We start from the raw sequence: 494188 nt of genomic DNA on the forward strand, positions 1-494188 counted from the left end.
ACCCTAAATACATTGCTCTGGCTGTTTCACACATGGCAACCTCCCCTTAGGTTGTGGCGTCCCCTCCTCACCCCTCTTACAATTCTATTAACTCTTTTTAAAACCAACATACATCAAAGAGGAATGAATATGTGGCCATGACCTTTTAGCCTTGTGATTTAAAGCGTGGCCAGCAGGGAAATGCCAAGGGTGATTGATTCTGGTGTTCACTGATCACTAAGGCATCACAGCACTTTGGATAAGCAATAACCTGATCACCATTGTATGTAAACAGAATAAAATTGGTACTGTAGAAAGCCTGTAATAGTCACCTGCAGCTCTTTGAAAGTCCTTGAAGTCCAATTAATCATCTCCTGGCTCTGTTCTGCCAGGGTGGCTCCCTTTGAGTAGCAGTTGTCTCAGATACCTGACTAATGTTTCACAGGTGGAAAGGAAACAAGGAGCACCAGCAGAGACATGGGTGGTTTTTAACTACATTCATTAGGCTTATCATGGTGCTCTTTCTTGGATGAATGGATAGAGAGAAAGATTTGGAAATCAGTCCTTATTTGCAGGACTTGCAGGGTCACTCAGTTTTTTCTCCATGGAATATCTGTCCCAGTACATGAGTCACCAAGGACTGCAAGCTTGTGTATGATACAGGTTAGGCCAGCCCTAAAAACTGCAGTTGTATCTCATTTATTCAGAAATAGCACGGGTCCAGCTTAAGGGCTCTTAATTCACACAGTGCTGGACAGACCACTGCTGTTCAGGAGGTGTTTGCAGATAGTAATCTAAATAAGATCAAATGGGATTTTACAGCAACTCTTAAATTAAAGGCTTTGCAGTAGAAAAGCTCTAAAATAATTTACTGTTTGAGCCCAGAGTGGGGTATTTTAGTAAAGCAGGTTGAGAAAGATGTTAAAGGGAAAGTAAGCTTTTCATTTGTAGTCTGGGAAAGCAGAGCCAGTTGGAAGAGCTGGCTCCTCGTATTCCCACTCCTTGGGTAAAAGCTCTGGGTGCAGCAGTTTTGTCAGCTCCGAGCTGTGACCCTGTATCCAAGGCAACTGTTTCTGGATGTTAGGTGGTAAGGAGCTAGAGAATAAATGAGAGGCAGTTGTAAAAGATACAGGTATGGTTCTCAGAGGAAATAATGATGAAATGCTAACAGGTGGGAAAGGGTGGAAGGAAGCAGCAGAACCCAAACATGGGATTCAGACTAGGATGTTTGGTTCCTGTACACGTGTATAGTATGGTTTATGTGTCAGTCAAGACCAGCCAGGACTTTTGGAGAGCTATGAAGTAAAGCAAGTTCAACAAAGACAGGAAGCAGGAAAACATGAAAATTGGTAGCTCTTTTTTTCTGTCTGCGTTCTGTAACCCCCATCTCTTAGCCTTTATGTTGCAAGAACTTCTTTCCCACTGGAAGCAGCGTTCTGGTTAGAGTTGTCTCTGTTGTTGTTTATCTCTAAGGAGCCATTTGTTGAAAAAATTACTTTCAACTATTTTAGTTTCTTTTGATTTCCTTAAATGTAACTACATGATGGTTGTATAGTGGTATAGAGGTGATGCTACTCTGATGATCTAAGTAGAGTTTTCACTCTAGGATTTGAAATGACTGCTCCAGTGTGCTGACCTGCTGTGTGAGTGAAGTCCTATGGCTTATAAGAAGAACTGGGGTGGCTGAAAGAGGCAGGGACACATTATGCCCTTTCTTGTGTTGTTTCCTGTGACTTCCTTGTGTTCGGTTTTTGAAGCGACCAAAACGTCATTGCATCTCTGAGTAAATACTTTTTTTACTGCAAAACTGTCACCCCCTTTAATCTCGAAATGTAGTAAGACAAGGTAACTGCCAAAGTAATTTGACTGAGAGAAGAGCTCACAAGTACTAAAGCTGCTATTCCTTTCTGTCTTCTGGCATCAACCATCTCTTACTCATAAGAAAATGGGTAAAAGAAAAGAAAGCAAGAGCAACAGGAAGCATATGTCACAAGTTTGTCCATCTGTTCTACCTCTTGAATCCATCCCTAGCTTAAGTAATTTAAAGCTCCAGATGAGCGGAATTGTAACCACAAACCTGTTATGCAAGTCAGGATGAGGGTCTTATTAAATGCCAGCACTTAACAGCGAGAGGCTGCTGAAGAGTGTTTTTATCAGCTCATTTCTACTAATTCTCTTTGGAAAGAAGAAATATCAACCAGCTGAAATTAATGCTGAAATTAGAGCTTGTATCTGAGGTGGTGGGGCAGAATTGGCATGAGGGAGGTTCAGATATTGCATCTGAGCCACACAAAGTCAACCCCATGGCACCTGTGAAATATGTCTCAGGGCCATGAAAAGCACAAAGCCCTGTTGTGCTTTTTCCCTGTTCTGTGTTGGAAGCATAGGCAGTTCTGGATGAGTTGGTTCATCCAGGCATCACGGTGTTCTTACCCTTGGGCGGGGGCTGAGCTCAGAGGTGAGGTACAGAACACACCAGGAGCAACTCCTCGTGCTTGGGGGTGACACCAAGGGACAAACACAGTGGGCAGAGGAAGACCTGTGACTGCTTCCCTCAGCCAGCTGGTGACCTAAGGGATGTGTTTTAGTGGTGGCTTGGCAGTGCTGGGCTAGCAGTTGGACTCAATGGCCTTAAAGGTCATTTCCAACCTAAATGATTCAGGGTTTGCCTAGCCTCATTTTTTGCCTGTTTTATGTATTCCTTAGCATTCTCATTGCTGTGATGGGCCCTTTCACCTTGCCTAACTACATACTGGATTTTGGAAGCATTTTGCTTCAGAAAATCTTGATGAAACAAACAGTATCAAAAATATAAAACTTCATCACCTCTCTTGAATGATCACCAGAAAATAGTAAAAGGCTTCAGCGCATTTACAGCTCGATCCAAACTGTCGCTATCTCTTTTTTTTTTTTTCCTAATTAATAAATGTGTCTAGCCGTATGTGTGACAATAAACCCATTTATTTTGATGGTGATGTTCACATGCTTGCTGTGAAGCACATGTTTAAGTGCTTTGCTGACAAGGCACAGGCAAACAGATGCCTTCTCCATAACAAGTTGGCTGTGTATCCCTAGCTGGCAACCACAACAGGCTCCCTTGGCTCCTCCAGGGGACCAGGCACTTTTGGATATGCATCATTAAATGAGAGGACTCCTGCTACCAGCCAGCTCAATCCAGAGAACAGGTCCACCCCACAGAGAAGAAGGAACTGAGAACTTCCCAGCGCCCACGGGAGGCTTTGTGAGGTCTGCTCAAAGGTGGTTTTGTTAACACTGCAAAATGGAGAGAAGACGGTGTGTCCAGAAAGCAAAATGTAATGACCTCTCTGGTAATATTTTCTGGCAATACTGTGCAAGTTTTTCACTGACTTTTACACAAATTACTCTTTTTACAATGATGCTCTTGATCATAAAATCATAGAATGGTTTGGGTTGAAAGGGACTTGAAAGGTCATCTACTCACATGGGCAGGGACACTTTTCACTAGATCAGGTTACTCAGATTATGAGGTGTAGGCTGACTTGCACAGCTGTTTCTGAGCCTGCCACATCTGTTGTGAAAGTAGGACCACCGCTTCCCTCATTCATCTTTATGTCACTGGAAAGATACAAGTGAGTTTACTTGCCATGGGCATTTGCATTCTTCTGTCAACCAATGGGAAATTCTCTATCAACAAAGTAGGAAGGGAGCACAGATAAACTAGCCAGAAAAAATCAGCCATTGCAAAAGTAGATCAACGGATTTCAAGCAGCAACCTCAACTCATTGTATGTACACAATATTATCCTGTTGCTGTTTATAAAGGTGTGTCAAGGTAATAAACTGGATTTAATTATTTCATTATGCTCTGTAATGATTTCATTATGCTCTATGCTTTTCCTTCACAAGCTTCTGTTTATATAGTCTGGTGTTGATATTTACCTCCTTGAATATGTTACTTGCTCGGTATTTTGGTGGAACAATACAGCAATGAAATTTTGGAATGTGGATTTTTCACAAAACTCTAATTTAGATTAGATGTGGTTATTTATTCATGGGACATAAGCAATCATCTCAATCCTGTCAATATGTTTTTTGCCTGAGCCACCAAGTCATTTTACAGGGAAGAATAGCAGAAAAAAGCCAATACCTGCAGAACTGAGTTTCAGAAGAATCTTCTTGAGATAGGATGTGAAATGTATGTAATCTTTTTCATAAGATAACTGGTATCAACAAATAACATGGAGTAAAATTACTGTATTTATTTGCATGCAAATTTAAGTTCACTTTTGCTGATATTTAACCATCTGCTAGCTACAAGGCATTACTGTTTACTTACAAAACTTTGTGTGTGAGTAATGTAATAATAATAAGTAATATTACAATAAGTAATTCATATGAAGAAGAGTTGAATTAATGTTGTTGCTGGATCTTCACAGAGTTTGTATACTCTGATTTTTCTGCTCAACTGTGCAGCAGTGCTTTTCCTGGCTGTAATTATCCATCTGCAAGTTCCCAGTGCCCCCAGTCTGCCAGGCAGCTCTGTGGCGTGATGGCTTCTCCTTCCCTCTGTGATGATACCAGGTGGGCTAGTCACAGCTGGGATTTGGAAGAGACTTAAAAGTGCTGTTATTTTTAAAACAGTATTCAATATTTGGAAGGTGGTTTGGTTTTTTTTTTTTTTTTTCTCCTGTTATACAACCTGAAAACTTACATCTTCTCAGTGGGAATGGTATAATCAGACCCCTATAACAAAAATGTTACACTGGGTTACAGCTTGTGAACAGAGAACTTAAACTTTCTGTCAGGTTGTGATGGCTGACGCATGTGGGAGCAGGGAAATGGCCTCTTCACCTCATCCCACCTTGAAAAGGTTTGGGCTCAGTGAGTCTTCCACCTGCATTTCGAGTGGTGTTGCTCTGTTAATACAGATAATAACCCTTTCATCTTGCAAGGATTTTTTTTTTCTCACTTTTGAGTTCCAGTCATCTTGTTGAACTTTTGGTGCCTTCTTCCTTCTTCACCAAACTCGGTTTCGTGTTGGCCTGAGCTGACTTAGAGATAGCACTCCTTTTGTCCAGTGAGACGGGAGCCTTGTTAAGGTACATATATCGTGAGCTTACTCACAAAAACCTGTGTCACTAACGTTGCCCATTTACTCCACACCGTAGGTTTTGGAATGACCACGCCAGCAACCGTGGCTGGAAAAATGTTCCTCATCGTTTATGGCCTTTTCGGGTGTGCCGGGACTATCCTCTTCTTCAACCTCTTCTTGGAGCGCATCATCTCCCTCCTGGCATTTATCATGAAGGCATGCTACGAGAGACAGCTGCGAAGAAGCGGTCTCCTACCTCCCAACTTCCGAAGGGGGCCAGCTGTGTCCGGGGTGGGCAGCCTCGTGGGCTGGAAGCCGTCCGTTTACCACGTGATGCTGATCCTGGGAATTTTTGCTATTGCCCTTTCCTGCTGCGCCTCCGCCATGTACACGGCAGTGGAAGGATGGAACTACGTTGACTCCTTGTATTATTGCTTTGTCACCTTCAGCACCATCGGCTTTGGAGATTTGGTAAGCAACCAAAACGCTGTGTACCAGCATCAGGGATTATACAGATTCGGGAACTTCATGTTTATATTAATGGGAGTATGTTGCATATACTCCCTTTTTAATGTCATCTCAATCGTAATCAAACAAATTTTGAACTGGGTGTTGAAAAAGTTCGAATGCAGATGTTGCCCAAAGTGCCATAAATCCAGTACCCGCCTCAGCCGTCGCAACGCCATCACCCCAGGAGCCCGCCTGCGCCGCCACAACGTCGCCATGGACGCTGACGGACAGTACGACAGTGACACCGAGGGCAGGAGGCTCTCTGGAGAGATGATCTCCATGAGGGAGCTCACGGCGTCCAGTAAAGTCTCGCTGGCCATTTTGCAGAAGCAGTTGTCCGAGACAGCCAACGGCTACCCGAGGAATGTCTGTATCAATACGAGACAGAACGGTTTCTCGGCGGGGGTGGGGTCTCTGGCCATCATGAACAACCGCTTGGCAGAAACAAGTGATTCTAGGTAGAGTTTTTGGAATTCCATTTGTTTCTTAAATAAAAAAAAAAAACAAACGGCGGTTAGGGTGGAATTGCCACTGTAAGCTACTGGAAAGTTTTACACTTCAGAGACAGCCTTGGTATTCATTGGGTGTTCAGTATTTTACTTTCTGGGGGTTTTATAAGTTTTCTCTAATATGCAGTGAGATCTTTACCATTATGTTACAATTTTCCCCTGAGGGGGTTTTAAATGAGACTTGGATGTCTTTGATGTAGAATCTGGTGTAATTACAGAGGGATGGTGTGCATGGCTTGGATGGTGTCAAAACCAACATATTCTTCTTCAGAACAGCGCCTGAACCCCAACTCTATGTTAAAGGCATAAAGCAGGCAAGTTGCAACCCCAGATTCACACATGGGGTTGGTAAGTTTTGGCTAACCAGTATCTCCCAGTTTGCTGAAGTCTGGATCTGGTCCTGAGCCTTGTACTCAATGCTCTTCAGTGATTCCTCGTAGCAGGCCTCTGCATGACTTACACGTAGGTGACTGTTGTCACACCACCTTTAGGGTGACTGTGCTTCACTTCAACAATCCCACTGACTTCAGTGGCAGGGGATGGAATGGGCTGAACTCCCCTCCTACAAATGATGGGGTTTAGCCAGGCTTGTCTGAAAGACCACCTGCCACCTAACTCCTAAAAGTCAGGGGATTATCAAGGACCGTGTTAAAGTGTGCAGAACTGTTCCTACCTACTGAGCAACAGAAAACAGGCAATTGGCATCTTCAGAACTGACTGCGTTTAATGCAAGAGAAGCTGGTGTGCACCTCTGATGTCAAATGTTTGCATCACCACAAAAATGCTTACTTCCGTACTTTCTCATTGAAATAAGCCACTAAAATGAATGTAGGCTCTCCGTTGTCCTAAATTTGCATCTTTTCCTTCTGCAGTATTGTTGCAGAGATTCATGCAGATCATTTCCTTGCAATTCTTTGAGGGCCCCAGCCCTCACTGTACTTGTTTCCCACAAATCTGACTGTGCAGGTTGTACAGAAGAGTACAGAAGAGCATTGCTTTGGAGTTCCCCCAGAAGCTGGCTTCCCCCTAAATGTTGATACCAAGTCATAAATTGGCCTTTGGCTGTTGCTGCTACCATCTTAAGCCATATTTAACCTGTGCTAGCCCAAACCACTGAAGAGCCAAAAGTAAACCTGGTCTAGACTGTGTAGTTTAGCATGATAAGTGGATGCAGAGGATTTGCTGCAAACCTCTTTCAAAAATACATGCACTGCTCTGGATCTGTTCTCTAAATTCTCTCTACTACACTGTGAAGATAATAAAAAGGCTTCTGCTGATTCCAAGCAAGAAACAAAACTTAAGTTTGTATTCTGAGAAGCCTTCTCTTGGAAACTTACTGGAAAATTGTAGGCAAGACCATGAGTAGGTTGGTCACCGAATAAATTGAACAAGCTGATGAACAAAAACTAGGAATATTAGAAATATCTGAAAATATTTCCATGAAGTTTTATTTAGATATTTTACTCTATATACTTTGTTTTGCATAGGTTTGGAGTAGCCATCATTTTTGCTTTCTTTTAAATTTGTGGCAGTGCAAAATGTTTTGGAATTTAGCCTTGGAAAACCAACTTTACATTTGAGGTTTTGCACACCTGAGCCTGCCAGCTGAATTAAGGTGGTGAATGTATCTTTTTTTCCTAACTAAAAGGAATCAGAGCTGCAGATAAACCATCACACATGGGTCTGTATCACACTGTGAATGTCACAGCTTTTATCAAGGTGCATTTGGCCGGAAACAAGCAGTGATGATTGTAATGTGTTTCCAGCTGGCACAGACACACTTCAGATTCTGTGGTATGGTAGGGGCTGCATTCAAGAGGCAGGAGCTTTCTTGGTGGTAGAGAGACTCCTCAAGGTCCATATCTCCAAGTGCCTTCCTGTCTGTGCACTCCTCCTCTTTAAGGAGGCAGGAGGAGGTGTTTGGTGCTCCTTTTGAAGGCCACTGAAGGATAAATTTAGGCAAGATGTACAGAGACAGGTCACAGTCTGGAAAAAGCTCTGACTGCTGGAAGACCGAGTTCTGGCAGATGCCTTCCAGAGATGCAAGGGAAAAAGCACAGGCAGGGGACCAAAAGAATGAAAGTTTGTTATTTCCCTTTGGGATTACCCCCACAGGTAAATCTCTTACTGTGATGATTTACGTGTTTGTTTATTAAAAGTGTGAATGGGACCCTGTTTTTTTCTTTGCAGCCCAGCCTCTCTTAGGGTTTTATCTTGGTGCATTTGTCATCATGGGGACTGTTACTCATTAGAACTATTACATAAATCAGGGCAGACAGGCTCTGTCCCAGAGAGCTTAGGAATTTGAACTGATAGGGCCCCGAGCCACAGCAGAATTGCCTGTATATTATTTTGCTCATAAAAACATGCTCAAGTGTATCAACATTCTGTGAGCTCAAGAACTCTTATTTTTATGGTAACAAGTTTGCAAATTAAGGGTTTTTTTGGGTTTTTTTTTAGTGAGTTGTTTTAAAGGATAAATATTATAACCATGATTAGGATCCTTTTTAAACTGTAAATTTGTGAATTGTTTTCAAACTACTTATTCCAGCCTGGCAAATACAGTGAAGTAATACGAAATTGTACATACCTCCTCTGTACTTTTTCTGAGACCAGGCAAAGGCAGACAAAGTCTGCTGTAACATGATTGAAATGTTTCCAAGTGTTTCTGGTACCATCAGTCACAAGGGTGCCTTTGCAGCACCCTTTGCAGTTCCTAGTAGCTCCAGAGGAAGTTGGACCAGCTCCTAGAGCTGGGCATCTCAAGGAATTTGGGCAATCAGATTGCTGCTCTGTTCACTTAGATCTAATGTTTGCTTACACCCAAGGTCCTTGATAATCTCCATTCTGCTTGTCTCTAGCCTCAGAGGAAGTGCATGCCCTGTTATTTCCCTGCTGCTTGCAGGTCTCATGTCCCCAGATGCTGACATAAGTCAACCACAGGGGACCGCCAGGTCGTATCTAAGTCCTGTAAAAATCCCCCAACCCATCTGGCTCAGCAAAGCTCAGTTGATAAGAGGGTCAGAGCACAGTTGCTGACCTGGCTATCACTGGGTAGCATCTGCTGAAGGGTGGCCTTACAGTTCCCTCATATTCAGCAGCAGAAGCATTTTTCAAGGATGCATGGAAACCAAGCTCCAGATCTCTACTCTTCAGCCTGTCAGCCCTGCCTGGGCACCCATCACCCTTGTGCATGAGAACATGAGCCAAGAGGACATAGGAGGTTAGAGATCAATCTTTCCTAGTCCCCTGTGCTCTTCATTTAGCTTTTTTTTTTTAATGACAGCTCCTCTTTGAACTTGCCAGGCTCGGGCACCTAACTCCTCTTTCATGGTGCGTGGTCCAGCTGGGATTCCCCAGGGCAGCCTGCTCCGTTGGTGAATTAACCCCCAAACGTGCACCAGTTGCACCAAGTGCAATTCCTTCTGGTATTTCATTTTCACAGACAAAGCAGATACCAGCAATGCCTGGACACAGACTGAAGCACAAGAAATCAGAAGGAAATGGGAGGAACAGAGTGGGAAAGTTGAAAGCACACTGCACTAGATTGCACTTTCTTTTCAGGTAACTTGGGAGCTGTATTACATTCTTGAAATTGGTTGATTTTTTTTTTTTTATTTTAATTATGGGTAGCCTTGAAAGAGTACAGTTGACTTAGATTTTAAAAGTTCATCTTCCCTGGTACAACCCCCTCTGTACCACCCTGTAGAACAGCAGTAGTAACTCTTCACTGACACAGACCAAGACATCCCAGCTGCCTGCTGAGCCTGCAGGCAGCACAGACCTGAGCTCAGACCCTGTCCCCCAGACTGCTCTTCTGCCTGAGCCCAGGGAAGAGCATTCTGGGCTGCAGGAATTAGGACTTCTCTGTGAGCTGGCCCCTAGTGAGAACAGCAATGGCACAGGTGTGAGCTGCTTGGACAAAGGAGATACCCCGTTCACCTGGCACCTGCACTAATACCTTGCAGGTGAAAATTAAAGCTTAGGTGAAAATTGATGAGCAACAATGACCAAATTCAAGTGACATCTTCTCTTAACCCCGGAGGTCAGCACAGAGCAGTCACAAGGAATAATTTCTTGTGAAACCTGTAGCATTTGGCGAGTCACTACATTGACCTCTCGGGGTCTGTCTTCCCTGTGTGTGTCTGGGACAAAGTTTGGAGTCACACCAAGATGTCATCGGGTTCTCATTGGTTTCTTCCCATCTTCAAGCACAGTTGTCATTTTGAAAAAACTCAAATGGCTCTTTATTTCCTTGCAGTGCAGAGGACATCCTTCAGGCCGTGCAGATGTTCAGAGCAATCTCAGCCGCAGAGAGCAGTGTCTGAGGGACCAGGCTGCGCTCTGCCCCCCTGCAGAAGCAGCATTGCACAGCAATGCATACAAAGGTTCTTTAGGCGGTTACCAGCTCCTGATTGCAACCAGAATTACTGGTGGAAGGCAGGAATCCCTCTAGAGCTCTCTGGGGGTGCCCTGTGCCGTGCTCAGGTTACCCAGAAATGCCCCTGTTGGTGAAGTGCTGCTGTCCCAGCACAGCTTCAGCCTCAGTCTTTTCTCCTCCCCAGCTTTCTGTGGGTGAAAATTTGAGTATACAGTGATCATTTACCCATATTTCAGTCATGCCTTGCTGCTGAAAGACTTCAGCAGCAGTGGAGGTCATATAGCCAGGCATGTGGGCTCAGTATAAACCTGATTGCCTGTGTGGGATGAATTTATGACTGTATGGAAATTAGCTGTAGCAATGAGACCATTCTCACATTTTAGTATTTTTCTAGCCTTTAACTTGAAAAATATTCAGTGGCAAATCATCGCAGTGAATGTTCAGAGCTAATCTCAACAAAATCATACTTTGCTGATTGCTAGCCTAGCAAATCTGCGGGTATGGCTGCTGCTCTAATTGGACTGCTAATGTGCCTTTGCAAACCAACACACGTCTGCAGTGTTACATTTTAATAATACAATAAATGCTGTGTTACATAACAAATTCAATTAGGAAAAATTACTACTTGACTCACACAAAATAACTAATGAAGGGTGCATTGCACATTGTACAAGCAGTATGCAATTTTTTTTTTTTTTTTTTTGGTGAACATGTCCATATTTGAGCTCAAATTATGTTTTTATGAATGCTAGGAAAAGAGAAGCACTACGTTGTGGAAAGTAAAGGAAAGTATGGACAGTTCCACTGAGTTTTGACACAAAGGCTATGCATGTTAGCACGTACACAGTAAGGGGTTCATTATGAATTATAAATGTGTTGTGTAGCAATGGCACTGAAGGAAAGAATTACTTTACCTTACATGGCCACAGTCTGAATGCAGCTACCAATAAATACACATAGCCTTTTTCTTTCTCTCCTTGTTTGCTAAATGGGTAACATCCACCCTTTAGTTAAATTATCTCTTTAAACCCTCAAAAAGAAAATGCAATTGCCCTACATTTTGCACAGGCAAAAAGGGGTCTAAGATCAAATCCTAACTTTCAACTCTAAGGATCCAGAGTGGTGTAGTTTAGCTTTGAAGTGGGGCTGCGGATGTGCAGCCTTCAAATGTATTGTGTTTCATCCAGTTAGTACAGATACAGTCCATTGCAGATTACCCAAAAAAGTCTGGCAATTTAGCACGAGGGGAAAAAACCACAGCAAGCGTGCTGTTATTGAGGAGTGAAAAGCGTGGGGAAAGGGGGAAGCTTGGAAGTGTTGCCCAGCAAATCCAGCAGAAAACCAAAGACTTGCTTTGCATTTATTCCTCGTCACACAACGCTGTGACACTGTCACCCCCCCAAGGGGCTCCTGTGGCATCGTGGGCTCAGCTACCTCGTCTGGAACGTGGAGAGGGGTATTTTGTGAGAAATACCTTTTCCTGTGGGAAAAGGGACCGCACGCAGTCACCACCTTCATTCAGCGCTGATTTTAGGAGGTCAGTTGCCCAGCTTTTACTGGGAAAGCAGCCGTGCTGGTCCCTTACAGTGATGATCTGTATTTTGGGTGTATCAGAGGTGCAGATTGCCATGCCTCCAAGTCCTCCTAGTCCCAGGGCCATGTCACACACCCAGGTGTGTCCCAGCCAGCTCCCAAGCCCAGATTTGGCATGAGGATGTAGCTGGGTTTCAAAGTGTGTAACATCCCAACATCCCAAGTGTTTTCAGGATCAGACCTGCAGCAGGTGATGCTTTTTCAAACCTAAGGAATACAAAGAAGTCTCCATATTCCTTTTGTACTTTGCAGACTGTAAGAGTATTTTTTAAAGCCAGTGAGTCAATGCAAAATTAATGCTTTTATAATAACATACATAAACAACATGAAAAAATTACTGCTATTTCTGACAATGTGCAAATCAAACACCAGGTTTTCTCAATGGGTATCATTTCCTATTCCATGCAAGTAAAATTATGTCCAGGAAATTTTTGCTCGTAGCATCATGCATGGGCTGCACAGGCAGTGCAAGAATTCAGTTCCAGTTTTATTGTAAAACCTCAGTATCTGAAAGCACAACGTCTAAAAAATGGTTTGGGGATTGTTTGTGGGGGGGTTTCTGTGTGTGTAAACATTGTTTATTTACAAAAATAAAAATGCTATAATTCTACATATACAAATCCATTTTTAGCTCAATAGAATACTACTGTGTTGGATACTCTCAGCAAAAATATTCCTTCCAAATTTCCAGCCAATTTAAATTACTCAAGTTTCGAAATAACCTGTTGAAAAGTATTCCTGTTTATTTTGTTTCTTTTTGAAAGGGCACAGCTTGGTATATATCTTTAGCTGAGCTGGCATTGCTGTCTCCTACTACAAACCTCAAAGCCTCTGGAGCTAATTCCCCTGATTTTGATATTTGCTCATTTCTGTATTGAATTCTAGAAGGAACGACCAGTTCTGTGCTGTTTTCTGGTTGGTATGACTTTCCTTTTTGCATTGATTGCAAATAGCTGAAATATGAACATCAGCAAATATTCCCAGACACACCAAAATTAGTCCCTTTTTTGAACGTTTTTCTTTTTTAAATTGTTTTGTAAAATCTAGAATCTGATTGTAAATTACATCATGGTTGGAATTAGCAAACTGAATATTTTTTCTACCAACAGAATTGCTTGACATGAATTCTGTGAAGGATGCTAATGATTCAGTTTTGTGTAAAAAGAATTGCCTATTTCATTTGCCCATTCTATCTAATATGTTTCAAATTCTAAAAGTCAGAAGTATGTAAGTCCCATTTAGAAAATGCCCTGAGCAGTACATTTGCTCCTAGGAATGGAGCTTTAAGAGGGATTGAAACCAAGCCTGTCTGATTGCTGCAAACAGAATTCCATGTATAAACCTTCAAAAATCTGAATATTTGTACCCATTTGGCCATTTGCAAAAAAGGGCATGCTAATGTGATTCCAATTTAAGCAAAAAAAAAAGAAAAATCACAGGGCTCAACTGGCTGCTAACCACTTTTATCAAACAGGCCACACAGCTACAGGGCCAAGGGTGATGGATGGACTCATGACACACAACAATGTTCTTTTGGAGGTTTCTTTGGTGGCTGGGAGTTGTCACTGGGGTGGTTAAAGCAGCTTGGGTGGGTGGATCCAGGCAGTTCCCTTTGCTGAGCCTCAGGAGATCAAAAAAGTAAAAAAGATAATGGATGTAGCGTTGAGCCTCTCCTGAGAAGCACAGCAAAGTGCTGTAGCCTGTGTAGGCTGTTCCTGGTTCTGGCCACCTTGGAACCCTTGGCTGTTCCTGAAACTGGAGTGTTTGGGACACTCCAGTTTGCTCTTTTCAGTGTGTCTGCACTGGCAAAGCAGTGATCCTGCTGTGATCCTTCTCTCCCCACAAAATGGATAGAGAGATTTGTTTAGACTTTCCATGTGATGACAGCATATATAAATATTACGAGATGAATTAATTACCGAGTCTGGCTATATTTGCTAGGAGATCTTTATCAGTAAAAACAAGAAAAATTGTCTTACCAGTACAGTCAATCAACAAGACTAAGTGGTGTTCTGAACAGAAAGTAAAGTGCTAAAATGTACAACTGGACCCCAAAGCTCAGGCATGTGTCACAAAATTATCATTCTTTTCCAATGCTCAATGCACCTGCGTGTTTTGGGAAAAAGCCTTGGTTTCTGCCTGCACCAGGGCATGCAAGGCTTACATTTTCTTTGTCTGTAAGAAAGTAAAATGTATCTGAGGAGATTCCTTGGTCTGCACAGCACTCAGGGGTGGGCTTGCCTCCATTCCCAAATTTAAGCATGCCCGTGGACCATGAATATTGGTCCAGCCCCCAGCACAAAAAGTGGACAAAATGTCCCTGCTTTGGGGTGTCTGTGGTTTTTGGAGAGCAGTTGAAGGTCATGGCAAACCACAGCTGCCTCCTCCAGCCAAGCCCCCACCAGGGTGGGATCCATCCCACCGCCAGCCCCTGGTCTGCAGCCAGGGATTGTACTGCCAGGAGAGTGGTGCAAATCATCAGCAATGTGCTCTTATCCCTGCCTTCTTAATGGGCTAAAAACAGTGGAAAACAGAGAGATCATTTTCTATTTTAATGATCAAAAGGGTGTTGCCCATTATTCACAGCCTACACACAAGATGTTATGATTTTCAATTTTCCTGCACTGATCGTTCAGTCCATTTGGCAGCTGACCTTCAAGTGGTGGTGGTTTTTCAAAAAAACGAAGGGAAAAAAACCCCAAACAGAAAACCCAAACACCCATTATCAGCGTTTCAGACGAGCAAAATAGTCGCGAATGAGGTGGTAAGGATCTCACATGCAAAAGCTGTGAGCAGAGCTGCCTCTGCTTGCAGCAGCTAGATGTTTTCATGGCAGTGGGAGAAGTTTGGGTTCAGGAGAGCATCAAGCTGGTTGGTTGGGGTTCTGAACATTGCCCTACAAGCAGCTTCAGCACCAAAATGGCACTTTTGGAACAAATGCCTGCATCTGTTTCTGCACTGTTAGGGGCATTTCACATCCCTGCTACTGAAATCAGAGGATGGCAGCAAGTGTTACACAAGCAACTTACTGTCACGTACTGTGCATATGGGTATTAGCCAGGGACGTTTTTAACAACCAAGAGACATTTCAGCTGAGTGTTGGTCAGAAAAAAAAGGACATTTTGCCATCCAGAAACAGCTGCAGCATCTCCCAGTGCCTGACATCACGCAACACACTCCCAAAGAGCCGAACCACACAGAGATTGCCTAAATGAACCAAAAGAGATGGCAGGGTCTAAGAAGCAAGTGTTCCTGTGGCTTGAATCTGGAGTAATTTGGTTGAATTGCAGGTAGTAAACAGCCTAATTAAATAGATGTAATGACTTAAATGCCTGCTAGAAGTCAAAAGGAGATGCATGTATTTTTCCATCACAATTTTGATTGTGTTTACCAAGAGGTGAAACGAAGAAGCATAAGTTGTGTAAATTGTTGATTGGAAAACATAGATTTTTACTCTCCTTCAGATAATGCTTCCTTGCAAAACATTGAACTGGAATAAATTTCAAGGTTGAAAATATGTTTAAACAAGTGTCAGTTTCAAAAATGCTTTAATCCTGGGTTGACAGGAACTTAGCCTCCAACTCATACCATAATTGTGAGTGCTCTTAACGAGTCAGTCCCACTTTTGATGTCGGCTCAGGGTTTTTCCACTGTAAGATCTTTGAATGAAGAGGACTCAAAGCCATATACGAAGCCAATCGAACGCGGATCACGTTTCTGCTGGTTCGTTATATACAGTTTGTGAACAAAAATGGGTGTTTTGGGCTTGGCACCCCTTCATTCACAGAAACACGGTTATGGATCCAGGAGGCAGAGGCAGCTGAGGTGCAGCTGCTTTGCAGGGCGGTGCAGAGGCATTGGCAGAGGATGTGTAGAGCTGGTGGTTAAGGAGACTGTGGAAGAACCCACTGGTGGTGTCCAGGGAACATTCCTGTGTGTTTTTAACGCCGTGAAACATGATCGAGTGTGAATTCTCTACATCTGGGAGGATGTCAAACTCCAGGTGACGTTTGGAATGTTGCAATTAAGCTACTACAAAGACTTCTGAAATAAACAGGAGAAAAAATGTTGCCTGGGATGTGCATGCGAGTGCTCTTGTCTTTTCTTCCGAGCATGGAGAGTGGGAGGCGAGGCTGAAGCACCCGTGGGTGAGAGACCCCCCTTGGAAATGTATGGAGACCTCAGAGCCATATGTGGAGACCCCACAAGTCCCCCCAGGTGCTGGGTAAACTGTGTGTGGTTGAGCAGAGGCAGGTGGGATAACAACTGGTGGGATGTGCTTCCGATGTACCCGATGGTCATCTGCTAAATTCTGCAGCTGAGTGATCCTTTGCTTTGCAGTAAAATAGAGCAGATGGGAACTGTTTGCTCTGTAAACAGTTACAAGGAACTCCCAATATATCCCCTCTCCACAACTTCCATTCTAATCAATAGAAGCCATCTGTCCAAGGTATTAAGATAAATCTTGGGAATTTTGATATTGACTAGAAAGGCACTTAAAAGATCAATCACGCTGCGAACAGAGAAATGTCACTGCACCAAACAGGGAGGCTTGCTAATCTCACCAGATAACACAGACCCAGAGGGCAAACCTTTCTGGTTTATAAACCCAGGCAAAGCCCTATTGCTCTCCCCATCTCCTCAGCTAAATAAAACAAGCCCCAGTAAGAGCTGGTGCTGGGCATAGGCTGTGGATGGCACCTGCTGCTGCAGCGTCCAGCCAGACACAAAACCTGCAAGGGTTGGTGTGACAGCCCCTGCCTGCCAAAACACACACAACTTATTTTACTAGAAGAAAGGATAAGGGTGGAAGAGTTGCAGCCACCAAAAGTTATGCTGGGCCCAGCAGTGAAGGGGAGAGGGAAGTTTTTGGGTGTTTAACACTCATTTCACCGATGCTGGGTGTCCCCAGAATTGCTATGCTGGGAGTCTAATCCCCCTAGGATTTATTCAGGGTCTCCCATGCTTCAAAGAAGTTAAGACTTTCAGAGTGTTTCAAATTCTTCACAATTCCAGCCATAAAGTTCTCTATCATAGAGTGTGGTGGGAAAATCCTACTGATCTGGTAGATATTCATAATTACAGAAAATCCCTTCTTTTGTTTTTAATAATTACTCTTTTTACACTACTGTATTTTGATGTTACTGTTCAAGTGCCTTCCTGATTTGCAAATACATCCCTGAGGAGTCACCAGTTACTTCAGCTCATTTCCTAATGGGGGGGAAAAAAAAAAAAATCACTGAGCTCTGCTCTCCAAGAAGGCAACAAAGCAAATGAGTGGAAGAGCAGCAAGCACCAGCAGCTCCCACAGGTCCTGAGGTCTCTCGAGTGCCTTGTCCTGGTGTAGGCAGAAGGCCTCTGTGAAAGCATCCAGTCTTGGTGCATATCAGCAGGTGGAAGGAGGCAGCAAGTTCAATGGGAGATTATTTCAAGGGAGATTATTTTTTCCCTTGTTTTTGCTGCTCGTGGGAAGCTCATCCATGCTGCCCTCAGATAAGCCTGGGCTGGCTTGCTCAGACACTTGGTGACCCCTCTAGGAGTGGACACAGGGCTGCCAGTACCCAGCCATGACATGCATCGATCTCCAGGCCCCCAAAACCCTCTCCAGAGGCAGGAATGTAAAAATAGCCCTTAATCCAATTTCTTACAGCAGGATCCAGCCCTCACATAAGGGCTGCATTGATATTTACATCACCAGGATGACGAGGCTGCCTCGAGTTCCCAAATGTGTCGCTGGGATTTTATCCCATGCTCATACCAGTTCCCAGCTCGGTGTCCAGGCTGCCTGCTGGCATGTCACTGCTGTGCCACCCTGGGACAGAGCCCTGCACGGGGCTGGTGTTTAAGGGATGAGGCAATTACAGGTGATTCATTAGACCTTGTGCACTGACATTTGGGGGTTTATCGTATATTGGGGTTTTCGGTGGTTCCAGACACCGAGCTGCGAACTTCATTGGGGTGATGTGACTGCTGCTGGTTTTTCCTGGGACTGGGTTTCATTGTCCTTCCATCTCCAGTGGGCACCTGATCACACACCCAGAAACACACTGACACCTTCAAAGTGCTGGAGTGAATCCAGAGGATGAAGCTGGTGAAGGGTCTAGTGGTAAATCCCACCAGGAGTGACTGGGGGAGCTGGGGGTGTTTGGCCTGGAGAAGAGGAAGCTCAGGGGTGACCTTACCACTCTACAACTCCCTGAAAGGAGGTTGTGGCCAGCTGTGGGTTGGGCTCTTCTCACCAGGCAACCAGTAGCATGGAGTAGAGGACACAGCCTCAAGTTGTGCCGGGGGAGGTTCATGCTGGACATCAGGAAGAATTTCTTCATGGAAGGGGTTGTCAGGCATTGGAATGGGCTGTCCAGGGAGGCAATGGGCTGGTGGTGGAGTCACCATCCCTGGAAGTGTTCAGGAAACAGCTGGACATGGCACTTAATGCCATGGCCAAGTTGACGTGGTGGTGTTCGGTCAAAGGTTGGACTGGATGATCTCTGGGGTCTTTACCAACCTAACTGATTCTGCAATTCTCCCCACACCATATCCAAAAAGCACATTTTGTGCAACTGTTGCATTTACACGGGAAGATTACATAAAGGTTAAAATCCACCTCACCCTAGTCATGTAACCAGTTATTTTGGTGGAAATGACGCTATTTGAATGAGTGCTCCAAAAAAGATTTCACCTGAAATACCCTTGAAATGTGCTGTGCGAGTTGTTAAAGCCCTCACCATGCCCACCGTTTTTCTCTTTGCTTTTATCCACTTTAATTGGTCTCTTACCCCATTTATTCCTCTGCCTGCTTTCAAGTCCTCTGTTTCCTTCCCACTGCTTTATTCTCCCAAACTAATGCAAGAGCTGTGTGTGACCCTGTGACCTGCTGAAATCAGTGCCAAAACCTCCATGGCTGAGCTGATCACCACACCAGCCCTAAAAATGAATCACACCCTCACATTCGCACCGAATGTCCTTGATCCCCTTCACGCCCCGAGTGATTCCTTCAAAGGACAAAATTCTGTCACTGAGGGTAATTAAAAACAGTTCATATCCTGCTAGGATTGCAGGTTTAAAAATCTGAGTGCCAGGGAATCAAGGCGTTTGCTGTTTTTGGAGGAAACGAACTCCCACAAGAAACATATAACTTAATTTTGCTGTCAGATGTTCCCACAGACTCCTGTTGAAAGTCAACCAAAGCTGTATATATGTGCCTGAAGTCAGTTTTTAAAAAGAAATTACATTTATATTTAGATTGTCACCCTCCAGTCATTCAAAATGGTTCACGTGGGAAGTTTATAATGCTATGATCAAACCCTTCATTTTGGAATTTATTGATGTTTGAGTGTCACGGGTCTTCTGCATGAAAACTTCTGAGTGCCTTTAACACACACACATCGTGTTGACACCAAGAGAGATGATCCTGAGTGACCCAGCCCTGGAGCAGTGCCAAACAACTGGGGACGCTTTCCCTTTGGAACTATTGGCAGAATGAGAAGAAGGAGCCCCCTTCCTGATGCTGTTGAGCAGGATGGGAACAGAGAACTCCAGATCAGAAGGTTAAGAAAATGAACTCTCTCCTTTATTTCAAATATACCGCTCTATATATAGAGAACATTGAGAAGACATTTCATTGGTCTAAGAGTAAAAACATCCCACACCATTGGTGTGCAGTGAATGATGCATAGAGGCAGAGCATATCTATAAACAATGTGAATAACAAGACAGATTAGAGAATTATTTACATTCTTTCTCAACTGCTTCCTAGGCTCTCACCTGGTTAGAAAACCTTTCTCTTTCTCTCTGACTGAGCTGAGAATACCCACACCTTCCCTCACCCCAACAGCTGCAGGTGGATGCCTGTGGGGCAAAGTTTTATGTCCATCACCACCTAAATGTCAATCAGTTGGCAAAATCCTGCATGTATGGCTCCCTTGGCCAGGGAAACTCTTCTGACCTTCTCATGCTGCTGGTGAACCAGAGAAAGGAAAAACAAAATACTTGGTGGGGAGGATCCAGTGCAGCCATTACTGGTGTGCCTGGGTTTGCTGTGCTAAGAACAGCCATCTCATGGCTCCTCTCTGCTTTCAGAATGGTTTGGTCTCCTGCCATGCATTACACCAAGGGCAGGCCTATGCACCAGTGGATACTGACAGACGAGTTCTGTGCTGCTCCTCTGCCTCCCAAAAGAGAGAAATCCTCCATCCCCGTTTAGCTGCGGACCAGTGGCTGTCCCTACCCATTCCTGGGGAAAATATATGGGACAAGTGACTCCAAGTCTCTGCTCTGTTAGTAGGAAACATGGGAATTTGAGAGTGTCTTTCAAATAAAAGATTTCTGCTAACCTGTGATGTCCAGGGAAAAACTATTCAGCCTGACACACTAGTGCAGCTTAATGACAGGGAAAAATAAGTGATGAAATCAATGGAGGGACCAAACCAGAAGGACTTCTCTGGAGTAAGATGAAGGGGTACCTTTGCTTTATCCATGTGCCTCAGGCTCTCCCCAGCTCACTCCTGCTGGTAAGACAGGGCTGGAATTCTCCTCCTGCACTCCTGGCCAGAGCCATGTGCATGCCAGGAGCTGCAACAGCCCATGTCTCATTACATCAACTGCATTTGCAATGTAAAACCAAACCAATTCATCTGAATTGTGCAGGGAAAGAAACACTCATCCCTGAAATCTCTGCAAACCAGGTAAAAACCATCAGCAACGGGAAAGGAAAGAGCCAATATGGACAAGATTATTCATACCCGTATAATCACGTTGACTTGTACCAATATTTATTTTTATCTCTCATCTTCGAAAATGTAGGTATAATTAAACAACCTCTCATGAGCTTCATCTGTGCTAGAACTGAAGAAGTGAAATATTCCTATGTAGGTCTAATAGTTGATGGTAAATGTTAGCATATCCTTGAGAGCTGTGAGAGCATGGAAGCAGAAATTACCTCGTATTAAAAATGGTTATAGGCAGCTACAGGCTGTATCCACAGCCCTCTAGAGAAAAAAAATGAACCATCAAGGATAATTTTTTAGTCTTTGTTTCCATCTGAAGTGCAATTACCTTTTTTCTAGCCCCTCAGAGCATTTTCAATAAAGAGAAGCCTGTGGATGAATCAGATACTCCATCTTGGCTCCCTTCTGTTGCTGGTAATTTCCAAGCGTCTCGTGACCAGCTGTAAGCCTCTCCACAAGCCTCTGAATGAGACATTTTTGGCATCCTCATTTCATATGCATTATTTGATGGTCTCATGAGTCTTTTCCAACCTGAATGATTCTGTGAGTCTAGACATAGAAAGATACCAGAGAGTCAAGGACTTGTCCACCACAACATGGGAGACCCGTGCAGGAATTAACAGGAAATCCTTGAGCCCCAGACCAATGTTGTGAGCAGCACATTTTTCTCCTGAAGATGACCAGAGTCCTGACCCTACAAATCCTGAGCACCTTGGCTCCAACAGAACCACAGAGCATGCCGCAGTTTCTGAATTTTTCACCAGACCAAATCCCTTGTGCACACAAAGTTGGTGAAAGTGGACACCAGGCCACTGAGAGTATTATTATTAAAGGAAATTGAAAGAGCTGAAAGCAGAGGTTGCCACGTAAAAAGCTGGTGGGGACAATTCCTCCCATCGTGCAGGTATCAGAATTAGGAAGCAGGAATTGGAAAGCAGCTCATCTCAGTGGGATTGTAACAAAACATCCATTTATCAAAGTAGTCTAAAAAAAGCATAGCTCTAGGTTTTGAAACTGCTAGTGAAAAGACAGCTGCATCTCTCAGCAATTTTTAAAGCTATCCTAAAAATTACTTCATTTTTGCTTTGTACCTAGGCACTGAAAAGTCAATGAGCTAACTTTTTAGAAGTTTTTTTTATGGTATCACGTCCCAACCTAAGTGCATTTTGATCTGCACTGCAATGCTGCAAAAAAATTACATCAAAAGTGCACGTGAAAACAATCATGAGGGATTGTTCAAAACTCTTTTTGATTGGTTTCACCTACATAGAGCAGAGACTACAGAGAAAGCTGGAGCCACAGACAGGCTCTGCTGGAAAGTCCCCAGAAATAGCCCAGCACTTTCTTTGTAGAGCACATCATTTTATTTTCCAAAGCAAATGGAAACATAACCAGTGCAAAATCCTGCCTCGTGCCACGGGTGCTCTTGCTTTTCCACAGAGGTGGTGAAGATGGGTACAGCCAGCTCATAGCAAGAGAGGGCTCATACACCCTCTGAACACCTCCACAGCAGAAAATGCAACTTAACCCAGGCAGAGGCAGCAGCCAGTGTAGGTGGGGATAACTCCCTGTGCACTGCCACGAGCAGGGCCAGGTGCCCAGAGCCCTAAAGCCAAATGTGGAGAGATCTGGGTGGCTCTGGGGGAATTTGGGCTGCATTTGGGGGCTGTCCAGCATCCATCTCAGCAGACCCTTCTCCCAGGGCTATTCCTGCACAACTGAGAGGGATGGGGACGCCATGGGGGTCTCAGCACATCAGCAGGGATGTTTTGGCCACTTCTCACCTTCCTGCCTCTCACTTTGGTCAGACCTGCAGTACACCTCAGGATCCAAACTCTGAGCAGGGGAATGGGTGCCACCACAGTGCCCAGGTCTCCCTAACAAGGTGGCTCTTGGGCACCTGCACCAGCTGCAGTGCCACAGGGCCCCAGGCATGGCAGCTGTGACACTCAGACACCGTGACACTCAGCTCCCTGGTCAGCCTGGGGCAGCATCCAGAGCACAGCCAGCATCCATCCCACTTGCAAGCAGATGGTTTGGCACTGATGCCCAAAGAAGTGCTCCTGGATGCCTTTCAAGCAAATAAATATATAACTCCAGCAGAGGAGATTCAAAAGCTGTTTGTTTTTTTTTTTAAGAATATAATTTTATTAAAGGGTTTTAAGGGCATTGTCTTTGCCCAAGAGGAGAGGAGGGCTGGTGGCTTGGCAGGAGCCTGGTGCTCAGGGTGACACTGCTGCTCACAGGTCTTTCAGAGAATCATAGAATTCCAGAATCATTAAGGTTGGGAAAGACCTGTAAGATCACCGAGTCCAACCATCAAGCCAGCACTGCCAAGCCCACCACTAAACCATGTCCCTGAGTGCCACATCTACATCACTTTCAAACACCTCCAGGGATGGGGACTCCACCACTTCCCTGGGCAGCCTGTTCCAATAGCTGACAACCTTTTCTATGAAAAATCATTTCCTAATATCCAATCTAACCATTTCCTCTCCTCCTGTTTATCTGGCACATTTCCTCTCTGCCCATCAGCCCCTTTGGCTCAGCAGTGGCACCATTCCCACCTCTCCCAGTTCCGATGAAAATGCGGTGCTGACACGGAGGAGCTGCGTGCACAACCTGCCAGAAGGGACACAGCCCCCATAAAGAAAACCATTCCAAGACACTGCTGGTACCCACAGATGCCCAGGGCTGAGGGGAAGATTTCTCAGGGCAAGAGATGATTTTAATATGCTCAAGTCAGCACCCCATATAGTCAGGAGGGGATGCATTCACTGCATCATTCAGCACTGTCAGTCATCTTTGCTCTAAAATCTTTTAAAACTCCAGAAACTGCAGCTGGGTGTTACTAGCATCAGTCCTATACCCTCCAGGATTTTTCTAGTACCCCATAAGTGTTTAATACATAATGCTGGCAGCTCTGGGAGTCTGGGAGCATCATCCTTCAGAGAGCTTGCTCCTGCTTGGTTCAGTGCTTTCTTGTGCAGGCAGGAAATTTGTGGTGGGTGGTATTAAAGCACCTGCAAGGCGGATGTTGAGACCACAAGGAGAGCTCAGAGTAGGCAATATTTGCCTTGGGGGTGGTGTGGTGTTCAGTTCAATCTGCAAAGGTTTTCTCTGCTCTGATTAAAGGTTTTCTCTGCCCTGACATGGGCTGTGGAGACACCCCAGGGAGAGAGAAGTGACAGGTCCCCACGTGGGATTTTCTTCCCCCACTGCTAAATAAATTTAGTCATTTAAATCCCAATATATTATCAATGGACATTTCCATCTGGACAGGCTGTGGAGTCGCAAGCCACTAAAAATATGTGTTAGAATAAATGCTGCTCTCCCCAGAGAGGGGCTGAGTGGGGAGGCAAGGGTGACACAAAAGTGGTGTTTTATTTAGGGTCCAGCTTCAGGGGGGAAGCAAAGAGCTTGTCTCCTTTCAGGACATCCATGAGGATGCCTGTCCACGTGCTTTTCCACTCTGAACTGGATAAAGACCAACATCTTTCTATATAGTTTGTCCAGCTACCATTTTTGGCCACTCAGTCCATTTTAAGACAGGAACTGCTGACTTTCAGGGTACACTGAAGCTGAGAACTTACTGCTGTTAGGCTGGTTTCTAGCTGGTCTCCCTGAAACTGCTACAAGCAGAGCCTAGCCAGGGTTTTTCCACAGCTCACACTCTGACATAGTCACATCCTACTCACCACAGCCTGTCTGCTCTCATGGGTGTTTTTAACATGGCCCGACAGAGGGTGCAGATCAGTGGGAAAAAGCATTTCTAGAAAGGTGAATTTTCAGCAGGCACAAGAGCACCTGATGGCATCAAGCTTTCTGCCATCCAGTTCCTGGAGCTGTTCTGCCTGTACACATCCAGGAGCATCAGTCTTAGCAGCCACTTTCCTCCTCAGCTGGAATTGAAAGACTTTGCTAGTGTATACATTTTAAAAAAGAAGAAATAGGACTACCTTCTGTGTGTAGACAGCTTTTGTTGGTTTGTTTGTTTGTGTGGCTGTTTTAGAGCAGCATGTGAAGGGCACCCAAAAATTACAGCCTCTCCCACCTGCCCCACACTTCACCCCATTCAGTTTCAAAGGGCTCAGGGCTTGTTTTCCCTACCCAAGGAAGTGAGAAGTGAAACATCACACACAGACTCGCAGTGACCTCATCCTGCTCTATTCAAATTGGCGCAAATTTTGTCACTAACAGCAAAATCAAGCAGCCTGTGGTATGTGCAGTGAAAACCCTGTGGTTCTCCCTTTGTGCCACCTCAGTTTAAGCACATGCTCCTCATGGCTGGGCTCCTCCTCTCCTCCCTGTTTGCCTATCCAATTCCACAGCACTAAAACCAGAGGAATTTGCATTGAAATTCGCACTGTGCTGGCTGCAGTGCAGAGCAGGACTGTGTTTGGGCACAGACACAACTGCAGCAGAGGCAGAGAAGAGCATCCCTCCTTCAGCAACCAGAGGTGTCCAACACCATCCTAAAGGTGTACAAGGCACTTGGCCACCACAGCCATGGGAGGGTTTTCCAAAACCCTCCTGACTGATGGTTATGGAGGTTTCTTTGAGCTCCCTGTGAAATGCATTATTGGCTGCCTGCTCCCTCTAGACCAGATGCATTGCAATCTATTTTCTGGACTAAGTTTTCCCATTTGGATAAAGATCCTACTTGGGCAGGATGCCTCATAAAGGCACTGGCCCAAAGCAGGCACAGCAGCTCAGGATTTCACACCAGGCATCCCTCCCATGCTCCTGTGTCCTCCTGGAAGGGCCAAAGAGCAAGTTCTCAGGCATTATCTGCAAATGTCAGATCACTGCACTGGTTACCACAGTCCCCCAAAAAACTCCTTGTTCACATTAAACACCTTCAAGCAGCCTGATGTTTTGCATGATATCCTTTGATAAGGGTAAGAGGGGAAAAAAATCCTATGTGCATGCCTCAGGATGCATGGGAGGTGCAGCAAAGCCTTGGATGGTTTGATTTCCTCTCATGTGTACAGGATAAATAAGTGTCTAGTCACTGGTGGAGATCAGTTCTCATTCTTAAAAAAAAAAAAAAAAACACCAAAAACCAGTAAAACTGAACTTTGTAATACTAATGGGTAAGATACTCATCAGCTTTCAAAGTTTTCCAGTAAGAAAATTACACTTTTATCTACAAACTACACTCCAGAGAGAAATGAAACCATTGAGAACTACTGAGCACAACAGCATTAGCGTGGATTCATGGGCCAAATCAACAGCCAGTCTAATCTCAGGAAAAAAAAAAAAAAGCATCTACTTCATGCAGCTCCTCTGATTCACACTGAATGAGCACATCTCTTACAAGAGAGATGACAGAGTCAGTCCTGTGTCTCTCTACAACAGCAAGATAAACAGCACTGCAGCTTTCTGATAACCAGTGTTGTATCATACTACACGATGCTTGATATCCAGCCACAGCAGCACAGAAAGAGGGGCTTCTGCAAGGTTTCCCTCGCTGAAATTTATTTTCTTCCCAGAGTCCAAAAAAAAAAAAAAAAAAACCACACAAAAAAAAATGGAAAAGGAGCCCTTAAAACGCTGCTGCAGGGGAAATTGAAATTGGAACATGACTCAGGTCTGCTAGAGCCAGGTTAGCTCTGCTCCAGGGCTGTGTCACTGCACAGCAAGGCAGGTCCAAGCTGGAGTCTCACAGGAGATTCCCTCTCAGAACATCAAATATTTTAAGCCAGCCAGCCCTGCAAGTGTTCCAGAGTGCTGGTGGCCCACTGCCTGCTTAGCAAGTGCTGCTCATCTTCTGGGGCAACCTCAAACAAGTTGACTCAGATGACTTCCTTTAAGTTAAAGGCAATAACCAGAGCAGAACAGCAGTGGCCAAACGAGTGCTGAAACAGCACCTTCCAGAGAAAGGCCAGCCTGTGCTGGGGCCAGGGCTCCTACAGCAGCCAGGGTGCCCCCAAACTGGACCAAAGGAGACCACGCCATGGACTCTGCACTCTGAGCTACCCCAGGTGGCTGCTCCCAGCTGGTGCAGTCACTCTTCTCATCTCAGGCTTCTGTGCCAGCATGGAGAAGTGTGTGGCAAGCACATTTCTCTCTCTCTCAGGATTTTTTATTGAGGTGCACAGAGAGAAATGAAAGAGAAAACTATTTCTATTTCTGCTCCTTGTTTTTCTCTTGTGGAATGTGTTTGGAGAATTGTTTACCGAGGGTGAGTGCTTGGTTGGACCATGGTGGCTTGTTTGGGCCTGATGGCCAATCCAACCCACCTGTGTCTGGGCTCTGGAGAACAGGGTCACGAGTTGTGAGTTAGTTAGATATGATAGTTAGAGAAAGTAGCGTGTAGTATTTAGTATCCTCTTTTATATAGCATATTAATGTATTATAATTATAATAAAGCAATCATTCAGCCTTCTGAAATGGAGTTAGACATCATCATTCTTCCCATTGGGTTCGCTGACATCTACAACAAGTGCAGCTTTTAATCCCTTGAGTTTCACTGGGGATGTTCCCAAAGAGGGAGGGAACATCTCACAGAGCTCTGTGCAGCCCCTGTTTTCCTGCCCCTGCATCACCAGCCTTGGGAACTATAACACACATCCTTTCATACAGCAGGCACAAAATAAGCAGGCTTCTTTTTTTTTTTTTTTTTTTTTTTACCTTTTAATGTCATTGACTGCCACCCAGGTGGGAGTGAATTGCTACAGTGCATCCCAGTGTCCCTGAATGGAATGATAAATGCCACGGCAGAATGAAGACATGAAAGATGATTTCCTGCAAGCAGAAAGGGAGTGTGAGCTTGAACCACCTATTGCTGCCCAAGGTGAAAAGAGTCAGTAGGTACAGAAACCAAAACTCCCACACTGCCCTCCCAGGTCATGGCAAAAAAAGACTGCAGCCAGAGCATCTGCACTAAACTGAGCATCAGAATCATCTTGCTGGTAATTTGGATATTGAACATTGATATGAAGCTTGCTTTTTATTTTTACCTTCTTCATTACTGCATGAAAGCACGAGGAAACTACCTGCCATTATGTTGAGACCCTGAAAACCAAGAAAGGGACAGTCAGGTCTGCAAAAAGCTCCAGCAGAAAGGCACAAGGAAGAATTACTGCAAATATCCAGGCAGAAGGGAACTGTTCCTGAACAGCATTTCCCCAATCACCTAAAACCCACAAGGCTTGCACCATGGGAACACATCCTGTCACTCCTTGCAAGGCTTGGGGCCACATTCTGACAGCTACATTTCTGATCCTTTGTAGAGTGTTTTTTGTGGAACCACAGGCCCTGGGGAGGAGGTGCAGCACATGCAGCAAACGTGGCTCTCTCTGTCTCCCTGCAGTGCCACCCTGGCTCCACCTGCACAGGGAGAGCAGGTCCCCAGGCAGCTCTGGATGGGCTCAGGCGGGTGCAGAGAGGTTTAGAAGCTTGGACTGTCTGCTGTCAGAGGCATCTGGGAACAGCCACACAAGGGAAAGCAGCAGGCATGCTGGAAAGACTGACAGTCTCTGGTCTGAAGTCCACAGCCGTGGATGCTTTGCTGAACTTTTGTGCACAAAAAGAAAGGGGCAGGACAGAAGATAGTTCAAAAGCTCAGTATGAAAAAAAAAACAAACTCATGTTCCTCAGGATATAAAGCAGCATCTTCAGGCAGGCACAAACACACTTGAGGAGTGCTGCCCAGCTTCCTGCCTCCCCCACAGCACGGTCCAGCAGCGGGTTGGAGATGGGACCAGGCTGCCAGAGTGACGTGCAGCAGCCCTCCCTGGGCAGGTCTGCCCTTTGCCATGGCAGCTGGGCCCATTGCCAGAGCCCACAGCAACTCACAGGGCAACAGCTGCCTGATTTTTGGAGAAAGACTGAGCATATTGAAGCCACCCACTGTGCCTTTGCAGCGTGCAGCAGGACAGGGTGGATCAGCAGGGGAAATGTTCTCGTAAGCACAGGCTATTTATTCACAGCTTCTCCTTGTTCAGCACAGCTGTTTTCAGTTTTCCAACCGTCCCCACGAAGGCAGAACCATTACATCCTTGAGGAAACTGCCACAGAAATCAAGCAGCTCAAAGCAGGTGCCAAGGCACCTTTTTTCCCCACAAGGGCAAAAAAGCAAACACATTTTCTCACCTCTAGGAAAGCACTACTCACTGCAGCTAGAGGAGCAAATACAACCTGTCATGAGCTACAGGCACTGCTCAGGTGACAGGGGACACCGAGTCAGGTGGGCAAGTCCCAGCTGCCACTAAAAGGGATCAGAAATTGTCACTTCCCTCTTTTAACAGCACAGGTTGGTCCCTCTCAATTTGACTGGCAAAGCAGCACATGCAGGGATGTATTTACCCCTGTCCCACCCCATGCAAATAAAAATCTCTGCTGGCAGCTGAGCGAGACACACGCACGTAAATGAAGCACTGCGCGGTGCTCCCCTGTGTGCAGGAGCTTGGCAGGAATAGAGAGACAGGAAAGGCTGGGAAAGGCAGCTGCAAGGCTGGGAGAGGAACAGGAGTATCTGAGAGACAACTGCTAACATGGCTTTTTCAGCAAACAGCACCAAGAGCCAAGTTATACCTGCAAGGGTTGCAGCCATCTCAGGAAGATGGCAGCACCCCTCCCCGTGTATTTTAAGGCTTCAGGCTCCTGAGGCCACTTCTTTTCCCTCTTCCCATGCCAGCAAGAGGCAAAGAATTCAATGCATGACCTCACACTTCTTCAGATGCAGAGCAGCAGCTGCTCTCCCTTGATTTTTCAAACAAATCTGCCCCAGTGCAGAAGAGCAAGACCAATTGTCTCACTGCTTTGTAGCCAGAGAAATTGCTCAGCCTGTGCAGTGGCTGGGTGTTCAAAAATTCATTAAATTAATGCCAGGAAAACCAGTCTAAACCATCATCATAATCTCGCACCAAACCAGATGAAACTGCTCACACAATCCCAGACCTCAGCAATGAGCAATCCCCCAGGCTTCCCTGGATCTGGAAAAGTCAGACCACGAGCACTCCCAGTCACTCACAGGGTGGTTGTCAGCCCAGAACAGCTACAAGCACTAAGAGCTGATGCTAAGTCTTTCTGCTGTGCAAAGCCAGGCCACCAGCAGGGATCCAAAGCTCTCCAAGGACTGGAAGTCTCCTCAGGGCAGTGTCAGTGCAGCTGCCAGTGGGCAAGGACTCACCTCAGCCCTGTTCTGCCATTTCTCATTCCAGAACCACCTCGGCTCCAGGGCAGGAAAGAGACACAGAGCCACTTGGTGACTGCAGGATTGTTTGAGATGAACAGGCACAGCTGCAAGCTGGAATATGCAGAGACGAGTCCAGATGTGACAGGCAGCATTCCCTGGAGTCATCCAAGCCTAACTGGAGCCTTTGACCACAACCCAAGAGGTGAACCCAACACTTTCTCATCAGGTTGGCAACCAGGTGCTCCTGATCCCTAGAAGGGCAGTGAAATCACCAAAGGAAAATTAATTCCTTCCGTGTTTGCTCATGTCCCCTCTTTTGTTTTACCCCATCTAATGCAGTTTTCTTCATAAAGAGCATTCTGGGTGAACAGTAAGAGCAGAGACCAAAAAGACCACTTGCCTGCAGCATTCAGTGCCAAGTTTTCTCAGGTGAATGAGCAAAGAGAACCCTGCATCTTTATTGAAGGCTAACAGTGCACGGCCTCAGCGCTCCTCAACAGCCTCGTTAGCTTCTTTTGGAACTCTGATAATCTTTGCATCCCTGGCACAGCTCTGTAATAAGCAGACAAGTTGTGGAATTGCTGCTGCCCCATAGGTACATTTCTGAACAAAAAAAGCTAAATTGGAACCAGCAAAAATAGCCACCCCGCCTGCTCAGATGAAATCACAGTACCTGTAACCCAGTTTGCAAGCAGCACTGACATATGGAGACTTAACCCTGCCTGATCTCCTCTTGCCTATATCCAGCAGCAGAGGGAGGGGGAAGTGTGGGGTAGAAGAGAAAAACAGTTCAAAAGATTAGCTTTAAAATCCTGTTAACTTGCACCTTTCTTCCTTGTGAGTGTTGAAGGACATGAGAAAAACTCAATCTTTGCTGCAGATACACGAGACCCTTTCTGAAGCGCACAGAAGGTGCTGCCCAGAGCTGGCCCATTGCACCTTTCACCCTCAGACAGGCAAATCTGGCCACGCTGCCTCCAACTGCAATACAAAAACGAAAGCAGCCTCTCCTCAGCACGCTGCAGACACACAGAACTGAGGCACTGCACCCAGAAAGGAGAGAGTGGACACAAAGAACATAAAGGGGACTGAGGGAAGCAGAGAAGTGGCCCCTCTTGCTGGTGGCAGCTCAGTGAGGAGCTCCTTGGCTAAGCAGACACTTAAAGTGCACACAGGGTCAAAGGGAAAGCAGAGAAATTCCTGGAAGAGCTGTCCTCTGGTGGTTTTATGCCTGCTCTCTTGGTTACGTGGACACGACACTGAGCAAGGGGCATCTCTGCTCAGACCACAGGGATCTCAGCAAGCACAGCAAGTACCAGCCATCCCAGTCTCACAGGAACTGCCCCTTTCTAGCAATACCTAAAGCAGTTTGAGCCAACATTTAAGGATACTTTGGAGGTTGAAACAATCAAAATTGCAAAAGCTTGCATTGTCACTTTATGCAACGGATTTATTCATGAGCACGCTTTTCCAGACCATGCATCAACTGTGCTGTTTGTAAATGCAAATCTGTTTTTGTCTTTGTGAGCAAAATGCATTTTAATTTAATGGCCAGAAAGGTGTTATGCAGCACCCCAACCTCTCAAACAAGCCTTCAGTGCTTCTGTTAAGCAGATCTAATATGTCCCAGTCCTGGTCTAAGTACAAGCATTATCCAACAGCAAATTGAACATCACACCTCTTTTATGGCTACTTAAATGTTAAAATGCAGACCACTGCAACAGATTAATCCCTGACACAGCACTACAGCACAGCTTTAACAGCAGCACTGCTGTCCCCAGCACACACCCACTGATGCAATCTCTGAACAGAGCAAGAGTTTGCCTAACATCTTCAGTATGGTTTTATTTCTATCATCTCCTGCGACAAACAACTTTTCCCATTAGTCTTTCAACGCTGACAGTTTTAAATATAGGTACTATTCTTCAGTTACAATTTAAAATGCTAAATTTCAAGGAGAAAAATAAACTTGTACCAGCATGCTTTCGAACTGTCTCAACGAGAGAAGCACATCAGATAAAAATCAATGTATTCTTACTTTGCAGACAGCCTTCACTAATCGTGACCAGCTCAGATGTTCCAGTTAAAATGTAACCTCACCCCAGCCTCTGCTTCCATTACAAAACCACAACTCAGGCAGGAGGAGCAGGCCTGCAGTGTTCTTGACTCAGGCATTACCATTCACACAGCAAACAAAAAAAATTCCCTCCCTCCCCCCCCACCTCACCCCTCCCCAAGCCTTGTGCAGGTACACATGCAAAAAATTTCTGACAAACCACGGAGATATCTGGTTGGAAAAGACCAAAGATTATGGAATCCAACCATTAACCCAGCACTGCCAGGGCCACCACTGAGCCAAGTCCCTGAGTGCCACACCCACGTGTATTGTCAATACCAGGGTGGGGATTCCAACACTTCCCTGGGGACCTGTTCCATGGTTTGACAACCCTTTTGGGGAAGAAGTTTTTCCTAATACACAACCTACAACTCCCCCGGTGCAATTTGAGGCTGTTTCTTCTCGTCCTGCCACTTGTTATTTGGGAGAAATCCCCACCTGGCTGCACCCTCCCCTTCCAGGGACTTGTAGAGAGGGATAAGGTCTCCCCTGAGTCTCCTTTGGTCCTGGCTGGGCCCTCCCTGCTGCTCCTCCTCAGACTTGTGCTCCAGACCCTTCTCCAGCCCCACTGCCCTTCTCTGGAGTCTCTCCAGCACCTCAGTGCCTTTCCTGTAGTGAGAGGCACAGAACTGGGCACTGCACCAGTGCCAAGTACAGGGGGACCATCACTGCTCTGGTCCTGCTGGCCACACTGGCTGACACAGGCCAGGATGCCACTGGGCACACTCAGATTTATTTTTTTTTTTTTCCTCTAATGGAGCTCTAATATAGCATTACTAAATCTTCAGTGAATTAATCATTACAGTTGCATCACACAAAAAAGAATCATGGCCTAGGATAAAGATTTTGTGTAGGTATTGCTGCTTTCCAAGGCTCTGGCAACTGTTGGACACCTCAACTGTTAAGACTTTCTAGCACGCTCCTGGTAAAGTATTACACATTCTGTTTGTGCAGTCAATAACTCTTAATATAAAAAACCATTTTATTGCAAACTTCTAAAGGGACAAAATGACCCCAGCTAAAGCAGGAATCTGGCATGTAATGCGTTCAGAATTTTTTACAAAAACAATTACAATCCAAGAAAAAATGCCTAAAAAAATGAGCACAAGTATCATAAAGTATAAAAGCTACAAGACAAGAAAATTATAGTTCTTGCAATACAAAATATGCTTCAGGAGCTGTATCCTGTTCTCGCACATTTCACGATGTAACTTTCGTTCGAGAAATTATTTCATTCACAAAACTGTTGTTCTTTGCCAGCACATCATTTCTCAGTTGTTTCAACTTGACTTTAATGTCTTCTTCTGACATATCCGTCAGGGGCAATGCTTTCACTTGACAAAGAAAATCCTGAATTATCTTTTCACCTTCCTGAAATGGAGAGAGGGGAAGGAAAAGAAAACAGAAAAGGTGTTTAGACTGCAAGCAGGAATTTTCCAAATTCCCTATAGATACAAAGTATTGTTCATCAGCAGAAACTCAGCGCAGGCAAAAGTCATGGTTATTTTTGTCCTTGCTACCAAGTTCTGAACACCAGAACAAACCACTTAACGCTGGTACCAGAAGTTCTTTTTCAATGCATGAGCAAAAAGCACCACTGATCAGCATAAATACAGTATTTAACACTGTCATCTCCTGTAAGTGTTCCACATTTCATTCCAGTGTGCAGCAACACGAGGTGAGGACACGGTCGCGTTACCCAAACCAGTTACTTGGAGAAGGGACTGTCAATCCAAAGCAATGCTTCAATATGCAAAAGGAAAGGACAAATTGTAACCAAGCAACTGCAGAGTGGCCGTCACCAAGGAGAACAGATGATAATTAAGCTTTATGCATATGCTTTTACACAAACAGGCAAAGTGGAACTTCTAAACAATCTGACTTGAACAGCAAGAACAAACAGTGCAATGGACGGTATTCAGAATCCCTGAATTGGAAACAACTGGTCCAGAATGCAGAAGTTTGTCCAGTCCTCTGCAGTGTAGAATTCTACTGAAGAGTTCACTTAATTTCCCTCTTAGCATTTAAGACTGATGCAGTAGTTTTCAGTGCAGAGGTTTCCAAAAAGTAATATCACCCTTTTCCCTCTACACACGATGTTAACCACGGCAGACAAATTCTCTGGGTGAGACATCTAAAGCTCTGCCATTCTATTGCTTAGAGGGTTTATGGGTTATTTTGTATTACTGAAATACCCAAGAATAAAGCATGATGCTGTAGTTGTCACAAGTGTTTGCTATGTCAATTTAATTTACACCCACTTAGGACCATGCAGCCAGGTCCAACTATTCTAAAGATTCCTTCTCCATGATGCCTGACACAGGAAAGGTAATAGTGGAGCAACTGAGATAGCTGGAGGGAAAGCCTTCTGGCAGTAAAAAGCAGAACAAACCACAGATTGTTCATCTAAAGCATCAGATCCACTTACTGAGCCAGGAACAACAAATGCAGTTGACCTCTGAAACTGAAAATAAAGTAACAGGGAACAGCCTCTGTCTAGAGCAAAGGCCTTTCAAATGTAGGAAGTGTTCTGGATGTGGACTAACACCTGGAGTAGTCCCGAGGCTGCCAGAAGGAGATCAAGGTGGTACAAGGCTGTGGAGTCTCAGGCTGACTGCTGGGACACAGAACTAAGCTCTGCTTGTATGCACGCAGCAAGGGAGACCCAGCTGCACTGGACAAAAACCAATGCAAGCCACAAAGCAGCAGCACTGGCTTTCCCAGGAGGCTGCCACAGGTGCCACTGTCAGGACTCTTCATCCAGCACCCAGACTACACAGGATATTCTGTAAAAGCTTCCTGCAGCCTTTGTTTTCCTCTACACTACCAGCAAAGGAAGCTTCTCTAAAGAAACTTTGGTTCGTGACACCCGTAAATCAGGTGTAAACCAGACACTCCAGGCACTGATTGCTGTGTCCTTTGGTATGATCAGCTTCTGAGATGTGACAGGTCTGGTGGCACATGGGAGGGCACAAAGGAGAAGGCTGGGTATTCAGCTTTTCTCTGGTGTGAACAGATCTGATCACACTGGTCTCTACGAACTTGGCGCCGGTGAACACTCAAATAAGGGGGAATAAAACCAGGTGTGACCCAACTGCAGAGCCAAGAATATTCTACACAATGGTAACAAAAGCTGTATCTTAAACCTACATTTTTAGATAAAATTCTTGCCTATGTTAACCTGAAATTACTCTAAGTCAAACCCCTGAACATCTCTTCAGCCCCCTAATGAACATCGTAGCCAAGCCATTTTGTTATGGAAAAATACATTACAGGGCAATTATCCTCATGCTTTGGGGGAATCTGAATCTTTACATGATTTTGCTTCAGCAATTCAAATTTTAAAAAGTATTTCTGACAGCAAACCTCTCTTTCTCTGTATAATTTCTTGGCTGGTGGTTCTCCTTCAGATTCCTTGGACTTGCCAATGTTTTGAAACTCCTCCAGCTCCAATGCTTTCTCTCTTGCACTTTCTATCACATGTTTTGGGAAAGCTGCCAACTCTGCTACATGTATTCCAAAACTCTGGTCACAAACACCTGGATGCAGAGAAAAAAAAACCCAGTTAAGAATTCTCAGAAGATAATATGGCTACACAGAGATTATATGGACACGCTTGTAATAGTTCTCTGTTCTGAAGAATTAAGTGTGTGACATTATTTGGTTCTCCTCAACACTTTCTGATTTACCTTTTTCTACTAAAAACAATAACACAAAGAATATGCTCTTATTTAATTAAGCTCTATTAGAGCAGTAATTGCCGAGCTCCAAAGTGCTTCAAGAAGAAATGGAAAATTCTTCAGGCAGAGAAAATTTCCCTCTAGGACTTAAATCAAACAATCATTTATATTAATGTATTTTGGCACAGTCTGTAGAATATAATAATTTGCATGTTTTTAATAGGTATCTCTGACATTTACTCTACACCTATAAATATATATATATATGTGTGTGTGTGTATAGATAAATATTAAAAATGTTGTATTCTCAATTATCCATCTCCTCCTTTGCATCTGTACCACATTAATTCCTCAGTCTCCAGGAGTCATCTTTAATTATATCAAAATCTCTCAACTGTAACTTCACACTTATTTCAATTAATACACTGTTTATAACATGTTCGAGAAAAGTCCTCATAATTGCTCAGAATATGTAAATTATACCCAGTTACATAAAAATTTTCACTTCAGTATCAAAAGCTTTCTGATAAAATCTATCAGCTCTTATTTGTTTACATTATCATAATTCCATTTGTCCTCCCACAGATATTACTACATCCTTTTAATTCTGGTCTCCAGCAAGGAGTTAAGAATAAATTAATTACACTTGCAAAACAACAGTTGTTTTTTTGTTAAATAATCATCTATTAAATAGCAGGTAACCAGAGAATAGGTGAAGGAAAACTTAGCATTTAGACTTTTTCTGTTTTATTAACCCTGTAACCTCTCAAGTTTCTTAAAGGAAATGAACCCATTTAAGCAGGAATTAAGTCTTCTTGATTTTGTTTTTAAAAGACACACCTCCCCAGACCCAGAGCTAACTCAGTTCTCAGCTCAGAGAATCCTGAGCAGAGGCCTGGAGAACAGCACTTCGTGTGTCTCCTCTTCCAGTGATTTTGTCACTCTTGAAGCCCAAAAACATGGTTGAAAATGCTGTATACACGTTCCTTGTCATGCTTTTCAGGTTTGCTTATACATTTCAAACGACATCAAACCTGCTATTTGTTTCAAACCACAGCTGTATGCCAGCTGGTGTATGCACATCCCTGAAGGAGCAATGCAACAATCCCAAAAGGGAAAGAGCACGGCACTAAATGCAAAAACTCAGGGGAGAGATGGATATCTGACTGGAGACCAGGTGTTTTAAAGATGAAGGTTTCATAGTGTTGCATCTCCTCTGACAGAGGTTTAAGTAGATAGAAATAGTGTGTCTCCATGCTCAGTAGAACTCCCAAGAAAATGGATGGAACAAAAAGACATTGCATGTACAAAGAAAAGATGTGTGTGACTAAAAATGGCAAAACTGATTGAAGAAAAATGTGAAACTGGGCCTCTACAGTTCATATCCCCACCAGAACAGCTGAATTAATACAGGTTTTAAAAACGAAAGGAGTGGGTTGAAGAAAGAGAACTCACCCAACTGTCTGGGGAATATTAGGGGGTTTTATTGTACGAGCTGCTGTTCCAAAATTGATTCCCTCCTCAACCAACGTGCTCAAACTAAGGCACCTACAGCTGGCTTGTTTGCAGATTCTGTACATCACCATCTCTTGCTGCACCAAAACCACGTGGCTTCCATGTACACTTGCAGCAGTTTATGACTATTTTTTTTCAGTTACAAAGCTGCACCACATGACCTTTTAAGCACCAATTTGAGCATGAACCTGCACTTTGTGGAAGGAGCTCAACATGAGCTGGAGAAGATGGGGAACAGCAAACCAGGAAAGAACCACAGACACCTCCTGTCCAGTGGGCCTGGCTGGGAATCAGGGCCACAGCAATTTGGAGTAACATTCAAGCAAAAACTGGGCATTGTTTTAGGAAAGTGCACCCACAGAACCCATTTCCAAGGAATAAAGATCCCAAAAGACAAGGACACAGAGTTTAAAGGGACAAGGCTGTGGCAGATAGAACTAATCCACCCAGCTTTGAGCAGACTCTCAGCAAAGCCAGAGGAGAGCTTCTGCTCCTGCTGTGACTCCCCTTGCTCAGAGCAGTCTCCCAGATTTTTACAGAAAAGTACCCAAAACCTAACTGCAAGATCATAGCCAGAGGGGAACACAAAATTAGAAGTGGTCACACATGTAATCTAAGGGCAAGAAATGAAGTAATTCCAGGGATTTAAAACCAGAAGAAGCCAGTAAGAAATAGGTAGTTAGTAATGTGACAGGACTAAAACCAGCAAGGCATCAGATGCAGGATAGCCAGTGTTCTACAGTAACCCCATTGTACCCATCCAAGTGTTGCCTAACTCATTCCTCTGCTGTTGGAAGAGGAAAATTAAGAGGTACACAGAGTAATGAGTACTCTGCCCACATTTTAAATCAAAACCTCAGCCCAGAGGTTGCCAACTGGACTGAAATACTCCAGTGAGAACAATCCAAAATCACTGTGGAGTTCACAACTAAATGAGAATGCCATAATGGGCACACCTTGCAAGCCACACTTACAGCTCTGCTTTATTTAGCAATAAATGCAGGCTCCTGGTGAAGGGAGCAAAAACAAATGATGGGGATAGAGGGAAACAGGAGGAACAGATGAAATTTATACCTAATTAAAAATTGTTTAATTTAATACTGAAAGGAATAACTGAATCCACTAAAAGACTTTAATTAAATACACCTAACTGATAATATACTAACAAAACAGGCTACTTGTTTCACTGTGATGCCATTTACTAAAAATTACCCACATGACTTTTCCTACATCAAACTGGTGTATAAATTGGGCAACGTAAGACTAAGACTCATTACAATGAACCAGACATTATTAAAAACTGTCAGCAAATGAAAGGTGCACTCATTTCTTTTAAAAGAGCAGTTTAAGAAATATAAGTCTCTTCCATCAGCAGGTTAAAATAGCTGTTTTAGGAAAACAGAAAATAACCTTCTGGAACCCTTCTCTCTGTCTTTAAAAAAGAAAAAGGGAGCATCAACCTGAGTGGCAGAAATAGCCTAGAAAGCTTAAGAAATAATCACTAACATCATCACCTACTGTGCTCACACATGGACAGAGCTCCTGTCACACACACTGTCCATGGACAGAGAAGAACATAAATACTACAAACCCCAAGCCTGGAGTATGACATGAATTTTGGGGCAAATTTTTTTTTCCATTAATGTTGGAAGCCTGGTTACTGAGAATTTTAGACTTTCTGCTGCTGAAAAGCACTGACCCCCAAGAGAACACCACAATTAACCTGAAGCCATAGAGAAGGCTTCCAAGATTGAATAATAGAACTAAGAATATAAGTGAGTAGTTTGAATAGAAATGTGTAATATCACATAGTAAAAAACTTGGAGTTTAAAGTTTTTGAATACAGCAATATACATAAAACAAAATAAAGTTTTAGAGCAGAAGCTAGTCCTTCTTCTTCACCTTGTTCTTCACGAGTTTAAGTATTGTTGTGTAATTAGATAAACTCCACATTGAGGGTCACAAGTAGTTAGTTATGAAGTTAAAAATAAAAATAATTTAAGTGCCATTTCTTAATTAAACCGTTTATCCTTAAAAGACCTTACAGAAAAATAAATACAGCTCCATTTTTAAAATGTATTAGTGAAGTACTGTAGAACTCCCAACTTTTAAGACTGTAGTATAAATAAAAACTAATAAACATCGAAATCCGATTAAAAAATACTGTCTCACACATTTAATCCCAACCTTAACAAAAATCCACTTTATTTTTTAAAAAAACCCATTATTTTTTAAGAAAAATATTTTAAAATTTAAAAAAAAATTAAAAAATTAAAAAATTAATATCTTAAAAAAGTACTGTAGTATAAATAAAAACTAATAAACATCTAAATCCAATAAAAAAATACTGTCTCACACATTTAATCCCAACCTTAACAAAAAAAAAAAATCCACTTTATTTTTAAAAAAAAAACCATTATTTTTTAAGAAAAATATTTTAAAATTTAAAAAAAAAATTAAAAAATTAAAAAATTAATATCTTAAAAAAGTACTGTAGTATAAATAAAAACTAATAAACATCTAAATCCAATTAAAAAATACTGTCTCACACATTTAATCCCAACCTTAACAAAAAAAAAAATCCACTTTATTTTTTAAAAAAACCCATTATTTTTTAAGAAAAATATTTTAAAATTAAAAAAAAATTAAAAAATTTTAAAATTAATATCTTAAAAAAGTACTGTAGTATAAATAAAAACTAATTTAAGACTGTTGTATAAATAAAAACTAATAAACATCTAAATCCAATTAAAAAATACTGTCTCACACATTTAATCCCAACCTTAACAAAAAAAAAAAATCCACTTTATTTTTTAAAAAAACCCATTATTTTTTAAGAAAAATATTTTAAAATTAAAAAAAAAAATTTTAAAAAATTTTTAAAAATTAATATCTTAAAAAAGTATTGTAGTATAAATAAAAACTAATTTAAGACTGTAGTATAAATAAAAACTAATAAACATCTAAATCCAATTAAAAAATACTGTCTCACACATTTAATCCCAACCTTAACAAAAAAAAAAATCCACTTTATTTTTTTAAAAAAACCCATTATTTTTTAAGAAAAATATTTTAAAATTTAAAAAAAAAATTAAAAAATTAAAAAATTAATATCTTAAAAAAGTACTGTAGTATAAATAAAAACTAATTTAAGACTGTTGTATAAATAAAAACTAATAAACATCTAAATCCAATAAAAAAATACTGTCTCACACATTTAATCCCAACCTTAACAAAAAAAAAATCCACTTTATTTTTTAAAAAAACCCATTATTTTTTAAGAAAAATATTTTAAAATTAAAAAAAAAATTTAAAAATTTTTAAAATTAATATCTTAAAAAAGTACTGTAGTATAAATAAAAACTAGTAAACATCTAAATCCAATTAAAAAATACTGTCTCACACATTTAATCCCAAACTTAACAAAAAAAAAAAATCCACTTTATTTTTTAAAAAAACCCATTATTTTTTAAGAAAAATATTTTAAAATTAAAAAAAAAATTTAAAAATTTTTAAAATTAATATCTTAAAAAAGTACTGTAGTATAAATAAAAACTAGTAAACATCTAAATCCAATTAAAAAATACTGTCTCACACATTTAATCCCAAACTTAACAAAAAAAAAAAATCCACTTTATTTTTTAAAAAAACCCATTATTTTTTAAGAAAAATATTTTAAAATTAAAAAAAAAAATTAAAAAAATTTTTAAAAATTAATATCTTAAAAAAGTACTGTAGTATAAATAAAAACTAATTTAAGACTGTAGTATAAATAAAAACTAATAAACATCTAAATCCAATAAAAAAATACTGTCTCACACATTTAATCCCAACCTTAACAAAAAAAAAAAATCCACTTTATTTTTTAAAAAAAAAAACATTATTTTTTAAGAAAAATATTTTAAAATTAAAAAAAAAAATTAAAAAAATTTTTAAAAATTAATATCTTAAAAAGGTACTGTAGTATAAATAAAAACTAATCTAAGACTGTAGTATAAATAAAAACTAATAAACATCTAAATCCAATTAAAAAATACTGTCTCACACATTTAATCCCAACGTTAACAGAAAAAAAAAATCCACTTTATTTTTTAAAAAAAAACCATTATTTTTTAAGAAAAATATTTTAAAATTAAAAAAAATTTAAAAATTAAAAAATTAATATCTTAAAAAAGTACTGTAGTATAAATAAAAACTAATAAACATCTAAATCCAATTAAAAAATACTGTCTCACACATTTAATCCCAACCTTAACAAAAAAAAAAATCCACTTTATTTTTTAAAAAAACCCCATTATTTTTTAAGAAAAATATTTTAAAATTAAAAAAAAAATTTAAAATTTTTTAAAATTAATATCTTAAAAAAGTACTGTAGTATAAATAAAAACTAATTTAAGACTGTAGTATAAATAAAAACTAATAAACATCTAAATCCAATAAAAAAATACTGTCTCACACATTTAATCCCAACCTTAACAAAAAAAAAAAATCCACTTTATTTTTAAAAAAAAAAAACATTATTTTTTAAGAAAAATATTTTAAAATTTAAAAAAAAAAATTTAAAATTTTTTTTAAAATTTAATATCTTAAAAAAGTACCATTTTTAAAGAAAAACCTTTAAAAAACAAGGTTTTTCTCTCTCAGGACAACAGGAAGTTGAGACACAGCCTTACCTTCCTTGACACGATAAAGCATCGTCAGCGTGTCATCGCTGGTCAGAGCAGTGACGTGGAGGTTGTTCACTGTTGGCACCTGCTCAGCAAGAGCTGTGAGCTCGTGGAAGTGGGTAGCAAACATGGCAAACCCACAGATTTTGCTGGCAATGTACTCGGAGATAGCCCAGGCTAAGCCAAAGCCGTCGTAGGTAGAAGTTCCTCTTCCCAGCTCATCAATGATTATCAGGGAGTTTTCAGTTGCTGTCCTAAAAGCACAAGAGCGTTTGTTAACGTTCGACAGCAGCATGAATTCTGGACACTGGAGCATCACAAGTTATGGTGGGGATGCAGAGCATGGAAGAGGCAAAAGATCCTTCTCATTTGCAAATAGAGTGCACACACAGCATCACACTGATCATTCCACACCAGGTTCTTTGTCCCATTTAGACTTTGGCCTCTTGGTAGCAACCACTGGAATAAACAGAAGGCTACTTCCATAACTTATGTAGCAGCTAAAAAGAACTTGGGATTCCCCACTAAGATTCCCCACGAAAGAAAAACCTCAAACGCAAAACCAAAAAGAAACGCAGAAAGAAAAACCTCAAACCTTTCCCATCAACCCCAACCAAGACAACCAAACAAAAGCACGGGACTTGCCTAAGGATTGAAGCAGTTTCCAGCATTTCAGCCATGAAAGTAGACACTCCTTTCAGCTGGCTGTCTCCTGCTCCCACCCGAGCCAGGATACAATCCACAATGGTTATTTCTGCAGACTCACACGGCACAAAACACCCAATTTGGGCCATAAGGACAATCACCCCTGTCTGTCGGATGTATGTGGATTTTCCCCCCATGTTAGGGCCTAAAGAAGAAATTTTCCAAAAATTCATTTAAGAAAGCATCATCTTTTTACAGTTCAACAGCTCTTTTAAAGGAGAACAGGCTCTAAACTAAAATAAAGGGTGTTTAAATTTATTACTCTCTTGCCAGAAAAGAGCAGCAAACTTGTCTAACAGGTACAACAAGTGGCTCCAGGGCTAACAAGGCTTGCTTGTCTTACTGAATGCTCTTTTTCAAAAGAAAGGTGATCACAGAAATTCAGGGGCCTTTGTGAGTTATGGGACTTTTGAAAAGTATAAGCAGTCATCTAAAACATGTGTTCATACCTAAAACTAATAAACTTTAAATTAAAGAAAAAAAAATCAGTATTTATTTCTGCTTAAGAATTGTAATAATTTGTTTTCACCTCAAGCAACTATTAAAATGTCTCTGTAAAAATGAAACAGCTTCGTTACACAGTGGGTACAAGCTAATGGGTCACTCAGAATCAGCAAACCCAGATATTAAGCAGTTAATTGTAACTGAAATACAAATTAAATAAAAAGTATTATCCAGAAAACTGATAATTAAAACCAATTTTACGCTTTTGCTAACCAGAAAAAATAAATGCATGGTGTTACCATGCATTTATTCAGATTTTCGATTTTTCTTTTTGATTATGTTAGAAGTGCTCATTAATCATTCTCTAATTTCAGATCTTTGCTACTCAGAACGTATGTTAAGGACATCTGGATGGAAATTATGATTCAATTAAATCTATAAACACTAAAAATGTTTTCGTGTGTAGTAAAATTATCTTAATTACACCAGAGAAAAGGGTAAAAAATGGTACAGTCATTGAAACATGCTTTGCATTTAAAATCAACTTTAATACTGCACAAAGAAAACACTAACAAAGCACAGTTGATGCCTAGTGGAATTTTCCAAATCACTTTAGCAGGGTCAGGATTTCCAGTTCCTGAGGTTGTGGAGTCACATTCACTAAGGTCTTACTTTAAGGAAGGACTAATTTCTTATTTTCTACTGCCCAGCAGCTTCTCTTTTCTTCACATATGACTCTTTGTAAATTAGTGATCACCTGCTCCAAACAGTGCACTACAAGTAAAATTACAATAACCAGTTCCATTACTGATAGTTTGGATGATGATTTCTGTGTGTACAGAAACATGTAGAATATCCACAGTCAAAGGTAACATTTCACATGAACACTGCGGACACTTTTGAAAAAAATATAATCAAAAATAGCAATAAATAATAGCTTACAAGTACTTTCCAGAGCCAAATCTTATTCCCCATGCAGAAAGATGAGTAACTCAGTAGCTGCTCGCCCTTGATGAGAGAAATTGCTTTGACAGGATTTTATTAGGTCGCTGATTTGTTTCTCCTGTTGCTGGTTTGTTTTTCCTTTCTAAAAAGGCATCGTCACTGGAAATACTCGAGACACTTATAAAGCAAACAAAGGAAGGGGAGAAGAGAACCATTTACCAGTGATAATGTGGAACATCTGCTTGCCCTTCTCAAAGGTGACGTCGTTGGGGATGAAGGCCACCTCGTCCTGCGCTTCGATGCAGGGGTGCCGGGCGCCTCTCAGCACGATCCTGCCCTGGCCCTTCTCCAGAAGGACGGGCCGCACGTAGGGCACGGGGGCTCCGTTGGACACGTGGGCAAAGCTGACAATGGCATCCAGCTGAGCTATCACATCATTCATGGTCTGTATGGGCTCTGCGTAACCTGGTTTGCACAGAGGAGATGGAAATTCAGTGCCATTAACTGCTCCTTTGCTGCTTGCTGAGAAGGTACCTTGAAGCCTACACTGAGTCCATCAAGTTGATTCGTCTGCAGTAACAGTTTTCTCCAAGATGAAAGTCACCTCCTGGGAGAGTCCAGGATGCAATCCTGAAGTTTCCATGCCTTGAATACCAAGGAGACTTCTTCAGACTAAGAAAAGGAGGAGGTGAGGCCATGCTGATTATTTTCCCTCACCTGGAAACCCAGTAAGTTTCCTCCATGAACAATACACTGCATCCTGATGCTCATGCAAGCAAAGACACTTCAGACACAGCACAGACACTTCAGACACAGCAGCCATCAGTGTTTGTGTGAATGATGGGAGGGAGAGGTCTGTCAGATACAGTGCCTCTGACATCAGGCTAGGTGGCCCAGCGCCCCTACTACCAGCTTTTGAAGTTTTGCTGTTTGGTTTTCCTCTGTGAAAGGGATGAGGAACTGGAGTCTACAGCCCAAATTCCCCAGTGTCTCTTCTGCTTTTGGTGAAGGACAGTAAAGGAATGCCCTGTAAGTAGACAATCTTGGAGCAAAATTTATGGGAATAACTTAGGAAACCAATCATTTTTATTGCCATATAAGCAGTGTCCAACTTGATCTTATATTGCTTATCAACGTTCTTCGACCTCAGGTCCCACTCCTTCAGTTCTCTGTTGTCCTTCACCTCTTCTGCTGTCTGGGTGAAGATGCCCAGAGTCAGGGAGGAGTCAGGTGGAGGACAGATGTGGCCCTTATGGCCTTCATTTTGTTCCTATTATGGGATTAGCATTTGCACACACCTCAGCACTGCACATCTGCAGCAATGCCAGGAAAGGGGCTGCTGACAGAAGACAATTCATATTTCAACCTTTCAACAGCTGTCTGAAAGCCACACCTCAGTTTCCACACCAATTCTTTATTGTAATATATAAAATATTACAAACTGTAACATTTTACAATTTATTTGTAAAATTATACAGTTTGTCTCTGTAAAACACCCTCAAAAAAAACAGCAAGTCCTCCCAGCACTCCAGACTGTGACACACATCAACAATGGCATATTCACCTGAAGCAATGTTAATGATTTCCTTAACAATTGCATCCTGAGCCTCTTCATACTCTTCCCTGTTCCTTATATATTCATCATTGATGGTGCTCAGTTTGCTGTGAACAAAAAGAGAGTATTTAGAAGCTCTGATGTTCTGCCTTCACCTACAATGCCAAACTTTTGGCCTCCTCATCTGAGTCTATACCAAGTGTCCCCACCTGTTCTGACAGCAAAGTTCAGCACAAAGACCACAGAGCAACTGACCTAGAATTCACCCACACCCAGACAGCCTCAAGATTACTTCCAAGTTTAAGATCACCCATAAGGGCCAGACCAGAAATTCTAGCATCAACACATGGCATCACCTATGTTTGTTACAGAGCTGCTGTGTGATAAGGACTAGCTCTTCAAATTGAATTTCTGGCTATTTTGCTGCTAAGCAACTGTGTAATTAGCCCAGAGTCCTACAACAGGCTCATCAGATCTGAAGGCATCCACTTATTTCATTTAGTAAAAAACAAAGTCAATTACTGTCACTATGACCAAGTCCTGGTCTTCAAACTAAGGTAAGCTGAAATAAAGACAAGAGTTTAAACAAGTTTTTATTCTTCTCAAGCTTGTCTCCTAAACAAAGAACAAGAGTCTGCAAGACTGAATAAGAAACACACCCAAGTAGTGTGCCCACACTATAGGCAGAAGTCAGTCTTGTGCTTCCAGTACCACCCACAGAAGCAACTATAACTTCACAAAGCACAGAGAAGTCTTTTTTATTAGTGATGCATGGGCTGCCTCACTAAGGGAAAGTAACAGATGACAAAGTACAGGTTCTAAGCACATCCTCTCAGTTACAGAAAAGCCTAACTTCATCGTACATTTAGATTCACAGCACATTTAGAACCAGAAAAAGCTGTTTTGCATTTCAGGGATGTTTTCAAAAAATATCCTCTGAGTAAATCTTAAAACAAAATGCAATTAAGGTTTACACTTTGTTCATTTAAGTAAACTGGTGTGAAATACACCAGCATATTGGCTGGTGTGAACCAGTATGTTTGCCCTCCTTTTCAAAGATAAGGATTTAGAACTATGGAAGTGAGTGATTAACAGAAACCAGTCACTACACCATCAAGAAGCTGAACACAAGCCAGCAGCGTGGCCCTGAGGCAGAGAAGGCCAAGCCCATGCTGGCTGCTCTAGCCAGAGTGGACCCAACATGTTGAAGGAAGTGATTCTTCCCCTCTTTTCAGCACTCCTGAGATGACATCTCTGGTTTTGGGTTTTGTCTTCCCTACACTGAACCTGGAGCAGATGGTCACCACAAAGGCACGGAGCTGGAGCATGTGGCACACAAGGACAAGGCTCAGAGAGAATCTGAGGTCAGCCTGGAGGGAAGAGGCAACAGGCTCTCCTTGAAGGTGCAGAGCAAAAGAATGAACTCCTAAGATCTCAAAGTTTCTGCGAGGAAAGTTCTCATTAGATCCCATCAGGAAAGTTTTCATAAACAGTGATCCAGCACTGGAGCTTGTGCCCCACGAGGCTGTGAAGGATACTTAGAGGATGGGGTAGCCTTGGACTATCTAAGCTTGAGAGAGGATTTAATTTCCAAGATGCATCAGCTTTGAGTGAGGGATAAGAAGTAGCCTCCAGCCTCAGTTATTACCCAATTGTGCACGTGCAACTTTCTACTTCGTTTGCTCCGTGTAAAAACATGGAAGAACAGAGGAACATCTGATGACTGATGCAGCCCTTGCTCCTGCAAAAATGCTCTAAAAGAGCTAAAATTCAACAAAAAAATATAGACTTTTCAGCTGATCTGTGTCAGAACTGCTGTCCAGACAAGGACACACTGAAACAGCCTCAATTCAGCAATTAGGGTGAAGGCTTAAATTTTTTTAACAGCTCAATCAAAAGAGGCACAGAATTGAAGTTCAAAGCACAGGACTAACAGAAATTAGAGAGGATTTGAAACAAGGGGAAGAAAAAGGTAATCAGCAGCAAAACTCTGCGTGTCACATTTGGTGATAAACATAAATAGCTCTTTCCCTACTGCAGCTTGTGTCTGTATAAACACTCACAGTAAAAGCAATTATGATACTTGCTGCAGCTAAAACAGAGAAATTAGCCCAAGTCAAAGGACCAAAAATAGATAACAGTTGGCAACATAAATGGGGAATGCAGCTTTTAACATAAACTCTATGCCAGTCCTGCTCAATATTTCAATCTGTGAGCCAACTAAAAAGGTGACAATTTATATGGAATCCAGTTTATCAGCATAATTATAAAGGAACAATTCCATTACTTTCAGAACAGGCTTAAAAAACTACCGATATAATCTCATACCTGTTAGTAAATTTCACACCATTCTTCTGTGTATCAATGATTCCATATTTTGAATTGTTACGGAGAGCTTTTTCCTCCTTACAAGTTACCCTAAAGTGATGCCCAAACTGCGAGTTTGTCTCCAGTTTGATACTTTTGCCAGCTTCCAAACCTTTCAGATGAAACAAAAAAAAAAAAAAAAAAAAAAAAAAAAAAAAAGAAGAAACCAGTTGTATTATCACAAATCCTGCAGCCTGTGCTATTGCTGCTCACTAGCCCTCAGTTCCCATGATTTAGCCTCTCTTACATGACCTGAGTAACTTGCTTTGGTTCTGTACAGGTATGAGAAACACCCAGACCAAACACAAATATATGGATTCATTCTCTGCTCTTACTTTAAAATGCTCTCAAGCTGCACACTCAAATCAGGCTCACAATTACTGCTAAGAATTCTCCAGGAATGTAAAAAATGCAAGGACATTCTGCACTGCTGCTGTTAGCACAGCACCTGTACTCTTGTGATCCTTCTGCTAACAAATAAATCTCTTACAAGATTTCTCATTCCATCCCTACAGAATCTTGGCTTTCCTCCTTCTCATCCAGATATCATCTTTACACTAAAAAAAAAAAAAAATCAAGACAAAAAAATAAATGCAAGCTCTTAAAGGTGCAACCCAAGGCAAATTTTCGTTGCCATATTTGCATTAAAAGTTGGTGGCTTTTTCTTTTTCTTAGAGTTGCTCTTTCAATGCCTGATTCATCAGCTGCACATGGAATTTTCTGCACAGGATGATCAACACTTTAAATGTCTAATTTGCTTATGAATTACATTTTGCAAGGAACAACAAAAGAAAGCTGAATGGACAATCAGGATAATGCACAGCGGGGGGGGGGGAAATCTCAGCAAAGGTCCTCAAAGAATGTAAAACAGAACTATACCTAGCCAAGAGTTTGATGAGTTACAGTCCTACAAAATGGATTCTGCAACATACATGATAATTCCTGAAATAATTTGGAATGTTGTTTAAAAAAAAAAAAAATAAGGCAAAGTTATAAACCAAAAATCTCTCTGTTTTCAACAGCTTGTACTGAGACAACAAAGTCAGCCCAACTCAATAATATAATAATGCAAACACCCTTTAACTTCTTTATACCCATTTTCATCACCTGATTGCAAAACATTTCACAAAGGAGACACGAATCAAAGGCAATTCCAAACCCTACCTAGTTCTTTGGCTGCAGTCTTTAGTAAGGACTGCATTTTTTCTTCCAGTTCATTCATCTTCTCTCTTAATTCTGTTAAATTAGGATCAAAAGAAGCCTTGACAAGAAACTCATGATTCTCCACCTAGAGAAAAATAACAAGAAAAAATTTATATGAACATAAGCAATAATAAAAAAAATCATCTTCCTGATCATACACAGTGAAATGAATTTACTTAATAATTCACACTCAATTTTTTATACATATATAATGTTGTCACGCAATGTTGTTTGTGGTAGTTGGTGTCTGGTTCAACTGCAAAACAAATACATCCCAAATACTTTTTACTAATTACCAATTTAACAGACTCCTTTCTGCTGAAATGGAGCTGTCTGCACATTTATTTGCAAACAAATGACTGAGCAGTAGGCAGGGCAAAAAGGGAAGTCAGAGGGAATGAAATTGTCACGTCCATGATCTGTCTGCCACCCTGGACTTAGGCAGCAGATCAAGACAGAGCATGGGGTGCTTCAAAACCAGAAGCCTTTGGAAACTGAAGTTCCTGAATCAGTAATTTCTGCCCCAAAAGAGACTCTGGAGGTTTAGGAAGGAACCTACAAAGTGTCACCAAAAAATCCTACCAATTTCAACCCAGCTCTTGAGTTGAAAAGCGGATACAGTTCCTTCGAAGCTTAACATTTTCGGAGGCAAGGATGAAGCATTCCATCATTTTGTTGTGTTTCACCTTTTTTTCTCTCCCTTCCCTGTGCCTCCACTGCCAGGTGGCTACGTACCAAAAGCACCACCAAACTTTGAAGTTGCCCTGACTTGAGGAGGAGGTTGGAGTAGATGGTTTTTCAAAGGCCCCTCATGACTCTGTGATAAATAGGAATGGAAGTGACAGTTTCTCAACTTTTATTACAGCTAGGTAAATGAATAACCATGTCCCACGCTTTTTGAACTTAAATGTTTCTTTTTATATTAGAATGGATTATTGACATAATTTAGTTGCTATGACAACCTACCCTTCAATTGCACTCAGAATAGAACTGCGTTTTTTTTCTTTGAACTCCCTCAAAATCCAAGAGGAATTTCAAGTCAAAGTTCAAATTGTAATGTTCATAGGGACAAGGTTTATTCTTCTGGTAAAACCAGTGTTGGCTTATCTATAGACATTTTCCAGTACCTTGAAGGGGAGGAAAAACCAAATCCACCATGCCAGATTCGATGGGATTTGACTAAAAATAACTGACTTGTTATTCTGTTTAGAAGGACAACAAAACACTTTTAAAGTAGAACCTGAAAAGAAATTTGAAGAGCTGGACTATGAAGGGTGAAGGCTTAAACAGATGTTACTTTTGAAGAAAACAGAGTCCCAGGGCACAGAAACTGCATCAACAGATGGTCTGTAACTGGTATAAAGCTATAAATTTCTTCATTACCATACATCACAAATTACAGCAACATGTCAATCAAACAAGTCCTTCCATAAACAGCAAAATGCAGTTGATGGATGCACAACACAATACAAAGAAAGAAAACACAGTGATCCTGCATGTTCAAAATTTTAAACCCACTGCAGTTCTCACAAGTTCAACAAATGGCCCTTACTACCATGTCTGGCACAAGTTTAGGTAGTTCTCTTATTTCTACAGTCAGCTGAGACCTTCACTTAGGATAATCCTAACCCCTGGTTAATCAAAAAAGAAAATCCTAAAAGACTCCCCAAGTAATAAACAGACCCTGGGCTACATTCTAGGTTTGACACATATCACTGTAACTTTAAAAATACAAAGAAGTAGAGGAATGATGAAATTAATTCTCCACTTTTAATACTGATGAAATCTTTAAAAAATAGTTTCAGGTCCACAGCATCAGTGCACCCAAAGCATTTTTTTCACTGGCTGGATAATTTCAGATAGTGGGTGAATATCCTGTTGAGTACCCTGAGATGCTAATAACAGCCTTCATATATTTCTAAATGCAGCATATATTTCCATATACAGCTAAATTATCACTAGCTACTTAATACAGAAGATCAATTAAATTTAGTTCATATAGAGCAGATTGCAAAGCTCAGTAAGAAATTTTAATTGCTGAGTAAACCCCACCCACAGAACATTTCATACCTTTTCCATGTCCAACGTTGTTTCTATCATCTCCAGAAACTTCGAAAAGTCAGAGCAGATATCATTAAGTGGTGTTATAAATACAGCCAACAACAACATCTGGTGAGCTCCTATTACAAACAAACAAGAAAAATTATCATTCAGAAACCCCCATGGATTTACCAGAATTCACCTATCCAAGATCAACAACACAACTGCTTAGCTGGTTAATTTTACAAAGATGGGCTATGACTATTTCACTGAAACACTTGTACCTTTTTCTAAAATTGGCATTATCCCATCTACATTCTGATTAAGCTTGTACCTATTCTGTCACCTTTGTTCATAAGTGGGGGCATTAATTTCCTTCTACTATGAGTAAAACAACAAACAACAGTATAAAAGCAAACCTGCTGTCTGAATATTCTTGCACATAAAAAGTTGACAAAGAATGTAGGTCTTATCTTCCACACTCACAGCTTTTAATTCTTCTTAAAAAAAAATACTACATAATACTGGGAATATTTGGTAATTACAATATGGACATAGCAACTGAAGTGCATGTTACCAGCTTTTTATTTTCCACAGAAAAAGACCACATATTATAACCAGGTCTTTACAGAGGAAGGCATCAAAATTAACAGAGATACTCTGCAGCACCAAGTCAAACTGCATAGAACACATATTGGCTGGAAGTCCACGAGGCACCAAAAGCCTTGAACACCAAGAGCAGCTCACAGTCAACTTAACATGCACAGATATTGCCAAATCTGTGAAGGAATTCTTTTCTTCAGGCTACAAATGAGCACCTACATCCAGCAGCCAGCTGTGGAAACGTTCTGTCGGTAAATGCACGTTCACATCTTTGCAGCCACTTCAAGTTATGATTTAATCACAGCAAGATTAGCATTATTGACAATATGATTTACAAAAAAATGCCTCAAAATGAATCCAATACTATGAGCTTAGACTCACTGAATTACGTAGAGAATTTGGTTGCTTGCCTCTAATGTTTACAGGCAGGGCTTTGCACATTAACAGAGAAATACAGAATTAAGCTCTGGATATTCCAGAGCCTCCCAATTTCTCACCAAACTAAGAAAAAAGCCCTAACCTCTCCTAAGAGAAAGTGCCATAGAAATTTATAGAAAAAGTGCCACAGAAATTGACAGAAGTTACACAGTGAGGACCCAAGTGAATCTCTCCTCTCTCAATTGAAGTAGAAAAAAAAATTTGGTTTGATTTCTTTTTCTACCATGCTTTTTTGCTTCCCCAGTCCCTCAAACTTTTAAAGTGAAAGTTCTAAACTGACAAATATCTATTACTTGAGAAAAAATATAAAAAAATATTGAGACATTACTGAAGTTGCAAAAATGGAGTTTTCTGCTGACTAAAAACCTTCAAAAGCAAGAGGTATGAAATAAAGATTGTTTTCAATTCCAAATTTCTTGCTTGCTCTCTTAATATCTTGGTTTCTTCCCCTCCTGTAAGAAGACACATCTAAACCAACCTATAAAATAAAAGCAATCAATGAAGAAGAAAGAGATTGAAGAGCAGAAAAAGTTTCATGTCCATTCTTCAGAGGGGGCTTAGCAGATCCCAGTGCTCCAGCTGACAGAATACATGGCACACACAAGGAAATCATCTTCAGTATTCTTGAACCAATGAAAAACAACTGTGCTTGAACTTAAAGTAGTATTATAATTTGTCTTCTTGAGTAGGGAAGTTTCATGATGCCATTTCATTATTTAAGCTTGAAGGGTACATCTCGGACACCATAGGAAATGTCACATTCAAAAGTTAGAATATATTAGATTTAGAATATATTAATTTATTAAGTAAATAAAATACTGATGCATTTACATACATTCATTTACACAGGTCCAACTGATACACTGCAAAATTTATTTTCGCTTTTAATCCAACTTCAAACTCTGTATCCAGCACTTGAAGGAAGTAAAACAGTGGATTCAGTGAATAATGAGGGTTTGCAGAAGTTATTTGCATATGCTTTTCTCAAAACACCTGGCATTATGAGAATATGAGCAAGAAACACCACTGAAAAATTCTAAATTGAACTCCAACATATCTTGCACCTGTATTCATAAACTCATAGAAAAGGTGCATAATTAAAAAAAAAAAAATCCTCTTTTCACCCACTCAACATTATTAGGATGGAAACTAACCACTGAGGGAAAGACTAACAGAGCTATGCACCATCAAAAGCTGAGATGCATATTGATCACAAAGCCTATCAGGTGCAGTTTTTAATTTAAACCATAATTTACTTCCTGAAGCACAGACAAGTGTTTATTATACATGTTAAAGACTTGACTATTAACATGGTTTTAAAATGTTGTCTGGCAATTAAAACAAAACACTCATCTTCAGACTTGAAACTCACAGTTAGCTTGGCAGCAAAATGCCACTGCTCTATCCAGGCAAAACAGACAAATCCCCATGGCTAAGTGCACCAGTCATTTTTGATAGTGCAATGGCAAGTGGGGTAAAAGGAAAAGAACAATGGAAATTGGGATAAAATATAGTCTAGGTTTACTACAGGCAGATAATATCCATATAAGTACAATATCTGTCTGAAATACTGAATGCCTGAGACAAAGGGGACTCTGCAGACCTAATTTGGGCTCTTCTAAAGCATTCAGCATGCTGTCACAGGAGGTGCCAGGGTGCAAGAGCTATGATTTATGCCATGACCAGAGTGCAGATAAAGAGCTGAAAGGACATCAGCTCCTCCAGGGCTCACAGAAGGCTTTATCTTTTTAAGATGTGTGAATTCATAATGCAGAAAAGAAGTGCTACTTATAAATTCACTAAAATATGGAAGCTATCAGCAGCTTATATTGGAATAAGATAAGTCAGAAATAGATCAACACCTTGAAAACTGGGCTAATAGAAATGAAGTAAAATGTAACACTGAGTAAGCTGACACATTGACAGATAAATGTGTTTCCACTATGAGTAAGGGAATAATCAGTTGGATATGACAGAGGATGGGAAACAGCCAAGTTTGATCACAACAGGCTGTAACACACCAGTGCAACAGTCTGGGAAAGAACAGGACTGAAACAAGCAGTAAGGGGTATTCAGTCACTGTATACAGTATGGTAAAAATACACCTGACACCCAGCACACCAGTCCTGTAGCCTGCATATTTACTGACTGAAAGAGTGAGTGCTTGAGATGGGAAGGAAGATGCTTCAGCAGCTTCCTGAAGACAGAAATCTTGTAAGGACCCAAATTTGATGCCCCAGCAGTCAGAGTAATGAACAACTGCTCTCTTTTGCCAGCTAGAGCAAAATGATTTGATGACTCAGAGTCCTTTCCCACCTCATGCAGACTTCTTATGGCCAAACCAGAAAAAAGCCATCTTCACTCATCACCCCCCTCCTCAGGTTTCACCACCCATAAAAACAAGGATTTCAACAAAACAATGCTTCATTTTGAGGGAAAGGCAGTCACAGCTGATGGCTTTGTGGTTGTTCTATATCCCCACAGCCATTCATAGGCAAGGGAGTTCTGAAACTGGCACATACTCACAATTGTCAAAAATCTTTCTGACTTTCCACCCCTTGATGAGTTACAACATTCTGTACAGTCAGAAACAGAGAAATTACCAGATCCAGTCTGAATCACTCACATGTACATTGAAAATTACCAGACCATTCATATACTTTGAACAGGTGGTACAAGTACAAAGAAAAATAAAAATAACACACCACCTATTTTAAACTATATTTAATACACTGCTGGTGACTGCCCTACTAAGTCCAACTGATTCATGTGCAGAACAAGAAGAACCTTTTGCAGTCTATTAACTTTTCCATATGGTGAGCTTAGCAGTTTGCCATACACAGCTTGCTCCTCAAAACTCTAAAAATGGAATTGTTTTCCTACCCTAGTGTTATGACAAATGGCAACCCCAGTGTTGATCCAAATGGCAACTAATATAAAAAGAAGTAAATACAGGAAGCCAGCATTCTGAACTAACACCTCAGTACAGGATGGGAATCCAAGAGCTCCATGTCAAGGCTAAAACAAGCAGAGTCTGTTTGGAAAAGCCAAATGGACACAACTGACGCAGCTGCAGAGCGACACAGCTCTTTAAAAAACAAAAACAAACAAAAGAGTTACATCTGTCAGTTCCTTCAGAGTTTCAGATCTTAACTGCTCTTGGAAATAACACAGCCAATAACAAAGAATGGATTTATTTTTAGATTAATATTGTAGAGGTTTCATTACTTGGAGTTGTAAAACTGTAGTACAGAAAAGTATAAGACACTGGGTAGCTTTATTTTCTACTGAAATAGAGGAAAGAAAATTTTATAGCCATACGATTTCTAACAACATTTGTTTTTCAGGCTTTGGTGCTTGCTTTATACAAAGGGCATTTCTAACAAATTAATGGGCTTCTATAGAAATGAGCTTAGAACTGCTATTGCTAAATTGAATGCTGATCTTATTCTGCATTTTCTTGGTAATACACAGAAAAGTGGAAAAAATAGCAGCTTTTTTTTACTTTCTAGACTTGCCTGTCACAGCATTGTGCTTCCTACTAATGAGGACTGGAAGAAACCCTGCCATGTTACTTGTATCAAATACAGGAGCATTATGACTAAAGTAACCCAAACATTTGAGTCATAGCACTAATACTTAAACTGGGGGGGGGGGGATTTTGTGTTTAATTACAACCCAAAGTGGATGACAATTGTTTGAATGGTATCTTGTTTGTAGGATCACAGTACACACACAGCTGGTCAGGAATTCCTAGAGACAAGTCAGTGTCGAAGATTCCCACACCACCACCCAACAGTTCAAACATCCCAGCTACACACTAATTGGAGCACATCTTCCTGCAAAGATGGGACCATGAGTATTTTTAAGTATCTGACTGGCATTTTGGAATTTCAGCTCATGTAAAATTCAAATGTGTTTAAGCTTTATTCCTGCAACAAAAGCACACAGGGGGGGAAAAAAGTAATCTTCGGAAATCTACGCTCTATTTCTTTGCATCATCAGAATACCACAAAACACTGGGAATAGATGGGGGTAGCAATACCTTCATGTTTTTCTAGTGCTTGTACCACATTAGGCAGTTGATTGATAGCCTGGAACATTCGGTAACAGTCTTGTAAGTTTGCTGCTTGTCTCTGAAATTTCTTTGCCAGCCGGTTGAGGTCTGGAAAGCGACGTAACAGATCTTCTTGAAGGCACTGACGTAGCTCTGGATCCATCACAAAAGCTTCAACCAAATTCAACCTACATAAGAAATTCATAACCACGATTAGCATGGCATGATTCTTTTATGTCACCAGTTATCTGACAGTTTCTATTCGTAGTTTCTCCATGGCTGTATCCACTGGCTAATGGATACAGTCATTAGCCTGTCTAAATTGGCTAATTCTAAACTTCCTTGGTTAAAAAAAAAAAAAAAAAAAAACAACAAATGAAAACAGGACAACACATGAGCTGAGAAAGCAAGGAGATTTAACCCATGTCAAGCTTCTGTAGCTTTGAACAGTTAGGGTTTCTAATGAACAGCACTGGAGTGCAATTGCTCCAAGTGCAAATACCAACACCTATCCTGTAGGTAAAACTGACTCAGAATTGACTTTGAGATTAATCCTTTCCCTTCACTACCAAAAGAGTCTTCCAGTAGTCTGTGGAAGAAGAGGCATTAAGCAGGAAAAAACCCCACTGCTGGCAGAGTTTAGCTGCCTGTGGTCAAGGCCAGCATGGACACTGTGCAGCAGTGCAAGCCTGGACCACAGGATGGGAATCCTCACGGCTGGAAGGCACTGACTACTCCAACCCCTGCTCAAAGCAGAGTCACAGCTGTGGGAATCCAGGGCATCCCTCTCTGGCTGCCCTGGAAGGTCTGGGACCCTGGCAGGGGGTCAGGAGCCCCCTGTACAGAGCCCTGAGAGACACTGGCTCTGATCCCTGTCCATGGAAAAGAGTTTTCAATCTTACAGGATGAATTACAAGCTCTGAGTGTTTGATATCAGTAGTGATTAGTGTGGCACGGGTGCAAAAGTAGAACTTTAGGATTCTAGATAAGGGGTTCAAAGGGGGCAAGATGGAGGAAACTGGGTGTGCCTTGTCCTTCTCCTTCATGCCCTCCATGTCTCACTGTGCTGTTGGCATTTTTCTGTTGGTTCAGGCTGGGGACACACTGATCAACATAGGTGATGGATATTGGCACATAATTGTAAATATAGCACACGTAGTTTCTAGTGTATAATGTTTGTAACATCCCACTGAGGGGCAGAGCCCCACATGCTGCAGTGCAACACAGACCTGCTGCAGGTCAGAGAGAAAACATTTTAGATAAGAAGAAATAAAGAACCTTGAAAACCAGCACAGATGAATTACAACTCCTTCTTTGGCGGCGGGGCTGAAAGACAGAGACTTTCTACAATCTCAGAGTCATCTAAATATCTCAGATCCTGACAGCAGCTAAAGCCAGCTGCACATCCTGGGGATCCCCAAGGATGAGCCCAGTGTCAACCCCTGGAACCCAGCCCTAGTGACTGACCTCCACGGGGACCTCATGCCCCTGAGCCTGGCAGCTCAGGGAGTTTTCAGTGCACCACCAGTCCCTGCTCCGTGAGATGTCACAGGAGACAGCGACAGCTCAAGCCACAGTAAGCAACATTTCCTGCTCTTCCCTTATCCAACCACCTAGACTACTTATTGTAGCAGGTTACTGGGTTAGCCAGCCACAGTTTTCCCTCTGTAAATCCATGCCAGCTACTTCCAAACCACTGTTTGCCTAATGGCAGGCACTGGGGGACTGCATTCTTGTCAGTGAGGGCACTGTCTGCCAGCCTTGCCACCACTGACTCCCAGCTTGCCTTCCCTTGCTGTTGCTCCCTGACATTTTGGTTTGGTATTTTGTTGGGAGGGGGTTTCTGTTTGTTTTCTTTTTCTTTAATTTTTTTTTTTTTTTTACGTCTGGGGGCTTTAAAATAGTGAAATAAATATTCTTTAAGTGCTGAAAGCAAGCATAAAATCACAATAAGAAGTGACAGAGCATTAAATTGCATTTCTCCACTAGAATGAGAACACATTTTCATACAATTTTTGGGTTTTTGCATCAGTTAGTATTGCCATCTCTACACATTTTGCATTTGAAGTTAAAAAAAGAAGTCGGATATTGTTAATTTTGGAACGCCAGGGAGGTCAGGGTTCTTTGATCACACTTTCAGAACACCAAGGAAGAGCTCTGCCTCCTTCAGAGACCTCCCCATATTACATACTGGGCTGACTTCTGGTTAATACTATCTATCAATATCTTTGCTTCAGCAGAGAAGTTAATTTTATCTAGAGACATGCAAGCAAGGAAAGGACAGCTTGCACCACATTATTCCTGCTGGCTTGCTTACTGGCAGAAAAATGCATTTGTTTCAATTACAGTAACATCCGCATTTGCAAACTGCCTTGGAAATGACAATTTTTTTGTCCTTCTGACAGCAGTAATCTCTACATTACTCACTGCAGTGCTGTGCAGAGTGCCAGACACTGGCAACACTGCACAGGGGTTAACACAGTCCACTGCCTCAGGTAATTAGCAAAGACAGGAAAGAAAAGCTTTGGATAAAGCAACACAAGAGGTAGAGAGCCCTGGACAGGTAGTGGTACATTTCTGCCTAGAAAAATTCCTGCTGTTTCAAAAAGTATTCTAACCCCACACTCCAGTGAATCTTCTGTATTATACCCCAAAAAATCAATGAAAAAGATGAGAGAAGGATCCTTTCTCTACATTTATCCATTCCACTGCAGTCTTAATACATAATTTGAGAAATTGACATTACTGACACATAAGGGTGCTTTACTTCCAAAAGAAACACTGAAGTTTCAGCATGTGCACAGAGCTTGTCAGAAACAGAGAGGAAAATACTGAAGATACCTACTGCAAGAACACAGAACGAGACTTTTATGAGAAACATCATAAAAGCCAAGCACTTTTCCATTCTGATCCCTGTTGGTGTTTCTGAGCACGATTTCTGGCTTTTGATTTCTGTCAAATGGTTTGGAGGAACAACAAGAGTACATGATCCCTTCACAGCAGATACATTGCCATGTTTATCACAAAGCCCTTCAATTTACCCAGCAGATCTCACATCACAAACTCTTCCCTCAGAAGTGCCAGCAGCAACCAGTGACCAAACACAGCTTTTAAAGACCAGTTATTGTTTAAATATTGAGGGGAAAAAAGGCATAAAGAACTAAACCAAACTAAGGATGCCTGATACAACTGCTTAACAGCCTAAATACGAGCCCACTAACCAGACTGTGCTCCTTTTCCCCTCTAAGGGATTAGAGAAGGAACCAACCTGCCAACATGAACCACCCCACAGGAACCAAGCAGCTTGGTTGTTTTTAGTCCTGTAATCTGGAAACAATTCCTTTGGCAAAAACAAAGCAGGATTTATCCATTTAGCATACCCACATATTCCCACTCTTACCTACCCTGGTCTTCTGCAGTTACAGTCATGGCAAACACACAAGAGGTTGTACTATCCTGATGTGATGTCCTCTCACTCCCCAGGTATTATGCAAGAATTGTAAACTTATTTATTATTTCTCCATTATCAAAATATCACCACACCATCGACCCGTAAAGAGGAACTCGTTGCAAATGCCATCAAGCTTTTATTACGAGGAAAACTGCATTAATTTCTTGTTTAAAACCACCTTACTTCACTTTAAAAAATCCCAGTATTTCTCCACTTTAAGAAAGCAAGACACATTTAAACTGTTTACCCATTATCAAAGTGAATATTAATCCAGAGAAATACTATTCCTGCCTGCAGCAGGAAACAAAGAGTTTCCTGGGTTTATCCAACCTGCTTAAACTACTGACTACTCCATGATTTCAACTTTGAAATTTCACGTATAAAAACTATTTTTCTCATTTTGATGACCAATTTCACACATGCAAGTATGTGCAAAGTTCTAGTTCACCATCAACATCGGATGCTATCTTGCCCTCTCATGGCTTATGGTTAAAGTCAGAGAACTTAGATTCTCCTCCAAGAGGTCCTTAGAGAATCAATAATCCTAGCATACAGATATATGCACAGAACCACTTCTGAAAACTTCCTAAATTCTGCACAGCTGCTGCAAGTCATTCAAGAACATCTTGAGCACAGCTTCTGTAGTCTTGAGCTTGTCTTTACCAGGATCTAGGGTTTTTTCCCCCCTTTGCACAAACAAACCCTTCACTTTCATCCCACAACTCCCTCAGCTTGTTCAACAGCCTCTTGGATAAGACCTGTCAAAGGCATTTTGAAAGCTCTAATTTATTTTTTTCCCCCCCTCCTCTTTTGTCCACAATGACAAGCTCAAAGAGTTCTCAGATCAGCACGAACAATTTCCCTCTGCCAAAACCATGATAATTAGACTAACATTTCATGACCTTCCTGGTAGTGCTCTATCTTCCCCCTTACATTTGCCAACCACAAAGATACATCTGACAGCTTTGTGTTCATGCCACATTTTGCATAACAATTTCCTTATTGGTAAGAATACGTACAAGGTTGCTGGATAGAAAGGTAATGCAACCATAAGCCATGAATAATGCTCACAAGTAATGATGAAATCAAATGACAGGTGGTTTTTAATATAAAGTTCAACTGAGGAAAAAAAAAAAGTAAATACAAAATTAAACAAATTTTAAAAATCCAAGAAAGTGTAATCAAACAAGAGCTGACACTAGGTAACTCATTTCTGCCACACAGCCAAAAGGAAAGGAAAATAGGGCAAAACTTTCCACCACAGATCTAAGGCAGCACAGTCAAGATAACAGAAACAATTATAAGTAGTGAAACCACACCAGAACATAAAAGAAATCTCTGTTTCAAGACAGTTATTTAAATTTGCAAAAACAGCGAACAAGACTGCAGCTAATGTAACTGAAAATCAGCACCAGTGCTTTTAATTTGGAGACAGCAACCACCTTTTATTCCTGCTAAGCACAACCATGGCTGTTTACCAGCTTTGAATTCTGTGCTCTAACAAGTATCATCAGGTTTAGTGTGCTCTGGGAGACAGAGAGAGGAAAAAAACCCACTCATCTCCAAGTTTCTGCTGCATATTCCAGAATCCAACTCAAAACATTCCACCTTCTCCTCGGTTTTACTGTTAATAAGAGGCAACTCTTGAACCAGCTTCTGACAAAAATCCAATGTACCACACACACACACAGAGAAAAAGACAAGAAAAATCTGTTTTTTTAATCTAATTTATATCACACACTTTCCTGAGCCTCCACACACTGCTTCCCTTCCACTGATGTTTGCATCAGAAGAGATTGCTTCTTCCCTTGCTACACCTGTGCAGCATTTTTCATCACCATTTTAAGGTGCCTCAACACAGACATTGTCAGGAGGGTTTAATTCTATTTCTAGGTTCTTACACAGCTGAATAGCAAAGTTTAAGGTAACAGGAAAACATTACCCATGCCAGATTTGTATATAGATTTTTATGAAGAAAGAATTCTGCATGTAGAAATAAGAACTAAACTAACAGACTAAAATAAAAGGCCACAGTTAGAAGGAATAGAGTATTTATAATGCCTGAGCAAGACTGGCCAGCACAAAAAAAAACCAAAAAAAACCAAAAAAAAAAAAAAAACCACAAACAGACACACCAAAAAAACCACAAAAGAAAAACCCAACAAACCAGTGTGCAATAAGATTAGTTAGAAAGCATCTGGAGTTTTCACCTCTCCTCTACCAACATCCTACAAAACCCTGGACAGCTCTGCACCTCTCTGCCCATGCAGGAAAGAAAACACTTCCCTCAAGCACCTCTGCTCAAAAAAAGGACTTTGAGGGGTTTTTTTATCATTTCATGAAACTGGGATCCATATGTAATCACTAATACATATTTAAAAATGAGTCATATCTATTTAGTTATTACTTCAGCGCAGTGACCTCAAATCCCAGTTACTCATAGATGCTTTCAGAAAAAAGCTGTGCTAAGAATTCCACATAACCCAAGGAAAAAAGTGTTAACACTGAAATAAGCTAAGAATGCACTCTATTAAAGGAGAATCTCACTTACTTTTAAGAAGACTGTAAAGTTTGTAACTCTCCTGACTAACAGCTGAGTCTTCTGAAGAGCACACATTTGTATTCTCTGCCTGCTAAAGGATTTTTTTGACTGCAGATTAAGACCGACTCTCCTGTCCAACTGTTCTACTTGATTATGCAGAATTTTAATCACGAAATACCACTTACAAAAGCAGCATATTAAGGACTGCTTTAAAACACACTGAGACTTTCATCTCACCACAAGTTTCAGAATGTGCACAGCTCTATCACATTAATTTCATGTTTTCTTTATACAAAGGAAAGTGGAAAAATACCTCACATACCATTATTTTGTTTCCCTCAGGTTTGTTTCAAACTCAGATTTCTTCTTAATCCAACGTAGCCAAAGCAAATCCTCCCTGGACATGCTTAACCTAGACATGTAAAATGATACCCACCACCTTACCTGTTCTAACTGGATTTCTTTTTCACACAAGGCACACAGTATTTTAACATCCTGGAGGAATGATAAATACTTCCTAGATAAATACTTCAAATTCTTTTTTTTTTTTCCAACCAGAAATAAGCAAGGCACTGTCCCCTAAGCTCCCTTTATAAACTTTTCCTGATGACCAAGTTGTTCCCTAGACAATCATTTCTCTCCCAAAAATCAGCCATAATCCAGTTTGCTGCCTCAGGTAAGCAGTAGAGACCTTAAATTTACAAAGGCCTTTTCATGCCACAGAACTTCAGTATGCTCTACAGCCTTTGAAGTATTAAGGCAGACACCTAAGATCAGTACATGGGAGCCTAAATCAGAAATCTGAACCCTGGCAACTAAAAATTACTTTAGTAATTCAGCACAGAGCAGCATAAAAATCACACTGACTGTCCCAGGTCATTTTGCCTCAGGCAATCAGAGCTGTTGCACGCATTTATAAAAATAACATCCAAAATTTCTCAGACAAGCACAAAGAAATAACAAAGCAAAATAGCTAGGCAACCCACGCATGCTTTTGGAAGTGCTCAGTTGTGCACAAAAGACTTTTTTTTAACAAAACTAGAGCAGTCTTTGCAAACAATTCGAAATAAATGTAACACAAACCCAGAGGAATAAAGAACCAGCAGCTTTAGAGAGACTAATACCATCAAAAGCCATTTTATTTTAGTCATACATCATAGGCTTAGGATCACTGATCTCAGTCCCCACTCAGCTCATACTGGAGCCTCTGCACAGCCAGAAGTTGCTCTGGTTCCTGGCAGCTCCAGATGATGGCAACATTTACCCAAGCCACAGCAATAGCCTTGGAAGGGGCTCACCACAGGCACCAGCTCTCCCAGCACTTTGAAGACACTAGATCTGAATCCAGGTTCTGATTCTCCAAGAACTCAGAACGTTGCTTTCTGGATGAGAGGCACACACACCTCTCCAGCACTTCTTACGTATGAGACAAAATATCCCACGCAAGGGGTCAGAATCTTACTGCTGCTTTAATGGAATTAAAATTGGAAATACAGTATCATTCAGGCTCCAAAATCTTGTGTCTGAGTACCACAAGCTGTTCACCTGAGCAAGCTCTCCTCCAGCTCTCCCAGATCTGCAGGGACACACGAGGGCCTATAATTCAGAAGCAGACAACCCAGGCACTGCCAAGACACCCAGGTGGGAGGCTTGTCAAGAGTCAAGAAGTCAAGACTTCTTCCTGCTGTCTGCCAAAAAAAAGAGCAGCCTGCACCTTCCACAGGGACTCCCCTCCATGCTAAATGGCTCAAAATCTTCCCCAGCTGCCCTTGCCCAAACCCTGCAACCCGGTCACTGTTTCCCCCTGCCATGTGAGCACAAAGTTGGTTTTGTTTCTGAATGTTTCTGTGTTATCAAATTACCTCACAGCTTCCCCCCCTGAAAATCACTGTCACAACCTGAACACCCCCAAAAAGCTAAACTAAAAGATAGTTGCTTACAAAAGAGAACTTTGAAGATGACAGCGAAGAAGTAGAACAGTGTATATTCTTCCTCACTTCAGAATTTGAAGTGCATTCCTGTTTTATGAGAGGGATGTGAAATTACAGGCTTTTAACAAATGAGAAGATATTGTATCATAAAGTAGATTAACAGAAACAGCAAATCAGGAACAAAGAGCCCCAGGGGGATGCATTTCTCAGTTCACCTGTAATGTCTGTGTTCTTAGAGAGACAATGCTGTCACCCCAGTAAGATGACAGCATTCTTTGGACTCTGATCAAAAAAAAAAAAAGATTTTGCAATCATTCACAGTTCTAGACCCAAACAGAGTACCAAAACTTCCCCTCTGCCAAAACAAAGAGGTCAGAGAGACCCAACAGGACCTGGCCCAGGGGTTCAGCTGGAGAGCTGCCCTGCCCTGTACACAGCCCAGCCACGGAGCGTGGAGGAACAAACCCTGGCAGAGGCAGCTGTGGGCACCCCAGCTTGACACTGAGGGTGATGCTCCCAGCTGCAGCCCCCTCCTCAAACACCCACCTCCATTTGCTGTGGCTGGCTTTGCTTTTCACCTCTGGCTCCCCCTGAACCACCTCACCCTGGGGTGGCCCTGCCAGATGTGGACAAGCCCACAAAAGTGGCTGGGAAATTATGCCCTCGAGCCCCAGGAACATTTCCCAGCTGGCAGAAAGCAGCACTGCCACCAGGAGAAGTGTGGGGTAGGGCTGCTACCCAGTGCTCTTCTACCTGCCACACTCTCTCCATCAGGTTTTAAAAGAACTAAGCCAAGGGATCTCTCTGCAGGCACCTGAAACACTCAGAATGCAATGAGCACTAACAACTGCCCTTCACTCCACTGGAACAGTGCAGCTCTTCAGAACCCGCTCCTTTTGTCCTTTAATCTGAAATGTCACTTGAAGAGACCACGAATATCCTATTTTTCACAGCCCTGCTGAAGTGTAATCCCTTGTAATACGGAGTGCAAGGTTTGAAGAGCAGCTTTAGACCCTAGGAGAGCCACAGAAATCAAACTGCACACACTTTCCAGAGCTCTGGGTACACAGTGTGCTACTAAGCAGCTGCACAGAGCAGGCTCCCTGCTGTTAAACTTCTAATATTAAGCAAAGCAAGAGAAAGCCACAGTCAAATATCAGTCTCATGCCTTTTCTAGCTTCCCTAATTAGTGCCTAAATCATCCTACCATGATAACAGTAATGGGTATTTCTAACTTCAGGACAGTCCATTTTCAGAGAAATTTTGTAATTCAAATAAATGCAGTCTTCCAAAAAAACAGAGTTCACACTCCTCTATATCAGTTATATTTATGTAACATAAAATTAATATGGATCAGGGAAGCAACAGACTCTTTGCCACCCTACAGTAATTCCTGAAGACACTATTTGAGTACTATGTCAAAGGCTAGAGAGCAAATTAAAGCCCTGGGATTCTATCAGGGGGACCAGGCACAAAGTAACTATTTTTTATAAAAAAATCAAGCATTGAAAACGGCATGTATTGACTATGAGGCAAGCCAATAAGATCAGAATAAAAAATAAAACAGAATTATCAGGAAAAGCAGTTAAAACAACATTGGTTTTTTTTTTCTCACAAGATACTTATCCAAGTTTGATGTTACCAATAACTCATTATTTTTGCACAAGTGTTTATGAACTTTCTGACCTCAGCAGACGAAAACAATTCTTCAGCAGAAAAATAAAATATTTGGTCTTAATCCTTGTCAGCAAAGTACCACTTGGTGCAATTAAGACTTTGCTCCTGAAGCAGACTGCTGCAACAGCAATATTTTTAGAGCCTGAGGGAAGCGAGTGCCTGGCATCGTGCTGAAGAACATGCAAATAAAGCAGCAGCAGAGCAGCAGAGCTCTGCTTGGCCTCCTGCAGCCAGAACTGAGGAGCAAGGGCAGGACTGTGCTGCAGGAAGAGAGGGGGAAGAGAGGGGGAAAGAAGAGAGGGGGAAAAAAGAGAGGGGGAAAAAAGAGAGGGGGAAAAAAGAGAGGGGGAAAAAAGAGAGGGGGAAAAAAGAGAGGGGGAAAAAAGAGAGGGGGAAAAAAGAGAGGGGGAAAAAAGAGAGGGGGAAAAAAGAGAGGGGGAAAAAAGAGAGGGGGAAAAAAGAGAGGGGGAAAAAAGAGAGGGGGAAAAAAGAGAGGGGGAAAAAAGAGAGGGGGAAAAAAGAGAGGGGGAAAAAAGAGAGGGGGGGAAAAAAGAGAGGGGGGGAAAAAAGAGAGGGGGGGAAAAAAGAGAGGGAGAGAAAAGAGAGGGAGAGAAGAGAGAGGGAGAGGAAAGAGAGAGGGAGAGAAAAGAGAGAGGGAGAGAAAAGAGAGAGGGAGAGAAAAGAGAGAGGGAGAGAAAAGAGAGAGGGAGAGAAAAGAGAGAGGGAGAAGAAGGAGAGAGGGAGAAGAAGGAGAGAGGGAGAAGAAGGAGAGAGGGAGAAGAAGGAGAGAGAGAGAAGGAGAATCATCTTTCCTTTGTCTACAAGGCACTCCTCACTGCCCACCACCCTGCCCATGGCCCAGAGCTGCAGGGCAGCTGTGAGCTGTGTTTCCCAGGAGTACAGAGAGGGACCTGCAGGAGCATTTCTGCAGGCAGGAGGTGACCAGAGCTTGCCAGGGCTCCCACTGCTTCTCTCCAGGTGGGACTGAAGGCCACCTGCAGCAGGGACACAGGTGCCACCATCTCCCTGTCACCCCCTCCCGCTGAGGGTTCACCTCATGGCTGGGATTACTCCACATTCCCATGGCAGACCAGCCCTGGCTCTACAGAACTCAGGTCCTGAAAACATCAGAACATTTAAAGGAAGAAGTATTGCTCCTGTCTAGACTCTGAAGAAACTTTCATACACCTGCTCATCCAAATTACACCTACACAATCACCCCAGTCACACTTCAAACCAGAACCAGGTGTCTTTTATTTCCCATTCCTCAGCCTGGGTGTGTTACATACAGTACCACTCACTATCCTACTGACAGACAAGGAAAACAAACCATTACTTTCTTTTTCCCAAAAGCTGCATTTGTCAAATAAGAACAAAGTACTTTCTAATTGTACTTTTTCATTATTACCAAGACCTGCCACTCAAACCAGTTTTACGTAACAGCACTATTTAGATTTGATCCCCCTCCCCTTCTCTTTCACAGTGAAGGAAAAACAAAATTATTACCCCTAATGAATTAAACAGCTCACTTGAAGAGGAACTAGCATTAAAAGGGGAAATTTTCACCTTATAGTAACACACTACTTCACAGAATGATAAGCAAGTGTTTCCAACTTTTAAACATGCATGTTTACAGAAGAAAAAAAACAGAATATCTACCAGCAAAGTTGAATTTTGAATATTCAACACAGCAAATCCTTTCCCACCTCAAACTCCATTGCAATCTTGCTGGACTAAGCAGTGCCTTACCCTCAAGGAACTGTACAGACAAAAGTGATATGAGGGTAGCTCATAAAACAAGAAGTATCTCCCAAAATATTTGTCAGAGACAATTTTTTTGACTTCCCAATGTTTATTTCCATGCATATAGTCTTTTTCATAAAATTTCCACAGTCTGTTTTCTGTAGGAGCCATGAATATTCTAATAGCATCTTCACAGCAAATTTGTCAGGAAAGCAGCAGGTTTATTGAGGAATAGTAGTGCACAGCTCCTCTCACAGAGTCACTGTTCCAACCCAAGGATAGGCAGATATCCATTCTATCCTCCTGCAGCAGTTTGGCAATCTAATTCACATAAATCAAGTGGCATAATCTCTAAAACCATCAAAAGTACCAGCAGAAAGCAAACTCAAGTCAGATTATTAAATCTGAACAGATCCTGGCTTCTGGTATTTGTTGACCTGCACTTATTCATGATTAATAGCAGCTCATGGGCCAGCTGCAGAGGAGCAGAAGGATCAATTTTTGATGACAATTTTCCCCACTTTTTGATAGACTAGTTTTCATGAGGTGAACAAGCCAAATCAAATTGATCTTTAGCTGTGAGACCAAAAAAAAAAAAAAAAAAAAAAAAAAAAGGACCAAAAGAAAAAAAAGGAAGCAGGAGGTATGGAGTGCCCCTTTTGGCAACTGCTGAGTTTTTCTGGATTATTTCCTATCCAACATGACACCTTTGGTTGTTTAAGCATGATAAACTCTCCATCAAAAGATGAACGGGTTAGCTACAGGAACACCAGTGCCAATTACAAGGGAACAGGTGGCAGTCCACAATTAGGGAAGAATGACTGAACCCTTTGATTTAAAGTGATTTTAAGTGTGAGCCATCCATGAAACAACTCAGGGCCACAGGCTGCTGCATGGTGCACCAGAGTCAAAAACAAATGAAAAACTTCCACACCAAATCCTGAAGACCAAGGAAACACCACTTACAGCACAGAGAGTGTGAGCAAGTGATAAAGTGATAAGGACATGAAGGCAAAAAGATCCTAATTTGAATAAAGGCAAGAACAACACAGTATTTAGGCTTCCAGACAAAACAACAACTGCCCTTCTTTTAGGAATTCCTAATAAATCTGCATTTCTTGTATCGTAACAAAGAACAAGGAAGGGGATGGAGCAAGGAGTCACCAGGTATTAATTACCCAGTCATTAACCCCACACAGTGAAACTGCTCCACCCAAAACCTGCCAGAGAAACCCAAGATGGAAAGCAGCAGAGGCTGTTTCCCAGCTTAATGCCTTAAACCATGGAGGTTTTCTGCCAGTCTTGCTTTTTAATTAAATATGGCATTTTGGGATCCAGTGATAAACCAGATTACTGCATGGTCTTCAAAGACTAGAGTCAGCTGAGGAAAAGGTATTTTCATTATTTTTTTTTGTGCTTTATTCCTTACAAGTTTCCACACATTATTAAAATTAAGAGGTTACATTATTACACTACTCCATCAACATTAATACCCTTTTAAATTGCTAACCTGTGCATTTCTTTAAGCTTGTGCAAACTAACAGCACACTGAACAAGTTCTATTTCTTAGCTGTTGAAAAACAAATATTTCTTCATTTGCATTCATTCTGTACAGAAGAAACTCAAAACTGTAAGTCAACAAAACATTAAAGACTCTTACAATCGTCATACATGATAAATAAAATTAAATTACAAGTCAAGACAAAATTTCCTTGCCAAGAGCTTCCACTGCAGTGTCCTAACATGTCACCTTTCTAATGATCTTGGAGATAAATTAAACAAAGCAGAAACAATAATGTGGTCACTGTTCTTTCACAGAGAACACACCATATTCCTGTATCCAGTGTTCAAAACAGTGACTGCCAAGGACACTGTTACAAACCTGAGAGCTTTGCACCTGTGCATATTAGGTTTCCATACGGTCCTGAATATGTAAACACAGATTCTAATCAAAATTTAACTATGGCAGTAAGTGCCATCCACCTCCTTTTGGCAGGATGAGAGCCAAAGAACAGTATGGCAGCTACAGATTCACACTTCCCTAAATAAATAGCAGTTTCATCGTGTCCTACAAGTCTGGAAACCAATCTGACATTTCAATCAAATTTTAGTTTACGCTTCATTTCTGTTGAGCCTCAAAATTCAGAGACAAAAGAAAGGACTAAAAGCTTAAACCTTCTATTTATTTTGTGAGGACTTGTGTGGAAGAAGTGGGCGAGCTGGAAGTATCAACTAGGAGACACCATGATACCTGCTCCAGTGCTGCACCACTCAATGCCACCTGCAATTTACAGATTTGCAACACTGACTGCTGCTCCCTGACCCAGAAGACAAATGATCTGGCTAACACACAGAATACAAACACCAACATTGTCTTTCCCACACCTGAAGGTGTCATGAAAGGAGTCTTTTTTTTTTTCAGATCTCCTCAGAGAAGAAAACTAAAAGTAAGTCTTTCTGCAACACAACAATCTAAGCCTTTGGATAGGTTTTGAGAGCCTGGGATTTTTGATGGCCATTCCTTCCTGCAGACATGGCCTGTGTGATGTGTGCTTGACTAGTAGAGTTCTTGTCTCATTCTCTAGACAGCACTCAATGGCAACCTCAGTTTTACAAGCAAACCCAAATGAAAACAGAGGTAAATCAGTAGTTTTGAAAACAGTAAACATAGGTGAAGAGGGTTAAAGAAGCATTGAGAGCTTCAAGCTCCAAATATTTCTCTAGGGAACCGCGTGATGGTAACTTTTGGAATGACAAAGGTGACATTTTCCTAACATTTCCAGAGGCTTACCAGAAGCCAACACCATTTTCATGTCACTGGAATGACAACTTCTTTCATGGGAAATGTTTATTGCACCATGATCTCCATGACAATAAGAAATCACATTTCTGTCTTCAAATCTGCTCAGATTCCATCTGTATTTCAGAAGCTTCCCTGGAGGCATTAGGAGCACTCCCAGTGCCTGAAATGCATTTTTAAAGAGGTCATTTAGACAAACCTCCAAGCTGGTGACATCTTCCCCTCCCTTAATGAGGACACAGGCCACCACCCACTGCTGATGCAGCTGCCTGGGCTCAGTCTGTGGCTGCGCAGAGCTCCTGACCTGCACTCAGGAAAGCTGAAGGTCTTTGCAGAGCTGCTAACCAGAACAACAAAAGCAACAAAGCCTATCTGCAATGCTTTGCAGGTTAGAAAAGAACTACAAAAGCAGTGAAACCTTAACAGCAGAACAATTCCCACTGGAACTGGTTACAGCCCTTGCTCAAAACAAGGCTAACTTCAGTCAAACGCTGAGCAAGAGCAGAGATCCCTCCACCTCTCTGAGCACACATTCCAGAGTCTGACCATCCTCATGCCTCACCCAAGGTGCTCCAAGAGAGCCAGGGCCTTTGATTATGTTTCTTCTTGCCTCAAGGCAACAAGTTAGGGTTGGGTTTTCTTTATTTTTTTAAACAAACTGCTGCTTAAATAATCATGATGCATGAAAACGTTCTACAAACTTGGAAGTTTTACCCTTCTAGCCATTTATTCACCTCGAGCTTCCCAAATGTATTACTTCCTGACTCTGCCAGAGACAGGATTTGTTTCTACAATGTGGCCTCCATGCAGCATGATATTTAGAAGGACAGGAGGAAAGCTCAAAATAGGCTTGGATCAGAGCAAGTGATGTTTGAGCACAGCCTTTAACTCCTCGGAGACCCCTGCAGCTTTTCCAGAGGACACAGGCACATAAGAGGTTCAACCACAGTATACATAAAGCATTAAAAAGGTGAGCTGGAATCTTTTATTTATGTGTATAAATGTCAGATAGAGTTTATCTCAAATACAGGAAAAAAAATTAAATATATTCAGCATGAACTCTCTTGTCAGGACACAACAGAACAAGCACTATTTTACACTGTGCCACATTCCTCAGACTTTCCAGTACCTGGAGAATAAACATGACATACTGAAGCTGCCTGCTGTATTGCAGTCAATTTGGTTATGCAATTAATATTTGTATTTGCACATGCTGGCTCTGCAACTACATTTTCATTTCTAATATGCTGACTGTGAGACAAGGAGCAAGAACCTCATGTACTTGCCTTCTGAACATACCACACAGGAGAAGGAGGGCTGTATTGTGTACACTTATGACTGATAATTATTTTTTTTTCATCAAGAAAAACCAAACAAGACACTGGCAGAACCCCAAGCCTCACAAGACAGGCAGCTATCAGGTGCCTCTGTTTTCTCAGTTCTCATCAGGAGCTGCTCCTGTCAGTAAACACCATTTTATCTGAAGCATGTGCACCATGCACTTTAATTTGTGCTGCTACTGTATCAATAGTTAATATGGACTGCTGATTCAACTCTTGTGTTCCATTTATCCATACAGGTTAACAACACACTGCAGATTACCAACTACAGGAAGAAGAGGATTCCTTTATCTCCAAAAGATGCCTTGCACCACCTGCAGGTCTTAGCAGAGGTTTACAACAGTCTAACTTGTGAAAAAAAAAAAAGTGAAACTTTCAGACACCAATTTTACGCTACTGGGACAACAGTAAATCCAACACCTCCTGTATAAGCAAAACAGGAGGCTTCCTTCAGAACAGCCACTGAACATCAGTCCAGCTTGGGCAGTTCTGCTTGTTTGGAGGAGTTTTGCTCTGGTTAGTGTTGAATGGGGTCCTTCAACATGGCACACTCCAAGCTAAGAAACAATCTACAGCTCCCCTTGATGACAAGGGAGACATAAAGGATCAGCAGTCCAGGTATTTCCTTCTCAAGCCACCTTATGTTCTAAACTGTGGCTTGCAATCCTTAAAACAGCCACAATATACTGTAAAGTCTTCAGAAAACAACTTGGCAACTGCACAGCTTTCAAAAGATATTTAAGTCTGTGTAGTACATCTCACTAACAGCTTCTCTTATCATACTTGTTCCTTGGGATTAAAAAAAGAACAGTCCTACACCCTTTGAAAAGCATAAAGTTTGGGAGGATGAAGCTTACAAGTAAATTACGTTGCTTTTATCTCAGAGATTTGGGCTCATCCAAGTAGTACTTGAAAGCAAGATGCATTCAGACAGAATGCAGCAGAATAAAGTGACAAGGGGTCCCTATGGTATTTCAGTGCCCATTAGTAGAGGTTAAAGCAAAGTACTTTTTAACAAATTGCAGCTCCAAGGTCTCTGCAGCTGGGCAAGATACAGGAGGTTATCAGTGGACTTCTTTCAAGTTCATAACACTTGAATATGCTGACCTTTACAAGCTTCACAGAGCTTAACTCCATTTAATTACTCCCCTCCTCCTTTAAATGCACCTCTTCCTACATGCAGCCAACATTAGCCACAGAGAATCACAACACAAAATACAGAAGTGATAGCAGCTCTACAAAACAGGTCAAGTTACATTTTCTGCCTACAACTCAACCCCAGTTTTGTAAAGAAAACACTGTCTCTCCCAAACTTGGAAGGTTTCAGATGTGCAGTAATAAGCAAACACGTCACATAAAAGTTAAAACTTCTAATGTTTACTTTGACATAAGAAAATGACAAGATGGGACTTCTAACTTTCAAAATTTTAAAAACAATCGCAAAATTAAATTTGGTTCAGATCTTAGGATCCAAAACTGACAGACACAGATGATCTTGGGTACTTAAGAACCAGCAATGAAAGCTTTTGTAACACATGCTGTAAGACACAGCATTCAATAAACCTGGGAACAAATATTTCAGTGTCACACTAACAACATTTCTAAGTGGGCTCTGATCAAGTTACTACACACCATTCTCCAAATGATGAGGAAAAGCAGAAAAACTTGTTGAAAAGAAGCAGAATAACTCAGTCCCCAGAAGTGTAGAGAGAAAACTACCATCCTGATTTTGGCTGGCACAGAGTTTATTTTTCCTCAGTAGCCGGTACAGCGCTGTGTTTTGGGTTTTGCCTCTCCTCCCCACTCCACCAGGGAGGTGAGCAGACAGCTCTGTGCTTAGCTGCCAGCTGGACTTAAACCACAACTACTCTTTGCATAACTTATTTAAATATCAGCACGTCCAAGCCAAGATTGCTTTTTTTTTTGGGGGTAGGGATCTGTGCCCAACAGCACATACAGGCATATCTGCAATGCCTTATCTGAAATATGAGCCTCAGAGCATCTATCAAAGTTGAATTCAATTTTCCAGACTCTTCTGCTTTGTCAGGACACACTTTAATGCACGTTTTGTAGCACTGGTTGCTAGAGTTGCATGAAATTTGGGTTTAGATCACTAAAGGGCAGTATACATAGGAGTAGTTTAAAAAAATGTGTAACCTGTATTTGAGTGGTCAACATACTCAAGACAAACAAACACAGCAGGAACACAGCCCTTGCAGTTTTCCTCTCTGAAGGATTGAGAGTAACCTGTGCATTCTCAGCAGAGATTTACCAGATTCTCTAAGGCTTCTTATCAACTGATATTGTTACCTACTGGCAGGGCAGCCACAGTGTGACACAGGGCAGGATCAAAGGGCAAGAAAGAAAAGGCCCACACAGTATCAAGGCATAATTAGAGTGGCCTACTGTAACCAGATGTAGCTTTCTTCTGGGAACAGATTGTTTGGGTGTGTTTTGTTGATTTTTTTTTTTTTTTTTAAAGTGGTAAACTTGAAGTGACATCAAGATATTATTATACAGACTGAGAATCTGCATATGAACAAAGTCAATAAGTGGCTGCTGCACTGCCTTAGCCTGTAGCACAGCATCATTCAGATCATCTATACTTATTGTACCTCCTCTTTAAAATGTATAATTGTAAAAAGCATTTAATTTAACAGTAACCTGTCAATTTGCATCTCAAGGAAAAACACATTCTGCTCTAACTGCAATGCATTACAGGGTAGCACACAAAAGACTCCAACCACTAATACTTCTTGGTTGTAGCATTCTGTGCTTAAAGAGAAAGGGGCTTGTATAAAATAGTTACTAAGGTGTTTAAGTCTATTAAACACATAATATTGTTACCTTTCTTCAATTCTGGTCTTGTCCATAAGTGGTTGCTTGATCCACTGATTGACTAGTCTTTGTCCTTGAGGGGTTCTGCATTTATTCAGTAAACCAGCTAGAGACTGTGCAGTATTTGCATTTTCCACAGAACTCTGGAAAGAATGAAAGAAAAAAATATAAAGGAACAAAAGGGAAAAAAAATAGTTACTGAAGTTTACTGACACCCACTGAATGACACACAGCTATTTAGGAACAGAACTTGGTTTTTTTTTCCATTAAACTTGGCACCCACCAAAAATGGGAAATGAAACAGTGCATCAATTAAAGTACTTAAACCCTGGTCCCTGGAACATAGGAAGAAAGGAAGGAAGGAACAGGTTTGTCTGTTTTGGAACCAACCCTGACTGAACAGCAAAGTTAAAAGTGTACCTAGTCGTGGGGCAGTTTGCATTTTGACTAGCAAAAGTGGAAATACATCTACATATTTGCTACTTTGCTCTTCTTAAGGTCAAAAAAGCAACAAGAAACAGGACCCAAGTTCAAGGGGTTTGGTTTGAGAACTTTGGGGGTTGCTGAGGGGGGAACAACACAACAGAATCAGGCAATGGGGAAGAGCAGGTACTTGAATTCTCTCAAGCTTCCCCAGATTACCTCTGCAGTGCTATAAACACCTCTAAACTTAGCTCTGCTCAAATTATAGCTCATTAGCCATAATTCAGGTTTAATACTAGCTGGACTCCAGACAGCCTTTTGGGCATTTTTTGTTGTGGTTTGGTTTGGTTTTCGCACAAACAGCTACAAAGCAAAAATTTTAGTTAATATTGAACAAACAAGTTTGTTTCAACTCTTGACTTTGAAATTAAAATCTCAACCCTCTCTACACATGAAAAGCTGCAACTAAAACAGCAAGCAAGCATTCAGGTCTGGATGCTCCTGTATGTAGAACTAGAGTCACAACAACAGGAAATGAATGCCATGAGAAGCAATACTGACACATTCAACCCCTGGAATATCTAATATCTAAAGTGAACGGGCCTATTCTCAGTGTTCTGGGCAGTATGGCACACTAAAAACTTCTGAGTGTAAGAAAGTGCCACAGAATACATACATGTATTTATACACAAATCATCTGCTTCAGCACATCCAATGTTTAAGGTACAGTACATTCCATAAAATCAACTGCATCTGCTGCACCATAAGAACTTTACCTACACACCTCACAGAGCAACTCAAATTACAAAATAATTTGACTTTGCTTTACTGCTGTCCAAAAACCTCCACACACACATCCTACCACACATGCTCCATGGAAAAATCTTTGTTCCAAGGCTCCCAACAGCCCCTGAAGACACAGCAGTATAGTTCCCATCACAAAGCATGTAACACCTGCAAGGACTTGTAAAGGAATGTAGCTAAAACAGAACTTCCCAGAACACCCTCCATAAAGCTTGAGAAGAAACGTACTTCTTGCTTCAGAAATTCCTTCAAAGTGAACAGGGGCCACGATCTGTGATATCTTCTTATAAATCAGAAATGCAAGATGAGGTCCAAGCAAAGATCATTAAGTAGGGCTTACTAATGTGGAAAGAGGAAAAAACCTGATACAACACATCACTTTGAGTCCACATTTTCCTCTAACTGTAGAAATGGGCAAAGCAGAAAAACAGATTTGGCAGGAGGTATGAAGGAGTCTGTCAACCTGTCTGGATTTGTAGAAAATGTGTGTAAAAAAGGTAAAACTGGTGTCAAAACATGACAGTTAGCAGGACATGGTGCTTTCAGAATGTTCTCAAGTGCTGTCCTGTTCACAGGCAGCCCTCCTTCCTGACACCACTGGCATTGCTCCTGCCATGTGCTACACGTTCCACTAACACCATCTAACTCAGGTTTGTATTCCTTTCCCAAGGACAGCACTACTCTGGCCACTTCCTACCTCCTCGATGATCTTCTCTCCCCTTCTACATTTAAAATAAACTGTTCCAGATTGAAAGATGCATTCTATTTGCCATCTGTATGGCAGTTGTCTTCTCTTAATTGGGCAGTTTTCCTTATCTCTTCCACAACCAATCCTCTCTCAGGGGAGACATCTGCTGATAAAGGGCTACTGAATGTCACTGCATGACTGATAAAAGTTGCAGCATCCCACTATGAGATGCTCTGCCCAGAGGGAGGAGCCAAGCATTCCTACCTGGATATAATCTTGAGTTTCTGGAACACCAGCATGGCTTTTCCTGCACTGCATTTCCCAGAGGAACAGCTGCCTCCTCCACTGCAGGAAGGCTACACCCTTTCCTACAGGATCCCTGCTCCAACAGAACCACACCTGACACTCCAGCAGGACTGCAGCCACAATTCCAATTGCACTGCTGCCAACACCCTGTCCAACAGGGTGCCAGGTTCTATTCTGACTCTGTCAGTGTTGTTTTGGTTCACTGCATTGTTTATTTTATCTTTTTATTTTCTTCCCTAATAAAGAACTGTTATTCCTGCTCCCATATTTTTTGCCTGAAAGCCCACCCTAATTTCAAATTTGCTCAAATTTCAATTCGGAGGGAGGGGGGGTCTACATTTTTTTTCTATTTCAGGGGAGGCTCCCCCTTTCCTTAGCAGACACACCTGTCTTTCCAAACTAAGACATAAACCAACGAGAAACAAAAACTTTAAAAGTGGTAAGAGTATCTAAATGTTTAAAACACACTTTGCAGGAGAGTAACTGAGAACAAAGCTAAAATGTAGTAGTCACCATTAATCAGGATCTGGGGAATTGCAGTCAGGCAGTCAGGCTCATTATCAAGCAGCTAAGTAATTAAGTATATTGTAAACCAGTTGCTAACTCAAGTAGGTGTTTCTTACCTGGAAAAGGTTGAGGGCTTGAACAGCTGCATTGTCTAGAACCATATATTGGCTAAGATCAAACGTAGTCAGTTCAAACTGTCCAAAATTAGACTCATCTGACAGCAACTCCAAAAACTTGATAACAGCTGACAAAGACGAAACAGCAACCTGAAGTTGTTTAAAAAAAAAAAAAAAAAAAAACACACATCACATTCTAGTTAGAAACACTCGTGAATCCAAGAGGATTTGATAAATGCTCCTAGAAAATTACAGCTGGGGAAGACTTTGAGCCATGTCAGTTCTGGCAGGGCTATGAGAGACTCATCCTGTTTGACAAGACTTCATTTCCATAGGGACCTTCTACGTCTTTCTAGGCAGGTGCAGGAACAACACACGAGCCATCTGCATAATCTGATCAACAAAATGTGGAGTTGCACACCTTGCCAGCTTTCCACAGCTGTTATCAGGACGCTTCCAGCTCAGGAACGCAAACAAGTTATAATGCACAGATAAATGAGATATGCTGGATCATCTCAGGACATGGTTTCAGGGTTAGTTTTCAGCCAGAACAAGCATCTGATCTGACTCACTGCACAGCACTGCTGAGTGCCAGCACAAAAGAGAAGCAGCAGCATGACTGACTTGTTCAGCTGCAACACACTTCAAACTCTAATCTGTTATGAAATGACACATTAAGGGAGCATAATTGTGAGCCTTACACCTGCAGTGAGCATCAGCAGCGAAGGGCATTTTAAAACTTGTTTATCTCAACAAATTGCCTCTTGTTTGCAGCTAAGAACAAGCATGCAGGCACTAAATCATACACTTAAGCCAGAAATATTATCATAAACATTACTCTGTTTTCAAATACCAATTTTCCTATCATGCAAAATAACCAGAGTATTGTATTTCAGTCCTTAGGCTAGACAGATTATGAGCAGGAGGCACCTCTTCTGCAGCCTATTTGCTTACCTATTAGAGTTTCTCCTTTAAAGCCATAAGTGAATGGTTTTCTCCATTTCTTCCAAGAGCCCTGGCATCCAGCTCTGACACAGACCCAAGCTGAGCAGAACTGCTGAACACTTCAGCAAGAACGCAGAGGGGATCAGCTCACATCAGGTGCACACACCACTGCACTTTTTAGAAAGAGGCACACTGAACACTGCTCACCTGCTTTTCCATCTCTGGCAGTGCTGCACTGTTCAGCTGCTCTTCCTTTTTTGATTTCAACAAGCGATTGAGATCCTGAACAATATCTTTTGTTGTGAAATCTGCCTTCTTCCTGTCTGTAATCAGGATTCCTCCCCTCTGGATGACCTGTTGTTCACAAACACACACACAGTAATCAATTAATTTCAGTGTTTAAGGGACAGATGTTGACCACATAGAAGCAAACCCCGCAGTGATACTTATTTACTTCTAGGCTGCAGGGAGAGGAATGTCAGACAAGATTTTAGAACTTTTGTTGATTAAAGGGCAAAATAAATCAACAAACAATACATTTGGCGTGCATAAATCAAAACTTCCTCGAATTTAGATACTGGCCGTTGGTTTTTCCATAAATCAGAGCCTGGCTAAAAAAAAATGAGCTTTTTAGAGGTTTTGTCTGTCAGGCACAGTGGTTCCCTTACCTGTCTGAGTTTCCCCATCTCCCCTGCAGTCTCTCCTCCTGGCAGCACACACTCCTTCGGGCCCAGCTGAACCAGCAGAGCTTCAAGGTTGGAGAACTGATCGTTATCTGGGAACTCACAAACACTCAATTTTCTCAGCGTAGTGTCGACATAGCCCACTCCTACTACTCTCTGCCCATCAGCAGCAGACAGCTTCACCCCCACAACCCCAATGGCTGTGGACATGTCGTTGTTGGCAAAGAGAACTTCCTCAAACTGGGCAAGGTTTCCTGGAGAACCCTACTTGGAAAAAGAGAAATACTTTTTTAAAAGCAGCGTACACACACGCTTTTTCTTTCTTTCAAAATAACAGCTGATCAAACGAAGTACTGAACAGTCCATTCATATAAAATACACAGCTATTCTGGTTTTTTAGCCATTTGAATTTTACATATCACCTACACAGAGGAAAGCACTTCAGGTTTTCTTGATTTCCCAACCTATGGCAAAGACACAGGGCAAGCTCTTTCAGCCTTAGAGCAGCAGAAAAGACAGTGATATTGTATAACAGCCATATAACCAATATATAACAATCAGCTGTGATTTTTCATCATCAGTCCCCTAAAATCCCAAAACTCCAAGCAGGAAAAAGCTATGGGGGTTTTTTCTTTCATCTCACAACTATAAAGAAAGGTTGAAAATTGTACCTTGTAAGCTAAATACCAGTCATTTTCTTTGACAGATTTGCTCCCTGCTTTGTTCTTGTAAACTTCAACTCTGTAATGACGAACCAGAAGCAGGTCCCTCACAAAAGATTCAAAGTTCATTTTACTCAGCACAACGCTCTCAAGCTTCTCAGTTCCTACCAAAAAAAAAAGCAAAAGAAAATTATGAGATACTTGAATTTTTTCATAAAGCTTATTTTCTTATTTTCTGTAATCAAAATCCCCAAGAACAGCCTTCAGAAGACACTGTCTTAATATCAAAGAAGCAAACCTGTAGATCCCATGAAACAACACAAATCCACAACATTCAACTGGTTAATACTAATGAAGAAAGCATATTCTCTCTCCAAATAAAAACAATGTTCAATTCCTAATTTCACTTAATAAGTACGTTAATACATACAAAGGGATATGTTCCTCTCACTCTTCCCCTCTGACAATATTCCTGACTTGGTTTACTAATTAATATTTCACACATTTTCATTTAATGAGGATTAGAAGTCTGCTACAGGTTCTCCTGTTGTACATCTTTTCTTTCCTGGATAAGCAGCTTCTGTTGGCAGAAAAGACTGCCACCCTATTCACACTCACACAACACCTGTGCCAAGACATTCCCCTTTATCAGTAAAAACAATATATCATCCAAAAAAAAAAAAAAAAAAGTTTACATTCAAACCTAACTTCGAAAGTGCCTAATTGACAAATTTCTTGCTTCTGCTCCTGTATGTGCAAGCAGATGATGCAGCTGAACAAATTTAATTCCATGTAGCTGCCCAGAGGAGCAATGCCACTTCCACCTCCCCAGCTCCAGCAGCAGCCTGCTCTCAGAACAAGCCAATTCCACTACTGAGCAAATGGGGATTTCGGGGGAGCACATTAAGCTTTCTGCCAGGTTGGGAAGTGGAACTAACTCAGACTGCTGTCAGACACACTGGAGTCAGGTAAGACACCAAGCACAAGCAACAGGGAGAATCACATCTCCTTCAGCAGCATGCCATAATCACATTTCAGGCTCTTCCTCCCTTTCCATCAAAGACTTTAAACAGCAAACTGTCCACACCCATAAGAACTTATGGGCTTCTTTTAAGTAGGATGTTTTTTTTCATTTTCTTTCCTCAAACATCTAGTCAGATTTTTTGAAAGAGGTAAAAAAGCCCCTCATTCTACATAATTATATTCTCTTTCCCAGTGTAGAACTGTCCCAACAAAACACATTTTTTCTTATTTTTTCAGTTGAGACAATACACTAGCAGGGGGCGGGGAGCAGCTGAAGTTCATGTGTACTTTGAAATCATCCTGAAAGCAACAAGTGCAGTTTTGTGCTTTTAGTTGGATGTGGTAGATAAGGTTTTAGAAGTTTTAAAACTGGAGCTGGTAGCCACGTGATTGCACCTGCAAAATAACTTCCGAAATAACAATAATACTGATGCATGTCCCCAGCCAGGAACACACATCAAGCTTTGGGGAGAGCTGGAGTTTTTAAATGTTTTTCTTTACCTATGACCTCATCACTCACAACAGCAAGGAAAAAGGCATATGAGAACATCATGTTTTTAACGCTGTTGCTCACACACACAAAAACGATTCATTAAAAGAGGTTTATTTTGCAAAATCTGAGCCAATAACTCAGCAACATTGCGTTCCTCGAGGTTAAGGCTAATGCTAAGGTTTGTACCTTCCGACAAGATAATTTATCTTGATGCTCCTACCCCCGACATCCGCAAGCTGCCCTGCCTCACACCGAGTGACAAACGAAAAGCAGCACGGGGTGCACGGAAGAGAAAAGCTCATGAAAGGCACAGAGACATCCGAAAGCAGAGAACTTCACTCAGCGATTCCCACGAACCAGAGCGGACACCGGGACACGGACACCGGGACACGGACACCGGGACACGGACACCGGGACACGGACGCCTCTCAGCATCTCCCTTCCCGCATCCCTCCGCCCCGGGAGGGCGGGAAGGGACCCGCAGCACCGCCCGCCCTGCCCGGGCCCACGCCACCCACGAAACGCCGCTCTGAGCCCCGATCCTTGCGACACCCGCAGGCCTCGGCAACCGGACTGCCAGGGACTACCGGGGGCTGCCAGGGACCACCGGGGGCATCCCGGGGCCACCTCCTTCCTCCGCTCCGCCTCGAGGCCCGCCGCAGCCAGGCCTGGGGCAGGCGGGTCCCCCTCACCCGCCGCTGTCCCTCCCTCACCGCCCGCTCCCGGGGCTCGCCCGCGCTCGCCCCCACCCACCCGGTGCCCCCGCCAGCTGGCGGATGACGGCGCGGGTGCGGAAGAGCTCGCGGGCCGCCAGCCGCGCGTCCGCGCCGTGCGCCGTGTAGTAGTCGCCGCGCTCGAAGAAGCGCACGGTGGTGTCGGGCTTCTCGGGCAGCGAGAGCACGGCGCGCACGAAGCCCGCCTCGGCCCCCGCGCCCTCGGGCCACACGGCCTCCCGCGGCGGCTCCACCGCCATCTTGTGCGCCGCCGCTCCCGCCGCCGCCGCCGCCTCCCGCCAAACACGCCGCGCGCGCGCCGGCGCGCCAGCAACGGCGCCCAATCGCTGCGCGGTCCGCGCCCCGCGTCACGCCCCGCCCCGCCCCGCTCCGCCCAATCGCTGCGGCGCCCGCTTGCGCGCGTCACGCCCGCCCCGGCCGCGCGCCGCCCGCGGTGCGGGAGCGCGCAGGCGCGGACCGCCCGGCGCGGCGCGGTGCTGTGCGGTGCAGTGCTGTGCGGTGCTGTGCGGTGCTGTGCTGTGCGGTGCTGTGCTGTGCGGTGCTGTGCGGTGCAGTGCGGTGCTGTGCGGTGCAGTGCTGTGCGGTGCTGTGCTGTGCGGTGCTGTGCGGTGCAGTGCGGTGCTGTGCGGTGCAGTGCTGTGCGGTGCTGTGCTGTGCGGTGCTGTGCGGTGCAGTGCGGTGCTGTGCGGTGCAGTGCGGTGCGGTGCTGTGCTGTGCGGCGCGGTGCTGTGCTGTGCGGTGCTGTGCGGTGCAGTGCTGTGCGGTGCTGTGCTGTGCGGCGCGGTGCTGTGCGGTGCGGTGCTGTGCGGTGCTGTGCGGCGCGGTGCTGTGCTGTGTGGTGCAGTGCTGTGCGGTGCTGTGCTGTGCGGTGCGGTGCTGTGCGGCGCGGTGCTGTGCGGTACGGCGCGGTGCAGTGCTGTGCGGTGCTGTGCTGTGCGGTGCTGTGCGGTGCTGTGCTGTGCGGTGCTGTGCTGTGCGGCGCGGTGCTGTGCGGTGCTGTGCTGTGCGGTGCTGTGCTGTGCGGTGCGGCGCGGTGCTGTGCTGTGCGGTGCTGTGCGGCGCGGTGCTGTGCTGTGCGGTGCGGTGCAGTGCTGTGCGGTGCTGTGCTGTGCTGTGCGGTGCTGTGCGGCGCGGTGCTGTGCTGTGTGGTGCAGTGCTGTGCGGTGCTGTGCTGTGCGGTGCTGTGCGGCGCGGTGCTGTGCTGTGCGGCGCGGTGCGGTGCTGTGCGGTGCAGTGCTGTGCGGTGCGGTGCTGTGCGGTACGGCGCGGTGCAGTGCTGTGCTGTGCTGTGCTGTGCGGTGCAGTGCTGTGCGGTGCGGTGCAGTGCTGTGCGGTGCAGTGCTGTGCTGTGCGGTGCAGTGCTGTGCTGTGCGGTGCTGTGCGGCGCGGTGCTGTGCGGTACGGCGCGGTGCAGTGCTGTGCTGTGCTGTGCTGTGCGGTGCGGCGCGGTGCTGTGCTGTGCGGTGCGGTGCAGTGCTGTGCGGTGCGGTGCTGTGCTGTGCGGTGCTGTGCGGTGCTGTGCTGTGCGGTGCGGTGCTGTGCGGCGCCGCCCGGTGCGGCGCGGTGCGGTGCGGCCGAGGCTGCCGGAATTACAGAACCCCTTGGGCTGGAAAACGCCCCTGAGAGCATCGAGTCCAACCTGCGGGCGGACACCGCCGCGTGGACCAGACCACGGCAGCGAGTGGAGCCTTTTCCTTAAACGCCTCCGGGGACGGTGGCTCCGCCGCCTGCCTGGGCAGAACTCCGAAGGGCCAAGCACATGCTGCACAACCAGCATGTGCCGAGGTGGGCACTCCTGTGCTCCATGAGTCCTGTCCGGGCCGCCAGAAGGAGCGCAGGCCGAGAGCAGGGCTGTCGCCCGGGCCAGTCACACTGCCAGGGGCTCTGGGTGACAGGCCCCCCTCTGCTTAGAGCAGGAATGGTGTCCAGAGACCCCCATGTGCTCCCTGCAGCAGACAGAGAGCAGCTCTTGTCCTCTTTCCAGGGGGGTCGCTCCTTCCAGGCAGCACAAGGAACAGGGCAAATGGCCAAAAAGTCCAAGGCTTGACCCCCATTTACACACAGGGATTACCCAGCCCGGGGACAGAAAGGACAGGGACTGCCCTGTGGCACTCAGAGGCATCCCAAGGTCTGGCTACAAGGTGGTCCTCATGGCCAGAATGCTTTAGGTTTTTGATTTTTCATGCTCTTTTCCTGGCACTGTCCTAAGCATTCTTCTTTTTTGCTTTGTTTGCCTGGTTTATTTTGTAAATGCCCAAAGGAATAGAAACAGTATAGATGACAATCTTTCTTTTGGTGATTATAGTCTAAGAATTGTCAGAAATGCCATGTTTCATCAGCTAAGTCAAGTATTCTTGGAAACCTCTCTTACTTTGCACTGCTTTTCATCTTTCCAGTCAGAAACCATGGTATCCCAGTTCCCAAATTCTTGTACCCCAATCCAGCTGCCTGCACACTATCACCCATGGACAAAGCACGTCTTCTATTTTGCATGCCTCAGTGTTTCTTGCATAAATGTGATGTTCTGGTTTGTGTACCTTGTACAGAACATCCCCTTGTTTGCTCACCACTGCTTTCTCTCCCATTTCTTCCCTATATTAGTCAGCTTCTCAAAACTCATCTCCCATCCATCCTTTTTTCCTCCCTCCCTCCTTACCATCTGTTTCCAGCTAAGGAATGCTTTTGGCACCTCTGTTTCTATATTTTCTCACCTGGCTTCTCTCTTCTTTGCAATGTGGTCATCTTCAATAATTCTTGATATCAATAGTTGCTTTCCAAAAGGCCCTCAGATGCCCACTTAAGAACTGCATCAGGTTTTCACACTAAACTAACTTTTTACTGGGCCACCCTGGTCTGAAGGTGTTGCCATGTGCTGCCTGTTCCAGCGCAGGGAACGCTTTGGTGTCCCCACCTCATTCCTGCCCAGTGTCACTCTTGGCTTCCCATCCACACTTCAGCCTTCCCCTCCCCAAACCCAGCGCTGTGTCCCTGAGGAAACACAGCTTTTCTAGCAAAGGCCTTCAAACCCCTTCTGTACATGTATTTGCTGAAGGATCACAGTGGTTCTTGCGGTGGAGAGGAAGTCCAATCTGCCTGAAATTGACTTAGGAAGGAAGGAGCAAAGCAGGCAGGTCTCTAGAGCTTTGACAGCTTTGTAGTAGCCCAAAATCTTCCTCTTCTCTCCATAACAATAGTAAAAATGACACTGCTCTGGCAAGCCGAATGTATTTATTTTCAGTACGAACAAGTGTGCTTTTCCTAACCTGCTTTTCAGAAGCAGCTAAACTGTCTGGTCTGACACTTCCCTCCACCAAAAGAGCTTGCTTGCAGCAATAGTCACACGGTAAATTCAGCCCGAACGGCCGTCATTTAGCAAGTACATTGCCTTGGGAATGCACTCACAGTGTCAGGCAACCTTGCCAAGCACCGATAATACCAGGCCGGCCCAGAATACACATTTTGAATAGCTGGGGCAGCTTGCCTTTGCACACACCGATGGCTGCAGATAAGGCAGGAGACAGGACGGGGAGAAAAAGGAGCGTCCCATACAAACATCTGGAGACAGGGTGGACTCCAGGGGACCTCACTGCCATCTTCAAAAGCGGTAAAGTAATGCCTGCTGAGCTGTAATTGCTGCGTGTTCCCGCAGCCCTGGGCTGGTTGCACCTCCTCGCCCAGCCCTTTGCTCGGGGCAGCTCGCTCGCAGCTCGCCTCCACCCAAAGCGGCCACCAACGCCCCGAGCGGGCTGGCCACGGCCCGTGAGCAGCGCTTGTGCCGGGGCATGCCTTGCACAGAAGAGCTCAGCAGCCATCACCTTCCCTTGGAGCCTCTGCCGGTTCCTGAATGCCGCTGTTCTTCCCGGGCAGCTCCAGCAGGGACGGCTGCCCCGCGCAGGTCAGCTCTGAGCGGGGACCATTTATTCCCCCACCTTTTTCCCTTTGCCCATCAGCGGCGACGGGAATGAGATGTCTGTGATTGTTGTACCCATGGCAGGTGGAAAAGTGCTGCTAATCTAGACCTTAATTAATTTTTTTTTTTTTTTTTTTTTTTTTTTTTTTTTGCGTTCTTAGGCGTAAGGAGCGTGAAAGAGGAAAGCTACAATGGGTTTTCAGTCAGGGAAACGGATGTCCTGTAACCACTTCGCAGGGAAAAAGAAAAGAGAAAAAATAAATTCTTTTTCACCAGTGGTTAATCGGTATACAGCTGTGATCAGTGGCAGCTCTAATGCTTTCGAGCTGGTGGGGATGTCACCAGAAAATCTGGCATCAGACTGATGTGTATCTGTGTGTGCACTCGTGTCGTGCAGCAGAGACTTAACAGGAGAAGAATATTTGGATAATGTAAGTTTGAATAGAGAAAATATGGCTGTTGCCTAGTAGAGAGCCTTTTAACTTTCTTTTGTTTACATTTTTCACTCAGATTTAGCACAGCCGTGCTCTACTCGGCAGACAAGTGTAAAAATTCTGCGGTGCATTTAGAGGATAGTAGAGGGAAAAAAAAAAATCACTTCTTACATGTGTGAGGTTTTCACACACTATCAACTGGTCAGTGTTCCCTCTGCCATCACATACCACCTCCTTTTTGTGCAAGTCTGCCCTTGCGTGTCACTGCTAAGATGAGGATTTTAACAAAATTCATAAAACTCTCTGGGTTTGGGATCAACTATTCCAAACATACAGGGCACCCGTGTATGCCTGACTGCCTGCGTGCCCTGGGATGGACCCAGAGTGCAGCCTCTCCTGGGAGCTGCTGGAATTCCCTAACTAGCACTTGTACAGTTGGAGCAGCAGAGCTGCTAGCGTTTTTACTTACCTAGAATATTTTTTCTGGCTGTTTCATGTCATCCAGAGTCACTGTATTCTGGTGATCAAAGTCCAGCAGGTGAGGATATAAATAAACATGGTTCACAAACAGTGTTGTTTCTCTTATCAAACTACTCTGATTGTTCAGGAGGGTAATGGGGACAGTACTGTCAACAGACCCCACACATGCAACACTGACCTTTCATTTTCTAGCTGTGGAAACTCTGCTTTGGCATTACTCAGGTCTTAGAAGAAAGTTGTATAGACTTTATTGGTCATGCTCTCTCAAATATATTATTAGCATACCCTCTTCTAAAAAGTCTGTCATTGTCTTTACATAAACATACATTTAATTTTACTCTGCAGTAATAATAATGCATATTTGCTAGTGTAATAATTCACAAGGAAGTAATAGATTTGCACTTGCCTATACAAACACTATTTTCCCATGTTGTACATAGGCACTAAGATATGTTTTATTATTACTAGGTTTTTTTGCAGTTTATGCCTACCCCTCTCTGTAACACAAAAACCTCATTTATCCAGTCTCAATACACCTTCAATCTGCCCTTCACATGCTTTCTCAAAATTGACATTATGTGAAAAGAGAGGAAACGTGGTATCTCAACTTTGTGTAGAACTTTAGATTTTAAAAATATGCTCCTTCACGTAAGGAAGTTAATGAATAAGGCAAATGAAAGTATCAAAATATTTACCTAGTTAAAAATTGATACAGAGACTACTAGTCCTTTATTAAGTTCTATAGTCTGTTTCTTTTACAGGAAACTCTCTTTTTAACTTTGATGAATGTTTTCCAATAGTATTAAAAGTAGTATCCAGGTATCAAAATTGAGACCATTAAATATTTTGCTATTTAATACCATATTATTTTTTTGGTAGCAATAATTTTTTGCCATATTGCTCTATATATGAGAAGAACTATCATATATGCATAAGTAGAGAATTGACACAATGGCTGATAATGGCTTTTTTTTCCCCTTTGAATTTCATCACATTAATCTTCTTTTGGTATAAAAATCTATAAAACACAATAAGCTGCGAGATACTAATACACTAATTTCTCAGGTATTGTTCCCCTCATCCTTTCCCATTTTCCTATAAATATATACACTTATTTCTCAGGTATTGTTCCCCTCATCCTTTTCCATTTTCCTATAAATAGACACTTTTATGCAGCTAAGCAAGTGCAGTGTTTAGTAAATAGAAAAGCACAAAGGCCAATATGTCAATAAACTATTTAGAACAGGAAACTAATGAAAAAACTATCACTGATCACCACTTTGAGAGCTGAGCAGCACTGTGTTAGTAACTGAGTTCAGAAACAGTGCATTTGTTTCAGTTGTGGATTTAGTTAAACTCTGGGGTTTTTTTAAAGAATTTCTATAAACTTTCTGGTTTTCTAATCCCTTGGCTAGTTTCAGGCAAATTTGACAAGGAAGAAGACCATAATATAGTATTAAGCTTCATATTTGACACGAAAAGTTCCACTAATTAAAAAAAAAAAAAAAAAAAAGGACAGTGTCTGAATGCCTCCCTGCAGTGTGGGAAAAGCAGGGAGAAGATGATGTTCAAACAAACCAATTGGGACAAGGTCCAGGCCACACAGCAGCTACAGACCAGCCCGTCCAGTCAAGTCTGCACACGTGCAGCCCCAGCCCAGCCACAGCACCTCTTTCCATCCCACAGGCCAGAAACGTGCTCTGAAATGGGGAGGGAGGAGGAGGAGAGAGAACAATGGCATTAGAATACTGGGGAGAAGAAAGAAATGGTGAGGATACCGTATTGCAGACATTTAAGGAAGTAGAGGAGATGGAGACTGAAGCATTGGGGAAGGCAAAAGTACACACAGCTCACCACAAGACCGCCTTACTGAAAACTTGGCTTTATTTGGTTAACAGCTTACAGAATGGTACAAAATTCATCACACCTCAGCAGATCCCTCCTGGGGGGAGAAAGGGAATGGCACAGATCAGCAGAGGGAGAGCCTGCCCTGCAGGAATTATCACCGACAAAGCTGCCTGAAAAGGCTGCAAAACATTCCAGTGAATTCCCTGCTTCGGGATTTTTGTGCAATATCCACCACAGCAATGCATGCACGTGAGGTACCACCCTGTTGAAAGGCAGAAGGGACACTGGTGAGCTGTGACAGTGGAGGTGACACCACCACAGTTCAGCAAGTTCCCTGTGATACCTAGCAGGCACACTGATGGGGCACGCTTCACATTTAATTTCATGGACAGTATGCAGAATATCCTCCCAGCAGCTTATCCTACTTTTCCTGTTTTAGCCAGGGTGGGTCAGAACACCACATTAGTAACAAGGTTTGTCATTCAGCTCCTTATCTTGCATCTCATTATTTCTTTGGCAACAAGGAGTTACAGCACTTCCTTTATAAATCAGATAGGCTGGAGGGATTGCTAGCCAACATCCATGGCACAGGTTACTGACAGCAAAGCAAGCTCTTTGTGTCCTGAGAGGCTGAGAGCCCATGGAAATCTGCTCCACAGCTATGGCAGAGAACAGGAAAAACAGCAGAAACAGCTCCTTGCTGTGCAGCAGCTTTGCCACAGACAAAATCACAGTGATGGGGTAAATTTCCCTCCCCTAGCCCCACCATTAGCCCAACCCCAAACCCTGCACCAGAGATGTCCTAGGTTAGAGGCTTATTTTAAACACCTACATAGCATTGGAAAGATCAGTCTGTGAATTCCTGAAATGACTGCATTCTCAGCCTGTTGATTTTTTATACAACGATCTGCATATTATCATTTGACACTTGTTGCATACTTTTCACAGCTTTAAGAAAAAAAATATCATGCTATTGAGATACTAGATGGCTAATAAAAACTGCTAATTGGAGTTCCAGAATATTTTCAACTCTGCTGAGGTTCCTTTCTTTAAGGAATCAAACTACAAATTTGTAAGGATGATAACTTAGCAGATTATCATTTCACCATGGAAGAATTAGAAGCCTGTTTCAAAGTTTTATTAATTCAAGTCATAAAAAAGTTACAGCAACTTCAAATATGTACAAACTGCCATAAAAACGTTGTGTTCAGTTATACAGGAGACAGTCTCATTACAACATGGCTACAAAATCATTACTTTCAATAAAACTCCCACAAGGGTAAAATAACCATTTAGGCATGTATGCTCCAAAACCCTAGTAACAGCAGTTGTCAACTCGTTTCATCATCATAAAAAAAAAAAAAATAAAATCAGGGAGCAATAGTTACATTTTACTTGAGTAAGATGGGGCATTTAACTCTCAACAAATAGTAAAAGTAGTTGAATGGTTACCAGTCTTGGTTGTTCAGAGTTTTAACAATCATTAAGTGAGCACAATTGCCTCCCTTTCAAGAGGAAATTAAGAGTTTAAGATTCATGCCTCCAATGTTTTTGGTGTCTTCTTGCTTGAATCTGGCTTGTCTTCAGTTGATTTAGTTAAGCATTCAGTCCTCTGTGCATTTCGTTCATTTCCTTCACCTGCAGGGGAGGAGGTAGAGGGAGATCAGCATCTGTGCTACTTCTAAACTTTAAGACTCAGTAAGTCATTGGGACCTAACAGCCCAGATTTTCATTAGCAAATGGATTTGATGCAACACGAACAGAACCAATCATGACAAACCCACTGGACAGGAAAGAAAAAAAAAAGGAAAGCAAAAAAAGGAAAGCAAAAAAAGGAAAGCAAAAAAAGGAAAGCAAAAAAAGGAAAGCAAAAAAAGGAAAGCAAAAAAAAGGAAAGCAAGGGAAAAAAGGGGGGAAAAAGGAAAAAAAAAAAGGAAAAAAAAAAGGAAAAAAAAGGAAAAAAAAAGGAAAAAAAAAAGGAAAAAAAAAAGGAAAAAAAAAGGAAAAAAAAAGGAAAAAAAAAGGAAAAAAAAAAGGAAAAAAAAAAGGAAAAAAAAAGGAAAAAAAAAAAGGAAAAAAAAAGGAAAAAAAAAAGGAAAAAAAAAAAGGAAAAAAAAAAGGAAACAAAAAAGGAAAAAAGCACCACTTAGGGCACATGCAGGAAGTGCAGGAAGCAGACAATGCTGTTTAGCTACAACATTGCTTGGATTCCTCCTCCACAAAAGGCTCCACACTTGGTGTGAAGTCCTCAATGGAAACGGAGAGAGATCCATGCAAATACCTCAGTAAAGGTCTTGTCACAGAACAAGCCTATCAGCACTTCCTGTGGATTGCACAGCCCTTTGCTATACATATGTAAAATAAAACTTGCAGAAAAACCGAACCCCACCCCCTCAGCCCTGGGAAAAGCACATCACCAGCAGCCTTTGAAACTAGTGCAGAACTACACAGAGGTGAAAACTCGCTGCACGATTTGAATACTTTCAGTCTCCTTGAACATATCTGAAGCACCCAAAGCGAGCTTCTAACCTACAGGAAACTTAAAAGTTTCTAGATTGTGGTCAACTGCCTCCCCAGCACAAACAGAAATTAATTACCTCGGCTTTCACGTATTTCCCTTTCCTCCTCCTTGTCAGGACCTGTAACAGAAGGAGAGAATGTTTTTTAAGTCTTGATATACAAGTAACTTTATCTGCTTTTGACTTTATAAACACAAACTCAGAGCTGCCCGTTCCTCATCCTTCCAAACTGAGGTAGGTACAAACGAGGTTGTTTGTCACTATCAGCTACTTTAAAACAGGAAGCACTTTGTCCACCTCTGTGAATTGTTCCCAGTACTTGTAACCTGAAACGGTGACAGTGTGTGCCCATCACCAATTTCCCACCTCCCACAGTCTGAAGAAGCAAGCCAATTTCCAAAGGAGGACTTCCCATCGGAATCCGAACGTGTGCGCTGTTACTCCCCAGATTGTTACCAGCACCGTTCTGCTTGGCAGCTTTGTCAGAACTTACCAGGACAACAATTGCAGCCACTATTGCTATTACCACCACTACAATGACAGCAATGAGGCCGGGAGTCAGAGACTTCATGGAAAACTCCGGTGCTATTTCATCAACGTAGTAGACCACGGTCTTCTCAAGCTTCACGGGTTCGTTGTCAATGCTGACGTTTAGCCCAGCATTATTATGAAAGATGGACTGACCTTTCACCTAAAGCAGATAGGAAAAGACAGACTTGCTCATTCACATTGTAGTAAGGCATTTATCTCATCACAGGAATAATTCACCTTGCTTTAGCCAGCACACAGCCAAGACTCCCGAGTGCAGTGCAAGACACACACCCAGCCTCTGGGAGACACACTTACATCCTTCTCAAAGTAGTAGGCCACATCAGCTATATCCACATCGCCAATGGATTTTTCTGAGGAATTTTGCTTCAAATCAATAGTGATGTAAGGGTTTTCATACTGAAAAAAAAAAAAAAATAATACAGTGTGGTATTAAGAAGGAGGTACTTTAAATCCAGCTATCAAATATTCACCAAAACATTATGATCCAGTTTGTGAACTTGCATCCTGGATCAAGTTTATGGTTCTTGAACTCAAGCCAACTGTTTACAGTAGGATTCAAATTCCACTTTTCTAGTGAAGCAAAGAAGTTATCTACAAAGGAGAGCAGTGCTGCTTCTCAGCATTTCTGTTCAGATACAGCTATTGGCTAATTGCTCACCATTTTGAGAGCTTCTACTAAAACTCACTGTATTGCTACTAAGCTACTGTATTGCTACTAAGCTGTATTGCTTTAGTCAAACACGAGTTTTTAAAGTCACTCACAGCAAAATGAAGTTCTGATACTTTACTACACTTTATGTGCCCCTTACCAGAACACTGGTTATGTAGCGGCCGTCCAGCTGGTAACGACTGGTAATGGTATCTGTGAAAAACCTGCAAGGACATGAAAGCCATGGCTGTAAAAACAGTATTTTTTTCACATTTATCATTTAACAAGGTGAGAAGATCGGTCTAATTGTTTTCTTCTGCAGAGTCTCTGGTGGGTGGACCTCAACTAGCAGCTAAACCCTCACCTAGTCACTCAGTGACTTCGCCCTAGCAGGATCAGGAAATGCATCAGAAGGGCAAAAGTAGGGGGCAAAAACCGAAAAACAAAACAGCCCTCAACAGGTAGAATAAAAACAGTGGGAAGTGAAAGGGCTGGGTGGGGGAAATACAAAACCTCAAGCCATGTAAAAGCAATCAGTCATCGCTGACAGATCAACGTCCAGCCAACCTCTGAGCAACTGCTGCTTGGGAGAAGACTTTCCCCCAGCTTTATTGCTGAACACGGCATTATAGCAGATAGGCTAGCTGTTCAGTCCATTCAGCTCAGCCCTCTCCCCTTCCCAGCCTCTTGCCCATCTCCAGCCTACTCACTGGGGCAGCTGAGTGAGAGTCTGAGAAGGCCCTGATGTTATGTAAGTGCTGTTCAGCAGCAGCTAAAAGCACCGGTGAATTAATCAACACCATTTTGGGCACTGGTCTAAAACACAGCACTACACCAACTGCTACCAAGAAAATTAACTCTGCCCCAACCAAACCCAGGGCACTCTCCTCATGCTAGAGTTCAATTAACTCCTAACAGTGAAGATGCACTCACTGTAAAACAAACGCCTGTGTTAGGCAAAAGAGCTGTACCAGTTTGAAGAGTTCAGAAGAAGAGCTAGAGAGCATCAGCTTTTGTTCTGGAAAGGAGGTGATCTCATAGCTACAAGTGGGGTTTTAACAAAATGGGGAAAAAAAAAAAGGCTAAACTCACATTTTCCTCCTGTCATTCTGCCATTTTTGTCAGTTTACTTTCTGAACAGTTTCATCCATTACCTTCCATTTCTTTTAGCATATTGATTTGGGGGGGGGGGGGGGGGAACTAGCCATCCATTTTAAATAGAAGGGAATCTCTCTAGCAGTTGATTTGTTTCCCATACAAATTAAAGCAATTCTATGAAGAATCTGCAGCTTGCTTCTAAAATCACTTAAAAGTGAGTTCACAGGTCTGACAATGCTTTTAGCAACTGCTTAGAAATACACTAGATATCTACTAGGACATGCATACACTACCATGACATATTACTATCATCACTTACTTCTTTAAAGATTCAGCGTTCAGAGGAGCACTTCTCTCAGCATGTTTCATTTCAATGATGATCCACCTGAAGTACAATGAATATTCTTGAAGTACATGCATATAAAACACAACAAAGATATCTAACCCCAGGCTAAAAAAAAAACAGAACAACGAGACAAAACCAAGGCAAGCAAAGTCTCTTCCAAACCCACTCGGTCTCTTCCAAACCCACTCGATATCTCCTTGTCTCCGAAGAAAAAAAACCCAGCCAAGCACCCAAGTGTTGATTGCTCCATCTTCATTCATCCCCAGTGCCTCATTCACACAAGGCAGAGCCTCGTACAGGAATGTTTTCATGTCACAGCACACCCTGTTGAAAGACTTACATCGTTCTGACTAACTGATTGCACTTCAAGTCTGCATCGTGTTTGTCAGTTCTCCTGACCCCAGCTGTATTCACACACCAACAGGTGGTTCCATTGCACTGCTTCGCCTTGAAAGCGCCGCTGTTCTCACACTCAGGATCATAGAGACCATCGGTGTCTTCAAAGGCATCTTTTGGTTTCTCACGACGACCCGATTTGGAGCCCACCACTTCTGCTTTCATCAGCAGGCATTTCGAAGTCACTAAAAATAACCAGAAAGTCGCGTTATGCAGCACCTGATCACGCATGTCCAAACCAGAGCTCTGAATCCCTACGGACACCAGGTTACATCAGCAGCAACCAGATTCGAGGCCATCACACAGAAGAGCAGATGTCTAATGAGTAGGTGGTGCACAAAATCAATACAACTGGGGTACGTCAGCCTCTCCAGGCAAAGGCCTAACAAGTCCAGCCTTAGGATTTACAGTTTCCATTTCTCACAGCTGAACTCGAACCCAGAGGTCTTGTCACAAGGCTCTGTCCCCTCTAGATTTGGAGGAAAAGTGAGGATATGTGCTTGCAAGGAAGCTAAACGTTCATCTTCAAGAAATTCTCGCCACTGGAGAACAAATATTGAGGAGGAGGCGTGAGCCTACACCCGTACAAGCAGAGAAACCCTGAACGCTTATCTTCCAACACCAGCTGACCTGGGAGACCAGGAAGAAGAACTCCTTCCTTGCCTCCATTGTTTGCTGGGAACGCAGCGGTCATTCCCACACGTACAAGTAACAAGCATCCCCGGCGCGCTGCGGGCTCGTTCCCGTGCCACCCGCCCGGCCGTGCCCTTTTACTCACGGGTGGAGCAGTCCACGGTGACTCCGGAGCCGATGGCCTCGCAGCGGCATCGGCCGCTGCCGTCCATCCTGCAGCTGCTGACGCGCTTGTTCTTCTCGCAGATACACGCTGCAAGGGAAGCGCGGCCGTGAGCGGGGCACCGCCACCGGGCAGGACGGACAAAGCCGCCTCGCACCGGCCGGGCGTGGCGCGCCCGCACCCCCCGCTTCCCCCGGCCACCCTCCCGCCCTCCCTCCTTCCCTCCCCGAGCGCCGGGGCTCCCTCGGGGCGCGGACAAAGGGGAGCTACTGAGGCAGGGCGCCCCTGCCCGCTCCGCGCCCTGGCGAAGGGGAAGGAGCAATGGTGTCGCCATTTGGCGGCACAGGGCGCCCAGCGGAGCGGTCCCGGGGCGGCGGGGCGGGGGGCACTCACAGCTCTGGGCAGCGGCGGCGGCGCAGAGCAGCAGCAGCAGGAACGCAGCCCCGCAGAGCGGCTTCATGGCTGGGGCGGGCGGCGGAGAGGCCGGCGGAAAAAGTCCTCGGGGACGCGGGCGGAGAAGGGAGCGGTGCGTGCGCGGCAGCGGAGCGCTGTGAGCCGCCCGACAGGTTCCGCAGGTGCTGGTGGCTGCGCCGCGCCCTCCCGGCTCCGGTTACACCTGGGACGCGCGGGGGGAGCGGCGGCAGCGGCGGCTCCTCCCCCGGGCCCGCCGGGCGCGCTCTTAAACCACCTCCGCCCCCTCCTCCCGCCGCACCTGGGCGAAACTGGATGGGGCAGGGCGGGACCTGCTTCCCGGCCCGGCCCCAAGAGCGCCTCTGCTGCGGAATGGGATGGGGGAGCGGCGGTGCGAGCGCCGTCCCGAGGCGCGGCCGTGCCCGCTTTTTACCTGTGAAACCGCCCCGCCTGGGCGGAGGGGCGGCGGGCTGGGGCTGTCGCGGGGAGCAGCGGCCCCCGCCGAGGAGGGGAAAGTGTTACTCATCGCCGGGAGCCCCCGGGCGTGTTTGCCCCGTGACACGCGGGCAGGGGAGCAGAGCCCGCGGCGCTCCCGGCTCGGGGCTTCCCGTGCCCGCCGCTGACCTTCGGAGCGCCGCGGCGGTCCCGAGGTCTCTGCCCCGGCCTGGTGGCCCCGGGCTCTTCCCTCGGGATAGGCAGGAGGCGTTTCCACTCCCCTCTCGGCGAGCTGCGAGCAGGCAGGGAATGCTCGCACTTTATAGTGAGCTTTGTTCGCATCCCGGGGTGCCGCGTGAACTACTCCGTGCTTGACATAAATTCTGATAATTCCTCAGTAAATTAAAAAAACCAGAACGCTTATTTATATAGAGTGAACACTTTCGTGAGGCTCTTCACTGATGATGCGTTTTTATTTTCGGTTTTGGTTCCTTTCTAGAATACACAGCAGACGTCTCTGCCTCAAGGTTCTCTGAAGATTCGCTCCTGGTGCTGCAGTATCCTCATTTCCTCGCTCAGGAAAAAGTAGTCCTGAGTGCTTTGTCTCTGAGCAGCGCAGCTTTGTGGGAACCTACAAAATGGGAGGTAGTGCCAGAGCCCTGCCAGGCTGCCGAGGAGGAAATACGGGAAAGACTTTTTCTGGCTTTAAGAGGGCATTCCAAAGTGAAAAAGCAATGCCAAAATGGAAGACAAAAGATAGGTATGGTACACCGGAAATGCTTTATGGACCTTGAGTTTATTTATTCAGTTAAAAAATATGCATAGATCTTTCTAAAAGATACATCAGCACCCTAGAAAAACAAGTTATTTTAGTACAGGATAAAACCACAATGACACTCTGCCCAAAGACTTGAAGCTTCCTCTTACCAGTTCATTGTGCAATAAAAATATGTTTCTGCTTTTGCATGTGCAGACATCAATAAGTGAAACTGTTTGAAAACTTTGTGTGATTGAAGTGGAACTGCCGGCGAGCTATCTCAGTGTTTTTGTCTCTGTGCACAGCTGTGTTTGTGTTGTACCTGGTTTTGTATGTTGTTTTTGTCTCCAGTGCCCTGCTGCTGTCTCAGACGGGTCCAAGTTAAAGGAGTGCTCTTTGGATTTACTCCTGGTACAGCCCGAATCAGAGCTTTCCAGCATTTATCTTTATTATTTTTGTGGTTTTGTGTGGTTCCTGATTGATAAGTATATTCTGCTGATACGCTTGTCAAAGGACTCAAAAGGAAAGCTTGGCCTAGTAATATGAAAACTTGGGAAGACTAAAGTCTCAGATATGGACTTCTTGTATAGCTTTCATCAAGTTATGACATTTTCCAGAAAGATAAGTAGGATAATCTCAGAAATGCCTGCCTTACTATAAATCCCTTATTCCATGTTAAAGCACTGTTTTTTTTCAAGATGAGCTGTCTTGTCATTATCAAAATGCCAAGCTGACCTACATAAGCTTTGATAATAAGGACCAATAAATTTTATGATGGTCTTTTGCCTTTATTTTATTTATTTATTTAATACATACATGTTGAAGAACAGAACAGTCTGGGTAGAGCTAGTCCTCTTTCTTCTCCTGATCCCTGCTCTGTGTAGGTAAACCTCTGTGCCTAGTTTTACAAATCTGAGCAGTCTTGGCATCTTGGAGTGACTACTACTGAAAGTTGTCCTGCTTCTTTCTACAAGCACTTTCAAATACCACATAGGCATCTTTATTGTTAGAAAATACCTATAACCTTTAGTATCTAGGGGCTGAATGGTCTTAGGGTATTTGTGTGGACTAGAGCCTCTTACAGTGTGTTTTGGCACTGTTGTGTTGTGACATGTAGCAAAATGTGAGTTAGCACCTGTAGAAAGTACTGCAGTAGCTCTGCTACGAACACAGGGGCATTGTGCAGCTCTTTGTAGTACAGCATTTAACTTGGCTCCAGTTTGCAGGGGCTAATAAGGACCTCACTACCTGTGGTCTCACCAGATTCCCAAATGTGAGGAAATTATTGTTTAAACATTTTGAAGCTGCATGAGGTCATTCACCAGCAAGGCAATGGAAATGAGGGACCATTCCCAGCAGAGTTCATCTTAGCCTCTTTCCAGGTTATTTTGAGGGCAGCTTCTCAGTAGAATCAAAGCCACTGGAGCAGATGTGAGGCTAAACAGGTCCAAGGGCCTGAGTGTTGAAGTTTATTACACAGGTACCTTGGTGTCTGGAGATTTGGGAGGCAGTGTCATTTTTGTACCTTTTGTGGTGCTTGTACCTCTTTGTGCTGAACTACGTGACCATATTCAATGGCTATTCTATATTAACTTTCCTCAGCACACAGCTCTAAAGGTAAGGCCTTGCATATTGATTATAAACCAATAATTTTATCAGCTCTTGGAGATACCTCCTCTTATCAAACAGCTGACTGCTGATTAGGCAGTGCAGTGTAGGCTTATTGTGGTTTACTCTTACTAAAGCATAATTACAGCTCAGACAAATTATAATTTAAATGCTACGAGCACAATACTGGCTCTACTATATAGCAAAAAGAAAAAAATATTTTGGTCACTAAACTCTATGTACCCAAAGTATGTAATCTTATATTAGGAAAACTCATGTGATCTGTATTTTTCTACTTTTGTTCTGTAATTTATATCGGATCCTGATCTGTTTGGAGAATAAAATATTTGTTCACTAAAATACTCAAGAGGCATTGACTCCAGGGGGAGATTTTCTATTGACTTGAGTGAATTGTGAATCAGATCCAAGGAAATAAATCCAGCTCTTTCTGAAGCCAGAAAGAATTAGTGTGATAGTGGGCTATGAGGTGAGGTCATTTCCAGGTCTTCACTAGAAATTAGGTAAGTGGGCTTTGTGAAACTCCTCAGGCACAGAAAAGCACAGAATCTCCTTTCAGGGAAAGTCGAAAGGATGTGTGAGTCACTCCTGAAGTATCAGGAAACGATGCAAGGTGGGGCTGTGACATGCACTGTGATCAGCAGATCAGAGAGATGAGTGGAGAGAGCATGATCAATGCCACCGGGGTGTTTGGCAATCTCGGTCTAACTGAGATTCTTCAGGGACTGCAAACCTGATTGGTTTTGGGTGTACCCTCCTAAAGATAACCAGAGTCTCATCCCTAGAAAATAGGTCATGTATGACACCCAATTGTGAAGCATAGTCTTGTTAGTCTTTTTCTGACAAAACTAATGGCTTTTGGAAATTCATGACTTTTAACTGGTTAAGGCTGACAAAGATAGAAACAACCAGAAGCAGTGATGCTCAAAAGTGCCAACAGGTATTTTGGACAGCAGACATTGCTACATACATCATTATATTGTAGACTTGCTCAGGAACTTTTTATTAGGACAGCTTCAGAAAGTTTGCATTCAACTTTTTTTTGTCAGACTTCATCTTCCTAGAATGAAACCTTGAAAGAACTGTAAGAAGAGGGCAATATTGAGAAATTATGTACAGTACCTTGTCCATTGTGTGTTTCTGAAGATTCCATGTTGTCAAAAATTGACACATGCTGCTGCTCAAAGGACTGTAATAAAATGGTGCTTCTATTGCTATTTTCTTTTCCCTGCCTGTTTGAAAACCACTAGTAAACAGGTAAGTCTTGTTACACTGATTTGAATAATGAGTACATTTGGAATCCTGGAGAACTTAAATCTCTTGTCCATATGGACGTGGTCAAGTATAGAGCCAATAAGAAAATAAATGAGCAGTCATGCCTTTCTGCTAGACTGTCTAACTACTTCCAAACACTGTAAAAAAAAAAAAAAAAAAAAAAAAAAAAAAAAAAACAGAAAAAAAGCTATTTTACACGTTTGGGTCTTTTTGGTCTGTTTCTAGATCATGACTTTTTAAAAATAGTATCACAGTGTTTGTGCATTTTGACTGAACTGTCATGCACACTGAAAATGGAAATTAGTTCAGAGGCAGTAGCAACCCTCACGAAGCTGTCCTCAGCTTCAGAAGCCCACAGCTTGGGTCTCTACCAGGTTGGAGACCTTTGAAAGTAAGAGTAGCTACTAAGAGGTACAGGGCTGTTGGTTCAGAGGTTCATAAAACTAGACAGGGTGTAGCCACAGGAGAGAAATGCTCATGCAATTAATGTATGTTCTATTTGTGTCTTTGAGGATTATAGAAACCAACCTGTCTGATACGTTGTGGCATCCTCACCTCTCTGCCAGGGCTTAGTCTTAACTCCATAGGGTGGGGCCAGTAACAGGTTTGTCACCCTCCTCTACGTACCTGAAAATGCATCTCGATGGCTCTGACAGCATTTTTAGAACACCTATTGCCAGCATTCAGAGCTACTTAAAATAAGCAGCATTAGATGTAAAAACTGTAATAACTCCTCATCCAGGCTACTGCACAGCAGCGAGGCAAACCTTCTAATTTCATACTGTGCCCAAGCCCTCAAGTTTGTAGTGTTTGGAAAGGGCTCAGGAGAAAACACGAGATCACAAGTTGTGGTAAAAGAAGTTCTATTTACATTAAAATTATTTCAGCATCTAAGTTACTTTATTTCCCTCCCCCACACACCTTTTAGCCATTTCTCTGTGAAAGAGGATACAGACAAAACTGTGTCAAAACACTTGTTGAAAACTGTTTGAGAGAGTCCCAAGCAGTTTTTACCGTGCTTTGTTGCGTGACAACATCTGTGGGCTGTAGGCAGAACTGAAGCAGATGTTTACAGAGACAGCTGTCCTCTCCCTCAGTGTGGTGTTATCAGAAGGCACATTAAGTGCTTCTGTCATAAAACCTGCCATTGAATTTGCTTGTGCTGGACTCGTGCAGGTTGCCAGGGGCTAGTGAGGGTGTGGATTCACAGTCTGTAACCCCCAGTTTGCCCAGGTAACCCCCAGTAACAACCCCCAGACACGGCTGTGCCTGGCAGTGAGCAGAAGCCATGTATTCCTCACTGAAAACAGGGTCACAACATGCAGTTTCCAGGGAGCAGTTAACATGCTGTAAATCCCCACCCACTCTTGCCTCACTCTAATTTGTGTGCACAGTCATACCCCAAGCAAAGGTGAATAAATACACCCATGAGCTGGGCAGAAAATCTCATCCCGCAAACACCGGCACAATGGAATGCAGAGAGTGGGGTTCAAAGAGGTGGGCATGCCATTAGTGTTTTGCTTTTTTTTTTTTTTTTTTTTTGTCCCTCGCTGAAATAAATTGCTTTTTTGTTGTGACTACTTTCACAGTTTGAGTTTTCCCTTGTTTTTTTCCAGTTAGCAAAAGCTGTTACCAAAGTTCATCTGTTTCTCTGTGCACTTTAATTTACAGCCCTTGTACTAAGTCATTTTATTGCTTCAAGCTCGGAGTGAGAGAACTTTTACAACCTGTGATTACTGAACTTGGTGAAACAAGAAAGCTTTTTGACCTGTTGTGGAGTAATTATAGACCCCATTGGGAGGGGCATTCAATGTTTAACAAACTGTGGCAATTCTAATTTAACTGTGTGGAGCCTGGACCATTGGATGGGAGTTAAAAGAAGCAGATCCTGGACTTTTTCCAGGCCTCATTTTAACTTGTCTGGTTTAAATCTCTAAAGGGCTGTCCTTGAAGTTCTGCCTTCCCACTACTGAACTTGATGCTGCTCCTTTCCTAGCAGTACAGAGCATGGGAGCCAAATTATTTTCATATGAAAACAATTTCCTCTTGCTTCAAAAACTATAGCTACACTACTTTTGATTAATCCTTTCATGGGATGAGCCTTTTGAATGCCATGCCATGCCACACAAACACGGCTCTTGACAACAGAAAAATTGTCCTGTCTTAATTACAACTATTGTTTCATATTATAGGAGCTGTGATTCATGGACAAAGATTCAATTGTGTTCAACAGTATAAAAACAGAGAATAAATAGATACTGTGTTTGAAAGAGTTTGTGACCTATGTGACCAGTAAACTTTGAAACTGGAAAATAAGATGAGAAAGATTTGATGAAATTTACACATTTTGCCCAGTAATAGAATCATAAGCCAGCTAGCTAAAAGTTTGAAGGGTCCCACCTATTCTTTAGTGACTCAAGCAGCTATTATTTAGGAAACTTGCCTTCAGGAAAAGAATTAGGATGCTATTTTGAAAGCACCAATGGTTTTCTACTTTTGATGTCTGTAGATAATAACATAAGCTATATTTCCTGGATAATAGGTTCCTTGGATGTTTTTTAGTTTAGTGTATTTATGTGTGCATAAACATTACATCAGTGAGGCAAAGCATTTGTGTTATTTGCCGGATGGAATGAAACACTTTTTAGCTAATGCCATTTTATAAAAATGGTTTCTTAAGTCAAATTCGTGAAACCTTCTCTGTTCAGCTACATTTTCACCCGGGAGATTTTCGAAGTCTGGTGTTTGTTAGTTGTTTCTGAGAGGAAAGAGGAGTAAGGGAGAAGGTGGAGAGTTCCCATTTTCCAGTGTGAATGTAGGCAACCCAGTCCCTCTGCGCATGCACAGCACATGGGCAGCGCCCTGGGCACAGCTGCACACACCTGCTCCTTGCTCCTGCACCTGTCTCTCAGGAAGCCTGCTGCTCTTGGCACCTGGAACAAATGGCTCCAGGGCCATGGAGGTAGACAAGAGTCCTGCTTGCTAAGGCTCTTTGCACAATTCAGCGTGAAGAAACGGCATGGGCACAGCTGGGTAACGAATATAGCCATGGTTATTAAATACTTGCAAATCCAAAATGCAACCTTCAGTGGCTAAAAAAGAATATGGTGGATGATGTCACTTCAAGGAAAACACTGCAGGTCATCTCCTTTCCCTTTAATGTAAAATATGCATGGCTAGTTTTGAGTTACTGATGTTGAGAGATCATTCATCTTTTATGGTGAAGGCCTAATGTAGCCTATTTCATCTATTTAGCTTTAAAGAGAAATGGGAACTCTTCAGATAAGACTACTTTGTTTCATTTACAACCAGCATACAGGTGCCAATCCTTAAAAATAAATCTTTGACTTAGTTAACTCCATACAGGATGTATCAGTCTATTTACAGTAGGAATGAACAAGTTCAAACTTATGTCCCTGGCGATTTATGGAGATTTGTTGCTGCAGAGTGCTTGGCTGTTTTGAAGTATGCAGGAGCAGCATGTTTAAACATGCACTGTGTTTGCTGGCAGCCTCCACTTTCCTTTACCACTTGCTCTATTAGCCTAGTCACTACATTTCTTGTTCACTGCATAATTTCCAAATCATTTTTTCCTTAGAGCTCCTGAATTTCTCAGTACCTGAGAATAACTACAGCTGTTTTGAGACCTAAATATTAGAAAACACTGCTGTATGCTCAGACGTTCTTTTCAAGTAAACAAAGCTGGAAACAATTTTCCTGCCCATTCATCCATCAGTGACATACACTTAAGTGGCACTGAACATTTTGAATTTTAATCATACTGCAGTGTTTGTCAAAAGCAAGGATTTAACTGCAAGGCACCTTTCCAGTAGCCTTGCTTACTTCTCCAGTAGCAAACTGGTAAACTGTGTTCATTCTGTTATGCTTAGTCCTAGTGCAGGCACCTTGATGTCCTAAAAATTTGTTTCTCACAACTCATCTAAATCCTTACTCTCTCTTCCCACATATAAAACAGGTTTCTGGTGACAGATGTGGGTTCAGGTGGTTCATCTGTTCCTCTACTTTAATCCTGTGACTTGCTACACCCTTTATTCTGAAAGAATTAACCTCATGTCCAAAGTTTGCTTTTTAGATGTGTGTTTCAGTTTCACAATGGGTCTTTAGGAATGGAGCTCTCAGTCCATGAGCATTTCCCTTTGAATTATTTGATCAAGAGGCCAGGTTCCCCCAGCAGGATCAGCAGTCATCTCTACAGGGAAGAGAGATTTTTTTTTTTCCTATTTCACACTCTGCAGGAAGTAGGAGAAGTCTCTAACTGAAAAATACATATTTTATTGGGGATAATGATTTGTATTTACAAGAATCAATGGTAGTTCTTCATGATTTTGTTTGAAAAGAAATACCAGGCGTTTTACCTGTGGTACTTTATCTTTCTTAGTTAAAAAAAAAAAAAAAAAAAAAAAGTTAATTGGAAAGGATATCAGAGGCCAGAGGCATCTCAAAAATATCGAAATCCGAAAAAAAGGTATGTAAATATATCCTAAAAGTAATTTAGAAAAATACTATCCCTGTGTTTTTCCTCAGTGATGCTTCCTAATCTATCTGTAAACAAATCATTCACTGAAAAATTTTGTCCTTTTTTCATTTAAAGGAATCAAAATGCTCTGCAGCTGCCCTTTTGGACCAAATTCTGGATAGCTATATAACTATATATCTCATATAATGGAGTTCCAGTGTATGTATGGACTTTTTTTTTTTCCCCAGAAATAAGATTTTGTAAGAATCCCAGGTCTTTCAAGCCCAGGTCTTAGTAATTTTATTAATATCAATCTTATATAAAATACACATATATTTAGATTTAAATTATTTATAAATGTATATATCTTTATATATGTATACAGAATATATAATATTTTTGTATTATATACAATTTATATTGTATATATAAATCATATATATATATGATTTATATATACAATATAAATTGTATATAATATATACATATATTATACATATATAATATATATATTATATATATATATATATATATATAATTTATATACATTAAAAATGTAGTTTCAAACTGTGGTTGCATATAGGGATGAAGAGTGGTTAAACTGATGTAATGAGCACCTAGAGGAAGGGTTAAGAAAGAGGAGCAGCATGAAACGCCGTGTACTGCGCTGGACAAACGCTGCATTGGCTCGGTTCACATCGCTGCTGGTGAAACAGCGCTCCCTGATGTCCAACAAGCGACTCGGAAGTCCAAAAGCTCCGTTCTTCCCGATATTCTTGGATGAATTGTTCCACAACCTTCTGAAAAGTGTAGTTAATAAAAAGCAAAGCTGGGAGCCAGTTGATTCCATTATCTCATGCAGAGGACTTGGGTGAAGTTCTGTTTCCTTATTCTCACTGGGTCCAGGGATCAGCCTTTCCACGTTGATGTTTTTTCCATAACGCTTCCAAGCTGAATCCTTGAGTCATCCCCATGTCGGTCCTACCTCAGGCTGCAGAGTCCTGCAAGGAAAGAAAGGCAGAGTTCCAGACATTCCCACAGCTCCCTCTCGCAAGCTCAGTTTCCTCAAGAGCCGGATCCAATGTTGTGCAACGAGCCTGAATCAGAGCAGAGACCTGAGTCCTGGCAGGCTGGGGACAATACACCGATGGAAAAGTCACAATACCTGTTCAATAACTTGATTGTGACCGATTTTTGAGTGAAAAAAAAAAAAAAAAAAAAAAGAAGTCTTTTAATATTTTGTTGCAGAACCACCAGGCCAAAAATTATTTCAGAGGTGGGAGACCTACAGGAAGCTCTGTGGGGGTATAGATTGACATTGTAAGTCACTTTTTATTGGTGTAAAGAATAAGGAAGTATGCACGTCACAGTTATCATTGCAGCTTCATGTTTTGCAATAGGGAATAAGAAAGATTTTTTTTTTCCTGGTCTTAAAGATTAAGATGGTTATGTGGAAGTTTCTGTAACCTGCACTTCCTCTGTTTTTTCAGTTATCAAATTAACAGTAGCTAATTGATGAGTACTTTGAGTTCCTTGATGAAATGTAATATGAAAAAAAAAAAAAAAAAAAAAAAGAGAGAGAACAATGAATGTAGGTGAATATGCATCCAAGAAGTGAGAATCTCAAAGAAGCAGACTTTTGCCCTGCTGATGTATTTGGTATTGTCTCCACTCTGATTTCAGCCTGTTCCATACAGAGATGTTGTTAGTTGGTACATTTACCACTCGGTATGTTTCTTATCTCTTTCCCTGATCAGAAACTTGGCATGATCTTTCCCTGAATGTGCTTGCTAAATCAGAGCATGTAAATAATTTAGCAAATTATTAACAGAAGATGAGGAAGGTGTAAAGAGGCCTCTCATTACCATAGCAAATGAGGCCAGTTACACTTTAATTGGCCGGCGCAGGGGGAAACAATGCAAATGGATCTATGTCTTGCCATCTTCCTGGGATAAATCTTTAGCTCTTCTAAGAAAAGGCAACAGTAACATTTCACGCTAAATCTTATTCAGCAATCTTATTAGCAAAGGGATCTTTTTCATTCCTGTTACATTTCAATAGACTGCCTTAGACTAATTGCAGACTACAACCTGCATTAATTGCCTCTGTGGAAAGGTAGCAGCAGGGTATCCTGCATCTCCGTGTTTAATGATCTTTAGAGTCAGGTATCCCTTCTCCTTCGTGTCCTATGGCTCCTGGGGAGACGTTTATCAAACTGGGAAGATGTTTTAATCATAGAATCACAGAATGATTTGGCTTTGAAGGATCTTTAGATCACTTCGCTCCAACCCTCAGCCAGGGGCAGGGTGGGACACCTCCCACTAGGGCAGGTTAATCAGAACCGCATCCAGCCTGGCCTTGAACACTTCCAGGGATGGGGCAGGGAAAAGGAAAAGGAAAAGGAAAAGGAAAAGGAAAAGGAAAAGGAAAAGGAAAAGGAAAAGGAAAAGGAAGGCTAGGTTTGTTTTGCAGGGCCGCTGAGAGCCCCAGGGCAGCCTCGGCGCGGCCCCTGGCGGTGAGGCGAGCAAGAGGCGCCCCCGCCGTGCCCCGCTCCCATTGGCTGCCGCGCCCCGGGCGCCAACAGGAGAGGGCGGGAGGAGAGAGCGCCCCGCCGTCTGATTGGCTGGAGCGGTGCGCCGCGCACGCTGATTGGCTGCGGGAGGCGCCACTCGCCGTGCGGAGGCGTGAGGGGAGCCGCTGAGGGAGGCGGGCGCGGCTCGGGGCTGCGGCGCAGGAGGCGAAAGCGCAGCCGCCCCTCAGGGCCCTTCGGTGTTCATGCGGCGGCCGCCGAGCGCTGGGGAGCCGGGTAGGCTGCGGTGAGCCAGCCTCCAGCAGCCCCCTGCCGGCAGACCTCCTGAAGGCGTAAATACGTTTAATCCCGCCAAAAAGTACCCTTCCTCCCACTCTCCGTTTGGTATCCCCTTGAATTTTTGCGGTGACAAACACCACAGGTTATTTTTCCTTGGTCGCGCCTTCAGGGTATGTCCAACTTGAGGGATAAGATTAATTCCCAATAGCAATTAGGAGCTCAAGACTTGATTTTAATGTTACTTGGCTCAATCACAGCTCTGCTGCGTTAGTTCTATTAATATTCCTTTAAAAAAAAATAGAATCACAAATTGGAGGGGAAGAACGCAGGTTTTTTGGTAGATCTAAGTAAGTGTGTGGAGCTACAAGGATCTGACAAACAGCAGCTTTTCCTGCAAAGGCTCTTTTCCCATTTTCCAAAGTTGACTGGAAAAAGCAAAATTGAAGGCTCCTACTACTAGGGGAAAAGAAAGCTTTATAAATTTAGAACTAAATCAAAGAACTCTACATGGCTGTCTTAGGGCACAAGACTTAGATAATCAGTACTGATAAAATTAATTTTCCATCATCTGACATACAACTTCTACTGAAACGTTTCATGTGAACAAAAGAAATGTACAAGTGCTGAAACTGACTAATTCTGTAGTTGATTTCTTCTTATTTTCTTAACAGGAACCTTTGCTTGACGAAATGAAACACGATCTGGTGTGTCAGACACCTCCCACTGTCACTGTTCATGTAAAATCGAGTGCATCCAGATCACATCAGCAAAAAAAACTTACTAGACTAAAGCGACCTGCTTTTAAAGACCATCAAGAAAATTGTGAAAAAGGGGTTCCTAGTCAGAAATATAAATGTCCAAAGGGACCATGTCTAGTTATTCAGCGTCAGGAAATGACAGCTTTCTTTAAATTATTTGGTAGGTTAATAATGGGAGATATGAATGAGTTGACTGAACAGAATGTTTTCTAAGCTCAGGAATGTTGAGAGTGCTTTTTATATCGAAACTAATGGCAATTCTTTCTCGAAACGATTTGTTGTTATATTTTGGTATATAAATATTTAATGCTTAAGTTGAAAATACAAGGGCTACCTAACTGATGAAAAGTGTATTTTTTAAATTACAAATTAAATCAATGTGGTTTGCTACTTTTTATTTTATGATAATTTTCTTTACTATTTTCTCTTATATTTCAACTAATACATGTAAAACAATGTGCATCTTGTTTTACACAAGGCTTAAAAAAAGGGACTCCTTGTCTCTTAAATGTGTTCTGTACTGTGGGAATAAACTCCTGGGGGAAGAAGTGGAATGGGAAGTTGATCTAAGGAGTTGGAGCATCTCTTCTTTATTTGTGTCTCTTCCATATAAAGTTTTGTGTTTAATTTAGCAAAGGCATTGAGTAATAGTGGAAGATTACAGCTGGTTTTTATTTGACCCTTAAATACAGAAGTGCATGAGAGAGAGGTCGTGGTAATTACGGTACATGGTCATGGACAGTGAAGCAGTGACCAAAAATAAGCACGTGTTGCCCTATAAAGGCTGCCAGGTAATCAGGGTGCAGGATCTCAGCAGTCTGTAGTTCCTCTGAAAAAAGGGTGTGCTATCACCTGGAAGCATGCAATGCAGGAAGAAATTATGCAAATAGAAAAAAAAATACTGGTTATTTTTCACTTTCACCTGCTGTTACTCAGAACGGATGAAATGCAGTCACCAGATTTTCCACCTTGCCTTTCTGGTAGAGTTTGTTTTCTTTTGTCATGTAAGCTTTTTTCACACCCGAACTGCCCTCAGTTTCTTTGTTCCCTCCTGGCCAGTCTAGCTGCTTTTCTTTCATTTGGTTTAATGAAAGACCATCTGTTATTTATTTATAAATACCTTCTGACATCAACAGTTTTGGTGTTTGAAATGCTACAGCTTTCTCTTGTTACAGATGATGATCTAATCCAAGACTTCCTTTGGATGGACTGTTGCTGTGAAATTGCAGACAAGGTAAGTGTATTTCCTTCTTAGTTAACAGAACATACATTGAGTGAGAAATCTGCCCTTAATTACTTTATACTTTATTGCAAATACAGAACATCATCTTTTACTAATGGTTTCACATGGAAATTTCAAGAAACTTAATTCATGCTTTCCTCATTGTTAAAAATGATGAAAATATCTTGGTGCAAGATGTGTGAATCAATTTAGGAAATACTATATCTAAGCAACACATTGATACTTCATTTTACATTTTAAAACAGTATCTCTTGGCAATGACTTTCGTTTATTTCAAGAGAGCTAACTTCACACCAAGTGAGCATACCAGAACCAATTTCTTTGTGGCTCTGTAAGTACTTTAAAATTATCTGGTTTTATTAGGATAAACTTTGCATTATTCCTTTATGACACTGACAGTTATAATATGTGATGAGACTTCCTTGAGGCAGTATATAAACAACCTGATCTAGGGGGTGGCATCCCTAGGGGATGGCAGGGAGGCTGGAACTAGGTGGCCTTTAAAGTCCCTTCCAACCCCAAGCATTCTGTGGTTCTATGATAATCCACACACTGCACATAAATAGTGCAAAGTCACCATTCTTCCTGTGATGGAACAAGTTGAGCAGCAGCCAGGGGTTGCTTGCACTGGTGTAGTGATACCCACAGTGGCATTCTGCCTACCAAACTGAATCTGGGAGCTTTTTAAAGCATTGCAAGAAATACATGCAGGACAATACACAGCAATATGTATGTGGCTCACAGGTGCTTTATAAACCTTATTTCATATCTTTGCCAGCCTTTAAGGCATTTGTATCAAAACACTTCAAGCATCTCAGGAGTAACTTGTTATTAAAGTTTCCGTCAATGTGATTTAAATCAACTGTAAAAACATTGCTAGAGGATTTCTGACAACTTTTTTGAACAGTTGTAAAATGCCTATACTTTGAAACAGTGGTGGAATCAGTAATCCATACCTGCCAGGCCTACATAACCTTCTGTATTTGGCTACACCTACAGAGGGTTCTGCTTTTTTTTTTTTTTTTTTTTTACAGTGTTATGGTCCTCAGGTCATCTTCTCCAATAACATCACTTCTCAGATGCTCTGATTTGCACACTAGTGCAAAGGTGGCTGTTCCTTCCACTGTCACTGGTACTGTGGGTGACATCCACAGAGCATGGAGGAGGGAGCCCTCCATTGAAGGGGGAAAAGCCAGGCCAGAACAGTGAAAGGATTAGGAAGGGGACAAAGAGTCTGGTGAGACTAGGACTAGAGAGAATATTGGGGTCAGGAGTGAGTGAGAAAACTGGGGAGGAGACTAAAAGTCCTAATTTTTTCAAGTGTGATTTACAGGAGTTTAGTACCAGGTGGATCCAGAGGAAGTAAACATTTTCCTGTTGTCTGAGAAGACAATCCAAAATTAAAAGTAACTAGATAGTGAACAAAGTGAAGAACAGAGACATAAAGAAAAGTAATTTAAGTTTTACATTATAACTAAAGGTAGACCTCTATTTAGTTGTTTGCTCCTAATTTAGTATAAGCAACATAATTTTCCAAGAATAGCTAAAATCCATAAAGTAAAAACCGAAAAGTTTAAGATTTCACAGGATAGTTTTAAGCCTTATTTAAAGAATTTAAAGAATCAATCAGAAACTGTTCATTTTATTCAAGGGTTTCTTGCCAGCTTGGAGAAAGATGTCAGGATGTGTTAGTTCTAGCTTATCTATTAATTTAGGAAACTCTAGGGTTAAACAATTTTTATAAAAGCTTGGGTTTTTTACCCAAAGGATGCATATGGAACTAATTAAGAAAATATTGTATTCCAGACAGAAGGCTGTATTTTGCTAGTGTTTTTTCCTCACAATACTAGAAAAAAGAACCACTGCAATATGTCTCTTATTTTATGTTAGAAATCATTCTAATATAGTGGTTTAAGATTGAATAATCTTTACAAACATAAACATATATATATTTGAAGGTATCTGGCAAACACAGTTGAAGAAGACAATGAAGAAGCAAAGTATGACATTTTCCCATGGGCTTTGGGCAAAGCCTGGAGAAAGCTCTTCCCTGATTTCTTAAAGTTAAGAGATCAACTTTGGAGTAGAATTGACTACAGGGCTATTGTAAGCAGACGCTGCTGTGAAGAGGTAGGGAGGGAGATTTCATATTGTGGATGCTGAAATCACAAGTAACACCAACTAGCAATTTAGCTCTGTACAGTTTCTTCCTAAAGTAAACACACAATCCGTGGGAATGAGAAGATGCTGCTAAAATGTAATGGTCCATTTATCCTCCATGGTATTTTTTTCCTTCTCCATTTAAAATACATTGTTTGAAATGGTGTTTTTTAAGTAAACTAGAATATTTTATATTGCACTACTGTTAAAAGTGAAGTTTCTATTGGCTAGAATCTGCTTCATGCAAATATTTTAAATTTAAATTCTACCTTAATTTGTTTCACTTCACCCACTTTAGAAATAATTTTGTGTGCTTTACAATTTATAAGGAAAAAATACATTCCTCACTTTTCAGGTGAAGCGTGTATCTGGAAAAGCCCTTGTCATGTTCCAAGTACACGATGTTTACTTTCAGATGGTGGAAAAGCAAATGTCACTTACTCTAGAGGCCCATTTCTGGGGATGGGATTAGATGCTATGGGAAAAGCACACGGAACAAGGCGAGTGCAGGATGCTTTTCCTTGCATACCCTCCCAGCTTCCCACTGTTGTTATTTCAGTGATGATGAACGCTGTCAGCTGGTGTTTGGTAACTGGCCAAAGAGACCCTCTTGTGTCCAACTTCCCGAGCTTGAGCTGCTGTTTGTGGTGACTCCCATGAACATACAGGGCTGGAAGCTGGCATGTTTCCACACCTGACTGCTATCAGGATTACTTACTCCTGCCTAAAGGAGCAAACTTCCCAGTGGGTCAGTGAGAGGGATAAGAGGTGATGCCCATTTCGGCTACATTAATTCCCTGCCATACACTGAGCGCATCTCCTGTTTTCCCCCGTACGATTCCCCATGATTTCTGCTCTTCCGATGCCACGGCTGTTCCCACAGGTGATGGCTATCGCTCCAACACATTACATCTGGCAGCGAGAGCGCTCCGTGCAGCACAGCGGAGCTCTGAGGAGCTACGATGACCAAGTGCAGCTGCCCCGAGGACCCAGTGCTACTCCCACAGACTGCCTGCTCTGCGGGAAGAAAGGCAGGTTTGTACGACTCGGATTATCGTCTTCCTCCTCATCTACCGACACTTTGGAGATGATGGACTTACACTCATCCCAGAAATCAAAGGACACCTTTTCAACTGAAAAAATGCTCATCGACTCTCCTTCTTATAAAGCCCAAGGTATGGTTTAATATTGTGAATAATTTTCCATTCCTTTAGGCAACTGGGGCCGTATTTGCCCTTCTGAGTGCTGCAGGGACTGCCCTGTCCCTCCCTATTACACCTTGGCAGAACTGTGCTTTTACCCTCATGGATTCATTTTCACATATTGTATCTTGACTTCCTGGAAGTACCAATTGCTTTACATTGAGTCTCTTCACGTTACTTTCATCTACTATGGTAGATTTTGGGTGCATTCCAGTCTACTCAGGCATTTGTTGCTATTCTTGCATTATAAATGAAATGCAGAGTCCTGTTTTAAACACTTATGATTGGCTGGAACAATAAAAATAGTGGTGTGTAAGGGGAGTTAAAGTGCTCTTGCTGAGAGCATGTTTTGAGAAAGGGCAGGATGCTCAGTTGTGGCATGGGTTTGGATACAGGTTAAATCACAATTCCCATTTTCCTCTAAGTATCTAATTTGTTGACAATTTATACAACACTGTTTTAATCCTGGGGTATGAGTAGAAAACAAGAGCTTATTCCAAGAATTGTTTATGTAATTGAATCTCTGCCCATTGCTCTACTCACAATAGCACCCTCAGCCTTTGCATTAGGGGCCTCCATTACATAGAGCAGCTGTGGGGCAAACCCGTTATTAAATTTATTATTAGGAGCTAAATGCACTTGAGATGTAAACTTCCTCAGGCATCTGGATAAGGCCTCAGCTCTGCAAAGATACTCTCCTGTAGTTATCCAGGGCAGAGTTCCTAGTATACTTATCTAATACAAAATATTTATAGCTCTGTATGCTTTACTTGCATATGTTCTCATTAATATCCAAATTCTCACTATTACAGTAAGATTGTTACTCTTTTTGACAGCTTTAGTACAAGTGTGATTCTCAACTTTGAAAAATTTGGCATTTGAATATTTCCTGACATATAAAGCCAAGTCAGGTATTTACAAAACATAACTTAATAATTTAATGTTTTAAACATCACCACTTACTCAGGGGAGACCCAAAGTGACTTTAAGTCTGTTTTTATTTGAGAGATCTGGCTTCTCATCTCTGACAAGGGCCAGAAAAAACTGTGTTTCCTCCAACCATTTGAGAATACTTTATATGAAGCGACGTTCACAAATAACCAGGCAACTTACAGCATGAGTGCTGGAAGTGAACCAAAGCTGTGCCTGTCAACAACTGTTTTGATGTTGAAATAAGCACAGCTTTATCAAGTGAACACATTCAGTGAATTTCAGTACCTCTTAAAGTTATGCTTTAAGAACTTTGTTCTTAAAGAAACCTATAGTCACCAGCTGGAAGCCAGCAAAGTATTCATTTCAAAGGAGAGCCTTATTTTCTGACTAAATTTTTTTTCTCCTTATTTCTAGAAGACTGTCAGAGGCTGTCCAGCAAAAGGCAACTGTGTAGCACCCTGGATCAAGATAAGTCCATGGACTGGTTTACAAGCAACGGAGAATGAAATGCACCTGATAAGACAGAAACAGATACTGTGATTTGCAGAACAATCTGGGCTGCATCACAACACCAGACGTGATGATTCCCTTCAAATGTTTCCCTTTACATAGTGAGATAACAGTTGGTGTTTCAAACTTGATGTGTGGTAGAAATCAGAGCAGTCACTGGTTAAAAGTTACACACCTTGCAAAATGTAGCATCTACTTTGTTATGTTTTATTTCATTCTGATACAATATTCAAAGTAGCAGCTAAGGAGGCAGCAGCATCAAGAAAGCAGTGGTCGAAACTTTCTCAGCTTGGTAAGGAATGCTAATTAAAAAACAAAAGTTACTACTTTAGTATTTCAATATACAATGATTTTTTATTATTATCAGTTTTACGGTTGCATGAGATAGGAAAATACCAAATGCTAGTACCAAAAAAAAAAAAAAAAAAGTTTATTTGAAATAAAAATACCACTAAACATTTAAGATAAGCTTTTCCCAAGTGTCTCACCTGAATGAGCTTCCTGCCAGTGGGATGGTCGGGCAATGTAAGGCATCGAGTGGTTTGTTTCAGCAGCATCACTGAGTGATTCTGTGAGAAGGACACTTTTTAAAGTTTTCTTCCCACACATTTAAGACCTGCATGCAGACTAGAGTAGACAATGTACATGTAATATTTTTCCCTGACATGTTTCGTTTTTTTTGTTGTCACCTATCAGTAAATTCAGAACTCTTTGCATTTTGCAGATCTATACTGTATATATATTTGTATTTGTCATATAAATATTATATATATATATGGCAGCATTTTTGTATTTGCCAGAACAACATAATTTTAAAACAGAGCTCACTGGCCACCGTTTCTCCCAAGGAATCCTTAAGTCCATCAGGGTCCTCTAAAGCAGCTTTGGGGTGAGTATAAAGAACTGAATTTTCTTAAAAATCAAAAATTTGGAAACAGTAGTAGAAGGGCAGTCATTCTTTATTGCAGACTGAAATTTGTTTTTTTATTTAGCCCAGGTTTTTAGTAGGATATTTTAATTTAAGTAATAATTAATAGTATCCTTTAAACCTGACAAAGGTCCAGGCTGTCCAAAACCTTGCCTATTCTCAGCTTACCTAGGCAAAACCACAGCTTCTTCTTACACTGGATTATCAAAGTGCAGCAATAGGGGATGTCATCAGCAGTAAAATCCTTACCATTGTATTTGCTCTCCTTAAGAACTGCTTCATGCTGAATATGGACTTCTTCGTATTCATTTTCATGTGGTTCTTCAATATTTTCTTGAGTTTCCACCATTTGACTTGATTTGTAATGCTTGAGTTTAGCAGGGAGTACTGACCAGCTCCTGTGAGTTACCTCAATTATCCTTTCACACAAAAAAGGAAGCTTGCAAATCCGTATTCTGTCTAAAAGGTCAATAACCTGTGTGATGCTTTTGAAGAAATGCAAAGGATGAAGTAGTATTTTGAAAACTCAAATCACAAAATTTCAGTTCTACTGACTTTGGCACATTCTTTACCTTTGAGGTTACATGAGTCCTTTAAAGGAGCAACCTGATTATTGCACTGGAGACCAGTGCAGTTACTTTGAGGATGCCATAAAGGCCAAACTTCACTGACCAGAATGAGAACATTCCCCAGGCAGATGCCAAAGGATTTGGCCAAGGGTGATTTATACTGAGTATAAATCCCAAAGAAAATTACACGGGGGGAAAAAACCCAACTTTGTTAACCATTTCATTAATGCTGCATGTGCATTTCAGAAGATGCTTTGTTTTGTAGTGAGGCCAGGTAATGCCTGAACAAAGGTGCCAAAAAGAAAGACTTACTTTGCTAAGTACACAGCACACACCCCACCTTGTTTCAGGCTTGTGTGTACAACAGGCAAAGCACACTGAGGGTTCAGCATATCCAGAACTACCTGCAAGAGAAAAAGATATTAATGTTTACTGGGAGAACACATGTACATCTGACAATGTAACAAACAACAATGCTGGGGAGAAAAAAAGGTTATGGAAAAGAGATGCATACAACAGCAGTAGGTAATCATCAGCCAGTTTCATTACTGCCTCTCAAAACCTGATGTGCACATTTACACAAAATGAAGTCCTCTCTACTTCCAAATGAATTTCTATTAAAGCAGCAAGTAGCATTTGACCAACTAAGTAGGTCTGTAGGAAGTTAAGCCTCCTAGTAATTAAATCCCATAGTCCTGACAGTAATAAAAACTTTTAGAAGACTACATTTACTAACACATTTGAATACCTATTTCTCAAATGTGAAAAAAAAAAAAAAAAAGCTTGTTCAAATGCATAAAAAGAACACATTATGGTCACAATGCCTAACTTGCTGTCAGTTTCAAGATTAAAAATACTTATTGTCTTTGGCAATTTATCCATCTTCTACTAGGAAGCTATTCAGATTGTAGAACAATGGGATATGCAATATCTGATCCTCCCTGCAGGACTGTTACTTAAAGCATTTTTTGAAAAGGTATTTTTATGCTATGTATTATATTTCTTTGTTTGCACCATGTAACAAATTGCTATTTGTTTAAAGCATTTAGTAAGTAGTTGCAAGTAGTTTGTCAGCTTTACAGGGAAGAGTGATGAACACCAAGCTGTTCTCCCCAGCATGACTTCTTTTAGGAAATCTGGATACAAAGAAGTAGGACAGAAGAGCAAGCCACAGCATTCTCTGAATTATGGTTTAGTTACATTGTGCATTCTATATAGCTGATAGCAAAGTGGTCACATAGTTACGTATTTAATAAGGTTATGTATTTTTCTGAAATTCGATGCTTGAAATATTTATCTCATAAAAATATCAATTTCTCAAAAATACAAGAAAGCGAGTTGGTCTTTGCTTATAAGATGGCAGTAATTAATTGTAATATTTCTATAGTACAGCTTTATCACTCTTTCATTTGACAACCTGTAACTGAAACCTTGAAAACATCTGACAAGAAATGTACAATGTTTCTTTCACTGATGAGGACCTGGATTGTTATTTCTCATGTTACACTAGATATGGGAGTCCTGTTGCAAGTGTGAGCACTAGAGGTTTTCATTAAAGGAGAAAAGACACGTGTCAAACGGGGGAGTTGTTTGGATTCACTCACTGCATCGAGTGTTACAGATTTCATATCTGCAGCTGCTGTTGAAATGTCTTTAAGAATGAACTCCACGTTATCTGGCCACTCATCCACGTGTCCTATTGCCCATGCAGAGCGCCAGTGCCTGTAATTCTTCTTAGCTAAACGATGATGGTCCTCTCTGATTTCGTAACTTAGAACACGTCCTTTGGGCCCAACTGAAAACAAACAGAAGACACTCCACTCACCACTTTACACTGCTGTTATAAAGACTTGGGGGAAAAAAACCAAAACAAAAGCAAAAACCACAGTCTGTATCATAAGTACACCTTTCCATCTCCACTTTAGGAAATTATCACATATGAAACAATCAATGACAATCTATGTTTTCTTTACATTTAAAACAAAAATGCAGAAAAAGTGCCGTGTTAGTTCTTTCACAGACAGAAATCCATCAATGCACAGATGAAACAAAGTGTAGTTATAGTAGTACAGACTGTTCCAAGATGTTCTCCTGAAGTCACTCCTGCAGCAAAAGACAAGTAGAGCTCCTGTGGCCCCGGCCAGATCCTCCTGCTAGAGCAACCAGAGGTACCAGCTGAGAATGCTGCACCAGTGCTCACAGCCTAAGGAAACCTGCTCACTGGTCTCAGCCCCACAGAAAAGTTTTCCAGTGTACTCTTTGATCTATTCGGGTTTGTGTAATTTTCCTGTTACTGTCTGCAACAGCAATAAATTATTAAGTCTAAATTTACTCTTCTGAAATTTACCACGAGTCCAATGCACACTGTTTCTCATAAAGGAAGCATGTCCAGGCTGTGCAGGCAGACAGCAGGGTGTGCACTGCTGTATTATTCCATATTTGTATTACTCCAATTCCTCAAGCCTATCCCACCACTCACTTCTCTCTCCTTGCTACTTTGGAATGGGTGCAGCTTTCAGGAAGCAGCAGCTCCCCAGGTCACTTCTGTGCCTTCCTAAGCCACTTCAGTCGGGAGTCACCAGGTTCCTTCCCTCACCTATGTGATCCCACTGTGAATCCATTCTGGTAACTGAGTAAAAGGGATGGATTTCCCAACAGTTGCTCCTTGATCCAGCTCACCCTGCATCAGACAGAGGCCAGAACCAGCTTGTAAGAAAGGGAAGGTTTCAGCACGTTGCCTTTGATCACCTGAAGCATTTGTAGAGTCACAGTGCCAACTCCTTGTTACTTTCCATTATCAGTTTAGAAACATCAGAAAAATAAAATTCTTCACACTAGAAGGGTCAGTTTTACCCCCAGTCATTCAAAGTAATTCCTACTTTTGGAAACTGTTTTTTTTTTTAAATAAGAACAAGGTGAAGTAGCTAGGCAAAACTTCATTACTGTGAAGCTCCAGTATGTCAATTTGCATACATCATATTTTCCAGTTCTCAAAGACCTTAAAGTCATGGCAAATACCACTCTCCTAACTTTATCTCATTTCATGTCAGTAGCTTCTGGGAATGATTTAAGAAAGAATGGAAAAGAAAACATAAAAGGAATAACAATTAAGAGATGAATGAAATCTGTTACATCAACAAGAATTTTGGAAATTAAATAAATCCATGGACATTGATAAGGTGGACACTGGATTTGAATTCCAGCATTCACCCACACAGCAGCTGTTTTCCTTGATGGGTATCACTGGTGTGCATTTAATGGTGGCAAAAGCAGCCACCATTAGGAAACAGCACAGCAAATCAAATCTATTTATTTCTGTGTCAGCACCAAAGTGTGTTCAGCTGTGACTAAAACTGGCTGTATTTGGTGCCTATTTAAATTCAATAAATTTGAAAACAGAAATGCAATTTCATATCTTTTTCCCACTCCTCAAAAATAGAGCTGGTCTGGCACACAACAACTGCACTCTTTCCCTGGATAGGGTTAACAGCCTGGTAATGCCAATGATTTTGCCAGCTCGGCTAATTTACAGCTGAATTAAAGTGATTAGAAAAAAACTGTTGGACAAGACTGAAAAACGAGAGGAATAATTGGCAAGTTCGGGTGTGCTTGTATGAAATGGCCACAGTATGCTGAATACCCACGGCAGAAAAATCAGTTGCTGTATTTAGCAAGAGCCAGCTTTTGCCTTAGCCAGTAGCAGGTATTCCATCTCTTTGGGTTCTGGGTCTGCCCACAGGGCAAGGCAGGGAAAGCTAAGGACTCCTACTTTCCCTCTCTAAATGGAAAAAGAAGCTCTGATGTTTACCTTGTTTATCTTCTGTTTCATCATCTTCTAGCTCCTACAACAACAATGTTTGCTTTGAGGATAATCCCATGCTAATTTCAAAATCCCAGTGGAACTAAAAAACCCCAAACGCTAGATTATTCCAGAAAGATGATCAGAGGAAACCAAGCAATCACAGTAGGAGGCAGGAGAGAGAGGGAGCAGAGGTGCAACTGCTGACCTTGAAATTTGGGCCCAGCATATCAAGACCAGCTACAGTTGAGTGATCTTGAGGCATGGCTGAAACTCAGCTTTCTGCAAGGCCTTCTGTAACCAGTTACATCACGGCCCTCTAAGCACAGCCAGAATGGTTTGCAGTCCCTGTGCTGATGTAACTATTCTTCAAGTTAAACTATACGTGAACTGCAGCAAAGCTTTCATGAGCTGAATAGTAAGGACCACGAGAGCTATATGGAAAAGTTATGGGCAAAATTATAACCAAAGTAAAAGTCTGGGAGTTGTGACAAGGAATTAAATACTGCGTTGTCTAAAGCCAGGTTCTCACCTGCTCTTGACAGAAACAAGCTCATAGCACCGGACCCGCTGCCAGTTTCCAACACGGTGTCTCCCGGGTGGATATCCATCATCATTAATAGAGCACTTATATCCTGCGAGCGAGAAAAACACGGCACGTTAATATTCGCGGGAAACTAAAGGTGATATTCGGCCAGCCACCTCCCCAGCCACCAGCCGGCACCTTGGGGTAGGCGATGGTGGGCCCCCGAGGCATGAGCAGCACGTACTCGTCCAGCGAGGGCCGCCTCAGCAGCAGCCGCTTCCCGTCCGGCGTGCGCAGCACCTGCCCGGGCAGCTGCCCGATGATGTCGCGGTGGGGCAGGACGCCGCCGGGGCTGCTCAGCACCGCCTCCGCCGCCAGCCGGCAAAGCAGCTTCAGCGTCGCGTCGTGCTTCCTCCGCACCTCCGCCAGCGCCAGCTCCCCGGCGCGGAAAGCGCCGGAACGCGGACCCGCCGCCTCAAACACCGCTGGACGTGAGGCAACCACCGCCGCCGCCTCCTCCTCCGGGGGAGTCGCGCACCGCGCCACCGCCGCCGCTTCCTCGGGCGGCAGCAGCCGCCTCACCCGCTCCAAAGGCGACAGCGAAGCCTCCCATGCCCGCCTGCGAGGCTTCCCGTCGGCAGGAAAGGAAGAAGAAGAAGGAGGAGAGGAGGAGGAAGAGGAGGCCGCCCGCCGCAGCGCGCGCCAAGCCCTCATGGAGCGGGGGCAAAGGGGGCGCATGCTCCGGCCCCCGCCCCGCGCGCCTGCGCCGCACGCCCCGATGACGCCGTAGGCGTCATCGGGGCGTGCGGCGCAGGCGCGCGGGCGGGGGCCGGAGCACGCGGGCGGTGCATGCGCCGCGCGGGGCGGGCCGGGCAGAGGCGAGGGGGTAGCGCGCGCGCGCGCCATGGCGGCCTCTCCGTGCGCCTTCTCGCCCCGCGGGTGCCGCTTGTTCGCCTCGGCCGGGCCCGACGGGCGGCTGCGCGTGTGGGACGCGGCCGGCAGCCGCCTGCAGCACGAGTTCGTGCCCTCCGCCCACCTCAGCGCCGCCTGTACGTGCCTGGCCTGGGCCCCGGCGGGGTTGCGGCAGCCCCCCAGCAAGGTGCGTGAGGGGGGGAGGGAGCGGGTGAGGCGGCGTGTGGGGAGGGTGGGGGGGGGTGAGGCACGCGTGAGGGGTGGGATGGGGATGGCGGCGATCCGAGCGGCCCTGACGCGTGGCCGCGGCCCGCTCGGCTTCACCCCGCCCTCCCGGCGCCATGTGGCCGGGCGGGCCGGGGAGCGGGGTGAGGATCCCGTGGGCTCCGCGGGGTTCGGGCACCGTCCAGTCCCGCCCCCGCTGTAGCCCCGGGGTTTAGGGGATGTCCCACGTGTGTGTCGAGCCTTGGGGTAGGGGGGGCGCGGGGGGAGCCGCTCCCCCTCCCAGCATTGGGCTGTTTGGGGTGAATTTCACGTGCCGGTGGGGGAGGCTTTGGTCTGTGTTTTTTTATTTTTTAAACAAAAAAATTCGGCAGAAGCGCTGACTGTTGAAAACCCATTTGTCTCTCGTATTATCTGCGTGGAAGAAGCCTTCCTTGAAGGAGTGAGGTATGTTAATTGACGGCACGTCTTGCCGTAATTGAAAAGGTGATGCTGCAGAGCAGGTCAGCTGCTGTGCACCCACTTGGTTCCCTCTCCGGTGAAGGCAGTATCTCTCCACGCTTCCTTACCCTTGGAAGTACTCCCGTGCAAGCTGCTACGCTGTCTATGATTCATCTTCCCGAGTCCAGGAATCCTGCAAGAAGGTGTTCAGTAGTTTTATTCACAGCGTGCATCAGGAGGGCTCGGGTGTTCTCCACCTTGGATCGAGTTTTAGTTAACGTCACCTCAGGTGCACACTGAACCTGAAAATATCTGGACTATGTACTGTGGTACCTTTTTGTCTTCTTTATGTTGAAGTAATTCTTTAGCTGGAATGTACCATTTCCTGAGGAAAAAAGAATGCAAAACCTGCTTAAAGTATGTGAAATCCACCCACTTTATCATAAGAAGAAAGGGGTGCTTTTTAAAGTGTGTTTCAGTATATCAGCAATTCAATGTGTTTGAAATGCTGTTCAGGCTGTTTCAGAATGCTTAAAACACAGATTACCAACCCAAAGCGGGGCAATGTTGTTTTGCTCAGTTGAGCAGCTTCTTCCCTGAACTTTGAAAACTCCCAGGATGTCCAAAGAATGAAGTAGAAAGAGTCAGTTTTAGGTGGCCTGAACCTGTTCCTTTGTCATGGAACTTTGAAGTAAAAAGGATCCCTTCCTTAGCTGCAAAGCTGTATAGGTTCTTTGCTCTTAAGCTCACTGAAACTGGCATGTGAAAATGGGCTTAATCTGTCCTGTAAGAAATAAAACTGAAGTACACACACTGCACTGCTGTGGTGCCATAAGTCAAGCACAGGAAGTTTCTGAGGGGCTTTTAAAACTTTTTTTTTTAAATAAACTTTTCTAGAGACACACTCCTAAGCTCCACAGGTGTTTGAATTTAATCTGGCTTAAGGTTATATGAAAGTAACCTTAGCCACCTCTCAGTGCTTTCTAGTTTTTCCAGTAGTTTGAATCCTGTCCCCTGCTTGAAAGCTAGTCCATTTTAAAGTGGAGCTGGGAAACATAGTGTTTCTTACAATAATTGTGCCATAAAACCTTTAAAAGTCATTGTTTTTTTCCTTAGACTGAGTTGTAGAACTAAAACCATGATAGTTGTGCCAAAAACATTTTATTAAATGTGTGTTTTTTCCCGGCATTATTTAGTCTTTTGTTCCTGGAGAGTTGACATCTGTCTAGGCAGTTCTAGTATCAGGTGGTCAGGGGTAGAGCTCTGCCAGCAGGGAGCTCTAAATGGTGTTTGGCCAAATTACACTTAAAGTCAGTATGTGTTGGGCTGCTGCCATGTTAACGGAGGCCGTGTGTTACAGGGGAGTATTAGAAATCAGTTTTGAACTGCAGCCTCTGGAATTGCTGATGCAGGGCTGGCTTTACCGGGATGCTCCCTGCCCCACGTGCTTCCTGTGTGCAGTGTTCATCACCTCCTGCTCCGTGGGGTGTCTTGTGCAAGAGTGCACCTCCAACATTCAAAACACCTTCTTCCACTTTCTTCCTAACAAGCTGCAACTGCTCTGTCACTGTCAAGTGGCAAGACCTTTAGATTTCTCCCCATTTCAGTGTTCTAAGTGCTTTATTGCACATGTGAGCAGCAGATTTCTGTTAAGAAAGTCTCAGTGGGTTATCAAGTCAAGGAAGAACATTATGGAAAAATGTGTGCACAGATCCTTTTCAAGTAGCTTCTTTTAATCATCTCTGCTAATGAAAACATTGTGCTTTTTCAGGCAAAGTTGAGGGATTTCTAAATAAGCTTGAGTTTCCATAAATCTGAAAAAGAAATCAAATGACAAGGAAGCTGATGCTTATCCTGTCCTGTCCATGACAACAGGGTGCTCTTCTATTTAAGACCTTGATCCACAAGAGAATGGATGTTAAGTGTAGTTGTCATTTGCTCTGTCTACTAATTTAGTGTAGAGTAGGGAAGTTTGATTTTTTTTTTTTTAAGTTCTTAAGGTGTTTTTTCCAAATCATCTCAAACATTAACAGGTGTCTGAATTTTCCACTGACATTTGTTCATGTAGAACTTTCTGACAAAGTGTTCCCCTCATGTTGCTGATAAGGGGTGGTCAGTAAAGAAGTGCATGTGGAAAAAACCCTGGAGAAACCTTCACTGCCTCTTGCCTTCTTTTGACCCTGGAAATAACTCTCTACTTGTGGGAATTCTGTTGTGCCTTTGAGTTGTTCCAAGGAAACTTGCTATAGCAAACTGAAATGGAGGTTGAAAAAAAATTAATTGAAAGATTTATTCAGTGGAAGAGAATAAAGTCTGTTATTAAGTTTGGTTTTGCTTTGCAGCGGGGGTGTGTGGGGTAATTGGTAAAACTACTTAAAAAGATTGAGAAGTACCAGAAAACACAGGAGTTGTACTTGCATGTCCACTCTGTGGCCTTTGTCTTTGCATGTCAGACTGCAGTTTCAATTAATTTCCATTAGTTTCTTGACATCTGTTTTTTATTATTTTATAGTTTTCTTTCTCAGCAAAGATAAAGCCTAAACAAATATTTGCAAAAAACCTTAATTGTAGTCTCTTTTCTCAGTAGTCTGCTTTTGATGTAAAAGTTACCTTTACAGCAATTTTGTATTTCTTGGTCTAAACCAAAACACTTTTATTTGCAGAAAGGTGTTAGCTCTGTTAAATACAGAAGGAATAGAAAATCCTGCTTCAAAGAACTAAAGTATTTATCCTTTACTATTAAACTCTCAAACTTCATATCTCAGTTGTGGTGAAAACTACCACATCCTGATTGTCATATTTCTGGACCTGAGTAGAAATTATTTGTGTTCACTGTGTCGTGTCTGTTGTAAAACAGATTAGCTGCAGCACATGGCACTTGAACAGAGCTGGTTGCTCACATTTTATCAGTTTCCCTGGGCTTCTTCAGGCTGCTTGTCAGTGCAAATAGATCTGTTGTGTAGAGGAAGCATGTGTGTCATTTTTAAATTGGAGAGAATGCTTTGCTGTGATGTAACAAATGTAAGGAGACTTACCAAGGTCCAATATAAAAACTAATCAGTGGCATTAGTGATTTTTTTTCTTTTTGTGTCCTTGAACATTTTTTTCTTTTCTTTTTTTATTTATGTGTGTGCAGTTAACCCAGTGAGAATGAATATGATGGCTTCTTCTGCCCTCTTTATTTTAGTTTCACGTGTTTAAGAACCAGTTTTATTCCTTCTTCCCTTCCCAGTGATCTGCATTCTCAAATTTTTGGTTAAGGGAGACAAAGTGAAATCCCTCCTTCAAGTGACTGATAGCACTTGCAGAGCAAGAGTGTGAAGACTTATGAATTGTCTGATCATATCAGGACCTCTGGTGCAGACAACAGGACTTGGGCAGAGCACTTCCCTTTGAATCCCAGTCATTTCCCTCTGTGGAATGGGGTAGCACTTTCTTTTTAAGAAGCATTAGGAATGCTTCAGTTTGCAAGACTCTTCTGATTACCTTTTGAGAAAAAATAAATTGATCATGATCAAGCGTTTCCATTTTGTGGATGAAGTATTCTGAATGTGTTAATCTTCTGCTTCTGGGACAGGAAATTTGTAAAAAACTTAAATGTGGTTTTTTTCCCACATGCATGTGGCTGGGATGGTAGCAAAATGGCCTACACCAGGTGTTTCCAAGTGACTCATAGCAACTTTGTTACCATGTACATGGAGGTGCAAGATGAGCTTCTAGTACTGTGTACACTTGAGTGTTCATTTTGTGCCTTTGCAGTGTTTGTGCTGGCTGTCTGGGTCTCAAACTTCTCTTAAGGTTTTTCTTCCCTCAGCTTTAACACTGAGATTAGCCAGTCAGAGTGATTTATTTCACCGTTTCTCTCTTTTGGTTTTCCAGGATGGCCCCCAGAGGAAAAAACGGAAGTCTGAAGGTGGAGAAGTGGACAAGCAGTTAGATATCCTGGCTATTGGTACAGCAGTTGGTAGCATTTTGTTATACAGCACAGTAAAAGGAGAATTACAGAGCAAGCTAGTAAGTAATGCACGCTTCATCACATGCTACCAAACACTGATGGTTGCAGTCAGTTTAGGCCAAAAAATCTTGGTTTCTAAGTTAGAGCAATGTCTTAACACTGTCCATGGATTTGCTATTTTGCATTAAAAATAACAGTAATGCTGGAATTCCTCACTGGAGAGTTAAATCCTGGGTGGGACTGTGATACCCTCAGTTCCTGCATGGCATTGTGGGAGGGAAGGGCAGAGAGATCATCAACACCTGAGGTTGATGACAGGGAAGGTGTCACACTGATGGACTCCTCTGTAAATTTGCCTCCCTTATGGAAGCTCTTGAGCTCTCTCAGCACATGATCTTTTTTGAATGATTCACAGTGACCTTAATTTTGCCTTTCCAAACTCCCAAGCACCTCCATTTGAGTTGTGGGTTACATAATAAGCAAAGTAAATCCATATGAATGGCCGTGCAGTACTTTTGAGATACTTGGGTATAGTTTTGCTTTTAAACTCAAAAGTTGTAAGTAGGGTGATAAACATAGATGAGTTTACAGAAAGCAGTAATTTCTGAGAATTATGATGCATACAAGTGACAGTAACTAACGAACATCAACCCCATTATAAGGAAAAACTATGTTTGAAAAGTGTAGTTATAGTTTGTTTGAAAACACTCTTTTTCCATAGAAGACTGCAGATTTTATGAGTACTTTGCATTTTACATATAGGTTGAATTAAAAGATTATTCTTCTTATTAAAATAAGAGATGTTAATTTTAGCTATCTTTACTGAACAGAATATTGTGCTGCAATATAGTTTGTCTTGCTCAAAGCTCATTTACATCAATACCTTTGGGAGTAATCTGAGCAGGTTGTTACAATCCAAATAGTGAAATAGACTCCATTAAATATTTTCATAAATAATTCAAGGTTATGCTTGGAGCTGCAGAGATTTTGGTTGTTAAGAGAAGTGATACTGCTTAAAGGGTCTTCTGGTCTGATGATTGTCTGTTCCTGAATGCTAATACAAAGGGAAGGCTGCTCCCCTCTGAGTGCCCTTAAGGAAGGAGGCACTTAGATGACTTCAGCAAGACACCTGTGGCTATTCTTTCCTTTGAGCAGATTTCATATGGTTGGCCTTGTTTGGCTGTGTGCATAAAAACAGCAGGCAAGACAATTTTTTGGTTTTTTGGAAGGGATCAACAAAATCGATCTCCTTTCCATTAGCATCCCACCCTGAAACTGGAGAGAGCACGCAGGTGTGTAGTGCTCGTGGTCAAAAAGGAATGACAAAAGGCACAGGCTCCACAAAATCTACAAAGTTTTATCAGTAAATTAAACACTTGGCATGGAAATTGGTGTCTTCTAATATAAAAGCACAGCAGTGGATTTTGAATAAGGGGTAGGGCAAAAGAGAAGAGAGAGAGGAAGAAAGGAAAGAGGAAAGAAAAGTCACCAGTCCTTGCTCCAGCATCAAACCAGCTGATGGGGTGTCCATTGTCCTGGGGCATCCATTGCTCAAGCTTTGTGGGAGCACTTTTTTACAGACAAGTTCTGCCCACCCTGGAGCTTAGTTTCTCACTTTCTATGCAAATTAGTTACCATGTGCAGTTTGTTCTAGACCTTTCTGGAGTTGGGCTGGAGAGCTTTGGAGTGGTCTTTGGTGGTCTTGATCCCTCCCTACTGGAGGTTCCTTTTGTTAGTAGTCCAGGCCCACTTCATGAGTCTTTCCTGTACTTGTGCTGTGCTGATCACCAAGAGCCAGAGCAAGGATGGACCAGGAAAGTGCTGTTTTACCTTCACATGACCTCCTCCTCCAGCCATGTGCTGCTCTTTCCCACAGTGTGCTCTTACCAACAGTCCTTGGTTGGTTCCCTGGCTGTCTGGCTATCAGTGTTTGAGACTTACACATCAGACTGTCTTCTAGGCTTCTACATGGCCCTGCACAGGACAGCTCCACAGGGCATGGTCCAAATGCTTCTTGAACTCTGGCAGGCTTGGGGCTGTGACCACTTCCTTGGGGAGCTTGTGCCCTGTGGGTGAAGAACTTTTTCATAATATCCACCCTAACTCCCCCCCTTTTCAACACAGCTTCTTGCCATTCCCTTTGGTCCTGTCACTGTCCACCAGAGAGAAGAGATCAGTGCCTGCCCCTCTGCTTCCCTTTGTGAGGAAACTGTAGAAAACATCTCCTCTTCTCTAGGCTGTATAAGCCAAAATACTTATGTGTATGTACCAAAATGTGAGATACCTTTAATTAATATAACTGTCAAGTATGTTCTGTGAAACCACACACACTCTTTAAGATGCCAGTGATTGGAATTTAGATCTCGAAAGAGCACCTTGTTCACTTTGCTGGTGTGGGGAAGACTCAGTCATCAAGACCACTCCAGTGAGTTGACCCTCTGTTATCTTTTGTAGGATGGTGGTCATGACAGTAGAGTAAACTGTGTGAGATGGCATCAAGACAGCTGCTGCTTGTATAGCTGTTCAGATGACAGACACATTGTGGAATGGAACACACAGACCTGCAAAGTAAAGTGGTGAGTAGTGCTGCTTTTTGCTTGAATTTTTTTTACACTTGCTTTTGTGTGTTTTCTCCCTTGCAGGCTTTGGAAATGCTGCACTCTGCTTTCCAGGCTTCATGCCCACAAAATGACTGTTGGCCGTTATTTTTCTGAGATCAGAAGTGGTTTTATTAAGGGATGAAAGCATAACTGTCATAGTTGAGTATCTTCCTCTGTGTATTGGAAAGGCTAGATGAAACTGTTCTGAGAGGGGTTTGGATCCCTCCATGCTAACTTTTTGTTAGACGGAAAGACTGAAAGTCCCACTAAAAGCAGAAAAAGTGTAAAATCTAGAAAAAATTCCTTGAGTAGATACTGAAAGATCTCATTCCAGTAAAACCTGCTGCATGCACCCAGCTTTGCTCTAAGGGCCTTGCTGTGAGGATAACCCACTTGGTTTCGCTTGCTGCTGATGTGCAGTGGGGACACTTCCACTTGGCTGTCTGAGCAGGCTGCTACTGTTAAAAGTACTGTTGAGCAAAACTGAGCTCAGTGCAGAGTAACAAAATGTCTGGTGTAGGCATTTATTTTCTTCTGTAATAAAGTCAAATTATTTTTAAACTTCAAAGAATTAACCAAGATTTCTATTAACAATCCCAGTTACCTTTCTTCAATAAAAGCCTACTGTGTAATGGCCCATTGATCCTTCTCTTGATGTTGTTTGTTTTTTTATGATGTTTCCCACTGTTGGTTATTACTGCAGCGCTCTTGGTTTTATTAAGGTTGGCATGGACACTGCAGGCAGCCCATCATCAGTAGTATCAGTGGTATCCCTAGGAAAGAGATGCATCCTTAGGTTGTAATATGTTGAGATCCTATGTAAAGTAGCAGAAGATGGCTATAAAATCTCCCTCTAGCCTTTATCAGAATTGAACACACCCAGTTCCCTCACCTTTCCCTCTTCCATTATGTGCTCTAGTGCCTGAGGTGCCTCTGCTGGATTTACTCCACCCACCATGTCAGTGACTTTGCTGTCCTGTCTCACTGAGTGCAGTGAAGTGAATCAGGTGCAGTTTCAAGAGCTGCACAGAGCAGAGGAGTCCCATTCCTTGACCTGCTGACAGCACTGGCTAATGCAGATCATACAGATCATACACAGCTGAGCTCATTGCCACAAGGACTCCCTGCTTGCTCGTGCTCAGCTTTACTGTGAGGACTGCAAGTCTCTTTTCTGCAAACCTACTTTCTAACTATTTGTCCCCAGTTTTTCCTCTTCAGTTTTGAGATTCTGGCAGCCTTTTTCTTATCAGGCCTGTTGAGATTCCCCTGAGTACAGCCCTGTCCTCCAGGATATCTACTGCTCTCCCTAATTTGGGATTGAGTGTGAAGTTGTTACGTGTGCATTCTGTCCTATTTTGAGATCATTAATGGAGACTGGGGCAGTTATGGAGAATATTAAGCTGTATTGGGATGTCCTTAGAGGGAGTAACTCCAGTGACTGGCCACCAGCTGGACTTTGTACCAGTGATCACAACTGTTTGAACTCAGTGATGCAGCCTGATCCTGCTCTCCTTAGAGACCATCCATTCAGGCTATATATCTCCAATTTGGCTGCAAGGATGTGTGAGACCTTGACTTCAGCAATGCTTATGACAGCTTAAATGTGTCTCTCCTCATCAACCAAGGTGATTGTCTCATTAAGGCAATCAGCTGGGTTAGACACGATTTGTCAATAACGAGTTGCTCCTATGCTGGATGTGCCCAGAACCCTTTTTTGACCTTTCAGTGTCTGGAAATAGTTTCCAGATGGATTTGTTGTATAACCTTCCCTCTTGTTTCCAGGATTATTCTGCAGATTTATGTTCTTTCTCTGTTTCAAAAAGAATGTTCCATACATTCGTGCTACACTTTTCTGTGGAGAAACCCCTCTTCTTTTTGCCTTCCTGGCATGTCATTGCTGAAGTGCCTTCCTAAAGGTCTTGCTAAGCATCCCTTTGTTGTTCTGTGAATCCAGTGAGATCAAAGCTCTGAAGCTGCCCATGGACATCTCATTCACCCTGTTTGTATCCCACAGTGTGTGTGTTCATGTACAAGTTCTGTATACCCAAGGAGATGGGTCCCAGCCATGCTGCTTTCTCAGAAAAAGTGAGAGTTTTTGCTGTCATCCCTCTTGGATGTTTCCCTCTGCCCTGTCCCATACCAGGGACCATCGAGTGGGGAGACTGTGGTTATGAAATGTAATTTGAAGCATTGTGTTCTTTAAAGATGGCAACAGAACATCATTCCCAGAGTATATCAATAGAAAGTACATGAGCAATGTGACATCATTGTTTTTACCTGAAAATTTTCTGTGTTAATGTTACCTAAGGTAACTCAATTTGGAAAGAGTAGAAGAAATCAGTTCTCCCAAAGTTTTACCTAGCAGAAGGAACAAATTGTCCCCATCAATTGCTCACACCCAATGTACACGTGACAGTGCCTGCATTCCTTAACACCTGTCAGGACCTGGAAGTAAATGTTTGTGTAACCCACAGAGAAATCAGGATGGTTGCTCCTGGGGTAGAGAAGTGGTATTATACTTTTAAAATTTGATTTGGAGGCTTCTAGGCATGTTCCTATGGAGGTAGGGACTGCTGACAAGGGAATTGAAACCATGTGGCTTTAGGTTTGACTTTCTTAACTACTGTATGAGCCCACACAGAGCCACTTCAGGAGGTGTGTGCAGCACACATGAAACCTCTGGCAGAGGGACAAGCTGTTGGGGAAGAGAGAGTCTCTGAAGAGGCAAGAAAAGATGTTGTAGAGAGGTAGACTGAAACATTCTGGATGACTTCTTGTCACTCTTTTTCATGTCTTAAATACTCTTGACTACTTAGAAGCATTCTGGATATGTCCTTTATGAGATCCTGTTTAAAACTCTTTTCCTGTAAAAATGATATAAAGTGTATGCAAAGTGAAAACCATGGTATTTTTGCTGTACTTTATGGTTTAAATTCTTAGTAATGACCTTGTCTTCAGAAAAGAATACAAAATCTTGTCAAAAGAGAATACAAAATCTTGTCATACTCTCTGTAAGGTGCAATGTTGTCCACGTTTGTGGCTGTAAAATTTTCAGCTTCTATCAAAAGTGATGCAGTGAATGATCCCTGATTTAGAAAACAGAAGAGGTATTGCTTGGGCATGTGCAAGTTATTTAGAAGTATTTCCAGAAAGGCAGTTTACAATCAAAACATGGTGGGTTGCAGGCTACTTCCAATCTATAAAGGATTTGTGTTACTGCTTTCTTTGCAGTTTTGTCCTCTTGGTTTTTGGTTGGGTTTTTTTTTTTTTGTTTTGGTTTGTTTGTTTGTTTGTTTGTTTGTTTTGTGGGGTTTTTTTTGGTTGGTTGGTTGTGTTTTTTGTTTGTTTGTTTTTTGTTTTTTTAATTTTTTTTATTTTTAAGTAGTGCTTTGAACCATAGACCATTAAGGTGACGTTTACTATTGTCAGTGACTTCAGAAACGTGGGAGGAAGGCCAGTAACTGAATAGGCTTTGAAAGTCTGAATTTTAGTGTTGAGAAGGCTTTTTTGAATGGGTTGGTGAATAGAGAAGTCTTGAAAATGGTATGGCTCTTCTTGCCCTAATTTTAGAAGTAGAAAACATTGTGAAGAATTCAGAACAGAATAAGCAAGTACCAAGAAAGAAATCAACAGTTCAGTATTGAATAACTTCATATTCTTGAGTTGTGATTTTTTTTTTTTTGTAAACTAATTTGAAGGTGAAGTGCAGAAGCAGAATAGCTTTGTCCTCTTGACTACTTAAATCACTGGCTTTTTAATTTTACCTTAAATTTTCCATCATGGTGGTTTTGAGATTATCCTAATGAATACTATTTTTTGTATTTCTCCATCTTTCTCCTTTTGTACAAAAACTCCATCCAAATTCTAGTAAGTGGAAAGGCGACAATAGCAGTGTCACCTGTCTATGCATCAGTCCAGATGGAAAAATGCTGCTGTCAGCTGGTAGAACTATAAAACTGTGGGACTTGGAGACCAAAGAAGTCTACAGAGTAAGTACCTCTGTGAAACTAGATGCAAAAAAATGCCCTTCTTGATTGGTGACACTGCCTATCTTGTATTTCTTGTTCAGACATCTAAAACATTTCACTGTGTGTGAGGATACAATTAGCAGAGTTGGGATTGCTGGAATTTTTGCTGTGATGGTACCCTAAACTGTGGTTTCCACTTGCTGAGAACTGAATGAGGACATTAAATGTTTGGTTCTGAGCATGCTGCCAGCATCTTCTCTCAAGGCTGTAGGAGAAAGATGGATGCTGTTCTTTTTAACTGGGTCCCTGTCTGACACCCTTCTGTCAGGAGAACTCAGTTCACCCCCCTATCAGTTACTGCTGGCATGGGTTTTAACATGAGTCCCTCCACAAAGCCTTCGAGTTTCCTTGCTAAACTTCATGTAACTGATGGCATTATCAGTTTTGCTGTTGAAACAGTTGGAAGGCATAGGAGCAACTCCTTATTGTTCTCTGAGCAGGGCTCAGACATTGAGCAAATGGCCATGCTTTAGCTGATCGTGAATGCTGCCGTGTTCTCTTGCCTGCTAGCAGACAGGACAGGGATAGTCTCTGAATCTCCTGTCAGGTGAGTGTGTAACATGTGCTGTTACTGTGGGCTTGCTGGCACATGGCAGCTACCATGTATGTCTGCATTCTGTAATGACCAAAACCACTATTTGCAAAAGTAGATTGAAGAACCAATTTTTGGGGGGCCCTTGGGGGTGATGTGTTGCCCAAATTTAGTGTCAGCGCACATGCGTCCATTGTTTAAGTTGAAAATGCAGTTGAACCCAGTTCCATTGGAAAGGTTGAAGTGTAAAGTTGGGGGGGCAGAGGGGAGTGCTTTGTGACAGTAACAGCGCTACAGGTGGATGTGATTTCTTTTGCATGGATTTAGTCCCACTGAATTTGCCTTTGATTCCCCATTTAAGTTTTAAAATGTTGATAAATATCTGGCAGATCAGAAAAAGCTTCCTTGATGTACAAAAATGCAAGGAAACTGATGACTAGTTTAAAACCACTGAGCTGTCCTTGTTGACTTAGTAATGCTTGATTCTTTCCTAATGATTGTTAACTAATGTTTTGATTTTTGCCATATGACTGCTTAGGACAATCATGGAAAGATCCTGTTTTTTCTCTTAGCATTTCACAGGCCATGCTACATCAGTGTCATCATTAATGTTTACCACAGTGAAACCTACAAATGAAAGTAAACCCTTTGATGGAATTACAGGACTTTATTTCTTGTCTGGAGCTATACACGACCGATTATTGAGTGTGTGGTATGTAAGCTTTTCATAATTTGTGACTGATCAGTTTTGAGCATAGAGTCATCAAGTGATTGTGATTAAACAAGGTAAAGCAGAAGGGGCACTCTGGAAAAATGCAGTGATGATCTCTTTATTGGTGGTTTCGACTCACTGATTGCTGAGTGAAGACGAGATTTTCCTTGGCTGTGTCTGAGCATGCTTCCAGTTGCCATTTGTATCCCTAGTGTGTGTCAGAACATACTGTGTAATAAACTTCCTTGTTCTTTGCACTTCTTGTAAGGTTTATGCAGTTTTCTTGCTCAGTTTCTCTTGGGAGTTACTTTGCTCTTAGAAATTAGGAACATTGAACACTGAAATGTCAGTGTGATGTTTTTGCATACAGTAGATACAACCACATTTAGTGATTTATAGGCTTTATAATGCTTGTTTGGTGCAGAGGATGCTGTTTGTGCTGTGGTAAATAATGTGTACATTTTGTGTCTTCCAGGCAGATCAGATCAGATAGGAAAGAAAAGAATGCTGTGATGTCTTTCGCAGTAACAGATGAACCAACTTTTGTGGACCTGACTATATCAGAAGTCAAAGAAGAGGTAGGAGCAATAGTTTGTAAACAAATACATTCAACAACTTTCACTTAGCACATCAGTTTCCTTTTAAGGGTGTAAAGAAAGAGGCTTAGTTTGTATCTGGGTTCTGTTATGCACAGATGAGGTCCAAATGCCAATTCATGGGTGTAAAGATATTTATTACAGGTGCATTTATAAAGCTGGTAGTTTGAAATGCTCCTTTTCAAAGCTACTAAGTGCAAATTCTGTGGGTTTTTTCAGAAATTTTGTTCATGGTGGCAGAAGTGTCAGTTGTTTCCTATTTAGAATAAGTTAGGAATTAAAATGGTTGTTAGAACTCAGCAGCAAAGTAACACACAAAAGAAATTATGTCTAAAAAATCTGATTTGGGTCTGTTTTTCTCCCGATTTCAAGTGTTTTTGGCAGTGTAACTGCATTTGGCATTAACTAGCCTTGAATGAGTTAAAGTAGCAGTGTACATTTGCCAGGTCTCTCAGTTTTAACAGCACAAGTCTTTCAAAGTGATTGCCTTTTAAAAAATGCGTGAATGTGAAACATGTTCACAAACTGTTCCCATAATTATTTAAAGTGTTTTTCTCCTTCTGCCTTTAAATTCCATTTCTCAGAGCAGTATTTCAGGCTGTATTTTTCTGATATTTCCAGTTCCCTCTTCCTGCATGTATTGGAGAGTATTCTGTAATGTATCCCTGTCATTTAGTTTCTCAGAGGAGTCATCTCAGTTTCTTTCCTCTAAGCATATTCTCAATGTCAGTGCCTTTGCAGAGCTGTGCCTCTAGACATGTGTCTGCTACTGTGCAAACTGTTTAACTCAGGGCATATTACTAGTGATAAAGTACAGTTGTGAGTTACCTTATTAATCTTCTAACACTTGTACTGAATGTTCCTGAGTGATTACATCTTTGATCTTCTTTTCAGATTTAGTGTAATGTTCTTAAATACTGAAAAAGTTCAAATTGTAGCCATACAGCTGTCTCTTGATGTCCTGAACTTCCAGAAGGGTTTTATTTTTGATCTAATGAAACTCTCTTACTGTGCCTCCTTTCAGCCTGTGAAGTTAGCAGTTGTGTGCAGAGATGGGCAGTTGCATTTATTTGAACATATCTTGAATGGGTAAGTTGGGATTCATCTGGAGGGTGTCTTTGGGAAAGGTCTGGGGTTACTGCAAAGCAAAGCTCAGTTTTGTTATGCTGCTACCTTTAAGCTCTTGTATATACTTGTGAACCAGGTTCCAGCTGCTTCTTTGTCTTGGGTTACTGGACACATTTTTAAAGAACTCACTTGTTGGGGACTGTGTTGCACTTTGGTATTATGTGTGGTTTTAACCCAGATTTTGTGCATCTGTGCCTCATCTTAGCCATCCATAAAAGGTGTAAAATGGTTGAGTTTGCTGTGGATCTGCTAATGAAAGATACGTAGATGTGCAAGATATTGAAGTATTCAAGCTAAATATCTTGGAATTTTTTAATTTCTTTTTTTTTTTTTTTCCCAGTTATTGCAAAAAACCCTTAACATCAAACTGTACTGTTCAGATAGCAACACCTGGGAACGATGGGGACTCCACACCGAAACCAGTCCCTATTCTAGCAGCTGCATTTTGCACAGACAAACAGTCTCTGCTGCTGGTGTATGGAAACGCCTTACAGCCCATCATAGAGAAAGTGGTATGTAAAACTTAACAGAGAGGGTTTGGATTCTGTAATGTGGACTGCATGCTGCTTCCAGTTGGAGAAATTTTTGGGTTTATTATTTTTATTTTTACTGTTTTGAAATGATACAGCAATACAAAACATATTCCTTGCCCTTGTTTTGGGAGCTGTGACTATTGGCCCCTGAGCTGTTTGGAAAGGCAATTTGTATTCTTCCATTTTTTCAGTTGGAGTACAGGTTGGCACCATTGCTGACTGTTTCTTGCCATTTCAGCTCTTGCTGAGTTGGGCCACTGAAACTGGTTTTAATACACTTCCAGTTTACCTGTGTAAACCTCCCTGGAGAGTATAGAGATATGGTAACAAAAGGCAGATATGCAAAAGAGCTGCTATTCTACAGTGAAAAAAAAATGTTCATTCTAATCTATACCAGTGGAATTTGTTCTCATCTTTCAGTAGCATAATGAATCAGAGGTGTGAGTGTCAAATACATTAACAGGTTTTGTTCCTGTCCTCCTAGTCTTTGAACACCAGTGAATCCCACATATGTTTGGTACGGGACATCCAGAAAGTGTTGTCACTTAGAACAGATGCTGCTGTAACAAAGGTGAGCTTTGCATGAAATGTGGTGTTGTTGCTTCTCTTGTTTTACTTCAGAAACAAAGTAGGTAGTGTTCCCTGGTCTCTTAAAATGAGTTTGGATTTCTGGATGGACCTGTTCAGAGCTGCAGAGGTAGCAGTAGATTTCTGGATGGACCTGTTCAGAGCTGCAGAGGTAGCACTCATGCAGGTGTGGGCAAAGAGAGCTTCATGGTTCGTGTGTGTCCTGGCATGTGCGAGACACACGGTGGCCCTCTTGTAACTCAGCAGATCTGCTTGAGAGACAGGATTGATTGGTGGGGTTTTTCTGCCTCAAACCAGTTCTTCCCTTGGAATCTGTTGGTTTGTACAACTTCTTTGACCCTAATGGTTTGAGGTGAAGATGGGATGACTTTGTTTTAGAGTCCAAATAAAATGTAATGGAACCTTAATGGGCAAGTCCTTCTTGCTCTTTCTTGGTGTGGCCTTCATGTATTCCTGCTCACAGGGACCTGGGAATGTGAGCTTGGCACTTGCATGGCAGCAGTGTCCACTGAGACCACTTGGCACTGTGTTCTGTCCTGCAGGATCCCCTGGGTGTTTAGAGACAGGCTGTAAAGTTCTTAATCATTGTGCATATTCAAAGCCTTGAAGATCTGAAGTGCTTGGAATATCAGTGAAGTGAGCAGACAGTGCTGATTTTCTGACCCTTCAGTTATCTACTGGATCTGGTGCTCCCCCAGCCAGGCAGGGTTTTGTGCTGATTGCTCAGTCCTGGAGCTGCTGGGTAGCAGGGCTGAACTGCAGGGACAGGTGCAGGGTCTCTGTGGCATGCAGTGATGATACCCATCTTGGTTTCGCTTTTTGCTGAATTCCAGTGAAGACACATTTCTCTTGGCTGTCTGAGCATGCCGTGTGGGGAGAAGGTCAGTGATGAGTGTGGTGAGCTAAGGGGATAGTACTTTATCACCACTGGTGTTCTATGATAAAATTCTTGATGCAGAAAATCAACTTTTTGTAAATTGGAAGTTGCTTTGCTCAGTGTAATAGATTATACTTTTATCACTTCAGAGGTGCTTAAAAAAAAAAAGGCCTGGATAGAAGTGCTATGGTTTAAAGAAGTGTTCTGGAAGTAGCAGAAGATGCATTTTTGATATTCTGGAAGTGGCATACTGCCTTACATTCTCTGGGAGTCAGGGGAGCATTTGGTTGTTAAATACAAAATTCCATCTCCTTTGTGTTCATTGAAGATGACACCTTAGCTCGTTTGGGATAAACTAAGGTGTCTCTTTTTGTCACTGTGGCACAGCCTAATTCAGACAACTGAGTTCTGTGTTTGAGCAATCCCTAGAAGAAAAGAGCTGGGATTGAAGGGAATAGTGTTTTGCTGTTACATTGTGTTGGTTTTCTTGGTCAGTTACTGCATTCCAGTGGATGCTGAATTAATCTGCATGTGGTTTATGGAGCTGAGTGTTAGCACAGGTGGTATCTATTGCCAGCACAGCAATGTTGTGATACAACATTTGATACAAACAGTTCTGTGAATATTACAGCAAAATCTTGTAAGAAAAGTGGTTCACAGGTGACTCCAAAGAGACCATTGCTTTAGTTTATTGTGAAAATTAGCTGTTTCTTGAGGTTATTCATTCTCTTAAATATGTTGGATTTGCCTAATATTTATGTCAAGAAAATGGGTTGTGTCAGGCTGGTTTTACCATACGTGTGAGAGTCTCAGAATAAAATCCGCCTTTTAAACGGGAAGAAAGCTCAAGATAGTAGCAATTCATGCAATTGTGGTTCTCTCTGTGTGCTAGGTAAAAACACCTGTTGTGAACTCGGACGCCAAAGTTCTGGTACCTGGCATTCCAGGACATAGTACAGCTGTCAAAACTCCAGCCTTGGGAAAGGAGAAAAAGAAAAACAAGAGGAAACCAGGAGAGACAGAGGTAAAGGGCTTCTTATTTCAAACTCAGCAAGAATGAAGAAACTAGAAACATAAATTATTGCTATACCTTCTTTAGCTGGACTTGGATTTGCTTTGTTTGCTGTGGAAGAAAGGTTAATGATGCCATCTTTCTGCATGAAAGAGACTTCCCCCTGCTTGAAACATTTCCTTCATTCAAACCCACTGTGCCTTGCCTGTGGTTTTGCCAGGTTGTTGCAGAGCTTTGTCACACACTTGTTGCTGCCTATGCCAAGATAGATTAGTGCTTTTCAGCCAAAACTTCATCTGCCTTTGTTTTCTCATGCTATCTTCTGTCAGTGCATTTAAAAGAATGCACAACATTTGTGTTCCTTTCCAGCAGAATTAGCAGGAATGCTCTAAGTTAGGTGCTTGGCTCTCAGCTGATATTTGTGAGAAACCACACTGACACAGCACTGCCCTTATTTCCCCTCTGCAGGAGAGCATCGAGGAGCGCCTCGGGGCATTGGATATTGATGTGAGCAAAGTCAAAACTCCTGGTGGCCTTCCCCAAACAGACAGCTTTGCTGTGCTGCTGGTTCAGGGCTTGGAAAGCAACGATGCACAAATCTTAAATGTAAGTCTTGCAAGCTCAGTGTGTGCTGTTTGAATCTGTTCACTGGGACTGGTGGGGAGCCTTCCTGAAAGCCAGGAAGGCTGAACAGTTCAGAACCTGTTGTTTCTCCAGCTGCTTTTTGCTGATTTGCTGCCCAAGGCAGTGCTATTATGAATTACAGTAGTGGTGTTATTTTTCTGTTGTTACCTGCCTTGCTTTCTGACTCAGTCCCTGATCTTTGAGGCACTTTGTTTATGATAAATTTGTTATGTCACAGTTCAGATGTTTTACAAGTGATGCTACCAATGCAGCCATGTTCCCTTTAGCTTGGACTGGAGCATAATCTGTGCTTAGTCTTCTGAGGGTACATTTTTCAAGAAAAATGAATTAATGACAAGTTTCACTTGAAAAGCTTATCTTTGCATTTGGACTAGGAGGACATAATAGTACTGGGGTGGGGGACTGTTAAGAATTTGATGCTGAATAGAAATTTCTTGTCACAGATGCTGGTGAAAGGCATTTATTTATGGAAGTCAGAAAATATCAAGGAAGATTTTTACATGTCTATAATACATAATTTTTAACATGGGGCAGGTGGGCTAGAGGCAATGCCAGATTGTTTTAGATGGGTTTATTGAGTGCCTTTACTTTGTTAATTGTACCTGACTTGGAAAATGAAGCTCCTCTTCATAGCAAATCTTTTGCTTATTATCCTCAGCATACAGAAGTAGTGGAGTAGGAAGAGAGATACAGGCAGGAATTTTTGATTTTGCTGATTGTTGCTCATACACATGAATTGTTCTCTGATCATATTTTTTCATTTTAACAGAAAGTGCTTAACACGAGGAAAGAAAATATAGTAAAGAACACGGTAGCCAGAATGCCTATGCATGCTGTCATTCCACTGCTGCATGAGGTAAGAGAGCATGCACTTCTTGTGCTGTCATACAAGCCACAAGCTACTAAAATCCAGGATTTGTCTCTTTATTTTTGAAATTGGTTTGGTGCCATAAGAGGACTGAAATGTTTCTTAATTTATCCCTGATACACTTTTTATCTTTTCTGGCTGAAGCTTAACCAAAGGACCAAGTGTTAACTGTCAAAGCTAGGAAGAGCATTAGATCATGTGTTACTATCATAAATGATTATGTGGGAAGAGAAAGGGAAGTGATTAAGCAAAAGCTTGTTTAATCTTGTTTAGTCCATGGCAAACAATCACCATTACATCTTCTTTTCAGCTATTGACATGGATGATAATTTGAAGCATCAGAAGGTCAATTTGCTGTACTTAAACTTTGAACATCACTTAGTAGTAATTTTGAAAGGGGTTTGGCTTCTGAGCTGCTTATTCAGTGATATTAAACAAACTCTTTATTTGGACAGAAATACTTTAATGATTACCCTTGACTAAACATTGCTTTTTAAAACCAAACATTGGTTAGTAGCTCTTGTTATGTGAATGATGTTCTATTACATAATTTAATGGTTCAATTTCTTTTGTATTTTAATGTGCTGACCACAAATAAGACTTTTTTTTTTTTATGGTACTGATCTTAACTGAATTAGGCAGATGACCTGGTGCTGAATATTTGGTATTACAACACCTCCTTAGGCTTATGTTAATGAGATGCTGTGTTTCTTCCCTGGGACCTTTGTCAGGGAATCTTAAGTGCAAGATTAGCTCTATAATCTCAGTGGATGGTCAGACTTTTGTGTAACTGTCTTCTCCCAAGCTTGAGATCTGTTGTGTGAAATGGCCTTTACCTGATACTTTCTTTCTTCACTTGTTTCCCCAACTTGTCTGCCATGTAACAGCTGCTCTACTAAGCAGATGAACAGAGTTGAAAAGTAACAGGTTTTCTCCTACTTATTCCTGCCAGGTTTAAGCTTCAGTGGATATTTTGCATGTTAAGAGTTCCAGCTTTCTTGTAATACTGAAACCCAGCTGCTGCAAGTTACTAGCCTGTGTAGAGGGTGGTAGAGCCAGCAGTGTAATTTTCTGGAGCCTGGCAGTGGTTAATCCTAGCATACTTCAAATACCTGGAAAACTTTCTGCCCCAGTATTGGGGCTGTCAAATGATTTCATGTTGGGGTTCTAAACTCATCATGTTTACTTACTGCTGATTTTTTTTTTGTCCTTTTAGCTTACAAAGAGATTGCAAGGCAACCCATACAGGTAAGAGACAACTCAGCTACAGTTCAATTCATCTAAAACTTCTCACATGTGTGTGCTATGGTCCCTCCTGCTATGTATGTGATAGAGTTTCATAGTAACTGCAATTAAACTGCAGCATCTGGAGGTAAAAACTCACATCAGTGAAGGTGAAAAGAGGAACTTAAATACTTAAAGCAGTACTTGGTCAGGGTGGCTGAAGTGAAATTAAAAAGGGAAAAGGATACCTGAAATAAGCGTGTAACCCTGAGAATGTAACTGAAGGCCTCAAATGTTTACATCATGGACCTGATCAATAAATAAAATAACTCTCAGGTGTAGAGCTTGTTTAATTATCAAATGCATTTAGACATCTCTTAATGTGGTGTTTAATAACAGAACCAGCTTCCTCCCCTCTTTATGTTGCCATAAGGACAGCTTTGTTAACATGGGCTGTGCCAAGTTGTGGTTTGGGTTTGAGTTTATTTTTTTCTAACTATGAATTCCCTCATTGTAGGTGGAGAAGAAAGTAGCATGCTTTGATCTTTTATTCATTGAGACCATCCATAAAAGATTTCAGAAGCACAGACCCCTGAGCTTGCCTAATTTAGTCCCTCACTGAAATGTCTGTTCCTTTCCTAGCAAATAACTTGCATACCTCATGAGGATAACCAAACTTTACATTTCCATCTGCAGAGAGCATTTATCTTGCTCTCTAATTAAAGAGGAACTTTATATAGGATCAATTAGCATTTCTGATGTGAAGTGGGTGTCTCTTAGGCAGTATCTCTTGGATATAATTTGTTTCTCTATTCCAGTGCCTCATTGATGGTTCGATGGCTGAAGTCTGTTCTTACCCTCCATGCATCCTACCTTTCCACAGTAAGTATTTTTCATTCATGCCAATGCACTTAAGTGCAACTACATTTAAATGCTTCAATAAATGTATTTTCTTTCTTCAGGAATCTGTCTCCTGCTCTCTGCATATGGCAGTGCCCAAATCAATGTATAGAGAGCTATGCTTACACCACTTTTGCTGAACATACAGCATTACTGATAAATTGTCTGTCTCAGTCATTCCTGACATAATTATAGCCATCCCAAAATCAAACTAAGTTATGTCACACCTGTGAGAGGGAGCAAAATTACTGCCAAAGAGTAATCTAGCCTGTGCCACTAGATCTCAGAGAACTAAGTTTTCTTTGTTCTTGTAATGCTCATATTGAGGCTGTATTGGGCATGGCCAGATTTACAGGATAAGGGTGTGCCAAAGCTGGCAGGGTAGGAAGTAATGCTGTAGTTTGTGGATTGAAGTCCAGCTTTGCCTTACTCTTGCTTGGTTAAGAAAAAGACATTTGGGCAGTGTCAGTCCTTTCTGCCATTTGTTACAGCATTGCTGAGCAGCAGAACCTGCACACGTTGCTGAGGCTGCATTGGGGCACTGATGTATGTTCACTTACACAGCTTTCTGAACAGGGCTACACCCCTGCATGTGGCAGAGACTGGGAAGGAAAAGGAATCTAAGAACTGCCATGCTTTAAAAGTAGATTATACTTCTAAACATGGCTGAGTATTAATTAATCAGGCTGCAGGTGGTTCCTGTGAACCCTCTACTCTCCCTTCTGTCTAGAATAATGTAAGCAAGTGTTGCTTGCTCCAAACATACAAAAGTAGTTTAAAAAACCAAAAACATTGGGGATGTGTTTGTTAACAGCTTCATGGTTTTTTTTTTTTTTCATCTATCTCTTCTCCCAAGTTGCCAGACCTTATTCCTCAGCTGGGAATGTTATACCAGTTGATGGAGAGCAGAGTAAAAACTTTGCAAAAGCTTTCCCGTCTGCATGGAAGACTCTTCATTCTTGTCACCCAGGTGAGCTTCAGCTGCATAACATGGGATGTGCAGGGGTGTTGTTTGACTTCCTGTGGGGATTGCATCTGATGTGATTTGTCCTGGGCACTTTAATGCAGCTGCTGTTTCAGAGCAGGCCATTAATTGACTGTCCTGTCAGTCTCTGCTCACTGGGACTATTTCATCCTGCCAAATGTGTCTGCTCACCCATAGAGTTTTAAAGGGGAGTAAATAGGAAGCACTGGGCCACTTTGAGGCAGATGCCTCTCTGATTTTACTTTGTCATTTGTACTTTTTTGGCTGTCAAACCAGCACTGTAAGTGAATTAATGTGTGCTACCCTTAATGTAGATTTCATTTACATTGTTAGGAGTTTTGTTGTCTTTTAAAGTTGCAATACATTATTTAATCGAAGGCTAATCTGCAAATTCCATTCAGCTTGCAGCATCACAAACAGTTCAGGATGTACCCGAGGTTAATCAGACTGCAAAGCTGGTCTATGAGGATGGTAAGTGTTACATGCTAAGTGCAGCTCAGCTCCTGAATTCACATGACAGCCTGATGGCTGTTCATCATGCTCCTGTGCTTATCTGCCAGTGTACAGTCGGCAGATAGAGGGGTTTTGTGAGATGTCCATGGCAGAAAAATCAGTAGTTAATGATGTAGACATCTTGTAGTTAGTTACTCCTTCCTTGCCTTCCTTTTATCTCCTTTAATTCCATCCCAGCCTTGCTTCACAAATGAAGAAATCAGTGAATTGGAAGTTCAGTGTGCTGCTTTCACTTACCTGGCAACCTAAAATTTCTAGTGTTACCTGCCCTTGTGCTAAGGTAGATACAGTGAAGGCACTGCTGTGTTTGAGTCAGCAGGACATCAGTGTAGGGGATGTCCATGTGTGTGTGAGTGCATACTTCCAGTTTGGCATTTTTCCTACTGCATCTTCACCCTGTGTACTGGTGACAGAAGTGACCTGGTCTTAACTGATGTTTATTACCTCATCTCCAGATGGAGTCAATTTTGGTATGGAAATAGCACAGTTTGGGCAGCACATGGGACTGGACTTTATACAATGACTTTTTAAAGCCTGTTCACCAGACTGAGAGATTGTTTTCTCTTTGCAGACTCCTCAGAGGAGGAAGGCTCAGATGATGAGATGATTGCAGATAAAGACTCTGACGTAAGTGGAGTTGGACCAGATCTCCCATTTGCTTGTGGCAGAAATGGTGTGACTGACAAAGGTTCAAACCTTTCTGTTTTATTTTTCCCCCAGGAAAACTGGGATGAAGATGAAGAGGAGCAATCTGATGGACAAGACATGACTGTTGAAAAGGAAGTCAATGGTGATTCTGATTTGGAACCAGAAAATGAAAGTGAAGAAGAGTAACAGCACGAAAGAGTAATTTTAGCAGTTTGAACAAGTGGGCCACCAAGCTCTTTGATTCTGGATCCTGTTGCTGAAAGATGCTGTATTTGCATATCAGGAGTGCAGAGCATTGCACAGCCTGAGTGCAGAGGCACCTGTGGGGCACTGCATTTCTGAATCCAGAATGTTTAACCGTGCCAGCCTTCTCTCGCCCTCCTTCCCTGCGCTTACTTAGAGAAACATTTCCTCCACCTCCTGGTCAGATTATGCCTGTCATGTGGACATGCATTTGTATCTCAAGTGAAATAAATCTGCCACCGCTGTTTGTGTGGGAAACTTGGTTCAGCTTTACATTGAATTTGTTTCAAATATTCAAGGATCAAAGACAACTGGTCTATACCTTCTTTCCGTGCTTCAGTTAGCAATAGCAAGTGGGCATCCTTCTGATTTTTTTTTTTTAAAAAAGGAAACTGAAAAAAAGAAAAAAAAAAGATATTTTTGTAATATTTAAATTCTGTCCTGAAATTCTTTTCTTCCCCCCTTTCATTGGCTTAGCCATACTTTGGCAATATGTAAATGCCAACTTGACTTAAAAGTGAATTTTTCCTTTTTTTTAAACAAATTTGAACTCAAGACTTTTATATGTATAAATCAATGACTTTTCTTGTGCTTTAAAAGGACATTAGAACTATCACTGGCTCCTAATTTTGTTTTAATGGAGGCTGTATATAAGTTTAATGCTAACCCAGAGGCCAGACCATGTTGAGTTGGGTGGGGAGAGGGGAGTGACACAGGGAAAGGAGAAGGTGAATGCTTGTGAATACATAGCACAGAGTTATACCTTTCTTACAGATTTTTAATCTCTCATGGCAGAACAAGGACAGCTATTTGCTCAGCTAATGGAAGCTGAAGTGGTGCAAACACGTTTTTAAGAGCAAAACAAGGTAAAGGTTTGAGCCATTCACCACTATAATGTACAATAATATATTTGTCTATAAATGGAGCTGTTGCAACTAAATACCACCCTCTTTGTAAAGTGAATAAATATACATCTCTTTTACCAAATACCTGTCCTGTGGTGTTTGTTGAGAGAGACCTTAGGTAGCTTCAGGTGGTGGTTCAAGATGAAATGCTGCTTGTACAAAGCAGATTTCTAGTGGAGGAGGAAGGCAGCCTAAAATGTTCTGCAAACCATCTGTTGTTACAGACTTCTTGTCTCCCTCCCTTTTAGCCATATCTATTGATTTGTCCACAGCTTGGCTTGCACTGGGGTTGCAGCACTGTCTGGAGTGCAGGACATTGTGTCATGGACAAAGCTGGGAGAGATGTTCTTGGCTTTGGAGAGCTGGAGGTGGAAGGGCAGCAGGTGGAGGCTTTCACAGTCTTCAGAGGGTTTTAACTGACAGTAAATCACAGTCTTACTACTGTACAAAGCTGGGCTTTATTTGTTTTCAGTTCTGAGGCTGAACTGCTGTGTCAGTTCTTAAGGCAATCCTGCTGTCACTGTGTGCAGGCTTTGGGTTGGGCAGAAGAGGGGTGTGAAAGGAGGGTGTTCTCTTTGGGTGAGTGCTGGTCTGCTGAGCTTTTGAGGTGTGGAGTAATGTAAGGAGCCAGCTCTGTTTCAGTCCTGCAAGGTCCTCCCTGTGTCTGCATCCCAGCCCTTCCAGAAGTTGAAGCAGAAGCCCTGGATTGGGGTGGCAGAGCAGGCAGAGGATCCTGTTTGCACCGTTTGGGTGGGGGGAATGGTGGCATTGGGAACTTGCCACCACTGCCCCCTGTTACCTGTAAGGTTGGCATAGCCTGTGTCCATCCTGCCTATGCACCCCAAACTGTTCCAGGAGTGGGGCTGGGGGAGAACCTGGCAGCAGGAAGAGCAGGGGGATCTTAAGAGCATTTAAGTTCATTTGTGGTTCTCACAGACATTCAGATTCTGTGAATCTGTTTCAGTGACAGCCAGCTGGTGGCACCAGAACTGGGTGAGTTCTGGTCTCTTGCTTTGGGGTTAGGACAGCCAGTTCACCCTGTCCTCAGTGCTCTGTGTGGCACTGTGGCTGTGGCAGCTGCGAACAATTGGGCACCTTGGTCAAAAACTGCCCTCACCTGAGAGCTGCTAACTGACAATGCTGTGCACTTTCTAATCCCTAAAACTTTATCTGCAAAGCCAAGGTCTCAGCCAGTTGAGGACTAAACTGTTTGTCCTCCTTTGTCTAGAGAGACTGGACATAGGATAGGTCCTCCCTTCTAATCTAATCCTGGTAGTTTGGGAGCAACGAAAAGAATGAGGAGGACAGACCAGCTGCTCATTTGGAGCAGTGGAGGTTGGATGAGAATTTGTGAGAAGTGCAAACCTCTGCAGTTAAGCAGCCAAGAAATCAATAGGATGGAAACCCTCAGGTGTAACTTTTGGTTTTATTTGCCCAGCTATTACCGTGTGTCATTTATAGGTGTGTGTTTAATGTCTGTCCAGGCACCACTGCAGGCCCTCTGGGATTTTTTTTTTGCTGTGTTTCATGCAGTGGCCTTCCCAGTTACAGAAGTAGATAAACTGACTGTGCTAAGGAGCAATACCAGAGGTGGCCAGCGGGTGCCAGACCAGCTCCACAAAATTCCTTGCATCACCGGGCAGCAGGAACAACGTGTGACTCGCCTTTGAGGATGGCGTAAGCACATTTAAATGCACCCTGCTGTAAGGGTGGTACTAAATGCACCCTGCTGTAAGGCGGGGTGGTTCCCGTTCATGCCTCTTGTTATGCTCCTGCTTCCAAAGGGACTTAGTACCCCACCAGCACATGGGGTGAGAAGTGTTTGTTGCCTCTCTTCCTAAGTATTTCAATGTTCTGTCTGATTCTTGGAAGTTTCATAGGGGAATAAGAGCTGTCTCTGTGAAATGTGCACCTGTGTCTGTTAAACGCTGTGCAGTGTCAGAGTTATGGATGTTTTGCTTTTGGCCTCCCTCTGTGCTATGGGAATTGATTTATTTGTTAAAAAAAAAACCAACAAAACAAACACATTTTTGTGTTCATGACTTTTGCTAATGGCTTCCCTGTCCCAAAACAACTATCCCAATGACCTTGGTTAAGTATAAACAAACAAAAGTAAAACGTGCTGTTGGAGAGGAGGAGGATGACATGGAAAGGGAGAAAATAAGGAAAGGTTTAGGATGCACAACTAGTTCTTAGAGAATTCCTGATTCCTGGCAGTGGGCACAGTGAGAGACTTGCCTCTGCTGCCATGGCCTTCCAGCCGTGGGGAGAGCAGCTGCTGGGGCTTCCCTGATTCTGCCAACAACATGTGGGCTGTGTGGCTGTGATTTTGCCAGAATGTGGAAAATGCATCCTTTGAATGTATTTTGATGGTGTCCGACATCACCTGACTGGAGCAGCTTGGTAGGCAGGACGCCCTGTGGGCAGTGCCATGGCAGGGATCGGTGGCTGGCACTGTCAGTGTTATTTTTCCAGGCAGGCTCCCAGTCTAGATGTGTGGGAAGGCACCAGCAGCTGTATCAGCCCAGCGAGCAGCAGCACACGGAGGAGACCCTCATCTGCAAAGAGCCCGTCACCCCCTTTGCTGCCCCCATGGCGGCACACGATGATTCCGCCGCAGGTGAAGGGCTGCAGCATGACTGGAGACTCCTTCAGCCAGGACTTGTTGCAATCCCGTTGCTGCAGCTGTGCCTGGAGGGTGTTTGCCTGCAGAGGTGCAGCCAGTGCCCAGGAATGCTGCTCGGCCCAGAGGGGCAGAGTTTGTACAAAAGCTGCATTCAAAGCGCTGAATGCGAGACCCCGGAGCCGCTGGCAAGTGCAGCAGCTCTTCTTCATTCTGTGCAGGTGAGAGCCTGTCAGAACCCAAGGTGTCCCTCAGACACTCTTGGATGTTCCAGGTCCAGGGCAGAAGCCTCTGAGACCCTGGCAGGCAGCCAGAAACCCCTGTGGCTTTGAATTTGACCCATGGAACAATTTACCAACTTTGCAGGAAGAACAAGAAATCACAAAAGTTTAGACATTATAATAGAAGTAATCACAAAGTGAAAGGAAGGATTTTTGAGTGCTGTACAGGGGGGTTTTAGGCCTTGTACAGAGGGGTCTGAGTTTTGTACATGGGGGTCAGAGGTTCTGAGATGGAGGGATTTGGGCGTGCCCTGTCCTCCTCCTTTCTCCTTCCTATTCCCCATGTTCTTGGTGATGTTGGCACTCACAGAGTGGTTTGGAGTAGAAAATCACTGTTCAATATAGGTAATAGGCATTGGGGAAAAACCATAAACATTTAACACGTAATGTGTGATATAAAAGATGGCACCAGCCCCTTGGGCAGGAGAGACGGAGAGAGATGCAGAGGGAGAAGGAGTCAGGGAGAATGTCAGGGAGTCTGTGTGCCTTGAGATAACATACAATAAACTGCCTTGAGAGCAGACAACTGAAGACTACTGAGCCTTTCTTTGAAGGCACGGGTTGGAGGAGAGACTTTACCACCACCCGGGGTCACCCCAATCTGGGGGAGACTCCGACAAGAGCCCAGCCTTGGAGCCAGTCCCTGGGGACAGGGAATTGCTCTGAGTATACTTTTCATTTTTCAGGGACAGTCCAAATGAGAATTGTTTTGAGGCAGGTGCTGTAATGTTGGGTTTGGGTGTGTCTGCAGGAAAGAAAGCTGGAATAAACCCCTGCCACAACAGAGGAATTTGCATGGTCAGTTTACACCCTACAGATACACTGATCATATCAGCCCACTGAACACTGGGGGCGTCTAATGCAGAGTGCAAAGCTTCTTTGAATAGGTAGGAGAGATGAGACCTGAAGAAATAATTTTGCAGATGCAGAAAAAGGGATCAGACCCACTGGTCCCTTTGCTCAGGCTTAGTTCTTCCAAATGCTGGGCATGGCCCCTTTGGAATGATTCCTTTATTGCTGATATGCACCTGGAATACTGAATGCAGCTGGGGAGAAGTATTGCTTAGTAATTTAGGTGACATGTTTGCTGGATAAATTCTGGACTAGAAATGAGCTATACCATTAAAACTTAATTGTCGCTCTTTTATTATTGACCTGACTGTTCTACAGGGGATAAAAATCCTGATTTAAGAAAGGTATTATTTTTTTTTTTTTTACTGCTTAGCTGCCACATGTTTTTATCCTCTGTGAAGTCATGTAAAGAATGATTACTCCGAGTTCTAACAACTCTGTTGGAGAGTATTTCAGACTGACCTGCCTATTGTGCTATTTCCATGAAGAAGATTCTGAATTGTTAGGAACTGGCAAGATCAGAAATGTTTTGAGGCAGATCATGTTTATGTTGGGTTTGGGTGTCTCTGCAATAAAGCAAGCAGGGAATAAAGCCCCGGAACAATGAAGCAGAGCAAAAGTGGAACGTTTGGATGGTCAATTTGTTCCCTACAGCTCTCGGCCAGCTGAATTCTGGGGTCCTCTAGTGGGGAGTGCAGAGCTTCTTTTACTTCCACCGCCTGGTGCCATTGTTTGTGTCCCACCACTTTGTTTGATGTGAAGAGAAATAAACAAAATCCCACACCAACAAGCTGCAACCCAGAACTGAGTGGGAATTACAGAAATAAAGACCTTGAAAAGTAGCTTTGGAAAGGGTCTGCTTCCTAGACAGTGTGAAACCCTCAGGCCTGGCCTGGCTGGGCTTAGGGCTGGCTGCCCTTGGGAAGGGAAAGGGATGGAGTTGGGGTTAACTGTAGTTCAACCGGAGCCTCCAGGAGTGGGGCTATTGGCCCTGGATCCACTGTTGATCAGTCATCCAGCGCAGCAAACGTGAGAGCTCGCTGGCTCTGAGAGGCCCCACTCAGAGGGAGGTTGCTGCTGGCAGCTGCTGTGGTCCAGGAGAGCTCCCAGGGCCTCCTTTTGGAGTGCTGTTCATGGGCCTCAGTCCTAAAATCCTCCATCATGGCCACACTTTGGGTCAGCAGCCTGCCTTTGAAAGTGGGGGAAGAAGGATGTCATGGCATTCAGACAACAAAAGTGGTTTCCAGGGCTGTTCACAGAAATCCCCAGGAGCTCATTAGACAGCACAAGTTCCTGGGAGCACTCAGCGTTTCTGAAAAACTCCAGAGGAGCTGAGCCCAGGGGCTGTTCAGCAAGGCCCAGGCCTGACAAGCGTTTCTCAGATCACCGTGTGGCCTGACAAGGCCAGGGGGGATTCACCACCACAATCTGAAGCATCAAGTTTTGATGGAGGGTAAAAAGCCATGGCCCAGTGGAAATGTCCTCAGGCCTGTGGGAGAATCACAATGCAGATCCTTGTGCTACTGATTCCACCTCTCCTCTCTTTGCTAAATTCTTGGTGGCAAGGTCACTTAGGTTAGACACACGGCTCACAAGAAGTGCTCCTGAAGTTTTCTGCACAATGCATTAAAGTGAGAATTGTGTCACATCCAAAAATCGTGTCCTGTTATGGTTTAATGACTATTTTGAAAAATTTCTGGAGCAGCAAACTTGCTTCCTCAAATATTTACTGTGCATGGCATGGAGCACAGAGGAAAGATTTAATGTTAAAAGCATTGCCCAGGCAATGCTCTTTTGACAAGTTCTGCCCTGAGCTTTCCTTGGGAAGATCTGAAAGGTTCAAGGTCACTAGCACAAGCTCCTGCAGTGGCTGCTGGCCAGCAGAGCAGGGCTGTGAGCTGTGAAACAAGTGTTGCCACAAGCAGCAGCTTCCCCAGGGCAGCAAATCAAGAGCTGGGAAGGTGCTGATCTGAAGGCCAAACCTCCTTAGCTCCTTCTAAAAGAGCTGGAACAGTTCCTCATTCCAGTGAGGTGGATGCTGGACACCACAGCTCTATGTGAGGACTGGACACAAGTCTGGTCCCACTGAGTGCTGTGATGTTTCTGCAGGAGCTCTGGGCTCCTGTGTGTGCTGGACACAACGGGGAGAGAAGGAGCCAAGTGCACTCCTAAACTTCCAGATGGCGCAGGATGTCTCCCAGACCCAACCTGCCACCACCTACAACTTGGGCTGTGCTGGCAGTGCCAAACACCTCCTGCAAACTGACATCAGGAAATCTGGGGGGTGAGTTTTGTTTCCCGTGGGAAAGGGCCGGCGTTCATGTCCAGGGGCTGTTGCTGTGTTTTTCACGTTGCTTTACCCCCCTGCCAAATGCTATCTATGGCTGAGAAAGGACACAGAAGGATTACCCTGGAGGAAGGGAGGCCAAAAGCTCGGAAAAGGATGAAAGAAACGCTCCGATGGTGACAACAAGAAAACAATTTACTTTTGACAGCAAATGAACACCTGCCACCCTCCAGCCCTCCCAGCCTGGCAGGCCGAGCGGAGCCGTTTCCATGGCATGAGGTGCTGGCAGCCTGCGGAGAGAAACCAGAGAGCCACGGTCAGTCACAGAAGGCTCCTGTGCCCTGTCCTGCCATGGCCTGTGCCCGGGCCAGGCTGCTGGCTGTGCTCAGAGCCCAAACCTCCCGAGCCATTCTCTGTTTCGAGAGAAGGGCAGCGTGGCAGGCCACGTTCCACCTCCTCCGCTTCAGCACAGCACAGCAGCCTCCTCAGCAGCTGCAAGGGCGGGATGCCCGTGTGCCCGCTGCCCTCTGCCCGAAGCCCTTCTGCCAGCCCAGCTGTGGAGCCGGGTACCCACCTCTGCAGACCTGCTGCCAGGAGAGGAGCCGATCCCACACAAGGTCCTCGTCCTTCTTGAAGGGGATGTCCCCCCGCAGGGGCAGCGCTGGCACTGGACACACTCCACGGATGGTGCAGGTGCTTCCCTGCCTGGTCCGGGCACCAGCTGTAATCTTCCTGGAAAAAACAAACAACAATTGTGTGAAAGTCAATTCAAAAGAATACATGGAAAGAGGAAAATGTGTCAAAGGTTATCACAGGCCTAGGGAGGGTCTGACCACTCTATGCAGGAATTAAACCTCTCCACAGGTGGGGAAAAACCCCACCTTTCCCACCTGTAAACCCACCCCCTCCTCGAGGGCCTGCAAAGCAGACCAGCTGGGGCACAGCTTTGGAACCCGTCCCCCTCTGCTGCCCCCATCCACATGGATGGATGCTTTGTCAGGCTGGCTGCCCCCGCCCCAGCCCGTGCCAGGCTGGCTGGCAGAAGCTGTCAGCAAGGCCAGGAGCCAGCTCCCCTTCCACAACACCCAGCCCCTGTCCCACCAAAAACCAGCCTGGCAGCCGGGGGAAAAATTAATATTCCCCAGCGCTGCCGAGCGGGGAACCTGCGGCGCGTGGCCAGGCCGAGCCCTGCCATGCCTGGAAGCACGAGCATCCCCCCGCCCCTGCGCCGGCTGGGGACTCATCTTGATTTCATCGGGGCGCAGAGCGTGTCCTCCAGGAAGGGGCCGCAGCCAAAGCCGGTCGGCTTTGCCCCGCCAGCGGCCAGCTCCAGGATGGTGTTCCCAGCTCCACGTGGTGCTCCAGAAGAACACGCCAGCTGTGCCTCGGCTTGCGGGGACATCCCGATGCCATTGAGCTGCAGGGGGATGTTTCCCCTGTTCCAGTCCGCGGCACCTTCACCGCACTGCCACCACTTCTCCAGTGGCACGGGGAGCACTGAGCCGCTCCCTCCACAACTCGCCGGGGATCAGTGGAAGCATCTCCTCGGCTGCGCTCTCTCCTCCGTGCCGCAGCCGCAGGGAAACGCTCTCAGGGCTTTTCTTTGAGCTCCACAAGGTGCGTGCAGCTGGTTCTTGCTGGGCTCCTGGATTCTACTGTGCAGAGGGATGGATCTCTGCTGTCTCCTTGGCCAGGTGAGGCTCTTGCAGCCAAGAATGCTCAAAAAGGTCTTCCAAGGATGGCCTGTCTGTGGGGTCCATGGATAAACACCACATGATGAGGTGCTGGCACTCTGCAGAGACAAACCAGAAACCACTGGTCAGCGGGACAAGGCTCCTGTCTGTGCTCTCCCAGATTAAGTGGGGCTCAGGACACACTAGGAGTGCTCGGAGCCTTCCTCCCATGCCTTGAAGGAGCACTCCCACCTTGAGACACCCGGGCTGGGAAGAAGACCTGGCCCCGGATGATGTCCTCATTGGTGTTGAAAGGAAGGTGCCCACAAACTAGGTCATAGAGCAGGATGCCCAGGGACCAGATGGTGGCTGGCTGGCCACGGTAGCAGCCGGAGAGGATCCACTCCGGTGGGCTGTACTCCGGCGTTCCTATGGGACACAGAGGAGCTCATCAGCTCACCTGGCTGACGCTGCTCCCTCCCTCCCTCCCTCCCAGCCAGCTCCCGTTCCACAACAGGCAGCCCCTGCCCCCCGCCAAAAAGCAACTTGGCTGCAGCCGGCTGAAGAAAGATTCCCCTTCTTTCCCTCCCTCTTCCCCCCGTGCCAGCAAAGGGGGGAACCTCCGCTGCCTGGACACCTGCCATCCGGGTGTACAACGTGTCCCGGAGGATCGTGCCGCAGCCGAAGTCGATGAGCTTCGCCTCGCCCGTGGCCAGGTCGACGAGGACGTTCTCGGCCTTGATGTCGCGGTGCAGGACGCCGCGGCTGGTGCAGTGCCGCACGGCCTCCAGCACCTGGCGGAACAGCCCCCGCGCCACGGGCTCCGTCAGGAACCGCCGCTCGTGCAGGAAGTCCCAGAGGTCCTGACAGCGCTGCGGACGCTCCGTGACCAGCGCGAAGCCGTCGGGCAGCTCGAACCAGTCCAGGAGCCGCACGACGCCGCGGAAGCCAGGGCACGACACCATCCACAGCAGCGCCAGCTCCAGGGGCACCAGGGCGCCGTTGTGCTGCGGGGGGACCGCGGTGCCCTCAGCGGGGCCGATGCTGCGCCGCGCCTCGGCCACCCCCTGCCCGGCCCCGCCGCCGCTCGCCATTGCCCGGCCCGGGACGCTGCGCGGGCCCCGCTCACTCCCCGCTCGCTCCCCTCGCAGCCTTCCGGCTGCCACCCTGCCGGGCCTCGCCTTAGCCCCGCCCGGCACGCCCCGCCGCCTTCTCCCGCTGGCCCCGCTCACTCACCAGCCGCGCCCACTCCGGGATGCGATCGCGGCACACTCGCTTGATGGCCACCTGCAAGCCAAGGCGAGCGCCGGGCTGAGCTCGCCGCCCGCCGCCCGCCGCCCGCCGCCCCCTCCGCTCCGGCCCCGTCTCTTACCGGGGCGCCGTCGGCGAGCCGGGTCCCGCAGTAAACGCTGCCGCAGCCGCCGCTCCCCAGCAGCGGGCCCTCCCGGTAGAGCTGCTCCAGGGGAGGCTTCTCCGCCCGTGCGGGCGGCACCGCGCTCCCGCTCTTCTGCCCCGGCAAGCCGAGCGCCCGGCGCGCTGCTGCTTGCCGAGCCGCCCCGGGCTGCGGCGGCTCGGGGCCGGCGGCCGAGCTGACGAGCGGCGGAGCTCGGAGCGGGGAAGCTCCTGGGGGAGCTCCCGGGGACGGGGCGGGAGCCGGGCGGCAGCGGGGCGGCTGCGGGCGGAACCGCGGCAGGGGCTGCGTTCGGGGCTGGGGCCGGGCCAGAGCCCGCGCCAGGCGGAGCCACAGGACGGTGCTGCCCCACCACAGCCAGAGTGAGGAACTCTTCCAGAGACTCTTGCAGAGGCGCCACAGCCAGTCCGGAGGGAACCTGGCGGAGGCGAGACTGCGGCGGGCCGGGCATGGCCGGGCAGGGGGCCGACCCACCCACGGGCGCCTTGCGGGACGCGGCATGAGCCGGGCTGGGAGAGGCGGGACACGGACGGGACGGGACGGGAGTGGAGGGAGTGTTCGACGGAGAGCGAGCGGAAAGTCGAGCGGAAAACCGATCTAGAGAAGCGCTGCTGCTGCTGCTGCTGCTGCTGCTGCTGCTGCTGCTGCTGCTGCTGCGGAGCCGCCGCAGCTCGCGGACGTTCCTCCGTTGCCTCCGCGAACCCAACGGAGGAGCCGCGCTCTGCGGAACGAAAGAGAGAAACAAACAAATAAACCCGCAGATTGCTATTAGAGAAGTAACCAGAGATCCTGACAGCGGTGTTCCAGCAGCTCACCACCCTCACAGTGAAGAGGTTTTTTTTTTTTCTGAATATCTTGTTTAAACCAACTGTTTTGGTCCATTTTAAAGGCAGTGCTACTGCATATGGAGGTTTTCCTTCAACTGAGGGCGAGAACGGAACTGAAGGGTATATGAGCTCCCTGTACCATTGTCTTCTTACCATCCTTTATGCAGAGAGCAGGCAGAGAAACAAGTGGCTGTAGTGAAAAAAATCTGCTTTTCCAACAGCAATGTGAGCTGTTCGTTATGCAGAACTAAGAGCGTGCATTGCAACTTGTAAATACCCTGCTCCACCAAGCGTCTGCAATTAGATCTGCAATACTGAAAAAGACACGGAGAGGTTTTGCTGTAATCCCCTCTGCCCCTGACTGCAAACGGATCGTGTCTTTCCTGTCCCTGTTCAGACGGCCTCAAGGTACAAAAGGAAAATTACATAAAACATTTGGCTACAGCGCTGGATGGTGTTCTGAGGAGAAAGATGGATGATATAGTGACATAATGGGAATATGACACCTACATACACCACTCAAAAAGCACAACTGGAGCACCAATCAAGCTTGGCAATTTCAGCTCTTTCTTCTAAATCTTTCCTCAGTTCCATGATGGGGCACAAAATATTTTTTTCGTGATATTCCATAACGTTGTGGTTGCTTACTTTTTATATATGAAAAGGTAGAACAGCTGTGGAAAAAGAAGTCTCCTCAAAAAAAATGGTCTCTGATTAGGATTTTCTGAAATATTGTAAATGTAAAAGCACTATCATACAATTTTCTTCTAATATTGAGGATCTTCCCCAGCAGAGAACAGTTATGTACAGACAGTGCAATATGTTCTCCATCCACACACTGGGCAGATTTTACACCCACTTCCCAAAACAGCTTTCACGCCACAAGAGACAGGAACTGTGTCTCTGGTAAGGTTTTCTTGAGCTATGGTAAAAAGTAACTTAAGCAAACTTTTTTATTGCCTGTGGTAAGTACTTTTCTGTAAGCAAAATTATTACTACTGTTGCTTTAGTCATGTATCATATTTTCACTAGAGTCTTGTTCACATTAAGTCAAATTAACAACATTCATTTCCTGTGCATTACCCCAGAGGCTGTATCCAGTGATAACATTAAATTGTTGTTTTGTATGGACTTCTGATAGAAGTTTTTTGGGAAAATGCAATAGAATATAGGCAAATCTAGTGTTAACTAATGTATTTTTACAGTTAATATTGCTTTTATTTTTGGAGCCCCAGCATGGAGGAACAAGCGAGGTGGGCAGCTGAGCAAAGCAGCTGCCATAAGGCAGAGGTGATTCAAGGAACAAACATGATCCACCCTCAGGCTGAGGATGGATCTGGCTTTTGCACAAAGACACAAAGGGAGAAATGAAGAGATCTCCTTTCCTCGAAATTCTCAGGAAGGCTAAGAGAAGTACCATAAACAGGCTTCAACCCACACAGATGCAAAAGGAACTTCTGCAAACTTGTACCTGTACTTAAGAGGATAAATCAATGTATTTTTTATCAGACATTACCATGAACTGGGGGAAAGTCCTAAACCACTATTTAATTTTAAGCAAAGCGTTTATTTTAGTTTATAGGCTTATTTGTATCAAAACCAGTTACTTCAAAATCAAATTCACATAAAATTCAGCATGAAGTTGTCACTGGTTAAGATGCATTGCTGAAAGATAAGGGCTCTGAATGACATTTTAACAGCTTTGTGGGGGAACAAATAAAACTGCGGGGTATGAGATCCCATTTTGTGTCTTTTAGTTTTCATGGGGTTTGATTGATTTAAGATTATCTTGAGCGTGGCTTTACGCTCATCCTAGACCATAATGGTAAACTTGTAAATATAACAAAATTACATATAATGAGAGAGATTTTTTCTGTCTAATAGCACCACACACAAGGCAAATCCAGATAAAATGTTGCTTAAGTGTACCACATGAGCTCATAGGGCTCAGTGTTGAAATGTTGATGTTTTGCAGTAGGAGTATTTCAAATGAAGACACATTTCTCCTAATGGTGGAATCTGTTTTCCTTCATGAGCTGGGTTTAAGGAAATAATTTTATTATCTCATTCTGGACCTCAAAGCCTATGTCTAGATGAGTCCTGTATAGGAAATTCACGACAGACAAAAGCATGTGCATGGATGATGAAGTATGTGGGGGTATTTTTTGCTATGTTGCAATATTTATTTTTTACAGGAATGGTAAGAAATATTATTTCCTATTAATAACAATATATGTAGCTTGATTTCTTACTTAAAAGGTGTGATTTGCCTTGGTGTCAAGGATAATGAAACTTACTTTAATGTCAGGCTCTTCTAATATGCAAGAAATACTTGCTGTCTCTATCACTGATCAGAACTGTTATTTTTGTATGTTTTGAGAAGGTTATATATGTAGGTTATTTGTCCTTCTGCTTGTAGATAAAATTGTTGTGTTGCATGTGTTGATCCAAGAAGCATCTCTAGCTCTGGAAAGGCTGGCATAGAATCACAGTGGGGTTTAGATGAGAAGGGACTGCTGGAAGTCTTTCATCCTGTCATCTGCTGGGGGTGAGGCTAACTCCAAAGCTCTATCAGGTTGCTCAGGGCCTTCTCCAGTCAATTTTGAGCACCTGGAGGGATGTAGGACTTTTAATCTTGCCCTTTCACATGCTGGTTACACTCTGGCCAATACAGCCTGGCATGTGACCGGCTTTCATCATCACAAGGGTGCAGTGCAGCACCGTTGTCAAGAGAACTGACAGTTCCCAGGATGCAGAAACTCCTGGGAAATATATCAAGAGACCCTGGCTCTGGCAGATGCCAAGTGGTTTGGGCTGGAAACCAATCCTTGGGGGGAGAAAAAGGGGACAAAGAGAAATTAACATGGGATTTGTCTCTGTGTATCTGAACATCTGTGCTAAGTGACATGCTCTGAAGATTAGCTCTTCTTTTGCATGTTGCTTGCAAAGATGTACTAAATATTCAGAAGCAGTAATTAATTTGCAACCATGTAGCCCACTCTTAGGAGAGTTGTACTCTCATAGCACTAATAACAGGAAACCTGCAAGCTAAACCAGGCTCTCATGCATTTTTCAATTCCCAGTCTACGCTGGGTCGGTGGCTTTGTGGTGCTGTTTGTGAGGAGAAGTACAGGAGCATGAACCTGGCTGCACAACCCATGGAAGAGCTGGCAGGCAGTTTTGACACGTGAGCAGGGGCAAAGCTGCTGCTCGTTTCTCAGGCTGTCACAGGTAAAGACCTGCCTTTATTCTGCAGCATTGCCATTGCCTTCAGAAAGCTTTGGCTCTGTGACTTTGAATGTTCTATTGGGAAGAAACTGAAGATCACAAAAGACATACAGCTCCTACTGGATATTGTCCAGGAAATGGAAAGCTAAGTGTCACCTTTCACATGCTTGGGGTTTGGTGTAAATGTCATGATGGTTTGTGACATTCATCAGCTTCAGGTTTGCTTTATTCCAAAGATTTTCTGCTTCTGTGCAGGCTGGGGAGGTCTGAATCCTTTACTTGTCCCGTGGAGGTTGTTGTGGCTTGTCTTGCAAGCTGTGGAAGTGGCAGTGCAAGCTAACAAGGAATGAGTTTGTTGCATGGGCCACACTCACAAATATTCTTTACAAGGCATGGTAACAACAGGAAGGAGAAAGAGGAAAGGATGACCTAGACAAGCATGGCCAGGCAAATAAAGCAATAATCTTTCTTGGCTGAGGTCTACTTGTCTAAAATCATAGGCCTTCCTTGCAGATTCACTAGCAGGCTTTCACCAGCCCCCCTTGGCAGGAAGGATCTCAGACCAGAAAACAGTGGTGTGCATTTTCCTTCCTGTTCCTGTATATTGGAATATCCAGCTCACCCCCTGATCTGCTTTTAGATGGTTTCCTTTCAGCCCTCACTCTGTCATTTTGCCTCAGAGTCGAGCCAAGCTAATAGTGGGCTGCTTCAAATGGGCACTTCAAACCATCTGCTCCTTTATTGGCTGAGAAGAAGCCCCTTCTGTAGGACTGGCCTTCAGTAAGTGCTGATCGATGTCACCCAGTGCAGGAATGTGGTGGCAGTATGGTGAAGGTGAGGCAGCCCCACAGAATGGCAGGAGAATCTTATGTCAGTTTGCACTGATCATCCTTCCCTTGGCCCATCCTCTTCTGGCCTTATTTGCTCTTTTGGGCCATCCTAAGCAAAACATTTCCTTGGGAAGTTGGAGGTGAGGAAGGGAATTCGTCACGATGAGAGCACCACCAATAAGACTATTCAATCCACTTGCCATGAACTGATCCAGGGTAGTCTTCTTTTCTTTCCCCTCTTTGAAAGCCAAGTGTAATGCTTCCTCATATACTAGGAAGAGTGGATTGCAAACAATGGTCAATTTTCAAAATGGTCAATGGTTTTCTGAGTTTGAAAGCCATTAAGGATCAGTGGAAAGGGGAAAGGACAGACCTTTTAAAGTTTCCAAAGGGAAAAGCTAGCTTCAGAATTGCCTTTTCCACCTGAGTTTTTTCTGCCCTGTGAAGTTTTTAGTTTGCAGAGGCTGGTGGGAGGCTCATGCAACTCAAAAATGGACTTGAAGGTGATATTGCCTTTGATCCATGGAAGAATACCTAGGCTGAAAAAGCTGGATCCATATTCCTTGCTAAACTAATGAAAAGAACTCCTTAGGTTAGAAATGTTTGGGAGTTAGGTTAGGAACCATTTATCCCATTTAGGAAGTTATGAAGTTAGGGAGTTTAAATTCCATTGGGAGATGCAGGCTACTGAGTAGAGCCATGTTGCTTGACATGCTTAGGTGTTTTATTATTTGCAGCTGGCATCTGAAGTGTCAGTGGTGTTGAGTTCTGCACAGACAGAGCAGGATGAACACCTAACTTTCATAATGTAAATCCTGATACACTTGAAAAGCAGTGTGGCAGTGATCCAGTGGAACCCTGCTGACTGGAACAAATCATGTGCCATTTGTTAGCTCACCTCACTTTCTTTGGGTGTCCTAAGGTACTGCTTTTCTCTCTTTCATTTTAAGGAGAGGTGGAAGATGCCTAAAATCTTTAAAATCTTTGTATTGTAAAATAGGGGTACCTGATAAGAGTCCCCAAATCCTTGTTTAGTCAAAGCCTCTTGGAATTGAGAGGAGTTTCTTTGGTAAAGAAAGACTTCACCAAAAGGTTTGTCAAGCATCGGAGCAGGCTGCTCAGGGAAGTGGTTGGGTCATCAACCCTGAGCTGTTTAAAAGATGTGTAGATGTGGCACTTAAGAACATGTTTTAGTGCTGGACTTGGCAGTGTTAGGTTAATAGTTGGGGTGGATGGTCTTAATGTTTTTTTCCAACCTAAATGATTCTATGAAACTGCAAAACCAAATGTGGTAATATTAAATGTAAATTAATTTTCACTTTCAGCAATATTTTTAGAAGCACATCTTGCCTGAAGCAGTTTCCTGCTCTTTTTGAGAGCTGGATGTATGTTTTCCCATGTGTTTTGCAGCATCACTTTAAAGCTTATTTCTGGTGAGTTTGAGATGTTGTTATTGAGATCTGCTGGAGTGGAAAATAAACTATTTTCTGTGTTATTTCTTTGCAGCATTTGCATGTGTCTACTGGGTATGCTTTAGCTTTTTCATGTGAAGAGAAGAGACTTCTAGCAAAAAGAATGTTTTTCCTCAGTTGGTAATGTTACTCCAAGGGCACAGTGTGGAAGACAGAAAACTTGCCAAGTTGATGAACAACTAAGAATGATGTCTACCTGCAAAGAAACACGTGGAAAAATTCTACCAAAAAGAGAGAGCTCTTAGCAGTTCTTTCAGTCTATACAAAAGGTATTTTTGGGGTAGGAGGGGGGTGGTCTATTCAAGGCTTTCCCATTGCTGTTGATCTGACAGTGAAGTATTTTTATAGAAAATTACTGCAAATTGCTTTCAGATGCTACATTGGACAAGCATTTGCAACTTGGCAAGCTGAGATGGACTCGTGCATTGTGTTCCTCTGCTGTGATTAGGATGGAGATACAATTAGTGTGTCTAGGGTTTGGGCTGTTTGGGTTTTTGTTGCTTTCTTTTATTTGTTTTTTTCCCTTAATTCTGCAAAGGTGCTTTGGGTGGGTAAGTGAAGAGACTTTAATCTAAAAGCTAATTGTATTTCAGGACACTAAAACTTCCTGTTGTTGAGATCTACTTCTGGACCTCCCAAGTTGCATTCCGTGGTTGTGATCCCTGCTGTATTGTCTGATGCTGCAGGAGTTTTGCTCTCATGTCTGTGACTGACTGTCCAGCAGTCACAGGCTCCTGAGAGGTGTCCCCTCTGCCTTCTTCTCACCAGACTACACAATTCCAGCCCTCTCCCCTCAGAGGCACTGTGCTCCAGGTCCCTAATCATTTTTGAAGTCTCCTCTCCTAGCTGGAGAGGAGACTACAAAAATGCCACATCCCTCCTGAACTGGAGGACCTAACACTGGAGACGAATCCTGGAGAGACCTCGCCAGCTCTGGACAGAGTGGATAGAAATCCCTCTTCTGGCTGTGCTAGACACGTGGCTGCTAGTGCAGCCTGTTTATCTTATCTGTGATGGGAACATGCTTCTGGTTAATTGTCAGCCTGTTGTCTGCTGAAACCCCAGGTCCTTCTCAGAAGGGCTGTTGAGCAGATTGAATCTTCCAGCCTGGCTGAATGCAGAGCTGTGTCACCCCTTGTGCAGAGCTCTGCTCCTCACCTCCTTGGACACCACAAGGGCCCCTCTGGGCAGACAGTCTGCCGTTTGTTAGGGTGGCCACCCTCCCAATTTAGTGTCACCTGTGGCTGTTTGTGCTCTTCACCCAAGGTAGAACCAAGATAAAACTTCACGTTGTTCTGAGTGTATAAACTCCCTGGAGGGAGTATTTCTGTCTTGATCTGTGTAGGACAAAACAACCACATAAACAGGTGTGAGATAACTCCAACACGACCTACATGTTTGATGAAAGACATTGCTCAGTGCTCAGTGGTAAAGCCAAGCACAGAAGTCTAGGGAAGGCTGACCACAAAGCTCTGCTTAGTGCTGTTAGGTTTCTCCTACCATTGCTTCCAGGCATCTTGATTGTTCCCAGATCAATTAATTGATCTGTTCTGTTTTAGTCTGCTTTCTATGGTAGTGTTTCCTAGCCTCATTTGGCAGTGACTTTTTCTGCTGTCATATAATAACCATCTAATTGATGGTTATTGCATTAAGGCAATACTTTAGTGTTCCACCACCCTTGCCTCTCACCTCCCCTTCTTTCCTCTCCCACCCCTTTGTCTTTCAACCAACCTTTCTCTCACATCTCCCTTCTTTTCTTCCCAGTCCTATGTTCACAGTGATCTGCACCTGACCCTTTCCCTCTACCATTCCCTTTCGTGTTCACCTTGTACCATTCACCCTTACTGCAAAATTGACTTCTCTGTTCCATCAACAGAGCCTGCTCAGCTGCTGCTGTAGCAATGCTCGTACAAACCAGCAGTTTTGTAGTTGTGCTATAAACTTCCCACTATCATATGAACCATATAATCATACAGCTTCAGCCATATGACCTTCAGGATGTGGGCGCAGCATGGTTTTGTGCAGTGATACACTCCTTGTTCTCTACTTCATTCTAGAGTTCAAATCTAAAGTAGTTTGGATGGAAAGAAAAGCTCCAGTTTCTAAATTCTGTGGAGTTTCCATGCAGACAGGTTCTGCTGTAATTATTTTTAGCATGTGGCTTCTGCTGTCAGTTTCTGACATGGCTCCTGCTGGACCCTTCCCAGTGAAATCAGAATGTGGGGCTTCACGCTGTTATCCTGGATCCACCAGCAGCAATGGCCAATGCACAGATGGACAGCAGCACTCATAAAACGTTACCTATTACACGGGAGCTGGATTTCTTCCCTTCCCTTGTCCTTTCCAAAAGGATACTGCTTCTCTCTGAAAGACACGAATGAGTATTTCTGGAAATGTAAAAACATGGGGAAATGCTTACTGCTGGGCTTCTGGGCAAAAATGATCAGTGTGTTTCCTCTCACACTATACTCATGCCCCTCCTGGTAAAGAAAAACCTTCCCAGAAAAGGCTTGTGCTGCAGCAGGAGAAACAAGGCTCTGAGTAATGCAAAATCGTGTGCAGGAACTCTGCCTACTGGGAACTGGCTATTGCTAACTTCCCTCCAGCAGCCCATGCTGGCCACTGGCAGTGCTGGCTGAAACATGGAACTTGTAGCAGATACAGAAGGAGGCAGGGATCAGGCTGGACCTCATGCAGGCTTTTTTTTACAAGAGGGGAAGGGAGGTGGGCTAGAAAAAAAAAGAAGGAAAAAGTGATGCAGGAGTCTGCCTGGATTCCAGCTGCCACACGGTGCACCACCAGCTGGTATCCCTGAAGTGCCACCATCTGGCAAGTGCCACAGAGATGTCACCTACCTTGCCCCTGCAGCCATTGCTGCACTGGAGCACCATTTACCTCAAAAAAGTCATTTTTCACCTTCCATGTTCTTTGCAGAACAAATGCTAGCATGAGCTCTCACTGCTGGCACCTTGCTCCTTAGCATGACACCATGGAGGTGGCTTCTTTAAAAGGCTTTTAAAAGGCTGTGCAGTTGCTTCACAAATAAAGCAAGTACTCAGTGCAAAGGGTCCCATCATGAAGGATGCCCTTCCTGGCACAAGGGTGCTGGGTGCTTGGGGAAGTGGAGCAGATGAATGGGAAACAACCAGCAAAAGGCAATTGGGAGCAGACAGGAGTGGACATGGGATGCTACAAGGAGAAGGTACCGAGGAGATGCTGTCTGAGGTCAGGAGGGGCTGGGGGTCAGACACTGCTCTGGGAGCTGTTAAAACAGGAAGAGAGCATAAAAGAAGCCAAGTATTCTCACTGCTGGCATCATGCTGGAAAGATTTATTGTCTTTTTTTCTGTGAAGTACAATGTAAAAGTCTCATGTTTGAGGAGAGGAGAAAAACTACCAGGCTGCACTGATGCTTTTTTACAGTCTTAGAGTCATCCCTGAAAGTGTGAGGCTTAGTTCTTCCCTCTGGATATCAGGAGTGACTGCAACAGGATTATATCAGTATGGGACTAGTATAAACAGGCATCCCCCTTCCTTCCTTCCTTCCTTCCTTCCTTCCTTCCTTCCTTCCTTCCTTCCTGCCTGCCTGCCTGCCTTCCTGCCTTCCCCTCTGCCTTCCCCCCTTCCTTCCCTCCCTCCCTCATACCTCTACATTAATTATTTCCTATACTTTTTTAACCAACCTGCCCTGGGTCTAACAAAAATGCAGCTCTTCCCTTGACCAAGGCAACCTTCAGAATTCCAGAAAGAACTTTCCAGACTCCATGTCCTATCCCACCTTGGTTCAAACAGGACCCTCTAAGGACACCTTCCCTCTCACAGCAGCTCCAGTCCCATAAACAAAAGGGACAGGTGGGACAGCGGCCACTTTCCCTCTGCAGCACCATCAGAAGCAGTGCCTTGCCCTTTAGTCTGGCATGGAAAGATGCCAGAGAGTTGCAAAGAGGTTTTCAACTGTGACAAATTGCATTGGTGTCATCTGGCTGGAGCCAGGTGGAGTCTGCCAATGCATGCTGGTGAAAGAACCCATTTGAAGCAGTGGCCAGGACTTGGGGCTGTAGAGCACAAACCAGCATTTCAGATCAAAGCAGTGGCAGTAGGAGCAGCAGCAGCAGGATGGATGGATTGTGAACACAGCTGGAAGCAAGGCATCCAGTCTTAGCAGGGTATTTTCTGTGGCTGTGGGGTGCCATGCCACTGACTGCAGCTGGGACCTGTGGTCCACGAAGGCACCAAAACTTTTCAAGCAATTGGCAGTGACTGAACTCTCACAATAATGTCCAATGCCCAAATGCAGTCCTGTTGAGTTAATTTGACTTTCCTCTATGGTATTGAAGAGGAGCCCTGCCTGCCTCTCTGCAGCATATGGCTTGACTATCCCACCACAGCCACATCCACAGGAATAGGAGGAAAAAGAGAAAGCAAGAAAAGTCTTCCCAAAGCGTGGGAAAGCAAATGACGCCTGATACTAATTTGATCTGACCTGTTTCTGAAGGCAGTGGAGGACACACCTTTCAGCTCCATCTGTCTCTTTTACTGAAGAGAAGGGACACAGACACTCCCAGAGAAACCTGTGGGTGTTTTTACAAGAGCAGAGGAAGAACAGGCAGCTGCCATGGAAAGAAAGCAGGATTTAAGAGGGAAAATAATCCTGCTTTCTTCATTCATAACCATTTCTACCAAAGTGGAACTTGGCAAGAACATAATATGGGAACAACTATAAGCCAGTTCCCCTCTAATGGGATAAAAATGAAGACTAAGAGGCAAGAGCAGAAGGGTGACAAGGTTATCAGCTTTCCCCAGCAGGATATCTGTCAGCCTTTCTGAATGGAGCTCAAATTCCCTGGCATTTCCTTCTGTAACTCAGTCAGAGCTGCTGCTACTTCTGAACTTGTCACAGAGCCCAGTCCCCTTGGACTGGCTCTCAAAGCATCTGTGGCAGCCCTGTACAGCTAATCTGTGCCTGTCCCCATGCTTCTGCTGCAGAAAGCAGCAAAGTGTGCCGCAAAAACCTCAGTCGCCTGCCAGGAAAAATTACTGACACCTGAATCTGAATCTGGCAGGTTTGAGACCATTTTGCTTGTGAGAGCAAAGGTCATAAAACCAAGCCAAGGACAGGAATGCATGGCCCAGGGTGGTTGGAAGGACAAACGCACTGACAGACAATATGCAATTTCACAGGCATCACCTGCCAAGCTTCTCTCGAGCTCCTCAGAGCTTCGTTTCTGCTCTGATAATCACGCATGGAAATGAGGCCAATCCCAGCCCCCTGTCCCAATGCACCTTTTCAGCAGAGAGGGGAGACCCCACACCAGTGTCTTTGGCAAGGCAGGCAGGGGCAGGGAGCAGATGGCGTGTCCTATTGTCCAATGCTCCCCCTCATCCCACTCTGTTTATTTCACCCATCAGTCACTGGCAGCAGAAGCGCGGTGGGAAAATCTGTGCCTGATTCACTGGCACAGAGCCCAAGAGGTGCCCTAGCACCCACTCACCACACAACTTTTGGGGGCTGCACATCTGGGGAGAAGGGTTCCCACAGCTGCCTGGTGCTTGTTCCCCACACAGAGAGGGGTCGGGAGCACAGGCAGGGATGGAGGCAAGCACCCCACATGGCTCCTCCGTGCTGGAAACCTGCGTGCAAGAGTGAAAATCTTACAGCGGCAGCACTAGTGTGAGAGGCGAGGGGGCCCACGCTTTATCCCATGAGGGCGTGCACAGCGCTCCAAAAAGTCACAAAATTAGAGGAAGCCGTCCCATGGACGAGAGGAAGACGTTGCCCAGAGAGAGTGCATGGGATGGGCGTGCAAAGAGGCTGTGCCAGCGGTGCAGGGGACTCGCATCTGGGGATATCTTTACCGTGTGGCTCCCATGTCCCGCTGGGGAAAGGTGGATACCTCCCAAAAGCCAGCAAGGGCCTCAGGATCTCCCGCAGGATGCAGCACTGGAGGATGTGGGCAAATGGACAACGCTGGGGTTTCAGTGGCTTCCCAGCTGTGTGCGCTAGGACAAGGAGCGCTGGGTTCCCACGCACACCCAGCTGCCGGCAAATGCCCTGTCCCAAGCTGGAGAGCCAGAGATGGATATCAGGGAACAGGGAAGGCGGTCCCCGGTGCACGGGGACAGCACCGCGGTGTCCTCGGGCTCCGGTGCTGCTGCAGCGGCCCCGGGCACGGGGGGGAGGGGTTGGTGAATTTGCGAGTCCTCAGCGGCACCCGCGGGATCCTGCGCCGTGAGGCGGGCTGCGGGGAGGGGCCGGCTGCGCTGTTGGGGCGGTCCCCGGGCGGTCCCCGGGCCCGCGGTGCCGCTCCCCGCTGCGGGCGGGGCCGCCGGGCCGTGAGGGGACCGGGGCCGCCACAGCCCGGGCCGGCCTCGCGCACGCGCAGCATGCACCGCCCCGGGAAGGGGGGGGGCGGGCGCTGCCCCGCGCCTGCGCGGTGCGGCGGAGGGCGCCATGTTGGCGGGGCGGGCTGCGCGGTGGCGGTGAAGCGCTCGGGGCCGCCGCGTTCGCTCCCCGTCTCCGCCCCGGGCCCGGGGGGTCGCGGCCGAGCGGGGCCTCCCCTGGCACCATGAGCGGCGGCGGAGGCGGGCGGGTGTGCGACCTGTCGCGGCGCAACCCCCAGGAGGACTTCGAGCTCATCCAGCGCATCGGTAGCGGCACCTACGGCGACGTTTACAAGGTGGGCTCCGCACCGCGACCCGGCGGGGGTGTCGCCTGCACCCCGGTCCTCCAAAATCTGGGAGGGCTTCTGTCGCCCAGCGGCGTGCCCCGGCCCTCCCGAGGGCAGCGAGGCCGCCCCGCTCCGGCACGGCCCCGGTGGGCGCCCGGCCCTGCCGTCCCCACCCGGCCGCGTCCCCAGGGCGGCAGAGCCGTGCCCGGGGGCGACCCCCGGGGGCGAGCGGTGCGGGAGCGGCCCGGTCCCGGCGGCCGTGGAGCCGCCCCGGCGGTCGGCTGTGGCCGCTGCTGCTGGGTGCCGGCTCGGGCGGCTGTGTCACGGGCGGAGCTTGGGGGTCGAGTGTCTTCCAGAGCGAGCCGGCGGCTGTAGGGGTGCGGGGAACTTAGCAGCTCGGTTCCAGCCCAAATGTCAGCGTGTCAGTCCCGGTCCCTACTCCTGTCGCCGTGTTGTGTGGGAATGCCGGTGTGTCGTGTTTGTGTCGGTGTGAGACGTGAGTCTGACCCTGTGGAGGGCGAACTCTTGTCGTTAGGATGAGTCTTTCAGAAATAACTTCAGCAAACGTAGGAGAATCAAAGCTAGTGCGAAAGCAGCTAAACAAAATTTGGGTTGGTTTTTCTTTTTCTTTTTTTTTTTTTTTTTTTTGGAGGGGCTTTCTAATGCACTTTGCCATTTTTCTCTGCTCTGCCAGTGTATGTTGTTATTTGTGTATCCAGCTGGCTCTTGGGAGGTGGCAGCCTTTCCCTGGGATAGGGATGTCACCTGCTCTTGCGTGGCCTCGGAGCAGAGGGGAGAGCTGAAGTTTGTCGTGTACAGCCTGGCGGAAGCACTGTTTGAACTGTGTGCTTCCCAAGCATCTTCTGGCCTGTTTTTGTCATCACAGGGTGTGTGTGTGAGGAAACTTGCATTGGGAGGCAGGACTGTAGGGAAACATGCACAGCCATTCCACAGTTTGAGGTGCACAGAACTGGTGCTGATGCTGCCTTTGACTTTAGGTGAATGTGCCTAGAATGAAGTCTTGTTCGAGTTGGGCTGATTTTGGTTTAATCTCATCTCTCTTAAATGTCATGCAAGTTTCAGGACCTAAATCCTCTTGTTACTGCACTCTTGGTGTGCTAACTCCCTGCTTTATTAATTGTTTATTTGAAAGGGTGTTTTGTGTTGTTTGCCCCACCTTGCTAGCTTTCTTTGAGTATTTGTGTGCTGTGCTGACCTTTTACTTGTCCAAGTCTACTTACCTTATGCTCTGGGTTTTTGTTTTTCTGCGAACTGTTTTATGTTGTGTGTGTCTCTTTCCTCTGCAGTTTTTAACTGGCATATTGACTCTGATACCTTATCAATTGGAATTTTTTTCAATGTTCTGTATGTGACTGAAGGATGTGAATTGACCAAGTCATCTGTCTTTTTGGTTTAATTTTAAGGGTGTTACCTTCAACCACAGAGTTTGGAATATTTACGTATGCAATACCACTGTGCATATGAAACCTGTTAAAGATTTGTGAAGGTTTCCTTGATGTTTATCACACTTAGATTGCAGTAACCTTCAGTTTGGTGCTCTGTGAGTGGCCAGTGTTTAGCACTGCTTGTGACTTTTTCTTGTTTGAGGCACAGAGTGGATTTGTTGATGCTAACAATTGCCTGTACCAGCTGAGATAGACGGTGATATAGCAGGACCAGGATACACTAGGCTGGTATTATAATTATTTCTTTTAGATGAGAGGTAAGTGTTTTCTTATTAGATTGTGGACCCTGTAGGGAAAACGAGGTGCTTTTCTCTTGTGTGGGTTATTGCCTGTTTCATTCTGAGGCAAGGTTTTGTCCAAGGTGTCTTCAAAGTGGAGCATAACAGTAGCCCAAAAACAGCAATTAAAGCCAGTTACTTTTAATGTGACAAAGAAGTAGTAATATTATCTGAAATGTCACCCACATGTGAGCTTACTAATGCCTTATGTTTATGAGTGGTTTCATAAAGCCTCTTTCTTTTGCCTTCACCTGTCACCTGTAGGTGAACTTTGAGGTGGATGAAATAATTATGTGGAGTTGAAATCAGCTGTGTGCCAACGGTGCTCATCAGTGGTGGGATTCCAGCAGAGTGGTTCCAAGCACTGCATGTACTTGGGCATCTTCAAGCTGTAATTTGTGGTTTTGCCCCCTTAGCAGAGGGAGCCATGTAGGAAAGTGTTTCTGCTATTAGCAAGAAAAGATTATTGCCTTAATAAGCTGACAGTCTTGTTATGTTGAGTCTTGCTAAATGCTGACTTTTTGCAACCTTATTTCCTGGCACAGCATTCAGGAGCTGAATGCAGAGCAGAGTGACATCTACTTCTCTTACTCTGCTCTGGTTGAACTGAGCTAGGGCAGGCCATGGTTTAAATGTTTGTTTTGTAAAAAAAAAACAACAAAATTTATATATTAAAGAGAGGCTGAGTCGCTGGTCTGGAGTTCACTGAATTTGATCTAAGAGCTGGTGGTGAGGACTGAACTACAGCGGTTGGAAGGGAAGGAGGATATGGTCAGATGGATGCAATCTTGCTGCTGTGAGTCCTGCTCTCTAGGCTGGTATCTGGAAAGGGACATGTCAGTGCACTGCCAGTACAGATTTTTGGCTCAAGCCAATACTTTACAGTTGTCTGCACTCCCACCAAAGTTCAGCTTTCAGAAAGGCCTTGGAGCAAATCATAATGGATTCATTGCAAGAAAGGGTAACATGTCATGCCATTATCTCTCTATCGAATATTCACAGTTAACAAAAATGTGTATATTCTAGCACCAGTGCAAATTTGTTGTAAGAGATGAAGTGTTACCTGAATTGCTTAGTTCTTCATGTATTCCTTGTGTGGGTCATTTCTGGTTTTTGTATGTCTGTATTTCATTTTTGCAAAGAATTTAATTGTGTACGGTGGTCAGCAAAGCGTAAGAGAATAATTAGGATTTATTGGTTGTGAAACAGAGATAATGTCCTGTCCTGCTCAGTTTCAGGAAATATTCCTAAAGTCAGATCAGGTAGTTGCTTAATTTTTTTGCTCTGCATTTATCCGTCTCACATTTAGGAAGACTTTTCTGTCTCTTGCTGTGAAATTGCCATTCTAACAATCCCTAGTCCCAGACACTCTGTAAGTTGTGCCTTTCTTTTAAGGTTTGGGTCTCAAATGCTTTCACAGGGTTTTCTGACAGAGCCTGTATTGTTAGGTTTCCTGTTTGTCCCTATCCCTGTACATCTGGTTTTGCACAGAGTTTGGAAGTATTTTCTGAGGTGATTGTAGGTCCATTTTGTTCATGTGATTAGTTTATATCACAGCATATCTTTTAAGAAAATTAATTGCTTTGATTTAATAAAGGTTTAACTTGTCATCTCACAGGTCATTTGTCTAGTGCAAGTGGACCCTTCTAAAGATTTTCAGCCCCTTACTGCAAAAAAGGCCCTTATTTTGCTGAAATTCAAACAGTCGTGATAATTAGTGAGATTATTGTTCCTGCAGAGGTAATCTATTATATTGTGTTTGCCTTCTTTCGGTTCTTTTTGGGATTTATGGCTTCAGCCAGATAACAAATGAAGACAGCTCATTGGGGTGCACATTGTTTGAGGTCTCATTTTTTAAAAAGGAAAGCCTGGTTTTTGTCCCCAGCCCTTCGGCAGGGAGGCTGGTTTTTGTGAGGGAAGTCATGTATCCACCAGCTTAACTGCCTCATGCTGAAAACTTAAGGTTCTGTGGGTATCTCTGGAGAGCAGCTGCTGACTAGTACTGCTTTCTGCTGCCATTCATATTTTGGTGTCTGGTTATTGATAGAGCTTCTGTGTGTTGATGGAAGAGAATGTGTCCATGTCAGATGAACCTGAATTTTGATGAACTTCTATTTTTTGGTGTCCTCTTCTCTACATGTGTGTGCCCTTGTTCCTCTTTCCTGGGGTGATCCACTAGAGCATCAATTCTTCTTCAGTTTGGCTGCTTCTGAAATGTTGAAATTATGCTTTTTGATAGGCATGTTAGTCTTCCATTCTTCCTGACTGACATTACAGCTTTTGAAGCTTCTTGACTTTGTTAGGAATAAATGTCTGTGTTTTGACATCTTTCTGTTCAGCTTTAATTGGTTTTTGAAGCTTGTCAGGTAGGCAGAGAGGGAGGTGGATGTTTTGCCATCCTGTTTTTACTGCACTGAATAAGTGCTATATGGCTTTGTTTCTGGGACTGTGGTTTCCTTAACCAGTAATCTGTGCCTTGCACAGAGGTTTTTGTTCAACATCAACTTTATCAAAGCATTGCTTTCTAAAATTGTCACTCTGTGGGGTTGTGGTATTACACTTTCTACCAGAATGTGGAAGCTAATTATTTTTAGCTGGGGGAGCTGTGAGGGTTTGAGAGAGGCTGAAGAGGAGGGCTCTAAGGGCTGGGGAGTCGCTTGGGTGCGTTTTCCTGTAGAGTGGTGCTAATCAGGCTCAGGAAACCTCTTTGTACACTGGGACCAGTTTTCCCATGGAGTAGTAACCTGTTTAGAAATCATTTTGTTCAATAGTTCACACAGGAAGTGGTCAAAACCAGAAACCCCTGTCTTAGACTTTTGCTTTTTTGGTTTTGTTGCAGCATTATATGCTTTATATTATCAGTTTCCATTTGAAGGATAATCAAAGCCTGACAGTTTTTAGCTTTTATTTCTATTTGGTGGCAGTTTTTTTATATAAAACTTTTTTTTCTGATATCCTGCTGTTGTTAGAGAGTACACTAGTAATTATTTCCTGTTTAATTAGGTAGTGCTCCTTCAGCTTGACCTAGCAGTGAAACTCCTGCTCAGATGGCAGTCTAGATCCCTGGAAGAGTATTGTTCTTTCAGCTGCTGATAGAATTAGCATCCTTCTGTAGTTTTCAAGAGCAGACATTCTATAAATGCTGTATACATTTGGTAAAGTGTCTGCATGTAGATAAAGGCATTGTAGGCTAATTTTTGCCTCTGGAAAACCTGTATTTCCATTGACACAGTGAAATCTGCATTTGAAGGAAGGGGTTGAAGGATCCTGCTCATGGAAACGGGTGGGTGCTGTAAACCTGAACATCACAAGGGCTGGGAGTGTAAGTGGTAACAAAAAATGAGCCGGGGTTTGCTTACCTGAGCCTCTTCAAAATTTTAGTTGCATTTTGCCAGCTTGGAAGTACTTGTTTGAAATCATTCTTCACCCACCTACTGCTTGCTGGTTTTCCAGTCTCAAAACCTATAAGCAACTGGCAATTTCAGTGGGATTTTCCTAAATAAAAGTCTAAGACAGTGTCCTCCACATTCTGAGGTGCTGTATGGTACATACTTAGGCACCCCCAAATTCAGGGTCACAGCCAGCTCCAGCAGGTGTTGAAAACCATACAGTCATTCTCAGTCTCTCACTGGAGTGAGCTTGGAGGAGGAATTGCTTCACAGCTGATGATTTGAAAGGTGTTTGAGATCTAGTAAAACCTGTCAGGGGTACCTTGTTCTCATCCCTAGCCTTTACAAGGAGCCCTTTTGTCCCTACAATCAGAATAATCTTTTTATATACTCAGATTAACAAAGACAATTCATATTCCTGCTATTGATAACACTTTCAATGCTGATAACCCAAATGGAACGAGATGCAAAATTATAACTTACACAGACTCTCAACTTGGACTCATGTTTTTTTAATCTGTGCCCTTAAGCACAGGGTAGCTGCTGTTGCTGAAGGTTTTGGTTACCTGCATTAAATCAGATTTTCTTCCTCCTTTCTGGCTTTCATAAGCCCAGGAAAACCTTCTGTCTTTCTTTTCTTGCCCTAGCACTCTGTAGAGTATAGTGACCTATGGAGCCATAGTCAGTGACACAAACTCCTGACAGCTGGACACAGTATTGTTAAAAATAAATAAAACAAAAAATCATGAGCAGGGCTTCTGAGGCCTGTGAAGTGTTTCTATCCTGTCTTATGCAGAGTGTATAACTTCAGGATCTTCTCACTTGTATCCACTACAGTTGTATCTCATTGATCATATTATTAGTACGAGTTGCCCTAAAACAATTCTGTAAGTGTTAACAAGCCCCCCTGATGATCACAGGTCTTTGTTAAAGCTTCAGTAACTTCTCCTGTTTGTCTTGGAGGCTAAAAAATGCTGATGGTTCATGAACATTTTGCTTCTGTTTGTTTCTTGCTGTGAAGAGAATATGTTGGGAAAAGAAATAAGGAGTAAAAATCCTATGCTTCAGTGGTGGCATTTTCTCATGTATTGCCTCTATTCTCTGGTACAGATGAAAGAAGCTCATGTTTTTTCTGTTCTTAATGTCTGTGCATTTTTTTCCACCAGTGGTGTCTGGAGACATTGCTGCCATTGGTGGAGTGGATAAATAATGGCTTACAGAGAAGGCTGCTAGAAAAAATACATTTGTTAACTGTTTTTTTCCACAATCAGGTTTGGACTCCTTGACTTTCATAGGATTCCCACTGGTCTCAGAATCTCTCTGCCTGCAAATTATTTGCAAATGCCAGTGCTCCCAGCATTGCAGCAGTGTTGCCAAGCCAAAGAATAGTGAGAGGTTTGAGATCAGCTGTCCAAGGAGTGAGCTGAGTAAATCTCTAAACACAGGAATACCCTCTGCATTTATTTCCAGACTTTTTTCTTGTTTACTTTTTATAGTCTTCGGGGGTATTTTCCCCTCCAGTTTTGGTTCCACAACAAGGTCCCAACTGCCACGTAACAAACCTTGCACATGCTTGGTGAGTCCATAAAGGCTCTGAATTCCTGACTTCCTAAAGTGACTTAAATGAGACTATTAGCATCTTATAAGGTATGGATCCCTGGCTACATGTGTAAGTTCTGTAATTCTGGCCTTTGCAAAAGCAGGCTCTGAGCCCTGTATGGAGGTAGCCTGGGCACTGCATTCTGTACTCCTCCAGGTAGCAAGCCTCCCTTGGGGAGAGAGGAGGCTGTAGCTGGGCATCCTTCAGGAGCTGCTGCTGCTGCTTGAGTGCTGGGAAGCAGCTTTGCTGCCTTCTGTCCATGGTTGGGTGCAGGGACACAGAAATCCTCTGAAAGCCCTGGACAGATGGCTTCTTGGTATTCAGTCAGAAGTCAAATGGTACAGTTGTAGAAGAGAAATGATTTTTATAGTAATTTATGTTGCTTCCTAATGGCTTTTCAAAAATATAGCTTCCTTGGTTGCTCAGTAGGACCGCGGCTTCAGCAGGACAGAGCTCTCTTGGTCAGAGCATGGTGCTAATGGCTTCAGGGTTGTGGGTTTGATCCCTGCCATTCACTTAGGAACTGGGCTTGATGATCGTTGTGGATCCCTTCCAGTTCAGAACATTCTGTGTGTGAAAATGCAGTGAAGCTCCTGAGTCATTGCTGCTGCAGTTGGCTGCTGTGTGTCTGAAGGGAAAGTTTTGAGGAGAATGCTCCCTAACTCCTTTGTTGCTGCCTTGCTTTTTTGAATCCTTTGCAACAGAGTTCAGAGGGTTCAAAAAAGGAACGGGAGGCTGTTGTTTGTGGAGAAGAAGGTTCAAGGGGCCTTGCACATAGCAAAATGGGGAAGAAGTGTTGCATTGCTCATCTGGGTGTCTTGCAAGTGGTCCCACACACTGCAGAGCACAGCCCTTGGTGTGCCCTGGATCCCTTGGCTGCTGAGAGACCCACGTGTGTTACACCTGCTTTTCCCTCTCTCAGTGCTTGGTTTGTTTATGGGTTTTCATACGGAAGCACAGCGTGGTTGAGGACTTGAATAATTCAAGTGTTGTGTGGCATTGTAGTTTCATGAGCAGACTTGAAGCTTCAGCTCTCAGTATAAATCAGCTGTTTGGTGTTCCCCAGCAAGTGGTCCCACTGTGTTAAACCTTTGTGTCCCTCAGTTGCTCTTTGACTACTGCTGTCAGAGAACATCAAGTCAAGAATGCACAGGTGGATGCTGCATTCTGCTCTCTAAATGCTCCTTTTTTGTCTTTTTATAGGCTAGAAATGTCAACACGGGTGAGCTTGCAGCAATTAAAGTAATAAAACTAGAACCAGGTAAGTGGTTTCTTAACTAAGTAGGCTGCAGAAACTAAATATTTTTGTGCTTAAGATAACAATTGTACAAAATCAATCAAGTCTGCTTATTGAAAGAAGGGATAATTGTTAACTTCTGGTGTAGGAAAAAATACACTGTTCTAAAAAAAAAGACCATGTCAAATAGGATGTAAGAGGAAAAAATGTAATTGGAGAACAGTTAAGTGAAAGCTGATTAAAATTTCTCTGAGAATTGTGGGGTTTTTTGTCCTGTGTTCGACCCACGTGTTATAAAAATTTCTAGAACACGAGAAGACAGCAAGGCAAAAAGAACTTGCCTGGTAAGAGAGTAGAGGAAGAACTAAAAAGAAGGGTGAAATAATAGCTGAACATTAGGGAGTTGAGTACATTTCCTGAAAATCTTTTGGAGGCTCTGATTAGGACTTCACCGTCTGCTAGATTTATGCTTGCACTGTGCTTCTGTGGTGATTTCACAAAGCACATGTGGCCTACAGATCAGTTCTCAGCCTGCAAAGTCTGTTCTGTTAATAAGAGTAGGCCTGTTGAATAGGATTAATCTGGGAAGTAAAACATCCAGACTTTTTGTCTAACTTCTAACTGCTGGTGTTCCAGTTCCAGATTTAATGTTGGGGTGTGTGTAATATTTTAACTACCTGGTTTGATCCTTAAGATCTATGTGGGCAAGAAGGGAAAGAAGATATTAGTTTTTTTTTTTTCTATTTTTCCTCCTTAAAATCCTGGAAGGGGTTAGAAATGTTGTGTTTTCACAGGGGATACACATTTAAAAGTTCAAGACAGAACAGTATGTTACTAGGTAGTTCAAAAAGTGTATGTTAATCACACTTCTTTTGCTCACACTGAAAGTGTGATCTCAGATGCTGCTGTCTAGTTCTGCTTCTTTGTTTTTCTTATGTCAGTTCCCATTGCTGGAGTCCTTGGCTGTGCATGATATGGGTTATCAGTCCAGCTAACTGTGCTGTGGGCAGAGCATGGGGATGCCCTGCAGCTGGGGGAACTTGCCCCCATGCTGTGGTGATGGGTGAACAATTGGCATCTTACACTTCTAAATATTTTTTGGCAGCCTTTGGAAACCTGAGTGGTGCTCAGAGAGTAAGCTTCAGCTGCCCTGTTGTGGAAATTTTGGAGATCAGTGTACAATGTGCAAACTGAGGGTTAACAATGTCTGGGGGCTTGCTTTAAGGCTTTACACTATTTTTGTTTTGAATGCAGTGAAAATGTTGGTCACATACTGGAAGAATTGTGTCCTTCAGGGAGGTCCATGTGTGAAAATAAATTCCTCTGTTCTTTAGTGTCTGTGTGTTCAAAAGTCTAGCCAGGAGACAGGAAGCTATCAGCTACACACTACAGATAGATGTTAACTTGCAGCTTATGATTTGAAATTTGCTGTCAGTTAAATAAAACACATGGGAATATCATATTTCTGGTTATAAATAACTCAATGGATAGGTCATCAGTATGTTAATGTACTGGGAAAAACTTAAAAGGTTCCCAAAAGAAAAACATCTCAGCTGTGTTTTCACTTTCACACGTGATTTTCTCAGCGTACACATCTGGGAAGAACCTTTAATAGAAAGACTGGGACAACCGTGGTACCAAATGGGGAGATTCAGGTAGATGTCACCCCTGTGGCAGTGTTTTTGGATGTGAGTTATAGTCCATAAATTTACATTCTTGTGGAGTCTGATGAAATGTTGCAGCAGGAGTCTTCTAGTGACTGATTTTGGCTTGTTTTGGTTCTTTTTTGTTTTTTGCTTCAGAAGATGAGCTAATGAGTGTGGGCATGTGGCCAAAAATAGCAAAGTTTTGTTGTGTTTTTAAGAACCCAGGCTATTGGCAGGGCTTATGCAGATGGACACAGTGGGGTCTCAGGGAAAATAAGGACTTGAGAAAGAACTATGGCAAATATTGTAAGAGCTATCAGCAGATGTGAGGTCCATCTGTCCCAGAATGAAACTTCAGAATACTGTTGCTTATTGCTAAGCCCTTGCTAATAAATGCTGATTTATATCTGTGAAACTTGCAGATAATTAGTCTTAATTACTGAGAATGTTTATTTTATAAACATGTGCTGAAAGTTAAGATGTGACTATAACCCAGGCCAAAGAAAATACTCGTTCTACTGCATTTCAGGAGAAGATTTTGCTGTTGTGCAGCAGGAAATCATTATGATGAAAGACTGTAAACATCCGAACATTGTTGCTTATTTTGGCAGCTATCTCAGGTACAGTTTGTCTCTTTTGTTCACTTAAAAATTTGTCCCTGTCCCCTTGTAAAGGACAGATCTATAAGGTGACATAGGCAAAATATAATTTACCAAGTATTACCCACTTGTGTATTTTTTTTAATTCACCTTCAAATCTGTTCTATTTACTACAGTGTCTCTCTCTAAATAATTGTTCTTCCAGCAAAATGGTTTGGTGACCACGTAGTCATGTTTTCTTGCAAATGAGTTGATGCTTAAAAGCTTTGAATCTAAGTGGAAAATGAAGCAGAAGTATCCTAAGTATGAAGTGTCTGTGTATATAGTATCTTTTAAATCTGTTTCAGTAGAATGTCTGTTTTTCCAACATATGAACTTCTGACCAGAATGTGAAGGTTTTGTGTTTGTTTCTGGAGGTGAGGTTATTTGCATTGTAGAAACATTGACAAATGTATTCAGTTGTCTTACCAGCTACTTCTTTTAACTAGTCATAGTGGGAACAGATTGCTTAGCATAACTAATAAAAAGCTGCTTCTGATGATTTTTTAAATTTCCTGTGAAAACAGTGCACAACTACTATTGTTGTACTCAAATATCTTTAGCATTTTTGTATTGATACACTGCCTCTTCTGTACTCAAGCTGGAGGTGCTTTTTCTTTAAAAGAAAAGTTTCCCTCTTGTCTTAGGCTATCAAAGTATACCTTTGAAGACTGAGAATTAAATTTTGGCAAATATGCTATATATTTTGTCACTGTCTTATACTCCTTTGTGGTCCCCTCCGCTTTCTTTGGCAGAGTGCTTCTTTATTTTTTTGTCTGGGCATTCAAGTCACTGTCTTTGAGACCTTTTGTTGTCTGACCTTTTGTTTTCCAAGCATATTTCAATGCTAAGAAGAATAAGAAAAATACTATTGTCCTATACTTGCTAGTCACCAGCATATTGTTCCCCAAGGATTTCTTCTGTTTGTGTAGGGATTTTTCAGACAATGACATTTCTGCCTTCCTGTTAGCCTGGGTGTTAAGTTGTAGACCCTCAATGGTACTGTTGATCCTGTCTCTCTTTTGCTTGCTGCTCAGACCATATGCTCTGCAGAAAGACTCCACACTGTTGCTCTTGGATGTTACAGGGATCTGTCTCAAAGTTGAGACGGGATGTTACCTGTCTCAAAATGTTTAGGCACAGTGATAAAAGGCTAGATTAAAACTAAGAAATGCAGTCACCTCTTCTGATGCTCTTATGTTCTTTTTCTGTTTTCTGTAGGGCTTTTGCACACTGGGAAGTGAATGCCCAGTAAGCAAAAGTGAGAATTTGCAACACTTTAATGCTTCATGTTTCTTACTTTGCTGGGAGGGTTCTGGCTTCTTCCCATTTCCACAGTGCTGCTACTTTTGGCATCAAACAGGATGCAGCCACATGGGCCCATGAGTCCAGTGCCCCCAAAAGTGTCCCTATCTGATCTTGCATCATTGGGGGGAACAAAGAAGGGACTTGGAGATGTCTCTTCAGTGATTGTGTCTTACTCAATTTTCTTGCATGGGTTGTCACACTGCTTCTGTGTCTGGCTTTGGTCAGCTATTTCAGCGGAAAGCTTTAATATTATTTCAAGCAAGGCTTTGATTGACCCCTTGAAATGCATGGAGTTAACAGCCAGGGAATTCTGCTGCTTAAAACTCCTGTAATGCTTGGACAATACCTTTCCCACCCCTAGAGGGTGGGAATGTAGCTTTGAGGACCATGTGCACTCTGGACATAAAAGAGGAGGAGATCCAAGAAAGACAGAGTTCTCCTTGGAGCAGCAGATATTCTAGCTGTCACCTGCTGGTGAGAACACTTGTTGTTTGCAGCTCAGGAGATAAGTTCAGCCACTTCCACCATTGCCTTGCAAAAACCCTGTCACAAATGTGTCTCAGCTGTTCTAACAGAGCCTTATGAATGCAAGACAAGGAAGACCAGGTCATCAGGGAGCTGCAGAACAACCATCAGCCTTTCCTTTGCTTCTCCTGTGTTACTGTCTGCTCTGAGGTGGTTGTATGGGATTTTTTTTTTTTCCACCTGAGTATTTTGATGGCCAGGAATGACTAGGCAAGTCCCAGATTTTTTGCTCTGCATGGTGCCTTTTTGTGGCCGCATCTTACCGATGAAAATTACTGAGTGAAAATAGAGTTAATGGCCATGATAGAAGATACCTTTGAATCCTTCAGCCCGTTGTCTATTCTTGGAAAGCACCTTTTGTGGAGGTGCAGTGAATCCCACTGAATTGATTCTCTTAGTAAGGAAAGAAGAGCTGAATAACTTCCCTTCTGACCCTGCCACCAAAAATATCCATAGGTATTTTTGAAGGAAAAGACTTTATCTGAGCAGGCACTTACCCACAGCATGGGCTCTGCTCTGCCTAGCTTTAACTAAATCACTACAGTTTCACTTAATTTGCTGTGAAAGAAATTTGGTTGAGAGACGCCTGGGGCTTTTTGTTTTGTGTTTGTTTCTTGTTTGTGGTAACTCCTATGCTATGAAAAAAGTGGAGAAGTGAAAATGAGGAAGAAATAAGAACCCACATCTGTTTTGTCTCTCAGGAAAATGTATTTCAACAAAAATCGCTGTGAATGTTTCACTAATACTGTTCTTATTGCTTCATTAAAGTAAAATATTTTTGACTATTTCATTAGTTACTGTTTAGACAGTGAAGTGTCACATAAAGACTAAATTATACTCATTATTTGACTTGTACTTTCCATAATACAAAGCATGTTGTGTTGTGCTTTATGGTGTTTGAGTCCTCTGACTTATCTTTTACAAGTCCTCTGCAAATCTGACAGCTAATGAATGGTTTTATTCACTTTTTAGACGAGACAAGCTATGGATTTGCATGGAGTTCTGTGGAGGTGGCTCTCTACAGGATATTTATCATGGTATGTCAAGACTTTATTCCTTAAAATCTAAATGCAGCTAATTTTCAAAAATTGAAATGATTGCAGTGTTTTGGAATTAGAGGGGGAATCTTAAATTCAGTATCCATAATAATTCATTGAAGGTAAATTTTAGCTTATGTTTTTACTTAATTGGTTTGGGTGTTGTAAACAACGTTAGTGGGAGGGGTTTAGCAGCAGACGTTATTTCCATCCTTCAGGGGCTCATATGCCCATCACTGCTTTTCAAAGTAAAATTAGACAATACTACATTGTAAAAAGAAAAAATTGATGTCTTGATGTACTGTCTTGCTTCATAGTTTTGTTTCTGAGCTGTTGAGCTTTGTTTTTTTATAATCTATACTACTTCCTATAAAGACCTAGGTATGTGGATTGATTAGCATGGATGCTCTTGTCCTTTGTAAACTGTTTAAATGTTTGTATACCAGTATTGTATTCCATTAGGGTATTTTAAAAAAATTTTAGGGTTTTTTTAAGCTGGATGTGTGACATGCGAAAAGCAAAGGTGGTCTCTATATTTGCTTTAGGCTTGGCTTCAGTGAGCAGTCAAAGAAACAAGGGCTGTCTGTGAATCTGTTGGATAAAGACAGGATCAATGAACTGCTTGCTATTTTTCAAGAGACAAAATCAGTTTTGAAGGACTTTATTGCCCTGGAATTAAGACCTTTGTAGGAAAGGAGTATGCTCTAAGTGAGTAATGGCTTTGGGGTAATCAGGTGATGTTTTTTATTGAGAAAGTCTTATCTATATTCTAACTTGTGAAGATTTCACATTGTGAGGGTCTCTTGTGCATAAGCAGCTTTTGATGTTTACCTTGGGTGCAATTAAAAGAAGCACCAATTCACAAGTTCATGCCATGTTCCTGTCATATTCGTTTGAGTGCAGCCTTGGTGATCCTTTAACTCTGCTAATTTTGAGAAAAGCATCGTGTTTAATAGGCTTTGTTTTGTGGAACACCTGTAGAGTAGGAAATGAGCTCATGCCACATAAATGCCTGAGCAGATGTCTACAGGAGTGGCTTCCCGTTGCAGCTGATTTTTGGCTTCTCTGCTGGTAGTTAGAATGGAAGGTTCTTTTCTGGTCTTTATTATGTTTTAGAGAGTCCTATTCCAGTTGAACTATAGGCCTCTGTAATCTCGGGTCATTTGAGTTAATCAGAATGAAATTTCTCAAAACAAAAATAGGTGCCTAGATACTCCTACTGTGGGTGCCAATATATATAGTTCAGCGTGGGTTTGGAGCTTTTCTTTCAGCAGAGAGAAGTTGGATGTAGACTTACTTTGAAGATATATTGCATGATACTAATAATTGTAGAAGCTAAGCAGTTAGATTCTTTAATCTAGATTCATTCTTAACTTTCTACTCCTTCAGTGTCCTTTGAGAAACTCCATCCAACTTCTCTTTTTTTTCTGTGCAAAACCTGAAAAGCTTACAGTCAGGACTGCATTTCCTGGTCTTAAACCCCTTTAATTTCAGGATCAAAGTCCAGTGACCGGGTCAAGTCACAGACCTTTCCTTGCTTACTGCTCACTGTTTGATTTGCATATTCGTTCAAAATTTAATTGTTTTCCTCTAAGATACTTGAGTGAAGTTGGATCCTCCTCCTTCCCTTGGGAAACTGCTGAACCTGCTTACAGGGGGAGTTTGAGAAGGTGCTTGGTGTGGCAGGCCCAGGAGCAGCAGTGCTGACAGCTGATTTCAGAGAAAGGCTGAGAAGCTGGAGGGAACAGTTTCTCTGGCAGTGGGAAGGATGGAAGGAGAGAGCAGGTCACAAATGATACAAAGGATTGCCCAGGGCTCAAAGGGGACTGAACAGAGTTGGCTGCAGCTCTGAGTCACTGAGTTGAAAGTCCAGCCCTCTATAGATGAACACAATGGGTTTGTTCAGGGGAAAGAGTTAGGCTTAAATCATTACTTGTGCTTCTTTTTCCTCTTAAGTACTGTGAGATTTAAATACAGAAGAATTAGTAGTTTCCATTCCAACAGTACTGGACATTTTTGGCTCTTAGAAATGTCTTTGGGATGCTCAGTCTTGGATAAAGACTAAACACATTTACTTAGAGACTCATAGTGTAAGGTCCTATCAGTGTGAATGGAAGTAACTGAGGTATGAATTTAGAATGGGTGGTATCTTACATGATTTTGAGATTTATTTTTTTTCTTTTTCCCTTCCATTTCAGTGACTGGACCACTATCAGAACAGCAGATTGCCTATGTTAGCAGAGAAACACTACAGGTAGTGTCTCCTCAGATTCTTGTGGTTGTCCTTTAATGTAAAAATATTAAAAGCTAAGAATAAAAGCTACAAATAACATGTGATGCCATGGAAGTCCAGGAACTGGATGACACAATGTTTTCTCAGACTTTTGAGGAGGTCCCATATTACAGCCTAGAAATTTGTATAATTACATAACCTCAATTACCCTGGATCATTTGAGGAAAGCTCTTGTCATCTTTCTGCTGTTAATTTTATATTTGTTTTTAAAAGGGGGGAAGCAGAATGTTTTCTTAATCTGTATTTATAGTATAAATTAGTTACTGCACGTTTGAAGGAAAATTAAGACACTTAGTTTTGTATATCTAATAGTTGATCTGTGCCAATAGGAAAAAAAATTGCCTTTGTGCTTGAGGTGTTGAAGTCATTAGCCTTCCCTGTGGGTATGGTAGCTTTCATTTTTCTTTCCTAAGCTACAGGTTCAATACAGCAGTAAAACGTAATCAGAAACTGCTTTTTTGATGGATGTCTTGCCTCTCAGTGAGAGAGCAGTTCTTGACTTGTAGTGAACGCAGACCTGTTGAATGCCATCAGATGAGACACGCTGCCTCTCACTCTTTCTAGATAGCTCTGTTCCAAGCCACCTCCCTTGGCTGTCACTTGGCCTCTCCCTGTTATGCCAGAGACTGCTGCCTTCTGACTTGCAGGATGTGACACTTTTCATTACTTACAGATCAGGCTTATGTGACATCTGGGAGTGTTAAGGGTTTTGAATCTTTAAACCCTTTTGTTCTTAGACACTTGTAGAATGGTTTGCATTAGAAGGGGCCTTTAAAGAACACCCCCACAATGAGCAGGGACATCTTCAACTAGATGAGGTTGCTCAGAGTTCTGTCCAACCTGACCTTGAATGTTTCCAGAGATGGGACATCCACCACCTCTCTCTGCAACTTCTTCCAGTAGCTCATCACTATCATAATAAAAGAATTCTTCCTTACATGTAACCTGAATCTAGCCTCCTTTGCTTGAAAACCATTACACCTTGTCCTGTCACAATAGGCCCTGCTAAAAGTTTGTCCCCATCTTTCTTATGAGACCTCTGCACATTTGCTGAGGATGCCCTTGATCCCACTGTCTGTATCAACAATCTAGTGTGGGACCCTGAGGGACACCACTTGTCACTCTGGACATTGAGCTTGTTTACCACTGCTCTCTGGATACAATCATTTAGCAATTCATTACCCACCAGAGAGTCCATCAATCAATTCCATAATCTTCTTAGATAGGGAGGAGTGAGTAGTCTAGAATGGAATTAATGAAGCTATTTATTTGTGTGGGAAGATATCTTGGTTAATATGTATAAATTGTGTGTGAGAAAAAAGCTTACTGTTTTGTGTTTTCTAAATGTTATGCATTGACCCATTTTTCTATATTTTAAATTGTATATAAATACATGTTTATTATACTGACCAAATGTAATGCATGTAGTTTCAGATATCTTGTTGCAGCTTATAATGGAACACCATTTTCTCGAGTAAGAAGTCTGAGAATATAGGCTATTGTCCATCCATAGAAGTAATTTGTCCAACATTAATTTTGCCACCAGTGTCCATGAATCCAGAGTCTCACTTGGATGCTGATGTTAACATTCAGTTTCCATATTTAGAAGCCCATTGAATCCTCCATTTTCAAAATATACTTGCTATGCATTTTGCTGGAATCCGTGAGATTTTATTCTGAAAATATGAATCTTTTAAATATAACCTTTAAAGTAATTGTCTCCAGACATTAAGTTTTGAAAATGGTGACTTCACATTCTTCCAGGGCAGTACTAAAAATGTGTGAATTAATGTCTTTGTATGCCAGTAGCATCCAGAGATTTAAGGAGTGTACATGGGACTCTTCTGCCTACTGCCAGTTATTGCAATGGTCTGGTGGATGCTTTGATTAATTACACTTTAAATTTTGCAGTCATCTCTCTGATGTCTTACATGAACTGGCAAAAAAATATGAGTCTTTACATGGATATTTCCCATGAACATGGAGTCTTGTGGAGATTCATGGTCACAGAGCAAGGAAGATGTTCGTGTGTGATTTTACTTCTGGAAGAGAATTTTACAGATAAGCCTAGAGTGTCCAAAGTGACACAGTCTCTGATTTGTCATGCAGGGATTTGTTTCTACAGAATTCTTCCAGAATTTAAACTTCTTTTCTAACTTGTGTTGAGTCTTAAAATGTTTTGGTAGGAGACCCAGGTGGCCGAATGTTTTTGCAGAAATCCATGAAATAGAGTTGAAGCCTGGTGTTGGACCCAAAGCACTGCCTGCCAGCACTTCTAGGCTTGGTTGAAATATGTAATGATACAGGAGGGAGCTTTACTAGTGGTCCAGTGATCTGACTGCTGAATAGAAGACTCCTAGACCATTTGCCAGTAATTATTTTGGTCTAAAAAGGTGACAGTTACCATGTCCAGAGAAAAACTTGTTTGGGGCATACTCTTCTTCCAGTAGGTGTGGTGACTGGTATTACTTCTATCTATCCTGTGTTTTAGATAGGAGATAAATGTCTAAATATCTTTATATAAAGATACTTAGGTATGGTGCTTTATATAAAGATATTAGATATGCTGCTACATCTATTGAATCTGCAAATTTACAGCAAATTACACTGAAATACAAAAATGTTCTTCAGTCAGTGAGTCATTTAGATGATTAAATTGGATCCTAAATATATGTGGTAATTAAATAAGAAATGTATGTCAAATGAAAAATGTTGGACTAAATTGCTATTTAAATATTTTATGCAGGGACTATATTACCTTCACAGTAAAGGAAAAATGCACAGAGATATAAAGGTAAGTAAAAACTGAAGGGGTTTTTGGTGCTTTTAAAAGAGGTTACATCACCTTCAGTTGTCTTTATTGTTACATATCAGTTTTCAGTACATTTCTGAACATGTAGGGATTTTTAATCTATTAGAAAGAAATAAAAGTTTCTGCCCAAGGCAAAAAAAAAAAGAAAATCTTTCTTTAAAATATATGCAAGGAAATAGTTTGTTCTTTTCCTTGGAGCCACACAAACTGTTTATGTGGACCAGTGCTGTGATATTCAGCCATCAGCTGGTGTCCAGAGCCGTGTGTGTTCAGATGGCTGTCAGGGCGTGTGCTTTGTGCAAAAGAAAAGTTTGCTCTTCCCACAGCTTTTCCAGGGAGCTCCATATCCCCTTCTTTTTGAACCAGCTAGTGAGCAGAGCTCTTGCTTTGGCTTCCTGCGTCGTGGTGAGCAGATTGCAGGGCAGAGGCTGCTGTTCTCTGCGGTTCTTGGAGACTGCTTCTGTCCCCTCCCTCGCATGCTAAAAATAGAGAGGGTGCTGCAAATCAGGCTATTAGTTCTGACTTACTTAAATCTCCATCTCAGCAAAGCTGTATCAAAAGTGACCTGTTCAGACTCTTACACTCTGTTATAGTTTCCTTCTGGTGCTTCCTGTTGACTTTTTGTTCCTGAAGTTCTACTATCTAGTCTTTCCAAAGCCCTTCCAAACCTGGCAAGCTTCCTCTTAGAAATCTGACAGTAAATCATCATATTCTTTTGTGTTGTTGCATGCTGTTGGTTTGGCTGGTTTTGCTTTCCTTTTTTCCCCAGCAGCTTTAACTGTAGTTGCCTTCATGCAGCCTGATTCCAAGTTGTTCTCAATGGCTGCAGAAGAATATGTGGGTTTTGAGCAATCACAAAAGTAATTTCTGAATGAAAGATTACTTCAGGCACCAAAATGAAATATTTTCCACTATACTTTATAGAATGCTTGTAAGGATACAGACCATAGATACCTTTTCTGTGCAGAAGTGTGCTAATAAATGCTTACAGTGCTTACATTGTGAAGATTTTTTTAAAATCTGTTCTCATGAGCATGGAAAAGTACTGTCATCATCTGCAGATTGCCTGACTGCTGAACAGTTTGCTTCCCTCAGTAGCTAAATTCCATGTTTAGAGTACCTGTCCTGTTAGCTTGAAAGGTGAACAAGGTCAAGAGCATGTAAGCAGGGCTGTTACACTGTTTGCCAAGCTCATTAACTGTGCTTGTGCAGCGTGGGCCAAGTTAGCTGTGTTTTATTGCAGGCCTGACTTTTCCTGCTCTGGGAAAAGCCATGATCTGTGAAAACACAGATCTTTGGAAGTTCATCTCTGCTGCCTGTCCATCTACCTGATGGGCAGTGCAGTGGTGCAGTGCTGATGTTTGCAACTGTCTTTAACCAGCTCTAACCTTCACTCAGCTCAGCCTGAAACCTGTAGGTTTCAGTCTTCAACAAATCAGGTTTGTTCTCAGTCCTTTTATCTTGCAATTTTGTAATACAAACCCCTGCTTTGGGTTAATTTTGGTTATTGAGCTGAAGTGACTGGAGCACACAGGCACACAAAAATGACCTCTCCAAATCCAGCACAAACAGAATCTCTGTTGCATAAGGACGGAAGTAGCTTTGCTAAATGCTTGATTATTGAGGCAGGTCCTTAAGGCTGTGATTGTAAGCATGGCTCTCAAACAAGACAAAATGAGCTCCTACTTATGGAAAGAAAATGAAATTGTTTCCACTTTGACCTTTTGAGTTCCTGTTTCCTTTGAGTCATTGTAAATAGAAAAAAGTAAGAATTAATCAGCACAGGCAAGTACTGTTTATTGAGAGGTTTTGTGTGCAATGCAAACTCTGTAGTACCATAGGCTAAACTAAAAATTAATGAAAAACACTGTATATCCGAGGAGATTTTTTTAATAACAGAATGGCAGCTTGCTAATTTCACAAATATTTCCTTGATAAGGCTGCAGATTTATTGAACACAATCCTTGCTTTGTCTTTGGCCCCTAATTTGCTGTAAGATCCCACATATTTCTCTTTTTAATGTTGTCTTGGAATTGGCATGTTTTAATTCAAGTAAACTTTTCTTTTTTAAAGGGAGCAAACATTCTTTTAACGGATAATGGACATGTAAAATTAGGTGAGTTAATACATCTTACTGCTTAAAAATTAATATTATGTGCTCTAAGAAGCAGCGTGCTCTGTTTTGTTTAATGAGGTGATGGTTCATGTAAGAAATTACTGAATATCAGAATTCTTTTTATCTTGCTGGTGGTGTCTAACTAAACCATCAAATTAGTAAATGAGGATTAGTTGGAGTAATTTTGGAACAGTGAGGTAAAAGATCTGATATTGTAAAGGAAAAATAAAAGTTAAATCACAGGGTTTTATACATTTTTAATAAAATTTACCATCCAGAGTCCTTAAATGTGAAATGTACCTTGAAAGCTTATCTGAGAGAATCTCTTTGGTAACACAAAATGAGATGCTCTATCTTATTAAAACCCTTCATGTACCTGTTGGGTGTTCTGTGCCAGCCTCCTCTTCCTCGTGTGTTTGAGGGACATTTCTGTGCATGTTTGGCAAGTGACTGAGGGGAGCTGACCAATGGTATCTGAGACAGACCAAGTTTCTACTATTTGCTTTTGGTTTTTATTTTTTGTTAAATATTTCCAGTGTATTTAAAGACCTCTTCACAGTGGGGAAACCAAACTTGTGTTCATTAACAATTAATTACATCAAATCACTTGTTAACTGTCATTTTGTTTTTACCTTTTTTTTTTTTTTTTTAATAGCTGATTTTGGAGTATCTGCGCAGATAACAGCTACAATTGCCAAAAGGAAATCCTTCATTGGCACCCCATATTGGTAACTGTGTTTTACTTGACCATTAATATAATGGTAACACATATAATACTGTTGAAAAACTGTGATAAAGGCATGCTCTGTCACTTCCTGGGTAGACTAACCACTAAAGGCTGTGTCAGACTTTCTGGTGATCATATCTGTGTTACTTATTCCAAATCCTGAATTAGCTGAGTGTCAGAAAAGGCTTTAATCCTCTGAAAACTTGAAAGGCTGAGTAGTGCCATCACTGTTGACTAATTTATCTTAATTTAGTAAAACCTAAAAACTAGCAGCAATTTCGCTTGCTTTTAAATTTGATGTTAAATATTTTTTTTTATTCCCTGATTTTTCATTTTGGTATTTTATGTTATTTCCCCTCCAGCCTAGATACAGCTTTTCTACTTGATGAGTTTCCTTTGTCCTCACAGAACCACAGACTTTTGCTGTTTGTGAACTGTTTCTCTAAGCCATTTTCTCCTTTTTTTACCTAAAATGATTGAATTCTGTGATACAGTTCTACCTGTGCTGCATCTCTGTTCTTCCCCATTAAACTAGTGTGTGTAATTTTTCTTATCTGAAGTTCTGCCTTTCATTTTATCCTTTTCCTACTGAAAGTGGTTGCCCCCTTTCACCTTGAAGTACATGAGACATTCTCTACTGTAAAACAGCACTTTTGTCATATGTTTCACAGACAGATACTGAAATTCTGTAGTCTGACAGCGTAGTAGGTGCAAGATAAAAATATATATAATGAAAAAACCCTATGTTCAAGTATTGACTTGAAATAGCCAGCACAGTATTTTTAGCATTCTTCTTCACACCAAGGCTTCACTTCCCTTTCAGAATAGCACAAACACCCATCAGTCATGATTATGTGATTGGTTTGTGTCTCTTTCCCAAGATGTCTGGGTGACCTCAGTGCTTGAAAGTCCTGTAACTTTCAAATCATGCCAGGCTTCTCAAATGACCTTAAGTAATAAATTTGAAAGTATTACATAGGTTAAATGCTGATGAAAAGCATCGGTTGTTCTTTGCAAAGCTTCTCAGAGATTTGAGAACAGAAGCAAGGAAGCAAAAATTTTGAGATGGCAGAGAAGAAAATTTAGTTAAACAGGCCATGTGAATGTTTTAGTGGTGATTAGATCTACATGTGTCTCAGGGCAGGTGAACTGCAGTGCTAGCAACCCTTCCATTTAAATGTTTAACCCATGTTTCCCCTCTCCTGGGGTAACTCCCTCATTTTTGATTTAGACTGATTGGGATTTTTAATGAACTCAGGAAGAAATGTGTCTAAATATAGTTTAGTTATGCATGTGAAGTAAGTTCTGTCACCAAAGCTGCTGATGTTTTCAGATCTGCAGGTTAGGAGTGGAAAGGGCCCATAATTGAGTCCAACTCTTAGCCCTGCACAGGACATGCCCAAGTGTCACACCATGTGTGGGAGGGCATTGTCCAAACACTCCTTGAGCTCTGGCAGGCTCAGTGCTGTGACCACAGGATATCTGTATTTGAATAATTTATCAGTTGAGATGCTGCTTGATCATCTACTGGAGCACTCTCTAAGTGACTTCATCTGTGTTAACATTTATTGAGTTATTTAGTGCTACTTTGCAGGTGATCAGGACTGATAAAACTTAAAGCTAAGAAATACTAACATGTTGGCCACCTTGTAGGGCTGCATAGGACAGTCAAATTCATAATTCACTTTGGCCATTAAAAACATGTGACAATTCCAAGTGAATAACTCCCTTTAGGTATTCCTATTTATGTGCCAGTTATGTTTGTTCATTTTTGCCACCTGAGAATGTGAAACCACTTTGTTGACATAAAGAGGTCACCTGACACGAGTGAGACAGACTTTACAAACAAGGAGTGCTCTATGCAGAGGTGACAATGAGTCTCATGCTTTCAGGATACAAGAAAGCTGACATTTTACTGCTTTTTGTCTTACTAGAATTTTATCTTCAAAGTCAGTGGATCACTTTCTGGGCAATGTTTAAATTTGGGTATCATGTGGATTTTTTTGTAGTTGAATAATTATGCTTTAGGCTCTTTGGTTGTTGAATAGTACTTAGTCTGAGACAGATTGATTTCATCCACTTACTCCTGAATGACCATTGTAGAAACTACCTGTTAGTTATTAGAAGAGGGAAACTTCAGGTGTATGTTGCATAATTTTTTACACACAGTTGTGTGTGTATATCTATATAAAATGTGACCTGATAGATTGAGAGCTCTAAGGAAAAGAATACTATGTGTACAAAGAATGTTTCATTTGTGGTGAGAAGTTGGCCTAAAAAAAGTCTCTTACTGTTCAGGATGGCACCAGAAGTTGCTGCAGTAGAAAGGAAAGGTGGCTATAACCAACTCTGTGATCTGTGGGCAGTTGGAATAACTGCAATAGAGCTTGCTGAACTTCAGCCTCCAATGTTTGACCTACATCCAATGAGGTTAGTAAGGGGTTAGAGCTTGGTTGGGTAAATGCAGCTAATGAAATAATCCATTTGAAGAGATGGCTGTGTGTGCTTGTGGGTTTTGGGTGTACTGTAAGGGCACTGGGCTGTGAGGGTTCTGAGTGAACAGAAATTTTAACAACTCCTTCTGGTGCCTAAGTGTATAAAGTCCTAGTCCTCTTAAACTGATGGGGCTTCTTCCTGCCTGTTAAATAAAGGGTTTAATAATTTATCTCATGTGTATTGCAGTGTACCCACAGAAATGCTGTTGTTCTTTTTTTTCAGAGCACTTTTTCTAATGACAAAAAGCAACTTCCAGCCTCCTAAATTAAAGGACAAAATGAAATGGTAAGTACTTTCTTTGTTTCAGTAGATAATGAATGTACTGTACTTGGAAATTGATTTTAATGTTTAGCACTTTGTTTTACAGGTCCAATAGTTTCCATCATTTTGTGAAAATGGCACTTACAAAAAATCCTAAAAAAAGACCTACAGCAGAAAAGTTGCTACAGGTATAAATTTATCTATGAGGGGTCTTTTTTAAAGTTATGAAATTAAAATATGCTTACTGTGAGTGGCTGGAATTTTAATCTCTGTGTTTCCCTCTGTCTTTCAGCATCCCTTTGTTACCCAGCCATTAAATCGAAGTCTTGCCATTGAACTTTTGGATAAAATGAATAATCCTGATCATTCCACTTACCATGATTTTGATGATGATGATCCTGAGGTAGGAATATCTTTTAATCATAGAATCAGATTAAGTTTTTGTTTGCTAGCAAAACAAAATTATAGTGATTTATTGAGCCCCAGGATTTTTTGTGATCTGGGAATAGTCTCAAGGGTTGCTTTTACTGTTAGTTGTGCTGCTCTCTCACTCATACAAGCACTTAGCAAAAATCATTATATTTTTGGGAAGGGAAGCTTGAAGAGAAACAGATTTAAATACTTCAAAATTTTGTTCATTGCTGTTCTTAACAATTTTGAAACAGTTTTCTCTGTGTCAGTAGTCCTTGAATGCAGGTACTGCCCACTGTGGTGACAGGTCTTCACTTGACCTGTGCTGCTTTTAGGGGGATGCAATCTGTGCTTGGATATCCAATGCTTGGATAGTCTGAAGAGCTGTGAAGTTGATCTGAATTTGCTACCACTCTGAGGAGTACCATGCTACATTTTAAAATAATTTTTAAATAATTCTAAACTCAAAGGTGAAGCATTTAATGTGTGAAAACCAAAACCCATCCCATTATTTGGGTATAATTAAAAAGGTTCTTCTGTTCATGCAGTTGTTGTTCATTTAGCAACTGTATCTGAAACTGACATTTCCAGTATTTTTCCCTACCCCAGCTCATGGAGGGCTTCACTTAATTTCCCATTCAGTCATGGACAGGATTGCTGCTTGGGACTCTGGACTTAGGAGATGTTGACAATTGCCTATTCTCCCTATTTCTATGACAGTAATTCTCAGGATAGATGTGGTATTAGCTGAAAAGGTTGCAAAGAGGAAAAGTCCTCATGTTTTATGCCTAGCACACTGCAAATTTTGGGGATAAGATTGCTTTTGAGATCTGTGCCGTGATGGAAATTGTGCCCAAATGTGCCATTTGTGCCAGGAAGTTAACCTACATTCCTTTGTCCTCCTGCACAGCTCAGATGTCAGGTGTTTGTATCAGTCTGTTGTCAGTGCAGGTATTTCAAGGTGACTTGAGGAGCTGAGATGAAGATTTGATCCTGAGTGTAATTCTGTGGTCATGGAGAAGATGGTAGGAGGACAGGCTCTGTCTGCAGTGCCACACAGGCATCTGTGTCAGGGTGCAAGCGTTCACACGGTATTGCTGAGGGTGAAAATTCCTCCTAGCCCTGCTCCAGCTGGGCTCCTGGTGCTGGAATTACAGATGCACACACATCAGACACAACTGGGCAGTGCCTCTTAATGAAAGATTATAAATGAGCAACCTTTCAGCACATGGTATCAGATGAAGCCTTGACATGCTGTAGCCAACCATTTTCGAAGCACAAAGAGTGCACAATAGACAAAATGGAACTGTGGAAGGGAAAGATTGACACAAGCTGTGAGAAACAAAAAAAAACCACTGGTGAGAGTGGAGAAGATACACATCTGCAGTCTGTAAATCTCTCCAGTTTCAGGGAAGAGCAAAGTGAACAAAAGTGGGAGTTGAAACACCATGTATATGTGTTGGATCCTAACAGGAATCAAGGAAGTAGTGTGTGATGAAAAGGGGAGAAAAGAAATCATGTTGGCAGATAGTATTTTAGGAATAAACAGAGTTTCTGACCTATTCATGACTCTGTGAAAGTACAGCAACAATAGTATTAGTAACAAAAGGGTGATTCACGTACAAAAGATGCTCACCCTGGACCCTGAGGCAGTGAACAAGGGTGCAGAATGCCCCCACATTTCTAAGAGAGCTTACAGTGGTGACTGTAGAAAGAAGAGGGAAAATCCAACAGAGGCAAAAACAGAAAGCCAGGTCTTAAAGTGCAGAACACTTCACCCTGTAGAGAAGTAAATGGAAATTCAGGGAAAAAATAGAAGTGAAATATAAATATGAAGGTGAATTTGTAGAAATTTTGCTATCTCTTCTTCTCACTGCAAAGGAGTACCAGGAATACTCCTTTCTATTCAATTTAAAACCTCAGGTAGATTTCTCATCTGCTTAAATAATGTAACTGATGACATTTTAGAAATCAGTTTAAGTTAAAAGCTGGGAAAATTATTTCCGTATCTCATGGAATGAAATCTGCCAGTAAGTCAGATTTAGTCTTACTGCTAATTTTAAAAACTACCAATACACTTAAACTGAATGGTGAAAAAAGAAAATGCTATATGAGCAAAGACAAAAGCTGGCCAGCATTAGCTTTATTTGCTCAAATGCAGTGTTCTAAAATCCCTTATACTGAAGGCACTCAACAGTTAAAATGTCTCCAAATAATTCTAACTTTAATATATTAAAAATGCATGCAATCTTTACATTTAGCTTTCACTTTTTTCTTTCTTTTTTTTTATATTGTGCTAAAGAAGCCTGCTAAATACTATTACACAATACAGGGTTTCAATTGAGTATGTTTTGGTATTAAATATTTTATTTTTCACTTCTAGCCTCTTGTTGTACCTCACAGAATTCATTCAACAAGTAGAAATGGGAGAGAAGAAAAGACACGCTCTGAAATAAACTGTAAGCCTGTATAATGTGACAATATGATGTATTTAATCACTGATATTATTTCAGCTAGTATTTTGGGAATCTGGCATACATAGAAACATTTTTAGTGATACATAGGAAAATAAAAGCTTAGACTGTTTCACTTAAGGATATAGGTTCTGAAAAATATTTTTATACACCCTTTGTCAGCACTTCAGCAGAGTTCATTATTGTTTCATCTTAATTGAACAAGATGAATCCTGAGCTCTGCTGAGAGCTGATTGACATAGTTTCATGTGTTACTCCAGCAAAGATATCCATACCAATGCCAGATTCAGCTGGGTAACAGAATGGCAAAGGATTATTCTTTTTTCCTTAATTGAGTATCTTGGATTTGCTTTTGAATTGAAACAATCACACAGAGGTCAAGGGAGGAGATTGACCATTGGCCATTAAAAGCAGACTCCATCCCCCAAGCTGTAGTAATTATTCTGCTTGAATTAAATACTTACAGCTTTAGCTGTCTGTTCTTAAGGTAAAATCAAGACTAGGAGTGTTCAGTAAGTCCTGCCACAGAGTTGTCCTGGAAAGTGGGGTTAATTCACACCAAACTTCATTCAGCACTCTTTAGTCTCTCAGAAAAACAGATCCAACAGTGGATTCACATCATGGATAGTTTTTTTTTCTGTAAAGTACAGCTGTATTGCACCTCTGAAGAGGACACTTCACTGCCCTATTTGCTCACTGGTTTTCCTGTTCCTTCTAATGAGAAGGTGAGGCAAATGGCAATTGGGCTGCCTTTGTGATAAAAAGAATATTTTCTGTGCCCATTAGTTTTTCTAGCAGGCACAAGTTTGGGATGTCCATGTGTCACAGGTTTCTGTCAATGGGGATATGATGCATTCATTAAACTGAATTTTTCTGTTTTGTTAGCCTTTGGAGCTAAGTCTTGTCTAACTAGAGTCCAACTTCTTGTTTTCCTTTTCTCCTCTTTAGTTGGCCAAGTAAAGTTTGATCCACCCTTGAGGAAAGAGACAGAGCCACATCATGAATTTGTGAGTAACAAGCAGCATGTGCTATGCACTACACATTAATCCCTACAAATATCTGTGGGGGAGGAGAAATCCAAGATGTGTAGCACGTTTCCTTGGTACTGCTGAACTTGTTAGTGATTTTACTGACAAGTTGTAACGTTAGTGGGGTTTCTGTGCCATTACATTCACTATAGGTAGCAAACCTCCTTATTTGTGGTTTCTGCCAGGTGTGCTGTATGTGCTAAGCAGCAGCCCTTTGTCTTGCAGGTTTCCTCTATGCTTTATCCCTCACTGCCCAGTATATAATTCCCTTTATTTACAGAGTTAGTTTTTTAATTGTAGAATTCCTGTGTGTACTCATCTGTTTCTCCCACTTGTTCTTGTATTGACAATGGAAATAATAAAATTGAGAGCTTGGGGTAGAGGTACGATGCATTTTAAAAGGCTTTCCCTCTGTGAATAATCCTTCTGTGGCCCTGCATCACAGCTGAGCCATGCTGAGTCTGGCAGCTATTTTCTGTCAAGGTGTATTGCCAATGGTTTCTTCCTGTGGACCCATCAGTGCAAGGGCTGTGAGAACTCAAGCTGTGAGGGAAAAGGTGTCTGTGCTGTCTCAAAATTGCAGTAGCTTCCTCTCTTCTATGGAGACTGTTGCTTTCCACACTTGTGCACTTGGGCAGTTTCTTCACGTTCCTGGATAAAAAGACACTCCTTTGCTTCCTCACTGCAGACTTACGTGTTCTCTCTGTTTTTCTAAGGCAGGTATTAAGGAGAAAAAGTTGGCTTAGTAAATAGGTGGGAGGGACACTGGATTTGCTCAGAGTTGGTTTTTGGAAGGGTGTGTACTTAGGAATGTACTTCTGTCGTCTACAAACCACATGTGAGTCGGATTTCTGACACAGACTTCCTTGTGGTGCTCTGTGGTTGTACTGGAATAATCCTTCCAAGTGCTTTGCCCTTTGGTAGTGGGTCAGCAGACTCTGGGTTGTAGTTAATCATGTTTGTCCTCAGAAACTGGCTGGACAGTGAGCCTCAGTTTCTGGTGCCTGTTTGAGATGGAGAACAGCTTACCAAATCACACACAGGATTTTGACAAGTATTTCAGATGTGTTACTTAGACCTTGACATAACTGCATAACAGCATTATTTAGGAGCCCTGGTTATGTAAGATTTTATTAAGTATGATAATGAAGGTAGTGCTTCCACCATAAACCCATCATTTAACTCACAATTATTTTTGAACTGATTGCAAGTTATTTTGTCTTTGCTTCCTTGTTGTAAAGAAAATAGAGTTGGAAGCATTGTATAGTTGAAACTGTCATGCTTTTGCTCATTAAGAGTTTTATTTATACACACACAGAATCATAATTGTAGAAGATAATTAGTGGAAAGGTTGAAGTTTAAAAAATACTTTTCCCACTTCTTTCTTTTTATCAGTCTCTGACGACAAAAACAAACTATAGTGGATAACTCCATAGGGCAGTGGTGCTTTTATTGCACCTTAGGAACTTGAGTTGCTAAACTGGAGAGAGATTTTCTAAGGGGTTGAAAGCACAGCTTTTGAGAGCAGTTCTTTGGTAGGTGTTGTTGGAAGGGAGGAATTGAGCCTTTTCCTACACTGTGTATTAGCAGTCAGGACCTTTGGACTTTGGAATCTCAGAAGTTCTTGCTGCTTGGTGAAGGGACTTGAACCATCCAGATGAATTCTGCTGATAAGAAAATATCTTAGCATTGTTTGTTCTGGTCAGATGTTACATATGTGAAACTTGCCTCATCTCCCTGTCTATACAGAATACCTATAACTGTTAGCTTGAATCCTTCTGAAGAGGAAAATTAACTGCTCCATGCTTTATGTCAGAAAGAAGCATGCAGACCTGATACAGACAGATCTATGATTTCAAAAGTAATGATGTTGGGTCCAGAGACCAAATTAAAAGCATATAGTTATAGATTATCTGAAGAACCAATGGGCAATTTAAATTGACATGGCAAATTGCAAACAAATTCAAAAAATGGATGCTTTAGCTAAGAGCCTCAGCACAAACCAGTCTGTGGGAGAAGTTTGTAACAATCTGCCCACTCTGGCAGAGAAAGTCTTTGAAATGGAAGTGGGAGCAAGAGATGACTGTCTCTTCCTCCAGCAGTAACAGTGTGGATCTCTTTTCATTAAAGCAGTTCTGGTGCTTTTGCTTCTGTGTCACCAAACGTGCTTAAACTTACACTCATGTGTGAGTGCACAAAGCCCTGGACCCCTGCAGCACGAGAGTTACTGTCAGTGCTGCAGTGAGATGTTGAACTGGATTCTTGCTGGGACAGTTTGTCACACATTACCACAGCTCAGCTGATGAACAATAACTCATCATTTTGGTGTTTGGTAATGTGGCCATTCCCTTAGCTGTGTTTTACCCCCATTGCGAGAAGTGTCTTACTTGGTTTTGAGTTTCAACTAACAGTATCTCTTCTTTTTTTTTTAGCAAGAAAATTTACCTTTATATGCATCTGGCTTTCAGTCACAATATAAATAATTTGCTTTTCTTGATCTCTATCTAATGAACAGCCTGACAGTAGCGATTTTTTGGACAATTCAGAAGACATATACTACACTGCAAGATCTAACCTGGTATTTTTCATCTTATGCCTTTCTTTGTCAGTGTTAGTTTTGTCCTTGTTTTCCTTTTTCAAAGTTCATGTTTTGTCCTGTTGTTGTAGTAGTGGTGTTTTCATCTGTGTAAAAACCATTCAGTGTAACTATTAGTCTGTATTTGTGTTTCTGTAGTGTAGAAAGAAATTCTTATTATGTGCAGCATTGACAGTGTTTAACCTGTATTCATATTTACTTGAATCACTCTTATAGAAGGGGCTCAGTGTTATGCATTCATTGTAATTTCTTTACTGCCATACTCTGCATAATTTGTTCGTTTTTTGGAGGGTAGTTGAAAATAGAAGAAACATTTTCTTTGTATTTCTGTCTGGTAGGGTTCTTCTAAAGATCCCATGCTAGACTGTAAAATTATGTTAAGTGTAAGTCTGTGAATTCTGCAGATGGTAATTACGTTACAGAATGAGTATACACTTAATAGAAATAGCAGAAAGTGGGCTCATAACTATTTTCAATGGCATTTGGCATCATTTAAAGTCTGATACATTTTCCAAATTTTCTGTTGTTGCACTGCTAAAAAATTTGGTTTGTTAGCATCACGCTGTAGAAATTACTCTATAAAGTGAGTTTTCTTATTTCTATGCTCTTTGTGTACTTAGACACAGACTGTTGAGAAAAAGTAGGAAACATTCTGTAGTAAATTAAGATCATTAATCTACTAACTTTCTTGGATTTGTGAGATGTTTAATACAAGTGCACTGAGAGGAAGTTGGGAAACTAGGGTGTTTGAGAATGTCTTTGGTTTATGTGATGTTTTTTGTTCTTAGGGGTTTTTTTGTTTGTTATGTCATCTATTGGCCTGGTGTGACTTGAATCTGCCAGAAACATAGTTAGTGAAAGCTTAGACTTTCTTTGCCTTTCTTGGAAAGAAATTTGTGTGTTGCTTCCTTATATGAATGTTTCACAAATCATTTTGAGATTAGTAGCTTAGATTTCCCTACCTGGTGGCAACACCTCCATCCTGTGCAGTTCCTCTTGTTTTGGGAGTGTGGTTTTGGCTTTTCAGTTTGGTTTGCTTTTGGTTTCCTCTTTGCAGTTTAACACTTTTTAATTTTATTTTTTTTTCAAGGCTACTTTCAGTGTTGTCACATATCTTGCTAGCCTGGTAACTGTGGGTCTAAGAGCAGAATGAGAACATGTCTCATAACTGAACTGTCCTTTCCCATCCTTCTTCTACCCCATGCTGTTCAATACACTCTTCAAAAATTGTGACTATTATAAAACTTACCAAGTACTGTTGCTGTCACAGTCGTGAGGTGTGTTTTTGAAGTCACTAAACAGCACTGTCTTTGTTTCACTGCTTTCTTCACATCCTCCTGTGCTCATTGTGAATCAAAGTGGAGAATTCTGAGTTGATGGTAATGCACCGCCCATTTGTGAGATTCTTCAGTAAGATCTAACCCTTAGAGGAGATAATTACTAGTTGGTTCATTCTTCTGTAGGATGCACTAATCAGAGATTCTTTCTGTGTCTCCTTCCTCCACTCCTGCTCTGACAGTATTGGTTTCAGATATGTTCATTAAGAAGTGGTATGTGAATTTTTCAAATGTTATCAAGAGGAAACAATTATACTTTTTCCCAAGCATGATGTATCACCTATCATTGTCGGGCTCTTTCCTTGCTGTTGTACTGGTTTTCTAAAATACCTCATAAATAACAACTCCTTTGCAGAGCTAAGATCATTAAAAAAGAAATGATCATAGATTGAGGCATATTTTGGGCCATATACAGTTGATGTTGACAGCAAATTTGGGGAGTGAGTGACAGGATTTTGCACAGCTGGATTGATCATATGGCAGTTTGTGCACATTATCTTTCAAACATTTGATGTCTATGCTGTGGCTACCCTTAAAAATAATTTCTCTCTTTTTCTTCTTCCCCTCCTTCTGCCTGTGCTTTTCTGAGACACCTACCCAAATCTGCCAGAAGAATGGAGAAATTCAGTACAGGTCTTGTTTGCAGGGAAGATTTTGTATCCAAACCCCAGTATCCCTTAATGCAAATTGCAATCAGAAAGGACAAGATAGTGCTTCTCTTTCATCTTCTACAAACATACTCCTTTGATTCCTAGCTAAATAAATAACAGACTATTTTGCTCTAGATACAGGCTCTTCTGTCTTTCAGGACAGATATTTTTTCTTTTTTTCTGCAATGAGGCAACAAGTTTCTCAGAAACTTTCTTGGGTACCTTCCATCCTTTGAGATTTTTTTGCACATGCTACTTCCTGTCATTTAGAGTTCTTCATGTTATTATTTTGTCTTCTTAGTCTTACATGGTCATTAGATTTTGCATAAGGTAGATCTTTTCACTGTCTTTCTGTATATTTTAAAAGCAGTTGTTTGGATCCTAGCTCAAATAAGTTGCAGAGCTGAGCATTGCATTTGCAGTGAGCTCAGGAAATGGTCTAAATCAAAGTCACCTTTAAAAATATATACTCTTTATTCTGGGACATTTTTAACTTGTGCTATTGATCTTGAGTCACAAAAGCTTATTGTTGTTCCAACTCAAAACAAAATGTCACGTTAAATCAAATGAAAATATTTTCATTTAACTTATCTTGGTCTGCAGTGAAATTCTGTGGCAAAACATTTTTCTTCCCATTCATAGTGAGCTGAAAAATAATTCTGGTTCATACATGGAGAACTGCTCAGCACACCTTCTTAAGCGAGAAATACCATCAGAGAATTCCCCAAAAAAAGATGAAGTGATGATCTCTAGCTTACCTCTGCCTAAAGTAGGGGCCTGAAGTAATTTAACCTGAAGGGTATAGCACACAGTGAAAAGTGTGGAATTCTAGTGTTAAAGTGACAGAGGAGTTGAACAAAACTTGGCTTTGATATCTCAGCTTCCAACCTATAATTATTTTCAGTTGTTACAAATGTAACATTCATTTAGGACGTCTTTAGCAAAGAATTCAGTTAGAGGTTTGCACCTCCCATGCTGTCTGCACTGTTGTCCTTGCCAGGTCCATTTGTACATCTGGTCCTATTTAAATAATTTTATCATGGTTAGTTTTTGTTTTCTTTTGGCTCATAAATACACTCTGGGTTTAATAATTTGTGATTGTTTTTGGTAGCAGTTACTTTTAGGAATGTAATGTTTCCGCATAGCTGTGATTTTTAATTAGTTGTGGCAGAAAAGCTAAAACATTGGTAGAAAAAGATTGAACTAAAGAGATTGACATAGATAACAGAGAACCTTACCCAGGAGCATTTTTCTTTAATTCAATAATTTTTCTCCTCACTACACATACATACATATGCTTTTTCTTTGCTGCAAGCCATGAAGACTCCTATCCTACTTTAGCTAACATAGCTCTAAAAACATACTGCAGCTATCAGTATTGGATTTCAGAGAGCATTCATCCCTTTTCCAGCTTTAGGTACTGAAATGGAGCGTGGTCCTTAGAAGAAAATAAGTGGAAATGGTGGTGGGGGGGGAAAGTACCGGTGGTTTTTGCTTTTTTATTTTCCTCCCCTGTATGTTTTTGGTATTTTCTGCTTGGAAAAAGTAATTAAGAAAATGACATGCTCAGCTTTACTGCTAGGAGGCAAGGGGACATTCATAGACAAAATGCATGGAGAGCTGAAATACAAAGGAAGAAGGGAACAGTGGTTGGGTAGCAGTAATGCACAGAAAAACCTCACTCAGCCACCAGGGAAGAATTATATTTAGCTGTTCAAAAAAAAAATATATACATTTGACTTGCTTTTTCTCATGTGTTCGGCTATCCAGAGAAATTCAAGAATGCACTTTTTATTGAAATAAAGGCATTAAAATATAGAATATGCCTTAGGTAATGTTAGGCTCTTTTAAAAATTAACTTCCTCTTTGATGAAGCAATGAGATAGGAATTGCTTTGTCATTTTACTGAGAGATGTGTATGTGCCTTCTTACTGGATATGTTAGTAGTCCAAAGGTGATTTGTATTCTTTGAAATTCAGAGTTACTCCCACAGCATTTTGTACATTTCAAGTCTTAATTTTGCCACTTTGGTTGGTCTTGTTAGATTTCAAGAACAGCAAATGTAGGAAGTAACTGTGAATTCCTGGTTTGCTGTCTACATTTTTGTTTTTGAAGGCCTGAACACTGAAAAATAGATTTCCAGGACAGCCCCGCCCTATAGAACAAATTAGGATGATAAGACTGTTAAAGATACAGTAGCAGTTAACTTACAATGAAATTCTGCAGACATTAAATAGCAGGATTTTTAACTTAAGCTGCAGAAGGTATTGTAGATTTGATCATTCTTTGGGAATTTTTTTCATGGCATGGCCTTAACGTCAAATGTTTTGTGGAAATCTCTATTCTGTTTTTAATATTCTTTTTAGTCATTGATTGCTTTGCACATGTGATTTATCTAAGGGTGTGATGTGGCTTTCTACATGGCAGCTTCCTTTAATGTTACCTGAGCTGTTGAGAAGAACTGGTGATTATTCCCTGTATTGCCTTTTTTCCAAAGCAATCCCTACCAGCAAAGAGCACTCTGGTCTTGCTCATGGATGAGTTGCTTCAGGAATGAGCTGTTGGTAACCTGGGGTTGCATCTTTGATTCAATACCAAGATCATAGAACTCTTCTCATTGCTACTGGCTGTAGATCTCAAGTTTCTACTGGAATATATCAGTCTTGTCACTCAGATTTATTCTGTGTCAATTTTGTCTGTTCTAAAATCAGAGAATATGAGTTAACTAACCAGCATTGTATGTATGTTTGTTAAATGAAAATATTAATGTAGATTGATGAAGTTGATGGGTAACTTTGCATAAATTAGTAATTATGCTAATGTATTCTTCCCAGTAGAAATCCATAACTTATAAGATTTGATGCATTTATGTGTGGCTTTAAAAAAATCTATTTCTATTGGGTGTTCTGGTGCAGTATAACAGCTCGTGGAGGCTTTGCTGGATACATGCAGTTTTTGTCAATGTTTCTGTATCAAATATGTAGCTAAAATAGGTTTATTTAATATAAAATTATAAATCCTCTGTGTATTTGAAATAGAAGGTAGAAAGAAAATATATTTCACTTTTTAAAACCTCTCTAGCTCCCAGTATTTATCAACAGATCAAAGGGAGAAATTTCCCTGGTAATGGAGTACTTGACCCTATCTTTGGAGTGAAAACCAGCAATATTGAAAGGGATTAGGAAGAGTATATATGTCCAATTAAAATAATAGTCAAATGTTTGTTACACAACAGTAAATGGAACCAAAAGATAAATTTTGCCCTTTAAAACACTTAGACATAAATAATTCCGGCAGATGTCATTTTTTATAAGGAAAATTCTAGTAACTCTTAAAAAGTCTGGTGGCTGAGGAAGGCTCCTTTTGTTTTAGGTGGATTTATTTATTTTCCTCTATTATTTTCCTTATCGTTGCTGTACAGTGTATCTGTCTATCTGTATCCATACATTGCACTGTGTGTAAATTCAGATGGACAGACATTTTGGTTCTGCCCAGCATTTTGCAACATTGAGGGCTTGTCTTTTCAAGGTGAAAATCTCAGATTTCTGTAACCCCTCAGTAGCCCCACTATTCCAGGGTTACTTGACTCAACAGTTTCCCAGTTTTGTTCTGGCATCCTCTTACAGAGGTTCACACAACCTCTTTAACCTACTTGCTTGTGACTCTGGTGACACCTTATGTTTCCAGTCTTGTGATTTTCTCCTCTAGAACCTGAATCCTCAAAATATCTGTGCTTGCAGGTGGAATTTTCTGAGATTGCATGGAAGTAATATGGAAGTATTACTTGGAGCAAAGAAAGTTGAATCTGTTTCTTGCTGGTGGATTGTAGAGCATCCACTGGTGGTGAGGAGTCAGATCAATAGGAGTGGATGGAGTTTGGTGGTTTGAGGGGGGATCATTTAATTCTAGAATAAAGATGTATAATAAAGTTGATACAGAGATTGAAAAGTCAGTCTCTCCATGGTTCAGGAAAGGCCAGCACCAGGCTTGCATATGCAATTTTTATTCAGCCCTCTTTTACATCAAGTAATTATCAGTTACATAGTGTTTTTTCCACAATATTTCACTTGTTTTGGGAAAATATGTCAAGTCAGTGAAGCAACCAAATGCTAGTGACAGCTGTGGTAGACACACCCATGTGCAAACTACTACTTAGCTTTACAGGGCAGACTAAAGGGTGCAGTAAACAACCTGAAACTCCTTGGCAAGCAAAAAACAATATTTACAGCTTTGTAGTAATGTGATTGCCCTTCAGCCTGGAACTGAGGGCTGCAGTGGTTTCTACTTCATCAGCTTGGAACACTGGCAAATCCTGGTGTGAGACTTCTCTGATTTTTAAAAATGCCCTTTTGAAAGATCAGCCCCCATCTAATCCAGATTTATTCCTCTTAAAGCTTGGATATCTGGGCCTCTTGCTGAAGGGTGACATGCTTTTTGATACAGGTTGCAGCTGAAAGGGGCCTCTTCAACAAAAGGTGTTGGGACACCTTTAAAATGTTTCCTGAGAAGGAAGAGTGTAGCTCCATTTATCACTAATTTGTTTCTCCTGGTGAATACACTCACTGTTTTGGGAGCAAATTTATGCTCAGATTTCTCCTGTTGTGATCCACCTGAAGAAAAAAATAGACTGCAATTTTAGCAGTATTCTCTCAGCAGATGCAGATTTAATTGTGCTTCAGTGGGGTCCCTGTATTCCATTAATACATTAAATATTTATACCATTATGGTTTTTATTTAAAAATAGTGTTGAAGGCCTATTGGTACATCTTTTCCTGTGTAGCCTGCACTCCCTGATTGGTGGAGTGTTTGACTTCATTAATTCTGTTTTGGCTTTTTTTCTTTCCAAACAAAAGGTCTTCCTAACCTATACACATATTGGTATAATCAGAGTGATAAAAACACTTACTGTCCTCTGTGCTTATTTTTTTAATGTTTCCATGTGCTAAAGGATTTCAGGCTCCCTGCCAGAACTCCTCCCCTTCTAAAATGACTAATAAATGTGCCAGTGAGGGTTAACTGGGTTCTCTTTAGAATCTGGTAGATTGCAAAGTCCTGATTTTTTTTTTCTTTTATTGTTGCATTATTTTTGTTGTTGTTTTGTTTCCTTTTCTGCAGCTGACTTTATTTGAGCAAAGCATCTCTTGTGTGCAAGGAAGGGGCAAAGGTCAGAATTAAAAAGAATTAGTGGTGGAGCAAACTGGCAGAGAGGAGATTTTTGGGTGCAGTGGGCCTGAGAGTGGTGTTATGGGGCAGGAAGGCCAGAGAATTCAGCTTATCTCAGGTGTTGCAGAGGGGATAACAGCAGCATGGCACAGGGTGTGTGTTGGATACTCACCTGTTCATCTTAAAAGATTCATTCTCTTATGTTTTAGGATCTACAGCTAGAATATGGTCATGGTCCTCAGTGTGGCTACTTTTTGGGTGCAAATAAGTGAGTAAGCAACTGCATTTTCTGTCTTTAATTCATTCAAGACTATTTTAACATAAAGACAGATTAGCTGAAACTGACGTAGTAAAATAAGTCAGATTTGTTTCTATCAGTTAACATTCCAAAATGACTTATTTATTTCTAAAGTAATAGTAACTCTAATGATACAGAATTGCAGCACTTTTCAGTGTTTGAGGCTGTAGTGACCATATTGTCTTTGTGGTGGTGTAAGCTTCCTTTTAAGAGCTGTTATCTTGGTCTACTTGTTTAATCTGCATGATAGGTCCCACAGAGCACAATTTTATCCCATCTGGGAACTGCCAGTGCTGCTCTTTGACATTACTTTATGCCCTTCTTTATCCTGTAGGGCACTAGGAACATACAGTTATAGATGCTTTAAAAAATAAAACTTACCTTTCATAGCAAGCCCTTTAACTTCATGCTCATACCATTAATCATCTTGATGTATTAATCATATGAAATAATTCTCCATGTGATTTTCCCTTTACACACAGTTACTTAATTAAATTTATGCATGCCAGAATTAGGATGCCTACCTTTGATTTGCTAAATTAAATCATACTAAAAATGCAGAAAACCTAAGCATAGAACATGATATTTTTGCATAGTCTTTAATTGGGAAAAAAATCAGTACTGATAATTTTTGAAATCCTCTTTTTCCTTAGTCCTGTGATTCTTCTCTGTGTTTTCAGACAAAAACATGCGTATGAAGTCCAGAATGTTACAAAAAATTAACCAGGGAAGAATTAATTTATCCCAACAGTAGTTTCATACTTGTCAGTCTGTTTATTTTGTTTAGTATTAAGATTTTCTTATGGATTTCTTTTAAATTGGATTAAAGTAAAACAGTCTTTGTTTTACAGTAAGAGGAAAAAGGACCATTGCACTTATTAGCAATACATTAATAAACACACATGAAAGGGTGTTGTGTGAACAATAAATTTTTAAAAATTGCAGCTATGTTCATTTGTATGTGGATGTTGGATGAATATTCTGAAAGCCAGCTGAAATAACATACTTTGAATTATTTACTGAAAGAATCATAGGTGCTTTTGTTCTGGCTTTTGATAATTGTGCTTGTGTACCACAATTAAATTATGTTCTTGTTCTTATTTAATGCTGAAGGAGTCTCTTAAAATCAGTTGAAGAAGAACTACATCAGCGGTAATTCTATTTCTTTTTTCCTCTCCTGTGTGCTTCAAAAGTAATTCATGCTTTGATTTTTTTTGTCTGTCACAACTGCTTCTTGTTTGTCCCTGTGCTTGCTGAGAGCTGTGAGAGGGGCATAGTTGTCTAGATTGCAGCTGTACTTTAAAGAACAATAATGATTTTTTTTAAAAGACAGTAAATTTCTATAAAAGAGGTAGATTTTGAGCTCAAAATCTTTTACAACAGTCGAGGTAATTTTAATACAACTCACTCACCATAGTACATTGTTTATTTTCTTAGGGGACATGTGGCACATTTAGAAGATGATGATGATGCAGACGATGATTCTAAACAGTAAGTCCTTCTTGTAAAAATAAATAAAATCAGATTCTTGAATAGATGAGTATTTGAAAAAAAAGGTTGAATCACATTCTGTAACAACTCAGGGTTCTTTTTGTTATGGCATTCTTAAAGATAGGTATTTTCATGTTGTTGCTAGATTACATCACCATAAGTTGTCTTATTCTGCTGATTGTTATAAATTGGGGGGAGGGGGAAATATTGTTCCTTGATTGATACAGTTTTCTTTTTATTTTCTATTATGGAACAAAATCTTGGCATCGTTATGTTGAGCCAGTAATTTGGCTGACTACGGTCCTAGTGCCTTCTTTAGAACTGAGAACTATATATCAAAATAAAGCTCATGAAAAATAGATAAAATATATATATTACATGCTTCTCTAGATGTTTGAGTTTGCTCTGTGTTCTCAACTAGGAGGATGCTTGTATGGGTGCTGGGTTTTTGGAATAGAGCTGAGTTCCTTTACTTAGAGAGAGCAAGGTTATGTGACTGCAAAGGCTTGTGTCAAAGTAATGATGTTCATATTAAATCCCACTCGTATAAATATTCTTGGGCTCTATTTGATTGATAGATGAGAACTGAAACAATTTAAAAAGCAAAGCCACTACGTGTAGATTTCCATTCCTAAATAAATCTGGTGTGAAGACCAAAAAGAACAATGCCATTGAGACGTAATTTTTGTTTGCTTTCTGTTAATGGATAATTTGGAAAGCTGTTACTTCATACAAGAAACCTTTAAAACATGTGTTATCTATTGCTGGCATCTCTCTCTTACAGAGAACCAAGCTATAATCTCTCTTTTTTCTTGAGTCATTTTACTGCTTTTGTGAGCCATCTCAGCTTGGTTCCTCCATCCATATCAACCTCTGTATGTTTTTTTGTGTACAGTTCTGTGTCTGTTCATTTTTGTTTAATGTTTCTTTTTCCCCCCACCCCAACACTTCTTGCTCTGTTTGCAGCCAGTGCCATCAATTCACTAATGTTCCAGGGCTTGGAATCTCTTGATCTCTGCTGTCTTGAAGTGCTAGTACCTATTTCTTGGAGTGCTTTGAGATCCTTGTTCCTTGCATGAACTCCATCAGAACTTTCAAACAGCATTGACTTGAGCTGCTTGTGTTTCTGTAGATTTTCTTTTTTAGGTTAGGTGAGAAAGAACCTGAGATAGCTTCTGGAGACATTCTAATTTGTCTGACCCTGGGGACCAGTAGTCACTGATTGTCTTCCAGAATTGTCTTGGTATTGTTTGTTTCTTCTGATATTTCATCCTAAGCACTTTTGCCCTACAGAGAGGGCCTGACAGTGTGTAAAAACTTGAATCCCTCGACCTTGGGTCAGACAGATTCTGCATCTGTGCCTTCCTGTTGGTATCTGCTGGAGCCCAAAGATCTGCTGCAATTATTTGTTCATCTGCCTGGTCTTGAATATCTTTCTGTGGAACCCACTGAAGATTCAAGGCTTTGGTTTGATTTATATTCTGTGAGGTAGAGCTGCAGTTGAGGAGCACATGTGACATCAGTCACTTCTCCCTTCAGGTCCAGAACAAAACCAGTGAATCCAGTGTATCCCTTCCAGCCCAAACTGGTGCCACTGCATGAAACAGGGTGATAGTAGCAGCAGACAATCCATGTTTCAGAGAACAATATAAAGTTATCACTCTTCATTTAATAATTTTGATTGTTATGGTATTTCTCTCATGTGCAGCAAGGCTGCCAATACTTGAATTTCCTGGTTATGGAAACTGGGAAAGCAGCAATTACTGGGGCACTGCCCTGCATGAATAGCAGTGACAAACTGCACCTAAACCCTCTTGTTGAAAGGAGGGCACACAGTCCTTTGTACACACATCTGTCACATGCATGCCAGATTGTTGCCTTTTTGCTTTCTTTGGCTGCTCAGTAACGCTGGTTGTCTGAAATGCAGGAAGAATACAGAAGAAATGGAAATGGAGCTTGAACCCTCATGACTGAGGACTTAAACTTGAAACTGAAATGCATGACACAGGGGAACTTGTTCTCAAAATCCCCTTCCATCTTCTCTGAAATACAAACAACAGATAAGATGCCAGGACAGAAACTCTTGGAAAGAATGAAGCCAAGCAGACCTGTAAACAAACAGGCAGATATCTTACTACTTTGAACATAGTTTAAAAATAAGGAAAATAGTGTAGAAGAATGTCAACTTTCCTAGTTTATTTAGTGGAAATAACTTCCTGTTCCTGAAAGATTAGGAAACAGGACAGTGGAAGAGGTTTGAAAAACATGCAAAATTTCAGAGTTTAGTGTTTTCTTTTTAAATGCAGCGTATTTTTTTAAACCACAGAACCAGAATGCTCCTGATGCTTCAGCTATGTTGTTTTCTGATAATATCTTGTACTCTTGGACCAAATTGCTCTAGCATGAAAAAGTTGTCTTTCCGTAAAAAAAGAAACTTGTCAACCAAAAATCAACCAACCAACCTAAACATGAGGGTTGCTGTCCACTGCAGATGGATTTTACTTTTATGTGTAAGGCTGTTCTAAGTCATTAGTGTGAATTTTCCAGGGAATGGTCTTTATTAGTTTTCTTTTAACTCCCCTTCAGCTCACTGATACCCTTAACTTTCTCCTCTCAACAGAGCAAATGTCAGGCCTCTTCTGTTTCTCCCTATTTCGTTCTGCACAAGTTTGTGCATCTTCAACAAATCAGTTCATGACACTCTCTGCTCTCTGGGGGGGAAACCTGTGATCCTTGTTTTCATAGAGTGTCTGAGGTGTAACAAAATGTTTGAAAGTATTTGTGGTGCAGTTACTTGGATATAATAGTGCTCTTGATAAGTTAATGGTATTTATTTGTATGGCATTTATAAAACCCTGTCTCTTCTTGAAGACTGCAATTCAAGTTTTCTCTCTCTGTTTTGTTTTGTTTCTTTATAGTGCTACTATGAAACCTAAAGTGCCACCTCCTTTACCACCAAAGGTAAGTGAGGGGGATTTGGTTGCTCAGCAGAAAAATGCACTTTAAATAAATAAATAAAGGGAGAATATTTAGATTACTATATTGGTGGCCCTTTACTTGTGAAAATCTGAGGATCCAAATGCGGTATGTGGGGTTATTTCCTCATTAATAAGTGGCATGGATACTTTGAATCTTTTTTCATTATTTTTTGATTATTACTGTGTCTCTTTCAGCCTAAATCCATATTTATCCCCCAAGAAACATATTCTTCTGAAAATGAAAATCAAGGGACAATCAAGAGATGCCCAGCATCAGAGAGTCCAGCAAAATCTACATCTCATGTTCCACCCAGACCACCACCTCCCCGATTACCTCCACAGAAATCTAATCCTTTAGGTAATAAAAGTGACCCCAAGGAGTATACAAGTATTCCTTAAATAATCTAATGTGATTTTATTTCTGTATTCTTAACTGTGCACACATTAAAAGATATTGAGGTAATTTTTCTGTGGTGGGCAAGTTACAAAAAGTGCATGAAAGCCAAAATTCATGAAGAAAGCATGCTTTAACTCTTAAGAGGGTCAAATGCACCTTCTGTCAAAGTCACTGACACAATTCCTGCTGATGCCACTGGTGACACAATTGCTTTCCTAAGCAGCAGCCTTATAATGTAGAGTATCAGGACTGGTAAAAAAGTGTGTTTGTAGGTTTCAGGTTTAGTGTGTCAGCTGTTGTTATCATTTGTCATGTCAAGAACAGAGTTCTGCTTTCAAAATTAGCTTTTGTAAGTAATGAACTGGGTTGGGGAGTATAGGAGGTAATTGTGTTTGTTTACTGTCTGCTCTGACTGTTCATTTTATGCCTTTGTCAGTCTGATGCCTTGAGAGTTGTCTTGGACTTGGCTTCTCTTAAGCAAGCTCAATGTCTGCCTCTTAATTGTTGCTTTGGTAGCTTTTCCTTGCTTCATACTTAGTACTGCAGTTGATTTGTTAAAGATTTGACTCTAACAAGGCTGTATTTCTAAGGAATCAATAGTTGAAGCTATTGGCAACTATTTCTGAAGAATAGAAATTCACATTTTCCCTCATAACTGTGACTGCATCCCTTCCTGTGCTCCTGTTAGAGTTGTTAGATTGGAGTTATTATGTTAGAGTTGTTACATTAATTACCAAAAGTCGTGGACTGAGATTGAACATGGCTTGATGGATATGTGTACATGTAAGAACACACTTGCTTCAGAAATAAATTAGGGTATTTTATGCTATATTGTATATATTTTCTGACTTAATTGGAAATTCTGGCCCACTTAAAAAACTTTTTAGGCTAGATTACTCTTTGAGGTGAAGGCAGAGGATCACATTCTTAACTGTGAATCTTTCTAGGTAATGGAGTCACTTCTGTGCAATTAAATGGTGAAAGAGAGGAGCTGCCACCTCAACAGAATGAAGCTAGAGACACTAACTTTTCAAGGAAAGAAAAGAAGGAAATGCTGGTAGGTATTTAAGCTTCTGGGTATCCTTTTAGAGATGTTGTGACTGTTCTGCATGTGCAAGGAAAAGGAGCAGGCATTCCTTTTAATATGGAAATTATGCTAGATGGCATCTTGTTTACTTTGGATCAAAACACAGTTTTCCTTGATTGTCCAGCCTTATGCTGAAGTTTCAGTGTTTCATTTTTCTTAGAAACAAACATAATCACAAATACATCCAATTTTCTTGGTCTTTCACACACCTGAGAGACATAATGAGAGTCATGTCTTGTGCTGTACTGAGCAGTGACTGTTTAAACAAATGGGGAAATGAGGGAATAGAATATGCTGTAGTTAGACTGGATTAAATATAACATGAGACTGCCCTCTTTGAGGGCTCCTTCCAAGTGTGAGGCTGGAAATGTAATTTTTTTTTTGTGAGAAGTGAAGAGGAAATAGACTAGAAACGTGGTGATGAGTCTTTGTTTTGTTTTAAGGAAGTGCCAGTAATACTGGCTGTACTTTGGAAAGTAGGATTACCTGGACAGCTTTGATCTTGTCATTTGAAATTGTGTGCTTGAAGTTTACCTGTGAAATGGGTTTGTTTAGAAGTTTGTTTGTGCTAGGAGAAATTGATACTGACACAGGAAAGTGCATGTAGCACTGAGTGGTAACATTTAATGCTGCAATACTGAAGGGTTGAGCAATTGTTCCAATATTGCTTAAACTCTCTAGTACTGGAAATTCTACATTATACTGCATTCCTACAGGCACCACTGTAGTGTGAAAATGTTGCACAACACCGTGCAAACCTTCCATGAGGAGGTATTAGGGAATCATAGTGGAGACTTTAATGGAAGAAAATTACACTGTGTTGTTTTGGTTTTTTGAGAGTTTTAAAGTTCTTCTAAAAGTTCCTATGTCTTCTGATGTTTATATATTTTAACTAAGTTTTCTCACACCTGTTAATGTAAATAATGATTGTTTTACATTCTTCTTTATGGGTGGAGAGAATTGATAGACTATTAGTTTGACCAGTGTGGTTGGAGAGGTGGCAGTTTAACCCTCCAATCCACTGTCATTTTTACTATTGTATATATAGTGGAGTCAGAAAATAAAGTTTGCCTTTTTGGGTTCTTTTTCTTCCCTTTTACATCTAGCCAGCTTCTGTGAGTTATTTCGTGTCGCAGTGTGACATTTGGGCTTTAAAACTCTCAAAAGAACAAGGGACACTGAGTGTTGTGGTTATGCTGTGTGTGGGGAGGGAAATACACATGTTCAAGCATAGTGTGTGTGTGAGTGTAAACATACTTCTAAATTTTATTTTCTAGAAACCAATTAGTAACGGCCTTCCTCCCACTCCTAAAGTACATGTGAGTATTGCTGAGTCACACAAGTGCATGTTGGGGGCAGGGTGAAAGAGCACATTTTTTGAATTTTGTAGTATTTGCTTTTTTACTTAAAAAACCTAATATGACTTAGCAATGCTAAGCCAGTGGTATGACTCTTAACCTTTTGTTACTACTTGAAGTAAAAATAATCCTCTTGGGAAGGTCACATTTTAATTTTTTGCATGTATTTAATGTTTTTACTTCTACAGATGGGTGCTTGCTTTTCAAAGGTTTTCAATGGCTGTCCATTAAAAATTCATTGTGCAACATCTTGGATAAATCCAGATACAAGAGGTACTATATGATGAGTATTTTACCTATTTTGTCCTGTCCTTGAATTTCATGGGTGCTTAGATGAGCAGGATTATTCCTTTTAAAACAGACATATATTCATATAAGCAGGAGTCATTTTTAGTTATGCCATTGCTGTCTAAAGTAGTGTTGTTTTTAAGATATATTGGGTGAAGTTTTTTTGCTTTGATTAAAAAGAATAAATTACATATTGAAGTTAAAGACTCTTCTCAACATTTTAGTCCAAAAGAAGGCAATCTTAATTTATTTGTAAAAAATCTGACTTTTTGAGGTCTTAGCTGATATTGATTTCTTAGCTGAGATCTTTCTGGCCCTACAGGATTCTGCAGCTGTTTTGTTTGTTTGTTTTTGTTTTTTTGGGGGGGGTTGTTTGTTTGTTTTTGTGGGTGTTTTTTGTTTGGGTTTTTTTTGTTTTGGGTTTTTGGGGGGGGTTGTTTGTTTGTTTTTGCATAAATTTTAGTGCTTTAATATCTAGCCTGATAAAAGGGATAGTTGGTAATATTGTACTCACTTTGCCTGCCATTACACCATTTGATTATAAGCTATATAGACATACTACTGAGCTGGTCAGCAAGAAACTATTTGGATTTTTTTAGGAACTGGTATTAGGAAAGGGTAAATCCTTAGCAGTTGGCATCATCTCATAGGAGATGTCTGCTTTGTTTGCATGCATATGTACAATCCAGGGATTTGATTATGTTCAAGAGGTGAGGCACCCACAGACCCCTGAGAAAATGCTCAAGTCACTACTGCTGTAGAAGTACTCTCAAAGAAGGCAATGGATATTTCCATAGTATTTGGAAATGTCTAAGTAGAATATGCTGAAATTATTCACATGATTTCCTGCTTGTGGTTGAATCGCTTTTTAAAAAAAAAATTCAGTTGTTACTCAAAAAAACCCCTGAGCTTTCCTAATGACTTAAAACAGCCCCATTCATAAATTAAAGCTTCTTTATCAGGATTAATTTTCCATGCTTTCAAACACTGTAGCTATTGTAGTTGGATTTGTTTCTGTGTGTGTAGATGTTGTTTTTTGGTAAAGATGTACATACCTTCCTGAATCAAGATTTCCACCTCTTTTTGTTTGTGTTTGCAGATCAGTACTTGATATTTGGAGCAGAAGAAGGAATTTACACACTGAACCTCAATGAACTTCATGAAACATCAATGGAGCAGGTATATTTCTGGTTTAAAAAAAATAAATCACATTTTTAACCCCTTAGATTAATGTTGTATAATCCTTGTAAAAATGGTTTTTACTATATTTACATAGGTACTGGCTACACTGAGAATTACCTTAAATATTTGCTACTGAGGATACTTTTGAGTCATGTTTGTGTTTGTAGGCTGAACTGTGTTTATATAGGAGATCTTCATCTGTTTGTGTTTTGAACTTCATCCTAGTGCATTGTTCTGCAGTTCAATGATGAGGTGTATAGTATGGAATTTCCCTGATGCACTTTGGATGAAAGCTTCTATTTTCCTTAAAACTTCATTACAGTACAGAATTTTTGCAATAAACATTGTGATTCAGCTACAGGGAAGCAAGGAGATCCTTTATTCCCAGGAGTCCCTTCTTGTGGTCTTGAAAGCTTTGCTGATGAGACTCAGCTTACTGAATTCCACCTAAAGCTCTGTCTTTGCAAAGTCTTACAGGAAGTGTTTTTTTTTTTAAGGGATGCTGGGGAGGGGAAAATGCAAGTTGCAGGCTTTTCTGTATTCTCCAGCTCTTTTGTTACTCTCTAAGAGACTTGTTTTCTTTCTTGCCTTCTCCCTACCGTAGGGAGCTGTGCTCCCGCCATCAAGATGGAGAAATTTGCAAGGACAGCCTTCACACTGTAAGCTGGAGGCACTGGTGTTTGTTCATCCTCCAAGGTCCAGACATTTTAGAGATGTCTTTTTTGTTGAGAGGGAGTTGAACTGAGCTCAGTGTAACCCATAATCATACTGATGCTTGAGTTACTCATTTAAACTTAGCTCAGGTACCACTCTGCTGCTGTACTGCAGTTGTAGCAGCTACCCTGAGAAATATCACTAGGTAGACCAAGAAAAGGTTTGGATTTTTTTCTTTATTGTTTGGAGTTTGGTTTTGGTTTGGTTTAATTGGCAAGGAGGAGAAGAGCTGTAATGAAAATCACATAGTGTGTTGCCTAGTGAGCTTTCAGGAAAATGTTTTAATAAGCACTTAGAGACAAGAAGAAATACTTGCTAACACAGCCAGTTATGTGTGGAACAAGGAATGAGTGACAGGTCAATTAACCTGCTAATTTGAAGAATTGCTGTTCCTTAATCCTCAGATCCAAACCTACTGAGTCACAATATGTTCATGTACCTACAGAAGGTCAATCAACCTTGCATGTTAAATTTTGACACAAGCAGTGTGGTAGATTATTATCATAGGTGTTTCTTACAATGTGTTTAGGTTGTGAGAAGATTTCAGGAATAGAAGGGCACCCTCTCTGCTAACCATTTATTGCATCATTATTTATGATAACAGTCAGTAGGGCTTTAATAGCATTTCTGAGTTTTGTGGTTTATATCATTGTTTACTCTCACTCTGATACAACTCAGCATAAAAGCAAAAGTAGTGTCCTTGATTATTTTTCTCTGTATTTCACTTCACCAGTGGACAAAAGAGACATAATACACATTTCCAGGAGTTAGAATAGCTTCAAGGTTAATATTTTATTCTTTTTTTGGAAGAGTTGTGTTTTGTTTTCTTTTGTGTTTTTTTAAGAGCAAAACAATTGTCCTTCTGAGTGGTCCATCTAGCCCAATAGTCTTTTTCCTAAAGTGGCACTGGGAAGTGTCAATGAGCTTAGTCACTGTGTGTTCTCCTCAGACTCCACTAGAGTCACTGAATGAGGGATGTTGGAGGATCCCTGCCTATTATTTGTCCCCTTTTGGACCTCTTGAACATGAGTATGTGTAATTCCTTGTTTGTGTTGGTACTTCCCACCTCCATAGCATCTTGTGTCAATAAGTTCCAGAACTTAGTGGGGGGGGGAAAGTAGTTGTGTGTTGCTTTCACCCCCATCTTTTTAGGAATTGCAGAATTTGACAAAAAACAGCTCTGCCTTGAACATTTGTTGCACTCATTCATCACTTAAGTGAAATGTGTAATCATGAAGGTGAAGAATCCCTTCAAAGTGCTAGTTTTAATTGTTTCAAGAGATTTGGACTCTTGATTTGGACACTCTTGCTTTGGAGATTTGGACACAGGCTTTAGAACGGCTGTGGTTTGTTGACCATGCTGGGTTTACTGGAGTTTGTTGTTGAGCTTTTCTTCTTTGAAGGAGAAAATTCAGTGGTTTTTGAATTTTTTTGAAAAGGGTTGATTGATCTTTATAATGACATCTTGTGGGACATAATATACCTGAAGACAGGAGTATAAAATGTGCTAATTGTCTAAATGTTAATTCATATATTAAATATATTGTGTGTGCCTAAGATTTACTCTGAATTAACTCTGGAATCCAGGTAAACATTACTTGGCTTAAACTTATTTCTGCTGCAAAAAGCAAGTCAGTATTAGCTTTGTCCTGTCATCGAAGCAGATACTAATTGATAATTGTCTTGTGTATATCAAATTGAACGCTACTTCTTTGTTTTTCCTTCCATTTATCAGCTATTTCCTCGAAGATGTACCTGGTTATATGTCATGAACAATTGTTTGTTATCAATATCTGGTAAGTTACTGTGCTGTCTTTCAGTGGTAGCACTGGTAAACACTTGGTTTCGTATTTGAAGTGTGGTTTGTTTTCTAATTGCCAGGTAAAGCTTCTCAGCTTTATTCCCATAATCTACCAGGACTCTTTGATTATGCAAGGCAAATGCAAAAGTTACCTGTTGCTATTCCAGCACATAAACTCCCTGACCGAATACTTCCCAGGTAAATACACATCATTGGATATATCAGAATATCTTAACTCTGGGAGTTCAGGAGATGCTTGTGAAGCTCTGGGAACACCAGATAGTGGGGGGCTCTGTTCAGATTGCAGTAAATGACTTATGTGCATTAATCAGAGGGTTGAGCCCTACATTTACACAGATCAGGATGTGAATTACTCCTGTTAGAGAAATGGATTTTGGTACACCTTACCTTTTGGTTATGAAAGCTCTTGTTTCTGAGCATAGCTCTTTTCAGGTATAGTCTAGAGTGGTAAATCCTGCTTGTACTTGATGCTGAACAAAAACTATGGCCATGCCCCTCCTGGCTGCTGCAAAAATTAACCCTGTCCTGGCCAGAACCAGGACACTGCCAAACAAGCCTTAGTAGTAACCCATTCAAATCCCAGCAGAAGGTAGTAACACTAATCTAGTTTGCAGAAAAGACTTGGATTCATAAAGTGTATAGTGAGACACTGGTTCTTCTAATAGAACAGGATTTCTGTTAGGAAATAGAAAAATTGATTCTCTGCTACCTTTGGTTCTATTAAAAGTCTATTAACATGTAATTCTTGGGTTCAGGAAAGGCTTCTTCTTGTTCAGTTACCTGCAAACATAATGGTGCAACACTTGTCTGAAAATTGTGTTCTTCCTAGAGGGTAAATTCAAAATAACTAAGAGATAATTTGTGCTTTGAATTGTTATCTTCTGTGTACTTGCACTATTGTTTTGCTCCTCTCTTCCAAATTTGACTTTGGTGGGTGACTTTGGCTTGAGGACTGAATCAGCAGTGGACTAATAACCATAATTACCATAAGGATCATGCTAGGAAAACCAGACTAGATTCTGCCTGGAATGGTACCTCACCTAAGTTGCAGAGGACTCAGAAAATTTCTTGTCCTGTCATGTCACTTCCCAGGAACCTGAATGTGAGTGCCAAGCCAGTCATTCAAAGGCAGGAAAGATTAATATAAATAATCTGTTTTCCTGTTTTACCTCTGGTTGTAGGGTGTTAGGGTAGTGACATTTAGCCAGGCAGAAGACAGACATTTGAAGTATGTAGGGGAACATAATTTTTCCTACCAGACCATAAAGTGTATTCTTAAACAAGTTTCTGGATACTGTGATGGTGAGTGCTACATGCAAAATGGTAAAAGCAGAGGTTTTGGCAGAGAAAAGGCAAAGCAAATTTGAATTTGAAGTAATTGTGAGGTTTATATATTCATTTGCAAAATGTTCTAACCTCAATTTATGATACTTGGTAGGCAGACATTGAGTAGCAGAAAATATGTCTGTGATAATGACAGACAAATGTCTGTCTCCTTTCCAGCTTATTTCCCTGGAATGTCCTTGAGCAGTTCCTTTCAAGCCTTCCATGACTTGTTCCAATGAAAATTTGTGACCAGTACTCAGTTTTTGTGCTGTTCAATCCTTTTGCATTATCAGTCACTTCTGGACAGTTCCATTTGAAATGTTACACAACTGTTTTCCCATTTCATAGCTTTGAGTGCAGCATCTGTCTATCAATCTGTTTATTCCTATCTTTTCTACAGCATCAAATTAGTTATTTTTGTTGTTAAGAGTACTGTGGCTGGTCTCAATAGTGCCTGTTGTCTTCTTATGTGTGTAGAAACTCTGAGTCCTGTTACCAGCAAATAACATTTTGACTTATCTGATAAATTTTCACATTATTGTTTCCATGATTTCACAAGAAATATGCAAACTTGTATTTTTTTAGTTTTTTGGTGTGGCAGATGTTTTCCTATGAGTGAATGTCAAAAAAGAAAATTCACTCAATTGTTTTAGTCCATCAATAATTTTGTGTTTATCTTTTGTAGGAAGTTTGCGGTATCTACAAAAATTCCTGACACTAAATGGTGTCAAAAGTGTTGTGTTGGTAAGTGAAGATCTGGAGAATAAGTGTGAAGGGGCAGCACAAATGGTGGCAATATTAAGATTATTGAGTGAAGTTTAGGAGGTAAAGGGAGAAGAGACTTTTGTCATTATTATGAAGCTGTGCATTTGTAGATGTTGAGCTCATTCAGGTTAGTCCTTGGGTTTAAGCAGTGAAAACTTTCCCGTTTAGCTCTTGATATTTAAAGACAGTTTACAAGAAATGCAGAGAAGCAGAGTGATGTCAAAATTCAAACCAATCCTCAAGAAGAACCTAATCTCCGTGGATGAAGAAACTTAGAGAAGTTGCCATCAGGATTAAGCTACCTGCATTCCTAGCAGAAGTTTCAGTTATCAATATTGGGTGACAAAAAGCAAAGGAGTATTTTTAATTCTTTGAGGACAATGTTGTCTCTGAAGCCTTTATAATGTGTTTAATAATGTGACAGCTACCAAAGTCTCAAAGCTGCACTGTGTTAAGACATGTTCTAAAAGGGAGACAGATGAAAAAAACCCCAAACCACTATGAGTGTTAATGAATGCTGCAGGGAGCACTCATGGGATGACAGGGGTGAAGTGACAGGGGTCAGAGTATGTAAAAACTCTGACTTTCTGACAGAAAAATTAATTTGGAAATCCCTATGTTTCTAGGTTTCTGTTCATAAAACAAGAAGCCTTGTGGTGTGCTCCTCTGTGATTCTGTGATTCCTGTCCTGCCAGGCACACACACAATCTAACAGGAGTGCTGTGCTACTTGGCATGATGAGGGGAGTCTTCATATTCAGAGATAGCTCAGCCTCCTGAGCCTGGAGCCCTCTGTGTGTGATAGACATGAGGGATAATTTATGAACACAGCAAGGGTGGCTGTAAGAGTCTTACTTTTTGTGGCTTGAGCCTCCATTCCTGCTGGCACATAAGTCTGCTTTTGGCCTCAGGGCAGCAGGAGTGCCACAGGAGGCAGAAAAAGACGAGAACTTCTGGTCTTCTTTCTGCACCTTACAGGTGTTGGTGATTGTTTTGTGGTTTCTGCTGCTGAGTTCAGCCTTACTCAGGGTCACACCGAGTGTTATTTGCTGCACTTTGCCATCAGTCTGATGTTGAGTGAGAACTTGGATTAATGAAATAAAGCACTGATGTTTAAGGTGCCAAGGGATTGCTGATGACTTTCTGTGGCAGTAAGGTAGTGTGAGCATATTTAACTTCTGTGGATAGTTCTGGATTGTAGAACTTTGTAATCTAAACTGTGTTGTTTATTGCCTGATGGCCCACAGTCACTTCACTGCACAGTAAAATCTGGTCCTTAGATGGATTTGTACAAAGTGCAAAATAACACTTGTTTGTCTTAAATGAAATATTGGCAATGCTTAAGGAGTGAAATTTTGTCAGTTTTGTAGAATTGAAGTTGTGAAACTTCACAGGGCCTGATTTTGCAACTCTGTTTTTCTCTGCCAGTTTTTAATTGAGTTCTGACAATGGAAGAGCAGCACTTCCTGCTCTTCTATTGTTCTTCAGTTTCAGCTGGATTTCCTGATGGTCTAGAATTGTTCATCAGAATTACAGAGCTCCTGGATTTCAGACTGGCTGTGACAGTACTTGAAAGGCAGCTGAACTGTTCACTGCCTGCTGGCTAACTGTGTGTTGTAGAAAAAGCCATTCTTTAACAGCTTGTTTGTGGTTTTGAGACAGCTTAGGCAAACCAACACAGTAGACCCAAGACACTTCAAGTGCGTGTGCAATCAGCTATTTTTTAAATATATAAAATATTAGACTGGGGGTGGTGGGTATTTTTCTAAAAGTAAAGGGACTGCTACATGGCTGGAAATTGTTTATAATTTGCATGTGCTTAGTACACTAATATTCTCTATCTTTTCTTGGCAGTGAGAAATCCCTACACAGGCCACAAGTACCTTTGTGGAGCACTACAGTCTAGCATTGTTTTGTTAGAATGGGTTGAACCAATGCAAAAATTTATGTTAATCAAGGTAAAATTACAATTACTCTCATGTTGTCTTCTAGTTATCTTGTAGTGGCTTGTTAAGAATAAGTGTTAGCCATTTCATGATTTATTAGACTTTTCTCTTGGTTTCTGTTACATTATATTGAAAAGAACTATTTAAATGTGTAATTTATTAACTGACTCAAAAGAAATGTTCATGTTTTTGGGGTGCACTTCAGTTAGAGAACCAAGCCCTTTTCTCCATGAACATTGCCCTTCAGTTGCACAGTAGAAAACTGAGGCTGGCAGGCTGAGACATGGGTTAGCAGTGGTCTTGCTCCCATACTAGAGAGAAGTGACCTTTTCTTCTGTGTTTTTTGAAATGCTTGTTATCTCCACATATGATATCACCTGGAGAGAGACAGAGCCAGGGTGGGCTCATGTTTCTAAAAAGGCAGCTGGTATAACTGGATCAGCCTAGAAGGCTTAGAGGCTCAGTAGCCAGGGAGAGCAGTGATGAGCACTCTTGTTGTCCGTGGGCAGCTGCAAAGGACACACATTATAAAAGACATGCTATTTTATTTTAACTGAATTGGCATGAGATGCTCCAAGCTTCTTAATTCAGGCCTTTTGTATTTATGAATTCCTGTTATCTGAAGAAGTAAACCTAACATTACAAAGTATGTCCTAAAATTTACCATACAGTTTGAATATCTAATAGCAACTCAGAATACATTTATTTCCTTCCCTTCTAATATCTATTTTTGCTTATTCCTCTAGCACATAGATTTTCCTGTACCTTGTCCACTGAGATTGTTTGAAATGCTGGTAGTCCCTGAGCAGGAATTCCCTTTAGTTTGTGTTGGTGTCAGTAGAGGAAGAGACTTCAACCAGGTGGTGAAGTTTGAGACTGTCAACCCAAATTCTACCTCTTCGTGGTTTACAGAAACAGGTTTGTGTACTGTTGTCATTGCATTCCAAAATGTTCTTTGCTCTTCTGTTATAGCTGAAGCACTAAAAGGTAGGCTTCTCTAAGGAAGCAAATGGTTAAATCATTAAGGCTAAGTGATAATTGCAAGTTCTCTGCTTAAAGGGGTATCTGGTTGAACCTGCTTGCACGTGCACTTTTTTAATGTTTCTCCTTGTTGAACTGATTGGATTCTTTGAGATTTTTGGTATAGCAGAGGATGGAGTTATGATTTCTTGCATTTCCATAAATTAGGCAGCACTTTATTACCCCGCCCCCGTGCTGTTTTGTGCTCTACCCTGGCACCATGACTTCTGTTTATTTAATAGGTTTTAGTAAAATTGCATTCTGAGCAATTCCTTTTGACATCTCTGGAAGATGTATTTTGGCTCTCCTGCAGTGTGTCACTATGGTAAGAAATGGTGTTATCACCTCCTGCTGAGATAGAGCATTCTTCTGGTGTTTATGGAAAGCAAAAAGGATTAGGACCACTGGTAGCAGGAAACCGAGTGCCTGCCCATCACCAGTGTGGGCACCATGAGTGAGATGGCCACCATCTGAGCAACAGCAGAAATTGTCTCATGGAAGTGTGCTAAGAATTACTTTTTCAGAGTTACAAGGTTGCCCCCTGAACCTAGATGCAGTAAGGAACCACTGCTAGCCATGGCTGGCAGGTTCAGAAGCTTTGGTTTTGCCTGTCATGGATCCCTTGTTGGTTTGTGGTGAATTTATACGTAGCTCTGTGCTGGCAGACACGTGTGCATGAGTCCAGATGAGTGTGTACTGTGGAATTCACTAGCAAGAACAGTTTCCTCCAGGAAGATACCCACTGACCTTGCTGCTGCTGAAAAGTGCATCAGATTTTGACACAGTTTAAAGCATAGTTACAATACCCAAAGTGAGCAGTGGATGGCCAATTAACACACTTTACTACTTCAGACAATGCATTTTATTCTCATTCCTTCCTACCTGTAACTGTGTGAATTTATAGCACAGCCCATAAAGGAAGCAGGCTGAAGAGAAATGTCCTGTTATCATTTCTCTCTTAATGTTGTTTGCATTGGTGCCTAAATGCAAGAGTACTAATCCCTTCTCTGTTCTTTTTTTGCATTGTGCCTTCCACACTTTGTTACAATTTCCTTGCATTACTTGTGTGTTCTCATGTTATGTCTATGTTGTTGTTTTCTCCTATTTTTGTAGCTCAAATTTAAACCCTTTTTCTGCATCAGCTTATTCCTGTCCCCTGCTGGCAGGAGAGCAATGATGCAAACAGATTTTTATTTTTTATAATTTTAACCGGAAGCTGCTTTTGTGTTCTTAGGTAATGTGCTCTAATTTCTCATGTCTAATGGATTTACTGAGTTTCTCTTTGCTATATGAAGGATGCCTACAGAATCTGGCAGTAATTTTGAATTAGTAAGAGCTGCTTTGTATGTAACTTTAATGTTAACAAACAAATGGACCAAAACTACACTTCTCTTTTGAGCTGACATGTCCACTAATCACTTGTGGGTCAAATTCCCATTTGCTGTGATGGAGACTGCTGCAGCTGTAACTCAGAAGAGAAGAAAATAGCCCTTCTTTTGAGGGTTTAGAGAAGGAAATAAGCCCCTATTTTTGGAACATCTGGGGATGGATGCAAATAGCACCAAGAATTAAGTAATAGTATGTAAGTCCCTATCAGGATTTAGAAATAAAGACAGAAGAAAAGAGCATAGTGTGGACAGTCACATGTATCTGCCTTTTTGTAACAGCAATATTCAAGTACACCCACAGAAAATAAATGGAGAGCAATGTACATGTCAGTTTGCTTTTGTGACATGGCTCAGAAAAGGCTGAATTAAATCCATACTCTTCAGTGTTGTAGCTTCAGTTTTCCTTTCACAGCCAACATATTGGATAAGTGGACATGCATCTCTAGGAGAAGAGTAATGTCACTGGTAGGATGATGATTTTAAGTAGATAAAACACACTAATCCATCAAAATGTCTCAATCTCTAGAACTTCCATTTCAAATTTCATGCTAATGTATGTTATGAACTAACACTGACATTTTTTTATAGACACTACGGAGACGAGTGTTGTCCATGTAACACAGCTGGAGAGAGACACCATTTTGGTGTGTTTGGATTGTAAGTTTGCTATCAACTAAGTATATGTGTATGCATACACATGCATAGTCTGTGTTCAAATTAGGTTCTATATTGAAGATAATCCTTGGTTAACATATCCTTATTTTTTTGTCTAGGCTGCATTAAAATAGTGAATCTGCAAGGCAGGTTAAAATCCAGCCGCAAACTGTCGTCAGAGCTCACGTTTGACTTTCAGATTGAATCAATAGGTAAGCTGGGTTTCATTATTAGTCTTGAATATCCCTGGAGGTCAGAGGGTTGGGCAGTCACCATCTGGATGAAATTTAACAAGAGCAAGTGGTGGATTCTGCATCTGGGATGAGGGAGTCCCAGTTATGCACACGAACTGGGGGATGAGAGGCTGGAGAGCAGCTCTGCAGAACGAGATCTGGGGGTTGGGATTGATAGCAAGCTGAAGATGAGTCAGCAGTGTGCTCTGGCAGCCAAAGGTCATGACCAGCAGTAAGGACAAGGAAATTACATGAAGTGGCATATGGGAAAATTCAGGTTGGATATTAGGAGAATGCATTTCACTCAGAGGGTGATTGATTGCTAGACTGAGCTCCCCAGAGAAGTGGTCGCAGGACCAAGCCTGTTTAGAGCTCATGCAACATCTGGACGATGTTCTAAGCAATCCTTATGAGTCTCTACCAACTTGAGATCTTCTATGAATAACTTGTTCAATGTTACAGTAAAGAATTATGTATGCTACCTGTCTAGTCTTTGGCATTTGGAACACTACCTCACTCATTTCACTTGCTGTGAGAAGACTCAGTGAAAGGTTCAGCATGTGCTTTCATTGGAACAATTGGAATGGAGTCATAATCCTGGAGTCTTCTTAGATTAAGCTAGATGTCTTGGGAGCATGATGGAGACTTCTAGCCTCTAAAGGAATACCTTAACACAACCTATATAAACTCTCTGCCTAACCCATGCCTAACTCATTTTGCATGTGTGTTTGTGCAGTCCATTTTTATAAAGCAGCTCAAAGATTAAATTATATGATTGTCACAGGTTGCATAAATTCTGTTTCCTTATGTAGAATTTGAATGAATTAAATTTGTGAAACAGAAAGAATAGATTATTTTGGCAATTCTCCAGCAGTTACATGCTTGGATTGTACCACTGCTGTTGAAAGAGGAGTAGGAGGGATGTGTGCACAGGTGAAGGGTAGCACCAGAAGAGGAGGAACAGTGGGTTCTGAAATCATCAGGAGTTGCAGGGAGTTTATTTCTGAGGAGAAGCTTTAAAGTTTCAGGCCCTCCAAAGATAACCTCCCACAGAGAAGAGGACAAGAAACATTGCCACTGAAAACATTACTTTTATGGCTCTTGATGATTGGGAATGGGGGGAAGGAAGGATTGAATGTACTTGAAGCTTCTCACTCTGGCACCTCTGCATGTACTGTAATCCTCACCCTGCTTGTCACAAATGAGCTTCCAGTGGCCTTTACTGTCCTGGCACTTTCATGTTAAAATTCCATATATATTGTTTGCAAATATTAAAGGGATTTCCTGTTCAAAGAAAATGACACATTTAGGACTAGACATTTAGAATATTTTCTGGGCAGGTGGAAATGTTTTTAAACCCTGCTCATTAAATAAATAAATGTATAAATGCAGCTACTTTTGAGGCAGGTTTGGTGATTCCTGGGAGACATTCTGCAGTCTGAGTGGGTGGATATCATACAGTGGAACATACATGTACAGATTTCAAAACTATAGTCTTGTGCTTTTGGCCTTGAAAGCAAGGGTTGAGTTTATGCCTCAAAACTGATTCCAGTGTTCTTTCTTGCCAGTCTGTCTACAAGACAGTGTGTTAGCATTCTGGAAACACGGCATGCAAGGAAGGAGTTTTAGATCAAATGAGGTGAGTACTACATTTTGCTTCAAATTCTGGCTTCTAATGTAAGCCACGTGGAGGAGAAATGCACAATGCTGTTGTCTGAAAAAGAGTGAAACATTTCAGTAACTTCCTAGGTTAGACCTAGCAGCTGGAGTCTCATTCTAAGCTTGTTTCATAAGCTGTAAAGCATTGGTGGAGCTGCACAAGAACCCCCTCATGTCTGACAAGCAAAGCAGAAACCAGAGACCAGGCCAGGATGCCATAGAAAATATCCAAGTCTAATTCTTGGTGATATTAAACTTCACCTTAAATTGCTTTGAAGACCACTGTCAGTTCCTTAGCCTCTCACCTATGGATGCAAAAATCTGGGCTTTGCTGGTGGTTCCACTGCTAAACTTCAGCTTTTTGTCTCAGTGTCACATGAGTTGCCTGATGTTTTTTAGTCTCTGCCATGTTCTCTTGGCTAAAAATACTTTGAAGAATTGCCCACCTTACACAAGAAATATTTTTCCATCTTCAGTAGAAAAATACCAGATTGACCTAAACGTGGTTGGTTTGGTTTTTTTGCTAAAATCTCCTTGTAGTCACTTTTTTAGCCCATTTGATGTGATTTTTAGACAGAGTTAAACCATTACAACTACCTTCCCAAATATTTTTTTTTCCCCTTGCTGCAAACCCTGTGTACCTGTTAGTGGAAATGTTGTACTTTGTAGGAATTTAATGAATCTTTTAATTTGGTTATTAATGGATGTTTACAAACATTGCCAGTTATTCCATCAGTGTTTCATTGGCTGAGAAATTGAGCTCGTTATGTCTAATTGTATTTTAAGGTACACATACAGCCACACCATGCCAAGCTTTGATGTCTCACGTTGTTGCAGCACTGCATTGATTTGCACAAAGCCTCAGTTGACCCAGTCTGTGCTGACAGTGAGCCTGCTCTGTGTGAGCCAAAGGCTGGAGTCAGACTGCTTCTTATTTCCAAGGTGCAAATGTTTCTTGTGGCATTTGTGCATTGCTCTACCCATTGGTAGAGCACTCAGTGGCTCTGCTCCAGCTGGGAGAGGCCATGTCCCAGTGTGCTGCAGCCCAAATGGATGCATTTTGTTGTTTATGTAAAGCATCAGGGGCACTGGCTTGCTTTGTTGCTGTCAAGCCAAAGCCAGAACCTAAATGAAGAACTGAAAGCAGAACTGAGCTGTTGACAGAAAAGCGAGCCACCTAAAAGTTTTTCTCTGTAGAACACATCTAGGGTAAGCTTTTGGGCTTTTTTAAATTCCTTATCTCTCCTAGCTGTCCCACTAGCTGCAGCTGTTAAAAGAAATAAATGTATTTTCTGCTGTAATATGAAAAGCCTTCAGTGCCAGGCTCAGGTCTTGACCATATTTGTTACTTTGGGGGAAATTTGTGCTATGTAATAGGTAGGAAGTTGTTGCATGGGACAAAAAGCTGACTGACTTAACTTGCAGCATTTTTTTCTTTGAAGACATCATTAGTTCAGATTCCCTATTTTAATACAGTTGGCCTAATTGGGGATGACTTGAGCTGCTTGCAAAGTTATTTCCTTCCACAGCTGTGACCTTCCACCATGGTTTGATCAAGTGTGAAAAATGAAAGAGGGAACTGTGAATTCTGACACAAGAAGTTCAAAATTTGGGTAAAGATTGTACAGCCTTAGCCTCACAGAAAGCAGAAATTAATTTTCTTAGAAAAGTGAAGGATTTCTTTGCTGTGAATTAAAATTCTCTTGCAAGTTCTCTGCACCAGAAGTGAATTCAGTAAGTCAGCTAACATTACTAGGGTCTGGGAAGGAGATAAGAATGTCTACTTTCCCCAAGAGTGTGAAATTTGCCTGTGTAGAAGAGGAGCTTTGTAAACAGTGCAGCCTGATCACAAAATTACTAAATACCCCTTTGGAGTATGCACTGGGCTTTGGTTGACTTCAGTGATGAACATGGTGATTGTCTGGGTGCTCTGGTATTCATATGATCATAAAGATGTGTCACACAAGTACAATTCACCAACAGAACACACAGGTCTGTTACACTTGGCTGAAATGTCAAAAGGTGAAGTTTTCTTGTTGCAGTGGGCATAAGTACCACAGATTAGATTGTTTCTCTGCTAAGATTTTTCAGAATATGAACGTAGTGCATTCTTACTATAATTCAGCATTTAAAGAAAATGTGTTTTATGTGTGATTTGCTTGACCCATTTTTGGAAATACACTCTAGAGTGACAAAAATTGTGCCCTATCTCTTTCAGCCATGGCTCTAAAGAGAATTTCACCGGTAACTCAAGTACCAAGCTGAGCCCTGCCATTATGCTTGCAGTGGCTACCAGAGGAATTCATGTAATATGGGAGTAATTACAAAAAACTTTCATATCCTAGCTAGAATTGACAGTTGCATTATAATCTCTTGGATTTTAATTGGCAGTCGTTGGTAACATCAGTCACAGTTAATTTTTTTTCTTGATTAATGTTAAAAACAAAATGAAAACTCTTGTGTTCTTAATATGTAAATATTTATTTTTATTGTCTAGATCACACAAGAAATTTCTGATAATACAAGGATATTCAGGCTTCTGGGATCTGACAGGTAAGATGGGAAATAAAAAGGACAAAGTAAAATAAAGGAATAATGTGTGTTCTCCTACCTTGTAAAAGTTTTTCGCATGTTTCTTGCAAATTCTTTTTTAGGCATCTTAGACATTCCTTTGTGTACATGTCTACCTTCCAGTTCTTCACTTTTGCTTTTCTCTTTCTTAAATTTAAAAAAATAAAAGTTTTTAAGAGTGTTTGTGAGCTTCCAGAAGTACTCAACCACGCAAGAAGCTCTTACTTGGCTGCAGACACGATCTCCAGAGTGTTTTCCTTTTTGAATTGGAATTCTTTTGTTTAACTTGGTGAAATCTTTGCTTTCAGATGTTCTGCAGCAGTAGCTCATCAAAATCTGCTTCTGGAGATAAATGCAATAAAATACTTGAAAAATTGAAATATCTCACTTTCACCCCAGAAAGGAAATCTACCAGTTCTTTTCCCAACATGACTGTTCAGGTCTTGTAGGAGCTCTTGATAGCTCCCAGTGTAGCTCTTCTTTGGCATCTGCTTTTGGGACCTGTCTGTGTGACCCAAGTGCTGTTTCAGGAGTGTCACTGACTTCCTCAACTTTCTCTGCCCTGGTGGTGAACTTTGTCCTTGTGTAAGAGCCACAGAAGCTGCAGCTGTTTTGTCTTCAGGGGAGTGCATGCTGATAGGAGTTTCACCAGTAATGAATTCACAAGAACTGCAGAGATAGGCTTTAACTTTTCTTTTGAGAATTGCCTCTGTCTTACACTGCTTGCAGTAAACCCATGTGACATCTTAGAATGACATTGCAAAAAATTGCCTTGTAAAAATGTCCTCTTCCCCAAATACGGTCCCACCTCTTTCTGGATTGCTCTGATAGTGTTAAGTCTAAGACAATGTTTAAAGAGTTTGCAACAAACATTAATGCCAATTTCTTCATATACCCTTTTCCTTGCAGCTCTATCCTGTTTTGTGCTTGAGCTGTGAAGCCTTTTTCCAGTAAAACGAGTCCTTTCCTAGGCAGTTCATAGGAGCTGGTGTTTTGAGAAACAAAAACCTTAGTCTAATAAAAGCTTGTGTGTTGCTTTCTCCTCATGGACAGGGAATTGCCTCATTGCATGAGGTGTCATTCCCTTTGTGGAGCACATTGAGTAGAGGTCAGGTTTTTTGAGCCATATTTTTGCAGCAAGCAAACTTTCCTGTCTTGATGCACAAGAGGGATTTGAGTTTCCCACAATCTCCCTTCACTTCAAGATGTTTGTGGAGGAGAAGTCAATCATGAACATGCTGGTCTGTTTAGCAGCTTTAGCAGTTCTTGCCTGATTAAACAATTGTAAATAGTTTGTGAAACAAAATTGTGATGGCTAATTTGTCTTCTTTGAAGAGAAAGGTCTGGGCTAGGACATCCCTTATGATCTTTGCAGTTGCAGGCTCATGTAACCCAGTCTCTTGTCTCCAGTGATGGCCAAAAGTGGGTGTCAAGAAAAAGTAAGAGAAAAGACTCTTCACATAGTAGTCCTTTCCTTGAGGATTCTCTTTGCCTGCAAATTTTTGTCTCTGCAGCTTTCAGAGCTGGAGGAAGTTTCTGTGGATTAGGTTACACAGGCTCAGAGATTAACTAGAGGTGCTCACAGAAGAATCAGCTTTATTCATCTGTCATTCCTGTGGCAAGGGGCAGACTAACAACTCTCAGAACTGGGGCCTGATGAATGGGTTTGCTTTGCAAAGCTCCAGGAAAGCACAAGCCCAGTAGGGGAGTGATGGACCCTTTTCAGACGTCCTCACTAAAAGGATGAGAGGCAACAGGGATACATTGCCACAAGAGAATTTTCCAGCTGCGTAAAAGGGATAAACATGATTGTTGAGGATGGTTCAACACTGTAGCAGGGGCCCAGAGAGGCTGTGGGAGATCCTTGGAGACCTTGTCTGCTCAAGACCGTGAGCTTGCTTTGAGGTTGGCATTGGTTTGAGGGGCTTTTGGACTAAAGGCATCCAGGGAAAGAGAAACAACAACCAGTCAGATGGATCCTAGGAAAGAATATTTAATTAAAGCCAGGGTTGTTTTTAAATGAAGGATCACTTGACGTTGTGGCTTTTTTAATTTCCATTTTAGAGTGGTGGTGCTGGAGAGCAGGCCGACGGACAACCCGACAGCCAACAGCAATTTGTATATCCTGGCAGGGCACGAGAACAGCTACTGAGAGCAGCACGTGGCAGGCAGCTCACTGTGAGGAGAACACTCCTGCTGCAGCAGCACTCGTGACTGGCTGGAATTGCACAAAAGCTGCAGTAACCCCACTTCAGTAACTTTATAATTTATTGTGGCGTGAGAGGAAGACGAGAATTGTTTGTGGTATGGACACAGAAGCATTATGATACCACAGAAGTGCTTAATTTACTGTTATGTAATCTTTGTACATATGCAGTATTTTTCAGTGAAACTTCTTGCTGAAGCCCTACACTGACTTTCTGTAGATAGAGGTCCTCCTGTTAAGTACAAGTGTCTTACCTGTACAGATGTAAAAGTCACTGAGGATGCAGAAATTAAATTGGGGTACTATTATAAGGACGTTTCATGTGTTTATTATAATAAAGTGGGATTCTAGCAACAAATATAGTACATTTAGCAACACTATTGTATTTTATTATATGTAATTTACTAATACAAATAAATATTAACTTTTAGAAATTGTAACCAAGGCTGTAATCAGATTACAATCTTGTTTTAATTTCAATACAACACACTGGTGTTCATGTTTGCACAATGTATTGAGATGTGATGTATTTAGTCACAAAGGTAAGCTGTGACTTTGTGGATATGACTTGGGCTTCAGAGTTCCTTTTTTTTTTTTGTTTATTTGGGTAGATTCCTTTGTGAAACAAACCAGTTAAACACCTGTATTTTTATATTTAATTACAACTTTCCTTATGATTACTTCTCTATGCTTGAAAACAATACCTTATGGATGGGTGTGAGTCCCAGACTAGTGGTACCTGGCTGTAATTCTGCAATAGGTGTTTGAATTATTAGTGTATACAATGATAAAAAGTAGTTATTACTATTTGTCTTACTAAATAGTTTCATATCACGATGAAAAGGAGCAACATTCCACATTGTGGAAATGGCTCAGAGATGTTGCCATTTTGACTTTTTGTTTTTGGCCTTATAACCATTTTCACACTTTTCTTGATTTTAGGATGTTAACACATGGCCAAAATTTAGTTACTACCTCATTGAAACAATACAATGGTTACTACGCATCACGGGAACTTAGTTTTGATCAGAAGTATTTTTGATTGCTATTTTCCAATGGAGTGTGTAAATGCCAAGTTTTAAGCAAAATGCACACATTTGACTCCTTTTTTTGTATATGTTCTTTATATTTTATTGTGATAATATACACTAAAACCAAACTAAATTAAAAGTGATTTATGGCCTGCGTTATTGTTGTGATGGGTAATGCTTTGAAATATGTTCCCTAATGTATATAATGTAAAATAAATTTTTTTAACATGTTGTTGTACAATTAGATTATCACCTGCACTGATTTTCCACATGAGACTAAAATGGAACATACTGAGTTTTCAGTTCTGCTATTAAATGGTTGTGCCAAACACAGAAGCTGGGCGTCTCTGAATGTATGAACAGAGGTTGCTGGAGCTCCACTCAGTTTGGGTTGGCATCAATACCCTTTTGGCCTTTGGGCAGTGGACACGTAGATTTGAGCTAAGTCTTTCCAAATTCCACCTTGTGTGGTTTCTTCCCTCCATTTCCTGCTCTTCCACCCCTGCTGATTGCACAGCTGATTTATTCTTTTTTTTCAGCAGGTTTATTTTTCTGCCTGTGGGCCTCAAGCTCACTGCTTCTGCCAGCCCCATCGTGGCTGTTCCTCGTCCTGAGCCTCGGCTCACCCTGTGGGGGAAGAGGTGGTGGCACAAGCCTCACTGCTGAGCAGCTGAATTCTCAGAAAAGCTGAGAAGCTGTGTGTGTTTCACAGCACCCTTGTGAAATCCCCAAGGGCGATTTCCATCCTGCCTCCTGTGGGCTGTTCCTCACTTGGACCTGCAGCAAAGTGCATTACAGCTGATGTGCTGTGAACCTTCCTCCTGGAGGGGTTCTCTAGCAGCTGGGGCCAGGTTCCTCAGGCCATTGCTGAATTATGGGTACCAGAGGCTAAGGGCTGTTAGTTTTTACTCTCCTTGGGCATTTCTGGTGTGAGCACGCATGCAGGGATGCAGCTGGAAGGGCTAAAAATAAAGACAGAGCAGCAGCAGGTGGGAAGAAGGGAGCTTTGTGCTAGGGCAGGCATGTTTCTGGTCTATTGGTACAATCAGAACAGCTCTGCTTTTCCCAGGCCGTGCTCCAGCCTCGAAGATAGGAAGTGAAGAGTTCCTGCTTTGTTGAGGAATTGTCCTGTTGCAGGATTTGGGGTTTGGGCCACAAAACTGCCTTTCCCACATCTCGAGCTGCTTGCCTGCTCTGCTGACAGCTGAGCCCAGGAGCCTCTGTGTCTGGTAAATCAAAAGTTCTCCTTTGCTAGACCTGAAGTTGCCTTGAACTAAAGCCTGGCAGGAGCTTATGGCTGGAACCCTGGTGTAGGAATGGGATCAGTGTGTGGCTGACTGATGGGAGCCCAGTCAGAGCCAGGAAACCCCATCACAGGCACCATGAGTTTACAGCAAGGCCTCTGTCACAGGTGATGGGCACAGTTCCTCCAACCACCTCTGTGCTTCCCTTTTCCTCCTCCTAGTCCCTTCCACGCTGGCTTCTAGCAATTGGAAGGAGCTGCTGGCAGGCAGGAGAGTTGATGTGACCACAGGGTCAGGCACAATCCAGCCTGGCAGCCAAATCTGATCAGTGCAGGGGCTGAGCTTGGGCCTTGGCCCAAACTGGGCCTTCTTACAGGGAACAAAGAAAGCAGTGGCATTGTGTTTGTTACGGAAGGGCTCCTGGAAGCTGGGATCGCAGGGCAATGAACACTGCTTTTATCTTTTTCTTGCCCACCTCTTCATGCAGTGCTGCCGGCCTGTGTCAGAAACTGGAGCTGGTGGCATAAAACAGGGGGTTAAGATTCAAATTCTGCATCCCACAGCCCTTATCTGAAAGCAAGGGCTGTGCAAGGTGAAGCTCCGTGCTGGCTGCCTGTAGCTTTGCCACAGGGAGCGTGCAGTGGGGCTGGGGGAGCCCAGCAATGCTGTGAGCACTGGTGGGGGTGGGTGTGTCCCCCCAGGCAGACGGGGGGGACATTTCTTACACCCCACAGGGTTCAGCTTTAGCAATAGCCCTGCTGGGTTTTGAAGGATTGCATGGGAAAAAAATAGCTGGTAAAAATAGGGAGTGTGCCCAAACCTCTTGCTTCCCTCCAAGGAAACACACCTACAATGCAGGAAGGCCTGTGTCATCTGTGAGTGGTGGAGAAGAAGCTGCAGAAATTTGTCTGGGGAGGGAGACAGCAGTTCCTTTAGGACGCGTGGATACATCTCATCAGGTCCCATGGACTTGTGCACCTTCAGGTGCTTTAGATGGCCTTGAACCCGATCTTCTCCAGCAGGTGATTCTTCAGTCTCCCAGGCCGTGCTCTTCCCTTCTGCAGCTCGGGCAGTGCGGCTGGAGCATATCCTGCTGGAGACGGGCAAAAACGACATTGAGCACCTCAGCCTTTGCCATGTCTGGGGTAGTCCGGTCTCCCCTTTCCCTCCAGAGAGGGTCCTCATTTTTCCTAGAGCTCCTTTTATCACCCACGTACCTGCAGAAGCTTTTCTGCTCGTCCTGATGTCCCTGGCCACATTTAATTCTCTCAACGCTTTATCTCCTCTAACTGATCCCTGGCTGCTCGGACAACCCTCTCTGTGATCCTGCCAGGCTTCAGCTCCTGCTTCCACCTTCCACAGGCCTCCTTTTAGTGTCTGAGCTTGTCCAGGAGCTCCTCGTCCATCCACATAAGGCCTCCTGGAATATTTGTCCAATTTCTTGTGTCAGCGGAATCCATCCCGCGTGTCCCACACCGATCCATCCCCGTGTGTCCCACACCGATCCATCCCTGTGTGTCCCACACCGATCCATCCCTGTGTGTCCCACACCGATCCATCCCTGTGTGTCCCACACGGATCCATCCCCGCGTGTCCCACACCGATCCATCCCTGTGTGTCCCAGCCCAATCCATCCCTGTGTGTCCCACACCGATCCATCCCTGTGTGTCCCAGCCCAATCCATCCCTGTGTGTCCCACACCGATCCATCCCTGTGTGTCCCACACCGATCCATCCCGCGTGTCCCACACCGATCCATCCCTGTGTGTCCCACACCGATCCATCCCTGTGTGTCCCACACCGATCCATCCCGCGTGTCCCACACCGATCCATCCCTGTGTGTCCCAGCCCGATCCATCCCCGCGTGTCCCACACCGATCCATCCCTGTGTGTCCCACACCGATCCATCCCTGTGTGTCCCACACCGATCCATCTCGCGTGTCCCACACCGATCCATCCTGTGTGTCCCACACCGATCCATCCCTGTGTGTCCCACACCGATCCATCCCTGTGTGTCCCACACAGCCCGATCCATCCCTGTGTGTCCCACACCGATCCATCCCTGTGTGTCCCACACCGATCCATCCCGCGTGTCCCACACAGCCCGATCCATCCCTGTGTGTCCCACACCGATCCATCCCTGTGTGTCCCACACCGATCCATCCCGCGTGTCCCACACAGCCCGATCCGCCCCCCCGGGCCCCCGGCGGTTCCCGGGAGCGCCCATTCGCCCTCCCGCCGGCCGGGGGCGCTCGCGGCCGCCCCGCCGCCGGCGTCACTTCCTCCGGGAAGGCCGCGGCCGCGCGTGGCGGGGCGCAGGCGCGGGGGGCGCGGGGCGCCGCCGCTCCGCGCATGCGCCGCGGCCGCCGACGGAGCGGGCGAGGACGGGACCGGGGAGGCGGCGGCGGCGCTCGCGCTCCGACCCCGCCCCTCGCGGCCCCGCGCGCGACCCCCGTCCCGCCGCGCGCGCGCGCGCCCCCCGCCGCCCCCGCCGCCGCTCCCCCCCCCCCCCCCCCCCCCCCGCGAGGCGCGGCGGGGAATGCGGCAGCCGCCGCCGCCCCCCCCCGCCGCTGCGGGCCTGCCGCCCCCGCCGGCGGCGGGGGAGCGCCGCGGCTCCCGCTGAGCGCCGCCGGCCCTCCCGCGCGGCTCCCGGCCCGCCCGGCCCGCCCCGGCGGCACCATGCAGGCGCAGCCGCTGCTCTACGAGTTCTTCAGCGAGGAGAACGCGCCCAAGTGGCGGGGGCTGCTGGTGCCCGCCCTCAAGAAGGTGAGGGGCGGCCGGGTTGCCCGCGCCCCGGGGGGCCCGGCGGCCGCGGGATCGGGCCGGGCGGGCCGCGGGGCTCCCCGCGCTCCGGAAGCGGCCCCGGGGCTGCCGGGGGTCGGTCGGTCGGTCGGCGCAGGCGGCTGCCTCGGTGAGGGGCGATGCTCTGACAGAGCGAGCCGTGTAGATACAAACCGTACCGTGATGGACACGCGAGCCCGGTCCCCGCTCGGCCCCGAGGGACGCAAGCGGTGCTGCTGCGGGTTTCTGCTGGTCTCTTCCTTACTGGGAATAGGGGGGGATAGGACCGCTGCTGCGGGTTTCTGCTGGTCTCTTCCTTGCTGACACGACTGGGGACAGGAGTTGTGAGCAGCTCCTGAGAGAGTTTTTGTTAATTAGTGTTCGTGCCTAATGGCTTTTAGTTAACCTTCTCGTAGTTTAAATACCTTTTTGCTGAGAAGGCTTAATCAGGACAAACTAGCAAGTCTTGCTCCCTCAGGACGGTGAGGCTTGTGCCTGTGGCATGGAAAGAATTTATTCGGAAGAGAGGAAAAACGGTCAGGGCTCCTCTTCCATCCTGAGCCCAGAAAGTAGAAGGCTTAAGAAACAAGTTTTCTGACACTGTTGCTTGAACTGGCTTCAGATTGCAGAACTTCACGTGGTTTAGTCCTGCACGGCAACACTTTCTGAGTTACTGTCTAGTTACAGCGATTAACTGCAACTTTTGCCTGAAAGGCTCCTTCCTTGGGCCGGTTGAGAGGTTCTCAGGCGCTGCAGTTGTACCATGCAGTATTTCTTCCTAATTTCCCCTTGCAATGTACTGCCTCTCTTCTCCGGGCATGCTCTTTGAGGTCTCCAGCATTGTGTGGCTTTGTCCAGTTCTTGGAAGTCTTTTTGCTTGTCTCATCCGTAGCACGTGCTGTTAATGTCTTATCCCTGGATAGTTGCTTCCTTGAAACTTCAGCACGGCTCACTTGTGGTGCTTGTGAGCACTTGGACACCCATCCAACTGAAGCCTGCTTGGAAACTGGAGCTACCCGAGGTCCCAGCCACAGAGAGCTTGTTCCTTTGGAGGGTGGTTTATTCCACGGTGCAGCAAATGTCTGTCAGATTTGGAAGGAGTCTCAGTGCTGACAACTGGAGTACACAGAGTGAGGATTCAAAGCAAGCAAGCATTAAAACTCTGGGATAACTTGTGACATCTGAAGTGCCAGATTTCCTCCTGGTGGACAAGCCATTCGTGAAGTCACCCTGCTTTAAAGATGATTCCTGAAGGAGCTGGATGAAGTCTGCAGTGGGAAAAGGAATTCTGGAATCTGAGGACAAGCTACCAAGGATGACAAGCTGGCCCTACAAGGTATAGTTGTCTTGCTTTTGTCTGCTCTGTTTCTCTTTGTGCGTAGAGGGGTGACAGGAGGCAGGTGGGAGTTAGTTCTGAAGGCTTCACACTGAAACTTGTAACTGTCTGGCAGGTGTTTGCTCTTTTGACCTCAGCTTTTCATGAGATCACCAGCTGTTTCTTACCTTCTCTCGGGCTGCTGCTGCTTACTTTTTACTTGTAAAGATGGAAATAAAGAATCTGTCTGTATTGTCACCAGCTTTACTGAGGAGCCAAATACTTGAGTTACAGCAAAACTAAACGGCAGATGAAAATTTTAAATTATTATCTTATTGTCTTTTTCATTAATGGACAGACCATATTGTGTATTTTCCTAACGAGAGAGAGAGGTACAGATAGTTTTGAGTAGGGTGTTTTGCCCTGATAAAGGCCCCTCAAGTAGTGAACCTGTCACGGGTGGCAGGTAAACCCATGAACTTGCCTTGAGGGGTTCAGTTGTCTGTCGTGGTTCACAAGGCAGGTGCAGCACTGCAGCTTTGCAGTCAGTGACCCTGGGGCAGCTCACCAGAGCCCTGAGCTGCACCTACAGGCCAGCACGTGGAAGAGGGTGGCAGCATTTCCCAGTGGGGTCAAAGGGCAGGACTGTCCTGGAGGGAAACTGGTGCCTTGTGACTTTGCTGAATTGCCAGAGCATTGCTGTCTCAGTAGGAGTCAGATGTTTGGGAAGCTCACGTTGTTGCTAGAGGAGAACCTTTCCTTCACTTCTCCCTTAGCTGACCAGAAGCTGACACTCATTCTCAGGTAGTGACAGCAGCTGAACCCCACCTGAAACCAGGTGGTTGTAGAGGGAGAATTGTGATGATTTCCTGCACAGCTGGAAATTAGACTTAACAGTTTGTGGAGACCTGTGTTGAATTAATAGGTCCATTGAGGAGAGTGGCATTTAAGTTAAGGTTGTAAGAGCACATATACCAGGATGGAGTGTTTGCAGCTCTCAGGGAAAGCTGCCACACGTGGACTGAATCATTAAAATGCCATTGCCCTTTTGTAACTGTGAGTTGGCTTCTAATGCAGTGCTCAAGCTACAGCCTCGGGATCACTTTCTTAAAAAATGGGTGTTGTTGAATCATTGCAGATAGCTTTCTTTCTCCCAGTGGATTATTTTGATTCTATTTTTTATCAAGCAGCAAACCCAAGAGTATAGAGTAAGAATAAATCTCTTCCCACATCAGGCAATTCTTAGAGGAGACCATGCCTTGTGTTTCATTAGACGTGAACCTTAAGAGTAGAGCTGCATTTGCAGCTCTTGTACCAATGAGATCATAATGTAATCCCTTTTCTTCTGATTCTTCTTCAGATGCTGTCAAGATAGACTCCAGTGCACTCAAATTAGGAAGAAAATGATGTCAACTGAGATTCTTCTCTGCCTGGTCACAGTTATTTTGAAGCTGCAAAAGAGGAGTGTTGCAGGGATCTTTGTTTGCAGGCGAAAGGCAATAATCATGGTGATGAGGTACAAGAAAAGGAAGGAAGAAAGAATAACAACAGGTGTCTGAAATTGTAGTTGCAAGGATGGACAGAAGGTGAGATGCTGAAGATGAAGGATCCAAGACATGTGAAACACCAGAGGTCTCGGGTACCTGGAGACAGAGATACACAGCTTTTAATGCACCTTGGAAAACAGACTCAGGAGTGACACCTGCCATGTGATGCCTCTTCCAGCACTGGTGTTCCTCTGCTAGTGAATTTACACACTTTATTCTGGTCATAACCCTTTGGATAGCTTTTCTTGAACATCATTCCTTATGGCTTCATCACGTGGGTACAACCTGTTCATGGAGTCAGAGTTTCTCTGCACATGTGTGATGCACTTGTTCCCTGGTCCATTGGTTTTGCAGTAGGAAGCATGCCATCCTTACTGATGGATACCTTAAGCCTTTTGATGGAGAAAAACAAAAGAATGTTCTGCTCTTTGCATACCTCAAGTTGTTTTGAATCAGTTGAGCAATTAACCAGGGTTACTGCTGGAATTTGTTGTGGTCAGAATGATTGGACTGGTGTGGCTTGGCAGCTGAAGGGATTTGCTTCCTCAGTTAAGGAAACTGTTCCTGACAGCATACTTCCAGCGACTCCATGTGTCATCTGGACCTCTTGTGGAGCAAAAGACATGGGAAAAGCTGCTTCAGTCACTAAAGAGTTCTCAGGAAACTGCTGTTGACAAAGATATTTCTACCTGATTTTTAATTACCTGGCTCTTGAAATTGGTGACAAACCAGTTGCCACTTGCTACTCAGAATGGCACTCCTTACTCTTAACAGTGCTTCACACAAGATGCTGAGCTTTCTTAATTTCTGGTCACTTTGGGTCGTCTGTTCTTCTGATGGCTGTGGAGGATAAAACTAAGAACCTCCTACAGCTGAAGTCTTCACTGCATTACTTTTTTCACCTGCTCAGTGGAGCAGTGTAATACTGGTGCCCTTTTGAGACATCAGCAGAAACATTAGCAAAAATCCGAGTCCTGCATCCTTGGTGAATTGTTGCTGAAGAGTGCATATAAGACATTTGTATTTGATCTAATTTCCTGTATTTTTTAATTGATCAATGTAACAAAACATGGTCAGGGTTACCAAATATTAGCAGAGATGTACAAGAATAGAAGAAAAAGCTTTTTAAGGAGTGCTGACTCTGTAAGAACACTCATCCATGCAAGGTGTACATAAAGTACTTTGTCCTGGAGTGTTTAGTGGTAAGCTTGTCAGTGGTTTTTTAATCATTGAGGGAAAATAAAGAAAGGATGTGTTGAGTAAAAATGAGAGTTACAGCATTAGTGAAGACTTTCAAAGGTGCTGAATTGAAGAAAATTCTTGCCAGCATGATCTCCTCTGTTGCCAAATTAGTTTCTACGATGCATTATTTCTACTCATAATTCATTTCCAAAGGTTTAGAAAATTGTCAGTTTAGAAAACTACTTACAGTCAGTAAAGTGTTATCTTCTCTGACAATGCTTTGGAGGGTAGCTTGGCATGTTGTCTCATTACAGAACTCCTTCCATGATCATTATGATGTGGTAAATACGATACTTTTTTCCCTTTAGACCCTTTTTTACAAGCCTTTCAGCTGCCACCAGGGCAGACTGGCAGCACAGCCCATGCTCAGCAGTGAAGTACAGTTGTTCTTTAGCAGGAGTTGTTTTTTGTTTTGTAATTTGATTTCTTGCAGTACAGGGGTAGTCTTGCCAAGTTATGAAAAGATTATCTGTAACCTGCAGTTGATGCTGCATTTTTACTTCAGTTTGTTACGTAGCTTTAGAATTATTTCCTTTAGAATTCCTTTAGAATTGTTTCCTTTTGTTTTGCTGTTTTCTGAAGCTGCTGGAGCTTCTGCTGCTCCTGATGGGCTCAGGTCTGGTATTGTTCTCTGAAGCTGCAGGACTTGCCTGGTGTGTTCTGTACTTAACAGAACACCTGTGAGCCTGATTGTGGTGATTGTTAATGATGATTTGGGAGCATAAAGCTGGTGTTTATGTAAGGTGAAGTTGCTTTAAGAAGTCTCTGGAGCCAGGTTTTTTCATCCTGAATAGAAATTTTTCAGCTTACAAGCAACCTGTTAGGCTTTTTCTCATGGCCACTGAGGAAGAGGTAACTGAAAACTGTTGTTGAGGATGTATCACTCAGAGTGTTAAATTCACTGTGTCTTCCTTATCTATTATCAAGCACCTCTTTCTAGTGCAGAACAAGCTGTTGAGTGTCACTCTAGACTGGGGTTTGGGTCATCTTGTGACCAACCTAGGAGTTGTGTTGGACCTGTTGGGGGACCAAGCCTCTGTCTAACCTGGAGCTGTTAGATCTGCAGTCCTTTAAATGAAACGTTTCTCAGGGTTTGGTTTAAAGTTCTTACTGCTCCCTGTGAGGCTTGTGGGAATCTTTATATTCTAATTTATTATGGAGAGTTTGCAAAAAAATGGTTTGAGAAGACTTTATGTAAAATAAGCTGCTATGGGTTATTAAGTAAAGATCAGCTGTATTTGTATTATACATTAATCACTTCATTGTTGTTGATTTCATTGACTATTTCTGCCAGTTTAGATTTATGGCTGTCTAATTTTTAAGCTCTTGCTGTTCCTGATAGAAGTTCCTTGCTTTTGTGGATTTTAAGGGAAGAGGACAAAAAAGGTAGGGGGTAAAGAAGCCAAGTGTTCATATTGTAAAATTTTCTTTAAGTGTGGTTTTTTTTTTAAATTTTTTTTTAAGCAGGCACTGTTTGTCTCTGCTGATGTTCTTAAGCATATCCTGAAAAGCTGTTCAAGAAATGCTGGCTCTGCTTATCTTTAAATAAAGAAAACTCTGGCCATTTCTCTTCTAAGAATTAGGAAAGATTGAGAAGATTGGATATTCAAAAAAGTGAATACATCAGTTGAGTGAAAACAGCCATGGTGGCAGGGATTTGTAGCTGATGTAGGTTGTATTTGCCCTTTGGAATTCATGGGGTGTTTTGAAGATTGGAAGCTTCTTTTAAAAGTTTCTAAACTGCTTTTTTAGTAATTTTCTTTATCATAAGATAGACATTTTATTGTGTGTGTAGGAGGGAAGGGAATGGTTCTGTCATTATTTAAGGGAGAGGTTAAATGTTTAGATAAGAATCTGGTCTAAACATCACAACACTTCAGAAGTTGTTAGTCTGTTTTTATCATGTGTTTTCCTAAGTAGGATTGAAGGATCTGGTGGGATTCAAGCCATACTCTCCCTTTTCAAGGGTGATAAGGCAGGGTGGCCCAGGCTTTTTAATTTAAAATCTGAGATGACTTATGAGAAAGATGGAAAGCCCCTGGTAATTCGATCTTCTCTTTTTTTTTTAAACTAATCATGTGATGGTTTATGCTAACAGATGTTCCCATTTCTTGTCTTCTTTTACTAAATCTTGCATCTTACCCACTCTTGCATCATGTCTTAAAAAATGGACTTGGGACTTGCACTGAGTACCCTCAAATAACACTCTGTCATTCTCAGTCTGTGCCTTTGGGTACTACAGTAGTGCAGATCCTGAAATTACACATTTCTGTGATAACTGTGCACCAAACCATGCTGTACTTTTCCTTGTTAGTCTGCTTGTTTTCTTTTGTTCACTTGTATGACTTTGAACCCTAACTGATACTAAGTGTCACGTAGCAATGAAGGTTATTTACCGTCTACTTAATATAGATAAGCTGTGCTGGCAAGCCAGTGGCAACTCATGATGTTTTCTTTTGCCAAGGTGGATGTTCTGTTAAAGTGGAGCTGGGCAGTGGCCTTTGAGAAGGATGTTGTCACTGTCCCCAGACAGAAATGCTTAGGGAAAATGAAACTTTTATCTCCTGAACTCAGAGTAGGTTATCATTGTTGACTCTGTTTTGGCTGACTGTGGATAATGTTTCAGGTTATGGCCTGATGTGGTATTTTTGTTTGTTTGTTCTTATTCTTATAGGCTGTGTGTTACAGACCAAAGGAGTTGTAATGAGGTGATTAAAGTCTGGTCTGTTTTCTAAGTAAAGGAGAAAATAGAGCTGCTCTTCATCACTCCAGTTCATCATGCTCTGTATTTTTACAGAGTATTTTTGTTGAATTGGCTTGGTAATTTAACACTTCTTGAAGTACAGAGTGCTGAAGTATAATATAGGGACACTGTAATACAAATCTGTTCAGTTCTGCTTTAAAAAAAGCACACATTAAAGGCAGCATCTTCCAGACAGCTCAGATCAGCTCTGCTCTTTAAGAGAACACTTTGGCAAGTCTGTAATTTCTGGTGTTAAGGTGTTCCAAGCTGGTACAGTATTTCAGATGTCAGTGTTTGAATTGTAAATAATGTTTGGGACTGCCTGGCATGCTGTTATTTGTGTAGCTCCACAAACACACTCTAGCTGTGCATAGTGAAGTTCTTAGGAAAAGTGAAACTGTTGGCATAATCAAAATAGTTGTGTTAGCTAGTCAAATGGAGAGTAGTTCTTCTGTTCTATTTTTGCCAGACTGCTTTTAAGTTTAAAAAGCAGTGACTTCTGGAGGTGTTTTTTAAGACCTGCTGAATAAGGGTGTGCAGTCTGCAAGAAGCCAAATGCATGATCCAGCGTATTTGAATCTCAGCAGCAGTTAAGTGAGCACCAGGACTATGCCCAGACATGAAGCTTTCAGACTAATGAGTGCCTTAGCAGGCAGGTGGATTTCTGTTTGAGGCTGTTGTGTGTTTGAACTTCATAACATTTAGTTCTTGCTATAACTGCAAACAGGAATGAAGACTCAGGTGTGAAATTAAACAATTATGGCAGCATTATTTGAATATAGGCATGGGTTTAACATTTGGATGAGGCAGACTGTTGGGTTTTGCTTCAGAGTTGTTAGGCTCTCATGTTGGTGATTGAGAGAACTGAAGGCATTTTGAGTTGTGTGCAGGGGAACAGTAAAATGATGAAATTGGGGCTTGACAGATGCATTGCGAAAGTCAGCTTGCTCTGGCATAATATTTGCCATCGGTGTAGAACTGAGATTAAACTGTCTGTTTAAGCTCTGAAGCACTGAGCTTTGTGTACCTGAAATTTAGGGTGGTTAAAACTGTGCTCATTTGTGAACTACAGAAGTGCAAAGGAAAAGTATACTTCAGGTTTCAGAAGTTACATGACTGTCTGGAAAGAAAATGGAATGAGCAAGGGGGATTGTTCCTTGTTGAATTTGCACCAGTAATTTGCACACTTATGACACACAGGTAAACATAATGGGACCAGATTTTCAAAATCTCTCAGCTGCCACTTAATGCCAGGACAACACAGTGGCCTTTTTTTCAGTGGTTTTTTTTTTCCCTACTGTAGAGGCTGACATATTTAAAAAAAACACTATGGAAACAAACTTCTAAGCAAGTCTTATGAGTGCCAACTGAGAATGGATTCAATAATTTGAAATAATAAATGCTACTGAAATCATTGTTTCTGTAGTGTGCTCTGTGAAAAATATTCTGTATTTCATTGTTATGGATTGTGTGAAAGGGGGAAAACCCCCACTGGTGAAGCCTCTTGCAAAACCAGTGGTTAAAGAGCTAGTGGAGAGAGATAAGTATATGCAAGGGCTTTAAAAGTTTTCCTAATTGCACTGCTAAGCACAGTTATTAATTAACAATTTTCTTGACATTAAATACAATTTATAGTGATTTGAGTACATAAAGCATTTGAGATTTATAGTTCTGTAAGGTGCGAGGGTTTCACTCATGTTAAGGTCTGATGGACCTTAACAGAGCTACATTATTGTATTTTTCTGGGCTGTTTGCCTTGGGTTTTGTCATCTTTTTTTTTTCTGCAACTAAATCATGTGGTTTGGGGAAGAACAAAACTCAAATCTTGAATTCTTCTTTCCTTTAGGTTCAGGTGCAAGTCCATCCTAAGCTTTCCTCTACTGAAGATGCATTGCAGTATGTGGAGGAGTTAATTCTTCAATTGTTAAATATGTTGTGTCAAGCTCAACCAAGAAGTTTTCTGGATGTAGAGGTATAGAGAACACTTATTACAAATGTTACTGCAAATAATTTGAACTATTACATAAAAGCTACTATAGTAACTATTCACAATGCAAAAAAAAAAAAGCAGTAATTATGTATCTTTATGTAGCACAGCCTTCTGCATAAAGCCTACTGAGTTCCCTAATAGCTCATTTTCCTATCAATTGAATTTGTTGTTCCATGCACAGCAAAACTATCTGTGAGCTGTATTATTTTTCAATAGGTGGTGAGTGTAAGTTTTGTATATTTAGCTGACTGTTTCCTTTCAAAAGACCCTTTTCCCCCCACTGATATTGTATGCAAATTACAGCAGCTTAGTCTGAGGCTCTGTGCTGCTTTATCAGCATGGTGATTTAGGCTGATATATCCCCTGCTATGCCAGAAAGTAAAACAAAAATAGTTCAGTCACTTTTTCAGAAAGAGTTTAGAACACTTCTTTCCTCTGTAGAGACCTCATCTCTTACCACTGCCCCTTCAAAGATCTACAACCTCTGCTGCTCAGCAGAGCAGCTTAATGTTTGAGAGGTTGAGCTGAGGAGTATTTTCCTTATGAGGAACAAATTAGTGAAGCTGTATCACTTAAATTTGTAGGACCATGAGTACCTTGGTAGCACTTGGTGCTTAACCATGATTTAAAGATTTTGGTGCCAGGCTGCAGAGTCTGTGTGCCTGTTGGTTTCCAGTGCTTGGTGCCAGGGCCTGTCCAAGTGACTTCCTCACGTTCTGAAGAAAGTGGACTAATGGCAAATAAAACTTCACTTACAAAAAAACCCTTAAATGTGGCTGTCTTAGAGCTCAAGATTGATGACTTTCATCCTTCCTCTTCCCTTTTGAACACTGACACCTCCAGTGTTGTTCCAGTGTCCCCTTTAATGGCTGACCTGTTTTGCAACATCATTCTGGTCTGGCAGCTCCAGAGACAAGAGCTTTGGGGAAGGTGGTTTAATGCTGTTTTAAACAACACTGACAAAAACCTCGACACAAAGTGTTGTATTTTGAGTCTTATGGCTGTGAAGGCAGGAGAAATGCAAAAAATAGAGATGATCAAGCAACCACCATTTACCCCCTTGGTGTTCATGCACAATGATGCTGTTTTTAATTACATGGTCAAACACATTCCTTTTTCCCCTGGGACACCTTCATTGTTCAGTCAGCAGACTAGGAGTGTGAATTGGTATTAGACAGTGAATCAGACTTCTTTTGGTAGGACTCCTGCTTTCCTTTTGCCAAAGTGTTACAAGGGGAAAAAAAAAGCCTGCACTTCAAAAAGTTGTGTATTACCTCTATAGAATAGTATTCTGTCACTTTTTTTTTTGTTAGAAAGTTTTTGTTTGTGTACTTTTTCCTGTGCCAGCTCTCTGTAAGTGGTCATTAACTTTGTCTTCCTCATTTCATGGTTACTCAAACAGGAGCCATATTTACGTAAGTGAGCACTCACAACTGAAACAGTCAGTGTGAACTGTGGTCTGCAAATAAAATGTGAAGTTATGTGAGAAAATAAATTTCTGGTATCTGTGGATACTAGGGCTACAAAAAAGAACCTCCAGGGACCTGTTTGTGAGTTCCAGCAGGAGAGTTGTTCAATGCATGGGAGTGTGCAGATGTCCTCAGGCACTGCTGGAAGGAGTAAATAAACTGGGCCATGTCTGGCCCACCTGTAGCCTGAAACTGGTTTAGAATATGTGGGTGCTGTTGGACATTTTCTTCTCCTCTTATGTTCATTGTCATCATCAGAGCAGTTTGCTCTCATGTGTTCAAAGTGGACCATATGCTGATCAGTAAAGGCAAAACAGAAAGCTTGTTATCATTTCATTCAGTGACCATCCTGTGCAGGGAATAAAGTGTCAGGTATGTAGTCATGTATTCAAATACCAAGTTAGCAGGCATGGGCACAAGGGGATCAAACTGTGCCTTCAGTTGCAGCTTAATTCTTAAATTTTGAGCAATAGATAATTCTCTGATAACAATACCCTGAGACATCCTTATGAATGTAGTGAGCAGCATGTACCAAGATGATAACATTTATACATCTTATAAGCTTTTATAGTTGAAATACAAATATTAGCAACCGTTTCTTTGTTAAATAATAGAAAGCAGTTTGATAACACAGTTACATTGCTGAGATCATTCAGATGGTGCATTTACTCCTTGGTCACGTTTTCTTGTCTTAAGGATCGTGTTCAAAAAAGTTTCCCCCATCCTATTGATAAGTGGGCAATAGCTGATGCCCAGTCTGCTATTGAGAAGAGGAAACGAAGGAATCCGTTATCTCTTCCGGTAGAAAAAATCCATCCCTTGTTAAAGGTAAGCAGTGATGAATTTTGCTTTCAGAACACAGTTAGAGGTCAACCCCTTTGTTTCATGTAATGTCTGTGTGCTGCCTGAACTGTGAACTAAAAGAGTTAAGAATATCTGTGTTTGTTGCATAGTTCTAAGTGTTCCAGTTAATGGAATATACTTAATTCTGAGTTAGAAGTCACTCAATTCTCTCTTGGACGAGCAAGGCCGAGAACCCATTGTATAAGTTTGTTTGTGTTTCATTTTCCATGACTAAGAAAACACTCAAGAATCTCGTGGAAATAGCCCTAAATGTTTATGTGAGGTTTTTGGGACAGTTCGTTGGCTCTTGGCACTTCCACATTTAATAGAGCACCATCTCCAATGTCACTGTTTCTTCTCTAGGCCTACACAATCCTTTGTTTCTATTCCTAAAATAGGCTGTGGATATGTGGTGAATCTTTATTGAGCAGGGTCTTAAGCTTATTAACTGGTTTGAGTTGTAATCTACATTGTCTGTTTCATCAACTGAGTAACAGTGGAATGCTTATTTGTTTTCTTTTTTTTTTTCCCTTTTCAGGAAGTTCTAGGCTACAAAATTGACCACCAAGTGTCTGTTTACATAGTAGCAGTATTAGAATACATTTCTGCAGACATCTTAAAACTGGTTGGGAATTATGTGCGGAATATAAGACATTATGAGATTACAAAACAAGATATTAAAGTAGCAATGTGTGCTGATAAGGTAAGCCCAGCTCTGGTTTGTCAAGTTAACAAACAACTAAATCTGTAGGTAATTTTGAGAGGATGATGTCTTTTACTTAGTGAGTACATGGAATATTATCACTTCTAAGAAGGAATTAGTGTCATAAAATACAGTTCCAGTAATGGAACAAAACTACCAGGAAGGTCATTGAGCTTATAAAGCTCTTGCTTGTGCTGATTAAGTCTCTTTTTCTCTTGATTGTACCTGCCTAATGTCAGGAACATGTGAATACTTTAAAAATTACTCTGAAGCAGCATTAACTTAAGACTGTATTGCACGTAAAAAGTAGTGTTTCAGTGGGTCAAACAAAACCCCATCTCCTTAGCATCTCAGCCCAATTTTCCTTAGTGGTGAGCCATGGGCCTGGTGAATACAGCCTGGAATCCCCTAGCAGTGTGCTAGAACTGTATCTGTGAAGGAAAGTTAGAAATGGTGTGGTCTCCTCGAATACTTGGATTATTCCATGTGACTTCCTACAGTAGTGATGCTGTAATGTCCCATTCCCCAGAATTAGTTAGGATTCTCATTTTAACCCAAGTTCTTTTGTACAGTCACTGACTCTGAAGCACAAATCACCTTCTGTTCTTAGACCTTCAGAAGTCAGGCTTCATGCAAAATGTTCTGCATTTTTCTGTTTTTAGAGAGTCATTGTAATGACTCCTGGCTCACACACCACATTTGGAAGAAGTGTTCAGTGATCCACTTTTGTTGAGAACTTTAAATTACTGATTACTTGTGTTTGTTTAATCTTGCTTGGGTATGAACTGCGACCTCTGGTAGTCAGAATGTTTAGAGTTCCTGTTGTGTGTGTAGTTCAGCAACAGGACTGGTTTCTGAAGCTGCTGCCCTTCCTCAAGGGCTCATTTTAACAAGAGAGTTCAGCAGTTAAGGACAGAAACTGGGCCATGTGTAGCCTGTGGACAGGCCAGTCTTCATTTTAGGTAGATCACAGGGTTCTGAGCATGATCATGTGTGAGTTCCTGGTAAAGCTAAAGCTGAAAAGCCAAAATACACACACCTTTTAACTTCAGACAGTATCTTCAGAAACTTAGCTTGTGTACTGCTGATTCAGAGCAATAGAACACAGCTAAATGCTAATTGTTTTTGTGTACTTCACCTTTTAAAATTGTAATTGATTTTAAGACCACATTCTTGGAGAGATGCCTGGATTGGTCTAAGTGACTGGGAGTCTTCAGAAATTGCCATGCAAATAATGACTTGCAAATTCATAGCAATGGATGTTGGTTTTGTAATGCTCACCTGATTGCAGAATGATAATACATATATCTTATTGATTATCAGTCTGATTTCATGGGAATAATAGGCTTTCTGTATTGGTAACTTACTAGTCAGTCTCAAAAAGGGGTTCTCATTTTGTGGATTTCCCTCTCTTTGCTGCCTAGGTATTAATGGATATGTTCCATCAAGATGTAGAAGATTTAAGTGCACTAACTTTATCTGATGAAGAACCCTCCACCTCAGGGGAGCAAACCTATTATGACCTAGTGAAGTCATTTATGGCAGAAGTTCGACAATATATAAGGGAACTGAATCTCATTATCAGAGTTTTTAGAGAGCCATATGCCTCCAACTCCAAACTGTTTTCATCTCATGTAAGTATTGTACAAACCACAAGCACAAAAGGCACCTACTATAATATCTATAAATATAGATGGGTACTTCCCAAACCTAACTCTTGTTGAGTTTAATGTATCAGTAATAGAAAAAGCACTTTTCTTGAGTTCTGATAAGGAAATAGTAAAAGAGCACTTGCAGGTTCCACTTGTAGGACTGTGGAAGAAACCTTCTCATTTACTTATGTTCACTTACAGGCCTGTAATTTTAATATCTGTCAGTGTTCTTTGCCACGTTTCAATAATGTACATTTTATATGTTTCTATATAGTAGTTATTTTTAAAATACATTTTCTGATCTGACATAATTGACAGAAAAAGTATATTATAGAATGATTGTAAAATCTTGTTCTATTTAAGGAAGTTCTTGACTTTCACATCGGAACAGAGTAGCTTTGCACGTTTGACTTCTGTCTTGTTTTGTTGCAGGATGTGGAAAATATATTTAGTCGTATATCAGACATCCATGAACTTAGTGTGAAGTTACTGGGTCATATAGAGGACACTGTTGAAATGACAGATGAAGGTAGTCCTCACCCACTAGTAGGCAGCTGTTTTGAAGATATGGCAGAGGTAAGAGAATGTTGTTGTGGGTTTTGGTGGGTTTTTTTGCTATTCATATTTTAATCCTTGCAGTTAGATCTCTGTTCCATCTGGCTTTCTTCAGTTTCAGATCTCTTCTTCCAACCCCACTGTGATGAAGGGACTGTCCATTTTTTAAAGTGCTCTTATCTTTTTAGTGTCTAAATCTCAGCTTTTAGAGTGGCTGTTTAAAGTTCAGAGAGTGGAGGTGAAAAAAACTCAACAACACTAACGAGGGGGTTCCTGTAAAACTAGGAGCTGGTCAGCCTCTCTGTAGTCCCAAAGATCAGCAAATCTTCCTGGACTTCACTTCCAGCCACGTGAAGGACTAGATGGTGGTTGGCAAAAGCCAGCACAGATTTCCAAAGGACAAACTGTAGCTGTCCAGCTTGATTGCTTTCAGAGTGATGGCTGTGTCCGTGGACAAAGGGAAGAGCAGTTATTATCTCTTATCTGAACTAAGCAGGGCCTTCAGCACAGTCTGTCATGGCATGGGTGAGGTGCAGCCTAGCTGGTTAAATTGTAGAACATGGGCAGTTGGCTGAGCTGTCAGGCTTTTGAAGGATTGTTTATCAGCAGCACAAAGGTCACCTGGAGGCCAATGGTTGCCAGCACTCCTCAGGGTTTGATACTGTTTAATGTCTGTATTGGTGTTGTGGAAGGAGGTCTGCCTCATCTGGTTGGTAGGTGCTGCCAAATTGTGGGAGAACACACAGGAGGACAGAGCTGCTGCTTGTGGCACTTGGCAGGCTGGAGACATGGACCTATGGGAGGGAGCCTCCTAAAGTTAAGGCAAACATGAAATTCTGCACCTGGGAGCAAACAACCCCATTCAATGTCTCAGCTGAGGAGCAGCACTGCTTGCCAGGGCTGGGAGATCCTTGGAGATGGGATGTGAAGGCTAACTAGCTCCTGGATTGTATTAGGGAACGTGTAGCTGGCAGTTCTGTGTAGAACTTGGGACCAAATCTGGTGTACTGTCTCTGGTTTTGGGCTTTCTGCTACAGGAGAGGCAAGATAGGCTTGTAGTGAAGGTTGCCATGATGATTAAAGAGTTGGGGCCCACGATGCACAAAAGAGGGTTGAGACTGCTGGTTTTGTTGATTCTTGGTAAGGCTGAAGCAGGAGATCTTACTGCTGTCTTTAGTTACCTGAAGGGAAGGTGTGAAGATGGCCAAGGCAGATTCTCAGTTGAGAACTGTGAGAAGAGTGAGAGGACATGAAAATGACAAAAAGATGAATCCTGATTAGATACTGGGGGGAGAGGAGGAAATTTGCAATGGAAACAATTGAACATTGGGATAGGCTGCCCAGAGACGTTTTGGTGCCTCTGTTCTTAGAGTTAGAGCTCAACAGGATGAGAGACCCTGAGCATTCTCAGCCAGCTTGAATGATGCATCTGTCTTTAGCCCTGAGGCGGGCACTGCTTTGAACAAAGAATTGGACCAGTTGGTTTCCTGAGATCTCTTTTAGACTGATTTAATCCATGAGTCTGTGCATGTAAAAGTATGGATTCTTCTCTGTAAGTGAAAAGTATGGGAAAAGTCTGCAGAATGTATTGGGAAAAGTATGCAGAAGAAGTATACAGAAAAGTCTCTCCTATGTAGGATATGTATTTTCTATAAGAAATGTGGAAGTTTAGATGTTAAATCAATTTTGTAAATTGATGGCTTGCCTGCCCATGGCAGGGGCATTGGAACTAGAAGATCTTTAAAGTCCCTTCCAACCCAAGCCATTCTGGGATTCTATGATTGTAAAATTATTCTGTATCTCTTTTTAGGAACTAGCATTTGATCCATATGAATCATATGCACAAGATATTTTACGACCTGGGTTTCACGATCATTTTCTAAGTCAATTATCAAAGCCAGGAGCAGCATTTTATTTACAGGTAACTTGCCTTAAATAAGACATGCTGTTGATATTACCATGTTAATTACCTTGTCTTATTGCTTCAGTACATGTATTGGTTTAAGACTGAAACTTATTTTGTTTCTAGTCAATAGGTGAAGGCTTTAAAGAAGCTGTTCAGTATGTTCTACCCCGGCTCCTCCTCGCCCCTGTTTACCACTGTCTTCATTATTTTGAACTGCTAAAAGTAAGAATATTGTGTAAATCTGATATGTTTGGGGGGGTTTGGGTTTTTTTTTTCGTGGTTCTCAGTGTTAGGTGAGAGCTTTGTGTGCTCAGTTAGGTGTAAAATCTTTTACTAGAATGTGAATAACAAAACTGCTGTGTTGAGAGAAAAGCAGGCTGTGTGCTCTGCAGGTGGATGCTATAATTAATTTGATATCAGCTGATAATGATTTCTGTTGAATAGTCTTATCAATCTAGAAAGCAGTAGAGATCTACACACTCATATTCTTGGAATGATTGTTTCAACAGTGCTAGGAGGTGATGGCACATGGCTGTGTTACAAGAAATGTCCAAGCTTTCTCAAGCTGTTACTTTGTAAATTTGAAATCACAGCAAGATTCCCCTTCAGACTTCATTTTATTTTAATAAAAGCTTCAGTGTTCTTCCCATGTGCATCCCAAGGAATTGTAAAGTGATATCTTTCCTTCAAAGGGAAGGCTTGGTTAATATTTATACTTGGGCTATTTGTAATTAGACCTTGCATTGATAGGGTAACAATAATATATAATAGCTGCAGAACGTTTCTCTGGGTCACGTATCAGTATTGCATAATGATCTTTAGGGAGTATAAAGCATTTTGAGGAAAATGTTCCAGTAGGATCATCTTTTGGGCTTAATGGAAATTCATAGGGTATACAGTGTTTCAAACAACTATTTATGAAAATTGTATCAGAAGTAAAACTAAAAAAAAACCAAAAAAACCAAAAAAAACCCAAACAAGTGAAAACCAAAACAATTTTTAAGAAATCTGTTGTGTTTCCTTGAATGTTTGGTTGGTTGTCTTTGGATAAGCCAGTAGTTCATCTTTGAGTATAAGTGTCTGCAGTTGTAACTCCATTTTTACTGATTTAGCTACATGTACACTTTTGGCACGTAGCACGTCTTGTATAACATGTTTTTTGAAAAATTTTAGGATGTGTGCCTGACTTGTTTGTCTCATTCATGGGTTTGGTTTGACTTCAGAAATCTTTAAAATACGAAGCATTTCCTTTCATGGCAGTCCATTGGAAGGGAGCTTTGACACAGCTTGTTTGCATTTTGTACAATAAAGACCTGCACAGACATAAGGTTTCTCTGCTCACGCTGTTATCACACAGTCTCAAAATGCAGTACTGAAGGTTTTGCATACTTCCATGTGAGCATGGCACTGTATTACCTAATGGACAAAGCATGAGGGATTACTGTTGTCTGACACCCAGCCATCCTGCCTTGCTTCTTGCCACTGGCAGTTTTAGGGGGGAAGGGAGAGCACGTGTGCCTATGGAACAGGGAGCAGCCCGTGTTTGCCTTTTCTAGGGCAGGCTGGAGTCTAAGCTGACACCCTCCCACCCCCTCCAAAGTTTATCAGTCTTTTTGCAACTCATGACCTCTGCTTTGTGAAAAATTCTTCTTCTCACATTCATGCTCTGCGCACAGAAACACACATAACTCCTCTACCCTGTCAGTCTGATACTGTTGTGCTGGATTTTATTCTGTATCTGATAATAACCTCCCGGGTTTTCTTCCCACCATGTCGCTCCTGTCACGTTTTAGTTGGACACCTGTCACTGTGGTCTGTCAGCACACACATATCATGTACACAAAATAGGCAGTGATGGATAATAGGTGCACATGAAGAGAGAGATATCATCTCTGGTGGCAGCTTCTTCAGCTGTCAATGAGTACATCAATGTGCAATTCAATACGAATCCCTGCCTCAAATAGCCTTTGCTAGCAGTAATATTTTCTTCCTTATATCTGGAATCTCTGAACAGATTCCAGCTTGATTTTTATCTGCCACAGAAGGATATTTGTGCAATTATATCATCCTGACAGTTCCACTGATAGGAGATATTGAATTCTCTTGTGTGGTAAGAGGCCTGAGTTAGTGATTGCAGGCATGTCTATGAATAATCAAGTTAAAAATGCAATGAAAATGGACCTCTGGTAATGAAGAGACAAAATGTTAGCAAAGTAGCATGTGGAAAAACGTTTGATTTCTCTTGAATATAGATGTACTTAAGGATAGAGAAGTTAGCATTTATCTTTGAGCTGTTTTGTATAATGTTGTATATTTGTAAGTAATCTATTTAAAATGCAATCTATTTCAGTTACCTTCTAACTATCCAGACGACAAACAGAAGTAAATTTCCATTCACTAAAGGTTATCCTGTTTAGAAACTAAAGCCCTCCTGAAGTTGTCCAGGGCACCAGGAATGCACAAATGCATATTCTGTTTTTAGCTGAATCTTCTTGCTGTTACATTGTTGGGTAATTAGCATAAGACTAAGGGCTGTGTTTTCCTTCAACCAACCTGAAAGTCCTCAAACTTTTATATAGGAGCAGCTTTTCTGCAGATGTTCACATAATAAATGAGCTTTTCTAAATCATTATTATATTTAGTAATTGAAGAAAGAGGTTTTCAAGATCTTTGAATTGGGCACTGTTCTAAATGCTGCATATTTGTATGCATGTATGATACTCTTTCATTGGGTGAATAGATTACTTTAAAGTTCTTCTTTTTTCTTCCAGGTAGAAATGCTGCAAAGCATATATAAACATGGCTTAGGTAAAACAATATATTCTGGGCAACAGGAGAACTTGGTAGGGATTTTGTGTGGTTGGGATTTTTTTAAGCCAAGTGCAGACTTGAGTCCCATGACTTAGGAATGGTAACTATCATCTCTTTGCTAATATATTTTAATATTTTAAATTAATGCTAATATTTTTAATATTTATATTTTAATTGGAATTCTGTCTATTATATACTAAAAATCTCAGGATGCTTTCATTTCACAGCAGCATCTATTATGTGGTATTTTTTTTTTTTCAAACTTTGTTCTTAGATGATAAGTAACTTTTCAGGTTTTACTGACTGGCAATTCAGCTCAAGTAGAAATACTCCTCAGTTGAACTTTTTGTCTTCCTCTTTCACCATGCTAATAGTAAATAATAATAAAAAAAAATTAATAATAATAGTAAAAATAATAATTCTGGTTTGGCATGGTCTTTCAAGATGATAACCTCTCCTTTTCCCAACCTGTTGGTATTAAATTTGTTACATGTTGCTGAAGAAGGCACAAGGTAGTACAATGTTAGGTTAGGACTAGAGTATCTTGAGCTTGATCCCCTAAGTTTCTTGCTGTGTTTTATTGGGCAGCACATCCCAAAGTATTTTGGGCTTTGACTTCACTTTGATTCTCAGCCTGGTATCACCAAACAGTGTCATGTTCCAGAGTGTAACAAATTGAGTGAATTCAGTTTGCAATCCCATCTCTAAGTGGTGTAACCCAGCCCAGGGTGGAGAATCAAAGTCTTAATTAGTTGAACTTTGTCAGTCTGCAAAGGTTTTACAATATCTGCAATTATAGATCATTGTCTCACAACACTGTCTGGACTGCTTGTCTTCAGTATGAGCACTGTGATTAACAGGTTCTGCTGCTTTAGTCTATTTGCAAAGTATCTTTAAATTATTGTTAAAACCAGTAAATAATGGATTTGAACTAGCTGTGAATTATTTCAAGAAATTATTCACTTAATACCAGCATAAGATTTTATGAAAATCACTTTTTGTTCAGTGCTTCTTTCCAAAGACAGTAACTTGTATGCACAATACTATTTGAAATAAATAAAAAGCAGAAATATGACTATTTTACATACCTTGGTGTATGTAGCTGCAGATGTGGATGACTTATTATATCCACTGGAGATAATGTGCAGTTCCAGGTCTCTGTGACAGCTGGAGGTCTGTGTGTTAAAGAAAGTGTAGCTTGGCCAAAGTGTTGCTAGTGTGTGATAAGGATTACGCAGTGTATTTGGGTTTTTCTTGGGAGAAAAAGCTGGGGTGATGTAAAATTTGGACTGAAGTCTAAGAAGAGGTTTTCTAGAATGTGACAGTAGGTTAAAAATGTAAGAATCTTCATATTGTTGAGCTAAGACTTGTATTACAGCTGGAATGTTGTACAGGTACTGGAGTTGTGTCCTGTGGTAGAAGCCAGAGTTGATACAGCCAGGTGAAATGAGGAAATGAGATTCTGTATTTATTTTGTGCTTGTGGGGTTTCATTGACAATATTTCTATTTCTTTTCTCCTTTAAGTGCTGGTGGGTTTATGCCTTAAGTTAGTTGTCTGTTCTTTAGCCAAAAGGGAGAAGTTGATAGTGGAAAATAAAACTTTGTCACACATTTGTGGGTGTGTGTGCACTTTTCCCAGAAACTTGATTATTGTTAATCAAAGGAATTGGTCCTTAATTTTCTTTGTAGCTGTGGTACTCGTTGATGCGTTTCCTGTGTTTGTATCAGATGAATCTGTGCACATGGCTGTCACTTGATTTGGCAGTGATTTATGTCATCTGATGAGGAGTTGTAATGGGGCTGCATGTTTTGCTTCATAGGTTTTTTTCCTTATATACAGGATGTATCTGGGATTTTGAGAAGCAGATATCTCTTTCCAGGAAATTTTCTAATAATTTCTAATAATCTCCTTTCCTTTCTAAATAGGTACCTCTGAGAATATTTTTTCTATTATCCCTCTAAAATTGCTTTTCTGCAAAAACTGGAAAAAATATAACAAAAGTGAGCGTAAAATATTCCTTGTGACCCTTTGCCTTACAGTCCTCAGTGGCACTTGAGCTGTGTCAATCAATCCTGCAGGACCTGAAACAACAAATGCTGTGCTTTGATCCCTTGAGGCAGGAGGAGGATGTCACAGGGCCAGACTTTTTTGGGAAATCAAATGAAGCACGTCCTGAACTCCAGACTTACGACTTCGCTTACGTGTTTAACCGTAGGGTTCCAATTCCTGTTTTCCAATCAGTTTTCCAGAACCACCTGCATGGCAAAGGCTCTGTAGTCCTGTGGGAGGTAGAAGAGCTGTATTAACTGATTTGTTCCCACTTTTCAGTGGCTGCTGTTAGTGATGGTAGAGAGCTTTTCAACTTCTATGGCAGCAGCTTGTGCTGAACACCCAAGGCCAAGCTCCCGTGAAAATGGATGGGTGTTACAGCAATTTGCACTAATTTTGATTTTTTTCCCCTGCTAAATAAAACCTTTGACAAAATCCATCAAGGACTGAATATTAAGAAGCTTATTTTAGCTGGGATTTTCAACTCCTAGTTTTTGTGACTGTGGCAGTCGTGATACAGTCTCTGCTACATTTGTATTGTTGCATAATCTTTTAAAACCTGTCGTGTATTTCCCTGTCCTCTTCTTCTCCCACCTTGTGTACAAAAGGCAGTTCCTTGGAGAGAGGTAGTGCCATGGTTAAGACTTCCATATGCTTGCATCTCTTCACTGGAAATACTTCTGGATGTGGAGCTGTGGATTTAGTCCCACTTTCTTTCTTTCTCTTGTAACAGTGGATGTTTATGTTTTCTGTCAAAACTTCAAGATATTCAATGGAAACTGATGGATATATGAAGGAAATAACAAACACAAGTGGAACAACAAACTCCATTCGTGGTTTCTTCTTGTCACTTGCTGTTTCATTTCATTTCACCTGTTGTGTTTTTTTACTTAACCACCGGGGTTCCTCTTAAAATCAACAGATTTTAAGCTTAAGATTCTTGCTTCCCAGAATGGTCTCTGAAATTGTGCATTCACCTTACATAGCATTCAACCATTCATACATTTCTGTTCAAAAATTCATACATTTCTGTCCCAACATAGAGGTGTCATCCAGTTTTGCTTACAGCCTTGCAAAATTTTCTGGCAAAGATCAGAGTTGAATTGTTTCAAAGCAGAAAAAGTGGATTTTAATCCATTTTGGAATTAAAAAAGAAAGGGAAGATGTTTTCAAATTGCATTGTCTTTACTTTGATGGAAAATTTGGGGAAAGAAAAGGGAAGACCTCAATTACAAGTGTGGAAGGACATAGGTAAATATTCTGTGATATTTCAAATACTGATCTAACTAAATGTTATGAACTAAATTATGAGTTTTAAATTTCTAATGTATTCTGCAGGTCTGCTAATAGTGATGAGACAAACCAAAGTGACAGTAAAAGAGAAGAGAGTTTCAGAGCATGAAGGCTCTGGAAGGATCTGTGTGAACTTGTACATTTGTTGCAGAAAGGTAATGATGCTGCTGTGGAAGAGACATCAGCACATGCAAAAAAAAAACCAAAAAACCAAACCCCATTATTTCTGAAAAATGCAGAGCAAATGGGTTTTCTGTACTTGGAGAAGTCAAGGCCTCCTATAAGCAGAGTAGCCATTCCCAGTAATGGAATGTAAAATGCATAAATGGCTACTAGTGGCCTACAAAAAGTCTGAATGTTTAGGAAATAGTTTTGTGAGAACCTCAGAGAAGGCATTTGGAAAAAAGGCTTTGCTTTTTCATCCCTTCCTTGGTGAAGGAGAGGCTGAGTGTGTAACCTAACGTCGATTGTGTACATGAATCCCTTCCCAGCTGCAGAAACTGAGAGCAAAATTGCAAAAACTGAGAGCAAAATTGCACCTCTTCCTGTTGAGCAGACACCAGGTGAAACACTTAGCAGGGTGCCATAGCTCTGGAGCAAATCTGAAATACGGTCTTTTGACAAGCTGTACCTCTTCATGGGAATGCTAATGGCAAATTGGCCACATAAGGAACCTGTTGTAGAGAACTTGGAACTGTTAAATTGGTGAAACATCAGCTGACAGACTTGTGTAGTACATAGTTCTCAATGATAATAATAATTATATTAAATAATAATAATTCTCCCTGGCTTTTCCTGGCTTTTCCTCAGTGTCCATCCTGATTTTCAAAATGGCACTTCAGAGTAATGCAATTGAATTCTGAAATGTAATTATTTTAATTTCACACATACACACACACAACCTTCCCAAATAAGAACATTCACATTGAGTAATCAAAGTATCAGTTCCTTAAATTCACATGTTTCTTCAGCCCAAATGTTTTTACATTTTTTGGGCTTGGATGACATTTGATGTACTTGAATTTTCAACATATATTTAGCATCTATTTTAAGTCTATTTAAGATGTATTTAAGTCTATTTTATGAGGTGAAGGAACAAGGAATCTTGTACTAAAAGTTGAAATGCTTTTTGTTTTCCTCTGTTTTGATGGTTTACTTGTCCACTATGCTTCCTGATGGGTTGATCATATTTTATATTTTGAGTTAAACATAACATGAAATAAAAGACGAGGGCCTTTTAGCTTCTGTGTCTTTTAAAATGTACTTCCAAGAGAATGCTAAAGGCTTTTTGTAAATAATTATCTGGTATCTGGGGTTTGATATTTGACATGTGCTATTTTATGTAACTTTTTAAAATTAAACTGAGAAGGCATAATTAAACTTTGAGTGGAGAAAAGGTTTTTATCATTGCTTCAGTAAGATTTAAGTTCTGTTCCACTGTCAGTGCAACTAACACTCCTGCTGTAATGTAGATGTAAATAAACAAATAACTGTATGAGTATTTTTACTGCACTGTGCTCAAGATTATCTGAGTTTATATGAAAGCAAAATGACTTTTCAAATTTCAGTGCATTGAAGCTGTGTATATATGTTCAGGAATATGGCATGTGGAGTTTCCTTCAAAGTTCAAGTGCAAGATGCTTTTTAATCTTCTAGCATTTCTCAGAAGTGCATAGTGTTCCCTGCAGTTATCCCCATGTACTGTCCCAGATGATTTCCTGATGCTTGCTAAAAATTAAAGTTTCTAGATATGAGAACACTTTCTTTTGTCCCCAGTACACTGCTGCTTTGGGCTGAGGTGTTTTTTGGTTTTTTTAGGAATTACAAGAAGTCAGAGAGTGCTCTCAGGTATCTCTATGCTGTTGAGCCACCTTCCAGGATTGGTTTGTGGCAAAGTGCCAGCAGACCTGCCTGCCTTGGTCAGAGAAGAAACCCTGTTGGTTTTTATTGTTGAGAACAAAATAGCTCTGTCTTCTGTGTATTGAAGCTGTGGTCTTGATTCCCAGAGGAATTGGGGAACTTGCAGTTCACAAATTTCAGTGCTTAGACTTAATCTTCTGGGAAGACAGAAGTCTAGGTTGTGATGCAAACCCTAAAATACAAGACTTCACATCTGTCATGACACCTGCTGGAATGGTTGTATCTGCATATTCTCATATGTATTTTCTATCCCTGTATTTCCAGAGAGATGCTTCTCTGACAGTGTAAGAGGTTGACTACCACAGTCTAATTGTGCACTGCATGAGAAGGATTTCTTTTTTATCTCTTTGGAATTTATAAATACGTAATCCTTGTGGTATGCAACAGGTAGAACAAAATACCTTGTGTTCCACTTGTTGATGTCTCTTCAGAAATTATGGCCTAGAATGTAGAGTACTTTCTTTTTTTTGGAGACTTCCCTAGCAGTCTATTCTCCAGGTTTGTTTTCCTTGAATGAACAGGGTCTTGTGCCTGTAGTATTATGAATCATATGAATGATAAGCCAATATTTTCTCATAAGATTGTTAAAACCCACAATCTCTGTAATACTACTGATAATCAGAAGTCTGCACTTCCTTCACTTAATATTATAATACATTTTGTAGTATACAGTGCACTTCCTGTATAAAACCAAACAAAAGCAAACAACCCCAAAACAAAACCCCCCTCACCACTTACTCAGCATCTCCCTGGTTTCTTCATTAGGGGGCACTGCACAGCTATAGAAGAATGAGTAGGATTTGCAGAGATATTTTCTAGGTGCTTTTCAGTGATGCCATTTCACTTTCCACCTTTTCTAAACTATCCAAGGGCAGTGTAAGATGAAATCATTGCTTTAATTTACACTGAATTCTGGTTAAGTCTGGTTTTGGTAATTGTACAGTACCATGCTGGAATATAAACTTCCAAATTCCTATGTCCAGAGAAGTGTCCCCATAGTGGTTCAGAGTACTGCTTGATTTGCCATTTGTATTGGTGTTATGCAGAAGACAACACACATTTCTGCACAGCACTTTCTAAATGTTAAACCTGGAGCATAATTACACTCACTGGATTTTGATTTCATTTCTGTTTACCATTGGAAATAGGATTACTCCCAATGGATCCTGTTGGGAAAGTATTAACTGCTTTCTCCATATGCAAGTATGTGTTTTGCTTTGGGACATGGATAAATACCTACATTTTTGCAACTGGAGAGAGATTGCTGTAAAAAGCAACATAAGAGCAGAATGCTTTGCAGTAATGAATGTTAATGATAATCTTTATGAGTTTTGTTTCTGAAGAGAATGTACAGAATATTGTAGGACCTAGTAAGGCTTATTTTCAAGGAGACCACGCTTAAACAATCTCTTCCACTGCTCAAGAGTAGCAACCCAGAAACTATAGGAAATTCAGCCAGACTGTTTGGATGGAAGTTTGTAAAAAGGCAGCACACAAGGCAAAGAGCCTTCTCTGAATGCTTGTGCAGGAAAGATGCAAAATCTTAGAGGTAGTTACAGCTTTTTCAAAGCTTTCTTTCAAGACTTCTGGCAGTGGTGCTGTACCTGCCTCATTGGTCTGAAGTCCTCTCTGAACCCAGATCTGCAAAACTGAAGCAAAGGGGAGATGATACCTCCACGAAATCTGGAGAGTAGGGGAATTATGAAGATGGTAGTCTTTTCCTTCTTTGATGATATCATGTCCCTGAGATCTTTTGGGGAGTAATGCTTGTTGTGGTGCATTCTCAGACTTATTTCAGTGGTTGTTACTCAAGTAGGCTCTCCCACCTAATGCTGCTTAGGTTGAGAGTACAACAGATGACAATACATGAACCAAAGCTGCCTAAAATAAACTTTGTGGTCATCCCTATGGCTGAAAACAAATAAAGTAGTCTTTGGCATTAAGGGCTGTTGCATTGAATGATTAACTCTAGTTAGGGAAAAATTAGTGCTGTTTTCTGACCCATTAAAATATCAAAGATGACTGTTGTACTCTGTTGGATTTTGGAGAACAATGCTTATATTTTACACTGGAATCAAACAGCACAATTTTACTTTTTCCAAGGGTGTCTCATTCTGGTTCATGCTGGCCTTCGTTTCACTTCTACCACCAAAACAAACCCTTCAATTGTGTGGAGCTAATTCTTGGTGTGTGATAGTCCAAAATGCTTGTCTATTAATAATTCTGCAGGTGTTATTTCAGTTTGACACCTAAACCACAACTGTAGTCACCTATTTTTTCCCTCATGTGAAACGTTTCAGTGCTTAAATGAAGATTTGAGATGCAAATCTTCAATTTAAGTGATCTTAAACATGGCAAATCTTGTTTTAAAAATTTACCTGTCATAACAATAGTTAGACACAAAATATTAAGTGTTAATCCTTCTTACCCAGTTTTAGTTTAGTTTTTAGATTTAAAACTCATTGTGGCTCTGGGCAACTTGATTTGTGTTGGCTCTGCAGTTGTGCTGGAGGTTGGCTTGAGATAATTTCCAAGGTCCCCTTCCACCTGATTTATTAATTAGACTGTTATTCGTGAGGTGAGAGTCCTTGTAAGCTTCTTTTTTTTAAATGTGATGAAGGAATTCTGCTAAACTTTGGGTCCAGCTTGCCTGTTCCAGGATGTTGATGTGTTACAGACTGATTTGATCTTGTTCCATAGTATGGTGTGTACGGGGATCTCCTCCCTTGCTTGTTCTTCTTAAGATTTAACACCTGAAATGGGTTCCATTAAGGAGCTGTAAGGTAAATCCAATGAGTTTGAGATAAATACTGCGTGTCTGAGTGTGTATTTTAGTGAGATTAGGCTCTTAGCAGAGAGTTGTCTCTCACCTGTGTCAGTAGCACACCTGGTTATTACCATTAACTTTTATAACAAGCAGGAGCACGGAAAATCAGCAGATGGTTAGATTTCTTCTTCCTGGGTCAAACTTCTGGATTTGCACATACCAAAATGCTTGTAACACTTCCTGTCTTTGACTTTCAATGTTCACAGCAATTGGAAGAAAAAAGTGAGGATGAAGAGGATAAGGAGTGCTTGAAGCAAGCAATAACTGCCCTGCTAAATCTTCAAAGCAGTATGGAACGGATATGCTCCAAAAGCCTTGCAAAACGAAGGCTTAGGTAAACGTTTCCGGTTTTTCTGCTCTCTGCTCTTAATGCTTTGCTATAAATCCAGGGCTCCCGGTTTCCTCTTTTAGTAAACAATGAACAAAATAGTTTGTGACAAGCCTGCTTTTTCAGAGGAAGTGACATCAAAGCCAAGATAATTTGTTATTGTTTTAAAACAGTTCTAATTTCTATGTGTCCTTGCAAACTGGTAGTTGAGACGTTCTGAGAATTCACTGGTAAGTAGAAAGTTATGGCATTGGTGGGTTAATTGGGCTCAGATAATAAATAAAAAAATATTCTAAAAGTACCTTTCTGTATAGTTAGAAGGGAATGTTCTTGAATTTGAAACTACTCTTAAAATTGTTTCAATATTTTTGTTGCCAGACAATTTTTGTGCTGTCAAGGGTAACCTTTAGGCTTGAACATGAATGCATTTAACAGCTTGGTTTTTTTCTGAATGTACTTGTTTCAAATTAATGCCATCTAGAATTGTTCTGTTGGTTATGGAAGTGAGTGGCTTGTTGGGCTAAGAAGCACTCACAGCTTGCCTGCCTCTGGTTGTTTGTGTTTAGGTAAAACATCTATTGCTGAAGATAAGTAGAAAATCTATCAGATGAGATCCTTTAGTTAAGACTTTGCAATGGTGCTGATATTGAATGATGAAATTGCATTCTCAGTGGAATACTCATGTCTCAGAAGGATGATGTGGTGGTTGTGCTTTTTTAAATACATGTGTACTAATAGGCTGCCTTTTTCCCATCCTCCACTGAAGTGAATCCGCATGCCGGTTCTATACTCAGCAGATGAAGGGGAAGCAGCTAGCAATTAAGAAAATGAATGAAATCCAGAAAAACATTGATGGTTGGGAGGGTAAAGACATTGGACAGTGCTGTAACGAGTTCATCATGGAAGGAACACTCACACGTGTAGGAGCAAAGCACGAGAGACACATATTCCTGTTTGATGGCTTGATGATTTGCTGTAAGTCAAATCATGGCCAGCCAAGACTTCCTGGTGCTAGCAATGCAGAATATCGACTCAAGGAGAAGTTCTTCATGCGAAAGGTACAAATCAATGATAAAGATGACACTAATGAGTATAGACATGCTTTTGAAATCATCTTAAAAGATGAGAACAGTGTTATTTTTGCTGCTAAATCAGCTGAAGAGAAAAACAACTGGATGGCAGCATTGATATCTTTGCAATATAGAAGCACGCTGGAAAGGATGTTGGATGTGACAATGTTACAGGAAGAAAAAGAGGAGCAGATGAGATTTCCAAATCCTGAGCTTTATAGATTTGCAGAACCCGACTCTGAAGAGAATATTGTGTTTGAAGAGAACATGCAGCCCAAATCTGGAATCCCCATCATCAAGGCAGGAACTGTTGTGAAGCTCATCGAGAGGCTGACATACCACATGTATGCAGGTGAGGCACTTGGTTTGTGCAGCCAAAACTCAAGGTAGTAACTCGTTCATGCTTCTCTTCCTGTGTTAAATACACACAGCAAAATGCATAAAGTGAGTGAGAAGTGAATATGCTTGGCAGTTCACATGGGATGTTGCATGTGCACAAGATTGTTCCCATGCAAGGGATGGGGGTGGGGGCCTGCAGCAGTTGAGCTCTAGACAATACTTTTTCCTTTGTGCCCCAAGCTACAAGAACTGCCTTCCCTCCAGACTTCTAAAGCTGGGTGACACAGGAAGGGCCAGCACTGTGGGAGAGAATTGTGGGCCCAGTGTTTCCAGTTCAGGGTTGTACTCTATCAGCTATTACCTGTGTCCATGCTGACATATCATGGAAAGACCAATATCAACTGGATAGGTGCAGTCACTTGCATCCTTTGGCCTCAGCACTTTGCCTTAATCAGAACTTCAGTGAGGATTTGATTTAAGGACTTTTGACTTGGGGTTTCTATTTGTGTTGAAGTCATGTTAAAGACATTCATGTGGTTATCCAGGCTGACCTCAGTGTGTGTGGTTCTTCTTGATAGCAGCCCAGGATTTTCATAAGCTGTGCTGCAAAGCATGGGCTTGTGTTTGGGGTTTGAATTTTTTTTCCTGATTCTGTCTGTGTCTCAGTTATTCTGAAACTTCATGCATCTTGGTGCTTTTAATTTTCAATTATTTTTTTTCCTTCCTTTTTACAGTCTTAATTGTTGTAGGTTGTTCTGCAGCTCAGTCCTAGATAGATCAGGAATATTTGTTTGAAAGAAGTGAGGAGTAAGCAGAATTTAATTCCTATAGTTTAGTACTATGTTTACTTTTTTTAAATACTTATATTTCTTCAATCCATTACTATTCTTGCTCTTCTTTAATTTCCTTGAATTTTCCTAACATTTACTAGAAAGCCAAATGCAATATTGTGCTGGCAGTTTTTACCTGAGCAGTTTTATACCTCTCTTCATTTTCTTGTAACTTTATAAACTTCTAGCTCTTGACTTTGATTTTTATAAGCATGATTTATTGTAAAATCAACATCATTTTATGTCATAAGTGTTAAAAGTTAAAATCAAACAACTCAGCCTTAGAGAAAGGAAGACACTTTTCTATTATTACTTTTAAATCTGGCATTGTTTTTGCCAAAGAATTAGCAAAACCTATTGTATGAGAAAACTGAGAATATGGCTACTGAGAGGTGGCCTGAAAGACTTTGACCAAAAGGATAAAAATAGTTGTCTTATAATGTATGCAGCTTGTCTTTGTAGCCTTAAACATCTTAGTGGATGTGATGCTGCACTGCTACATTGTGCATAATTTCTTATCTTCTATTCCTTCTGTCTTATAATTGGTTATCTGTGAGGAAAAACATCATTGTTCTCACCATTCTGTGCAGTCTTTTCCAGGGCAGCAAAGAAATAAAAGATAGAGTGACTCAACCAAAAAATGCTCTGTTGTACAGGAAACATGGTCCACTTGTGATGTAAATCATCCAGGGTTTTGTTGCATCTTGTGAGATGCAGTGAGTAGGGCAGCAGCTCTGCAGAGTACCAGGTTAGCTCTTTCACAAGTGTATCAGCTGAGTTCAAGGCTTCTCCTCTGCTTGGAGACCTGGGAAGATGAGTGCCTTGCTGGTATGTAACCAAACAGCTACAGACTGTAGAAGTGCTTTTCTTGCCCCACACAGGGTTGGGTATGTGTGATGGTAATCTTAAAAGTCTTTATTGGCTTTATATTCAGATGCCAGAACAGCAAGTATTTACCTTTCTGAGGCAATTTTTCTGAGATTCAGTGTGGCTTGTTGTGGCAGCCCTTGATCTGCCAGTCTAAAGACAGTACTTATTATAGCTGTGGCTTTTCTCTAGGGTTTTTATCTTTGTAGGTCAAGTGGTGTAAGGAATAATTACAGGTGCACTTTGCAAAGGTGCAAAAACAAATTTGTTGCAGTTTAGTTAGTTGCTGTAGTCAAATCAGGTCTCAATTTTTTGTAATATATGATGAGCCACACAGTCTACCTCATTTGTAGATACGGGTGTTGGACCTTTTACTTGCCATCCCTCACCCCCTTGACAAATGAGAAACCATTTTATCAGCCAGTATTTCTTTGCTGTGCAACAGGGACAGCTCTAAGGAAACAATTCTGCCAAGGGTGGGAGGCATCCAGCTTCTACAGCAGCTCAGACAGGGAGACAGCCCTGATGGCCACCTGGTCATGAGGTGTGGCAGACTGTCCAAACTATCCTGTGGTGGAGCAGCAAAACAGAGAGAAATCTCCTCTGCAAAAGCAGCTTTCCTTGTATTTTTACATGAGAGAAACTGTCCTGCAATTAGAAGTTCAGGTTCTGACCCTATTTGCATATTCTGGTGGGTTTTCTTTGTTTTAATGTGTTTCTGCATTCATTATCTCCTCTTGCCCAATTCTTGTTTAAGAGCAGCTGGATTAGGTGGTACCAACATTTTAAAGTCTTGGCTTTTTTTTTTTTTTTATCTATAGGGCAGCACTCTTCTATTTTTAAAGCTTTGATATGTTGAGTGCTTGTGCGTCATCATAGTGTCCGTTTCCTTTCTTAAGGAATTCAAGGGTGATTATTTATAAATCCTCGTAGAACAGTTATTGTTCTTTTTTAGCTTTCAAATTGGCTGCATTGAAGAGAGAATTATCACATGAGCAGACATCCTGGCTAACTGGTGTTGTCTGTATTTTTTTAACACTTACTCATATATTGTACACTATTTTGAGTCACAGTCCTTGCTAGTAAGATAACAAAGTTAGATTTGATTTTCTGATCTACGTCGTTTGAAATTCAATATGTATTGTGGATTTATATGCTGACCCTACCTGTAAATAACAATAGCTACGACTCAGAGCTTGCAGTGATCTGAAAATCTTAATTGCTATGGAAATTCTATTTTTCATGTAGACAAAATCTCTTAATTAGAGCAGATGCTGTGTACAGATTGCAAGCTGTGAAAGCATGAGTTACTGTGCTTGTTTAGCACAGCAGAATTTGTGTATTTTCATGATGAAGATGATGTGAACAGGGATGACCTTCTTTCTGCAAAAAGTATTGGAGTTCTGCCTTTGAAAATAATTTTAGACTGTACAGTTTCAAGGACTGGTGGGAGAGGGATTATGATTAGAAAAATGGAGTAATGAAGGACATGTGAGAAGCAGAACAGCCAGTTGTTTAAGAATGAGAATTATCATGCAACAAAATTCCAAGGAAATGCTGTGTTACATGGCACAGTTAAGGTATGCAGCACTTCACAGTAAACTGTTGCCCAAATGAACAACTCAGTAGGATCTAAGGAAGTTGGAATGTTCATTCAAATGTACAACATGCTGGTAAAGAGTTAAGGAGGATTTTAATGCACCTCCTAAAAATCCATATTCCAGGAAACAAATCCAGTAGAGCATTAGGTCAAATAATGCAGCCTTTTTGTCCTACATGTTACAGCCTACAGGAATTCTTGCTTCAAGTCCTGTGAGCTCCTCTTCAGCCACTCTGTGTTAGGACAATTACCAGCTGGGGTTTGGTTTTCAAATCTGGATATGGATTTAATATGCAAAGCTGTTGCAATCTGCTCATTAATTCTGTTCAGTGATAACAGTGTTAGCCTTGTTTCTAGTCAGCTCTATGCAGTGCCAGTGAGCTGTCACTGCATTTCCTCATATTTGAAAACAAATGGGTTTGCTTTTGTAATTATGAGAGACACTTTGGTTTTCTGGTTGTTTTGATTGTTTTTAAGACACATTTTCATATTTTAAAATAATTGATATGTAATTAGTAATTTTAAATGGAATCAGTTGATTTTCTAGAAGTGAAATAAATAACATAGCTGTCAGGTGAAAAAATATCTAGGCTGCCTTAACCATGCCTGGTTATCAGTTGTGCCAGTTTAGGGGAAATATTCTCCCCTGGAAGAGGCCTTTTCTATCCACTGCAAAGTTACTTGATGTGTTTTTTGAGTTCTCTTGTCCCAATCACTGTCAAAACCAAGGTTGTTTACTTATAAATAAAATCATCTATTCATTAATTTCAAAGTCATTGGAAAAGAATCTTGTCTTTTAAAAATCGAAGGGGGGGGGGAAAGTCATTGTTGTGAACCTTCAACAGAATGAAAATTGTTTTTAAATTCTGCTTAAGTTCTCCTATTTTAGGAGGTTTTGAATTGTTACCAAAGCCATTTCGGTTTGCATCATCTTCTCTGTAAATTGATAGGGTGACATCCTTAATTTAAATGGATAATTGAAGTTATTGTAAAGAAAAAAAAAAAACAGGTAATTGCTGACATAAGTGTAAAATTATTCTTTGTCTTAGATCCCAACTTTGTTCGGACTTTTCTCACAACATATAGATCCTTCTGTAGACCTCAAGAGTTGCTGAGTTTGCTAATAGAAAGGTATGCCACTGTTAAAAATACTGTTCTTATGAAGTGCATTTTTTCTTTTTATGTGGACTGTGTAAGATTCTGGCTTTCCAGCTGGTTTTGAGTCGCTTCAAACACCTTTTAAAAAGTTGTCCAATTCAAGGATTGCCAGTAAAATGTACAAGTTTATATCGAGAAGCTTGTGCCCGAGGCTGGTGTAACAGAGGCTTAGTGCTTACACCCATCTTGTGTGCTAGATTTGAAATTCCAGAGCCTGAGCCCACGGAAGCCGACCGTATAGCCATGGAGAACGGAGACCAGCCCCTTAGCGCAGAGCTGAAACGGTTTAGGAAGGAGTACATTCAACCTGTGCAGCTGCGGTGAGTGCTGCATCCCTGCAGCCAGCCCAAAGTCCTCCTCAAGTGCCTTTCCTGCTGCCTTTCCTGCAGCTGCTCTGACGGGGAAGATAGGCTGAGCTGTAGAGTGTTTATTTATGCTTTGCTTTTGCAGAGTATTAAATGTGTGTCGACACTGGGTAGAGCACCATTTCTATGACTTTGAGAGAGATGCTGACCTTCTGAAACGTTTGGAGGAGTTCATTGGAACAGTAAGAGGTATTTACAGTTCCTTAAGTGCTGACATTTATCCTAAAGCATCCCGTTTCAAGGACATGGAGCGTGATCAATTTTGCTTTCAGGAAAAACAGGACAGACTGCTTATTAAATACTTCATAAAGAGCGTGAAATAAACTTCCCTTAAGCCCACACACATGCTATTATTCAAAATCTAGCTCTTGTTCAGAATAATGATTGTTATTTACATAAATTGAGTTTTGTTGTAGAGGGACTGAAATTAAATTTACATTATGTTAAATATGTTAATTACATAAATGACTTTTGTCATAGAGGGACTGAAATAATGAAAAATAATACGAACAGAGTCATGATCAGGACAGAGTAATTGCTTTGATTGTCATTTTAAACTTTACACGGTGAAGTTGGATGGTGGAAACCATTATTTCCTTGAAACAAGAGTTTCCAGCTACTTCACAGTGCATATGAGAACTGTAGGACACCTAGCCTGTTGTGATTGTACAGACTTTTCCTGTTTCCTTTTAAAGAAAGCCAAGACAGACACAGGAGCAATTTGTAGGAAAAGACTATGTCAGAGAAGTACTTAGTGGTTTATTTAGCCACTAAAAAGAGGGGAGAATGAGGCAGCTAATTCAGTGGGTGTTACTGTGAAATTTTTAATGGACTGGTGCATGAAATTCTTATGGTGCAGAGCTAAAAAGGCATTTGGCCTTTCAATTTTATTCTCTTTGATGGTAAATGCTCTACAGGAAGAAGCTTCTCCCTGTTTGTTATTTTGACTTTCTAGGTTATCTGAGGTAATCATGTGCTCTTGCCCATACTAGAAAGTTCAAGGTGTTTGCAGAAGTGCATTTTGGGCAAAACAAAGTTTGTTCCCAAAAACTCACTGTAAACTCAGAAAATAAAGGCACCTAAATCAGAGCAGGAGTCTAATTTGGGTATTCTGATTTGTGCTGGGGCAAAGTTGTGCTTAGCATTGGCTGTTGAGGAATTCCTTTTATCTTTGAATACTTCTACACTTGTGTAGAGAATGCCAATCTTCAGGAATATATGATTGCTTTAGTTTAGTAGGTTTTGGGGTTACATCCAAAGATTCCTGAATTATACTGATGTCTTAGGAAAAAACAGTATTAACTAAATAATAATTTTCTCTGTGTGCCAGGCAAAGCCATGAAGAAGTGGGTTGAATCCATCACAAAGATAATCAACAGGAAAAAGCAGGCACAAGCCATTGGGCCGAGCCACAACATCACTTTTGAGAGCCCCCCTCCAGCAATTGAGTGGCACATCAGCAAACCAGGCCACACAGAGACTTTTGACTTGCTCACTCTGCATCCCATAGAAATCGCTCGGCAGCTCACTTTGCTGGAGTCAGATTTTTACAGGTAACTTTCCTCTGCTGAGAAACACGTGGCACAAATCAAAATATTCCCTGTGCCTGAAATTGTTTCTGTGGGCCTCTGATGTAAAGCCCCACAGAAATTAAGGGACTTTACCAGAGGTGTGTGTTCATTTCCATTTTTCAGAGGAAGCTCTCTTAAACACAATATTTGTTTTATCCTCCCCAAGTTAATGTGCAGTATGTGTGACTGTTGCATACTGTTAATTGACTTGTGCTCCAGCTTTCTCTTGGTATTTTCTGAGTAGATCAACCTTTGAGAAGTATGAACAATTATTAAATCAGTTTTCTTCACATCCTGGTTTGTGTAGCAAATGAAGGACTGTGTCAGATCTCATCAGCTCTCTGTAAGAAATTATTCAGGCATTGGAAACTCACATTTTGTTACAGTGAATGGGATGGAGATTTCATTCTTCATTTAGATGAACAGAGATGCTTAAGAGTCACATAGATTAAGAAATATCTACAGTCTAAAAAAGAATATCAGTCGTTTAGTCATGAGGGCAGCCTAACATTGTATATGAATTTATTTCTAAATATGAATTCCAAATTCAGTGAAAATCAAGAGAGTTTGGAAAAATAATACCTTCTTTCCTGCTTTTAGTTACATTTGTTGATAAAACATCTCCTTTTCCAGAGCTGTGCAGCCATCAGAACTAGTTGGAAGTGTGTGGACAAAGGAAGATAAAGAAATTAATTCTCCCAACCTTCTCAAAATGATAAGGCATACAACTAACCTAACTCTGTGGTTTGAGAAGTAAGTGACTTTCCTGAATCTGCACCTATTCCATATCTGGACATTTACAGTCCATTCACAAGTGTACTGTGAAAAATTCTGTTCTGAGAGAATTCCTGTTTTGGTGTTTAGATGCTAAAACTGGTCCCTGTGAGAAATTTAACATAGTGGTCTCAAGCTTTTTATTCTTAGAATATTTTCAAATCTCTAAGACATTTTCAGAACTACCTCAAGTAATTTGATAAAATCGTATTTGTTTGTGTTACAACTTAGTATTTGACTTTGGAAACCTCATCAGCGCTTTAATACAAACCCCAATGTTCTTGTGTATTTAGATGCATTGTAGAAACAGAAAACCTAGAGGAAAGAGTAATTGTAGTGAGCCGGATAATTGAGATCCTGCAAGTTTTTCAAGAGCTAAACAACTTTAATGGTGTCCTTGAGATTGTCAGTGCTATGAACTCCGCAGCAGTTTATAGGTTGGATCACACATTTGAGGTACAGTGAAATGTTTTCCACTTTTGCTATGGCAGTGTCATGCAGGGTACCTTGGCTACACTGAAAGCCTGTCTTGTCAGTAAGCACCTGCTTCCAAGGAGCAAGGAAAGTAAATCCCTCGAGAAATTAATCAACCAGGGTGTAAGAGAGAGGGTTTTTTCCTTGTTTTCAGAAGCAAGAAATCCATGCCCACTTAAGAAAGACATCTCAGGATGGTGGGGCACTGTCCTCATGGTCCCTGATTCAAGTACCAGTGGGAGACCATTACTCTCAGTATTGTTGCTGGGCCATGCCTTTATCTTCTTTTTCCAAACCTCCTGTTTGATCTCTCTTTTAAGCAAATTCCAAGTCGCCAGAAGAAGATCTTAGAAGAAGCTTATGAGCTGAGTGAGGACCATTATAAGAAATACTTGGCAAAACTCAGGTCCATTAATCCTCCTTGTGTGCCTTTTTTTGGTGAGTACATGTGGTTTGGATGAGCCATGTCCCACATTAACATTTGGAAAGCACTGAGCTTAGGGACTAAACAGAGTGTGAACAATAGAGAGAAAAGTCGATTTTAACAGGACAGGTGGGTTGGAATTTCAGATGCCCAGACACGAATATGTGAAAAAAAAAAAAACCTGAAGTGACTATTCATTGAAGATGTTATTTGCAGTAAAAATGAGTATATCTGCAATATCCTATTTCCATATTTGCTGATTTTTTTCTTTGAGTGTGGTTTGAACTGTTACAACCAGAAATACTCTCAATAGAAGGCAGTCACATTAGAAATATTATTGCCCTTGTCTGGGAGAAAAAGAAAGATCCTCTTCCTCATCAAGTGTTCCAAGAAATACAACTACAGTCTCATTTCTATTAAAAAGACTTATTTCTGTAGAAACAGAGTTTGGAAAGCAAGCATCCTCTTTATCATCAGATTTAACAGTTCTTCTTTGAAGTAGATTGCTGACATTTAGCAGATTGTGATATTAAGTACATGTCACTCCTGTTCTTAAGCAAGCCACTTAAATGTTTGCTACAGATCAGTTCCAAGTCTGGACAGTGCACTTGTCCAACATAGGCTTCAAGCCAAAACTGAAAGAAAATAGTGTTGATGGCTTTTTTGGCCTTTTACAGATTGGGGAAAGATATACTCCAGAGCTCTGCAAAGAAAGATAAGATCAACTAAGAAACCTTCTGTCCTGCTTCAGAGATGAGTAGAGGTTAGCAGGGTCACATGTGAATAGCTTCAGTTATTTATGTCAAGTCATAATGACAATTCCAGACCCCATGATCAGTGGAGTGGAGAGCACTTTTTGCTTCCTAATCAAATGATTTGATGCAATTATGAAGCCAGGATAAAACTTGAAAATAATTTTTGGAGTTTAGCTGGGGTGTCTAATGGAGAAGAGGAGTTAAGCGAAAGCACTCCTGTTCAGTGTCCTCTTTTTGTGTTCAGTTGTGTGAGCTTCCTAAAAAGATGCACAGGCTTTGGGGACATTGATGCAAAAAGGCATTTTTCTGGAAAAGGCATGTTAAAATATTTAAATTGTTGCCCTTATTGGAAGGTGAGGTGCAATTCTCTTATTGACCCTAACAGAGGCATTTTCTAAATAATTGCAGTGCACAAATTATTTTTTTTAAGGATTCCTTGTATTCCAGTTGTGACTTCCTCCTTGTTTTGTACTCTGTGTTGAAAACCTCTTCTGTGCTGTTTAGGGATTTACTTAACCAACATTTTGAAAACAGAAGAAGGCAATCCTGAATTTCTCAAGCGCCATGGGAAAGACCTTATAAACTTCAGCAAGAGGAGGAAGGTAGCTGAGATAACAGGGGAGATCCAGCAGTACCAGAACCAGCCATATTGTTTAAGAGTGGAATTTGACATCAGGGTGAGTGACACAGTTTCCTTCTGTGGTGATTCTGCCAGCTGACAGACCATGAGGACACACTGAATTCACATAGATTCAGTCTGACTGAACCAGAGATGAGCAGCACATCTGTCATAAAACCTCTCTTGGGTCTCAGTGTAAGAAAGGGCAGAAAGCTCCATGCTTGCAGTTTCTTGGGTTTGTTTCATTTTTTTTCTCAGCTGTTGGGACATTGGTAGATCTTCTTATTGATCAGTGTTAGACAGGAACTGAAACTGGCAGATTCTCATTGTCCTTCACTCAGTTGCAATTATTTGTCCAGTGAGCCCAGCTGTCTTTTCCTCCTCTGTTCCACTGCTTTTATGTTTACCTGATAGCACTGTGCTTACATCATCTGTTGATGGAGATGATACTTCTTTCTTTCTCCTGGTGTTTGTTTTCCTTGGTCTGAGGTGTTGTCTAAGCAGTATCCTCTCTGGTTGCTTTCCTTTCTTCCTTTTTTTCTTTTTTTCTTACCATCTTTTGAGCTGTGTGCTTTCAGAGCATCACAGGATAGGTTATCTTAGGAAATTCTGCAAGGGTTTTTTTTAATTTGCTCTCCTCAGGCTTTGACAGAATGCATTGTGGTAGCAGTCTTCCCTGCATCAGTGTAAAGATGGATTGTTTGCAGCCTCTTCTGGAAGTGTTTGAGCAAACCTGGTCTGATTTTGCACTGCAGAAAGCATTTAGGGTACTTGCACAGCTGGTTTTCAGGCCAAGCATAGCAGTAGCAATGTCCAAAAAAGGCCTGGCAACAAGCAGATTTAATAGCTTAAGTCTGTCATTACCTCTGACTCCAGCATTTTCGCTCTTCTCTTGAACAGTTGGGATCATTTGTGCTGTAGAAACAAGCAGTATTAAGAAGCATCTTAGCTGAAAAGTTGTCTGCCTTCTTGTATTGCAGAGATTTTTTGAAAACCTGAATCCAATGGGAAACAGCGTGGAGACAGAATTTACAGATTATCTGTTCAACAAGTCACTGGAGATAGAGCCACGAAATGTCAAGCCTCCTCCAAGATTTGTTAGTATTTGATTTTTGTATTTCTTTTTCAAAAAGTGCTTGCATTTGTCTTTCAGAGATGGCAGGAGTGATTTCAGATCTCTGACTTCATGACTGCAAAGCAACATTTTAAGCGATCCCCATTTAAGCCTTTTGATTTTGGTTGATATTTTCTGTCCCTTCAGCCCAAGAAGTACAGCTATCCTCTCAAGTCCCCGGGTGTTCGTCCCTCTAACCCAAGGCCAGGTACCATGAGACATCCCACCCCCCTGCAGCAGGAGCCAAGGAAAATCAGCTACAGCCGCATCCCGGAGAGTGAGGCGGAAGCCACGGCGTCTGCGCCGAACTCGCCGCGCACCCCGCTGACCCCACCCCCGGCTTCTGCCACTTCCAGCACCACCGACGCCTGCAGCGTCTTCGACTCGGACCCCTCCAGCCCTTTCCACACAAGTAGGTGCTCACAGGCAGCACGTGCCACTCACCACTATTTTGTGGTGTTAGGCAGGGGAAATCAGGTTTAGCCTTCTTCAGCGGCTGTAAAAATCATTGCTTTTGTCTCCTTGCAGATCAAAGGCTTTCAGTATTTCTTGCTCTTTTTTTCCTTTAAAAAGTTTTTGCTGTAAAGGAGAAACTGAACAGAATTAGGTGTATTATATAGGGACTGTTACAAGTCTTTGGAGGACCTGTCAAAACTGAAGGCAGAGGTAATCTCTAGGGCCCGTATGTGTCCCAAACAAACTCGTGAGATGTGTGTGCATGAATGTGTTTGGTGAGTATCCGATGGTGAACACTGAGAATAAAAAATGGGCTGTTTGTAGGTGCCTTATTCTGCTGCCTGCAGTTCAGAACTCATTTCAGTGTACATGGACGGTTTTCCTGCAGAACTTAAAATCAGTATTTACTTGCTTTAAATCCATCAGGACCTATCCACACCTCTTTTTCTTCTGCCTTTCCCAACATACAAGGAAGCTCATATTTTATGGTGTGCCCTCAGTATTTAATAATGGATGTAGGCTCCTTTCACATATGAGGGTTTTCAGAGGATACTCCTGTGTTCAGCTGGTTGCCACAAGAAGGTGAAATGACTTCCTAAAGGCAGAAGTTCCTTAGCAGAGCTGTGCCATTGTCCAAGCCAGGTCTTCGGAAAGCCTCTGGAGAAAGCATTTCTTTGTTGTTCGGTCCATTGGTTGCAGGTTCAGGATATTGTTTTAGTGCTGTTGTGACATAAGAACAAGTTTGTGGTGTGGTTTTGGTCTCAAGGATTACTTAAGAAAGTTCAGGAGCTGATGGCACAGAGATCTTTGCAGCTCAGAAAAGCAGTTTCTCTGGCAGCTGCAAGTTAGAGGCTTGTTTCATTGTCTTTATTTACCACTTCCTTGATTCATTATGCTTTTTATGAGCAATTGCTTTATTATTTATGGCACCTCTATTGGCAGCAATATTGAGCCAACAGTTCATCATTATCAATGTTTTTTTTTCTGTCCCTTAGGATCTGCTTCTGTGTCATCCATAAACTTTACCAAAACTTCAGATGATGCTCCTGTCCCTCCTCCTGTTCCTCCACGAAGAAGACCAGAATCTGCCCCAGCTGAATCCTCCCCATCAAAAGTAAGTAAGCAGGAAAAAGGTCATTTGTTTTTCTGGGAGAAGAGGGGTGGGTATGACAGAAAAGTAAATCTCAAAGACAGTACATTTATTTTTTGAAGAACTGCATGTGAAAGAGTAAGCAGCCATGTATTTCAAGCCTTCACAGCTCTGCCTCACTATGTCTTGACCTCAAACAAATGAAACCAGATGGGACCTAAATTTAGGCTTAGAAATGTCTCATGTACTGATGTGCTGTGCTCAGGCCCTTGCATTGCCTGTGAGAACTTGAGGTTTCAGGCAGGTGTTTCCATCTGGGATTAATTGTTCCAGAGTATCGTTTTAGGATATATGAATAAGAGTAAGAACTGATGGACAGTAATGATGGAAACTGCTGTGCACAGCTCAGTCCTCTGGAAAGTTTCACCAGAATATTTGATCCTCGTGCTTTGGTGCTCAAGTGTTTGCTTTCCTCTCTTGCTTACCCATCCTGTCTGCCTGCCTGCTTAAGCCATTGCTACATTTTCCTTTTGCATTTGTCTGGCAGCTGGGATCTGATCCAACCTTTGTTGCAGACACTGTCAAATTTGACCTGATTTCAGTGGAAGCTTGTTTGTGACTTCAGAGTTGAAAATCCCACTCAAAATTACTTCAGAGCAGATATGTCTTTGAAGAGAGCTTCTAAGTGGCCCTTCAGCAGTTATTTTCAGACTACAGGCAACTGTTTTGCCAGTCAGCAGAACTTGACACATCACCAAAATGTATCTGAAGTCCTTCCGAAATGTATTTGAAAACATTGTGTACATGATAGGGTGTTGGAGATCAGTTATCCTGTCACTATGGTCTGCAGCTTGGGAACTGTTCACTTCCATAATTCTGACTACTTAACTCCATCTTCTTAGCATAATTTTTTTTTTTTTTCCCTGTTCAGCATCATTAGCCTCTCCCTTTTTCTAGTTCTCTTGAAGAAATTCCCGTGTGTTAACCCGCTCTGAGTGCTTACTGGGGAGGTGGTGGAAGATATCCAAACCTCCCCAGCAAGCAGACCTGGAACTAGCATGGAAATTGTTCCTTTGACCATTCTTTGCCTTGCCCTTGTCCCTCTCTGTGCATCTTCATTCCTTCCATCCTTGGCTGTTCACTCATATGTTGCTGCAGCCCTGCTAAGAGCATGCTGCACTGCAGGAGGAGGCTCCTGTTTCACAGCAGGGCCCTGTGCTTTGCTGCCACTGCGGGATTTTACTGACTCAAGTGTTTGTGTACCTCAGATTACTTCTGCACACCTGGACAACCCACCAGCAATCCCTCCCAGGCAACCAACCTCTAAAGTGTATTCTCCAAGGTACTCGGTGCCTGATCGGACCTGCATCTCTGACTCCTGTGTTACCACTGCAAACCCCCCCGAGTTACCGCCACGGGAGCCTGTGCGAACTCCAGATGTTTTCTCTAGCTCACCACTACACCTCCAGCCTCCACCCCTGGGGAGAAAAAGCGAACTTGGTAACACCTTTTTCCCAAACAGCCCCTCTCCGTTCACGCCCCCTCCCCCCCAGACACCTTCTCCACATGTAGCACGGAGGCACCTGCCGTCGCCGCCTTTGATACCGCAGGATGTGGAACTCCCTTCTGTTGCTGGACCACCCGTTCCTCCACGACAAAGCACTTCTCAACATATCCCAAAGCTTCCTCCAAAAACTTACAAAAGGGAGCACACGCACCCATCGATGCATCGGGATGGGCCACCCTTGCTGGAGAACGCCCCCTCCTCCTGAACTGTCCCTCGCGCTGGGAGTCGCATTTTCCTGGTGCTATGTCTGTTGCTGGCAATGGATGCACTGAACCTGGTGGTGTCAAGGAGTTGGGATGTGTATGCCAAACACTAAGAACTCTCCAATGCGTTGGAAATGTAGTGTACAGAAATGGAATTGCAAAAACAGACTTTCTAGTGGAAAACCCGGTTAACTTGCTATTCTCGTTTTAGTATGCAGGACTTTGTTCTAAAGTAATTGGACAGCTGATTGTACCAGAAAACAGTCTGGAGAGACTTCTTTGGCCAATGAGCAGAGACTGTATTTGTGTAATGATCAATAATGTCCAGTACAGGAAGGAAAAACAGTCTTGTATCCATCAGTTCCATACAGTGGCACAGTTTTCGGAATGAAAACATTATGCACTTTTTTTAAATCTCAAACAGGGAACTTTATATCCTTCTTAATTTTCCTTTGCTTTACTTACTCCCTGCTTTAAAATACCTTCCTAAAATTAAGAGAAGGACTGTGAGGAAGATCTGTGGTACCTAACCGAGCTAGAATTAAGGCAAAGCACTGTATTGCGGTCCTGTTTACAAGTCGTTACAATGAGTAGTAGGGGGTACCTAGGCTTCACCAAAGAGGTACTTTATTATTATTTTCTGAAATACTGTGGTGCCAGTTCAAAAATAAATTTTTGCCAGGAAGCATAATGTCTAATTATTGCTTTCTTTAGATAGAGCTGATGAAAGTCTTACATCATTAAGGTGACAGCGAATTTTTTTTAAAAGCAGCACTATCATCTGAAGCAAATATACTACATTTAGAAGACTGTTAATCTCTGCTAGGTTATGTCATGTTCTTTTTAAGGTTTACTGATAATCCATTTCATGGCTAGTAGCTATTCCTTTTCAGTCATGCCATGAAAACAGTCACTTGTCAACTTCCATAGCTATTGTCATGTTTTACTAACAATAGATTAATCAGCATACATAGGATTGCCTTGCAGTTGCATAAATCGTGTGTATATAGTGAATGTTGCATAAATATACTTGCAGATTGTTTTTAATTTAATTGAAATAAAGATAAAGATATGTTTGGCTGATATATGTTAAATTATTAATGGACAAATGCTCAACTTAGCTTTTCAGTTAAGCACTGAGGGGGATAAAAGCCCATCTTGTGGTACGTATTTTTCCTAGTTCAGTGTATGTATTTTAGTAATGAGAGACTAAAGAGGTGGTTTTGGCATATTAGAAAATAATAATTCAATAATATTTGAGAGGCTGGATTACTCCCAAAGTGAATTATTATACCTTATGAAATGTTTCCCACATCCTGTATGACACATGTTAGAAAAAAATCAAACTTATGTTAATTTTTACAGTGACTTTCTCTGTCCAAAATACACATGACAAAACATGTATGTTGTAAGAATTCTGACATGGTTTATCCATAAACCTGCATGCTGCTCTTCGACTCCAGACCAGTCTGGGACGGTAATGGATAACAGTTGTTGAAGAAAAGGAGCTCTGTCATGTCCTCTAGTAGGTATGTGAAGCATAAAGTGTCTCATCTTCAGTTCACATGGCTCGTGGGGCAAGTAAAATTCCCTCACATGCCCTCTTTGGAAGAAGAACACATCTCAGGATCCTGGAAAAATCCTGTGTCTCTTAAAGATGGTGTCAGTTGAATGATGGCAGAAATCACCTGCAATGCCATTGATCCCTTTGATCCTTTGGTGTGGTCGTTACTTTGGGAAAGCATTTCATCAACAGGAATGGCAGTTTTCACCAAGTCAGATCTTCAAATTGTCCATTGTATTCCTTCTTAGACGTCTTTAGCAATGTTGTTTTGAAACATTTTTTTCTGGCTAAAGAAAAAGCAAGGTGAAGATCTCAAAACCTTGGCTTCAGAGGACAGCGTTACATGGGAGCTTTATAAAAACTGTCAAGCCACAGGAGGTGTAGTTTAGGTTATGGATTCTTTGGTGAATATACTGTTGGCAGTGTTACCCAAATTATTAGCTCCCCAGTGGGTTACCAGGAAAATTGAGATTTTCTGATCTCTATTTCTTCTTCAGCATGTTTTTGTCTGTGCTGTTGTGCAGCCAAGGCAGAGCAGGCCACGCAGGGGTCAGGATGCTCAGTCAGGAGGGGCCTCTCATGGCTCCTGCTAATCAGCAGATTTCTTAAATGTCTGTAGGTTTCTGCTTTCCTTTGTGAAATGGGGAATGCTGTTCCCTGTTTGTGGTGGAGGATAAAAGTGCTTTCCTGGTGAGATACTCGGACAACAGGTGACAATGGTCACCGTGCAAGAACCTAGAGTAGACATTCTTTGGAGCCCAGGGGTCAGTCACAGTGCACAAATCATGGTGTTGACTCAGCTGCAAGCAGGAAGGACAGGGGCAGAATCAAACCTGTAGCATTTAGGAGTTGAATACAACTGCTAAGCCACTGGTTTGTGTCATGGCAGCTCTGTGTTAATAACTTCTGATCTGGAATGGCTTCTTACTTGGATCATGTTTGCATTAATGGCAATACTTTTCACATAGAAAATTAAATAATTGTAATGATGCTCTCTGTCTCCTTGGTAAAATGACCCTGATTTGGTCTGGTGTGGCCTGGACAATGAAATGTGTTCATGTGGAGGCCTGGAGAGTTGCTGTATTACTGTAGAGAGCTAGTACATGGCTAAAAGTCAGCCAGAAGCACTGCAAACTGTGCAGGCAGGGTTATGTAGCACAACTTCATAGGCTTTTAAGAAAGATGGGGACAACCTTTTTGGCAGGGCCTCTTGCAGTAGGACAGAGAGCAATGGCTTTAAACTACAGGAGGGTAGATTTAGACAAAGTATAAGGAAGTTTTTTACAATGGGTGTGATGAAGCACCGGAACAGGTAGCCCAGAGGTGGAAGATGCCCCATCCCTGGCAACGTTCAGGGTCAGGCTGGAAGAGCTCTCAGCAGCCAGCCCTAGGTGAAGATGTCCCTGCTCATTGCAGGGGGTTGGACTAGATGGCCCTTAAAGGTTCTTTTCCAACCCAGACTGTTCCATGATTCTGTGGTGATTTTGCAGGTCCTGTCCAGCTGCTGTGTGGGAAGTTGCAGTTGTGCTGCCTGGTGACCCCATGGTGACACGTTACTGTCATGGCATTCAGCAGCCCCTGCAACAAGCTTCTCTGCTCATGGGGAATATTGTCCTCCTGCAGGGTTGATACCATGGGAGCACTGGAGTGCTCCATCCTTGAGAAACCATTTCCAGTGTGGGCTAACCTGCTGCTCTGATAGGCCTCTCTTAAATCAGGGAGGAGGAGGTCTGTCTCAGTAAGAGCATGCTAATACACTGAATTTTAGAGCCTTTAAGTTTCAGAGTGACACTGTGGGATATTTAATTACCTTTCTTTTGTGTGTGTTTTAAATTAGATTTTCTCAGTGATATCACTGGAGGTACCACTGTTGAGCATAGTAGATTATTGTGCTTCATTGAAAAGATTGTTGAACTATCATTTCTAAATCCAGACAATGCATAGGTGAAGTCTTTCTTTGGGAGACAAACCTGTGGCCTAATACAGGTGTAAAGACAAAAATGCTCTTAACTTATTTTGTAAATTCCATTCCTTATTTTCCATTGGAAAAAAAAAAAAAAACACCCTTAAATGCATTTTTCTGTCCACTGAGAGCAAACTTACTTTTTGTGTTCAGTGGAAAATAGTGCATTATGAGGGAAATGAAATAAAGAGTAAGGGTTTTTTCCATACTTTCTAGCCAGCAAGTGTGAAATCCCATACTGGGTGGCTGAAAAATTGAAAGGGAAAAATAAACTAAAAACCCTTTTGCCAGATGCATGACAATTCAGCTGCCAAATGTGCAGAACATCTGTAATATTTTTTAAAAAAAGGTAACCAAAGGTAGGTGATCAAGGCCACATGTTACTGGAATTGCTTTGGACAAGTTTGTTGCATCTATTTGAGAGTAAGCCTTTTTTTGTTTTGAGTCTAGGATGGCTGACTTAAACAAGGAGTGTAGCTATGGAGAGGTGTGGTCTGGAAGAGTCTTAAGGAGATGAAGATCTAAGATGTAGATAGAGCTACACCAACAACAGGATCTTGACCAGAAGCCTGGAGAGTGACTCAGCTGGGTTCTGAATGAGTCTGAGAACCTCATGTAGAGAACAGTCTGCTTGCATGGCTGGACTTGTAGGGATGCAGGATTGTTTAAGTAATACTGCCTTGGAAAGGGACCAGAGAAACACCTGTTTCTTCTTTTAATGGATGCAACCTTCTGGCTGATTCAGTGCAAGAAGCAACAGCGTTATTTAAAGGCAACGTTTATTTGGCAAAGGAAGAAAAATAATCCAGAGCACACATGTACACTGAAGATGGATTTGAAATGGATCCTGCAACAGGCTGTGTGTGTGTGCGTGTGGTGCTGAGCATCATTCATTCATACTATTTACATTTGCAGATTCTGAGCAGGTACAAGGACATCTCAAGTGATAAGTATAGGCCTGGAAGTAAGAACTCCTAGAGAATCAAAAAGAAATAACCATCAGTTCTGACTGTGCCTTAAATCACTAAAATAGAAGCTGAAATCCACATGCATTTTACAAGCAAGGGTCTGCCACTTTGGAAGGATCTCCTCACCCAGGAGATGTTAGCAGGTAGGTTTTTTCCTTTGTCCTGTTTCTGTCCTGGTATTCTGCTTGGCAAATATGAAAAGCAGGATTGTTTTGTGAAGGATAAAAGTGTCATTACATACATGAGACCAAAACCACAAGAATCAAAGCCCTTGACAGCATCAGTGCATTACAATGGACACTTGTCCATAATGATACAGCTCTGGTTCCATGGACAAACAAACTGTTCTGTCTGTGGCTGATTCCTGTGCAGAACAAACAGGCTTTGCTGATGCTTCAGTTACAAGTATCTGGCTCTTCCTACATAATTTCTATCCTGGCCCTGCACAGTCTGACTAAAAGCTGCCAAGTCCTAGGAGCTGTCTTTGTGATTCAGTGGCTGGTCAGCATGAAGCAGTCCTGACTGGAAAGGGACATGGAATTTGTAATTTTATGAGGATGTCAGGGAAAGGGAAGGAGATGGAAGGGGAGTTTTTTTGCCATTAAAAGCCTTACATTAAAAAAAAAAAAAATCTTCCCAGAGTAGTTTCCAAAAGCTAGGGCAGGAAAGTATGTTACTTCTTTCCTTTTTGTAAGGAGAAGTGGATATTTGTTTAATTAAAATCTATGGGAGTGGGACCAGCTAAAACATTTTAATCTTTGGGGTTTTGCTTGGTCACATTCTTGGGAAAACCTCGATTGCAGTAAAGGATGGGTTTTGTCTGTCTGGATAGCCCTTTTCACACACACCCCTTTGCCTCCAGCAGAGGAGGAAAATCAGGTGGTAGGTGCAGGTCAGTCAACACTGGAGAGCTCTGGGCCCTGCATCTGCAGCAGATATTGGCCACTGCCCCCACAGACACCTGCTCTGGGCTCCCCTGTCCTGCTGCCACAGCAGGAGAGCCATGCAGCATGGTGGGTGCTCTTCTCTTGGCCCCAAAACCAGCCACCCTTGTGCTGAAGCAGGGATCCCAAGCCCCCAGTCTCACAGTATTTCCCCCAAGGCATTGCTGTTGGCCCTATGGAGACAGTTCACAGCTTTTTAAGGTGAAGTTGTCCTTTAGCCAGACCGGGTGTCCCAGGCGAGTCAAAACAAGGTGATAAAACCACAGTTGCTCCTGAAACTGCCCTCGGGACGTCCCAGCTTCAGGTGACACCAGAGCTCACCAGTGCTGCCCTGGTAACCACTGTGCCAGTGGTGCTCTCGCTGCTGGTGTGACTCGGGTGTCACAGCAGAGCTGCTCTGAGTCTCCTCCAGAGATCAGTCACTGAGGGTTTGTCACGTCCAGCTGTGAGGAGGGTGGCCTGTGTGTGGCCTCGTTGATCTGTCCTTGCACAAGAAGGAGGGCTATGCCTCTGAACATGGTGCACCATCAACTTTCCTGCAATTTGTAGCTGGAAGGACCTTTCCAAAGCTGCTCGTGAGGGTGTCAGGCCAAAGAGCCAGCAGAGTGTATTCCAGATGTGTTACGGACCAGGAGCCAGGACAGTTTGGCACTACCAGTGTCTGCATTGATCCACACTGGGGATAAGGTGGAGAGGAGTCTCTCTTGTGGCAGGCCCTGGGCCCAGCCTGCATCACCTGCCTGGAGACATGGGCGAGTCTGAGAGCAGAAGCAGTGATTCCTACAGCAGGACACAATTCAGGAAAACAGCGTTCATGTAAGAGGTGAAATAGGATTTTGGTGAATGATGGAAGTCCAAAAGAAAGGATGTTGCTGATTGGGCAGTGCAATGCTCAGGTGCTTCAGCTGATGCTTCTTACACCTTCTCAAACCACCTGGGTAATGCGAGCTGGCCTCCTGGAATGCATATTTGATGGTGTTTTTTTTTTTGGAAAGTAGAGGAAAGAAGGGAATTTTAGACTTCTGGCCAGGATGCCAGGGCTGCAAAGGTAACCTTTCTGTTGTGGGTGAGCCCAAATAAGACCTGCCTTGAGTTTGGAAGAGCAAAGATGTATGGCAAATCAAGCTGTTTCAGGGGATGAGGGGGAGGAGAAGATACCAGGGTTTGGCCAAAGCTTTCCAAAACCGAGGGAAATTCAGTCAGGTAGAGATGAAAGCTAGCAAGTTCCTGTGCTTATTGGACCTGATGGTTGAGCTCCACTGCAACCCAAAGCCTGGCCCTGCCCTGTGCTAGAAAGAGCAGGATGCATTTGTAAGGCAGTTGTGAGAGTCTCCTCTCCCCCACCCTCCACCCTCTGTGTTGGTCAGGGGGATCCTGGGGCCTTGCTGTCTGTCTCCACCCTCGGGGGCCTGGGGAAGCACTGCTGTGCTTTGGCTGTGGCCTGCCTTTCTTGGGGCTGCTTATTTCTTTTTGAAGAGCTTGCGGAAGGAGCTCCGGAACCCCCCCTTGGGCTCGTGCCGCGGGTTGTGGTCGCTGAAGGATGTTTGCTCATTGTCATCCTTCTGGCAGAACCTGGTGTTGTCTTCTGCATGGAGCTCCTAAAAGGGAAAAGACAATTTAACCAGCATTTGCAACCTCACATTCTTGTTCCCTTCTCTCTCTTTCTATTTCTCTCTCTCTCTCTCTCTGCTAGGAGGGACCTGGTGGGTGAGGAGGTGCTGACAAGGCTGGGAAGCAACACTGGTACCTCTGCAGAGAGCTTGTTGCTGGCTCTGGGGCTGAGGCAGTGACAGAGGAATAGAAGGATAGGCATTGTTAGAGGGAACTGGAGCCTTTCTTGCTAAGCTTTTTTGTTTAGGGGAAACTCATTAGCTTCTTTTGCCAGTGAGGGAGCAAGCCAGCTTGGGCAGCTGGAAGAACTTCCCACCCTCTCCTTTCTCCCCTAGGGCAGGGAGGCATCAGGCTTTGGAGCTGTGATAAGGTGTGAAAGACTCTTCCACTGGCTCTGCTGCTGCATGGTTTTATATCTGTGGGGCAAAAGGCTTCATTAGCACACACACCTTATGGTGAATGTGCCACTAAAAGATGTGTCCCTCCTTCAGGAGAGTGCCAAGCTCCTCTCAGCAAGACTCTGGACAAGACCCTTTACTCCAATTCTTCCCACCATTGCCGTGGTGATTTCCCCCTGTGGGGGAGAACATATCTTGCAGTTCTGGACAAGCTCCACATCTGCACCCTACTGTGGGCCATAGTTCTGTGCAGGTGAGTGCCAAAGAGCTCATCGGCCCCTTTCTCTGGGGTGCCTGTGTCCCCATGGCTCTTCTCCCTCTGCCTCATCTCCCCTGTTCAACCATCTACCACCTCCTTCACTCACTAGGCTTTTTCATATTTTTCCTTTTCTTTTGAAGTTTCCTTGCTGCCTTTTCAAGTCAGGCTGTTGGAACCTATCTCCCATCATCATCTGCATCTACAGCCTCCTATCTAAGCACCTCAGAGCACCCTTGGCCTCTACTTCCTTGGCTGTGACAGCCCAAAGCTGACTCTGAACAGTCACTGCAAACCACAGAAGCATTGCTCCTGCAGGACCTGGTGTCCCTGGAGGCTTACAGTGCTGTTTGCCATGTCCCATCTCAGGGACACAGTTGCTGGGCTCTGACTGTTCTCACACAGAGCTTGGCATGGGTATGTACAATCCAGGCAACAAATACAGGTGGAACAAAACCTATGGACCATATCCCTGCTGGTGTAAATGGGCTGAGCTTGGCCAAGCCATGCTGGGTTACACTGGCATGACTTACCCAGCACTTACCCAGCACTCCTCACAGCAGGTGGAAAGGCACCTGTTTAACTGGGTGCCAGCCACAGCACTAATTTTGAACAGCTTTGTGTAAACTTTGTGACCTGCTCAGAACATTCAGCTGGGGCGGAAGCTCAGTGACAGGTGGAGACACACAAGAGGCTACCTTGTCTCAAAGGTGTTCTAGCTCAGCCAGCTGTGCACCTCAACCTGTGCTTTTCCCTGGGGATGATGTGTGTGAAAAAGAGCTGTCTTGTCCCTCCCTTAGGCATGTACATGCAGTTGAGGGCTTGGAATGTGTGGGCTTGAAAGCTGTTTTGGCGTGTTCTACTCTAACTTTATCTCAGATCTTTCTCCTGCTGCACCACCATGTGCCTTTTTTTTTTTTTTTTTTTTTTCCTCCTCCTATTTAAGCCTCCTTACTTCCAAAAAGCTCGGTTTTTCACCCGCTCCTCTCTGTGGGGGGAAGTAGCTCCTTTGGGAGCTTCGAGATGAGGCTGAGATCATGTGAGGCTGAACATTCCTGTCCTGCTTCTGCTGCAGGCGGCTCCCACTGCTGCTCCGTGTGCTGTAGAGTCTGGTGCTCACGCCCTCCGCGCTCCGCGGCAGCTCCTTGAGGGACCTGCTCAGCTGCTTCCCTTTGCTGTGGAACATCTCACGCTTGTAGGTGCTGCTGCTCACGGGAGTGCAGCTCTTAGGCAGTGGCTGCAAGGCATGGTCTGTCCTCTCCGGTTCTGAGGTGAAGTTCACAGGCCTGAGGAAGCAAATATCCAAGCTGGACTCGGAAGAGGCCGGGGAGCAGTTCTCAAAGAGAGCAAGGTTTTGGAAGGTGTCATCTTCGTAGGGGCCTGGCATGGTGAAAACCTCCCCGGGGTAGTCAAACTCTTCGTAGCTTGGTGCAAAGTTCCTGGCATCCTGCAGCAGTTCCACAGAGCTCCTGATGGCTCTCTCGGTGTTCCCCACCGCGTCAGCCGGTGGCGCTTCGTACTCCATTTCGGGGATGGATTGCAAGGGGGCTGTCAAGGCCTTGAGTTCCTGCTCTGTCAGCTGAGAGGAGGCAAGGATGTTCTCTGGCCTCTCGTGTTTTCTGCTTTCCATCTCCCAGTCAGGGGACTTTACAGCCTGGATGTTCTCCATCACCGTCGGCTGGGGTTTCTTCATCTGCGGCATCAAATGCCTTAGAAATAAAAACCAAAACAAAACAAAGAAACAGACAGAAGTAGAATACTAAAGGATGACAGAGGCAGCATGACAAATTCCCCCCACCCCTTCACTCCCCCAGCCCTATTGTGTTGATTTTATGGCCAAAAGGTACTCTTCTGTCTTGGAGAACAGTAACAGAGGTGTCTCTTGCAGAAATGGCCTGGCTGGTTATGAGGACCAAACTTGGAGAGACAGAACTGCTTATCCAGTAGCTTTGTCTGACTTTTGTATTCTACAGCATGAAATGAATAGAAACTGAGATGAGGAGCCAACTGCTCCATCTCTCTCCTGCTCATCTGCATTTTAGTTTCTAACTTTCCTTCTCTCTCTGTAATGTAGGAGCTGTGTCTCACTTTCCTGTGGTTTCAGGTGGCTCTGTCGCCAAAATGTGTCACGAGTACTTGGAGGGCTCCTACCCTCCTTGTGTTCCAGCTGAGTCTTCAGTTCATGATGAATGTGGGGGTGGTGCCAGCTGAGGCTACCAGGGTGGAGGCCTGGAGCAAAACTCAGCAACTCTGGTCTGTGAGAGGAGGGAGATGGGCTTGGGCAGTCTGGGGAGAAGGAGGCTAAGGACTGATCTATAACACTGCTAACAGAGGGGGACTGGCAATGATGCAGCCAAACTCTTGTTAGTATCAAACGAGATTAGCCACAAATTGCTGGCATAAGAATAAAGGTAAGTCTAGTGTGCCTCTCTGATCATCATCTCATTTGGCACCTGTCAGGCTGGAAATGGCTAAAGGGGAACCAGATGAGGAGTAGCTGAGGGCACTTGGCCTGTTCAGCCTGGAGGACACTGAGGGGAGACCTCACTGCAGTTTGCAGCTTCCTCATGTGGGACAGCAGAGGCACTGATCTCTTCCCTCTGGTGACCGGTGACAGGACCTGAGGGAATGGCGTGAAGTTGTCTCAGGGGAGGTTTAGGTTGTATATTAGGAAAAGTTTCTTCTCCCAGGGAGTGGTTGGGCACTGAACAGGCTCCCCAGAGCAGTGGTCACAGCACCAGCCTGACAGAGTTCAAGAGATGTTTGCACAAAGTTCTCAGGCACATGGTGTGACTCTTGAGGATAGTTCTGTGCAGGGCCAGGAGTTGGACTCAATGACTCTTGTCCTTTCCACCTTTCCAACTCAGAATATTTTGTGATTCTGTGAAGATTTCCAGGTGTTACCAGTAGCCCTGTCACTCTTGACTTAGCCTTGTGTCTTTTTGAACCCATTTTGTACTTGTTTCTTCTGACAGCGAATCACATCATTCAGTTATGTGCTGTGTGGAAAAGTATTTTTTTTTCCCCTGCTCTGAGACCTTGGTCCTGTTTCCCAGCTCTTGTAATGTTGACAGTGAATAATGTAGAGTGTTATTGTGCACACCACTGTCAGGCCTAAACAAATCCACCTGATGTACTGCCCTAGCGGGCAGAGCTCTGAAACATCCCCTGTTTGTAAACCACAGGGCAGGGGACAGCAGGATGGAGCCAGCCCTTCATCTCTCTATCCATATACAGGGAGTGGTTTTGGAAATGACAGCCTCTAGCTGCCTGGTGTCACTGGCATGGTGTGGGTGAGGAGAGAGTTTTCAGCCAACTTTGAAAGCTGCCCACAAGGACAACAGGCTTACGGGGTGGTTGTGCCAGAGGAAGGTGCTGCTGGGAATGACTGTATGGCCTCTTCGGTGTGGATCCCACTGTCCCGCATTGATGCTGCACTGGGTGTTGGAGAAACCTCCTGGCTTGTACACTGGGAGGTGAGACCTTTGTACAGCTTCACCAGGGATGACCTGAGGGAGGAGAAATCCATCGTCGGGCTAAGAAATAAGGCAGGGAATGAGCACGAGCGTGTAGAATCACAGAAAACAGGACTGGGAGGAACCTTAATATTCCTGTTCACCTCTGCCCACCCCAAGGAAGACCCTGTTCCACCTAGTCTGCTCCAGCCAGCAGAGCATCTTGCTTTCTGTGGTGTTCTTAACACCTCTCCTGATTGCAGTCCCTCCCCAGCAATCTGCTCCAGCCCTTTACCACCCTCCATACTTGGAAGCTTCCCTTGAAATTTGATCTTGTCCTACTTCTCAGGAAGATCATCACAAGGAGCAAAGGCAACCAGATTCTGATTTTAGTAAAAAAGCCTTGATTTCAAGGAATTGTTCTGAACTGCAACTTGAGAATCTACATTCAGGGTAATTTCTGTCCTAGTTCAACTCAAATAGGTTTTTGAGGCTTTTGTTTCTCCTACCTCCTCCCCAGTAAAATAAGATGACACAGTTCTTTTGGAGTCTCAGCCCATAAGGGAAACAGTCCTCTGCCTCACCAGGGCCTGGAGCTGCCAGAGCTAAATCCCCATGTGTTTTCCCATTGGGGAGTGACTTTGCCACCAGCTTAAGGAATCAAATGATTCCATGAAACGTGTGGCTGCTTTATTTAGAAGGATTTAGAAGTGATTTTTCTTTCGCTCTCAGAGTTAGGCAGATGGGCCCACTCCAAATCTGACCTCAGTATGGAGGGCAAATGCCAATAGTGGTTCTTCTCCAGCATTCAGATGCAAAGGGCTTTGTTTTATTCAACAGAGCAATGTGCCTGGACCTAAAACCCCTGTTTGCCAGGCTTCCCCCAGCCCTCCCTTCCCTGGTGACAGAGAGAATGAGCTGATGTTGTGCTTACTTCTTCAGCTTTTTCCTCTTCTGTATCAGCAGGTCTTCATTGCACTGGAAGAGGAGGCTGTAGTGTGAGATGAAAACCCGGAGGCGCTGCACGCACACCAGCAGCAGGTAATAGTCAGGGTGCTCTTGCTCGGTGAACTTCAGGACATTCTGAGGCACAGAGGAGAGCAGGCTGTTTGGAGGCTGTCCTGACCCTTTCTGGGGAGAAGGCACTATTGGAACCATGGGTTAGGGCTGTGGGGTGTTCATGGCTCTGCCCTGGGGGAGCTTTGCTAGGCACCATGAGTTTCTGAGGGACTTGAATGGGGCCTTTCTCCCACTAGTCCAGTGCAAATGCACGAGGAACCACTGTAAATGTAATCACAGGATGTGTGGGTGATGCACTGGTTGAATAAACCGATGTTTAGGGTGAATAAACCAATGTTTTGATTTTCTAGGGCTTGCTTTCTGTGTATTTGCCTTGTCTGAAATGTTTCTGTACAATTCAGATAAGCCTTCTGTGAACCAGAACTCTTTTTATCAGCCATCTCTCTGTAGGACAGGTTGTTGGGCCCTAGGAGCCCTCTCAGATGTGTCCCATCTCTGGCCTCCTGTTTTCCCAGAGCAGCAGACAGCAGAGCCTTTGGCTTTCCTGGGAACAAAAGCTGTTTCTGTCAGGCCAATTGGAGAAACTGGCAAGCTTCGTGAAAAAGTTTAAACTTAACCTATTGTTAATTGGCTTTCCCTTTAAAAAGGTTGGTTTTTTGTTGTTTTTTTTTTTTTTTCTTCTTCAAAGAACCCACTGGGTTTGTCAGGACCCTGTACCTGTACAGACCCAAATACCAGTTCTCAATTAAAAGTCACCTGATGTGATTAGAGTTCAACAATGCAGTTTCCATCCTGGGGCCCTACCTGTAGATGAATAAGGTATTCAGGGATTCGCTGGACTATATGAAAGAACAGAATGTAGAGATCAGACTTGATTTCTTCTTCTACCTGAAATAAAGAAAGTGACTTAAGAGTCTTTTCCACCCATAAAGCACATCTCCTTCCAGATGGTTCTGTGGTTTAATGAGTAGTTATGCTGTAAAGAGCTATAACAGTTCACAGGGGCACAGCAGGCATTTAGGCTGGGGATTATCTAGTAGGGACACTCAGCCTAACAAAGTAGGGGGGCATGTTGAAAGTGCACTAGTTAAGTTTCAGTGAAACCCCAAGAAGACACTGTTGCTCAGAATGAAGTTCTTAGTTTAGGCTCGAATTAATTGAACAAAATGAGATTGACTTCTAAATTAAAATATCTTGGAAGCAAGCAAATGGGGTTCAGTTACTGCACTCTAAACTACCTTTATATTTAACTTTCCAAGTTTAAACCAAGAATCCAGAACCAAACAGCTGAAGCTGAAAGTGAAGACTCTTTTTCTCTATAAAGGACTCAATCCCTCTGTTTGGATGAGTCCTCCATTTTCCAAGGGACAGTTCCTAGAAAAGGTCTGGATAGCATGTGCATAGGCAAGCTTATGGGAGGTTTAATCTGAGACATTGTTTCATGGCACAGCAGAAAAGCTGCTTTGGTTTCAGACAGTGAGGAAGGTGTTAAAGCTGCCTTTTGTAGGTGCCAGTCAGCCACGGCAATTTCCAGGAAACAGAACAAGTGGATTGGCAGGAGAGTCCTGCCATGGGTATGCATAACAGGAAGAGATCCAGGCTTGCATGTTGCCATGTTATGTGCTGGGAAGCAGGCAGGAAGTTTACCTCCTTCAGGATCACCACGTGGATCAGAGAGATGCATTCTGGCAGGTCCCTCAGGTAAGCGACGTAGTAGTCCAGAAAATTATTCTTACAAAAGAGAAAGAGAAAAGAACACCCAAACTTAACAGAGATTTTTGGTCACAGAGCCAGCCAAACTGTTAATTCCCCACCATCACTGCTGGAAGGTCACCAATGCAGCAGAGCTGCTGTTTCACTCCTTCAGGGCTTGGAACTTCTCAGGAAAGTCTGTTTTATAAAATGTGTTCGGCTGTTGAGCACAGTGTGTTTTTAATGCACCTTTAATGCAGCTGGGGAGGGGTAGAGAGGCTGGACAGTAAGAAGCTCTTCTTATCTAAGACTCTTAAAATTTTTAAAGTATTATATGAGTTTTTACAATCCTTGCTGCTCACCAGGGCAACAGAGGAGAGGTGGGTGCAACAAACCATGTAGGCCTGTGCCTTGCCCACCTGCTTGTCAGAACTCTGAGCAAGGTGTATTGGGCCAGGGGAGCATCAGAACTCCTCTCTTGTCACACCCTCACTGGAATTACAGCCATTCAAGCTGTCAAGGCTCAAGTCTGGCTCCTGCAAGCAGGTCTGGGTCTCATGTAGTTTATGGAGCTGCTTGCCCACAGGTGGGTCTGGCATGTGGGATCCCAGGGGGGCTTGCTGAGAGCCTTGCCCTTCAGGCCACAGCTGCACAGCAGAGCCCCTCTGTTCAAGGTGTGTACTCTACCTGTGCCTCAACAAAACGTCATGAAACGTGACAGAAGATTCTGGAGAGGTCTTTAACATACCTCATCATTTGTCAGCTTCAGGAAGATGTCTCCTAGGATCCCTTGTCGTGGCCAGCTCAGGACTCTCTCCTGGAGAGCGTGCAGTAAATCCACGTGCTGCTGCACCAGGAACCGCAGAGAGTTGGGGAAAAAGCTGACAGGAGACCAAGTCAGACTGGTTACACAGAGCAAACCCTCATCCCCAGTAAGTGAATACTGCTGAAGTGGGCATTCCTGAGTGGTCAGCACAGCCTTGCACATGCAACATTGACTGCACCTATTATTGCTACTGCAGCACAGGTGTTACTGACTCCTGTGGTTGGAGCCCTGGCTGCCTGGGGGTCCTGTTTTGGCTGCTGTGTACATGCAAGTGCCATCTCCAGCTGGCTATTAATGAAGTGTTTTGAAAGCTCCTTAGGCTTTCCTTGCAGTGCATTGAGTAGCTGACCAGAATTAGCAGCACAGGCAGCCCCAGCAGTGCTGCTGTGGCTGATGATGCAGGACCATGGCCCTGAGCCATGCCACTGAGAGCTTGGAGGAGAGCTCCCCAGCTTTCTGTGTTGTCCCATTTTTCAGACCCTTTCACAAGACAACCCACTGATGCAGAGCTGGTCAAAATGTGTTAGTGCCTTTCTGCCACTTCACGTTGATTTCACCCAGAATGAGAATGGAGATGGTGAACAAGATGCAAGGGCCAGGCAGGAACGTCTTTAATGACTGCAAAAACCTCCCAGTGCCTCCAGTTTTCAACTAGAAATAAAGTGTTCAAAGATCTCCATGTGGATATAAAAAAAGTGTGTGAGGGGATAATGCAGAAGTAATATTGACTGAAGAAAGCTCCCCAAAAGACAAAGAGCACGTTACATCAAATACCTTCTCTCTTTGGTGCTTCTTTTCACATCTGGCCCTTGCAGCGTGGCTTTGATCTTCAGGATTAGGGAAAGGTTGATGACATACTTCCTTTCTGACTCCAGCAGCTCCAAGGCGATGTTCTGCCTTTTGGCTTCCAGAAGATAATGGTTAAGTTTTAAAATAAGGAAATACTGACCTCAAGGACAGCTGCATGTTAGACTGGCGAAGTGATCATGAAAGGAGAAACTTGTTTAAAAATTGTAGCAATGTTTCATGTTTTTGTGTCTTCTTTACCCAAAATGTAAAACTCCACCCTGATGCTACAGCATGCCCCAGACACGACCAGTGCCTCGGTTTGCCAAGAAAGCTCCAAAGCAGATGTGTTTCCCCCTATGGTTACAAAATTTTTCTAAGAATAACAAAACAAGCAATCAAAGGCAAAACAGCTCATATCAGAGTTTCCCATCCTGAAGAAACCCTGCAGAATGAGAAGTTGTATTTTTCACCCACTTAAGCAACTACTCTGCTGCAATCCCATCAGTACTCTGAACCTGACAGGTCTTGGAAAGGAGAAGGGCTGTCCTGGGTACAGAGTGGTTCTGTCAGTCACACAGCCCAACAAATACAAACACCAGAGGTCTTGCAGTGGAGTGTGAGGCCCTGAGAGATTCCCCCCAGCAGCAGAAACTGGTCTGTGTGTCTCCCTCCGTGGATGCTGACAACCAGCCAGCTCACACCAGCTTTGAGCCTCTCTAGCCAGAGTTTTCTACTCCTTACCAGCCAAAGAGGGTTCACATATTATGTTGTCTGCTGAGCTGTATCTGCTTTGGCCCATGTCTTTCCCTCTCTCTGGTTGCTCTTTGGAAATGTATTCATCTCCCCAGTCCTTGGTGTCCTTGGGCTGCTTCCATACTGTTGATGGCAGATGCATTTTCGACTGCCCCTCTGTTGCCAGGGAAGGCTTGAGGCTGTCATCTGTCTCTATGGCTGCCCCTGCAATGACAGACAGGTCTATGGACTCTGACATCTCAGCATCTCTCTGACAGGTAATGCTGCAGCAGGCAGCTAAGCTGTGTTTCCATCCCTTTGAAGCACTGGAAGGTGGATTTGGAGCATTCTTTGTGCTTCACAAGGGCTGTAGCCTTGTAGAGTTAATTTACAAAGGAAGTGCAGTTGGTGAGCTCTTCAGCAGAACAAGGTTTGCACTCTTGCAGCGTTTATTTTCAAGCCAAGTAGGATCCAAAATTAGACATATGTTAGAGAAGCAGAAACACCTTCTCTTCCCAAGTGGGAAAAGTGGTGCTCTCACTATTCTTTGTCACATCAGGAAGCTTCAATTCTTCCTTTCTGCAAAAGCACTTAGAATCTAAGAAAGCAACAGCAGAAAGGTTTTTTCTGCCAAACCCCTGGCACTGACCATTAGAGGCACTTCAGGGACACAGGTTTGCCCTCATATCTCAACTGCAAGCAGGAAAACGGAGGTACAGAGCAGAGTGAAAGACAGCCCTGTGAAATGCCTTCCCTGGAAGCATTTCTTCAGAGCAGTAAAGCAAGCACTCTAATTGAATCATTGTCCTGCTGTCATTGGATGCTTGCTATTTTCTTACCTGGGCCTGCTATGACTTTCACACCTCCTTCTCCCATGGGCATGATCCTGGTGTCAGACACTGTTGAAGAACAAAGGGAACTTTAGCAACAGAAGGCAACTGTGGAGCTTGCTTCTTCCTGCCAAGCCCTGTCAGTAGGGTTAAATCCTCCAGTCTTTCACAGTTTTGCTATGAAAACACCCCTGTTGGACTCTCCAGTAAGGAGAATCTTTTCTGCTGGGCTCTTGTCACAAGTCTGTGTTTCAGTAGCACTTGCAGACAGATAATGTGGGGTCCCTGCTGTGCTCAGTGCTGTGTGACTGCAGAGGAATGTGAGCAGTCTTGGCTTCTCCTGGCATGCAGGTGCATGTTGGGTAGAAGGTACTCCACACAGAACAACAAGGATGGAGACCAGACACAGAGTAGGGGCTGGTATTTTGAGTGGAAAGGAGCTTATTGAAGAGCAGAGGGATGAGACTGGAAAGAAAGGAGCAGTGGGAGAAGTGGGTGAGAAAGGTGGCTGTGCAAGAGGGATGTGAGGGAGAGGGCTGAGGTGCCACCTCAGAGCATAGGGCAGAGGAGGGCCATGACTGGCAGGTTCTGAGCAAAACAGAGTAGAAAACAGCACGTGGTTTTCATCTAATCTCTGCCTTTGTTGACATTTTTAATGAATATGTTTTTATTATCTTCCTATCTGAAAAGTAAGAGAGTGATAGACCAGCTTAGACCCCCAGACAATGAAATAGAATGAAAGAAATGTATAGAATGAAAGGGTCTGGTCCATCTCCTTTTCTTTGATTCCAACTTCCAAGTGTTTGGCAGTTGATAGTGTTTTCCTCATCAAGGTGTGATTCTTCTTTCCTGTGCCCTGCTCCCTCACACAGAAACAAAACCAGGATTTTTACCAAGAGCCCTCATTTGGTTCTGTATCTGTGCCACTGGCACTACAGGAATGAAGATCCAGCCTGTATCCCTTGCAGGAGGCAAGAAATGGCTGTTGAGACAGTGTTTGCAAAGCAAATACTTCCTGAACCCAGGTTAGCCCAGTGATCTTTTTCTGATTTTTTTTTTTTTTTCCTGAGGAAAGCACTGCATTTGCCTATTCTGTTTCCTACCTTTTTCATAAGTCACGTTGTGTAAAAGACTTGTGAAATCTTCATTAATCAGCACAGGTTCTGGGAGGTTGATGGATCGAAATGGGCTGCCCTGGAGGGGTGTTGGCACTGTCTGTGACCCGTGGTCATCCTTCTGTGCTCTTCTGTACAAACACAAACAACAAGGTGGTTGGAAAGTCTGAATGCTACAGGTGAAGCTCCTACACTACATTTGTGGCCAACACTGTCAGAAATAGGACAACTCTAGCAGAGACCAGGAAAGGAGCTGGCTTTGATGGAACTGGCAGTTCATGAACAATGTTCTGGAAATAACTTCCACGGGCTATAGGAGAAGGTTATTTCAGATCTATTCTTTTGCAGAGCATATTTCATCTAATTAAATAGCTTAATTAGCTGAGGGGCTAGCCTAGATCTGCAAAGTGTTTGCATCAAGGCAGCTGTATAGACTCATGTTCAAAACTCTGTTTTCAGAAGGAGGCTAATTAGGACCAAGCTGGGCAACCATCTGCTTCATCACAGCATCAGTGTGGCCCAGAAGTGTGCAAACATTCTCTGACTCTGCTCAGAGGAGAAAAGGCTGGTGACAGGAAAGCAGAGCATGACTGCATCATCAGGAGCCCATTGAGTCCTGCAAGCTTGAAGGGGAAATTGCAGTGCAGTTGTCTGAGTGGTGGAGGCCTCTGACTTTCAACAGCCCCAGCATGTCTTTAGTGGGTCTCTGTTCCACCAGGCCCTGGTTGTCCAGGGAGCTGCTGGGGGCTGTTTTGCTGCTGGAATCACAGTGAGGTGTTAGCATTTTTCTTCTCTCTTTGCTCTGTGGGGTGTAAGAGCCTGGGGTGAACTGAAGCATTTCTGGTCATAAACAGGGTTGATACATGCGTCCAGCCAGGAAAAAAATTAAGAAATTATGCTATACAAAAAGGAACAAAATGGACACCACTGCTAATTAGCATTTTCAGGACCCTGGAGTTTGGGCCCTTACTTAGCTTTCATTTTCCGTGATTCCCGCCGCTTCTCTTGCTGCAGCTGCTCAATTTTCTGTTGCATTTCCTCCTGCTTGGCACTGATTTCTTCAATCATTGACTTTGCATCGCTGAGCTCCTCCTGAGAAACAGGCAAAAGCACAGCATTCCCAGGCTGCCCGTCAGCCTTACGTGGCACAGCTCTGAATGCTGGCTGGTGTGCACAAGAGGTGCTGCAGGGAGAGGCTCTGTGGTTAGACACTTCCCTTGCGAGTCCAGGGTGTGTGACAACGTGGGGATCCTTAATTCTACAGGCAGCTCACCCAAGGCAGCGTGGTGCCACGTGATCAAGGCACTGGTGGGAGATGAGACTTCATCCACCACCAGCTGAAAGCGCTGGGAGGGCTCCTGCCCCTAATGGCATTTGGAGGTGGGCCTTAGGGAGCACATTTCCCCCTGCCGTGCTCCAGCATGTGTTTTCACATGTTGCACTTGATTCAGATCCCAGTGTGAGCACTCACATGTATAAGTTTTTGCCAATCAGGCCATGGATCTGCCCTCTTAGCCTGGTTTCCTAAGGAAATGAGGCCCTCCATATCCTCCCTGTCCACCCTCCCTCAAGCAGTTTCAGCCAAGCCTTACTCAGATGTAGAGCTCTGATGCATGAAGTTCCTGCAGGTTCCATGAATCTGAGCAGCAGGACTATGAGGATAAATACTCAAAAGTTTCATGTGAACCAAAGGATTTCCCCCAAGCAAGGAGGTGACTTCACTGGGAGCTCAGTGTTTGAATAGCCAACATGGGCATGAGGCAGAGGGAGAGCAGCCTTTGCCCCTTTTGTTGCTTGCATAATTCTTCATCTCTGCATTTTAAATCCCCTTTTCCCCTATGACAATGTCCTGGTCTGTGTCTGGTTGCTCTGAGACCTCTCCCATCTGCCCTTGCCCTTTTTGTTTGTCTTCCTTGCTCATCTGGCACCGAGGGCTCCTTTTGCCTGGTGCCATCTGTCTCCCTGTCACAGGGTTAGTAATGGGCTTTTTCAGTAAGCAGCCCTCTTTAGCTTCACAAGGTATTATTGACTCAGCAAAACCCCCTGGGGAAAATTTGCAATAAAAACAATAAAAGAGTTCCTCTGCCTGCCTGGTCATCCAGTTTCTGCATGGAGATGCTGGCTGGTCTAAAGGGTACTTCAAGCCTTCTTGCTAGGCTGTCTCTCCAGCCCTTTGTCTTTATCCTCTTGGGCCAGATAAACCAGGCAGCACTTCCTCCCAGCCATGTGGAAATGTGACTTCAAAAGGCTTTAGGGTTTTGTGTTGATTTGCTGCTCTCCAGTGGCTTTGGTTCCTGCAGGAAATGCAGGAGACCTGACCCAGGGAGAGCTGTGGGACAGTGGCCCAGCAGTAGCCTATGAACAGGCCATAAACCCATGGCATGTGCAGCCCAGAGCAAGGGCTGCTCTGTGCCCAGGTAACTCTCAGCACTGCCTCATGGCCAGCCAAGAAGGCTAAATAGGCCAGAGTATGGGTGACTTGTGAGTCTGAACAGTCAGGGGAGACCCAAAGCCAAAGGAAGTACCGCAGCTGTATCCAAAACAATTGCTCACTCATTTTCTTTGCAAACAGGGAGCATTGATGGAGGCAGGGGAATGCTTCCCTCTGCCAGTCAAGCTCACGTGGAAAGCATGCAGCCTCCCCACAGGTCACACTCCTACCTTGAAAGTGTTGAGGGAATTCTTCATCTCAGCCACCTTCTCTTCCATGGCACAGCGGCAGCTCTTGACCTTCTCTTCCAGGGCATACTCTCCATGCTGGATGCGTGACAGCTCCTGCATTGCTTCTGTGAAACCCGCCTTCAGCTCAGAGGCTAACGCCTGCAACTACAGCAACCACAAACACGGTGGGTCCAGTCCCTCCTCCCAGGCTCAGGTGTTTGTGTCCCCGAGGGTCACAAAGGCTGGGTGTAACCTGTCCTGTAAGGTGCTGTGCTCTTTCTCCTCCTCCTTTCATGGCTGGGAAACATGGGGAGAGGTTTGGCCCCTGCTGCAGCCTCAGTACAGAGTAGGAGGTGCTTGTCTTGGGCAATGAATGTGCCCCCTTTTTAGTCTTTTTTAAAAAACCTTTTTGAGTTTTTCCAGGCAGTTTGCAGCCTGTAGTAAGAGAGGACAGCCTGAAACATGCCAAGAAGGTTTGCAATAACAGCAGCCAGATTATTAATCTCCAAAGCAGCTGAGCAATCAAGAACATGTCCGGTTTTGAGCAAGTCCTCCTCCCACACGTACTCTCCCCACACAGGTCTAACCCCTCGCTCTCCAAGGGCTGTGGAGAAGCTCTGTCCTTTGCCACAGGCCCCTTCCATGGAAGGAGGCAGCTCTAACTTTTGCTGGGGAGGGAACAGGAGGTTTTTCCCTGGCATACAGTGACGCTGTGCCCACTCTTATTTTCTGTCTTATTTTCTGTCCCTTCCATGGAAGGAGGCAGCTCTAACTTGTGCTGAGGAGGGAACAGGAGGTTTTTCCCTGGCATACAGTGACGCTGTGCCCACTCTTATTTTCTGTCCCTAGAGGCCCTGGTGCTGCTGGAAGAGCTCACCACCTAAGCTGGAGGCAGCCAGTGACAGCCGGGTGAAGCAGGAGATGGACTGGGGCAAGCCAGGCTGGCAGAGCAAGCAGACGAGGCAGGTGTGGAGGTGGGCAGTGAGGGGGGGATCAGCAGCTGGCAGAGAGCTAAGCAGGGAACCCCCTCCTGGGAGCAGCTCGGGCTGGTGACCCTGGCCTCTGCCCCCAGGGCTGTGAGCGAGGCGCTCGTCCTGCCTGCGCAAAGCCCACGGCGAGGTCGCGGCCCAAGGCGCTTCGGCACAGAGGTTTTTTACCTTTACAACAGAAATTCGGCCTAACATCTGGTTATAAACTGAGTCCAAAACGGGAGCACTGGTGGTAAGCGGAGAGCCACCCCGGGAACTCAGGCGCTTGAGTCCTGCAAATGGAGCAGAGATGGCTTCCGATACCTCGGGGCAATGGCGTGCACCAGCCTCCTCTGGTCAAGACTGGCAGTGTCTTTACAGAGGATGTCTGCCTGCCATCCCCGCTCCTACCCCAGCGCTCACCCCACAGCCCCCACTCTGGTCTGCCTGGACACACATTTCCAGAGTGCCTGGGTAGGAGGAGCGGGACTGACAGGAACCGCAGGCACCGGGGCAGTGCAGAGGGGAGCAGGAGGCTGAGGACATCTTCCTTCATCAGGATGACAACCCTGAGTCTCCAAACCAGCTGGAGCTCCAGACTCCTTGGCTAAATCCTTTCCCCCACCCCTCCTGGCCACAGTGTCACCCTGTGACCTGTGAATGTAGCCTGAAGGGTTAGAGGAGCTGCTCAGGGCAGACAGTGAGCACACTGCTTCTGATATCTCAGCCCAGACGGTCATGGCATCATCAGACACCCTAACATATGTGCCTGGAGAAGGGGGAGGGAGGGTTATAAAGTACTGTGACTGTGCAAAATGTTAATATTCCCATCCCTGCTCACAGGTGCTTGACACACTTTCCCCCTGAGCTGACATGGCCAAGGCACAGCCTGTCTGCCAGCCTGCATCAGGGCTGGGCATCACACACTGCCCTCCAAGTGAAGAGGGTTGATTTCCTAGAGCTGTCCCTTCCAACTGCAATATGCAATTCCATTCTAACCTATGCTATCCATTTTAGAGATCTGCTTCAGGATGGAGATATCACAGCCTCAAGTCTTGCTAGCAGTGGAGCAGTACTGGAGCTGGCCCTGGAGATAACATGGTCTGGGGAGAATAAGCTGAAAATGAAATGTTTCTTCCCACAAGCCTGGCCATCTCCTCCTCAGATGCTTCCAGAAAGGGGGTAAACTACACAGATCCTTTGAAGGGTATAGGGATGGGAATCATTGCTGATCTTGTGGTTTCAGAGTAAGAAACTGCAAAGCATCAGCAAAAATGGACCACTGCAGAGACTTTGGTGTCCATGTGCACTGAAGCACTCTGTGAAAGCAGAGTTCAGCCAACATAAGGAAGGACTTGGATTAGAGCCTGGACAAAATATCCTCTGCATCTAAGAGCAGACAGTGACCTATTTTTGCTTTTGGCCAGTCTCTGCTTTTGTGGTGACAGTGCTAGCTTAGTTTCTTTGTGTATCCATCTCAGTGTTCCAGAGCCCAGCCTGAGTCTGTCCTGCCCCATATATCCTTCCTCAGCCCCATGCAGCTTGCAGTGGCTGTTTCAGACACTGAAATGCATCCTGGTGTTGCTGCTTGAGGGATGAATGCAGCCAGAAACACCAACCAGCCACAGAGCTCGTATGATGGAACAAGAAGTGCTGAAACCATGAGCAGGTCAGGGTTAGCATAGAGAGGAAATACATTCTTGTTGCATTGGATGCAGAGTTGATCCAAAATCAAGTGAAGTGGTACAGGAACAGCATGCTGTCTTTAAACTCTTGCCAAGCATGGTGTAACTATGGATTTTAGTTTGAGCTCATTTCTAAAAGCAAGCTGTAGAAAACTATACTTTAAATCCCATAAGCTGTTAAAACAGATGGAAGCCATTGAGGTATCAAGCCCTGCCCATGCCTTGCCCAAGTGACAGGGCTGTGTCTCCACAGGGATGGCCTATGCCTACAGGGCCAGAGAGCAACTTCACAGGTTTGTGACCCTCTGGAAAGTCAAGCCAACTCTGTGTTTCTAAAGCTTCTAAAGTTTCTAAGTGCTACACATACCAAAAAAGACAGATTGTGTAACACAGCAACAGTTAAACTGTAATGTGTTGCCCTGGCTCGCTTATTCACGGGAGTAAAGATGTAATTTAACACTTAGGTTGTGGAATTTAAGAAACAATAACTTAAATTGAACTAATGCCTAGAGGATAAATGAATCTGCAATAGTCATAGGGAGTCCTTCGAACCTGTCCAACAACTGTTCAAAAAAAGCATTTAGGCATCTAAATAATTTAGTACCAGGTACAGATTTCAGTGCCTTTGGACTGTGGCCCTCAAACCTGACAAAGCAAAGCAGTGAGGCATCCAGTGCCATGTGTCTGTAGTAGCTTATGTCTTTCTTGGGCCCCATGACTCCTATTTCACCTGCTGCCCTGATGTTTTTCAGCTCTGTGTGGAAAAACCATGCTGTTCACAAAGGCTGCACAGGACTGATGCTGCTTCCTGAAGCTGAGGCAGCAAAACTGCAGTGTCTCCCCCCTCTCTCTTGGTGGGTGCCAGGAATTTGAGACATTTGTAACAATGATAGCAATGGTCCTTGCAGCCTAAAGCTTTGTTCAGGCTTTGAGGCAGCCCAGGGAAGATGGTTGTGGACAGCAGATGGGGATGGTTTATGGAAGGAAGGAGTGGGATGGAAAGAGGGCAGCAGAGCCTTGGTGAGCTGGGTCAGTGTCCTGGCTGCCACTGAAAGGATGAGAGGGAGCCCTTGCTTCTCTGAGTAGCTGTGTCCCTACAGGTCTCCCCCAGCACTGGCCAGGCTACCCAGGGCTCTGTCTCCACAGGGATTGCCATTTGCATCTGCACCCTTGGCAGCTGCCTAAGTCCTTACACTAGAACAGGACCTGCTGTCTGGGACCTTGAGCTGAAGCCTGTCAAAACCAGTAGAAAACAGGGTCATGATAAAGAAATACTGCACAGAACAATTCTGCTATTATAAATATATCCTTGAAAAGAGCAAAACCTTCTGTGGCCATGAAGGAGTACTGTCTGTGGTGCTTCCCCCAGCTTATCTACTGTCCATCACTGCACATCTTTTTGGGGCTGGTCTGAAGAAGTAAATAGACATTGTGTCTCTCAAAGGAGGGCTGCTTGAAACCAATCTGGCACAAAGTCCAGCATTTGACACAAGCCCTGGATCTGATATTTCTCAGTTGCCTGATACATGCTTTTACCAGGAAACAACTAATTTTTAGAACAGCTACTAACTCCTGTGCTTAAGGGCAGCGCTCCTGCAGCCAAGCATTAGGAAGGCTTGCAGTGCCTCATAGCAGGAAAGCAGCAGTGATTTACAGTGGCCCTAGGAGTATATCCAGTATATATATTCCTAGGCAAGGATGGCAGGAAAACAGAGCAGCAGAGTAAGTGAGCAACAGAAGAGAACAATTACTTAAAGGGAGTTCCAAGTACTCATCAGCCCTCATTCCACATCTGTGCAGGCCCTTTTGGTAACTGCATCATCCACAGGGCCCTTGCTGAAGCAGAAGGGAAGAGCCAGCTGGTGACTGACATTTAAGGATTCACCAAGGTACCCACGTGTCAGCTGGAAAGCAACATGTGTGCATGTTGGATGGACTGTGCTGGACCCTTGGAGCTGGATGGATGGGAAAAGAGGATGAGATGACAGAAGTGCTGGGTAGTTCATGGAAAGCAGTGCCTTCTCCACTTGCCATGGTGCACTTGCAAGCAATTACAGACATTAGTGTTGCAATGGTGACAAAGGAGGTCTCAAATAGTCTGGATTTCTACTTCAGGGCTATGTTTCCTCTCTCAGATTATGGTTCCACATTGAACCAGACCAAGGATTAAAGTGCTCAAAACTCTGTCACATTTCCTGCAGGCTGGAAATGCGTAGGAAACATCACTGTGGAAAGGCTAAAACTGCATCTTACAGGACAGATACTCCCTGATCTGTGGTAATAGACAAGCTTACAGCATCTGTGGTGTCCAATTGCAGCAAAAATGTTAGCCCAAAGACAAGGCACAGAGCTCAGGAGGAGCTGATCACCAGGGTTTCCAAGCTTCTGGGTGGGAGGCCAGACAAAGACATGCAGAAAGACTCAACACTCTGGCTGCTCTGGGTTATCAGGCAAGAGCACCCCATGGTCTGAGGAGCTGGGAGGCTGCCAGGATAACCCAAAGGGCCACAGAAGACTTGGGCCCCTGCTGCATAAGACACCCCTGCCCCTTGTCAGTCAACAGATCCTTGCTCCTGGGACAGTTCATCAGGTTTGCTGAAAGCTCATCAAAGCTCAGTCATGAAATCTCCCCCCAGCCCAGTGAATTGACATTCTCTGCTTGGTGCTAGTGATGTCGGTTGCTTAATTAGCTGAGCTCACAAATCACCTGTCTAAATACAACTGGTTGTGAGCAGAGAAATTTTACTGAAAGGTCTTTTAAGATGAGGCCCAAGATGTGTGATATTTATTCATGCAGTGTGCATGTTTTGGTTGCCATGTTCCTTGTAAATGCCTACAGTTTTCCTTCAAATTAATTTAGCTTTTTAAACTACTGTTTATATATTAGTAACTCTTTAAACTCTTGGAGTTATTTAGGGCATTTTGCTCATCTTTACCTGCGAAATCTGTGTTGCAGGGGTACTCACAGGCACACTTTCAGTCCCTCCTGTGGGAATAAAGAACTTCAGTCAATTAAAATGACTTATAATGGCTGCTATAAATAACTGGAACAGAGGGTTTGAAGTCCCTCTTGAGGAACAAATCAGTTTTAAAGGACTCAAGTCTCACTTTAGGAGGTCTGAACACTCTATAGCTTGTAAAATAAACTGCAATTATAAAATAGGAATGACTCACCTAAATTCAGATGTTAAATTCACCTTATTTGCTGTCCTTTGTCTGGCCAGAGCTGATCCATGCAAGGAAGTGAGAAAGCTTCTATGTGCACTGAGGACTAAATTGCTCCCTGTGAAGTTTAGTTTTGTGTACCAGCCTTAGGTAACAGGGTTTTTGTCCTAAAGCATTACTGATCTGTTTCTCTACTGAAACACTCCATTTTATCCTCTACTATATCTGTACATATTTCTATTACCTCCAAAAAAGGCAAAATACCTTATCTGTATATTTTACAAGTTTTATTTTGTCACAATGCGATCCAAGCAGTAATAATGTCTTTTCTAACCTCCCAAAATTACAACTTTTCATTGGTTTTGTCATTCCTGGGGGTTTGTGGTATGGTGATCCCACTTGATCTTGTACAACTTAACATTGCTGAAACAGACTTAGCTGATGTTGGTTATACCTGTTTTGCAGAAGTATTTTGGACACTGCAGAGACATTATCTCTAGGCATTAATCCTAGAATCAAGGAATCATTTGAGTTGGAAGGGACCTTTTTAAGGTCATGTAGTCCAACTGTCTTGTGCAGAAACCTTCAGTTGTCCAGCAGAAATCACTGCTGGTTGTGCTGCCGTTGCCCTTTGAGGCAATAGCAGTCCAATGGCCACGGTGTTATTCCCTCTATCAGGCTCCCTGGCTGGATCTCACTCCCAGAAAACACCATTCCTCATCTGGGTTGCCTCCCCTTGGGAATGCCACTTCACAAGATGGGTTTTCTCTTGCCTCCAAGGATTTGCCTCACTCATCTCTGCTGTTAAAGTCACAGACATGACCAGTAACCCTGTTCCCAACTCCAGGGGAAGCCAAGCTCCTCCTTTCCATGCTGGCTGCAGATGCTTGCTGCTTCTCCAACCTGGGCCTTTAAGAACACAGAAATTCAGTCCTGCAGAGGCTGGAAAAGCACGCAGGGAGGACTCTGCACAGTCAGGCAGTGGAAAGTTGAAGCCTGGAAGTCAGAGCTATACAAGGCATAGCTCCATTCTGATTTTCTTTACCCCTGAGGGGGAATGTGGGTTACCAGCAAGGACACCTATGAAATGGCCCGGTTCTGGTCTCTAGGATTTGTCCTGATTCAGAGGAACTTGAGCAAATTCCCCAATGTTGCAGAGAGGCAACAGAGAGGCACAGAGGCTGTGTGCTCCTCTCTGCCCATGTGCCACTTCCTGCCTGTGCTAGTGGCTCTCTCAGCTGTGGGGTTGAGTAGCTGGGTCAGACACTGACCCTCTGGGGAATATCCTCCCATGCTTCCTCCTAGGGAAAACAAGAAGCAGCAGGTGACTGGGAGAGGTGACTATGACTCCAAACTGCCAGCTGCTTGGGGTCAGAACTCATCAGCCAGCCTGCACCAAGTCCTGCATTTCAACTTTTAAATTACAGGTTGTTTTCATCTTCAGCTTTGGCCTTTCTGGTTCTTTTTATCCAGATTTGCTCTGCAACCACATGAATTAGGAACCAACCTTTGGCCTGAAGCTTTCTCATGATGCCTGGAGCTGGGGCTGTGTGTACAGTGGCTCTCCTGAATCATGGAAACTGAGGCCCATGCCAGTTCTGTTGGGCTCATGCTGGGGGATAGTAAGGACTGGCTCAAAGAGAGCAAGAGGACATGAATTAATAGTTTCTGAATTAATAGTACATTACATACATTCTGAATTAATGGAAGGAGAAGGAGATGCTGTTTTTGCAACATGGGTGGGTATTTTGAGTGCTGAGCTCTGTGAAGGACTGGAGGTATCAGGTAGAAGCATAGCACAGCAAGGAAGAGCCTCCCCCAAATTTTCTTTGGGTGTCTTTCAATCTGATACATAAGACAGAGGGCCTGACAGTCTGCAGAGACCTGTAGGGATCTTTCCTGTGGATTTGATTGTGGATCAGTCTGTAGTGTCCTTGGATATACTAAAAGTGAGGAACTGCTCCTGAGCGAGACCGGAACGGGGGAGAGGATCACTGCCACTGTGACTTTACTGCCACCTTTGCCATGAGCACTCTCTGAATGTACTCAGCCAAAACCCAGATCATTTCTATAAAGTCACTGCAAAGAGCTGAAGCAGAGGAGGCTTCTCACAGTCTCACTGTGGGAAACAAGGGACCTCATGGTTATCTCTCAATTTCTGCAGTGTAGCATCTGCAGCCCATGAGGGCATAACAATTAATTGGAAAAAAATCCCTGAGTTAATTTCCTTTTCAGCCTGCTGTAGTGTAAGGGCCTAGGTACACAGACCTAGTTTCATCAGATTAGAATAATCATAACACTAATAGAGAAATTAACTTTTCTGTTAACTATGCCATGAATAGTGGCACCACCAAGCATCTGTGAAGAGGGAAAGAGGTGGTCCAGTCTCTCTCCTGAGCTGACAGCTGTGGACACTCCTAGAGCTGCTCCCCCTGCTCATAGTTCCAAGAGTTCCTCACCATATGGACACAGTGCCTCTGAGGTGGCAAGGCAAAGCACAATGCAAGGGGTTTGGGGTGGAAAGCAAGTACCACATTCATCTGAAAGAAGTCAGTAACCACTAAAACCCTGGATCTGAGCTTTGCATACTTTCTGGAATGCAGCCAACCTTAGCAAGGACTAATTGCATGCAAGCAATGTGGCCTGGATACATCTTGGTGCTTGCAAGATTGGGATTGGTGCAGATTTCTGTGTTGTGGCACTGATACAAACAAGAACCCCTCTCTACAAAGCACATGGGGGAGAAAAGCAGATCCTCATCACAGCACCCTCATGTAAAACACAGCTTTGGACAGTCAGAAGTCTCTACATCCTAAGGCAGAAGTGGGGCACGAGGCAAGAAAAGGAATGATTTCCCACATTGGACATCACATATGCCACAGGAGTATTTTCCAGAGAGGAGAGGGAGGTAGTTCTAAAATAAGAAATAACAATGTCAACCCCCAGGTATTTCTAAGAAACTGAAAGTACTGAACATTTGCCCACAGCTGCCATGGTTGAGAGGTGCTCTCAGGGGCCTGGCTGGTGGCCAGCAGACAGTTCCTATGAGAGCATGTTTCTCTCTTGCTGTCTTTCATACTAGCAAGAAGTGAAATAAGAGGATGCTTTACCTTCGTGTTTGTTTGTGTCCATGGCTGCTATGGGGTGTGCGTCCTCGCAGGGACTCCTGTCCTCACTCTGGAGGGTTCTGGCTGGTCACTGGGAACATCCCATGGCTTAGAGCTGCCCACATGTGAGCCCTGGGGTGGGTCAGCTGATCTGAACCCTGAGTGCAGAAAGATGCAGAAAGGGTTTATTGAGCAGAGCTGCTCGAAGTTCAGACAACAGAGAAAGGAGGAGGGATTTGAGAGAGAATGAAGCATCCTAAAGATCTGTTTGGGTTCACAGTGCCTCCACAGAGTGGATGCTGGTACAAACACTTCCCTCCCAGCCCAAGGCCATTTGTGCTTCCATGGACAGGTGACTGAAAGGTTCTATGTAATCCCACAGAGACTGTTTTCTCAGCAAGATACTTTCTCTATGAACACTGAATCAAAATATGCTGTAGTTTGAACAGCACATGAACACCTTGCACAGGTGTTCTGCATCCAAGAGTCAGCTTTTTGCTATGCAACCAGTCACCCAAAATGTGCTTCAGACCTGTGTTTGGGCCACTGAAATAGTGCCTTCAGAATGCTGCTGCACAATTCTGCCAGCACTTTAGGAGGCACTTGTCCTGCTGTACCTGCTTTCTCTGTCCACTGCCTCCCTGACTGGGAGACACAGGAGTGCTGCAGGGCAGCTGGATGTGCAGAGGTGTGGCCTCTGTGGGAACCAGGACATCAGGGCATGATGCTGTGCCCAAGCCAATCCCGTGGTAATGCACCTCATCACTCACCTGGTATTGGGATTAGGACCCTGATGCCTGATTAATGACATGTGCAGAGACACAGAAAAATGGATTGTACCAGCTCACAGGTCTCGTATCAACGTGGGCCCTGCCCAGATCCACCCTTCCCAGGGTTTGATTCAAGTCTGCTTTTGTCCAGCTTTACTAGGAAACCAGATGTGATTTAGGACTCTAGAATAACCTCCTACCTCCATTCCTGTGGGACACAGCTGTGCAGAAGGCTGATGTGAGTCAGCTTTGCTAATGGGACTGGAGTGGCCAGCATAATTGTGGCACAGAGCTCTGCTGGCACAGCTCTGCCAAGGTGGTTCAGAGAAGTCTGGGGTGATGTGTTCAGGGGAGCAGGCACAGAGAAAGGCACAGAGCATTAAATAGATGGGAGAACTGCAAAATATGCAAGAGTCCTGCGTGGCTACTGGAAATCAGAGCAGAAGCAGGTGATTCTGGTGCAGTCAGCAGTGTAGCTTTGGCCCCAGACATTAAACCTGAGAGCTTTTGAGTGTGGAATTCCCAGGAGAGGAGGGTGGTGGCACAGAATACTACAGAATGCTACAGAATACCCAGCTGGCCTCTTGCTGCAGGTTATGGTGTGGATTGAAAGGCTTCCAGCACAGCACTGGAGGGACTTGGGGTTAAGCATTATCTTAAGATTGAGGGTTAATGAAAAGATAAACTTATTTGTAAGAGAGCTGTTTGTAAGATCACTTGCTAAGAAGATTCACTGACTTCTCGGGACAGAGGATCCCTTGGTGAGGCATGTGGAAAACCTGAGCAAAGGTGGAGGGACCTTTGAAGTGGGATTTGTACAAATAGGCTGGGAAAGCTCCCACAGTGAGATAAATCTTAGAGTTTGTTACATCTTTTTTCGATCAGCTGATAGTATAACAGGTTTTGTTTGTTTGCTGGCTTTTTTTTTTTTTTTCCTTAAGACTCTTATAGTCATTACAGAGTTTAGATGGGCAGGGACCTCTGGAGTTATCTGACTCAAACCAGGGCTAATCCCAAAGCTAGACCAGGTTGCTCAGGGCCACACCTAGTCAAGGTCTAAGTATGTCCCAGGTTAGAGAATTCTCAACCTTTCTGTTCCTGCATACTGGGGCTACACTGCTTCTATGAGGAAGAATTTTATGGCCAATCAAGGTTTCTTTTGTTGGAGTTTGTGCCCATGGCCATTTGTCCTTTCATTGTGTCTGTGAGAAAAGCCTATTAATTAGTTGTAGGTGGCTATAGAAGTCTCCCAGCCTTCCTTTCCCCAAGTTGGACAAACTCAGCTCACTCAGACTCTCACCCTATGCTCTGTGCTCTAGCCCTCTCCAGAAAAAAAAAAAAAAAAAGAAAAAAAAAAAATATATATATATATATTATTTTTTGGTATTAGGGATTCCAAAGAATGACAAGAATGTGAGTTGTTTTTAAAGTAGCTAAACTTCTCTGGAAGTTTTGAGGACAAGGTACTTAAGTGTGTGTTTCTGAGCAAAACAGACTTATAAATTCAACTTCACTAGCAACGTTGTTAAAACTTTGCTCCCAATTTAAATTAGTCAGCACCACAGAAAAATCCTGAGACTGTTGTTATTGGGCTGTTGAACTAGGACTAGTGTGCTTAACAGAGAACTGGTTTTAAAATTCAGAATTGCTTTTGCAATGCTGGGGGAAGAGGAACAAGTAGGAAAGACAAAACAGATATGAAAGAAACATGAACCTCCTGTGTTTTCACTGACAACAAAGAAAACAGCATTTTGCTGGAAATTAATTGATTTCATTTTCACATTTTTTTGCCTATTCTACTAAGGACATGTTTAAGCACAAGTCTGTGTCCTCTGCAGAGCTCAGGAGAGAGTCTTTGAAAGTGGGGCACCGGGGATGCCACCATCCCCTCCTGCTCCAGGCAAAGCAGGAGTTTTGTTATCTGACTGCACTGCAAAGTAGGTTGACCTTGGTTAAGTGGGTCCAGAAAACCTTACCTGTTTTACCAGAGTAACTGTCTTTGTGTGTCCTCTATCTGCAGCCTGCAATTTCCTGAGTTACCCCTTGGTTTTTTGTTGTGTTAAATAATTGTGTTAACATTGGCTACTATCCAGAATTTGGGGCTCACTGCTGTACTTGGTGAACATGTAACATTGCCTCTCTCTCCCTAGTTCTCCTGAATTGCTGAATATAAGAAGCAAAACTAATCAGCCCTTCCTCATCACTGGAACAGAACATGAGCCTTGCCCTGGTTTGGAGTGAAGGTTTGTCCTCTGTTCCTCCCAGCTGTTAACCTTGTCCTCACCAGGAACCAGGATTTCAGGAAGCCTGAGCTGGCTGATCAGTGTCTGGCTTGTGCCTAAAGGGTGCAAAAAATGGGTTGGAGAATAAGATTGGTATTTGGCCCTAAGACCCTGGATGGGGACTGCTTGGTCATACCATGCCTCTGCTGGCAGCGGACAAGTCCTAAACTCACAGCAGAGTCAAGGTGAGCAGGAGCCCTTGTATGGCTCTAGTTCAACTTCCTGCTCAAATCAAGAGTAATATCAAACTTCCTCAGGGCTCAGTCCAGCTCTGGTCTGGATAGTTCCCACACTGGAGTCTTCACAGCCACTCTGGGCCCTCCAGTACCCAAAGAAGATTTTTTCTTACATCCAGTCAGGGTTTCCTTTAGCTGCAGCTTGTAGGCAGTGCCTTTCACTGTGCACCTCTGGGAAGATTCTGGACTGCATCAATTCTTTACAGCCCCCCTGAGGCAGTTAAAAGCTGGAGAGGATTCCCCCCTTCATGTTTTTGTCTCAGTCCTGAGCAAGTCCCTCCCTGTATACCCATGCATCCATCCATGTGCACATCAGCAGCAAGTGCAAGCCCTCTATGAAGCTCCTTTCCTAAACCACTACCAGGCCTCCACCTGTGGCAAATCCAAGGTTTGCCTGACATGCCAGCCACCACAGAGTAGTTCCCTGACCATCAAGGAGATGTTATTGCTCCTCTGGAAGCTCCCCACTGGCCAGGCCCAGTACCCAGTCACATGGAGCCATCCCCAGGCTGTCTTGGCCTGCCATTCAAGCCCAGGTCCCCTGCTTTAGGGACAAGAAATGCTTGTTTCTTCAGAGCTGAACACTAAACTCATTTACACTCCTGCAGTTCTCGTCTAGTCAGAATAATATCTTCAGAGCAAACCCCAGAGAATAATTCAAAGGTGTTAAAGCCACCAGATTCCTCCATCGTGGCAAAAAGATGTCTTTTCCCTTTTTGTTTCTATCTCCCCTCCAGCAGCCAAATCTGCTGGAACCAAAGAGCTTCTGCTGTTAGTGATTGCCATGCTGCTGGCCACTGGTGGCCAGCAAAGAATCCTGCCCTGGTGCCTTGCATGGGCAACTGGCACTGCAACCACTCCTGCCCAGCACAGCAACCAACCTGCTAACAGAGCCTGGGCCAGCACCCACTTCCCATGAGATCCCTGAGGGAGAAGGGAGGAATGGAGGGATGGAGGGATGGAGGGATGAATGGATGGATGGATGGATGGATGGATGGATGGATGGATGGATGGATGGATGGATGGATGGATGGATGGATGAGGTCCCAGTGAGTTGTGCCCTTGAGGCAGCACAGCAGTGGGGTTCCTGCACAAAGCCTTGCACGGTGCAGAGAGGAGAGGCAGGTCCTGCAGCCTGAACTGCAACTGTGTGACCGTGCTCCCCCTCCCAGCGCTCCCCCCACATGGAATGGCACAACTGGGGGAGAGGATCAGCTGTGCAGAGGATCCTCAGCTGTGCAGAGAATCACAGATCAAAAAGACTGAGGGACTACACCAAGCTTCAGCATGCAAGCAGGCAGGGCTCAGTAAAGCATTCACAGCCTAGCCTTGGAGCAGAACTGTTACTATTTGTCTGGCTTCCTGTCCCATTCTGCACTGGGTAACAGTGCAGGAATCCATGTGCACTTTTGCTCTTCAGTTATTAGGCATCCACAGTTTTCCTATCTAAATGCTTGGGATCTTCCTGGTGACTGTTTCAATGCTGCTGGCTGAGATTCCTGGCTGTTTTAAATATTTATCTCACTTGGAGAACAATCCCCAGTCCTCTAAAGAGATCAAAAAATCAGTTATTTACTCTCATCACTCTTGCACTTTGTCCCCAACTAACTCTAATGCAGCTGTCACCCAAATAATTCAGCATGACACTTCATTTTAGCTTGTAAATGGCAAGAGCAAAAAAAAGGCCTTTTTAAAGTATTTTAGAAACCTCACTATAAATGCAGCCTAACAAGATTGTCCAGCACACTAAGAAGCAAGATCTCCATTCAGAGTCTTAGAAGAAATCAGCTGAAAATACCTGTGAGCACTGAAGATGCAAAACACTTTAAATATAATTTTATGTGCTGCACACACAATATAATTAGTTATGGCTCTAGCTTTATCCAATAATATGAGAAATGGCATAATTAACCCCACTCTTCATCCCAAGCCGAGTACATTTTAAACTTACCCCAGGCTAGTTGAAGATCCTTCAGCACTGGTGGTTGCTAGAGTTGGGAATTAGCACTGTGCAAGAAAGGAGAGAGAGAGAGAAGAGCAATGGTGGCTTGACAGTTTCCCAGGACGGGACTGTCACATGCTAATCACTGATTTGAAATGCAAGCATAACAAAAGCCTTCTAATTATATAATCGTCGGGTCACATCCTCGCCGTGCCCATGCAAAAACCAGGACTGTGCAGTTGGAAGAAGGCGATGCAGAATTTCTGACTTTCTAATTAACATTGCACAGGGCTGGGGAGGGAGGGCGAGGAGCCCTGGGAAGTGACGGCAGCGGGGGCCATGTGGGGCCGTGCGCTGGCTGCTGTGGCCCTGCTGCTTTGCCAGGCTCAGAGGATCTTAAGTACCTCCTGTGGCATCCAAAAAAGACAACCTCCAGCTGGGGACAGGGAAACGGGACCAGCTCCTCCCTACCTGCTGACACCCTGGCTTCCCTAGGGATGCCAGGGCCAAGAAGGCGCAGGGGCCAAGGGCAAGGTTGCCAAAGTAGCCACGGCAGGGGAGCAGCAACACGAACCAGCACTTGAGTATTTTCTGTTTCTTCTCAATGATGAAAAATTTTCTTTTGAGTAAAAATAAATAAGGGCTTGGAGGGTGGGGAGCAGCAACCCTCCACACCTGCTCCATTTCTTCCCCAAGGAGCATCAGCCCTTCACTGGAGGGCTCTTTGCTCCAAAGGGAGCATGTGGAGGTTGCAAGTAACCCAAGGGCAGGGCTGTCAGGGCAGTGCTTGGGCCAGTCCATGAGTTACTCTGAAGCATAAGAACAGGGAGACATAAAGGAGGAGGCACAGTAACAAAAGGCAGACTAATGTGAAATGTGTCCTCCAGGCAGAAAATGTGAAATGTGAAACTGCACAGCCTAAATCAGTATAATTGCTGTGCAGCGTAGATAAATGTGGAGCCCTAGCAAAGGAGCTGAAAGGACAGGCTCCTAAATTAACAGAAGCTCTCTGGAAGATGCTGCTACCTATGAAGTCAAGCACTAGGGACAGAGGACACAGTATTTCTTTTTTTGTTCATTTGTTTTTTGGGGGTGTTTTTGTTGTTTTTTTTTTTTTTTTTTTTTTTTGGTTTTGGTTTTGGTTCTGTTTTTTTTTTTTTTGAACTGGCTATTACAGAAGCAAAAAACAAGAAAATTGAACAAAATTTACTGTTCCCCTCAAGCACAATCTCAGGTGCCCTTTTGCAGTCCCCCTCTAGAAAATGAGAATGGTGTATATATAGATATGAGAATAGAAGTATTTTCACTTCAGGACAAGAAGGCATCTGAGAGGCAAACCCCCATGAGACCATGCAATGCATTTATTTGGCTGAAGAGAGCCACTTCTCCCAGAGCTGACTCTCCATCTCCTGTGGACAGGCTGTTCCCAGAGGTGGGTCCATGGAGCACATAAGCCCTGCTGGAGCAGGCACCGTGTGAGTCAGCAGCATTCCTGTGAACCATTCTTGCCCTTCTGGGGGTGGTGGGGAGCCTTTATGGGGCAGAGCAGACCCAAATGGACCATCAGAGTGGTGGCTGTGGCCACCATCTGCAGAAGGACCCTGAGGAAACACCCTCATGGCAGGTGTTGTCTCTGGGTTGGGGGCTGCGGTGGGTCTTATACAGCCAAACCAGTGTGTAAATTTTCTTTTTTATTTCTCTGGTAGTTTTTTTTTTTTTCTTTAAACTCCAACCTGGCACAGGTTGGCTGGAGGGGTTGTGGAGTGTCCATCCATAGAGTCAAGGCCTGACAGGATGTGCTGGGGGGCAGCTGTCATGGGTGACCTTGTGCATGCAGGGATCTGCAGAGAGGCCTTCCCCACCTCACTGACACAGCTCTGGGGTCTCTTGTCACTTATGTCACCCTCACTCTGAAACTGGTATCACTTTGTAATAAATGGATATGATTCATGCTAACTAAATTGTAACTGTATCAATATTTTAGAGAAGAAATGTTATAAAATAAAAAGTATATGTGATTAGTGTTACAAAGCAGATGGGTTTATTTGCAGATGTTACATATGAAAAACAGGATGCAGGATGTATTATTGAGATAAGCAAGATCCTAAAACAGAATCAGCCTTGGGACAAACAAAATTGGGACGACTCCCAAAGCAGAACTGGCCTTGGGATGAGCAAAGTTGGGACAATTCCAGGTATGGAATCTAAAGTAGTGGTCTTATCTATGAAATAATAAGGCTTATTTGGAACATAATGCTTAAAGCTTAATGCACATGCACAACCTGCCAGGTTATTCAGAGGGCAGCAAGGAAGACCTCTGAAAAGACCACCGAAAATCCAGGAGACTCCCTAGCAACAAGTGGAGCATGCGCTATGCAGTAGAGTGACGTAGATTTCAAGAATTGAAAATAGGAGGAGATTTATGGAAAATTATTGATGAATATGTATTTGCATACAGTACATAAGGTTTAGTTTGGATTCCTTTGTTTCCTACGTGAGGCAGGGTGAGAAACCCTCCCCGAACCCCGGTCGGTTTTGCTTATGCTTTATACAAACCTTAATCATACTTAATTAATCACTGCCAAATTTTTGTATATGCTTGATTGTATTTAATATACTTGACTGTATTCATTTATACAAAATTGCTGTTCAATTAAAATTGCTGCTAAATTCAATTTTGTTGTTTATCAAATTAGACATGTAGAACTTCATTCATAACAACTTTCCTCCCCTTTAGTCCCACACACTGAGTTTTGTAGTGCAGCTTGGAGAAGACCTCCACGATCACTGAGCACAGCCATTAACCCAACACTGCCAGGCCCACCAAGGACCCACGGCCGTCCCCAAGTGCCACATCCCAGGGTTAACACTTCCAAGGATGGTGCTTCCCTGAGCTGCCTGTCCCAATGCCTGGCCACCCTTTCCGCGAACACGTTTGCTAATACACAACCTAAACCTTCCCTGGCACAATTTGAGGCCGTTTCCTCTTGTCCTGTCACTTGTAACCTGGGAAGAGAGGCCGATTCCCAGCTGGCTACTCCTGTCGGGGAATTGCAGAGTGACAAAGATCCCCCTGAGCCTCCTTTTCTCCAGGCTGAGCCCCCCCAGCTCCCTCAGTAACTTGTGGGTTGGTGCAGCGAGCACCTACCAAGATTTTCAAGCATCGTTCTCGTCTTTACTCGGGAATACGAGAGATACTTCTGTTATGTGTAGTATGTATAATTTGCGCCTATAAAGTGATATATGGGTAGAAGTTTGATATGACTAAAATATAGACATAACACAGGCGAGCCAGGGCAAGGGGGTTGCCTCACGTATGTTGAAACCATTGCCGGTAAGGCTTCATTTGCAAATTAATACATGTGGCTCGCTCTGTTTTCTGAGATAATCTAGGAACTCCCAAGCAATGATCGTCCCGACAACTACTCGAGATTGGGATCACTGGAACCTCCGGAAGATGCATCTCAATGCCGGGTTCCCGTAACTCAATCACCGATGTACATCGCTTCCCGGACCTCGGATTGTTCAACCCGGCGCAGAGAAGGGACTTTATGAATATGTGGGACTTTGAATGGAAAGAAAAGGCTGATCGCCGAAATCCCGGCCTTAAGCAAAATAAACTGTATAAAAACTGCTCGTGCAGGACGGGTGGTGTAAAGCATAGGAGAGACCCTCTGCTAGAGCGGACGGACCTGTGTCTCACCCAGCGCCGATCCCGGGCTCGGCACTCTCCTCTTCTTTGTGGCTGGCTCAGATAGAATTTGATCGCTATAATAATTTTTTTTTTTTTCCTTTTTAATTTGGCGGGTCAATGTTTACCTATAACACTTCAAATACCACCATGCCTGCTGAAGAAACAAACAGCCGGTGTCACTGTTACAGCCACACACAGAGAGAGACATTCAAACGCACGGCAGCTTAAAGCCACACGCGATCCCCAGCGCCGGGCGCGGTGTGAGGGGAGCGGGGCGGGGCGGGCGGAGGTGCCGCGGCCCGGAAGGGAAACGCCGCGGATCCGGGTCGGGGAGGTGCCGGGCAGAGAGGTGGGAACGCTGGGGAAGAGCAGTGGTGGAGCTGCCGGGGGCGTCACGATTCCGGGGAGAGCGGGGGTGGAGGGGAAGGGGGTGCGCGGGGGCTCTGCGAGGGCGGCTGAGGGGAGGTGGGCAGGGGATGGGGTCCGGGGAGCGCGGGGCTGGGAGAGGATTGAGGGTCCCCAGACACCCGTGGAGGGGAAGGTGCCGTGGGGAAGGGCGGGACGAGCCGGCGGAGCTGCTCCGTGCCCGGGGCTCTGTGCACTGAGCTGAGGGGAAGGAGACAGAACGCTGTGTGACAGAGGCCTCGGGGCACCTGCCATGGGCTCCCTTCTCCCTCCCTCACGTCTGCCAAACTGGCCCGGGCGGGGACAGCTTGGCTGTGGGTTCCTGTCCAGCCCCAGTGGAGCGGCCACACAAAGAGGGATTTGCTTCTTTCCCAAGCCCTCCTTTGGGTTATTACTTGTGCGCGGCCACATCAGGGCTTGTCCTGGCTGTGGGGGTGCCAGTGCGAAGATCCAGGGAGTGAATTCCTGCCGGACTGCCCGCAGCTGCTCACCTGTCCCCTGCAGCAGCTTCCCTTTAGCCGGAGGTGCGGGAGGAGGATGTGTTAGTGTTGGGCAGTCCTGATGGGCTGTCAGCGCTGGGAAGAGCCTGCTGAGAGAACGGGAGGAGCCCGCCTGATCGCCAGGACACATCCAGTCACTCCAGCAGCCTGGGCAGCTCCCTGCGGAGGGGCAGCTCCCTGCCAGTGTGAGATAATATAAAAAAAAACATTGTATCTTGGCCTTTAGCTCCCCTTCCACCTTTTAGTCTCAGCCCTGCAAGCTGCCGAGTTAAGAAGTGACGGGGCAGAGGCTGCTTTCTTCTGTGAAATTTCCCTTCAAGGTTTGTCCTGTGGGCTTCCGTGCCCAGGAAGGTTCCAGCAGAGTGGCAGAACTGGGGTTCCCAGGTTGGGCAGCGCTGCTGGTAGGCTCATGCTTTTGCCACAGAGTTTTGTCAAATTTGCAGCTTTTGCCTGAGGAGTATTACTTTTATTTTCTAAAGCCACAGAACTCACTAAACAATGTTCCAGAAGAATATTTCTTGCTCCAGGTGCATACAGACACACCAACATGCAGATAATCAACAGTGGTTTGACGGGGTGCCCTGTCACATAGAAAAACAAATAATGTGTGCTCAGACATACACAATGGGCTGTATCACCTTCACAGCTAAGGACTGTTTTTTCCTCTTCTTCCCCAAGGAAAGATGAGTTGGTTGGGGAGGAAAAGAGGAAAGCCCAACAAAGGAGGAGGACGAGGCAGAGGAGGCAGTGGAAAACGAGGAGGCAGCAGTGGCCATTCAAACAAGCCTCAGCTTGGTGGAAGTAGGAAATGTTCAAGCAAAATTTGGGACGATGGAGATGATTTTTGTCTCTTTGAGGAACCAAGGCTAGAATCCAGGTATTTCTGTTGGTTTGGGGGGGATTGGCAATAGAGGTGCTGGGATACATGGGGGTTGTTTGGGATACTTTGGGCCATTTGAGATACTTTTTGGATGTTGACATACATAGACATTTGGGGCTGGTTTTTGGATGTGTTTGAATATAGAGTGAAAGGGTATTGAAAGCAATTTTTACATGTCTATTTTGATTAATGTTTTATGGATTTGATACCTAAGGAAAGTGTTTTATTTTTTAAAGATTATAACCTCTGATTTTCTTCTTTGGTGATAAAGTAATTTCAGGACACTTCTAGTCAGAACACATTAATAAACACAGGATATTAATATTTGTGTATTACAAGACAGAAGCTGGGCCATGAAAAATCAGCAGTTTAGAATTATTTTAGTATCCTGTGTGTGTTCTGACCCATCTAGCTTAGAAATATATGGTTGTATTGTAGTCTAAGAACAGCTTTACCTAGCAAAGTGTTCAGTAAATAATTTTGGATTCAACATAGGATACAATACATATATGCACGTGTGTGTAGATAAAGGCACACAAATCTTGGTCACATAAGGGTGAGTCCAGCTGAATAATCCTTAGGTGATGGATTTCTCTTATTTTGATTTTCCTGTTTTGAATTACAAGTTTGAGCCCCAGCATCCCAATTCAGTCAAGAACATTTGAGCCAGGCAGATAACTCATGGTTATTTTAATTTTCAGATCAAGTGCCCCTGCCAGAAGAGGAGGGCAAATGAAGCAGAGACCTGAAGCAAAAATGCCTCTGCAGACCATACACATGACATCAGAGAACCAGAGAAGAGTGAAAGAACTCCTTCAAGAGCTGCAAGGACAGGAGCTGGCACCTGAATCAGAGTTAGTTTAAATGGAGGCACTACTTCCAGCTTCTCTACATGAGCATGCTTTAGCAGGCATACTGTTAGAAATGGAAACAGTATTTTTTCCCTTAACTTTTAAGTATATCTCAAATCCTACGGTTTTGACTCTGCTTTGTTCTTCTACAGTAATAACTCTGGGAAAGGGCTAGCCAAATCTTCCATTTAAATGAAGGATTTAAAACTGCAGAGGCAGAGTTTTATGTCTGCTCAACATTTTAATTTTGTTTCATTTTTACTTGGTAACTCTTTTAATCAGTGTAGCTGGAGAAGATGATGACGAGCCTGATTACCTCGATGATGAACAGTGCTGGTCAACAGAACAGGAAGCTTCTGATGTAATGCCAAGGTTGTCTGCTGAGCCAGCTGAGCACAGAATCGTAGACAGTGAAGTGTCTTCATTTGCTGTGCACAAACTCTCCAGGTGATGTTATATTGGATAATTTGTATCATGAAGAGGTAGATCCCTGGCCTCAATACTCTGTAAGGCCTCCTTGTGTCCTTCATCCGTTTTGCTCAGACATTAATAATTGTTCAGTACTTTTGCTTTGTTTGGGAGCATTTTATATGTGACAGCTTTTTCTGAAGAGTTTAATTTCTGTAGTTGAGTGGGGAAATCTAACCCTGAAACTATTAAGTGCTACATTCTGAGGTGTGAGGCAGTGCCAAGCGTGCTCCCTTACTGTGAGCCTGATCAAGCAGGTCTGTGGTTATTTTGCTTCATGTGAGCCTCTCACTCACTCTTTGCCCTGTTTTCTCTGTTTTGGTGCAGGTATGGTTTTGACTGTGAGCGTTGTAGGGCAGTGCTGAGATCCTGCAATGGTAATATTGGGGCATCATTGGAGTATTTGCTGTTGCAATGCTTCTCTGAAAGGTATGGAGAGAAGATGCAGGTTTCTGCAGCAGCTGCTGAAGCCAGTCAAGAGGAATGTTTAGAGCAGAGACAAGAAGAAGCTTTTGCCCTCCGGTCCATTTATGGAGAAAAATTTATAGAAAGGATTAAAAATCGTGTTTGGACTTTCAGTTTGGAATTGGACTACCTAGCACACAGGTTCAGTAAATCTAAACAAAAAAGTGCAAGGGACACAGCAAAACAGACTTCAAAGGAAATCTGTAAATTTTACCTCCAAGGAGGCTGCAGGTTTGGTTCAAAATGCAGATTTAGACATGAATTCCCTCCAAACCATCCACTAAACACATCCAAGAACTCTGCAGATGATGCTCACCTCAGACATAGTGATGGTCCCATATATGAACTTGAAGTAAGGTTTCCTGACGAGAGCAAGTATCCTCTTCAGGCACCTCTCGTGGCATTTTACTCCACTGACGAGAATCTGCCTCTTGCTTGTCGTCTGCACATTGCTGAATTCCTCTTTGGAAAGGCCTTGGCAGCTGCAGAGTCTCATGAGCCAGTGGTGTACACCTTGGTGACTTGCTTAGAAGATGAACAGGAGATCAGTGAGCTCCTGAGCAATACTCACCACAAGTTCAGTGTTCCTCCTGTCTCCCTGCTGGCAGCACCTTCTGCAAAGCCACAGACAGAGAGTGCACCTGCTTCAGATCAACAAGCTGAAGGTACAGCAGATCTCCTTTATGGTTTCTGGGCTGAGAACAGTCAGAAAGATTTAAAAGGAAAAAAGAGAGACAAGGCAGAGCCCCTAGTTCAGCCATCTGTTCCAAATCTATTTCTGGAGATTGAAGTCATGTGGTGAGCCAGATCTGTGATCTGTCTGTGTCTCAGGAAGTTCCTTCTGTAGTCAAGCTGCAACAGAGAGGTTTTGTGCTGCCCAGAACTGAGTTCAAGGAGCACAGAGTTTGGCAGAGTGAGTGATGCCCATTGCCACACAATCCATGGAAAGCACTGAGAGATGTGAGCTCACCAGAATGGACCAGAGGAGTGTGCTTGGAAGGGAGCAGGGAAGGTTGTTTGCAAGCTCTGCTGCATCTGCGACTCATCAATTCAGAAACCTCTTTTTTTAGATTACTTAAATTACCAACAGCTCTTCAAAGTTAACTTACAAAGGTGGATTTAAGGCTGAGCAAACGTGGTTATAGAATGTTGTTCAAGGTATCATCCCTTTCTATTTGTGCTGGTGCAGACAGGTTGATTTCACAGGAGAGTTGAGTCTGTGTCACTTGTGTCAGGGTGACTATTGAGCTCTCAATTCCAGAACTACTTCTATCTAAGGCAAGCTTTTTTCATGACAGTGATCAAGAACAACTGCATTGAATTGTAGAGTTCTTAAATAGTGACAAATTGTGCTTTTGCTACAGTAAGACCAAGTATTCCATTTTTTGAACACCTCTGCAGAAAGACAGCTTTGTTCCAGAAACTGAGATTCCAAATAATTTTCTTTAGCTATAAAATATTCCTTATGCTATAAAATACCTTTTTTTTTTTGTAGAAGTAGCCTTAAAACTTTCAAGGGCTGGCTGACAGTTTGAGCAAATCCTGCTTCAGTTGACAGGCAAAGGCACTGAAGTACCTGGTCCACTTCAGCTTTGGTTTAAAAGTACTTGGCAGTGACTTAACACTTAATTAATTAAAACTACCCTAACGTGTAAGCATTTTGTGCTGCACAGAGGTCGTTGTGTATTGGAGAAGTGAGCTGAGACACATGGAAAATGTGCAGGAAGGCAAACCACTTAACCATGCTGGCTCCCTGTGTGGCCACCCAGACCGTGGTGCAGGGGTAGGGACAAGTGGGATGGGGCTGGAGAAGCTGTGGGTGATTTGGTGAGGTGAGGGGAGGTTTGCTGGTGGTGTGTTGAACTAAATTCATGTCAGAAACAGTCCTGCAGACCCCCAGGCCCAGTCTAACAAAGTTCTTTGTTGGGAATGCTGCTGGAACATGTCTCTTTCCTTCATTGCCCATTCCTTAGTAATAACAATATTTAACTGTACACTCTCTGTCTCAAGCCTCAACTGTGTCAGAGCCTCAGGAAGAAGAGGTGGTGGCAGAAGAGGAGGAGGAGGAGGAAGAGCCTGAACAAGTTGTTGTGGAGAATGAGAGTTATGTGAACTTGAAGAAGAAGCTTTCCAAAAAGTATGATGTGCAGGCAAAGTCTCTGTATAATGAAAATGTTAAAATCTGCGCGCAGTTTCGGCAGAAAAAGGTACAATGTGCAGAGCACAGTTTTGTTGCTTACTTTAGAGAAATAAATATTTTAAGAGACAAGCTGTTGTTTGAGATGGTTCTATTCCATCCCAGTGGTGTTCTTACTGCTGTGCTGTTTCTGTCCATCAGTCTTCCAGGCACTTTCAGTCCATGCTGTATGAAAGACAGAAGCTCCCTGCATGGCAAGAGAGGGAAAACATTCTGGGTTTGCTTGAGAGTCACCAAGTTCTTGTTGTGAGTGGCATGACAGGGTAAGAGTGTGATTGCACATACAGACTTTATGTATCAAAGTATACACTGAATAACATGAAATATGATCCATGTTCTGGAAAGGCTGGGGTGGTGGCTCATCTGTGACCAGTGTGACCACTGAGAGCAGTCCTAGTGAACTTCATGTGAAGGATCACACTAATGAAACAAAGCAAATTTCCAGTGGAACACAGTCGATTTATGTGGGTGGAAGGTGTTGGATTTGTGGGGTTTTTAATTAATTCCTGATTTTGTTGCGCAGATGTGGGAAAACCACTCAGATTCCTCAGTTTATCTTGGATGCTTCTTTGCAAGGCTCTCCAAGCAGAGTTGCAAACATCATCTGCACTCAGCCTCGCAGGATCTCTGCCATTTCTGTGGCTGAACGCGTAGCCAAGGAAAGAACAGAAAGGATTGGACTCACTGTTGGATATCAGATCCGCCTGGAAAGTGTAAAGGTACCTATGCTTTGCTTGCTTGTTTTCATTTACTCCTATTGAAATGTGCTTAGTGCTTCTCTAGCGTCCAGAATTTCTGCCCTATACCTGCCATGCAGTGAGATAAGCAAGTTTGTATCATCTGTATTTATAAAATGTTATGAAACACGTTCTGTATTTTATTTCACCTCAAGTTGCACAGTTCACTTTGCAGAACAAGAGTGCAGTGCTGTGTCTTGCGGGTTTGCTTTCTGTTGAGGGAGGTGAAGGGGTTTTAGAGTGTGAGTAATCCTGCTGTCCTTTGGAAGGCTACTGGCTGCTTTTCTGCCTGTTGCCATTCCCATGTGTCTCCCAAGTGGAGACTGAAGGGTGCAGCTACAGCCAGGCAGAAATTGTTGTGTTGGAAGTGAATTTTTGTCTGTGTTGCAGCTGATTGCTTTTTCCAAAAAGTGTGCTAAAAAAAGAGACTCACCAGATCTTCCTAGAAAGAGAGATCTGAGTTGTTTATCAGAAAACAATATCCACAGGAAAAGCAGTTCATACTGTTTGATAGGTAGCAATGTCCCTTGGTAATAAGCAGGTGTTTTCAGTGTCAGTCAAGAAATTAAAATCCACCTCCAGCAGGGCTTGCTTCTTCCCTCTCAGTCAAACCTGGCGCTGAGCTGAAACTAAATGCTTTGCAGCAGCACATACTCTCTTTGCACTGTGTTAATTTGCCCAGAGTCAACTGAATGCTTTGTCTTACCCTTCAAGTCCTCAGCTACCAGGCTTTTGTACTGCACTACTGGTGTGCTGTTGAGAAGGCTGGAAGGAGATCTGACTTTGCAGGGAGTCACTCATGTTATTGTTGATGAAGTTCACGAAAGAACAGAAGAAAGGTAAATAATCTCTTATCCTGTAAGCAAAATGAAGAAACATAGTCAAAGGTGGCTCAGGTGCAAGTAGGTGATCCTGTGGCAGTAATATGGGATGGTGGAAGGAGTCTGAGTTTAGGTTCTTGTCTTTGGGCAGTAGGAAATTGTGCTGCAGCAGCTTGTGAGAAAAGCACATCTCTCAGAAATTGCTGTGCCTCCAAAGCGCCCTCACATTGCAGCACTGTTGCTGAGAGGTTTTGGGTGGGGCTGGAGGGTTAAGTAACTTTTTAACCAGAGCTGTTTGTTTCTTACAGTTTCCTTGTTTAAGCTTTTATCGAATACCATAGTTTATCACATGCCTTTTGGGTTAGTTTTTTTTTTTTTTTTCCTGATGCAGACTTCAGCAGAGCAAGGGACAAATGCTCACATTTTCTTCAGTCTGTAGATTTTACTAGACAGTCTCATCCTATCCTGCTCTAGCCTCCTGCAGTTTTACCCCACTTGCCTTCTGATCACAGGCAAAAGATAATGTCTGTCAGTATCTCTGTAAATTAAGTGGCAAGCATCCTTTTCTTTGTTTTCCTTGTCAAACTCTGCAGTGCAGTGGGTTTCTAAGAGGTTATTCTGCAGCTCAGGTGGTATTTTAGCCACTTAAAAGGGCTTGTGTCTCTCAAGGGTTCCTCTTCTTTCTTATTTAAAAATCTTATTTAAAATCACTTCAAGCCAGTCTTCTAGTCATGCTACAAAAGCTATAAATATATAGGGGAAAATACAGTGAGCAGAGAAGGGTGGGTAAGTCTGAGGAACTCTTCCAGTGAAGAACAGGAGCAAAAAGGACTCATCTGTTACTTTGAGTTAATTTCTTATCTGATATTCTTGTGTTGTCATTAATGTAAGTAATTTATAAAACTTCTTGTTTAAATGGTTTTGCTAAGTAATCCTGACACTCCAGTAAGGGACAACCAGAAAAGAGTCAGATTTGCAGATTGCTTTTGACTAGGCCATTCCAACAAGCTCATGATTCTCTGATGGTGTTGCTGTGCTGTTGGAAAACATTAGGAAGGTGGACAGAAGGGGGAGAAAAACAGTCTGAAAGTTAATGCTGAAGACAGTCAAATGTTCTTTTGCCTGTTCTCTTCAGTGACTTCCTGCTGCTGGTTTTGAAGGATATAATGGTTCAGAGGCCAGACCTGCGCATTATACTGATGAGTGCCACCCTAAATGCTGAGCTTTTCTCTCAGTACTTCCACTCCTGCCCAATCATTAACATACCAGGTGAAAAACATTCATTTTTTATTGCCATTTATTGTTTTAGAGATTTGTTTTCACTATTTCTTCTTGCAAAGTGTTTCTCAATTCAAGATGAGGATGTATACCAGAAATTCAATGCTGAAGACTTAGAGGGAGAGACTGATGAGATTCAGGAGAGAAGGGGCTTGGAAATGTTGTCATTTTTGTGCTGTCTGTATACCAGCAGAATTTCCTTTCTCAGAAGGCAATCATTATATGGTGTGTGCACGACATGGTTCTCTGGGTTAGTTTCACCACATCTGAGGACTCTCCTGTATCCTTGTGTGTGGCAAGCACATTTCTCTCTCTCTCAGGATTTTTCATAGAGGTGCACAGAGAGAAAGAGAAAACAATTTCTATTTCTGCTCCTTGTTTTTCTCATGTGGAATGTGTTTGGAGAATTGTTTACCTGGGGTGATTGCTTGATTGGATTCTGGTGAGGATTGTTTGAGCCTGATGGCCAATCCAGCCCACCTGTGGCTGGACTCTCCAAACAGGGTCACAAGTTGTTAGTTAGTGAGATATGGTAGTCAGAAAAGTAGGTTTGTAGTTTTAGTATCTTCCTTTCTATAGTATATTAATGTATTATAACATAGTTATAATAAAGAAATCATTCAGCCTCCTGAACTGGAGTTGGACATCAGCATTTCTTCCCATTGGATTCGCCTGCATTTTACAATTCTTGTGAGAAAAGGATCAGTGAGAGGATCCAGCTGGATGTGGACACGTTTAGCCCAACGTGCCTTTTAAATTGCTGAGTTATGATGTGGAGCAGCAGAGGAACATGGGTGTGTCCCCTAAGTGTGTCTGCCCTTCTCTGCCTGGGTGTGTGCATTGTACATGTCACCATGGAATCCTAGATTGGCTTGGGATAGAAGGGACCTTAGAGGTCCTCTAGTTTCACCCCCTGCCATGGGCAGGGATGCCCTATCACTAGACCAGGTTGCTCAAAGCCCCATCCAACCTGGCCTTGAACACTTCATGCTTGGAAGACACCCACTGTTTGTCCTAGTCAGAAATTGTGTTGAAGAGTGCAGTGTAGATGAGAGCTGTGAAGCCAGTATATGTCATAATAACCTGTATAAAGCTACAATAGTCTTTGGTCTTTTTCCTCTTTTCTCCATGCTGTTGTGGCATGTGTAGATAGATTTATTCTGATGTTTTATTTCAGGTCGAACGTTTCCTGTGGACCAGTTTTTCCTGGAAGATGTGATTGCAATGACAAGGTGTGAAATTCACACAATCTCAGATGTATTTGGGTGGTGAGGTTGAGGTTGCACTTTTGACCTTGAGACTGCAGTAGTTCTGGCATTTATTTAAAAAGTAAATCCTCTCAAATCTCCTTAATCACCTGCACTCTTGGAGCTCTACTAAAGCACCTTGACCTTCATATTATCTATGGTTTATACAAAGTTCCTCTCAGACTTAAAAAAAAATATTTTAGATATCCTATCTCTGTAGTTAGTTATTAGAAGGAGACTGTTAGGCTCCTTTCTACACTACCAAATGTTCTTCTGCTGTCCAGGTATGTTTTAGAGGACAGCAGTCCCTACAGGAAGAAGGTAAAGCACGAACAGAATGGGAGACACAAAAGAACTGCATTTGAAGAAGTAGAGGAAGACCTGAGGCGTGCTGGCCTTCTGGAAACCACTGACACCGTGGTCAGAGATTCAGACCCAGACCAGAAATTAACTCTGAAGCAGCTCCTTACACGATATAAAGGTGAGCTCCTTCATAAATTTAATAAATTGGCACACAAACAACATGGGGTATTATCACTGTAAGCTGAATGCTTATCTATAATTCGGAGTTTTGTACTTGTGAAGTTCGAGATGAGAGACTTTCTGCCAGTTTAAAAAAATAAAAGAGAACCCATTGTTCTCTTAAAGTACAAGCAAAGGTCTTGGCTGAAACTGGTTCTTAGCATCTGAAAATGGACAATTTTCAGCCACTGTCTCTTTCCATCCCTTTTCAGATGCCTTGTTAGTTCCACTTTGCTCTCTGTATCTGTACTTGCTGAAGCAGCTTTGCTTGAGGCACAGCATGGATCTGCCTCTTCAGGTCTAAGCCAGGTGCTCTTTAAACAAAGCTGTAACTGGTCCCATGCATCCACAGATGTTTTTTACAAGACATGGATTTACTGCATCTTTTATTTCTTTTTTTTTTCCCAGGGGTTAGCAAGGCAGTGTTGAAAACAATGTCTGTCATGGACTTGGACAAAGTTAATCTAGAATTAATTGAAGCCTTGCTGGAATGGATAGTTGCTGGCAGACATTCATACCCCCCAGGTAATTCATTACCCCCAGGTAATTTCAGTGTCCTTGGGAGGTAAATGAAAGAAGATTCTTGGAAGTTTCTTGGACAGCCCAAAGCTAATGATTTGCATGCAGAGTTTCTGTAGCTACTGACTATTTTCAAAAAAAAAAAAAAATTTTAGTTGAGTTACAAAGCTTGTGATATACATGGGAGGGGAAAGGTGAGAAAATTGTCTCCTTTGAGAAGTCTTTTGTGAAGGACTGTTACAACCTGTGTGCTTTTTTAGTACAATTAATAAAATATTGTGCTGTCCTTTTTGTTGAGTGATTTTTAATTTTTTTTATCTACATATATAGGTGCTGTGTTGATATTTTTGCCTGGCCTAGCAGAAATCAAGATGCTTTATGAGCAGCTTCAGACTAATGCTCTTTTTAATAACAGGCACAGCAAGAGGTAAGGCAGGAAAGCTCCAAAACTGTCAGTCTTTACTCATAAAGAGTCATTTCCTGCACAAAGCCTGCCTTTATCCAGGGATAAATTAGCTTGATTACATGTGTGAGCTGACTCCAGTCAGGGTAATTCCTTTTCTGTCTTGTTGGCTCTCTCCTTTTGTTTTTCTCCTCAGCTCAGGAGGGTCAGTTGTTGAAGTTCTCAGAGACCCTAGTGTGGAGTGGTTTCCATTCTGTGCTCTGCATGATCCAGGCTGCTGACATTTCAGAATGTTTGCTGAGCTATGTTTAGTTGTGGTTGGGTTTGGCCTTGGATGGTTACAAGGAGAAGTGACACTCTGGACAGTATCTAGTGAGGCAAAAGTGTGTGCAGGCAGGTTGTTCCCAAGAAGGAAGAGGCTGGAGATGCCCTGAGCATCTTGTCCTGTTGTCCTTGCAGGTGTGTGGTTTATCCACTTCATTCCTCACTGTCCAGTGAAGACCAGCAGTCTGTGTTCCTCAGGCCTCCTGCAGGAGTTACCAAAATCATCATCTCTACCAACATTGCAGAGACATCTGTCACCATTGATGACGTGGTCTATGTGATTGATTCTGGAAAAATGAAAGAGAAAAGGTACTGGCATTCATTCCTTGGGGGTGTTGTAAACTGTTTCAAGCCTTGAGCTTTCCAAAGAGCTGGGAAAAAGTGGAAGGAAACTTGGTCTTTAGAAAGCTGCTGCGGGGTGGAGAAAGCCAGTGTAAACTCAGATCCAAGTGCAGGGGTGGGAATTGTATCCATACAGAAGTTGGCAGCATCTGCCTGCTCAGCCTCCAGCCTGTTCTCTGTGCACTCCTTACAAGGGCAGGTGACAGGACAAGGGGTAAAATGGCTTCAGATTGAAAGAGGGCAGGTTTAGATTGGATGTTAGGAAGAAATTCTTCACTGTGGGGAGGCACTGCCCACAGGTTTTCCAGGGAAGCTGTGGCTGCTCCATCCCTGGAAGGTTCAAGGCCAGGCTGGACAGGGCTCTGAGCAACCTGCTCTAGTGGAAACTGTCCCTGCATGTGGCAGGGGAAGTTGGAATTGGATGATCTTTAAGTTCCCTTCCAAGACAAACCATTCTGTGGCTCTGTGAGTACAAGCCTGTCTCTTGCTCTCCTGTAGATACGACCCAGGCAAAGGAATGGAAAGTCTGGAGGACACCTTTGTGTCCAAGGCCAATGCTCTGCAAAGGAAAGGGCGGGCAGGACGTGTGGCCTCAGGCGTCTGCTTCCATCTCTTCAGCAGCCACCACTACAACCATCAGCTTGTAAAACAACAGCTGCCAGAAATACAGAGAGTGCCCTTAGAGCAGCTCTGTCTAAGGTGAGCTGTTGTGTTTGTAGAAAAAGCCAGCGTGCAGAATGTCCTTCCTTTGCTGCAGGGAGCACTTGCCACAACCCGCAGCGAGCATCATCATCGTGCAAACGTTAAAGCAAGAGGCCTTCCTGTCCCTGCTGCACACTGTGCACCCCTTTGTACTGAAAGGAAACAAAGCAGCACAAATTACAGTAGTTTTGCAGTTGCACAAATTACAGTAAAAACTTTATTTCAAACCTCAGGGTACTATATAGAAATCTGTTCTTATAGACTCACTACTACACATTGCTCCCTGATTTCAGCTTTGTGTTACCAGCCCTCTTCTAGGGAGCGTGCTCTTCAACGCACGTTTTCTGCTTGCTTTTTTTCATTCTTTTTTTACAAAAGCTTGCTTTTTTAATACTGTATATGGAACTGAGCTGCTTTTTTTCTTTCTTTGTTTTTTCTTTTTACCTTTCCCTCCCCTCCTCTTAAGAATTAAGATCCTGGAGATGTTTTCTGAGCAGAGTCTTCACTCTGTCTTATCACGACTGATCGAGCCCCCCAGGACTGAGTCCTTGCAGGCATCAAAGGTGCGACTGCGGGACCTGGGAGCGTTAACTCCGGAGGAGAAGCTCACTCCTCTGGGATACCACTTGGCTTCGCTGCCTGTGGATGTCAGGATTGGCAAGCTCATGCTGTTTGGCACCATTTTCCGCTGCCTGGATCCTGCGCTGACCATAGCAGCCAGCCTGGCCTTTAAGTCACCTTTTGTAAGTATTCTTAACCCGGGGGCTGTGGTTTAGTGCAGCAGCAAAATGCTGCTGTGACTTGCAGCACACTACACTTGATATTTTAATTCTTCTTTTTAGCCTAAATTGTTTATGTTAATGCAGTGCTTGTTAAAACAGTCCAGTTATGAGCAGAAGTTCAAAACCAGGTGGTAGCAGCAAGAGTGGTATTTATATAAACAGTGAATAATATTTTTGATTTTTAGCTAAGAAGTGCATACATTTTGTCTGAATTTGGTGTGAAAATTACTGGTAATATAAATTGTGAAACAGTGATAATGGTGGAGCTGACACAACTGAGCTGTGAATGCAGAGGTCAGTTTGGATCTGTGTCTTCACTGTCACTTTGGCTTTTTGAATCAGGTGCTCTTTTGAATGCCTCATATTTTCTGTTACCCTCAGGGAGAATTTGCATTCTGACCTGTGAGCTGCTGTGAAAATCCCAAAGAGAATGTGCCATGTAGCTCTAGAATGGCTCGTCCAAGTGGTGAGGGGAAGAACACACTAACCTGTTACTGCCTGTCTAGGTGTCACCATGGGATAAAAGGGAAGAAGCAAACAAAAAGAAGCTGGAGTTTGCCGTAGGAAACAGTGACTACCTGGCTCTTCTCCAGGCCTATAAGGTGAGTTAAAACTCAGTAGCCTCTCTTGGGGTTTTGTGATGTGTTTGAAATTCAAGCAGAAATGTTTTATTAAAGGCTTCCTCCCATCCTCTCACTCAGGGATGGCGTTTAAGTATCAAAGAGGGCTCTCAAGCAAGCTACAACTACTGCAGGGAGAACTTTCTGTCAGGAAGAGTTCTTCAGGTAGGTCAGTGTGTGTGGCCTGGCAGAATCCCAGTGACATAAATAAGCCACTGGGGGTGACTCTCCCTGCTGCTGCTCTGTCTGTTGTAGGAAATTGCCAGTCTGAAGAGGCAGTTTGCAGAGCTGCTTTCTGACATTGGCTTTGTGAAGGAAGGATTGAGAGCCAGGGATATTGAGAAGAAGTGGTCCCAAGGAGGCGATGGCGTGTTGGATGCCACAGGAGAGGAGGTAATTCACAGCATTTCATCAATGCTTCAGTATGCTGCTGCAGTTTCTTATGTGGGCTGTCTTCAGAAAGATGGGCCAGAGATGTCCTGGGGTTACATGATGATCAGGGTGATCAGGATTTGGTAGTTGTAGGATTCCTGTGCTTTGGGACAACTTGTGCTTGCTTTCTCAAGGGTACAAGCCACTTTGTAGCCAGATGTCAGAGAACAATTCAGCTGGACACCAGGATAGTGGTGGCCAATTTGTTCCATTGATAGTGGGGGGAAACACAGCTCAGGTCCAGCCTGAGGCCGCAGGAGCAGTGACTTGTCCTCCTCTGTAAAACACAGGAGTGCAGCTGTAAAAGTGAACCAGTTTCAGGAATTCAGTCATTCCTGGAGCAGGGTTTTACCTTTACACACTGAACTGTAGGATCCCTAATGATCCCCTATTGATTTAACAGGCAAATTCGAATGCAGAGAACATCAAGCTGATCTCAGCTATGCTGTGTGCTGCACTGTATCCCAATGTTGTCCAGGTAAAAGAATGGTTTTTCATTTTCCCTTTTTTGGTCTAGCATATCCACATAGCCTGCTTTCATTTGGGCTCAGTGTGGCAGCCTTGAGCCTGGCTTAGGTTGCTGAAGTTTGCTGCTTGTGGTGTCAGAGCTCCAGTTTGTATTGCCTGAGACTGCTGCTGTTCCAACAGGCTGATTACAGTGTCACACAGAAGCCAGCAGCAAATGTGAAGAAGCCACGTAAAATTACAGCTTTTTAGAAGGCTGAGGTTACAAAGGAAGTCAGGGTTGGACAGCACCTGGAGTGTAATACCTGTCTCCAGTGACTTGACATGTTGCTACTGCAGAATTTCTGGTTTTGCAAAAATTTAAAACATTAAGTTAAAAGATTTTCTGATGCAGCAGATTTTTATAACCTTTTTTCTTACCATACAGGTGAAAAAGCCGGAGGGTAAATACCAGAAGACCAGTACAGGAGCAGTCAAAATGCAACCAAAAGCAGAAGAGCTGAAGTTTGTCACTAAAAATGATGGTTATGTTCATATTCATCCTTCGTCTGTGAATTATCAGGTCAGGATGCTTTTTTCTGCAAAGCATGCTCTCTTTTTATAAAAGAAATCACTTTTGCTTGAGTGTTTAAAATTACACTGAGGATCCCTACTGACGTTTAAAATAAATCATTGAACAGTCCTGTGTTAGGATTGTAAATAATGGTGCATTCCTGAGTTAGGAATGTCCTCCTGGGCAGAGTTAAACTGCAGCCCCTGGAGCCAACAGTTGTTTTGGGTCCAGGAGGGTCTGCTAGTGCTGCAGGTGCACTTCAGGCACAGTTGCTGCTCTCTGCTGCTGCAGAAGAGGAAGAGCACCACCATTCTGACCGGGCTGTCGTGTCCCTGTCCCAGACCAGGCACTTTGAGAGCCCGTACCTGGTGTACCACGAGAAGATCAAGACGAGCCGAGTGTTCATCCGGGACTGCAGCATGGTGTCCGTGTACCCGCTGGTGCTGCTCGGCGGTGGCCAGGTGCACATGCAGCTGCTCAAGGGGGACTTTGTCATCTCCCTGGACGACGGCTGGATACGCTTTGTGGCTGCCTCTCACCAGGTGAGGAGGAGGAGGGGCTGTCCTGGGAGAGCTGCAGAGCTGAGCTGCAGCTGAGCCTCAGCCTTGCCTCTGTTTTCGCACGTGTGTCAGGTGGCTGAGCTGGTGAAGGAGCTGCGCTGCGAGCTGGACCAGCTGCTGCAGGATAAAATCAAGAATCCCAGCATGGATTTGTGCGTGTGCCCCCGAGGCTCTCGGATCATTGGGATGATTGTCAAGCTTGTGACCACGCAGTGACATCAGAACAGCTTTCTGTAAAGCATCACCCATGGCTGCTGCCGGAGAACAGACCAAGTAACATCAGTGTCCTGACGTATTTATTGGTCCAAAATGTGGCACAGACCACTGGAAGAACAAGTTGGCAACTGTACTGTTGAGTTTTGGGGGTTTTTTTGTTTGCTTGCTTGTTCAAATTAAGGTGGTTTACAGCAGACTCCGGGCAATGGGAAAATGGCAATTCTTCCAGAAGGAATAGAAACCTCTGAGTGTTTTTAATGGGACTATGCCCTGGTGGTAGTGTTTTGTGGTCACACAAACACCTGCTAGCCAGCTGTTTCTTGTAATAGTCATGGCTGGAGGCAGCATGTGACACAGGGAGCTGCTCCCAAATTGGTTTAAACTCACTTCTACATTTTGACTAAGACTTTACTGAGGTAGTTTTGGCTGACCAGGGATCCTGTTTACAGTTCAACCCAAAGCCCTTGTACAAGTGAGCACCTTTAGATCTGTGGCAAGAGGTTCTGAAATTCAGACAATGTCCTGTGGTGAGGAGATGTACTGGATCAGTCAGGGTGGTTTTGGATCAGTGCAGGTTGCTCTGGTGACAAGATAAAACTCCAAGACAGTGTGGACATTTTCCCTTGAAAGAGAGGCTGTTCCAGCCCTTCCTGCACTGGGAATAAGTAAAACAGCTGAGATGGGACTGCTGTAGTGCATTAAAACAAACACTTGGGCAGATGCCATTGCTAATTGCTAACGTGTTCTGGTATGGGGTAGTCCTCCTGCCACCCTACACAGCTGGAACAAAGCCCCACTCCTGGAAGCTTTCAGACAAACTCCTGCTCTGAGGACTGGGCTCTTGGGCTGCTCCAGTGTGGGGTAAAATGCTGTAGCAATAATGAACTATTATTTCCTCCCTTTGGCCTTGCTTTTAATTGCAGTGCTGAGCATTGCTGCAGCCAAGCTGCACAAATACCAAGTGCCTTCAGGATTGGGCTGTCACCTTTCAGAGTCACCAGAGGGAACACTGCCTCCAGCACCAGTCTGATCTACAACCTTCAGCCTGAGGAATGTGAGTGGAGGGAGAGACCTTGTTTGGAGAAGAGTTTGGTTTTTAAAAAAAATACACATGAATTGTTTGTAGGAGTTTCACACCAACACACCCTCCTGTGAGGAAGATGACAGGAGTATCAAGACAACATCCCTGTGCAGAGAATGGCCACTGCAGCTCTGCTGGGATGGATTAGCCCTAGCTGGCTCCACTCCCTCCTCTATGGCTGGGAGGATGGGATGTGAGAAATTCACAGGCTGGGATACAGTTTAATACAACAAAAGCAAAAGTCACACACAGGCACTGCAAAGTGAGGAATGTATTCCCCACTTCCCTTGGGCAGGCAGGTGTTCAGCCTCTCCAGGACAGCAGCATGTTGTACTTCCTACCATTCCTAAAATTACCTGGTACTCCCAAGATTTCCTTGCTATTCTGGTAACAGCCATTATCAGCTGCAAAGATAAAGCAAATTGGCAAAAATCGTTCACTGTTTTATTAATTCAGTAACCTGAGATGGAGTTAGTCTGGTTTCCCAACGCAACCAGAGATCAGCACAGCAGCCAGGCCCTTCCCTGGGTCCACTTCACTGCCAGGATGGAACCAGGCAGACAGGAGGAACTTGAGCTCTCAATTCCCCACAGATCCTGCTACTTGCACACAACCTGCAGGTTGTCCTTAGGACCTGTGATCTCCACAAAACCCCTCCAACTTACTAAAAAAGGTATACAGACATAGAGTATAACACACAAGAGACACCTGAGGCACACATGTGCCTCTTGCAACCTTCTCTGCTGTTTTTCAGCCCCAGGGCACACTGCCTGCTTCCCCATCCCAACTATGAACAGCAGGGTTATCACAATTGATTTCTTAGTTAGAAATGCAGTTTATTTCAATGCACCAATAATAAAAAAAAAAAAAAGCCCAACATTTTCAGATCACAGAACACAAACACAACAGAAGAGTTTTGTATTAGTCTGCTAACAAGACTTTTAGAAGATAGAGATTCATGCCAATTGCTAGTCAATAGAAACTGCCTTCTAGGACTAAGCCCTTACATCACAAAATCCCTTATAATGTAAACAAAATAATTTTTTTACTAAACTTCTTAAATCTGAACCCATTCTTTTAGGACTTTCATTCCTTCAAGGGCTTCCTGATGGTGAGTGACTGAAAGGAAAAAAAAAAGACAAACCATTAAGAACAACTCCTACAGGAAAACCAACAGAAACTGCATGCTACCCCAGGCTTCCTCTGGAATTCTGCCCCTATTTTCATTTACAGTTCTCAAATAATGAAAGAAGTGTTGTATTTTACACTTCAACTTAAAAACTGCTTTAAGCTTGAAAGCTGAAGACTAATTAAGAGAGCTGAGACATGGAGCCTGCTCAGAAACCTCAATTCCAGCACATACTTCTCTCTGGTAACACAGAAAAACTTCTTCCTTCATGGAGCACAGCACAGCTTGGCAGCTGTGCAACTCCTGAGCCTGCAGGAGGCACCAGCAGGAATTGAATCTTACACCACTTTATTGGCTTGCTCCACAGCTTACATTACTCACTTGTTCCCTGGATTCTAAATTCCTCAGAAAGATTTCATTAAAGGTTTCCTTAGCAGCTGTTCTTATTCCTTAGCTATGTCATGACATTCTGACTGCCAGCAGCAGGAAATGCCTATGAACAATTCATCTTCTCATAGTTCAGATTTAGGCAAGTAAATACCCTGAGCTTTTATCCTTGCCCAAGTTAACTTCTCTAGCTCCAGCTCAAGTGCTGTTGAACCATAGGACAGACTCCAGTTTTAAGACATTCCTACCTTCTCTTTGGAGATGGTGATCTGGACTTTGAGCGGCTGTTTAAAAACAAACAAACAGACAGACAGACCAATCAGTGTGGTTGGTACACCTGGGTGCTCTCAGTACCCACTTCTGACCATTTTAAACCAGAACAATTTGATGTTGTTCAATGCATTCACACTGCTGGTATCAAGTGTACTCGGGTATTTTAAGCAAGAAGCTGCAGGTGAGAAGGGAAAATGCTGGAAGCTGGAACCCTCGGGAAAAGAGCAACACACAGCTTCAAAGCTGCTGTAAATCACAGTAACCCTGCAAAGCAGGAGCAGTGAATCGAGCAAGTTAGGGAGAGGGAGAACTACAGACACTTAGGAACAAAGGCAGGAGAAAACATGCCCCAATTCCTGTCACAAGTATTTTTTTATAAATGAGTGTAAAACATCAGTATGCAAAATCCTGGAAGAACTACCTGCTGTCCCACAAAAAAAATCAGCTGTTCAAAAAACCCAATAATGTATGAAAAATGTTTTTGAAATCAGCTATGAAAAGTAAAAAAAACAACCCTGCAACTGAATACCAGTCCAAACAGATTTTGAATCATGAGGAAAAAAACCAAAGAACCCCACAAAAAACCCCACCAACCAAAACAAAAACCAACTGAGTGGTACTTGTATTTGAACGCTCACCTTTTAGCAGGTAAGCCAGATTTAGATCTACCATGAGACTCAGACCTATAACAGGAGAAAAATAAAGCTCAGCAAAGCAGCCAGTGGGCATGCAAACACACGGAGAGTTAGCTACACCAGCAACAGCAAATTCACCCCACGCAGCAGCACCAACCACAGAGGGAAGGCTCTGGTGCTGCAGGCCTTCCCCAGGGAATCCTTCAGCTCTGAGTGCAGAGACCCCACCCATCAGAAGGCAGAGTGCAAGCACAGGAAGCTCCCCAGCAAAGCTTCAGCTGCCAGTTCCACAAAACACCAGACCAGACTCCCACACTTCCTTCCTACCTGCAAGTATCCCTTCTAGAAAGGGAAGAATAGTTTCAAGTGTCATCTTAGAAAGTATTTTAAGAGCACATTAAGAGCCTGGAATCAGCCACAAGTGTGTGTGCTGAAAAGCTGATGCATTCTTCAGCAATGGCAATTTTATTCAAGCATAATATAGATTTTGCACCAATATCTGGTTACTAATGAGTAAACTATTCCAAATTTATCTCAGGAATTAAAATCTACTTCAACAGTGAAACTTTCCTCCCACATTTATTATGTTACTTCATCAACTCAAGTATCTGCTGTTACTTAAAATTGTCTTCCTAGAGTGTCAAAATTCAAGCTATCACTCAACATCAGAATGCTCCATTCAACATACTTGGCCAAAAAAGCAAAATACTTTTACTCTATTTCTGCTCAGAACTGTTTTTGAAGGGTAATCAAAATGCACCTTTACCTGGTCTATTAACATACAGAAATACTACAAAGACACTGCTGGCACACGTTAAACTAAATGTTACGTGCCACTGCTTTGAAACCCTCCTGGTCACTATCCTGAGCCACTGTCTGTCCCATTTCCCCCCTCCTAACAAGTAACTTTTTACTGGATTACAGTTACTGAAGATGGGAATGCTCACAACCACCCAGAACTGGTACTCAGCATGAGCATCTCTTCCACTGCTAAGCAGAAGGCAGCACAGCACATTAAACCATCCTCAATTTACTACATACCTAAGAATTAACTTATTTTTTAAAATTCTCTCCACGGAGCTTAAATTATACACCACTACTTCTGTCTGTGAAAAAGCATAAATTACTAAGTACAAATATTGCTCTGCTGGACAGCCTTCTAAGTGCTTCCAGACAAATTCCCCCAGGGAAGAAAAAAAATAAATGAAAAGAAACACACCACCACAACCAAACAACATACCAAAACCCTTACTGGTTTGAATTAAAACGAGTGTCTCACCTGCTTCGAGGCCATACAACAGACCGGGACCTGGAGCGTGACCTGGACCTAGATCTGCAAAAAGAACAATGGAAGCTCTACTACCACATGCTTCATACAGGTGAGACAGAAACCAGTTCTTTTAAATGTCCCAGAAGACTGAGAACTTTACTGATCCGCTTGTTTTGCAGAAGTAATTATTATTAGAAGGCTGTACCACCTTTGGTCAGTACTGCCATGCAGGTAAAATGAATCCCACTGTCTTACTGGACTAAGCAATTACACCCTGTACACTACAGGCTGAATTTGGAAACCTTAACCATGGAGCAAGGCTGTAACTTTGGTACAATGTCAGAAAGAAAAAAAAACATCTCAGAAACAGCGGTTCCAAAATTATAGGCTTAAATTTTAAACAAAATATTCAGAGTAACTCTTATGAATGTAACACCACAAAGGTTCCTACCAACCTGTGGACTGCAAAACAAACTTACTGATTACATTATAAATGCTATATATATATGTATAGAGAGATATTTGATATTTCAGCGAGTCCTTCAACAGGGTTGTGGGTTTAACAGCAACCACGTACCTTGACCTTCTTAGAGACCCAGAGCGGGACCTGCGGGGTGAGAATGATCTGTATCTACGAGGAGACATCGACCGGGACCTGCGGTAGGAAGCTGACCTGGATCTACAAAACAAAGCAAAAACCAACCCATCACTGCAAGGTACTTTTCACAACAGCTACAGAAAAAGGAGGAGGGGCCGCAGAGGAAGGAGTGGGAATGAAAACAGAGAAGGCGCAGCCCTACCTCCTACCACGGCTGCGGCTGCGTGACCGGGAATATCTTCTTCCTCGGGACCTCGAGCGGGATCTGGACCGGGACCTGGGTTTAGGTTAGAAAAAACAGGTATCAGCAGACAGCTGCAGCAACCCGCACGTGTGAGGCCCTGCTGAAGTCAAAACTTTTTTCAGACAACTAAAAAGAAGATTTAAAAATAAAACAAAAAAAGAAAAACCAAAAACCAAACCAAACAAAACAACAAAAACACACCACTAGCATCTGTCAGTTGGAAAAATGTCTGGGCCTACTTGTCTTGAGCATTTTTACTACCTAGAAAAATGTTAAAAGCTGAATTACATTGCAGAATTACATTAGAATAGAAAACACTGTAATGCGTATTTAAAATAAACCTTGCAAGTTTGCAGGTCGACCCTCTTTGGCCCAAGGTCTAGCAGATCTAGACGATCTAGAAGTATCTATAGGCGAGCGCTGCATCTAGGTAGGTGTTCTCTTCAATCTAACGACGATCAAACTGACAGCCCAATGAGCCAGGGTGAGGCTTGATTGACGCAAGAAGATTTTTCTAGGTGGGAATGTGGTCAATCTGGTGTTCCTCTTTCTAAACCGGAGGGGGGCCCCAATTGAAAGCCAAATTTACTGTTACGGCGGTCACCGTCTCAAATTTTCTGCCCTTAAAGAATAAGGTGAAGCTACGTGTAGATGGCTCGAGGGGATCTGGCCTCTTATGCTGATCACCTCAAGGTCTAGGAGGATCTTAAGTGTCGGATTTGCAAGGCGCCTCAGCATGAAATCTTAAGGCTCGTGACATTCTGAATCAAGGCGACTGACTCAAACGAAGAAACCTGAAAGGTTTTGACCAGGTTGATTATTAAGATATTAACATTTTTTATGTATTAGCAAAAAAAAAAAAAATTTGTGATATACACCTGTTGACTTACGACAATTAGAGTTAAAACGGGTGTAACATTGTGTTCTTTGCTAACAAGAACTACACAAAAGCGAGCTGGCGAAGCAACGCGGCCGCCCCGGCCCCGCACGTACCTGCTCCTCCTTCGCCGGCTATAGCGGTGACAGTCATAGGCATAGTGGCCTTTCTCACCACACTCGTAGCATCTGTCGTTGGGGTCGAAGGGGCGCCGGGCAGGCGGCCGGTCGTAGCGGGAGCGGCGCGGCATCCCTGTGGATACTTCCACTCGGACCCTGGAGCCGCATATTATCCTGTAAGACACAGCAGCTGTTAGCCAAAGGAACAGTCTCCTCTGATGCGCTCAAGCAACGAGCATGAGAAATCCACGACTGGTGTGGGAGATCGAGGGCTGCGGCCCTCACAGAAGCTCCAGACGTGCACGTACTTCCCATCGAGGCCAAGCACAGCATCTTCAGCATCCCGAGGGTCTTCGAACTCCACGAAGGCGAACCCCGGCGGGTTCCTGGCGATCCACACGGTTCTCAGCGGTCCGTAGTAGCTGAAGGCTCTCTCCAGCTCGCCTTTGCCGGCGCCCGTGCCCAGGTTCCCCACGTACACCTTGGTCTCTGAGGGGACAAGCGGCCGCCATGTCAGCGCCGCGCGCGGCGCCGGGCACGCGGCCGCCCCTCCCCCGCTCCCTCCCCGCCGCCATCTTTGACACCGCGTCCATCTTAGAGCGCTCCCGCCGGGCCGCGCCCGCCCTCCACAGACCCCGCGGCCGCGGCGGGCTCGGCCCCCTCCCCGCCATTCCCGTCCCTCTCAGCGGCCGCCCTGAGGGAACGATCGCCTTCTCCCACCGCCGGAGCGGCACGAACGCCGCCATTCCCGCCACCTTTCCCCTCATCCCCCCCCGCCCACAGCAGGAGCCCCCACGCGACTCTGAGGCTCCCCAGGCTCGCCGCCGTGCGCACCGTATCGCCCGTATCGCGACATCCTGCCGATGACAGGGCGAGCGCGGGCAGGCGCGACCCTTATATAGAGGAGCAGCCGCTGCGCCTGCGCGCCGCGCGGGGGGCGGGGCGGGGCGGGCCCGCGCGGGGCTCGCGAGAGGCGGTTCCCGCGCGGCGGCCATGGCGGCCCGGCGGGCCTGAGGGGACGGGAGGGGGCACGGCCGCTCCCCGAGCTCCTCCTGGCACACCATCGCCCCCGCCAGCCCCCAGCGAGGGCTCCTGTCCGGCTCTAATGGAGCGGACGAGTAAGGAGCCACTAATTGCGTTTTGCACCCCTCATGCGTGACCCATCATGGCTGCTGCCTGTGCTGAGGGTGAAGGAGCTGACGCTCCTCATTCCACGGCCAGGAGTGGTGCCCTCCTTGGAACAAGGCATCGCCAAGTTGCTCCAAATCTCTTGTGATGGCTGGCTCACACCTCGGGTCCATCCCAACCAGCCCTGGGAGTTCAGGCCTGGTTTATCCCCTTGGATCTTATGGAGCTGCTTTGTGTTGGCATCTCCCAACCTTTCCAGGGAGACACACACAGTAATGGATGTGCAGCAGACATTTTTTAAGAAAAAATCAACACAAACCTGACAGATGAAAAGTAATTGTAGGTAAATGCCAGCACAAATGGGGAGAGCCTTTTAAGAACAAGGGTTAGGCAGACTTTCCAGCTGCATTTGAGCACACCAATGTGCTTATCTCCTAATAAGGCAGAACAAATATACTGAGATAAATGAGGGTTCTAAATGTTCCTCACTGCATTAATAATCTCAGGAATAATCACATAATGATTCCTGCATCATGTATTGGCATAAACTAGAAACAGAGCATTAAGAAACACAAACTTACTGAATTGCAACACGTTTTCCTTTTACAGAACACTGGTTTCCCAAGTACTGCTGCTCAAAAACAACAAATATAGATAGGTTTTTAAACCTGCTATTTGCCTGCTAACCTTCCCTAATAATTTTACAAACTCAGACGTGCATTGTAATTTGTGTTCTAAACTAGGAAAACAGTAATAGGAAAAACAAACAAACAGCAATGAAAACAACAAAACAGCTTTCTGAACATTTTTTTTCATTTGGTTTGGGAAGTCCAGATGTCATAATTCTATAAAAAAGTAAAGAAGAATCTGCTAAACAGATTCAGCACTAGATAATTAAACTAGTTTTAAAGGGAAAACAGTTTAAATGTATTATATATCACCTTTTACAATACCATTACAAGAACTCTAAACCGAGAAATTAAACTGATAAATCAGCTTAGTACAACAGCACATGAAAAAAAACCGCCTGTGCTTTGAGTTTATACTTCTTGTTTTATTCCTTCCTTTACATTTAAAAAAAAAAAAAAAAAAAAAAAAAGACAAAAAGTACCCGAAACGCAGCTTTTTCTGCAAACAGTGACCATTGACACCCAGGAGTCAATGAAACAGGAGGGCTCCTAGAGAGAAAGGCTTCAGCAGCAGCCTCAGCGCTGCTGCTGCTGCAGGTAGCCCTGCAGCAGGCCCTGCACGCGGGACAGGATGATCTCGTTGGCGCTGCTGCACTGCTCGGGGCCGTACGGCGGCTCGATGGTCAGCACCCCCGCCACGCTCAGCGTCCTGCCCAGCTCCCCCTGCTCGCCCACGGGGATGTGGTTCGTCTCCAGCCACATCTTCAAGGCGTTCTTCCTCTTCTCCAGCTCCTCCGGGCTGTAGGCCTGGCTTTCCTCGGGCGCGAGGATGCGAGCGAGGTGCTGCTTCGTGTCGCTGTCCCCTTCCTGCAGGACCTCGACCTCTCGGACGGCGTGGCCCATGACGAATGATATGGATCCTGTCTCGTTCTCTGGGAATGTTGCGAGGACAATGCTGTCCAGGAAAGAAGACTGTGTGAATTCCTGTTCTTAAGACTGAGAAGCAGCCTCCAAGGTTTTGGAGATTAAGAGCTCATTAGCATCAGCCTAACCCCAGGTATTTAGGCAATACCCAGCACCCAGCATTTTCCTTTCAAAAGCATGCTGCTATACCCTCAAAATACTATACCTAAAAATACCTAAAATACCTAAAAAATGTGGGGCTCTGCAGGGAATTGCTGGTCTTGAATCTGAAACTACTCTAGACACTATCAAGCAGAATATTAATGTACACTTTGCTTCGAAAAAATGAAGTCTGGAAATCTAAATATTTTTGTGCAGCTTTCCCAACACTGCTGAAGAACCTAAAACGTTTCAACATTCAGAAACAGTGATACCTTCATACATAAAGCACTTTGAATGCTGAAGGCAGCTAACAACACCAGAACCTTTTAATGAAAAAACAGTAATATTTATTGATCATTGCCAAAAGAATACTTTTTTAAATGACTGTTGCCAGTTTATGAAATTAAAATACAACAGAACACACTACGAAGGCTCAGGCTCACATCGTAGAAGCCTGGTGTTTTCCCAAGGGCACTTGCATCCCAGAAGTCCTAAAATGCAAGTAGGAAGACAGCTGGTTATATTTCTAGGATCTCTCCCTCATATATCAATAAACAGCATCAGAAACTGTGTTATTCCTCTTGTGGGAAGCAAAATTCCAGAAATTGATGCCAGCACTGCGCTAGCCTATTATTGTCACTATTAGTGGAAGTAATGACTTTTTGGGATGTGTCCAGTGAGAGGTGCCTTGATTTCAGCCTGGAGCATCACCAGAGTCACTCACAGCTGCATGCACCTTCCTTACCAAAATGATAGGAAACTTCAGGAGATTATTGGAGCTACTTCAGAGCTGAAGCAACAACCAATTCTTCTGAAACACGTCAGAAGCTGACTGTTTTAGTTTTCAGCCTCCAGCCTGTGTTCATGTGGGACAAGCTTACATCCAATAAGGTATGAAAGAGCTCTAGCAGCAAGGAGGCAAATTTCTGCTCATTCCCTGGTGCATTTTGCCTTTCAAACCCTCTTTTCAAGTTACTCACTTGGGATACCAGAGATGTGTGGTACCACTTTCTGTCCACTGCCCCTGATTTTCCTTGCTTGCTCTCCAAAGAAGCCTTGACACCTTCCTGGGTGTCTGGCTGGAGTGGAAAGCCAGGCACCAATGCAAGAACTCTGGACAAAGGCTAAGGATTTCAACACCTAAACTACTGAAAGCACTCCAGCACTCTTCGTAAAGCAGGGTTTGGTATATTACCAAAAGCAATCTTTAGCACACAGATTGCTGAGAGGTAATAGTATAAGTTTTAAATAAGAGTAAGTCACTTGGAATTATAATCCTGTGTGATTTAATATGCTGCTCACTTAGCTTTACTTGCTTAGCATGAGGAGCTGGGTTTGCTGAAGCCTTGGCTGCAAGCTGTGAACCTTCACCTTGAACACATGCATTCAGCTGGTAGAGAGCTGATTTTTTAGCAATTCTCCTACAAGCTGGCACAGTGCTGAGTTTTGAATTTACAGTGAGAATAACATTCCTAGCACACTGATATTTTGGTTGTTGCTAAGCAGTGCTTATTCTAAATCAAGGACTTTTTAGTTTGCCATGCTCAGCCAGAGATGAGGTGCACAGGAAGTACAAAACAGAAGATAAGGAGGCTGCTGCAGCCATCAGCAGAAGCTGCAACTTAACAAGATAACATGCCATTTTTGCTCCAAATAAGTTTGCTTCAGCCTTGGAATCTTTTCTCCTCCTAAAAATCTTGTTTTCATAAAAGCTTTGGTACTTACGTGGCAGAAACTGGGTCAACTGTTAAAACCCATCCTTCATATTCATGTTTCTCAACTGCAACAACTTTCACCAATTTGTTCACATATGTTTCCCAATCTAGAGGGCTTTTTCTCTGCCAGTCATTCATAGTTCCTACATCCAGGACCTAGAAAACAACCAGATCAATCAGCAGATGCAGTCAATCTTTTTGCTTTGCTCTTCACATCAGAACTGTGTTTGTCTCCGTGTAAAGATTTGTCTTTAGCAAAATTTGCCCTTTTTTTTTTTTAAAGCAGACATTCACACAAGCGGTTTGCATAAAGCTGCACTTCTGTAATTCCCCACGGAGTCCACTTTTTAAAGGCACACAGCAAAGCCTCAAACCCCACTGTTGTGGTAACCTTACGCTTTCCCGTTGCATCCAACACTCCACCTATCGCTGTGCCTTCTTACAAAACCTTGGAGGTGGAAGTTCAGCGCCTTTGTTTTGTGCCCTGGCGCATCACGGGTGCCCGAGCCCTTCCACCGCCTGTGGATAAGCGTTATCCACCCGGCTCTCCCCTCATCCCCTCCGCTGGAGCACCAGCAGCTGCTGTTCCACTCTTTTCCCCCGTCCAGCATTCCCAGCCCAGCACTCCCCCCGCAGAGCGATGGCTGGGAGGGCGCTTTGTTCCTCGGGAATGCCTTCCCGGCAGGAAGAGCCTGCACAGCCCAGCTGGGAGCCGCGGGCCCCCCGTTCCCCATCCCGCTTTCCCGCTCACCGGCCCCGGTTCCCGTTCCCGCTGCGGGCCCCTGGAGCTGCCCCGGGCGGCACCGAGCGCCTTCCCCCGGCCCGGGTTCCGCACCAAATGCTCCCGTGGGGAGTTTTACAGCTGCGGGGAGGGGGGCACATCAATGACACAGAGGTTTGCACGCCTCGGGCCAGGTCGCAAAACAAGGAGCCGGGGGCCGTGTGGCATTTCAATGCCGCTGCCTTCTGCCCCTCTGGAGCCGGATTTGCTCCTGGGATGCTCCTGCTGGCGCATGCCGGGCCGTGCCTCGTCCGTGTGCGTTAATAGGGGTAGGTGCGCGCTCTGTGCATCTGCTACGTAAAAATAAGGTATTTTTGCTGCCTGGTTGTTGAGTCGCTTTTAGCAAGCTCTGCCGTGAAGGTGAGAAGCTTGATTCCAAAACCCGCTCCCAGCCCACACCTGCTCTGTTCCAGCAGCACTCACACAGAGTTTCCTGTGGATGCACCGAACAAGCTGCTGGCCCTCGATTCGGCGATTCGTTAGGAATTTGTGAACGCGAGCATGCAACGGTTTTGAAAGCGCTAACACAAAACATATAAAGGGTATAAAATGAGACCGTCATATATTGCAGGCTTAAAGGAGCTATTTCCTTTTTTTCCCTTTGAGAGTCTCAATTCAGCCTCTCCAGCACTACAGGGATTGTGTATGAATGGCTTGTGCCACTGCTACTGCCTCCTTTCAGCCACATCTCATCTATTAGAAAGCGGGGAGAGCAAATCGAATTGTTTTCGCTCTAAGAACAAGCACTGGCCTGCACTCGAGGCGGCTACGCACCAGCTGATGGGGATATCACCTCCAATACGGGATGCGTCCAAGGATCGCTCCCACTCAGGAGATGCCAGGACAGAAAGGCCCTGCTGCCTTTACTCCCATCGGGCAGATGACCACCAGCAGCAGGACGGGGAGCCCGCTTTCCCAGGGAAAGGCTCTCCCGTTCCCGCTGACTCCCGCAATTCCTATTTCAGGCCCCAGTTCCCGTTCGGGAGCCCGCCCCCGCGCGCATGCGCGCCTCCGCGCGGCGCGGGAGGGGCGGGGGAGCCGGCCAGGGGGCAGGCGCGTGCGGCGGCGCGTGCGCGTGCCCGCGGGCGGCGGAGCCGTCGGGATGTCGCGTTACGGCCGCTATGGAGGCGGTGAGGGCTCCCCGGGGGCCGCGCGCGGCGGGCGGCTGCGCGGGCGGGAAGGGGAGAGGGCTCTGGGAGAGAGGCGGTTACCGCGGGGAGCTCGGCGGCCGGCGGGCGCCGGCGGGGAGGGGAGGAAGGCGATGCGGCCGCCGCCGCCGTTGTCGCCGCCGCCATTTTGCGTCAGCGGCCGTGGGGGAGGGCGCGCGGCCGGGCGCGCGGCGCTCGCGGTGAAGGCGGGAAGGGGCCGCGCGGACAAGATGGCGGCGGCCGGGGGAGGGCGGGGAGGGGCTGAGGCCGCGCCCGCTGCCGGCCCCGCGCTGAGCCCCGGTCCGCTCCCGCAGAGACCAAGGTGTACGTGGGGAACCTGGGCACGGGCGCCGGCAAAGGCGAGCTGGAGAGAGCCTTCAGCTACTACGGACCGCTGAGAACCGTGTGGATCGCCAGGAACCCGCCGGGGTTCGCCTTCGTGGAGTTCGAAGACCCCCGGGATGCTGAAGATGCTGTCCGCGGACTTGACGGGAAGTACGTGTCCGTTTCGCGTGTTTGCCGAGGCCGCTGACAGAGAATCGGGGTTTGTCACGCTGGTCCCCGTGCTCTTGTAGCTCTGTCACGGACTGAAAGGTTTAACCCAGACCCTTCGTGTGGACTCGTTCCAGGGTGATCTGCGGCTCCAGGGTCCGAGTGGAAGTATCCACAGGGATGCCGCGCCGCTCCCGCTACGACCGGCCGCCTGCCCGGCGCCCCTTCGACCCCAACGACAGATGCTACGAGTGTGGTGAGAAAGGCCACTATGCCTATGACTGTCACCGCTATAGCCGGCGAAGGAGGAGCAGGTACGTGCGGGGCCGGGGCGGCCGCGTTGCTTCGCCAGCTCGCTTTTGTGTAGTTCTTGTTAGCAAAGAACACAATGTTACACCAGTTTTCTTTAAACTTTAACGCTAGAATAAATGTATAGGTGTATATTACAATTTGTTGCTATTTCTATCAAATGTTAATATCTTAATAATCAACCTGGTCAAAACCTTTCAGGTTTCTTCGTTTGAGTCAGTCGCCTTGATTCAGAATGTCACGAGCCTTAAGATTTCATGCTGAGGCGCCTTGCAAATCCGACACTTAAGATCCTCCTAGACCTTGAGGTGATCAGCATAAGAGGCCAGATCCCCTCGAGCCATCTACACGTAGCTTCACCTTATTCTTTAAGGGCAGAAAATTTGAGACGGTGACCGCCGTAACAGTAAATTTGGCTTTCAATTGGGGCCCCCCTCCGGTTTAGAAAGAGGAACACCAGATTGACCACATTCCCACCTAGAAAAATCTTCTTGCGTCAATCAAGCCTCACCCTGGCTCATTGGGCTGTCAGTTTGATCGTCGTTAGATTGAAGAGAACACCTACCTAGATGCAGCGCTCGCCTATAGATACTTCTAGATCGTCTAGATCTGCTAGACCTTGGGCCAAAGAGGGTCGACCTGCAAACTTGCAAGGTTTATTTTAAATACGCATTACAGTGTTTTCTATTCTAATGTAATTCTGCAATGTAATTCAGCTTTTAACATTTTTCTAGGTAGTAAAAATGCTCAAGACAAGTAGGCCCAGACATTTTTCCAACTGACAGATGCTAGTTCTTTAGTTGTCTGAAAAAAGTTTTGACTTCAGCAGGGCCTCACACGTGCGGGTTGCTGCAGCTGTCTGCTGATACCTGTTTTTTCTAACCTAAACCCAGGTCCCGGTCCAGATCCCGCTCGAGGTCCCGAGGAAGAAGATATTCCCGGTCACGCAGCCGCAGCCGTGGTAGGAGGTGTGTTTGAGATTGTCTTTTATTCCTGTTGCCTTCTTCTGCCCAGAAAAGGCTACACTTGAACAACTCTTGGAATTGGTTTCTTTGCAGGTCCAGGTCAGCTTCCTATCGTAGGTCCAGGTCCGTGTCTCCTCGTAGGTCCAGGTCTGTGTCTCCCCGCCGGTCGCGGTCGGCTTCCTTGAAGAGATCAAGGTAATTAGGACTAATTTTTACTGTGTGGTTTATTTTTGTTGGTGTTTTCTTGTTTTAATTAGACTCCAAAAGGTATTGAATAATAGATTTCAAAAGATGCTGACCTCTAGAAGTCAGCATGCTTTAAAAAGTTTCTGATAATCCTAGTTAAATTTACAGGCGTACTAATGAGTTTTGAGATCTTACCTTGAGACAGTGGCATCTCCCATGATTGAATTTCTTTGTCTAAAATGTCTAATGATCATGTAGGTGTATGATCATGTAAGTCTTAAGTTCACAAGTAGACAATTTATATAGTGCTGTAATTGTCATCACTTCTTCTTGAGTTGGTTTAATTTTAATTTATCTCAATGTTTTAATTTCAGGTCTAGATCACGATCCAGATCTAGATCCAGATCTGTTACATGGCCCCGAAGCAGGTATGTGACTATAGGTAGTTGGTAAAAGTTGCTTAAAAGTCTCGTTAGGCTCTCTAACAACTGTTAAGGGTTTTTTCCAGGAAAAGATGTGTTCTCCCTCCACTACTAATCTAGGAGTCTGTAGTTTTAAAATGCAGTGTAGAAGATTGTTCTTCCTCTTTTTTTCTTTTGCACACCAGTAACTTCTAGGTCACCACAGTCATCAGAAATACTGGTTTGATCAGGTTGCATTAACAGCTAAGAAATGTAGAATTAATCTCAAAAGTTTATGTTTCTTTGTGTAGCACACACAAGACTCTGGATTCTTCCCATTATTCTTCCAAGAAAGCAGGATGCCCTTCCAGTAGTGTGTTAATGCTTCATTGTCTGCAGCCAGGCAAGTCTTGAAGGGCTTGCTGGTGTCCTGAGTGTTACAGCTGCAGTTCCAGCTCTGTTGAATATCAGTGTCAGTCTGCAGGAGCTGATCTTGATTTGAGATAAACACCTGTCAGAATTACTGTGTACCAATAAATGTGTCACAAGAGTAACAGTCATACTTTAAAGGAACACAGGATGCTATTTGTTCCCTTAAACTTTACTTGATAGTAAGTAAGTGCAGCCTGTGCTTCATGGAGCTTTGTCCTGGCAGCAGGGCTGACTGGGTGCCCTAGACAAGAACAAGAGTAAATGGAAATTCTGCTCTGGATATGGAATTGCTTATGGCCCAGCCTATCCCTGTGCCTGCTGTGCTGGTTTTAATGGCTGCTCTTGGAAACAGGGAACAGTCAACCATGAGGAAACACAGGGAAATACAGGATGGCTTCAGCTAAAGGGAGCAGGTGGAAAAGCCCACAGCTGAAGGTGGCATTTTCTGAGGATGGACAGCAAGCAATGATGGGAGTTTTAAGGGAAAGATGAAGACCAGATGGCTTCATTAAGTGCAGAAACTCACACAGATAGTCCAGAAGCTGGTAAAGAGAGAGAAGGTTGCCCAAAGCAGTAGAGCAGTGCATTTCTCTGGCTGGGTACACCTGTGGCTAAACCACGTTCAATCTTAGTGCTGATTGTTCCAACGTGACTTAATCATGGCTTATCACTGTCCACTGTCAGGGGTGAGCCAGAAACAGCTACAGTCAGACTCTCAAAGAGGAAAACATCTTGATTTTACCACCACTGTTTTCTCTTTTTGGTACCATGCTGGTTTTCTGCAGGGTAAAGGATACTTGTAGTGACACTTCTGGACTATTGTGTGACACTTGGCATTGTAAGTAGGGATTAAGCGACTGAGGCATAGGAAGTTACAGATGCACAACTAGACAGAAGTGGCAAAAGAATTGTGTTTATGTAATTGAAAGATTATTTCTTTACAAAAAGAGTCCAAGGAATGCATTGCACTTAGAGACAGGCTCTGGGTTCATGAGGGAGACCGACTAAATGAGTACATTACATTGGCTGGTTTGACAGTGTCACAGCACACATCTGGAAATTGTTGTGGAAAGCCTTGGATGTGGAATGTAGAGCACTTCTTGGGGGACCTCAAAATTTCATTGAGGCTTTCAGGCAGTATTCGTGTTCCCCTGGTGCAGCAGCCTCAAAGGTGGACATTTTCCACATTTTTTTCATAAGGATTAAGTTCAAACATTTAAAAAAAATACTTGAAGTAAGTGGATATATAAGATGAACTTCACAGAGAAGATACTTCTAGGAATGAGCTGTCTGCAGCTGTCTGCAACTGCAGTGGCAGGTGCCACTCAAGTCTAATAAAACCTGCAAGTTTAGAGCATGGCTTTTTATTAGCTTTCTGAAAATACCGGTCAGGAATTGGGTTGTTCCTGTGTTCCTGCCACCTGCATCAGCAAACAGTGGTCATCAGCTAGGGACCAAAGTACAGAGCAGCATGTGCAGCATCCATGTAAAAAGACTTCTTTGGAAACTTAACAGGCAAAACCCTGGAAACTTGCAGGATTCTGTGTATTCAGCATGACAGTGCTTATCCACTGAGTGTGAATCCTGCTGTCCTAAATGTGGGAACTTGCATGCTCTGTTTCCCTGCTGAGCTGTGGTTTTTTCCTTGCAGGTCTAGGTCTCATGGCAGATCAAAGTCTGGCTCGCCAGCCAAGAGGTGAGCACACACACATAGAGCCTGAAGCAGCATCTCAAATTTAGGTTTGCATGATTAACAGAGCCTGGTCCTTTAGAAAAATATCCCCCTAGCATGGGTCCCCAGCTAATATCTTCATGATATGACAGAAATTACAGCATTTCATCTGCAGCTCTTGGGAATGTGTTCCTTACCTGTCTCTGGGTTTTCTTTAACTCTTTGTGGTTTCCAATACAGTACTAATTTTTTGTGCCTTTGTGCTCAGTGCTGTTAAATTTTTCTATCCATCAGACAAAGAGCTTGAGCTGTGTTAATGCTTCTCTTAAAACAGCAATCTGGTGATGTTGCTTTTCTCAAAGCCTCACCTTAGTACCACCCCTTGTTTTTCTGTTTGTCTACTGAAGAAAGTTGCTTAAAATGCATCTCCACACTAAATAAATGGAGAATCCCTGTCAGAGTAAAAATTGATCTGAAAACTACCATGGGAAAGACCTGGCTAGATTCCTTATGATTTGCTTTCTGATAGGTTGGGGGTTTTTTAAACATAACAGTTGCTTTTGACACTGAAGCTGCATTGATGCTGTTTTGTTTTGGCAGCCGGTCGAAGTCCCGGTCGCCGTCTCCAAAGAGAAGGTACGTTGGTCTCCCTACTAATAGCATAGACTCCATAGAGCTGGCATTTTAGTGTCTGCACTGATCTCTGCTGAGGAGTTTGCTGCTTGTAGGAAAGTACTGGAAAGGTATTTTGCTGAGATCTCTTTCACAGCAATAATATTGTGGTTGTGGCTTTCTATATGGCAATATGTATACGTGATAAATGCTCAGGGTTATGTAGCAGTGTCTTGTCTGCTCCCCTGTTCCTTTTGTTCTGCTTTGTTCCAATAAAACTGACAGTTTTATTGCACAGAGACTGATGAGCTTAAAGCATAGAATAAATGTAGGAAATCAGCTTTCAGTCTCATTAAAAGCTACACTGACATTGGGGAAGGTAGAGTGGAGTACCCTGGCACATCAGTCAGGAATGGAAGATCAGGCCTGTTACGTTCACTGCTGTTAATTAAGTCAGTAAATAGTTTTCTCTCTGTGTATATGCACAGAGTAATGTGTAGAATATGTGGAGTGACAGAATCAGCAGCATTTTTTTCCCTAATTAGAATTCTTTAATAGATCATTTTTACAACTTCAGTGTCAAACAATCACAAGGGCATCAAAGAATACTCATAAATGTTGAGTGATCACCGTGATAGGTTTTGACAAGCTGCTGTATCAGAACAGTGAAGAAGTATCTTGCTCCTTTGGAGATCACTATAAGTAATACCCTTTAGATGGCCTTACAGTGATCTCATTTTAAAAATAACAGTAAAGAAAAAAAGTGTTATCTCCAGATTATCAACCTGTTAACTTTTGTCGGTAGTGATTGGTTATTTTGTTCAAAAAGTTCTTAAAGAGAGCCAGAGTCTGGTATACTCCTGTTGCTTTTTCCTGTATTTGTGATTCCCAAGTAATGAAATGTTAATTGTGGATTGTTTTCCTTTCAGCCGTTCACCATCAGGAAGCCCTCAACGAAGTGCAAGTCCTGAAAGAATGGATTAAAGTTATGAAGTTAATCTTTTAGGAAGAAAGTTATTTTGCTTACATTATTATAAGGGATTCTGTGGTGTCTTTGTAAATGTAAGAATGTAGATAGAAGAGTATATCAACTAAAATTTGGCATGATCTGGGTCTTCTGAGTTAGTCACACCAATAGACTAGCACAGGTCTCTTTTTATTGTATGAATTAACTTCCTGTGATACAAAAATGTGGGACTTTTTTATTGGCACATTGAAATAAAATGTGTATTTTTAACTAAAACTTCTCTGTAGTAACCCTGCTGCTTCTGTTAACGTTTGGGTAATTTTAGCTGTGTGCCATGTAACGTGGATGAAAAATGTCAAAAATGGGAATCACTAATCCCAGCTGGTGTCTTCTCAAGGTAGTCACTTTTCACATCTACTGTTGAATGGTCTTTGGTGAAAGGATTCCTGTTCTCCTTGAAATGGAATTTAGAATCCATCTCTGTCTGCAGATGGATAAAAATTTGCATATGCCCTTTTCATTCCTTGATATTTAGAGGGCATTCATTTTTCTGCCTGATCTGCTTATTCTGCAAAGTTAATTCTCTGGTGTTTGACTGTTGATACCACATGGCCCAAAAATCTAAGGATAAACTTTCCTCCAAAACACATCTTTTAAGCAAATAACATCTGCAGAAACCTCTAAAGGTAATAGAAATAATTAATAACTTGACAATTGCTACTTTCACTTGTTGCATTTTTTAGTAATTGATGTAAAGAAAACTTTTTAAAATATCTCAAGGTGTGTTTTCCTTTTTTGAGGGAAGGTCCTTAAAATGAAAGATTCTCAGCTGCCCTCAGGAGTTCTAACTGGCTTCACAGAAACTGGTATGGTTGTCAAGCAGCCCATATCCTGGAGATGGCTTTGTTGAATGATCCCAATTTCTTACAGCAAATACACAACCTGCAGGAGCCATTATTTGTGTATAGGTGTGTCCAGTTGTCCTCATTCTGTATGAAGGAATTGCATGATACAGCACTTCAATACAGATCACAGCAAGGGTCTGGCAACAATGTTGGACTGTGAACAAAAACCTGGTAGGCAGAGGGGTGCAAACCATCTTTTCTTTTTGCTGGGATTGGCTATCTAGCAGAAATAAAGGCCAGTTTCAGCAGCAAGTAAGCACTGAAATGGAAAGCCAGGCCTGTTTGGGCTTCCAATGAAATCTATCATAGCAGTTTGCTTCCACTGTGTAAACCACAGCAGAACAGCTTAAATAAAGTTACAAGATGAATTTGTTACACCTGGGGTAAAGCATGGTTTCCAAGAAACAGATTTCCTGTTAATAATGACTGCATGAAGCTTTTCTGGTGGATGACTCAACAGTCCAGATCCTAAAGGTGCTGTTTGCTGCAGCATCCTCTGGCCTTTATTCCTGGTCCTGGCTGTGCCTGGATCCTCTCTGGGGCTCACCATGGCCATTGGTGTTCCAGGTGGATTCTGGCCATACCAACTCCCACTGTGGCACGGCTGACACAAATGTTCCCTGCAGCCCAAATGCCTGAAGCCTGTGATACGTGTTTGGAATATTTTACTGGTTGTGCATTGTGTACCTGGTGAGAGGCACACGTACGCCACTGCTCTGGAATTTCATCACCTTGTCTTTTCTGTACTCTCAAGGCAAACCTGCTCTGCTCCACAATAAACCTGCAGACTGACACGACAGCTCTACTGGTACCTGTTTTTCAGTACCCAGAGACACTGGAAGACCGAGCAGAAGAGCCTGGGGTCTCTCTAGGGGGGCTGGGGTTCCTCTAAACCCAGACATGAGAACCTGAGCAAGGAGTGGGGCTGTGGTGGTGCAGACAGTCACTCCAAAGGACAGCCAGCACTTTGTAAGGTGCAGAAAGGGAGCAGTGACAAATGTGACATCTGTGCTTTTGTGCAGCTGTGCTGTCCAAAATTCAGCTCTGGCCTGAGTTTGGTAGGATTTCACCACAACTTCCATGCAGTGTTTTTGAGCAGCTGGAAAAGACACAGGGGTGCGTTGTGGGACTGGTGCTGCTGTGGCCCTGTGCCTCTGGGCAGGATGTGCACACCCCACACAGGCTGGCTGGGGCTGGGTGGGGGCAAGGGAAGTGTATCAGGTCTCCAGTGTGGTGGGCAAACCCCACTCTCAGGGAGAATGGGGTTCCCCTGGTTTCCAACCTGGTGTTCCCTGTGGGTGGGCTTTGTTCTCCAAGGGGTACCAGCCCTCACAGACGATATGACCACTGCTGTGCACAGCAGGAGAGGAGTGGGGCTGTCAGGGTGGCAGAACTGAGTGTGACAGAGCTGCCCCATTTGCAAGCCCAGTGGCCAGGCACTTCCCCTGCATCTCTGCAGCTGAGGAAGCATGGTGAAGTGCTGCAGGCCCTGGGTGCAGCAGCATGGCAGGAGAAGGTGGGACCCTGTGCCTAATGCAAGGACTGTCAGCCTGTTTCCCTGGGGAGTGGGCTACCAGCTCCCTCATAGGATGGTGCTGTTATCCCCTGGCTTGTGCCAATTTTTCTGAACCCTCAGAAACGTGGAGGTTTTCCTCAGATAGTTCCCTGATACAGGGATTTGGAGATTTCATGTGGAAACACAGTGTTAGGATGTGATGGGTTTTCTCCTGCAGTTGTACATTCAGGACTAAATGGGTGTGCCCAGTTCACTTCAGCAGCCAAGAAAGAGCTTAGGAGTTTAACCAGAGCATCCAGGGCAGCCAGCTGGGATAATCCCAGCACACTGTCCTCCTCAAAGCTGTCCTGCATGAGCACTGCACACCACTTAGAGCACTTTGACAGAAGGAGCAGATGATGTAACAAACAACCACAACTGCATCAGCTTTCCCACATGCTCCACATTAATATTACTGGATATTGCCCCTGCTGTAGTTGGAGCTGTGATGTCATGCCCCTAAACAAAGTGTTTTCAGTGCATTTTTACTGCAAAACAAAACCCAATGCCCAGGGTGAGAGGCTGGACAGAGTGTGAGACTTTTGCACAGACCAGACAGCAGCAGAGGTGGTGACAGGAGCTAAAGCCAGCAGAAACCACATGTGAAAACCACAAAAGATAAAGGCTCCCAGATCAGGTGCATCACCCAGGGTAGTTGGAAAGCTCTGTTTGGCACCTGGCAGGATTTCTGGCTCAGCTGCTGGAGGCACTTACCCCTCTCAGTGCTGGGAGTCAGCAGCCCTTCTCCTCAAGCAGTGCTGAACACAAGCCACGTGGTGTGGTTGTATTCCTCACCCGGATGGAGCAGGACATTGGGGAAGTGAGGCTGGGGAGAAGCAGCAGCACATCAGTGACTGTGAACACATTCCATTCCCTGGGACCAGAAAGCATGGCTGCATGCCTTTGTTCTTCCCAAGGCATATTCCCACAGCTCCCCCCAGCCATTTCCAGCAGCACTGTGTAACCACCCACTGCTTACCAGCGGGCTGAGTGGGTGCGTCCCACCGCTGGTTGAATCCAGGCCATGAGGAACAATTCAGATATGAGAGGAATGTGGCAAGGCCCCAGTGGGGCCGTCTGCTCTAGGTCCCACACCTTTGGGAAGTTGGGCTGCACAGGGCCAGTCCCTGCTGCGCTGACTGACCCCTGTCTAAAGCCACTGTGACCTGTGCCTGCCTCACTTCTGGCATCTGCAGTGTCCCCTTGTCAAGCAGACTCTGTTCCTCCATTTAGTGCCCCAGAGGCATGGAGGGTGGTGGGGGTATGTCCCCTGCCACAGGACCCAAGTAACCCGTGGGAGGGGAATGGACAGCTCACCTTGTTAATGGCATCAGGCCAGTTCTGGGTTTCCAGGCAGAAAGCCGAGTGCTTGGGGTACGTGGCAGCACCTTTGCCCTTCAGGGAGCCATCCAGGTTGTCCCCGGTGTAAAACTGGATGCCAGGCTGGGTGGTGTGAACCTCCATGGTCCTGCCGGTGGGCGGGTGGAAAACCCTGCAGAGATGCCAGTGGAGGATGACGTGGGCCTGGCTGAACGGGCACCCCCTGGCTCCAGGGGTGGGGACTCCTGCCAAGGTCCCAGCCTACCTGGCCACAAGGCGTCGATCCTGCCCCTGATGCAGGCAGAAGTTGTGGTCAAAGCCATCCAGGTGAAACTTCTGCAAGTGCTTGCCCAGCTCCACAGGCTGCCGGAGATCAAAGCCAGTGCCCTGCACGGCGGCCACCTCCCCTAAGCAAGGGGAACAGCAGGCTCAGCCACTCAGCTGCATGCCAGCAAACCCTACCTTGTCCCCCAGCACAGCTGGCAGCTCCTGGGGACACTGCTGTTCTTAGCAGGGACAAAGCACAGACAAGGAGCAAGAAAACACACGAAAGATTGTATATGTACAAACCCAGCATTTTCTCCCTTGCCTTTGTTAAGACTGCTGTGGGCATACAGCATCCTGTGATAAAGCAGCACAAACAACCCCAGAACATACTAAACACAGTCACCCCAACCCAAAGGTGAGGGGTTTTGCATGGGGGGGGGCAGAGTAAACGCCTTGGAAAAAAAAAAAAATGAAACTGCTCCAATTCAGGCACTTACATAAAATACAGCAGGCATTGCACACAAGGGGTCTATCTTTAATAATTGCACAAATCTTATTTTCACCCCAAGACTAAGACTACCCACACAAGAAGGAACTGTAAAAGGCAGGGGTAACAAGCTGGCCACAATTAAGATGTGAAACAGCTCCACGGTGAAAGAATAAGGGAGAAGTGGGGCACTGGATGTCAGTGGGATGTGGCACTGGATGTCAGTGGGATGGCCTTAAGCTCTTCCCCTATTTGTCCACAAGCATGGCACACCAAGCTGAGCAGAAGCCACCTGGACCAAAGAGTCCACTCTTCCAGGTGCCACAGGGAGCTTGTCTCCTGGACGGACTCACATAACAACCTCACATCCCATGTGCCTCTGGCCCCATTTCCTGCTGCTCCTGCCTGCTCCCTGGGGCTGGTGACCAGCACCTGGTGCTGCCCACCCTGCTCATGTGCAGTGGCACTGCACCCAAAGGTGAGGGCCCCGCTGTGCCTGGGGTCTCCTGGGTGCTGGTGTGTCCCCCTTGCCAGGCAGTGCTGCTGCCCACACCCACCAACATTGCTCAGAAAAATCACTTCCACCTGGTGGCGCAAGCCTGGCACCGCCTACCAGTAGGGATCTTGGTGTCGTCCACAGGCAGGTAGGAATCTGCTTCAATGGAGATCTCGTGGTCATAGACATCCCGGGAGCCCTGCAGGAGGATGGGAAATGCTGGGATTCCTGTTGTAGCCACTGTTCAAGCAGCCCTAAGCAGAGTTGTGAAATCATAGTCCACAGTGCTGCCCCAGCTGATTAGGTAGTGCCTGGAGCACCTCCTGGCCCTCATTCCACCTTGATCTTGGGCACGGGACAAAGGTACTAGCCCGGGCAAAAACTTTCATGGGCCATAGGAGCTGTAAATCCCACAGGGATGGGGCCATCCACTGAGGGCTACCACCCTGCAGACTGACTAGCCAAAACATGCTGGGTACTGAGCACACAGCAGCAGGGAGAAGGGGAAGGAAGCAAGCAAGGGGAAATGCAACCCATCCTCTTGTCTCATCTGCATCGCTGCGGGGGTGTGTTCCTCCTCCTCTTCCACAGCCTCAGGAATGTGGGCAGGGAACCTGCTGGGCTGGAAGGGGAGCAGGCTCAAAGCTGAGCCTTCAGGTCACTATCTAATCTGAGCAGCAATTTCGTGCCCAAAGGTCTCCTGTTCCTCTGGAGCACACCTGAGTTGCACGCTGCAGGTGCTGGTATTATTCACCTCTGGGAGCACCAGCACCAACAATTGCACAGCCATTCTCAGGGCAGCAGCCTGGGCACAGCTCCTGCTCAGAGGGGCTGGGCTGTCTCTCACAAACACTTTTAAGGGCCTTTGTCTCACATCCAAATGTGACTGCACTGTATTATCCTATGGCACTGCCCAGCAACACTTTATTTCTCAGATCCTTCTCCTCCAAGCACAATTATAAACTGTGAGATTAAGACACAGCTGCAATTCACTGTCCATGTGGTTGACAAGACCCTGTACAGGTGTGTAGGAGCCCTCTGCATCCTGCTGCTGCAACCTTGCTAGTCTGCAATCCTGGCTATCTCACATCCCCTTTCTGGGATGTCTCTTCTGCCCATTTTGACCTGGGCGTTTTGGTGCTGCCACTCCAGGCCCTGATTTCAACCTGCATCACCCTCTCAGAAATGCCAACAGAATACAACTAAGAAATGCCAGGCCACCACCAGGGCATGCCAGCTCTGCACCTCCTCCTTAATCTTCCCAAAGGACCGGGAGAGAGTGAAACTCCCCAGTTACACACAAAAGGAGAACCATCATGCTCAGCTGGATGCAGACAACGTGTCCTCAGCTGAGATCCACATGATTCAGTCCTGTTCTTGCATGCACAGAGACAACTTTCACTGCTGTGTCCCCAAAACCATGATGTGTCCCCAGACCAGCACGTTGGTGCCAATGACCATCCCATGGGTCCCCAGGCTTTCCTCCCCTGCACAGTGTGTCTCCATGGGGCCCATCTGCCCACACTTACCTGCCCCGCCAGGTTGAAGTACGCGTGGTTTGTCAGGCTGATGGGGGTTGTCTTGCTGGTCTGGGCCTGGTAGTTGATGGCCAGCTCCCTGCCACTAAGGGTGTAGGTCACCCAGACTTTCAGGTCACCAGGGTAGCCTTCCTCGCCATCGGGGCTGAGCCGGAAGAAGCGGACACCATTTGGGAGCACCTGGGCACTCCAGAGAACCTGCACGGAGCACGGCCTTGGTGGGACAGGAATGGGAACACAGTGCCCTTCCCTCCTGCCCCGAGCTGGGCTAAAAACAGGGACAAAAGGCACACAAGGGATGTTGCACTGAAACAAAGGCTTTTTCAAACACCTTTCCAAGGAAAACACAAGCACCAGCCTGCTCTTGGTCAGCCAGGACCGCCAGCAGGGAACAAGCTTTCCACTGAGCAGCCAAAGAAAGGAGGCAATTTGGCAGTGTGACAAGGGTCTGTTCCAGCCTGTGTTATGCCATGCCTGAGAGTCCACACGTTTGATTTTTGCCCTGCAGCTGGACTTACCCCCTTTCCATGGATTTTCTCATGTGCAACACCTCTTCAACAAGCTGCCACCCAGGCACTGGCTTCTAGGACAGTGTAAGAACACACCGGGGGCTCCTGCCCAGGGGCTGGGGTTGGGTTAAATGGTACCAGATGTGCTGTCAGACACATCCAGAGAGCTGGGACCTCTCCGGTTCTTGTCCCTGCCAGAGACCAGCACCAGTACTCAGCTTGGAGCCAAACATGCTGGCAAGGGAAGCAAGCCAGCACACTGCTGCCCTGACAGCCTGTTTGGCCCTGGCCATGGGCCTCATGCTGGGAGGATGGATGTGCAACAAGAGGCTCTCTGAAGCTTCACATTTCCCTGAGGAATAGTTACTGTCTAACCAAAGTGAACAGATTTAGGAACAAGGGCCAGGTAGCGCTGTTGAGTTGACCCCTCTCGTGACCTACACAGAGATCACCAACATGGGGCATGGTCAAAAGCCAGCATTTTCACCAAACACAGAACCTGAGGGTGACAAATACACTGGCTGCAGAGTAGGCCGTCCTACACAGCGTGCAGTTTGACTGCAGCTCCCACAGCTACAGTAAGGATGCTGAGGCTTTTAAATATGAGTTTCTATTTAAGTTCTTTGAAAAAAAAAACTATTAAAGTCCAGGAAACGTACAGGTATCACTATTTTTTCCTAAGATAAGAGAGTTATTTTCAAAAATCCCCCAGCAGTGTAGTCACACACGGCAGCCTTGTAAGTGCAGCTGCAAGATGCTCTCATCAGACCACACGCTGACCGCAGCACTGATGTCTGCAAAATCAGGAAAAGCTCAGAAGATGGCCAAGATAATCACAGCCAAATGCTAGTGTGTGTTTTTTGTTAGGGTTGACCAGTTAGGGCTCACTGTCTCTGAACAGTGACTGTTTCCTGGCTGGAGGGGGTCTTGGGCAAGTGTCCAAGCATGCCCTGTGGGCCAGACACAAAGCTCTGGCTGGGAGATGTCACTATCTTGTCCCCAGCAAACTGGTGAGACATCAGCAAGCAAGAGAGGTAAAGAAGCAGAAGAAAAGACCACATCCCCTGCCTGCAAAAAACAGCCTGGAAGCCCTGGGTGTGAAGAAATGCATGTTTTCAGCTGCAGATCACAGGTGTCAGGGTGTATAAAGAGACTTTAAACTGTCCTCTTTGGAGGTACAACAGCCAAGCTACCCCCAGTACTCCCTTTTTTCTAAGGCTGCTGAGGAGCATTTCATCCCAACCTCATGCCAGTTCGCACTGTGATTTTTTTTTTTCAGGCACCCTGTTTTTTTCCCATCAGCCTGGATTCCTTTCACAAAAAACTGCATTAACCCCATGAAAGCAGCTGCACCTGCACATTCATGTGCTCTTTGGGGGAAATGGTGGATCAGCTACTTGCTGGTTGCAAATGCACTTGATCCAAAAAACCCAAGGCTTCAGGAAAGCAGAGACTTCTGAGCCTGCTCTGCAATGGAGCAGGGTTATCAGCAAGGCTTTCAAGAGAAGGGTCCTCCACTGCTCTTACCATCTGTACACAAATACCATACCTGGCTTGAGCAGCAGCTCTTGGGAGGAGAGAGATAAAGCTGCATGCCCTGGGGCCAGGGAAAGGGTGTTTCATCTCAGGAGGTCATAGGGGAGGGCTAGGAAGGAGAGACAGTGATCCTGAACACTGAGGCATTCTGCAGGCCTGATCTAATCCCCCTCTGCTGTGAGTCAGAGTGAGAGCCTGGGGGATGCTGTCGCAGGATGGAAGCTGCACCAAAGGGGGCAATGCAATGACTGAACCTGCAGCACCACCCTGCTCTTCCCAGTGCTGTCACAGGCAAGCAACAATGATAAGTTTGCAAACTCTTGTCCTTCTGACTCTGGGAGGAGCTATGGGCAGGTAGCAGCCGTGAGACTGCAGGTGGAAATGAGTCTGCACGGACAGACCACTGTTCCCCAGGAGGTTTTCTTTGGGCACTTGCACAAGTCCATGTCACACTCCAGGGTGGTGCAGCTGGTGCCTGTGGAGCCTCCATTGCTCCTGAGGCTGGGTCCTCACTGCCATGTCCCAACCTAGGCTGTGCAGAAGCAGCCCAGAACAACCCTTGCCCAGAACAACCCTGTCAGAACTCAGGGGCTCATGAGGCTCAGGGCTGCAGTCACACAGAGGAAGCACAGCAACCCTCTGCTCAGCATCCAAGGATGACATAAGTGAGCCCTGCAAACTCAGGCAAAGACAAGCCAACCCAGCAGCTTGCAGGATCCGTCTCACTTCCCCGTTTGTGCACTCACAGCACTTTCTGAGCTGTTTCAACTCAGTAACCACCAGAAAATGCTACAGGGTTCAGGGGTGTAGACATCACACGCTCTTGCCACAACCCCACAGGTTGCATGCTGACAGGACACTGGGATTTTCACCTTGTCAAATCCCTTGGCTCCTCCGTGCAGGCTGTTGGGCCCGTTGTTGAGGAACAGCTGATACTCCTTCCCGTCCAGGCTGAACCTCCCGTTTGCAATCCTGTTGGCAACACGGCCCACGACAGCACCGAAGAACGGGTGCTTCCTCATGTAACCTGGCCAGAGAAACAGCACACAGTTGTTAAATAGAACCATTGGAACAGGATGGGCAGTCTCCAGAAGTGCTTATGGACTCAGAGGTGTCTCTCTCCCTGCTTCCCTCCAGGGCTAAATAGGTGACTTCAATCCCAGCGTTTCACAGGACACACAACTCATTAGTCCTGCATCTTTGATTAACACAGCCTGATGGGATCTTGTATTTGCAGATTTGAAGAAAAGGCCTCCGTCACTGCCAGTTAAGGAATGACTCAGAGCTGCCACAACAGAGAGGCACGCTGCCACCGGTGTCCCTGGTCCACATCCACCACAGAGCCCAGGAGAGGCAGCAGGAACTGTATCTAACTGTATCTCTTCAGCCCATGATTTTGGGGGGGAGGGGGCCTTACAAGCAGATCACGCAGTGTGGCAATAAACCAGTAAGTGCTGGTTAAACTGCCGGATTGTGGGCTTTTAATTTTTTTTTCTTTCTTAAGAAACGTATTAAGACCCACCTTCTAAAGTGTCAAATCCTAGGACAACATCTGAAAACTGCCCATCCCTGTCTTTTGTCTCCAGAGTGGCGATGATGCACCCAAAAGACAGGATCTCCACTCTCACGCTGTCCGACTGTAAGACGAACTTCTCCACCTCTCCGCCTCCCTCCTCCGGGGGCATCCGCCCGAACGCCTCTCTCCGCACCGCTGTCATCGCTCCCTAAAACCCGGCCACCGGCACCTCCTGCCGGGAAGGACGCTGGGGAGGAAGAAGCAATGGCGGCGGGAGCGGAGCACTCCCAGCTCCAAAGGGCAGCCAGAACAACCCTCGTTCGCCTCCCGCGCGGGGCGGAGCCGCGCCGCGCCCGCCGGGCATCCCGGGGCTGTCACCGAGGGGCAGCAGCCTCCGGGAGGTGCCCGGGGGGCAGCGGGAAGGATGCCGAGGGGAGGGAGCGAGGCGGCGGCTGCGGTGCCCGGCTCGTTCCGGGGCCGAAGCATCGCCTCCAGCAGCTCCTCTCGCCCACTTCCATCACACCGACACGACTTCCACGGCCCGTGCAAAGCGTGGCATGGCAAAATGCTGTTTGCTCCCCTTGTGCCCTCCCTTAGCCCCTCCACAAGCGGCACAAGGCAGCGCCTGCTGATGGTGCTGTAAATCAGGCTCAGAGCATTTGCTGGCCGGGGTGCTGTTATCATCAAAGCTGTGGCTCTGACACAGACTCCATTAAAAGTCGTCATCTTCTGAAATACCGATTTCTGCCTGTCTTTGCAGGTATTTTCAGTCTGTGGGGAAAACCCCGGCAACATTTAAGTATGTATGTGCACATTTTTGACCTCTCTAGCGCAAAGCACAAGAGCACCTCACTGCAATTTGTATTTCTATGAGGGCCCATTTTCAAAATTTGTTCAAAGAACCAATAACTACCATCAAAAAACCTGAATCGGTCAACCAGAGGTTGCTAAATATTAATTTCCAACACAGCCATAATCTTTTGACATCACCAACTACAAATTCCAAGTGAACACAGAAACCAAACCTCCCACCTGGGGCTGGGCAGAGATGGTTTGGAAATCTGCATTTCTTTGTTAGTGATGGCAGTTCCTGTGTTTCCTTCTGCACCTTCACAACCCGTGCTCTCTATCCACAAACAACATTTGAAGCAAACATACCTTTTTTCTGCTCATCAGTATCACCTCCCACGTGAGACAGGATAGGGAGCAGCCCAATTTTTGGAATAAGGAAGGAGATGGATGGATGGATGGATGGATGGATGGATGGATGGATGGATGGATGGACGGATGGATGGACGGATGGATGGATGAGAGGTCAGTCTCATTTATAACTGATTCATGGAGTGTTTTCATGTGCAGAGCATTCCCAGAAGTTTGCTCCTTAGCACTTCAGCTCCCTCAACACCTCTCTCTTCATGTACTTCTCCAGACACAGGAAGCATTTCTGCTCTGCAAAGACAAGATTTCATTAAGCTGTGGGGTTTTTAACACAAGAGGAGCTGCCATTTTTATTTACTTTTCTGATTCACACCAGAAAAGGTCCAGATCCAACCCTCAGTCGGATGTAAGTCATGAACACTGATTTTCTCACCTCCCTTTGCAGATGCAAGACCACTCGAGCCCCAGTGGCCATCTAAGGCTGTGTGCTTGCAAAAGCAATACCAGAGACAAATCTGTTCGTGAACCAGCCACACGATTTTCAAGTAGGCAGATAAACTAGAGGAGAAACCAGCTTGCACAAGCCTGAATCCTGTAGGGAACAGTAAGGAGCAATGTCAGCTTCAGGATCTGAGCAAGCTATTCTAAGAATCCTGCTTCATGACTTTGAGGATTACTCATGGCTCACCTTTGAATGCATCCTGCTCCTCTGCCGTTGGTGAATGGGGGAGGTGAACAAGGGGGAGGGCAGGATACAAGCAAGTCATGATCAGCATCTCACCACAATGGATTTTCTTTTTAGTCATTCCTATTTTTAAGAAAGTGGGGTTTTGGGGCCTTGTTCACTGTGGCACTGAGTTTTGCTTAGACTGATGGTCAAATGCAAGCTCCTTTCATGTTCTCCTCTTTCTTTCCAGAAGAAAACTGCAGTACTGGACCTGAACACACCTGGCATTGGCAGCAGGGCACTTCCACAGCTCAGAAGAGCTCGCTATTGTCTCTGAGACTTTGGTTTCACTTCTCTGCCTTGCAGCTCCGCACGAGCAGCTGGGCAGAGCTCACCAGCTCTCTAGTCCTTATCTGTCCTCTCTCACATTTGGAAAATGCAGCAGCCTTTCCCAAGCCAAAATGCTGGTGAGGAGCAAGGATTTATCTGCTCTATCACAGCAGGTATAGAAAAAGTGTGACATGAAGGCAGGTTGTGTGCCTGGTCCCACTGGTCCCAGCTCCTCAACACCAGGAAAGACATTTCTGTTTAGTACAAAAGGCAAACTGGAAAGTCAGCCTGTGAGTGGTCCTGTCTTCCCTCCACCACAAAGCTGGTAAAAGGTACACTGTGAAAAAGAAATTTGTTTGTTTGTTTGTCTGTTTGTTTGTTTGTTTTAGGGGAGCCATTTAACATATGATCAACTCTTATCACATAATTGTTATGAGAAAAATTACAGAGGAGAATTTATTTCCCTGGGATCAGAAGCTTGGAAATTCCAGGTGCCTGCAGGGCAGCTACCATTTTGCACAACAGAAGTGAAGCATTGGATATTATACATGCTTATGCTGTTTTTGTAGGAATACTTTACTTTTTCAATATATTTTTCAAAATACTTTGCTTTTTTCCCCCCATGCTTTTCTTTAATCCAAAATAAAGTAACTTTGCTTAAAAGACAACAGTCAACCAAAACTCTGTCTCTATGAGAGGATCTTGGTTTTTTGGTCAGCAGGCAGTTCTGTAATAAATTACATCACTACATTTCCTTCCTTTATTTTGTCTTTATGTTAAATCCAGCTGTGATTTGCAGTTTATTCTGGACACAGAGCAAGACTTGAAGACTCAACTGGTTAAGAAAATAATTTTAAAGGGCAATTCAAGTTTCTGATGTGTTGTGCTCACTTATAGGATCCAACTCTGTTCTGAGTTCCCAGAACAGATCCATAAACTCCATTTTCGTCACAACTGCCTTCTGCAATGGAACAGGAGAGTGATGTTAATGCTGCTCACCATCCTTGAGACAGCTGACATGGTGTGTGTCCTGTGAGGAAACTTTGGACAATACTCCTGGACCAGGTTGCTTGGACCAGATCTCTTGTTTTGGGGGAACCCAGGGTGTTTTTCTTGGCACCACCAAGTGGTGCAGCTTTGCAGGCAGGGGCCAGGAGCTCTCAAGCTGTTACACACCAGTGGCATTTTGATTTGAAATGTGACAGATACACTCCAAACGCTGTAATACTTAAGCAATGGCCAATGGTCACAGCTTGCTGTTGCTCAAGAAACTTCCTTGTTCAGTAAGAGCAGCAGTGATGTGCCCAGCACTGCAGCTGGAGATGCGATCTGTGGGGGTTGGTTGCTGCACAGACACAGAAAAGAACACAGACATTGCTTCTTACACCCTCCAGCATTACAAGGCTGTAATTAAATCCCTTTCCCCAACGCTCTCTGTATAAGCCCGAGGGGATGAGCTGGCACGTGAAGCCTGCAGGGAGTTGGAATCAGCGGGCAGAACAAAAGCGGAGACATTCCCCCACCATTTTATTGTCTGTTGAATGTATCTTCAGCTCTGCTGGGAACTTCCCGGCACGTAGGCTTAAAATGGAGCCTCTGCTCTTTTTTTTTTTTTTTTTTTTCCTTCATCTCTTCATGGGCAAATATACTGAGCCATTGATTAGGTTATTTTGGGATCGTGGCACGGCACAATTGCTTGCTGTTATTCTGGCAGTCATTTCTCAGAAGCCTGTTACGCACATTTTATAGAGCTCTGGAAAACACAGAGCTTCCCGAGAACATTTTACACAGCATGTTTCTGATGTGCCTTTGTGTGCAAGTTGTTTGTGTCTCGGCAGCAGCCAAAGAGCCATTCGGATGTGTTGGTTGCTATAGTAATTACTTTTCTTGGGAACTAAAATAATAGCTTACAGTTCCTTCAGCTCGCTGCCGTGTAGGCTGCCTTGAACCAGAGACACTTCCATTTTGTTTTGGAGGGGGTTAGGGGACTCTTAAGTGTGCTGAGAGACAGACTTTCCTCCCTAGCTTGTGCAGCAAATTTTGAATTTAACCTTTGCAGAGGATGTGCCACAGGTCTGAAGGCTCAAAAATAAAAGTAGCTTATGAAACAATAGGACAGCTTTGCAGCTCCGGTTTCTGATGGGGTGAAGATTTGGATTTGCTTTCCATTTATTGTTACTGAAAGCTGATAGGAGAGGGACTGAGGCTCGTGCTGAGACTGATTTTCAGTGCTAAGGACCCTACAAAACACTGTGTGGGGGGCTCAGAGGATTTTCAAAAATGCCTAAGCAAGCCAAGCAGACACATGACAAGGAGGGCAGCTCTGCATCATTCAACGTTTTTCTCTCCGGTGAGGCAACTCCTCTATGGATCTGCACCTCTGGAGAGGGCAAGGGGGTCTCACAGTGGACAAAACAGCCTTTCAGGACAACCCAACAGCTGGCAGATGCCACCTCCCCCCTTCCATCTGCAGGCACAGAACATTTCTGAGTGACATTTTAAACTGCAGCTCTGGATGTCTGCTTGAAAGGACACAGAAGCATTTCCCAGCAGCAGGACAAGCTCGTGGCTCTGGGAAGGTCTTTCAGTTGCTTTGGGCTCCTGGACTGACAAACCAGGGATTTCTGTGCAGCTTGCAGCCAGGTGGGCTGGCACAGCATGGCCCTTCTGGATCTGCCAAGGAAGCAGAAGAGAGGCAGGGGCAAGTGGCACAAGAAGTGGTCAGCCCGATTACCCTCCTGCATCATGAAGCAGCTGCAGGTTGACTGCAGCTCAGACTCTTGGCTCACAGGGGTTGACCTATATAAGGGTCCCAGCACCAGCAACAAGAACCAGTTTGCTTTTGCAGTCAGAGTCCAGCAAAAGGTGGGGAGGATATAAAAAGGGGCCAGAGAAGGAAGCAGGAGGAGCTAGGATGAAGCAGAGAGAAAACAAAATAGGGAAAGCATTTTACCTCCCAGTGCTGATCTAGAAAATTTGTTCTCAGATGTGCACATGGCTGCATTGGCAACTGGCAGGGAGATGCCAAAGGGAGATTAAAGCATCATCTGCTAAAGGCTGCAAAGGCAAAACAGTTCCTGTTTGAGCAACAGCTACATAGAGATGCAGGGAGGAGGGTTTCTGGGGAAACCACAGGGCAAAACTGGGCCTTCATGTGGGAGGGGGATGTGCTTGGCTTGCAGGCAGCAGGTGATAAGAACTTGCTTCCCACATGCAGATGTGCAGATCTACCCCCCACCCCCTCCCCAATTTAGGCATAGCATACACACAGATTTTGTGCCTGCACAGCTCTGCAGCTGAAGCACAGTGCTGTACCAAAAGAGCTCAAGCAGCAGAGGCTACATGAGCATCCTCACTCCCCCCAGGGAATGCTGGATAAAGGACCCTTTGCCATGCCCACCTGTTTCTTCTGGTTCAGGCTTGAATTCAACAATACTGCTGCAACTAAAGTTGGGTTTTCTATGGCCTTTTTATGAACCTCTCAGGCTGTTTTCTGCTTTTGTATCAGAAATTTTACCTTCATCTTTAGTCCTGGTGGATTGTGGCATACAAGGACTTAAAATTGTCCCTGAAACACAGCAGTAGAAACAATATTTAAGATGCAAAATTTGAAATGCAAAGGGGGAAAAGAGAGTATTTATCTGGCAAAATGCTTTAGGAAACAAAAAAGTAACTCAAAAGCATGTGGAGATAAAATTTCACAATCAGTCCAGTGTATTACTTGATTCTGTAGATTATTGTCTGTCTTTGAAACATACCACCTGTATTCACAGTGGCCAACACCTGCACTTTTAGCAAAGTAACAAAATTCATTTCTTTACCCACAATGGGTCAGGTGTGGGAGAATCTTGGCTTTCCTTAAACAGGAAATCTGCAGCTGTTGTGGGAACTTCAAATCGTAATTGAAAACATGATCCAACTATGAGATACAGATTCAAGTTACCACAAAGTGAACAAAATAGTTCAGATTGATTTAACCACAAAAATATGACTCCTGATTTTTAAGCTGTGCCTTAGGGGAGGAACAGGACAGGCCTAATTTATGACTCTTGATTTCTACTGGTCTACAGAATGATAAATGACAGTATTTCTGGACCATTACATTTTTCTTTAATTTGGGAGTCAATTTTGTTATTAATTATTTGATATTTGGCATTTGCAATGGGCTGCTAGTGACTTAGAGCATGTACTTCAGGAAGCCTTGTTATATTAAGAGCAAAAGCTGCAGCTACGTTAAAAATTCACGGAGGCTGCATAAACTTTTCTCTACTGGAGAAACTGTTTGTGCTAGACAAGTATTCCTGCTGGCATAATAATGATTTCTTCTCAGCAGCAACCCTTCTCTAGCAAAGACATCATAAGATGAAAAAATAAATAAAATTTCAAAAGTTTGCTCTCCCATGTATCATTAAAATGACTTATCTTACATCACCATATGGCAGGTAGCCTGTCTAAATGTGTGGCAACAGCTGGACAACGCATGAACGCTCCTGGAGTGTGAAAAGCTGAAGTGTCACCCAGGAAAGTGTGTCAATGGCACCTTAGGGACATCCTTCAAGTGCAACTTCCTAGCCAAGTCACTGGAGCTCTGAAGGGGCAGCAAAGATGCTCCACAGCCCTTATTTGTATAAACAGCACTTCCTCAGGCAGGGAGGTTGTGCCCGCTGAATGAGTAGTCCTGCATAGCTCAGGTGGTGAATTTTGTTGCAATTGCACAAGAAAAAGCTGAGTGAACAGAGATACCTACCATGAATTCACTGAGCCTGATCCTCCACCCCCACCACAGCGTTGTCAGCTGTGGCTGCCAGCAGCAGCCACGTCATTGTCACAGGTTTAGACACTGTCAGTTAGGGCAAAGCACAAGTGGGAATTATACTTTCCTTTCCTTTCCTTTCCTTTCCTTTCCTTTCCTTTCCTTTCCTTTCCTTTCCTTTCCTTTCCTTTCCTTTCCTTTCCTTTCCTTTCCTTTCCTTTCCTTTCCTTTCCTTTCCTTTCCTTTCCTTTCCTTTCCTTTCCTTTCCTTTCCTTTCCTTTCCTTTCCTTTCCTTTCCTTTCCTTTCCTTTCCTTTCCTTTCCTTTCCTTTCCTTTCCTTTCCTTTCCTTTCCTTTCCTTTCCTTTCCTTTCCTTTCCTTTCCTTTCCTTTCCTTTCCTTTCCTTTCCTTTCCTTTCCTTTCCTTTCCTTTCCTTTCCTTTCCTTTCCTTTCCTTTCCTTTCCTTTCCTTTCCTTTCCTTGTGTTAGGGTCAGAATCCTTGTGCTTAGTGTCAGGCTCAGGAAGGTGGCAAAAGTAATGCCATAGGGAAATCACAAGGCTATTGCAGCTAGCTGGGTGGAATGGTACAAAATGTTTTGTTTGGCTTTAGCCAGCAGAACCTTCTTTGGAATAGGCAAAAATAGGCAGAGACAACATTTTAGTGCTAATCAATAGAACCAATCCTCATGTAGCACATCAAGCACAAGGACATCAGTAAGCAGAGCTGCTTTGGTCTTACAAAGTATTCATGCTGTAAAATACTTACAAAGTATTCATGCTGTGTAATGTGCATTAAACCACTCTGGGAACCCAAGCAAAGACAAGGTTGTGCTCTGGGGTGGTGCATCTCCAGCCAGCACAAAAGTGGGGAAACCTCTGTACTGTACCCAGCCTCACCCTGTAGACATCCTAGTGTACCAGTCAGATCAAAATCCATCACCAGTTTGCATTCCTACCACAGCAAGCAAAGTAGTCCAGTGCTGCTGCTTCATCCTGAATGGAAAGAGACAAAGGAAATCAAGATTAGAAATGGGAAAAACTCATAGGAAAGCACCTGGCTCCCAGAAATTATCTTGCTTTGAGACTGAGCTTTATGCTTCAGTTAAATTTTCACCATCAAAGAGCAAAATACACACCACCAGACACCAATTACTTTACTATTTTAGTCAATCATATTCTTTCTGGTAGCTCTTCACAGGTGCTTATCAAATGGTGATTCTGAGAAGCAACCCCTGCTTCACTAATTGAGCACTGATGATTTTTAAGAACTGTTGCCTAATGTAAGTACAGAACTGTGACCCCTTTCTCCTCTGGGAATGCAACATTCAGGAACAAAAAAATGCCTCCAAAATCTCTTTAAAATGGAGCAGCTATTTTAAGATAGGGAGGACAGTCTGGGTGTCTGGATAAAACTGTCCCCACAGATGGCAGTTCAGGGTGTAAGCAAAGGTCAGAGCTGGCTAAGGGCATGGTTTGTGCCCATGGGACAGGAAGGCTTTTGGCTTCCTCAGCCAGACAAGCTGCCCCAGGGTTATTTTGTGTGAGCAGTCCTGAGAGCTTTACACTGACAGGTAGCCAGGGCCTCTTACCCCTGCACGCCGCGTGGGTCAGTCCTCTTTTCTCTCCATCACCCCAATGTCCTGCTCACTGTGTCCACATTTCCTGAGCCAGGAAGCTGTCTGGGCTTCTTTCCAAGCACTTGACCTTGCACGGGGCACAGGCAACGTGTGCAGCACATCCATATGTCACTGGAGGCATCCAACTCTTACAAAGATGCCGACAATTCAGCAACCTGCCAGCAAAAAGAAGGCATTTCACAACTGCAGTAATTTTATTCTACAGCTCCAAAGAAGAAAAGCCATCCCTGGGTGGGGAAGTGAAAGTGCTATTGCAGTGTCTTGAGCAACAAATGGTGTCTAGTGTTTATGCAGAGAAAAGTGGTATGAACCAGAGAGAGGAAGTTATGAGTAGAAGGAGTGGTGGAGTGGTTACACTGTCCATCCAAGCAGGAATGCCGGTAACCAGAGAAACCATAAAGGTAAAAAAACAACCACCACCCACCGAGGGGCCCATGCCTGGGTAAAAGCTGTCACACTGGGACTTTTATCTCTGCTGTGGCTGCACTAGTGCAAACAAGTGTAGTGGCTTTTATCTGCTGTATCTCTGCTGCATTCACATCTGAAAGATCCCACAGGATAACCCCCTCAGGTTGCCCTTTTATCCTTTTAACAGAGGTTAATCATACACCCTGTATATAACAAAGAAAAAGAACACAGCATGCAAAGTCAAAAAATATACATAATGGAAAATGCTAATATGAAAGTTGCAAAAGCAGACTGATTTTGTCCCCTCGTGCCTCACTTGTTGTGCTAAGGACTTTTATTTTACAGCCATTGATTCATTTTCTCGTGGGGCCTCAGCCTCCCTTGGTGTAGTGAGCAGGCTGAGCCCAGGTAGCAAAGAGGAGCTCAGGCTCTGCCCTCCTCCCACTCAGCCAGGGAGCCCAGGCCGTGCCCAGAGCAGCTCCTCAGCTCTTCCTTCCTCTGGTAAAGCTGCCTTGTTTTCTTCTGAGCACTTTTCATTGCCTCAGGGAAAGTGCAGCGCTGCCATGTGAGGTGAGCAGCTGCTGTGCCGTGCTGCAGGGGCAGAGCAGAGATGTGCAGACGGCTTTTGGCCAGATATGTTCCAGCCATGTACTTTTGTAGGGACCATTTAGAATGCTTACGACCCGATTTCACAGATAATGCAGTTTTATTTGGCACTCGGTTCTGGTTTTGGGAATTTATGGATTGTGTATTTGGACTGACTGCAGTTGGGTTTCCCCTGGCATGGGAGCATTTAAAAATCATGTTTTTCAGTTGCAATCAAAGGATTTTTTTTTTTCCAGAAGTACTCACTAGACCAAGTTTTCTTAGAAAATTAAACTCAAGAGTTATTTGGAATCTGATCCCAAGTAGCAAGTGGCAGTAAGTGCTGTCCAGCCTAGAGGAGAGCATGGACAAACTGAAAAGAAAATAAAGGAAAAATTAAAACTGAGAAAAAAAAATTCTAGATCAGTTTGTCCAGGTATGCTGGTGTTTTCATCATCCCTCTGCAACCGAGGTAGTGTTACCTTCCAACAGGAGGGTGATCAGTGCACTACTTTCTTTGACTGCTGAGACTAAATTCCAAAGAAGGAACAAAAACTCTGCAAGTGTAACGCTTTAGCATTGTAAGACACATTCCTTGCTACAGTGAACTAATAATGCAATGTAAATTACAGTAAAGGATGTAAGAAAGACAAGGCACAAAAGGAAGAGGAGATAAAAATGTCCTAGTAACAACATGTTCTTCCAAACTATGAGCATAATCATGTGATTTAAATGTCTACCAGATTTGGGGAATTTTTTTCATGTCATTGTTCTCCTCTTTCTGCAATTATGTGGTTGTCTTTGACTGCGTGGTAGTAAGCAAATAACACTAATTGTTATTCTAATTGGAGGGTAGTGGACTGAAACAATGAATTCTGTTTATCAGCTCCAGGTAATAAAAATTGTATGAAAAGATCTATTTCAGGCAGCTTTAGCATCTTTCTTCTCTCTCTCTTTTTATACAAAAGAAGCAAGTCTGACAAGCAACATGACAGTGAAATCCTTCTGCTGAGTCTGCTGCTCAAACTTACATAATTGGGGTGTATTTCCATAATCCTTCCCTCCTTTCCTGTGCTCGAGGCACAGACAGAGGGAATGTCTGCTCCAAGGCTGCTCACAGTAGCTGAGAGGGGAAGCCTCAATGTTGCAACTTAAATATTTAGAATATCCTAACATCCCCACAGTGTGATAATGAAATACTGCACTAAGTCAGCAAAGCAGGGTCTGCTGCCTGGTGACACTGGAGCCCATATGCTGCACAGAAGCAGGGTGAAATATTATGTTTCAGGGAACACTGAGTAAATAAAAGTGGTAAATAAGAATTTGGTCAAACAGTATGTCATTTCCACATTTCCAGAAAGGCAGTTCTAAAAACATGCAGGGAAGAAAATTTAATTATTAAAGAAAATCTGATTATTGCAGTGTTCCAATGTGATTTTCTGAATCTGGTACATTCCGTGATTTCTCAGGCTGTTATTTTTTGCAGTGTTATGGTGAAACTGTCTGCTAAAATCCCAGGGCCCTATCACACAAGACTAATTTACTAGAAATGTCATCTGGCAAGTATGACATTTGTCCATAGCAGAAATTTCAGTGGTGTATTTGGAAAAAAAGTGCCAAGAAAAGAAAGCTTGGTGTTCACAGATGGCATGTTCCTCACTGACTGTTTCAACCACAAGAGATCTGTGCACAGCTCCAGCCCTGTGGGCTGTGTGCTCTCAGAGTTGCAAGGGGTTTTTTTGGTTGGTGTTTTTTTTTTTTTTGGGGGGGGGGGCATTTTGTTTGGGGTTTTTTTTGGTTAAAAATAAAAATAGGTACAAGTATAAGAAATACTGAAAGGAAAACACAAACTAAAAAACAAAGACCAAAGAGAAACCAAGAAGGTGAGAGACACAGCAAGTTGAGTTAAATCAGATGTATGTGCTCACAGAGGAGATGAGCTATCTGAGAGATGCAAATTCACATCATGCCAGGCAGAATTGGGAAACTGAACCTCCTCCAACTTCTTGGAGGAGTGCCTTTATTACTGTGTTTCAGGATAACTGAAAATGAGTAAACAGCACACCATTTGCTTTCCTTCCTAGCTCAGAAAGCTTACAAGCACCATTTCAGATTGAACAACGCTTTGTCTGATACAACTGGGGAGGGTTTACTTTTTTTCCCCACACACGGAGCAAAGGAAGAAGAAAATAATATTTATTTTGGCTGTCTTCTGAATTATTTCCCTCCCTCTTATTTGGCTGCTCAACTGCAAAAGCAATCCTATACCCATTCTCCATTGATCTACTTCCAGCAGGGTTGCACTCTACATCCCTCTGGGTTTGGCAGCCACAGAAACAAATTCAGCTAGCAAGTCCTGTAAGCCACTTACTACACTGGGAGTCTTCTCACTCTGCTTCCACTGATGAGGAATCCTTCTCTTGGACTAAGTGGCGAGACACAGACTGTGTTTTGCAGGGTGGTTTGCAAGAAAATCGGCCAAGAGGCTGCACTCAGAGGGTCCTGACCAATGTTTTTAACTCAGGGTGGCAGCCTGTTGCAAGTGGGGTCTCCCTGAGATTGCCACTGGGCTCCACGCTGTCCATCTTCACAAGGACTCGGGTGATGGATTTGAAAGCACCTTCACCCAGGCTCCTGATACCACTAAATGGGGTGGTGAGGACAACCTGCCCTGTGAGGAAAGACAGAAGGAGTTACATCTTATCTCCCTGAAGGAGAGAAGGCTTGGAGGCAGGAGGCTAATCTCAATATACCAGAGTGCTACAAAGAAGGTGGAGGCTCTCCTCACAAAGGACCACATGGAGAAAACAAGGCACGACGTAAAAATGGCTGAAACGCAGGGATGTGGGGGTAGAGTCCCTGTCACGGGAGGTTTCCAAGCTGCCAAGGTGCTCTACAATCTCATCTAGGCTCCATCCCACAAAAGGGAGCCTAGATCATTGGATCAATGATTTCCAGCTCCCTTCCAGCCTGGGCTGTTCCATGGTTCTATGATTCTGTGCAGACAGGCAGGGGCTCCTGTAGCCATCTTCACCAACATCGCTCTGAAGAAGGAACCAGACCAGCCCCACCATTTGCCAGCAAGCAGACCTGCATGTACTACAGGGCCAGCTGCCCAGACAGGTCTCCAGCTCACCGAGCTCGCAGGGACCACGCCAAGGGCGCTGCTGTTTCTCACCCGCGGGACACCGGACCCCATCGGCCCACGCGAACCAGCACCAACTTCTTGCTCGGGGCCGAGGGCCAGGTGTGGGTGGCGAGGAGCGGTCTCACGGCTCACCGAGGCCTCTGTGACCTTGCTAACCCCCGGCTGCCGTGGCCCTCGCAGCCGGGACGCACCGGCCGCGCCGCTCGGGGCGGACCGCAGCGCCGGGATCCGCGTCCCGCGCTGCCCCATCAGCCGGTGGCTCTAGGAAGGAGACAAAGGCGGCGGGGACAGCCGGAGGCGGTGATCGGCAAGGAAGAGGCCCCGGGCCGGGGGCGCGGGGCGGGCACTGGGGGACCCTCGGTTCGCCTCCCGCCGCCTCCCCCCGACCGAGCCCTCAGGCACGGCAGCGAGGGGGCGGGGCCGAGGCGGCCCCACAGCGCGGTGACGGGCGCGCTCCCTGTCCAATCGAACTGCGCCGTTTCCTGACGGACACGCGTACCGACCAATCGCCGCGGCGCGCCCGTTCCCTCCTCGGCTTGGAGCCAATCGCGGCGCCTGCGGCGGGCGGGGAGGCGGGGCCGTGTGCGGGGGCCGGGACACAGAGCATCGCTCGGGCTCGGTGCCGCCGCCGGCTCCGTCCCCGCTCCCGCGTCGTCTCCCCCGCCGGCCGCCCCTTCCCTCCCGCGGACATGTCGTCGCCGTCGTCCGGAGAGCGGTACGAGGAGGAAGAGGAGGAGGAGGAGGAAGACGGCGCCTACGAGAGCCAGGCCAAGCGGCTGAAGCCCAGCGCCGCTGCCGAGGAAGGCGAGATCGAGTACAGCGGCGCGGAGGAGAGCGACGGCCGGCGGGACAAGCCCCCCGCATCGCGCGGCGGCGGCGGAGGCTTCTCGGGCGGGGTGAGGGACGCGGGGCCGGCGGGCAGGGGGCGGCTCCCCTCAGGCTGCCGGCAGGGGGAGGGGACCCGTCCCCGCCCCGCCCCGCCCCTACCGCGGGCGAGGCCGCGACCGCCGCCGGCGCTGCCCCGCGGGCAGGGGCGGGGGCTGCCCACGGCCGCGAGGCCTTCCCGGGGTCGGGGCCCTCTGCCCGCTTCCCAGGCATGGAGGCGCTTCCGGCGGGGTGGGGATGGCGGGGGCTCCGGGCCGGGTCCCTGCGCCGCTCCGCGCTGCCCGCCGCCGGCGTGCGCTCGTTCCTCAGCGCGCCCGGGCGTGGGCCGAGCCGGCAGCCTGAGGGGTGGATGGGTGTGAGGGATGTGGCTTTGGGAGCTCCGGGATCGCCGCTGCTCCGCGGCCAGCTGGGTGCCTTTCGGGGTGTCGCCATTGCGAGTTTTGTGCCGGCCCTGTTGCTGAGCGTAGCTATAGAAACACCGAGCGGGGGGGCGGCGGCGGGGGCTGGAACCGCGGCCGAGGGCTTCTTTCATCCTCCCTTCTACCTTTGTGTCTGGCGCCGTACGGCGATAAGGCTGATTTTTAAAGGATTGCCTCCTTTAAAAATTAATTTCTAATTCTACTTTCTCCCTACCTCACGGACACGACCATGGTTCACTTTTTTTTTTTTTTTTTTTTTTTTTTGCTACGTACCCTTTTCTCGTGAATTTGCATCTGAGTATCAAGGTAGCCCTTGACCCATAAATTTGAGCTAACGAGACTTTTCTGTCTGCTGTTTGATTCCTTATCTAACTAATTGTCCATCTGATTGCAACCATTTTTCTCCTTGATGGCTCTTTCTGTTTCTTACTTGAACAAGCCAAATCAAGAAAACATTGATTTCATGTCAGAGCTTGAAATTTGGAATACCCGTTTTGTGCTTTGTTAAAATGAACTTGCTTGCCACTGGGATGAGTTAATGAGGGAGCATTTGCTGTTACCATTTCTCCATCAGTTAAATCTATTGCAAGAGAAGGTGCCTGGTAAATTTGTCGTGGTTTAACCCTCTCCAGCAACCAAGCACTGCACAGCTGCCTCCTGCCTGGGCTGATGGGGGAGGGAATCAAAAGGGTACAAGTGAGGAAAATCCTGCTCTCCTTTCTTCTTTCCCCACTTTGTATGCTGAGCAGGATTTCATAGGGTCTGGGATATCCCTTAGGTCACTTGGGGTCACTGTCCTGGCTGTGCTCACGTGTGGAGCTGCAGGAGAAGCAGAGAAAGCCTTGATTCTTGTTCAGCACCAAGGAAAACCTCTGTATTATCAACACTGTTTCGAGTACATATCCAAAATACAGCCCGTGCTACTGTGGAGAAAATTAATCTTACCCCAGCCCAAAGCAGCACATTATTACAAAAGTCTCCTGATAAACTGTAACAAAATAAATTTCCAGAGAGAACTGTTTTAACTCTCAAGTTACTTGTGACAGAGCATCTCTGTTGCAGTCAAGACTTAGTAATGTGCTCTGTCTTAAAGGCCAGTGCTGAAAGAAATCCTTACACTTACTTAAATTATCTGGAAAGTCTGTCATGTAGGAGAGCTGAACGTCATGCAGTGAGTGTTTCAAGTAGAAAGGAGATTCTGCTTTTGCCTTTCCTCTTTTCTGCACTTTTATGCAATCAACTAGTTATTATATTTCTGTTTTTCCTTCTTTCTGGGCTCTGGCTCAGAGTGTCTTCATGATGTCTCAGTTCATCCAAGTTTACCCTTCATGGTAATGAGAGCATGGCGTACGTAACTTCACCTTTTGGATCTCAAGTATGGCATGTGCTGAGGCTTGTGAGTAAAGAAACTGAAACAAATGTGTAGCAAGTCCAGAACATGGGGGGTTTTCAGCACCTGGTTGTGTCATTGACAATTTATTAGTAAAACTATTCACAGATTCAGTGTTGGAGAGGCAGGAGTTGTCGTGATGTTGGAAATGAAACTGCTTTCTTAAGCATAAGCTGTAATATCAAAGGGGTTATGAAAAGTGAATGAACAAGTGCTGTTGTTAGTAATTTTATGTGAAGCTTTTAATAGCAAAATGCCCACTTCTATTGAGTTAGTTAATGTGAATTTTCATGGTTTTTTCTCTCTAACAGCTACAGAAATGTGCAGGAAACTTACGTATTCTGTGACGTATCTTACTCGTTCCTCTGCAGGGAAATGCTCTCAGCTTATAAAAGTTGTATGTGGTTGAGACATACAAGATGAAGGTAGGCTGAGAGGAGGGAAGAAGTGTAAGTGTCCTGGATTCCTTAGAAGAGAGCAGAAAAATAAGTAGGAGGAACTATAGCAAATGGGGAATTAGGAGGAGAAATGGGAAATGATGGTGACATGATGATAAGAAATGGATGATCAGGGTAAAGAGTGATAGGAGTCTGGCACTCTTATGATTTGTTGGGTGTTTGAGTTTTTTAAAATTATTTTTAAATTATTTTAAAATTTTATTTATTTTTCCTTCACATATGCACTGAGATATCAGGGAACTGTACACTCATATGGGTTTTATGCCCTTGTATAAAAGCTCTTTTGTGCTAGGACTCCTCTGGCAGGTTGGTGGGGTCACCCTCCTGGGCTGTATTTATTATTGTGGCAGTTTCCTGTTCTGGGATTGTTGCATTTGGCTGAAGAAGCCCTTCATGCCTCTATTTTTTTGTTTTGTGTCTTTTGTTGTTGTGGGGTTTGTTTTGGTTTGATTTTTTGAAAAGGGTGCCTAGAAATCTCTATGTGAGAGCCAGAAGGAATCCAACATTTATTTTGCTCTTTATTTTCCTTTGTTTCCCACTTGTGGGGACACTTCTCGTAAGCCAGAGGTTTATCCTCTCCTTCATGGCTCATCTCCAGGCTGAGGAGCCAGGAGAGCCAGGAACAGACCAGGATGTTGACCATGGAAGGAGCAGGATGTGTTCCTGCAGAAGTATTCAGTGGGAGAGAGTGTGATTTGGAAGAATGACCTTTGCAGAAGCAGTGTTGAGTGGTGGTGAAGCCCTGTCAGAGGAATCAGAATTGCAGTGTAGCAGAGGGTCAGGACACTGGGATAAATGTGGGCTGAGAGCTGTGTTTAAGGGAATTTTGAGGGCCTTTCAGCTCCATCCCCTGTCCCTCCCTTAAATGCTGGTTTCATGGATTAATGTCATATTTATACCACCTGTAGCATTCACTTCCCTCGCTGTCTCTGACATACCTACTCCTAAGCATTCTTGTGAAGTCAGGAAGATCTGTTATCCCTGTTCTTACAGCTGGGGAAGTGAGATGTGGTGTCTAAATACACAAACAGAGCTATCAGCTGCTGCAAGGTAGAACAGGGATGTGATCTTGCACCTTCTCAGCCACCCTGCTGAAACCTCCTGGGTGCTAAAAGGAAAGCAGCTCTCCTTGCAACTCAGTTGCTTCGTGTCTAACACAGGCAGTATGGTAACAGCACCTAAATGCAACGAGTTCAGATCACCCTATTTTGCAGTGCTTGTCCATTTTTTAAATGAACTCCATCCTAGAAGCTGTTTTTTGAGTAAATGTAAATCATCTTCCCTCCTTTGTCCTCCTTCAAAAAAAAAAAAAAAAAAAAAAAAAAAAAAAAATCCAAAATATTACCTTCAGGCTGGTTCTCCTTCCAGTATCTCAGGCTGAATCTCCTGATGATGTTGAGTTGTGTAGGGTTTTGTTTTGGGATGGTGTTTGCTTGGTTTCGTTTATTTATTTATTTATTTACATATTTTTAAGGATATTCAGATTGTCATGAGCAGAGAGGAAAATAGAATAGACTGTTTCAGTTGAAAGGGACTTGGGACAATGATATGTTCCAAATACCTGACTATTTCAGGTCAAGTTCAGGGTTAGCAGAAGGGGTCATGGTGCAGGTATTTCTTTCTGTAGCAGTTGAAATCATTGAAAGGACACAGTGGTAGAGATGCATTAAACAGTGAGAAATGATACCTAAAGTCCTCATCCAAAACCTTCCAGAGTATGGGGTGTGAATAATCTTAACCCCCTTCTTCTTTGTAGCCCTGCCCCCCAGGCCCCTAAACCAACCAAAAACAATTTAAAAATCACAAATCCAGGCTATACAAAACTGATACATTCTTCCACTGCTGTGGATCCTTAACTTAGTCTTGTCTGCTTGATTCTTCTGAGATGCTTCCCTCCACCCACCACCAGTGCTGTTGTACCTGTAAAACAAATTTCAGACCAGTTAAGAGGGATGCAGAGAGAGGAGAAAGTTGAGAGTGAATAAGGTGAGAAGCTAAATAAGAGTATATTTAGGTACTTGGCAGAGGGAATAAGAAGAAGTGCCATCCTTTTAGAGTGAGGGGGGAAAAAGAGAGATGGAGGAGGTAATTAGTGAAAAGACAAAGAAACAGGTGCTCAAAAAAAGGTAGTACAAATTAATAGGTCTAATATGAGTTTACTGACTGGAAAGTGTCTGACTGGAGAAAGGATAAAGGACACATTTTTGTCCAAACAGTTGGTGAGAAAATTCTAATCTGGAGTTGATGAGCAAGACAGGCATCATCCTACAGCCCATGATGACTTTCTTTCTCTTTGGAATGGGAAACTGTAATTAGTTGGCAAGAAACCATTGATATGTTTCAAATGTTGTCTAGAGGTATGTAGGTCACCAAAAAATGGATGTTAAAATGCCACAGCTGTTCTTTGAAGCTGCTTCTGTTGCAGTCTTAGGTATGTGAAGTCACTTGTTTGTACTTCATCTGCTTGGATATGTCAGTGCTTCCCTTTGTGCCTCAGCTTTGTTTCAGGGTAAGGATTTTTATGCTCCTGGTTTCTTTCTTGAGGACAACCTTTTCTGTCCTTGTTACTGGTCTTGAGCAGGAAGCCTGTTCCATTATCTATTTAAATTAACTGCATTTTCTGTCCAGCCTAGTGATTCTTCAAGAAATCATTATTGAGCTTTCAAATCCCCTTAAGATATACATATATATATATATGTATATATATTAATGGTACAGTACATTGGCTACTCTGTTCTCCTGGCTTTGGTGGAGTGCAAGTGTGGTGTTGGAGTTTTGCATGGGGCTTTTGTGCTCTCCTGGGAGCTGAGTTTCTGAAAGACTCCTTTGTAGGCAGAGAAATACTGGTGGTTGTTAGTGTGTGAGCAGATGCTTTGATGTAACCTTTGTCTGCGTGCCAACTGTAGCACATGTAGCTTTCAAGATACAGTAGCTGTGAGATCTTGGTCAAAATCCTGCACTGTTCTTGTCTGGGGAGAAATTCCAGCAGCAGTTGGATGAGCTGTGAATGTTCTGACCTTAGCTGCACGCTTTACACTCTGCAGACACGTTTGATTTTTCATGTGGTCTCGTGGTTTTATTTCTCCTGAAGTCCAGGGTCATTCCAGATTTGCTTGATACTGCAGCTCTGTGGCTGCAAAACTTGTTTGACAATAGTATGTGTGTCTGCCCTTTTTGAAGACTTTCCTTGCACCCAAATATCTACCTGTGGCACGTGTCCCCATCCTTCACCAACCCTTGTGCTCTGTGAGCATCAGTTTGAGGCTGCCTGGCTCGGCACTGCTTTGTGCTTGGTTCTTGTGCTGCCATTCACTGCTGCTGGCCAGAAACTATTTGGAGTAAAGCAGAGACCCTCTGATTTGGCCACCAAAATCAGTGGTTTTATATGAATAAAAGTGGTTCTGAAATTCTCTGTAGGTATGTCCTTAAGTTCTTCATGGCAGGTGGCTGAGATATCACTTGTTTGTGTTTGGGATTTTTTTGGGGGTGGGTGGGTTGTTTTTCTGTCTTTGTTTCAGGGGAGTTTTTTGTTTTTTTTTAATTCCGTGCTTCTCAAACTTCTGTGCAGGTTGCTATAATGGCAATTTTTTGTTCTTTCTAAATCTCTTGCTAAATTTTGCTAAAAGAACACCTTCTGTATGATGTTTTGGGAGAAGGAAATTGGGATTGGAAAGCCAAACATTGTTTTAATGATAACAGAAATCAAAATTTGTATTTGTTGATACTCTGCAGAATTGCAGACACCTGTATGTGTTCATGTAACTCATGGATAACGGATTTGAAGATGCAAAAGTCTTAATTTTCGAGACAATTTGCACTATTAGAAAGATTTGTATCTACTAGTACCTGCTAGTAGATAAAAATACAAAGGAATGTGCATAACAAAGAAGCATGAACTGAAACTAAACCAGAAGTTTGAGCTGGGAAGGGGAGGGAGAGCAAAATATTCTTCTGAGTATCCATTCTCTGAAAAGCTTGCTGTGATTTATGGAGGTATTAGTACAAAAAGGTAGTGAGTAGCAAGTACTAAGTTGCTACTAACTATTCCTTGTGGTGAGTCTGCTTCAATGAGCAAATCATTGCTTGTCTTCACCATGAGATTAGACAGAAATAATATTAGACAGGATTTCTCGAGTGAATTAAAGAAACCTAAAGGGAAATGCATCCCCGTGGCACTAACTGGGGTCTTAATATAGTAGCAAGTATGCAGGGCAATGAATAATTGATGTAATCATTTTTGATTGTTCTGTAGACTGTAAATAAAGTAAAGGTGCCTGTTATTTCAACATCTTAGAGTAACAGGGTTTGCAGGAAAAAGTTAGTTTTCTCTTGAAAATTTCCTCAGGTGCTTTTTTCGGCTTTGAAAAGTGTGCATGTGGATTAAGAACATATAAGCTGAAAATAAAATCTTCCTGTAGTTCTGTTCCTTCTGCAATTGCCTAAGCATTTGCAGTTCAAAGTATTAACCTTTTGTGACTACTTTGATCACTGCTCCTGCTGTACACCGGAGCTGATTGATTCAGGATACAAGGTAACTTACACAAATATCACCAGAGGTGTTTTCCCAGCATTGCCACAGTTCTTATTCAAAGAAATGTGTTGCCTCTTAAAATGCTTTCATACTGCAAACAAATAAAATGTAAGGTAAGCTTAAAATATTACACAGCTGATTGTTCTGACATCTGAGGAAGCCTGAAGTGCTGGCTTTTGATTCAGAGTGGTCAATTCCTTGATGTAAAGAAAAGAAAATCTGTAATTGTTCAGTGAGAACTGTACATGGAACCACAGGAGTTAAACACACAAGACTCAATTTGTAGTTATCTGGAATGTGTTTTTTCCTGGCATCTGTAGTTCAAATGGACAGAGAAGAGAGGAATGTCTAACAGTAGTAGCAATCATTGTGGTTATTATTGGAGCTCAATGCTCCTTTGTGCTACAAATGAGAATCTCTCTCAAGTTCCAGAAGATGTTGTGCTGCTGCTTAAGTGAAAAATCAACAAGACTTGATCTGTTAGATGGAACACATTGATGTTGTCACTAAATTTGAGTACATCAACTTCACACTGCTGTTACAAATACGAAATTTGGATGCTGGGTATTTGCAGTATATTTTAGTGTGCCCTTTATTTATTATCTCTAATATTTTTTTTATCATCTCTCATTTTTGGATTACCTTTTTTTTTCTTTTTTTTTACCCTCCATGTCCTAGAATATTTAAGGTAAATTTCAGCCTTACTTCAGGGTTTTCATGGAAAGATGAGCTGATTCCAACCCCAGTTCTTCAGTTGCACAGAATTGAGCTTGTCTGAAAGTAGCTCTGAAAAATATGGTGGGAATTCTGTGTGCTAATGTGTGATGTCTGGATCCATTAATAGTAGTCAGCCTTGGGGTGAAAAGAGCCCCATATGTACAGAAATGGTGAGGTTTTAAAAACATGTGTGCTCAGAATTAGAAGGCAGGTTGGATTTATTTCAACCATAATCCAGAGCTGGCATTTTCTTGCATTGTGGAGTGTTGGAAAAAGTCTCAATTTGTGTTCAGTTTACAATGAGGGATGGCCCTCATTTGTTCTTGCTTTTTTATTCTCCCAGCCTGTCTCAAAAAAATACCGGCATCAGCAAGCAGAGTGTCAGAAATATTTTAGCTGTTGGCTATGTCCTAATTTTTTTTTTTATGCTCCTAATGAATTAGGTGTGTGTAAGACCTCCTGCAATTCAATCAGTGTTAAATGGCTGCTTTTTTTTTTAATACAAGAAAAATCCTGTGTGTGCAAACAGATTAATTAAATCTGAAAAGCTTTTTATTTTAAGTAGACTTCAGCAACTGAACTTGGCAATCCGTTTGGAAAGAAAAGTTAAATTATTTAACACATGCTTAGCTTGTTCATTTAGATGGCTGCTTCTGGATCCAGTGTAGTGTCTACCAAGTATTTAATTTTAATTAATGATAGGAGTGTTCCTTGCTCTGTGTTGAATTTTAAAATGTCATTTTGTTGCTAGGATGCCGGGGGAAGTCATCACAAAGTCTCCGTTTCTCCTGTCGTCCACGTCCGAGGGCTGTGTGAATCTGTCGTGGAAGCAGATCTCGTGGAAGCTCTTGAGAAGTTTGGAACCATATGGTATGTCTTTGTTAGGAATTGTTTGGAGAAAAACACGCCATGAATGACCATCATGGGCCCTGGGTGTTGCTTTGAGTGAGCAGGAAACCTTAGTGTGCCGTTTCCCTCACCAGCTACGTCATGATGATGCCGTTCAAGCGCCAGGCTCTGGTGGAGTTTGAAAACGTGGAGAGTGCAAAGAAATGTGTGACATTTGCAGCAGATGAACCTGTGTACATTGCTGGGCAGCAGGCCTTCTTCAACTACTCCACAAGCAAGAGGATCACCCGGCCGGGGAACACTGATGACCCATCCGGTGGGAATAAAGTTCTCCTGTTGTCAATTCAGAATCCTCTCTACCCAATTACAGTGGTATGTTTTGTCTTCTTCTTTTGTTTATTTTTTTGTATATTCACGTAGGTAATGCACATGTTCTTAAATAAAGGTTTTTCAAGATGATTCAGTCTCATACAGATATTTTGCAATACATTTGGAGACTTCGGAAGTGAGGATTTTGAAATGCTTAAGTTGCTGCATGCTTCTGGAGTATTTCCAAATGTGTTGCCACAACATCAAGATTGTTATTGAGCCTTTAGGCTCTGAGTGGTGTATGTTTAAAGAGCAAGGACTTTTTCCAGTAGGGAAGGGTTATTTTATTGCAGTCCTTCTTAAGTATTTCCTTTGTGGAAAGGTGAAACCTTTATGTTCTGATGATCAACTCCAGTTTGACGGAATCTTCCTCACTTTTATTTGGGCCAACATATTTTCCTTTTTAGTATTTCAAGTTGTACCATTTATACAGTTGCATCCTCATTTATTGCCATTTATTAATGGCACACATACATGGTTTTTTAAGACACGGGTTTTTTGTTGTTGTTGTTGTTATTTAAGCATTTATGTTTTATCATGCATTAAATGCTTTTATTTTTCATAGGAGATTTTATAATAGATGTTAAATTGCACAGAACTATTTCAGGAAAAAAATCTAAAATTGTGTACTATGATACAAGTATGAGTCACTTTTCTTAGGGATGTAGAATGGTATGGATCAGTCAAAGTGTTTGGGGTGTGTGGAAGGAAGTAACTTAATGCAAGCATTAAGCTTTATTTAATGTTCTGTACATTATGAGAGCAAATTGACTGCAACTTAGTATTCTTGAAATTACCTCAAGTAGTCTGTTCCACATCATGCTTTCTGCTTCACTGTCTTGAGAGTATGGATAGCTTTTTGTCTGTTGATTCATCAGTGAGTGATGAATTTTGTTTTTCCTGTCAATTTTCTTTATAGAAAAGCATGCCATGGTATGAGTTGCTTTTTAGTGTTTAAAAACAAACCTGCTCTGAGCTGTGTGAACAATCCACTGACTGAGTTAAAGTATTCTTTGCACGTGACTGTAATACATATTTTGGAAACTCTGTTTCATTCATACATTTTAAATTTGCCTTGCATGAGCTGCTGAGTTGAAGGTGGATGCTTGAAGAAACTGGGAGCAGAAGCCTGGTTCTGGGCTAGGAGAATTCCATGGGAATTCTGAGGATGAAGCCTCTGGCACAGTAGCTCCCTTTTAAAAACAAACAACCCACCCCTAACCTCTTCCTTCCCACTGCCCCCAGCTGTTTCTTTAGCATATACAAATGAGTGCTAGGAGCAGGCACATTTCCAGAGTTTCTGGCAAGCAGCACAGCTCATTGAAGGCAGTGTGGTCACAGCAACTGGGGAGAGCAGCTGTGCCCTTAACAGCTAAAAATGTGGTGAGAAAAATACAAATTTTGCACTTGTCCTGTGGGTTAAAAACCAGTTAATTTAAGAATGCCTCAGGCCAAGTCTGCATTATTTAACAAACCCACCCCCAACAAAAGAAAACAAAAATTGAAAAAAATCCTTCCCCCTCAAAAAAAAAAGGCACAAAGCCCAATACTACTTCTTCCTCTTCAACACTCTTCTTAAATTTGAACTACAGTTAGAAAAAAGAGATGAAAAATTGCAACCAGTTTTAAGCGGCAAGTCTGAATATCTGCAGTAAACTGTTGTAAAGTTTTTAAGAGCTTTACTTTAAAAACAAGGTCGAGTTTTTGGGGAGACATTGGTCTGTTCAAAGGCGTCTTGTGACAGAAGCAGAATTGTTCTAAAATTACAGTTGTGATCAGCTTCTCTCACAGAACATTTTTTGCTTTTTTGAGGGATGTAACAGCAAAGGGCAAGAAGAGCAAATGAACTGTATTTAATTCCTAATTGCTTTTCATCCCTGTGTGATAGGGGCATTGGTGTTTTGAAAAGTTTTGCCCAAGATGTCATGTACAGGTCTTTGAAGTTCAGTTTCCTTGTTTCCTTACCTGTGGGCAGAACTTTTTCAGGGATTTGTGTGTTCAAAGAGACTTTCCCACATGCATGAGGAAGGTGAGGTGTACCTTGGTAACTGAATTATGATATTCTAATATGTATATAATATAAGTCCTTAAATTCTTAATAAATAGCCCTCATTACTGTGTCTGGGAACCACTTGATTGATTTGGTAATATAAAATAGCTGAATTATGAAAGACAATGAAAAAAACCAGCTCTGTGTGTGACTGCTGGTTAATGACACTGGTAGGATTTTGAGTAGACCTTACATTTTGAAAGACAGTTTTTTTGGTTTTAATTAAGTCGCTGTGAAGGAAAGTCCTATGAAAATTAATGTTACCTGGAGCTAGAAAGTTTCTAGGAAGCTTTTCTCTGAAACAGGAGAGATGGTGGGAAGCCTTTTGTGCTGCCAAGCGTGCTGTAAATCTCACAGGTCTTATTTTTTATGGGTTCAGGCTGTGTGGGCTGTGTCTGTTTTAGTTTTTAAGAAATCCACATGTCCCCTACTCCTTTGCCTCCCAATTGCTCCTCCACTCTGCAAAACATAATATTTATAGATGGTATTGTAGGTATAATAAATATTATACCTACTTCCTTTGCCACTTCTCCCTCTTGACCCCCAAATAAACCTGAGGATGTCCACCAAGATCTTGGAATGATCATTTTGGAGGTATTTGGTTTAGATAAAAAGAAAGGAAGGAGCATAGCACCCACTTGCTTCAGGTGAATGAAAACTGTTGAAATTCTCATTTTGATGAGCTAAGATTACATTTTGAACTATTGCTGGTTAGTCTCTCTAAGAACAGGAGCTCAGCTGCTGGAAACCTATGAAATGTGTTACAAGTGTCACTTTGTCTCTCAGCTGTGGTTGAACTGCTGCAGGGCAATGCTTCAAAGGTAGCTGAGCTTGAGACATGGATGCAGTTACTGGGTTTTAACACTGTTGAAGATACTTGTTAAACCAGTATTTGCATGAGTACTTCTCATGGAAGTCTTTTCCTGTATTTCAGATTTCATTGCCTGTAGTATAGTGATCTGTAAAACAAGATCATTACTGATCTGACTGAAAAATCCAATCATGGCTGTATTAATTATAGAGGGGAAAATAAGAAGTGGAAAGTTAACAAGCCTTTTTTTTTGCTCTTTGACATTTAAATGCCACTGCAAGAAAATGTTCTGGGGACCAAAAGTGATTGGAATTTCACATCTGACTAAAATTTTTTTTTCTTCTTCCTTAGGATGTTTTGTACACTGTGTGCAACCCTGTTGGAAAAGTTCAGCGCATTGTTATATTCAAGAGAAATGGAATACAAGCCATGGTTGAATATCCTTTTTGAGTGTGATTTTTTTTTTCTGTAGGTTCTTGACTCCAAATGGGTTTAACATGCAAATGTCAGAAAAAGTCTGTATGATTTTGAGACCAAATTATTTCTTCATTTCTGTCTAAGATATAGTAACTTCTAATTTTTGTTTGTCTATAAGACAAAGTAGTACTTGCACATTTCATCTCGTTAGGAAAATGGCATTATCAACAGTGGTTGATAGCCATGTTTATAGTCCCTCAGGCCTAATAATTGCAGACATGAATTATATCATAGATTTGACAACCCCTTACATGCACCTTTATACACAAAAGTCTCATGGCTTCTGCCTGTGTTGATACTCAAGAAATGGGTAAAGGATTGCAGAGGTGCAGTTTGTCTTCTTCAGACTCTTCTAAAATAGTCCCAGTATGTTCTGCTTGTCTTATTATTTTGACTTTATAAAGCAAAGACCAACTTAGGCATCCTTGACCTTGATTCTTGGGCGTTATGTGTTGAAGAAATTCCCTGCTCTATTATCCTGCTGTTTACTCTATTTGCAGTCTTAAGTTGTTCTTGGGTTGAATGTTCAGAATTGTTGTGTGTTGCTGTGGTTTGTGAAGTCCAAAGGCTGATATGATTAGGCCTTAATTAATGAAACTCTGACAGCCCTCTTCTAAAGCTTTATTTACATGAATTTTTTTAGCTGTTATCTGGGCAAAATTTGCCAAATTATTTTGCATTACTTTGTGATTTCAGATGCTGCCAATGTGATGGCTGCCTTGATGATTTTCCAGGCAAAGGGAACTACCTAACTTCTATTAAATCAAACTAATTGCTATTTATCTACGTAGAAAACTTAAACTGTGTGTCCTAACAGACAATAATTTGACTTACTGTATGTGTTAAGTTTGTCATAAATGGAATTGTCAGATCAGATGACTTGCACAATTGGGGATTATTCTTCATCCTATGAGAGATTTGGGAAGTTGTGGGGAGGGTCCTGCACACACTCAGAAACGACCATAGTTATGTCCTTTGAATTAAATTCTGCAGCATGCCTTTTATTGAAAATGAAACGAGCCAGCAATTGAAAGAAAACTCACAAATGTGAGTGAAGTAATGCAGCAGCAAGGTAAACAGTTGGGGGTGGTAAGGAAAGTGAGCTTCAATAAAAGCCTTACCTGAAAACTTTGAAAATTTGCTCAAATTTAGATGCTACTTGAAGTACCCATTACTTGTGCAATTCTGGCCAGTGTCAGTTTCTTATAGGTCTGGGAAGCTTAACTTTTCTAATTTTTAAGTTCCACAGTGAACCTGTGTCACTTTGGAAGAGGCTGGGCTGCAGGAATGTGGTAAAACCAAGGCACATTCTGTTGTTTTGGACTTCTTCTAAAATGTCACTAAAGCCATCGTGCAGGAGGTCTGTTCTGCTGCAAAGTTCAGGCTTGCTGACACCATATATTACTGAGTATGGGTGAGGTCATGGGTTGTGATGTGCCAAGGCTCAGGCACATTTTTCTGCTAATCACAAAACTTATCTTGGAGTATGAGTAGCATATGGAATAACTTGGAGCCTGGTACATGCATCTGCCTGTTGCATTTTTTTGAGGCAAGATGAGTATTTGTTCACTCCAAGTCTCTCTTTTAGTTATGTGGGGTTTTTTGTCTAATGGGCTAAAAAGGGTGTACACTTAATCCTTTTTGATGTAAAGTAACTACTGTGATAAGTGTCTGTGGAGTTCTTGTAGTACATACAATAGTGAAATACCTGCAGGCTACAAAAGTAAAAAGGCCCTATCAGATAAAAGGGATGTGAATTGAGACACCTGGGGAAAAAGATCCTTAACATGATGTGTATGTTTGAATCAGTGTTTTGTGCCCAGAAGGCGAAGGCTGCACTCAATGGAGCAGATATCTATGCAGGATGCTGCACACTAAAAATTGAATATGCAAGGGTAATGCTTGGACCTTCTCTTTTAATTTTACTCAAAAAAAAAAAAAAAAAAAGCATATAGTCAAGGCTTAACCTCTTTCACTTTTACTTTATTTGAACAGCCAACTCGACTTAATGTCATTAGGAACGACAACGATAGCTGGGACTACACTAAGCCATATCTGGGCCGCCGAGGTAGGTTGTGATCCATTCTCACTGTAGCTGTTTGACTGTACTAATGCCAGCCCTTCACACGTGGTCAGGCTGTGTGGCAGCAGTCCTTCCAAAGCAGGCCAGTGCTGCTGGAGGCTGTGCCAGCGCAGGGAATTAACCCTGAGCCCTAGTGCCCCCTACTGCCGTGTGCTTGAGCCACTTAGTGCAACAAGGAGCCCACACCTCCAAGCACCTTCGCAGTTCTCAAGGACTTGCATTTCTCCAAGCAGCTCTCTCTCTTTGGAGGAGAGGAAACCTGGCACAGACTATTCCTTATAAACTACAAACTTGCACACTGCTTCTCCTTCGAAAGGACTCTTTTCCCCTATGTTGGACAAGGCATTAAGAAGGATAGAGGACTTCAGCAGGCTGACTCTACACTTCATCATGCACCACATCGGCATCAGCAAATAAAAAACCCCAAACAAACAAAAAAACCCTCTGAAAAACCTCAGACTTGCAGTTTACCTTGTCTGCATACTGCATGCACCACCACCACAAGTTTTTAAAGGAGGACATTTTCAGTACTTCAGATTTGTGTGGGATGAATAACATGATAGACTGTACCCATTCTGTTCAAGTTTGTATGTATGCTGGTTTTATTTCCCTTAAAATTACCGAAAAATCGAGATCCTACAAAATTAAGAACCTCTTGTTGATATCATTGACTTTGTAATCTTTTTATTACTTGCTGTATGTGAGAGTTGCATTCAGACTTAACAATGTAAATATTGTTTAGTAGTAGGGAAGTTCAATCCTTATATGAAGATAGTTGGAACTGAGCAGTGCAATACAAATAATAATAATAATACCCCTCAGCTATACTTAAGTAATAAAATAGGGAGATTCATAATTGGTACAGGCATACTTGTCTCTTAAGTACTCAGCTGTAAAAATTCTCAGAGCTTAACTCATGTCAGTGGAAACTATGATTATATATGTACAGTCAAACTGCTGTCTAGCCTAACTCCTGTTAAGCGTTTATTTTAAAATAACCAAAAATCTGTAACTACTGAGTGCAGTGTTCAGTAACCTATGTACAATAATATGTTCAATGTAAAGTTAGAAAAGTGAAGACAATGTGACCAAGATAGAGTATCTACTTATCAAAGGCTACATGAGAACCAGGGCTTTGGCTGTCTCAAGAGATTTGCACTTTCAGAGTAATTCTGCAGAGACACTGGGCTTGTGAAACTGTTGTACAACTAAAAACTTAGGGCTTGGCTTTTCATAATGAAGTTCTTGTAAAAAGTTAACAAGGGAGCTACAGTATTGGTTGCAGCTTGTAGATTATGACTATTTGTATTGGGATTCAATTTTTTTCTCAAATTCTTGAGTCAAAGAAAAGGGATTCTGAAGAAACTCAAGGACAAGAAAAAAGTCTAAAGGTTTGAATTTGAAAAATTGAAAGTATAATTTGACCCTTGTATCTTTTGATCATTGCAGTGTTTGGAGGCTGACTTGTAACACTGTGCATCTAAATGCATTATGTAATTGGTCTGAAGATATGTATGACTGTATGAACAGAAACTTCCCCAAACTTGAGCAAACAGTGGAAAATGAAAAACTTAGGATAGGTGTGGCTTGCTCTTTTCAAGAACTCTGCTCTTTTGTTTTTCTTTTATTACTGTCTCTATTCTCTATACATAAGCACCCTACTACACATAAGAGGAAAAAATTAGGCTTGTATTTTATATATATATATCTATGTCAATCATTACATATTGTATGTAGTATGATTTTTCGTTTACTATCATCCACATCCATTTATGTGGACAATGGGAATATAAATGGTTGAATGAACAGTGAAATGTACTTGAGAAAACAGGCATCTAGAGCAGTTTTGCTCATAAAGTAATCCAGGAGTTGGGGTTTTCTTTGAAAGAGTTTATGCATTTGTCCTTCAACTCACTCTTGCAACAGCACTCTTTGGGTTTTAAACAGAGCGTGACCTGAGCTGCAGGGCTCTCACTGCAGCAACGATCTTACCCCAGAGGAATTTCATTCCAAGGACAGACATGCCAATAAATCCTTTCAGAATTTCACACCTGCCCTTCAAATGTTAGGAAGGAAATGCATTTTACTAATGATTTCTTTTAAGAACTGTTTGTAGTTCTTTATGGTAATAAATTGCCCATAGTCTTTCTCCACTAAAGTAAACTTCCTAACAAGTGTTTGCTGCTATGAACTCATATTGCATTAGATTGAATGAAATAAACCCACCTGACTTAGTATTCAGAAATTTCAAACTGTCATTTGGAGCATTTCTTTTGGTGGTAATACCAGCTTGCTCAGTGACTCAAGGACCTGATGTGCAAACAAAACTAAAAATCAAGGAACCCAAGCTTAAACAAGATCAAAAAGAACCTTTCCTTTCAGAATTGTTTTAAGCACAGATCTGTTCTCGTGTTTCAGTGCTTGTTTACACAAGTATTTGTACTGGCACAATCCAGGGGCTTTGTACAAGGAAGGAATAAGCATGGGGCAAGGAGAGACTTGCACCACCATGAGGAGGTGCAAGTCTCCTTTGTCAAACTTATTTGTCAAACTTTTTTCACAGAATTCTTTATTTGAAGAACATGATTCTTGACTATATTTTACTGTGAGCAGTTTCAAAGCATTAGTTCCACAGAATGGAATTACAAAACTGATTTTTCTGAAAGATGATTACTGTGTACAGTTTAAATGCTCAAAATGCTTGATCTGACTGCTCATTTGCTTTCTAGAGCCAAGAACCAGAGCTGTTACCCTGAAAAGGGAGTGGAAAAGTAAACTTGACAGTAATCTTTCTTCTATATATTTGAAAGCGTTCAGGACTGCTCTCTCTTCAGATTTTACTGCCAAAGTAAATATCTGACTTGGAACCTGGCCTCAAAATCCTGAGCAGAAGGTGCCACATGTGTTTTCATCTACCACTGTTATGTAATCAAATAGTTCCTGTTTTTTGGGGAAAATACCTCCAACTGCATTGGGCTGGAGTTACTCTTTTCAGCAGTCATACTTAAATTTCCTGAGAATTGTTGTAAACTGATAAATGCCTTGCCCCATCTTCTCAATGTGGCTTTTTTTTTTTTTTTTTATTGTAAAAGAGAATTGTTGCTTACCACAAAGAAATCTGGAAGCTTAGATTTTTTTTTTTTTTGTCATGCATCATGGATCTGATTGGAAAATACAGCTTTGGCTGTGAGGCATTGCTTCCCTCCATTAATGTAGACCCCTTGCTTAACTTTATATCCTAGAGAACTGGGTTTTCTTAAAGGATTGACTGTTGTTTAAGTGCATTACTCAGTGATACTTTCCCTCAGTTGAACTGCTATGTGCTGCTGATAATGCCACAATGTACAATCCTTTCAGCACGCCCATAAATCAGTAGGTGTTCTGTAAATATATATGTACACATATGTAATGCTCTCTGTTTACTGATTATGAAACCATGTAATACAGGTTGTTGTTGGCTTATGCTGAAACTTCTTGAAAGAAGCCCACTTTGAAAATGTGTTGCTGTTGAAGCTAATATTATGATTCAGGTACTGTCTTTCAAAAGTACTGCATTTCAAATTTGTTTTAAGAGACACATGGGTAAATCCTGCTGTATGGTGTTTTCTATACTAATGTGTGGTGTCTGTTTAGGAGGACTATTGGGTATCTCCATAAACTTTAAATGTCTGCATCTCCTCATTGGCCACTGCCCCCAATCAACTTAAGAGCAATTTGTTATACAGATGGCAGTCTTTTAATTTTGGTGTCCCAGGGCTACAGCTTGTGTTTTTAGACATAGAGTGAATGAGAAATCGTTTATAAAATTAACAAGGACTCAAATTACTTTTTCACTTCTTAACTAGAAGCTTTGTGTCTTAACTGGAGAAATCAAGTGCCTGGTTGTGCATACTAAACTGATTTCTTTCCCTTCCCACGTTAGACAGAGGGAAGGGCCGGCAGAGACAAGCTATTTTGGGAGAGCACCCATCATCCTTTAGACATGATGGCTATGGTAAGTAACATGGGATGACAGCTGGTAATGATTTCTTACATGCTCTGTGGAATTCTAAATATTTAATCAATGCTTGGCTGTGGTTCCCTTCAGCATGAGCAGTTCACCTGCAGTGCTGTCAGTCTGTCTTCTGAAACACTGCTGGTTCAGTGAAACCGTGTGCACTCATTGCCTCACCTCTTCCTGTCACCCAATAAACCTGGTTTATTCCTTGGAAGAAAGTTTCCTTTCAGTTGCCATCACCCTGGCAATGGGTAGAAAAAGATATCTGGATTGGGAAAGCAGTTTTCTTCTAGAAGATGGCAACATAGCGTGATCAGTGGTTTGGTACAACAGAGAGCTCTGATGTTTTTGCGTGCAAAGCTATGAATTGTTGGCATTTGCACTTCTGATTTAGGTGATTCAGAAAAGGTACAGCTATGTGACTGTAGAGGAATGTTGTTTTGGAATCAGTGCTATAAAGTACTGGGTTTGTTACCAGTGCTTTCTGTAAGCAAGACCTGCTGTCACTTTCATGTGCTGAGCGAAGACCTCAGGGTGAAGAAACAAATGTCCCCACTCACATGTGACTTTTCTAGTTATTTACTCTCTCAGCTGTCAGGTGCAATGTGATTTGTCTTGCCTCTTTCTTTTCAAAGGTATTTATGATATTTTACAATGTAGGTTAACATCCTACCTACCCCTTCCAAAGGTTCTTCAAATCTCCAGCATTTCCAAGTCCCATCTTGATTCAGTGATACTCTTTTTTCACTCTTCTGATACATCTTTCTACCTTAAGTAATGTGTCCATCTCTTCCTATACTATTCTTTGCCTGTCATTACTGCTTTTTGCTGGGGAAAAAAAAGACAGAAGGTTCCTTTTATACTTGGCTATGTGAGTTTCACATTATTTTTGTCTCAGAAAAACAGGGATCCTCCCCTTGGTCTGTAATACTGACATTTTCTGTGAACAGAGGTATTGCTTACTAGTAGTGTCTCATCACTGAAAGGAAAAAAAAAAAAAAAGAAATTGTCTATTTCAACTTGTAACTTGATCTATAGTGGAAAATAGGATCACTTCATTTTGCATTACTGTGGGGGTTTAAGTATTCCTGTTTCTTCCAAAGGAGCATTTTGTAGAAAGGCAGGCTTCTGACTTAATCTCATGTCTCTGGGAAAAAGAGCTGTGTCATCTTCTGACCTCTGTCTCACTCCTTTTGGTTTGTTTTCCCAACTTTGTAATATTCTTTCTTGGTGTCATGTAGCTCTGCAACTAGATGGGAATATTTCTGAATGTTGATTTTAATTATTTCCTCTAATATGTTTTTGTTCAAATATTTTGCACGCTGCAGGGAAGAGAATGATTTTTGTAAATACTGGAATATCTTCTTTTCAGCAATTGCTGTAACCTTCTACCCTTCTATTAAATATACATGATGTATGTGGGCTTTGATGCATGATTAAGCAGTGAAAATGATTTCAAACAACATAAAAACATGGTCTTTCATTTCCTTAGGCTCCCATGGTCCTTTGTTGCCCTTGCCAAGCCGGTACCGCATGGGATCTCGGGACACTCCAGAACTCGTTGCTTATCCCTTGCCTCAGGCATCCTCCTCTTACATGCACGGTGGGAATCCTTCTGGGTCAGTTGTCATGGTTAGTGGGTTGCATCAGCTCAAGATGAACTGCTCAAGGGTATTCAACCTGTTCTGCTTGTATGGAAACATTGAGAAGGTAAGGCATAACTGAAACTTGGAAACTGCTGTACTTCTTTCAAATGCTTTGGAAAAAGCCTGTCTGAGATTGTCTAAAAATATATCCTAATGTTTTATAAAACTATTGGTTGAGCTCTTTGTTGCAATGTATATGGTTTTTTTTACCTTATCTGTCTTAGGTGAAATTTATGAAGACTATTCCAGGCACAGCACTGGTTGAAATGGGTGATGAATACGCTGTAGAAAGAGCGGTCACACATCTCAATAATGTCAAGCTATTTGGAAAGAGACTCAATGTCTGGTAAATATGTTTTATCAGATTAATAGTCCACCAGTGGGCAGATGGAATGAGATTTCAAAGGGACAATATCACATTTCTCTGTTATCGTTATGATTTCCAATTTGCAACTGTTTATTTTGGCTTTCAGCTGAAGGAGGGTGAATTTAGGTTAGATATGAGGAAGAAATTCTTTACTGTGAGGCTGGTGAGGCACTGGCACAGGTTGCCCAAAGAGCTGAGGATACACCATCCCTGGAAGTGTTCAAGGCCAGGCTGGATATGGATTTGAGCAACCTGGTCTAGTAGAAGCTGTTCCTGCCCATGGCAGGGAGGTTGGAAGAGTTAAGGATTAAGGTTAAGGTCCCTTTCAACCCCAACCACTCTAAGATTTATTATCATTTTTAGTTTTATTTATTTGCATTCATAAAGCATATTGGCATTACATGAATTGGCCATTGATAAACTGTATTCCCTAACGTGTCTTAGCCATTCTTTCTGCATTTTTCAAGGAAGGTATCAAATCCAGCCCATCCTGTTCTTACTGTATTTATTTCAAATTATTATAAAGAAACATCAATTCTTTTCTAGTTAGATAATAATCTGCAAAGTGTGATAACCATAATTATTTAAGAAACTTTATCCCTAAATTCCAGTGTTTCCAAGCAGCACTCAGTAGTTCCAAGCCAGATATTTGAACTGGAGGACGGCACGAGTAGTTACAAGGATTTTGCCATGAGTAAGAACAATCGCTTCACCAGTGCTGGCCAAGCATCCAAGAACATCATCCAGCCACCCTCCTGTGTGCTGCACTATTACAACGTTCCCCTGTGTGTGACTGAGGAAACGTTTGTAAAGGTAAGCACTTGGAGTGACTGACATCCACTGCTCTCTGGGCTCTGTCCTGGCTTTTCATGGTGCTGCTTTTAAAAACAACTGGGAGGTTTGTAGCAGAGCCACTGGAAGAGAGCTGTTCCTTAAAATATATTTCTAGCCCATCTGGATATGTTTACAATTCTGGAGTTCCTGTCTCAATTTTATTTGTTTATATTTTTTTAATGTGAGAAACAAAATCTTGAAAATAAAGTTGAGGAGCTTAATTTGGGTGGGTTTTGGAGGAAAAGGAAAAGACACAAAGCCAAATACATGAAAGTTAGGACTACAACTCACAAAGGATTTACTGATTCCCTCTAATGCCTGCTAGGATGTTTTGGAATGGAGACAAGCATGCAACTGGGACCCTTGGCACATTTTTATCCTAAATGAACTCTGGATGCTTAAAACATGCAATACTGGGCCTCTTTAAGTGGAGGCAGGGGTGAGATTGCTGACAGTTCAGTGAGTTCTTTTTCAGTTCAATAAAATATATTTTTCCAACTCTGTCTGAAAGTGAACTCTGGTTCCCAAGTGGTGTCCTTGTGTGAACAACTTCAGAGCTACTGTATTGGAGTAGCAATGTCAAAAAGTAGAACTTGTTATTATTTAAATACATTTCTGGAGATAGCAGTGATATCACAGATACAGGAGCCTTGTTTTACATACTACAGAATGGTATTCCAAAGAGTTACCACTCTAAACATGTTTTTAAATGATTTGCTGTAAATTCTTACAAACTCTCTTAAAAAGTCAGAGTCTTCCTTTTTGTGTGTCTCTTCCAGGAACTTGGAATTTTTGCTAACTTGTTTATGTGCACTTTTGCTGGAGTTTTACCTCTTATTTTATTTTTTGTGACAGTTATGTGAGGATCATGAAGTTCTCAGCTTTATTAAATACAAAGTGTTTGATCCAAAACGTAAGTAAAACTTGACCTGTTTGGGCAGTTCCTTGATTCCAGTTTTGATCTGAGTATCCACTGTCAGGAGACATTACTGATCCCCTTTTATTTCTCATTTTGATAGCTTCTGCCAAAACACTGTCTGGTCTGCTGGAATGGGAATGTAAGACAGATGCAGTGGAAGCTCTCACTGTACTTAATCACTACCAGATAAGAGTCCCAAGTAAGTAAATTTTTCTGATCTTACTGCTGGAATTTTTTTTTCCTTTGGAGAAGTTGAGGGTTCTGGTAGCCACGACCATGATCAGAGGGCTGGAGCACCTCTCCTGTGAGGAAAGGCTGAGAGAGCTGGGGTTGGTCAGCTTGGAGAAGAGAAGGCTCCAGGATGACCTTATGGTGGCCTTTCAGTGCTTTAAAAGTGGGCCTGTAAAAAGAGGGAGAGTGACTTTTGACATGGGCAGATCGTGATAGGAGAAGGGGTAAGGGTTTTAAACTCAGAGAGATTTAGGCTTTAGATGTTAGGAAGATGTTCTTGACTCTGAGGCTGGTGAGGCACTGGCACAGGTTGTCCAGAAAAGCTGTGGATGCCCCATCCCTGGAAGTGTTCAAGGCCAGGCTGGATGGGGCTCTGAGCAACCTGGTCTAGTGTGTGGCATCCCTGCCCATGGCAGGAGGTGGGAACTGGATGATCCAATGAGATGATCCCTTCCAACCAAACCCTTCTGTGATTCTTTCACAATAAATATAGAGAAATCTGCAATGTCTTAAACAGAGGATTCTTTAAGTTACTCAGCTCATTGCTCTCAATTTACTGCTGCTGTAGCACATTTCCTTTGAAACCAGAAATTGTGAAGCCAAGCTGAATTTAGCTCCAAACTAGCAAGAATAGAGTGGTGTGAGTTCACTTGCTAAACAAGTACATAATAGGCCAGATCTGCACTGAACAATTAAGACAGTTTACTGAATTAAATGTAATTTTTTCCAGGTGTTCCCAGACATAATATTGAATCCAGGCCAGTGTCTAATATTATTTTAAACTACCTCCTCCTAACTGTTACAAGTTTGTCTCCCTGTGAAGTGTTAACAGGTTAAATCTTTTCTATTCCCCCACACCTTTGGTCCACCTTCTTAATAATGCACCTTAGGGGCAGGGTACTTTTGCAGATAGTATGGATAACACACTGTTCACAGTTTCAGCTTTATCTCAGTTTGGAGAGTTGGTAACAGCAGAAAAGCTTTCCCTTTCAATGTGAAAAGGGCAAACCCCAGTGGGGGTGTGAGTGTGCAACACACAGAACTGGTGAACTGCCAGGTTGTGGAAGGTGGATCAGCAGGAGAGCTGTGCCCACGGTGTGTTCTGTGTTATCTCCTCACAGATGGCTCCAACCCTTACACCTTGAAGCTTTGCTTTTCTACTTCATCCCATTTATAGAGAAGAGGACAGCATGTTAAGAGCTACGTTCACCTGGATTTGCAAGTTAAAAACTACACTTCGTTCACAAAGCTCTAAAGTGGTTGTTCTAATGTTGCCTTGTTTCAACTCAATTCTAATATCTTTTATCTTGTTTTATAATAAATGGATGTTCCTTCATAAATACAAACCAGATTTTTTTTTTATTTTTGCCTCTGAGAAGTACATGTTGTAAGCTTACTACAAAGTTTGTATTTTGTTAGTGTAGTATCTTCAAATGTCTAAAGAAGCACCAGTAGGATAAACAAGATTGTTTCTTTTCAAAAAATGAAATATATTTGCATTTTCAAAACATTAAAGATTTGCAAGTATTTTTCCATTTGTAGTCTTAATTGGCAGATAGAACTATTACAGCAGAATTTTAAATGTAGAACTTGTTTTTCATTATGTTAAGTAGTGAAGTATGTTGCAATACTAAAAAGAAGCTTGTATTTATAAAATGCTTTGATCGGGTTAATGTTGCACATACTGAACTTTTAGTAGTACAGAATTGATTTATAATTTCAAACAGAGCTAACGTAGAAAATTATTAAGTATGTACATGTATATGGTAAGAATTCATACTTATTTAAAGTGATTTTGGTTTGTTTTTTTTTTTTAAACCCTCTTTTCCATTTGCATTAGCATGATGCCATCTGCAGCTAGTCCCACCATAGGGGCCTTTTAAAAATTAAAATTGCAAGCCTGTATCAATGTGTTCATCCTCATTTTCCATGATTTAAACTTAAATCTTTGGTGTTTAACATATCCTTTTGACTCTTTTTTTAAAGCAGTGGTTATGATAAATACTAAATGGTAAAAGTCGTGAGGGGGTGACAACATGGATCACAAAAACCAAGGTGGTAAAAATAGTTAAAACAAAAAGAAAGCACCCTCCCACATCATATCCTTTCATACCTGGGCAGTTAATTCAATGTTTTCTTCTGTCTGATTTATCTTAAACATCTATTATGACCATGATAGAATTCATTGAGTGAATAGTCTTGGCTTGTCTGTAGCTTAAGATGAGGTAATCTCAGTGGGATTCAGGTAAAGCAACTGACTGTGTGATGTGAAATTAATGAGGTGAGAAATCTTTCACTTTGGAGAAGATAATTTGTTCTGTCCCAGTACTTTGAAACCTGTCTTCTGGAACTGGAGTTGTGTCTTGTTTGGGCTAAGCCCCCAGAAAGAGGAATCCAAGCAGTGGAGCCTGGGAGCTGGGAGCTGTCCTAGGCTCTGTGTGTGTTCCCCTTCCTGAATTTGCAGTGCACTGCTGAGGGCTTCTTTCAGTTCTGTTCTTAGTCATTGCAGAGAAGTTACTTTATCAGCTATTTTATGCTTTCTCCTACAAGTTCTTTGTTCTGTCTTTATGGATTTTATCAATATCCATCCTTTAAGCAAGATGATTTGTGCAGAGTGCTTGTGTTGTAGGATGTTTACAGGCTGTGGGCATTGCACATCTTTATCAATAGAGACTGGATTTTCCCCATTCTTAATTTCAAGGCCAATATTCCTCATTATACAAGGGAAAATGTGTCAGATGTCCTTCAGGTTTTCTCATCAACAATGATTCATTTTTGCCCTGTCTACCTCCGTTTTGTTCATGCTTCAAGTAAGAAGTGCTTCAGGTAACAAGTGTTTTAGATATTCACATCAGGCTTTTAATATGTCTGAACTGGGAACTGAAAACCAGCTGTTCTTTGGCAGGTCTTTCAGCACAGGGTTTGGAATAATCCCAGCCTCCTGTCTGTGAGGTGGCAACGAGACTTTCATTTTAGGGGCACTGCTGAGACACTTTCAGCCTCAGTGCTCTCTCCCCAGAAATTGCTTCCAGACTGCTCCAGCACAGAAGTCCACATGCCATGTCTTGCTGCTGGTGAAATGCTCTGTGCTGCTTAGTGTTTTGACTGTAAAAATTCTCTCCCAACCTCTCATTTCTCTTTAATCAACTTGAAAGTTCTGTGGAAGCCTGTTTCTTCTGTCACAATTTCCATAATTTCCATTGCTGGTTGTGTTAATGTAGTTCCAAAAGTCATTTGTAGTTGAGCATTAAAAACAGTCTGTTTTCAAATTGCAGTGTGGGACGAGTGACCTGTAAAACATTCTGGTTTCATTAAACAAAACAAAACAAAAAAAAAAAAGAGAAAAGAAATGCACTTTAATGTTTTGGTGTCCTCAGTGGATCACAGCATTCAGTGCCTAAGATGTTCAGGAGAAAGGCATCTTTCCTGTGTCTTCCCAGGTCAAATGGAGCATGGTTCTGGGTGTGTCATAGAGGACTTGATAGCAGCTGGAAGGCCCATGTCCAAATTGAGTATCCTGTGCCATGTAAAGCAGAAAAGAGAGAAGACTGAAGAACTGTGCAATCTTCTTTCTCCACAAAATAATCATCTTATTCATGTCTTCATGAGAACAGGAAAGATTTCTTGTTGGTCTTTTGCTGTTAAAAGAAAATAATGTTTTCTCTTGGGCCTACAAGAGTGGATGCTTGTCCTCAGGAAAGAATGAGGTTGGTCTTCTTCCACACATGAGGTCTGTGTTCACCTTTAATCTTGCTCTTTAGAACAGAGCCCAAACAGTGGGGCAAGTGGGGAATCAGTTGCTCCAGAGGGAGTGAAGTTTGTCACTCATTTGGCAGTGGTACCATTCTTGTTAGATTAAAATTAAACCTTCAAGGTCTTTTAATGTAGGGTTTTTTCCCTAAGTCACACAAGCAAAACATTGAACATTGCTGTGCACATTCCCTGCTTGTAAGCAGCTGTCATTCCCAATGTAATATCTTCATATCTGTCCCACTGTTTGTTTTGTTGGGTTTTGTTTGTTGGTGATGTTTTGTTTGTTTTTCTAATTGATCACCTTTCATTGGGGGTAAAGACGTGTCGAGGTGGAGATATGCTCCTCTTCTCATGATACTCTAATTCTTGTTCATATTTATTTTTCCTTATATGCAAGAAGTGTGAAGAGTTGTTTTTTGACTTTCTATACCACCACAGCAAGATAGAGTGTATTGATAGGGTGAGGAAAGAGAAGAGGTAAAAGAAACCATGGAGGTCATGTTTGGGTGTTCTGCTTTGTGAAAGGAATGATATAACTGGACGTGGTGTCACTAAGTCTGTCTTTTAGAAAGGGATAATGTTTGAGGCAAGCTGGCTTGTTACTGGCTGAAACCCTTTTGTTGTTATTAAATGTAACTTGCTCCTTTTCCTGCTGTGTCTTTTCTTGTGAACAGCTCTTGAACTTGTTTGAATGTGCTGGTGGCTTAGCAGGAGACATTCAGTCTCTTCTGTTAAATAGTGCATTGAGGTCTGAGAACATGAACACTTTTTGCTCAGTTATTTTTTTCATCTCAGGGATGTGTTTAAACATATTTGGGATTCTTGTGTGTGCTCCTTTTTTTGGAAATACCTTGCATTCCCACATCTGTAGCTATCAGTGGGTTTTTTAGCCATTCCAGGGTTCTGTGTCTACTTCATGTCTATTTTTATGTCTAACCAGTCAGAGAGAAGTATGCTGCATGACTGATTTGTTGTGAAATTCAAGTACCTTCTCAGTTGCACCATTAATATTGACACTTGTGGGGAGGGGTGATCAGATGTGCTCACTCCTGTGATAATGGGATGTTTCTTGGGTGCCATTTGAGTTCCTTAGAACCAGAGTCAGATAAAAATAACGTGAACCAAATACGTGTTCAGGGTTTTTGGGATGATGAGACTCCCAAATTCTACTGCTAAAGCATCTGCTTTGATAAAGGGTCAATCCATTTCTTGACAGCTGCATTATCAAGTTAAAAGAGGAACACACTTGTCTTCTGTTTAGTCTCCTAATGCTTAATAGTCTTTCCCTGTTAAAAATAGAGGATTTCTTCTTCCAAGGACTGCAATTCTCACAGGATGTGGAGGAACCTAATGCAGCCAGATTACTTTTTCTGTGCTTTGACCATGGCTCTCTGAAGGAAGTAACCCCAGTCCCTTTTCTTGTATTCAGATAAAGCTTTCTAAGCATTATCTACCCTGTGCCAAGCCTTCCTGTCCTGGCCTTTCCCAGCCAGCTCCCTGGGTTGGAGCCATACACAAATTCAGATGGGTTCCCTGCTCTTCCTCCTCACTGTTGCAGCTGCTGAAGCATTTCTGGCATGATTTATTTAACTTTTCCTTCTCTGGTGTTCATGGAGCAGCTGCAGCCTGAGTGGGTCTTCATGCAAGGGAGCGAGTCCTGCAGGAATGTGCCAGGAAGCCAGCAGCTATGGCAAGATAATTAACCCTCTTTTCCAAAGCATCTGGGATCCAGGAAAACAAATTAATCCTGGCAGGGCAGTATAGCAGTATTCAGAATTAAACACTGGAGTGGGATTGTAGGGTGGGGGATGGCTGAGGTTGGCAGTTGAAGCACAGTGCAGGATGTAATTACTCAATTTCATATAAGCCGTTATCTGTTTGTTTTCTCTTGCCATCTTTTATTTCTGTTTGTGGTTTCATCTTTCTTCAAGCTACTAAAAAAATCAAATTGCTTGTGCTCCATTCAAAATTCAAGTGGGTAGAAGTCAAATAAGCCTCCAGAAGTTATTAGTGTGCTTCTTCCTGAAAATCCTAAATTTTCTGTCTCTTAGGCTGTTAATAAAATAAACTTCGGATATTTCGGGAAGCGCAGTTTGTATTTTGGTGATGCTTTCTCTGTCAGCAAAGTGCAAACTCCTGGACATTTTAAACTGAACGGCATGGATGCAGGGATTTGCATGTAATAGATTATACTTCTATTTTCTCTTCTGTTAACCACAGCACTGTAACTGCTAAATCAGATTAAATCAGTGAGCTTTAGATAAGCATCCTGTCAAAAGGCTTCAGAAGTGTCTAAGAAATACCCTGGTCAGACAGTGATCTGGTAATCTTTTTCTGAAGTTGCTGCATGGCTTCTGATTGAACCACAGTAACCTAAAACTTCAGTAGCTGAACGTGGGAATCCTACTTACTGAACTTTTAGTTCTCTTATCTTCTTGGGGTGCATTTTAAATCTAAAACAAACTCCTGAGTTCTGAGGATAGAGCTCAAACTGGAGTATTTTAGTTACATTTAAATATGTTCCCCTTGCCCAAGATTTCTGTGGTGTTTTTTCCATCTCTTTATTGCTGTACGGGCAAAGACCTGTCCATGCCTTCATAGGGATCCTTTATATGCTCCTAATTCCTTCTTTTTGTGTCCTTTTAACATGAAGCAATGAGAGCTAACCAGATGATTCCAGATTAGGACTGAGCTATTTCTTTATTTCAAAGTAACATGTTTTCTAGTCTTGCTTTTTTCAGCTCTTTTGTGTAATAATAATAATAAAAACAACCCTACCTGAAGTTGTCTGAAGGGCAGGTTTTTTCTCATGAAGAGAAAAAAGGTGATAACACTTCACTTCAAGTATATGGACCCCAGGTTCACAGCTGAGTGCAACCCTTCTCTTCTTGCTTTCTTCACCACAGGCAAATAACACATCATTCATGTTTGAGTGCTGCTTCAATCTGCCCCTGCCGTTACCTCCAATGCTCCCACCTTTGATGACCCTGGCATTGCAGAGGAAAAAAAAAAAAAAAAAATGGAGGTTTTCCTTCTTATCTCCCATAGCTTCCAAATGAAGCTTGTTCTTCTGCCTTCTGCACAACTGGAAAATTCCCAAGAAATAGGGCAGGGATATTCAAGGATGCAAGGACAACAGAAGCTAATCTTACTCTTGGAAACTGGCAGGAAGAAAAGAGTCGGAGCTCCTGGCCTGAGACTGCCAGCACAGCCTCCATTTAATTTTCTTGCTGCAAGCAGCCCCAGCTTTCCAGGAGCTCTGCTTTGTGGACCTTTCCGGAGAACATCCGGCCGAGGACAAGGCTCCTTTCACGGGGAGGACAGAGCGGCTCCGAGGCGGGATGGCACACGTTCCTGGGCAGAATGTGTGTGGGGTGAGGCTCCCTGCTCCAAGGGGACACTTGTTTCTCTCCTGTGGCATGCTGCCACCCCATCAGCCTTGGCAGGAGCCCTTCCTGCACTAAGCTGCTCATAGCTGACCAATGTTTGAGCAGGGCTCGTCTTTAAACTGCTTAAGCAGCAGTCACTTTCCATGTGAAGCTGCTCTTAAGCCATTTTGCAAGCACTTAAGCTGCTTCTATCTCGTAGTCCTCTTGAGATGCTGATATTCATTTCCCCAGTCACTGTGTGACTGCCTGTACCTTGCATTAGCCTGGTTCCTGTTAAAGACTCTGTAGATCTGTATTGCCAAGAGGCACTCACCTGAGTGCTGCTTTGAGCTGTGTGTGTGGTTTGAGCTTAGGCCTGCCAGCTGTGAGGCTGGCTCCCGAGCCAAGGAGACTGGGAGACTGCCCTGACTTTTTAGGGCAAAAGAACCCTAAAAACAAAATTGCTCCTGGTTTCACTGGGAGCTCAGACACTTGTCCACACTTGTCCTGCAGCTTGCTGAGGAGTTGTTTACCTTTAGCCAAACACCCTGCCAATAACCCTGAACCAGCCTTGTGCCCAGGGCTGTGCAACACAAAGGCCAAGCTGATAACAACTGCATTTTGCTTTGTGTCCTTTCCAAGCGCAGACCAAGTTCCCCTGCTGAGATCTGGGAGAAGGGTGGGTGGAGGAGCTGAGCTGTGTTCACCTGGGAGATCCTGTTTTTATCTGCTCTGTGAACAGAGCTGAGCAAAGGAGCAGGGGGAACATGAGCACACCTTTGGCTCTTGGTTGTGGCAGCAGCACAGAACAGACACCAGTGTCTGCTGCTGGCCTGTAAAGCAGAGAAGCTTTCAGAGCCAGGCTGGTTGAGTTTAAACACAGGTGTCTGGTAGATTGATTGTGGCAAAATGGATTTTATTTATGCAGTTTAGATAGCTTTGGGCTCAGTACAAGATAGCTGTGTGGCACCTGGCTTGCACATGATGAATACGTGAGGCCCAGGATCTTTGAGCTCCCTTTTTGCTTGCCAGCGCCTCCTGGTTTCCTAATGAAATGGAGCAGCTTGCCCCTGCAGCATGCCCATGCAGCTTGCTTGACCTTGGAGATTGCATTGGTCCTCTCAGGTACACAGCCAGCTGCCTGTCCTTGTCCTCCCACAAGTCCAGACTTTGCTGGGGAATGTCACCAGACTGGTTATGCATTGTGTGGAGATGACACTGAATAACCTACCTGTGCCTGGGTTTTGCCTGGAGGGCTTTGTAAGGCCAAGGGGTGCCAGTTTCTGCCAGGAATCTGGTGAGAGTGAGGAGATGAGCTCAGTGAAGCATAAGGCAGCGGTTGCCACAAAGATCAGCTACGTCTCCGCAGACCTTTCACAACAGACTTCTGCCTCTCCTCCCTCTCCTGGTTCCTTTTATGGTCTATAGTTCTGCCTAGAAATAAATGATACAATATTTTTAAAAAGAATGAAAAAAATGGCCTTAGATGATGTATAGTCACAAATTCCTTTTATGCCAGGCACAGCCCAGGTGATAAAATCCTGGGTTGCCCTGTTTATCTGAAATATGGAAGGCTGCCATGGAGGAAAGGGCAGGGTCCTTCAGGACCAGGCACCTGCAGCTCTGCTGTTGTCAGGTTTCTGCAGCATTTTACCTGATTTGCATCTCTGCACCAGACGCCTGATCATCTGAAGTGCGTCCTGGCATCCACTCAACTTACTCTTCTGTCAATTGAAGCAGGAAACTATCTCAAATTAGCAGGCATAGATGATGATGTTGTCCTTCTTATTATTATTTATTCCTTCCATGTGTGCGGCTGTCGCCTTCCCTCCCTCCCTGTGGTGGGCTGAGTTAGCAGGGAGGAAGCTCCCCTCTGGGCCTGTCCTGGCTAACAGCAAAGGTGGGCCACTATTCCCCAGGGCTGTGTCCTCCAGGGGGAAAATCAGGCACAACTGTAGTTTTGGGGTGTCCTCGTAACCAGGAGAATCAGGACACAGAGACCACTGCTTTTGTGTTTCTGTTCATGTCCAGGCTTTGGGTCTGTCTAGTGCTTCACAGGGAACAGGGGCTGGGGAACAGGGTCAGTGGGTGCTGCTGATTCCTCCCCTGCATCCAGGCAGGGCTCTGGGGCAGAGCTGGCAGGGAGCAGGGCAGGGCCTGCCCTGCTGACAGGGGACAGCAGGTGGCAGCTGCTGAACTCGTCCCTCTGCTGGCTTCTGCTGAACCGGGGACAGTGAAATCTTAGACAAACCCTCTGAAGTAGATCTGACACGTGCTCGAGGAGCTGTTTGAGGTCATGGGATGCTGTCCTGCAGCATCTGCACTGGATCACCCTCAAGGACCTGCCAAGACATGCAGAAAGACTCCCAGGTGCTTGAGTTTGGACTCTCATTCACCAGAATGGCCACTCCAGAATTTGCTGAGCTATCTGTGAGTGAGGAGGGAGACTGTGTAGGGCACAGCCAAGGGCAGCAAGCACATATGTGGCTGAAAACAGCTGTGCTTTGGAGAGGGCAGCATGTAAGATTGTTTCTGCAGAAACCCATCCTTGACTTCGGAATCTCCTCTGGGTGACCAGGAGGCATCCAAGGTGGAAAACTCAATGTCTGAATCTCTTCTGCAGTCTTACCAGCTCTGGGGTGTGAGCTAAGACATCTCCACAACCCTGTTCTTAAGAGCAGCATTGCAAAAGAGCCCCACTGGATAATCCAGACACCTGTGTTTGGTTCCACTTGTGTAAGCAGTTTACCAGGCAAGAGGTGATATTTCATCCCTCCTCCTTGAGGGAGCTGGTGTGCTTCTGAACATGTGCAAATGCCTTTGATACTTCAATAATAATGGATAAATGGCAGCCTGGCTTAGCAAGAACAGATCTTGCAAGACAAGTGTGATTCCTTCCACTGGGGACAGAATGGAAAAGGATCCAACAGCCAAAGATGTGAGCAATGCTACTCCTCAGGAGTAGTAATTAAATAAATGCAATGAGGCAGTGAAAGGCATGAAAAAGCCCCAGCAGCAGAGGTGGAGCTCGGAGGGTCCCCTGTGGGGTGAGACATCTGCCTCAAAGGGCTCACAAAAGAGATGCAGGGAGAGGGTGGGACTGGGTCCCAGTCCCTTTCCTCCTGGTTTTCCTTTGGGCTCTGCTTGCCCCACTTCTCACAGTGGGGGCATCAGGGAAATAATGGCAGAGGTGGGGCTGTGTCTGTCTCCCTGGCTCCTGCCTGGCTGCTGCATGGTGCCACTCCTGAGCCATGCCCCGCGGGCTCTGTCTGGGCTCACCCCCACGCAGGGAGCAGCAAGCCCGGCCTACCTGATGAGCTCTCTGGTGGCTTTTTTCAAGGAGGAGCCTGTACAGACACCCCCTCTCACCACGCACAAAGTAGGAGGTGAGAGCTGGGTTGGAAGGATGCTGAGACCAGAGGGTGTGTCTGGGGGGGGGCGCTTCAGGGACTTCACTGCCACTGACACATTGGCAAAACAAGTGGGAGATTGAAAAGGGAGACTGGGGTGGGAGGGAGAGGCTGTGGGCACATATTCCCATAATGATGAGCTGCAGAAGGAAGACATAGGTGAAGGAGAGCCCCTAACACTGGTGGAGGCTGCCTTGGGCCAGAGCAGGAGCTGGGCAAAGTCTTGATCCTGCCAGCCGTGTGCTGTCGAGCTCTGGCTGTTCTCTGGACTCCCTAGTGTTATCTTCACTCCTGGGAGAGGGTGGGGGCAGCTTCAGACTTGGAGATGGTGCACTTCTACCCAGAGTAAAACAGTTGTTTTGATACCACATTAACCATGCTGGTTATTTTGGGAATTTTCCACCTTCTTTTTGTTTTCTGTCCTCATTACATGTAAGAAAAATTGGCTTTAGATGGTGTTTCAGAACAGGAATGTTGCAACAGTTGTAGAGCAGCTGCGTAGTTGTGCCTGTTGGAAAGATGTTCCTTTGCCCTCCCCTCTTGGCTTCAGCTTGGCTTGTTCCTGCCATGCTTTCCTTCTGGATTTCCTCCTTTTGGGTTCTCCTTTTGTTCATGCTCTTTTCTTTCAGGCTGGGGCACATGTTTCCAAGGGTCTGGTTCCTAGAGCCAGAGGTCACAGTCTATTCAGTGTTTAAACTCAGCCATGGATTTTGTAACACCTGTGGGGAGAAGAACCAGCCTTGGTTTGGCATTTCTGGCAGCCCTCTTGTCTCCAGACTCCAGGCTGCTCTCTGTGCTGTCCCTGCTGCCTTGCTGGGGACAGGAGTAGCCTGAACTGCAGGGCGGCTGCTGGCATTCCCACTCCCACAGCTGTGTCAGGCAGTGAACTCCATGGTACTTGTCCTGCTGGCCTGGGAGAGACCCGGGGCCCGGGATCTCGTCCTGTTCCATGCCAGGACACCCCTGATCCTTGTGACATGGGGAACACACAGCATGGCTGGCTGTCCTTGGGCACTGCTGGATCCGTGTGATCAGATGGCAAAAGCCACTGTGAGCCCCTGCCCTTTGAGCAGGGTAGAAACTCCAGCTGACAGGCAGCTGGAGGAGCAGCCTGGTAAACACAGCCCCGTGAGTGTGTGATAAGGGAGCGCTTGCCCCCGGACACACTCCTTGGGCAAGCCCTTTGCCCAGAGCTGTCACCCACCCTGCCTCACGGGGAGCGAGCTGTGGTCCCTCAGCCCCGGCCTCCTGCGCTGCCTCCCGGGCGGGTTTGCTGCCAGCTCTGCTTTCCTACTAAGGCAAAGTGCAAAGGCACTTCTTGCATCACTCCAGGGGGCTGAGGGCCAGGCAGGGCTGTCCCTGCCAGCAGCAGCATTGCAGGCACCAGGCAGGCACAGGAGGCTTTAAAGATCCACAGACCTGCTCCCATCCAGTTCCCCGTTGCCTGTAAATGAAACAGACTAGCTTTGAAAAATAAAAATACTCCTAGCAAATGGAAGCTGCTGCTTCCAGCTGATATTTGTCTCCTCCAAGGGGAGGACAATTTGCCTTTGAGAAGGCCAAAATATTTTCTGCATGAAAGGCCCGGCTCACCTCTCCATGGAAGCACTGGTATCCTGTGTCACCTGTTTGTAAGGCAGCTTTTAACCTAACTGTTTATGTAACCTGTTAAAAATACATTAATGTGCCTTCTTATTCTTTTCTTCCCTGCCAAGGAGCTGGTCAGACACGGCTTCAGGTGAGCTCTGAGAGCTGGTTCCTGCTGAAGGGTGCAGAGGGATCAGACGTGGTAGCAGTTTCCAGACTCGGTGTGGGCTCTGCAGGAGCATCCCTGTGCCTTGCTGCACACCCTCTCCCAGTGCTGGCACACACAGGCCTCGGGCACAGCACCCTGTTTTTCAGAGAGCATCTCACCTCTCTAGGCCCCTAGTTAATGGTTAGACCCACATTGCAGCAGCTGTCTCCCCAGCCCAGCTGTAGAACGAGTCAGAGATTTTAAATATTGGATTTTCTGATCTTGCCCTTCGGACTTATTTTTGCTGTGGCTGTTGGTAAACTGTGTGCTTCTAAACTCAGGCTGCTGTGAAATCCTCTCTGCACTGCTGCACCCCTGAGCAGGTACATTTTGGTAAGTTGTACAGGAGCAGTGTCTGATGGAAGTTGGCACAAATGGCTCAAGGCAGGAGGCCGATTTTGGCTCAGTTTGGTGTAGAATTGCCTCTCAGAGAAAGTGCTGGTGAGAAGGGGCCTGTGGCAGTCTCAGATTCAGCCAGCCTTTGGAGCAGGATTGTTGCCAAAGCTGGGTCAGAGCAGCTAAGGCTGGATAATTTGAAAGGATGGAAACCACTCCACTCTGGGTCCATGTCCCAGGGCTGCACCACCCTTCCAGGGAAGGAGCTTTTCCTAACACCCTGAACCAGCCAGGCTGCTTACCTCCTGGAAAGGCTTCAGCTTCATCCTCCCTTCTAGCTGCCAAGTCACCGTAGGCTTCTGCTAAATCACCCCAACTGACCAAGCCAGCTGCTTCCACCTCTCCCTGTAGTCAATGTTCCCGGACCTCAACCAGCCTGGTGGCCCTGCTAGTCCTCTCCAGCTTCCAGCAGATCCATGCTCATCCTGGAGGGGCTGTTCACACCCCCCAGTTCCTGCTGAAAGGGAATGCTTAGAGCTGGAACATGCTGAAGTCAAGCTCAGAAACCAGCTCCTTGTTGTGTCTGCTCCAGTAAGGCTTCAGGAGAAGCTGGTTTTGATGGATTTCTGGATGAGATGGGTCTGAGCCACCTGGCACGTGCCCAGCACTGATAAGCAAGACCTGCCTGTGCCTGTCTCCTTGCAACACCACAGCATCCTCCTGACCACTGAGGGCTGCAGGCTACTGCCTTGTCTCCGGAGCCCCATGGAAGAGCAACAGAGTCTGGGGATATCATCAGCACCAGGCTGGCATGTCCTGAGTTCTGGACTATTCAGAGCAGCAGGCACCTCTCCACTGGCTCCTGGGCACTGTCCACCCCTACTGGAGTAGATCCAAGGGGTTCAGCTGCTCCCAGATTCCAGAGGCTGTGTGGCTGGAACCCAGGGGAGCTGGTGGAGCTGGCTTGCCCTGCTCCAGGCCAGCTCATCCATCTTCACCTTGCTGAAACAGCTCACTATGAATGGAGAGGCAAGTGTAGTGCTTCATTTAGATGGATAGCAGGGAGCAGAGGGACTTTGCAGGGTCGTCTTGGGTGCTTCAGCAGGGTCTGGGCTCCAAACCTGAGCCTTTGTGGAGCATTAGGCTCCCTTCTCTTTTCCCTTCTGTGGGACTGAGATGTGCTGGGCACCCCATTCCTGCCCAGAGCTACCCGGTCCCCACTGGTCACTCCTCTCTGAAGGATGGTGTCACATGCCTAAGGCTGCTCCTCTGAGGTCTGAAAGATTAGACTGGAAGTTTTATGGGTGGGAGATGTCCCAGGGCTGAGGTCAGAGACAGAAATGTAATGTCTGCCCTGCTCTGTTATACAATCCGCTATTAAATAATCACTCGGGGTCACTGCGCCTGCCAGGCCACTGCAGCTGGCAGTGGGGCTGCTGGAAAAACAGGATCACTGTCCACTGGACAAGGAGGAGGAGGAAAAGCAGTAACACACTTCTGGGCAGTCCCATGCTCAGACCCTTCCCAGCCTTGGGGTTCCAAGGTGCTTTTCAGTGGCAGAGGCGCTCGCAAGGACACAGCCTGTTTGTAGGATGGTGGCTGTGGCCACGGTGACGAAAGGCTGGTGTTTGTCTGTGGGATGCTGTGGCTGGAGGTGTGCAGCCAGGGAACTGTGCCTGTCACAGGGACACTGGTTCTCCACTGAATTTGGGCAGGGGGAACACCCACCATCCACCCAGCGCAGCCCATGACTGCTCTCTGCATTTCCTAAAGCTGCAGTGGAGCCAAGGCTGGGGCAGAGCCATGGCCTGCCGTGAGCTGCCAACCGGTACGCAGGGGCTGGGCCAGTGCCACACTGCCAGGTTGTGCTGCCCACCTGGGACTGACACCCATTTAACAGCGCTGTGTTAATGATTTCAAAGGTGCTGCAGAAGAAAGTAGCCAAACTGGACACTTGGAGGACATCAGGGAACCTGTGGGAATGGCTACTGATGCCCTGTGTTGGCTGCAAATGAGCAGTCACTCAAGGGAGCTGGATGATTTTCCCAAGGAGATACAGGCCAGGTCCAGGAAAAGAAACCACGCTGGTGGGGGAAGCTCACAAAGCAAATCTGGGAAGCAGCCACACTGCACTCAGAGCCTGAGCATCGCTGTCCTGGGATTCCTGTCCTCCAGCATGCATTTACAGCTAGCTAGCCTACTTCTGCTGGGTAATTTCTTCCTAATAAGGGGTTTTGGCAGGTGGCTGTGCTCCCCTGAGGGTGAGGGAGAGCAGCTCAATACAAGCAACAAACGGGTGTGGAGCAGGGCGAGTTCTTTTTGATTTAACTCAGAGGGTGGCAGTGAAATAGAAATGCTGGGGGATGACTGGATGGCGCTGAGGAAACTTTAGGTATCCCTTACTTGGATTTGCTGCCTGTGATCAGGGAGGCATTCTGGCTTAATGCAGCTGTTTTGTTATTTAATGCCACTTGATTTTCCTTTACACTTTCCCAAATGTTTTAAGCTATTCTTTGTTGTGCTTATCCACTTTTTAATCTGAGGTCAAATGATTGGATCTTAATCCCTGGATGTCAAATGAGTTTGCCTTTTGGTTTCCAGCCCTCTGCTATAGCCAGGCTTGCTGTCCCCTTCTCCTCCTCTCATTGTTTCTCTGTTTCTTGCAAGTTAGCATTACTTGAGAAGAACAAAACTGGTGATATCCCCCTGCTTAATATTTCCAAACAATTTCATGTCTTTCCTTGTGATGAGTCCCTGGAGCCTTTTTTGTCAAACTACCTAAACGTGATCATAGCCAGTGCAATACTGTGCTTTTTGTGGCTGACAGGGTACAGAGACAGCTGCCATGGAATGATCCTACAGGACAACACCTAAATCACTTTTAGAGTCTTCCTGGAGGAGAGGGGGCAGGACAGCCTCTGAATCAGATTCACAAATCCAAAGATGACAGGATGCTGATCTCAGCCCCACCCTCTGGGTTTTGCTAAAACTTGGTTTCTCATTCCATTGCAATTGCCCTGTGCTGCAAGTTTCTTGCTCCAATGTATGCATAAAGTCTTGGAGGAGGATTAAATACATTTTTTCAACAGCATATTCCAGATTTTATTGAGACAAAATGAGATCTAATTAAATTCACACGTTAATCCAGCCAGATTAAATGGCACATTCTACTTTGTGCCCTTAGCTTGGCCCAGGGGCCAGACTGAACCTACAAACACAGACCACAGAACTGGTCTTGCCCTTCATGTCTAGACTCAGACCCAGACTGTGCTTCAATACCTGAGACTAGATCCAGACAGTTTCATCGGTGTGTTAAGGATCACAACCTATATCCAGGCCTGACTGGGAGCACAGGAGTGATCCCAGCCCTGAAGGGTGCTGCTGCCCCAGGTGCCCTCTCGTAAGCCCAGGGTGCTGCTGGGGGAAGCTCAGGTGCCCACCTCACCCAGCTTTCCTGGGTGCTGCCATCACTGGGTCTTATGCCAGCTCCTGCTGGCAGCTATCCTGTCTTTGAGGTACCCAAGTCCTTGGCAAGGCAGCCTGTGCTAGTCCAAAACTTCTCCTGAGCTGGGTACAGTGAGCTGTGACCATGTGGCTTAATTACATTCAAACCCATCCTGTCCTGACGGAGCCTCATCCAAGGGTGTGTGCATGACCCTGTGCTGGAGGGATTTGCCTTCCAGAAAAGGACAATGAGAGCTGCAGGAAAGATTCTGCTGTGGGAATTCAGCAGGACTCTCTTAAGCACAACTCATCTCTATGCAGCCAGTCTGGACTTGCCTGGAAAACAAGCATATGAAACCCTAGGAATAAATCACCTACTTCCTCCTGAGGACCTGTAAGTCTCACCGGGCAAGCCAGTCATGTAGCTGCAAAGGATGCAAATAAACTCTGCTGTGTAATTAGCACCCTTTGTGTGCCAGGGCAATCATTCCTAACCCCACATGCAACCAGGAGCCAGGTCTGCCTGCACGGGGCTCAATTCCTAACACCCTTCCCAGGTGTAAAGCTGCACTGCTTCCCTCAAATCAGGATCACATGGTGATGCTTTGCCCCTTATGGGAGGAGCTGGCTTGTGATATGAGAGATCAGTCATGCTGCAAGGACAAATATCCTCTTCTAAAACCCACAGCCAGTGCTGATAGGAGTGTTTGCTGGTAAATACCTGCAGCACGCTGAGCTAAATTAGTCTGATTTTATTACATTAAAGAATGTCTACATAGCATTTTTCCTGATAAGACTCTGAACTGCCACTGAGGCCTCTGTGATTGTGGAGTACTTTCCATCCCAAACTGTCCCTGGTAGCCTGATTTTTGCATTCTGCACCATGCAGACAAAGCACTGGTAGTATGGGCTGAAGCACAGTCACTGATCATATGGGGACTCCTCCTCCCTTGAGCCTTGCTGTTTGTACCAGAAAAACAGACGCAGCTCCTTGGAAGGAGGCCGTGTGACTTCAGGGGCTGGTGTGATTGTCTCTGCAAGACATTTGATGGGTGCCACAGTGACAGCTGGAGCAATGCTTCTTTTTCTAGGATGAGAGGTTAGAAAATAGGAGTCCGGGGGCGTGGGAAAGCTCTTTCTCTGTGCTGTCCTTGATGGCCTAAAGGATCATTGGGAAATGACACCAAGAGGATCCAAACCTGAGAGATGCTTCTCATTTTTAGAGGTGCAGAGCAGGCAGCAGGTGGGTAAGCAGAGCTGGCCCCCAGGTGAGGCTGGAAGCAGCGTGCTGGCTGTAGACAGGGGCATCTCTGCAGTGGGGCAGCCCTGGGCACTCCAAGCAGCACTGCAGCCTTCAAAGGAGTCAGTATCTATCCAGACTTTAAAAACAACCTCGTCTTGTGCTGTTGCATAAGAGCGAGATGGAAATCTCACTGTGTTTATACAGAAATGACAGGACTCTGCTTGAGCAAATGCTTGCAATGAAAGACTCAGCTGGCTGTGGAGCTTTGCTTCCAGAAGCAGAAGAAAAACACGTAGCCATTTAATCCTTTGAAGACTTCAGTCACTCTGATAAGATGTAGACAGGGCAGGACAAGGGAGATGGCTTTCACGTGCCCCTGCAAGACTGTCACCTCCTGTCACCTCCCTGGACAGGCTGTGTCCCACCACCCCAGAGAGCCACACAGGCAGCATGGCTCCTGAGCCTGCCCACTGCCCTTTCCCCCGCTGTGACACAGTCCCTCGATTTAAACCCTTAATCCTGGGAAGATTGTGCAATAGCTCCTTCAGGCTGAGAACGGATTATGCCCGTTTCAAAGGTATTTGGCACTCTGGCAGCACCGGGAGAGCCCAATCAACCGGCCCAACCTCTCCTGCAAGAGCACCTGCAGGCAATTCTTGCAGCTGGTGCCTAGCAACTTGCTCTGAGCTGCTCTCACAGCTAAAATTCAATTTTATTTCCAACTTCCTCCCCAGAGGAGCAGCTCCTGGGTCAGCATCAGGGAAGAAGGAGATGTTTCCCACTCAGCTTGCTATAAATTAGTGGTATGGGAGGGGCTGCTTTCTCTCTGGAGCGTGTGTCCTGCAGCCAGCTAAAAAGACATCTCCTCTCAGCATGCGGGACAGCTTCAGGTTGAAGAGATTAAGTAAAATTTTTTTTCTCTCCTTCCCAATTTGTTTTCTGCTCCCAAATGCCTCTGCTTTCTCGCAGTTCTCTGCAGAAGAACCAGGCTTGGATTCATGCTGTGTCTCACCTTGGCTTTGCTTGGGTGAGCCGCAGGTTATGCCAACACACACAGGTAGTTACAAGCCCGGGGCTGTGCTGAGCACTCTCTAATGACGCACAGAAACTTTTAGATCACCTGTGTGACAAATGAAGGCAGCCCCGAATCTGAGAGAGATGCCCTTGGGAAACGGCGAGCACCAGAAAAAAAAAAAAAAAAAAAAAAAAGCATCGGAAACCAAGATTACCTGTTTACGGGGCTGAGATGTTTGCCGAGGTAGTGAGGCAAACATCAGCCAGCCTGGGCAGGACCGAGCAGCCTGTTCCTGCATGTGGGCAGGGCACAGGAATGGGCGCCGGGAAGAGGGAGCCAAAGGGAGGATCCAGCTGCAGAGTGGGCAGAGGCTCGGGGAGCAGCACATCCTCCAGCGCCTGCTGGCACGGTGCAGAGGGAGGAGCGCTCCAGCTGGAAGAGTTGGGAAGCTGTGAGTAGATGAAGTCCATAAGTAGTAGGGCTGTGGTACGGCAGCCTGGGTGTCTTTCAGAGAAAAGCAAGACGAGGTGCCTTGTAGGGCATTTCCAAACTCTGGGAGGGCACGTGTTTGCCTCCAGGAGCAAGCCCGAGAGCCAGACAGATTTCCCAGTGGGAGTTTGTTAGGACATCTCAGACTTGCCTGTGTGACACAGCCCCCTTGGTGGGGTCTGGTTCACCACTGCAGAGCTGACCTCTCCTTGCCTCCCCAGTTTTATTCCTTGGGAAGCCCTGAGTGGTCCTTCAGCCAGAGGGTTGGAGGTGCCTTATTGCTGTGGACAGGGTGGTTTTCAGCAGAGCCACCTGTATCTCACAGCTGTCTGCCCTCAGCTCCTGACTGCCTGCAGCACTGCACAGTCTGGAAGGAGGAGTGGGAATCACCTGGTCACTAGTTTGGACTCGACAGCCTGAAGCAGATGAGGAGAGAGGTTGGTAAGCGCAGAAGCACCAATGGAGACGTCTCCAGCTCATCCCAGGACCCTCAGGCCTCCAAGGTGGGACATGGCTCTGTTCCCCAGCCCAGCAGCGGTGCTCAGCGTGCTTCAGGTAGGTGTTTGGCTTAAGGATTTGTCATCATACGGATTACTTTAAACAAACCCAACTGCATTGCGCAGGCTGGCTGATGAGGATTGAGGAACACTTTATACGGAAAGGCATAAAGGACCCAAGTCTGATTCAGCCTTTCCTAATGTCCAGTGGGTGCCTCTGCCTGCATGGGTCAGGAACTGGCCAGTCCCCTGCCACACTGTGATGTCTGAAGGCCAGGAGACATTGTGGTGGCTCTGTTTCCCTTCCAGCTGCAGGAAGGGACAGCTCTCCAAGCAGCCTTTGTTTCTCTGCATGGGTGACACTGGTGGTGTTTAGTGGCTGGCCCAAAGTGGGTTTGGGACAAGCTTGGGACAGCAGAGCTTTCAGAACAGCATGGCCAAATGCAGAAGATGCTGCCTGTAGTACAAACTGTGACTCTGGTGGCTGAAGGGACTACTGGCCCAGCCAGCACTCGTGGGTCAGGCGTCCTTCTGCTCCAGCAATCCCCTCCCAGCACAGCCTGCCTGTGGTTTGCACAGTTGTTCCCAAGCTCCTTCCAGGCCACATCCACAGCCAGCTTAAGCAGTCCTAACTGCTAACTTCAGTCCTAACTGCTTTTCTAGCCTGGCTCAGAGGAATGTAGCTGGGAGTGCAGTGGAAATGGGGACCTTTGCAACCAGGAGAAGACATGCTGATAGCAATATCCTCAGCTCAGAAAATGTCTCCTTCCTTCCTGCAAATATAAGGAGACAGAATTAAGGCTGAGCTTTCTGACCTCCAAGTTCTTGACTTCTGCTCTCACGTTACAGCAGCAGCAAATCCTGTTGCATGAAGCAGAAATCTATCTGTATGAACACGCACTACTTCAAACTCTTCTCTGCGTAAACTGTTCCGGACTTGACCAGGAGCAAGGCTGATTACTAACAGCAGAAATAGGAAACTTCTTTAGTACTGTGGTGTTTTTCCCCCTGGTTTTTTTTTTTGGTTTGCATATTGAGCTGCTGAAGCTTAAATTTGCCAGCTAACAGCGTTTCTAGCTTTCAATGTGTTTTACTTCAAGTTATTTCCCTTCACCCAGTTGCTGAGGTATCTGCAATACCTCTGTGTACAGAGTGTGCTCTGCCTTCCTTCCGATGGAAAGAAAGGTTTTCCTTCACTTGGTATGAGGTCAGAAGGACAAGCAATGGTATGCTCATTTTTAGCAAATTAATAGAGGATATTAAACCACAAAAGGCCAATGGCAACATTTTTGGTTTTTTTTCCTAGCCTTCATATGAACACTTTTGTACAAAGGGGTTGAATCCTGCTTCCATTTATGCTGAGGTAAATCTACAATAATAAAGTTCTTTAATGGAACTAAATAGAATTGAATATATGATAATAGTTTAATCATTGTATCCTTCTGCACTTCTCACTTCCTGTGACTGCAGCATCTTTTAGACATTTTAATTTCTTTTTCACATGTTGTAGATATTAAACTTTCTGACATAAGGGCTGCCAGTGTAAGCACAGCAGGAGTAGTCATGAACCCCTGTGTTAAGAAACCCCTTATGGGCTACTTTGATGGTAAAGGAAAACAAGGTTTGGAAAGCAGTTTTAGGTGCTTCTGTGATAGCTGGTTTTTACTTTGAAAATCTCTTCTGAGCTTTCCCTCCACCTCCAGTTTGGCAGAACCAAACTATTTGCTTTTAAGATTGCTGTCACTCACACGCTGCCTCTCCAGGACTAAGTAAGTTAGCATAGCTAAAAACTGAGAAAAATGGTTTCTACAGAGAGCATTGCCACGGCAAAGTGGGGTTTTGCAAGCCTGTTGCTCACTTCACATGATGATCTATTGGACATTGTGTTCTTCTAACAAGTGACAAGGTCATACTGACCAATTTGCCTGTGACGGTTTACACAACCTCTAGCAATAGGAAACCTCACAGACTTAAAAACTTCATGCAGTAAGGGCAGCTTGCTTTCACAGCTGGCCTTTTAAGAGGATGAAGCAAGGTCAGTTCGGATGGAGAGAAACAAGACTCTTGCAAACCCCAGAAACAGCAGGAACGTTTGGTTCCTTGGAAACTTGTGTGGCTTGTTCTGATTGCGAGCTGTCCTGCGTGTTCCCAGCCCCAGTGCAGCAGCAGCGCTGCAGCGAGGAGTGAGGAGCTGGACTTACGGCTGGACATGCAGAGCGGTCCGGTCGCTCTCCTGGCTGTCCCCAGGGCCCAGCAGAGGTGGAAATGGGACGCGAGGGCCCAGCAGGGTGAGGCTGCAGGTGGACACCAGCACACGGGTGGCGGTCCGGCTGTGAGCTCTACATGGGCGAGCTGTGGCCGAGGGGGGGAGGGACCCCTGAAGGATGCGCGGCCCGAGGAGGCGTTTTGAATGGCCTGGGGGGGGGCCTCCCTCACCCTGTGCCCCGCTGGAGCCCCGCTGCTCCATCTCAGCGCGCGCGGGGAGCCGTGAGGGAGGCACTCACGGCACACCTCAGCCCGGGGGCCGGGCCGGGCAGCTGGGTCTGTGCATGTGTGTCTGTGTCTCTGTGTGTGTGTGTGTGTCTGTCCGTGGGTCTGTCTCTCTCCCCTCAGCCCCGCGCTGCCCTCACGCCGCCCGGCCCCTCAGCGTTTCCCGCTGCAGCCCCCGGGGGCTCCGGCCCCGCCCCTCCGCGCGCGAGGCCGCGAGGCCCCGCCCCGCGCGCCGCCGGCGGGCGATAAAGGTCTCGCGGCGGAGCTCTGACGTCACGGGGAGTTAATTTTAAACCCGGACAAGATGGCGGCGAGGGACGCGGCGCGGCGCGCGGGCCCGGCCCGCCACCGGCCCGCCCCGGCAGGTAACGAGGCCCGGCGGCGGCACCGGGGGCGGCGGCGGGGCTGTGCTCGCGAGGTCGGCCCGGAGCGCGGGGCCGGGCGGCCTGGCGGCGCCGGGGGAGAGGCCCCCGTGTCTCCCCCCTCCTCAAAATGGCGTGGGCGGCCGCCCGCCCCCGAGGGGCGGCGGGGAAATCGCGGTCGCTCCCCGGCGGGGTCGCCCCGCTTTGCCCGCTCTGCTGCCGGGGCCTCCCCCGCTGCGGTCGGCGGCCCGTGCCGGAGCGGAGGCGGGCCGGGGGCCGCTGTCGGTGACCTTATTCCCCGCTGCGGTGCGGCCGGGCCTCGCCGTGTGTGCCTCAGCCCCGGGAGGAGCGGGGGCTGCGGCCCCGAGGGGCCCGGGGGCCGCGGGGCGCTAGCGTTGCACAGTGCCGGGACCGGAGCCAGGTAGCCCGGAGGGCGCCGACTTTGCCGGGGCCGCGTCCGCTGGCGGAGGGAGCAGCTCGGGGAAGGAGGTGACTGATCCCTGTCGGCCCGTCCCCCACATGGAGCGGGTGCGCTCCGCTGTCAGCGCTGCTGCCGCCTGTAATCTATCCCCTGGTGGGGATGGGACACGGCTTTGGCTGGGTGTTTAGCCTCGGGTGTGCTGGAGTCTGCGCAGTGTGCTTCCTAAAGTGTGGTTATTTCTCAGGAGCGGCTTAAAAGCTGGGAGCTCGTAGCGGTCTCCCTGCCGTACGCTTGGCGAGGGGGCACCTGGGACTCGTGAGGGTTGTACTGCCTCGAACGCTGAGTTGGATCATGTGAGGTTTTTAGCACTGCACTGGAACACTGAACTATTTTAACATCTTTGTTGTGTAACTCTCACTTAATTTGGAAGCAGAACGATTGGACTGGGCACAGTTAAACAAAACCTAGCAGATGCCATGTGCCGCGATTGGTTTCAATTGCTTGATTTGCAAGCCAGCTAGAGATAGGGAAATCTCGCTGCACTGTAAACTGGGAGATACGGAATGACAACTCACCTGGCCTGATTTACAGGGAGGAAAAGGCAGTGCTTCTGAGCATCAGGAAAAGTTTGATTGTGTTTGGCAGCATTGCAATTTGAATAATTTAAAAGAGCCCAGAGATTGAAGTTGAGGATATGATACTGCTTTGCTGCTCAAGGACTGGTCTCTCTCCCTCCCAGCACTGCTCAGTTTTCTTTGATTTCAGTTTTCTGTGTTTTTGCCACTGTGCCATTTAATAATCTCAAAGCATTAGATTATTGCATAGTTTTCTCAAGGTCATAAAAGTGCCAGCACACCTGTAATAAATGGCCTTTAATTAGCTGTGTCATCATTAGCAGTAGAAACATGCACATGTCACTCTGAGTTGCTCCTGAACTTCAGTCATGGAACAACTTAGGTGATAGGGTCTGTGTGGATGGTCTGTGCCTGCCTGCAGAAGAGCTTTCTGTACAGTGAAATAAAGCAGAGGGATTGCTTGGAATAGTTACAAGAGCAGCAGTGAAACAGGAGAGGCCTTTAACTCCTCCTGTACCATTACTGAGTGCTGCTTAACAGCTGTTACCTCCTAGCTTACCCTAAAACCAATAACCGTGTTACAGCACCTACCTAGCACTAGTTTTTTTGTTTTTTCAGCTGGAATTATTTTGAAAGCAGGGAGTGGAGTTGAGGAAGGCTGTATTCTTTCCTTTTCACGTTCACTTGCCTGCAGCTTAAAACCTAACAGAGAAATAGTTCCAGCACAGAACAGTTTTACTTGAATTGTTGTGAAAGCATTGTTTTAAACATGACAGTCTGTCCTAGTTTAGGAGGCCGGGCAGCTCTTGTTCGTGCTGGATGCACAGGAATGCTTGAGCCAAAAGTCCTAATACTTCTTAGGTATCTTTTGTCAACTGCAGTCCCCGTGCTTTGCTTAAATATCAGTGATTAATGTTTGCTTACTGACGGTACTAATGAAGCAGCACTGAGTGGAGCGAGGTGCTGGGATAGATGAGGAGTTGTTTTCTCTTCCTGCCCTAATCATGGAAGGTGCAGCACCTCATGCTGGCTAGCCTGGACAGGAGCAGGTCTGTTGGGGGGAGAAGGGCTGGGGGTTTTCCTCCAGTGTAATAGAGGAGCACTTATTTCCTGGTGGCCTCATCATATCGTCCCCAGCTTTGAGATTCCCAAATTCCAAACCAGATGAAACAGGCAGATGGAAATGCTGGTGTGGTTTCTGTGTCCTTGTTGGTTGGGTAGTGAACCACAGTGGTGTTGGTCTCCAGTGCCAGCACGATCACAGGCTTCACTTCAGCGCTGTAATGAAAGTACTTTTAACTTTGTGCCTGTTGCTGGTAGACTGTTGTACATCTTATCACAGTCCATGGGAGTTTCAAGGACATTCATAAGGAAAACTACCAAATTTCAGTCAAATGCCACCTTACGTAAGCTAGGTTTGAATTTGCTTTTGTTCTTGTATTGTGGTTATGAACAAACCCCATCCCTAGGATGATTTTTGATATTCAAGGCAGTCTTTGACTGGGAAGTTTTAAACTTTAAAATCAGGCTGAGTTGTTGCCTTGTTTTTTAATTTACTTAATTTCTTTTTCTACTGTTGCTGCATGCTGTGCCTACAATGTGATCTGTGAGCTGCCTGAGTGCATTTTCTCAACTTTTTGCTAAAGGCTGCATTTACTTCTTAAACTTACTATACAAGTTGTTAGTATTTTAGGTTTTATCTTTAACCTCAACTATCTAAGGTGAGCAAGGCATAAAAAATAGTTTCTAAGTTTTATTTAATATTTTCTATTTAATATTTTCTAAGTTCTAAGCACATCTGCATAGCAGATGTATAGCACACATGTGCTGTACTTGCCATTGGTCAACAACTGAAAAAAATCAGAAATACTTCTCTATGGTGGTTCTTTAGACTTTACTCTTGCTGAAGTATGACTGAGTTTCCTTTTTAAAAAACATTTTCAGCAACCTGAACTTCCTGAGATGTCCTGGAGGAAAGATAGAAGTAGCTTTCCTTGGTTTTGGAAGGTTGTTCTTGATATATACAAATTGTTATCTCGTCCTGTCGTGGTGCTGTGTAGGGAGCTGATTTACATGAATACGTTTCTGGGGTTGGGATGTGTGTCTGAAATACCAGAACAAGCAAATGAACAAGATATATGTGAAATATTATGGCTCACATTGATGTCTGCTGTTTCAGTTAGCTGCAAAGAAATGACTGATAAGAAATAAATTATGTCTTTAAGGATAAGAATTGTAATCAAGGCATTTCTAGGAGCAAATTAATACATAATAGAAACTTATGTTCTGAGAGCATTGGTAACTAACTTGCCTGACCTTTAGCTTCTCTTTATTTCTGAAATAATATATTCTGTGTAGTGTTCATTTCCAGGAAAACAAGACTTTGTTTGTTTGCCAAGCTTTTTGAAACACTTTGAATATAAAAGTTGGAAGGACTTTCGAAGTTCCCTGCTTCAACTCCCCAAGTTGGTGTTTAACTGGTGTTCTTGCTCTGCAGCAAAGCAAGGAGCTCATTGTCCCCCCCTTTGTGTCTGGGAGGGAGCCCACATCCCTGATCTAGGGCCATAATTATCTCTACAGGATGTGTAAGCATGTGAACATCCTCCTAAAGGTATCTATGCAGTTTGTCTGGAATCTGTCACTGAGAATTTTTGGCATTCCACAGGGATGTTACTCCTTGAAGAAACAGGAGTGCTTTATATCTCAGTGTGAGACTAATAGATCTTTGTGCTGAGTGTGATCTTTGAGGAAGCTATGTAAGTATCTCCTTCAATTAACTAAACAGGGGAAAAAAAAAAAAAAGCTATGCTAATTTAGTAGTTAGTAGCTGGCTTCTCTTTAAGGTTGGAAAAACTTAAAGTAGAATGTTTGTCACCAAAGATGGCACTACTGAGCATCCAAGGCGGTCCAGAGGAACTTCCATGAGTAAATGCAGCTAAGCTGGATGTTGGAATTCCTGTTTGATGCCCACTTGATGAACTTATGAGCAGGACTGATAGGAAGTCAAGCGTAAGGTAAAAAAGAAGTCCATTTGGGCCTTTGCAGAAATGATTTATGAAAATACAGCTTATTTTAAGAGTGGCCCTGCTCTTGTCTGTCATGGAAGAATAGGTGAGAGGACTGGCAAAAGTCTAAGACTACATAAAGTGTCTTTTGGGGAAGGATTTTTTGTTCACAGCTTGATTACTTGGCCTCTATTTATACTTTGTATGAGGGAAATTCTGATATGCTTTACTAGGAGGGGAGATGTCTCATGTAGTTTGTTTTGGGTTTTTTTTCCTAAGTGTATTTTCAGCTTTTTTTTCAGTGCAGTTGATGAGCAAATGATGATTGCATTTCCAGCCCTGTATATTGGTGATTTTTACGTGGCAAGGTGGGATTTGCTACTGCAGGTCATGGCAGGTTTCTCTTAAAGGACTGGAATAGAAGCCAAAATGTTGAAGACGTGGACTGATCAGATGTTGTACAGATTGTAGACATGGAATGTAGAATGCAATTTCCAGTGAATTGATATTTGAGAGTAGAACCTAATTTGCTCTTACGCAGTTGTTTTTCCAGTGACATCAGAATCAGGTTCCAGTCTGTAGTTTGTGTCAAATTATAATGCATTTATTTTCCCACCGTCACCTCAGAGATAAGTGTGTTGAATTTACAAGTTCTTATTGGTCTCAGTAAAATATTTGGAATGTCTTTTTGAGCAATGTATTGGATAATGCCTCCAGGATAACAAGGTGGCTTTTTTTGTTTTTCTTCACTTGGATTGAAAATAACAGAAGCTTGTTGGAGAGCATGTGTCAACTGCTTGTACTGATGTGTTAGGACTGCTTTCCCTATGTTGTGCATACTTGGAAAAGTTGTTCTCACCTCTTATCTCCTCCAGCAGGGTGGTACTGCTGAGTGGAAAACTAAGTGCAGTTATTTTAGTTGTTTCTTTAAACCCAATCCTGTGATAATACTGCCTGCAAACTTGCTGTCTTGTTCCCCTCCTCTCCTTGACCTCTTCTGCATGAAAGAAAGGGTCTTGTGGCTTTTACTTGTAGGTGTTCATTTGCCTTGGTCCATGTGGTGTGATCTACTTGGGGAACTGTAAACTTTTGGGAAATAAAAGATTCAATCTGTCAATCCTTTGCCTAATATGGGAATTATCACAGCCCTGATTTCAGGGGAGGAACAGTCACTTGAAGTATGCAAACTCCTAGACATGGAGACAGAAGCTTGGCCTCCTTTAATGTGTTGCTTAGACATAAAATAATAGTGAAAATAACTGCTGTAGAAAATGAGGTTAAGGCTCTTGATATAATCAAAGCATTTTCTTAAAGCAAGAAGTCATCTTGCTTTTAAGAGAATTAAGTTTCTTAAATACTTTGTAATCCTTAACTAAGGAACTGTGTTTAGGATTTTAAACATTGCCTTGAAGCTGCCCTCAAAGCAGTTAACAGTTATCTTTCAGGGAGCAAAGTCTTCAGCTTGTCATTAGGATAGGAAGGGAATGCAGTTCAAAATTCTTAAAAGGAAGTCTTTTGAACTGCTGATATGTCAGGCTTGTTGCTAATAAATTGTTTGGAAAAATGTAGTAAGTAAGGACTTTGAGGGTTAGGACATAGAACTGGAGTATTTTCTAAAGCTGATAGTATTATAGAAATAGCTGCTGAAGACCTACATGTTATGTGTTGAGATTTAAAAGGCAAAAAACCTTTCAAAATAAAATACTGCTGGTACAAACATTCAGAAATATGACTTCTGCTTTTAAACTTTTTTTTTTTCAATAGAACATGCTATCTACTGTGAACATTTGGGTAGCAAATGTGATTAAATGCTTGTAGAACCTTTAGATGCTATGAGAAATCTTGCTTGTTTTAGAAGACCCTCAAAATGCAATTTGGTGCTCTTGAAGAAGTTGGAAGTTGGCTTGTGAAAGACTGAATATTATTCTTAAAGTCTTAAGTACTTTGAGTTGCAGACATATCACTGTGTCATTAATCAAATATCAAACTGTTTGATTTAAATAAATCAAATGGATTTATTTAATCAAATAAATCAAACTGTTGATTTATTTCTGTGGTGCATTAGGACTAGATTAAGCTTCAGTGAGCTTTGAAGAGGAGCACATTGCTATCTTTCTCTGTTTCAGTTCATCTTATAATCCTAGCCTTTTCTCCCCAGAGCTTACTCTGTGTACTGTAAGGAAAGATTTCACAGATCCACCAAATGAGGCCATTCAGTGTGATCTACAAGAGACTACACTGTTGGTTGGAGGGTTGGGCTAAAGCATACAGACTTTGAAGAGTTGTATTTGCCTCTTTCTTCACCTAAGTGAAAGATGTATATTAAACCATTGTGGTCTCAACATAGGGTACTCCTGCAGAAAAGCAGTTCGACTGTCCAGGTGTATTTAGGCAAGTTTGAGAACTTGATGTGAAGAGAAGTAGTAAGCAGCCCCCTCTGTGTTTGTTCTTGTTGGGATGATAAGTGTGGCTTGCCTTACATCTGAGATTACTGACTTCTTTCAATTCTATACCTCTAGCTTGCCTGGCCAGCACCCATCAGTGTATACATGATAATTTCCTGTCTCAGGAAAATGTGTTTAAAAGTCAAAATGTGTTTAAAAGTCAACTCTCTAGTTGTTGAGACTTGTTTTGTAGCAGTGGCTGATGGTTTTCTGTGGTGACAAGAGTTGTGAATGATGTCAAAAATCCTTTTGTAACTGGGTGAGCCTTGAGCCCTTTGAACAGAGGAAGGTGCTTGTATGGAACTGAGCTGCTGAAGTGTCTGTTATGTCCTTGGGACAACTTAACTAGTGATTTGAAATCAATGTTGTTCTACTCTGCTCTGCAGTAGGCCCAGCTCTCAGCAGGTGCAGAGTGGTCAGTAGGTGTGTTCAAGGGAATGCTGCTCCAGTGCAGGAAGGACTGTGCCAAGCTCGAGCTCTCCCACCAGTCACACGTCCTGGCCTGTAACACTGACAAACTGAAACCTCTGGCAGCCTCCATTTTTAAGGGAAGGAAACCTTGTTCTTAAGTGAAGGTTAACAAATGTGTTGGCTACCCCAGCCTAAATCTGGACTTTCAGATAGAGACAAATCTTTGGCAACACACAGTCAGATCCCGTTACGGCCCAGTTGTCTACCCATCTTTGCGGTGTTATCACATATCACCAAGTCAGTTCCTACATGAATATGCTTCTTAACTGTACTTGTGAGTTTTGGGAGTCTGGAGAGATTTTCCAGCTGGGTTGCAGTTACAGAGCTGAACTTTTCTTTTGGCACCAGTGCCCAGTGAAGCAGTCTGTGCCTCCCCCTCAGCGGTGCTGGTGCGGCTGTTTCAGAGGCTGTACAGTGCAGAGCACATCACTTGGTGTCCAAGATAAATTGGTGCTGGACCTGGGATGGCAGTGCCAGCACAGAGGGCAGCAGCCCTGGGCTGTTCAACAGTACAGCTGAACTGTGCCCTGCAGTGGAGACAGTGTGGCTCTGCTGTTTGTTTGTCTTCAGTTCTAGTGCTCGTTGGATTTCTATTTGAGGTGATACAGTTTGTAGGAAACTGCTTGTATTGGATTGCTTTTTCTGCTGGTTTGGCTTCGGTAGCTGACTTGACTCTAAGCAGTGTTGGATATGTGGCAGAATTAGCAGGAAAGGCAGTGTGGTGCTGCATGGTGCTGGAAATGGGAAAGAGTGGGAGAGCCCTTATGAGTGGGTAGTTAAGACTCAGCTGTGCTATTGAAACAGGCTTGAAGAGACAACGGGGAGAGGGGAGGAGGCAGTTACTGGCACTGTCCTGTTGGCAGAATTAATGTACTTTGAGCTGTTGCCTTAACAAGGGATTTGTGTGTACCAGCAGCAATGATGCCTGGCAGAGACTCAGGACATGTGGCAGTAGGTGTGGGGCTTTGAAGTGTATTGACTTAGGTACTGTATCAATTATTATGGGTTAATTGCAGGAAAGGGATATGGCAGCCCAGGCCTGTTTCTCTAGATGCTTAGCAGAAGGGACCCTGATTAAAACTATTTTTGTTGTAGCTGTGTGAGAAAAATCTCTTCCTCCAGTGAAAATAAAGTGAAGACCTGCAAAATGTGATTTTTAAGTTGGGTTTTTTTTTTTGCTTCAATTCTCTTTAACTGTGCCGTGTGTTTAACTTTTTTCCCTGTTTTGATTCCCATTGTTGATCTGGGTGTTAATTGTGCTGACGCATGTTGTGTTTCCCCTGTTATGCTTCCCTTTCATCTGGTGGGTGTCAGTGACCCTACCAAGTTAAGAACAATTAAGAAGGGAGAAGAAGCTGAAACTCTTCATGGAGTTGTCTGCAGGTAGTTACTGTATCAGTTTTGCAAACTGTGTGATCTAGAGAAGACAGTTTTTTAAAGAAATCTACACTCTGTACTGCCGTTTATTCTTTGAAAGGAAATGTAGAATTCTGGAGTTCAGTGCTGGAAAAACTGGCTAGAAGGCTCTCTTAGCTGCAGGAACTGAGAGATGGGAAGCTGAGTATGAACTGAGGTTGGGTTGAAAGAGCACTTTTAGTTGGAAGCTGCATTGAAGTGTTAAGGTTGGAAAATATCTGTAAGATCAGAGTCCAGCTGTTATCCTGGTGCTGCCGTGTTCACCACTTAACAGCATGTCCCCAAGTGCCACATCCACTTGTTTTTTGAACACTTCCAGGTATGGTGATTCCACCACTTTCTGGGTCAGCCTGTTCCAATGCCTGACCACCCTTCCCATGAAGAACTGTTTCCTAATATCCAACCTAAACGTTCCTTGGCACCATTTGAGGCCATTTCTTCTCATCTTGTCACTTGTTACCTGGGAGAGGAGACCACCCCTCACCTCACTACAGCCTCCTTCAAGGGAGTTGTAGAGACTGCTGAGGTTGCCCTGAGCCTCCTTTTCTCCAGGCTAAACTCCCCCAGCTCCCTCAGCTGCTCCTGATCAGAGCTGTGCTGCAGACCCTTCCCCAGCACCTCAGGGTCTTCCTTGCAGCGAGGGACTCAAAGCTGAACCCAGTAGTTGAGGTGTGGCCTCACCAGTTGGTGAGGAGGTTGATTGCCACCCTCATCCTGCTGGTCACACTGCTGCTGCCATTCAGCTTGCTGAAAGCAAAAAATGAAAGCTTTGAGCCTCTTTGGTGTACTGTTTCCTTACATGGGTGTTTGTGACTGACAACTTGTTTGTGCTGGGAATGAGCAGGAAAGCTGACCCTTTGGCACACCTTCTGTAGAGCCAAAGGAAGCGCTCGCTTTGCGTTCTGCTGAGCCCCTCTGTGGCCGTGGTGCCGATGCACCTCGGTAACTAAACCACCTCTGACTGGCAATCAAAAGACCAAACGTGGGGTAATTGCAGTTGGCATCTCTCACTTCATTCTTTTCTCCCTATTCTCGCTCAAAATACCAATTTAGGTTAGCTGCTCATTGTTTAAATTACTGGCTGTTGACATGAGAATACATACAAGGTGCATAATACACAGTTATGACCTAAACCAATTAGAAAATACTGACTCCTTGAGTGAGCAACAACCTTAAATAAAATCACTCTGAAATCAGGCAGAAGTCTGCCTGGAATACAAGCCAAAGTCTGGTTTAAATGTGAGTGGCCTGCACGGATCCACTTGATTTTCAGTGTTCATGAGGAGCTGTCACTTGCCATTTCCAGAGTTCATGGTGAACTAGGGCACTGTCAGATCTGGAGTACTCTCATTCCCATCCTCAAGAGTCTGCCTGATGGGTAAGAAAGGGGAGAAAAAGTGAGCAAGAGACCTTTTAATGCTTTAATCTGCTCTTAGTGTTTTAATACAGCTTTCTTTGAGGGGGCTGGAAAAGTACTGGTGAATCTTACTGTAGGTAGAGATCCTGTTGGGTCCTTCAGTGAGTGTGCTATTAATAGCTGTGATTTTTGGGCAGAGGTGAAGAAGGATGAGAAGCATGCTTTGCCACTATCCTTACCCTGCACGATTTTTCTTGTAGCTATGGAGAAACATCTTTCTTACCAAGTTCATAATGTGCTTTTTAAAAAGCAGTAATTTAATTTTTTGTTCAACTTACTGGGTTTGTACTGCTTCTGTCTTAGTCTTTGCTTATTGACATTCTCTTACTTGTATTGGTTGAGAAGAGCTGAATTTGAGGGTTGACTTTTTTTTGCTACACTTTCTCATTATGTGAAGTTTCCCTCTTGCTTTTTTGTCCTCGTAAAGGGAGAACACAAAATGCCAGCTTATCAGTATTTTATGTAGGGGAGAGCTGTCTGCTCCTGCATGCATGCAGACCGTTCAGCAGAGAAGCAATTTAAAGCACTTAGGAGTAGACAAGCCTATTGTTTGATTAGTTGTGGTGCTTCAGAGGTATCTAGGTCATCAGAACATCATCTTTTTCCTCTTTCCTGACAGAATTGTAGCTTCAGGTGCTTCTTGCTTCAGCTCGCAGTTTATGTAACAGTTCTAAATGTGTTCCTTTAACATCCCATTGCCCTGAAGGAACACAGAGTTAAATGTGTCTTTCCCCCTCTACCCTGCCCCTACTATTGGTCTTAACAAGTCTTTGGAACTTAGCTCAGCAGTCCTATTTATAGCTGAAATATTTGAAGCATTTAATTATTTCTGGCCTTAAAATGAGCTACTTGGCACTGTTTACTAGTCAGCAATAGGAAAGCAGCGATGCATTAAGGTCTGTGGCAGCCCCATAGTTTTGTGTGAGTTTATTGCATGGAGTAGGACTGCTGGAAATAGGGGAGGACAATTTTGTGGCTTAAATTTAGTGATTTCCCCCCCCCCCCCCCCAGAAGATGTGTCCAAATAAGGTTTGAAGGTTAACATAATTTCTTTCTGTGCTCTGGAACTCACTTCACACATGCCTGCACTTTCCTTCATTCACTACACCAAAACAAGAAATGTTTAAGCACTTTGTCTCCCTTCTCTGCAAGGAGAATTTCCTATATGAAGCCCTGAGAGAATGCCTTACGTTGAAGTGCAGTGCAGCAGTTTTCCTCATGATAAATTATTTTAAGCTTTCGATTCAAGCCACGAACTCCCTCAATGTGTGGAGGTTGAACAAAATTTCAAGCGAGATGGCTTGAGCTTAGTGTAGCTCACCTCAGTTTGCTTTTCACCGTTCAGGTTGATGGTGGGGGAGCTTGTCAAGCATCTGTACTGAAATGTGAGCAGGGGACTTGAACTGCTGGCGTATGGAGGCAAATGTGTGGTGCTGTAGAGCACCAGGAAAAAGAGTTCAGGGATGCTGAAAGCTGAAGTGTCTAGGGGTGCTGGAGGTCTTGATTTGAAGTTCACTTCCAGCAAAGCGCAGGTTTCTGTGCAAACAGGATGTTAAGACTGCCAGCTAGAAGATTTACAGCTTTATGCTCTTTAAACTCCTTGAGCAAATGGAAGTATTGATGAGGGACAGCTACACTAATGAAAGTGACTTAAAACTGAAAAGCCAATGGGATTTAAAATATTTTAATGTTCTGCTGCATTTGTGGGCAATTGTGTTCAACTCACTGTCCACAGAAGCAGTTATTGATTGTGATTCAATGCCTGTTGATAAAAACATTTACTGTATCTGAAACTGAGTTTAGCAATTAGTATGTGCTTTTTTTTTTTAATGAAAGGATGTGGATAATGTGTTCAAAAAGTTAAAGTTGTATTTAGGTTGAAACTTAAAGGTAACTGTTTGTATTTTCTGTCAATTAATGTGCCTAAAGGGAAGAACTTGCATTTAAAGCAGGCCGTCTCTTATTTTCATAGCATGCAGGTGTCTGAGTGTTTTCACTCTCATGTTCTTACACTGCAGGACAAGTAGGTCATCAGCTGCTGGCTGTGTACTTAGGGGAAGCAGGAATTGGCTTTTCATTTTACCTCATGCTTTAAAAAATGGGTTATTTAGTGGGGTTTGTTCAGTTGAAATACTGTCTGCATATACAAGAAGCTACTGTTCTCAAAATCTGGCTTAGTATTTCAACAAATGGTGCTTGTTCTGGGTACTTAAGATGGTGAGAATAAATAGCAGCCCTGCTGTAGTTGTTACTGAGTGGAGTGAGGAGTTTATAGGGAAACTGAGTGGTAGTATCTTCCCTTGGCTATATTTGCTCCCATTCAAATCTGTCTGCTTCTGTGTCTTGCTGCACAATGTTGCTTCTCTTATGCCTGTATGACCTGGGTTAGGAAGTGATTGTGTCAGTCAGAATTGTGCATTAGCCCACAGGTTCTAATGGAATAATTCAGGTTGGGAGAAGCCAAAATGATGTAGGGACTGGTTGGTGAACAGCCACAGTAATAGGTGTGAATGGATGGCAGACTTCAGGGGCGAGTCCAGTTGATGATCTTTTTGCATCAGCTCCAGACAGAACAGCACATATGACCTTAGTCTGGAGTCTGTTCAGTACTACAGAAACTTCAAAGGTCAGGTGAACATCTTGAAAAAAGAAAAATATAGCTGTGACTTCCTGGGCCTGCAGCACTGTGCTACAAGGTCTAGTGCCTTATGGTTTGACAGATGAGAACTCTTTTGTGTATGTACTAAAAGCCTGAGGTTCAGATCTTCTGTGCACATGGGAATTTCCAACAGCATAGTTGTGATTTCCAACCCCATGAGTGAGTTGGTTGAATCTATCAGTCTTTAATCCTGTGGCAGGAGGCAGCATTGCCTCTCTGTTGTGTGTGCAGAGCACGGAACATTCCTCTGAAACAACCACTCCCAGTGTGAGTGTATTGGGTGGGTAACTCCATTACTGGGACAAAACTGGGCATAGCAAAGTGTTAAAATAACCTATAAAAAACAAACAAAACCCCCAAACCAACAAAAGTCTGTTGTTTTGGTTGCCTCTGTAGCAGTACTGAAATTTATTGTTATAGAGACCTACAAAGGGATGCTGCCATGAACTTTGCAAGTCCGAAGCACTGTCCAGGGGGCTAGGAAGTAGAAGTAGTGTAGCAGTAGAAGTGGCCATTCTGTAAATGCCACCTCTTCTAAAGTTAGTACTCCTTTCTTTTATACTTGATTTGCTGGGACTGGACTATTGCAAGAACCTAGAGCAGTCTGTGGGATTTGGAACAAATCAGATTAAATTCTGAGTTTTAAGTAGTACACTGTGACTGCTGGAGCAGGTGAGGAATGGGGGACAGCCAAGGGACAGGGCTTTGAGTTCTGAATTGCATAAACGTCTGGCCTGAGTTGACCGGACAGTGCTGTCAGCATGTTTATTTTATGAGCTACTTTGAGAACTTCTGCAGTGCTTTTGCAGAAAACTGGACTGTGAAGGGGCATGCTTGTCCTGACCTTTGTTTCCAGAGACTTGGAAGTGTAATGTGACCTTTCTGGCCATGAGACTGAAGCCTTCTAGAAAGGCTCCCTAAGTGCTGCCTGAGACAGTGACCAGCCAGAGTGACAGGGTGAGCAGCCAGAAGGCAGGATAAAGGATCAAAAAAGGGTGTGACATCTGCCTAGGACACCTGACAGGGTAGCATATGCTGATTATGCTGCTGGGACAAGCAGTAGCACTTGTTCTATAGTTAACATGCTTGACCTGTGCAATCTCTGTCGTGGTAATTGCCAACTAGTTCAAAATCTTGAAAGGAGGGGTGTTCTCTGCCACTCAAGCACAAAGTTATCAAACCAGCTCTTCTGGATGGATCAAGTTGCTTTCACAGCTGTCAGCACTGTAGGTCTCCACCCTCTAAAGTGCTTGACTGATGGCCATGATGGTCTTTTTTGTAGGTAGGTTGGGAGCTTAGATATATTTAGCTGGTTAGTCAAAGGAAAAAAAAAAAAGCCAACAAACCAACTTGACCCAAACCAACCAAATAAACTCAGCTTGGTGCTCTGGACTTGACTTCCAATTTCTGCTGGTAAGTGAAATCTATAGGAATTGAGTAGGGTCTAGGATGAATCTTCTCTCCTGTTCCCTTGGCACTAATGAGCTTCAGTGGTGCAGAATGCTGTTAACAAGATATAAGCTTTTAATGGGCATATTTTCTGTAAGCTCTTGGTAATACTATCTCCTTGTGATAGGGAGAATCTACTTGTTTGTAAATAACTAGTGATAAAGGACCATTCCACTTGTTTGTTCTGAAATCTCCTTGGCCTGGAGAGGTTTTGTGTGGCTGTGCTCTGCACTGGCACAAGGATGCTGCTGCACCTTGAGGTCTTTGAGGTCTGAGTTTTGATGACTTCCAGGTAGGACAGGATGGTTAATGTCAGTCTCCAGGTGAACAAAGAGAAGCTGCAGGTGTGGCTTCAAACCTTTTTTTTTTTTTGCCCTAGTTTACAGACCCAATCCCTTACTGCAGCTGTGTATTTAAATGAAGTGTGTATTTAGATAAAAGAATAGGAAGCTGTTCCAAGTAACCAAGTTATTAACAGGGACATACCTTGAAGCAGAGGCTTTGAAACATTGTGTGAATGTGTTTGCTAAAACACAGACACCTCTTCTTGGAACTGTCTGACTTCAATATTTTTATCAATAGAATATTCCCTTTATGTTTCTAGGCTGTGATGCTGGAAGCTTTCTTTCTGACTGTCAAAATCTTCATCCCTCCATCCCTGAGCTATCCTCCCAAGTTTTCTGGCCTCCAAAGGATCCTGCCTATATGGGGCAAAGCCTGTTTAGAAACTCAAAAAAAAGAGGAGGGGGCTTGTTTAATATCTGGGAGTACAAGAGCTTTAGGCCAAAGGTGAGAGACTTTCCTCTGAAGTGGTGACCAGTCAGTGTCAGTGTAGTTTGGTGTCCTGCTGATGGATTTTCTTTTAAAAGTTACTCCTTCCAGTTGTCAGGTCTGCTAGTATAATCAATGTTTTGGCCTGCTGTGTTAATCACTTTGAGTTAGGGTGATGCTAGGGACTGTTTTGCACACTCACTTGGGTAATGTTGGTGTTTAGTTCTAGCTGCTTAGGATTTAAGCACTTAAGTGTACTTCCTGTTCAAACCAAGTACCATGCAAGCCTAATATATTCAAATTTTTTTAAGATTTAATGCCATTCAGCTTTGGAACAGCACAAGATTTGATGCTTGGAAGTGGAAACAGCTTCTCATTTTGCAATTAAATGAAGTGTTGTCAGAGCTGGGTAAGGAGAAAATTGCTGGAGAAACTTCAGGATCACCGTGTTACCAGTTTTTCAAATTTATGGTAATAGCTACAGTGTCTCATTACATCCCCAAAACGGGAGCCCTGTTCATAAATCTTTTGCTGAGAATGGTATCTCACATGCAAAGTCTGGCAGGAATGACTTGGCAACTCCTGTGAGCATTGGCAGGTTCTCTGCCATGAATGAATGAAAACTGTGTGTTCCATGGTGCCTCATGGATCCTTCCTGCAGAACACTCCTCCTGGGCTGCTTCCACAGGAAACCTCTCTGTGAGCAGCACATCAAGGGATTGGGAGTGGCTGCTGCCTTGTCTTGGAAATGGAAACATGACTGGAAGGGACAGTGTACTGAAAGTCAGACGTGATAATCCCAAATAAGTAACTGGTAGGAAGGTGCCTTGGTCAGGTCTGTGCACATGGGCTTCCACTAGAACATGGCAAAATGTAAATTGGGAATGGGAGGCAATTCAGTAAGCACAAAGAAGCTTTCCAGATGCTTGCCAGGAAAAGTACAGTCAGGAATGGTAGATTTGATTTCTGCTGGGGGACAAACTTCAGTGTTGTGGTGCCTGAACAAGAGAGGATACTTCACCTTGAATAGGGTAGTTTGGTTTTTTTTAGGCCTCTAATCCAATTAACTCCTGAATTCTAGAAGTCAGGAATATAGGATATTGGTACTGGTATAGTGTGTGCCTGAAGGTCTGTGTTACCTTGTCATTCATTAGTGACTTTAATCTGAGTTATAGTTTTTCCAGCTGCTGTTTTATCCTGAAAGGGTATTAATTCTTAAATTGTGTATAAAATAGTCTCTTAACTGTTTTGAAAGAGTTGATACTGTTACTAAATCTTGCTTAATAGTGAATTGTAGGAAGAATATAAACCCAGAAACTACTTCAGTGTTTTTTTTTTTTTTTCTTTTCTTATCCCAGAAGCGTTAGGGCACGCACACATTCAGTGGTTTATTGTCTTGCAAACTGGGACTAGGTGTTCTAAAGTCTGTCCTGTACTAAGACTTGAAACAGTGTTGGAATTAGAGAGGAGCTTATTCATCTGGTGTTTGTTATCCTGGGCTTCCATACTAGATCCATAGTCTTGCTTGTACCTGTTGGCAAACAGACCTTTTGACAGAAAACATTCATTTCTCCTGACACCCTTACAACAAGAAGGTGGTGATATAAAAATGCCCTTTTTTGGTCCTCTTTGGAGCTTGTTTGATACGATTCGTTTTTTTTTCCAAAGGCCCTTGACTTAAAATGCCTTTAAAGGGGGCTTTAAAGCTGAAAATCAGGGTTGGGGTTTTTTTGGTGATTCCTTAATATACAAAGAATATCAGAAAGAGAGAAGATCTGAAATATAGGCTAGATACAAAGCTGATGAAAATGGACAAGGGAGCTGCTGTTGACCTCTTTGCATTCTCGAGAACGTCACCCTCGCTGCTGGAGATGTAAGCCCAGCTAAAGGCTTCACAATAAAAGAAAAAGTGTTTCTTGGCCTAAGCTGTGACTTGCTAATGTGTTCTCACCTGTCAATTTGCAGGTAAGCTTTATGAAGAAGAAGAGGACGATGCCCTGCCAGACTCAGATGCCCTGCCGGACTCGGATGACGAGGTGGAACTGGATAAGCCGCGCCCCATACAAATTGTCCTTGCTCATGAAGATGACCATAACTTTGAATTAGATGAATCAGCATTGGAAAAAATCTTGCTTCAGGAACATATTAAAGATCTTAACATAGTAGTTGTGTCTGTAGCAGGAGCTTTCCGCAAAGGAAAATCTTTTCTGCTGGACTTCATGCTTAGATACATGTATAACAGGGTGAGTAGTTTGGATTTTTCCTGCAGGAGAAAAGTACTTTGGTATTTTAGTAATTTCTCTTTGTGTTTGTTAAATTGAGCATAAATACAGCAGGTCAAAATTTTCTGATATATTGGGGGAGGGGAAGTCTGCTACTCTGCTTCTACACTGTGAAGAAGGCTATTTAAGTGACAGTTTTTCAATGTATCTTATCTTGCAGTTATCAAGGGGATTTATTGGTGTCCCAGTGTAAGTGGACACAAGAAGAACTTGAATGATGAAGTGTGATGGCCTTCTAGTTGAGCTTTGGGGAAGGGCTTTTCCAGGTGGTGACTTGGAGGAGCCTTGCTTTGACTTTATCTCCTGAAATCATATTATAGCACTCGCTTGCCCATTGTTGCAAAAATAAGTCTTGCCAAATAGCTAAATCTGCTTAAATATGATGTATGGCAAAAAGGAGAAAGTTTCCTTTTTGCTGCTTGGAATGCATTTCTGAATGCAGTCCAGGAACTCTTAAAATCCTTTTAAGTTACTGATTGATTAAAGCCTGGTCCAAAATTTAATTCCTTCCTTAGCTTTTGGCTAACGTTGTCTTGTTTTGAACCCTTGGCTTATATGGAGATGGTGGAATAGGGTCTTCTGTGACGGATGCACATCTGCCTGTCACAGGTTGTGGGGTGTTTCTTTTACTCTGCATTATGAATATATTGACAGGTCAGTGTTTTGTTGCCTTTTGAAGCTCTTAGAAACCCAGAACTGATTCCTTTTTTGTTCACTGTTCTTTGGAGTGAATTTGTGCTAGCTGGCTTGAGGGAAAATCAAGATGAACTCTGCAGTTACAGGAAATATGGGAGTACAGCAGAAAAGCTGCTGATAGTTGGCAAATGAAGACTTCTTCTCTCAGTCCCAGTGGTGCCTGCTATTGAGTTCCTCTCCCTCATTTTGCAAGAGCTCTGGAGGAAAGACCCTGAGGATAGGGTCTCAGGGTAGGAGGAATACAGAGTAGCAAGCTGTAGCAAGCTTCTTGAGACTCTTTTAATGTAGGGAAGAAAAAGGTTTCATTTATTATGGATGGTGTTCAAAATTAACCAAACAATTAAACCCCCAGCAGTCTCTGCAAACAAAGAAAAACACAAACTCCTATGTACAATGATCTGAGCAAGGTGCTGGGCTGGGTAGAGGTAGTGTGAGTTCCTTTTGAAAACAGAAGGGCTGGGCTTTAAACAAATACTTTTAGTTTTCAGACTGTGAAATAAAACAGTCATATAGCAAAACAGATTGAAATGCTGTTTCAGCCTTATTGTATCAGGCCTCTCTGTTTCCTTTATTGTGCAGTCACTTTTGTCAGTTTTCTATAAATGTCCTTCAAAATAGCATTTGTTTCTCTTAAACTGAAGGTGAAAGCAAGCTTGGCCATCTACTCTAGCAACTGTTTCTTAACAAGAGCAGTCTTGCTTTCCATGTGCTGCTTCTGGCCAGGTATTTCCATTCTGAAGATGTATTGTTTGCAGACCCTTAGTTGAGCTGATCCAACTCACTGATGCATCAGAAGAAACTGCACTTTGCTGAATTGTTTTTCTGCCAGCTCAGTGACGTAAATTGGCTTAGGGAAGGAGTTTGACAAGCATCAGAAGTGCTGCAAACTGATTGATGGGAACTGGGGGTGATGGAGGATAAATGCAACGCCTCCTCTTTGGAGCACTCTTGAGTTGTATGAAGTCAAATGATATCCTCTGCTTATCCAAATTTAGTACAGGAGGAGAGATCTTGGTATAGTTCTGTAGTACTTAGTCTGAGCCCTCCATCTTTAGTCAGGCTCAATTGCAAGTCTGTATTTTCTGTGAACTAAATATTGCACAGAATACTAAAGCGACTGCATTCAGATCATGTGCCAATCAAGCAATTTTGGAGTGTCCTTTTATGTGGACATTAACATGCATAATGAAAGACTTGCCAATAAAACCTTGAGAATCTCATTTTCTTGTCTTAAGCGGAGTGCCAGAGGTCGTGTGGAAAGTTGCCATTGTAAAAAATCTCACTGGTGCCAGCTGAAGTCACAGGTAGGATTTTGGCATGGCAGAGGTTGATCACTGCCTTCAGGGAGGTGGACATCTCCTTTCAAGCACTGATCCTTAGTGTTATGATTGCTCTTTTGAAATGGAGCAGCAGCAGGTGTGTACTCAGCAAGCTGCTGCAAGGATCCTGTGGTCTTAAGCTTTAGTAAGAGTTGGGTGCAGCAGCATCTGTGAGTTTAGCTATAAAGGCTTATTTTTTTACAGGAGTGTCACCTTGTCATTTTGAATTAGTCCTCAAGGTGTACTGTGTATTAATGCACTAGGCAAATAAAGCTGCATTGGGCTTTTCCTTAGAGTGGAGTAAAGTTAAAGAAATTACCCTTTAGGTGACTGAGATAAAATTGTAGAGCAACTTCTAGCTTGATTCCAGGTAGGAGCCTTTTTTTCCTCCTCCCATCTCCTGAATATCTTTCAAGCCAGCTTGATGGATGGATACTTAAAATACTGAGCTTTAGCTAAGGAAGGATGTAGGTAACAAGCTAGGAGTGTTTCAGAGTGATGCAGAGGTCAGTCAGAGGCAGGCTGAAATACATCATGCATAAGATGAAGCAATTTCAGGTGAAGTTGAGCCTGTTAAAACACCACAGTCTCCTGTGATATGAATCACCTGTGAAATCAAATGAGGTCATATCTAGTGCTCATTGAGGGACTTGTCAAACTGTTTGTGTAGTTTTGATCTGATTTGTTACAAATAGGAGGAATACAAATAGGAGTGTCTGGACCAAAATGGGCTAAAGTATTCTTGTAGGAAAGAAAAATGGAGCATACTGAATAACAGATTCTTTTTGAAAATTAAAAAGCTGCAGTCCATTGACTCCATACCTGTGAGATATGATAGACCATTGTCAAACTGTATCCTGGAGTGTGCTGCAGCACAAAGCAGGCTTGGAGCTTTCATTTCTAGAGTGGTCTCTAGAAGCATAAGCATCTTTTGGGATAGAAAAAACTACAGGGAAAAGCTATTCGGGTTTTGTGTAGTGTCTCTGATAGAGGTGTATGTGTCTATCAAAAAAAAAAAAACAGAAGGGAAAAAACCCCAACCAACCAAACCCACACAACCTATCTGTAAAGACCTGTAGAACTCTTTACTTGCATACCTGTGATCATTTTGTGAATTTCTATCTGCTTATCTCACCTTTGTCTGATCCAGGAGCAGAGTTGAGTGCTGCACTGTTAGCATTTGGGAGAATGCTGGTGCAGAACTGCTGGATTGCCTGCATGCTGCTAGGCATGAGGAAAATGTTCAGGTTTTTTTCCTATCCCCCTTTAGAAATAAGCAGTTTCACTTAGTTGTTTCAAGTATTTTTATTCGGTACAGTCCCTGGGTACTCATGCTGTGTTCTGAAATGTGAAGAGATGTCTTGAGCCCTTATCTGAAAACTGCCAGTGTGGAGTCAGCAAGGTAGAGCCCAGAAGTGAATTGAGAAATCTCCACTTTGACCTTCTCAGTGGACTCTTTCCTGGCTGGTAATCTCCTCTGGGTAGTTCAAGGCAATTCATTAAATGTCTCTTATGCCAGCTTGCTGTGCTCTAGCCTGTGAAAGAAAGCTTTGTATACTCCAAAATCCTCCATGAAAGAAGTGGCAGGCAGACAACAGTTTAACTGATGAGGGGGCTACAGAAAAACCTATCAAAGTGAAACTTCCTTGGGGTGCCTGCTCATCCTCCTTACTTGCCAGTGCATGAGTTTCATTTCTGGGTTAGATGTGCTCATACAATGGCTGGATTCTTGTGGGTGAGCTGCTGCTCTACTGTTGCCTGTCCTTGAAGACCTCATTACAATTCCATCAGCCAGGAATGTTAGCTGCCAACTGTACTCACCTCTCAGCTTCTCAGCTCTAATATGGGTGGGTTGATTGGCATGTATCAAACTCTTAAACTGACCTTTTCTCTCTGTAACTGGCAAGTATAGATTGTCAATTTTCTGGTCGTTGTCTATTCTCTGTGGCTCCTGCAAGATGGCATTGAGAGTCTGATATTGGCTTCTGTTAGTGCAGGGACTCAAATGCTTAGCCAGCTGTTAGTGAGGGGGAAGGGAGAGGATTAAGTTAAGATCAGGTATTTTGTCCCTTGCAGAGGTTCCTGCAGCTGTTCCTGGGTTGAAATATCTGCTATTGTGTTTGAGCAGAGTTTCCTCAACTGTGAGAGTGGAACTGGTGGACAAAACAGGGCTGTTCTCAATACCTCTGAGTGCTGGAGACTCAAAAACTGTGCACTTACATTTCAGTGACTGAAAAGTTGTGCAGCCACTCAAATACCATGGGGTTGCTTTGTGGATGATCTTGAAACACAGCAGAGTAGCAATGTGTTTTAATATTTTGTGTAGTGTTGTCATCTGGCTCTGAAGAAAATGTAATAACAGTGTGGAAGTCTGCTAAAACATAGCATGTTAAAAAAAAATAGAAATATCCTCCTTGGTTTTACATAAATTTTTCCTTTTGTTTTGTAGACTTCTCCTTGCTGGATAGGTGGAAACACCGAGCCATTGACTGGGTTTACATGGAGAGGTGGATGTGAACGGGAAACCACTGGCATTCAGATTTGGAGTGAAGTGTTTGTAATTGAGAAACCTAATGGAACAAAGGTGAGTGCTTATCTTACCTTGATTTACTCAAGGTCTCCCTTGTAGGAGTTGTAGGCTTTCTGGTTAGGTTGTATAGTGGGTTGTTTTTTTTTTTTTTTTTGGATTTGTTATTTTTTGGGTTTTTTAAAAAATAAAACTGAGAGGCTGTAGGTGCCCCATCCAGGAGATATTCCTGGTCAGGTTCAGTGGGCTCCAAGCAACCTGGTCTAGTGGAAGGTGTCCCTGCTTTTGGCAGAGGGTTTGGAACAAGATGATCCTTAGAGGTCTCTGTGTACACTTTTAGTGTCATGGATTTCACGGTGGTTGTTTGAACATTGGTTGCTTTCCTTTGCACTGAGCAGCTGTGTAACATATCTGGAAACCATATATCAGTGTAAGGATGGAGATTGATTCTTACAACCCAGCAGAAAAATTCCACAATAGTCTCATTCTGAGAGTACTTTGTTTTGGCAAAGTCTACCCCGTCCAGGCTGATGGGGGGGTTATCCTGGGAATGTTGTAAAGCTGTAATGGCTGTAAATACCATCTACAGACAAATGCTGGGGGGAAAAGCTCTGTAGCATGCACTGTTCTTTGAAGGGTGAGAATATGTTGTAGCTTCTAGCTGTTTTCTAGTGAAATGTAGTGCATAGCTGTAAGTACTTCAGGGTCTGGAAGTATATAATTCCATATAATTTTAGCAAGCAGTCTATAAAGGAGGACTAAGTCTGACAGTGGGGGAAAAAGCACTAACTTGATTATTTTTTAACTCTCAAGTCAGTTTAACTGCAAAGTTTACTTGAAGGTGTTTATGCTGAAATTAAGTGTTAATGTCATTAATAAATATTTACTCCACAATAGTGGTGGTGATCTTGAACTATTTGTGTTCTGAACCATCGGTTTTAGATCATTTAAATCTCATACCCTTTGCATTTGCAATGAAAACGTCTGATGCCCAGTCTGTGGGACATAGATTATAAAAATAGTGGCTTGGTGGTGTTTAACAAATTTCACAGCTAACCAAACGTTTCTCTGGTTAAAAACCAGTTACGTTGTGTGAATCTGCTTATGCTTTGGGAACAAATCACTCACTTGTTCTTGCTTATCAGTGGGAAAGAGAAGGGAAGTGTAGTAGATCCCAAAGATGGGAGTTGGACTGATAAACTTTTTTCATTAATATCACTTCCTTCCTTGTTGTTCCAGCAGACAGTATCAATTATCTTGTTTTCTGCTGAAAATGATTATTTTAAGAGATATATATGTATTTATAAGTAACCATCTTCCTGTTAGCTCTAAGAACTATGCTAGATGTGCAGCTGAGGCTGATGTTCTTCCAGTGAAGGAGAGCTGTCAGTTACTGTCCCACTGGGCCCAGGAGGGCTGTTTCTCTGGGAGAAGGTAGCCAGGCAAGGCCAGAGCCTTGAGGCTGATGGCAGAGCCCTCTGGCTGCTGCTCACTCAGCTGTGGGTGAGTGTGCAGGGAGCTGGCTGAGGTTTCATCAACAGGCACGGGGCAGAGACTTGCTCTGCTTGAAACAGAACTGACCCCAGTGGCCTGGAGTGTGAAAGTGTCCATGATCTGGTTAAGTGCTGCTGTTCTTTCCAACTCTGCAGGTTGCTGTACTACTCATGGATACCCAAGGTGCCTTTGATAGCCAATCCACTATCAAAGACTGTGCAACAGTTTTTGCCCTGAGCACCATGACGAGCTCTGTCCAGGTGAGAATATCCACACTGGCAAATAATGGCAGAACCCTCTATCCTGAACGTGCAGAGAATCTCTCTTGAGCCACACTTGGAAAGTTCACCTGCATATCTTTCTCCAACTCTGATTTAAAATTCCATACTTTGTCTTATTTTCAGTGTAGTGCATAAACTACCCAAGTTGCTTGGTGGAATCAAGGTTATGCAAGGCCAGGCTGAGTTAAATTGCTGACAGAACTGGGAAATCCCCTTCCCCCCAAGATGTCAGAGTAGCAACTGCTTCTTTACAGATGTATTACAGAATCTTTTTTAAGGCTGTAGATACAGTTTGGGGTGACATTATGCTAAGATCAGCCAAACTTAAAATTGCTGCTTCTGTTCAAGTGTCATTTAAACTCCTGAGAATTGTGCTATACTCAAAACTACTTCTAAGCTTGTGCCTTAGAAGTGCCAAAAGTGAGCAGGTTTTGAGGGGTGACAAGTGACTTTAGATCAGATATGACACAACCTAAAAGGAACAGGAGTATGTAGAGCATTACTTCTGTCCTGTGGAGTTGGTTCTGGTGAATAATTTTTGATTGGAGGTGATTTTTGTTTGAGATGTGTTCTGTGACACCTTTCTACTTGCTGACTTTTGGGTAGTTACACTTTTTCTGGAGGGAGCAAAAACACTCAGTGTGTGAAAGAGACTATATGAATGTAAGACAGTGGTTTCATGTGACACTGTAATTTTCTGACTGTCTCTTGCAGGTATACAACTTGTCTCAGAATATTCAGGAAGATGACCTTCAACACTTGCAGGTAGGAATATGGTGAATTTATGTTAAACTGCTTCTGAACTGATAGTCTTGACAATGTTCTAGAAGTTACTGTTCATTTAACTGACTTGGGAGCTGTTTGCTGCTTCATGTAAAACACTGAATTTGACCTGATACTAAAACTGGTACAGTCTGTAAAAAACCGTGTTTGCATCAACTCCATGATGCTTCTACTGTGCCAAGAGGTAAAATAGTATGGGCTTCTCATCTGGCTGATTCTTTTAAAGTCTGTTCTCTGTATTGCAAGTTCTGAAATTCCTGAAAAAATGAGAAAGGAAAATTACTTATGGAAATACTTAATGGTGAAATTCCAGTGTTGCACTTTTTTCCTAAAACAGGAAAATGGATGTTATTTCATAACCAGTTTGTAAGGAAGTCTTGGAGTTTGGGCCAGGTCAGGAGGAGTCTTCTGCCCAGAAGCCATCTCTGTTTTTTCAGCTGAGAAACTTCTGCAGAGTTTTATTTCTGCTTAGAAATAAAAGCAGGAGGATGTCTTCTCTTCACCATGGGGTTTTTATCCTCTAATGCAGCATCGTGGTTATGGCTTCATGTGAATGGTGCAAGAACCTTATCTCCTTAACTTAAAACCTGTAGCTTTAGAGAATAGCTTGTGTATTACCAAATGCCAAGGCCGTGACCTTGTCACAGCTTAAAACTCTTCTGTGTGTCTTCAGTGCTACAGCAGACTGGCTGCCAATGCTGGAAGTAGAAGAGCACTAACTAAAAGTAGTCTTATGAAGCTGTTGTCAATTAGCAGGGTTGTATCACTGGGCCCATAACCCCCACACCCCCAAAAAAACCCAACCAAGCAGTGAAAACAAATCTGTTGGTAATTATTTGAAAGCCAGGCTTCCCTCCAGACTTTGGTCCTTTAACAGGCTTGGTGTAATTTAAATGAAACAATCTATCTCTGTTCTACTGGAGGGTGAGATTGGAAGGAAGGGAAGAGAAGGATGATAAATACAAGCACTTGTAGGGGTAGGGGACACCCATGCATTTAAAGTTGCAGCAGGGAATCATGATCTGAGGGAAGGAAATTCCAAATTTCTGTTTTAACAGGAATTTATGTAATTGTGAAATACTGTTAGTCTCTGACTGCCTTTTGCATTTAGCAGGGAAGTGAACGAGGTAAAGAGTTTAGGCCAAAGAAACCAGACTCTTGTGGGTGCTTGGCCACTTCACAGCTGCTTTTGCTCAGGGTGACAAGGGCTTGGAAGTTAAGCTGTGTTGAATTAGTCTTGTAAGTTCCAGGTGCTCTTGTGATCAACACCAGAACTGTCCTTTGGGCCATCATTTACCTGAGACACTCGAGGAGTTAGTTTAATGCAGAATAATGATTGCCTGGTACTGGAGAGTTCTGGTGTGCTTCCATCACCTCGACCTGCAGTATCTGTAAGGAGGCTGGCATGGGTCGACCCCTGCCAGTATTGACCTGTGCTGAACCAGCCAGCACAATCCTTAATTCCTGTTCCTGTGGGTGGTTTGGCCTGCTCAGGCCAGCACAGAATGCTGCTGCTGGTATTAAAGATGGTGAAAGCAGTCAGAGGAAGACAGCTTATACTTGCCTTTATACTGCAAGGAAGGAGCAATTGTTAGTTAAGGTCATGAGCTGAAGCAGAGATCTGAGAAGCTGCTGAACTTGGCTTGTATTTAAATGTCTGATATATTGGCCAGAGCCAAGTTCCCTGGGATTTCCAGGAATAAACCTTTTGTGGGAAGTAAGGGGCAAATGTTAGACAGGCTTACCTCCTTAGCCTAGGAAGCAAGTGTTGGAAGCTGGCTTGGTGAGAAATGCAGCCAGCTTTTCTCTGAGAATAGCCCACAAGCCACCCACTTAAAACTGCAGTGTGTTGACAGTTCAGGAATGGCACTGTGAAGCCTGTGGGAATCATGTCTCCTACCTGAATCTTACTGAGGGTTGGTATACTCATTATTGAGGTTGGTGTGCCATTCTCAACCTATAGTAAGATATAAGATTGAGTGCTTTATTTTTTAGTGACAGAATATTTCACAGCAGAAAGATGTTTTTTCTATGTGGCACATCCTTACACTGCTCTTTCTCTCAGTTGTTTACAGAGTATGGAAGACTAGCTATGGAAGAAATTTACCAAAAGCCGTTTCAGGTAACTATGTGTTAAATGGATTTAAGCATTTGAATGTGTAGAAAATGAGCTCAGGATAATTTCTGCAGATAAATTAGTTGAGCTGAAGGTAACCAGTTCTTTGCAAGACTAATTTTCCTTCACTATTGCCACATGGCTTTGCAAAAACCCAATGGAAAAAAATGCTGAAGGGGATAACATTTTGGGCAAATATAGCTTTGTGCTTGAGTTATAAGGCATAAAAGGAATCCAAATGTCAAGTGATGTGCATGTGTTAAGGAGAAAAAAATTTGTGCTGCTTTCTTCTTTATTACTCTCAGATATGGTTGGTCCTTGCTGATGGTAGATGGTTCTGAGAAAAGGTCCTGTTTGGTGGTGGGTGTTCTGTTTAGTTGATTTTTTTAAACAAGCAAAACACTTGCACCACAGAACTACAAGGCTGCTACATTTAGAACAGCCAAATATACCAAAAAACTTACATAGTATCCTTGCTTGTAATCTATAATATATTTCGTTTTAGAGCAGCCAAATACTTAAAATAATTACACATGTGACAGAATTTTCAGCCTCAGGAATGATGCAAACCATTCACTGCTGCTGTTCTTCCTGTTGCAGACATTAATGTTCTTAATTAGAGATTGGAGTTATCCTTATGAACATGCATATGGCTTGGAGGGAGGAAAAAAGTTCCTAGAGAAAAGATTGCAGGTAAGTTTATCTCCAGTAGTCCTGTTCTGAGCTTCTGAGTGACACCTTGCTGTCAAGGCAATGATGCATCATGAGCTGGCTCCTTGTGCTAATAAAATACATTTGTGGTGTTTCTACTCATAGGCCAAGTTGACATTATTAGGTTCAGGAATAAAAGCTTAAACACATTTCTGTGCTCTTACTGCATCTAAGATGATGGTTAATCTTGATTGCAGTGCTGTAAAACTGGTAGCAGTTCTTAATGCCTTTTTTTTCCTTCAGGTAAAGCAAAACCAACATGAAGAGCTACAGAATGTAAGGAAGCATATTCACTCCTGTTTCAGTAATCTTGGGTGTTTCCTGTTGCCCCACCCTGGTCTTAAAGTTGCAACAAATCCAAATTTTGATGGGAGATTGAATGGTAGGAAGCTTTTTGTTTTGTGTTTCTTGATTCAGATCACTGAGTTTGTTTTCTTATATGATGGAAGTTAAGCACTGTAATGGTTAGCTATTGAAATGCCTGGCTGGAAAATATAAGGCTAAAAGGTGAAGCTGCAGAATTTAGAAATGTGCATTGTGTGCTCTTTTTAGTGGTTTAAAAGTAGAGGAATTAAGCAGGGAGAGGGAATGGATATCTTTGTGTCTAGCTGTTAATTGTAATCTGATAACTTGAGACATGCTTAAAGGTCATTAAATAGCGATTCCAAAGATAACTAAGGGCTCCAGAGGGCAGAATTCCCAAGATTAAAGACTACTTTCTGGAAAGGCTTTTCTCTAAGAACTTGCTGAGCCACAGGTCAGCTCTGAAATGGCTGAAATAGAAGCCACAGGGTTCTGCTACTGCAGAAGGAGAGGCAGTCAGGTTTCCTCCCAGGGACGTGTGTCCCCTGATGGAGGGAATGCATCAGAATGGCAAAAGCTATAAAAGTGAGTTGCAGTGGTGGGATGCCAGCCCCTGCTGTGCTGAGGGCACACACCTGTGAGGTCATTGTGCATTGGTGTAACTGGGGAAATGCACTTAAAGTATTGAAAGGACAGTGGAACTTTGTTCTCCCAGTCTGGAGTTAAGATTGGTAGATTAAGAGTGGGTAGAACTTACTAAAATTATATATGTAAGCCTTTAAATACCTTAAAAATGCAGTTCAGAGTTGTGATGCTGTGGATTTAGAAGGATTGTGGCCTATCAGTGTTCCTTTAGGAGATACAAGATTGAAAACTAACCACCTTTTTCTTTAAATTGATTGAATTTTACTAGATATAGACGAGGATTTTAAGAATGAGCTGCGGAATTTGGTACCATTACTGCTTGCCCCTGAAAACCTGGTAGAAAAAGAGATTAGTGGATCCAAGGTGACCTGTAGAGATCTTGTAGAATACTTCAAGGTAAGCAAACTCATACTAATTATTTCTGTTAATAGCTTAAAAGACAGTATTCTAAATTTAGGCCATGGTGTTCCCAGAGAAGATAAGATATCTAGGCTGACACTCACTGATCAGCTCACTTTTATTTTCATTTCACTACTCTGACTTTTCAGAACTGGCACACTACTTCCTAACAGTACAGCTCTTTGCAAGCTACTGTTAGCAAAATTTGTAGTTTGGTGGCTTTTATTTTCCTCTCTGTGAATAGGCTGAAATAGCTCAAGCTTTATTAGATTTTTTTTTTCCTACTTTGAAATCCCATTTGGTTTTTTTTAATTAAAGTAGGTCTTATGTAGTTTTTACAGATAGAAAAACAGCTCTTAAACTGCTAGCTATGCAGTGAAAATTTCAGATACTCCCCTCTGGATTTTTAACATGCAAGGAAGGTGCTTTCTAAACACTTGCATGTGTAACACCACTGTGCTCTGAAATATTTATGTATGATACTCACAGCTGTTAGTCTTGAGCTTTTTTGGTATCATGGTGACACCAGCAGAAATGTGATAACATAATCTCTACATCACCAGGGATTGGCCTGGTGTGTGTAGCTTTTTTTTTTTTTTGAATTGGAGCAACTTAGTTGGCTTGGTGGGAATGATGCCACTGTCTCCTGAAGACAGGAATTTTGCATTGCTAATTTTGGGGTAGAAAAGTTAGGCTGATGTTAAGAAACAAACGACGCAATGAAGGAATTTGAGACCAGAGCTCATTTAACTTCACTTGTAAAACAAAGTAACTTTTTGAAGGAAAGACATGGTATGGGCTGCAGAAGTGTTGGCTGTTCTGACTAGTGTAAAACCAGCACGGGAGCACAGAGCTTCACTCTCTCTGTTTACATGGTTGCACGCTGCTTTTTGCTCCAGTTTTTCTCTAGTAGGAACCCCTCAAGTACAGTGCAGGGAGTGCATGTTCAACAGCAGTTTACAAAGGACTGCATCCCAAAAACCCAAGTGTAAAGGCTCTACTGGAAAGCTGATTCACATCCTGTATCCAGTCAGGGTGCAGTGCTGTGGGGTGCTGCAGAAATGCCATGCTTATGTAACTAAAGAGGACTGCTCCCCTGGGACTGTGCATCTGCAGCTGAGCTTGTGAGGCCTGAGTTGGAAACTGTAGGGCTTTTACTTGGAGGAAATAGCTACAGAAGCAAGGAGGGTGTCAAGGGAACAGAGTCCTGTATAACTCTATATGTTTTTGTAGGTTGTTCTACAACCTAGAGCATTGAGTACATGGGGACCCTGATAACCTTGTTCTCTCCTCCCTTGGAGCAAAAAATCCTCAGGCCTGAGGCTTGCAGGCAGGGCAGGGAGGGAAGGCAGCAGTGGTGTGCAGAGAGTGAGGACAGACCCCCCTCAAGGGGCTGAGAGTGGCCTTGCTGGTGTAACTTGCACAGCTTGTCCAAGGCACTGAATTGGCTGCTGCTGCCTGCTGTGCCCCACTTCCCTGTCCCCAGGAGCTGTGCATGGGCCAGCTTGTGGGGGCTGGACAAGAATGGAAGGGTGTGTTCTCTTCCAGCCCCCTGAAACCCTGGGGAAAGAAAGGACACCTGAGGATAAGTGGGGTGGGGCACAGTGGGATAGGTGCCTGCTTAGCTTCTGGAAGTGTTTTGTCTGCTCAGCTCTGTCTGTAGTAAGTGCCTTGATCTGGTTTTTTTTTTTTTCCTCCTACACTTCAGTAGATCAAGGCATGTGGAGAAATGTAAGTATAGGTTCTCCCAGCACTGGGGTAAGTTTGGACAGACCTCTTGCCAGAAAGGCTGGGATTGTCATCTCCACTCTTTTGTTATGGGTGAAGATTCCCTGTTTAACCAGGACCTTATGCATTTGAGGGAATAGAAACCTGCTGTCAAAACCTGTCACATCTTGGGGCAGTGGTGATGTCTCCTCAGAGTGCTCTGCTGCCCTGCTGGGCCCCAGTCTCAGGCACAGGAAAGAGAAGGGGAAAAAATGCCAGACTTTTATGAAGAAACTTATATAATTTAGTATTTAGCACTATTACAGAGAAATAATCAGCTCTATCTTTTTGTCATCCCTCATTTCTTATTCTCCTTAAACATGAATGTTTAGAAAAATAAACCTTTTGTTTTTTCCTTCCCATTTAGGCTTACATTAAAATCTATCAAGGAGAGGAGCTACCTCATCCGAAATCTATGCTGCAGGTATTTTATTTTCTTTCAAATAATCTGATTAGATGATGGGTACTTTATAAGTTCTTTGCAGCTGAAGAATCATGACTGCTGTGGGCCTGAAGCTCCCCTTCACAGCTGTAGTTCTTGAAGGATCTGTGTACTTTGAAAGCCACCTGAACTGTGATGGTTGGGTACTTTTCCCTCAGTTTCATCAACCAAATGAAATTAAATCAGGCAAATAGAGCTGGGGTCTGTCTGGTTGGTTGGATTTTTTAACTGCTTTACTCTCTAAGCATTGGTTTCCTGTAACTTGCTGTTTGGCTGAGAGATGTCCAGAAAATGACATCTTGCAGCTAAAACTACAATAATTGTCCCTGACATGACACAGGTAGAAACTAAGTCTAAAATTCTTAACAAACTTGACAATTACAATTGACAGCAAAACTGTTCATTTATGATGTAGAAATAATACCAGCTTCCTTCTTGCCTCTCAGGTACTGGAAGTAATCCAGTACCAGAATTAAAATAGTTTAGTGACCCTTATGTGCTTATTAACAGGTAGAGCATTGAGAAGAGATTGCTCATGATGCAAAGCATCTGTACAAGCAGGCTGAGGTTTATTTGTAGCTGTGCTAGAAAGCTGAAGAAAGACAGCAATATGTTTTATTATGTATATTGCTAAACTTCACTTATTTTTGTGTGGCCTTTTCCTGGCCATCAGGAGCTCTGGAGGTTTTGGGGGTATGTTTGGAGTGCAGTGCTGTGTAAAACCTGGGAATGCTGTGAATGACACACATGCTCCATGTTTTCTAGGCAACAGCTGAAGCGAACAATCTTGCTGCTGTGGCAGGAGCAAAAGACTTGTACAGCAAAGGCATGGAGCAGGTATGATGGCACAACCTTTCCTAAACACCTACATGCAAATACAGACCTTGAGCTTCCATGTTGTCCTCTGTGTGTGAGCAGTCCAGTGGGGGAAGGTAACTCAGGGCCAGGACTTGTGTGTTTTCTGCACTCTGCTCTGAGCTTGGGTGTGTGATGCTGGGGAGGTGTGAAAATGGGTGTGTTTGCAGGATTGCCACCTGTTAGTTCCCTCTATGGCTCTTGACAGGCATCTCAAAATCCTGTGGCATGAAATGCACAAGCAGGTGAGCAGACATCTGTTGTGTCAGGGTTGCACAGGAGTGGGATTCTAGTTCTGTAGTCTCATGCTTCTGAATTGTGGCCATACAATGCAAGGATTGAAGTGATTAAAAAATTTAAAGAAACCCCTTGGAATCCAAGAATTACTTGGAAAAATCTGTTATAATTTCCCACTTGCTTCTTCTCTTGAAGATAGTGATCTTATATGATTCTAAACTGAATGCTGGACAGATTTCATACTTCAATGTAGTGGTATGCAAGGTTTTATCATAGGAAATTCTGAAAACCATTACATGTCTCGTAAAGCTTAACAGAACTGTGCTCATTGTGAAACTGTACAACCAGAAAGACCAGTAGGTGTGAGAACATGCTACAAACATAGCCCCCCATTAATTAGGCTAATTGTGGTCTTAATTGCTGAAGTAGCTGTTTTGAAATTAAAGTAAAACCTAGTGCTAGTGGCAGACAAGCCAGTTCCATTTGTTAGCAGGCTGTTTGGAGAATGTTCTGCTGGTTTAAGGGAACTCCTCTATTTCCATTTTGGAAAATGTCTTGAAATAGTAAATGTGTTGTTTATAATAAGTGCCAAGGCTGCCTTCCAAACTTGAATGTTCAATGGTTGTTGAGATACTGTAGCTGTAAGGTTTCTAGATTGGAGCAGGGAATAAACAGAAACAGATGTTCTTTTAAACAGACTTTGTTTCCATAGTAATGTTCCCCAGTACTGTGTATTTTTATATCACTGTAGAGATATGCACAAATTATGGAATAGTTTTTTTATCCAGATGTCTCATATGATGTTCTTGATCTGACACAGCTCTGAAACTTCTATTTTTAAGAACAGAAGTGGGAACTCTTTGGATTTAAAACTCTATTATGTAAAGGTTGCTGCAGCTTCTGAGTTGTCCTCGTGATCCAAAGCCCTCCTTTGCTGAGTGTGCACAACCAAAATACTGTCCCCCTAATGACCTGAAATGCAAGAAACAACAGGTGCAGTGTCACAGAGGATAAGAAAACAGTGGCAGTTGTTTGTGTGGTGGCCTCTTGGTCCCTCAGTAGCTCCTGGTGTTTAACATGCTCTGGGCAATGTGAAAAAACCGTTTGGAAGGATGAGATTGGTAGGCATTTTCCAGGGAGTTTTGGTGGGGGTGGAGGACTTCATTCTGGGAAAAGGCAAGGGATGTGCTTGTGGCTGTTGTCCTGTCCTTCTGGGCTTGCCTGAAGAGAAGTATGAAGCTCATCCTGTGCTGTGTGGTTGGACAGGTGAGGCTCCTGCCCTGCCAGGATCCAAAATATTTGACTGCTTTGCTGGATGGGCCCGGGGCTCACAGAGCCCGGGGGGCAGCGAGGGGCAGGTGCTCTCTGTGCAGCAGCAGATGCTCAGGGTGTGATTGTGTGATGTCTGCTGCTCCCACAGGTGTGTGGGGGAGATAAGCCTTACATTGCCCCGTCGGACCTCGAGCGGAAGCACCAGGATTTCCGAGAGAGCGCCATCCGGCAGTTCCGCTCCGTCAAGAAGATGGGAGGGGAGGAGTTCTGCCGGCGCTACCAGGAGCAACTGGAAGTGGAAATCGAAGAGATCTATGCAAACTTCGTGAAGCACAACGATGGCAAAAACATCTTTTATGCTGCTCGTACCCCTGCCACTCTGTTTGCAGTCATGTTTGCCATGTACATAATCTCAGGACTGACTGGGTTCCTTGGCATGAACTCCATAGCTGCCCTGTGTAATCTCGTGCTGGGGATGGCTCTTATATCGTTTTGTACTTGGGCATACGTTAAGTACTCTGGGGAATTCAGAGAAGTTGGAACAGCCATTGATCAGATCGCTGAAGCTATATGGGAACAGGTTGGTATCTGTTTTTATTGCAAAATCTTGCTGTCTTGAGCAGACATATCAAACAGTTTCTGTTCAGTGCTGAGAGGGAAAAGCTGGTCTAGACCTAATAGAAAATGCTAGTGCTGCCAAAGGGAAAATCTGCTCAGTAGTGTGACTGCTCTCTTCAGGAACAGATGCTGCACACAAGGAATGCTAAATAAGCATAGGATATTGTCAAAGTGCTACTTAAGGTGCAGAAGGTTACTTAGTGCTTTGATGGTAAAGAGTCGAGGGGACTCTTCAAAACTCTTTTTCCTTATTCAGAGCAAGGAATTGATTAGTCTGTGGCAAGAACTGGCTGAGCAATGGCTTTCAGCAGCTGCTACCAGAGGGTGCCCAGCAGGTTTTGTCCAAGGGAGCACAAAGGAGACTTGTGCTGTCTGTGACAGCTTCAGTGGGTGCAACTGCTGTTTGCAAGGAATACTCAGCAAATTCCTCAAATGAAAGATGTAAGTGTAAGGACAATAGAGGTGGAGGAGAAAACTTTCTGCATACAGGTTTTGCTGCCTGAACTCAGTTGACACAGCTGTGCCAGTAAGGTCAATGTAGAGAATTCCTGACCAGTAGTTTTTGGAGCATTCTGACTAGCTCTGTCCAGTGCCAGCAGAAGGGAAACACTTTCCTGCTATTGTTACTGGAAATAAAGGGTGCACTGAGCTTATCTGGTGTGACATTAAAGTGTGTCCTGTGAGGCGTGAGCTGGTAACTAACTGGAGCCTTCTGCCCACATGCTTGCTTCCACAGCTGGAAAATTCCCATGTTCAAGGCTGATCCTAGGCACTGGTACACCTAGGCCTATCTGAGCAACCTGCTGAGGGTCCAGTCAGGTTTTGAGTTACACTGGAGCAGAAAAAGTGGGTTCTTAAAAATAGAGATGAAATGAGCATCAGTAAATAAATCAGTAACTAAATCTTGAGTTAGCACCACTAGCTAGTGGTGAGGCTCTCCAGTACTACTGGAGTGCTACTGCAGGATACCAAGTACTGAAGGCTTGGTTTGGCTGCTGCCTTCCCTGCGAGGGGGAGAGCTTGGCTTGTGCTGGCAGGAGCTTGCCATTTGTGGGCCTGGGGAAGGTGGTCTCCAGAAGACATCAGCAGTGTTGCTGTTAGAGCTGCACATCACCAGTAATATGCAAAGCACTGCAGGTGCTGTCTGAGTCACTCTTGATTAAATACTCATTCTCGCTGTTGATTTTTCTGAATCTCTGCCTTTCTCTTCCCTCCTTGCTTCAGAGGAATCCCAGGAAGGTGAGAAGTTACTGGCAATCAGGTTTTGTTTTTTTTGTTTTGTTTTGTTTTGTTTTTCTGAACTTGATTGAGTTTCTGCTGTGTTGTGAGAGCCCTTTTTCCTAACAGCTGACTTCGTGTTTTAGGTGTTTTCCAAACTCTTTGAAGTCCTTAGACGCCGAACGGTTCGTCGTGCTCTTACATCAGTGCCGCGACAGCGACTCTCATCCAACAATAACAAGAAGAAAAACTAGCCAGTATTTTTAACTTTCTTTCTGTATCTGAAGTGTTCACACTTACACATATAGGACAATAAGCTGGACCGTCTGGGCCGGTCTGCATAAATGCTGTAACCATACCAGACTGATGCTGCATATGGGGTATGGAATTGCACATCCATCTTCTAGGAACTGTAAAGTGGTTTGAATTCAGTGAAATACTGCTGTGTAGGAGGGGTATCACTTGTGTCCATAGCATGTGACTGCTTTAACCTCATTACTCTAGCAGCAAAATTCATTTCTCTTTCAGTTCATGCCACTTTGTGTCAGACTTCATCATTCTAAGTTTTTTCATGATTTCAAGTCTCATCTCTTTATATGATTTTATATCTTATTTTCCTTGGTTACCTCATTTTCTTGTTTCTTTTGCACATTTCTCATTCCACAGGTGTTGAAGCCCATGAGTGATAATTTGATGGAGGATCACATGAGGCAGTCTGTAAAAAACTCTATCAAAGCAGGCCTGACCGAGCAGGTGGCTCACCATGCCAGACTAAAGACAGACTGACAGTTCGTCTCCTCTTCAACTCTGCCCTCTCATCCTAGACATGCTTGCTGTACCATGAGAACTCAATAATAAAAAAAAAAAAAAAAAAATAAACCAAAGTTTACAATCAACTGTAGAAGTAGTTTAGTGTGATTGGCTTCACAGATTGCTGCCATCACCGGGGAAGAGTTAAGTTTCTCAGTGCTCAGCTTCTCAGACAAACTGGTGCCATGGAGAGCCCGCTGGGGTGGGAGGGAGTGGCTCAGTTTTACACGGTCCTGGTGCCCCGTGCTTGGGGGAGGGAGGGGGAGCTTCCCCAGCCTTGTGAGTCCGTGCAGGCTCTGGCTTACAGGGGGAGCCTGTCCCCTGCAGCAGCTGACTTCAGGGAAGTGTCATGATCAGCCCCACGCCAGCTGTGCTCTCACCCGATGTCCCCAGCTCGGCACCGCCCTCGCCAGCTCCAGCGAGTGTTTCTGTGCGCCGGAGCCATCGGAGCAGCCACTCCATTGCAGCGTCTCTTGCTTTCTTGCCTTTTACCAGTGTTACACAGGTGCATGTACTGGTTCCTCATGCAGAACTGGGCTGTCAGGGAGGCAGTGGCTCAGCACAGAGGGTGTCTTGCCTTGAACTCGCAGACCTGGTCCCGAGGGAGGTGCATATCGGAACTGAGCTGTCTTTTTCTGCAGTTTAGCCTTCGTGTATATAATATTGCCATTAATTCTACTGGGGAAGAAATTCCATCCAAAAATGTTGCCTACAGCTACCAAGCAATGAGTTAGGATTGTCTGTACAGTGTGTTTAGTTTTTATTTTTTAAGAAATCACAGATAGGGCATGTATATGAAATATAAATATATAAATACGATTTTGTATCAAAGTTTTGTAGTTTATGGCAAAACCTGGTTCTGTGGTAGCTAAGTGCAGTTCCTGTAAAGGAATGTTTGTGGCTCATGTAAATGTGTGAATGCATCAACAATTTGAAGTTTTTTGATATATTTGTGATATTTACCTGCCTTGAGCACTGCAATCTCTCACCCCCTTGGAAAAATCAATGGGAATGTTTGTTGTGAAACTCTTGTCTTCTGTTGCATTTTAAAGTTATTTCCTGTAATTTATTTTCAGTACATGATTAAAATCAGTTGTGTATATATGAAATGAAATCCGTGCTTATTTTTAAAAGATGTTCAAGTATTGTATTCTACTACATAAACTATGTCAAATACTTATCCTGACAATTATATGGACAGATTTGTTCTATTGTACTTCATAGCTTTCTATTGAAGCCGATGTTCCTCTCATGCTTTGTCTCTGGAAGGTGACCTCTGTCCAGCTCATACCCCCTCCCTGTATAGGAAAACCTCCTGCTGTTCTTAAGCACGCTTTTGACTTGTGGAGTTGCTTGTCAGATTCTGCCCTCCAACAATTGTATCACTCTTGAAATCTTGTTACTGGCTTTACTTTCATTCTTGGCTAAAACAGTATCAACTGTGTGGAGTGTAAAGGCAGCTAAACAATTAACTGCTGTAGTTTCAGCTGGAAATGGCTGTGTGCAATAGCTGGGTTTTTTGCATTCCTAAATGGTAACAATTTTCATCAACATTTGAGCTTTAACATCTCCCCTCTCTTGAGTGAGGGAAATCATCTGTCTAGGACTAAAGCAATTGCACTGTGACTTTTGCACTGCAAAGAACTGCTGGGGAGTGGTGGTTACCTGCCCTCTGCAGGTGAGGGCTCAGCTCCAGGGGAATGATGCTAAAGATGAGGTAGGAATGTCGCATTTTATGATATCTCAACCTGTACAGATTAAATACTGTTATTCAAACAAGCCAGTGCTTTGGTGATTAATCTCTTATTAACCAAATGAGTCACACGGGGGCTCCCAGGGCCTGCCCTCGCTGCTCGTGGGCTCCAGGAAGGTGCAAGTCAGATTTGAGGCTGTGCCCTGCGGAGATGGCAAAAGCAAAACTCTGCCCAGCACGTGGACAAGGAGTTGGGAGGCTTCATATGGACTCTTCTGGGTTTGTGGGGGGCAGAGTTCCTGAACACTGCGCCACGAAGGTACAGCATGAATGCAAAATCTCCAGCTTGTGGGAGGGATCGAAGGTAGGGAAGGGAAGGGGTCAAGATGACTTTTAATCAGGTGTGGGAAGCAGCTGGTTTGCGTCCATGTTTGGCTGTGTTGACTTGTTAACCCCACCTCACTCTGCCCTTCCATTCTGTGGGCACAGAGGTCAAAGTGCCAGGGACTGGAATGGCACCTGGGGTCCCATGGGCTGCGTGTTTGGAGTGGCAGCAGCCTGGAGTGAGGTTGTGTCACTTGACAGAGAGCTGGATTTAGCCAGCAAGTAGGGTAAGGGGCCTGGGAGCCAGGTGTGGGAGCAATTCTAGGTCTGGGCTGGACACATCCATTTTGATGTGGGACAAGGTCTGGGCTGATCTGGAGGGTGAGGGGTTCCATTTTCATGTGTGGCTCCCTCTGTGGAGGCAAGAGAGGCTCTGCAAGGGCCGGTTAAGGGCAGACTTGTGTCTCAAGGCCAGCTACTGAGGGCAGGCAGTGGGGATGTGCAAGGGTGGGCTGAACCAGCAAGGGCTGTGCAGCTTGGGCCACGTCCCTGTGCTGGTTACTGGAGCAGACTGATGATCCCAGTGCTGAACACTGGATGGGGATGGATGGCGTGAGCACATTCCATGTGTGTGCCCAGTGGGAATGCTGGCTCCACCTTGCTGCTGGTGGCACATGGAGGCGTGAAGCTGTAGTGGCCTCACCTCCATGGGCAACTCCTGAAAATTAGTATTCCTAGTAGAACAAGCTTAGCATTTCTCAACTTCTGTGTGCTGTTAAGAACATCAGGTTGCTGCACAGAGTGGGTTCCTCAGGGAACTGAGGAGTTTCACAGGGCTTTAGAGGAGGTGGCAGCTACTTCCTCTACCCTGGGCTATTCCTACTACTCAGGAAAGAAGTTCTGAGAGCTGATCCAATTCTGTGCAAACTGGGGTGTACTCAGGCCTTGCTTCCCCTGTCCTCCCTGAGCATGCAAAAAGCCAACTTTAGCAGGAAAAGCACGGAGCAGAAGATGGTAACTGACCCCTGGCCAACTCCTGCCTCACACAGGGACACGGCAGAGCGAGGTAGGAAAGCCACATGGAAGATCCTACAGCTGGCAAAGTACAGCATCGTGACAGAGAGAGAGGTGACGGGGCAGATGTAACGAGGTACAGCAGCAGAAAGAGGTGGAGAAGGTGACAAGACAGGATACTTGCTCCTTCTGTTCTGGAAGTGCATGCCCAAGTTCTTTGGGATGGGAAATCCTCATCTGGAGCAGTATGTGTGGTGATTTCTGGCTCTGGAAAGACGTAACCAGCAGGAAATTTCTGGCTATCTCATAACTCAATTTTCCTACAGCAGGCTAGGGCCAGGCCACAGATTTTTCCTGTAGATGTCTGATCCTTGAAGGTTAAGTTAAGGAAACTAAAAGTACATCAGGTGGCGTGGCACAGCAATAACAAAAGGGTAGAGAACAGGAAGCCCTGTATTCTACAAACCCAGATATGGGGAGTGTCCAGTGCTCTGTTTCATTATGCTAGCCAAGTATGGCAGTATCCCAAAACTCCCTGCCTGATACCGTGCTGGCTTAAAGTAATTAAGCACAGGTTATGGTAAAACTTCCTTTTTAATTGAAAAACATGGGTGGGAGTACAGACAATATTTACACAAGTTCCCAAGTGTAGCTCAACTCAAGAACATATGACCAAAAATACGATAAAAAGGATGTGGGTCCAAAACCGAATTATGGAGGGTACCAAATGGTACAACTTCCTGCTCACCACAGACCTTCAGATAAGATCAGCAACTGAAACGAGAGAAAATGAAAGAATTAAAAGACCTGAGTGTGTGGAGAGCAGGACAGCACAAGGCTGCTGCTCCCAGGCTCTTCCCAGAAGGTGGGTCAGGCAGCACGCACCGTTCATGGGCATCTCGTCGATCTGGGTGGAGTAGTACTGCTCGATGTCCCGCAGGATGCGGATGTCGTCGTTCTTCACAAAGTTGATGGCGACGCCTTTCCGGCCGTACCTGCCCGAGCGGCCGATTCTGCGGAGGCACGAGGGAAGAGGGAATGGAGCTGCTGTGGGAAGACTTCCCTCAGCCCCAGCGGCTGTGGCAAGCCCCAGCCTACCTGTGTATGTAGAGTTCTCTGTTGTTGGGCAGGTCGTAGTTAATGATCAGCGACACCTGAGGCACATCCAGGCCTCGAGCCCAAACGTCTGTGGAAATAAGAACTCGGCTGCAAAGAGAAGGGCACAGTTAGGACTCTTCTGGGGACCCCCAGTCTCCAGCACAGAGCATCCCCTGCTATTCCAAGCTTCCCCCTGCCCACAGCACACCAGCAGCATCCACACTTCTGCTGCACAGAGAGCTGTCCCTTGCACTATCACCAAACTTCAGCCAAGACAGGACCAACACAGCTTGGGTCTTTCAGAAGGAATAATGCTCCCAAGTGCTTCAAATACTGAGGATGGAGCACAAACGCTTTTCCTTGAATTTTAAACCAGCAACTCCCAACACAGATGGAAAACAGAGTTCTGAACAAAGCCTTGACACAGAGCTATTATGGTTTCCCTGCCCTGAGGCAGCACTGATGTAAGCAATGCTATTTGGGGCATTTACCTTGCACCAGATCTGAACTCTTTCATGATGGACTCTCTCTCCTTTTGGGGCATGTCTCCATGCATGGAGGAAACTGTGAAGTTGGCTTCCCTCATCTTCTCTGTGAGCCAGTCGACCTGTGAACACAGCCTGGGTTAGCTCTTTGCTCAGACAGCCAAACACAGCAGCTGAGCTCCTGAACTTTTGCCAAGATGAGCTGGTAGGGACTGAGACACACTTCCACAAGCATTCTGAGACAAAGGGAAGTAAATAATCCTTACAAAGCATCAGCTGTATGATACAGGGCTCCACAAGCCCTGAAAGTAAAGAAATTAAGAGCATTTATTCCAGAAGTGTGGGTTTGCTCCAGGAATTATAAGCTGTTAGATTGAGCACATTCTTACTTACTTCTCTAAAAAAGCAATTCCTGTCAGCTGTATCAGGTCTGCCTCTGTTGTTTTAACTTAGACACATCCCAAAAGTTTAACCTATGTTCCTACAGAACTATTTCCAAATGAGGGAGCAACCAGACCTCTTAACTAACCCAGCATTGTTCGAGTCACCCTCAGGAAGCACCAAGCCCCTCTGTTGGCCCCAGTACCTTTCTCTTGGTGTTACAAAAGATGACAGCCTGGGTGATGGTCAGCGTGTCGTAGAGATCACACAGGGTGTCAAACTTCCACTCTTCCCTCTCCACAGCCACGAAAAACTGCTTGATTCCTTCGAGGGTCAACTCATCACTGCAGGGAAGAAAACCACAAGCAGTTAGAAGGGCTGGGTGTGCTTCACCAGAGACCATCCCTCTGCCCATGTGCTGTGGGTTGCTGGGTCCAGATGGAGTCCGAGTTGTTCTAAAAAGTCCTGGGAAAACTCAGCTTTAAGAAGGGCCCTGAACGTGACCCATTCAGCAGACTGGAACTGCTCTGCTCCAGCCAGCTCCAAAGGGGAACACTTCTGTTCTCATCATTTTTACATTCCAGCTTCTTGACAAGAGAGCCTGAAGAAAGTCTCAAGAAGCTCGAATGTACTAAATGGGGCAGTGCAAGAGCTCAGGCAAGAGGGAGACTCATCCCAAGTCCCAGTGCACAAGGACCCGTGACACCACCAGATGTAAACTGTGGAACACCTAGGATCAGTTGGCTAAAGGTTTTTTTTTTGCCTGCTATGTAATAGGAAATTTTAACAGGAAGCTTAAAAAAATCCTCTGGGGGAGCCCAGGAATTGGCTAAGTGTGAAGGATAGATTTCCACGAGGAGAGACTGCTATCCATGGGGAGAATGAGGGGACAGGCAGGCTGAGCAGCAGCACACAGAACTCGACAAGGATAAAGCAGGGAGATAAGTCAGCCCCTGCTGGAAAGCAGGACATGAGCACATCTGCAGACATGCAGGAACAGTGAGAAGGAACACAAGAGACTCTCTGTACATTTAAATCAGTTAATACTGTGAACTGCCCAGGGCTGGACCAATTCAGAGTCCCTGTTCTCTCCAAGGAAACTCACTGACCGTTTCACCAGGATGCGGATGGGGTCTGTCATGAATTTGTTGGTCATTTCCAAGATCTCATGCGGCAAAGTGGCGCTGATCAGAACCACCTGTGTGGCTGGAGGCAGGTATCTGTACACATCATAAATCTGCTCCTTGAAGCCTGCAGTGCAAGTCAAACCAGACAGAACAGTTAGCACATCCTTCTCCCAAATATCCTCCTCTTCCACAGTCTGATCTGGAATTCAGTACTGGGTCATGAGCATAAATGTGTGAATCAGTAACATCAGACAAGGCATGTTGTGTAGCTTAACCTACTACAGCCTACAGCTAACTGTAATAGTCTGACTTTTTAAACTTTAACTTTTTAGAAGTGGGCCTGCCAGCTGGGACACCCTAGAATCTCAAAGAAGGAGAAAGGAAGTAGAAGGGAGACAAATGTTTTACCTTTATTGAGCATTTCATCTGCCTCATCCAAAACCAGCATTTTGATGGCACGGGTTCTTAGACTTCTGCGACGAATCATATCTGTAAGATTTCATTTTGTGAGATGAGAATGCTCTGAAAGCAAGTGAGCCCCACCACTGTCAGGGCATTTTGGTGGAGGAGGGACAGATGTGAGAAACACAAAATGCCAGGTGAACTTTATATCAGCAGAATCCACAAATCCTTTTTGAGAGTCAGCCCAGTTTGGCAGCTGCCAATTTTTGGTGGTTTTTTATTCACTTGTGGGGATCAGTTCACGTTCTCCCAGTGACAGGGACTTGTGTAAGTGCTGGGTGTTTCTCAGACACACAGAAGATGGGAGCTTGAAGGCCAACATTACCCCTGTGGTAACTGCCATGAAGAATAAATGTTAAACTCTTCATGCAGTGGAACCAGAAGGTAGCAGCTGCAAGTGCACCTGATTTAACAAAGATGGAGCAACCACCAGCACACAGAAAATGCAGGCTTAATTTTGGCATTCACATAGGCCTGGCTCCTACCCCCTTGAAGATTCAGGGACTGTAGCACTTTCTCCTTTTTCCAAAGGAGAAAAGTCACCTCAACAATGGAAAGCGAAGCATAAACAGAGAAAATAAAAATCCCATCCCCACTGATTTCCCTCTAGTTTTTTCCAGGCACAACAGCAGTAAGTTGTTACTTTGTTCCACTTCACCTCGGTGTTACAATAAATGTCAGGATTCCCTTACCGAACACGCGGCCTGGCGTGCCAGCCACCACGTGCTGCCCGTAATCCAGCTTGCGGATATCCTCGCCCACGTTGGTGCCCCCGATGCAGGCGTGGCACTGCACGTTCATGTAGTCTCCCAGGGCCAGAAGCCCCTGTGTGGGTACAAAGAAATGGATTCACTGCCCCGGCTCTCCCCAGGCTGCACTTGTGAGGAGATGCTGGTCTGTGCAGCCGCGCTGTGGGTTTTCTACAGAGATGTCAGCACAAGGAGTTAGAAGGGTTTTTGTAATGTTTGATACCCAAATTGCCACAACAGCAGGCCTTAAAACACTGGGAACTCAGTTCCTCAGGGATCACAGCTGCTTTAGAAGCTCTGGCCTTAAAAACTCAGGGCTGTGCAAAACCTCAGACTGCAAAGGTAATGAATACAATGCCGAGGAGCAAACGGCCCCGTATCAGATGATACTTTGTTATTTCTCTCAGGAACAGAAAGAAAAAGTGGAAGCTGTGCTTTGAGCTCTGCTAGAGAAACACCAGAGCACTGGCCCCAGGCCTTGCCAGTGCTTTCCAGACAAGGATGGAAATGCTCCTACCTTCTGGATCTGCACAGCCAGCTCCCGAGTTGGTGCCAGGATCAAGGCTTGGGTCTCACGAACCTGGTTAAAGCAAGGAATCACAAGGAAGTTAATCACAGGCCAGAGAGCCGGGCATGCAAGAGGTGATGGATTTCACAGAATCAAGAGCTGTGAGATGTCACAGCTGAAGGACTTAGCACAGAATTTTGTGCTAAAAAAAAAAAAAGGTGTGTACATTTCTTGCAAAATAGAACCAATGTCAAGTCCTTCAGTTCTGTGTGTTTGGTTCAGATAAACACTTTGCACTGCTCAAGGACTCCAACACAAAGTTTTGAAGTGTTACCCCTAAAAGTATTATGAGCACTTTACAGAAGTAAAGCAAAAGCTGTCCTTTCCACTTAGAACATGCAACCTCAATTCTTACATCCCCAGACAGTGACAGATGAGTAACCATCCCAGCCCACTGAAACCCTTTTATTCAATTGCATCTGCACATCCAACTTATACCCCAAAACTATTGGATGGACATGATGCCCCTGAGCAGAACAAAAGCAAACAAAAGTTGTCAGTCAAAAATCTAGGTTTGATTCTGTGCAACGTGTGCCACTTGTCCAGACAGGCTGATGATGCTGTCAGGACTGTCTGAAGACAATTCTGCTTGCTGAGAGCTTAACTTAGCCCTAACAGGTGAAAGAGGTCAGCTGATAAAGACAACTTTATCATTACAAGATATCATCTGAACTTATTTTGCCAGACTGGCTTTAACAGTTAAATTGTTAAGAGTCTGGTGAAGTTCTCAGTCAGAATTCTGAGGTTCACTGCCCGTAACTAAAAGATTTCAGAGTAAAGCTTCATTCTTAAAGCTTCACTCTTAAAGAACACACTTTCATGATGAAGACCAGTGATCTAGTAAGAATTGTTTTTAGCATGTGCTGCTATGAGCTTACCTGTATATCCAGGCATTGTAGAACAGATATGGAGAATGTTGCTGTCTTCCCTGTTCCCGACTGTGACCTGAGAAACACATGTTTGGTGAACACTCTGCGTGTGTGGACAAACAGCACGGGCAATTTCAGCACATTCCACCCCTCCACTGCAAAGAACTCAACAAAGGCTTGTTATGATCAGAGCGTGATCTGCTGTCAGGCAGCTTTGAGAACTGCAAAGCCAGGGGACAGAACACTCCAGGGTCCCCGGCTTTGGCACCTTCACTCCTTATCAGACCAGCATTTTAACTTTCTGCCATCTGCCACACATACACTTTTTTACAAGTAAATGACAGATAAGCCAATGCAATTTGCAAGGCTAGTAACTTGCACTAGTGACCAAGAAAGGACTTTTTTTCAGTGGGATGCATATCCTTCTTTGTCTCTAAGAGATATTTTTTACAGTAACTAAACCTAATAAACTTTGGGATTAACTGGCACAGGATCGCAACAAGTTAGGCAATTTCACTGTTTTGCTTGTCACATCATAAAACCACAGAACGGTTTGAATTGGAAGGGAATTAAACAACATCCAGCTCCATACCCCACCCTGCCATGGGAAGGGACACCTCCAACCAGACCAGGTTGCCCAGAGCCCCATCCAGCACTTCACAGAAAGTAAAGTGCTCTGGCCTTGGCCCCTTCCAGGGATGGGACATCCACAGCTGCTCTGGCCAACCTGTCCCCGCGTCCCACCAATTTCAGGCCATTCCCCACGCCCCGCCAGGCACCAGCCCAGGCCCGCGGGTGGCCGATCCCGCTTCCAGCCTCAAGGCACGGAACGTGCCCGGCATCCCCCGCCCCAGCCCGGCCGCACTCACTGGGCGATCACGTCCCTGCCCTTGATGATCTGCTTGATGGCTCGCTGCTGGATGGCCGACGGCTTCTCGAACCCTGCGGGGGCCAAGGGACACCGTCAGGGAAGGCCCCGCCGCCGGCCGGCGGCACCCGCAGGGCGCAGGCGCGGCTGGGCCCGCATCCGGGCCCTGCCCCGGCCCACGAAGCCCTCCCGGCCCTCAGCTCGTCCCCCCGGCCCTCAGCTCGTCCCCTCGGCCCCGCGCCCCTGGCCCCGCGTCCCTTCCCCCTCCGTCCCCGCCGCCCACCGTAGGCGTAGATGCCGCGCAGCAGGTCCTCCCGCAGGCCCATGGTGTCGAAGGTGGGCGTCACGTCCACCTCCTCGCTCGTCTCGAACTCCACCTTGGTCATGTCCTCCTCCTTCATGAGGCGCTTCCGCGCCGAGCCGCCCGCGGACCCCGCGGACCCCGCCATGGCCGCGCCGCCGCCGCCGCCGCCGCCGCACAACGCCCGCCGCGCGCGCCCCGCTGCGCCACCGCGCCTGCGCGGGAGCGGCGCGCGCCTGCGCGGGAGAGGCGCGGGGGGGCCACGGGGCGCCTGCGCGAGGCCACGGGGCGCGCGGCCGGCAGCGCGGGACGGCCGGGGCCCGGCGGGGCCCTGTGGGGATCGGCCCGGCCCTGTGGGGCCCTGTGGGGATCGGCCCGGCCCGGGGCCCCGTGGGGATCGGCCCGGGCGGGCCCGGGACGTCTCCGGAGAGGGAGGATCCCTCACCTCCCTTCCCCGAGCAGCCCGCTCCAGGCAAAGAAGCTGTTCTTGAAGTGCGTGCTTGAGGTTGTGAAAAATGCCTATTTTATGATTGGCTTTTCGCAGTAGTTACAAGGAATATTGTATGTGTAATGTTGGAAAGTTATGCTGTGTTAATTCTCTCAAGTAGTGTGTTGAATGTATTTTTAGGTTATAACACAATGTTAAAATAGAAACTATGCTATGTAAGATACTTTTTAACTATCTCAAGAAAGAGATGGGATAATCAAGGAATTCTTTGCACAAAGATAACAATTACAGAAGCCCCTAAATTTTCCAGAGGAGAGGAATTTATGGCTTTCCTTATCAACAGAAACGAACTTCTTCAAGCCTGATTTAGACTCGAAGGCGCCTGGGAAACAGAAACTTTTTGACAAGTACCAGACGAATTTCTTGTTTTAAATAAAATATATGCATAATCATGAAGTGTTTTGTATATGCAACAGGCTGTTGCTTTTAAAGTTATTCCTTTGTTCACAAGGCATGCTTGTCGTGGCTTAAGTACCCGAGAGCATCCGGACGTCCGGAATTCTTTGCTTTTTATTGTCTTGTAATTGTCCTAACTCTAAATTTTTATTACTCTAATTGTATTACTATTTTTACAACCATTTTATTATTACTAAACTTTAAAAAAAATTAAAAACCAAGTGATTGGCGTTTTTCACAAGGTGGGACTTTGTGTTTTAGTTTAGGGGCACCGCTCCTCGTCCTGCGGCTGGGCGCCACTGGAAAGAGCCCGGCACCATCCTCCTGGCACCTGCCTCTGAGGTTTTTATATGTACTGAGGAGCTTCCCTCTCCACACTCAACAGGCCCAGCCCCCTCAACCTTTCCTCATGAGGGGTGCGCCAGTCCCATCGTCACCTCTGTCGCCCTCCCATGGACCCTCTCCTTGCCTTTGTCGCCCTGAGGAGCCCAGTGCTGGACACAGCAGTGCGGAAGGAGCTGAGCAAAGAGGCGGCATCAGCTCCCGCCGCCTCGCTTCCCAATTCAGGGAGACGCAGCCAGGGCGCTGGACGGGGACTGCGCATGCGCGGGGTTACGGAGCCGAGAGGAGCCGAACGGAGCTGAACAGAGCCGAGAGGGGCCGAACGGAGCCGAACGGAGCTGAACAGAGCCGAGAGGGGCCGAACGGAGCCGAACGGAGCTGAACAGAGCCGAGAGGGGCCGAGAGGAGCCGAACGGAGCTGAACAGAGCCGAGAGGGGCCGAACGGAGCCGAACGGAGCTGAACAGAGCCGAGAGGGGCCGAACGGAGCCGAACGGAGCTGAACAGAGCCGAGAGGGGCCGAACGGAGCTGAACAGAGCCGAGAGGGGCCGAACGGAGCTGAACAGAGCCGAGAGGGGCCGAACGGAGCCGAACGGAGCTGAACAGAGCCGAGAGGGGCCGAACGGAGCCGAGAGGGGCCGAACGGAGCCGTGAGGGGCCGAACGGAGCCGAACGGAGCTAAACGGAGCCGTGAGGGGCCGAACGGAGCCGAGCCGGGCCGGTGCTGCCGTCCCCGCGTCCCCGCGGATGCGCGGCCCCGTTTCCCACGGTAATGTCAGTGTCTCTCGGGCAGCCAAGACTCAGCAACTCCGTGGCATGAGGTTTGTAAAAAGGATCCTGGTTGATGGCCTTGATCGGCAGCTCCGTGAGGTGATTTCCACTAACCTTGGGTAAGGAGCAATTAATTCCTTGCCAGTCCCCTGCGCAGGACAGTTCGCTTGTGTTTGATGTTTTCAAACGATCCTGTAGGGAATCCAGACACGAGTCCAGACATCACACACTTAGAAGGGTTTCTCCATCCATTTCCCCGTGCCAACCAACCAACCAACCAACCAAACCCCAAACAAACAAAAAAACAACCAAAAAAAAACCCCCAAAAAAAACCAAAAAAAAACAAACAAAAAAACCAACCAAAAACCAAAAACAACAACAACAACAAAAAAAAAACAAACAAAAAAAAACCCCAAAAAAACCCAAAAAAAGAACCAAAAAAAAAAAAAAAAAGAAAGAAAAAAGGCCAAGGTACTTCTTTTCACAAGTGGGTGATTCCATAGGATTCAGTCAGGCACCTGAGGGTGGTGACCTGGGGAGAGTTCTTCTCGTGCAGGACAGTTTTTAGATGTGCTCTGTTCTGCAGCCACTGCCTGGTGACTGAAAGGCTCCCTTGGGAACTGCCTGAGCAGGAGCAAACCCTGCCTAGGTGGTGTGGGATTAAAAACAAAACAACAGGGGGCTGTTGAGCCTGGTCTTTCTGTGGGAGGGAGAGGGATGCACGTCCTAGGAGAGGAAAAAACATCACCCCAGTTCTAATATTGGCCTCAGAAGTGCTGATGTCTCTGCACCTCACATGTGACACAGATTGTCCTCTTTTTAGTGCATGAACAATCTTCATCCACGTCTTTTTCTGTTTGATGTGAAATGCTTCTTTTTCCTTAGTGCATTCAGTTCCAAGGACTGGCAAGGCATTTGCTTTTGAAGTAGCACCACGTGAATGTGCTAAGGTGGAAGTGAATCTGTGCTTACCCTGACAGCCAGGACAGCTCAATCCAGGATCCTGAGAAAAAAAAAAAAAAAAAGAAAAAAGAGTCATTCTTTTGGCTTCAGACTTTGAGGTAACAGCTCTCTGAAGACAGGCTTCTTCCAAAATTGGTACAAAATTGGTGCTTTTGGAAATGTTGTGAGTTCTGTATCAGCTTTCTGGGTTCTGCTCTTTGGTCAAATGAAATGCTGGCTGTCAGTCCCCATCTGGCAGTTTTCACAAGACCCTGTAAGTGATATAACTTTCAGTGCTGGCCTTTCTGTGGATAATGGGTGTTGATGGGTCAACAGGGAGACCAAACTGATTGGCCTGTGCCTGCAAACCTGCTCTTGTAGCTGCCATGAGGGCAGCTCAGGACATCTCCCTCCTGGCAGCCTGGGTTTTTTTCTAAAATATCCTTCAGTATTGATTTGGTCTCTGAAGTTTCCCTTTGGTATTGAAAACCATCAGTTTTCTCCTGCCAGTTTGGCCCCACTGACTTATTCCTGCTGTTTTTTTCCTCAGCATCAGAGGAAGCAGCCTGTCCTTCTGGCCAAGCTACCTGGGCCCACACCACTTCTCCAGCCTCAGCAAAGACACTTGGATTTGCCAAGCCTCAACTTGCCATTGCCACCTTAGCCCTGGAAGAACTTAGAGGAGGCCCTCAGGGTCCCTGGTTCTGCCTGGATCAGTGGTGGTGGGTGAAGTGAGCAGCTGCCCGGGGTGGGAGAAGCGCTTGCAGCCAGGTCCAGGGTGGGTTTGGTCACCCCAGGGCTGGGGGAATGTGGGGGTGGATGTGATCTAGGCTTATCTGTGAGATGGGGGGGGGGGCATCCCTGAAAAGACTGGAGGGGTGTTCAGATGGTGTGCCAGCAGAAATGCTGTTGGAACTGTTAGAAGAGGGAGGAAGTGATCTCAGTCTGTTCTTGCAGAGGCAGAGGAGCAGGTGAGCCTGGCAGGGCTGCCTGCAGCTTTGGACAGCACACTCATGGTCCCCAGCAGTGGCCTCCAGCATGCAGCTGGCACCTCCTACAGATACAAACTGCAGTGCCTCTGGTAAGGGCTCTGCTCCCCGTGAGGGCCCTTCTGAGGGCTGCCTGAGGGGTCTCTTCATGCCCTGCTCGCTGTGTCTGCAGCACCCAGGTGAGGCAGATCGCCAGGGAGAGGGACAAGGCGAGGCTCGGGTTGGAGAAGGCAGAGAGACACTGCCTGCAGCTGGGCAGGGAGCTGGATCAGCGGTGCATCGTTCTGGAGCACACCCAGAGCAAGCTCAGGTAGGAGGGCTCCTTTTGGTGGGGTGGAGAAAATGTGCCTACACGTCCCTTTTGAATCTCCCACTTGTTTTGGCAATGTGTCAGCGGCAGGAAAGTCCTTGAAGATTCCTCTCCACCCCTATGATCTCAGCATCCTTCCAACAAAGCTCTCATCTCCTGCTTGTGGGCCATCCAGGAACGTGCTCTGTCTGTCCCAGCCGTGTTGCTTTTTCTCCCCAGGAATTTTCAGGCAGAAATAGAGGCAAAAGAGCTGCTTTTGCAGCAAGCAGTGAGTCACCAGGCGAAGCTGGAGGCTGCTACACGGCTCCTCCAGGGCAAAGAGGCCAACCTACGAGGGAGACTGAACCATGTGATGAATGTAAGTACAACTGCCTTGGATGAAACACCTTCACTCTTTCAGAGGTGGCAAAGCAGAGGTGGTGACAAATATAGATGGTTCACTTTGCTCTTGTTGGGAAGAACGGGAATTTTATGCAGATGAATCATGAGCCACATCCATCCATTTGTATTAAATACAGAGCTTGTTACCTTGCCATGCCATTACTAAACTGCTGTGCTGTCTGTTGGTTTGGCCCTTGGTAACACCTGAAAACACAATGACCAAAGCTAAAATTGTGCCAGGGACCATGTCAAGGGCAGAGATGATGGTGTCTGCATGCCTGGGATTACCCTAGATCTGGTCAGTGTAGAAGTACAGATGGAGATAGCTCAGGACTTGCTGCCTTTGTGAGGGAAACCACAGTTTTGGGGAGCAGAGGTAGAGATGATCTGTGGGGCTGTCAAGCTCTTATTGTGCAAAACCCACTCCTGTCCTTTGGAGAGATGAGCCCATGTGGTATCAGCAATGTGCTGTCCTGTCCTGGTTTAGGAATGGTGCTCCCCAATTTAGTTCTCTAACCAAGACTCCCCAGTCCACACTGCTGCTTGCTCACTCCCTCTCCCCACTTTTCAGTGGCTGGAGAGGAGAATGGGAGGCACAAAAGGCAAAGACTGTGGCTTGAGATAAGCACAACTTACTGGAAACAGCAGTGAGATAAGAAACAACCAGTGACAGCAACAATATTAGCAACAAAAGTTTACAAAAAAAGAGTGATTTACATGCAAAATGCTCATTGCAGAGCAGCCAAATTTTCTCTGGAAGGCATCTCCTTCTCCCTGGAATTGAGAGAGGGTGCCTTCCCTCTGTCCCCAGCAATGAATGAGGTGGTACAGAGTAACATCTGGGCCTTAGCCACATCCCCTCCTGGTCACTGCAAAAATCAACCCTGTCCTGGCCAAAACCATGTCCAGGATCTCCTGGAAGCTGTGCTGTGTTTGGCCTGCTGACATGCCAGTTGTTTTACTGTCATACTGTCCCTGCTGAGGACCCGTGGCTGAAAAGCCCATCCTGCCATGTCAGGACCCACTGCATCAGGGAAAACTCCATTTTATCTGCAGGAGAACACACAGCTACAAAACAAGGTCACAGAGATGGCTGAGAAACTGTCAGCCTCTGAGGAAATGGTGTTGGAGCTGCAAAAAGAACTCAACAGCATTGTGAAGGATAAGGTAACCTTTCTCTGCTGAGAACTTTTCAGGAATTCGTAAAACATTTGATCTTGCATATTTTGTGTCAGTTGCTGTGGTGTCCCCCTGTGTGAGCTCTCCTGTGCTTTAATGACAACCTGGAAGCTGGGAAAAAAAAAAAAAAAAAAAAAAGGTGTGAGGGAAGTTTCCAGTTGTAGAGAATTATGCAAATCTGCAATCTTCAAGGGAAAACTTTATAGAGTTTGGTTTCCAGAAAAGTTTTAATTTTCACTAGTATTGAAGTAAAAGGTTTGTTTTAGTATCTTCCACTCCTAAAACGAATCTGGGAAAGGAACTGAGTCTGTGATCTTGTTAGCCAGGAAAGCCTGCCTGTAGTTTGGTGTCTCACATGTGGAGAAAAATGCTTTTTCTCCTCTTTCTGACCCATCCCACAGGTGATGGGCCCCTTAGGGAGCCTTCTGTTGAATGTATGGGTGTAGCACCTCACCCCAGTGATTTAGTAGAGCTTTTGACTCTCCATTTGGAGATGACTTTCTTGATGAGAAGTGTTTCCTTGTGCAGCTGGAGCAGGGGGAGCCCCACAGCCCAGAGTTCCTGCAGCAGAGCGAGCGCTTTGCCGAGATTGTCGTGGAGTACGAGCGGCAGTGCCAGGTACGTGTGGGCAGCACTGCTGCTGTCACAGTGCTGCTCCCTGCAGCACATCTCTTGGGCACTTGGGCCTGGGGGAGTGGAAGGAGGCAGACCTGATCACAGGGCAGAGGGATCCCTCTTACCTTGCTCAGAATCCTGTCTCCTCACTGCTGAAGCCCTCCAAGGGTTGTTTGCCTTGCCAGATTTTGACAGGAGAGAGTAGGGGTGGATCATAAATTCCTTCCTGCTTGACTATTTTGTTAGGGAACCATGTACCTCTGTTGTTAAGGACAGACCCTGGGCTCTGTTGGATTTCTTCTTGAGCACATGGAGAAAGCTGTTCTCCTAATTTGGAAACCATATTAACAGCTGAAGTCTTCTATCTTTTTGTTTTTCCCTTCCTTCTTGCCCCCACTTTAAAAAAACCCTAAAAATGTTGTTGCTGCTGAATTCTGCTAGAGAGTAAAGGTAAGCCAGTCCAGATACCTGATGTGTTTGTGTGGTCCAAGAATTGGTGCTGTGTGTATTGTAACTCCTGCAGGGTTCTGTGCTCCTTCCCAGAGCTTGTGGCTCTCTGAGGCATGACCACAAACTCTGTTTCCCTTCTCCCAGTTTTAACGTGTGGATCTTGCATTTTTAACTTGTGTGTCTTTAACTTGTGCTGGGTGCTCTGTTGAGTCCTGTGCTTGTCACAATGCCTGTTTGCTCCTACATGCTGTGTGTGTGTGGCTGGGGAGCAGCCCTGAGCAGGGACAGTGACAGTCACATCCCCCCAGCAAGGGCTGAAATGCAGACTTTCAGCAAAGCCATTCTGTGCATGCATCAGGCAGCCCTTCTCCAAGCTGTAATTAAAGGCAAACATTCTGAAGCACTATCCAGTGCAGCATTGCTCCAGGTGGCACCAGAGGGCTGAATATGCTCAGTGCTGTAATTTTCCCTCTCCTTGAGCAGCCCCAGAGTTGTCCATGAGAATGCTGATGGATGGAAAAGGTTTGACCTTCAGGCTTCACCTGCCCCTCTGAAGGCACCCACTGGGGTTTATCCTTTACCCTCATTGAATGCTCTCAGCCCCCCTTTCCTGTTTAGAATGGAGATGAAACAAACTGGGTTTGCACTTGTCCACAACTTCTCAGTAATATTTGCTAACTGGAAGTGCCCTAGTTCATAGTGCCCTTGCAGCACATCAGTTTCCTGGATGGCAGGATATGGGATGTAATTGGATGTCTGCTCAAAGTGGACAGTCCAGAAGAAGGCAGGATGCCTTGTATGCTGTTGCTTCCAGTACAGGATAGAGGATGTGAAGTGAAGCAAGCAGCTGCCCACCTCCAGACACCTCCATGGAAGTGGCTCATTGCACTGGTGTGGTGGCTCATTACTTGGTGTTCTGGGACTCCTTGCTGATGGAGTTGGGATAAACTCCTGTGCTGGCCTTGGGGTATCTCTGGCACCAGGAGACCAGCAGGACCTGCCTTGTGCTGTGCTTCTGTTCTGGTTTGAAAACAAAACCAGTGAGAGACTCCAAGTCAGAAATACAATTTATTAGGAAAAGTGAAAAAAGAAAACAAAATACGTGCAATAATACAAAAGAAAAACCACTGACTGAGTCAGAATACAACCTGACACCCTTTTTGGTCAGGGTGTTCCTAGCAGTCCAAATTGGAATGGCTGCAGTCCTGGAAATCCAGCAGAATAGCTGAGTCTGGTGTCCCAAAAACTCAGACTATATCCAGGTAGGAATGCTTGGCTCCTCCCTCTGGGCAAAGCATCTCACAATGGGATGCTGCAACTTTTATCAGTCATGCAGTGACATTCAGTAGCCCTTTATCAGCAGATGTCTCCCCTGAGAGAGGATTGGTTGTGGAAGAGATAAGGAAAACTGCCCACTTAACAGAAAACAACTGCCATACAGATGGCAAATGGAATACATCTTGTCTTGCAATCTGGGACAGCTTCCCATGGGATCAGCACCTTCTTCCCTTGTTTTATTCCTTCTGCAACCTGGAAATGTTCCCTCCCAGAGGCCTGTGGGCTTTCCTTCACTGTGACTCCTGCTGGTCACCTTCTCTGCATAGAGCAGTGCTTGTTGGCCAGCCCACGTGCCCGCACGAGAGTCTTGAGGATGTAAACACAAACCTCTGGGCTCGTGCTGAGATCATGTGTGAATCCATCTTCTGTGTTGGATTCTCCCAATGGTTATTCAGGTCAGGAGGGTCTCAGGAGGCCCAGCCCCCTGAAGCGTTGGCAACCCCCCTGGTTTTGTGTGCTTTTGCATTCAGGGGCAGTTGCTTTGTGCTTCACAGTGTGTAGTGATGGTAGTCTTGGAAATCTGGGTTTATATTTCTTCTTTGGCTCCTCCAAATTCTCTGATGTCATCCTTTGTTTGGGAAGGCTGTGCTGGGGCTGGGGGAGGCCCTGCCAGGAGCTTTGGAGGAGCTTTGCCCTGTGTCCTGAGCAGTGTTTGTTTCAGGTGCTGTACGACCAGAACGGAGCGCTGCGAAGGGAGCTGCAAAGGCTGCGCCTCCAGCTGCAGGAGAGCAGGGCTGAGGGAGGGCTGCCAGCAGCAGGTAACGTGCAGGAGGGTCAGTGCCCATCCTCTCAGCAGCAACGAAGTTCCCTCTGGATCCAAGTTTGCATGGGAGTGTGGGGAGGCATGTTGTGAACTACTGCTGCCAGTTCTGGTACTGAGAGGGAAGAAGGAGAAGATGGGTGGTGGGGAGGAGGGAGATGGAGGAGAGGAGGGTTTTCCAACTTGAGAGCTGGTGATGGAACCTGTGAACTAGGCAGCTGTGGGTGAACTGGCAGATTTGCAGTGTTGAAGACGCTGAGGAAACAATGAAATAAAGAGGAAGTAGCCCCAAACTGTGGGTTGGAAAATTCAAGTTGAGCATTAGGTAAAAGCTTCTGGCTGAGAGGGGTGATGCAGCCCTGGGACTAGTTGCCAGATAGATGGGGAATGTCCATCTTTTGGGGTTGTATGGACTGGATGAAGCTGCAGCCATCCTGATCGGTCCTGTCTTGTAGGCCTCCTCTCACAGGGCTCCTCTCTGCCATCACACCCCTCTCTGAGCCTTCTTGTTCCTACTTCTGTGTTTACAGAAATGTCACTCCCAGTGGAGCAGCTCCAAGAGCAGCTGCAGGACCTGAAGGTGCAGCTGGAAACAAAGGTGAGTGGGGTGGGGGGGAGATGTCCTGGCTGCTTGGCAAGCACAGCTGCTACAGCGTGACTGATGAGACATGTGCTCCAGCAGGGTTGCTGGAGAGAGAGTTCAGGCTGGGGAGCAGGGTGGTGCCTCATCACTCACGTGGGGTTATTTCATGTGCTTCTCCAGCTTGTCTTAGCTGGTAGGAGGGTTTGGAGCCTTTGCCTCACTGGCTGGCAAAGGCTCTGTGGAAATCGCTGTCACCTCGTGAAATGTTTGTGTGGGTCTTGTGAGGATCCAGAGATCACTCGTTGTTGTTGTTGCAGTAAAACCAGGGTCAGGACCAAGAGGAGAAGCAGCCAGGTGTCTCCTGGTGGTGGGGCTGTATCAGAGCCCTGTCACCCTTGGCTTGCAGCACACTTCTAAGCTGCTTGCTCTGAGGTGACAGTGTGAGCCCAGCCTCCTCTTCAGACAGCTCTGAATGCTCATGGGAGAGGCCTCAGTTTCCACATTTGCTCCTTTTGCTGCTGAGCTGAGAGGTCAGTGATGCTTGCTGGGTTTTGTGTTGCAGCACTGCACGAGAAAATCCTAAACTGCCACGCACGTGATGGAGCAGTTCAAGGAACACAAAGCTGCCTGCAGATCTTCTGCCTGCTTTATAGTCCTGCCTTTGTGCACATCAAATCCTGGAGTTTCTGGTGTTCACAGGGGAGTTGTGGGGAGCAGCAGCTTCTCACCACCACATCCTGACAAGGAACCACTCTGCAGTGGAGGAGGGATATGAGGAGCAGTGGCAGATGATGCCCTGGCCTCTCCCTTCTCCTCTCTGGGGCTCCTTGCAAACAAGGAGAATGGGGAGAACCGTGCTGCTTGCTGGCAAGAAATGGGACCCACTGCTTTCTGCTTGTTACACACTGCTGCGTGAGACTGATTGTTGCCCTAAGTTCAGCAGGGACCAGAACTGCCTAAAGAGAGTCCCCTGTTGAGTGGGACCAATAGATCAATCTGAACTGGAGGAGAGGAAAGCTCTCAGGAGCATAGTGCTAATATCCCAATCCTATCTCCTTACAACAGATAAATTATTATGGGGAAGAAATAGAGCTAATGTGGAAAAACTTTGAGAGGGAGAGGAAGGACAGTGAGGAAAGTTCCAAGGCTGAGATGTGCAAGATGGAAAACCAGAAAAGAGATCTTGAAGAAACAGTTGCAAAGTACTGGGCTATAATTAATGGGCTGAAAGAGCAAAAATGGGAATGGAGCCTGGAGCTGGAGGAGAGGTTGGAGATGGAGCAGGCCAGCATGAGACAGCAGCACACTGAAGACATTTGCCATCCAGGGCAGCAGCTGGACCAGGACAGAGAAGAAATAAAGAAGCAGCAGAGGGACAGACTGAGCCTGAGATCTGTCACTGTTCTCTTTCTGGAGCTAAGGAGGAGATTAGGGGTGCATCTCCTGCTCATACCAGAGTAGGTTGAGCTGATTTTTCACAGGGCTGGAGAGCTGTTTTAATTTGGAAGAAAATCTGGGCAGAATTGCTGGGCTGCAGTAGTTTGAAGTGAGACATCTAACTCCCCTTACATGAGTGCTTTTATTTCAAGACTCTTAATTTCCCTGAATGTTTTTCAAGGCTGTGTTAGAGGCAGTGCCCAGCAAAGACTGTATCTTAAAATAGTGAGAGATATAAAAGAGCTTTCATTAGTGTTTTCTTATTACCTCTTTCTTGGTCCTTCAGCAAACTTGCCTCTACTTGCTAGATGATCACAACTTGCTATCTTAAAAGCAGTAAAATATGTCTTAAATTTCTCCATATAGGTAAAAGAGATTGGCTTGTGAAAGAAAGAGGTAGGCACTGAGTAACTGCTTATCTTCCCTTCCTCCTGCCTCTGCCCTGCTGTGTCTCCCTTTAGGATTGGTGTTCCCCTTGGCAATATGCAAGCAGTGGATTTTGCTAGGTCATTATCAATGTTTTAGGGCTGAGATATGGGGTAGGTGAGGGAGAAAGGAGGTGATTTGGCTGAAGTCTGTAGTAGACCAGGGAAACAAACCCAAGTAACAGGAATACAAGGCGCTTAAGCTATTTTATCTCTGATGAATGGCAGATACACTTGCTGCAGTGGGGAGCTTTCAGAGTTGCTGGAAAAGATGTGATGGATGTGAGTCTTTAGGAAGTGCAAAATGTGTGGGAACTTTCTGTGAAGTTTAACAAATTGCTTTGCAACATGAAAAACTCTTTGTATTGCATCTCCAGCAAATGTACATTCAGAGGCTGGCTGAGCAATTTCAAGCTGTAATGTCAAACCCAGCTCAGCAAAACGGTTTTTATCTTTAGGAAAAATGCAGAGGTTGAGCATAACCAAGAGCTGTCATGGAGTGAATGGCAGCATGATGACAGCTGTAAGGCTTTATTGCAGCTGCATTGGTGTGAGAGGAGGTGATTTCCCAACAATAAAGGCTCCAAGGTTGGGCCTTCAAGAGCAGGGCGCCCATGAGAGGCAGCAGTGGAAGCAGAAGAAAAAAAGACCAAGTCTCTGTGGAAGCAGAGGCAGCTCAAGTTGTAAGAAAAGATTGATGATGAACAAGCCAAGATGTGTAAAATGCTGGCTGTTGGGTATGAAAAGATTAAAAAGGATGAGATGGGAGTAATGGAGAGACAGTGAAGCTGAGGGCTCTGATGTTGAAAGGGACAAGGTGTCCTCTGGGGGGAAATGATCCCCTGAGACTCAGATGAGCAGGTAGACCAAACTCTTCTGTTGCAATTTCAACACTGAAGGAACAGAGAAGAAATGAACAATTGTATGATGGACACACCAGTGCAAACAGTGCAGATGTTTGTTGTAACAAATGGCCTGTTCAATCTAGAAGCTGGAGGTAAAGTGGAAAGCATTTGTCAGGGAGAAATGGAATCTTGATGGACAAGGGGGTGTGCTTGGGAAGGAGGCAGAGTTAAATGCCTTCAAACAGCAGACATCTCAGGACATAGACCTGACCTGCAGGGCAGGAAGAGAAGGAAAAAAGCTCTGGGAGACAGTGGTGTAATAGCATAGGAGGAAACCTGACATTCAGGCTGTCAATTCAGAGCTGAAGAGGAACAGGTTGAAACTGGAGCTGATGCAGCTGAAAGATGTCATGCAGTACTTGGAAAATGAACCCAGAGCTCAAGAGAGTGCCAGGTTTGAGTGCAAAGGTAGTTTGAAGATCTAACATGCTGCTGCAAAGGAAAAGCAGATGCCTTGTGAGACACAAGGCTGCTTAACACCATGATGGTGCTGAACGCTGTAACAGCAGCTGTGTTCTCTTGGATGTTCAAACAGCAGCTTTGTTCTGCTGCTCTCGTGAAGTGCCCTGTGAACTAGGATACTTCCAATTAATAAATATTACTGAGCACATGCAGAGAAATGCAAAAGCTATATTATGCCTTTTACTGACCATGGGAGTGTGGTCAGGGAGCTGGGATGTGCTCCTGTGGCTGTGGCTGGCTGCACCCTCATCTCCTCTTGGACACAGATATTGGAGATGCCACAGGAAGCACAGCGTGTGAATTCGATGTAAAACTCCCAAAAGCAGCTGCACTGAGGTGAGCAAACACCACGTAGCCCATGGACTGGTCCTTGTGCTTTCAAGAAGAGAGGAAGAACTTGCTCACACGGCTCCTCTGCGTGCCACAGGCACTGCCACAAACTGCAGTGCTGTCCTCCCTGCCAGCAGGGGTGGTCTCTTATCCTGCACCTTCCCTTGAGGAATTTGGGTCCTGGATGGCTCTGGTGTTTAGCAGCAGCTGTTGGATAGGACTGTCCAACACAGGACTAAGCTTCATTCCCACAGGTGCCAGTATTCATGGCCTCCTGGGAGATTGGGAGTACCAACAGAAGTGGAAGGATAATGAGGCCACCTGGGATTTGGGGTCACAGTCAAATCAAATCACTTTGTATCCACAGGACTGCCAAATAATTTTAGCCAGCTTGAAGCCACATAAATTCAGTCTGATGCTCTTTATCCTTACTCCCCTTTATTTCCCTTCCCGTGAAGACCTGCTCCTTCTCTACTGTCTCTTGATTGTCCCCACAGATTTTGCCTGAGTTATGGGAAGGTTTTTTTCACAGTTTTCTTTAGTCCTTGCTGTCATTGGAAACCAAATTGGAAAAGATCAGGGAGCCAGCACAGAATGCCAGAGTAAGCAGGGCTTGTGCGTGGTTTTCTCACTGCTGTCTCTCCCTGCACAGGAGACCTGTGCTGGCTGCTGGAGAACAGCTTGCTGAAGAGTTAACATGGGATGGATTTCTTCCTTAGGAAACTTTAGATAGGTACTGGGGTCACCCACTGAGCCACAAATCTGGGGGGAGACAGGTTTCTGGTGTGGATGATCCCAGTCTGCTAAACTGTCCCTCCCATTGTTCTTCATCCCTTGGTTTTTAGGCCTCTGACAGCAGTGCAAGACTTCGGATGTCCCCAGGATGTCTGCCCTGGGCTGGGCTGAGTCACCTGCTGGGGCAGAGGCACCTGACTCACTCCTACATCAATTCAGGGCCATATCTGTTTTGGCTTGGCTTTGCTTCCTGTTGCAGGCCACAGCCAGATGTGGGACTACACAAAACAGGGCTCTTCTCTGGGGGACTGTGCTTTGCTGCTCTCTGGTCTGAAGCTGATCCTATCCCTCTTCCCAGCAGGAAAAACAGGAGTGAGTTGGGTAGAGAGAAGTTGGAGGAGCTGGCTGAAATAGCAGAGTTAACAGCATTGGTAAGAAGCCATTAACCCCAACTGCCAGGCTCTTGGCTCAAGGATTGAGAAGGGCAAAACCAGCACATGTTCACAGAGGAGAGGGAAAATGTTTGTTTCAAACATTCAAACCCAGTTTTCCTTTGAAGAACCAGCTTCATCTCATAACTTCTAAAGCAGTGAAAACTTGTGTGACATTGAAAGTCTTACAGAAGGGGAAAGTCTTTAATGACTTAATGACTTTCACTACTGTCACTCTTTCTCCCTGAGATTTCTCTCACTCCCAGTCCCAAACTCACATGGCTCAGTTAGTCTTTGTTGCCTGTGTTCCCACCCCAAACCTCCTGTGCATGATTTGTTGTTTCTTTTCTCAACCTTTTCCAGAGTGAGAAGGGCAAGGAGCAGCTCTCTCACCCGGATGCCAAGATGCCTCAGCTGGGCTGTGAACCCCCTGAGCACAAGGCTGGTCACAGTGATGGGCCTGGCAGTGCCCAGCTGCAGAGCCAGAGCCTTCTGGAGGCTGAGTGGCTACGAGGAGCAGAGATTGCTGCAAGGCTGGAGCACCACCAGAGGCATGCAGCATGTTGGATGGAGATGGAGCTGCTCCAACAGCAGCTCCAGGCCTCGCAGGAAAAGGTGAGTGTCCTTCATTTGGTGGCAGGCTGCTGAGTGGTCTCTGTGATGTTGGTATTGTCCTGCCTGGGGCTGTGCTGGACACCCTCCCCAGGCAGATAAAAGTTGTCCTCCTCCTGCTTGTGGGGGACAAAAGATTCTCCCTCCTGCTCAGATATGGCTGAGCCAGTTCAGGTGCAGCTGGGGAGAGGTCCTTGCTTGCTTGTCCCTGTGACACCCCCTGTCCTTGTCCTGGGCAGAGGGGATGGGGGCTGAGTGGAGGTGGCTCACACAGGGGTGCCAGGAGCTGTGGTTCCCCATGGCTCAGCTGATAGAGGAGTGGAGCAGTGGTAGCACCTGATAAGGGTTGGGAAGGGTTGACAGCAGCCAGATGGGGCTTGTGGAGGGATGGGAAATGAGGTGGTCAGAGCAGAGTAACGTGGATCACCAGGACAGAGGGAGGAAAGCCAATGGGAGAAACCTTCCAATGTGTTAATATTCCTCTCCTGCATTCTACCCTGGGGCTGGCTTTCCAAGGTACAGCTCACCCATGCCAGCCATCCCTTGGCAGCCCTAGTGCAAAGTTGGACCAGATCTGCTTCCCATTACCAGTTTTGCCCTTTGCTGGTGACAGGAAGCAGAGGACATGTAGCACAGGACATTTAGTACATCACAGCTAGCCTGGGATGTATCTAAGAACCCAAGTGAGCAGCCCCCTCTGTCTCTTGCCTTTGTGGCCCTTGGTGCTGGGATTCCCTCCCAGAGAATCCCTCCAGCCACTCCTGCTCCTCAGCAAGGGGAGCACCTCTCAGCAAGGGGTCTCTGCTTCTCCTCCTGCAGCTCTCAGTGCTCTCACTCCCTTGCTTTGCAGGCTGCCCAGTGAGCACCACTGCCATGGTCCTGCAGCTCTGCTGTGCCCATGCTGGGGTGACAGCTGAGGAGAGGGGCACTATTTAACCTCTCCTCTCCCCCGAAACACAGCCTGGGCCTGTCCTGTTGTTGGCACAAAGCTGTAACCATCTGTCAACCTTTCTGTGTTACAGCTTTTGGAAGCCAAAGCCAGCCTGAGCCTGGCCCAGGCCCAGCACACTCTGCAGTTGCAGCAGGCCAAGGCCCAGATGAACAACATGGTGCCAAAGAAGCAGTTTGAGCAGCTGCAGAACACCTTGAGAGAGGAACAGTGCAAGACTCAGCAGCTCCAGGAAAGCCTCCAGCTGCAGGCTGAGCAAACATGCAGGCAGCTGGTCAGGACCCAGGTAAGCAGGGAATTGCAGGAGCTCAGTCAAGGGTACTGTGAGGAGAACACTGCTGGCCTGGCAGCCTGGAGGGCAGCTGTGATTGAAGCCACCAGAGGTTTGGGTGGAAGATGGTAGATATAAAGAACCCACATGGAAAATGCACTTGCCTTCAAATTCAGCTGCAACTTTAATTCTTCATGAATCTTCCAGTCACCAGCCTGCACTCCTACAGGTGGATTTATCTCTAGGGCATTGAGCAAACAGGTGCTGTTTTTTTTGTGAGTTTGTCTTCTGGGCAAAGATAGGGTAAATTATAACCTAAGGAATTATAATGAGCAGGCACAAGGACTGCATCCAAGGAGATTCTGTCTCTCCCTGAGCTTTCCTGGACATGGCTGGGGATGGATTTCCTGGCCAATGGCTTATTTTTGTAGAAAACACTGCTGGGAAATCTGTGCCTTGTCTTAAAACTGGCTGGGTGCAGACCTAGGGAAGGTTGTACTGCTGTAGACATGTGTCCCACTGCTCTTTGTATCCTGCACCTCTGATGAACCCCCTGCTCTGCCTCAAGGAGTGTGAGGGTCCATGAACAGGGCCTTGGGGAAATGTACAATCCAGGGTTGCCAGAGGCCAGGAGAGTGCTGGGACAATCCACAGACAGACTTTCTTGCCCACTGCAGGAGGAACACGAGCAGCTGCTGCAGGCAGCTGTGGAGCAGGCAGAGGGGCTGGAACAGAGACTGAGGAATGCTGAAGCTGTGCTGGCAGAGAGGGCAGCTCAGCTCAGAGATGCCCAGGTGAGTGCCAGAGAGGCTGGTGCTGTGTGTCCCTGCCCATCTGGTACCCCTGCATGAGATGCTGAACCTGAAGCCTCCTGTCCCTGCTTTAGGCCCAACTCTCCAGGAACAAACTATTGATGGAAGAGCTCCGTGGAGAGAACAGGAGGTTTGCAATGGCCCTGCAGGCTGCTGAGCTGAAGCAGAAGAGCATGGAGGAGAAGAACCAGCTGCTGGAGGAACAAGCCTCAGCTCTGAAGCAGCTTATTGGAAAAATCACACCAGCATCTCTGAATGTGTGATGGAACATCTGCAGTGGCAGCCCCTGGTCCTGGCTGGGGCTGGTCAGGTGCAGAATGGGAGTTATGGCTGGGTTGGGAAATCAGCCTTGTCCTCTCTTGTCTTGCCAGGATTTTCCTGTGCAGAAAATAGCAAATGGGGAGCCTGAAGTCCTTTGAGGAAACTGGTCCTGTGGACAGCTGAATTTTCCAACTGAAAGCAGCAGCCCTGGTGCCTTTCTCAGTGGCAGTGTGCTGTTGTGTCATGTCTGTCTCAGGGCAGCCAGCTCACAGGATTTTCTTTGGCAGTGTTTGGTGGTGGTGCAGGTGCTCCCTCTCAGCAGAAGGTGGATGTTGGAGCCACAGTTACATCTCAAAAGCCAGGGCAGAAGGGCTTGCAGGACCCTGGGCCTGGCTCACTCCATGCAGGAAAGAAAGCTGAGTTGTGGCATTAAAACGTTTGTAATGTTACAGCACCTCCTGCTGTCCCCAGGCTGCTCTGTATTTCAGTCACCTTCCCCAGCTGCTGCTGAACACTTATTCCCAACAGCTCCTCCTAAAGCCTGAACCTAGGATCCAAAACCAAGCAGATTGTTGCCTCTGCAGTGAGCAGGACAGAGCAATGCTGTAATGCTGTTCCTGCATTCTTCCCCAGCTGTTTGCTTTTTCAGCTCCAGTCTGAGATGGGGGCTAAGCAAACCTCTAGTCTTACCTAGGGCTGATGTTTTTGCAAGTGTTTTCCCAGACACAGTGCAAGAGCTGAGCAGCTCCATTAGGAAAGACCAGACAAGGAAAGCAGCTCTTCAGCCTTGTTCTGGTTTTGTGCTAACCAGAATCCTTAAAACCCTCTGCTCCCTTTCCCACCCCAAACAGCCCATAGGCCCTACCAGACCAGTGCTCTGGGATAAGAGATTCTTCAGAGGAACAGAGACACAGGCCAAGCACACTGGGAAAAACCCAGGCCCATGACCCAGACTGCAATGATCATCCACACAGCACCTCAGGAAACAACATTTATGGGTCTCTGATGGGGACAAGGCTTCATGTCTGATCCTGGAAAGAACCTTGTGCAGCCTTATCTGACACTTGGAGGAGCAGTTCCATTGAGATACTTAAATAACCATCACACTGCAGGGTCAGGATGGGTTTGGCTGGAGAGCCAGATCACAGTGCTGAATGAACACCACATTAACTCTTAAAAACCCAAGAGACTGAGGCTGAAGGAGTTCTTTATTTTGCAGCCATGGAGTTTTCCTGGCTTCTAGAGCCCAGCCAGTTGGTGTCTTTACATGCACAGTGTGAACAAAGAACTACTCCAAACAAAAATGCATTCACAAACCCTGGGTGTAGCTGTGGGGCTTGGATAATGCCCCCCCCCACTATCCTGGATTCCCAGGATTGCTATATTACCAGCATGCACCCTTTGCTCATGGAGAGCTGTGGTTTTAAGGCACCAAAGGCTGTTAGGAGGAGTGGCAGGGTGCCACTGCAGAAATACTGAGGTGTCTCAAGCCCTGCACACCAGAGCTCAGTCCCCATCGTGGACAGGCCACCAAGCAAGAGCTGTCCCTCCTGTCCTGCACGCTTAGGACAGGACGTGCTCCAGGATTCCTTGTCTGATCAATTGCTCACATTTCCAGCGGGGTAAAAAGTGCTGAACAGAAAAACAGAAAAACCCTCCTTGAATTTGTTGTTGGATTTGTTGCTGCACACAACCAGCTCTGTTTGTTGTACATCCAGTGCCTCGTGGTACCAGATCAGGCAGAGCTGCACTCTGGACCCTGCAGACAGCACGTGCAAGGAGCTGTGTGTGCAGGGACTGGGACATGCTGCAAGGCCAGCATAAGCAGGGGGATGTCATGGGAGTGAGAGGGCAGGAAGAGAACAGACCACACTCAGCCACCACAGGTACCTGGCTGTTCTTCTTCAACAGGATGGTAGTGCCATCATCGATCTCAAACTCCCCATGGTCTCTTAAACACCGCACCTGCAAAGTGGAAACGCAGCTCTGTAAGAGTCCCATGAGAAAAAAAAAACAACCACCCCCTCCAGGTAACAGTCCTGGGCATGGGAACATGGTTTCTCGTTGGTCTAATTGGTTAAGTTTCTGCAAAAAGCTGCAAAAACCTCTTACTGGATAACTCGCCCCACCACAGACTCCCTGCAGACTAGAAGTGCCATCTCTCAACATACTTTGTGCTCTTGGTAGAAGGAGTAAAATGCTGGCAGGCAGAGTAAAACACAGAAACCCGTGAAAGCTTTGGAACTCTGAAAGGTTTTGCTTGATGAACTGACTTGGAATAAGGATGAAATGCTCGAAAAGAGATAGTCAGGAAGGTGTTTATCAGTGGACAGAAGCTAGAAATCTTGCACTTACTTCAATGTAGAGGCTTTTAGGAGGTTTGATGTCCTGTGTGAGGTCCAGCCCTTCCTCTCCTCCTACTGACCTCATGTAGGTAGCCAGAGACTTTTTGTACCGATTGAACCACTCCACCTGTGGGCATTTACAGAGTTGTACCCACAGACAATGAACGCACACAATAACTATTTACAGAAGGACATGTTAAATGCCATGTTTATAGTGGGGGGAAGACTAACCTACTTTGATTGTACTAAATAATCCATCAGGAGGGATATGTGGGAAGAGAGGAAGAGTTTGAAACGAGGCTGACTCACTTCCTCAGCTGACATGTGGAACTGGATGGTGTTGGGCAGAACGCTGCCATACTCCCACCTCAGTGCTCGGATCCGTAGCAACCGGTCATACCTAGGGGAAGAAACGGGGCAAACCCAACACCTCTGCTGAGGTGAGTGCTGGCAACATCCCCAAGCCACGGTGACATCCAGCAATGTAAACTTTTACAGAGCAGGAGGAAGCAGAGCCTTCTCTTTGCGGTGATATCGGCAACGAACACAAGGGGAAGCGGCTACACAGCTGCCTTGCTGCTGGTGCAAAAGCCACCTGCCCGGGCCGAGAGTCCCGATCCCCTGCCCCTGGGGACCCTGTGCCGGCAGGGATGAACCCAGGGGAGGCGGCCACCCCCCCGCAGCACTCACAGGTAGGCCAGGAGGCAGCGCTGGTTCCGGAGCAGGCAGCAGTGCCGGAACCGGATGAGGAAAATCAGGTCCGTCCGTCCCGCCTTCGCTTCGGACCTGGGGGATGAGGGGAAGGAGAAAGAGGAGTAGGAGGAGAGCTGCGGGCCGGGGAGCGCCGCCCGTGCTGTGCGGGACGCGCCGGGAGCAGGCGCCCAACTCACACGTCCGCCTGGTTCCGCTCGTACAGCGCCCGCATCTCCTCCAGCGCCTGCCGCATCTCCTCCGTCTGCAACAGCGGGCACAGTCAGCGAGAGCGGGCCCCGGCGGGGCCCACCCGCTGCTCCCGGGGCTGCCGGGGCTCACCCGGAAGGGCGGGAGGTGCCCGCCGGCGGCGCGGTGCAGCTCCCGCACCAGCTCCATGCCCCGCTCCGCCGCCATCGCGCCCGGCCGCGCGCGGGAAACGCGCCCGCGCACCAGCCAATGGCGGCAGGGGCGTGTCCGGCCGCACCCAATGGGACGCGAGGGGCGGGGTTTAGCGGCGGGACCGCGCCTCCCCGCGGGCCCCGCCCCCCGCCGTTTCCCGCGCTGAGCTGCGCCGCTCTCGCCGGCCGCGGGGGACGGCGCCGCCGCCCGTGCCGGTCTCGGGGTCACGCTGAGAGCCCCCCGAGGGGCTGGAGCAGGAACTGGAATTTCTGCCGCCCACTTGCCTCTAGCAAGCCTGTTTCCCGCAGTCCTCGCGGTCGTTCGCGGGCTGCCGCGCCGCCTCTGGCAGCCTCTTCCCCCATGCCCCCCCAGCCCTTCCCAGCGCATTTTCCCCTTTTGACAGCCTTCCAACCCGAAGCATGCCGAAAGTAAAGGGAGAAAAAGAAAAAAAAAGAGGTGGGCACGTTTGTGGATGGGATGGGAATTTTTTTAGCACTCGAAGCCCTGGATGGAGATTCAATAACCCAGGACCACAGCTTGTCCTGCTCCAGGAATTTTTTTTTTTTTTCCTCTGGCCCATGTGTTTCTTATGGTTACTGGACATAAAAAGCGAGCAGCGTTTCCTGTGCAACTGCGGTCCAGACTGGAAGAGTGGGGAGAGCAGGGCTGGGCTCTCACACCACGGCGTGGTTCGTGTGCCCGAGCCGCCTCTGCTGCTTGCGCTCAGGACGATGTGGCACCCGCACGGCTGAGCAGGGACCGCGTCCCGACTCTGCCAAGGGCGTTTGAGTGATCCCAACCACTGCTTCGTGTTTGGCACTGCGTTTTAATGATCCCACCCAGTGCTTTATTGGGGCTTTAGGCATGGAAATGTCCAGAAATGCTCCAGTGGTCTGCCAGCTGGAGGTGGGCTCCTGGAGGGGCTCTGCTCTCCAAGCCGAGCTGTTTTCTGGCGGCAGGGCTGTGTCTGCAGGGACCTCCTCCCATCCCCTCCCGCCCAGGTCCCCGGAGCGCTGTCCCTGCAGGAGCGGCACGTCTGGCTCGTCATTAATCATCGCGTTCCGCCGTGATAATGGCCCATCCGAGCCGGCAGAGATAATAGCAATAAACAGACATCCCGGATGCCAATTGTTCCTGCTGAAAACTGGTCCTTGCCTCTTGCCGAGGGAGAGAAATGTAGCTGAGCCTTGATTGAAAAAAATCCGGGAAAGCTGCCTTATCTTATTGCTTTGCCAGATTAAAAAAAAAAAAAAAAAGCCTCATACATAAAAATAGACCAAATGAATGAAGAATTTACAAACATCTATATTTTGTGTTAGGAATTGTGTTAAAATTAGGAAAACAGCTGAAGACACTGATTTATACAACTGTGACTATTTCAGGCAATGAAGGTTTACATATCACAGTTTAACAAGATAAAAGATCTCCCACAAAATACATAGATGACAGACAACTCATCTGAATTTGACATAACACAGCATCAAGTACACATGTAATGTGATGAACAGTGCCAGGTCATTCCCCAGTTAGGTAACATACAACCTCTTGAATAAGGCAATTCAAATATAACTCTTAATTCAAATCACAACATACCCAGGCAGCATGCAGGGAAAAGTCATTTATTTTGTATATTGAAATGACACAACTTGCAACATGTTTCCATTTTATGTAGTTAGAGCAACAGGATATAAACCATTCAAATAATATATATATATATATTTATATATATCTCAAGTCAACAGTTGTCTTTACTGGAATAAAGATTCTCTGTTTTTGGTAAAAATAAAACTATTTGAATTCACTAATTAACAAAATGCACAGTGATCAGAAACCCAATTCTTCTCACCATTGTCTTCCCTGGCTCGCTTGCGTTTCCCTGTGACGCAGCAGCTGCACAGCCCCGGGTTCAGAGAGCCCAGAGGAACAAAGACTCCCTGGCATGCTCTCCCCACGGCTGCAGTGTGCCACCCACGCCCCATGGACAGCAGTCCTCCCATCACACCCATCACACCCTATGGCTTGGAAACTGCTTTTCCCACCTCCGTTCCCAATAAAACACTTCCACACGTGCCTGACCTTGGGGGAGTCAAAAGTTGGAAACCCATTCACTGGAACAGGGCTTTGATTTCTTTTTTTTATCAATTAATTCCTCCGGACCTTTATGACCAAGATGTTTAAGGAATTGTGAATCTGCTCAGAAGGGAAAAAAATCTGAGCCAAAAATGTCTTTGAAGTGGTGGAGCCTAACAGGCGTGGCTGAGGATTTATTTCCACCGCAGCAGACCTGGGGATCACAGAAGATAATGAAGGCTTTCCCTAGTATGAAAAGTTCTTTCAGATAAGGGAGAAATGAAGAAGGGAAAGAAGATTTTTCTCTACAATAAAAAAAAAAACAAAACAACAAACCCTAGTCATTTCTCAAAGACTAGTCTAGGCAGCTTCTCCATGGTAAAAGGCTGTACTTCCCCCTGTTTTAACTGGATACCTGCAGGGATGGATCCTCTTGCTAAAGTGTCCCCTGGTGGCTGAGTGTCCCCTGCCCTGTCCCCACGTGAGGAAGGGGACAGGTCTGGATGCCAGCAGGATTCCCTGTGCCACTGGTGCAGGGCTGCTGGCAGGAGTGTGGAGGGAATGGCTTTGGACTGAAGCCTCACAAAGCTCTGGGTGAGGGTTCCCCATGTGCCACAGGGTCTATTAAGGGCTAATAAATAAATCACGCCTATAAAAAAAATGAAGAGGCTACGATTGGATGCAAGGGGATCCAAATGCCCCAAGCCTGGGGATGGGATTCTCGGGAGATTTCTCTCCTTTGGGTAAGCTACACAGCAGCAGCAGCAGCAGCAGCCAAGCTCTCCCTGCTGGACAGCTGTCCCAGGCTTCCAACCCCATCTGTCAGCCAGAGGAACTATGGGAGAAACCAGATTTTCAGAGTGATTGTTACTGGATCCTGTTTATCACCTTTGCAGAGTTGTCTCGTGCCTCCCTACTACTCTATTTACTGCTCTAGTAAAAAAATCATTGGAATATTTATTTTCCCTTAAAGATACAAAAAAAAAAAAAAATCTTCAAAAGATATGGGGGAGAAAGGTCCTTTCACAATGACATTCAGAGCAAAAAGAGAGAAACAACATCTTACAGATCATTAGAGAGCTATCTTTGGCAGAATATTTAAAATAAATTATTTTTACAAATATTTTCTGCAGTCATATATTTATTTTGAATAGTTCACTTTCAGCTATAGGGTTCACTACTCTCTATTGATAGGAAAACACCACAAATATAAAAATATATGAGCTCAGCACAACTTTTAGGCTACCACGACCATGTCCAGTAATTTCAAAAGTTGTAGATTGATAGCACGGAAAATACGGAACAGGTTTTCTAGCGGCGTGTGTCGGGTTAGAAGGTCACAGCTCGCGGCTGCTGTAGAACGCACCAGGGAGGGCGGCTGGCTTGGCGCGGCAAGGAGCTGGAGAAGCCGGACGCTCGGAGCCAGTCTCTGCCCTCACCGGCCGCCTTCCCACGGGGAATCGTCTCTCTCGGACCCCTGAGGCTCAGAGATGTCCTGCCGGCTGGCGGCTGCGGGCTGGGGAGCGGCTGGGCGGCACCGGGCGCGCTGCGAGCTCCCGATGGACCCGGCCGCGCCCCGGGAGCGGAGGTCAAGCGCGGCCGCTCTCGCTCCCAAAGCCGCCCCCTTTCACCTTCGTGCGGGGAAAAGCACCGAGGGAGCCGCAGGCCAGCACCGTGGCCAGGCCCTGCCCCAGACCGTGGCCAGAGCCCAGCAGGACGGGGACTCTGCTGGCAGCCCCGAGCCCGAGCCGTGGTGGCCTTGCCTGGTCCCAATCTCCCCCTGCAGCACGTGCCACCGAGTCCACCAAACGTTTAGATTTACATATTTTGCTTTGTTTATACAGCATGTACAGAATATACAGCATCGGACAATTATTTCCCAGTAGACTGGAAGTGTCTCCCAAGATGACCTCTTTTATCAACAAATATATATATATAAATTGACAGTAATAAAAGAGTCGTACCAAACAAATATTATGGCTTTTCAAATAGTGTAGCTGCATTGTGCCATTGAATTTGTGAGGAACTGTGACAGAGACAGAGAGACTGGGGGGGGGCTCCAGCTGCTGCTGAGCCCGGGGGTGACCCTCAGCTTGGGGCACAAGCTGGGGCAGGGCCAGCTCGTGGCACCAAGCACGGCGCACGTGGCAGAGGGAAGGTGGAGTTCAATTCATGACCCATGCTCTGGTTTCTGTCTCCAGGCAAACCAGCTCTCCTGCAAACTCTCAGCCCAGCTTTGGAATCATTTGGCTCTGTCCAGCTGGGGTCTGCCTGCCCTGTCCCTGCTGGGGGGACCAGGGGGCTGGTTGGGCTGTCAGAGATCTCTCTCTCTCTCTCTGTCAAGGTTTGCACAAGACGTCTGTCTGCCCTAGGGTGCCTTGTGGCTCTGAGGGGACACACACACAGGGTGATGGGTGACAGGATGACGGTGGCAGGTGGCTTTGGGTGCGTCAGGAAGGGTGGTCACAGCCTCCTCCCTGCCTGCCTGCCCCGTGCTGCTCCGGGGGCCACGGGGAGCTCCCCTCGGGCTGCTGAGCAGGGGCACGTTGGTGGCTGCCAGAGGAGAGCAGGAAAGCGAGAGCCATTCTTTCTGGAGCACATCCAAAATTCCAGAAGACAAATTGCCTTGGCAGTGCCGTCCCCAGCCACCACCCCGGCATGGGGTGCCCGTGAGGAGACCCGCCACACGCCTGCTGCCTGCCTCCCCTCATGGGCTGCATCCAGCCACCAGCTGTCCCCATCACCTTTCAGGCCCAGCAAATCACTTAGAGCTCCTTCCCTCCTGCATCCCACTGTTCCTGGGAACTCTTACTGTGGGGAGTGTCCAGCAACCCTGGGACAGGCTGTGCAGGCAGCTCCCTGCCTGAGTGTCCCTCCGCTCCTGAGAGGGACAGTGGGGGGAACTGCTGACATGGATTACATCTCTGCCAAGAAAGATGTGTGTTTCTTTCTGAGATGGTTACTCTAGAAGGAGGAGGAGTTGTTCAAGGGTGTGGAAATGACTTTTGAGAACTGGAGTGGTCACTCAAGCATCAAGGTAATTGGGCCACTTCATTACAGCGGAAAATAAGTGATGGATCTAAATTACCCCTACTGTAGGGCTTTTTAACTAATTCCCATCTCGTTTATCTCTCCTTTGAAATATTATGGCCACTCCTTGCAGGCCTCTCTCGATGATGCTCCCACGAGGAAGCCCAGGGAGCCCAGGAGTCTCCTCTGGCTGTGCCTGCAGGATGCTGAGCTGCCGAGCCCCTCCCTCACGGCAGTGATGTGGGGAGCGACTGCCAGGGGGAACCTGCTGCCTTTGAGATGGGGGAGGTTTCCCAAGGACTGCCTGCCAGTCTGACTGCTTTTTGCTGGGAATATCCTGTGGGCTTGTACTTGGGGTGGGAGGAGGAACGTGGTCTGTCTACTCCGGGTCCTCTTCTCGCTTGATTAGCGGTGACGTTCACACGTGGTGAACACCGGGTGTGCCAGAGACCTCTCCGGGCAGCCTGGAGACAACAGGAGGGATAAAGATGCCCATCGCTGCTGAGTGGTCTTCAGGAAGTTCATGATTTGGATTTTACAAGCTCATGCCAGGTCTTCTTGGCACAGAGACCCAGGATACAAAGGGCTGCATTTCACAAAGCCCCGCGTTTTGTGGGTTTTGCCAGCGGGGCTGTGTGTCTTCCAGCAGGAGCTAGGAATCCTAGGAGAATACACCACCTTCTGCCCTTCATCCACAAATAAAACTGCTGGACTGCTGAGCAATGTCCTCGACAGGTAGTCAGTCTTGAGAGCTGGACTGTGTGCAGAGCTGTGCCTCCTAATGCTTAATGCATTATGGAAAAAAGAAGTAGGACAAGTATTGTCAGGGAAAAAAATAAGTAACATTTCCCTCCTTGCTAACACAGTGCTTGTGATGTAAGAGATATTACTGCCATCTTTTGCTCTCTCGAGCTGCAGAAAGTAGTGTATGTTTCCTGATTAAGAGCAAGACCAGCAGGGCTCCTGCAAGGCTCCCTGCATGGGCACATTTTTCTCAAGAGCTCACAAGATGAAGGAGGCAACATGGGGCAAGCGAATGAAGACACAAACAGGCATGAGTTTGTTCTCATTTGAGCAGGGGGAGTTCAGCCAAGGGCCAGCTCATCACAGCTCCTACTGCAAGGAGAGGCCAGGGCAGGGCACAGGGCTGGAGCTGAAGCCAAGGGAGGCATCTCAGCGTTACATGAAACAAGGAGAAATCCACGTGTGCACCTCCCTACATCCCTGGGAGTCACAAAGCTACTGGTTTGTGAAACCTTCCATTAATGTTCCCAAACGAGCTCTGGGACACATCTGCACCACCAGGATCCAACCTTGCCCGTGCCAGCACAGCAATTTCACGGGGACTCGGAAATTCTGCGTGTTTCTATGGATCTCTGCAAAGCAGCTCATCTGCCAGAATCCCACAGTCCTTGAGCAAGGAGCCTGCCAGGGGCTGTGGGCTGGGGCAGAGGGGCACACACTCCTGGGGATGGCAGTGCCATGGACAGGCAGCTTCCATCAGGAAAGCAGAGCAAGGCTGTGTTCCATGCAGGTCTCATCCTCCCATCTGTAGAGACTTCTCTGAGCTGGAAGTAATGGAGGAGAAACAAATCCCACCTCCACAAAGAGGTCGGGAGGCGCAGGGAGGGAGCCCTGTGGCAGTCTCCCACATGCTGCAAGGGTTTAGGAGCTCTAAGTGTGGATAAACATCCCAAGCCATTGCAACTTGCTCTACTTCAAGTGCCCATTTCAAGCAAGGGCAGGAAAGCCTTGAACCCCCAGATAAAGCAAATTAGTTCGTTTTGGAAGCAGAGAGGCATGGTTGGGTTGGGGGGTGCAGTTGGAGCATCTGTGGGACTTGATAATGGTGGAAATTCAGCAAAAAAACTTCCACAGACTAAAGAGTGAAGGACAGTGGCACAATAAAACCTGTGCCTGCAGGTAGTGGCTGTGACTGTTCCTGGGTGATGAGTAGGAGGGTTTAGTGGGGTTTGTGTGGAAGTTTTCCTGCTCCTTGGCTTTAGGGGCTCAGATCCACCATGTGGGGTGGTTCATCTTTGCCTTCAGACACAAACAGCAAGGCTGAGCTAACAAGTGTCAGTGCAGTGAGGAAGGAAATCTGTCCCACACAGGGAACCCCCAGCTGTGGGGCAGGAGGGAGGGACAGAGGATGCTTCTCTGCAGGGAGCTGGGGAGAAGATGGAATGTGAAGAGGCTTCACAGGGGAGGCAAGCACAGAGCAAGCCACAGGCTGGATTGCCACTGAGTGTAGATTTTGGGACCTTGAAATGGCTCGAGGCAGAATGTGGAGGACATCAGGTGGGGTCACTAACGGTGGGTCACTAATGGTCCTTCCCTTTGCCACCTGAACTGGGGTGGGCTGTGTACTGGGAGGGGCAGAAAGCTTTCCTGCTGCAGAGCAATGGGCCAGGGGCAGTTTTGACTCAAAGAGATAAAAATACTGTCTGGGGTTGGTGCCCATGGGCAGCCAGAGAAGCTGCAGGCTGTGCTGTGTCTGTGGAGAAATCAAAGTGCATGCCTGTGCCCGTGGCAGCCAGGGCAGGGGACATGCTGTGGCAGTGCTTGAACAAGGTCTCCAGAGCTGGGTGGGACCCCTTGGCACTTGTCCCTTCCCCATGCCTCCGGTGCTGGGCATCCCACTGGAACACCCAGCTCCAGCAGTGCTCCACAGCACCTGCTTTGGGAACAGTGGGTGCCCCAGTGCCCTCTTGCACACCCGTGGTGAGGGCAGCCCCAAGCTGGCATTCCCTTTGGGAAAGGGCAAGGAGCCAAGGGAGGGTGCAGAGCCTGCAGGAGAGGGTGGTGAACCACCCTGGGGGCACTGAGCCCCAGGGGCAGGACTGGCCGTTCTGGAGATGCTCCAGAGAGAGAGCAAGGCCCTGTGGAGACTCCTTGGATGCTCTCAGGGGCATCCCACGGGCAGAAAATCCTGCTGGGAGCAGCAAGCTCCTGCCTGTCTCTGCTGATAACAGCTCCTACTTGGCCAGGCAGGCCCCTTTCCCTTGCAGTGTCCCTTCCCTCCGTGTGAGGGGTGCTGCTGGCTGGCAAGAGGTTCTTGGCACCTCCAGTTCCAACAGCAGAAAGGCTCAAGTCCTTAAAAGGTGAGGAATCTCACTGTATTTATTGTCCCTCGGCGCTTTTTGCAAGAATACGGACGCCTCTGGATGCTTTCCTGTGCAAGTCAATTTTTTACAGGATAAACAGGCTTTTCCACAGCTGTGCTGAGCACGTGTATAGGCATCAGTAGTTGGTCATTGCATGCTCTGAGAGGCCAGAGAGGTTCCTGGTGCTCTGCAAACACATTTCTCCAGGTGGGATTGGGTGCCAAAGCTTACAGAAAATTACGCAAGGCTTTCTCCTGGAATTACACCGTCCAGCATTGAGTTTTCTGTCACTTTCTGGCTATGCTCAGCTCTGTCCCTCCAGGAATGTAGTTGAACTTCCTCCTGAGTTATGTATATGGCCACCAATGCCGACGATTCTTACCCGAGAATTTAAAAATAGCTGTAACAATAACACAGGGGCTCTGCTTCCCCCGTCCCTGCCCGCAGCAGAAATAGTGCAGGGAGTTCACAGCCAGGCTCGTGACCAGGGCGGGCTCCAGGCCTCCCTTCTCCCCTCTGTCCTTTCGGGGAGCAGGGATGAAGATGCACAAGTGACTCTTGCGATCGCCCCTGGCCCCGGAGACACCGCAGGCTGCCTGGCACGGGGTGACACAGGGGCAGGAGCCTCGTTTGGGTGGAGATGGGGGGTTCACACCTTGGCATGGAGCAGTTCCTGGCTCAGGTGGCAGTTGGGGTGGGCTCAGCCACGAGGCACTGCAGACCTGTGGCTCTTTCCTTTTTCTCTGCGCCGTCTCCGAGCGTTCGGGCTGTGACTGGGATTTGCCTCCAGGCCTGCTGACCCCTGAAGAGCTGGCAGTATGGTTTGTCCAAGATGGCTGGGGCTGTCATAGTGTGCTCCTTCTTG

The 494188-nt window shown here is 44.0% G+C and overlaps 20 protein-coding genes and 3 non-coding genes across 50 annotated transcripts in view; 13 read left to right on the top strand and 10 right to left on the bottom strand.

The window, feature by feature from the left end:
* The window catches only part of KCNK12 (potassium two pore domain channel subfamily K member 12), a 23661-nt gene extending 12558 nt beyond the window's left edge, over window positions 1–11103 (top strand). Inside the window, exons 2-4 of one of the 2 annotated variants that reach the window (XM_053974768.1) lie at window positions 5129–6020; window positions 9517–9635; window positions 10333–11103. In XM_053974768.1, coding sequence (XP_053830743.1) covers window positions 5129–6020; window positions 9517–9553 — 929 coding nt within the window. In that variant the 3' untranslated portion in view covers window positions 9554–9635; window positions 10333–11103. Of the gene's footprint in view, window positions 1–5128; window positions 8560–9516; window positions 9636–10332 lie in introns of those variants that run through there. The other variant, XM_053974769.1, reaches the window with a different exon arrangement.
* A 21893-nt stretch (window positions 11104–32996) lies between these two features.
* MSH2 (mutS homolog 2) lies at window positions 32997–82216 on the bottom strand. Its single transcript, XM_053974754.1, has 16 exons — window positions 81977–82216; window positions 79717–79871; window positions 79031–79309; window positions 78570–78716; window positions 77418–77567; window positions 74583–74716; window positions 56240–56439; window positions 51184–51293; window positions 49075–49198; window positions 47872–48022; window positions 45553–45650; window positions 44208–44453; window positions 42540–42744; window positions 41901–42148; window positions 35399–35571; window positions 32997–33403 (listed from the first exon to the last, which is right to left on the bottom strand). The coding sequence occupies exons 1-16, from the start codon at window positions 82194–82196 to the stop codon at window positions 33233–33235; spliced, it is 2811 nt and encodes a 936-aa protein (XP_053830729.1). The 5' UTR covers window positions 82197–82216; the 3' UTR covers window positions 32997–33232.
* Window positions 82217–89752: 7536 nt separating this feature from the next.
* Window positions 89753–95630, bottom strand: EPCAM (epithelial cell adhesion molecule). The gene is made up of 9 exons (XM_053974770.1): window positions 95379–95630; window positions 94968–95075; window positions 94134–94374; window positions 93767–93832; window positions 92510–92573; window positions 91995–92096; window positions 91642–91839; window positions 91227–91268; window positions 89753–90267 (listed from the first exon to the last, which is right to left on the bottom strand). Exons 1-9 carry the CDS (start codon window positions 95443–95445, stop codon window positions 90226–90228), a joined length of 930 nt encoding a protein of 309 aa, XP_053830745.1. The 5' UTR covers window positions 95446–95630; the 3' UTR covers window positions 89753–90225.
* An 11065-nt stretch (window positions 95631–106695) lies between these two features.
* Window positions 106696–113577, top strand: SPDYA (speedy/RINGO cell cycle regulator family member A). 3 transcript variants are annotated; one of them, XM_053974774.1, is made up of 7 exons: window positions 106696–106772; window positions 107447–107693; window positions 108709–108767; window positions 109022–109107; window positions 110735–110906; window positions 111820–112111; window positions 113486–113577. In XM_053974774.1, exons 2-7 carry the CDS (start codon window positions 107465–107467, stop codon window positions 113575–113577), a joined length of 930 nt encoding a protein of 309 aa, XP_053830749.1. In that variant the 5' UTR covers window positions 106696–106772; window positions 107447–107464. The 3 variants fall into 3 exon arrangements, with proteins under 3 accessions (XP_053830749.1, XP_053830748.1, XP_053830746.1); XM_053974773.1 differs by having other exon boundaries at window positions 106707–106782; XM_053974771.1 differs by having other exon boundaries at window positions 106712–106828.
* A 190-nt stretch (window positions 113578–113767) lies between these two features.
* TRMT61B (tRNA methyltransferase 61B) lies at window positions 113768–120163 on the bottom strand. 3 transcript variants are annotated; one of them, XR_008436583.1, is made up of 7 exons: window positions 119602–120163; window positions 119410–119512; window positions 116683–116873; window positions 115391–115482; window positions 114759–114994; window positions 114070–114208; window positions 113768–113883 (listed from the first exon to the last, which is right to left on the bottom strand). XR_008436583.1 is itself a non-coding variant. In XM_053974767.1 (7 exons), the coding sequence occupies exons 1-7, from the start codon at window positions 120139–120141 to the stop codon at window positions 113840–113842; spliced, it is 1287 nt and encodes a 428-aa protein (XP_053830742.1). In that variant the 5' UTR covers window positions 120142–120163; the 3' UTR covers window positions 113768–113839. The 3 variants fall into 3 exon arrangements, 2 of the variants coding, with proteins under 2 accessions (XP_053830742.1, XP_053830741.1); XM_053974767.1 differs by having other exon boundaries at window positions 114070–114150; XM_053974766.1 differs by lacking the exon at window positions 113768–113883 and having other exon boundaries at window positions 114119–114994.
* Window positions 120164–120278: 115 nt separating this feature from the next.
* On the top strand, window positions 120279–143827 carry WDR43 (WD repeat domain 43). The gene is made up of 18 exons (XM_053974763.1): window positions 120279–120502; window positions 124858–124992; window positions 127388–127509; window positions 131402–131522; window positions 132666–132805; window positions 133281–133383; window positions 134426–134490; window positions 134870–135041; window positions 135547–135633; window positions 137420–137551; window positions 138008–138145; window positions 138954–139040; window positions 140269–140300; window positions 141095–141158; window positions 142033–142146; window positions 142563–142632; window positions 143246–143301; window positions 143395–143827. The coding sequence occupies exons 1-18, from the start codon at window positions 120308–120310 to the stop codon at window positions 143506–143508; spliced, it is 1947 nt and encodes a 648-aa protein (XP_053830738.1). The 5' UTR covers window positions 120279–120307; the 3' UTR covers window positions 143509–143827.
* Window positions 127907–127984, top strand: LOC128805862 (small nucleolar RNA SNORD53/SNORD92). The gene has a single exon (XR_008436611.1). It is a non-coding gene; the product is annotated as a small nucleolar RNA SNORD53/SNORD92 (small nucleolar RNA).
* LOC128805854 (small nucleolar RNA SNORD53/SNORD92) lies at window positions 132907–132990 on the top strand. The gene has a single exon (XR_008436603.1). It is a non-coding gene; the product is annotated as a small nucleolar RNA SNORD53/SNORD92 (small nucleolar RNA).
* Window positions 136437–136515, top strand: LOC128805861 (small nucleolar RNA SNORD53/SNORD92). The gene has a single exon (XR_008436610.1). It is a non-coding gene; the product is annotated as a small nucleolar RNA SNORD53/SNORD92 (small nucleolar RNA).
* Window positions 143828–150690: 6863 nt separating the features above from the next.
* LOC128805816 (serine/threonine-protein kinase pim-1-like) lies at window positions 150691–154311 on the bottom strand. The gene is given in 6 exon segments (XM_053974765.1): window positions 150691–152176; window positions 152178–152305; window positions 152439–152615; window positions 152824–153193; window positions 153423–153473; window positions 153559–154311. Coding segments are annotated over 6 exon segments (1401 nt in total). The 5' UTR covers window positions 154099–154311; the 3' UTR covers window positions 150691–152041.
* Window positions 154312–166422: 12111 nt separating this feature from the next.
* On the top strand, window positions 166423–230763 carry MAP4K3 (mitogen-activated protein kinase kinase kinase kinase 3). Of its 6 annotated transcripts, none has more exons than XM_053974755.1 (34): window positions 166423–166630; window positions 174558–174615; window positions 176767–176857; window positions 179681–179745; window positions 181944–181999; window positions 184785–184832; window positions 186924–186966; window positions 187622–187694; window positions 189992–190123; window positions 190412–190474; window positions 190557–190638; window positions 190743–190853; window positions 193245–193320; window positions 194284–194342; window positions 196879–196941; window positions 204319–204377; window positions 205521–205559; window positions 205845–205898; window positions 208817–208859; window positions 209072–209234; window positions 210221–210330; window positions 211638–211679; window positions 211907–211991; window positions 213106–213185; window positions 215638–215698; window positions 215784–215901; window positions 217736–217794; window positions 219669–219772; window positions 220507–220678; window positions 222757–222825; window positions 222942–223034; window positions 224624–224694; window positions 227212–227267; window positions 229350–230763. In XM_053974755.1, the coding sequence occupies exons 1-34, from the start codon at window positions 166520–166522 to the stop codon at window positions 229435–229437; spliced, it is 2697 nt and encodes an 898-aa protein (XP_053830730.1). In that variant the 5' UTR covers window positions 166423–166519; the 3' UTR covers window positions 229438–230763. The 6 variants fall into 6 exon arrangements, with proteins under 6 accessions (XP_053830730.1, XP_053830731.1, XP_053830732.1 ...); XM_053974756.1 differs by having other exon boundaries at window positions 215790–215901; XM_053974757.1 differs by lacking the exon at window positions 205521–205559.
* A 3681-nt stretch (window positions 230764–234444) lies between these two features.
* Window positions 234445–278537, top strand: SOS1 (SOS Ras/Rac guanine nucleotide exchange factor 1). 2 transcript variants are annotated; one of them, XM_053973159.1, is made up of 22 exons: window positions 234445–234531; window positions 243240–243365; window positions 245549–245680; window positions 246234–246398; window positions 247823–248032; window positions 248483–248626; window positions 250416–250526; window positions 250635–250733; window positions 261620–261747; window positions 262508–263163; window positions 267497–267578; window positions 267803–267925; window positions 268056–268159; window positions 269301–269523; window positions 270175–270294; window positions 270609–270771; window positions 271110–271227; window positions 272473–272645; window positions 273568–273684; window positions 273849–274113; window positions 275153–275271; window positions 278383–278537. In XM_053973159.1, the coding sequence occupies exons 1-22, from the start codon at window positions 234445–234447 to the stop codon at window positions 278383–278385; spliced, it is 3468 nt and encodes a 1155-aa protein (XP_053829134.1). In that variant the 3' UTR covers window positions 278386–278537. The 2 variants fall into 2 exon arrangements, with proteins under 2 accessions (XP_053829134.1, XP_053829133.1); XM_053973158.1 differs by lacking the exon at window positions 278383–278537 and adding an exon at window positions 276516–278100.
* A 2768-nt stretch (window positions 278538–281305) lies between these two features.
* Window positions 281306–306791, bottom strand: ARHGEF33 (Rho guanine nucleotide exchange factor 33). Its single transcript, XM_053972317.1, has 15 exons — window positions 306770–306791; window positions 303431–303480; window positions 297842–298006; window positions 296151–296272; window positions 295169–295311; window positions 294075–294134; window positions 293245–293460; window positions 292489–292618; window positions 291637–291769; window positions 290844–290927; window positions 290001–290084; window positions 289111–289259; window positions 288072–288230; window positions 285669–286430; window positions 281306–284055 (listed from the first exon to the last, which is right to left on the bottom strand). The coding sequence occupies exons 1-15, from the start codon at window positions 306789–306791 to the stop codon at window positions 283917–283919; spliced, it is 2418 nt and encodes an 805-aa protein (XP_053828292.1). The 3' UTR covers window positions 281306–283916.
* Window positions 306792–316023: 9232 nt separating this feature from the next.
* DHX57 (DExH-box helicase 57) lies at window positions 316024–332879 on the top strand. The gene is made up of 24 exons (XM_053972334.1): window positions 316024–316039; window positions 317274–317472; window positions 318177–318329; window positions 318609–318773; window positions 319122–319924; window positions 321270–321466; window positions 321598–321719; window positions 321980–322175; window positions 322908–323032; window positions 324150–324283; window positions 325470–325524; window positions 325824–326020; window positions 326470–326586; window positions 326911–327007; window positions 327443–327616; window positions 328148–328348; window positions 328818–329094; window positions 329640–329735; window positions 329835–329918; window positions 330009–330146; window positions 330589–330663; window positions 331078–331212; window positions 331545–331745; window positions 331836–332879. Exons 2-24 carry the CDS (start codon window positions 317279–317281, stop codon window positions 331977–331979), a joined length of 4080 nt encoding a protein of 1359 aa, XP_053828309.1. The 5' UTR covers window positions 316024–316039; window positions 317274–317278; the 3' UTR covers window positions 331980–332879.
* Window positions 332880–333875: 996 nt separating this feature from the next.
* Window positions 333876–339519, bottom strand: LOC128804525 (serine/arginine-rich splicing factor 7-like). 2 transcript variants are annotated; one of them, XM_053972335.1, is made up of 9 exons: window positions 339427–339519; window positions 338901–339081; window positions 338590–338766; window positions 337555–337629; window positions 337332–337433; window positions 336764–336817; window positions 335488–335532; window positions 334825–334860; window positions 333876–334179 (listed from the first exon to the last, which is right to left on the bottom strand). In XM_053972335.1, the coding sequence occupies exons 1-9, from the start codon at window positions 339446–339448 to the stop codon at window positions 334155–334157; spliced, it is 717 nt and encodes a 238-aa protein (XP_053828310.1). In that variant the 5' UTR covers window positions 339449–339519; the 3' UTR covers window positions 333876–334154. The 2 variants fall into 2 exon arrangements, with proteins under 2 accessions (XP_053828310.1, XP_053828311.1); XM_053972336.1 differs by lacking the exon at window positions 335488–335532.
* Window positions 339520–339996: 477 nt separating this feature from the next.
* On the bottom strand, window positions 339997–345233 carry GEMIN6 (gem nuclear organelle associated protein 6). 4 transcript variants are annotated; one of them, XM_053972375.1, is made up of 3 exons: window positions 345122–345233; window positions 343140–343285; window positions 339997–341304 (listed from the first exon to the last, which is right to left on the bottom strand). In XM_053972375.1, the coding sequence occupies exons 1-3, from the start codon at window positions 345203–345205 to the stop codon at window positions 340926–340928; spliced, it is 609 nt and encodes a 202-aa protein (XP_053828350.1). In that variant the 5' UTR covers window positions 345206–345233; the 3' UTR covers window positions 339997–340925. The 4 variants fall into 4 exon arrangements, with proteins under 4 accessions (XP_053828350.1, XP_053828353.1, XP_053828354.1 ...); XM_053972378.1 differs by lacking the exon at window positions 345122–345233 and adding an exon at window positions 344685–344771; XM_053972379.1 differs by lacking the exon at window positions 345122–345233 and adding an exon at window positions 344310–344431.
* LOC128804549 (serine/arginine-rich splicing factor 7) lies at window positions 344786–351370 on the top strand. Of its 2 annotated transcripts, XM_053972373.1 has the most exons (9): window positions 344786–345040; window positions 345373–345553; window positions 345688–345864; window positions 346753–346827; window positions 346918–347019; window positions 347385–347438; window positions 349495–349539; window positions 350116–350151; window positions 351057–351370. In XM_053972373.1, exons 1-9 carry the CDS (start codon window positions 344791–344793, stop codon window positions 351109–351111), a joined length of 975 nt encoding a protein of 324 aa, XP_053828348.1. In that variant the 5' UTR covers window positions 344786–344790; the 3' UTR covers window positions 351112–351370. The 2 variants fall into 2 exon arrangements, with proteins under 2 accessions (XP_053828348.1, XP_053828349.1); XM_053972374.1 differs by lacking the exons at window positions 349495–349539; window positions 350116–350151.
* On the bottom strand, window positions 350668–373989 carry GALM (galactose mutarotase). Of its 6 annotated transcripts, none has more exons than XM_053972369.1 (15): window positions 373897–373989; window positions 369720–369922; window positions 369028–369123; window positions 366779–366946; window positions 366332–366435; window positions 362815–362973; window positions 362382–362672; window positions 361230–361455; window positions 360580–360734; window positions 357654–357860; window positions 356242–356323; window positions 355140–355281; window positions 354872–355046; window positions 354269–354380; window positions 350668–351094 (listed from the first exon to the last, which is right to left on the bottom strand). In XM_053972369.1, exons 8-14 carry the CDS (start codon window positions 361423–361425, stop codon window positions 354303–354305), a joined length of 1035 nt encoding a protein of 344 aa, XP_053828344.1. In that variant the 5' UTR covers window positions 361426–361455; window positions 362382–362672; window positions 362815–362973; window positions 366332–366435; window positions 366779–366946; window positions 369028–369123; window positions 369720–369922; window positions 373897–373989; the 3' UTR covers window positions 350668–351094; window positions 354269–354302. The 6 variants fall into 6 exon arrangements, with proteins under 6 accessions (XP_053828344.1, XP_053828341.1, XP_053828347.1 ...); XM_053972366.1 differs by having other exon boundaries at window positions 361230–361994; XM_053972370.1 differs by lacking the exon at window positions 350668–351094 and adding an exon at window positions 352018–352083 and having other exon boundaries at window positions 361230–361994.
* A 502-nt stretch (window positions 373990–374491) lies between these two features.
* Window positions 374492–398846, top strand: HNRNPLL (heterogeneous nuclear ribonucleoprotein L like). Its single transcript, XM_053972406.1, has 13 exons — window positions 374492–374804; window positions 383060–383178; window positions 383292–383529; window positions 386739–386824; window positions 388663–388759; window positions 388860–388932; window positions 392870–392941; window positions 394437–394654; window positions 394815–394936; window positions 395569–395770; window positions 396647–396704; window positions 396811–396909; window positions 398063–398846. The coding sequence occupies exons 1-13, from the start codon at window positions 374598–374600 to the stop codon at window positions 398116–398118; spliced, it is 1647 nt and encodes a 548-aa protein (XP_053828381.1). The 5' UTR covers window positions 374492–374597; the 3' UTR covers window positions 398119–398846.
* A 13887-nt stretch (window positions 398847–412733) lies between these two features.
* ATL2 (atlastin GTPase 2) lies at window positions 412734–455762 on the top strand. Of its 6 annotated transcripts, XM_053972394.1 has the most exons (15): window positions 412734–416349; window positions 435737–436014; window positions 440518–440652; window positions 442245–442349; window positions 443085–443135; window positions 445219–445275; window positions 445870–445962; window positions 446224–446362; window positions 447197–447324; window positions 449462–449518; window positions 450302–450373; window positions 452049–452480; window positions 453743–453757; window positions 453883–453993; window positions 454403–454493. In XM_053972394.1, exons 1-14 carry the CDS (start codon window positions 416220–416222, stop codon window positions 453988–453990), a joined length of 1800 nt encoding a protein of 599 aa, XP_053828369.1. In that variant the 5' UTR covers window positions 412734–416219; the 3' UTR covers window positions 453991–453993; window positions 454403–454493. The 6 variants fall into 6 exon arrangements, with proteins under 6 accessions (XP_053828369.1, XP_053828372.1, XP_053828375.1 ...); XM_053972397.1 differs by lacking the exon at window positions 453743–453757; XM_053972400.1 differs by lacking the exon at window positions 454403–454493 and having other exon boundaries at window positions 453743–453779; window positions 453883–453986.
* Window positions 455763–458152: 2390 nt separating this feature from the next.
* EIF4A3 (eukaryotic translation initiation factor 4A3) lies at window positions 458153–464666 on the bottom strand. Its single transcript, XM_053972403.1, has 12 exons — window positions 464468–464666; window positions 464186–464258; window positions 463326–463392; window positions 462397–462459; window positions 461823–461955; window positions 461077–461157; window positions 460651–460792; window positions 459747–459885; window positions 459167–459282; window positions 458676–458783; window positions 458463–458590; window positions 458153–458351 (listed from the first exon to the last, which is right to left on the bottom strand). The coding sequence occupies exons 1-12, from the start codon at window positions 464631–464633 to the stop codon at window positions 458335–458337; spliced, it is 1233 nt and encodes a 410-aa protein (XP_053828378.1). The 5' UTR covers window positions 464634–464666; the 3' UTR covers window positions 458153–458334.
* Window positions 464667–466360: 1694 nt separating this feature from the next.
* LOC128804556 (ninein-like protein) lies at window positions 466361–482133 on the top strand. 2 transcript variants are annotated; one of them, XM_053972401.1, is made up of 14 exons: window positions 466361–466621; window positions 467388–467563; window positions 467995–468166; window positions 468402–468525; window positions 468606–468743; window positions 468963–469101; window positions 470181–470291; window positions 470832–470921; window positions 473368–473464; window positions 473997–474064; window positions 479138–479389; window positions 480409–480621; window positions 481284–481400; window positions 481493–482133. In XM_053972401.1, exons 4-14 carry the CDS (start codon window positions 468458–468460, stop codon window positions 481679–481681), a joined length of 1482 nt encoding a protein of 493 aa, XP_053828376.1. In that variant the 5' UTR covers window positions 466361–466621; window positions 467388–467563; window positions 467995–468166; window positions 468402–468457; the 3' UTR covers window positions 481682–482133. The 2 variants fall into 2 exon arrangements, with proteins under 2 accessions (XP_053828376.1, XP_053828377.1); XM_053972402.1 differs by lacking the exon at window positions 470832–470921.
* Window positions 482134–482869: 736 nt separating this feature from the next.
* On the bottom strand, window positions 482870–485165 carry GINS1 (GINS complex subunit 1). Its single transcript, XM_053972404.1, has 7 exons — window positions 485057–485165; window positions 484915–484979; window positions 484715–484810; window positions 484334–484424; window positions 484035–484151; window positions 483570–483644; window positions 482870–483311 (listed from the first exon to the last, which is right to left on the bottom strand). The coding sequence occupies exons 1-7, from the start codon at window positions 485129–485131 to the stop codon at window positions 483243–483245; spliced, it is 588 nt and encodes a 195-aa protein (XP_053828379.1). The 5' UTR covers window positions 485132–485165; the 3' UTR covers window positions 482870–483242.
* Window positions 485166–494188: the final 9023 nt, after the last annotated feature.

The sequence above is a fragment of the Vidua macroura genome, chromosome 3 (assembly GCF_024509145.1).
Source record: "Vidua macroura isolate BioBank_ID:100142 chromosome 3, ASM2450914v1, whole genome shotgun sequence".
NCBI lineage: Eukaryota > Metazoa > Chordata > Aves > Passeriformes > Viduidae > Vidua > Vidua macroura.

Excerpts from the sequence above, each read along its gene's own strand:
- MSH2 (XM_053974754.1), bottom strand. The coding sequence starts at position 82,196 with ATGGCGGTGGAGCCGCCGCGGGAGGCCGTGTGGCCCGAGGGCGCGGGG. Across the intron at positions 48,023-49,074 it reads GACTGCAGCCAAAGAACTAG|GTTTGGAAGCTGGCAAAAGT; the intron begins GTAGGGTTTGGA and ends TTCATCTGAAAG. Across the intron at positions 42,745-44,207 it reads GATGTTCCACATTATCACTG|GCCCTAACATGGGGGGAAAA; the intron begins GTAAATGGTTCT and ends TTTCTTCTTTAG.
- EPCAM (XM_053974770.1), bottom strand. The coding sequence starts at position 95,445 with ATGAAGCCGCTCTGCGGGGCTGCGTTCCTGCTGCTGCTGCTCTGCGCC. Across the intron at positions 94,375-94,967 it reads CACCGTGGACTGCTCCACCC|TGACTTCGAAATGCCTGCTG; the intron begins GTGAGTAAAAGG and ends GGTTATTTTTAG. Across the intron at positions 91,840-91,994 it reads CCTACTACTTTGAGAAGGAT|GTGAAAGGTCAGTCCATCTT; the intron begins GTAAGTGTGTCT and ends TATCTGCTTTAG.
- SPDYA (XM_053974774.1), top strand. The coding sequence starts at position 107,465 with ATGAAACACGATCTGGTGTGTCAGACACCTCCCACTGTCACTGTTCAT. Across the intron at positions 107,694-108,708 it reads AGCTTTCTTTAAATTATTTG|ATGATGATCTAATCCAAGAC; the intron begins GTAGGTTAATAA and ends CTCTTGTTACAG. Across the intron at positions 110,907-111,819 it reads GCAGACGCTGCTGTGAAGAG|GTGATGGCTATCGCTCCAAC; the intron begins GTAGGGAGGGAG and ends CTGTTCCCACAG.
- TRMT61B (XM_053974766.1), bottom strand. The coding sequence starts at position 120,141 with ATGCGCCCCCTTTGCCCCCGCTCCATGAGGGCTTGGCGCGCGCTGCGG. Across the intron at positions 119,513-119,601 it reads CCACCATCGCCTACCCCAAG|GATATAAGTGCTCTATTAAT; the intron begins GTGCCGGCTGGT and ends TCTCGCTCGCAG. Across the intron at positions 116,874-119,409 it reads CTTGTTTCTGTCAAGAGCAG|TTGGGCCCAAAGGACGTGTT; the intron begins GTGAGAACCTGG and ends GTTTGTTTTCAG.
- WDR43 (XM_053974763.1), top strand. The coding sequence starts at position 120,308 with ATGGCGGCCTCTCCGTGCGCCTTCTCGCCCCGCGGGTGCCGCTTGTTC. Across the intron at positions 135,042-135,546 it reads AGCCCATCATAGAGAAAGTG|TCTTTGAACACCAGTGAATC; the intron begins GTATGTAAAACT and ends CTGTCCTCCTAG. Across the intron at positions 139,041-140,268 it reads TCATTCCACTGCTGCATGAG|CTTACAAAGAGATTGCAAGG; the intron begins GTAAGAGAGCAT and ends TTGTCCTTTTAG.
- MAP4K3 (XM_053974755.1), top strand. The coding sequence starts at position 166,520 with ATGAGCGGCGGCGGAGGCGGGCGGGTGTGCGACCTGTCGCGGCGCAAC. Across the intron at positions 190,639-190,742 it reads CAGCAGAAAAGTTGCTACAG|CATCCCTTTGTTACCCAGCC; the intron begins GTATAAATTTAT and ends TCTGTCTTTCAG. Across the intron at positions 220,679-222,756 it reads TTCGTGGTTTACAGAAACAG|ACACTACGGAGACGAGTGTT; the intron begins GTTTGTGTACTG and ends ATTTTTTTATAG.
- SOS1 (XM_053973158.1), top strand. The coding sequence starts at position 234,445 with ATGCAGGCGCAGCCGCTGCTCTACGAGTTCTTCAGCGAGGAGAACGCG. Across the intron at positions 269,524-270,174 it reads CTGGAGTCAGATTTTTACAG|AGCTGTGCAGCCATCAGAAC; the intron begins GTAACTTTCCTC and ends CTCCTTTTCCAG. Across the intron at positions 275,272-276,515 it reads CTGAATCCTCCCCATCAAAA|ATTACTTCTGCACACCTGGA; the intron begins GTAAGTAAGCAG and ends TGTGTACCTCAG.
- ARHGEF33 (XM_053972317.1), bottom strand. The coding sequence starts at position 306,791 with ATGGACACAAACAAACACGAAG. Across the intron at positions 296,273-297,841 it reads ATTCCCTCAACACTTTCAAG|GAGGAGCTCAGCGATGCAAA; the intron begins GTAGGAGTGTGA and ends CCTGTTTCTCAG. Across the intron at positions 286,431-288,071 it reads TCCTCTGGCACAACCACCCC|GCATTTGATGCCGCAGATGA; the intron begins GTAAGCCTGTTG and ends TTTATTTCTAAG.
- DHX57 (XM_053972334.1), top strand. The coding sequence starts at position 317,279 with ATGAGTTGGTTGGGGAGGAAAAGAGGAAAGCCCAACAAAGGAGGAGGA. Across the intron at positions 322,176-322,907 it reads TCCGCCTGGAAAGTGTAAAG|TCCTCAGCTACCAGGCTTTT; the intron begins GTACCTATGCTT and ends TTACCCTTCAAG. Across the intron at positions 329,095-329,639 it reads TGGCCTTTAAGTCACCTTTT|GTGTCACCATGGGATAAAAG; the intron begins GTAAGTATTCTT and ends CTGCCTGTCTAG.
- LOC128804525 (XM_053972335.1), bottom strand. The coding sequence starts at position 339,448 with ATGTCGCGATACGGGCGATACG. Across the intron at positions 338,767-338,900 it reads GTGCTTGGCCTCGATGGGAA|GATAATATGCGGCTCCAGGG; the intron begins GTACGTGCACGT and ends TGTGTCTTACAG. Across the intron at positions 334,180-334,824 it reads TCACCATCTCCAAAGAGAAG|TCACTCACCATCAGGAAGCC; the intron begins GTAGGAATGTCT and ends TTTTCCTTTCAG.
- LOC128804549 (XM_053972373.1), top strand. The coding sequence starts at position 344,791 with ATGACCACCAGCAGCAGGACGGGGAGCCCGCTTTCCCAGGGAAAGGCT. Across the intron at positions 345,041-345,372 it reads TTACGGCCGCTATGGAGGCG|AGACCAAGGTGTACGTGGGG; the intron begins GTGAGGGCTCCC and ends CCGCTCCCGCAG. Across the intron at positions 347,020-347,384 it reads GCTTCCTTGAAGAGATCAAG|GTCTAGATCACGATCCAGAT; the intron begins GTAATTAGGACT and ends TTTTAATTTCAG.
- GEMIN6 (XM_053972375.1), bottom strand. The coding sequence starts at position 345,205 with ATGGCGGCGGCGACAACGGCGGCGGCGGCCGCATCGCCTTCCTCCCCT. Across the intron at positions 343,286-345,121 it reads CGGCCGCCGAGCTCCCCGCG|GTCCTGGATGTAGGAACTAT; the intron begins GTAACCGCCTCT and ends GTTGTTTTCTAG. Across the intron at positions 341,305-343,139 it reads GTTGACCCAGTTTCTGCCAC|CATTGTCCTCGCAACATTCC; the intron begins GTAAGTACCAAA and ends TTTCCTGGACAG.
- GALM (XM_053972369.1), bottom strand. The coding sequence starts at position 361,425 with ATGACAGCGGTGCGGAGAGAGGCGTTCGGGCGGATGCCCCCGGAGGAG. Across the intron at positions 360,735-361,229 it reads AGGATTTGACACTTTAGAAG|GTTACATGAGGAAGCACCCG; the intron begins GTGGGTCTTAAT and ends TTCTCTGGCCAG. Across the intron at positions 355,282-356,241 it reads CGACACCAAGATCCCTACTG|GGGAGGTGGCCGCCGTGCAG; the intron begins GTAGGCGGTGCC and ends CCCCTTGCTTAG.
- HNRNPLL (XM_053972406.1), top strand. The coding sequence starts at position 374,598 with ATGTCGTCGCCGTCGTCCGGAGAGCGGTACGAGGAGGAAGAGGAGGAG. Across the intron at positions 374,805-383,059 it reads GCGGAGGCTTCTCGGGCGGG|GATGCCGGGGGAAGTCATCA; the intron begins GTGAGGGACGCG and ends TTTTGTTGCTAG. Across the intron at positions 386,825-388,662 it reads GGAATACAAGCCATGGTTGA|GTTTGAATCAGTGTTTTGTG; the intron begins ATATCCTTTTTG and ends CATGATGTGTAT.
- ATL2 (XM_053972394.1), top strand. The coding sequence starts at position 416,220 with ATGAGGAGAGAGGTTGGTAAGCGCAGAAGCACCAATGGAGACGTCTCC. Across the intron at positions 443,136-445,218 it reads ATGACCTTCAACACTTGCAG|TTGTTTACAGAGTATGGAAG; the intron begins GTAGGAATATGG and ends TCTTTCTCTCAG. Across the intron at positions 445,276-445,869 it reads TTTACCAAAAGCCGTTTCAG|ACATTAATGTTCTTAATTAG; the intron begins GTAACTATGTGT and ends TTCCTGTTGCAG.
- EIF4A3 (XM_053972403.1), bottom strand. The coding sequence starts at position 464,633 with ATGGCGGGGTCCGCGGGGTCCGCGGGCGGCTCGGCGCGGAAGCGCCTC. Across the intron at positions 464,259-464,467 it reads GCGCGGCATCTACGCCTACG|GGTTCGAGAAGCCGTCGGCC; the intron begins GTGGGCGGCGGG and ends TGGCCCCCGCAG. Across the intron at positions 463,393-464,185 it reads GGCAGGGACGTGATCGCCCA|GTCACAGTCGGGAACAGGGA; the intron begins GTGAGTGCGGCC and ends TGTGTTTCTCAG.
- LOC128804556 (XM_053972401.1), top strand. The coding sequence starts at position 468,458 with ATGGTCCCCAGCAGTGGCCTCCAGCATGCAGCTGGCACCTCCTACAGA. Across the intron at positions 470,922-473,367 it reads AGTACGAGCGGCAGTGCCAG|GTGCTGTACGACCAGAACGG; the intron begins GTACGTGTGGGC and ends TGTTTGTTTCAG. Across the intron at positions 473,465-473,996 it reads GGGAGGGCTGCCAGCAGCAG|AAATGTCACTCCCAGTGGAG; the intron begins GTAACGTGCAGG and ends CTGTGTTTACAG.
- GINS1 (XM_053972404.1), bottom strand. The coding sequence starts at position 485,131 with ATGGCGGCGGAGCGGGGCATGGAGCTGGTGCGGGAGCTGCACCGCGCC. Across the intron at positions 484,980-485,056 it reads GGCACCTCCCGCCCTTCCGG|ACGGAGGAGATGCGGCAGGC; the intron begins GTGAGCCCCGGC and ends CCGCTGTTGCAG. Across the intron at positions 483,645-484,034 it reads CTAAAAGCCTCTACATTGAA|GTGCGGTGTTTAAGAGACCA; the intron begins GTAAGTGCAAGA and ends TCCACTTTGCAG.